Source organism: Lasiodiplodia theobromae (genome assembly GCF_012971845.1).
Source record: "Lasiodiplodia theobromae strain AM2As chromosome Unknown scaffold_1, whole genome shotgun sequence".
NCBI classification, from domain to species: domain Eukaryota; kingdom Fungi; phylum Ascomycota; class Dothideomycetes; order Botryosphaeriales; family Botryosphaeriaceae; genus Lasiodiplodia; species Lasiodiplodia theobromae.
In genome coordinates this window covers 872,444-1,397,680 of record NW_023336399.1, presented here as the reverse complement: position 1 = coordinate 1,397,680, position 525,237 = coordinate 872,444, and the positions used below count along the sequence as shown (strand labels likewise).

Here is a 525,237-nt window from a genome sequence, read left to right as displayed (position 1 = left end):
TCGCTTCGATGGTCTCCATGGCGAGGAGCATCACGGTCGTTGCGGCCGCCAGGGCGGTAGCTATCGCCGCCGCCGCCAAACTGATACATGCCGGACGGAGGAGAGCGACGCGGTGGGGACCTGCGAGCGCCGCCGCGGTTGTCGCGAGAGTCGCGCTGATCGTTGTAGCTGGGACGATAAGACTCCATGGTTTCAGTCGGAGCAAACGTCGCGCACAAGGATCTCAGCAAGCTCGAAAGCAGCCGCTCGAAGAAGCTGCGTAATCGGCGACGGTGCGGGCCGTTGCGGTGGGGTGAGGTGAAGAGGGGAGTGTCGAGGTCGCGAATTCGAAAATATGTTCGGAAGTTGCGTCTACCTGCAGATCTTCTTCGCTTACGTCACCTTCTTCAGGGCGACCAGCGACAGGGTCTAGCAGGGGCCTGCAGCCAGCTGCGGCATCACCAATGGCCTACTTTAGCGGCAGGCGCACTGTCAACCATGTCCTTCACCAAGATTGCCGAGTCAATGGCCTTCATCCAGCCCCCAGCTTTGCTCAACGGTAGGTACACAATGTCGTCCTGGTTTCCTCAATCTGAAGCGTCTTTTATCATACACACAGCTTTAGCTATGAAGGGGTCTTCCATCGTGGATCAAACTGCCCAGACGCAACTTTGGCGCTGGATGCTCATTTCCCCGCAGTTTTTCTGGATAAGATCTGGGACCACGCGAAAGCATATAGATAACGAATATGGCTCGCAGGGGGTAGTAGTAGGTGCTCATCACGCCTTCGGGATGGTTCCCGGACTCGATTTCTTCCCGCTCTTTCTAATAATTCGCATCGCCGAAACGTACTGGCACAAGTGGTGATAAATGTACAGTCCAGAGTGGAGTAGTATGGTCCTCCAACATCCAGCCGGACCCCATTTCCGGCTCCAAATGCTCTTCTTTCCCATTTTTGTGCAAACCGCAACTCCGAAACTCCGTGCTGATGCAATAGACCCGGACAATGCTCCCATGCAATGCGCCAATGCTGGAGTCTAAGCTGCTTCGGCCGCCAAATGTCATGGAGACAGGCGCGATAATGTTACCGGGCTACAACAGTCCATCCGGTAAGCTCCATGGCCTGGCTATTTTTCCTTGTAGAGCTTGGGGTTCCAACCTTCTTTCAGCTCCGCCTCTCGCTCCGCGGCCTGCTCGGCCGTCCGCACTTCCATTTCTATCCGTTCGCGGGCGCGTAGGATCTTGCTTTGGAGGTAGAAGCTGCCGCCACGCTTGGGGTCGTTGAGGTCGAACAGCTTCTTGAATCGGTCCATGACGTTCTCCATGTCGGTCTTGCCGCCCTTGGGCGGCGCAACGTTGAGGATCTTGCAGGCTTCCTCGAGGGTCAGGCCGGAGGAGGCAAACGTCTTGCCATTTCCGTTCTTTGCGTTGGCCTGGGCATACTTCTGCGATGCGGCGGCCTGTCTCCAGGCCTCGGCGAAGGCGCGGCCAAAGACGCGGGAACCGGTGACGACGACCTGGGTGATGATGCGATGCGCCTGGCGGGATCAGTATGAGCGCGCGCACAGAGCAGCGGTGGGGGCAGCGGGCGCAGCCTTACCATACTGACGAGCGGACAAGGACAAGAGACGTGATTGCCGTCAATGAGGGCGGGAGCGGATGGATGGCGTTGAGGATCCCAAAATTTCCCAGAGGCCAAACATGACAGGCGGGTCGGCGAAAAGGCGTCGAAGGCTCCGAGCCCGCCCGCCCCCAGCTTACGTTATGATCACCGGTTCCGGGGAAGACAGCGTCACAGGTGCGGCAACGCGGTGCGCAGGTCGATGTGTTCACCCAGCCCACCATGGACAGCAGCGCCCGCGTGAGCGCTGCGGTGGAGATTTCTCGTCGATACCAGGCCGGCCGGCCGTGCAGCCTCGTCGTCGCTGCTCCGCCGCCCAGCAGCAGCCCGTCTACCTAGTGGCCGAAAGGCTCTCGATCACATGTGCCGACCGCGCTGAAAGCCGACGTACCCAAAAGGGCATATATCGCATCGTGGCCCTCGTGCAGCCCTGGAGCACCGAGCGCCGGCCAGCAGGACTCCAAATCGCCCGCGCAACCTGTTCTGTTGCTCAGCGCCCGCCCGCTCGCTGCCGCCCTTCCCGGAACCAAACACTCGCCCTGCCTCTCGGCGGAATGACGCCGTGATCACTGCGCATGCATGGCCGCACTTGGCAAGACCGCGACTTTGAATACCTTGATGGTGCCAGCGTTCTAATGCAGCATACAGATACACCCTGGGTCTCTCAGATGTCCCCTTCCTCCAACCCCTCAAAGTCTGCGTCGCCGGGCGCCGGAGACCCCAATCCGCCGACGTTTGCTGCCTTTTCGCCCGCCACCCTAGGCCACCTCCCCGCCGCCACGAAGCAGCGCTCTACCATCCTCGTCCACCAGAAGTCGCCGCTGCTCGCCGCAACCCCGCCGCAGGTCACCCGTGCCCTCGCCTATTCGCATCCGTTCCTGCTACCGCTCAACAAGCTCGTCGGCCTGCTATCATGGACCACCGGCGATCCGTGGGAGAGCTTCCTCTTCATCGCAGCCTTCTGGGCTGTGACACTGTACGGAGGCACCATCATTAGGCTCGCCGGTCCTATTGTTGCTGTGGCTGGCATAATACTAGGCATGTATACGCGTAGGTACTCGCCGCTCTCCTCCACCGGCTGGACTGGCGAGAAGTCGAAGGGACACAAGCGCGGCGCATCCGTCGCCAGCGAGAGCCACCAAAAGAGTCTCGAGGACATTGTCGACACGCTGAAGCTGTTCACCTCGAGGTGCAACATCTTGCTGGATCCCTTTATTCGTCTAACAGATTTCCTATCCACCCAACGCACCGCGACCTCGGCCACCACTCGCCCCGCATTGACTACCTTGTTCATCCGCATTTTGTTTCTGACCCCAGTCTGGTTGGCGCTTACGCTTCCACCGCTGCGCCTGCTGACGACCAGACGCATTGTCCTGGCCTTCGGAACAATGATTCTGAGCTGGCACTCGCGGCCCGCACGCGTGACCCGCATCATCCTCTGGCGCTCCAGGCTCGTCCGCCGCTCCCTGGCCCTCATCACCGGCCTCGACGTTGGCGAACCCGAGCCTACGGCGCCAGGCTCCGAAAGAGGCAGGCCTCCCCCACTCCCACCGCGGAGGAAGGACGCAAACGCCATCGCAGCATCTTTAGCTGCTAAGCATAGGGCAGTCTCACCTGGCGTTCGCTTCACGTTTGCGCTGTTCGAGAATCAGCGTCGATGGTTGGGGATCGGATGGACATCTTCCTTGCTTGCCTATGAACGCGCCCCATGGACAGACGAGCATTTGAATCCCGCACCAGAGAAGGACCACTTTGACCTCCCGGAGGTTGACGGCGGACACGCAAGATGGCGGTGGGTCGAAGGGAGCGAGTGGAGAGTTGAGGGTGCGGAAAGTGAGGGCGACGACGACAACCGAGGTTGGATCTACTATGATAACAAGGTAAGACAGACGTGGCCCTTTCCCATACGCGGCTGACAGTCTATCAGTGGCGGGATGGTCGACGTGGACAAGATGGCTGGGGGCGGTATACTCGACGACGCAAATGGTGCCGTGATGCCGAGTTGGTTGAGATCACTCCTTCGACAGAGATCACTCCTTCGCCTACCCCTAAGCCGCCGCTGAACGACGACCCCTCATTCTCTGAGGCAGACACAGCAAGGCCGGAAGAGACTCCGTCGGAATATTCCATGTCAACCAGGGATGAAACTGGAAGCGATGGCAAAGTCCGCAAGAGACGGTGGTTTGGTCGACGACCGAGCAGAGCAGCTAGTGAGAAAAGCATCGCGACTGGCAGCATCGATGGTGGCGATGTGGATCTTCAGAACGATGATGAAGACGTTCATACACCACTCCGATACCACGCAACGCGAGAGAGCGAATGGGGTCTGGGGGACGAGGCGCGCATGGATTTGGGATAATCCTTTAGTGTATCATTATGGCTTCATCACAGGGTATACGGTGGCGCATCTTGGTCATTCTGATACGGATATCAGCGGCTTCATTGCTTTCCCCAGAGCCACTCTCGAGAGGATGGATTCCGGTCGTAGCTCCGCTGGGCGAAAAGAGCCTTTTCGGGCGAATGACTAACAGCCTCACGGGGCCAGTTCTCATTACCTCACGGGTGTTGGTACCGATAACACGACGGCGGCCGCCGTTACATGGATTTGGCATGTTTGCTTTTGTCGGCAAATTCAACTGTATGGACTCGATTGGCGGAGCGTAGCAGGCGCGCAAGGCTATGTAATTGGCCTGCTCAGGGCATTCTAGCAAGAGAGTGGTCGTCACAAGATCCCTACCTTCACGGGCTTGTCCATCATTGGTATCTGTGAAAACCATCCCACGCGACGCCAGTACTTGGCAGGACAGCCGATGCTTACGCAGACACGCCGGTCTCAATCAAGGTCACAGAAAGCTCTAGTGAGGATCGGACTCCGAGCCGCAAAAATGCCGCTCGGGTGGCCGATTATCAGGCTGTGCTTGTCTCAGCAGCAAACAGTGACGAAATACGGTGCTGATGGCCCTACCGCACTTTCCGCGCAGCTAGTCACGAGCATCACGGCTGCCGGCAGGTGTCGACTTAAGGTAAGCCAACCATGTGACACGGAAGGTGAAGCAGCCAATCACGCTCGGCTCTTGCACCACCACTTCGACGCCTTTGCCCAATCCGGACGCGGTCATGCAGCCACCAGGAACTTCGATCGGAGAGGGTCAGGCCCTATCGTCCGCCTCAGCCTGCAACCGGGCGAGCCGTACCGCGCTGCTTCCCTGTCGGGCTCGACTCGGAGGCGCACCCACGCACCCTCCATCCCCCATGTTAGATCTGACCAATTGCTCGACGAAGATGCGCAACGCACCGCGCCCCCACCACTGCGGCGCCCCACTGCAAGTCCCCGCACCTTCCGCATGGCAATGACCCACTAACCTCCGTCACGACGGTTCCATGTCGAATGACTATCACGACTGCCGGCGCCACGCTTTTGTCCAAGAGGACGCCGTCCGGCGACAAACAGCGCCTCCAAAGCACCAGCCCCAGACTGGCGGGCTCTTCGAAGCACCTAGTGGCGCCTGGATGCTGGCCCCATGCCCCCCCCCGGCCCCAGCCTCGCAGTCTCTGGGCTTATCCGCGTGAAGCGCCACGTTGAGTTGTATGTCCGCTGTAGCCCCGCACTAGTCTCGTGCCGCCATCTGCATCGTGGTGTTGGCTCGAGTTAGCACAGGTGGGTAATCGGCGAGGCGGTTTCAGTCAGGAATATCCATGCGAGCCAAGGGAATCCCGCAAGATAGGGGTGGGAGGAGCAAGATATATAAAGACCTCGTTGAGCACCTTGAAGTCTCCTTTCTTCATTCCACCATCACTTCAATCAACTACTTCTACAAACCCTTCCATCAAACCAACTGCCCGTTTTTCGAAACATATCCCACTACCAAGATGTCTCCCTGGTGCGTGCTTCTCCCCCGCCACTGCCTTTCTGCTCATTTTACGACACCCTCGGGCTTCGGTCCATCCCGTCTCTCCTTCGTAGATGGAGTTTATTTTAGAAGCCAGTGGGCTGACATGCCCCCGACAGCACCTGCAACACCTGCAACTGCGCCAACGGCCAGTGCAACGGCTGCTCCTGCAGCTCCTGTGGCGTAAGCTGTCACCCAGGCCCCTACCATCTGCTCTCCTCGCCGAGACGATGAAGTCTATGCTCGGGGGGAAGGGGGCCACAGGCCAACTCCTTCGCTTCCATGCTAGACTGTCTCTTACGCTCACGCTCCACCTGTCAAGCTGCGAGAGTGGCAGACAGTCAGAGCAATGAAAAAAAAAAAAAAAAAAGAGCGAGGCGTATTTTTTTAAGACATATTGGCTAACACATGCCGTTTTGCTTGGCAAATGTAGCACTAAACTGCCATCGACAACCCATAACGCCTGTTCGAATGTCTCTACCGTCCGCATGAAAAGCAACGATATCAACGACAACAGCCGTCCATCATCCTCTTTCCGATTTACTCAACCTGCTTCGTCAGATGGGTCGATGTATTGTTCCGCTTCACCAGAACATTATTCTTCGCCATCATGGGGGCTTGATCATCCTATTAGGATTGGTGGACGTGGGCCGGGGAGTTTCGGCGGTTATGGAGCTTGGAGAGGATATTAGGGCAACAATACATGGTCTTTTTCTTTATTCCATACCAATATAAATCCTTGGCCAGGACATGATTATGCTTTGCGTGCTCCTCACAAGATGTTCTGACCTTCTTGACACGGAGCTATGGTCCTTTTTCTCTTCCCGCCGTGATCTCCAGCTGCGTGTGATGGGTGCTGCACGTCCATTTGCTTCAGCACATCCTTCCTCGGCAGCAGCGTCATAGCGGGTCCGCGTTTCATTGTGCATAACCTCTAGCCGAAATGCATGACATAGGCCGGCAGCGGATGCACCAGTGGGGAAATGCCCGCTTATGATATCGATCCGGCTCAAGCTATTTTTCGGCCGCCTTTGCACACACCCGAGCCAAGAATCTCACACGCAGGCAAAGAGCGACAACACCGGTTATGTTGACACAACCAGAATACATTTCACGTAGGCAAGAAGCAGTCAAAGTTGCCAGGTCATTTTTCATTAGAGCTCATCCCGGAGGTCGCCGGTCAGTTGGTATAGTAGTGCATGCCATAGCCCACAACCTCAGCCTGATGTTCCGCTAAGAATGTCCATTTGCCGTATTTCTTCCTCTCGCCCCGTGTGCCGCCCATTCCAAGTAGCCGTTGAGAGGCGTGCTGAGAAGAGAGTCGAAATTGCCGGATCAAGCCGAGGAGATGTAGATGTTATTGCAGTAGGAAAGACTCGTTGATTGAAAGCAAGAAAGCATGGCGGTCGTGAGACCGTCGTCGTCGGGACTCTATGCTTCACTCCGAGAGAGCATGATGTGGTGCAAGATGTGCAAGCAGTTTATTTCTGCACGCGGAGTCAGCTTGGCGGGGCCCTGCAGAAAACCGTTATTGTAAGAGGGTACTTACGCCGCAGGTGCAGTTGGCACCGCACTGGCAGTTGGAACCGCAGGAGCAGCCGTGGTCAGACATGATGATTGAGTGAGGGGGGTTGTTGTTGAGGTATGTGGTGTAACTGTGAGGAGTTTGCTGTCGGTCGCTGAGTGGATCGTTGTCGCAGCAGAGTTGGAGGATGGTGGGGTTTAAGTAGGTCGAAGGCGGGGCTTTTATCAGCAGACCGCAACCCTTGGCACAGGGCAGCTTCGACCAAAGCTCAGGCGGACGTTGGCCCGCCGCGCTTGCCCGCACGAGCTTCGCGCCTGCTGATGAGGCTGGACCCCATCCGGTCCTGGCAAGTGCAACCCAGCACTGCTCCGCCCGCGCTGATTGCCCAGGCACCGCCGCACGCGCAACACGGCAATACTGTCGGCTTCATCAGCACTGCTGCGCGCATCGTCGCCAAGCGAGCACGTTCTATCACCTTGTATATGCCGGCTCTGCATGAATTTATTGAGCAGGTTTGAGCAGCGAATCTGAACCGCCTCTATCGGCAGCTAGGCGCACTGCGCGTCTGCAATGCAATGCGCCCTCCGTCCTTCATGTTTGCCACCCGCTTGCTTGCGTCCGTGGTGAAGCGTGAGCGTCAGCCTGTCCGACAAAGCTGGACCCCGCGCCGAGCGTTATGGCCGATAGTAGGCTCGGAGCAATACTGCGTGGTATTCGCGGAACGGCTCAGATGCGCACCCCTGGCGCTTCCCAGAATCTCTGGAACCGAGGCAGCGGGCTCCGTCTCACCGGTGAAACGCTGTCTTGCAGATGATGAGATAATTGTGCGGACGCGCTCTTTGTGTGAGAGATTTGTGCGGAACGCCCCTTCCAAGGTTTGGCCGTGCAGCCACAGCGGCAAAGGCGCCTAGGCCATCGAAACTTTGATACGACCGCTCCGCACAAAAGGCTCAGCTCCGCTTTCGTCGCTTGCGCTCTCCGAACGCGCGCCCGCCCTCGCCAGGGCCCGCGACCCACCGGGTCATGCTGTGCGTCTGATTAGGCGAATAGGCGCTGCCTGAATTTCTTGGCCTCGTGCGCTGTATGACAGAACATCGGCGAGCAAAATCTAGCGATGACACCGAATCGTCTCTCTTCTACTATTGCTCATTTTCATCCACCGTTTACACCGTCGTAGCACAAGATCCAAATACGTCTCTGGAGGAGCCAATGTGGCATCTAGTGTTCAAAGTTACCATGTGAGGTGACGAAGAAGAAACAAGACGCGGTAACACTTTGGTATTTTGCTCGCTGACCGACTGGAAGACAGGATGTCTTCATGCAATACTATAAACGACCCAAACCGAAACTCCTTTTATCCAGGGTATTACCACCCAGCCCATGCCTAAAACACGCCATGAAAATGCTTTGATGCCAGTATCGCCAAGGCCTAGATAACAGACCATTCCGAGTCGGACTCGTCAATCGCAGGCTTCTCAACCGCAGGGTTGTCGACGAGAACAAACCCATCCTCGGTAGCCGGGCTGCCCGGCTCGGCTCCGTCGTGCTCTTCCCTGACACGGATGGGCAGATTGCGGATCTCCATTCCACACTCCAGAGCGTGGTCGATCGAAGACGACGAATTCTGGCGCGAGCGAGCCGGCTCCTGGTCAACAGCATGACCGGCGAATAGGTTCGCGATGTCGACGTCTACAACACCAGGGCGCGTTGGACCAACCATCTTTGGGATGTCGAGATTCTCTGGGCTGCACGTTAGGTCATGTGGTTGCCGTTCGAAGTGAAGGGGGTGGGTACTTACCAAAGCCGCGCTCGGCGTTGACTTTGGACAGGTCTGAGAGAAGGGATTCGTGGGTCCCAGCAAGGCGCTTGAAGTCGGCGTCCTCGCTCAGCTTGTGGGTCGTGAAAGAAGCGACGCAGTAGTTGAGCATCGTGCTGAGAGCCTCCGGCAGGTGGGGGAGGTGGGTGTAGACGAAGATGAGAGTCTGTACCAGATCCGCAGGCGAGGCGGGGAAGCTCACAGCCAGTTCAGCATTGTAGTTTAGCTGGCCCATGGCGAGCTTGGCTAGTTCCGGGCAGCTGATGGCATCAGCAAGGTGGAGGACCTGAGCGTGGATGAGGAATTGAGGGTCGTGAAACTCGTCTGGGCCATCAATGGTGTAGTTGCCAAGGTAGAGGAAGCGGACGAGCGCAACACCAGCCGCGTGAGACGCAACGCTCAGGGTGAGCGAGGCCTTTCCCGCAGCGTCGTCCTCAGGTGCCATGCCGAGGAGAGCGGAGCGCATGCTTAGGACATCTCGATCGAGGCCTTGGACGCTCGTCTGTTCGCCGCCAAAATCCTCGAACGCGAAGGTGACATTCCCGCGCGGCCAATCCAGGAGAAAGCTTGTGTCGTCCATGTTGAAGACTTGGCGCAACGAGGGGTGATAGTAGTGAAAGCGGCGCGGTAGGGTATGCAGTGTCGACGTTGGCAAGGCTGACGCAGGCAGTCGTTGAGAGGAAGCTCGAAGGAGGCGGCCGAGGAGTGGTGAGCTCAGCTAGAAGTAAAGGTAGCAGGGCAGCTTGTACATGTCTTGGCACGCTCTCTGAAGGATTCCGCGCAGACGATGCAATTCGCAGTCGAGTTGAGGGTACGATCTGAGGCAGGGCACCCGGTGGTTAAGGTCGCAAGGTCGCGCAGCCGCGAGCCCCTCTCCCCGCAAGCTCCAGGCGGCAGCCTGCCTGTGACTGCACCGCCAGCTTAGACGCGGCTCAGCCGTCGTCAGCGCCGCTGGGAGCTGTGGCTCAAAGCTTCATCCAAGGCGCATCATTGGACGCCAGGTGCATAAATCGCAGCCTTGCGCGGACGCCTGGGGTGCACAGCCGGAAGAGCGGTCGCTGGCGGCGCAGTGGCATCGCGGGCCGCATCCGCGCACGTTGCTTTAGGGCGCGCCCATCTTCTGCGCGTGCTCACGATAGCAGAGACGCTGCACGCAAGCGCTGTAGTCGAGGTCGTGGATGACGTCTGAGCGTAGGTAATCGGCAGGCTGGCCCAGGCTTCGCCGCGGCATCCGAGCATGCGCGCGTCTCACCACTTTCATTGCATCCCATTTCCCGACGCAATAAGAAGGGCAAGCGCCCGCCGTTGCCTCGCCTCCCCGCCGCTCCAACCAGCCTGACGACTGGCGCAAAATGGCCTGGTCCTCTATCCTTCCGGATCATCTTAGCTCTTTCGAAACATGGATCGCCCGCCTTTTTGTAGGGCTGCCTGACTCGCCCTCCCGTCCCAACTCCGCCTGCCCGCTGAACGTTGCTCACAGATTTTCTTCGGCGTTGTGACCATCGGACCCTGGGCTGTCCTGATCCTCTACGACCTCGCCCTGTACTTCTTCCGCACCGTAGCCTACGAGCTGCCCGTCTTCGGCGGACGTGCAATGGGAAAGCGGCGACCGCGCGCTCCAAGCCTGACCGAACGCCCCGACGGCCAGCGTCGCCAATTCAATCCAATGCTACACCCTGGCGATGAGGCGAATGCGCATACATCGGGAACATCGCGAGCCGTCGACTCGGATGCTTCAATACAATTCCGCAACACTGCGAAGGAGGATAGTTGAACGCGGCGGATGCGGCTCGCCAGGAGAAGGATACCCGCAGCATAGAGGGAATTCCTGCGCACTTGCGCAGAGCTCGTTCATCAACTACTTTGGCTTTTGGCGCGATGCCTCCTAATCACGGCGTTTGGTCCGAATCACTTCACAGAGTATAATGGCTGCTGCCTAGTTGGTTTTGCATACCTGGCAAGGCATTCATCATTCCCCAAGACGCTGGTGTCACATTCCAATGAGAGCTGCGTCATTTGCATTGTTGGTTTGACACCTCAAGTGAAGCTATCCCCAACGCTTTCCAGCAATCTCAACATCAGCCCGCTCCCATTGACCCACCAATCAGCTTGAATACTCGCCCAAAGCAGCTTTACTGGTCGAGCGTCCTCCAGAACTCGTTCATTTAGCACATCACCATGCCGCGCTCTAAGGTGGAACCATTATTTCTGTCGCCAAAGACTGATCAGCGGCGTCAGCCAAGACTTTCTTCTTCTCGAGCTTCGGCCCCCGGCAGCTGCAGCTAGCCTCAAAGGGCAACTGGATCCGGGCCGGGTGGTGACTCCGCACTCATCGAAACAGTCGGCATCAGATGGACCAGCCGATCGCTTGAGGCTTATCGAGCATCACCGCAGCAATGGACGCTGCGCTAACCTCTACTCTCCTGCTTTCTCACGCATTGGAAGCCTTTTCCACAGTATCCTTTCGGCTGTAGGAGCTGCGTGACAATGTTATTCATTGACGTTTCGAGAACCCCCCTGCTCGCAAGCCTGGTGCTTGTGGCCATTATCCTGAGTTACCGAGTCCTCTCTTTGGGTACCTCAAAAACGAGGGTACACAGTCCAACAAACCGCCTAAACTACACAACAATGCTGATATCCTACCAGAAAGCCGTGCTAGCCACCATTCCCAAAGATGACAAGCCAAAGGAGCAGCCGGACAAGGAAGCATACTATGCGATCACTCCCCTTAGAGACTTCGATTGGCGGGAGACAAAGCCCATAAAAATCCGGCCATTTAAGCCCAAATACCACTTGACAATGGGTCAGCGGCATCCGTTACGTCTGCTGTCTGAAATGAAGGACTAACCTTCAGTCAGCACTCGAAAACACTACTATCTCTGAACTCATCGAAATGGACAATACCTATCTCGACCGCCTCACTCTCCGGCGGCAGCTCATCGCTGACCACGGCGCTCACGTCGTCGCCGCCATCTCTACCGTCAAACCCGCCGTCGACGAGTTCTACAAGTGGATGACGGGCGTGTACCTCCCCCGGCGCTTCCCCACTATCTACTCGCACGCACTGCAGCCAGAAACAGGCCACGCCTACCTCCACAATCTTGCCACCGGCGAAGCCATCCCGCTGCAGCCTCCCACTAGCGTCACGGACGCGCTCCGCACCCTTGGTTCCCACGTCGACACCGAATTCCTGTTCCTCCGTCCATCGCCCGACCCGAAGGATGAGGGTAGGTACCGCCTGGAAGGCTTCGCCAATTGCTCTCCGTCGGGCTTTGACACGCTAGCCAAGCTAGGCCTCCGGCTTGCCGATATCCACACGCCTGTTCCTGGTTATGCGCAAAAGCTAGAGAGAAGCATGGACCGCTTCTTCGCGGCGCTACCCGTCGGTAAGATCGTGAAGAGGCACAATTGGAGCGTGACAATGAATAGAAAGCTCTTTTCGCTTGGTGGGAATCATCTTTACGATGGGGAGGAGGTGAAACCGTTGACGAAAGAGGAAGTCGATATCGACCAGTGCGTGCTCAGGTGCGAGAGGCAGACGCTACATCGGCTACGGGATAATGATGATACTTTGGTGTTCGCTTTCAAAACGTACCAGTATCCGTTGCAGGACGTCAAGGAGGAGGGTAGCGGAGAGGAGTTGGCACAGGCTGTGGAGGGGTTGAGTAAGGGAAGTGTGCCGCGTATGGCATTTTACAAGAGACAGGTCGTGTGGGGAGAGGTGGTCAAGGAGTATTTGAGAGCCCGCGATTGAGCGAGCTAGCAGTATGATTTCCGATGATAGCTATGCGGATGGCGCGCCCGTGTCTTTGATTGTTCTTTTGACTGTTGTGAGGATGGCTTACTCGGATTATTTGGCTTCGACAAGCATGGTAAGCCGATACGCTGCGATATCCCTCTGTACGTGGTGATCAGTTCCGTTGGTATTGCAACAGAGGGGGTACATTGAAGCGTTCATCCGAACATGCATGCAGGATGTGAATGTGAATAAATGCATCCAGACAAGAGATCCAACTCCCCGTTTTTGTTGTGATATGAGGCGAATCGACGTGGTAATTATGCAGCGCGATCTTACAGAGGGGTATGCCCCAGCTCACAGTGGGTGCTGAAAAATATGAGCTATCGTAACTAATTTCTATCAGCATGTGAGCTCCCTACGTAAGCCGGTGCTCTTGTTTCCGAAGATAATTGTAGAGGATCATTTCTTTGGGCACCTACGTGGATTCATTTTTTGCTCATGCCATGGGTAGTTTAATTCCACATTCTCGTTTGGAAGATACAAATGTTGTTTTTCTAAGGCAGAATAGCGTGGCGCGACGTTCAGGCTATAAAGTTACGAAGAAACGTCCTCTCTCCCTCTCCTCTCCAAAAGTGTCAACAGCCGCGCAAGAGAAGAGAGCAGATGCGCGCGGCGAAAACTTGCAATGCAGAACCAGAGCAGAAGATCGACAGCGACAACGACAAGCGCTTGAGCGACCATGCGCAGCTACTTCGCGGGGAGGTAAAGGAAGCAGGAGGGCGTGGCTCTTTCCGCATTGCAGGCCAAGGACGACGGTGCTCGTGGCTGCATTTAATGGCATCGACCGACACCTGCACACCTCACCTCAACACCATCGCCACGCATCTTCACACAACATGGCTACCCACAGCACGCGCAGGGGAGCTGAGCGACCGCCATGGCTCGGCCCGCTGCATCTGCACGTCATCGTTGCCCCTCCGGCGCCCGGGCCGCCTCCGATGCGGCTAGACCGCGACGCGCCGAGGTTTAAGACGCGTCTCACTGCTCGTGCACCTCTTCTTCTCTTCACCATCTGCATCCACGAACCATCAAAGTTCTCATCGCAGCCAAGCCCTTTCATCAACGCTTTGATTCACAGCCACTTTCGATTGCTTCTTCAACCATCGGCATCGACAATGAACTCAACTCGCCTGCGAGAGCTCCGGGAGCTCGCTGAGAGGATCCGCATCAACCAGCGCGAGAAACACCGGGAAACCATTGAGAGAATCCACGTCCGTCGTGCTGCAGCCGAGATACGTCGCAGACGCGCTGCAGACGCGTCACAGAACGCGTTTCATTCGGACGCGTCAGGCAGCAGCCCCGAGATGCCGACCAGTTACGACCAGCCAGTCAACCACGACCAGCCAGTCAACTACAATGAGCCATTCAACTACAATGTGCCATTCAACTACAATGAGCCAGTCAACTACAATGAGCCAGTCAACTACGACGAGCCCGTCAACTACGATGAGCCAGTCAGCTACAAGCCACTCAACTACAAGCCAGTCGACTACAAGCCATACGACATTCACGGCCCACGTGACATTGAAGAAGAGCGCCGCAGGTTCAACAAGCTCATGGGTCGACGAGACCCACTAGCGGAAATGGCTTACTGGCAACAAGAGGAGTCAGATGACTCCGACGACCCCAAATATCACGTGCCGCCCATCCAAAACAAGGCCTTCAGGCATGCACTACCCACTCCCCACTCTATCAAGTGGTGGAACGCATACCGTGATCCGGACTGGGACCCGGAGACTGCCCATGTGGTCCCTCAAGAACAGATCAGACCCCTTTCTCCTCAGCCTGAGACACCATTGAAAACAGATTTCGATTGGAAGTTAACCAACAACCCGGACTCAATCCTGGCTTCAACTCCACTTGTCACAAAGCATGACATTGAGGAGCCACAGACACCTGAACAGTCATCCGTATCCGAGGAATCTCAAAATCTACCTCTCACACCAACTCTTCCACCAATCGAAATCGCACCACCCGCAGAGGGAAAAGACCCAAACGCGGACCCTCCAGACGAGACGCGTGACCTTCTTCGAGCACTGAGTCGAAAGTTGGCCAAGACATCATCTCCAATTATCTATGACGAGGATTGGGATCCCGTCAAGCGTTGTCCAAAGAAAGCCACGAAGCATGGTCCGTCTACCGATGATAAGCATGGCCCATCTACCGATGATAAGCACGGTTCATCTACCGATGATAAACGCGGTTCATCTACCGATGATAAACACGGTTCATCTACCGATAATGTCCCAAACCAGCCTACAAATTCTGGACGAGCAGAGGAGGCCAGAGAGCAAGAGGCTCTCCAACTGCGGTCGATGAATTCGCGACTGCACGCCGCAAGCAGAAGCATCCGAGATGCTTATCGCAACGCAAGACAGCTTGTCGATTCGGTCGATACAGCCGAGCTCATGGGACACAAATGCAAGGCGTGCGAAACCTGCGGTCACGTCGAACAACACCCCATTGTAATGATTTGCACCGGCATCAAGAGGCTCTTGATCTCCTCCGACAACAGCCACGGACGAACAAACTTCACCTGGTTCGGTCTCATCTTCATGATTCTTTCCCTTTGGTACACGACGGAGATTGCAATCTCCGAGTTCTTTGGCACCACCGATTATGCCTCAACAATGCATGGTTACGGCGTTTTCCCTGATTCACCACGATACCCATTTGCGCTTCTTACTCTGATTTCATGGATCCCCCCATTCAGCTGGCTTATTCCACTGTTCAAAGCGAATGTGTTTTACGAAGCAACGAAGACTGTCCAAGGTTTTTGAGCAAGGCGTTAAGGAGCACGATACCACGATTGCACAAAAAGCGATACCACGATTGTATAAGAAACGATACCACGATTACACGACGAACGATACAATGATTTCACGACACACGATACCCTTCTGGCGTTTAAGGTGGCTTTTTCTTTGGTCTTGGCTTGTATCATTATGGATTGGAATTACGGGTTTGTCCGGGGGTTGGATGATTTCTGGAGTTCATTTGGGTTATCGGCTTGAGTTCTCGTTCACCTGATTGGACTTTGACTCCCCCACTGGGGGTCGAGTTGGTTCTGGAAGGTGAATGGGTTGACTCGCCGAGGGCCAGCATGGATTTGCTTTCGCTCAGGTCAACTAGTTTGGGGAAGACCTTTCAATTGGCCATGGGTAGCCGAAGCGACTGTCCGGACATGGATGTAGAATTAGTAATTATACATTCACGTCCAGATGATAGCTTCCGCTACCCACGTGTTGTTCTTTTATCTTCTTGAGCTAGAATTCGGCCGCAATGCCCCTCTGTATAATTTTGTGGGCAATGGGCTTCTGTTCTCGATTTCATTTGCATTTTGCTTGCTTACATAGAGAGACAGCGTGAGGTGCGGCGCGGATAATGTCGACGTGACGTCACCGAATGTTTGATACCACTCGTCATTCCTTTTCGTATGAAGAAGCTACACTAGCGCGACTCCGCTGCTACAAAGCCTCTTCAGCTCCCAAATCCTCTTCAATCCTCCATCTACTCGCAGCTTCTGTTGAAACCATGACGCTCCTCAGACCCGCTTCGTTGCTTCGTTCGGCCGCCATGTTACGGCCGGCGGTAGCTTCTTCCAGACCCACGCTGCCCTTCGCCACACGGTTCTATGCGCACTCTGGCTATGGCGACGGCAAAGGCGACCCGGTTGGCGAGAATCCTCAGAAGCAGCCGCCCGCAAAGTCAAGGGATCTTGAACATCCGGGTCCTCCTCCACCGGACGTCGGCAAGGGCACCGACGCCACGGCGTCGAAGACGGGCAGCAAAGATACGAACAGCGGCGGCGGTGGGAAGAAGCCGCAGAACAGTCATGCAGTCAAAGGTGCGGAGCCCAAGATCCTCAATGAGAACCCACCTTCGGAAGAAGCGCCCGAGGTGAAGCAGCACAACAAGGAAATGGAGCAGCGTGCCGAGAGGGCGGAGACTAAGGTCAGCAACGAAGATGCGGAGAAGGACAAGGTGCCGCCTGGATTCTGGTCTGGTGAGTGCGCCTGTGGCCGAGCTCGAACGACGGGTACTAATGACATTGCTTATACAGGCCACGGCGGAACTAAGGGCGGTTAGAGCTCGTTGTGGCCATTCGTGAAGCCACTTACGACCGTGCGCGCTTCTCAGCGAGCTAGCTCGATCTATGGAGTAGATATGACGATGGTCGTCTCACGGGGAATGTTGCACGGCTCGGGGGTGGATTATGACGGCGTCCTGTACTCTATTTCTCTGCGATACCTCTCCGCACTGCATGAATCATGACCAATTGCAAATCATTCCCTGAGACTGCGCACACACGGGCCAGGCAAGGCTCTGGACTCTGGACTCGCCATGCACGCGATTGTGGCTGGCGAGCACGAGGGCGGTGGTGACGTGGTGATGTCAGCATCCTGGGCGTGAAGCTTGCTTTGTGTGTCAGAAAATCTGGGGCAGGCGGCTTCCCCATGTGGCGCATTGATCGTCGATTGCCCGGGCGCGTCCGTGCTGGTGCAAGCAGCAGCTAAGTAAGGATTGCGTCAGTGGGCTAGAGCTCCAGCTGCCACAAAGGAAGCTTAAGTTCCTCTGCCCGCCCTGACAACAACAAAACCTCTCTTCCTCCACGTCCGCCCTGCACCCTATCGCTCCACCCACCCACCGCTCTACCCACCGCCTTCACGCAACATGAGGTTCAATATCGTGTCCGGCCTCGTGGTGGCTCTGGCCGCTGAATCCGCCGTCGCCAGCACTTGGTTTGGCAAGGCAGGTACGTCATGACAGCTGCTCCGTCTCGAGAACACCTCTGACTTCTTGCCCGCAGCCTACAACAAGTGGCATGAGACCGAGCTCGAGCGCTGGCTCTCGGATCACGACATCCCCTATCCCACCCCCGCCGATCGCAAGGATTTGGAGAACCTTGTCAAGGACAACTGGAACGCCAAGGTCGCCCAGCCCTACAACAGCTGGGACACGCAGCAACTCCAGTCCTACCTGACCTCCAAGGGCCACGAGGCCAAGAAGGGTGCCGAGCAGGACAAGGACAGCCTGGTTGCGTCCGTGAAGGCGTACTGGTACGAAACCGAGGATCAGGCGACGAGTGCCTACAACAACGTCAAGGACTGGATCTTCGATACGTAAGTCTGGCTGCTCTCCTGGTATGCCTTGCTGCCGTTCTAACTCGGTCGCAGTTGGACCGACTCTCAGCTCAAGGCTTTCCTTGATCGCCATGGCATCCCTAGCCCCCAGCCTCGCACTCGTGACACGCTCCTCAAGACTGCACGCGAGAACTACCAGACTGCTGCCAACAAGGTTGGCGAGACGGCAGCTTACCCCGGCAACTGGCTCTATGAGACGTGGTCTGAGTCGGACCTCAAGGCCTGGCTTGACGAGCGCGGCTACCCGGCTCCCCAGCCCAGCACCCGCGACAAGCTCGTCGCCACGGTCCGTCGCAACTCGCGCCTTGCCGCTGACGCCATAAGGTCTGCCCAGTCCTCGGCATCTGCTTCTGCCGCTGCTGCTCAGGCTACCCTCACCGATGCCCTTCTCGACGCCTGGTCTGACAGCCAGATTAAGGAATGGCTCGACAAGAATGGCGTCAAGGTCCCGCAGGGGTCCAAGCGCAACGAGCTGATTGCCCTCGCCCGCAAGCATCGCGCAAAGCTCACCGGTGACACTGCTGAGCACTCAGTCACCAGCGCATATGGCGCGGCTACCTCCAAGGCTGGTAACCAGTATGCCAAGGCCACCGATGATGCTTCCCTGAAAGCGGAGCAAGCCTACGGCGCTGCAGGTTACTACCTCGACTGGATTAAGCAGAAGCTTGGTCTCGCTGCTTCGGACGCGTCTGCCAGTGCCTCTAGCGCTGCTGCGGCCGCTTCCTCCAGTGCCAGCAGTGCCGCTTCTGCGGCCACAGATGCCGCCAACGAGAGCGCTTCGGCCGCCAAGCACAAAGCTTCCGAAGCCGCACAGCAGGCTACGGACAAGGTCAAGGAGGAGTTGTAAATATCATTTACACTCGGTGGCGAAGGCACGCTGCAAGAGTATTGTGAAGCAAAGACCGGTGACTGAGGAGGCTCTCAGGTCAGCATAATTCACATACGGCTTTATGGGATACGAGCTTTACGACGGATATCGAACTGGGAGCGGAAATTTGACCTAATGGGCATTCATGGAGTGGCTCCTTTGTACTAGTACTACTACTTGAAGTTCGAGAGACGATACATTGCTCGGGATAGGAGACAATCGGGTGGGTCTCCTAAATAGCATAGTAGTTAACGAAATGAAAAAGTGTCATGAAATTTTCAGAGTTGTGTGAATCGTCGCAATGGCCTTCGTTGCCCGTAGAATTGTGCACGCTGGTGCCTGTGTATGCATGGCGCAAGATAGTGACTCAAATTTTGCGCGTCGAAGATCTGCTTGAAAAATTGCTAGGCCTTTGGCGGCCACTACTACCCCCTGCGAACATGTAGGTTGGTTTTATGCGTGATACCCGACAGCCTTCTGAGGCACCAAGGCAGCAATAAACACTTCCCCGCCCTTCTCCGCCAGGTGCTCGCAGCACCCGCCATTGCCTTCGCACAGCTCCATCTGCTTGGAGACATATTTCTGCCGTTGATTGCTGCCTAAGATAAAGTGTCAGTTGTTGACTTCGAAAGGGTGGTCTGCGCGTGCAGTGCCGCGCCCAGGCAGCAACGACGCATCCCACATCCCGCGCCCCCCGACCCGCGTGCCGTGAGGCTGCGGGGCAGCACAGATCGAGACACTGGATACGTATGTCGATGGGGCGCACGGTGGGTAGTTACCGCAGTTACCATCGCCCTTCGGTTGACACACCTCACCTTTCCAAGGGTCCGGCTCAATGCTAAACAACGACCCAAGGATCTCTCGGGCGTGGGATCCAGGGTCCTTCCTACCTTCGCTTTTTTGTGGCGACACATGTTGCTTAAACGGCGCTGGAGTTGCGTGGACAATTCCGCCTTTCCTTCGTGTCGTCGCCAGATGGTAAAGAGACTAGGACCCGCGCCTTTCTTCTGGAAACTCTCGAGCCCGACTAGTTTGCTCATTCGCTGCGGCCGTGCTGCTGCGTTGGCCATATGGAACCGTCGCTGATCCGAGTGCAATACCAAAAGACGGCCGGTCACCCGCACCACAGCGCCAGGCAGACACCGGGCACTCTCTTCTGAACGATAAGGTGAACCTTGGAAAGCAACTTACACCGTCATACTCGGTGCAGAAGCGCGTGGTTCGGGCCGTGCAGAAGTCCTATAGAGCAGGTCTGAGAAGAAGGATCAGCGCAGCGATTGGCTTCCCTGACGCCCTTCTTTTTGCCCTTTTCGTTTCATGCGGTGCCTCTTATCCAACTCTTTCCGGCACAGCCTGCGCGCGCCGACCCAATAGGGTGCATCTCGTCCATCTTGGACATTTGACCGCACCCACACCCAACCCTCTTTAACAAGACATCGCCTGCGCCACGCTCTCGCAGAACGGCCCAGCTCTCTCTCCACCAACGCGAGCGATTCATAGCTCTCATCGCCCGCTTTACCGTCGAAGCCACCCCTCGACCAACGACAACCTCACAGCCAAGATGACGCCTCCGGAAAATCACCCCACGGTGAGCGAGAGGTCCAGCCAACGTGATCTCGAAGACGATGAGCCTTCGTCGTCACCCGCCGATGTTGACACCCCTACCGTGAATGACAGTGCGGAGCCAAACCACACCAATCCGTCCACTGTCCAATTCCACAAAGCGAACAAGGAAGCCGTCCCCCCTTCGCGAACCGACCGCTTCTTCCAAGGACTCTACGCCGTGATGCCGCGGATCCCGGTCAGTCTCCAAGAGGGCCATGCGACCATCAACCCCGACCTCCACCGCCACAACCTCGCGACGCCTGCTGGACAGGCTAGGAAGGAGGCTCCCAAGTATCTCCCCTACTACGTGTCAGGCAGACGCTCCGGCGAGGGCATGCTGTCGCGTGCTCTCAGCAGCCTCCCCTCCATGCCTTCTGGACTGCCATCGATACCTTCGCTTCCTTCTCTTCCGTACTTTGCTGGTGATGGACGCCGCCCTCGTCGGTTGTCTGGCCGCAGCTACGCCACTGTCCTCGAGCCGTTCGAATCCGTCGACCATCCACTAAGCGAGAGCGATGATAATGTCAGTACCATCGTGTCTGCGGAAGTTCTTGGTATCTCGGCGCCCCCCTCTGACGGCAACCCCGATCCGAAGTCCTCGTCCCGGGACGGCAATGTTTACATCTGCGTCCATGAACCAATCGAGGTCGATACCGACCCGACTTATGAAGCTCGCCGCCAGCAACACGAGGAAGAGAGCGCGCAGCGTCAGCAGCGCTGGGATGCTATCAGGCAAGTTGGTGAAACGGCGGTTACCATGGCCAAGACGAGCGCAGAGGTGGCGCTCGTGGGCGCTCAGGTTGGCGCGGCTGTCATGACGACGAACACCCGTGACCTGGTGACTGATGTTGTGAGAGAGCTGCGTGTTCGGGGCGCCAGGAAGCGATTGGTTGGGAACCACCAAGGAGATGAAGATGATGCATCTCAGGCGTCCACAGCGTCCGAGTATCTGGACGAATTGGGAGACTCCGAGGATGATGACTTCGTCGAAGCTTCTGAGGATGCTGGTACCGACGCCACCAACAGCTTCAAGCAGAAGGCCACCAGCCCTCCTCCTCAGAACAACGGGGAAACCTCCCCCTACTCGGCCGATTCTGCCAAGTTCAACAACACCTTCGAGGATATTGACCTCGACGGAGACGACGAGGCAGAGCCTGTGGGACTCGACGATGACTTCGACGTCATCACTCAGGAGGAGGCTGGCCGCCCTCACTGGGCCGTTACCGAAGTTGGACCCCACACTCGTCGCCCGCTTCACGACACCCGCCACCGCCGCCGTCCTGGCATCTCCGCCCTCCCAGGCATCTCCGCTCGCCCTCCCGCCCGTTCCCCGGCTTTTCAACGTCCGCCTTCGCCCAGCACCATGAACATCGCCATGATCTCCGAAAGGCCGGACGAGCTTCCGCACCGTCGCCGCGTCGACAGCAACGGTGATGAGCAGAACAACTAGTTGGTTGACATGCAGACCCACCGAACTGCTTCTTCGAATACTGCTTCTTCTTTTCCAGGCTCTTTTTTTTTCTATTTTCTTTCTTTTCCTTGCACGGTTGTCGGGCGGCATAATGCATGGGATTCAGGATTCGAGTTCGGATCCACCACATGGCGTTAAGGGGTCACATAAGGGAGGGCGATGGGGTAATTTGGCGTTCAGCAAGTGAAGGTGAAGACCTTGTAGGATATTCCCACGGGCGAATTGGAAAAGTACGGGCGACGATCAGCGTAGACGAGCACTTGCTCAGCTGGGACATGACGAGGCAGCTTAAAGGTGCTCAAACATAGTAAAGCCAAATGAATGAAATGCAATGTATGAGACTGATTAAAATTCATGAAAGCTTTTGGGGGACTGAAGCTATTGTCCGGGCGCAAACAGACACACAAGCGAACAATGGCTTCAGCTACCCATGATTGACTGCTCTATGTGCAAAGATCAGTGTATTAGTTCTTGCTAAACGGGAAGAGAGGGGACTTACATCTGCCATGTTGTTACAGCCAGAGGCATGGGCGAATGATTGAAAGGCAAAAACAATAGGAGCAAGCCATAAAAGAGGGTGTAAAAGGGAAGACAAGAGGGTATTTCTGCTACTACGGAAAGACTACTGAATGCACCTGTGTAATCAGAACGCCTTACCTGCATGCAGAACGGGAAACATGCTATCAAGACAAGACTCAGAAGTGAAAGAATGAGAAGAGACAACCGAAGAACACCGTTGGGTGCCCAATGCGATTTTACCTAGTTTGTTCAGAGAAGAGAGAACAACAGATCGGCCCCCGTCCTAATGTTTATTGCCCTTGGCCCTGCTCCTGGTCACCCTGGCCGGCGGCCCGTCTTCGCCTGCTGACTCGTCCGCGCTGTTTTCCGGTGATGCGTCTGTGACTTTCCAGATTGGTTTTCCCGGGTGAGCGTCATCGCCATTTGTCTTCTTGTTGGATCCTGCGCGCTTTTCCTGCTGCTGGATTTGCGCGACGAGCTTTTGCGCCTCGTTCTCCTGGCCGTTCCAGCCGCCGCAGCCCATGCACTTCCACTTGCCCAAGTCTTCCAGCGACTTTGTGCCCGGAGGAGCCTGGCCGTTGACGAGACGGCAGTGCGCGCAAATGAGCACGAAGCGGTTCTTCGGCTGCGTCTCGTCCTCGCCCAGAAGCACATCCAGAATGCGATCGTACCATTGCGGTCCTCGCGGACTCTCGGGAGCATACTGCGCAGGGAAAGCGTTCGGAGCGAATTCAGCATCGGCGACGCCTGCGATAGGGCCTCCGGCGTGCGGGCCCGGTACGAAGGGTGGCTGCTGTTGACCCGCGGGGAATGGCGGCGGGAAAGGCTGGCCTTCGCCGGGCGTGACAGGGCGCGACGATCCGCCTTCAGGCTGGGGTGGCACGTGGTTGCGAGGAATATTGGCAGTGGGTGGAGGCACGAAGCCAGTCCGGCCGGCGTTGACGCCAGCGGCCGAGGAAGGTCTGCTGTCCCCTGACGGGCGGCGCTGGTCTGGCGTGGAAGGCTCCTTCTTCGGCGAGGGCTTCGGCGTGCCGTACTTTTCCAGCAACTGTTGTGTAGAGTTGTACTTGGTAGCCTCTTTGAGCTTCTCGATCGTGGCGTCGCGCTCCTTGTAGAGGTTGTCGAGGTAGGCCTGGGTGTTGTTGATGCGGTAGCTGAAGTAGGCTGTCAATCCCTGGCGAACACCATAAATGCTATGCTAGACATTAGCGGATGGCCACGCGGTTGTGAGAGAGGATGCGCACACAAGCGGACCTCCTGCCATGCCGGTGTACTCGACTGGTCCCCAATTTCGCCAGCCGGTGATCAGGGTCAGGATGAGGGCGGCGAGAATGTATGCGAATGTTGTGTACAAGGTCCACATGACCTTGATCTTGCGGGAGCTTTGGCGCAGGCGGTCGCCGCGGGCGCTGGCCTTCGTGATCTTGGTGGACAGAGCTGAGAGCGTCTTCTCAAAGCCTGCGGCGGAATTGTCATCCTGGCTTCACGGATCAGCTCCTATCTGCGCTCGAAAGCGGCCGAGGGGGGATGCTTACCCGCCATGGCCAGAGAGACACCATAGTGCCGAGAAAAGAGCGTTTGTCAAGGATGCAAAGCTAGATGGGGCGGGGGAGCTCGATGTTGAGCATTGTTTGGAGGCGGCAGCTGCACGGCGCGTGGCTTCTTCCAGCCTGTCCTACGTCAATCCCGGACCAGCAGGGATGCCCGGCTAATCTCCCGTGCCAAGCCGATTGCCCCCTTATGTAAGCACAATTTGAACGCCCTGACCCTCGCTGGTGTCTCTGAATCCGCTCCGCTCTTTCGCCGCATTCGAAGCTCCGGAACAGCCAGCGCACGCCCGCTCTCTCACCGGAACGCCCGAACATCGCTCCAAATGGCTCTCGCTGCCTATAGAAGCATCCTTCGCGCCACCCGGCTGGCATTCCAAGGTACTATATCCTCCCGGCGAAGATTTGGCTTCTTTCTAACTTTACTGCCGCAGGCGATGCCTCTGTTTTGTCTGCCGCTAGGATGAAGGCGAGAGACGACTTTGACGCCCAGCGCAGCCTCGATCCCGACAGTGAAGACGCGAAGAAGGCAGTGACCCACGCAAACGACGTTGCTAAATTCTTGAGAGAGAACGTCGTTCAAGGACAAGCCAACGACAACGGCAGATACAGTACGTGCAGCAAACTCGGAATCGAAGCCAGGATTCTAATACGACACAGAGCTGAGGATACACGAGCACACGGAACGCGGTGACAATGAGTCCATCAAGCAGAATAAGGGCAACAATACTCTGTCAGGCGTGAAATGCTGTTCAGCTTGATATTATCCATTTCATGCAACATAAAAGTGATACCCAGTTGCTTTTCTCCCAAGTTGAAATCCGGCTTTGACCATACAACCCCACGAACGCCTTATGAATGCATGTCTGCTCAAAGCAGTCGGTTGTAGTGACGGTAACCGGTCATCCATGACCCAACCACGCCTCGGAATGATACAAACACCTTGACTCGCTCCATTGCAATTCAATTTCCCGCCAAGCTTGCGTAATTTACCTCCTCCGAGCCCGGCGGCGGTGCGATGGCTGCGAGGCTGTCGAGGTCCTCCGGAGCTCCGCCAGCAGAAGACGGACCAGCGGCGCTTGACCCCTGACCACCTGACGCCGCTGCAACAGCATTCTTCGTCTGTCTCCCTGACCTCGCGTGGGCCATGCGCTCTTCCCGTTCCATAGTATCAAGAGGCTTTGGCTTCCCCCACTGAACCCGCAGTGGCACACCCTTGACAACAGCTCTTCCCTGGCATGCTTCAGCGGCCTTCTCCGCCGAATTTCTGTTGACGTAGTTCACAAATGCGCAGTGCGACCTATGCGAACAAACAAGCGACCGGAGCTGGCCAAACTTGGTGAAGTGAGTACGGATCTCGTGCTCGGGGAGGTCGTCCTCGATGCCGGTCACAAATAGCGAAGTGATCTTCTTGTCTGCCGGAGGGAGGATATCTTCGGGACGCGGTGCCAGCTGCGCAGCGCTCGGGAAGCCTCGTGCCCCACGACCGGTGCGACTCAAAGGACCCCGCACGCCTGACGCCCCAGGCCTGGTGTCCTTCGTCCGGATGGGCCCCGCCTTGTCGAGTTGGAGTTGACCCTCACTTCCCTCTGGCGCAGGCAGCGCTTTTTGTCCACCCTTGTTCGCCTCGTCTGCCTCCAGCTCCAGCCTGCGTTGCTTCTTGTAATACGGTTCGCTCTGTGCTAGGCGCCGTAGTAAGTCCCTTGCCTTCTCGTCCGTTTTCTCGTACTCCTCTATCGCGCCTCTGCCCTCCTCGATCTCCTTCTCGTGGTTCTGCGCATAGTATTCGCGGTTGATATTGCTCTGGGGGCCGGGAGCGACCATCTTAAGCGCTGCGTCGCGGACAACGATGGGCAGACCGAAGGACAGGTCGAGCATGCAGCACTGGCAGCAGTTCTTCAGGCGCGCGCAGGTAAGGCAGATGTTGGTGCGCTTCTGTCTCGACGTGCGATCGGCCTTCCACTTGAAGACGGTAAACGGCCTCGTGCAGACCTTGCACTCGGCACCATAGTCCTCCTTCAGCATCTGCACGTATGGGTTGTCCGGGAGGCATCGTTCGCACACAGAAGGGAAGTCGGTGCTTTCCCAGCCAGACCGGTTGAGATCGTGCTTGATTTGAGGCGGCATGGCGCGCGGTTGGTGCTGTTGCGAATCGTCGGTGGTAGGAAGGTGGGCGTGCTCGGATGGCGGATGTTGGTTGTTGATATGACCTCAAAAGTTGGTCGGGAGCGATGGCGCGCGGCTCTTTCGCCATCCGAGCTGTGGCGGTCGGGGGTGGCTTAGTAATGGCTGTAACGCTCACGTGCTTACACGCTACGCCCACGCGCCGACGGTTCTGGCAGCCTCGATCGTCAACTCAAAAATGGTCATCTCACTAATGAACCCCAATATCCGGGGCCAATGGTTCTACTACGAAGCGATCGGAGCATCTACCTTCGTTTGCACCTGGTTGATGTTCACACCGTAGACGTGCAGGAACAATTTGTGAGACCCAACCAATCAAGATTCTTGCAGCAGAAAAACCTCCCACATTTGTTGAATGCAGCGCACTTCAAACCGGACACTCGTCCCAAGGGTGTACTGCTGATTGGTACAAACAGAACCTACCGCCTGCCCGGACGAGCAATCAGGTAGCCCCCTTGATCTTCGGCTTCTGTCTGCCCACCGGCCCGTGCTGCCAGGAACGCCAGCTCATTTCTCCAGTCGCGCGCCGGCGGTGAGCCGCCCAGACCCCTAAAACAGCTGATTTATCTCCCTCTACCTCTCCACGCTCTCTTCTGCGCCGCCTTTCTCGCAACTTGCTCTTCCGTCCGCTCGGAACCTGTCACTCACCTACCCGTCCCAGCCACTTATAAAAGTCAGGTCCCGTCCGGCCAACTCTCCTTCACCATGTCCCCAATGGCTCTCGAGAAGGAAGACAAGCAGCGCGACGCCGCGTACAAGGATGCCCTTCACGGCACTTCTGGCCAAGTGCGTGGCGGTACCTGGGCCATGATGAACAAGAAGTCCAATGCTGCCAACGAGGCTGCCGTGGATGAGTACTTCAAGCACTGGGACAACAAGGCCGCTGGCGACGAGACTGCCGAGGTTCGCGAGGCGCGCAGGAAAGAGTATGCGACGCTCACCAGGCAGTAAGTCATCATCCAACTCTCACGTTACCGGAACATCTGCTGATCGCATGAAGCTACTACAACCTTGCTACCGACTTCTACGAGATGGGCTGGGCTCAATCATTCCATTTCTGCCGCTTCGCCTACGGCGAGCCCTTCAAGCAGGCTCTTGCCCGTCACGAGCACTACCTCGCTCACGTCATGGGCCTGAGGGACAACATGAATGTTCTTGATGTTGGTTGCGGTGTTGGTGGCCCGGCCCGCGAGATCTGCAAGTTCTCTGGTGCCAACATCACTGGTCTCAACAACAACGACTACCAGATTGATCGTGCCACCTGGTACGCGCAGAAGGAGGGCCTTGCGGACAAGCTGAAGTTTGTCAAGGGTGACTTCATGGTATGTGGCTGCAGCCAGCACGTCTAGCAGCATGCGCTAAATTCCTTCCCAGCAAATGTCGTTCGCCGACAACACTTTCGACGCTGTCTACGCCATTGAAGCCACCGTCCACGCTCCTTCGCTCGAGGGCATCTACTCGGAGATTTTCCGCGTCCTGAAGCCCGGCGGTGTCTTTGGCGTGTACGAGTGGCTCATGACCGACAAGTACGACAACGACAACCCCCACCACCGCGAGATCCGTCTGGGCATCGAGCTTGGCGACGGTATTTCCAACATGGAGAAGATTGAGGTCGCCCTCGAGGCCATGAAGAAGGCCGGCTTCGAGCTGGAGCTCCATGAGGATCTCGCTGACCGCGACGACCCGCGGCCGTGGTACTGGCCGCTCACCGGTGACTTCAAGCAGATGAGCTCCATCTGGGAGTTTGTCACCATTTTCAGAATGCACAAGATCGGCCGCACCATGGCACACAAGTTCTGCGGTGGCCTGGAGTGGCTCGGTCTGGCGCCCAAGGGCACGCAGAAGACTGCGGACAGCCTGGCGGTCGCCGGCGACTCGCTTGTTGCTGGCGGTCAGGAGAAGCTTTTCACGCCCATGTACTTGATGGTCGGCCGCAAGCCCCAGGCATAAGGGAATGAGTGGATCTCGTCTTTGTACCAGTCCCTGCATTTGCATGGCCGCATTTCGCTTCTAGATGCTACTGTACGCGTAGATGGAATTTTTCTGTTACGGCCTGGGCTGGGCCTTATATAGTTGCACCGCAGCCTCTAATAAATGAACGTCAGTTACGCTTGCCAGTGTGTTTGTTTGCTTCGTGGAGCCATGCGTGCAATCAGTGCGGGCCTGAGTAAGATATCGGAATCGCCTCAACAGCTCCGAAAATGGCGGGAGCGCGTCGGAACCGCGCTCGGCCACGCCGCAGCGCGCGAAAAGCAGCAGACGGCGCGGCAGCGCTGCGGGCACGGCTGGCAAATAGGCTGACTGGCTGCCGAGCAGCGAGCCGCGTTGCAGCAGACTGCAATGGCGCGGTGGGCAGCGATAGTGTTGGCGGGGCGGCTCAACGCGGCAGTGGGCGCGCGTGGTCGGAGAGCCGGCCTGCCGGGTTGAGATGTTGCATCGCGGAAATCTTCGCCGCGCACCCAACAACTCGAGCTGATTCCTCTTCCTCGACCACCACCACCCAGCTGCCCTCATCGCTCCACGGTCCCCTCTCTCCTTCCTCTTCCTCCTCCTGCTCAGCGATGTCCGCCGCAAGACTATTCCGCCCCGCCTCCCGCCTGCTGGCGGCATCGCGGCCCACCACCGTTCGCTCCGCCTTCCGCCCCCAGGCCGCTTTCCCGGCCCTGCGCAGCTATGCCACCCCCAGCGGATCCAAGGAGATGACCGTCCGTGAGGCTCTCAACGAGGCTATGGTCGAGGAGATGGAGAGGAACGAGAAGGTCTTCGTCATGGGCGAGGAGGTCGCGCAGTACAACGGAGCGTGAGTGTCCGCCAGCGCTGATGCGCCCCCGAACAAGCTCGAGCACACGCATTGGCCGCGCTCCGTGCCTTTCTGGGGCGCGGAATTCGGTGCAGAGCCCATTGACAGGATGGCATTGCTGACAGATGCTGCTGCGCTACAGTTACAAGGTCACCAAGGGCCTGCTCGACCGCTTCGGCGAGAAGAGGGTCATTGACACGCCTATCACCGAGTCCGGCTTCTGTGGTCTGACCGTCGGCGCCGCTCTCGCTGGCCTCCACCCCATTTGCGAGTTCATGACCTTCAACTTCGCCATGCAGGCCATCGACCAGATCATCAACTCCGCTGCGAAGACCCACTACATGTCCGGTGGTATCCAGCCCTGCAACATCACCTTCCGTGGCCCCAACGGCTTTGCCGCCGGTGTCGCCGCCCAGCACTCGCAGGACTACTCCGCCTGGTACGGCAGCATCCCCGGTCTTAAGGTCGTTGCGCCGTACAGCGCCGAGGACGCCAAGGGTCTGCTGAAGGCTGCCATCCGTGACCCCAACCCGGTCGTCGTTCTCGAGAACGAGTAGGTTATCCATATTCTGGCGGTGCTTGTCAATGGCTAAAGTTCGCCAGGCTTCTGTACGGTCTTTCTTTCCCCATGAGCGAGGAAGCTCAGAAGGATGATTTCGTCCTCCCGGTACGAACGCACCCCAATCCAAGAAGCTCGACATGATTTCTAACAGCGGGAACAGTTCGGCAAGGCTAAGATCGAGCGTCCTGGCAAGGACCTCACCATCGTCACCCTCTCCCGCTGCGTTGGCCAGTCCCTGGCTGCTGCTGAGCAGCTCAAGCAGAAGTACGGTGTTGAGGCTGAGGTCATCAACCTCCGCTCCATCAAGCCCCTTGATGTCGAGGCTATCATCAAGTCGGTCAAGAAGACCGGCCACCTGATGTCGGTTGCCTCCGACTTCCCGTCGTTCGGCGTCGGTGCTGAGATCCTTGCTCTTGCCTGCGAGTACGGCTTCGACTACCTCCAGGCTCCTCCTGTCCGTATCACTGGTGCTGAGGTCCCCACTCCCTACGCGCAGAAGCTGGAAGAGCTGGCATTCCCCCAGGAGCCTTTGATCGTCGATTATGCGGCCAAGCTGCTGCGGGTGTAAAAAGCAGGGAGCAAGTAAACCAGTTCTTCCTTTCTGCTTTCCTCGTCTCCTTTTCTTCTGCATGACCAATCTAGAACGTTCTTGCCTACCTATTAGTTTGGCGGCGCGGGAAAACCTTGTATTTCTAGCGTTGCGCGTTTGCGACCCAGCCCGGCACCCAACCTTTTCCTCAAAACCTCGTTTTCCCCTGTACTTAGGATACCTAACTTGAAGCACGTGTGGCGCAAGTGGAAGTGCTTTAGTGGTGACCATCACCCTTTTCCGAGCCTCAAATCCGCCCTCGAGAATGAAGAAGTGCGCTTGCGTTTGCTGCTCGTCGGGGCCCTCCCGTTTGCTACTGTCAGGGCCATGGATGCAAGCAAACCACCTAAAATTTCGAACGTGCCCCTTGTCAAACACGCCACTCCCGATCTCCAAGAAAGCAATCGATATAAAGCCCCACGATGGTTTCGTGCTTGGTCTTGTATGCTGTCATGAGCGAGCAATCGCGCTCCCTATTCATGAAACCTCTCCATCACATTGCCGGGCAAGCCTTTGGGAACATACTGAGAGACCCCATACGCACTGAGCTACCGGTCTGCTTCTGACCGTAGTCTCCTCTTTGCACTTATCACGACTATTGTTTCTGCCGTCTACTTCTAGGTAGCTTACTCGTTTTTCAAACTTTGATCTAGTTGCCATCAACTCCATCGACAAGTTGCCTGCAAACCACCGAAGGCAAAGGCTACGGACAACTGGCACCAAACGACCTGTGACTTACAGATCGCCCTTCAATCAGCTTCTTGTTTTTCAGAATCAAGAACGCCGCCACCACATGTGCTTCGTCCTCATCGGTTGTTGGCCCTGTGGCCACATGAAACCCATCCGCACCCGCTTCTGCGACAAAGCTGAAAGTCTCCACACAGAGGTATTCTTATCAGCACCGTCGTCAACACAGCCGCAGCAATGCCTAAGAGGGAGCCACATGACAACCAGCCAGCCACTAGCATCACGGCAACCGGCGTCGCATCCTTGCGGAGGCTTGGGGTCGACATCGACCACAGCAACTGCCATCTCGCCCCAGTCACTCACATTGAAGTCTCCGACGACGACGACGACGACGATGACGACAACCTTCTCACCCAACCCGCCAATCTTCTCTCCTGCTCTTCCTCAGCAACACCACCACCACCACCATCATCATCATCATCCCGCTCAAACTGCCGGAGGGGCAAAGGGGACGCGCGCCCCCTGTCCCAAGGGCGTTAACCAGTACGACCATGAGCCGACCAAGGCGTGCCCTGTGTGCGGGCGGGATCCGAGGGATGTCTTGTTTTCGCTAGAGAACGGAGTTGCTCGGGCTGGGCAGCAACGCCAACGGCTGCAGATTCAGCCGTCGCCTGCGGCATCGATGGGAGGGGGAAGTGCGGCTGAATTCGGGACTGAGAACGGTGGGCATGGAAAGAGTAGCACCGTGACCGGCACCCCGGCGGCGATGATGGCGACGCTTACGGACGAGGAGCTGGCAGCACGAATCTTTGGAGATCTTGAGGGGGTCGGCACGGGTATGGGATCGAGCACGCAACAGTTGCTGACGCCGCCGACGGAGGTGTTGAGTACTGAGAGCGGCAGCAGCGGGTTGTTTGGAGGGTTCGGTGATGATGCCCCGGAGGCGGAGCTGTTTGGTTGGAGTTTAGGTGAGCTCCCAACGTCCGGCTTTGGTCTGTGAACGATGTTGTCAGTATTGTTACACATACTTAAATAATAATACAATCAAACTACTCTCAGCTGGGAACTCAGAGAGAAAGTAAAATCATCACAAGTCAACGAATGCCGCAGTTATGGAGATTTGCACGTTCTAAGGGCAACAGGAGCAGCTAATGACACTGAACATGTCGTGTTTTGGTAAGTCAGTTAAAATTGCACTTCTGAAGAGTTAGCAGATCCTCTCAGACTTTGTAATAAGGCGCTGTCATTCTCGAGCTGTATTATCATAAATTGGATTTTCCTGTATGACGTCTATGCCAAACCATCCAATGTTCGCTCTCTTGTTATCCCTCGCAATTCTCTAACGCCGTGAAGAAATATGTAGAGATGGAACGGATCCCAGACCTTTTATCCCTCTTTGACCTCTTGTTCGTTCTTTTTTCGTGTCCCCTGAACCTTGGGTCTTACATGCTAGTCGTTATATTTAGGCCGACGTCTTCGCTTTCGCGGCCTCCGCAGCCAGGCGGTCGTGCTCGTCGATGTCACTGAAGCCAACGAGTCAGTTTAAGCTGTACATTTGCCGAGATGGGACAAGAGAAACCTACGTAGCCTCCCAGGGGTAGTTAATCCAGACGTCGCCGACGGTCTGGGCGGCGATGTACTTGCCGCCGGCCATCAGGTCCTGGGGAAGGGCACCCTTCTTTGCCTTGTCCTTGTTGTGCAGGACGAAGATGGAGAAGGTCGTCTTCTCGCCGGAGCGGCCGAGCTTCTGGGTGGCCTGCTCGACGTCCTTCTCGAGCTCGCGCACCGCGTACTCGAGCGTGGTGCGCGTGTCGTCGACCTCGTCGACGATCAGCACGTTCTTGCCGATCAGGTTGGCCATCTCGAGCGACGACAGGTCCAGCCACTGCGTGCGGGTGACCTTGGTGCCGGGGGCCTCGACCTCGTCGTCAGTGCCAAGCGACTCGTAGAGCGACAGGCCGATGGCCTGGATGGGAATGTTGGGGTTGCCCGGCTTCTTGAGGAAGGAGCGCAGAATGCGCGCGGGCACGTAGCCGCCGCCGCCGATGGCGATCATGAGGTTGGGCTTGAACTCATTGAGGATCGTGTCTGCCGACTTCTGGCAGAGCTTGTGGACCTAGAGAACGATGTCGTCGTCAGCGCCTGCGCTTTCGGGACTTCGACATTGACGCGGCCCCGAGGCGAGTGCGAGCAGCACGAGTGCGCGAGAGCGGCGGCTGAAAACAGTCATGCGACAGCCGCTTTTCTCTGCGCGTCGCGCTGGCTATGACGCACCACGCGGGCAAATGTGCGGCGGGCAGGCGCGCAGGACGGACAGGCGACTGACCTCGTTGTAGGTAACGTAGATCTTCTCAACCATGGTGGGCAACGGGTTCGTGAGGTAACGAGGCTTTGGAGGGAGACTTTTTCTGTTGTACAGGCAGAAAAATAAAAATGTAGTCGGCCGGAGCTGCTACTTTACTGGTGGAAGGGCACGAGGGGCACGGACATGGATTCTCGCAGCCAAAAATCCCCACTCTGGCGGCCGGCCCCGATCAGAGCCAAGCCTCCCTTCGGCCAAATCTCCAACGCCAACCCTCCCGAATCTTCGCCCTCTTCCTATTGGCTGCCAGGCTCCCTCCCCCCGGAGCTTGCGCCTGCTGGTGTTTGCCGTGTGCTTGAGCGGCCACCGCCCTGTCACAGCGGGTCGTCTACGGGTATGCGCTCCGGCAGCTGCAGATGCGGATCAAAGCACCACACGGCGCAATGCCCGCGTCGGAGCAGCACCAAAAGGTGCTCGTTGCCCAGCAGAGTCTCGTCTCCAGGCATGCCGCTGTGCTCTACTGCCATGTCCTCGGGGATGTCCATGATCCCGAGGTGGAGCCCGCGACGCTCCAGCGTCTGGTACGTCTGCGGGCCCCAGGTGCTGTCCTTGGTGCGGGCTTCCTCGTCAGTAACGGCGGGGGGCATGTAGAACATGCCGTCTTTCCAGAGGCAGACGGTGAATTTGTCGAAGGGCATCTTCCTGAAATACTCGTTGCGAAAGGCCGGAAGGCCGTCATTCGATGTCTTGATGGAGATCTGGTTCAGCCTGTTGTCGAAGACGATGGTCGTCATGGTGCGTGCGAAGACTGGTTCTTCGCGGTACCCAAACGGTCGGACGGGCGTCTTGATGTGGTACAGGCGGCCTTCATAGTCCATGGGCCGGATTTCCGCCGTCCGCAACGAGTAGACCGAGACGCACTCGTTGTGCTCATACCTTCCCAGAAGAACGCCCTCAAACGACCACCGTTCAAACGAAAGCCAGTTCTTGGTCTCTCTGCGAAGGCAGAAGAACCAGACGACTGAGCGGGTGCGTTCGTCGATGACGACGCTTTTGGGCATGTACTGGCTGCGACGAGTGTCAGTATCGGCGTGGGATTCACAGTCTGGCTTCACTGACTAAGGCCGGCCCTCGTCAACGAGGCGGACTCGGTTGATCTCAAACGAACGCGTGCGTCTCTCAACAGCATTCCAAAGATGGATGTTCAAGCGAGTGCTCCAGGTGGGATTGCGGGATTCGGAGGCCACCAGGACCGTCCGGCCCTGGGCAACAAACACGTCCAAGTTCTGGTTGTGCAGGGTGAAATGAGTTCGTTCCTTTGTCTGAAGATCATATATGTGGCAAACTCGGGAGAACAGTGTGAAGAAAGCAACAAGACTCTCGGTCAACTTCATGGTGCCGATCTGCTCTCGAGCATCTGTCATGATGGAGTGATGCTCCCCCGTCCGAAAATTGAACGCCTCGATTCTCCTCAACGCTTTCCAGGCGAGCGTGTCCTGGACGAAGTCGGCTTCAGGGAACTCACCGCGGTCGGGCGCCGTCAGTTTGACGTTCCAGGAGCCGTAGTAGAAGGTGCCGTGGTAGGGGCGGCCCTCACGGAAGCGCTTGACGTGGTCAGCCTTCCACTTCTGCACCGTCAAGCGGTCGCCGTACAGCCCAGCGGCCTCGCCGGCCAGCTTGCGGTCGCCCTCGGCGTACCAGCTGTCGAGAGCACAGCCAGTCACGTGCGGCGACGACAGCAGGCGGTGCCATTGCCGGCTCACCTGGCGGGGATCAGCAGGCGTAGCAAACGGGACGGGAGCGCCTACTCGCTGGTACAGAAAGGGCGCGTGCGGGGGCAGGAAGCGGAAGATATGCTCGACGAGCTCGACGGGCGACCTGCCGATGATATCGCAGCGGAAGTCGCGCTGGCTCAGGCGGGCCAGCAGCTCCCTCCACTCGGCAGTGGTGAGGCGCTCGACAATGCCGTCTAGCCTAAAACAAGCGGCATCAGTCTCAGTCACTGCGCACACTGATCGGCGGGCGGGCAACAGGGCGGGCGAGACAGCGCTGGGTTTGTTTGGGCATGCTGCAGCTGGATAGGCGAGCGAAGACGTGATATGCTTAATTGAACGACAACGAGCTGGGCGAGAGAGCGGGCACCTACGTCGCCCGGCGCGCGGCCGGGGTGGGCAGCTCAGCAAAGTCGCGGGCCAGGTGCGCCATGCCTGCGCGCGGGCCCAGACTGGCAGCCGCGGGTGCGGCTTCTGCGGGCGCCTGAGGGCGAGGACCGGGAGAGCAGGCTGGAGGCGGGGAGCGTGGCGCCCGTTGGATGTCTGGAGCAGATGGCGTCAGCTGGGGGGCAGTTGTACAGCTCGCGGTCTGGATCGAGGCGTGCTTCCCCTGATGCTCGCAGACGCACCTCCACAGTGAAGCTGCTCCTGCTAGCCCGGCCCCGTTCTATCGCAGCTGCCCCGGCCATCACGCGTCCCACCCAGCACCACCGCAGCCCCCTTTGTCGCAGCAGATGTTCGCCCGAGCCGCCTAGCACCGCGCGACGGCGCCTGCAAACACAGCTCTTCCTCGCCTGGACCACCGCCCGCGGGAGCTCCAGGTCCCCGCAAATCCCAGTGACCCTTATCCCCTGCGCCCACCACCCGCGCCGACCCTGCGACTCCAACGGACCTGCAGCCCGGCCCATCGCGACCTCTCCCTCGAGCGCCGCCTTCCGCCCGCCCTCGCTGCCCGCGCCCACCACGCTGCCGCCGCCCCCGCCCATTGGCACCCGCTCGCGCTGTCCGCCGTAGGATGCCGTGAGCTGCCCGCGCCCTGTCGACATCGTTATTCTTAGAAGAGAGCCGGTCGATGAGAGCCCCGACAGGCTCGAGGACGCTGCGCAGCTTTATACGTGTTTGCTGCGAGCTGGCCCGCCCCAACAACCCGCCCCAAAGCCTCTGAAATCCCTGCGACGGCTGTCGCCACGATGGCTTCCGGCGCTGAGTCCGTCAGGCGCAGTCCCTTTGCCGCCGATACCCTTGCGCCAGGTATGCACAAGACAATACCGATCCTCCCATCGTCGTCAGCCGCCTCGTCGTTGACCCCTCCGGTCCCCGCAGGAGACCCAATGGATGTAACGCCCTCGAACACCACGGCTCCTCCGTCACAGCCCAGCCCGGCCCTGGACCGCAACGGTGGGAACCAGTCGGAACCGGAGAACACCAACCAGGCCAACGCCCAGCAGCAGCAGAACAGCGCGCCCACGTCCAACGCCGCCCCGGCCCCGGCAAACAACAACACCAACAACACCACCACCGCCGCCACCGCCAACGGGAACACAAGCGCTGCCAGCAGCAATGGCCCGGGCATCGGTGCGGCCGCGGCTGCGCAGCAACCCAAGGTTGTACAGACGGCCTTCATCCACAAGCTCTACAAGTATGTGAATCAAACGTCGTTGGCTGAGACACGCCCCGGAACTGACTCGGCCCAGCATGCTCGAAGACCAGTCGATCCAGCATTTGATTTCCTGGTCGAGCACCAACGAAAGTTTTGTCATGTCGCCGTCGAATGAATTCTCAAAAGTTCTTTCGTACGTCTCTGATTGGGCCGGCTGCTGGCATGGCCAGTGCTAATGCCATTGACAGTTCGTACTTCAAACACACCAACATTTCATCTTTTGTGCGACAGTTGAATATGTACGGATTCCACAAAGGTCGGTGCCACCCCTCTGCTCTGCCGTTTGCCCGCTGACACGATGCCAGTGAGCGACGTTTTCCACACCGGCTCCCCCGACTCTCCCCTATGGGAATTCAAGCACGGCAACGGCAACTTTAAGCGAGGGGATCTCGTTGGCCTGCGGGAGATCAAGCGGCGAGCCTCGCGGCATGCTCTCATACATCGCGATTCCTTTTCCACCGGCCCGAAATCAGCAGCTCCGTCTTCCGGGGCTCCTGTCGAGCCCATGCCTGATCCTATAGAGACTCGGCTGCAAATGCTCGAGCACAGCCTCTACGATATGCATGCTAGGCTCGCACGGACTGAAGATAGTTATGCATACGTCAATCAAAGATGCAATGTGCTCACGGAAAGCCTGATGCGCTGCCACCAGGTTTGTCACCTATCCAGCCCCTCAATACCCCTCTGCTTACAGCCACAGTGGAATTATGAGCTTTCCAATTGCATAAAGGCGATGGTCCCCGATCCGGAGCATCAAATACATAAGGATGGTAGGTTTCGTCGCTCATGGTCCAGGCCCATGGCACCAGGCTAACGCATGCAAGTGACCATGATGCAAAACGAGATTGCACGACAGTCCGACATCTTCCGGTCAATGGACGAGCAACAAGAAAATATCCAGTCTGCCCGTTCCCAATACTTCTCCAATCTGCAGAATGATAGCATGGCACCAGCATCTCCTCGTCAGATGCCTCAGAACGACCAGCGACGGCCATCATTAGTAGACGTCGGGCGACCAGGGTCGTACAGGGCCCCGCAAACTGCCGTTCCTCCCCATCTACAAGTCGTGTCACCTCGGAGGTACGGTTCGATCACCCAAGGGAACTACTCGCCATCGTCACTGCGACCACCAGTCCAGCAGGCGGCGCCGCCGCCACCACCACCTCAAATCCAACACCCGCTCGCCAATGTCGATTCGAATTCACCACCGCCCAACCTCTCCAGGAGGCACACGTCTGCAGATATTAGATTACATGGCTGGGTCCCGCCACCGCCGCCGCCGCCTTCTCACTCTCCGTACGCGTCGGGCCACAACTCCACGCCATGGCCATCGTCACCGCACAGGACTCCTGTGGGTGGTGATGAACAGCTTAGGAACGCTTTGGCCCAATATGAAATAACCCGCGGTCCCCGGCAACACCCAGGTTCACGAAATGCAACGCCCCCGCCCAACGAGCCGAGCTCAAGCCTAAACCCTGACGCTGGGTGGACCCTTCCCGGGGCGCGCTTTCCATTCCGAGGCATCGATACACCAGGCCCGCCGACCAGACGATCAAGCATGGCATCTAACGTGCATTCGTTGCTGAACCCGGCAGAGACCGCGGAACGACCGGATGAGGATGAGCCCCAAGGCGATTTGAAGAGGAAGAGGTTACAATGAGGCTCGGTTTCTCCACCTCTACTCTTTACCCATTCATCCTGAGTTGAAAATTTCGGGAACCTTTTATGTTCACGTCATTATTCGAAGTCATTTACTCAGTTACATTGGCAATCATTCGAGCCATGCTTCAATGGTCGTGTTGATGTCTTGCTTCCTGGAGCGGCCTTCCTGGGCTGGGCTGGGCTGTTTCGAGTTTTTTTTTTTTGGGAAAGAAATTTGGAGTTTTTTGATTTGTCCTCGCGCCATAGCCGCAGGGTCCGTTTCTTACTTTCTTTTTCCTGGGCTTCCGCTTAACAGGGAGGCCCTATTGGTGTCGTTTTCTGTAGTTTCGAAGGGAAATTATTCGCGTTGCACCACTAGGGCGGCATTTACCTTCATTGATTCTTATCCATATCAGAAGGAGTAGCATGGACGACAGCCACGAAAACAGAATTGGGGATGTATTTATGGAAGTTGGATTGCAAGATGGTCAGATGTTTGTGGGCCTGTTTCAGCTGCGCTGACAAGGGGGGATTGCTTGCCGTCGCCGCTTGCTTTGTTCATCCCAAGGGGTAGGCCGGGCTGTATCGTTGGTGGTGGATTCTCGGTACATGCGCGCTCGCTTTGTACCACAGAAAAAGTCATGGCACGTGCTCATTCTTTTCTACTCACACAGCATGTATGAAGTCGACTGGACGGATGGAAGGCAATCAGAGCGCGGTACAAGGACGAAGCGTTGTCGGACTAACATCAAGAGGAGAGAGATGCCCTTCCCTCCGCATGTACATTGTCCCTGTCTAATATTAAGCATGCTGGGTTTTTCATTGCTCGAGAATAGTGCCGGGGAGTCTGACGGTACGGCCAATCGCTTGCTTTTCACTTGTGTTAAATAATGTAAAGACGGGCGCGCTGATGCGTTGTAATGATGGGATCCAATTTGCTCAAAGGGGGGAAGAGTGTTAGATTTTCAGGTTATTTGCACACGATGGTGTGGTTGACGCCAGAAAAAGCAAATAAGTCCAGCATGGTGCTAAATAAACGAATTAGAGGGGTGTTCGGCCTCTTGTAGCTAATGACCTTCCTACTGCTACCGCCGACTTGCACTTGCAGCGTCAATAGCATAATTTATTGACGCTTTTATCTCATGTATAATGAGTTCTCGGCAGAGCCCTTCCACACCACTCCAAAGGTCACAGTGCTAGCATTGGAAACCATTTTAATGCGGCGACCGAGGTTGTTCTATTGGAGCGAACTGCCTAAGCTACAGTAACTAGATCCACCTCGCACTTTTTGAATGGACCATTCTGCGTGCCGCCTACACATTAACCAAACGCAGATGAGACCGGCATCCATCGCACAAAAGAAAGCCCGGAACCAGCGTCATGAGGGACATGGCAAGGATCAAAAGACACTACTAATGAACACAGTCCCCTTTCGCGCCCCGAGATCATGATGCACGTCCCAATTCGTTGTATTCGCAAGCCACCTCATAACAGGATGATGGGAGATTCGGCTAAAAGCAAGTCACAGCGAGGTCTTTTCCAAAGACGCACGCACACACGCAGAAGAACGGGGAGAAGAGTAGAAAAAAGAAAATACAAACGAAAGCCAGTCCATGGCGGTGGGTCGCAGACGCACGATCGAGGTGTAATTTTTTTTCCTCCTCGGTACTTCCCCTTTTCTTTCTGGAGTGGTGACGCAAAACATCGACTATGGGGATTTGGGTGGGGAGGCGAAAAGAGTCCGTGTTGCCTCATGTTGTGACAATCTTTGTTTGGAGGGGAGTGAAACGATCAAAAACTCGGGTTGTCAACCTGAACTCCAATTCTCCGTCCCGAAACCTTGGCCTTACTCGGGGGGTCGACAGGTGAGTTACTCGGCCCGGGGGGAGATGGCGACCCTCCTCATCCGGCGGAACACTACCTGCGGCTTGATCAATCTGGACAATGATATGTCGGGCCCCATCCCGAGCAGAGGGAATTAGCAATCTTTGGGAGTCAAAAGGTTTTCTTCAAATCCATGTCCGCACGACCTGGGTTGGCCGCCGACATGCAGTTTCCAGCCACACCTCAGATGATCGACTTGGGCGATTGGGCGTTGCCAATCTCGACGATGTCATCGATGTGGTTGCACATGGCGACGAAGAGGTCGAAGAACATCTTGCCACCCATCTCCATCTCCTGCTGCATAGTGCCGCTGCGCTTGAAAGTGCGGCGGCTGCGGATGATCAGCGCCAGGTAGTGGGCGCGCAACCGCGAGTCCGTGTCGGGCGTGTGGGCGTAAGCGTAGCGAGCCGAGCGCAGCACGGTGCCGACGTCGATGCCCGCCTGCAGACCCTGCTTCCGCAGTGCCAGCCGCTTGAGCTCTGCCAGCCCGTACCTCTCAGCCGCGCAGTACACGACCGTGTCCCGCAGGAGCACGGCCCCTTCGCCCGCGTGGAATATGGTCGCCATGCTGTTGCTGGCGCCCTGCTGCATCGCTTCGGTATTTCCTCCACCTCGGCCGCCGTTGTTTTGTGGATTGTTCAGGTCCGGTGTTGTCTGGGTTGAGGGGACCACCTCGGCGCCCTCGAGCATCCAGGAGCCGCGCCGCTTGTCGTGGAGCAGGCGGGGCGTGTAGTCTCCCTTGTACAGGTACTCGAGCACGCACGAGAAGATCTCGGGCTCCTCATCGGGCAGAACGATACGCTTGTTGGGCGACGCATCGAGAAACTGGCCCTGCAACGCCGCGTGGAAGAACGGCGAGTGGCACAGTACGTCCTCGTGCGCAGCAAAGAGCCGCTGGTCGCGGCCGATCACCATGGTGATGATGGCGCTTGTGAGCTTGGGCGAACCGCTGGTGGCGAACGAGTCAGTACTCAGGCACGTCGGGCAGCGAAGGACGGGGGGCTACGCACCTGCCCACCGACGTCGGGCTCTCCAGATTCTGGAGTATCTTCTGCTTGGTCTCCTCGCGAAACGATCTCTTCGGCTGCTGCTTGCTGATCTTGCCCACGCGGTCCTTCGTCCCCTTGGAAGAAGAAGAGGAAGTAAACGACCGTTTGAACATGTTGGGACACGCCGAACAGAAAGAACGCTTGAAACGAGCGACAGTCGACTTTGGAGCAGAAACAAACGGAGCGACAGACAATCGAAAAGAGCGTGGAAAGTTAGTTTGACGCTTCACACCGCCGTCGGGACAGGCTCGCGCAGCCGTGGTTGGCAATGTTGGCAAGCTCCAGAAGCGAGGACTTCGGACGGAAAGCAGGAAGTTCGCTCTGCCAAGATCGGGGAGATCCAGCGGACGTTGAGGAGCGTTGAGGCTGCGGGTGAAGACGTGAAGAGGAGAGCGACGGGGCCCGGGGGCGAGGCAGGCATAAATAAGCGCTGGCGGGCTGTTGCTGCCAAGCAGGTCGTCATGAGCCACCGCCTGCAATTGGACGGAAATTGTATAGGGCTGGCAGGCGTTTGCCTATTCGTGTGGTACCAGCACACGCCGGCAGCAGGGGTGCGAGGATCATGTCGTCGCCATTGGCAGGAATGACGTACAGCCCCAGCCTCGCGATAAGACGACATGCGAAGGCTGGTGAAAATGGCAAGCGGCAAGACGCGTCCGGCCGACGCGTCCCGCCAGGACGCGGAAGCATGTGCTGCCTAGGCAAGGGAGCGAGCTGGAAACGCCAATGCGACGCGGTGTCACGCGCCACCAGGCACAGTCATCGTGAGGGGAAGCCGCGTCTGGTCAGGGGCACCGCGCACGCCCGCTGACAACGTCACACCTCACCTGCAGCATCCCTCCAAATTTCTTCTCAAAACAACGGATCCATTGCTATGTGGGCTCCATCCCTCTCATGTTGCCGCCGATCCCTGCGCCCGCTGCCCCAAAGCTTTGTTTGCCAGTCCCGAAGCCAATAATGCCGTCTTTTCTTCCAATAATATCAACACCCCCCGAATCGAAGTCGGCAGCGCTTGCATGTGCCCTTTATGTACAGTCAGTCCGTATGCAAGCCCACGCTGTTGCCTCAGTCGATGCCGAAGCATGGAGAAGAATGGTACCAACGCCAGAGAGAAGATAACTGTTTCTTGGAATACGAAAAACGCCAGTGCACCATGGATGCTGCTATGTCCAGAACTCGTCCATGTAATAATACGATTCGTCAAGGTCGGCGCCTACCTCCGTCTCTAAACGCCACGTCTGACGGAAAAGTGTCGCAGAACTGACTTTCTCCATGTCTCTGCTTAGAAAATAAGCCTGGTCGGAGCTGCCCCTTCGTTCGCCTCAGTCCTGGTGCTGCTCAACCAACCACTCCAGCACACTCTCGTAACAAAGGACAAACTGGCGTAGGCTTTGCACCATGCTAAGTCTCTGGTGCCTGAAGGTCTCGACCGTCTTCTCGATCAGATCAATGTCGTCTCGGTCGACCCATGGACCGTCGAGCCCCTCGTTTGTCGCTTCGTCCTGGGCTTGGAAAAACGGGTTGTCCTTGCCCTTTGTCGTCGACGTCTTGTCCAGGTCCATTGGGGATGCCTGGCGTCGCGACCGCGAACTCCTCTGCCGCTTGAGCATGTCAATAACACTGTCAACCGTGCAGAAAGTGCCCGTGCGACCGCAGCCAGCACTGCAGTGAACAAGCACCGGGTGTTTGCTCGGCGGGTCGGGATCATCGACCGAGCCACCCTGCGTCTGCCGGACAACAGCGTCACATTGCTCCACAAGACCGAGAAGATGGGCAGGGTGTGCCGGCGCTCCGAAATCAGGCCAATTAGAGTATTGAAGTTGTGTGATCTCGCGCATCCTTGCGAAGGGGAGTTCGGTGTTCGACAAGGTGAACTTGCGAACTATGACATAGGGCTGGTCGGAATTAGGTGAGGTTTGGCTGTCAGGCGAAGGGAAGTAGTCCTGGGACTGCGAAGACACTCCTGATCCCCGTGAAGAGCCTCCCAATCCTTCTGAAGAACGGTTATCTGCGCTACTCCTCGCATGGTGGCGCCTGATGGCCCCGGGCTCCAGAGATGCGCGATGCTCGGTGTGGAAGTTTAATCTGTAAGGCCCATACTGTTGAGCGTCCCAGTAGTTATGCGCTTTAATTTGACCGCCCTCTTTCTCGGCTGTCAACATGACGATTACACGAACGTCTTGCTGCCAGATGACACTCCAGAAGTCGGCGAACGTCACTGGTATCGGTCCCTGCGTTGCAATATACCGCTTGTTAGACCACGGTGGGTGGACATAATTCGCGTTAACATAATCGCAGCCTTCGGATGGAACGCCCTCCAACTTAACGCGGGTGTGCTCGAAAGGCCAGATGTTGTTATATCGGTTCTTGGTTCCCTTCTCGATACCTGCAATCCGAACGCTCTTCGGTGCCTCTGGCCCAGGTTCGCCGTAAACGACTTTTCCTGACAAGGCTTCCTGCATCCGTTTCTGCTCACGCTTTTCGATTTGCAGGAATTTGTCCGAGACGGAGGCCCCCTTATCCTTCTGATCGGCGGCGTGCTTCAGCCATCCAGGCAGCTCTCGCTCAGTATTGTTGTTCATTCTTTGCGGTCGCTTTACAGGCATCTGACCGACACCGCCGATTAGGTCCATATTTTGCCGAATGTTGCCGAAGAAGGGGTTTGCTGCGTTTTGTGTTGCAGGCATAGGGCAGCCACCCACAACAGGGGCCGGTCCTGGCATATTGTCCAGCTTCAAACTCGGCTTTTTGCTCGCATTGTTTGTTGTTGAGCCGGTGCCCCTCGATACGAAAGATGGGAACTTGCTTGAGAATTCATTGAGGCCGCCGCGTATTATGTATGAGGGGCCGTTCCAGCCCTCATTAGAAAACTTCTTGAGAGTGTTGACACAGCTCGTGGCATCCTTCAACTGCGACGAGTCTGCGTCGTAGACGACAATGTACCTGCATCTTCCCCAGTTCTCGAACTTCTTGCGTTGGCCCTCGTCGCTGAACGTCTCTGCCAGTTTTTGCACGTTGAAGGACGCCCTTTTCAGGAGAGTGGTGGGGATGCAGAGATTCAGAGCGCCGCGTATCCTGGAGAGCGCATACTGCGTGGAAACGCGGAGGTCGAGAAGGAGCATTTCCTCTTCCGAAGATTCCAGGAGGGTGACGATGTGCTGCGGAGTTACCATGACTGGGCCCTGTTTGGGCACGGCGCTTTCATTGTCGAGGTTCGTTGGTAATGTCTCGGCGCGGGTGTGTATCGATGCATTCACGGGCATTTTGGATGGCAACATTGAATGTCTGTCGAGCGCACCATCGGCGAACTTTGGGGCCTGGTCGCTGTCCGAAGACTCGGGGTAGCTTCCGGGCGACAGCCGGCGTGGGCGATTGGAGAAGCCGGATGAATCAGACGACAGCATACGCTTGGGAGACCGTGGCTTCTCGGGAATCAGAAAAGACCCGCTGGAGTCGCTGCTCCGAGGAGAGACGGGGGTGCCGTTTTGATGGGTGGTGGGAGAGTCGACATGGCCGGTCGAGCGGGCGGAGGGCGGGCTAGAAAGGCTCATCGGGGCTTTGGCAAAGGTGAACTGCGACAAACCGCCGCCGAGACTGAACTTTCTGCCCTCTTCGGACTGGCGGCGGAATGCTTCGAACTCGGGATTTTGATCGACGGGTATCACGCGGGGTGAGGCGGCAGCGGCAGAGCGCACATTGGAATTTGGGGGGCTCCAGTTTGCCTTGGCGTGGCGGGCGCCACTGGAGGAGAAGATGTCGGCGGTCGAGTCGAATGCAAGGCCAAAGTAATTGGGGCTGGGAGTGCGGGCGTCCTGGGCAATGGGCGAGCGGGCATCATTAGGGCGCAGGGCGGGCGGCAGCGGCTGGCCGACTGAGGCGGGCGTCCTGGAGGTGGTGGCCCGGGAGGGAGCAGGCCTCTGCTGGGAATGCGGATGGTGCTCCCAGGCACAGGGAGTGTGCGACGGGGTGGCGGCGCTGGTGGTCATGCTGGTGGAGAATGCACAGCCGCGATAGGAGATGGCGCTTGGTGGTGGGCATCAAACGCGGGCGATGGCGGGCACAGCGGTCATAGCGGTCTTAAGGCGAGGGTTGCGCGCGTGAGGTTGCAGACGTGGAAGGGAGGACGGCGAGGATGGAGGACGAGCCACGCATTACATCATCGCGGCAAACGCCTCGCTGACTCGGGCGGCGGAGCAGGCCACTTTGAAACACACAACACCGAGGGGCGGGATGGAAGATTCTGGCGGCGCTCAGGACAGCGGGGACGGGCAGTGATGCGTTGGAAGTGGAGCGAGTCGGGCTGCGTGCGCTGGTGGGAGAGGAGGGTGAGGGAGGCCGCGAGCTTGACGCAGGGTAGTGAAGGCGCCAAACAACGTGAGAAATCCTTAGGCGCCCCTGGCCCTGTCGGATCAACGCACAGAGAGGCAGATCGGTCACACTCTCACGGCGGCGCCGGCGCCCCAATATACTGGCAGAGGCTGCTGCCCTATCTCCGCGAACGGCGCGTGGGCTGCCGCGTTCTAGCCTCCATCCTCAAACACCCGCCCTGCTGCGCGGCTGCCTTTGTCCCTCGCACCACTGCAGCAAATTCAAATATCGGGTGGGGGCTGCGCAAATCAGCGCCAGACGTCTCCGCCCACGAGCGAGTCGTGCCGCGTTCTCGACCTCTGCACCGGCAATTTGGCCCGCGCGCGCTCGGTCCACGGCCATGATGCAAACCTGATTTCTGCGCTTTTCGCCATGCCACCGCTGCGAATGCCATGCGCGCCGCCCAGGGTCCGCGCCTTGCCCCAACAGCCCGGCAGATGGCGCAACTGCCACGCCCGCGAGCCTTTGGGCGAGGATGCGGTGGGCTGCGGATCGCCAAGCTGGTCGTGTGCCCCCTGGGGCTCAACTCTGGACCCTTTTTCGCTTCGCAAGGCTGGCTGCCGGGCAGCCAATTGCCCGGCCGCCCGCGCCCACCGCTTCCATCCCGACCAGATCGCAAAGCCACGCCTGCGCCACCCCTCTCTCCGCGAAAATACCGTCGATCGCGTGCGGTGCGCGCCTGGCCTCGCCGCGAGTCACGCGCTCTGACGTCGCCTCGCCTGTGCTCCTCTTTGTTGACCACACCGCGCCGCTGCCCACACGCCCTAGCCCTCTTGCCCGCCGGCCCACCCGTGACGCGCCCGTCGGCGGAGCTGCCGGACTCTTCTCCCATCGTGAGTGTCCCTCGCTCGTATTGTCCTTGTTTGCATGCAGCCCTCCAACCCTCCAAGACACGTCAGGGTTCAAGCCAGCGCATGTCTCTCGACATGAGCGCGAGGCGTGCACAGGATCCGCTTACGTGCAGCCAAGCAACGGCCGCCAGCTAGCCTAGTCCTGGATCGAGGCTTCGGCCCTATAGCCCTGCGGCCGTCTCCCGGACGTTTGACCGACCAACCCATCGTTTTGTGATGGCCTTCTGAATAATTGTTTCGTCTGCCGCCCCGCAGCTGACTTGTTAGGCTTGACTAGGTTTTCTGAGGACATTCATGGCCCAAAACCCACTTCCCGAGTCCAGCATGCTGCTTGACCTGCCAAACGAGCTCCTGCTCGAGGTCATATACTACCTCGATCCAGGCAGCTTTTCCCAGGTCACTCGCGTCTGCAAGGCCCTGCGGTCTGCTGCTCTCGGCACACTCTCACTCAAGCATCAATTGGAAAAGGTCCCTGGCATCAACGACAGACTCTGCGGTAGCGACGCGAAGAAGCTCCACAAGGCCTTCAGGCGCCGTACCGTGAAGAATCTGTTGCATGGAGTCGAGGCTCTTGCCGACGTTTCGCGTTTTGCTCTCTCAGAATCCCTGAAATATGGCGCCTTCATGAACTGTAGCTGCAAGACAGACCACTTGCTGATGACAACAGTCCACCCCAAAGACGCTGCGATCGGTGTATTCAGCATCAAGTCTCAGTTCCCAATCCTCAAGTGTATTCTGTCGCCTACAGCTCTGGACCTTGGACCTGAGGAAGATATTCAATTCGAGGTGCTCAAGATGGCCTTCTACGACTCGCATGACCGCTCCGCAACGTGCCAATGTGTGGACCGGCTCGCTGTGCTTTATCGTTACCGCCTGAAAGGAGACAGGCGCGGGCCATTCGTCGAAGCTGCCGCTAAACGGTCCGCAGAGATTCTGAAACTTGTGACCTGGACATTCACCAGCTCGTTTGACGCAACTATTGAGGAAGTGCGCGACATCCTCACAGGAGGTGTCCTTGAGCCAAGGGCTATGGCAGTGGCGGACGATGGCTCTGCAATAATCTGTTATGATGCCAACTCGGGCTCTCGGTATCAGGTTCAACTGATCCAACGACGCCCGGACAGGTATTACGGTATGTTACTAAACCATACCCTCGAGACCTCCCGCCTACTTCCTAGGCCATGCCCAAATTTTAATGTCTCATTTCAGACCCCCTTCCGCCTACCAGAGCTTATGACACAAGCTGTAATGTGAACGGCACTCCTACACCGTGTGAGATTCAGATCATCAAACGCAGGGTGTGGTTCTTCAATCCTGGGATACCAACTCCACAGTGCGAAGTGGACGACTACGGCACCGTGACCTCGATCCAGATGTCTCACCCACGCTTTTCTTTCATACCGAGACCCTTCACTGGCCCGTCCTTCGGCTTCCCGCTGGCTGTTCATCACAAGCATAGGCTCAAGGACCCTACTGGCGAAGAATACTGTCTCAACAGCGTTCTCCAGCTGCATATACAAGACGATTCGTGCTCTCCAGGCGCTTATATCATCAAGGGCGTACATTTTCCGGACGGGTGTCAACATTACAACCCACTTCAACGATACTCTAGCCTGGACCATTTCGCGGTTGCTGAACTTGGTGGCCTTGACATCGGCGCAAGCAGGAGCTCTTCGCTAGGTCTAATCATGGCAGTCTCGCCCCGCAAACGTCACATTGCTATTGCCACATGGAAGCGCGTCCAAGTCTGGGTCGTTCATCCTGATGCCTTTTTCGAACGCAAAACACATTCTAACGGATGCTTGACGACCCTGAGTGGCTATACAAGCTCCCATCGCAACGCAGACCCCAACGTCGGCAACTCGACCGTTGATCTGGTCGACCGCGCTCATGTCGAAGATACAGGCTCGTCGAGCGACAACTCGGAATCAGATGCAAGCACTCCGGTCACAAGACACCGCAGCGCTTCATCGGTTTCAAGCACAACTACAGCTTCTTCCGCAGACACATCCGCCTCTACGTTCTCCAATGATGATGGCCTGGATCTGGATGAATGGCCGTGGATTGATCGTTGTGGTTGGGACTATTACTCATGCTATCCTCGCCGTGAGCTCGATGAACGTAAAGTCTCACCTGAACAAGATTCCCCGGAGGGCTGCCAAATTGTGAGTCTCCAACCAGTTGAATTGCCATCTCAGGGCGTAGTGTTGGCCCTGGCGTTCAATGGCGAAGATAGTCTATGGGCGTGGACAGACCGCGGCCCACTCAGGTGGAAGTTTAGTGAAGACTGTGACGCAAGGAGAGAAGAACACGAGACATATTGGGAAGTGAAGGAAATGAATGTCAAAATGTAAGACGGCGTTCCCTCGAAGGAAACCAGACGCGGAACATCCGATATGGAGAACCGACATGTCCAGCCACATGTATGTATTGTGTAGCTTTCAGATCAGAGCGACCTGGCAGTAAACTCCAAAGCAAAGCTTCAAGTCATGGACGGAGTTGCAATTATCTACTTGCTTCAAGATCTTTTCGAGGTACTCGGCATTGCGGGCGTGGAAGCTCGTGCAAGGTTAGCTTCTCGCTCTACTTCTTCGCTTCAGATACTGCACTGCCACAACTGGACAGGGACGGGCGAAGGGCGGTGAGTTTAAGTTAGCGCAAGAAGTACTCTCAAAGTTTCGGGTTCGTTTTTTTAGGGTTTCTGCTTAAAAACAGTTTTAAGGCTTATGTCTTAGATGTGTCTCGTTTGGAATAGCCCCATAGGAAGTGAGATCTGCCTGTTCAGTTGACAACTATTTCCCCGCCTCCAACGTGTCCATTTGGTATGTATCAAAATCAAAAGAATCAGGTGGAGGACGTGAAGAAGGTGCACAGGATGGTTCAGAGAATTCCTGCAGGCAGCGTAGAAGATATACGCTGCCAAGCCACCAACGACCAGCAGATAACAAACGGAAAGGACTAATCCACCGTCAGGATGTAAGAACGTAAGGTATTGCTGCACAGGATGTCGTCTGTTAACACTGATTTGATAGATTTAATTCATAGTTTTGGTTTTCCACCAAGGTCACTTGTATCGAAGGACACGAGAAAGGAGGGGACATCCCGGGCAAGATCTTCTGCCCCACAGTATTGTATGCCGGTTCGATGCAACGTATTGATACAAGAAGCGAAAGTGGGGTGTGTGGGCACAATACCCTACAATACAACTTAATAGCGCATCCTAAAAACTCACATCGGTCATGCGCGTGCATCATTGTGTCATTGTGCATCTCGAACTGAGAATGTGGGGCGTAACCCGAGTAAGGTGGATTGGATGATTTAGAGTCGAAACTTATATTGCGTCGCAAGAGCCTTCCTACACGGGCAATTGAAACAGGAATCTGGATACAAATCTGGACTTTGGGGATTTCACATGAACACCCGAATGTAATCTTCAGTAGGTAGGATATAATAATTCAAGCTTAAAATGGTGAAGTTCTTTTGCAATCCAGAGTTCTGGCGAAGAGGAAAGGATTCTCAAAATTGCATACCACACTGACAGGCTATGTATGGGAAACGGAAAGAGAAGGGGAGAGAAGAAAAAGGAGGTTAAGGCCTTCTGCACGGAAGCGCCGAAACAACGCGTCGAATCGCGATGGCGGAGAGTGGAGCCACCAAAAAAAATAAAAAGGGCCCTACATAGTTGAAAGGAAGGGGCACGGGCAATACGAATAAGGGCACGCACGGATGGCATCCGCTGAAGCTTGAAGCGGTGTGTCGTCATCTGTGTTCGGGCGGTATTCTTCATGAGACACGTCGTAGAAGAAACAAGGACGCGCTGTACGCCTTGCGGGGTAAAAGGAGGACTGGAAAATCAAGTCGCGCAGCAGCAGGCAAGCTTCCAGAAGGTATCAGGCAAGCAACAGCCAGATCTATAAAAGACTTGCAGGTAGCCTGAACACAATCACGATGTGATCATTTCGACTAGAGGACGAGACCAAACTGAGGCTATCTTTACATCCCTTCCATCCAACGGCATTGTATTATGAGATGCACCATGACGCGTCACTACAAGGAATTAAAGCGTTGGCACAGCTGTGTTGAACGCCAATTCGTCGATTCTTAGTTCGATCCCTCTCGTATCGTTCGCTTTGTGCGTGCTTCTGGCGAAACGTTTCACGATAGATGGTATTACATGAAAGTTGTGTTTTCTAATGACTTGCTTACTTCCCTGGGTCCACATACGCCTTCCATAGCCTCCGAGAGCATGCAACTAAAGACGGCTTTTCAAGCCAGGTGCAAGATCGACGGTCTCGTCATCATACTGCATTGTCCTCCCTTGCCTACCAAAAATTGCGGCCACCTTACTTCCAGAGCTTCGACAAACTCATCTGCTTATCGTCGTGCTTGTTGAGGACCTTGGCTGTCGCCAAATCAAAGTCTTCTTGCGTGACATGCACACGTCTCTCGCGGAGCGCATACATACCGGCTTCGGTGCAGACACCCTTCAGCTCGGCACCGGAACAGCCGTTCATCTTCTCAGCGATCTTCGTCAAGTTGATGCCACGGGTCAGGTTCATGGAGCGGGAGTGGATGCGTAGAATATCGGCGCGGGCCTCGATGGTCGGCGGAGGGAACTCGATCTTACGGTCAATACGGCCAGGGCGGAGCAGAGCAGGGTCCAGAATGTCAAGACGGTTGGTGGCCATGATGATCTTGATGTTCTTGGTCGGCTCGAAACCATCCAGCTGGTTGAGCAGCTCCAACATTGTACGTTGCACCTCCGAGTCGCCGCCAGACGAGCCCTCGACACGACTGCTACCGATGCTATCGATTTCATCCATGAAGATGATCGATGGCGCATGCTCACGTGCCATGACGAACAGCTCGCGCACCATGCGCGAGCCTTCACCAATGTACTTCTGCACCAGCTCGCTGCCAGACACTCGGATGAACTTGCAGTCGGTGTGGTGTGCCACTGCACGAGCAAGCAGCGTCTTTCCTGTTCCCGGCGGCCCGTACAGCAGGACGCCCTTCGGTTGTGCAATACCAAGGGACTCAAACAGCTCGGGATGCTTGAGACCCAGCTCGATGACCTCCTTGATTTCCTTGATCTGCTGGTCCAGACCGCCGATCATGTCGTACGTGCTGTCGGGAACCTTCTCGACCATCATGAGCGAGACGAGAGGATCGACAGACGACGGGAGCATCTTCTCCAGCTTGTACGAATCGCTGAGGAGGGTGACACGTTTGCCGGCCGTCAGTTTGGATATGTCAACCTGATCCGAGACGTCGACAACTGCGAGGAAGCGTCAGCGGTTGCGGTAGCCGAGGCATCGCAATTGCTTACCGTATTTGCCCTCCGGGTGCACCTTGACCAGAACCTTCTTGGTGCCCATCACCTTGACGACCTCGCCGACGTAGGAGCCAGGCTGTTGAAGCAGGCCCAGCTCCTCGCGCAGTAACCGCACGCGCGAGTTGTAGTCATTACGCTGTGCTTCTAGACGGCGGAGCTTTGCTTGGCCCTGGATGATCTCGAGCTTCATGCTCTCGATCTTGTTGTGGAAGAAGGTGTCGAGCGCCATGGCGGTGGCGGCCGGGGGACGGTGGTCGTGTGGACGACTGACGGGGATACGCAGGATCCGGTGGGTGCGGACGGATGCGGCGGGACGGGATCGGCGACTGGGGCGGATGGCGGGGGTTGGTGTTGGATGGGTGGTGATGGAAGCTGGTGTTGAAGCTCATGGAACCTAGCTCGCGGCCACTCAGCGGCGTCGGCGTTCTCGGCGACAGTCCGCCGTGGGATCAGCGCCCGCGCGCCCGGACGCAGCTTCGCCCGACGCGACGCTTGGGCCCCGGCAGCATCTCTGTGACGCAGCCAGGCAGAGAGAGGCTCATTCATCAGGCGCGCATCCGCCGCCCACTGCTCCTCACGTGCGCCGCACGGCTACGCGGCGGCGAACTTGCAATCACCGTGCCGCCCGCGATCGCGCAACCCGTATCACCCGTAGCGCAGCTAGCGCGGTGTGTGCAGCATGATTGACGGTCATCTGCCGGCCCCCATGTCGCCAGCTCTGGTCTGCTCCAAGCTATAATAGTTCCCTGCTACCAACTTACCGCCTTTCCTGCCACCGCCCGCGATCTCCAGCACCAGCTCCCGCACGGCCCAGCAGCCAGACAACAAACAGGCTCAAAGGCGGCTACTCGCCTCATTCCTCAGCGCCTGACGGTCTCGTTCCACTCGAAATGGCCGACGATTACGGCCAATCCAGGCAAGACGGCGCCTCTAGCGACCGTGTGTCGTCCAGGATGGCTAACCCGGAGGGCAGCAGTGCGAGTCGGCCCAGCAGCGCGCGAGCCCCGGATCGAGATGGCCAGAGGTCAAGAGGAGCCCAACCGCCGCCGCCGCCCGCTGTCGGTACGTGACAAAATCCCTCCCGTCCAAAAAAATGTACCACACCACGAAGGGCATGCAGGCTAACGCTCCGCTATCTCCAGGCGCTCAAGCGTCGTCCAGCAGCGCGCGGCCTGCAGTGGACTCGCAGCAGCAGCCACAGCAATCACAACCGCAACAGGGCCTCAAACCCCCCCAGCGGAAGGGCATGGGCCGCCGAACGACATCTACCAATCGCCTCCACCGCGGTCAAGAATTCTCCGTCGACGACGCCGAGGACGAGGTCGACGAGATGATCCAGCAGAAGCAAGCGAGAACCACTGGGTCGTTGCGCCGTGTGCCCTCGACTTTGCGCCGCCGGCCTGCCGCCCAGACGCCTGTTCTTGGGAAGGTCGACTCCACTGACGACGAAGACGCTGGACAAGAAAGCATCCCCGACCTACGGACCTCCGGGGACCTGCAGCCGGCCGGCTCCTCTGGCGACGACACCATCCGTGCCGACGAGGAAGAAGAGGACGTCGAGCTTGACCATGGCGACGACGATGCCGATCTTAGCGATGCCGAGAGCTTCACTTTGAAGGACAGGCAGGAGGCCATCAACGAGACCCATCCCTTTGGTATTAGGATCTGGAAGCCCGCTTTGTATAAGAAGAATCGGTCAGTTCAAAAGACGGCAGAAGGAGATATCCACTCGACTCCTGGAGGCTTCGTCAGCCCATGGCTTGTTCTATTCAACTTCCTCTGGACCCTCGTCTTCGGCTGGTGGCTTGCCGCAATTGCGGCCGCGGGTGCGTTGATCTGCTTCTTGCTTGGCTGCGCTGATGGATCTATGGCATACGGCAGAACCTTCTGGGGTCTCGCCAAGTATCTCTTCTACCCATTTGGCAAGTTTGTCAAGTTCATACAAGAGGAGGCATACCTGGAAGAAGACGAGGGAGAAGGCCGCAGTATCAGTGAGTACGAGCAGTGGCAGAGCGGGGATATTGAGGAGGGTCGCCTTTTCTTTGGACCTTCGTCTAACCGGGGCTTGGTTGGACGGCACCGCAACAGCATCGATTCTTCCGATGAGACCCAAAGCCTTCTGGGCCGCCCCAGTCGGGGGAGCAACGCAGATTCTGGCCATGGCGTAAACACCAAACGGAGACTCTTCGGCCGAGGGAAATGGACCGTGGGCAGAGTCGTCTTCTTCCTCGTCTTTTACGGTCTTCTGACACCTTCTCTTTTCCTGGTCTCCGGCATTTGTTGGCTTCTGGTCTTCACGATTCCAATGGGCAGAGTGACATATCTCTTGTTTGACCATCTGCGGCGGCACCCACTGGCTCTATCATTCCACTCTGATATCAACGATATCCGCCGGGCGGACGAGCCGGCTTCATCCATCCTGCTCTGCACGTACAGGGCGGTGGGTATCAAGTACTGGAAGTACACTATCGATGGAACCAACATTTTCCTCATCAACCTTCTCGGTGTCGTCGCTTTCGTCATCTTCGATTACTTTGTCCTTGACGAGGCTCTGGGCCTGGAGATCGCCCTGACGAACCAGTTCTTGCTCTTCACCCTTGCTCTGTTCTCCATCATTCCACTGGCATATTTTATCGGCCAGGCCGTTGCATCCATTTCGGCCCAGTCGTCCATGGGAGTTGGTGCAACCATCAACGCATTCTTCTCGACGGTTGTGGAGGTCTTCCTCTATTGCGTTGCGCTCAAAGAAGGCAAAGCACAGCTTGTGGAAGGCAGTATCATCGGCAGCATTTTTGCGGGTGTTCTTTTCCTCCCTGGTCTTTCCATGTGCTTTGGCGCTTTGAAGCGGAAGACGCAGCGTTTCAATGTCAAGTCCGCAGGTGTCACGTCAACTATGCTTTTGTTTGCTGTCATCGGTGTGTTTGGTCCGACGCTGTTCTACCAGATCTACGGAAGTGTAAGTGTTCCGCCCTGCTTTGGCTTACGATTCGGACTGATCAGAATTAGCACGAACTCAACTGCCGCGATTGCCGACATGGAGGGTCGACATTGGAGAATGAACGCGACTGCCGTCGATGCTACTTCGACCAATCTCCTGCTGTCCACGACCGTTTCTACTTACAAGCTGTCCGGCCCTTTGTCTGGTTTGCCTCGATTACCCTCTTCCTTTCTTATGCCATTGGCCTCCTCTTCACGCTCCGCACCCACGCCGCCGTGATCTGGAGCTCTGAAGTGGATGAGAAGAAGGTGGAAAAGATGGACATGGCAGCCACCCATCTCGCTGGTTCCGGCCAACTACACTCTCAGCAACTTCCCGGTGGTGCTGCTGGTGGTGGCGATCAGGTTCCTTCTTACGGCACGCTCAGCAAATCTGATCAGAACATTCGCGAGTCAGCCTTGTACAAGCGCATTCTGGGCCAGTCTCTTAAGCAAGCCGGCCTATCTCCCAGCGGGGAGATTGCAGAGCGAGCAAAGTCTTCACACAGTACGGACTCATACATACCGCACATCATACCACCGCAGGATGGGGATGACCATCACCACGATGGCCGCAGTCAGCGCAGCCTCAACATCCACGGCATGTCGGAAGATGAGAATAACCAACTGGTTCGCCAAGTCGCCGAAATGGCAGCAACTGCTGCTGCTGTTGCTGCTCGGGACGCCTCAGCCAAGCACCACCCTCGGCGGGTCTCGCAAGCTAACCTTGCTGCATCTACTCACTCTGAGCGCCCGAATCTCCACAGGACAGGCACCGCTGGCGAAGAAATTGATGACGGGCATACGGCTACTGGTCACGGCGGCGGACACGACGCGCCTAACTGGAGTCGGACGAAATCAGCAGTTATTCTTCTGACGGCCACGATTGCGTATGCCATCATTGCTGAAATCCTTGTCAACACAGTCGATGCGGTTTTGGAGAACGTGGATATCGATGAAAAATTCCTCGGCATCACCTTGTTCGCTCTCGTCCCGAACACTACTGAATTCTTGGTATGGTCGCCCGTCATAATCGTGCTGCTAACTCCACTAACAACCTTGTAATAGAACGCCATTTCCTTCGCCATGAACGGCAACATTGCTCTTTCGATGGAGATTGGGTCCGCGTACGCGCTTCAGGTCTGCCTGCTCCAGATCCCGGCCCTCGTGCTCTACAGCGCAATTGAGGGTCGCTTCATCGACCCGGAAAATGTTCTTGGCCACACATTCAGTAAGTTTCCTCGTCTAGAAGATACATGAGCAGATACTTACCAACGTGCTAGCCCTAATTTTCCCTCAATGGGACATGGTTACTGTAATTCTATGCGTTTTCCTGCTGTCCTACATGTATGGTGAGGGCAAGAGCAATTATTTCAAGGGCTCGATTCTCATCCTCTCCTACCTTGTCGTCATTGTGGGCTTCTTCTTCGCCGGTTACACCGATGAAGTCACTATGGAGATCAACCGGTTCGACACGCTGGCCCTAGGCGGCAACCCTCAGTTCTCACAGACATTCAAGACTGTTGGAAAGAGCAGAAGTGGGAGAGCCTACTAGATGAGCAGATGAGTGGTCTGATGGGTGCTTAGATTGAATACGGGGAGGACCTCAAAAAAGGGCGTCGGAGGTTGGTTGCATGGTGAGCTGGGCCTTTCCTTCTCCAGTCAGGATTAATGGGTGCTCGTAGGGAGTGGTGAATTGACTCTATTATTATGGAGGAATTTTCTTCGACCCCCCTCACACCCACCCAGCGCCCCCTTCTCTTCCCTGTGTATGTCTTGTTTATATGTTGGTCGCGAGGCCAGAGCACACTTGGGTGCATAGCGGCGGCGTTGTCGTCTTTATACGCTTTCCAAGCGTCCTTGCCATTACCTTCCTTTCCAGGTTCAGAAAAATAAAAGAAAAGAGAGCGATTACGCAGTCCAGGCAACATGAACCCCGTGGTGCTAAAAGAGACCACTACTACCGGACCGCAGCTCCGCTAGTATTTACTTGGGAAAAGGTACGGGCTCAGAGCCGGTAAATTCCTCTGCCTGTGCTGTTAAAGATAGATCCATGCAGAGCTGGAGTCCAGACCGAGCTGAAGGTGTGGGGGAAGGAGTGACGGGCATCCTCTCAGCGAACTCGGTGTGCTTGACAGCACTTTTTCCCTCCTTCCTGACCGCCACCTGACTCATTGACCGGGTTCAAACTGATCGATGCAAGAGAGGAAAATTCGAACAGTTTCGGGAGAAGCCGTAAAATAGACAAAGAAGCCAGGATGTGGGTGCAAACACACGGCGAAAAGATCCTTCGGCGTCAAGAGGCCGCGTCACCGGAAGGGCGAGCTTCAGCACCATCTCTTGGGGCTGAATTCAACGGCGTGGAAATGCTGAGGGCCGGGGAAAGAGCTAAGGCCAAGCCCACGTGGTCCGCAGATTTCCGTACTGGGCAATGGCAGCCCAACGGCCCACCAGGCGCCGGCGAGGCCGACGGGCGTGAAGAGGTGCTGTGAGGAGTGGGGCTCTGGGGAGGGATGTATGGAGAAGGGAGAGGTGCTGCATGCTGAATGGAAAAGCCAGGTCAAGGGCGAGGAGATGCCGCTCGATGCGCTAGCATCGGCTGACGCCGCACCAACGTGCGCGAGCCGATTGCTGCTTTGGGCAACAGGGCTGGCCGCGTCGCACGTTTCCGGCAGTAGTGCCAGCCCGCATACGCGTTCCCTGTCGCTCCGACCACTGCTCGTGGCGGCGAGCTGAAGGGATCCCTGCCAGGCACCGACGCTCCGGCTCGCTTGGCGCCCATCTCCCGCGTTGAGAAGTGCCAGCGAATCTGCCGACCCACGCAAACATCACCTTACTTCCTTCTCACCGCGCACGCCACAAACACCACAAAACAGCCACAACCCGCGCCTCAGCCCCACGACGCCATGGCAAACACCGAGTGTTGCCCTCAGCGCTGTAAACCACCAGCCAAAGCGCGCCTCCTTCGCTCGCTGTGGCTGAATGGCCCGGCATGTCCGACATCGTCACTTCTCAGCGCGCGCTTCGTGGCATAGATGCTTCGGCACGCAGTAATCCTTCATGTCGGAGCTATCTCGTGTCTGCAGCATATAAGGCTACCGTCTCCTGACGACAAAAACTTCTTCATCACAGCCAGCTTCCTCCTTGACTCCTCCCATCAATTCAGTCCCGAGCATTGCCTCCAGGAGTATCAATCGTCAAAATGCGCGCCGCAGCCCTCATTCCTCTCGCCATTGGCCTCGTTGCCGCCGGCCCTGTGGAAAAGCGTCAGAACTTCAACTTTGCAGCTATTGCGGCTGACCGTGCCGATGAAATCGCCGCTATCAGCGCCGACAACCTCGGCCCTGTCGACCCTGTTGTCCTGGCCACGACTGTCGTTGAGGCCACCTCCGCCTACGATGCTACGGCTGCCATTGCTGCTGCTACGAGCGCCGTCACGGCTGTTGTCGAGAAGCGCGAGGCCTGCCAGACCTACTCTGGGTGAGTTAGAAAACCCCCTCCACCCTTACCTTGTATGCCCTCTGACCTGGAACAGTGCTGGCCCTGTGGTCACCAGCGCTCCTAGCGATTGGGTCAATGCTGAGGTTTTGACCAACCCGGCCCTCACTGCCGACGTCCCGTCCGGTTACGAAGCCGCCCCTAGCTTCACCAACCTCCAGGGCGCCGTTCAGCAAATGGGTTACCTGACTGTCAAGACCCTGGACTCCTACAGCCCGGCCCAGTGTGCCAGCTATTGCGACGACGAGCCCCTCTGCATGGGCTTCAATGTCTACTTTGAGCGTGACCCCTCGGAGGACACGTCTTGCGCTAGCGATGGAAACCCTGACAGCATTACCACCATTGCATGCACCCTGTACGCTTACCACGTTGCTGCCTCCAAGGCTACCAACACCGGCCAGTACCGCGACAACTTCCAGGTCGTCATCACCGGCTCCAACGGCTACAACAAGGACAGCAGCAAGCAGTCGTTCACCTCCATTGATGGTTACCAGGCCCCTCAGAACTTCGAAGATGCCTGCATCAACGCCCCGACCTACAACGACTTCGACAGCTACATCACCTACACCACCTACACTGACGCCTACGATCCTCGCGTCTGCGCCAAGGCTTGCGATGCTCAGACTGAATACGACAAGGAGCACCCCAACGATGACCAGGAGTACAAGGCGTGCAACTACTTCGTCGCATACGTCATGGCCAAGAACGAAGAGCCCCAAGGTCTGTTCTGTGCCCTGTACTCCCTTCCCTGGAACTCCACCTATGCTGTCAACACGGGCTACTCGTGGAGCTCGGACGTCTACACCATCTACAACTCGCTCGCCTACACTGTCAGCGGGGACCTTGATTTTGGTAACAACGAGGAAATTGAGGACTTCGTTTACGAAGACGCCAACTAAGCTTGAACTGCGCTTTGACTTTGCAATTGGGACAAACTGGCTAGGCGGGACAACGAAGGGAATGCAATAACGAGGATGTTCATGACTGCTTTTTTAGTATTTCTTTTGCGAATTAGATGAGGATTTTACGACTGCGATTCTTTTGCTACTCAGCATGTGTTTGGTGACGAAACAATGACTGCCGTTTTCTTTACAAACTCCCTCTTAGTCCACTAAGCGCTCCCAGTACGAGGTGCTCTGAAGACGTAAGAGATCAAGTGCTACATACCCTTCCTTGCCTACTGACTGGTCACTAAGTTCCGGTCAGTCTGTAGATGATATAAACGCGTGAGTCTGTGGTTGAGAGGCGCTATATGGGTACCGTGCGGTGAAGCGCCTTTTTTTTCCTCTAGACGGGCGCCCTAAAACCGGTTTCGGCTTGCGTGGCTGTTGTATGGCTTGTTGTGGCTGGAGCTATGGTGTTGACTAGTGGCGCGCAGAGATCCACCAACGTGGTTGTCCGTGCTGCGAAGGTCACGCAGGGCATGAAAATACTGCGGGGACGGGGATAGGGTTGAGGAAATGCATATCACGAGTGTGCGAATACAGCTGTCACAATTGATAAACAGTTATGATAGCTGTTGAGCGAAAAGTGCGAATTTTGCAGAAGTCTTTGCCCATGTCTGTGCAACTGATATTCCATTGACTCGGAGGCAGTAGCCATATGCATTCTAGGTGAATTTTAGTGATCTGGGGCACGTTGAAACAATGTGCATGCGCCGGCGATGGAGCCTGTCGATCACTGACGTCAGTGCGGCCCGATCCGTGAAAGCCCCCACAAAGTTTCCTCCCGTGCGTTTGTGATCAACTGTCGAGGAAAGATTTAGCGCGCTAGTAAAGGTGGTGATGAGCACCGCAATTGGGCTCCAGCAGACATTGTCCTTCCGTGTCCTGCAAGAGATTAATTCTGGGTCGGGCGGGTGAAGCGAATATTTGGATGATATCGTACGCGTGGCCGGTTGGCGGTATCTATGTTTGTCATATATAGACTTCCTAGCGCTCTTGATCCCTCCTTCGCTTCCTCGAAACCATATTTCCTGGTCGCAACAGAACGTTAATATATAAACATAGTTCTACATTCCACACCATGTGCAGTCTGCCTTGAAATGAACATACGCTGCCCTCCCTCTACACTAGCTTCTATATTACCGCCGCTCTCATCATCTCAAACAGTCCTTCTCATTGCGTGGCCAGTGCTGATCCGTCCCAACACTCTTTCGCCATCTCCTCCCACCTCTGCTTCTCTTCGCCTTCCAACGACCGCGCCACCACATGCACCGTGGTCATGACATTCTTCCTATCGGCGCTCTCCCTGTCACCCGTCGTGGCTGCATTCCTGAGAGCTTTCCAGTTGTCTTCGTCTTTGAATACGTCTGCCACCTTCCTCGCGCCTGCCGTGGAAGAAGCAACCAAGCCGAGCCCAAACCACGCCTCTGACGCTAGCGCGGGGACCTGTTCCTGGCGCACCATCAGCTCGAGCGGGCGCAGCAGCTCGTTGTGGGTCAGTAGGCTGGTCCAACACTGCTCCACATCCGCCTTGGCGGTGTCGTCCTCGGCGGGGTCGTGCTGGCGCTCGCGCAGCTTGCGGAAGATGGCGATGAGCAGGCGGCCGACCTCGAAGCCAGTCTTGGTCTGCTTTGTTGCGACCAGCAGCTTGCCGAGGGTTGCACCATCCTTAGCCAGCGCGGCGGCGATGTCACGAGAGTTGTTGACCAGTCGCCGCAGCACTGCCGCCACCTCAAAGTCCAGCTCCGTCTCCTTGCGGTCCAGGAGCGCGGCGAGCGTCGGTAGCGGAGCCGCCGCCGTGACCGGCTCGATGTTGGCGGCTGGCTGGACCAGGTGCCGCAGGAAGCCGGCGGCAAGGTAGAGCTCGGTGCGGTCGGTGGCAGTAGCAAGGATGTGGAGGGTGGGGAGGTGGTACGAGTGCTCGCGCACCATCTCCACGTTGACGGCGTCGGACACGGCTATGTTGCCGAGCGTGATACAGGCGCAGGTGCGGAGGATGGGGCTAGGTGATGAGAGCCAGGCGCCTTGTTCACGAATCAGCGGCGAGGAGAGGGTGTAGAGGCGCGTAAAGTCATCCGAGGCGGTGATGGCGGCGATGATGTTCATGACTAGACCAGTCGTGATACGCAGATCTTCGAGGAAGTCTTTCGTTTCTTCCTCATCCATGGTGGCCTGCAGCAGGGGGAGCTGGTCGGTCTTTTTCTTGAGAATTGTGGTGATCTGGGAAAGACCGTCCGAGTGGAGGATTTTGTGCTGAATGCTGCTGTCTTGCAGGTAGACGGATGCTGCGGCGATGAGGTTCTTGAAGTCCTCCCATTCCTCGCAGGCCGAGATGCACTGCATTATAGCAGCCAGGCAGTCTTCGGACTCGGCAAGGACATCCTCTGAGAGGTTGTCGGATACCCAGGCAAGGAGTTCTATGAGCTGAGAGATGTTTGGCGCGTCGTCGGCCAAGTGACGGCAGAGCTGGCGGTCGAGCCGCAAGCCTGCCGCCTCCTTTTGCGCAGGCTCTGGTATCCCGGTCAGCATGTCGGACGGGGCAGTCGAGTGCTGGGCTTACCGTATCCAAGACATGTGTTGTAGAGGACGCTGATGGCAACAGGCAGAAGAGCCGGGTTCTGCAGGCAGCTCATGATCTTGTCGAGAAAGGCAAGCACGACTGCTCTCGACTCATCGCGGTCCGCAACGCCATTGCCGATGGCGCGCAGCAACTGCTTGGAAGAGGCGGGCGGGAGCGAGGCGGCGTCGAGGTTCTCCAGATAATATTTCAGAATTCCAGACTGCTCGATGGGCTCGCGCCATTTTGCTGGGCGGCGCGTGAGCAGGGGCAAAATAATAATAATGTGTTTGGAGACTTACGGTCGCGGCAGGCGTCAGCCAACGACTCGATTAGCCTGTCCCACACTTCGGGCTGATCGCCTCTCCGGAGCTCCTCGAGCCGAGGAAGCAGGCCGTCAAGCGACTGCGAACTTGGCTCCTGGCCCGGCGAATCAAAGAATGCCTTGACCGCCTTAATGAGGGCAGGCGCCTGGTTTGCGGAAGGCCACTCCATTTCTGAAAGCGCGGGCAAAATGCTGGGTATCTCGAACTGGAAATGCGTGACTTGGGCGTGTTTAGGTTTATGAGGACGATTTGCTCGGGTTCTGGGGCCTTCGATAGGGGACCGGGAGGGACCCTTGCAGCCTCCGATCGCCGTCACGTGAACTCGGGGCCACCTTGGTAGGTTCGCCGTCGCTCTGAGCTCCGACCGCAGCAGCAGCAGCAGCAGCAAACAGCTCACCCCGACTTCCCTCGCTCCTTTAGCCCTTCGCTTGCACTCCTCTCTTTACGCTTCTGATTCACTCCTCACCATGACTCGCGCTCAGCAGACCATCTCCCTTGGGCTCCTGCTCTCCTCCGTACGCTCCTCCTAGACGCCGCATCGCAACCGCCCCCCGCTGACGCAATTGGCAGCTCTATCTGGCCCTGTACCTTGGCCTTATTCCGCTCTCCCCCAAGATCCAGGAGCAACTCATCCCTGTCGTACGTTCTCCAACTGCTTCGCCACCCGTCCCCCGCCCTTGTTTCAATACGCCAAGATCAATTGCTAACAATTCTTTGCAACAGCTTCCTTTCTGGGCTCTCGTATCCTTCGGCGCATACCTTCTGTTCAAGCTGGGACTGGGTGTCTTCACCTTCAATGATGTACCCGAGGCGCACAAGGAGTTGATGCTGGAAATCGAGCAGGCCAGGAACGAGCTGTCGGCCCAGGGCGTTGACGTCGATTAAACCACGCAAATTTGGAATGGGTGGGCACCGGCTGGCGTTCTGAGACGATGGAGGGACTGTCGCTTGCATTTCCCCAGGAGACGGTGGCATTACGCCTTCAAAAGATTAATCAGGTCTAACATCTATTGTACTCTACACTACAAGGACGCCTATGTTGCAGATGGCCTGGTCGGCTGGGTATACTCTATCGGAATCGCGCAACACGGCTCTCAATCGCAAAGTCCGACACATCCAATATTTACAGCTCAAACGTGCGCTTCTTCGTGAGCGTGTTGCTCCTTCAGCCTCTTCTCTGTCTTCATGAACTCCCTGATACCGACGGGAATATTCTTCCACAGCTCTTCTTCTGTTGGCCTCTCGGGCTGTGTATCGTCCAAGCCGCCCAATTCTTCCAAGTCGATGCTCCAATTCGTTTCGCTTCCGCCGCCGTCATCGTCCATGGAGCTCGCAACATGCGCCGGTGTCCCCTCCGCTGCCACCATACCACCCGTGCCTTGCCCTTTAAGTCTTTTCTCTGTCTGTTGCGCCCTGATTCTCGCCTTCGCCTCGGCGCTGGCCTGTGCCCACTCTTCCAGCTCTTCACCGTAGACGTCCCAAACGCAGTTTACGCAACCGGACATGCAGCAATTATCAGGCTCTTCCGGTTTGGGTGGGACCTGCACTCCCGCGATCATCTTGCTCGCCCGGTCGCGCTTCTCCTTGCGCTCCGTCGGCCCGGCCAGGCGTGACCCGAACACGATGCGACCCTTGGCCAGCGCCTCCTCCTTGGTTGTCTTGGGCAGCTCATCTGGAGGCGGCGGAGTGGGTGCGGTGCGCGTGGCGGCGGGTGTCTGGTAGAGCGGGTGCGCGAGCATATCGGCATAGAAGCCTTGTAGTGGCGTCGCTTGCTCGCCTGGCTTTGAAATGTGGTATTTGATCGTACGCCGCTGTGTCACTGCTATATTGCCGTTGGTGATGCTGAGCGTGCGAAAGCGGATAGAGGGCCGGAGCTGCCGTAGACAACTGGTACATAATGGAAGGCGAGGGATGGGGGATGCCATTGTGCTGGGGTCGGTCGCCGATAGGGCCTGTGGAAAGGTGGTGTCGCGTGTGCTGTACAAGGGTTATTATCGGGTTGCGGGTCAGGTTGGCGAGATATCCATGCTGGAGGAGAAGTGTAGGTGTGTGGCAGAAGGAGCAAGTTTGGAGTGAAAAAGACCGATGAAGTCATCCCGCAACAGGGTCCGGGACCGGCATTTCCGGCCTCGGAGCCCTCTCCCGTCCGAGGGCCTGCATCTCCGTTGCCGCCCGCCCGCGCGTCGCGACGCGTGCCTGCCCGCGACCGTTTACCTAGCAGAACAGCCGCGTATTTTCGGCGCCCTAATCGCAAATAATGGCTGAGCCATCGCCCAAACGCCGCAGAACATCCGCCGAGCCTCCCGTAGTCTCCGAGACTGGCGATTTCCGTCCGCGCAATACCCTACGAAGGACGCCTCCACGCCGTCCATCGTTCCTGTCTCCAACCAAAGCCAGCCTTGCCCGTTTTAATCCCGAGATCCTGTCGAGACGCGCCTCCACCACGTCTGCGGTCGCTGAGCCCGATGAGCCGTCGAGGTCTCCTGGCCGCGGACAACGAGCACTCGCGTACGTGCTGGGAGAGAGCCATCAGAACCCAGACGATGGAAACGCCGCCCCTGCAGCACAGCAACATGGCGAAGAGCGCAGGCATTCGATAGGCGGGCGTCTGCTCCCGAGCAGAGACGTTCTCCAGGCGGCCGCAGCGGATCAATTGGCGCAGGAGAGCGCGGCACATGCGGAGAGGAGAACTGATGTGGAGGATGACTTGCCCACGTTTCCGAAAGGGTCGCCGGCTGCGAGACCAGATTTGCCACCGCATGCCGGTCTTTTCTCCTCGCCAAGTAAGAAGGCGAGGAGGAATAAGTCGCTGGGCCAGCGTCTGTCGTCACCCTTTAAGCCGAGAGAGTTGCCTCTCAGGCCGGAACCTGCGGACAGAGAGGCGCAGGCTGGTGCAGAGAACCCCAGTCCGAGAGGAGGAAAACTGGTGCGGGAAGAAGTGCAGGAGTCACCGCGGGCAATGAACTCCGCCATAGCCGAGCAAAGATTAGCGCCTGCGATGCCGAAGGTGGGGATTGATCCGATGGAGAAGGAGAAGGAACGGCTGGGAAAACAATTACAAGAGATGCAGGAAGAGATCAAGCAGTACGAGCGAGAGGTTGAGCGCAGTCGCACAGTTCCCGGACATGAGAGCGCCGAGGACATATCTACCCTAATCTCTCTCATCACCAAGGCCGATTCGTCACTACCGGCTTCGAGGCCAGAAGTTCCACCACTATCGTCTCTGCTATCCGCTTTCTTGCCTCTAGCAAAACCTGTTCATCCACCGTCCGAGAAGCCCGAGAAGCCGTTACCTTCTCATGAGCCTATTGAATTGGATACTCCGCTTCCATACTTGAAATTGTTCACTACTTTTCAGTACGACTCCAGAGTAGATGTGGATAATGAGTCGGGGCACCAGATCCATTTTACCAGCATACGCTCCCCGGGTTCCCTACTCCATCTCGATCTGGAGCTGTTTGTAGACCCTGCCACTCGGAGTGTTTCGAAGTTAAACATCAAATCACTTTCACCCTGGGCTTCCCACGAACTAGGAACATGGATCAGATCACGAGCTGCCGAGAATGACGTGGGTGCAGTATGTTGGGCTACCGAGTCTTACTATGACGTCGCCGTCAAGCGTGCGCAGTGCTGGGCGCGTTGCTACAGGAAGTTCGCCCGCCTCTTGGATCCGGAGCGAAAGGGGAAAGGTGGCAACAAGAAAAACGTTCAGCGTGAGGGGGGGCAGCATGACGCCCCTGCGAGCTCGAACCTTCTTGAAGAGGAGACTGAAGAGGTCTCCGGAATCGGTAGTGATCTTGCAAGTGGGGGCCAAGAAGAAACCTCGATGGAGAGATGGGAACTGCTGCAACGCTTTGGTCGCGACAGCATTACTTTCCAGAGCAAGCATGTCCTGTTCAAGGTGTCTTGGAGGATTCGTTTTGACTGGACTGGCGAGGCAGAGTCGGTCGTCGGTGCAGATGCAGCCTTGCCTGGTGTCTGTAAGTGCTTCACGGTGGAACCATGCATGGGATTTTGCTAATGACATAAACACAGGGCACGAAGCGGATGATCGAGGCTCTTTTCGTAAGATCTCGGCAACATTTGACCAGTTAGCACTCGAGATGGGTGTCTTCGAAGCAACGAAGACGATGGTCGGGTTACTGTTTAACGAATAATGCCTGCACATTGCTAATTATGGCTTCGAAAGACTGCTAGTCCCACAACGGGATATGGATGCACTTTTGAAGTTTCATCTTCCCGGGGGAACCACTAAAACGAAAACGCCACTACTGGGTAATCTCTGGTAGATGGCCTCTTGGCCTTTCCCGTTCAATGTCGGCATCCTTTGACATGCTCCCGGCAATGGCACGGCCGTGATCCTTCCTGGACCGCCGGTTCTCCTCGCTCCGGGCGGATCTCTTCCTCTTGTGACGCGGCCGGTCGCTGTCGCCTTCGTCATTGATGGGCAATATCCTGGGGCGAGAATCTTCCGGAGCAGTGCGGCCGTGGGGCGAGCGAGAGTGGCGCGGAGGACCGTTGCGGTGGCCTCTGAAGACTATTGAGCTTCGTTCCATGTCGTCGCTTGAGGTGCTTCGGCCATAAGTGCCGTTCGCGTCGGGCAGCAGTCTGGCCTTGTTCGTCACTCGCCGCTTCAGCATGTTGAAATGCTCCATGTCGTCCATGGTGGCTGTGCGCTCATCGCCCGTGTCCAGCTCATCAATCTCGTATGCGCAGCTGTTGGTGGGCGCCCTCCATACCACGAGGCTGTTGTCGGCGACGGATGGGTAGCGCATGTGCGGCTCAGGCAGTTCAGCGCTGGCAGGAACGTGGATCCACTCGCCACCGCCACGCGGGCCGCCCATGGTGTGCAGCGTGGCGAAGGCACGCTTCTCGTCGAGGGCGATGTCCTGGCCCTGCGACTTGAGCAGCACCTTCTCCCTCCAGTTGGGACCAAAGCGCCTCGCCATGGTGTCGGAGCAGAGCTTCACCAGGTTCTGGAGCACTATGACCTGGATGTCGAAGCGCGGCTCGCGCTGGTAGCGCTCCCAGAAATGGTTCACCTTGGCGTACGCGTGGGACTCGACAAGCCTGACGAAGCTCGCGTTGGGGATCAGGTGGGCTTTGGCCTTGCGCTCGAAGAAGCCGACGTCCATGCGCCAATTGATGGCACACGTGTACTTGACCAAATCTTTGTTGTCTTGGCCCACAGGTTGGCCGCTCCAGTTGAAAGAGATCTTGCCTCCAGGCTGCAGTACGTGGCACATGGCTGAAGTGCATGAATGTCAGCATACGCCTTCCTAATCCCGCAGCGCCAAACTTACTTTCGAGCTCTCGTTTGAGGTTTTCATGCTCGATTTTGTTCATGGTCGTCAATCCCGCGAAGGACGCGAGCACGCCCGCTCCCACATGCACGAGGTGTGAGCATCTGCCACCCCGCTCATTCAGTAACCTCTCAAAGCCAATTATCTGACAACTTACCCCATTGCTGCTGCTTCGTGATGGACGTATCGGCTAGGGAGAGGGAGGCGAAGCCACGGCGGAAGCGATAAGTGAGAGTCAGTCTTCTTTTACACTCGAGCGACTTTCAATTACGAGGCCCCGCACCAGCATGATCAATACCGTGGTAGACAAATCCCTGTACCGTTACTGCTCCATCCTCTAGATATAGAAGGTGTACCACCTGTTGAATCCCAACAGACCGGAGTCGCAATGAAACACCGCCATGTCTCATGATCTCTATATATCCGCTCTTTTCTACAAATTGTTCGAGCCGACTACATAACAGTGACTGTTTCGATATTGCAAAATAGGAAAAAGGAAGAGCAAAGAGAACAAAAGCCTCACACCCCTTAGAGTATATCCTTGATTCGAGTATATCCCTGATTTAAAAGTCCCACCAAACCTTTTTTAATTTCGACACGATACCCTTGTGGTGTTTGGCTCTCTGGTCGTTACGTCATGGTCCCAGATGACACCCACCTGGCTCATTGTTTGGGAATTTGTGCACAGTAGAGGACGAGGTTCCTTCTATATAGATGCCTGTTGATGCCTTGTCTTTGGTCCGTCATTCTACAAATTTCTACAGTGAGGAGAAGCCGAGGAATTCAATCGATCTTCTGTTCCATGAAACCCATTCACTTGAGCAACACACTAAAATAAGAATAACGCTAGCTGCAGTAAATTATGTTCTCTACGGCCCTCATTTTGGCCATGGAAAGAAACGTCTAGCCATTCCGCTCTATGGTCCATCTCCCTGGAGCTTCTTCCAATCAAGTCCAGACTCGCTTGCCTTCAGTTGATCCAGAGACTCTCCCAAGATCGTCTCCCTATGTTCAGCTGGTATAGCATACAGCATGTCCTTTTTCTTTCGGCTGTTGTATTCGCCGTGCTGTTCGAAGAATGTAAGATTCTCGGCGAGCTGTGTAAGTCCTACCAACCGCTCAGGGTCACCTTCCGAGGAATCGCGTTCGTGGGGAGGAAAACAGGTTCTAGTGGCAATGAGCCTGATAGTATATTTGCGCGTGTAGAGGCTTGTCTCTGGCATGTCGGACCAGGGGCCAGCGTAGTGGAGAGTTCATGTGTAGCTTTCCGCGTCATCGACCGTAATTTGGAAACGAGCGCCAGGACAAACTTCATTTGCGTAAGCTGTCCTCGTCAGCCATCTTATACATTTCAGAGTCCACACCTACCGTATATCTCATCTCTGAGCTTCTGCTCACGCCGCGAACAAGAGAAAAAGGCGCTAAACAGATGTAAGTCAGGGGTACTGAAATTCGCAAAAGCCAGGTGCCTACCCCACGTTAACCGGTACACGTGTACTAGCCTAAGTTCTTTGAATAGTCTGGGGATGCAAGTAAAGCTGCAAAGAGAAGAAGCCCTCGGTATTTAAAAGACACTAACTTTGGACAAATGTCTGCTTCAGAATTGCTATCACGGTCCTCCGCATCACTGGTCAACGATGTGTTATCTACCTACACTTACGCATCATCGGATCAGCTCCGAGCTTTGATCAATGCCACTGTTTTCTACTCACCTTGAGCTGATATGTACAACTTCTCCATTTTGTGGTGTCTTTCGCGGCGATCAACAGGCACATGATCAAAAGCTCGTCTGCTCGAATCATCGATGCTCCTAGTTACATGCATAAAGACGACATCGAATGTTTCTCGTGCTAAACATGTATCTTCATTAGATAAGGCACTGTGGCAGAGTTGATAAAAGTATATTAGCAAAACAAAGATCTCATTACTCTTCAATTAAAATACTGCGACGAAGAAAAGCTTACGATTATATGTGAATTCTCTCATTCATCTGCTCGAAGAGCTACGCTGAATACGGCGGTGGCCTCTGCACAGCCGCAGTCGAAGCACCTTGGCCGAACAAGCGGCATATTCTACGAGGCACCTCGCCGAGCCAGCCCTCGGCAGCATCATTCGCCAGCGTCGTCCTTTCCACGCACTTCTGGACGGTCAGCGCTCGGAAGTCTCTGCCGAAACGCTCCTCCATATCCGCCACAACAGCCTCCCTCAATCCTTCCAGAGCCACGCGCCTCGCTTCCGGGGGAAAAGTACCCCACTCGTCGTGAAAACACCACGCTTCGTAACTGACGTCGAGCTCGTAGAGGGCGACGTGTGCACGAGTGTTGGACGGGCCGACAAAGGCCAGCTGCACGCTTGCGTGGCTTGAGACGAGCGAGCCGCCGTTGCCATCGCTCTGCGTCTCCTCGCAGTTAGGCCCCGGGGTGACGAGAATACGGAGAGAGCCGGCGGATGGGTGGAGGATCTGGGCGTATGCTAGCGACAAAAAAATATCAGGCGTTAGTCTTTCCCTCTCGGGGCGAGTGTGTGGAAAACTTGCTTGAAATTTCATTTTCGAGAGCCGTGCAGCGCTCGTCAATGGCCCGAAGCCAGGTATCCTCCCATCTTGGTTTGCTTCCGTATGCTCTGTAGCACATTAGTCGGTGGAGACTGAAGTATGGGGTGATTTGTAGAGCCCTTACCCCATGGCAGATAGACCCTAGTGGCGCCGGGTTAGACGAGAAATAAGTACCAGCTAATTGACACATTTATAAAAGGCAATCTCATAAGGGTGCGTTGAACTTTTAAAAAGATGCAGCGTGATCCCACTTCAAACTGCGGTCTCATCACCATGGTTGAGAGGTTTTGCAGGTAAAAAAAAAAAAAATAAAACAGCTAAGGCGCCTGGTAACATGACCCATTTTTCTCTATTTACACACTATTTTATTTTACACAATTAGGCCTTCTGCGTCAAGGAGAAGCCAAACTTGCATACCCTCGCCGCCACGACGCTCATGCTACCTCCGATGGTGACGATGCCACCAAAGAGCCACAAAGCAGTAAAGCCATGCTTACTCTGGATGGCGCCTCCGATGGGTGTGCCGACCAGAATGCCGATGGCGATGCATGAGAAGGCCTGACCCATGCGAGTGCCGATCTTGCTGCGATCGGGGCTGAGCAGGACGAGGATGGGCGGAGGCAGGCTGACGAAGGTACCAGAAAAGAAGCCATAGAGCACGCAGAAGACGACGAGGCCGCCGAGGTTTTTCACAGCGATCAGGCAGAGGATCAGCACGCCCGACAGCAAGGCGCACGGGGCGATGGTGTTGAAGCGACCGATGCGGTCGGCCAGCATGTTGGGGAAGATGCGGCCGAAGGTCGACGACGCATTCATGATGGACAGCATGTAGAAGGCCAGGTTCTCCGACGTGATGCTCCGATCGAGGGCGTAGAGCTGGATGTAAAAGAAGGGCGTGTACAGGCCCATGAAGACAACCATGGCACCGAAGATGAAGAGCACATACGGCGGCTCCTTGAAGGCGGGTAGGTCGAGCATCTTGCGGCGCGAGGCTGGGAGCACGCGGACCTTCATGCAGAGATTGGGAACGAGCAGCGTGGCGAGGGCGATGAAGCCGATGATGCGCGCTGTCCAGGGGAAGCCAATGGGGCCGATCAGGCGGTGCAAGAGGATGGGATAGATGACGCCACCAATACTGCTGCCAGCGGCAGCGATGCCGGTTGCCGTGGCGAGGCGTGTGGTGAAGTAGGTACTGAGAATGGCAACGCTGGGCACGAAAAGGCAGCCTGTGCCGGCTCCAATGCAGAAGGCTTGCGCCAGCAGAACCTGCCAGTAGGCGGTGCAGAGACTGAGCATCATCTGGCCGAAGACAACGAGGAAGGAGCCGATGACGAGGAGGTGGCGGAAATAACCTGCGTCGTAGATGGGCCCGGTCAGAGCGCCGACGAGCATGAGCAAGTAGGCCTGCACAGAGCCGATCCATGAGATGGCCGAAGGGTTCGAGTCTTTCAACAGGTCGCTTTCGTAGTAGGTCTGGTAGCTGCCGAACGAGTTCACAATGCCCCTGATCAAAGAGTTAACCTGATGCTTATTCCAGCGTCAACAGCACCTACCAAGAATTGAAGAACAGGAAGAAGGCGCCCAGGACCTGCAGCCAGGCGAGCAGGCCTCCATTCGGCACCGACGAAACATTGTTTATCGAGTGCTTCGACTTCCTCGACACCGTCTTCTCCAGCGGCCGGGTCTGAACAGCAGCTTCAAGGTCCGTCTCGGACAGCTCCTGGGGCTGGTCCTTCTTCTCCGGGTCGGTTTCGGGTGCCGAGGCCGTGGACGACATGGTCGACTCGGCCCTCTCGATGTCGTCGCGCATCTTCAATTCTTGCGAGCTGAAGCTGGGCTCTGAAGGATCAGCCTCGGCAGATGGCTGCGGGGTGGTGGTTGCGTCTGTGGCGCTCCTGGTCGAAGGAAGCGGAGATCACAACCCGCCGTCCCAAAGGTCGAGGAAGAGAATGGGAGAGGCGACGGCAGAAGAAGAAAAAAGCGGACCAAATAGGGAGCCAAGACGTATCAGGCGAGCGGCGAATACGAAAATCTGGCAAGAAGGCGAAGCAGAAAAAAAAAAGTCGAGATCGTAAGAGCGCGGAAATGATTAGCCCCAAGGAGGCACGGAGCCCGTCACAAACATGGAGACGACGCCTTCTTTATGCCCCAGCGCCTTTGCAACGAGCCCGGGCCCCGCGTTTTCGTGTTATTCATCATGGTGCTCCCATGACCCGCCGGCCTCTCGCGCTGTTTGGACAGCGAGAGCGGCAATGCTGCCCCTTGTGTGTCATTGCCGACGTGCCGGCCCGTGTGCTCCTTCCCCGCTGGCCATTGGTGGCCGCACCTTAATTCCGCCCTGTCTGAGGTAAGCAGTCTATTTCGCGTCATACGTCCCATGCGAGCATCTCACTCACCCTGCTATTCCCCTGCGCTAGGAAATGCGCTCCGATCACGGCGCCGTAGAAACTATACCGTCTTAGTTGATGCTTGCTACACGAGAACAAAGAAGATAGAGAAAAGCTAATCCTGTGGTATACAAGTCGTCATGTCGTCATTCTTTTCCCGGTGCCCTATGCCACTGAAGCAGCACTCTCCCTTTTTTGCTTTTTGTTTCCCGTCCATCCAACCAAAGAAAGCAGGAAGCCTCCAGCCAGCAAAGAAAATCTTCATCCATCCTTTCCTTTCCCATCCACGACGAAAAAGAAATCCGCCAAATTAATCGCCCCTGGGAAATCGCAGAATAAGATTTTGGTCCAGAATCCCCAAACGCCACCCGCTCGCTATGCAAATGCCATATTATGCTTTTTGTTTCTTTTCCCACCAACCCTACACATCAACAGCGAGAGTAATAAAACCGGAAACTAGTGCATCTGCTCGTCCGACGACCTGGGGGTATCAATGTCTTGACGCGAACGCCCAAGACGGTATCCGGATGCATGGTGCGCCGACGCCTCGACCCGCTCGCACCACACCATGCTCTGCTTCATGCCCTCGTCGCCCTCCACCTGACTGCGCACCTTCATGCGACGCGCCTCACGTTCTGCAACCACCGCCTGCATCAACTGAGCCACCCTGCCCCTGCCGAGACGGCTGCAGAGCGCAAAGTCTTCGAGCAGAGCCTTGAGCACAGGGAATGGCAGCGACAGGAGGATTCCCGACAAGATGCTGCTGACGTACTGCGACGGGCCCGTCGAGTCGACCGGCACCTCTCCGAACCGAATCTGGCTAAGACGGGGGTTGCGGCTGACCGGCCTGGCCTCCTCCATCGATGGCCTGCGCCGAATGTCGTGGAGAGGCGCCGCAGACGTGTCAAGCTCGAAATCTTCAGGGAAGTTGTGCACCAGGAACCCGTTGATCGTCTGCAAGAAGTGCGTGCTGTACGACCCATAGCTGGGCACCAGGTCAGTGTCAAACCTCGAAGATGCGTCATCGCTAGACGAGTCTTCGAGCGCATCGTCGACACGCCAACTAGCGTCAAGGCCGCCGTCAAGCCCAAAGACCAGAGCCGTCTCAACAGTGTCCCAGCGGAGAAGCTCCGTGGCAATCTCGAGCCCACGGCTCACAATGCAACGAAGCTCCAGCCAGAACCCAGCTGCCGCATAGGCAAGGGCATGGCTCATCCGTTGTGCAGGAGACCCGTACCCGTTGCCTTCGCCCACGTTGCCAGTGAAGGGCGGCAGGCCTTGGAGAAAGTTCCTCGGGCCCAGCATGTCCTCACTGTACAAATACTTCAACGCCTCGGCGAATATGGGTCCATCCAGGAACCGATCCTCGGCCAGCACATTGAGAACACGCAAGCCAGCCTCGGAGTGGAAAGGCGGGGATTTGGATATGACATCAGCAAACTTGCGATTGCGGCCAAGTATGACGCTGTGGACGGGCAAGCAGAGAATCATCTCGCGGCCTCCACCAGGGTAAAGCTTAAGCACAGAGTCCGCATACACGCGTGAGCCAAACTGAGAGCGCATATAGTCCCTCAAGCCGAACTCGGGAGTGGCTTGTGGGTAAACGGGTGGGAAGACGGGCGCCGGCGCTTTGCGAGAATGCACGCCGTTCTGAACGAAGCGCTTGCGGCCACCATCATCCAAGGAGGCCTCGTTGGGCATATCGTCCATTACCGGAATCCTCGGTGACGAAGCCTGTGAGCCTGACCTCGAGAGAGGATGAATGCCGTTGATGTGGACGGGGGAGAAGGATTGGCCATAGCCGGCACTAGGGTGGATTGGAGAGAAGCCGGAATTGGATACGCTTTGGTTTGGCGTGGAATGGCCTTGTCGAAGATGAGGCGGCAAAGGTTGGTCGACCCTCCTCCAGCCATTTGGCGCCATGGCAGCAGGCATCATACCCGTGTGGGGTTCCGAGAACTGATGCGTCTGGGCTGGGAACGGATAAGGCGGCGCCACCATAGTGGAAGCTGGGTACGCTCCAGGCGGGGGAGGATATGGAAAGTTTCCGTTTGTGGCTGGAGGGGCTGGGGAAACACTAGAAGAGTCGGGATATCCGCCGAAAACGATGCTGTTGGCACTAGCTCTCGGATTGTGCATGATCGGAGGGTTCGTAGGAGGCTGCGGGCGGGTGAATGTGGACGAGGTAGCCGACGTAGGAGTAGAGCGATCGGTGGAAGGATAGAATGGCGGGGGAAGCTCGAAGGGCGGGCGTTGCTGGCGGGCTTGTGGTCCGGAGTGTTGCTGCTCACGCGAGCCGGCCTGACCAAGCTCTCGAGACGGTTCCTGGTGGGGCTCAGGCGCCGGAGTGGCAATTTTGCTATCTGTGAAAACAGTCAGCGACCTGGTAGGGAGCGTTTTCAAGCTGGACGGGAGTAGCGCACCACTTTCAGCCGTTGACGGAGCGACTTGGGACGTCACACGCGGAGCATCAGCGGCAGCCTCCTCAACGGCGTCTGCGTCCACAATGCCCTCAGCCGCGGCGGGAGCGTGATTGCCGTCTGCAAGATCTTTGACGCGCGTGTTTTGAGGGTTGTGGGCAGGTGCGGCGGTTGGTGCGACTTGGTCGGCAAGCTCAGCAGAAGGCTTGGGTGTTGGGCGGCTCTCAGGCTGCGGCTTCTTCGACTTGCGCTCAAAAGACAAGGGAACGGCGGGAATGATGCGAGGAACAACAGGCGCAGGCGTTTGGGCCTTTGCGCGTGTGGAGCGGGCTCGCTCTGAGGTAGGCGGAGGCATGGCGAGCGAGCAAACAGCAGATGCGCTGCGGCGAGAGAAGAGAGAGGACGGGGCTGCGCCTCCAGGAGTAATTGCGAGACAGCGGAGCAGGCCAATTATCCTGGAGCGCCTGTGGAATCGCTGTTGGCGGCGGGCGGATGGTGAGGGTTCGGTGATGGGCAGGTAAATTGTCGGCTGAAGGTTTCGCGCGCGCGGTGGGGAGCTGGCCAGCTTCGTCATACTTAGCCGCCGCTCACCGCCAGCAGCCAACGCTTCCCGTCTCTCGTCACGACACGGCCCAGCATCCACCATGTTGTGTCCAGCCGCCAGGCCCTGCCCAAATGTGGAAGCAGCAGGGCCCGGTGTTCCTGCCTTCCGCGCTGACGATGAAAATGCCACTGCTAACAGCCATCCATATATGCTTGCTCTTTTCGGCGTCCTCTTGCAGTGCCATATCTTAACACCTCCATCCGCCCTACTCACGATACCTCCGCAGGCTATTGCCATTCATTTGCACTTACTGCCGATACATTCTCCCGATACATCTTTTTCTTATTCTTGAGGTATGCCGTCCAATCCTGGAAAGAGAAACAGGAGAAAGAAGTGGATCAAGACATGCAACGGTGGATGCGGCATCCAAGAGCTGCATCCTGTGCGTGCCTGCCCGAAGGAAAGTCCTGTTGAGGCTCAAGCAGAGAATCCCCACCAAGTTTCCACGCAGTCAGGCAACGACGATGAGCACTGGTACGAGTTATGCAACGAAGAGCGTGGGACTGGTTTGGTCCCGTGGTACAGCTTGGGCGAAAGTGCCCGAGGAAGCTGCAAACCCTTCGCTGCACGCCCACTTATTAGGAGCCACCACCCCCGTCTGCCTGCACTTCCACCGCACCTGCTCATCACAGCCGTCATGGAGCCCTCAGCAAAACCAAGTCTGCTCTCTGATTCAGAACCACCACCACCATACCATCCTCACCCACCGTCTATTATGCCAGACTACTTCGAACTCGAACACGCATCCGACGACGTCCACTTAGAAGAACAACCGCTCAACGGCAGACGCTCGCTCGACAGTAACAGCAGAGCCAGACAACGACGCATGACTCCCGTCGCTCGAGCCCACACAACTTGGTACCTCGCCGTCGTTGGTACAATAGTGTGTGGAGGTTTTATTGCCTCGTTCTTTGTACACCGCCATGGTCAACTTCTCTATCTGACGCCACCCGGGTCATTTCTACGCGCCATAGTCTTCAGTTCTTTCCACGTAAGCATTATCCTCGGCACCCGCTTCCTGGTTTTCCAACTGCAGTACGAGGAGTACCAAATCGTCATCGTCAGCACAACAAGTATTATCCTGGCTATTGTCTCCCGTTTACTCGACCTGGCAATCGACGGCGAGCTGTATCGAAGCCATGAAACACACGAATGCATCACATCCCTCTTCTGAGGTTGGACGCTCCATGATACCAAATACACCGTCTCTGTCTTCGTCTAGCGGAGTCAACACGAACTGCACGCTAGCACCAAACAATGCGCACATCTCAGCCACGAGTCCTACTGTTTGTTCCGCACGGGCAAACGGCGGCCTGCATCCGCAGGCGACGAAAGAGCGTCAAAATCAGAATAACAGCGAGCCGGCCGTCGCACCTAATACCCCAATTTCCAAGTGTCCGACCGACCCGTCCAATAGCCAGCTAAACAAATTAGCAGAGGCTGCGCACCCCTACTCTGCCTCACCTACGCGCGACCGCCACCGCCAAGTTGTTGGAATGCCAATGAGAGCCGAAAATGAGCGTCTCGAAAACGCGTTCAACGAGTTCCTTTTCGGCTACCAAAAAATTCCTGGTTTAGGTCACAACATCACCGAAGTCTGCAACAACGAGCTGTCTCTACCCAAACACCTGCAACAATGCAGGAAGGAAGCGAATGATATCACCGCAGCCCCAGAGACCGATGCTAAGATGTCTTTTCCGAGAAAAGACGAGATCAACCGGGAGACGTCGCGGGATGATGGTGAGGGATTCATCGAGTGGCCACGGCTGAGCGAGCTAATTTGGAAGAGCTCCGGCCTGGATATGATGACGCTTGGACTGGCCGATTGAGGGGCTTGAACAAATAGCTTGTTAAGTGGGACTAGTTATATCCCCTAGTCAATCCGTGGAGCCTTTCGTTTTCTGCAATGAAACTCGAATCGCGTGATTAACCTTCGACGTGAAGCTACTGATCTTCAGTCAGATTATCTTAATCATGCCTGCCACTACGGTCATTGCAAGCGTGCCTTTGATATTTTCGGGATCATCGTGCTAGATGTCGTATGGTTCGGATATAGGTACACGCACAAGCAAGGATCTATATCTCTAATAAGAAGGCCACATGAAAGAAAGTACTCCAGACTCCCCCAGTCCACCGCCAGCAGGCAACCCCAGGTAAATAGAGTGCCCAGTGACGTCGGATTCATACAAGAGTAAAGCAATAAAGAGCCCTGCCCTTTACATCTATGCCATCTTCTAGAGTTCTCAAGTCACTTGCATGTTCCCATGCATCCATCCCCTCTAAGATGTCATTTCCACCGAAGAGCAGAATGTCGACTTCAAAATAGGCCGTTCGCTTGAAGTGACCATCCGGACCCGGCATCGGCTCCAACATGAGCCCTTCAACGGTACCAGCGATGGGCATTCCAACCGGAAAGAATAAAGTGCCAGGATGCACCACATATTCAGTCTTACAGGCCATCTCGAGCTCCCATTCGTCGAGCACTATTTTCAAGCTCCACGGCGTAGCATCCTCCGCCGCCCGGTACAGACTGAGAGGGTTCTCCAAGATCCTTAACGATAGGGGCTGGCTATTCCGGTACAACAGCCCCTTCACCCTCATCCACGCATCATTCAACTGACCCGTCTCCACACCATCAAACCCTTCCACCTCGGGTATCATCTCCCGCACCAAACTCTTCCCATCATCATGGCAGCCTGGCACCGAATAATTCCATGCGCTTCTAGCCTCGATCCGGCAATCCAGGCTCGCCCAGCTCCATGTCGGCGCACGCCACAGCCTCGGTCTCCTTATTGCTTGATGACGGGCACCAGGGGGCAACAGAGCATCGACATCCGTCCGCCACAACACATCCTCAATGATGTGACTCTTCCATAAGCCTGCAACGTAGGTATCGCCGGTGGCGTCGCGCATCGTCTCTGCGAGGGCCTGCACGGCGATCAGCTTATCTTGGCTTCGCGTCAACGCTGTCGCACTATACGCGTTGACCAGCTCGCTCCAGCGTGTGTACGGCGTGTCGCCGCGATAATCTTCGATGACCGTCGTTTCTTGTGTGGAGCAGGCTCCTCCTCCCTGCTCGATGCCATTCTCCAGAGTTTTCTTGCGCTGAATGGCGTGAAAGCAGCGCATGAAGTTGGATGTCACATGTGGAACATGCGGGCCCAGGTCCTTGGTCCGCAGATCGTACGGGAACATTTCCGAGTGGAAGACTGTGTTGCACTGCCAGTAAGTCTGGTTTCTGCCGAAGTGAAGGATGCGAGGGGCGAGCAAGCGTTCCTGCAGCACCCAGCCGCGACCGTTGAGCGGGGCAAATTCGACTTCACGATCCCAAATGTCGCCATTGAAAAGGTAGTACGTGCCGCGCGGCTTATGGTCGAGGAGGTCTGCAATGGTCCAGGTAATAGAAACGGGAATGTGGCGGGTGATTTGCGGGTTGCGTGAAAATGATAGCCCTTCATGGTCGGACGAAGCGGCTGATGCGGCAATGTTCAGTGCGCCACGTAGGTATATGTGACGCATCATCGCGGATTCGGAACGCCAGTCGTCCGCGCAATCTTGAAGAATGCCTGTTTTTTAAATCGCGTGAGACGGACGTAAGACAATGATTCAGAACAGTACTCACATAAAGAGTCTATCCAGATGTAGCGCAAGCCCAGTTTTTGGGTTACGAATATTGCTTGCTGAAATGTTTTTGGCAGGCATTGTACGTCAATACCCTTTTGAAAAGCTTCTAAGTTATTTTTTACAAGGCGTACAGTTTGTGAATCGCCCCAACAATGGCTGAGTGTTGCATACGGTTCGTCAATAGTCTGTGTTGGCACGACCACTTTGACCACAAAGGGACTATCCGTAACTCCAACATCGACAATTCTGTTGGGGAAGAATGGTCCATTTTCTCTGAAAGCCTCGGCGCATTCATTGCAATGTTCCTTAAGACACTTCTCGAGCCATTTGCGTGCTGTCGCTAACGATGACTCTGAAAGAGTTGTGGGAGTCGGACGGAAGGCAGACGCTGCGGGCTCAGCTTCTATTCCAGTATTAAGCAGCCATTCCCGTAAGTAGATTGAGGCTCGTACTTTCGGCTTCTATCAACCTGAAAATCGCTTGGGACGAGAAGGATGACGAAGGGTTTCCAGAGGCCGAATATGCTCGCTCTATGAAGAGAAGCTCATCGTCAAGGAACAGCCACTCGATTCTGGAGTTTTTCAGGCGGTCTTCGAAGTCGTTAGACGTGGGATCCGGGAGAAATCCGTCACATGTGCTGATAAGGTTGCAGAGATGGCAGCCTGCGAAAACAGAGGCTTGGAACGATTGCAAGGTGGAATGATGGACTCTGATCTTCAGCGGCGAAGCGGTCCTTGCGCTTGTACCAGCGAAGACTTGATTACAAGCGTCGCATAACATTCTTCAGGGAAGATGGAAACTGGATGGGGAGGAGCAGGCCGAGACTTTGTTATTTATCCGCGCCGCGATGTCTGCGTAGTGACACGGACCATGCGACGTCTATGTAGCGTGCAAGAGCCTCAGAAGAAGCAAGGGCCTGTTTGTGAGAGCAGAGAAGTTGTTCTTGGGCATTTCGAATGCCGAGAAAGGCGACATTGAGAGATGTTGCAGAGCACATGCCTGCTGGAGTGAAGTGGCCCGTGCACCAATCGCCCAGGTCGCCGGGGAAACAAGGCGCCGGCGTTGTTTACAGCTACAAACATGGAAACCTCGAGCAGAGCCGATGCGACAAGCCAAGCACCATCCACCATGTCGACGCCACTGTCGCCATCTTCCGCTTCTTTTTCCTTCAACGCTCGAACGCCCTCTTCTGCCCGCCATCGTGCATTCAGTAACTTATCGCACGTCTCTCCGAAGTCGCCTCTTGTCAACATGGACGACTCCGGCGCCGATTCACCCAGTTCGCCCTTCATATCCCTTGTCGACCAAGAGAACATGCCGCCTCGAGCAGACACTGTCGCCAAAAAGACCGACGATTTGAAACTTCTCGACGACGGAAAGGCGACGCCGTCTGCCCGGTTGTTTTCTACAAATGTTCTCTCGCCTATCCACACGTCGCGCATGAACACCCGTTCCCCCAGCAAACCGCCGCCTGTTGCTGAGCCACAAGCCGACACCGCCAGTGAAGCTGAGCGCACTTTGCGCGACAATGAAGGGCTCACTGTGGCCATTGACGCCATGGAGGCGGAGAAGGCGAATGCAACCTTCAGCGACATTTCCTACTATCACAATGCAGACGATTCCGTCGAGGACCAGGGCGATGGAAGCGACGTCGACAACACTTGCTTCAGTACCTTTTCCGAAGTTCCAAACGCAGACATGACCATGTTTGCCAAGCTTGGGAACAGAAGTCCGACCAAGCAGCAGCTTTTCCCCAGCGTATGGCCACCTCTGTCCTTACTTATCTTATTTCCGCTAACAGTCCACTTCCAGGCGAAAACTCCCAGAAAAACCCCGGGCACTCCCGGTACTGGCCGCAAGCGCGAATACCACGGCTACGACAGGTCTCCTTCTCCGACCCCGCGCCGCCACAAGAGTCCGACTGTGCAAGAGAGGGATGGCGACACTACGAGCCTACTCCTGGACTTTACAGAACAGTTCCACGCCTTCTCTGGCGCAAGCCGCAGGTCTCCAACCAAGCGCCACTCGCCCTCCAAGTCCGCCGGCGGCGAGGTGGGCCTACGAAACTACCTGAACAACCAGCGCTCGCCCGCGAAGAGTGGCACCGAACCATCCACTCCTCGAAGGCAGAGCAACCTTATGAACCTCCTCGACTTCGAACTTCCCCCGATGCCAACCCCGCGATCCGTCCCCACAATCACTGTCCGCGAGATGGAGTCTATGAAGTCCACTTATCAATCGCAAATATCCTCCCTTACGGCTACACTTAGTGGGCGTGCTGCGGAGGTCGAGAGTCTGAAAAAGGCTGTCGCTGATGCTGAACGCCGAGTCGGTGAGGCCCAAGAGCAAGTTCGTGAAGAGACGGCTGCCCGCGAACATGCTGAAAGGGAAAAGTCGGAGTGGGAGAGACGCGGCGTCGAGGTTGAAGAGGTCCTTCGCAGTATCCGTGAGGAGGTTTTCAAGAGCGACAAAGAGCGTGAAGAACTTCTCCGCAAACTTGAGCAGAGTGAGCGCAGGGCCGAAGAGGCGGAAGCACGCGCTGCAGAGCACGAGACGCGGGCCCTTGAAGCCGAAAGCAAAGTTGTCGACCAGAGCATCATGACTACCGCCGACAGCGGTGACAAAGGTCCGCGCTACACTGCTGAGGAGGTCCAGCGCCAGATTGACGAAAAGGTCGCGACACTGTGTCGTGAGTTGCACGTGGTGTACAAGAAGAAGCATGAGACGAAGGTTGCGGCGCTAAAGAAGTCCTACGAATCCAAGGCCGAAAAGAAACACGCCGAATTGACACACAAGGTCGAAGAGCTTAGCAAGCAGATCGAAGACCTTCAAGCCCATAAGGACGAGGCGTTCTCAGGATCCCTGCCCGAAGGCTTTGACCCTAAGGCTGCCGCTAACCGTGAGGCGGACCTCAAGCGCCTCGAAGAGCAGAAGTCAGAAATCGAGGAGCAGAAGACTCGTATCGCAGGCCTGGCTGGTCAGATCGAGGCCGTCCGCGCAGAGCGTGCTCAGCTGCTCCAGGAGCTTGAGAGTGAGCGCCGCGAGAAGGGCGAGCTGGTGGCAGCCGTCGATGAGATGCTCGCATTGCAGTCTGAGGAAGCTGCCACGCCCCGACAGCAGGCAGTCGTCGAAGACTTCCGCCGCAGCGTGGCCAGTGCCACTCCAAGAGGCAAGCCCGATGGTAACAGCGGTCCCTCGGAATTCCGTAGCAGCGGCATTGGCAAGCCGTCTGGTCTCCGTGGCCCCGGCTTCGGCTTCGGTGGCGGCGCTGCCGGCGAAAGCAGGATTGGCCGGGGAGTTGGTGCATCGGGTGTGGGCAGGAGTGGAGGCCATGGTATGCCGAAGAGCAGGATGATGTCCAACATCGAGCGGATGGGTATGGGTGGCAGAGGCCATGAGTAGATGACACACACATGGGCTCAACACACAGCACAGGCGTAGGTGATGTACACCAGGCGTGTAAACCTCAGGGGAAGGCGTTGGGCTGTTTCATTAGTTTCTCGGAAAGACGAAGGGTTTCATGGAAGGGGGGGCGTTTCGGACAGGGCGAACTCAACGAGCTTCTTTCGGGTTGGCTTTGAAAGGGCGGCTTTGTCTACGGACCAATTGTTGATTCTCTTGGATTGGGGCTGTTTTTACTCTCATTTTTCAGCTTGTAACGATTCTAACGCTCGATGTTGATACCAAGTTTGGGGTTTGGACACTGCACCTTGTATGTACTACACAAAGGAAAGAAAAGGGATATAGACCAGAAAGATCCCGACCCAAAAGGCTCACGACTGGAAATTCACTTTTCATTTGATCATTGCTGCCATACTGTTCTCATCTAGTGGGTATCATGTTATTGAGTCAGAAATTAGCTGACCTCCCCCTCCCCAGCACCAATTCAACGATGAGTCTTCGTTTTTCCAATCAGCGACCTTTATCTTAATTATTCTGATTCATCGTCATCCATGGTGTGCATCGTTGTCCTCCTTGAAGAAGAAGCGGCCGTTGCGGCACTCGTGCGGTTACGATTCGGCGGTTTGGCTGCACGCTCACCAACGAAGTCCTCTTCCGTCCACTCGGCTTTACAGATAGGGCACCTCTTGCCGGGTAGCGTACGGAAGAACTGGCGGACACAAGCATCATGCAGCCTACAACGGCAGTCGCGATTGGAGCAGCGTTGACCCTAAGATGATAGCAATGATGTAAGCAAACTTTCCCTTATATCCAAATAATAGACATTATTCCTTGGAAGAGCAATACTCACCACTGTCACAATCTCCCTGCATGCCTCGCACATCTTCACTCTCTCAACCCCCTCGTCGTCACTGTCGTCGCCGCCAGTCGGTTCGTTGTACGTCTCTATGAGCCAACCTCGCAGCTCCATCAATGCGCGCGGACTCAGAGATAGGAACCCCTTCGCGCTCTTCTCAAACCATCCCTCCTCAACCAAGTCGTCCAGAACCTTCTGCGCCTGCGCCATGGTCAAGCTCGCGCCGCTCGACCCTTGCGTCTCCGTTGATCCTGCTCCTCCAGCACCGATTCCGAAATCTCGGCTGCGCGGCGAGGCTTTGTGCAGATTGATGGCCTGCATGGAGGTGAGGGCGAGCACCTCGGCGCGACGGGTGTTGTGCGTCTCGAACATGGCGTCGAGCAAACGCTTGACGAAGGCGATTTCGTCGGGCGAGTGGGTCGTGGCAATCTGGGTGAGCGCGTCCGACGTCGCATTGACGATGGCGTAGACTGGCGGTTGCCGGTGCGGCGACGTCGTCTGCGGTCGTGAAGACCGGATCTCGAGGTCGAGTGGCGAGAGCGCGGCGTTACACGCCGAGACGTAACTGTGGAAATCGGCCTCGGTCACGTCGGCGGGAGCGACGGGGCGGGTTTCTACACGAGATGCGATATTTGGTCAGCTTTCCTGGGCCTATCGGGCGTGGAGGGATTGTGAAGTACGGTGTATGGAGGTATTAGTGGGCTGTACCGTCGCGTGCAGAAAGGATGGCGGCAAGAATTGGCTGCGCTTCCTCAAAGGTCATGACGGATCGGGCCAAAAAGGCCTGAAGGAAGGCCCGGTGGCTGTGATTATATGTAGATACGGTATCTTCCATTGCGTATGTCGAGCGAGTGGTTGTGGGATGTGAGGCTGTCGGGGAAAAGATTATTAGACCAAGCGCAGATGAGGGCGCGTCGCGGGAGACGCGTCTTTAGGTCCGTGCACGTGCGTCATGTCCATTGAAAGAGTGACCTAGAAAATCTGCGGCGCCATAAGCACAAATATCGACCCAGATTTCGCTATAAGAGTCTGATAAGCCTTTCGATTTCTGATGTTTGGATCACAAAGTAATGTGGTCAACGATGTCAACTATTATCAGACTTGAGGCGACGTTCCAGTGACCTGCAGCATTCATTTGCCGGATAGTGCTGGAGACGCTGTAGCTGTGATTGATACATTAACATACGTCTAAGCGTAAGCGAGAACTCCAACTAATGTACGGTTCCCACTAGTCCCCTCCGATTTGTGTCATGCTGACACTAAATTGGTGTCTAGGATAATGGTGTATTTGCGTCAGTCATACCGCTTGCCATGGTAACCGCCGATGAACATACAACACAACATACAACCCGGAATACAAACACGTAAACACATAATGTCTAATAAGTTCTACTATACAACAAAGGGTATATCTACGATCTACGACATCTAAATGTACCGTCTATCTTCTCAATTTTTCATCATCACGTTAATCTTTCGTTAGCAATCTAGACGACGTCAAAAACATTCTAACAAGAAACTCCTAATGACATGAACGCCGCTAACATAGAGTGGCCCGAACATCATAAGTAGCATCATTCTCAAAACTGTGCCATCTTCAAAGTGTTGAACACGGGCTCACCAAACTTCCACACCTGATCGACACGCAGCCTACGGGTGCCGTTTTCATCGAATTCTTCGTCCAGCACGACGAGATCGGCATCAGCACCGGGCTGGAGCGAGCCTTTCACGCCCTGGAGGCCAAGCATGCGGGCCGGCGTGGCGGTCACCGCCTTGAGAGCTTGTGGAATGGTGGCACCAGTCCAGTTCAGGAAGTTGTTGACGCACTCGATAAGTGACACGGCACTACCAGCGATCCTGCCGGTCTCTTCCTGCGTAAGAACGGGGCCACGCTTCACAATGCGCGAGCCATTGGTCCATTCGTACGTTCCGTCCTCGAGACCTGCAAGTGCCATAGCGTCCGTGACAAGAACCATGCCATCAGGATGGGCGTGCCAGGCAATCTTGACGGTTGTGGAGTGCAAGTGGATTCCGTCAGCAATGAGGCCAAAGAAAGGCTTCTGCGAAGATGGCGCAGCGGTGCCGAGCAGGCCGAAGATGCCGGGGTTGCGGTGGTGCAACGGCCTCATGGCGTTGAACAAGTGAGTGATCATCTTCGCACCGGCGTCCATGGCGGCAGTAGCCTCCTCGAAAGTAGCCTCTGAGTGACCGATGGAGACATCGATGCCACGGGCCTTCAGCTCCGGGATGCAGGACAGGGTCCCTGGAAGTTCAGGCGCAAGGGTGATGATTCTGATGGGGCTGTACTCGGCCTCCATGTTCTCGGCTCCGTAGCAGTCCTCGAGGTCCGCTATGCCGTTCGGCGCCGTGCGGAGAACCGCAACATTGTGGATGCCATTCTTAGTGGGGCTCATGAAGGGGCCTTCGCAGTGGGCGCCCAGTGACTCAGCACCGTCGCCAGCATTTCTGCGGAGACCGGAGGGGCCGAGGAACGGCAATGCCTAGTAGCCCAACGTCAGCATCTATACGCGGGATACATCCGGGCTGGGCCAGCTGACCTTGTGATAGACGTCGGCCTTCTGGCTCGTCAGTGTTGGCAGGTACGAAGTCACGCCGGTGGTGATGAGGTTCTTATTGACTCGCAGGACGCCCTTTGCGTAGAGCGAAACATCGTCAGGCACGACAGAGAAGTCGAAGCCGAAGCCGCCGTTAAGCTGGACGTCTAGGAAGCCTGGCGACACTATACGGCCGCCGAGGTCGATGACACGATCGGGTACGAGCTGGTGCTCATAGAAGATCTCTTGGCTGCGAAGGACCTTGCCGGTCACCGAGCTGAACCACAGGTCCTCGTAGACGAGCTGGTCGTCTTTGACAATACGGCAGTTGGTGAACTTTGTGATACCGCTGGGCTGACGGACCGGCGAGGTGGCTATCGGCATGGTGACAGGGGTGGCAGAAGAACTATATTGACAAATAGATGCGCGCCGAGAAGGCAGTGCGGCACGAAAAGGAGGGGGGGTTCAAGGCGGCAGTAGGGACTGTCTGAAGAAAATACAAAAAAAAAGAGGGTGTGGCAAGGAAAACATTTCATGATATGGGCGGACTGGAGGCCGGCAGCGTCGCAGCAATGGGCGAAGCTGGCCGGTGGGACGTCATTGTCGCAGCAGCCGATAGGGCGACTACGGGGCTCTAGCGCAACGTGGTTGCGCAAGTGGACAGCAGAGCAGGGTGCGGGCGGCCATGTCGCCGTTGTGGCGGGCAGCGGAGGACGAGGGCGGAAGTGGGGAAGGAGGACTGGCGGAAGCCCCAAGCGAGATGGGCTGGAAGATCGCTGGGTCCTTCCGCTGGATGTAACCTCATCCCCATCGTCCACCAAGCTCCAGCTACCGTCGCGTCGCGTCCGTCTCACCCGCCCGCCCGCGAGTAAGTAATCGCCGCGCAAGGGATGACTTGCAGCTCCGGCGCAGGTGTAACATAGCCGCTCAGCCAGTGCCGCCAAGGGCGCTACGCCCTAATCCGACCTCGCCGCCTCGGACGTTGCAGACATGCTCAATACCACTCCACGTCGCAGCAAGATCCGCGTCTGAAGCGAGCTCCGTGTGCCATTCGCCAGCACAGCATCCGATCGCGCATTCTCCGCTCTGCAGCGGGCCGAACTGAGCATCATGGTCGCCAAACAATCCCACCTCGATCCCTTTTGGGACAACCTGGATTGGTGCGTGTCCTGCCCTGCCTCACGGCCTCGCGACAACATGTGACCCTGGCTAACGTTGACTCGCAGGACCCTGGTATGCCCTGAAGCGTTGCATCTCTGCTGCCTTGCTGACGCGGCGATGACAGGGCCAGCTGTTTATGATGGGCTTCGATGGAACCTCGCTGACCCCGCAGATCCGCGAGCTGATAGAGAAGCACCACATTGGCGCCATCCTTCTGACTGCGAAGAATTTAAAATGTAAGCTCCTCGCGCCTCCTTCGTGGTGCTCTGCTGAGTGCGCGTAGCCGCCGAGGAAACCACAAAATTATGCTACGAGCTGCAGAAGTGCGCTCACGATGCCGGCCATCCCGTGCCGTTGCTCATCGGCCTCGACCAGGAGAATGGTGGGGTAAACAGCCTCTTCGACGAAATCTACATTCGCCAGTACCCTAGTGCCATGGGAATCGCTGCTACCGGCTCTACCGACCTGGCATTTGAGGTTGCAAGGGCAACCGCGCAGGAGGTTGCCGCCTGCGGCATCAACGTCATCATGGGCCCCTGTCTAGATGTCTTGACCAATGCCAGAAACCAGCCGTTGGGTGTTCGCACCACGGGAGATGACCCCCAAGAAGTTTCCGCTTATGGCGTCGCCTTCGTGAAAGGCTATAAGGAGGCCGGCGTGGCCACCATGGGAAAGCACTTCCCGTCATATGGAAACCTGGAATTCCTGGGTTCGGCTCTCGACGTACCCATCATCACTGACTCCCTCGAGCAGCTCAGTCTAAGCGCCCTTGTCCCCTTTCGAAATGCCATCGCCCAGGGACTTGACGCGATGATGGTCGGGGGCTGTGCCATGTCGTCTGCCGGGCTCAACGTCATGCACGCCTGCCTGTCAGATCAGGTGGTCGATGGGCTCCTTCGGTCAGACCTGAAGTTCGATGGCGTTGTAATCTCCGAGTGCCTGGAAATGGAAGCTCTGAGCCACAATATCGGTGTCGGCGGCGGAACCGTCATGGCTGTCAATGCAGGCTGTGATTTGGTTCTTCTGTGCCGTTCCTTCTCTGCACAGCAGGAAGCCATCAACGGCCTAAAGCTCGGCATTGAAAATTCCATGATCACTAAAGAGAGAGTTAGAGATTCCTTGCGCAGAGTTTTGACAATGAAGGCAAAATGCAGCAGTTGGGACAAAGCATTGAATCCGCCGGGGCTCAAGCTTCTCTCAACGCTACAACCGTCGCATACAGCTCTTTCGACAAAGGCGTACAACCACTCCATCACAGTCGTTAGAGACAAGAATCGCTTCTTGCCCCTGTCCAACATCCTGGAACCAGATGAAGAGCTCCTTCTACTTACCCCTCTCGTCAAGCCTCTGCCGGCTTCTGCAGCTTCAGTTGCGTTATCGGAGTCGGTATCAGCAGGCTCGCCCGAGCCAGCCGTGTGGGAGCGGAGCGCCTCCGTGATGAGCGGCGAGCGCGTCTTCCGGGAGCTTGGGAGATCCCTCGCCCGACAGCGCAACGGACGGGTCTTGCATACGTCCTACACCGCGAACGGTGTTCGGCCAGTTCACGAAAACCTCATCAGTCGAGCCAGTGCTGTGATAATCCTTACAGCCGATGCTAATCGCAACCTGTATCAGCACGGCTTCACGAAGCACGTTTCCATGATCTGCAACATGCAGTTCACAGCGGGCGGAGAGAGAAGGGAGAAGCCTCTCATCGTCGTTGCCGTCAGCTCGCCCTACGATTTTGCTCTAGACTCGACTATTGGCACCTACGTGTGCACTTACGATTTCACGGAGACCGCTCTCAACTCTCTGGTCAATGTTCTCTACGGCGAGCACACGCCGGCAGGATCCTTGCCAGGCACCATCAGCCACAGCCAAAAGTTGCATCAATCCAAGCAGCACTGGCTGGTGGAGATTTTCAACGAGGAAAGAGACGCCAATGCCCTTGACGCGCTCATCAAAACCGTGACCGAGGGAATGCCTCCTGGTCAACGGTCAGAGCTGGCAAGCGCGACATCGAATTCGTTCCTCTTGCATCATCCGGAAGTGGTCGAGTCCCACTTTGTTGTTCGGAACAGCAGCACCCACGCCTTGTATGGTTTCTGCTCGACGTACTTTTTCAAGGCTACAGGCACGGGTGTCATTGGCGCACTCTTCGTAGATCCTTCACGACGAAAGCTCTCAATTGGCCATTCGTTGCATAACCGGGCCATCCGCACCCTTCTTCAACGCGACGGCATCAAGCGCTTCCAGCTCGGCTCGCGACTGCCGAGCATGTTCTTGGGGATTCCCACGGGGCACGGCGCAGAGCGCAAGCGGCTTCGCTCATGGTTTGCAAACATGGGCTGGAACACGGCGCTGTCACGGCCGGTATGCAGCATGATCGCGCGCAATTTGTCAACGTGGACACCACCCGAGGGGATGGCCAAGAGCCTGGCAAGTGCGGGCGTCGAGTTTGACTTGGTGTACGGATGGGAGTACGCTGGTCCCGTGCTCGACCATATCAAGACAAGTAATCGCCAAGGCTTGGCCGAGGTGTACAAGCTCGCACTCACGGATCCCGCAGCATGCGGCATCATTCGCGCCAAGCGCCCGGAGGACGGGGCGCTGGTGGGGACGGTGGTGCTCTACAACATGCACTCGAGGCTCTCTGAGTTCGTGCCGGCAATGAAGGACGTGGGAGAGCTGACGGGCGGCATTTCGTCGCCAGTGATTTCGCCGGCGGTGGGCGAATACTCGACGCTGCTGCAGGGGCTCATTCTCCTGGGCATGCGGCAGATAAAACAGCAGCAGTGCAACGCGTGCATTCTAGATTACGTAGGTGTTCGGCCCTGGCGGGCGTGGGCACGCGGACTCGCTAACGTACGTCGCAGATGGACGGGGACGGCAGCTTTGACGGGCTATCGGCGATGGGCTTCGACGTGTTGCATAATTTTGAGGAAGTCAGCTGCGATGCGGCCACCTGGACGATGGTGCCACCGTCGTAGGGCGGACTGGGATGCTCATTCGGCAGGCGAGAGGGACGGGCAGACGGGCGTTTTGGAATACCCAGGCGCAGTTCTTGTAATTGAGGGCACAGATGCGTACAAGCAACTAGCATTGCTAGCTTTCGTGTGGCATGCGTGGTGGCGGGACCTTGCGTGGGGGTGGCACGGCGGCTACGGATGATGGGCGCCCGACAAGGACGCCGCGCGCTGGCTGATGCGGCGCGCCTAAGGCCTCGGGCGAAGGCTCTCGAAGCCTTCCCGAAGCGCGACGACGCGGCTCCCGCGAGTGGCCGGGCGCAGCGCGAGACTCGGGGCCCAGAGGCTGCAAGAGGCACCGCATGGGGGAGCTCGGTCGCACCGAACGCAGGCTTGGCTGGCACAGCGCGGGCCGGCTGTCTTCCAATGTTAGCAGCTCTCACTGTCGACGTCGAAGCTAGTGCCGCCGCTAGCCTCTCAGCCCAGCATCCGCGAGACGCCCCAGCCAACACCTGCCCTCGCGCCTCCCTCGACAACCCCAGCTGCTGTTCAGCCCCATCCCGAGCAACTTCTCCACGGGCCGCCCGCCCGCAGACCAGCGCACTTCCCGCTGCGAGCGCATGCAGCCGACAACCACGCCCACCGCTCCCCACCTGGCGCCCGCCCACCTCAGCTATGGAGGGCTTCGACACCATCACCATGAATTACTTGGCGCCCTCGATGCCGCTGTCGGGCGTGACCGCCCCCGACGCGCTCCACGGCCCGCTGCTCCCGCTGGATAACCTCGACGGCCACTCCAACTTCGACCAGGAAACTTTCGCCGGGTACGCGCGCCGCTGCGAATCCCCGCCCAAGCATGCTAACCGCGCGCGCAGCAGCGAGGATGCCACCTACTCGCACCACCCTATGCACCCGGCCCAGCTCAAGCGCTACAACAGCGCCTACGACGACCCTTTCTCCGACGCTCTGAGCGCATACGATCAGCAGACCCAGCCCGATACCGCCATACCCGACGGCGACACGGTCGAGCGCGACAACAAGCTGCTGAGCTTCTCGACGCCCACCTTCCCCTACACTATCCTCGACTATGCCTACCGTCGCACTTCGGCCTCGGTGAACGCACAGCTGCGCGGCATGTTCTTCCTTGCCGAATCGCCCTGGGCCTCGGCTGGCGAGAACGCCGCACCGCCCACCGAGCTGACCTGCTATCGCCGGAACCTCTTCCAGATCACCGGCACCATCACTCTCCCTCGCGCCCTGCAGTACATCATGACCGACCAGGGTGAGCAGATTCCGGTGCTGGCGCAAGAATTGACTATATCCGCCACCGAGTCAGTCGAGGGGAACCCGGTGAAGATCATCTCAGTGCCGTGGAAGACCCCGGCCAGCAGCACGCAGGTTGTCGAGGACAAGACAGAAAAGGAGCCGCCGTCGATCCCGCTGGATCTTTCGAACGGGCAGGAGCTGGACTCGGAGTATGTGAACTTCCCGATTGCTTGGAAGCGGCTGCAGTTCAGGATCGCCACGGCGAACAATGGACGGCGGAAGGAGCTTCAGCAGCACTTCGTAGTCAGATTAAAAGTCATGGCCACTCTTTCGAACGGTATGAGAGTGTCCATCTGCGAGGTGCAGTCAGGTGCCATCATTGTCCGTGGCCGGAGTCCCCGAAATTTCCAATCTCGGAAAGACTTTCCAATTGGTAACAGCACCGCTGCTCGCAAATCGCACGCAACGCCCGCTCAACCAACCCGGACTCCGACCGGAACAGACTCCGGTCAGAACCACCATGGCCACAAACGTGAACATTCCACGGCCACAACCGTCGAAATCCCCCAGATGCCCTTCCAGTTCGATCCTAACGACACGCTTGTCTCTCCTGACTTCTTCGAGTGGAAAATCCCCACGAGCCAAACCGGAGCTATGACCGCCGTTCCACCAGCACCGGCTTCTTACAGCATCCCCCCTGTCCCGGCCTATCCTCAGTCAAGTCCGGACTTGGCGCGCCACAACTCACAGCCACGGCCAGCATTGTCACAGCCCATTAGCCTGTCTTTGACCGAGGATGAATCCAAGAAACCCGAATCACCGTCTGAAACTAGCAAGAAGCTGCCGAAGCTGACACAGCCTCCTGCTCGTGCACCATCTTTCTCGATCAACTTGATTAGCAGTCCGGACGAGAGCGCCGATCTACTGTACGAATATTTCCCGCTTGGTCTAGACGATTGGATGCCACCCGTGGACGCCGTTTACAGACCACACGTCGTTCACCACACAAACCTGCCACAAGACCCCAAGGCCGTAGCCGTAAGGAACCGGTCGAAACGTTACTTCTCTGAGTCTTCGCCATAACATGGGGAGTGGTCCGTACGTGTATGATCAGGCGCCAAGACCGAGGAGCAATTTAAGGAAGCCGCGGCAGCCGCCGCTCTGCAGAATGCAGCGCAACGCAAGCACATCACGAATCATCGCGCGATTACGAACATCGTTAACATTTTTGTTTCTTTTCTGATACCCAGTTGAGTTCATACCGTGGAAGGCCGAGCACGGACAAGAACGGAGCTATCAGGTCAAGCTTGTCGGGGTAACCGGCTTTGAGAAAGACGAAAGAAGAAGAAGAGGTAGGGTCTTGGTCTTGAAGCGGAGAGGAGCGGTTCTTGATGAACATCAATCTTGTGTGGTAAGTCTGGCCCACAGGCTGGAATTTGCGCATGAACACTTATCGACATACTTGGACGGTCATTTTCATTCCGGAGCTTCAATTTGTTGGATATGGAATGTTCCTGAGTGATCCCTCTAAACCGGGGACATTGGGAAACGAAGGAAATATCTTGTCACAGAGTCTCGAACCAACAGCGTAATCGGGATTGATTGATCTTTTGCTTTCACGAAAGCGATCTCTTTGCCATATTTTCTCTTACGGTGTCTGTGTAGCCGGAGGCTATTTTGTTCGACGTTGAAGATACCTTTTTCTTGCCTTCTGAGCGTGGTCAAATGTACGGCTGGCTGGTCATTGCCACAGATTATTATACTATCGATTTTTGTTTCTTCTAATCACTGCTCGCAATAAGCCTAGTGCGAAAGTCAGAAGAATTTCGGAACCAAGCATACCTGGCACCCACGATCAGACGAAAGGGCATTTTACGAGATGCCATTGTATCTTGCTCCAGTGAAAATTGACAGCAGGATGTGCCTAATAGAGGGAAAATAAACAACTGGGGACAAGTGGGGCCTTGGTATGCGCCGGTTCGTGCCGTGCCGCGGTTATAGCCTTGCTTTCCTTTCTAGTTTGATATTGATGTACCCTTGTCCCGCTATCGCTGCATGTGCTCGAGCAACCAGCGAATCGGAGGGGCAGTTGTTAGATTCGGCGTTTAGATCAGAGATCGATCGACGGGCGCCCCCTCCCCCGCCCTACTAAACTCTCGCACGGGATCAAGCGCTAGGGGGGAAGACCGAAAAAAAAAGAGGGGTGAGGGGCTAGAACAACGTTTATTTTCTTGTGTGCAGGTCTTGTTCGGTACGATGTCCTAAGTTCACACCCTTTCGTTAGTGCGGTCGTTTCTACTTTTCCTCGCCTGCATGTGAGTCGATGGTTGCTGTTACTGTGACTCGTTTCCTCCAAGGCCTTTTCGTACCAGAGCCAGAAATGGTGTGATGCCAAGCGTTGGGACCCTGGAGGCGTGCATCGTCGTCGGGTGAGCTCGTAGCGCTCTCTCACCACGAGTCCTTTTCTCCGCGATCTGCAATGGGCAATTCGCCGAAGAGGCGTTCGGAGCGAGGGCGAGAGCATGGGGTGATGTGGGGGGTGATGTGGAGGGTTGATGTTCGTGCATGCGTGCGCTTTCCGTTTGCGCGGCTTGAGCTGGCGCTGCAGTGTGATTAACGCCGTGCTACGACTCCCGTGGTTGCTGTACAAGCATTATTGGCTAGCAGCCAATCGCCGTGCTACAAGGTGCGGCATACAACTGGATGCGGCTGGGGGTGTTCATGTGAATATCGCAAAACGTGGATGTCTTTGCCAAGTCTCCAATCGATGCTGATGGTAGGGCCAGAGAGCCTCGCTCATGCGGTATTTCTATATGTTTACCAATTATCATCTATTTACTATTATATGCAATGTAGAAAGCAAATATGCAATAATAGACACGAAAATGTCCCGCTCCCTCGGGGTATGAAAAAGGAAATCAGCTAGGCTGAGAGATGAGGGGACAATCATCCAAATATGAATGCCAGAAAAAAAAAGAGGAAAAGCGTAAGTTTCCACTTTTCGGATCCATCCAACGTGCCCCAATAAGGCAACTTCCAAGGATGGAATGGCGAAAGGAATCCGATATATGCGCCCGATGCACCCACGCAATGCAACGTCGTCGGAGACGAAAGCAGACGAAACGCCAGAGGTTCTTCTTTTGCTGACAGATCTAATGCCGCCATCACCGCCATCTGCGGCTGTTGCGCTAGCGCGGTTAATCCATACATCAGCCAGGGCCTATGGTATGAAATGCGTTACCGATGATGCGATGCGCTATTGGCACGAAGCGTAATTTCAGCATGCATGTAAAGGCGGCACTACGGAAACGTTCATGCAAGCTGCCGGGATGGCGTTCGAGAAAGTGGCGAAAATGGGAAGCCGATAGAAGCTTTACAACGATGGCCGGATCCATCACTTCACATGCCCAGAATACGAGAAGACGAAACACCTCTTGCTGCTGCATAATCTCCTTGCTGTTCAGTGCACCAAAGGAGCTTCACACATCCGGTCAGTCCACGGACGGGAGGACCTTTCGCGTGCGACGCGAATCCGTTTCGTGGAGGTAGCACAGGGGAGGGGGAGGGCTGGTCCTGCAGAACGGTGTCGCAGTAAACCCGGTCTGTGGATGCATGCCCCGCGCCAGTCCAAACAGCCAAGCCGACGCGATGACGTCTGCCTGCACAGTTTGTGTCTCCTGGCCTGCTGCTTGGCGGATCTGCTCTTGTCTCAGGCTGGTACCAAGACGCCGGGTCGGTGCAAATCTCGACTACAACCAAAAATGTGCTTCTGGAGATAGGAGGCGAGAGGCTCAATTACGAGTGGTGGTCCTCCAGGCAGCACACTGCAACAGCAGCACCGTAGATTGAAGACTCCACGGCCATTTCCAGATCCACCGCGCCGGAGGATGCACCGGAAAGACTCGTGAGGTCGTTGATGAAATCTTGAGCGGTCTTCCTGAACGAGGGGTACTTCTCGATGACAGAACCGTTGCAGCTAATGGTAATGTGGCCAGCTTCGGCGGCGGAGAGACCCTCGGATTTGTTACGCAGAGACCACAAGGCGTGGATGCCAGTTGCAAGGTAGGCTGCAGCGCGACGAGAGACGAGTTGGCAGACCTGGCGGACGTAGTATATGTCGGTGTAGGTGGGGGGCGTAGTCAGGGGGTGATGTGCCTGGAGAACAGTGCAGGCCTTGGACAGAGTCGGAGTGTTGTCGCTTGGAGCAAGTCAGCACCGAATCGAGGAAGGAGGTGGAGCCCGAGTCAACTCACTCTTCAATTACCGCCATGATGCCAGTGTCGAAGCTGTAGCGCTCCATGAAACGCTCAGGGACCTCGCCGCCAAACAGGCCGGCGGTTTGGATTGCCTCAAGCAGGACAAGACGGACAATCTCTCCAAGATAGCGACCGCTGATCAGGTGCTCGTAGGGCTGGAAGTCGGGTCTTTCGTGGTTCTTGTTGAGAGACTCATCCCAGCGGCTGAGGGGGAGGATGTTCTTGCCGAACATGCTGAGCTCGGTGTTGACAAGCACGCGCTCGGCCTGGTCGTGCCATTCCTGCGGTCTGGTGCCAAACTTCTGGCGCGACAGGGCAGTGACGGGCAAATGGACAGATGCGTTGAAGCCGGTGCCCAGGATCAGGGCCAGGCGAGTGGTGTCGTCGCGGTAGGCACGCGACAGGAGAGTTGCTGACGAGTCGTTCACGATGGCATCCAGGCGGACGTCGAGACCCTGTCCAAGTGTCAGCTTCAGCGAGAGGCGGCGGCAGGGGCATCGTCCATACCCTTCGCTGGCAGGCCTGCATGATCAGATCGCCAAGGTCCTTCCTGTGCACGCCGTTGGTGGCACGGAAGCCCTTGCCCATGTCCAGCAGAATGCCGGTGCGGATCGAGGTTTGTCTGCGGGAGGGCAGTCAGCGGGGTGCGGGCGATGGACACGAGGCCCAACTCACTCAACGGGGAAAGACCACGACAGGCCCATTGGCAGCGTGTCCGGGCCCAGCTTCGCGCTCACGTCGGGATCTGCGAGCATGTGTGCGATGCGCTCGGCCATCCAGTCGAAGAAGGCGCCGCCCTCGAGGGCGCGCACCGAGTCGTTGATGGTGAAGAGACACATCTTGGCGATTTGCATGCAGTTGGCGCCGCTCTCCTTGCCGCTCAGCTCGACCAGAGCAGCGCGGAAGGTGGAGCCGCCGACGTCCAGAGCCAGGTAGGTGCCGCGCTCGAAGCCGGTGGGCAGCGTGTGGTTGTAGGAGGGCAGCATGCACATGTCGCTGTGGTGCAGCTTCTTCTGGAAGTCGGCCTGCAGGCGGGCAGACATGGCCAGCAGTCTGTCCGGGTGCAGCGGGGCCTCAAACTGGCGCTGGACATCGCGCAGGAAGTCGTCCATGGTCAGGTCGCAGGCGCGGACGACATTGTGCAGGCCATGCTTGGAGGGCGGCGGGCTGCAGACGGTGTGGACCAGCGAGGGAAGCATGTCAACAGCGGCCAGGAGAGAAGACCAGAGGTCAAACATAGAGACGGTGGCGGTGCAGGCAGAGGAGGGCAGACGAAGGAAACCAGGGCGCCGCGGCGTTAGTCTAAGTAGGCGGCGCAACTCGTGTTGGCAGCAAGGACTCGAATGGCCCGATGTCGCATATGCATATAGTAGGGGAGGAAGGTGGCATCGTCTAGAGGCTCTGGGAGCCAAGCAAGGGTGGCTGCCGGGCGCGGTGGAGCTGCGGCGCGCGAGCGCAGAGCACGGCGGGCGCGCTCTGCTTGTCGCAAGACAGCCTTTTGCTGAGGATGGATGATACCAGACGTTGCAACATGGCTATGCCGCAACGGAGAGCCGAGCGCCCCAGCAGCCCCGCCGCCCAATCGCCGCCCGCAGCGCCTGCCCTGTTCCCGCCGCGTCATTCCCGCGCAGGAGGCGACTCTCGCGGCCTGGTCCCCCAGCCGCGATCCACGTGCGCCTCCCGGCGCTACTGCTGCGCGACCCGCCATCTGCGCTGACGCCAGCGGCTCGAAGCCCGCCCCGGCCGCCAAGCCGGCGCCCGTTTCAGCGTCCCAACCCTCCGCCTCACCACCGCGCCCAGCGTCCCCGACGAACACACCCGCCCTGCGTGCGACCGCGCCGCTCCTGCAATATCCCGGCTGCCGCCGCCCAAACGAGCTACCGCAAACCCTAGCGGAGCAGCTTCCGCCACGCCGCCGGCTATTGTCCTGGTCACGCGAAGCGCCAGTCGGCCCTGCAGACCAAAGCTTGGTATCGCGGCCCGCCTTATCACGATTGCGGAGAAGCTGCCCGCCGGCGTTACACCTCAGAAAAGTGCAACCCCACCCAGCAATTCGCGAAATCGCAATTTTGCTGCTCCGCCCAACGCGTACGCGATCCACTCCTACCAACGGAGAGCAGCCGAGCGCCGCCTTGTGTTACATGGCTTCCATCTCGGCTGCTGACGAGAGAATTCAAACTCGGCCTGGCGTGACCGCAAAGCAAATCCCGCCGTGGAACCATCTCACCGAACCTGGACTTCCCTTCGCCCTCGCAGCTGCTGAGCGTTGAAGAAAGCCACGGCTTGCTCCGTTGTTTCGTCTTGCCACTACTTCCAGAAGCACGGAATCGGAACCCTTGGTTGGCCTTGCCGCACCAGCGTTGTTTCGCCTGCTCTGTGATTGGGCCCCGCCCGCCCTATCCCTCACAGAAGCCGAGGCATCCTAAAACGACGTGGATGACTTTCTTTCGCCCGCCGTCCGCTGCTACACCACGCTCTCCCTGGGCCATGGCTTCGTGCTTGCATGAATGCCGGGAAACGCCGTGCTTACCAGCCGTCCTCATCCTCCCCAATTGTCCTCTCGCCCGCCCTGCTCCCTCACATATTGCGAGGCTACCGGTGCAATAAAGGGCGCCGAGTTGCCCAGGAATGCGTCAAGCCGTTGTCCAAGTTCATGCGCTTTCTCACCGCCTCCTCGTTTGTTCGACGTTAAACGGTCACTAACACCGCACACAAGCTGGGAAGTTCCGCGTCGAAATCCCGCCATATGCGAGCTAGTAATGGCTTCGCAGCACCCTTCGCCCCTTTATTGTGGAAGCTGAATGCAGCTGCTCCAAATGAGACGGCTCGTATCTTGGTCTTTGTTCAATCATCTGCAAAGCTGCCCGTTACTGCATCTTCGAGCATGCAGAATAACCATGGTCTGCAGGAAAAACTAAGTGCTCATCCGTCTAAACGGTAAGATGAGAACCGTCATATTGGTAAGCGAACGCTATTCCTTACCACATGTCCCTTCTGCGCGTCCACGTATCGCCAAGCCGAACTGAATTTCCGTTCACTTTCCCATTGCTTTTTGCCCGGCCGTGATGCTACGTACCTTCTCTAGGGTAGCAGTAGCAGTCGCGGTAGCAGCTTCCAGGGCCGCAGACACTTCGTTGCCCTTCCCTCCCCCTCTCCCATTGGCTTCCGTTGTCGGTGCAGATGGTAAGGTGCCCTTCGTATGCCGATCAACGACGGGACATGACCCCACCACATCAATATCCTGGCTCTCGGAAGAATCTTTCAGGAACACTCTTTTGCTTCGCTTCTCCAACGTGCACACCAACGTTCCATCTCATCTCATCTCATCTCAAGGACGCAACCCTGCCTATCTTTGGAGTGGCGGCGAGTGCCGCGATGCGTATCTCGTCACCTTTCACACGAGCGAAAAGGGTCACGCATCTTACGTATCTTGCTCTCCTTGTCAGCCGTGGTAGCATTCTTACGTATCCGAGGCGCGGCTGTGGCGCAGAAATCGTCAAATGACCACTTTTCTACTAAGCGATGTCGCAACGTCTCTTTCTCAGCCTCTCCCTTCCCCCGTACAACTTTGTTGCTTCGATTCGGCTGCTCTGGCCCGGTAGCGCCAATCTTCTTTGCGGGGCCCCGGCTGTCTCGTGTCCGGGTTGCAGTTTGTGATCTCCTATTAGTGAAGATGGATAGAATGCTGAGTAAGATCAATTCGGCTGGTTACCGTATGAGGCAAGTTCTCGTATCTGACAGAAACTTTCCGGGAGGCGACACCGGCACTTGGAAGGGGCGATTTGCATTAGTTAGGCAAGTCAAACCATAGTTGTGGGTAGTAGAGGGGTGTACCATGCATGCCAACAATTAGCTCCCGATGTAAACCAGCATGGACGTCTTATACTTTCTCCAGACGTGCAGATGACATCGCTCCTGCCGCCAACGGAGGTAGTGGCAGGAGCGGTGAAGATTAGGAGTTAGCTCCGGCCGTGTTGCTGACGGCATAGCTCGAAGTAAGGGACGCGCATCGTGTGCAGTTCCAGAAGCCCACGCGAACACTCGAGAAGGTTGCGCATGAAGAGGGGAAAGTATCGGATGTCACCCCCTCCTGCTGTCCACAGTCATGATATCAAAAACGAGTAAGATTGTCCGAGACGGAGTGTCCCCTTCTTATTCGACTGCTTTTCCTGCCCTTCCCACATGCCACCAAACCATCCGTGGTATCGTAAAAATCCGCATCTCGCATCAATCATCAGCAAAAACTAAAACCACCAAACACCGCGTCACTCCCCCTCAGTGAGATGCCATATCAGCATCCATTCGGAAGGCATTAAACGTCCGGTGCACCTCTTTCGTCGGCAATGGGGCTGGCACCCCACCCAACCGACCAGCTCGTCTTTCCGTGCCCATCATGATTGCAACCAGATTTCCTTCAAAGCCCGCAGATCTACCCATCCACTCCGTCTCCACTAAAACATTAAAAAAAGATACTCAAAGAGAGCCAGAGGCTAACGGCGAGAAAATGAAAAGAAGAAGCAAAGCACCTTTACGCTCTACCGCAAACCCGCATTCATTTCTTCGTCTCCTCCTCGAACGCAGTGGTGCCAACGGGGGCAACGTCGGTCAGGCTGTTGTCGGTGAACTTAAGATCCTCTTCGATGGAGACGTGGTCCTTGATCTTGATGAGGATGACGGGCAGAGCAATGATCAGCGAGCCAGCCAGCAGGGCCCAGCAAGAGGCGAACAGGTTCATGAACGGCAGCTTCTCCAGGTCGAGCGCCCAGATGACGACGGCACCAGCCGACTGAATGCCCTTGTAGAAGCCGGCAAAGTTGGCGAGTTTTCGGCCGTTGTTGGTCATGGCGCCCATGAGCCTGTGAGTTCGAGAAATGTCAGTGATAAGTGTGCAATGGGAGAGGAGGGGAAAGTCTAGGCGTACCAGTAGACGGCGGTTTGCCAAGCTGCATCGTAGAAGCCGTAGAACATGTACAAAAACATGGGGCCGATGTATCCATCGTGGGCCCAGTCCTTGACGTGGAAATCGTCGGATGCGGCTTCGGCGCGGGTGTAGGTCTTCTGGAAAGCGTAACCGCCGCCCCAGATGGCCATGGTAAGGACGAAGAGGGCAACCCAGACGGCCTTGGCGCGGGTGGTGCGGCGGAAGCGTTCGAGGTCGAGAGCGTAGCCGAAGATGAAGGCGCCGACAATCTGCATGATGTAGTACAGAGTGTTGTTGAGGGCACGGGTGCGCAGGTTGAAATAGGCGGCATTGATGTCGTTGAACTGGTAAGTGTAGAACCAGTTCGAGGCCCAGAACATGGGGAAGAGGGTGATGATGTAGGGGTCGGAGACGAATGTTTCGCCGAGACCAATCAGCTCCGTCTTCCAGCTGGGATTCTTCATCAGGATGATGTGCGAGCCATCCTCACGGATGACGCTCTTGGCGGAGACGAGGGTGAAGGCGAGGGCTGCGCCGATCAGAGTCAGGACCAGGAACCCAATGTAGGTGCCGTCGCTAACAGTAGCGGCTTCGGTGTTGTGAATGTTCTGGCCAAGGGGAATCTGTGAGGTGGGCCGAAAGTGGTTAGCAAGGGATGGCTAGAAGACTTCTCGAAGACGATCCGGGGGAGCGGTTAAGGCGTACCAAGCTTCCAATGACAGCTCCCAGGTTGAAGATCATCCAGAACCACGAGATGTAGCGGCCCTTGGAGGCCTCGGGCGGATAGGACATCATAATGGCACCTTGGGCGCACCAGAGCAGGCCGGCGCACACACCAAGGAAGGCGCCGGCGAAGATGGTGAAGCCATAGTTCTGGGTGTGCGAGAAGCTGAGGAAGGAGGCGACGTAGATGCTGTAGCCCAGGCCACCGAAGCCCAGGGCGAATTTGACACCGAGCGTGTTGGCGATGGTGCCGGCAAAGAAGCCGACGACGGCGAAGGTCGAGTACAGGGCGATGTTGGCCTTGTTGGCGGCCTCAGTGTCGACCTGGCCACCGCCGCCCATGCCGGACAAGGCATTGAACATGCCCGGGCACATGAAGCACACGAACGACACGATGCCGAGCTGCGCGGCGGGCGACGCGTAGTAGACCCTGTGGCCCAGGATGTTGAACTCGCGGTACTTCCATGATTTCTTGCGCGCGTCGGCGACGCCAGCGTCTTCGGGCGGCGGGCTGCCGGGGGCGGCGCGCTCCTCGGCGTGCGACTGCTTCTCGTTGTCGGCCATGGTGTGGATGTGGTGCGCCGGGGCCGTGTGGAGGCGAGCGGAGATAGGGGAAGTCGGGGGCGGAGACGCAACAGCAGCGCACTGGCTAGCCGGGTGGTGCCACGAGGTTTTGACGAGCGCGAGGGGAGCACGTCGCTTGCCTGGGGCACACGAGCAGCCGCGCTTTCTATATATTGCAGCTCCCGTGGCGTGGTCGTGGCCCGGCGGAGCGCTAGCGGTCCCTCTCCGCACAGCGCATTGGCGCGCCGCAAGGAGCAGGCGGGAGATAGCAGCCGCGGCACGAGCAGCCAGGTAACGATAAGCCGCGCAAAGGAAGGCGCTGGGGAGGCTCGCGCCGCCACGAGCAGCTGTCGCGGGGTGCCGTGGCTAGGCGCGCTGGCTATCGGCTGCTGGCCGCCAGAGCCGGCGCTGCCAGTTGCAACGGTCGGGCAAGCCACCAGGCAATGTAACCTCCAGCGCCGTCCCCGCCAAAAGCTGCCGCCCGCGATAACAGTGTCGCAGAGGGCCAGCTGCGACCCTGGCTGACTCGCCCTGCTATCGCCGCCGGGCACCCGCGCCTGGCCTGCTCTGCCCTACGACCCCCGGTCTGCGTTGCGTGGTATGACGGCGCGCCGGTGGAACCAGACGATTCGCACCGCCCAGAAGACCGCACGGGAGAGCGAGTGTGGTAGCACTATGACGCTGCACCGAATCCCCGACAACACCGGCCCTCGCGCCCAATGAGGCGCCGCGATTCCGGCACACTTTCGCCGAAGGCGGCCATGCTGCCGCTGAGATCCAGTGGCAACGCCGTCAAAGACAGATGCTACCAGACAACGTAAAAAGCCTCTGGCTGCCCCAGGGTCAGCGACGCCTGCACAGTCTGCCGCTCCCGCCCAAAAGCCCCCAGACACACGACTGCCATTTTCGGCCAGCCTATACGCCTCGGATCCTTCGCCGCCATGTAAGGCCCTCGTCGCCCGAGCGGTGAGGCTTAGCGCTGACCAACCACGTCTAGGAGGTTGATCGTTCGTGACGACGCCCACGCTGCGTCCAAGTATATAGCAGACTACATTGTCGGTACGTCCGTGTCTCTCCACCGTTCGTATCTAATATTAGAATTGACCGTTTGCCCCAGAGCGCATCCGCGCCTTCGAGCCAACGCCCGAGAAGCCCTTCGTGCTGGGCCTGCCCACCGGCAGCAGCCCCGAAATCATCTACAAACTGCTGGTGCAGAAATTCAAGAATGGCGACGTCTCGTTCCGGAACGTTGTCACGTTCAACATGGTACGACCCGGCCCTTGCCCTTTTCCGCAACGCTATAAATATTTCGTATTCCCTATTACGTGCAGATGCTAGCGGCCCGCCCACCTGGGCCAATGAGGGAGCTTGGTCGCACGTCGAGTTTGCTTTGCACCACGTCCCCTGTGGACAAAGGGTTTGCTAACGCCCTGGCCAGGACGAGTACGTCGGCATCCCGCGCGAGCACCCCGAGTCGTACCACAGCTTCATGTACAAGCACTTCTTCTCGCATGTCGACCTGGACCCGGCCAACATCAACATTCTGAACGGCAACGCCCCCGATCTGGAGGCCGAATGCCTGGCCTACGAGGAGAAGATCAAGGCCGCCGGCGGCATTGAGCTGTTCCTGGGCGGCATCGGCGCCGACGGCCACATCGCCTTCAACGAGCCCGGCTCCAGCCTGCAGTCGCGCACCCGCGTCAAGACGCTGGCCTACGACACCATCCTCGCTAACTCGCGCTTCTTCGGCAACGACGTCTCGCAGGTGCCCGCCATGGCCCTGACCGTCGGCGTCGGCACCGTGCTGGACGCCCGCGAGGTCGTCATCATCATCACGGGCGCCCACAAGGCCCTGGCGCTGCAGAAGTGCGTCGAGGAGGGCGTCAACCACATGTGGACCCTGTCGGCCCTGCAGCAGCACCAGCACCCCATGCTCGTCGTCGACGAGGACGCCACGCTGGAGCTCAAGGTCAAGACGGTGCGCTACTTCAAGTCCATCGAGAAGGTCGCCCGCCGCCTCGGCTTCGAGCAGATGCTGCCCTCCGAGGCCCGCATCTCCGCCAAGCGCAGCACCATCCGCGAGGGTCTCAACAGCCCGCTCTCGCCCAACGCCGTCAAGCCCCCGACCTTCCAGGTCCCGCTGCTGGTCCCCAACCCCAACCCCCAGAGCATCAGCCGCACCCCCACCCCCGAGCCCGTGCTTGAGAGCATGGCCAGCCGCATCTCCCCCGTCGAGCCTTCCGTCGACAGCCTGAACATTCCCGATGACGTGCCTCTGCAGCGCATGGGTGCCCGCGTCGCCCCGCTGGCTGGTTGAAGTAATGCCAACCGCAACAACCATTCATGCTTCCCCTTCGCATCTTGTTCTCCACCAGAGCTTATCAGATTGCCAGGCGTTTTCACTTTCTAAGCGAACAATCTTTGGGCGTTTTGGAAGAGGAGTTCACATGAGTGCAACTCCCACCTAGATTCACTTCTTTTTCAAGTCCATCGTTAGCGACGATAACCTTGCTTTTTATAACGCAGTTATGACCACCGACTAGCGCTCGCTTGTAGATGTATATCAAACCAGAATATCCGCAAGGTTGAATGTAAAACAGGGACGTACGACACGTGCGTCGTGCCATCTAGAAGGGGATGTTTAGACCAAAAGCCTAGACTATTTAGACTTGTATGTATGTACGTATCAATGTAGATATAGTGTTGTTGTATGTCGTACCATTATTTCGTCCTTTCTTTCTCATGATGTTCGTAATCTGCGTGCGTCTTTTCCGCGAGTGCACGATATCTTGTCCTACTGTTCGAACAAGGCGAATGTCAGGGCGACTCCTGTCCATCCCAACACCGGATCTACTCTCCATGGGTCGGTTCGGACGGAAATGGCCTGTTAGATTCCAAGACCTTCGACTTCGAGACTAATAATAACATGCGTGTCCGGACATGGTCAGGCTGTCATCAACACCATCGCAAGAAGAAATTGCTTCCTGGCTTTCCATCGTCGAATTGGAGCTCGCCTCACCGAAGAACATGTTCAGAAGAAATTGCTCACATCAAATCATACGATTGGATGCAGGGGCCGAGAGATCAGGGGCCCTGCGTAAAGATAGCATTATATTCGTAAGGAATGACTCGTCGAAGTGAAGTCGCAAAGCAAGGATGCGACCTGAAAAAGGCAGCCCGAAAACCGCATCATATTCTGACGTCATTCACCAACCTGAGGTACCTGAAATTAATTACCTCCCTTTGGCGTAACATCATGAAACCAGGAGTCTAGGCATGCACCTAGCACGAACCCTCCGAACCACCGATCTGACTGGCCTCGCAGCCATCCGGATAGAAGAAAGAAGCAACACTGTTACCACGTTAATACTTGACTCTTCATTATCATCAGGGACGAGGACAAAACTTACGCAATGATCACGTAGGCAGCAATGAGCAGTGCGCCCTCGAGGTAATTGCTGCGCCCGTCCAGAATAAGAAAGTTGATGACGAATGCCGTGACAAAGAGGGAGACTGTCTCGAAAATATTGAAGTAGAGGGACATCTCTTTGCCCATGATCCAGCCGAGAATGACGATGAAGGGAGTGACGAAGATTGCGATCTGAATGCTACTGCCAACGGCAACACCGATAGCAAGGTCCATCTTGTTCTTCGCAGCTACAGTGACTGCAGTAACGTGCTCGGCAGCGTTTCCGACGATGGGGAGAATGATGAGACCGATGAAGGCCTGGCTGATACCGGTTCTGTCGACCAATGGCTCGATGGCATCACTCATGAAGTCCGCACAAACAGCGACCAAACCGGTGCTGATAAGCAACATCATGACGGCCGAAGTGCGAGACATCACGTGTTTTACGGGCTCTTCGACTTGTTCCTGCTGGGAAGTCGTGTGTCCAGGGTAAATTGCCATGGGAGGTATGGAACGGCGTGCTGAACTGTTCGAAGTCCCGTTGAGGCGGTCGGGCAAAGAAGCGGTACGGCGCAGACCGCGACCAGTCGCCATGCCAGGACCAGCGGTAGGTGGTGGAGTGACAAAGACGTTGTTCTGGAGGAACCCTGGCATGGACGGGAGCATTGCAGGACGAGTGGAAAGCTGGCGAAAGTTAAAGGGACGCTTGGAAGAGTTTGGCGACGCAGGATCGGTGGGTTCAGGCACCGGGTCTTCCGCAAACCCAACGCGACGAGAATTCTTTTCGGTTGGGGCTGCCTTCGACGACTCGGGGCCGACCTTCTTTTCGTTCGCGTCTCCCTCGGGCTCGGTGGCATTGGCATGCTTTCTGTGCTTCTTCCTGTGCTTCTTCCGGGTTTTGTCGGCTGATGCAGAAACGGAAGATCCAGCCTCAAAATCACGAACACGGGAACCACCAGTACGCACTGCAGCATCATCCGTATCGGCTTCGTCTCCGCTCAGAATGGCACCGAGGACCGATCCACGCCTGGACAAGCTACCTTCTTGACCGCCAGCCTGATTGCCGAAATAGGCTCGGTGGTTCTCGACCGACGGAGTGCTCATAACCGAGGGGAGTGACGGGGTCTCCTTCGTGGAGCTTGTGCTAGACTTGCGACGCTTGCGATGTCTGAAAGCTCGCTTGATCTTCTTGGCCGTAGTGTTGGATCCCGACGAGCTGTCGGTGTCGGAGCTACTGGAGTCGCTAGACGAATCCGATGAGCTGGACGAGTTGAGCATGTCGGCCAAGACACCCGGGTGGGACTCTTCATCGATGATGTGCTGTGGCGTGCTTTCATAGAGGTAGGCATGGGATTTGAGCTGGAACAGGAGATAGAGCACGTATACGAGGAGTAGGACCTGGTCATCCATTAGACCAAGCACCAGGAGGCACAAGCGATTGTCACACTTACCACGCTGGTTCCGCGACTGACTTGAAGAGTCTTGTCGTCGGCCGTGCTGTAGCTGGAGAAGGAAGCATGAAAGGCGGTCTGCACGAATGTTAGCAGGGCGTCGCGGCGTGGTTTGAGGCTGGGGTGGCTTACGGGCAACAGCAGGCTCATGACAGCCAAGCTGAGCAGACAAGCACTCATCTGAGTTACCGTGCTGTTGTAGACCTGGAGCGTGCATTAGCTCCATGCAGGATATCTCACTAGTGCGTCACAGCTTACCTGCTCTTGGAAGCGCAAGCCACCGAGGAGGAAAGCCATGCCAAGGATAAGAAGCAAGTTGGCAAGGATCGAGCCAAGCAGCGATGCTTGGACGACACGGATTTCATTCTTGGCAAGCAGGATAATGAACAGGATCAACTCGACAGCATTGCCGAAGGAGACGTTGAGCAGAGCTCCTAGCGTGTCTCCGAGTCTCGAAGCGACGCTCTCGGTGGCGTGGCTGAGGAGACCGGCAAGCGGAATGATGGCTATGGCGTTCATGGAGAAGATGAGCTCTTCGGACATGCCGGCCGGCTTACTAGCAATGCCTATGGGGACGAAGACCAGCAATACGTTGACCCAGCTGTAGCACAGGGCATCTTTGGTGTGCTGGAAGAAGCGGATAACGGCATTTTTGGTGCGAGTGGGGAAGGGCGGTTTCTCGCCGGAGTCTAGGGCGGGAGGCGGAGCTCCATCAAGCTGGGTATTGCCGGGAGGCGGAGCAGGCGATGCAGATGCGCTGTCGGCGACATTGCTGGCGGCTGGCGGGCTGCCAGTGCTCGGAGGAGTGTGGGGAGGCTTCTCGGAAGTTGTTGAGGCAGCAGACGGGACAGTCCCATTGCTGGACTGATTGCTCAGTGGAAGAATAGACCGGCGGACGTCTCTGGGTTGGCGATTCGAGGCATGTGCTTTCGCCCACGAGTTTATACGGTCTGAGAAGCGATTAGAGGGATCTCCCATCGAGGTGTGGTTCGCAGAGAGCGAAGAGTGACGAGTGTGGAATGAGAGCCTCGGGTGGGCGCGGTGCTAAATAAGCACGATAAGGCGGGACAAGACGCCAGGAGCTTCCGAACGAGCCGCTAAGCGCGGACGGCAGCGTGGCCAAGAGGGCTTGCTCCACGTTGGCGCGCTGGGGTACGGGTAGGGTACACTTACGCATCTCCGGGGGCTGGCCACTCAGAGGGCAGTGTGTGGCGCACGTCGACCAGACTTGCGAAATGATGAGGACGACGGGAAACACAGCGCGGCGCAGCGCCGAAGATAAGTTGGCCGCGGCGCTTCTTTGCTCGTAGCTGCCGTTTGCCGCGATCCTGCCCTGGCAGTTGGGCAACAGCCCCTTTGCTCTAAGGGCCGCGCGCCGCGCGCTGACGAGTGCCAAGCCCGCTGGCGGTGGCGCAAACTGTGGCTGATGCCAGGAGGCGGCCAATCGCCGCCGCCCTGCAACTCCGGAACACTTCCTCGTCCAGCACGCAACAACGCACCATGGCGCCTACGCGAGCACCCGGTTCCACCTGCGCTGCCACAACCGACCGTGACTCCGGCGCCTGTCCGCAGACGAGCACCGCTTGGCGCACTCGACAGGTGCTGTGCCGCGGTCCGCGTGCTGCCCGCCGCCACGCGGACAGCCTCACTCGTCCCGCACGGGCGACGAAGCCAAACTCCACTCGTGCTTGGCAGGTGAGCCAGAACGCGCCTGGAAGCGTGCTTGGACCAGCCCTGATGACTCTTCCAAGGCCTCCAATGAGCTTACTGCGCTTGGCTGGCCGACGCTTGCGCCAAATGGCTACAATTCCTACCTTCTCGCGAGCCGCCCATGTCTTGCGTGTGCCGACTTCCGAGGAACACCAGCTGTGCTATTGCTCATCTCAGGGGCTGAAGACGGGTCTGTCGTGGAGCAAATGGCATCAGCAGTCCTCACCGCATGCAAGCTACGTCTATCGCCATTCGGAGCCGGCGCAGTGGGCTAATGCTTGATCGTCATACCACGTACACGGTGCCAGAGTAAGCGTCGCGACAATGCGCTAGTCTCCCCGCCTAGAAAATGGCCCCGATGTCTGCGATGCTTCCGAGCAGACAATATGCCACAACAATGTGATCGGCGCGCGCCATTGTTGCGCCGCTGCTCCTCAAGCTTTGCTGCTTCCGCACCACCCATCCCTGCCGCGACAACGGCAAAGCTTGGCTGACCTGGGATGATGTTTGTTTGCTTGTGGTTGGAACATGTTGGGAAACTTGGAGCTCTCGCTCAGACGTGATTGACAGCACTAGTGTGGTACAATCACGCCAGTCCCAAAGCTTCAAGTGTCCTTTTGCGGTAACCCCCTAACCGTGGGGAGACAGCTATCGTTCAGCGCCGAGACGGAATTGACCACGTGGGCTATAGCACAGACCGACAAGACTGGACTCAATACTGGATGCTGATCCATATTGTGTGCTTTACAAGCTATCTGATCCCCATGAGCGGCACCGAAGCACCTGAGGCTTGCTCGGCGCAGTAAGTCTCTCTCGCGAACCTTTCCTCCCCGCTACAAGCTCATTCTCACCATCACATGTGGTGATTCCTCATAGAAACTGCAGTTAGGTTTACCTATATTGACCACATATGTATCTATTCAACACGTACGGATTCAACGCTACAACAAATATCAGGAAGCGTTCAGGCCTCGTAAATTAATGCGTTACGTCACTCCCAAGTCCTTTTGAAACGAAAGCATATTTGTAGCAGCTGCATTTCTTTGAGCGCAAATTCTGCTCCTCGAGGGGTTTGTGATCAGAGAGCATCAAATGCTTCAACTGCATCACGAGTGAGTTCCACACTTCGGTATCGCACACGTACTTTCGTTCGTGTTTCACAAGACTGAAACAATCTCTGTTTCCCTTACGGTATGCAATTCGCTTTAGCAGACCGGGCATGTTTTCGCAGAGGTTTGGGGAAGCCAGAGCAGGCCCTCACCGACGGATCAGTGGCGTCTCAGACTTGCGGTTTGCGATTGGTTTATCAGAAGTCTCTAAACACACACTGCAGGGAATGACGTTGTTTTCCCTCTCCTCCAGTTACCTGCCAACCCCCATGATTGTTGCGTCACCCAAAATTTTCACATTTGCAACACAGAGGCTCCTGCCGTCACTCCCTTGCATATTTATGAATCCGGGTTCTAGGAAGGGAGGAAAGCCCCATGCATCATCTGGCGTCACCATTGCTCCGATCGTAACGAAATGGTAGGCTTAAAAATCGATGGCTCAATATTAATGTAATATGTGTCTTACCTTCCTGCTGAGACGAGTCAGCCCTTCATTAAGAAAGGCCACATAAGCGTAAAAAGAGATCAACCAGGCAGTAAGATTGATTTCTAGAAGCCTATCTCTAAGTAGGGAACTTTATTTATATTCGCTTTATTATAAAGTTAGTCATAAACCGACAAGGTAGGTATCAATACGAGTATAAGGAATTTGTTAGCATAGGCTATACCAGCTTATAGCCTGAGGTATAATACTAGCAGATTTGATACTACACAGCACGTCTTGAATGAGCGTATATGCCTGCGGAGATTCAAGTAGACTCTTCACTAGCCCGTTGTAGTTCAGGCAGCAAAGCCGGCCTCCAGATTACGTGGCATCCTCTGAACATACTGCTGTAGCAATGACGTCGCTCTTTCTTGGCTCATGCAGAATCGCATTCCTGCTGCACTATTTCTTCGGAATCCCAGTCAGAAGCAGCTCGTACAATGCAAGTAGGTCAACGCAAGATGAATGCTGTTAAAAGAACCGTAACAAGAGAACCCATACAATGCGACAGGCTGCTTGTTTTTTACTACACAGCTGAGAGAGAAACCACCAACACTATTAGGTTGGATTCTGACACAATCCTGCACATTGTCTGAAGGACATCCAACAATTCGCGCGCAACATTGACAATTTGTAAGAATTTCACACCCACCGAATACCCACTCATGTATATTTACTCATTCAGTAATAGCCCCGGGATTTAAGCCTAAAAAACGCCATAAACTCCCGTCAGTGCCCATTCTTTCGCTTGTATAGGTATCGCATAGCGCCGTCTGGCTTAGTTCCTCAGAGCCCTGAGGCGCTCGTTGAGGCCATCTTCCATCTCCTCGGTAGGACCAATCTTCGTCTTGGCAGGCGTAGCGCCCTCGAGTTCCTGGTTGAGCTCGACTCCCGCCTTGTCCGCGGCCTGCGCCATCAGACGGTCGACGTCCTCTTGTGGTGTGCCGACGGCCGTGGCCGAGGAGGTGGCGTTTTCGTAATAGCCAGTCGCGACGTCCAGGTCCTCGAACTGCGTCTCGAATTTGTCCATGACTGCGGAGATCTTTTTGCGCAAGTCAGACAGCCGTGCCCCAATAGGTCAAGTTTGGGGAAGAGGATACCTTTTCCAGGTCCATAGTCTTCATGGCCGAGTCCATGCCTTTGACCACGTTCGCCATGCTACCCGTGACCTGACGCATCGTCACCGCTGTTTGTACCCTGCTGCTGACAGCGTCGATGCGCGACGCCAAACGCAGCAGGTTGAGCTTTTCATTCTGCTTCCTTATGGCGTTCTGGGCGTAGATTTTGGCGATGTCGTTGTGGCCCTGCTTCATAGCCTGTTTGCGCCCGAGTCGGTGTGTCAGTCGTGCCAGTGTTTGCGGGCAGGTGGCGCTGCTCCGGCGGGCTGTGTAAAGGGCGCGACGCACCTTTTCGAGCTTCGTCTTCTCGGTCTGCTCATCCTTGCCAGCTTTGGCGGCTTGACGGTTGAGCTGCTTCGCGGTGAACTGCGTGCGCAGGCATTGTTAGCGCGGGGTGCCAATGCGGGGATGGGCGCGACGTGCCTTGAGGTTGAACAGCGCTTTTTCGAGGCCAGACATGGTTGCGGTCAGTCGCGGTAGGGAGCGATGGCGAGGGGATGCAAAATCACGAAGGCGTGTGCGAGCAAGAGTGGTGCGGAAGGTCTGCTGGCGGAGTCTGGAGCAGCGCCGTAGGGCAGCGCCGCGGCATCTCGCTTGCTTGAGGAACGTCATACTACCTGCGCGCTGCGGCCCGGAGCCACGCACCAGCACGTAGCGCTTATAGCTCGCTCTAACTCATGCTCAAATAAATCGTTTTCATATCATGTCAAAACTCGTCTTCTGCCCGCTTTCCCAGTCCTTCCATGCATTTCCGGCCATCCCGCTGCCTGCAACGCCAAAACGCCTATCCGCAACGCCATAGTCAAACCTCAGAGCTCTCACGCCTCGTGCGGACCCGAGTTGAACTTGTCGGTGGCGGACCGGAAGAGCTCCTGCTGCTGCCTGATCAGCTCCTCCTCGCTGAGACCACTTTGCTCGATCTTGCTCTGCTTCTTCTCGCGGTTCTGGAAACGCGGCCGTTAGCGCGCCTTGTGCTGTTGTCGGGCAAGCTCGGGGGACCCACCATCTGCTGCTTGCGCTGGTCCGCCGCGACCTGCATGATGTCGTCCACGTAGTTTCCAAAGCCGAAGTCCTCCAGCGCAGCCTTGACGTGCTCGCATGCGATCGTCTTCTTCGCTTCCTTCTCGGCGATATCGTTTGCCTCGGAGGAGATCATGGTGATGAACTCAACACAGCACTCGATCAAGAGGTCACGCGTCTCCTTGGCGAACGTGACGCCCGGGTCATTTGCGAGGATCTCGTTGATGATCTTCTGGACGGTGGCTTTGTTCCCGGTCAGCGCGTCTCGAAAGCGAGGTGAAGGCGGGGTGCTTGGGCACCCCTCCCTGGGCTTGCCCGAGGCCGCGAGCGCGGCGGGGACGGGCGGTGTAGGTGCGCGGGACCAGGGAGAAGGTTCGCATACCTTTCGGGAGCGAAAGCTCGTCGTTGCCTGTCGCCGGAGTCAGCGCGGAGTCCGTTGCTTCACTTTGCGCGACACGGCAGCCTGGTTGATTGCGACGCACCTCCAAATTCGCGGTCTGACATGGCTCGCTTGCACAAAGTCTCAGGATGGGGTTGAAGCAGAAGGCGGCACAGAGAGATGGGGTTCGCGACCAATGCTGCGCTCACAACACATGGTCGCGGTCGTTTGGCATTCTTTAAATGTTAAGAACAGAGCTGACGCTTCATCCTAGCTCGGCCGCCGCACGGACCGCGCCGGCGCCGGCAAAGCTGTGCTTCCGAGCGCTTCTCAAATGCCTGGAAACTTTTTTTTTCTCTCTTCGCTTCCATCACCAACTTTTTGAGCCGCACACCTGGCCAGCATTTCGTAGTGGTAAGTTGCCTGTCCGTCCCTCACACTCACCCGCTCCGAAGATGAACATTCGTGTCGCCCCTATCAGACCAACATTGTGGTGATTACCTGTCCTAGCCAAACGGACTTTCTGAGAAGAACCATGCACAGCTTCATTTCTATCGCGCTGGCCTGCGGACAAGTGCTAACGATCCGAAGATTTAGTGAAGCTTTCGATCATGGCATTGCCGGTGTGGGCGAAGTGCCGGTCCCCAACGCAAATGGCGCGTCGGACGGCTTAGTAGCTGCCTTATGACACCGGTTCGCGTCTGATGTGTAGGAGCGCTGTGCGATTCATGCAGGGGTACACAAGGCGTATGTCTCAGATTCAAGCTCGGCCAGAATGGGCGCACGGGATTCCTCCCACATTGCGGGACCCCAGAGCGGGCGACTGTCAGGCCGCTCCCGCATGATTCTCCAACGGGATCATCAAGCATGGCGCCACCCCGCTTGATCGTACGATCGGCTGCACAGCGACCCGCATTGTCCCAATTTGGGTGCATATCCTTGATTAGCGAGTGCGCTGCAGGTAGGTGGCCCCCGATCTCTCATCAGCCGCGTCACGCCACTCCCCAAGCGATGATCAAGAAGCAAAGAGTGCTGTCGAATCTGTGGCGATCTGATTTTAATTGATGATCCGAACGAGTCATCCACTGTCGTGGCCCTGCTGGTGCAGTGCATGCCATAGGCTAGTGTGTTGGCAGGAGCTTATTTGGACGTCGTTGGCAATGGTACGTAGATGCAGCGCCTTTCATCCTCTCCCCCATTTCCTGTGATGACAAAAGATCACATTCCATGCTAAGACGGAGGGTGTAAAAAGCCCTATGTCGAGAACGTGTCGAGCCTTTTCATCTTTCGCCTGAGATAGCACAAGTCTCTGTTCTTTTCACTGTGGCCATGCAGAAGAAAGACATTGTGGCTAACACCCTAGCTAGTTTCATGCATCTTGGAAAGCCGCCAGCTCCCCATCGTTCCAGCTGCAGAGCCGGCATCAGCACGAGGTGGGGTGAGGCAATGTAGGGGAGCACATACTTTAGGAATCGGCCGTTCAGCTCCTTTGGAGCATCGAGAACTAGACGGGCCATGACGTTGCCGGGCTGGTCAGGACGGAGCAATTTACCGTTAGATGGCAAACCAAGAAATTTTTCTGCATCCTTAGGATCCATCTGCTTGTGATGAGTGGCGCGGATGTTGTCCTGCATGGCCGTGTCAACGGTGCCAGGACGGATAGAGACGGTGGTAACGTCGGGTTCTTCAGCGGCCAAAGTCTCGGCCAAGTGGTTGAACACGGCCTTGGATGCACCGTAGACGCCCCATGCGGCATAGGAGTGCGTGGCAGCCCCCGACGAGACGAGCACAATACGGCCCTTGGAAGAGCGCAGGGCGGGCAGGGCAGCCTTGATCTACACGGGCGGTCAGAAGGGGCAATGAGCGCAGCAGGCATGGGGGCACGGTACCAGGGCAATGCCGGAGAATACATTGACATCAAAGGCAGCCCTCCATTCCTCGGGCTCGGTGTCGCAGATCTTCTTCACCGGCTCGAGCACGCCGTGGTTCACAACGAGCCCGTCCAGGCGGTTCCAGTGCTGGAGAGCGAGATCGGCGGCCTGTTTGCCGATTGAAAAGTCGGAGAGGTCTCCTGACAGGAGCTGCACCTGTTCCGGATGCTCTGCACGCAGCCGCTCGAGTGGCTCCTTGCTTCGGGCAACAACGACGAGCCTGCATTGGCGCTGCAGCAGGAAGTGGCTAATGGCGAGCCCGATGCCTGTTGAGCGCGGGCCGAGATGCGTCAGCAGACGGCGGGCCACATGCACGGGGAGAGGGCCGGCGGCGTACCCCGGGAGGCGCCGGTGACAATGATGACTTTCCCCGCGGCGGCCATGGGTGGTGGTTCGATGGCGAGGGGTGGGCGGAGGTGAAGAGGGACAGGCACCGCCGCTCGGGAGCGCGAAAAATAATGCGCGCGCCCCAAGGCCCGAGAAAGCCTCGTCCCGGGCAGACCCGCCTTTTTTTTTCCTGCCGGTGACGCTGGTGTGGATCTGCGTTAAGTGTGCGAGGGGTGCGGGCGGACGTCATGGCGATGTGGGGTTTGGCGCCTTTCACAACGCCCGTCGCTGGGACGGATCGTATGATATTCTGCTTAACTGAAGCAGCCGCACACGACGATGCCGCCTGCCCTCTTACATAAACCCCAGGCGGGCAGTCTGAACCCGCGCCTGCCCTCCACCACTCGTCCGCAGATCCGCCATCGCATTCCCTGACCAGCATGGCCAGCACCCCGACCCAGACCGTCATCCTCGGCGCAGGCATCATTGGTCTCTCCACCGCCTACTACCTCGCCCACACCCCCGATGTCGACCCTGCCTCCATCCACATAGTCGAGTCCGCCGACGAGCTGTTTTGCTCTGCCTCGGGCCTCGCCGGTGGCTTCCTCGCCGAAGATTGTGCGTGAATTTTCTTGTGTGAGCTTGCGCGACGCTGACGCTGCCCCAGGGTTTGCGCCCTCTGTTGCCCCGCTGGGCGCCCTGTCCTTCCGCCTGCACAAGGAGCTCGCCGAGAAGCACGACGGCCGGAACAAATGGGGCTACTGCCTGAGCATTGGCACCTCCCTCAGCCAGGACCCGGAGAACAGCGAAGAGGCCGTGCTTGGTAGCGGAGAGGACTGGTTGCGCAACGGCACCAGCCGCGCCAAAGCTGCCGGCGGCCAGGACCACTTCGAGAAGGGCGAGGGCCCCGCGTGGTTGGCGCTGAAGCCTGGCAGCAGCCTCGAGGTCATCAGCCAGGACGCGAGCACTGCGCAGATGTAAGTTTGGTCCCATGCTTGTTTGTTGCCCGTACTGATCTGGAGCAGCGATCCTAAGCGCCTGTGCGAGTGGTTGCTGGACCAATGCCGCGAGAGGGGCGTCCATCTCCACCACCCGGCGAAGGCTGTCGGCGTGTCGAGAGACGAGAAGGGTTTGATGAGCGCAATCCGCGTTGCCACTGAGACTGGCATGGAGGTGGAAAGTAAGAGCGAGCCCGATTTCTGCCACGGATCCCTTCAAAGATCACTAACAGTGCAAAGTCCCCTGTGCCCGCCTCGTTGTCACTGCTGGAGCCTGGACCCCAAGGGTTTTTACCACGCTGTTCCCGAAGACCAATGTCCGGATACCCATTTCGCCCCTCGCCGGCCACTCACTCCTTCTTCGCTCGCCTCGATGGACCAAGGAGCAAGAGGATCTGGGCTGCCACGCTATATTCGCCACTGACACTCTCGGCTTCTCGCCTGAACTTTTCAGCCGACTTAGCGGAGAAATCTACATCGCAGGACTCAACACCACCCAGGTTCCTTTGCCGGAGCTTGCCTCGGAGGTCAAGCCCAGGGAAGACGCCATGAAACAGCTGAAAGAGGTCGCAGCCACCATGTGCGGTCTGCCGGACAAGGACAGTGACCTCGAGATGCTTAGGGAAGGACTGGTGAGGAAATCCCGGTTGGATTTGGAGCTCCTTGGCTTACTTCTGGACAGTGTTTCCGCCCCGTGACTTCTAGTGGCAGACCGATTATTTCTCGAGTCCCCGACATGAAGCTTGGCATTCAGACTCTCGGCGGTGACAAAGGCGGCATTTTCGTGGCTGCTGGCCATGGCGCATGGGGTACGACTGTTTCGGATGTGCCTCTCTTGGGTCAACATACTAATCAGACTCCAGGAATTTCCCAATCTCTCGGCACCGGAAAAGTCATGACGGAGCTCATCCGTGGCCAACCAACCTCCGTCAACATCAAGGCGCTGGCCTTGCCCGCATAATTCTCATAATCCACAGCTTCAACACGAGCACTTGCAACCATGCAATATTCTGTGGCAACAACCGCGCATATCGTGGGTCTACGAACACGGAGAACCGCCTCCATCGAATGGATCTCGTCAATTTCTGGCTACGAGGTCTCACTAATGACACGCGAACATATAATTTCGGCGCATATGTATTAAGTATGGCTCTTTCTCCGGCTGGTTTTATTCCCCGCATAACCCCATCGAGGCAGGAATTTGCATTTGCATGACGGGAACGGCACAAATAGATAGGACGGCGTTATTGCAAAAAGTCACAATTTCATCTTTACTCACTATCACGGAACGAGGAAAAGTAGTGTTTGACGGGTCCACTTTCAATGTCTCGAATTCTGATCACTCTCACAATGCCTACACGCAACATCATTTATCGGTTATACCGGAGACCCAGAACACAAGAAAGGTCAACTTTCCAAAGAAGACTTCAGCATTTAAAGAATATGCGTTTCTTTCTTCACAAAATGGCGTAACTGCTAGAGGCCTATTCAATACGGTATACCCTCAACCTCGTAGTAGGGATCATTGCATCACACTCCATGTCTTCTCCTTCGGTTTCAATGCACCTACGTGAGGCACTTGCTCATTGGTTGCATCACTTCCAGACCTCGCATCTCAATAAAGTCAACATTTTCCATGCAAACTCTTTTTCCTTCCTACCAAGCAGATGCTTATCCCGCTACACACTTCCATCTATCTCTATTGTGGGGGAATTTCCGTCTATCTCTATTTTGAAATCACTTCAACCTTTATTGCTTCTGTAATTGTCTTATTCCCTGCTCAACAAACCTCGATCGCTGCGTGCCGCAGACGCAAGGCTCGATGTTGAGCCCTTGGTTTGGTGTATCAACACGCCAAGCCTATCTTTCCTAGGAAGCTCGTCGAGCCGATGGCCCTTCTCCTCGTCATGCTGTTGACGGTGGCCATCCCGGGAATGATGATGATGGTGATGGGTGCTCCACAGATCGCCATCAACTTCTATCTCCTGTCCGTGCAAGTGCAAGAACCACAAAAACGTGCCGCAGAACAAGCCTCCGCCGATAATGTTCCCCAGCAGCGCTGGCACGACGCCCTTCCAGACGTACAGCCCGATGGACAAGCCGGGCGTGCCGAGCCACAAGCCGAGCGGGATGAAGAACATGTTGGCGGCGACGTGGTCGAAGCCGAGCGAGACGAAGGCGAAGACAGGTCCCCAGATGCCGACGATCTTGGATACGAGATCGCGTCCTTGCATGCCCAGATAACAGGCGAGGCAGACGAGCCAGTTACAGCCGATGCCCCGTAGGAAGATTTCGTGCCAGCGTGGCTTGATTTGCTTCTTAGTCGCGAACAGGATGGCTTCGTCTTTGAAGGGCTCGGCCGAAAAGACACCCCCCGGGCCAAAGATGACGGTGACCATGAAGAGCGCCCCCGCGAAGTTGCCCAGAAAGGTGAGCAGCCAGTGAAGGAGCATGCGCGGGAGAGACAACCGCCGGTGGAGCACGGCAACGGTGGTGTACTGCGGGTGGCGGTCGTTAGTATGGGGTCGTTGTGGTGGGTCTCACGGCGGCGTACCATGAAGCTACCCGTGCACAAGTCGGTGCCAGTTAGGACGATCAGCACCAGGCTAGTGAATGTGAGCATGGACCCCCGCAATTGAATCTCTGGAGCACTGACCCATAAGGGAAGACGACGGCGCCCAGTAGCCGTGCTACGCCAGGAGCATTCTCCTGAAGCTGCGTACGACTCAGTGGCTATGGCTTCAAAAGCGAGAATGCAGATGGTCGTCTTACCCACGGTGAAGTGTTTGCAACAAGGCAAGACGCCGCAGCAAAAGAAAGGAGGCACCCTGCACTGAACGCTGACAGGAATACCTTTTCCGGACGCATGTTGCCCTTCTTCACGCCTGCCCTCGAAACCAATTCTATGGCTTCGGCAGGCGAGTATGAATTGAAACTCATGTTGAAAAGAACAAATGTTGCGGGCGAAACGAAATTGGAGGGAAGTGAACGAAAGTTGATTCGGTGGCTCGTGAGCTGCGCGGTGTCGTCCTTATTAAAGCGCTCCGGAGCACCCAAACACCAACAAAATATCGTCAGGCCTAGGTCGGGATTTATTACCTTAATCGCACACATTTCCACGAGCCCAGCGCGTCCCAAATTGCCTCGCCAAGAAGCCGAATTGTCCCGGTGGCTGAGCGCAAGCCGCTTGGTAGTCACGCTTGGCGGACAAACGCCCAGCGAAAGCTGACTCTCAACCAGCCTTGGGAGGCTGTGGACAGATAATGCACGCATGCGCTCACAGCCACCCGCAAAGCTTTTCTCGTCCAGACGTACTCTAGGCTAGATGTGAAAGCAAGCCCAATTCAGGGAACATAACGTGAAGAATGAAGTGCGGTAACGTGGAAATGGAAGACCAAACTTTTGAGAGCGCTGCAAACAAGAGGCAAGATGTAAGTTCGGGAATACGCGGGAAATGCATACCGAGCGGAAATCCTTCCCCAGAATTTCCTGGGGCCCCGTGTCTTCCCCCGATCATTTCCATGTGAGACGCCGGGCCGTACCCTCCCAGCGCCTTGCGCGTCGCCGGAGCGGTCGTCCACAGCCAATCAATGAAGGTAGGCATGGACGAGTGGAGGACTCAAACTGGAAATGTCTTGTTGTAAGCAAAAAATGGTTTGAACTGTGAAACGCCACACCGCAAGGACCCAAGAAGGGGGTCCGCCTCCCGAACGCCACCAGCTTGGAAGAAGTCACAATCCCAAGCCTGCACCGAACCTCTTGGATGGAAAGGAGCAGAAGAAGCGGAGAGCAGCCACGAGCCCTTCAGTGTGCGAGAGTTGAAGAAGGGCACTTCGTGTTGAAGGTATCAGTCCGACAGTAATAAAACCTGGACTCAAGAATAGGAAAGGACAAAAGCTTCCAACAAAGTAAAATTCCACACTTACACCATAACGACACATGCTAATTAAGTAGCAGGAAACTTGTCGACAAATGCTGCAGCGTCACTCCGTCGCCGTCTTTCTTCAAAGAGTTTAGTGCGCCAGCCAACCTCTGCAGGTCTCTTAGCTGGCGTAGCAACGCCTGCTGGACCGGGGCGTTGCTTGCGGTCGGGAACTCGGTGCGGATCCAGTCCTCCAGGCCCTCGAAGCCCTCGAGGCGCAGACGGACGGTGTGTCTGCTTGAGCGGAACCAGCGCTTGACAAACAGGCGCTCGAGGGCGCGCAGGAACTTGTCGTCGAACTGGTAAGTGCCGACGACGCTGGGTACGAGGACGACTGTCAGGGTCACGTCGGGCAGGCCGTGGGCGTCGAAGGCGTCGAACAGGGCCGAGATGTGCTCCAGTGGGCGCAGCTCGACGACGGTGAAGTTGGCCAACAGGCGGCGCTGGGGTGCGCTGGGCACGCGCGACAGGAAGCTCTGCACACGGTCGACAACGGGCTTGGCGATGGCGTCGCGCGCGGGATCGCTTGGGTCTTCCTCGCTGTACTCCGTGTCCCACCGGTTAAGGTACTTGCGGTAGTTGGGCCGGTCAATGCGCCGGCCGCCCAGGTTGTCGAAGACTATGTGATTGAGCTGAAAGGCGAAGTCGACTGTTTCCTGCCGGCTCTGCCGACACGTGAAGCGCAGAGCCCAGAAGTGTGGCCTGCTGCCCAACAGCCGCGCCGTGCCGTATTCATATCGCAGCCCGGCCGCATCGGTGAAGACATATGCGTAGACCCAATCTCGGAGTTCGCGTGGAAGTCGGAAGAAGGGCGAGGGCTGGGGCGGAGGGGCGTTAGGGGACGAGGCTGTCGAGGGATCCATGGCGGCAACGATTTTGCTTCCTTCTGGTTGGTTGGCCGTCTCCTATAACGACTGTCTCCACATGCTTGGCTGAGGTGCTCCTATAACGAATGTCTCGCATGCAAGGGGCGATGAACGTTGGGAGATCGAGAGGTCGGGGTCCAGAGAAATGCATCATAGTCGGTAATTCAGAGTCATATGATTGGTTACCCCTTCTGGGATGGCGCCGCCAACTGCTGATTACCTCAGCAAAAGTGCCCTTTGTAACAGCCTTTGTACAGTCACCATGCCATCAGTCCAACTCCTTTTGCTGCATCTACAACTTTGCCAGGTTCCAACATAACCTTTCAATTGCTTGGCTATGACGTTGTTGGCCTTTCAGTGTGTGATTTTTGTAGGCGGGGCGTTGAAGCAGCTACCCAGCTTCCCTCAACCTTTCCACTCGTGCTTCGTCCAGTCGCATTAACGCGACTACTCGATACGCTATTCCTTCGGGTGTTTTCGTCGGGTCCTCTCCTTGGCCTTACTCCTGGCACTGGCCTGGCTGTGCTTCCCCGATTGTTGTTCCCTTGCGCGGTAGACCTTCTATTTCCTGTGTAATCGTCCTTTGGATTCACCGGCCCAAGCCAGGAATGCCGTCGAGCCCGCCAACGTCGTTGACGAGCTTCTCGAAGTCCACGCCCTGCTTCTCGAACAGCTCCCTGGCCTTGTTGACTGCGTCCTGCTGCCGCTCAGGCGTGAAACCACCGGGCTGGTTGCTCTCGTACTGGATGAGCTCAATCCATCTGAAGAACAGGCTCTCCTTCCCCAGCGCCGTGAGCCGGTCCTTGAACGCCACAATCTTCTTCCTGCCCTCGGCCTCCGCGCCCTCACCGTCCAGCCGATACACCTCCCATACGCACCATCCGACCGGCTCCCCACCATACACCCACACACTCTTCTCGAACTTCTCCTCGGCAATTTCCCCTTTCTCCACCGCTCGGTGCGCCCGAACCATGGCGTCGAAGTCCAGGTCCCAGTTTGCGTCCACCATCAGGTACCCTGTCTTCTCCCTGATGAATCTCCTCTCAATCGCCGGCAGCACTTTCATTTTGAACAGCGGGCTATCTTCACCCGCCATCTCCCCCTCTTCGCCCAGCAGTTCCTTCGCGCCCCATCCCCTGCTCTCCCTGATATAAATCTCTCGCTGCCGGAACCCGATTCCCCAGCGCCACGTGCACGGGTTGCCGGGGCTGTCGAGGAAGAAAGTCAGCGGCCAATTGCCCACGACGACGACGAGTACGTAATCCCCCAGGAACATGGCCCCGCGCTTCACCGCGATCCACGCCAGCTCGCTCCAGGTTGCTTCGTCGCGATGCACCGTGTGCTCCGTCTGGTTGCCCAGCGCCGCCAGCAGCATCGCCCAGTATGTCGGCAATGCCGCGTAGGCCCTCCACGCCAGCAACGCCACGATCAGCACATTGAGCGCCGCCGGTATGGCGAAGATTTGTTTCTTGAATGCTACCGGGTGCGTGTCAACGTGCGTGAGGTACACCTTCTCCCGGTCGAGCGTCGACAGGAACGGTTCCAGCTCGGGAACGCGCGAAAAGGGCGGGGGAGGAAGGGCCGGAGGGGAAGAGGAAGCGGCGTTTTTTGCCTTCGCGCCGCCTTGTTTGGCGGCTTTGCGGACCATTGCGTCGTGGCGTTGCGTTTCTGGCCGCGAGGAATGCGTAGGTGTTGTGGAAAACGGCGGCTCGTTGGTGTCAGGGTCCACGGAGGGAGCTGGACGCGTGGGAAAGTTGTCCTTGGGTTCGGCGTTAAGCTGACTGTTCTCCGACGGGACCCACCGCGATCTTCCCATGGATGCAGCTTCTACAGTCCCCTCTCGCAGCCGATGGCTATAGCGTGGATTTGTTTTTTTTTTTTGCTTATGTCATGGGTGGCTGAAGCTATCGTCCGGACGATAGCTTCAGCTACCCACATATGTTATTTTTTTTTCCAAGGCAGAGCTGGGACATAGTTACGCTATGTTCTCGAGCCCTGCTATTCTTCGCGCTAGCCATCAGCTGCAGCACCTCTGTAGCAGAGCGCGATTATTACCCCTCATTGCTGCAGTCATTCATACCTGAAACTTTTGATTTCGATACAAAACATGACTGCAGGCCCGTCGCACTGCAAACGTTCCAATAACTGCGCATTCGACACCAGTGCATTTGAATCCAGGCATCGCTCGGAACCTATCCTGAGCTTTGACCCATCATTGCGAAGCAACAAAACAAACATTCAAGTCGAAGACTTTCCCATCGTGAGTGAGCACCTTAACCCCCTTTTTTGAATGAGAGAAATAAGGTTTCAACACCAAAGAAGAAAAGCAGAAAAGACGGAAAAACACAGCTGAGAAAGAATTGAACCTTTTGAAGAGAGCCGAGTTGTAAATAATACAGAACCCTCCCGCCCTAAGTTTGTGTGAACCATGCTGTCCCCCATTGCAGGCAAAAAACTCATCATCTCAAAACGCAGCTTTCGTGTCCATTTGGAGAAAAGGAAAAAGAGAAACCCGATGTAAGAACCCGATCCTCCTCTGAGCAACCCAGTCTGTTCCAGTTATCCACACTTGAGGTGCTCATGAGCGATAAGCTTTTCCGAAACCGGGTGAACCTTGAACGCCATTGAATTAATGACCATAGTTGCCGCCCCAGCCGCCGCCGCGGCCGTAACTGCCGTAGCTTCCAAATCCTGCGCCATATCCACCATAGCCACCGCTGTGGCCCTGTCCGGCCTGGTGTCCGCCAAGCCCTCCCAGTCCGTACTGAGAACCGGGGTAAGCACCAAAGCCCTGCTGGTGCGACTGAGGCGGCGGCAGACCCGACTGGGCAGCCTGACCAGCCGAGTTGGTAGCAGAGCCAGGTCGGCCAGGTTGTCCGATCGAAGACGGGGACGGCCCGGAAGCAGCCTTGTCACCGAAGGGCTTCAGCGCGTCGTCAGCGCCAGCCTGAGACGCCGACTGTTGCTGTCCATAGGGCTGGCCCTGACCGGGAAAGACACCCTGGTTGCGGCCGAAAACATCAGGCATGCCACCGAATGCACCGCTGCTGGCAGTGTGCTGTTGAGTCTGCGAGGGCTGTGTCGAGCTGGCGCGGTAATCACCGAGTCCGCCACCGAGCCCGCTGTCACGACCATGCATCGAGGAAGCTCCAAACGCACCAACGTTGGCGGGCGAGGAGCTGTGAGCGTCATACGTCGTCTGCGGAGACATACCGTAGGCGTGGTTGGGCTGACCGTACATGCCCTTGCCGAAGGGAGCACCGTAGCCCTGGCCGCCATAGCCACCGCCGTAGTGGTTCATGTACGCGTTGAAGTACGGGGTGTTGTAGTAGGGGTGCTGGCTGTATGGGAAGCCGCTGTGGCCGGTCTGGCCGTGGGGCTGGTGCATGTGCTGAGATTGAGCTGCGGGATGATGCTGAGCAGCCATGGCGGGGACGGGAGTGTTGTGGCCGCTGTTCTGAGCGTCACCGTAACGGCTCTGGTTCTGTGATGGCATGTTAGGTACTAATTGAGAGATAGATGGCACTGATAGATTTTTCAATGACCTGGAAGGGCCCAGAAGGGCCGGGCCATCGTTGTTCAAGCGCGAGTTCTGGTACCAACTACGAGCTCGGTACTCTGGAGATCCAGATAGTTCACGGCTCGTGTGCACTCGAGAACGTCGTGCCTGAACATCGCGGTAAGAAATTGAAAAACGGTTGCCTACCTGTTGCGATTGGCTGGTGGGGAAAGCGGAATCTGCGCCCGCGGGACCGAATCCACTGCCGGTCCTCTGTTCCTGCGCATTGACTTCCTGCTGTTGGTTCCCACCAGCTTGCTGTCCGTATCCAGCACCATAGTAGTTCTGGTACGCGTTTCTCTGTTGATCAGAAGTGTAGTAGGAGGAGTAATCGTTAGGGGCAGAGGAAAATCCTCCGAGAGTAGAAGGAACCTGAGGCTGCTGCATGTTCTGAGGTTGAGTGTGGCTTGGGAAGTTGTCGAACTGGTTTGGCTGCGAGACGGGCGCACCAAATGGATCGTACGGCTTCTGGGTTTGACCGGCCGGCTCAGATTGGATGTTGGCCTGACCATAGCGGCCAAACTGGCTGTAAGGCTGAGCAGCCTGACCCCCAATGGCAGGAGATTGCTGCTGAGGCTGTTGGTTCACAGGGGGCAGACCTGGGGCCGGCTTCGGGGTCGGGACCGATTCCTGGGCTTGCGACTCGCTGGGAGCAGCAGGCTGGCGGGGAGCAGGGGGAAGAGAAGTCCTAGGCTGCTGGGTGGGGGAATGCTGAGGGGGCTGCGTACGCGTCTCGGCCTCCTCACGGTCTTCATCTACGTCAAGTGCGGCATCGCCGTTCAAGCCAAGGCTGCCAAACTGCACAGCTGCGCGGTCTACGGCGTGGTTACCGGGCATGACAACTGCCTCTTGTTGGTCCAGAACCTTCCTCTGATAGCTAGAGCTGCGGCCCTGAGGAGCAGTGGCCTTCTGTGCCGTCGTAGCGAATCCCCCGATAGCGGGACGGGCTGCCTGTGTGCGTTGAGGTCCAGTCAAAGGCGTCGCAACGCCAACGACGCTGCCACTAGCAACGGTGCTCGCAGCAGTGCCGGTAGGGGCAGGTTCTGCGACATCGGGCAGGTTTTCGACATTCTCCTTCGTGAGCTCATCCTTGGACGGGGTAAGCTGTGCAGAAGGCAGTTCGGGAACTTCAGGAGTGACAACCGGAGGCTCTGCGGGTGCAGTGGACGTCTCCTCAGCAGGCGCTTCATCGGCAACAGGAGGTATCGGGAGTTCTTCCGCCTCGACTGCTTTCTCAACTTCCTTCGTCGGCTCAGGTTCGGCGGCGGGTACAGGAGCGGCGGGTTCGGGGGGCGGGGCGGCAACAACGGGCTTTGGAGGCGCAGGCGCTGGCTTCGGCTTCGCAAACATTTGGGCCCATGTCTTCTTCGGGGGCTCCTGTGGAGCAGCAGGCTTCTTCACGGCCTCAGGCGCGGCGGCAGGCTTGGCCTCGGCACCATCTGCAGCCGCGTCGCCTGAATTCGCAGGCGCACCAGTGTCCCATGCATTGTTTGCATCCGTCGTTGTGGCAGCGGTGTCCCAAGCAGAAGACTCGGTCGTGGGGACAGAAACGCCGGCACCAGAGCGCGAGCCGTTCGCCGCATGCGCTCCGCCGCGACCACCCCGAAAGCCACCTCTGCCACGTTCAGTTCCACGTCCGCGGCCACCGCGGGTGCTCTCAAAACGGCCTCTGCCGCGTGCGGAGGCCGATGTCGCGTTTGCATCAGAGCCGACTGCCGAGGTATCCTTCACCTTGGAGCGCGAGCGGTCGTTCTTCTTGACTTCGGCGAACTGAGAAACCTGTCCTATAAGCGCAGCGGAGTCAGTTGGGCGCCATGGCGGGGCTTAGGTGGACTGGTGGGGGCAACCTTCTAAGATCTTCTCGCTGGCCACGTTGAGGTCGCCATCGCTGTCGTGCAGAGCCAGCAGCAGGTCGAGGTCGGTCCAGTCGGGGAAAGTCTCCCTGATGGTCGCCAATTGGATGGCATACTGTTGCCTCAGCTGGGCGAGCTCGCCCTCCTCGGCGGACGCGTCGATTGAGCCTGCGCTCTTGTGGTCGCCGTTGGTCTGCTTCTGGGACCTGGGGCCGCGGGAGCTGTAGCCGCCGCGGGCGCCGCGGGCAGAGCTCCTGCCGCGAGGAGCTGAGGGCCGTGATTGCACTTCAGACATTATGGATGGGTGTGAGCGGAGCGCTGCACAGGACGCAGTGGGGGCGTTGGACGTCGATGGATGGTCGGAGCCGCAAGGGCTGGGTCGGTCGACGCGATGACGACGGACGAGGTTTGGAGCGTGCCTTCAGCGGCTGGGGTGAAGGAGAGCGGCAAGCCGAGTCAGGCCTGCTCGGAGAGGGGAAGCAGTGTGAGGATCAAGCGTGGGCCGGGCGGCTCTGCAAGGGGAGCATGGAGCGGTGGGAGCGTTGAAGAAGGCAGGTGATGCAGTGGTTTGCGCTGGACTTTGAGAGAGCAGCGCCCAAGAGCCAAAGCTGCTGGAACAGGCAAGGTTTATCCGCCGCGCACGCCCACAACCGGCGGTAAACCTCAGCCCTCCCCGTAACGAACGCCAATACGCCATCACACGACGACTGCGCATGCTCTCGGCCCAATTTGCACGTCAACGCCGATCTCCATTGGTTCTCCACTGCCCGCGCCATGCGTGCCCACACTGGTCAAAATTCATGCCGCGGTCCGAGACGCCGCGGGCGCGGAGTAAGGTGCTGTATTGTTTGCCCGCCCCAGAACGCCGTGTAACACGCACAGTCAGCCGGTAACGATCGCCCGCGCGCAGGCACCGCAAGCGTCAGGCCAGCGCGTCGCATCCAAGTCCGCTGTCCCACCCCAGCGCGCCGCTCCATTGCACCTCTCGCCAGGGGCCTGCAGGTCCGTCAGCCGTCGCTCTTCTTTTCCGCTGACCCCGCCAGCACCCAGCATACACGTCCGCGCCCGTGGAGCTGCTTCTCGCTGCGATGCGCCTTACGCCCTCGTCCACACTCGTTGCTCTGTGTGCCGACCGGGACTTTGCCACTTTGACTCGTTGCTTTGCATCATTGGCCACACTTACCGGAATACTTTGCACCACCGATCAGATGACTTGCTCAAGCGAGCTTGAACCGGCTTTCAAATACCGCCGTGGTTAAAGGGATGGGCTCTTCGCTACGCCAAAGCACGGCTACGAAGTCCCGCCAAGGCACGATCCACCAAATGCAATGTCGGTTTGGTTCTACCAGCCGAATGCTCGTAACTAGGAGGCACCACGAGAGTCGATCCAACCGCCCTATTATCATTGTCCTTCTACTACCCAATCCCGGAATTACTAGGCGTGAAAGTGCAGATGAAGCATAAGCCCGCAAAGTAAAACCTCCCACCGGCGAGGCCACTTCAAGAGGGCCTCTACGAGTTTCTGAAACATTGCCAACATATTTTGTCATTTCGTAGAAGCTAACAGATCAAACGTTCCATTCTACATACCGACCAACGAACGAAAGAAAGAGCGATAGCAACGGATGGCGCTCAGTGACGAGCCAGCATGGGTTCACCAGGCGAAGAGAGCACACCCCTCCATCGTGCCTCGCGAATGCACAAGGAAAGAAAAGTTTGAAATTTTGAAACAAGAAGCGGCTCCTGTATAGTTGTATCCATCAATACATAATGCCCACAGCGCCCTGAGTGGGAATTTGTGATCACGTATAGAAGCGGAAATTAGAAAAGCGTATAACGGAGGTGTGTGACCTGCTCCTTGAACAGCTATAGGGTAATTTGCTCGGAGAAGAAGATGAAAAGAAAAGGTCACAGTTCGATGCTCCTGACCAGCCCTCCGATACCACCAACCTTACTACCGACAATGAATTGCTTCACGCCCTACATGCAAACGTGGCCCTTGGAAAAAAGGTCGAAACGGAAGTAAAAAGAAGAAAAGAAGTATCAACCCAACTGCCGATCAGTGTGGGGCCATTCCTTGTGAAAGTCGCTCGACCATTGCATTCAGCAGAACTGACGGCACGGATTCATCGGTGGCGCGAACGGTAAGGCGGTACATCTAATTGCGGATCATTAGCAACAACCAGAACAATCTGAGGGGCGTCACTCACGTTGGTATCAAAGTTCGGCTCCAACCGCATCAAGCAACCAAATCTACCACCATCATGTGTGTGCAGCACCGTTGCGCCAACAAGGTTCTTTTGGTTCGGATCAACACCATCTAGAACACCCCACTTGAAGCCCTCAACGATTCTGCGAGTGAAAGTCGCGTTTGTTGTGCGACTCTTGCTGATGAGTCCGAAGACCTTCTGTGCCTCACGAGGCGGGCCACCGATCTGCTTCCAGCGCTTGAAGAAGTCGTCGGCCGATAGCTGGGCGCCTTCCATATATTTGTGCAGCGTGACTGGCAGCTGCAAAGTCAATCCTTGTAAGGATCCCGACAAGTAGGAAATGCGAATTGTCGGCGGATGGACGAACACGTGCTTCGCTTCGAACATGATCATTTGCTGGGTCTGTCCCTCGGGATGGATTGTGGTTTCGGGCAATGACTTGATATCCGTCTTGAGGAATTCAGCTGAACGGTTGTCTAGTGTTGTGGTGAAAGAAGTCATTGTAGATGAGGACTTGTTGCTGAAATACAGAATGAGGCAGCCAAGCTCGCCGCGGTACTCGGAACGCAGTCCGATTTGGATCTGCACATCTTCGTAGAGCACGCCTTCAGGTTTGAGTAATAATTTGTTGTAGCCAACTTCCCAGCCTGGACTTAGGTGGGCAGCACTGGCGAGGTTTGCACCCTTGCCGCTGTCGGGGTGCATGTCAAGACCCAGAAGGTCGGATGCTCCGTTTGACGCACCATTCGCGCCATTTGTTGTCGGTGTCGTGGGGGTGCCATTGCTGGACAAGGCATTGGTGAACGACCGCTTGAGGCCAGTGTTTTGGACCAAGTTGAATTCCTTGGGGTCAGTATTGGCGTCCCTGCCACCGACGACCCAGGTTCTCTTGTCGCTGGAATTGGCGTGCTTCTGATGAAGACGGGACAAAAGAGCCGAGGCACGTTCTGGGAATGGTGGCATCTCATCGCAGACAGTCCGGAGAAGATCGTCTGTCGGCAGAGTTGCCAAAGCGTAGTACTCGCATGCTCTTTGCTGAAGTTCGGAGTCCAATGTGTGGCTGAAGTCCTGGAAGACCTGCAAAAGTTGTGGCTTAATTTCGGGGAACAGATTGATGAATTTGACAAAGCAAGAGAGGATGAGGGCACGAGTGCTAGATGAGCAGCCTAGCATCTTTCCACGCAAGGCGTAGAACTGCTCAATCGGGCTGCAGCCCTTGTTGTCGGCAATCAGGTGGCCGAATTCACCGAGCAGGTATCCGCCAATCTTCACCAGCGTCTCGTGGCAGTGCTCAGCCTTGACGTACTGGAGAATGTTCTGCGCCGCATACACCTGGAGCTCTTCGTTGTTTGTGACAATCTGGATAACACGCTGCCACACCTCGTCGCTGACGTGGTCACCGGCCATGGCAATTAGCCGCAGCGAGATGTCCACATACCATTGGACATCCGTTGCGTATTTCTCTGTCAGGATGGCAATCTTGAGGACCATTTCCTCTCTGATTGCGAAGTCGGCCGTCTGAAGGTATTTCAGGAGCTCGGAGACGATTGGCGCCGCGTTCGTGGAATCGCACATGCTGTAGAGCAAGTCCAAACCCTGTCGGCGAACACTAATATCTCTATCCCGCAACGACCCGATGATTATGCTCTGATGCTTCTTGATAGGATCCAAAGTTTCTGCTCGTGCTGCAAGGTGCGTCATGGCTTCCAAGCCCAGATACCGCACGTTCGTTTCTCGCGATTGGATGAATTTGCCTAGCCTTGAGGAGATCTGGACCATGAGATCTTGCTCCGTGTCAAGGTGGATGACGAGGTTGATCGCCTCGAAGAGAACGGCGTTCTGAGCGTTGTTCTGCTGCACATTCTTCGGCATCTCCATTGCCGAGTCCATGATTCGTTGCAGCGATTCGCGGATCAGGTTACGGACGTGCGTGTCCTCCGAGGGCGGGTAATACTGCAGCAATCGGAGTAGTTTGACCTGGATCCACGGGCAAGGAACCTTGTAGTAGAGATAGTCAACCGAGCATTCGTTGTCGACGACAATCTTCTTCAGGCGGTGGGCGGCCTTGATGTAGCTTCCGCGGTACTGCTGGGGGTTGTCCTGAAGCAGCGCCATCACCAGAGAGGTCACCGAGAGAGCAACACCCATGTCCGGATCATCCATTAATGCTATTATGCGCTCGGCCCATTCCTGTTGCACGATGCCTGGGAACTTCCGGTACAGACGCAAGAGCGTGAGAGCGGCCTTCTTCTTGACAAAGGATTTGGATGCGGGCGAAATCAGTAGCCGATGGACGTCAGCGCTTAGGGCCTCGCCCATCTCCTTGCCACCAACATTGGCGATGGCGTGCAGCGCAAGACAGTTGAAAAGCTCATTGTGGTCCAGGAGGTCCTTGCGTATGCTGTTGACGACCAGATGCAGGAGCTCATGTTCCTCGTGGAGGAACAGAGTGACAGCAAGGTAGCCGATTTGCTTCTCCGAATACTTGTTCGCGCTGATCAGGTTGACGGCCTCCAGGTGGCCGAAGTCGACGTTCCAGCCCAGAATATAGATGTATAGCAGCTTGCAGACGTATTTCTTCTTGGAGTAGCCGTTGAGACCGCCGTCCTTGAACTTCTGGCGGATGTTGGCCAGCTCCTTGTTGATGCGCTTCTCCTCGAGCTCGCGTGCGCGGGCGTTGCGCAGGTCGGCAATGAACGACACCAGGCCGCGCATCGAGTTCGCCTGGCCGGAGTTGCCGCGGCTGAACAGACCGCCGCCGCCGCTCGAGTTGGACGCCATGGTGGTGTGGTTGTTGTGGTGGTGGGTGCTGCGGGCGATGGGTCGATGGGGTCGTCTCGGCTCCGACCAATTCGGCACGCTCTACTTCGCCTCGGGGGCGGCGGAGGTCCGCCGGGAGATCAAGAGGATTGCTGGTCGTGGACTCGGGAGGGTCGTGTGCGGTCGCGAATTCTCGTTGGCCGGGAGCGTCTAGGGGGGCTGCGGCGGAGGTATGCGGAGGTAAGGAGCGTGAGGGGCGGATGTCCTGGCCGGCGAGTCGCTGAGACTGTGGGGCACAGGCGCGTGCTCTCGAGATGAGGAGCGGACGACGCGCAGGCGACTGGGCGACGCGAGGCCGATGGGCGGGGAATTATTTTCGTCAGGCTGGCGCAAGGAGGCTCTGTCGCGAGCATGAGCTGCCTTCCATGGAGCTCAGCCGGAGTCAGGTTGACCCGACGGGGGCGATCATCATCGAGGGTGGACCCCCAGCGATCTCCGCCGCCGGCGCCCTTCTTCAGCACGTCACCGACTCCTGCACGTTGCGGGCCGCTTGTTGCTTTTTGGCACTGGTATCATTGCTTGACTTGAACCCTATTGAAAATTCCCCGACCGGCAGTCCGCCGCCGCCGCCGCCGTCTGTGACCCTGAAACCCGCGCCCAAAAAATGCCATGATGGCACCTCATTAACGCCACCCAACTCCGTACGAATGCTCCGAAACCATCAGCCGCCTTCGTCATAGAACACCATAACTGCTCATTTCTTGGTAGTAAAGTCGGTCTCCAGCTCCGACTGGCCGAGCTCGGCACCGGCGCAGGTGCAGGAGGCTGCAGGGCATGTCAGCATGAAAGAGAGCACGAGAAAAGGCGCGATATACATACTGCTCGATCTCTTGCCGCAGGCGCACTTGTCGCCCGAGACTGTGTTCTCCTCCGACGCGCGGTTGCAGGTGCAAGCGCCAGCAGCACGTTGGCCTGCAGACAGTAAAATCAGTATCAGGGCAATATTGGCGGGGCATGTGAAGGGCATAATATGTTTAGGGCTGGATGCGGGGTGCAAAGGGCATTCTGAGATCCCGGGCGGCGGAGCTTGAGACGTACCGCAGGAGCAGGTAGCACCAGCGACCTTGTTCTCCGTCGACGCCTTCTCGCAGGTGCAGTGAAGTGCCTTTTGCTTGCCACACGAGCAGGTAGCCTCCTTGGCGCAGACGCAGCTGGAGCCGTCACGCTTGCAGCAGCTAGAAGGAACGGCGCCAACGGGAGCAGACATGGTTGTGGTTGATATAGGGTGATCGGAGAGAAGTGGTGTGGCTGGGCTGCGAAGATCTTGTCGTTGGCTTTGTTGGTTTGAGACTGGTGATGGGGATGGAGAGGAGACGGGCAGCAGGAGGGTGTCCTTTTATGCTTCCTGAAGGGCGAATATCTGATGCTGCCATCTGATATGGTAGGCACCAACCCAGCCAATCAGGGGCCTTCCAAAATAAGCGGGGGGCGATGCCGCCGTTCGATGACATCCGACCTCACGACACTCCGCTGCACGGGCACCCGCTGCAAGGTTTCTCGTCAATCCGGCCTAATCAGCTGGACCGCTATTGGCTCAATCAGCCCTCCTCTTGCCGCATCTTGCGTAGCACTCGTACGTTGATGCCCCGTTCCGGTGCGTCGCCGGATTCCAGCCTTCTGGCCTCCGCAATCTCTGTGGCAATTCTCCACCCGATCTCCTTTTGCTGACAATGGCGCATCCGTCCATTGGTTGTTGCGTTTCTGTTCCTGAATCCCTCGAGAAATCTCCGCGCCCATCTTACACATGGGCCTTCGGCATCTTGCCAATGTCCGAGCAGATTCGCTTTTACACACCCTCCCTCATTGGCTTACCAGATGCCCTTTCAGCAACCCCATCCAAACTGCATCCTACCAGCGCTTCTACCCTCTTCAAACGAGCTTAGAAGCACCTAGATACACTCATGAGTATTCGGACGTAAATATCGAATTACACATTCACGTCCGGACGATAGCTTCCAGTGATGGAGTATGTCGAGTAATAGCCTATCCATTTCAACCGTTGTGCACAAGCTACGTGAGCCCTCTTTGAGTTGAGCAAATAATTCTTCATTTCCGTGAGCAAATGGTCTTCCGGACCCGCGCCCTGAAACGCTCATTGGTATCGCCATGCACCCTTGGATTCCCGTAAGAAACGCCGTTTAATGCTTTATAACCTCCCGAAAACCTAGAAAGGCTGTCCAAGGTTACTCATACCAGTCGTCTCCCTCCTCGAATTCGCCCTCCGCGTTCAGACCAGCCAAGCCGATACCGGCTGCAGTGTCATCAACATCATGGTCTTCTTCCACCTCGCTTTCTTCGTCTTCTTCGTCGTCATCTTCAATGACGGTGGCTTGTTGTTGTTGTTGCTGGCGGCCACCTTGCGATTGCTGAGTGGTGGGAGGAGTGACCAGACTTCGCTGAGGGCCGTCCAACGGCTCCTCTTCGTATTCAACTGATATTTCGCTTGGAGCAGGGCTCCCGGCGTTGCTAGGTCTGCTGCTCGAACTCTGACTAGCATCCGGTTCGTTCTTCCCCATGAGAGCATTGAGCTTCTCATAGTTGATGTTCTTACTGAACCCTTTGCCGCGCCTCTGGACCATTCTCTGCATTCCGTCCGCTGCGCTGTGGATGGGCGAATCGCGCGTGTACTCGCTCATGTCACCAAGCTGAGGCACCTTCTTTCGCGGCTTTTTCTTCTTCGGTCCACCATTGGCCTCTTCCAACGCCTTTTTGAGCATTTTGGCTTGCTGCTCGCGCAGCCAGTCGTGGTTATGAGTGACCCAGATGCGCTCTTTGATGGCGATCTCGGCTGGACTGAGCAGACAATTCGCAACCTCTGGGTCATCGTCGAACTCATGGTCCTCAACAATCTCTGTTTCTGGCGCTCTTTGCTCGCCTCTCATTTGATTGGCCAGTGCCTTCGAGCGTGCTTCCACCAGAGCGAAATTGACATCTTCTACATTATTCACCTCCGGGTCGTGGAGGATATTCTCAATCTCCTCTTCGATTTCCTGTTCCACGGCCAAATCTTCGTCGGCAACCTGCGGGGGTGGGGCTTTCTTCTTCCTCGGCCGCCCCGGCTTCTTTTTCTCAGGTGAGCCTTCGACAGCTTGTAGCTCCTCCACTGCAAGATTTGTGGCGGCAAGAAGACTTGGGTCGATGGGCATTGACGCCGGAACGGTGGGGATGAGGAAGCCATCGGCATCGCGGCGAGGTTCTTGAGCAGGATCCGGTGCAGCAGAGGCTTGCCGAGAACCAGATTCCGAGAGGTTTTCTGCTTCCGCCTCTGCGCTGGTCAACTTGCGCCGTTTCGCTGCCCGCTCACGCGCTTGGTACACCGATGGGGGCTCCCTCTCGTCTGGAAGAGCATCGTAATTCGTCCGAAATTCGTTGACGGTAAGCTGGCCACTCTGGGTCCGCTTGAATTCGACAAGGCGCTTGGCGATAGTCATGTCGGCGACTTTGACTACGTATACAACTTCACGAACAGTTCGCCGGAAGTTGTTCATGCGGGCAGCAAGGATGATACATGCGCCGCAAACTCCAGCTGGTTGTCTTCCTTCCACCATCCAGTCTCGCTTCATCCGTTTTAGGATCTTCACCGCGTCCTCTGCTACCTTTCTGCCGCCGACCTCTCCGAACTCCAATTTATCCACGTACTTCTTGATGAGCGGTTCCGGCTCGAGTGCTGCATACTGATCCTTTTTCGAGGGGTCTGAGATGAACAGCTTGCCGAGGAGTTCCTTGTAGGTCTCTCCAAGCTTGAAGACGTTGAGCTACGACCAGGTCAGCAAACACACAAATGTGCTGGATAGACTAAACAGAATCTCACCTTGATCTTCTCGGCGAAGTCGATTAGGAGATATTTGTTGTCCCTTTTGGTCCTGCATACATAGTAGAGGCAGCAAGCCGCGATGACGATGGGGCGACGCCCGTGTGTGAACCTCTCCTTTGCGGCTAATCTGTAGATGTTCATAGCCTGGCCCTCAAGGCCCTCACCAGTCATGCGAAGTGCAGTCATCAGGCCTCTAATTGCGTCTTGTCCGTTCGACTCGGCTGTGCTCCTGCCATCGCTGCCGCCCAGGCCCAAGCGGCGGGCAGAAGAGCCCATAGTGTTCGCATGTCTCTGCTCGTCCCCGACAAAGCCACCCTGCACCATGGCAGCTCCCGAGGAAGTCTCGCCGAAGGTGACCTCGGAAACAATGTGGGATTCGTTTATGACGTTACCGCAGCTGGTGCAAACCATGACTCCGTCCATGTCTTCCGGGGTGGGATTGGAACAGCAGGTCTGACGCTTTGGTTTTTGGCGTGGCGGAAGCGTGCCGACGGGTCGGGTCTTCCCAGCATCTTTGAGTGAGGACAGGCGCTCCCGCGGAGGCCGTGGGCGCGGTATGGTGCTCATGTTGGAGAGGGTGTTTGCGGGGGATGGAGCGCAATGAGCTGTGGAGCGCGGTGCGCGAAACTTTTGCGGGCGCGTTTGGAGAGTTGGTAGAAGCTTGGGTTACGACTTGAGCGCGCCATCTTGTCTGACGGAGCCTACAGCTGGCGGGCAGAAGTGCAGAGGAGCAGCGACATGGTGGGCGACTTTTTTTGCGGCGATAAGGTCGATAGGCTGTTGCGCAGGGTCTCTGGGTTGGGTGCCACAGCAAATGCGCGACGCGGAGTGAGGTGGTCGGCAAAAGTCGCGGCCGGAGCGCTCGGCGGCGGGGTTGGCGCTGTGGTGAAGCGCTGCTCGCTCAACTCAGCAGCCTCCCCAGTTCGAATCGCACAGTAGGCGCCACCCACGGGCCTTTTTCTCACACCTCGCCTGCGAGACGCCGCCCAGCCCCTCCTTCATTTACGGCAGTTTCGGGAAGTATGCGCCTCACGACCTCCCTGGACCCTGGTCGCTGAAAGCGAAAGCGAACATCAAGCTCAGATACCGCCATTCTGTGCCGTGCACTGAACGAGACAGCCACGCAGCAGAGAACGAATCAGAGTGCCTTTGCTTCACCGGCGCCACTGCTGACCTGCTGCTCCTCCAGATCCCCGCCTGGTTGATGCCAGCGCTTCCACGCGACCAGTGCCTCGCCGCAAAGGCTTTCGGCTCTGGGCTTTCCGGTCGCTGCTCGTAGGACTTGCCAATCAGAGACCTGCAATTGCGAGTCCGGGTTGTTGCTCGCCTGAGCTTTGGGTCAGCTCCTGACCTAAATAAGCTGGATTCGCGCCGATCCTCGTCCTGGTAGCCCGCAATCTGTTGTTAGTTCACGAGTCCGAGCTTTCCAAGCTTCTGCGAAGCGTCTTTATCTTCTCACAATCCTCGCGCTCTTCCCCTCTTCAGTAGAATCCCCTGGCTCACGTCCTTCTCTTGCTCTCTTCTTCGTTCATCTCGCAGTCCAATCTTTCGCGCGTAGCGCCCCTTCTCGCGGGACCATGGAGAGCATTCGCAACTTTCCTACAGTCATCCCCAGCAATATGCAGGCAAAAATGGCTGGCTACAGGGACCTACAGAACGTACCAGTGGTTTCACTAGCCGCCATTGTACTTGCATTCTCCTACTTCATCTTGCTTTCATTCCAGCGTGGGAAGCTCCAGGCGCCCCTCGCCGCTGGACATCTTAACCAAAAAGAACGCCAGAAGAAGTTCCTTGGAGACGCCATGACTCTCATTCAGGATGGCTATGCAAAGTTCAAGAACGGTCTTTCTATGTACCGCTTGACCACATCGGACGGAAGTGAGACGGTCATTCTCAGCCCAAAGTACACCGCCGAGCTCAAAAACCTGGGAGACGATGCACTTAGTTTCAACACTGCGGTGGAAAAATCTCTTGCTGGCAGGTATTGTGGCATTGGCGACAAGGATGTCCCTGTCGCTATCCATGTGATCAAAGCGGACCTCACTCCCGGCCTCCCTCGCCTCATGCCCGTGATCTCCGAGGAAATCGATCTGGCGCTTAAGAGAGTCCTACCACCTTCTGATGATTGGACACCCGTTGTCGTTTACTCGAAGCTGCTGGACATCGTCGCCCAAGTCTCCGCACGTGTATTCGTCGGCGAACCACTCTGCCGCGACCCGCGCTGGCTGCAGCTCTCCAAGGACTACACCCTCAAGGCATTCCAGGCTTCCCGCGCAATCAAGCAATGGAAGCCGTGGATGCGGCCCCTGGTTCACAGATTCGTTCCGGAAATGCGCGAACTCTACAGGGTCAAGGCCGAAGCCATCGAATTCATGAAGCCCGTGTCCCAGGGACGCCAGGAGGCCGAGACCAAGCGCGACGACTTCACCGAGTGGATGAAGCAGAAGTCAAGCCCCGAATTCGCCAAGGCATACGAGGAGCAAGCCTATGTTCAGATACAGCTAGCATTGGCCGCCATCCACACGACCACCATGAGCGTTACCCACATGATCTACGATTTGGCGCAACACCCTGAGTGCGTGGAGCCGCTGCGCAAAGAGCTCGGTTCCGTTCTCGCCGAGACGGGCGGGTACCAGCGAGAGACCATGGCCAAGCTCAAGAAGCTCGATAGCTTTATGAAAGAATCTCAGCGTTGCAACCCGCCGGGACTTACTTCATTCAAGCGATACTGCAAACGCGACATCACGCTTTCGGACGGCACCTTCCTGCCCCAAGGCACCATCATCGAGATCGACAGCTCACAGGTGTATTTCGACCCAGAGCACTTCCCGAATCCCGAGACCTTCGACCCTTCCCGCTTCCTCCGCCTGCGCTCCGAGGGTGACAAGAACTCGCACCAGTTCGCCACCTCCAACGTCGACTACCTGCACTGGGGTCAGGGCCGCCACGCGTGCCCCGGCCGCTTTTTCGCCAGCAACGAGATCAAGACCATCCTCTCCAAGCTTCTGCTCAACTACGACTTCCAGCTCGCCGACAAGGAGGCAGGAAGGCCGAAGAACTTCGTTTTTGGAACTTCTATTAACCCTAACCCCATGGCTGAAGTGCTGATTAGAAGTCGTGGGACCGATTAGGTGGAGAGAAATCTACACCTATAGCACGCATCTACGCCTTGATGATTACTATTCCCTAGATACCTCTGATTACTATATAAATTTCAGAATCGTAAACTGCGAGAAAAGCAATCCGTGTGATTGTTCATCGTTCATGAAATGAACACACGTCCGCTATCCTCGAGCCACGTGGTTGACTTTGGCTCGCTTGGGCCTCATCCCATCACCTAATTGGGCAACCAGCGGTATGGGTGGGATTCTACCAAATACGGCCTTGGCAGCCAATCGGTCTTGCGGAGACTGGCCAAAGCATCGTATGGTTGGTCAGGCTTTACGTGCTGACCGCCGTCAGCTGCAATATCACATGCGCAGGACCTTGCAACCAACAAAGAGGAGAAGAGGGCCGGAGCTTGGCTGAATGGTTGCCGCTTCTTTACTAGTTGACGAAGGTGGGTGCAGTCCAGCACTCCAACGTGAAGGCCATTGCAGTCTCCCTGTTTCATAGCAAGGCCACCAGGTGAGCCAGCTAGACCAAATAGTTACAGCAGGAATAGCACCAAACCAAGCACCTGCAATGACAAGGCCCGTAGTCTCGCTGTCAAGCCCCCCGCTGAAATCCTTCCGCGCCGTACTCAGCCCCTTTCATCAGGTCTTACCTTCAGGGCCACCGACAGCCGAGAAGGGGGAAAGATGAAACATAAGAATGCAAAAACATCCTATACGCCTTCGCATTCCCGTCCTGCCTGTTGAGTGGGAGTACCCGAGATTAACCAGGATCTAATAGCTTTTTTTTTTCAATTCATGCCTGCATCTTCAAGAAGACGAGTGCAAAGACCTCAGGGCGCCGCAGCCGCCTCGGCACCCGCCAAGTCAATGGCACCATCCGGCCCGAATCCATTTAGCCCGCTTTGCCCGTCGTTAGTATAGACGTGGCTGAATACTTCGAGATTATCGTCGACGAGCCATTGCAGATCCTCACTCTCGGGCCGTAGGGTGCGTGCCAGGCCATGCCCTGGCTTTGGATAGTGAGCGGGCGGATCCGAGTCATATCCGTCGCCATACGGATCGTCAGCATCGTCTACGCCTGCGTCGTCTGGGTCCGGTGCAAGAAGGGTGGATGGTGAATGACTCTGGTTCAAGGTAGTAGCGGCAGGAGTTATGGAGGAGGTTGTGCTCGAATTCGCTAGCATTGAAGGTGGCGGTACAGACGTCGTAGTTGCGGGGTTAATGGTCTGGGTGTGGTTGGTGGAGAAGTCGGTGTTGTTGAGGGCAGAATTGTGGTTCGTCTGAACGGCAGGGCCGTCGGTCGTCGCGTTACTCGTCATGGCGCTTAATGGTCTCGGTAGAGCTCCCGTAGCGCTGATAAGAGCCCTAGAATTCGGTGCAAAGACCGGAAGATCATGATGTATGTCGGTGGCGTGGAGTAATAGCTCCGTAAGCTTTGCTGTCGATAGCGTGGAAAAGTATGCCCGCTTCTATCGCTTCTGTTAGAACATGCGTAGGTCAAATACAGCAATGGGACCTACTTCGTCCCTAGTCAGACCTTGGCCTGAAACCAACTCGTTCAGATTGGGTATTGCCTCGTCTTGCTTTTTCCTCGAAGCAGCACAAGCTCCGCAGAACCACTCCTTTTCGGCCACTTGCACAACCTCACGATCAATAGGGGGGTGATGGCAGTATTGGTGGTAGCCTGAGTTGCACCCATCGCAGAAGACTATCATGTTGCTTATGGGACTGTGACCCCGCTGGCACACTTTGCAGACGCTCGTCTCGGCGGGGCGGCGATGCGGGCGCTTTTTTCTGGAAGCGGTCGAAGGGGAGGGGAGAACAGGCATGAACTGGGCAGGCTTCGTAACATTGCGGCCTGATTTCGTTTTTGTAGGTAGCGGAGTGTAGGAGGAAGAAATGTCCGAGTCGTCCTAAGTATGGCAGGACGGTTAGATTCCGCCATGGTGCAGCGTGACAGCAAGCTCACCTCACTGTCCGGCGTGTCTGCCCTTTTCCTCTTGCCTCCCCTCGAGCCCCCGCGTCCACGCCCTCGGCCACTGCCTCTCCCTCTCGCAGATGTGGCACTCGCAGCAGACGCGGGCGTTGCGCTACTCTCCCCCGCACCAGCTGCGCTCTCCGGGCGCGGCGTGGACGAATTCGCCAGGGCGGTCCTGGGAGCGCCGCGGGATCCTCTCTTGGCGGTCGACATTGGCGGCGGGGTGGGGATCTTGTCACTGGTGACCATGCTCTTCAGAACCTGCTCGCGCGCGGCCTCGTAGCCCGGAGTGCCAACATGCGCCGAGGCGTTTGCGCTGACGCGCCGCAGGATCTCTTCGGTGGAGGCGGAGAAGCCGGAGGGGATTCGCGAAAACCCGACGGGGGAGGCGGAGGAGGTAGCGGTCGAGGTCGCCGGGGTGGCAGCTGCGGGCTTGAGGGAGTGCAGCGATGTGGTGGTGCTGGCGCTGGTTGCGGCGGGCAATGGGCGCGAGCTGGCAAGCGCAGAGTCGCCGTTGTTCTGGCTCGCGGCGGCATTGGCAGGCGCAGAGGCGCCGGGCGGCTGCTCAAGCGACATTTGGGCCCTAGAGAGGAGTGCGACGGGTTTGCTGGGGCAATGGATGCATGCGAGCTTCTGTCTGCTGCGGAGGCTTGGGTGCTCGCGGGACGCGCAGACTTGAGCGAGCTGCCCGTTGAACTAACCACCGCGCTTGGGCCACTATGATCTCCGCCTAGCCGTCATCTTTCCGCTCAGGCGCCCGCTCCCCTGTGCTTGGCATCATACTTTGCGCGCATCCAACCTCTGCATTGTTTCTACGCTAGATGGGCCCCCAGCAGTGCCCCGGTACTGCATTTCTACGCATGCTACAGAGCTAGTTTGTGTCTAATTATTGATTGCATGCCGACAACGCCCGGCTCTTGGCTAGCGCTGCCCAAGCTTCCCAAGTCTATCGATAAACGAGCCAGATCGTGGGCTCAAGCAACGACACCTTCGCTCCGCAGGCTTTCAATCTCCGACTCGCTCAGCCCGACCATTTCCCTCAAGACCTCGTCCGTGTGTTGGCCTTTTCCCCAGTCCGTCAGCATAAGCTCAGCTGCATTCTCAACTTGTAACTCACCGAGTGTTGGTGGAGGGGTCCGGATACTCGGCTCGGAGAAAGAGTATTTGACCGGAGTGTTGACTAGTTTGATCGGCCCGCATTTCGGGTGCTCCACTTCGGCGACCATGTTGCGCGCGAGGACTTTGAAGCCGTCAGCTGATTCCCTGTCGCGGATCTGGGGCATCGTTACCATGGTCGTGGCTCAAGGTTCCTTGGATATCGTTGATCGCTGCATATGGCATCCCACATCCTTCCAGGATCTCGAGCCATTCTTGTGTCGATTTCTTCTTCGTCTCCGTCTCGATCATATCCTCGAGCAGGTCCCTGTTCTTCACTCGGAGCGCATTCGTCACAAACCGCCCGTCTTTCGCCCACTCCGGCCGGCCGATCCTCTCAACGAGAATGCCGTACAGACGGTCATTTCCTCCGCCAAGGAGGATATCACCATCGGCAGTCTTGAACGCCTTGTATGGAACGATTGAGGCTACAAGTTGTTAGGTCTCGGCAATCTCTCAACCACAGCATCGTTGGTCGGCTTACGGTGTGCGGTGCCCCACCGGCCCGAGTCTTTCTTTCCACTGATCAGGGCAGAGCTGGCAATGTTTGCCAGCGTTGCAACTTGGCAATCGCTGAGTGCCACGTCGATATGCTGGCCTCTCCCCGTCTTTCCGCGCCCGATGAGAGCCGCCATCACAGAGTTCGAAGTGTAGAGTCCAGTGGTCAAGTCCGTAACGGCTACACCAACCTTGACCGGAGGCCCATCTCTGGAGCCTGTGATGTGCATGAGGCCCATCTCCCTACGAACCGTGAGTAGCTGAAGCTGAAAAAGGTGCAGGTATCACTCACGCTTCCACCATGACATCGTAGCCGGCGCGGTTGCTGTAGGGGCCTGTTTGGCCATAGCCAGTGATGCTGGCGTAAATAAGGCTCGGATTGATCTTTGAGATGGTCTCATAGTCCATCCCGTACTTCTTTAGTCCGCCCGGAAGGTAGTTCTCAACGAGGACATCGCAATCCTTGGCCAGCTTATGCAGAACCTCAACACCGGCCGGGTGGGCGAATGAGAGACCCAGGGATTTTTTATTGCGATTGACCTACTCTGAGTCAGCATCGAGGTAGTCCTTTCCCTTGCAAAGATAAATTCGCCCGTACAGAGAGGAAGTACGCAGACTCGCCCGGACCTTGTGCGTCGCCGGAGGTATATTCAGCGTAGGGAGGACCCCAAGCCCTCGTGTCATCTCCCCGAATGGGATGCTCAATCTTGATTACTTCGGCCCTGCAGTGGCTCCTGGTCAGCATGTACAGATGCAGCGCTGACGACCTCAGAGGAGGTGGCCCGTACTGGGTGCCCAAAGCCGGCGTACCCTAAGTCGCCCAGAATTTGTGTGCAGTAAGGCTTTACAAAATGATCAGCTCGTGCAGTTGGGTCCATCATGCAAAGCGCGAACCTACTCCGGCGAGGACTCTGGTCATGTCTAGCACACGGATGCCTGCCAAGGGAAGAGTCGCTGCTCCGGCAGCCGTCGCTAGGGACCTGCTCTTCAAGCCATTGCAGCTAATCGGACGGTATGCCCGGCAAAAGTTGCGGGTGAGCGATGCACGAGAGATAATGTTCGACATGTTTCCGGCTCTGCAGGCCACTGCACGTCTTCCAGGCGCCGGGGCTTTTAAGAGGTGGTTCAGACGGCGCCCCGCGAGAGGCCGACAGCCGGGGCAAGTGACGCCGACGACGATCGCGGGGTGACGCAGCAGCCTCGGCCTAAGCTTCCCTCTTGTCCCCCAAGCCACCTTACACCATGTTCACCGGCATCGTTGAGATTATCGGCAGTAAGCAACACAGCAGAGCTCAGCATGCATCGTCACAAGAGCCGCGCTAACCCGGTCAGCCGTCTCCTCGCTGGAGAAGCAAGATGACACCGCCAGCGGCGGGGGTGGCACCTCCTTGACCATTTCTGGCGCTGAGGAGATTCTGGGCGACTGCCACTTGGGCGACAGCATCGCGGTCAATGGTTAGCCTACCGCTCATCTATCTCTCCGAGACGCCGTGTTGACGCTTCGCAGGCACCTGCCTGACCGTCACCCACTTCGACAAGTCCTCCTTCAAGGTCGGCGTCGCTCCTGAGACGCTCCGCCGAACGAACCTGGGCGCTCTCAAGCAGGGCTCCAACGTCAACCTGGAGCGTGCCGTGTCTGCCTCGACCCGCATGGGCGGCCACTTTGTCCAAGGCCATGTCGATACCGTCGCGACCATCGTGTCAGTCACTCCTGACGGCAACGCTAAGACGTTCCGCTTCCAGCCGCGCGACAAGTCGATCCTGAGGTACATTGTGGAGAAGGGCTTCATCACAATCGACGGCGCAAGCTTGACGGTGACAAAGGTGCAGGACGGGCCGGACGGCTGGTGGGAGGTCATGCTCATCGCCTACACGCAGGAGAAGGTGGTGACGGCGAGCAAGCAGCCGGGCGAGGAGGTGAACGTCGAGGTGGACCAGGTCGGGAAGTACGTCGAGAAGAGCGTGGTCGGGTACTTTGAGGACAAGGCCAGCGGCGACATTGCCGTCCTGGAGAAGATGGTCACCAGGCTGGTGGATGAGCGGCTGAAGACGATTGGCAAGTGATCCGAGACACCGCACGTGCGGCCACGGAGGTGTCCAATCACCACGGCCATCACCCACATGATAGCGCGCTTACGGTCGTTCCTGGGGCGGAATTGTACTCGTGAAGGAGGACGCTTGGACAGTGATTGCACGAATGCCCTGCCGCGGTGGCGCAGCCCGGCCTCGTGGGAGTGAGGCGGAGCGCAAGGCGGGCCTGCAGTCACAATGTAGGCTCCCATCACGTATATAAAGCTGGTAGGCGTCCTCGGACGTCTGCTCCACTGTCTTTCAAGCTATACGGTCTCCCAAAGTACTCGATGCTACTCCTCGGCCGATGGTGGGCCCGGCCGCAGCCGCAAACTCACTCTATTCGTCTCGTCTTATCAGGACTCGCCAGCACACAGCATGCGCGTCTACGCCACTCCGCGACTAGAGACGCGCAGCGCGGCAACCGTCGCATTGTCGCCGCGGCGGCCTTGATGATGGCCTCGGCAGCTCTCTAGGCAACACTGCAGCGGCGATGATCCCGGTAGCGGCGGCCGCGGGAGTCGGGCTTAGGGGCGTGCTGCGCAACCCTGCCCGCCCAATGGCCCGCGACGCAAGAGATGCATTGTCATGCAGAGGGCTCCTCGGTGGTTTGACTGCGCCGCTGGTCACGTTCGTGGGATCAGCGGCATGCGAGTAGGATGCGCATGCGGTCGCGTTCGATTGGTCTGCCCTGCCATTGACAGCTCATCAACGGCGGTAGAGCCTCAGCAGCTGCTCATCTCTTGTGCCGCCGTCGGGGGGTTTGCCCCGGATTTCTGCCAGAGCCAGCTCGCGATCCTCATGTGCACAAGCGTTGTTTTGACCTCCCCCGCTACACAGACTCCCGCCCTCGCCCTCTCCCGCCCGTCACGCCATGCGCAATGGACTGGTCGCTGCTTGACCTGGCCAAAGACGCCGAGGACGTGGCGTCTGGCCTGCAGGCCTTCATCGACGCTCTCCCCGGCTGCGAGCGCGACTTCTTAGCCCACATCAGCGCCCTCTTCGCCATCAGCGCGGAGCTGAGGCGGCTGGACGAGCTCGTCACCCATCGATCCTTCCGCCGCGCCGCCACTCAGGTGACGCCTGAGCTGGATCTCCTGTGCCCAAGCCTGGAATTGACGCTGGAGACGGTGAAGTCTGATCTCTTCGGCGTGAAAGCTACAGCAAACCCCCGCCGGGCCTACGAGCGTCTGTGCGGCCGGTTCGACCGTGAAGGCCGATCATTCGGTGGCCGCCTCGTAGCATACCACGATCTGACCATGGGTATTTCTGATGTACTGCAAGGGTACGGCCAGCGCTTCCCGTTCGATGAATAGCCGTACTAACGTCCATCAAGCGATAAGGAAATTGATGATTTGGGTGTCGTGGCGTCGGTCGTCAAGCGTCTGAAAGCCCGCCAGGCTTTCCTCGATACCGAACGCCATGGTGAGTCAGGATGCTAGATGTCTGCGAACCCCGAGGGGCAGACCGCTGACGCCCCCATCAGAATCTCCACCAGCACCTCTCAGGCCGTCACCAGTGAGACCTCCATTGCGGACCAACCCACAGTACATCGCCCAGTCACCAGCCGTTAGCCCAGACGATTGGGATAGTGATGGCGTCTATCCAGCAGTGCCTCAAGTGCCCTTGTCGCCCACTTACTCCAATTCATCGTTTGACACATTCGCGTCTTTCCCGACGTCGCCGAGTCTGGAGTCCACCAGCTCGTATAGCCCTATTCATTGGGCTCAGAAGATATTCGACGGAATGCATCCCGTGACGCAATTCCTTGGGCACCTAGGCCAACCGTAAGAACTTGTCGATAAAGCCTCACCCATCAGTTGTGCTGAACATGCTCTAGAACAAGATGTCTCGGTAGGGATTATCCTGAAGCCGTGAACAGGCTTTTTGCAGAAGGGTTCCAAAAGGTTGTGGAGCAGTAAGTATGCTGCCATGTTGTCGCTTCCCCTCTGCTGATTTGACAAGGCCGTTTGACGCAGCCGATGCTTGGGTCAGGCTTTACTGGAGGCCGGCCGATCACCGCGCCAGGCTTCTTTTCCTTACAAAGGACCCACTAGGCCGACGGTATCGTCACTGCATACCGCTCACTCTGCTGAACATCCGACGAGTCGGCACTTGTCTGCAGCTGTCAAGAGGGAACCAGTATGATGGCCGCATGGATCTCTGGGCAAATCTCCGGTTCACCTGTTACGAGAGGATGGTGCTGTTCTTCTGTACCGCCGTGGCCATAAAACGCCAAGACGGGATCGAGAGCCCCCTTCGAGTCGAAGACTACTTCCAGACGGGCGAGGACACGGAGTTCTCGGGCGAAATCGAGGATGACCATTACCTTCATGCTTTCCGGGTGTTCAAGGATCGGAATACCGGTGCTGTTCGTTTCGAGGCAACCGCACGCCGCGGGCCGATGCAGAAAACGCCGATCTGGACGGCTTTTGTCACACAATACATCGGCCGCAAAGGCTGGATGCGTCGAGTAGGACCGAGGATCCTATCTCTGAGCGTGTTGCATCCGTACGTCTTCTGCGACAACTACTCACCGCCAAAGGGCAGAGATAGCCAGTTCGAGCTGCGTTTCACGACACGAAAAGGTGCGTCGTTCGAGCGAGTCTGTCGCATCAAAAGCTGACTTGGCAAAGATTGCGAAGATTTTCTCGCTGTTTTCCCGACAATAAGGGTTCCATGAAGCCCTCATGATTACGACTAACGACTACGACTCACGACTGACGATTATTATGGTCATATACCCTATGGACTGGCAGGGCGGAAAGCGTTCATTCGAAACGGGTTGGACTATTCATCCTGGAGGGATCTATAGCGGTCGTTTATATAGTCTCTGTGTTCAATAGTGCGATAGCCAATAATATGTCATTACCTCAAGAGGCAGAGCCGGCGGGGTTTTTGCGGCGAAATGGCACGCTGTCGAGCGGTGGCGGCCGGCCATGTCAGCGCCCGCCGGGTGAGTAGCCGGCGCAAGCGCGATCGCACGGACGTCGGGCGCGACGCGAAAGTTGTCCAGCGACAGAAAAGTCTACCCGGCGGTCTGCATTTTCTTTACCACCAAGTCCTTTCTTGCTATTCCGAGCATTTCTTCCCCAATCCTCAGCAGTCATGGCCGACGACCGCATGGCTAACCTGGCCCACTCCGAGGCCCACTACTTCAACAGGTGCGCGCGCATTTGCGACCCAAAAGCCTTGTAGGACCCCAGCGCTGACGCCTCTCTTTGCAGTTACAACCACCATGGTGAGTCGCCCAAGACTGCGCGCGCGAGCTCGAGCTAACTGTCCGTCGAGGCATCCACGAGGAGATGCTGGTGAGTGCCCGCTTCCTGGTGCCCCGCGGCGCATCGCCCGGCTAACAGGCTCCGCAGAAAGACGAGGTTCGCACGCGGTCGTACAGGGACGCCATCTACCAGAATGGCCATCTCTTCAAGGACAAGGTTGTCCTGGACGTCGGATGCGGTACATCCATCCTTAGCATGTTTGCAGCCCTCCCCACACATCCCCGCCGCCCTTGGCACCACCTGGTCCTAATATGCTGGAAAATACAGGTTCGCCGTGAAGGCCGGTGCGAAGCATGTCATCGGCGTTGACATGTCGACCATCATCGACAAGGCCAAGGAAATCGTCGAGGCCAACGGCATGTCGGACAAGATCACGCTGCTGCAGGGCAAGATGGAAGAGGTTGTTCTGCCTTTCCCCCAGGTCGACATCATCATCTCCGAGTGGATGGGTTACTTCCTCCTGTACGAGAGCATGCTTGACACGGTCCTCTACGCCCGCGACAAGTACCTGGCTCCCGGCGGCTTGATCTTCCCCGACAAGGCCACCATTTTCTTGGCCGGCATCGAAGACGGCGACTACAAGGAGGAGAAGATTGGCTGTGAGTGTTGCGTGCTGCAGTTGGTGGTGCCGTGCTGATGTTCGCAGTCTGGGACAACGTGTGGGGCTTCGACTACACGCCGCTCAAGAAGACTGCCATGACGGAGCCTCTGGTCGACACGGTCGACATGAAGGCCGTTGTCACCGACCCTGCCGCCATCTTCAACATCGACCTTTACACGGTGAAGGCGGAAGACCTGGCGTTCAAGGTCCCGTACAGCCTCAATGTGCGCCGCAGCGACTTTGTCCACGCCATCATCGCCTGGTTCGACATTGAGTTCAGCGCGTGCCACAAGCCCATTCGCTTCTCGACCGGCCCGCACACCAAGTACACGCACTGGAAGCAGACGGTCTTCTACATTGACGACGTTCTCACCGTGGAGGCGGGCGAGAAGATCGTTGGAACTCTGAGCAACAAGCCGAACGAGAAGAACAAGCGTGACCTGGACATCGACATTGAATACAGGCTCGAGTCCGAAGACATGCACAGGCAGGCCCAGGGCTCGGGTAGCTACAAGATGTGAGCCCGATGACGATACGAAGGAACTTTTTTTCGGAGATGACGCTAATCGTGTGCCAGGTGCTAATTGAACCGTTGCAAACTCTGCGTGTGACGGTCGACTCCGCTCCGCCTGAGTGAACAGGCGTCGATGGCTGGAGCAGCTTCGACAAGCTGGCAACCAGGCAAAAATAACGGCCTTTGTGATTAGACTCAATAGATGCACGGCAAACCGGGAGTTCTTTGATGAGCATTCGGCGACGGTGTTTCGTGCCATCTGGGCCGTCGTCATCCAACTGAGACGAGGGGGCCCGCAAGGGGGGTCGGCGCTGGGGGATTTGAAAAAGATGGGCTGTATTTCGGTTGGTTGGACACAAAAGCGGTTTCTCGCGAGACCAGCAATGCATTTCTTCATGACAACGTCTCTTCGAATACGGTCCGTGGGCACGCTGAGGAAAACCGCCGTTGTTCGAAGAGTCAGCAGATGACGTGGTTCGTCAACGCTCGGGGACCAAGGCCTGGGCATAGAGTTCATGGTGAAACTCAGCACTCTGGACTGCTAAATTCGGAACGGCAGGGCGACTCGGGCATCCGAGAGTGCACGCTCGCCTTGGGTTTCGAAGAGCTGATGCAACAAGCGACAGGAGTTTGCTGATGATACAACGTCACTGGCGAAAATAAGATTGCGACAGGGCAGCCCTCGGTGGTACAATAACTGACGGCGCCACGTGCAGAGGCTGACTAGGCAGGGGAACCGTGCCCCAGGCGGCCGACGTTTCTCAGTGCGCCGTCTCCTTTCTTCGTGATGGTGGGTGGGGGTCCGAGGCCAAAGGACGGCAGGAACGGGCTAGAGGACTGCGCCGGTGGCGTGCCATCTCACCGGAGTTGATTTCGAGTCGAGCCGCGGACAGCAGGAGCACGCCAACCGGATCGGCAGCTGGGGAAGAATTGAGCGATCGCTGAGAGGTCGCGGATCTCCGGGCGAGCCTGGCCACGCGTGATGAACCCGGATCTGCAACCCAATCTCAGGTTCCCTCATGCTGGGTCGCTCCCACGCGGCTGCGAAGCCCGCCCAAAAATTCCGATCAGCCCATCATTGGCTGCCGAATCGGTAGTGCTCCCTTGCAGATGGCGCTATCGCCGCCGGCGCAGCCCTGCTATCCCTGGCCCGCGGCGCGAGGTACGGCATGGTTCTGCCTGCCAGTGCCACCACACGAGCCAAGCCAGCCCTTCTCGCGAGGCCCATATTCTCCTCGCATCTCCCCAGTTTCTGCTGGCTGAATGCTGCCTGCCGTCCCCCAAGAGACCATGACGAGACCCTCCCACTCCCCCCAGGACACTCTGTCCGTGCAGAAGACGCCCTACGGCCATCCCTACGAGTGCGTCGAGCCACCATTCTTCGCCTGTGCTTTGCTAACATGTCGCGCCGGCAGCATATATGACACAGCCCGGCCCTGTGTGATCGACGAGGAGGACGAGTCCCACGCCTACGACACTGACGACGCCGCGCCCTCGGTGAACATCCCGCGGTTTAGCAGTAAGGATGCCGCAGACCGCGCGAGAAAGCGCTCCTCCCTCCCCCCGGCCCTCAGCAGCGCGACGACGTCGATTTACCGCACCGCCAATTCCATAATCTCGCAGCGCACTACCGTCAGCAAGCTGCCGGCTGGCATGACAGTCCGCACGCAGTTCGAGAGCGCTCCCGCCTTTGAGAAAGCGCCATGGGAAATGCCCGAGCGCCCGCTCTCAATGTTCTCCATCCCCTCTGGCGGCCTTCGTTTCCATTCGAAGACCAAGAGCGTCATGCAGCCGCGCATCTTCCAGATCCTGCCGCGCGAGGTGTACGCATGTATTCTGCAACAGTTGGAAGTGCTTCACTTCGGCAACGACGCCCAGAGCTGCACCACCTGCTACTTGCGGGACCTGTACAACCTTGCGCTGACGAGTCGGGCCTGGGACAAGGCCGCACGGAACAAGCTGTAAGCACATCCAGCTGCTACTGTGTCCAATTGGTGCTGACTGTTCTCGTCAAGCTATTCCAAACTGTGGCTGCCGCCAGCCGACGTCTCGGACCCCCGGCAGTCCAAATCGAAGGCCCCTAGCCGCTTGAAACTGCTTCGGAAAACACTTCGAGAGAGGAGCGCTGTGGCGAAGCTGGTAGTCGAGATCAAGGCAGCCGAAATGCAGCAGGTCATGCTGCGGGCGAACTACAACGAAGGGCAAGCAATCATCAATGATTTGGCATCAATAGTCATGGCCTGCCCGAACCTAGAGAAGCTCGCCGGCTTCTACAGAATCTACAACCACGAATTCGACCGCCTCAACCACGCCTTGTCAACGAGACCAAACCTTAAAGAGCGGGCGTGGATAATAGGGAAGCCAATTAACCACGGCGCAGGCCATCTGACGCAGCAGCAAGCCTTCGAGCTCTACCCGGGCCCGACGGAGCTGTTCCTGCACCACCAAGACATCGCCACCAACTTAGAAACCCTCTTTCTCCACGGCCAGGACTCAGGGGCCATGGACTTCCGCGCCTTCGTCGCTACCTTCCGCAAGCTGCCGCGCCTCCGTCGCCTCCACATCTCCAACTTCTCCGCCTCTGACTTCAACGACCGCACCCTTGCCGCCCTGCCCCCGACCCTGACCTCGCTCCGCCTCGAGGCCCTCGACGGTGTCACCGACAAGGGGCTCCTCCGATTCGCCCAGTCGCCCGTGGCGGCGGGCCTGACGTCGCTCGCACTCGTGCACCAGGAGATCGTTGACCTACTCATCGTAATCGCCTTTCTCAGGTCGTGCACGCGCCTGGAAAGCTTCGCCATTGTGCAGGATGGATCCCCGGGTGTCAACAGCAACGTGCCGCTGTTCCGGCCCGTGTTCGCGTCAAACTCGTTACGGAATCTGCACTGGGACATCCTAATGCCGGCGCCGGCCACGGACGAGCTGGCCATCAGCGTCGCGGGTGGCGCTTTCCCGTTGCTCGAGCGCCTACGCGCGCCTTGCGACTACGACGGCGTGCTGCAGGACCTGTGTCGTCCGCGCGGCTGCGTAACCTTGCCGGACGACGAGTATTACTTCTACGTCAAGAACAGCGGCAAGAGGAGCGACAGGAACAACGACATGCGCGACTCGATGAGTCCGCACGACGGCGGCCCGGTCGGCGGCAGGCCACCCTCGTCCGCGTCCTCGTCTTCGCCGATTGAGTACACTCGAAACTTGGCCAAGGCACGACGCAGGTCACAGGCGCGGATCGATGCGCGCGTCGAGTGCTACTCGCCACGAACCGACCGGATGCGCGGCTTCTCCGGGTCCTGGCGGTCCTGCTCGTCGTCAACCTATTCCTCGTCGACGCACAGCGCCAACAGCAACGGAATCCAAATCGTCGTCGAGAACGAGGACAACGTCGTGACGGACCGCTTTTCGTTCGACTACGTTGGTACCATCGGCAGCACCATTGACTACGTGCTCGAGCCTGATGTCGACGACAGCTTGGACGCAGTCATTGGCGTGGGCGATTTGATGCTGGGCGCGCCCGTGAGAGGTCTGGGCGGGGGTGTGGGCTTCAAGGCGAAGGACTTGTGCGCCGGGAGCTCCGTCTCTGGCAGGTGGCACAGGTCGAGAGCGAGGGTCAGGTTGATTGAGATTGGAGACTTCTTTTGATGACCTTTACACCATTCCCTGGGGATTTCTTTTGATGATCTTCACATCCCTTCCCTTAGGATTTCCTTTGATGACCTTGCACGTTCCTTTTGGATTTTCTTTGATGATCTTGCACGTTCTTTTCGGGATTTTCTTTTTTTTTCTTGGGACGAAATAGGGCGTTTTGAGGTGTTTAGCACGAGAGTTGAGGGGTTTTGGGTGGTTGCTTTCTTGCATCGTATGGTGTTCTGGTTGGTGGTCCGTTTTATGCACTGAGTGGACGAGCTTGCACGTACGGTTGCCTCGAGTGGGTGTTTGAAATGTCGGTTCTGGCTGCAGATTATGCGTGTTAATGGAAAACCAGGTGATGTGTGATTGATCACTAGCTTTTTCGTCTGTTCTTTGCGTGCTTTCCCGCCTATACCAATCAACGCACGCTGGTGACAGGCATGCCTTGGCAGCGGGAGGGCCACTCTGATGTGGGGAGAAGGTTGAGATTGCTAGATGCCGTAGAACAAGATGTAAGATCAATTATCGATGGTGTATAGCTTTTCTCATTACAACACGAATGGCTGAATTACTGGCATTTGGTTGGTTATCGGACTGTCCAGGGTGACAAGGCTGAACTGCACTTTCAGGGCTGAGGCTGCTTTTGCTGACATGCATTTTGCGCGTTTCATCAGGCTGGATTGCATTTCTTAGGCTTCCACACACTTAAGAACACCATGAGCTCTACTTCTGTGGCACTTGTCTGTCTCTGGTTACAACCATATTACCACTCACACATCGGTTTCCGGCGCCCATGCGGAACTGGGTCGCGTACTGTCCTCAGCTCAATCTCGGGTGGCCACCGACCTCAAAAACATGCGCAAGGGCAAGGAAAGACTCGCGTGGCATAAATACAAGAACATCATCATCGGCTTGTATGAACGAATGACCATTGAGCAGATGATGACGGTGATGTCTGCTTTGGGGTTTCGCGCATCGTCAGTATCACGCTACACTTCCAGAGACATCGTCCACAGATACGCTGACATATCTGCAGAAAACGACAGTATCACAACAAGCTTAGAGAGTGGAATATACGGAAAAACAGAGCAAGATCCAGAACAGTGGAGGTTGGGTCCACGGCTCGGGTAGCCTGTGAGAATGTCCCTCCTGAATACCAAAACATTCAGGGCTCGATTATCCAAATATCTGACTCATTTTATCGTCTCTCAGCTACTGGAGGAGAGTTTATCGTAAAGGTGTCTGACCACGAGACAGCTACGAGAACCAACCATACTCGAGATGTTCGTGAGTTTAGACAGAAGAAGCTGCAGATCCGACGATCGGAAAGTGAAACCTTTCCGTTGATTTCGCACGATATCGCTCCCTGGATATGGACCACTGAGGATCTTCGATGGATTTCGCGCGACCGCGCTCCTGGAGTTCTAGCCAATGAGGATATTGCCAGGATTTGGCCTGATTCCACCTCAAGGATGACCCCAAAGGAACCACCATCTTGTTTTACATCCACGGATTTCTTTGGTGGCCCTTTAATCCGATATGGTAATGAATCCGAGGACTGCCTTGGCGCACCATTCCTTCCAATTTCCGAAGAAGATCAGGTTCAATTGTCGCCCCAGGGCTCCACGGATCCACAGAGTTTCGAGACAGGTAAGTATAACGAGGATGAAGAACTGTCAAAGTTCTTTGATTTCGCAACAGATGTGAGTGTAGAGATGGGTAGCCCGTAGCATTGCTGCAATCCAGCTTGTTACGGCCATTTCAACGGCACTGTCGGAGGACACGAGATGATCTCCACAATTTGTCTTTATTTTCATGTTGGATGTATTAGTTGCCCCTACGCCGGTTTCGATTTCATTAACCAAAGTCACATCGCTGTTTTCGTATTTCACTCTGTTCCTCTTTACGAGGATTGACTGTATAAGGAGAGTCATGGTTTCCCTTGTCAAAGAGCGAAATGAGGGGCTTTCGTATCCGTAATTCCTATTTGATCTACACCATACTGCACTGCAAGCGGAGACAACATACGCAGGGCAGAGAATCCCAAATGACATGTAAAGTCTGATCTGCAATCCCCTCTCACAGCCTATGGCAAGCGTGGATGTGTTTTTGGTCATTTCATGGGTAGTTGAAGCTTTGTCTGGACAAGAATGTGGAATTAAAAACTCTACATACACATCCGGACGATAGCGTCAGTTACCCACATTTGTGATTTTTCCGAGAAAGAGCTGAGGCATAGCTACGCCTGTGACCTTCCTATTCTTCATGCTAGCCATCGGCTGCAATACCCCCCCTGTAGTAGCTTGAAAGTCACTTCTAAACCCGGGCGTCCAACACCCAGCGTGCCTCTTTCTATATTACCGTATATACACCAACCCCAAAAAAATTATCCAAAACGTTGCTCAAACGTACGATCATGTCGACGTAATATCCATCTTGAATATCTATACAAGCCTTACAACTTCGCTTTCTCTTTGACAACGCTCTCCTTGGGCCCAACCAACGGGTCGTACACGTTCAAGCCCAAGGTATCCGACGGAACGGATGCACTGTGCATGCTGAGGCTTCGAGTGTCGATCAAGCTCGGGTTGAGTTGATCGATGCTGGAGCAGCCGATGAGACGCATATTCATCTCCATCTCGTCCTTGAGCAACTGCATAGCGCGGTCAACACCAGGCTGTCCGTAAGCAGACATGGCGTACAGGAATGGACGGCCGATACCAACACCCTTGGCACCCAGACAGAGTGCCTTAAGAATGTCGGTTGCACGACGAACACCGCCGTCAATGTAGACCTCGATCTTGTTTTCCCAGCCCCTTTGCCGCAGGATCGGCATGACCTCCGCGAGAACTTCGACACCGGAGCGGGCGAAGTCGAGCTGGCGACCACCGTGGTTGGACAGAACGACACCCTGGACACCAGCCTCGACGGCCTTGAGCACGTCCTCGACACACTGCACGCCCTTGAGAATGATGGGCATCTTGGTGATGGACTGGAACCAGGGGATATCCTTCCAGCTGAGGGCAGGGTCTATGAAGGATGAGATGGCACGCGCAGCCCCCTGAGAGCGGTCCACACTGTCGCCCGAGCTGCTTTGGACACTGGAGCCGACGTCGTCGAATTTGCTGCGCATGTCCTTCTCGCGGCGGCCAAGCTGAGGGGCATCGACGGTAATGAAGAGGCCTTTGCAACCACGTCTCTCGGCATGTTCTACGATACCCTTGGTGATTTCACGGTTCTTGTTGACCTGCGGAAAATGTTAATTGAGTGTCTTGAATTACAGGATCCCATTGGACTTACGTAGAGCTGCAGCCATTGCACCTGATCACCCTCCTTTGCGTCGACAATCTCGTCAAAAGAGCAAGAGGCCAGCGTGGGGATCATCTGAATGACGTTGTGCTTTTTCGCGCTGCGTGTGAGGACCACCTCACCCTCAGGGTGGCCCAGCTTGCCGAGAGCAGTCGCAGTGACGTAGAAGGGCATGTCGACCTTGGTGCCAAGCATTGTTGTCGAGCAGTCGACCTTCTCCACGTCGACGAGGATTCGGGGACGGAACCAGATTTTGTGGAAGGCCGAGTGGTTTTCTCGTAATGTCTGTAGTTGGTGTAAGCCAGTCGTTCATTTACGGTGTGGCGCCTATACAGTGAAACCAGACGAAGTGGAATCACGCCACAGGAATGCTTACGATTTCATCGTCGGCACCGCTCGAGTAGTACGCCCATGCGGTCTTCTTCATGACGTTTCGCGCCACTGCTTCGAAATCCATCAAGTTGTAGCATTGCTCCAGGATGGGCTTCCTCGCGATCCTCTCCTGCCGCGCCTTCTCATCCGGGTCCTCGGCCTTCTCCTCCTGCTGCACCGTGTTCATATCCACCTCGCCCAGATGTTTCGAGTGGTCGAGGTACTTGTCGAGAGTGTCGGGCGGGTGGATTGGCTCGTACTCCTCGGTGGCATCCTTGCCGGCATACTTGAGGATGATCTTCATGCCACCAGGGTGCTCGGGCAGGAATTCGGTGACATCGTATGCGCGGCCGTGGACGATGACCCAACAGCTCTCGGCGGAGTTGTGCTTGGCGACTTCTTCGCCGGTTATTTTCACCGGCTGGCTGTTGTTGCTGTTGCGGTTCATGGCGGCGGGAGGGGCTGGGCGACGGCAGAGGGAGAATGGAGCGGCGCGGCGAGGGGATTTGTAGTGCTCGCTGCGTAGGAAGATATTGCAGTTTTGGTCTAGATTAGCCCGGCGCTCCCTGGGATTTCCGAAGCGGCTATCGTAGGGGCTCAAGCCCTGGGGCGTCGGTTCAAAGGAATACCGAGCGAGTGTGGGGTAAGCTTTGAGGCGTGGGCGCGCCAATGACAGGGCGGCGCTTGCTAAGCACGGATGGAAGCGCCGGTCCTTTGCTGGTGCCACTCGCTGGATCGAGTAATGCAGCTCGCCAGCCTCGGGTCCACAGCAGATTGCAGAATATTTGAGACATCGGTGCCCCGCAGTTCATCGAGACAGCCGTAAAGTGGGATTTGCACCAAAACGGCAGACAGGCATAAGCGTGGTGCGGCAAGGTATGGGACGGCGCCGGCGGTTTCTTTCGTCACCGCGCGCCGCGCAACTGCCGGTCTGGTCGGTGTGGTGCCTCAGGCAACACGGCACGCGGGCCGGGCACAGCAGCCACCGGCCAAGGCTCCGAGCGGCGCAGTGCACGAGGACCACGATCCACTTGGGCCATGATTGTCACGCTGCCAATCCAGGCCGATCGCCTCTCGTCATCGCTGCTCACCACCACGCGCCGACGTCCAATCCGACCGCCGTATCTCTCGCTGCGCGACCAGTACCGCCCTCGCCCTCGCTCCCCTCTCTCATGGCTGCGTCGTGGCAAGCCTCTCCAACCACGCCGGCAGTCGCTCAGCGCCGATCTTAACCGCCGCGCGTTTCGCACGTCGCAGCTGTACCGCAACCCGCAGCTGTCGTTCAGCACAATCCTTGAACCTTAGCACACGGGCCTCCGATCATCAGCGTCTGCCAATCTCCCTACGCACCCGCCTCGCTTCTCCTGTAAACCATCGACATGGCCGGCTCAGACGTCGAGGCAAAGGTCGTAGTGCTCGGCTCGCAGGTACCCACCGTTTTCCCCAAACACCAGCTCTTCCGTGCATCGCTGACCCTAGCAAGGGCGTCGGCAAAACCAGCCTGGTGCATCGATACGTCAAGAACGCCTTCGCAAACACCACCTCCACCGTTGGCGCCTCGTTCTTGACCAAGAAGGTCGTCGACATCGACACATCCACCGTGGTTCGCCTCCAAATATGGGACACTGCTGGCCAGGAGAGATATCGTAGCATTTCCAAGCTGTACTACCGCGGTAAGTCATGGTCCCTGCATACCTTTCCCACGGAACATCTACCAAGAGACGCGCGCGACACTCGGCATGCGCTTTACGTTCGCGTCGGAGGCAATGTTGCAAAGCTTGCCGTCTTCGGCCAGAAGAGTGGAGAAGTGCAGACGAGTGGAATGCTGACGGCATATCCATGCAGGCGCTAATGCAGCAGTCCTCTGCTACGACATCACCGATCCGAAGTCCTTTGAGGAAATGGGCCGCTGGCTCATCGAGTTGAAGAACAATCTGGGCGACGATATCATCCTTCACGTCGTCGGCACCAAAGTCGATAGGGTAGCCGAAGACCCTTCGGCCCGCAAGGTTCCTTTCGAGCGATGCATTGCCTACGTCGCCGAGAACTTGTTTCCGCAGCAGGCGCAGCAGGACAAGCAAACCACGTCGGTCCCGAAGAGTCTCTGGGGCGTCGCCGGCGTAACGGGCGGCGCTAAGGATGACAGCGGCATGGCGAGCCCACAGAGTAATAGGAGCAGCGGCTTCTGGGGCCAGGACGTGGGATGGGACTGCTGTCACGAGATCAGCGCCAAGGATGGTGAGGGTGTCGAGGAGGTTTTTCGAGTCATCACGCGCAAACTGGTCGAGCAGCGCAATAAGAGCATGGAGCAGGACTTTCTCAGCTCAGGCGGCGTGACACCTGCGGTGAGCGGCGGGCCCGGTCAAGGTGGTTACTTCGACTACTCATCAGGGAGCGCGAGCGGCAGCTTTCGAGTTGGCATGGGAGATAAGCGCCGGAGTTGGCTTGGCTTTCCCACTCCTTCACCGGGGATCGGCGGCCCAATACAGACCCCCGGCGGCGAGGAATGGAGTGCTGAGATTGAGAGGACGGAGAAGAAAGGTGGCAGGTGTTGTTGAGTGTCGACTCACCCCAAGCCAAAATTGACCTGGTCTCCGGGGAGATCCACGCGGCTTTTACGATTAGGTCTGCCAACGACAGGGCGATCCCGATCACAGGAAGACCATCACAACATCATTTTCTACCAGTCGGCACCGGTTTAGACTTGATTTTCCTTTCTGGTCGAATTCTCTTGGCAGGGACAGGGTTTCATTGGTCACTATTTCTTATTGTTTGTGCTTCCCTTTCATTGTTTCTTGGTTCGATTTGCTGTTTGCCAGACTGTCCTTTTCGTTTTGGCATAATGTTTGCATAGTAATAGCGTGCATGTCCTTGGGTATTTCATGTTCCAGAGATTCCATTTCTTCCCTTTTTCCTTTCCTTGATTTCCTTGGGTTGGCAGCAAAGGGAGCAAGCAGGCATATGGCGTTTGTCTTGATTTCGAAAGAAGACAAAGAGATGACGTCGCCCACACGGGTTGTGCTTCTTAATTACGAAAGTTCTATCAGAATAAAGATACCCGATTGACTTCTCATGAGAAATTCGTCGCTTGGTCTGGATATGCTGCGGGAGTACATTGCCGTGTTTTACAAGGCCGGGTGGTGCTTGAACATAACTAGGAAAAGTATAGGCATAAGTCGTACGAGCAAGGCTCTTCGCGTCAACATGTTCGCTCGGTTGGTAATTCATCCTTTTCGTTCCATTAGGATCATGCTCAAATGTCCTATTCCTTGCCGCATTTCTGTCCTTCGGGTATGCCAAAATCACAGCCGTAGGCTCGGATGCTGTCCGCGTACTCTCTCGGAGCTGCTCTACTCTTCGGCCCAAAGCTTCTGTTTCCAAGCTATCCAGGAAGCCAGTGGCGTTTCAGTTGCGAGCAGTTGACAGAAGATCAGTAGCCCTGACAAACACAAGTCCTTGTTTCGTATGGAAATCCGGGCCAAATGTCAACATCAAGGTACGAGAGAAGGCGCTTAAACATGTCGCGTCTTTCCTCCTACACGATCCATCATCGATAGAAACCGTCTCTCTAGACCGGCTCGTACTTATTCTTTTCCACCAGCGAATAGCTGGAGCACTACAAACAACGCGATGGCCCACCAGTACCTATGATTGACATTAGTACAACTCCGGTAGCGCGGGTGCAAGCCATCACTTACTTCTGCAAAAACGTCTTCTCCGGCTCTTCCTGCCCAGCAAGTTTTCCCTTCTCGTCCAACACCACGGGCTTGTTCAAGAACGGCGCGGGGCCTGCCTGGACTTTCTCGACCTTCACTTCAACGACATCCTCATCCTCGACGGCACCGTTCTTCTTCTCCGCTTCCGAGGTGGCGCGAGGCTCGGCGCCGAACCCGATGCCGTAGATGGCACCCTGGGCATCGGCATGCAGGACGAGTGTCTTCTTATACTCGGGACTAAGCGCGGCAGCCGACGTCAGAATGCCAGTCCAATCGGGCTTCTGCAGGCCAATGCGGAGGAGGGCGTTGTCGGTGATGGAGATGCTCGGGGCTTTCCAGGACACGACGGCAGCACTGGCATTGGCGGCATTGTAAGAGATCTGGGCAAGGTGCTGCGGGGCGGGAGCGTCGAGGGGCCAGGCGTGGATGTTGAGAGTCTTGTCGGCGGCGAGGGCGGTGGTAAGAAGGAGGGCGAGGGTGGCGAGGATGCAGTGGACGAGGGAGGCCATGGCGGGCGGGAGCGACTCCGGGTGGAGGGGAGACAGGACTGAGCGGTGTGCGGCCGCTGCGGGCGTCGTGCAGGAGAGTTGCAGGTGTAGGTAGCTGATTCCCAGCTCGTGGCGCGTCGGGGGTGGCCGAACGTTAGCCCGGGCTCGGGGGCAAGTCCGCCGAGACCGGGGCCGCTGGAGGCATGGGGCAACACAGGCGGCGCGATAAAGCTCTGATGAGTCGTGCAACGTCAACGTGGTCCGTCGGCGCCCCTCGGATGCGTAAGAAAACCGGCATTGCCAGTTCAGGGCCAATGATGACGGGGGCGAGAAGACGGGCCAAGAGCGGGCTGGGCAAATCGCAACTTGTCCGGGGCGCGAGACCCACATTTTGATTGTGGAGGACCCCTCGAGCTAACCGGGGTATGAAGTCATCCGCAGAGCTCTCGACGATCGTGAGATTCTGAGGCAGAGCTAGGAGGCTGCGTCTCAACAGCTTTTTCCCGCGCCCCTCCCCCACCGGACACTCGTCTCCAGCATCTCTTCCCCCTCACAAACATTGCCCTCAATCAGCCCAATTTCCTCTCCATTGATCTACACCCTCAAGCAGAGCACTTCGATCGTGAGACCGGCTCAGGCAGCAATTGTTGCCCACCATGTCGTCCCTGCCCTACAGAGCTCCCCCCTCGCGCAAGCAGTCGCGCCAGATGTCGACTGACCCGCGCAATGAGCTCCACCCGCACGTCGACCACTACATCGGTGTCGATGTCGGCACGGGCAGCGCGCGTGCCTGCATCATGAACGACCACGGCGACATTGTCGGCCTTGCCTCCGAGAACATTGGCCTCTGGCAGCCGCAGACGGGCTACTACGTGAGCTCGCCCGTCTCGCGCCCCTCTGCTTTGCAGCCGCTGACGCATTGATGCAGGAGCAATCCACCAGCGACATTTGGCGGTGCATCTGCTCATCCATCCGTCGCGCCCTGGACCAGCACAACATCGACGCTGACACCGTCCGCGGCATTGGCTTCGATGCCACCTGCTCGCTCACTGTCTTCAACTCCGAGACAGACGAGCCCGTGTGCATCACCGGCCCCAACTTCGACAACCGTGAAGGCCATGACCGCAACGTCATCCTGTGGCTTGACCACCGCCCCGTCGACGAGACGGTCAAGATCAACAACACCAACCACAACCTGCTCCGCTATGTCGGTGGCAAGATGTCCATCGAAATGGAAATCCCCAAGGTCCTTTGGCTGAAGAACAACATGCCCAAGGAACTGTTTGACAAGTGCAAGTTCTACGACTTGACCGATGCTCTGACTCACATGGCCACTGGCAACGAGACCCGTAGCTTCTGCAGCGTCGTCTGCAAGCAGGGCTTCGTCCCTGTTGGCGTGGACGGCAGTGTCAAGGGTTGGCAGGAGGATTTCCTCAAGGAGATCGGCCTGGAAGAGCTTGTCGAAGACAACTTCAAGCGCATGGGTGGCGTCAACGGGGTGGTTAGCCTTCACACTCCTCTCAATTGTACAGGTCGCAGCTAACGATACCTGCAGAACGGTGAATACTTGACTGCTGGTGAGCTTGTTGGTACCCTGAGTGAGAAGGCCGCCATGGATATGGGTCTGCCCGCTGGCATCGCCGTTGGCAGCGGTGTCATCGATGCGTACGCTGGTTGGATTGGCACGGTCGGTGCCAAGGTCAAGCTGTCCGACGAGGAGCTCAACGCCGATGTGCCCAAGAACGACGTTTCCCAGGCCTTCACCCGTCTGGCCGCCGTTGCTGGTACCTCCACCTGCCACTTGGCCATGTCTCGCGATCCTGTTTTCGTCAACGGTGTATGGGGTCCATACCGTGACGTTCTGCTTCCCGACTACTGGATGGCAGAAGGTGGACAGAGTGCTACCGGTGAGCTGCTCAAGCACACGATTGAGACTCACCCTGCCTTCAACGAAGCCATGTCTGTGGCTGAGACGTTCAACACGAACATCTATGAGTACCTGAACGAACACCTCCGGGAGATGGCTGAGAAGCAGGACGCGCCCTTCATCAGCTGGCTCGGCAGGCACCTGTTCTTCTACGGTGACCTGTTCGGCAACCGCTCTCCAATTGCCGACCCCAACATGAGGGGCTCGTTCATTGGTCTCAGCAGCGACAAGTCGCTAGACGCTCTGGCACTGGCATACTTGGGAACCATGGAGTTTATCGCTCTGCAGACCCACCAGATCATTACTGCGATGAACGAGTCTGGCCACTCGATCTCATCCATCTTCATGTCCGGCTCGCAGTGCCAGAACGACATCCTGATGCACCTGATTGCCGCCGCTTGCGACATGCCGGTTCTCATTCCCCGCTACGTCCACGCTGCCGTCGTTCACGGTGCGGCCATGCTTGGTGCCAAGGCTGCTTCGACCGATAAGGAGGGTAAGAGCACCCCGCTGTGGGAAATCATGGACCGCTACAGCAAGCCCGGTAAGGCTATCAAGCCTACCAAGAACGAGGGTGAGAAGAAGCTGCTGGCGACCAAGTACAAGGTCTTCCTTGAGCAGATCGAGAACCAGACCCGCTACAGGAAGCTGGTCGACGAAACCGTCGCGAGCCTCAAGGCTTAATTTACGAGATGAACGTGTCTATGTACAAGACGTGCAAAAGACAAGGTTACGGATATGACTTGACCAAAAATTTCTTCGTTGCGTAGTTGAGAATAGGACTAGAGCGATAGAGTCCAAATGATATTGCCTTTCACGATTCTAACGACTAACTGATTGTTCTGCAAGAGTTTATCTCAGGTCAAGAAATTCTAGGTGCCAGCGTGTACGAATTTGACTCTTATTCTTACAGACGGGTGATGCAGCCGATGGCTAGCGCGAAGAACGGTAGGGCCTTAGAACATAGAGTAAGCATGCCTCAGCTCCTCTTTTTTTTTTCCACAACGAAAAAGAACATGTATGGGTAGTTGAAGCTATCATCCGGACGTGAATGTGGAATTAATAACTATACATCCACGTCTGGACGATACAATTACCCATGGTATGAGAGAAAATAAATTCACGCTAGCCGTCGGCTGCCATACTCTGTTATTGTCTGAACAGCTCAGAGCTAGGATGTTGGCACAAGAGTGCGTCCCTCAATGTGCCCGTTTTGCCACTCGTGCCGTCTCCTAGCTGCTCGGGGAGCCAGGGGAACATCTTGTTGATCTCCAGCCGCTCCTCAAATGACGAAAGTATGAACTTCCTTGTGGGCCGCTCGGAAGCACCCTGAATGATGACGAAATAGCAGCAATCGATAAGGACTCACGAGCACTACCGCCATCGGGCCGAGCGGCGAGCAAATCCCGACTACCTTCGCGACTTCTCGCGTCCGCCCAGCGGGAGAAAAGCCATCAAGTACTCCAATTCCGGTTCTCTTCACCCCCAATTCCTCCGCGTACACGTATCAATACAATGAGTGCGGTACACACCAGGCAGACCTGTGCGTGCTTACGCCGCTGCCTTAATGCTCCGCGTCTCCCTCGGCCGCCGGTTAGCTGGCACGCGTACGCCACCACAGCCCGCAATAGCAGTAGCACCTCCAGCAGCACCACGGCGCCCAAGCGTGTCTTCCGCGCCGCCAGCACCAGCACGACCTCTACCACTCCTCGCACCACCACCACAACTACCAATACCGCACCGCCCACCCGCAGCAGCACCGCCTCCGCTTCCGCACCGCCGACAACCGCGCGCAACTCGGCCGCCGCCAGTCCTTCCACGCCGATCCGCGACCTTGAGGAGGGTCTCTCGGACAACCCGCTAGACCTAGACCAGTCGGACACATCGCTGGACTGGTCGCGCAGCTTCCACGGGCTGTCGTCGGAGCGCTTCAGCGAGGCGGCGGCCGCGGCGCTGCTCGAGCCAATCAACGCCGACGACATCGAGATCAAGCCCGACGGTATCATCTACTTGCCCGAGATCAAGTACCGGCGCATCCTCAATCGCGCCTTCGGCCCGGGCGGCTGGGGCCTGGCCCCGCGCGGTGAGACGATTGTGACCGGCAAGACGGTGACGCGCGAGTACGGCCTTGTGGCGGGCGGTAGACTGGTGAGCATCGCGCGCGGCGAGCAGCAGTACTTCGAGCCCGAGGGCATCCCAACGGCGACTGAAGGGTGCAAAAGCAACGCGCTCATGCGCTGCTGCAAGGATCTGGGTGTTGCCAGCGAGCTGTGGGATCCGCGCTTCATCCGCCGCTTCATGAAGGAATATGCCAAAAAGGTGTGGGTCGAGCATGTAGCGACGAAGAAAAAGAAGCAGATCACCATTCGCAAGGATGACGAGATCCCCTATCCGTGGAAAGAGAGCAAGTTTGGGGCTTAAGGAAGTGCGGAAGATCGGGTGCAAGAGAAGGTGCGACGGCCATGGCACCTTTTTTATTGTTTATTTTCCCTCTGATATCTTGCGCATGGGACCCCGCCGATACGGATACCCGGGATGAAACGGAGAGGAGACTTGTGTGCATGTATTAAACTTCTGGTTTTGAAAGTCCGAAAACACCATAGGAAGCAGGCTGTGGTTATGTGCTCAGTGGCATTTTCGTAGACTATGGGATGGCAATTTGGGGTGAAAAGGGCAAAGTAGAAAGTGATCATGAGCCGTTGGCAAAGGCAATAATCAAGACATCTCCACCTCACAAGTTTGCAAATCAGCGTGTCAGATTCCTGATATAGCTGAGGAGAAATGAACTAGATATCGAGGCTTTTCGGAGTCGCTCGAAACATATGATTGATGGCCCTTGTATTGGTAGACCTTGAGACGGCTATATCAGCGAATCTTCTCTCGTTTGCATCTTTCAGCGCACGAGAAACACCGTCGGTATATGATCTCAGATGCTTTTATTGCGGTTAGCTATGAGGTCGCGAGACATGTATGGTTATTCTCAGAAATTTGTTCCGAAATACCATAGAGAAAGTCAGCCTCTCTGGCATAGGCGCAGCAGAGCTGACAGTATCACCGTCAGCCTCAATGGCTTTGTGGAATGTAAAAGCAAAAGCCCAAACGCCGGAAGACTTCCCTAATGATGTGAAGAGATCTATGCAATCAAGGAACAAGGTGCAAACTCGAATCCCTCCTTAGTACGCCAGGTCGTTGCTCGTAGCCCTTGCCCTGTCCTCACGCGACGGCGTGCGCGACCTCGACGGCGGTTGCGGCGACAGCCTCCCCTTCTCTGGCTGTTGCTGTTGCTGTTGCTGCTGCTGCTGCTGCTGCTGTTGCTGGCCCCACTGCCACGGCATCCAACCGGTACTGGTTGTCCTGCCGCCCATGCGGCCGCGTGCGCTACCGCCGCTGTTGCTTCCTCCCTCGAGCGCCTCGTCATACTCGACGCGATCAAACTCCAGCTCGCTCTTGCTCTTGGTCAGACTACCGCCAGCACTGCGGTCCCTGGACGGGTCTCTCGAAGCATTGGCGGTGGCAGCCTCGCGGTCGAAGGCGCTGAGCAGCGTCTGCAGGCGGTCGCGCTGCGAGGCGATGTAGTTGGCGCGGTCCTCGGGGCGGCCACGGGCGATTTCGTCCGGGATGAGGGCGCCGCTGGCGGAAAGGGCGGCGGCGGCATCGTCGCGCGAGGCGCTGCCCTGCTTCTGCCACTGGGCGGCGCCCTGCAGGGCACCCGAAACCAGGCCGTAGAAGTCGCCGGCGGGTGCGGCAAGCCCCTGGGAGGCCGAGGGTAGGTTGAAGCGTGCGAAGAGGTTTTGGGCGTAGGTTCCACCCTGACCGGGGCGGCCAGCCGGGGGCGGGGTGGGCTGGCGCGGCGCCATGCCCAGGATGTTGACCTTGACGTACTCGATAGCCTGGTTGAGATACTGCAGGCCCACGCGCTTGCCGTTTTCGTGCGCATCGCTAATGAAGCGCTCGATCTCATGCTCGTGCTGCACCAGGAAGGGGTGCACGTGCGTCTGGTAGATGTATGGGGCCCCCTGGACGAGGTACAGGTAGGCGCCGAAGCGTATCCACGCGTAGAAGGGGACCCAGTCAACCGCCCACGAGAACCAGTATTCGGCTGTCTGGGCGATGGTGAAGCACACCCAGAACATCAGCCATGGCGTCAGCTGCTGCGGGTCGCCGGTGCGCAGCGCTTTGTACGAGGCGAAGATGGGGAAGAGGGTGGTGAGCCCCGTGCTGCGGGAATGCTGTCAGCGAGACGGCCAGGAGAGAAGTTTCTGCAGGTTACGAGCTCTGTGCCGGGTTCCGACGCTGAAGCCTGAGCTCCGGAAGCTGGAGGAAGCGCTGGGCAGAGGCAGACACGTACGTGAGCAAATTGGGGAAGATGTTGAAGATTCCGAAGAACATGGCGGCGGAGTTCCCCAGGCGCGGGAGTCTGGGGCAGGGCGAGAGAGGAGTTGTCGAGAGAAGAAGCTCGGGACGGAGGTGAAAGAAAGCAATGCAGCTCTCCCAGGCCCCGCAGACGAGCTACCTAGCAGCTCCGCTTTATCGGCCCGCGGGAGGGGCTTGCGCAGGCCGCGCTCGGAAGTCCGCCCCCGTCATACTATTTTTGCCGGCAAGGTACAGCACGGAGTCCGGCGGCCGAAGCAGCTTGGCTCTCACGTTACCTTGTCACAAGGTCGCGTGTGCGCCAGTGGCGCTGAGTCCATTGCCTCTCCAAACGCCCGCCCGCAAGCCGACGCAAAGCGGGCAGGGGTTTGGCTGTCTTATCTGTCTCAGGCCGGCCGCCGCCTTGAGCGCCTTGCCAGCTCGTCATCTGCGCGTCCGTGCGGCGCTGTGCGCTCGCTCTGCTCAATAGTCCGGGACTTGGTCGCGCACGGTAGGGCTGCGTGGCCCGGGGCGGCGCCTGCGCCACAGCAGATCGATCCCTGGATTGCCCGGCCTCCACGTCAACGGTCGGCTGCCTGCGCGGAGGCCCAGCCTCAACAACGCGTGAGGTCTGTCCACACCCGCAACTTTATCTTGTGTAGATCCCGCTGTCGTGTACGCGTGCTTTTTATTATTTATCAGTGCTCTTCACGCCGCGACGAAACCTTCTGCTTCTGGCAAGCGCTTTTTGCATTGCATCATCATCCGCCTCTCTCATTTGCCCGCATAATGTGCATCGCCATCATTACCACCGCCCACCCGCAGTACCCCTTCATCCTCCTCAACAACCGAGATGTGCGTCGCTACCCCAGACCCCGCGCGATCCCCCGCTGACCCTTTCTTCCCCAGGAATATCTCCACCGCCCCACCGCTCCCGCCCAGTGGTGGGCAGAGCCGCACTCGCACGTCCTGGGCGGCTACGACCTGCACCGGCCCGTCCACGGCACCTGGCTGGGCATCACGCGCCAGGGCCGCATCGCCGTGCTGACCAACTTCCGCGAGGAGGGCGCCGCCATCATCCAGGACGAGCGCAGCCGCGGCGCCATCCCCATCGCCTGGCTGACCACGCCGCCGGACTCCGACGAGAGCACCGCCGACTTCGCTCAGCGCCTCGTCGATGAGGGAACCCTCAAGCACGTTGGCGGCTTCAGCATGCTGTATGGCCGCCTGCAGGACGTCGTGAAGACCCAACAGCACGATGCCGCTGCCCCAACAAACGGCAACGGCCCCGTCCATAACAAGGGTCTCGCCATCGTCTCCAACCGCACGCCCGATGTCAAAGGCCTGATCTGGCTGGCCGGTAAGCCCGGTGAGACGCGCGCTCTGAGCAATTCGCACTACGGCGACAACTCGTGGCCCAAGATCGTGCAAGGCGAAGCCAGCCTGCGCGCCGCTGTCGACGACAACGTCAGCGCCGCCGGCGAGCCGCAGGAGGCACTGCTGGAGCGTCTGTTTGCTGTGCTGAGCGCCGACACGATGCCGCGCCAGCGCAACGGCGAGGAGTGGGAGACGTACCTGCGCCAGCTGCGCAACAGCATCTTCATCCCCGGCATCGGCCACGACGCCACGGTGGACCAGAAGCCGGCAGACGCCGTGGCTGCCGCGACTGGCGTGGAGTCGGTCAGCGCGACAAGTGGCATCTATGGCACGCAGAAGCAGACGGTCATTCTGGTGGATCGGGAGGGGAAGGTCACGTTCGTGGAGAGGACCTTGTACGACCACGAGGGGAAACCGGTGAAGGGCGGGAAGGAGGACAGAAGATTTGACTTTCAAATTGAAGGATGGTAACCCTCCTGATGGCACCCGTCTTTGATGACTTTCACGAGCAGGTTGACGGCGTTGGAGTGGGATCATTTGGAGACCAACTCTGCATAGAAAAAGAAAGCAGTAGTGCTCCATGTTGGACTAGGATGCATCCGGTGGGACGGCTTATGACTTAAGCAGGGCAGCGAATGGCGTAAATAGCTGAACAGCACAATTTTGTTTCAGGACATGCATGCACAACATAGATGGCGCATAGCATATTTTCGGTATTATTCTCAAGAGCATTGATCCATAACATCGTCGCTTCTTCTTCCAAAGGCCATTGAATCGCTCTCAGAGCTGGACGCTTGTGCCTAACGAAGTTTCTTATGTATATCAGCTGCAGGCCAAGTGAATACATAAGCAGTCACACATTTTCCCTTACACTCACCGCAACTCTTCTACGCAGCATGCAGGCAACAACCAACGGCACGGCACGGCACGCTGCATGTCACATCTCATCACAATCAGTTTTGACATCACACACGCGTCTGGAACACATCGCAAAACGACCAGTCACCCCATATTAACATTGCAAGCAACCTGTTCTTGCATCAATCTGGCGGGAGTGGCCTAGGTATGTTGACGCACAATTCCCACTGTCTTCTTTCTGCGAGAATATTAGAATGCTAATCATCACCCGCTACAGTGGTTAAGGCGCTGCTTTCCCAAAGCAGAAATCGCGAGGTGAGATGGCGAAAGGAGAGCCACCCATGCATATCAGCAGACTGACTAATTGCAAATAGTTCGAACCTTGCCTTCCGCATGATACAAGTCCTTTTTTTTGTGCTGCTCCCCTTTTGGTCTACGACGCTTTGGTGCGTAAAGGCTAGACTCACAATGCCGTAGCGAAGGTACATTCTTTTTGGTTCCTTTGCTCACCTACACTTGGCATTTATGGCGAATTGCTTAGGACGTGGCCTGCTTATCTCCCGTACAGTGGTGGCAGTCACTTCAGAGTGTAGATGTTTTACTGAAAATAATCAATTGATGTCTAATGCCATGAGCACCGTTGCTGCCACTGAACGACCGTCTCTTTCTCCCTTGACGCACATGGTGCTTTTCAGAGTGAAATGAATGAAAGCTTTGGGTATCTCAATAAACAAGTGATGGTTTTTTCTTTGAACTCCTTTTCTTTCTGCGAACTTTTCTCTGTCTTTCTGTTACAAATTTCGTGGGACCATGGAAATTTACGGTAAGTGAAACAGCTCTATGAGACGAATCTCCAGCAGGAGCAGCAGCAGCAGCAGCAAGCGGGCCCATAGGAAGAGCATTTGTAGCGGGTTGAGGAGCTGGAAGCAGATCTCGAGAGTCTTCTTCGCGAAGCGCTTGGCGATGATTCCATGGATGGATATGACGAATCAAGTAGCGGTTGACCCAGTTGACGCTAATCAGGAGATAGAAAAAAGCACGTCCCCGCCGTACATTGAGCCGGTTCAGGAGAGTTTTGAGCAGTTGAGAAGGTTGAAACGCGCACAATCGTAGTGTGAGATCATAAAGCCAGTCGCCGAAAGTCCGATCAAGCCGGTGTAACGAGTTCGGCAGAACGACCTGGTTTCCATACAACCGAGCAAAGAAATGTATGACCCAGCTCAGAAACACGATGTAGCCGTAGAGCAGAATAAGTCCAAGCAATAGTTGAAACACGCTGAATTTTTCGAGATCATGCAGGGTCAAAAGCGTTTCTGCGTTCTCTCGATCCCACTGCTCAGTAAAGAATTGGCCATTAAGGAGTCCAATGAAGCAGGCGTTCATTCCCTCTGCAGCACAACAGTCAGCCCCATCAAGCCGAGCATGACTGTCTTGAGCCACGGATATTCACTCAGCAGGATCGTCACATAGCCCACGAAGGGGATGTAGCCGAAGACACTGCCAATGACGTCGCGTTCGCGGTTCAGGAATGACTGGCCGCGCGCGTAGAGCTCCGTATCGTCTGCGACGTTGTTGTCGCCCTTGGTGAGAAGGTGCAGTGGGTTCGGTCTGGTACAAGAAATTTCAATCGCGTCAGTCAAGCCGCTGCCAATATCCTAAAACAGTGCAAGTGTGAGAGGAGAAACTCACCCGCCACCAAACCTCCTCACAACCCTGTGCACGATCGGGATATCCTTCCCTTTCACGCTGTACACCACCACCTCCCCAATCTTCGTCTCCTTCGCGCGGTTCCATAGGAACAGCAAGTCACCGCGCTGGAAAGCCGGCTCCATGGAGCCCGAAAGCACGACGACGATAGGGCTCTGCGAATCGGTCACGACAGAAAGACCCTTCCAGAGCATAAAGGCCGTGCTCAGCACCAACGCGAAGTTCAGGACCTGTAGCGCGACCTGTCGTGGCTGCATTCCGGCAAGGGGCCCCAATAGCGAGTCCATTGTTGTGGTGAGTGTTGGTCGGGCTATGTGTGGTCTGCAGCTTCTGTACAGCACGGGTCGGCGTGGGACGCGGCGGACGGCGACGAGTATCTTGCGCAAGGCGTGGCAAAAATGGATGAACTTGGTCGATGAAATGCGCTGTGATAGAATGGCGGTTGGCTTCGTGGAGCTCTGCGGGAAGGTTGTTTTGTTTGCTGTGATCGGCTTGAGAAGGTGCGAGTTGATGAAGCCACCTTGGTGTTCAGTGGAAGCTGCGGCTCGGAGCTCCCTTCGGCAAAAGCTCCCCCGGATGCCGCCGCGTCTCTCAGGCACACGCACCGCCTCCAACGCCATTGAATCACCAGCAACGATTGGTTGGACAGAGGGGAGTGTAACTGAAAATGATTGTTCGGTCTTTCAATTACATCTCTAGAGCATGGCTGACATTGCCAAATTCCATGCCAACTGCTATGTGCGGCCAGCAATAATAAAGCACATATGATGACCGTGAATTCTCCCATGCAAAGGTATCTTCTTTTCGTGAACACGTCCAAGCCCAATTGCCCAGCCGCGCAAATTATGCTAGAAATTCAGCATTCCGCCCATTGTGCCGTCGCCATCCATCCCCACGCAATTATATCGAAGATGTCCATTACTCCGATCCAGGGTTGCGGAAGGAAGCCACCAGGGCCGTGTATTGATGTGTGAGTTCTAGAACATGTTGAGGAAGGCTCGTACCCTGGATTATGCTGCGCACTTTGAGAGTGCCCTCTTCCTCGATGAGTCTCCGAATTGTGAAGAGTAGCGGGGGAGAAAACTGTTGGGCGTGTCAGCAATGCACACCTATCAATCAATGTGACTACAATGAACTCACCTCAGAGTACCACCTGTATTGCCAACAGACAAGACGGATGAGTGCTCCGAGCATAGCCCTCACGTCTGCCACCTGCTCATACATCTTGAGACAGCCGCGCATCGCCTTGGGTGAGAAGCGAATGCTCAGACAGGCTTGGTACGCCTCGATGCCCTCATCAAAATGGTGCAGGCGCTCTGCGAGTTCTCCAAGAATTTCCCACTCTTCGGCTGTTTTCTTGTAAACCAGTTGTTGTTGGCGGTACTGGGCCATCTCCGTCCGCCAGATCGTGTAGACACGCAGATCCTCGTAGAGAACCATGAACAGGTTGTCAAGCCAGCGCTCGCAGAGACGCTTGTTCTGGAATTGCGTGTACGCCGTGTGCGAGGGATCCGGCTCATCACTTCCAGCTTTGACTTCCTCTGAAGCAACGGTAGTTGCGGGCCTCTCCACAGAATCGCCCGCTCCATCGGTTTCGCTGTTGGCTTCTCCATCCGGCTTGGACGACTCGCCGTTCTCGCCGGTCAACTCAACTTCTCCGTGGCCATTCTGGTGCGGACTCGGCGACCGAATAGCGCTCGTGCTGGCATTACGGCTAGCCGGTTGCTGTGATACCGTCTGCTTCTCATGCCTGTACTCCTCCTCCATGACGAAGACCTGGCTACGTATCCTCAGCAGCTGGTCCCACCCTATCTTTTTGGTGATTTTGGTGAGAAGCATGTACGCCTTCAGAAAGGTGCCCTTGAATCCGGCAGCGTGCAGCTTGCGCAGCGTGGGATGCACCATGTCGACGTCAGGGACACCTGCGCTGTCATCAATCTCGTCGCAGACACTCTCAGACATCACAGGCAGAGAGACACGAAGCGGCTCCGGCATGCGTGGTGCGTCCTTGTCTTGATAGGTGAACATGGGGCAAGAATTGAGCGTCAAGAGTGCCATGTCCCATTGCTCGAGGCTGACGTATATCTCCGCTAATCTCGCCCACGTGCCAAATTCGCTGGGGGCAGAAATGACGCTTCTCTTGGCAATTTCAAGCGCCAGTTCGGGGTGACCCTTTCGGTTCAGGAATTCAGCCTGACAATCCAGCAGAGAATAGTCCATGGGAAGCTCTTGGATCGCATCGTGGAGCAGTCTTACTGCCTTGACTTCTTCATCTGCCGAGATGTACACGTGGGAGAGCAGCGACGCGATTTCCGGGTCCCGTGTGCGCAGTTTTTCGAAGAGGTTGATTCCAGATGCGTAGCGACCAGTGGTGTGGATGTAGTTCAAAAGGCCCGTAGTCAGATGGTTGGATACCAAGTTCGGGACCTGAATTTCTGGATCGGAGCCAAGTTGCCAGCCATTGAAAAACAGGCGCTCCGCAGCGTCCAGAAATTTGTGCTCAGACTCGGTGGTTGTAATCGGGTTGAATCTCCGAACGCCGACGATCCTCTTGATAGTATCGCCCGAGCCATCGTCTGCGTACGAGTAGGCGCGCAAGACGCTGCAGAGATACGTCTCGAGCCACAACTCGTCCGAAGCAACACGCTTCTCGCCGCGCTCGTCGATGCAGTAACTCTCGACCGTGCCAGGAATGGCTACTTGGACGCGCATATCCAGCCTCGAGAAGGCATTGTAGCAGCTAAAAAGCGTCAGTGGAGCCTTGGGAAACAGACAGCGTGTCCCATTCCGGCCTTACCAGTATAGCCCCGAAACGACCTTGTTCGTCTTGTCATTGGGGTTGTATGTAAGAGTGTTGATGTAGGCGGCCAAGCTGGCGGAAGAGGACGCGTCGACTCCGGTTACGTGGTGGTATACGCCAACCTAATCCATCTCTTAGAGGGTGTCTGCCCGACCAAGTGTTTTGGAAGCCAAGGATGCCATGTCCCTTCTCACCTTGTTCGTGGTGCCTTTGGGTTGCTTGACCAGATGGACGAGATCTGGGGGGCCTAGTTCACGCAGCGACTGGAGCGTTTCTGTGCGGGCGTCAACGACGGATTGTATCTCATCTTCGAAGATCCTAGGCAACAGAAGACACGTCAGCACCTCGGTCGCAGCAAGTGCGCACGAAAGTAGCGGGGGAACGCTGGCAGGCGACGAAGAATTGGACCAAGACAAGGCGATGCGGGCGGGCAGAGCGGACATGCATCCAGTCTATAAGGAGATAGATGCAGAGACAAATAAATGCGGGACCTACTCCGGGACTGCTGGCTGGGGAACCATGGTGGAGGCCGGGGCGAAAAAAGTCTGGATTAGCGCAGCAGCATCAATTGTGTTGGATACGGTTGCAGCCCGGGAGGAGGAGATTGCGGCGTGCAGGTCGGAGTGAGAACGGGTCTGGTGGGAGGTGGTGATCGTCGACCGCACCTGAGCTCCCGGCCGGTCGTTGCCAGCAGCAGGGCACGCACCGCTCTCCCCAGCCCTGTAGCGCGCCTGAGTCATGCAGCCAGCGCGCGCGATTCGTGCGTGCCTACCCTGCGGGAGCTGTCGCGCAGCATCACCGCATTGTCCGCAGCCGCGTCGCAGGTGCCCGCGACACTTCACCCACGCCCACCACCGCTCTCCCACGCCCTCTCGCTGCTCTCACCGTCGCGCTTCCACTTGCTGTCGCCTCGGTGTCTCTGATGGCGTAGCCAGCTGCCGACGCGCTTCTCCCGCAATTCGCGCCTGCAATTACCGCTGCGAACCCGCACAGCTCGGGAGCTGTTATTCCCCGATTAGCTGCGCCGCACCCATCCTGCCACAATGGTTAGCATGCGCGCTGAGCGAGGCCGTCCCGAAGCTAATGTGCTGATTAGTCCATGTTCAAAGCCATCAACATCGAGTCGGACGTCGAGTCCGACGAGGAGGTCGATGATACCAAGGAAATCCAAATCGAAGAAGCTTTGAAACTCTACCAGACCGCCCTGAAGTATCACTCCGAAGGACCCAAGTCCTACCGCGACGCCATCGACGCCTACAAAGCTCTGTTTGAATCCGACATTTTCAAATACCCGGAATCGCTCTCCGAATACCGTCGCACCGAGCTCCACGGAGACCCCGATTATGATTTCATATTCCAAGAAGACCATGAGGCTGGTCCGACTCAGTTGGGCGGTGCTGCAGACAGTGCACCCAACACTCTCCCCCAAATATTGCACTTGTCTTACAAAAACCATGGTCAGTTCATGCTGGAGGTGGTACAGCACAGTCTACGGGAGCGACAGCAAGCTCTCCTTGTTCTGGATGCTGCTGCGTCCACGGCCGCTGTAGACGTGCCCCTTCGCTACTTTGCCGAGGCTCTAGATAAAGACGACACGGACTTGGACCTATGGGCGCGCACTGCTTCAGTTGCTGCGCTCACTGGAAGCAGCAGGATAACGAGGTTTTGCCTTGAGGCCGTCTTGGACGGCGACGACGAGGGGCTGGACAGTATCATGCGTCTCCCAGGCCTAGAAGAAGGGTTCGCTGGCCAACAACTGCGGGAGCTGGTGGAAAAGTTGCAAGACACTTTGTCGTTGCTACAAGAACCACTTTCCGACCTGAGGCGAAGGAAGCTGTCCGCTGCATTGAAAAAACGACTAGCTCCCTTCTCATTTGCCCCTCTTCCAGCAGATGTGAAGCAGCGTGAGGCTCTGGAACAAGCTTTAAGTCGCCCGTCGCCGCACATTGCGCTGAATCCCGCCAAATCCGATTGGACGCATGTGGGTGACGCAATCTTGAACGAATTCCTTCAAGAGCAACAACGACTAGTCGATCCCGGCCCGGGAATACTCGTAACGCTGAGTCTTTCTGATTTGCCACAAGACACTGTTGAGTCTCAGCAACCTTCAACGAACTCAGCGCCCGAGGGGACTCCAGCGGAGCAATCTAAACATACCACTGAAACACAGGCAAATGACGAAGAGACCGATGGAAAGGCTTCGGGTGAGACTGGTGAAGACACGGAGATGAAAGAGGCTGCCGATGACAAAGCAGATCAAGAAGGCGCGAAAAATGGCGAAGGAGCTTCTGTAGAAGCCTCCGATCGGCCAAACGCACCATCGCGGAAGAGATCGACGGAATCCGCTGGTCTTCCGGAGTCTGCTGAGGGTGGACGTGGAAGAAGCAAACGGATTCGAGCGCGTGAATCGATTGGCGATGCTAGCCTGGGCAACGTTGTCGCCGCAGCGGACGCATCTCAGCAGCAGGTGGAGGACGAGCTGCGCCAATTCCATGAAGCTGATGATTGGTTGTATGAAGTCGTCGGGGACATGTTGGCAAAGTTGGAGGTAAAGGGCTTGCGGTCTCCAAAGATCTTGAGAGACACGCTGCGCAAAAAGAGGACGGAATGTACCAAGATGGAAGAATCGGGTTTTAAAGCAGCATCCGAAGACCTCTATACGATACTTCAACAGCTCATACCACAGGCGGTCCCGATCCTCACAGGCCCTGATACTATCGACATGCTAGGAAGCGCTTCTCGCGAAGCCGGGCTCAACGCTTTCCTAGGATACACGAAGCCATCAGGCTCTGAGAGAATGAACCGACCAATTCTTGATTCCGACTACCTATCCAAATGGCCGCCACTTAGCGATACCGAAGGCATGCCGATCAAAGAACTAATGTGGTTGTGGCTCCAGAGCATGCTCAGGCCGGGGGCTTTTCCCGATTCTGAAGACCTGCGATCAAGTTACATGAGACATTTGTGGTCTGATGACCTGAAAAGAATCGTGGTACAGGCAGTCGTCAACGTGGATGACTTTTTGTACGGACGTGTGCACGAAGAGTTGTCCGCCCTCGACACCAGGATTCTGCACCAGCAAGCGGCAGGCAAGAGACAATCCGTGACTGAGGAGGATTCACATTTGATCGAGATGGTTCAGACCATCTTCGAACTTCATCTTGACGTCTATTCGTTGATCAAGCATCCAACCAGCAGTGTTGACGTTTCTACCCAGATTCTGCAAAGAGAACGGCTGGAGAGGTGGTCGAGATTGGCCCGAGATGCCATGGCGTACCGAACCACGGATGAGCGGACTCCGATCATCGATGAATTGGATTTCAGACATCTTTGGACATCGACCTTTCACCTAAACGTGTCCGATGATGTATCTCAGGAATACGTCGTTACCTGCATCGAGGAGCTGAAGACTATTGCAAATCTCCTGCCTGGTCCTGCAATTCACGTTCCCAACAATGCCGTTATGCCGGAACTCTCCGCGGATGCGGCGGAGCGAGAGTTGACGAAGATCAACATGAAAGACTGTTTTATGAAAGTTTTCCAGCATGATGAACAAGACCCAGTGTCTGTCATTGAGAGTCTCGAACCGATACTGGAATCTACCAACCAGGACGATAACCAACCGACATCCCGGACGGAGGTTGGCGACAGCCAAGAAACAGAGGGAGCCTTGACGCCAGATGCCGAAGCGAACAGCACACCAATCGATGCACACCAAGACTCCCGACCTTCGCCGCTGAAAGCAATGACACAGTTCGTCTCGAGCGCTGACGTCTCATTACGTTTGTCTCTGTGGCAACGTCTCCGACAAGCGTATGAGGCAATTGATTATCCCCCTAAAGCTGTCTCATGCTACCTCCGGAGCATCGAGATTCTTGTCAAGGACATCAAAAGCAAAGCATACAGTGAAACTGGTTTCGAGCAACGATCAGCCGAGCTTCTCAAGTCGATTAAAATCATCGATGAAATTTTCGACAGGATCCTCAAGGTCGCAACGGTTGAGAATGTATTCGAATGCATTGATGAGGCACACATGCGGTCATCCCTGGATGCGATTGGCGAACTCCTCTGGCTTCTGAGTACTGTCACTGTCTTTGAAGATTTGATCCGCGTGGGCCAGATTCCTCAGCCAACATTTGAAGGTCGTTTCAACTCAGCATTTACTGCGTTCATGGGCAAACTGCACGACACCATGGTACGTGGCTGGCTGTTGCAATGGCGTCTTCTTAGCGACGCTATGGCACAAGACAGTCAACTTTTCCCAAAGCCAACCGAGGATAAATTTGAATATCTTCGCCATGTCCATTACGCTTTCGGCATCCGTGGCTTCTGTTCCGCCTCCACCAAGGCACTACTTCGCTTGATGAAGGATGAGCTTTTGAAATGGTTCAAGACAGATGATATTCCTGACATAGAGACCCGGGACACGGTGATTTGCCAGGTCCTCTATGATCTGTATGGTCTCTTTTGCTTCACCAATGCCGATGACCTGACCGAGTATCCGAGCGATCACGACATGATGGACCAAAAGACAGCTCTCAAGATAATCGACTTTGTCATGTACCAGGCACGAAAGATGAATGTCAAAGATCTGCACAAGACTCAGCTCGGATCCACGATTGATGTCGTCCATGGGTACTTGGCGCGAACCAAACCTTCTGGTGCAGAGGACTTACTTCTGAACAAGATGAAGTACCTCTCCTTTATCAAGTCTCCCATCAATCCCTTGGACCTCTACAGGTGTGTCAATGGCGTTGGCGACTTGTCAACCAAACCGATACCAGTGAAGAATGCACGCATTGCGGCGCGAGGCTGGTACTTCCTCATGGGAAGCATTGCATTGAACCGATTCAGATCTCAAAACCAAAAGCGGCAAGCACCCGTGCCAACAGAGGACATCAACATCGCGTCAGCTTTCTTCGGTCAAGATTTAGAGTACGACTCGGAAAGATGGGAAACATGGTACTCACAGGCACAAGCATATGACTACCAGGTCGATGAAATGGTGGCATGGTCCGCTGAAAAAGTCAACAAGGGAGATCCAGAGCTCGTTCAGCATCAAAGGACAGCCATCCACTGTTACTCAATGGCAGTCGCGACAGCTATTAGGAACGCGGATGCTTCGGAGGACACGGCCAATAAGATGGCGCAACTCTACGCTGATTTCGGCATGCGTATCTACTCGTCTTCTCGTGATCCGCTTTCCATGAAAGCTTTTGCACTCAAGGAGAATGAGGAGCGGTTTTACAGCACCAATCAGGTGATGAAATCGGCTCCTTTTGCGCTCATGACGCTCGTGGCTGCGTGGAAATTCGCTAGTGGGCTGTTCAGGCGAGCGATCGCGAGGAAGCCCGACAACTGGTTGTCCCACTTCATGCTCGGCAAATGTCTGTGGAAGCTTTATGAGGCCGACGAAGACGCAATTCCAGCCAGAAACCGTCCAAGTGCCGAGGAGGTTGTGGCTTGCTTCACAAGGGCGATCGAAGAGCTCCCAGGCAAAAAGGGAAGCCGTGGAGAGCCCATACTTGAACCTCACTACAAACTTTTGTCCATTCTCTACAAGCTGGTACAGAAAAGAGAGCTTGAGCCCCGAGAAGCAAGCGAGAAGCTTCAAGCCACTCACTACGCCAGGCAAGTTCCAGTCTTCTCAACAGATGACACCGAGAACCCGGATGAATGGGACGACTACGTGCTGAAAGTCTTGAAAGTGCTTCGCTCTGCAGATAAGGCTAATTGGCACCATCGTATGACTGCAAGGGCTGCCTACATCCACTATGGTGACCCGTCCCCTGCAGACAAGTACATGGCAGCACTTACTGCCAAGAGCGAGTTCTCGCAGCAGATATTCACCAAGACCATGCAACTGCAGGTTTGGAAGCCCGAGTATGAACGTTTGGGTCGGCATTTTGTCTACACAACGCGTTATACCCAGTTCTTCATCCAGCTGCTTTCTGAGACAAATGACAGAGCTGGTATGGAGGCTTTGGCAAAAAGAGTCAGGCGTAGGAATCACGAGTTTTTCGAGCACACCAAGCTATGGCAGACTCTGTGCCAGTCATACCTCAAGATGCTCCGACGTGCAGGGCAGATTCCAGAAGGACATGAAGACGCGGTCTTCAAGTCAATCAACCATGAAGAATGGACGTCCGCTGCCGCACGCCTTGAAACCTGGTGCCATGACCCCGAAACCAAATCCAACATCCTCGACGTCCTGCGTGAGGCGATGGAGCTCCGTCGCCTTAACAACAACCTTATGAAGGCTACCCTTATTGATGACCTGATCGGAGACACCTACGCTCTTTTGTACCAACAAGTGGTCCCAACTCTCCAGCCGGAGCCCGAACCGCCAGCACCACCTGCAGCACCGGCTGCGCCACCGGTTGTCCCGGCTCCCGCACAACCACAAGCGCCTACCTATGAACGCACAAACATGATGTCCATGCAGAACATCATGAATATAGATGGTGCTGGTGCTAACGAGCCGCCGCCGCCACCGCCACCCACAGCAGCAGGCGCGTTCGGCGTCTTATCCATGAACAACAGTAACAACCCACCCACGACCGCTCCAACCACGGGCACCACCACCCCCGCTGCTATACCCGAAACAGCTGCTGCTGCTGCCGCCGCGCCGAAACCGCGCGCCAAAGGCGTTGGCCGTCGCGAGCTCATGCGCAAGGCAGATGCGGCGGTCACAAGGCCCGTCGCCGCACCCACGACGCCGGTCACGAACATGCCAATCCGCGCAAGCCCGGCGAGGCCAAGTGTTGCCGAAGGTGCGGGCATGGCCGGGGCTTCTGGGCCTGCGCCGCAAGCGGGTGATGCGGAGAATGCGCGCACAGTTGGCGAGGTCCCGGCTGCTGTTGGTGCGAACGGAGACGGCGCAGAGGTTGGAGTCAAAAGCGATGCGATGGACGTGGACGCCACAGATGCCGGAGCGGACGCAGATGTGGAAGGGGAGGGTGAAGTGGAAGGCGACAATGAGGGAGAGGGCGAAGGCGAGGGAGATGGCGAGGAGATTGAGGCCGATGGCGAGCAGGAACCGGAGGCGGATGTCGAGAACGATCTGGATGTCACTGAGCAAGATGATCCAGAAGCCGACGCTGGTGATGATACAATGGTCACAGCTGACGAGGGCAACGGGACGGCTGATGAAGCAGGAGTCGTTGACGCAGAGGACGATGAGGAAGAAGCCGCCGACGACGACAACGATACGTTGGTCACCGCCAAGGAAGAGGAAGAAGACGATGATGATGAGAACGAGGAGGTGCCAACAAGCCAGCAGTCCGCTACGATAGGCGAAGTCAAGCCTCCGTCATCGTCTTCCGAACTTCCTTCTGCCGATGATTCTTCCAAGCCTACTGCTACTAGTCCTACTACTAACGCCATCACTTCCATCGCTGCGGCCCCCGCGCCCACCGGGACCACCGCAACATCGACGGCTCCCGCCAGCATTCATGACTCCGCTGATGACGAGAGCGAACTCTCGGAAATCAATGACGATTCAGACGACGAGGATATGGCGGAGGGGGCGAGAGCGGCACAGCAGGCCGCCGCCGCTGCCGCCGCTGCCAAGGAGGAGGAGGAGCGGAAGGCGAAGAAAGAGGAAGAAGAGAAGGCGAAGAAGGAGGAAGGGAAGAATGGAAAGAAGAAGAAGGGGGATGAGGAGAAAAAGGCGACACCGGCGAAGAAGACGAGGGGCGGTGGACCGGGATCGAGGGGTGGTGGTAAGGGGAGGGGGAGGGGTGGCAGGGGGAGGGGACGAGGAGGCGCGAACGCGAACGCTACGGCCGGAGGGGAGGGTGCAGCTTAGGTGTTGATAGCGGCGGCCTTTTTGTCCATGTGTCTTTCGAAAATGGACCTGGGAAAACAGGAAGAACGAAAATGATGTGGGTAAAGGATAGCATTACGAGTGCGTTGCAGTGGAGAGCTAGATGGCTATATTTTGTAGCTGGACCAGAATCGATTTTCTTTTCTTTTCTTTCATGAAGCAGGGGCCTGAAAGAGACGCGACACGTTGATTGATTGATGTCATCTAGAATGCAACCAGTAAGCGCCCAAGATGCGCTTAGTACCAGTTAGTTGCTCTGGTATGTCTTGGTAAACAAGTTTCACTCCAACGACCATTAGTACATGCTGCACAGGCTTCAAAGGGGGGAGCATCGGTTTACATTCATTCCCAGCTACGAAACCAGCAATCAGTGTTTCATGAGACAAAGAGCAACATCAAAAACTTGCTGGTATTTGCCATACTCGGGGCGGTGAAGAGTAAAAAGCCGTCTCAAAAAGAGTAACGCAATGTAAAAAGAAAAAATCCATCATATCTTGCTCAAGGGAAATCGCTCTCAACCACGAAGCGGACCGTCAACTTCCTTCATACTCGACAATGTCTGGGTATCACAATATGCCCGCCTTCCTGCAATCGGAATCGCTGTTTCTTCCCTTCTTTTATCCCTTACGCAGAGGCGGCCGGCTTCTCGGAGGTTGCCGCGGCCGAGGCGGCAGCCGTCTCAGTGCTCTTAGCGCATCCGGCGCAGGCGCACTTGCCTGGCTCACAAGGGCACTTTCCGGCCACGGAGCTGCAGTTGCACTTGGTCTTGTCTGTACCAGGGACAATCTCGAGCTCGGCCTCCTCGGCGGTCGGGATCTTGGTCTCGCCAGTGGCAGACTGGGCACCTTGGGCCTGCTGTTGCTTCTTGAGATCTGCAAGGTGGCGGGCTTCGTTATGGACGTCAACAACCTGCTTGTTGCCCTGCTCGTAGAACTGGCGCAGCTTCTGGCCGGTCGGGGTGCCGAGCGCCTTGTCAAAGTAAGAGTTCAGGCTGCGCCAGCCGGCGCCGGCCTTCTGCGAGATGGCGTATTTGGTGTCGACGGCGGCGGCCTTCTCCGAAGCCTTGTAGCGCTCGTCAAACGACTTGAGCGCCGAGGTAAAGCGGTTCGACACGCCGTGCTGCTTGTCGAGCTCGAGGGCGCGCTCGATGGCCTTGTCGCTGATGACGTAGCCGTGCGCCAGGTACTCGGCGACAATGCGGCCGCGGGGCTTGTCCTCCTGCGGGATGTTGTGCTCCTCCTTGCCTGCCTCGCCACCTTCGGGCGATGCCTTGCCGCCAGCCAGCTCGTCAAAAGACTTGGCAGCCGTGACCTTAACCTGCGCGGGTCCAAGCTGCGTGTTGTCGAGCAGCAGCGCCGTCTTCGCAGCCGTCTCCTTCTCGAATGTCACGGTCGCAGATTGCGTGCCTCCGGCGGTGGGGGTCACGGAAAGCGATTGGATCTTGCCACTGTGAAAGAGAAATGTTAGCTTCGGGGTTGCTTGACGGTGCTGAGAGGGCCGATGGCAGCAGGTGTACGTACCAGAAGCTGAAGAAGTCGCGGACCTCCTTCTCGGTGGTCTGAGAGGCAATGTTCTCAACGTGGACGGAAGCCATTGTTGCGGTAATGCAAAGGTTGTGGAGATGTCTGTATGTGGAGGGTGGGTATTGAGGAGTGGTGGATGGAAAGCGGCGAGGGGCGTTGACGTCGTTGAGCTTATGTACTGGGAGTGGGTAAAGTGCTGGGGGGCGGCGGGGGGCAGGCGCACAGGCGCAGGGAATCATCGAGACGCTCATGCACAGTTGACGTCGCGGCCCGTTGCGTCATTTTGTGTGGCTGTGCGCGTGGCGAAATTCCGATGGCCGCCACGGAACGGGAAGCGGGGCGAAGACTGCGGCCACGACTAATTTTCCGCATGTGATTGCTGCGGCGGCAGCTGGGATGCGAGAAACGAGATTCCAGCCTGTCGCATTCTCGTTTTCGCGGCTGCCTGCTCGCGAACGTGCAGCGCGACGCCACAGCATGCGACTCCAAGCCATAGGGTAAACGTCGCTCCGCCCACCTCCACGGTCACAGTTGACTTTTCGTTGAGTGTGGCTAAGTCGACCAAGACTTTCAGAAATCTCCAGGGTGGAAGCCGGCCCCGCTGTTGTACGGCAGGCTTGTTGAGGCTTGCATCCGACGTCCTCGTTCTGGTGTGCATCTCAACTATGGCACGTTCTCGTAGGATACTAACAGACCAAAGTCGTGGAATATGAGCCACTATACGGGAGAGAGGATTGTGTTGGTTGGCACGGTGAGTGATACTTCCCTGGACGTACTGTCACCGCCACGTAGGTGCCAAAAGAAAGGATCCTCCACAATTATCTTCGAAAGCACGGCGCCCGATTTACGTAGGTAGTTGAAGTTACCATCTGGACGTAGATGTATATTTAGCAATTCCACATCTGCATCCGGATGGCAGCTTCAACTACCTACGTAACGAGTTCAGATGCATGTGGAAACGGCTCAAATCTTTCGGCACCCACTGTGCTGCGATCCCCCGGTATGTTCACAGGTATGCACATCAGGGTTCAAACAATGATTCTGCAAAAAAGCCGCGACACATGCGGGGTTGAGATTTGGATAAGCATGATGATCTTAGGCTCACGTGGTGTGTGATGTTGAGAGGGATTTTTGACAATATGTATCAGCGTGAGTGAGGGAGCTATTTCCTGCAAACTATATCCGCTGGACGAAGTAAAGCCGGTCTGGTCATTCTAACCAAAGTTGCATCAAAGTCTGACAATCGCAGGCAACCGAACAACGCACTGGTCACTCAGGGGAAGAAAATCATGGGGTAGATGCGGCGCAGACGCGTCACCGGATGACTGCCGAAAGCGGAATGTTTGAGAAAAGCTGAGGCAAAGCGGAGCCTTCCCCGGATGGGACGATGCTCGCGTGCTGGAATGGATGGCCGTTTCAACGTCGCGCGTGCAGCGAAAGATGAGGCGGTGGTTGCGATCGAAGCTAAAAAGAAGGTACCTAGTGGTGGACAGACACGGTGGCCGGAAGCTACTGGCTAGTTCAACGCTAAGGAAGCGGATTCGCGGGCGTGAGCGTAATTTACCAGACAGACACGGCTTCCCTTATCTCAGGCTGCTGGCAAGCGGCTCCGCGGCAAGTGGGAGCAGGAGCCAGCGGTGAGCAAGCGCAAAGCGCCTCGCACCACCTGGCCATGGCTGGAACCATCTCTTTCCCTTTTTTCCCGCGAGATCGCCGATGTCAGGCGGGCAGAAGTAATAATATCGAGGCTGGAGTGAGGGGTAGGGGCAGCGCATGCGACTCTCCCTGGATGCAATTTCCGAAGCAGTCGACCGTGGCTGGACCTCCGCTAGACTGGCTCCCTGCATCAGCATCCTGCCGAGCAACAACCGTGGGCAGCCGAACCGTAAGGCTGGCGCCGGGTGGTGCGGAGGAGGAAGACAGGACAGGCGGAGCCGAGGGCGGCGCATGCGCCTGCGGCTCTTCCGGCAGCATTGACAGTGTCGCAAGTCGCACATGGCAAAGGACGGCCTGTGGTGAGGGACGGAAGGGTGTGCTTCTGCGGTGCGCGTCGGGTCGATTTGCCGCCTGAGCGCGATGGTCGGCTGCAGCGTCGCACTTGCCCAGGCGCAGTCCGTGCCAGACGGCCAACCAACGGCGGTGCAGGCAAAAAAATCGACGAGAAGGCCGGTGGAGTGTGCGCGACGGTGGACTAGCAGCGGCAAGTCAGACCGCTCCTTTCTGCGCGCCCTCGCGGCGGGTGACAGCCTGCCTGGCCCGACAACAACAAACAGCCGCCGGAAATGGCGCTGCGAAGGCGCTGCGTGGTCGACTCGAGGCACGTCGTCGACTTTGGCCCGGCGGCGGAGCGGGCACGGGCTGCACGGGCATGCAGGTGTAGCCCCAGCCGACATCGGATTGTCCTATCAGCCGACGCGCTGCGGTGAATGCTCGTCGGCGCTAACGGTATACGACATGGCACTGCCGTCGGATGCTCGACACTGGAAGATCATGGGCATGGGCCGCACAAGGCCACGCCCGGCACTGGACGTCGTCGCAATGCGCAACAGCGCGCGGCCACGGTCGTCGACGAGCGCGCGTGCAGGACTGCGGGCGTGAAGCAGGCGCGACGGCGGGCGGGCGAGGCGGTCGGAGAAGGGGCGGCGATCTGCTGACCCCGGATTCGTGAACGTTCGGCGGGGGCTGCTGGCTGGGAGACTCGGGCGCACAGGCCAGGCTGGTCGCTCGCACCGCATTTGCACGGCGCTGATCTCGGTGTGGCGCCTGCGAAGGATAAAACCTTGAGGCCGCTTCCGTCTCCTGTCCTGCATCTTCTCACCTTCGTCAGCTATCGCGCAATCGCTATAGAACTGATAGCTCGTCTCTCTCAGCAGTCTTCCCCGTCAAGCGTCGACACGTGCCCGGCTCGCTGCTATAAATCTGCGGAAGAGCCTGCTCGTCAAGCGCTGACAGAACCGTAAGATCAAAACTGAGTTGAAGAGAACATGTTTCTTACCCGCCAGAGAAGATATCCTCGCGACCCGAGCAAGTTTCCCACCTCGCAGCTCTTTGTGCTTGGTACGTCGCCCGTCTCTTCTGTGCCGCCCGCGCTGACCTTTTCCGCCAGCACTTGTCCGAGTTGCCGAGCCCATTGCCCTCACTTCCATCTTTCCCTATGCCTGGAAGCTCGTCCTGCACTACAAGGCCACCGACGAGAACAATGCCGCCTTCTACTCGGGCATCCTCATCTCGGCCTTCGCCCTCGCCGAGGCCCTCACCGGCATGTACTGGGGCGGCCTGAGTGACCGCATTGGCCGCAAGCCCGTCCTGCTGCTGGGCTGCGCCGGCACGCTCCTCTCGCTCCTGGTCGTCGGTTTCGCCACAAACTTCTGGATCGCCCTGGTTGGCCGCGCCCTCGGCGGCATTCTCAACGGCAACATTGGTGTCATCCAGACCATGGTTGGCGAGATTGTCCACAAGCCCGAGCATGAGCGTGAGTCCTGCAACCCCCTCCTGAAGCGGAAGAAATGCTGATGTTCGTCCAGCCCGCGCGTACGCCGTCATGCCCTTCGTTTGGTCCGTCGGAACAATCGTTGGCCGTAAGTACTGCCTCGAGAGCATGTGAATATGCCGTGCTGACGACCCCCAGCGTCCATTGGCGGATACTTTGCTGAGCCCTCGAAGAACTTCCCCGCTCTCTTCCCCGAGGGTTCGCTCTTCGACAGGTTCCCCTATCTCCTGCCAAACCTGATCTGCGCTCTTATGCTCTTCGGCTCCATTATTGCTGGCTATGTGTTCTTGGAGGAGACTCACCCGGATATGCAGCCCTGGAGCACTGCCGAGGACCTGCAAGACACGCATGCCGAGACGCCTCTCATGCCCACTGCTGGTGCCACTGCCCACGCAGCCGCCAACCTGGCGACCGAGTCCTACGGCACCTTCGACAATGTTGACGTCCAGCGCGAACAGACCTGGACCGTGAAGGCCGACGGCGGCGACGCCCCTGTCTCTCACTCTGTCTTCTCGAAGAATATCATGATGCTCGTCATTGCTCTTGGTATCTTCACCTACCACAGCATGACCTATGATGTGCTGCTTCCCATCTTCTTGCAAGACCATCGTGCCCACCACACCAAGGCTCTCAGCGTCCCGCTGGCCGGTGGCCTGGGAATGACAATCCAGCAAGTCGGCCTGATCCTCAGCATCAACGGCATCATCGCCCTGGTCATCCAAGCCGTCGTATTCCCTCTGATGGCCGCCTGGTTGGGTGTTTGGCGCCTCTTTGTCGTCGTCACCGTCGGCCACCCCATCGCCTACTTCATCGTGCCGTACCTGGTCATCCTGCCTGACCATTTGCTCTACCCGGCCCTTTACGCCTGTCTCACCGTCCGCAACTTCTTTTCCATCCTCGCCTACCCTCTTCTTCTCATCCTCATCAAGGAAGCCTCGCCATCGCCTTCGGTCCTGGGCAAGATCAACGGCTTGGCCGCAAGTACCGGCGCCGCATGTCGCACTGTCGCTTCTCCGATCGCAGGTCTGCTGTACGGAGCCGGCGCTCATGCAAGCTTCACCGCTCTGCCCTGGTGGGTCAGCGCTCTGATCGCCGTCGTTGCCTCGGCTCAGATTCCGTTCATCAAGCGTGAGAACAAGCGCGAGACGCACGTGAAACCCGTTGCGAAGTGCCGCCTCATGCCTGCCGAAAGCCCCGATTGGAAGCAGGAGATTGTCCACATTACCGTCGAGGAAGAACCTTGAATTAATGAGCTCAACGAAAACTCGCTGGACGAAAGAACGAAAATGAGCAAAAAAAAAGTGGATAATGACGAATTTTCAAAAAGAGAGTCAACGGTGTTGGGACGAAACGGTTTCTTCGGATTCTCTGTTTCATGTTCATGCTTGTTCATCCTTCGATTCGCTTCTGGAGTAGAAGGAACCGGAGTTTTTCGAGGTGTTGGCGTTTCATACGAAGCCAGGTTGTGGAGTCTGATTGTCCTTGCTTTTTCGGAGTCTGCATCTCTTCTCGATGGCAGGTTAGATGGTTGAGCGTTGAAGCGTGTCCTCTAGCGTTCAAAGCGATGTTGATATGAATGGTTCGAGAGCACGACTTAACGCCTGGTTTTGCTTTTCTGTTAGCGTTTGCTTTTGTTGGCTTGGGCTCTGTTTGTATTGTTCATAATCCTGGTCGGGAGTTATTCTGACTGACGCCGTACATAAATGAGTGTAGAGGTTAATGGGAGAATAAATCATGCAGAAAAAACACTCGCTACCGTTCCAAGCGCAAGCCGAAACAGGTCGAACAAATCTGGGTCTGATGTGTATATATTAAGGCAATCCGCATCACGTGCAATTGCCTCACTGTGGGCCGAAATGGTGTTGGAGTGTTGGCAGATGATGAAAATGGTCGCGTGGCCACATTGTTTAATTTCAAGACGCAGTGTGCTTTTCGCCCTCGTTCCACAGCATGATATGAGATCGACGTTGCTGAGACGCGCCGGTTGCTTTTCGTGGTGGGGTGTGAGTGGGTGCGGCCACCGCCTCTTGCGATGAATATTCACAGAAACGTGATCTACGGTCTGTCTTCTTCACCTTTAACGATAGAAATACTCAACCTAACCAACCTCTCTTCTCTCCTACAAGCGTATTGGTAGTTTAACAGCTCGCCTGACTCTGTTTCCTTTTCCTTCGCTGTCCACCGCTGTCCAGCACGTTACACTCCACCTTTTCGCTGTGCATTGTATTCGCACTCGTATCCGTCAGATCGTCTCCAATAACAGTGTCGATTCAGCTGACGTCCAAATAACCTTTGGTTGTCTTCAAGTCCGCGCGCCGCGCCACGCCAAGGAAGGCGACTCCCAATGGTAATACGATTCGGCCGTAGGACAATAAGTCACCAGTCATTATTCTTTCCGTACCACCTTCATGAATCGCCGCAGTAGTCGGCCGTATGAATGCTATGTTCGAACATGGCATGGATTCTGCGCCTTTTTGCAGGATCAAAAAGGGTCTGGAGCGCAATCGTCGAGTAGCTAGGAATTGTTTCGCAGGCAATGGACTTTCAAGATGGTGCTGAGGAATAAAGAATATTCAGTTGTAGTAACCGGTGAACATTTATTCTTTGGGTATATACTACATCTTCTAAATAGTCGTGGGTCAGCTTTGCTCCTCGAGCGCGGGGTGTCAGTCTGCAGGAACGAAACGGCCGTACGCTTTCAGACGTTCGACGTTGATGCTGTCTTTCAGAAATAGAAGAGGCGAGGCTCTTCTTCTTTTCCTGACACGGCCGTAAGCAGCGTACAAAAGTAGAGATGTGCAAAAACCAATGCAACCAATCGGCGATCACTCGCCTACTCAGACCATCCCAACTTCGCCATATGCCGCACGGCCATAGAGAGCCAGACGTTTGAAGTTGTGTGCAGCCTTGCTTTCATTCAGCCTTGCGTACGTCTCTGCCTTTTTTTTTCACGAAATCACATCTTATCGTGTGCCGCAAGTGCGCTGAAACCTCGTTACTGGCATTTGAGAAGGTGTAAGGGTCAAGTCTTCACTTATCCCTCTCCCCGTGCACCCACCCCAAAGCAAAGGCCCACACAAGCACCCACCACCGTCCGTACCCAAGCGCACGCACAGAGTAGTTACTCGGTCGCGTAGACATGCTTGTATCACACCCCTCAAGTCCCATTGGCCACCCCTTCTGCGCGCATCCTGATGAAGCATTCCGGCCCCCAGCCCAGAGCAACAACTTCAAACATCTATAGAAAGGGCGACTGCGTTGCATGGTGCAGATACGGCGGGGGTGGAGGCAGGTGGTGCGACACCTGTGCGTAAGACAGAAAGGTGGAGGGGGGTTGATGGAGCTGGTTGGTTGGAGACAGAACGCTAAGCGGGACGAGACGAAGGGCAAGAAGGTGAATGGCCGCCCTTTCTCAGGTGAGGTGAGACAGACCTACTACACGGATATGTGCCTGTGTGATTGGAAATTCCATAATCGATTGGTTCCTGTTCTCTGTGAAGGTTACTGTACAAACAACCGGCTACGCTTGCCTGCCCTTCTTTTTTGTCCCTCTCTGCAAGGTTCCCAAAGGAAAAAAAAAGTCGCTTTCCCTACCATGAAACCAGCGACGCCAACGCTCGTGTAGCAGAACGTGGAACAATGCTCCAAACCACCACGCAAAGGATCGCCAACCATGTTGTTTTGAACGTCCATCCTTTACTCATCCAGTTGCTAGGTATTCCCGAGCAAACTACATGCCCATAAGCGCAAGCAGAGAAGCTTTGCTTCGCCGCTGAAGTTCAGCTTTCCGATGTTCATGCTCTTCCATTAACGCCTATCCCGTCCCCTGCTCCTACTCCTACTCCTCTCGCTGTAGCTGCTGTAGCTACTGTAGCTTGGGCTTCTCCTTCTACGCCCGCCAGAGCCGCTCCCGCCTCCACCTCTAGGCGGCGGAGGGCTATCCCTGTAAGGCCCTCCTCCCCTGATACCAGCGCCGCCGGCGGCACCGCCACCGCCGCCTCTCCTTGGCGGTGGGCTCCTCGACAACGAGCGGGAAGAATACGACCGACTCCTGCTTCTGCGTGGGCTCCGTGATCTCGAGTACGACCTGGGTCTGTAGGAGTAGTCGCCGCGGCCACCGCCACGTCCAGCACCGGCACCACCATAGCCACGGGGTGGTGGAGGCGACCTACCGCGACGGCCCATCGGCGGGGAGCGATAACGTCCAGAGGGACCGCCAGGGTAAGGGCCTCCCGGCGGAGGGCCACGGCCGTAATTGCCGCCTGGTGGTGGGGCGCGTGGCGGTGGGCCGTCAAAACGGTCATTGTAGGACGGGGGAGGCGGGCGACGGGCGGGAGGAGGCGAGCGGCCTGGAGAGAAGCGGCGGCGCGGCAAGACGATGGAGACGGTGAGGACAGCGCCGTCGAGCTGTGCCTCGTGCATGTGTGCGATGGCGGCCTCGGCGGCGGCGGGTTCTGCGTACATGATGTATGCGGTGCCGCGGTTCGTCATGACTATGCGGGGGTCAGTATTGTCGCAACTCTAGGGGAGGGGAATTTCACATTGGCGGTTGATGGGCATGTCCAAGTCCTGTATCTGGCCGTAGGTGCCGAAGATCTCGCGCAAGTGGTCTTCATTGACGTTCTTTGTGAGCTTCTCGACGACGATCTGGAAGCGTGTCAGCGGAGCATGGTCCAATTGCTGCGCGGCATGCACACCTTTGAGCTCCGCGGTGGCGACCTGTCCCTGCTGGCCCTGCTGTCGCGACTCGGGCTCCGGCTGTAGCTGCGCCTGCTATACCGCCTCGCGGCACGGTCGGGCGTCGGGGTCCTGGAGGGGCTGCGACTGTAGCTGCGGTCCCGGCCATTACGTCTGCTGTACCGGTCGCTGCGCGGGGTCGGGGTGCGGCTTGGGGAGCGCGAGCGCGAAGCTGAACGCGGTGTGATGGAGCGGCGCGGAGAGCGCGACTGGGCGGGCGACGGCGAACGCGTGCGGGAACGACCGCGCGAGCGGCTGCGCGATGCAGAGGGCGATCGCGACGGCATCTTGTGCGCGCGATTGGATCTGGGCGTAGTGTGGTGCGCGAGGAAAGGCTGGAGACGGAGCTTCCGACTGGAGCTCGAAGCTTTGAACGGGAGCGCCGACTTCTTGGCGCCCATCGGCCGTCGGAACACCACCGTTCCAGAACTTCCGAAAGCAGTTAGCGCAGACCACCTCGAACTCTCATACGACGCTGCGCCACGCCATTGGACAACATGCCCTCACTCCACGCCACCATGGCTCCAGCACGCATTCATGAGCTCGGATTTACTCTTCTCGGCAAACTCACTTCTCTCACGCAGATAATCCCGCTGTTAAGCGGCCATCTTCGAAGGCTTCCGGGTAGATATGGCCAGCTTCACCTACATGTTATTTTCTTCATTCCAGCCGAAATGCGGTCTCCAGGCTGCATTTCCGTTTCTCTGACTGCGAAATGGAACTAGGCGTTGTATGCTGCTCAGCCTGCATGTTAGTTTCCACGAGCTGCGACTTCTACCAGGGTTGACGGTCCAGTCTGAGAGCTGGCGGATGGATGGGCTGCAAATCGGAATGTGTGGCAATCTGACAGCAAGAGCTGCAGGATAACAGATTGACTTCATCGCTCTGGATATATCAGTGCCATTCGTGTGGAGGTGGCCTTTGGAGGGCAGTGCGTCACTGTTGGCGGGCGGGCGCCTTCCTTCCAAAGGAAGCTGAGGAATGGTGCGGGTTTTACCACACACCAGGTATGGACTACAAGTGCCGACACGAGCACTGCCCATTCAAGCACACAGGCTTGGAGACTCGCCTCTTTCCATGACTATTCGGTATGGTAACCTTGTAAGAGAGAGCTTGCATAAGTCAAAGGCAAAAGAGTGGAACGCTAGTGAAGAGTCTTAGCATTGAAATCGGGCACGGTATATACTCCGACGTCAATGTCGTACTAGCTTAGTGAACAAGATATATACGGCGACGTACGCGCCGTTTAAATTGCAGAGAATGAAAAGATCCGGCTGCTTTTGAGCACTTCGTAAAGTACGAGCTGGGGATATAGTTATGAACAGCCGTATAAAATTAGTTAAGCCTGCATCCAAGCATTTAAGACCCAGTGCAGGATGACCGGAAGAGCTGGCTCCAACAAATAGACAGTACCTCCGCGCCTTCCGCTTCTGCACAACTCGCCTCCGCCCCCCACGGCATCGAACATCCAAGCTCACAGACAAAGCTCCGCTACCGCAAGTGGAGGAGGCGACCCGCCAAAGCGCCCAAACAGGGCTCCGCCGCCACCACCACCACTACCGCTTCGATCGAGCTCAACCGCTCAATGGTCATCATCCACTTCCATTACCGTAATATTAGCGTTGTCCATGTCCGCTAGGGTACTTGGCTGGCATGTATTCCTGTAGACCAACAAGAACCTACAATCCATGGCTTTCGGATGCAATGTCCATTCGTGCCTAAATTCACAGTCCTCGGGCTCCCTCCTACTCTAAACTAACGTCGCCGTTCCTTAGAGCCATGCCGAGTCATGAGATTTTACCTCTCAACTGTGCCCTCCCGCTTCGCTCCTCGGATAGCATAAGTCATCGAACAACATTCTACATCACGTCGAGTCCCCTCATCTGACGACCATCTATTGACCGCCAAACACTACTCAGTGTTGTTTGTCTAACCAGAACAACTGGTGGATGCGGCCTTCTTTTCTTTTTGGTCGGAACTGGGAGCATGATTCGGCCCATGTCAAAATGATAGGACTTGGTACGGGCTCAACGGTCGGCTGGTCCCTTGTGATTTGGCCAGTACAGAGAGTTATATCCCTCATATCACCGTATTGAGTTTGACGGCGCAGTCAACGCCCAACCCAACGGAAACTGTGCCAGACTCACAATCAGTGCAGTCCTCAGTCGGCTTGACTATTCTGAAGAATCTTGCCTCCTTAATCTCAAAGTATACTTGCATGCATCCACGTCGACTATCTCTTCAAGCCCACTCACTGACCTAAAAAGCATTGCGGAAGCTTTCTACGATCATGACCACCCATCAAATCCGATCTGTCGTCACTTCTCGTTCAAATAGTCAACTATGGCTCCGATAGAAGTACTTTTTTGCAATAAACTGCTTCAGGCTCATCCACGGCTTCCATCAGCGAGAACAAAGACGATCCGGAATAGTACTTCCACGTAAGCGGTTGTAATACCTTATTCCGCTCCTCCGTTTCATACATTAAGCATCTGGCCGATTTTCTCGTATGCCAGTGCGCCATGCGTTAACCAAAAATGTGTGAATAGTTCTGACGTCTTATTTACATTGTTGCAAGGGAATTCGAGTAGCAAGTTCTCAAGTCATCTTTGTTAGTACTTTTCCAGCGCCTCCACCGGCGTAGTATGGACGTCGAACGTCTGATCTAAGTGTATAAGAGAAAAGAAGAGGACCAAGGTAAGTATTTTTTAATGGCTTCGTGGGAGATTGCTTTGTTACCATATATAACATTCTGGTTCAGCTTATATCTAATCATTTGAAGGCTAGTGTAGGATAATCGGAAGACTTGGCTTCAGCAAGCAGGCAGTACCTCCGCGCCTTCCGCTTCGGCCCAGCTCGCCTCCGCCCACCTCCCCTACGTCCTTACACACCACCTCAACATACTTTACATCCGCCTTTCCTACGATATCGAATATTGAAGCTCACAGACAAAGCTCCGCTGCCAGAAGTGGAGGAGGCGATCCGCTAAAGCGCCTAAACGGCGAGCCTGTGAAGGGCAATTACTCTAGGAGCTTTCTACCACATTAGATATATAAATCTACAAGGGGTAATTACCAAAACCAGCCTTTTTAGACCAAATCCAGTTGTCTTTTAGTAGTAGTTTGCTATCGCTAAGAAAGATAATATAGATAAGTAAGATTAGGTCTGGTCTGCGAAGGTTAGATTTAGTCCACGAGGGCTGGGTTTGGGCTTTTAGATAACAATTGGGGTTGAGTTTAGTAAGTACCTAAGAAGTGATCCAAGCTTACAACACTACTCATTTCTTTAACACTCTCATAACGTTACTAGCAAATATGTTTAAAGGTTCAAACATCTAAACTCACAAGCCAATTGCTGCACGGAGTTTACCCCTCTTCTTAATGCCCACACTGTCTTATATATAATATCGCCAGCCAAAACTATTCCAGCTTACAAACGAAGCCCTATCTTCCTCTTAAGACACCTTCTTATAACTTCGCTAACAAGAATACCTGTTACTAGTACGCCGGCTCTCCGCCTTCAATCTAACATCTCCTACCTCGACGCCTCTCGTTTTTATAAGAGTTCTCCTTACCACCTCCCATCTCGACGCTTCACGCCTTTGCGATCGTCCACCTGGTCGCCTTACCTCTACGGTCTCCCACCTCGTCGAGACCCTTCCCTTCTTTGGACGCCTCCCATCTTAACCCGAACATTTGTCAGACCGGGCACCACTCCCGCAGTTCACTTCGCCGCCTCCTGGGCCGGATATAAACGGATGCCCCTCTCCCCAACCAAATTCGATAGACGCCGTGATGAAGCAGCTTCCACCCGTTCGTCAGACCGGGTACCACCCTCGCATGCAAAAGGGATCGCCTGGCTGTGGCTTTGGCAATCTCCACACCGTTACGGAAGTCTTGACGGTAGCGTGGGTCGACGAACTGGCGTAGACTGCTTGGGTGTTTTCCCGGCGACATCGTGAGTAATTGCCCTTCACAGGCTCGCCGCTTGGGCACCTTGGCCGATCGCCTTCTCCACGGGCGGAGGAGCTTCGCTTGTGAGCTTGGATCCTCTGGCGGCGGCCGAGGCCGAGGCAAAGGCCAGAGCTCCGTCTGGGCGCTGTGGCGGATCGCCTCCTCCACTGGCGCTAGTGGGACTTGGTTTATAAGCTTGAATCTTTATCTGCCTTATGCTTTATAGATGTTCTAATAAAGTGGGATGTCTAAGTAAAAGCTCTAAATGCTCGTTCGAAGTAACAAAGTACGAAGGAGAAGGGAGGAGACGGAAAAGAGCCACTAATAAGGGCTGAATAAATAGAGAAGAGTATATTATTACGAAAAATATACTTCTAACTCTACCTCGATCGCAGCAGTCTTAACGCCGAACCTAGGCCAGGTTGGGGTAATCAACCTTGCGGCGACCAACCTAACACCCACCGTTGCCTCCACCATCGCCACAATCCAGAGCCGTAGTTGAAAACCTTAGGGCAATCAGCTTTCATGTGGCCGGGCTCACTGCTGTTTGAAGCCTGAGGTAATTGGCCTGGGGATTTGCTCTTAAACTTTCTTTGTAGCAGGCTGAGTGAGACGTCGGAAATGCGCCGGTCACAGCTTGTTCTACCACTTTCCAAGTGCTGGTAGAGACTACTAAGCAGACTAAAGCCGACACCCAAGCCCTCGCATACAAAAAAGATCGCCTGGCTGTGGAATTTGGCAATGTCTACACTGCTACGGAAGTCTTGATGGGTAGCGTAGGTCGACGAACTGGCGTGGCGACATCGAGAGGGGGTGCTAAGCGAAAGACGTGGTCGTGGAGCAATTGCCCTTCAGAGGCTAGCCGTTTGTAAGTTGGATGCTGGCGGCGGCGGCAGAGGCGGCAGCTGTGGGGCGGAACTCCGTTTACGAGCTTGGATGTCTCGAATGTTCTTGATAGAGGCGGTAGGGTTTGTGAACTTGTATGTTTGTAGTGACAGAGCTTACATAGAGCGATGTCATGGCGGTGGAGGCGGAGGCGGAGGCGGAGCTCCTGCGGCGGACCTTCGCTTGGGCGTTGTGGTGGATTGCCTCTAGTTGACCAGGTAAACCTGGAAAAATGCGCATACGTACGCATGCGTGGGGGAATTAATGCTTCATCTCCGAAATGTAAGGAATATGGTGATGCAAGTCGTTGTTGGTGCGTAGAGGGGAGGCTTGCGGGTGCGTATTATTGCTAGCGCGCAATATCGCTGGAGAGGAGGAAGATTTACAGGTGCACATTATCAATAGCAGAGGAGAGACTTGCGGAGAGACTCGTAGAGGTAAAACTTACGGAGGTAAGGGTCGCGAAGACTCGACTCGCGAAGATGAGGAGTCAGCGGACTGCGGAGTATAATCTTTTAATCTTTATCGACGTTGGGATAAAGCTCTCGATGTGTCCGTCGGTATCGCAGTGGTAACAGCGGTATAGGAACCGTCTCTAACTGCTACAGTGCCTTTTCCGGCCACAACGGCGGCTTGGGCGCTGTGGTAGATTGTACCGGCGGAGCTTCATTTGTAAGCTTGGATATTCGATGTCATGGTGGCAGTGGCAACGGCAGGGACAGCGACAGGGTCAGAGGTGGCGGCAGCGATAGCTGCGGGGGCGGCGGAAATTATTGCCCTTCACAGGCTCGCCATTTGGGCGCTCGATGCCATGGCGGCAGCGGAGGCGGAGACAAAGGCAGCGTTCCCCGCTTCAGTTTCCGTGACAGTGTCATCGGCTGTAGGCAACCCCGACGAGTCGTTCTGTTCCTGTTGATACTGATGGTGGTAGTGGAGATGGGAAGGACATCCAAGTCTGCCACTTCAGTTTCTGTGACAATGTCATCTTCGTGAGCTTTGACATTCGATATTGTGGCAGACGACTCTACCTCCGACGGCGGAGGTTCGCTGGCAGAGGGGAGGCTGAGCTAAAGTCAGCCATTGGGAGGGGGCGTCATCACCAGCACGCTGCTGCAAAGCAGACGAGACATAACCCATCTGTAGCGTAAGCATCCCAGCTGGGCAAAGCGATTCAAAGAGCTCAGAGACGCGCTGGATTCTCGAGACCGGGTCTCCTGTCGGGCCAGATTGCCACAGTCGGAGCAGCGCTTTCAAGATGCTGAAGAGTTCAACAACTGCAAGTATAGCTATGTGCAGACGCAAACGCTTAGACTATAAGAAAATGTTTGAGGGACGCATAAGCGTGGCGAGAAGGCGTCACGGTGCAAACTCCCTCCGACTTGTGGTAAAGGATGAGGCGTGCTTCAGGAGACAATATGAAACCAACGGTCGAGACTCCTCGATATGTCGTCGGAAATTGAGACGTTCCTTTGGAAAGAGCACTGACGAAAGTGGCAGTAGCCTTCTTCTGACACGGCAACGATCTTGCGTAGTTTTGTACCGAGGATCCTCCCTGTCCGCAGCTGCCAGGTTATCGTTACCCTATTTCCCACGAAGGAAAACTTGCGCATACCCGTAAATAAGTATTTTATCGCAATCCTGCGAACGCTTGTCTGCCACAGCGGGTCGGCTAAGGTGGCCGGCGTTGGGTTCCTCGGCGTGTTCCGTAGCAATGTCTTTGAGATACTTTGCTTTTGTCTTGCTGGGAAACATGTTTTTTTTTTCTCTCGGAGAATTGAGCTTGAACATGTCGATCGGTGGATTCGGCCAGCTTTTCAACTCAAAGAAGCGATGGAATCGAGATTGGCACTCTATCTTGACCTTGTCCACCACAAAGCTGACAGTAGCGAGCGTCGGGCCTCCTTGGAGCGGAACGAAAGGCGAAGGTAACCGGAAGGGTGGGAAAAGCTGTACACGGAAGGGCGGCAGAAAAGGCAGCGCATGGGCATGAAGGTTTGCCTTGCCTGGCGGGCCTTCGGTGAATGGAGCGTAGGCCACGATTCTGCTCAATTCCAAGATGGTCTGGTGGGTTATGGATAGGTTGTTTGGTAACTTGGTGACAGTAGCGGGCTTGTAAGCCGATTTCGTGATGAGATTTGAGGGTACTGGCAAATTCGTATCTGCTGAGCTGACACCCGTCAAACCGCCAGGATGTTATGTGATTGCCAAACCGCTGAGCTGTTGATTAACGTGGACCTTCACGACGGTAACCGAGATCTGCATTAGATTAGCTGGTGCCTGTCATCTCTTGGTTGGGGTCGTACCTTAACGTCTGGTCGAAGTTGTCTGTGAGAGCTTTAGCTTACACCTGCTTCGTTCAAGCTTAAAAGGCTGGACGGAGCCGAGGAAACGTTCTAAGCGTCTCCAACGCAGAGAAGCGGCAGGTGAGAATCATGGTGGTCGCTCCGGGTTGATGGAAGTAATCTGGCAGCAGGGGTCGCCCATGAGAGTCTATGTCCAGTTGAAAGTGTTACTGAGGCTTGATTATGTGTATTGAGGCATCGGTGGGGACTTTCGGGTGGTTGGAATGGTATCTGGATCGTGAATCTGGTGGTCTTGTGAGTGTTGAAGCCCTCCCGGCCACGCGGCAAACATCATTCGGGTGAGCGCTGATTCCGTGGGAACTGTGAGCGCCGCTTGTTCTGAAGTTTGAAAGTGCGGTGACTGGGTATGAAGCTGTCAAAGTGCGTGCCAGTGCAGCAGCAGCGCAGCAAAGTATGATAGCCGGGATGCACTGTCTTGGTACGTTTTGCAGCCGCTAGCAACTCCGACTGTGCTCAAACTATTAGCGACATGCCAAATTGCCATCTAGAATCCGTCTCCTCACTTTGGAAGTGTCACAGAGCGTTTTTGTGGATTGCCGACGCGATATGCTCAAGCTCACTGGGCACACCGATTTTGGAGCTCATGCCAGCGATGGGCCGCGAACAACCCTGGTTCCCTTCAAAATGCGCCAGATCAGTGTGGGACTCGAGGTCTATCACCGTTGCCTTCTTGGTGCATTCTCTCCTCATTTTCGATGAGCGGAGAGAAACAGAAGTGGTCGAAGTGAGAGCCGGCGCGTTGAAGGGCACGCGTCACGCCTACGCTCGGAAAATTCGAGGCACTGCGCGCTGTGGGTGGTAGCGCTGATGCTGTGGCGATTGCTCGAGCTACAGCTGCGATTTGAGGCTGGTAGTGATTGGCGCAGAGGATCAAGAGTCTGAGGGAGGTGTTGGGTGGAGGAGGGTTCAAGGGCTCGGTCGGCAACGACTTTGGCTACCGCCTGCTCGCAAGCCTGGGCCACCAACCTCACCTTCACCTCAACACCCAAGTGCAGAAACGACCCGACACTTGACGTGACGCATTTTAGGCGTTCCGAAGTCAGTCAAAGTTGTCTGGGGTCAATCGACGCGGTTCTCGCTTCCTCAGGTGACAGTGGTCAACGGACAGTGTGAAATCCATTCCATCAACATGAAGTCCATGGACGGCTCAGGATGCGTGACGGCGGAGCCATCCCCGCAGCACTGCCTCTTCGGGCATCGAAGTTCTCGCTTAGGAAGTTTGGCTGCAAGATGTGCCAGGGTGCGCTCCCGCTAGCGTCACCAGCCGGCTAACCACCCAACCCCCCAGCTGGTTCACGGCGAGGGTTCAAAGTACTCGACGCAAAGTCCGCTCGCTCCGCGCTCCACTACGAGGCATCAATTTCCCTAACTAGAGAGACTCGCCTTCATGAGGCCATGGCTGCGCTGTCAATGGCGTAATGCACTCAACGCCTATCCTCACCAACCTCACCTCTTCAAACACGCGACAGCCAGCGCAAACTCAGAGCTGCTTCCAAAGTTGCCATTTAGGGACGCTCTCACCGTGTTGAGCATTCCAGCACGAGAAAGATAATGGCGCGCCATCGCGCCAACGCACTCGACCTCGACTCATCACAGCACAGCTTCCAGAGGCTACGTTGTCGCAGTTTTCATGTCACCATTCCACACCTATCACCCTTCGCAAAGCCGCACGCGATGGCGCAAATCAAGGTCAAACTCCCCGAAACTGTGCAAATAGTGAGATAAAGGCCATAGTTCCATTTTCAGGTTAGCTGAGCGCAGTCGTGCTATGTTCAAGCGGCCGACCACGCGCTGCCTCACCTGCGGCTTCTCACCTACGGCTCCGGTCTCCAACCATGGAAAATCCACGGACCCATCGCTGTCGCCGCATGGCAGCCGCTGTCCAGCAGCAGCCTCTGCCAAGCATCCATGACTACCACCAACCCAACCAGCCCCGACGCGGCAATGCCACCTCTTCAATCCGCAGCGGCTCCTCTTGGTCACTCCCCACCAATCCTCACTCAGATAGAGTTGGCAAGTGCGTATTTCATGGAAGCCGTGACGATGGAACTCCCTCACCACAAATAGAGCCGCGCCGAAAAAAAAAAGAACGTCCTCTGAGAATTCCCTGAGATCCTCACGCAGATGGAATTAACCTCCGGAGAACAGCACACCCTTATCCCTGGAAGTGGTGGCGACGAGAAGCGGAAGGAAAGCACATCTTCTTCCTGGAAGCCATGGCGACGAAGCCTCTTGTTCCAATCATATAAAGCCTAGAACGCAAACGATCCGCGGATGAAATGGTTGAAAGCAGGTAAGCTTCATGAACTTTACAACCTCCAAGTACTTACGCCCCATCTACAAGGGATGTGGTGTTTCTCTAACACATAGCGCCTGCAGAAGATCCTTGAAGTCCCCACCCACCCAGTGTACGCGACCTCCAGCTTCCACGCTTCTCCGACATGCAACGTTTGCAGAAGATTCAAAGCAGGCTTCGCTTGAGGCAGGAGAGGAGTCTGAGCCACCCGGCTGTCTCACAAGGCTTTTCGATGGAGAGTCGAACGACGGAGATTTTCACAACGTTCATGAGTGCCAGCATCGTAGCATCGTACACAGAAGAGACCAGGCCAAGGTCCCTCTCGAATCAAATCGGAAAGAGACACCAAGTTGCCAATGACCTCATGTTCTTGTTGGCGATACCTATGTCCGAATTTGCCTGGATGCATATGGGGCACCTCGAACCTTATACCGAAAGACAACAAGCGGAGGGAAAATCAAGTTTACCAGCAACGCCGACTGTTTATCACTTGAAATTGGGGAAATTCCATATCGCCCGGCTCTGAAAACAGATCTCCGAGCTTCTATCGTTGAGTGGGAAATATGAGGGCTGGCGATCGACTTGCGCTGTCAAGAAGGTACGTATCCAATCAACCCAACCAAAGCCTCTCCACACTGAGACGATTAGCCCAAAAATACCCAGAAGTCGTGTTCTAAAGCTGCTTAGTAGCTCTGTAAATTTTGAAGGCAGCGCGATCATTTCACGCTTGCCGCGTAACAAGACACGGGCGGGTAACAGGCTAATATATCCGCCTCGCGATCGTATGCCTCCACGAGCGGCAACCCAAGAACTCAAGCGGTACCTCCTTTGTCGTTTCTTGTGCTCTATTGCAAAGAATGAGGTCAGCGTCAGGCGAACTGCCCAACCGCCAGCGAAAGAGGTGTGCAACGTAAATCAACCGGCACAGATGCTAAATTTCCAACGCGAACTCTTCATCAATACCTCGACTTCCGTATGTTTTTGCGAGTCGGCGTGAGTGAAATTACGCAATCGTCGGCTCGAAGAAGTTTCGATGGTGAATTGTGTCATGCACAGGATCACGGGGCGGCATAAGTGGTGATGATGATGATGGGTTTCGTTCTAACGGATTGCGATTTTACTACAACATTCAAAGGGCTCAAGCAAAACTCCGCCGGCGGTGGAGGCAATCCTCCGCAGCTTTCAAACGGAACTCTGGCACCCCTTCCTCGCAAAGAAGCCCTGCGGCCTCCAACTCTCATATTCCAAGCTCCCCCTGTGAAGGGCAATTGCTCCAGGAACTCTGCCGCGACCACATCAAGCATCCGACCGCCTTCGCCGCCTCTCGCTAGTAGTTTACTATTACCGAATAAGGCAAATCAGGCAAGTAAGATTGGGTTTAGCCGAATCGGACTTCGACTACAATTGGGAGGAGGCCGCCATGACATCGAGCGCCCGCCCCGGTACCTGCCTCCGCCTCTGCTGTCCCTGCTGTTGCCCCCCTGCCACCACGGCATCGAATCTTCAAGCTCAGTGCCCAAGCCGCCATTGTGGTCGGAAAAGACACTGTGGCAGTTGGAGACCGCTATTACCACTGCGATACCGACGGACATATCGGAGAGATTTATCCCAACGTCGATCATCCCGTTCCTCCGCAGCCCGCCAACTCCTCATCTTCGCGAGTCTCGTCCTCGTGCCAGCGATAATGCGTACCCGCAAGTCTCCCCTTTGCAAGTCTCTCTCCTCTATAAGCTCCCCCGTAAGCTTCACCTCCGCGCGCCAGAGATAATACGCACCCGCAAGTCTCCCCTCCACGACCCTCGTCTCCGCAAGCCCCACCTCCGCAAGTCTCGCCTCTCCGCAAATCTAACCTCCACAAGTTTCACCTCCGCACGCCAGCGACAATACGCGCCAGAGATAATATGCACCCACAAGTCTTCCCTTCAACTCTTACCTCAATCTCTCCTCCGCAAGTTTCTCCTCCCCGCACCAACAGCAACGCGCACCACCACCGCCCAAGCGAAGGTCCACCGCATATCCAACATCCTGCCGCCAGTGGATGCGACGATCCACAACGCCCAAGCGGTGAGCCTGGCAAGGGCAATTGCTCCAGGAGCTCCATGCTTCTCCTACCGTCCAGGAGCTAGCTCTATATAAGCATACCACCTCACTCTTCTTCTTCAATTCCAGTTAAGAAACGATGGAAGAGCAAGTGGAGAGGACTGTGCTGCCGTTGTGACCGGAAAAGGCACTGTGGTAGTTGGAGACGGTACCAATACCGCTGTTACCATTGAAATACCAACGGACATATCGGAGAGCTCTATCCCAATATCGAAGGATAAGCATCTAGAGGATGTTTTCATCAATCCGCCCATTCTTCCGTAGCGCGCCGACTCCTCACCTCCGCGCACCAGGGATCTTCTCTCTCCGCGGCTCTCGCCTCCACAAACCTCCTCTCCGCTACCCTCAACTCCGCAAGTTTCACCTCCTCGCGCCAGCGACAATGTGCACCCGCAAGTCTCATCCTTAGCATCTCAGAGATAAAGCATCAACCACTCCACGCGTCAACTACCAAACAGCACCTCTTTGATAAAGGGAACGGGCAGCCCAGATGGAAAACTACGCACGGTGCAAGAGGTGCTGTTTGATCCGCTTGGTCGCTGGAGAGGTTCTATTTAGTAATTACCCCATTTGGTAACTACACATGAGGCGATCCGCTACGACGCCCGCCTCTGCTGCATCGGAGATCCAACATCCAACAAAGCTTACAGACGATGCTCCTCTACGACAGATAAAACGTAAGTCTACCCGCTCACTCTTCTTCTTGAATTACAGCAAGATAATAAAAACCCAAGAAAAGGCACTGTGGCAATTGGGGAGGTAATTCTGACGAGTGCTTGCCTCCTTATTTCTCTACAGCCAGCGCATTACCTGCAACCGACTTTTTATTGGCACAAATCTTACCTCCGCGCGCTACCGCCATCGTCCTCAGCAGCTCGAAGACGGAGTATCGACTCCTCTATACATCTGTCTATAAGGTTCGAGGTATGGCTGTTCTGAGGAGATCGGGTGTTGGATCGGGCCGCTGGAGTTGTATTTGGGGCTTTTCGCAACGATTGGGGATGGGTTCAGCAAAACGACCACTGAGATTAATGTTCTCAATGCAACACTCGACTTTGCCTGACGCGCGCGAAATCTGACGTATCCCCGCGGGCTCGGATCGTGAGTTCTCTGCACCGCCGTATTGTGCATGGACGAGAGCTTCTTTAATTGGACATGTTTTGGATTTGTTTTCTTGTGCCTTCGTGTGTTCTGCGTAAAAAGATGAGTGCATACTAATGGTACTAATCGCAAGGAATACGATAAGCCGACACGCGCTCCCCCAAATTGATACCAACTCCTATCATCAATGCTCGTCTCGCCTCATCTTTGTCGACAGCGAAATTGAAGTGGGTCAATTACATGTGCAGTGAGATGGTAGCGCTCATCGAGGCGTAAGGTATGTTGGGTTTGAGGTTTTCCACGGAACAAATGTTGGGTTTTATGCTTACTCCTATTTTGTTTGCGACCGTCGAGTGCTAACAAGACTGCAAAGTTTGTACAGATGCAGTTCGACTTGCATGCGGCTTGAAGAATGCTGTTGGTTCAACATCACGTGTGTTGCTGGCCTGAGGCAGACTGGTGCCTGGTCTCGCGGCTTCCTCAAAGATCGTCGCTAGTCAGTCTTGGCATCTCGCCGCCTCGCGCGTCCCGCCGCAGCGCACGACCTCCACAACTCCTCATCCAACCAGAAGTCCACGTGACTGCGACACCCTCGATTTGAGTCTGCAGCCCCCTCTGAGAGTCCCCTGGCTGCTTTTTGCGACACGCCCGCCAAGTTTGCCGGCTCCTTGCGGCGTGACGTCGCAAATGCCCAGGAGTCGCCTGCACATCAACCATGGCAATGCACCTCTCACACAGGCAGTGGCTTGCCCTAGGGTGCATTGGTTTCGCACGGCTGAGATCAGCGTTGCCGACTCGACTTGACGAACGACTCTGGCCTGGATCCGAACCGGAGAATGCCGCTCACCTGACCGTGATTCTGCAGCCGGCCTAAGGAAAGTCGTCTCAGAAACGTTGTTCTCTTAGCTCCGCTATATCTGACTCTAGATTGAGTGGTTGATGCGGTGTCGTGCCCGACGAGTCTTGCTGCTTCCGGCTTTCAGGTGTTTTGGACAGTCGATTCCTCAGGCATCCGTCCTCAACCGAAACTGCGAGGCCGCAACACCATCGAAACCTTCGGACCACGGGCAGCCGACTCCCAGCCTTGCACACGGAAGGGCGTGATAATGCAAGTTACTGCCTGCAAGCATCTTTTCAGGCCCTTCTCGCATGCTCGTAGTTGGTGTTCTGCAGGCTGGCGCGCCAAAGCAACCTCTCCTCCGCCAAGTGCAATCCGCATCGCCTTGCTGAGTGTTCCAGGCCCTGTCACAGTATGGCAATCCCTTTGTTCAGCATGTGAACCCCGCAAGTCCCTTGTTCAGCGCGCCAGGCCGGCAGTCGAAGCTTGCACGTTTGCAGTGGCGTAAGCCGATCGTTTCCAGCAAACTGCGAGCAAGTCAGCGGTGAATCTTCGGGTCAACTGGCGCTCCAGACGTACCAAAGGACCATGCATTGCCCCCAATGAACAGCAAGGCGCCTTGTACATGACAGGATGAGTGCGTGGAGGCGGAGAGGCAAAGAAGGTGCAGCCGACGTGCAGAGAAGCCACGTCTCTTTACAGGAAACAACTTCCAGCACCTAGGGCCGCTCCTGACACCTTCGTCTCAGTAAAATACTTGCGCCTGCCGCGGGTGGGGATGAAACTCAAGAAAACACTGCACACTGGCCCAGGAATATACTGGCACCCAACTTAGCCGCCATGTTCCAGCACATGCCCCTTATTACACACCGAGTAGAAAGATTTCTTTCTTTATAATAGATTATAGTACTATTTAAGCTTATTATACTCGTATTTATTTATAACGTTTTACTAAAGACGGATATTCTATACCTCGCTCTAAATTATCTTTAATCTAATACACTTAGATTACTATATAGAACTATTATACTTAGTCGCTCGTTCTATTAATACTAAATATAAGATTCGTCTCGTCTAGAATCTATACTTAGATTTAATATTATAAATTCTATAAATTAAACGTTATAGTATTATATAAGTTTTCTTTAAAGAAGTAGAGAAGCTATATAGTTAGTAATAAGAAAATACGATAGTAGTCTATTTAATATACGCTAACTCTTTAGCTATTAATAGAGATATTCTATTATCGTAGCTTATAGCGTCTCGTTCTTTAACTTTTCTTTAGAATAGTAGACTTTACTATATATTCTAGCCGCCCGTTCTAAAGTATATATAAAAGAATTATACTTCGTATCTAAATATTATTTTATATCTCTATTTAAAGCTTATAAATAAAGCTTCGCTTAGACTACGAGTAGAGAACGCGATTTACGATATAATTAAGCTTATAAAGTTTTACCGCCGGTAGCGAAGAAGTATAATATTAAATATCTAAGTATACGTAGAGAAGGCGATTTTCTATAGCGTTTAAACGATACGCCGCCGCGAGATACTTACGATATTAAATATCCGCTTAAATATAAAGCCCCTCCGCTAGTATAGAGGCGATTAGCTATAACTCTCGTCTATATATAAACGAAGCTCTACCGCTAGTAGTAGAGGCGATCCGCTAGAAATATATATTACTACTCTAGTTAAGTGTTTTCTACTACTCTACAAAGAACGCGATTAGTTTAACGACTATTTAAAAGTTTTTCTTTTTAAGTAGTTTAAAAAGTAGCGTTATCTTACTATATAACTCTAGTATTACGAACGATATTACGCTATAATAAACCTTAAATAATTTAGTTTATTCTAGTACTTCTTTACTCTTAAGAAGGTCTATATTAATTAGCGTAGCGTATTAAATAATACTAAGTCTTATATTTAGTATAATCTAAGAGAATATTTCTATAGACTCTAAGTAGCTTCGTTAAGTCCGCGAGACGGCGTCTATAAAAGCTAGAGAAGTAGCTAAGACGAAGTAAATCGTTAAAGCTCTATTAAAATTAAAGTCTATAGATAGATAGTACTACGTACGATCTAAGCTAATAAATATTAACTTACTAACGTAAATAAATATTACTATTTCTAAAGTACGTAAATAAGTTTAAGATTATTAAGTCTAGTACGTAACGATTAGCGAAGTTTAAGATTACTAGAATTTAATCGACTAGAGCGGAATAATAATTCGCGACGAACTTGCTAATATAAACGATTATTACTATTTTTAAAGCACGTTAACGATTATCTAGGTTTAGTTAACTATATTTTAGAATAAACTCGCTCTTATCTCTACTATAGCGTCTAAAAGAAGCTTCGCTACCGCTAGCGAAAAAGGCGACCCGCTATAGCGCCTATACGGAAATTCTAACTTATTTTTTAGTAACTCGTAACTAATAAAGTAAAGACTATTTACTACGATTTTTAAACGGAGCTCTAGTAAAAAAAAGCTCTATCGCCTCTCGCTTTTATAATCTAAGCTTCTATACCGGTAGACGAGGCGATTCGCTATAAGGTCTAAATAAAGATTTATCGATAATTTCTCTAGAAACTCTATATAAGCTTCGCCGTCTCCGTAGCTATTTCTATTTTACTATAAACGATATTAGTCTAAAGTAGAAAGTACTATAATTATAATAGGTATATATATATAAATCGATCTAGACTAGGCTGCTATAAACTTATTCTACGCCGCTAGCGGAAGTAACGCGATATACTAGTATAGTTTCTTACGTATATAGAGTCTTTAAAAAAAAGTACGGTCTTTTCTTAAAAATTATAGCGATAAAATTTTCTTACTACTATAAAAGATTTACCGTCTAATATTAGATATATATAACTACGCTTTAGCGCGTAGCCGGTCTAATCGCGTACTAAAGTATAATCTAAAAAAGCGTATAGCGGCGGTATATTAGATCTAAAAGCTTAACTTCGTCTAATTTAATTTATAGTTTAATAAAGTATCCGTACTAGAGAGAAGCCGCGTATAAAATTAAACGAATAAGTATTAAAGAAAGAGTAAATTCGCCTCGAGTATACTAATTAGTAACTAGCCCGTAATAACGACTATCTACTTCTTCGAGTTTTATCTTCTTAATCTACTACTTCTTAAGTTATATTTTATTAAGAATGCCTCGATCTATACTTACTTTTTAACTTACATCGAAATCGAAGAAAGTTTCGGCCTTTCGAATGTCGCGACCGACTAAATAGCTCTATACGACTTCGATCTCTTAATATAAAGCTACGCGAGACTGTTGTCAGACTGGCTACTACCACTTTCGTCGGGGCTCTTTCCAACGACATATACGTAAGGCAGCACTCTTATAGCATATTATAAAGCACGCCGGCGTCCCTGGTCGGCCAGCGATGAATTTTCGCACCGGGAGGGCCCGCCGCGCTTTACCAATTGTCGAACGCGCTTTGACTGGTAGACTGTGTCGCAGTTTCAAGCATTAAAGCCCATATACGAAGCTCCGCCATTATCGGCGAAGGAGGCGATCTACTAAAAGCGTCTAGATAAGACTTCGCCGTCGGTGGAGGAGACGATCAGCCCATTTAAGATTACTGACGAAGCCTCCGCCGGTAGAGAAGACGATCTACCAAGACGCCTAAACGGATGTCCGTTGCCTCCGCCGTCTCTACCGTCCCCGCTACGGCATCGAACAAGCTTACAGACAAAGCTCTGCTGCGAGGTGATCCGCTAAAGCGCTAAACGGCGAGCCTGTAAAGGGTAATTGCTCTAGGAGCTCTATCGCGACCGCGCCAGGCATATAAACCTGTTTAAACCGCTTTTATGTCGGGTTTAGGGTTTTTGCATATAAATTGGGGGTTTGGTTTGGTCTACAAAGCTATAGACAGTGCTCCTCCATTTTATACTCGCTCTTGGCCCAAACGGGATCCCGCTGCCGTCCTTGCTACTTTCACCACGACATCTAATATCCAAGCGTATAAACGAGCTCTACCGCCGGTGGAGAACGCAATCCGGCAAAGTCCGCCACCGGCGGTGCCTAAACGGAGCCCCCCCATCTCTCTCGCCATGCAATGTATCGACAACACTCAAGCTTACAAACGAAGCTCGCCGCTGCTAATAGACGCTATAGGCTTATAACTCTTCAACACTCGTGACTTTTCCAGCAAGGCGAAGCTCCGCGGCCGCCGGGAGTGCGGAGCGCACACATTTTCCCATTACTCCAAGATGCTGACAGCCTGCTTAGCATTTATAATTACCACCAACCGGGCTCTCCGTACATGTCTTATACTATAGCAGGAGTTTAAAAGAGTGCGTGTTTCGCTGTAAAGCTCTTACTTAACAAGCATTTATGCTTGAAGATGCACGTATTACATCGTCTATTTAGCATGCGCCGTGGAAACTGGAGCATCGAGCTTAAAGACGCACCATGTGCTTTATAGAGGACGGAATGCGTACATCTAAGGCGTGTTTGTCCGGGTAATTGTCATCGATCTGTCTATACTACTAGACCTTACGACCTTGTCTCCCTCGAGTAATTTACGCTAACTTACCGAGATGTCTACGTTTCAACTTAGAATTACTAAAACAACCACATTTCAGCTTAGAATTACCAGAATAACCACATTTTAACTTAAAATTACCGAGATGACCATATTTTTACAGTATCTATAACTGAGATGGCTACTTTTACAGCGACGTTTACAAACCTCGTAGCTCGTTCATCGCTTATCTAGCACTCTGGTCCTTCTCCTCATTCTCGCGACGAAGTTGCCTGATCCCCTCTCTCAGGTCATCTCACCAGCAACGACGGCGAGTAACCGCCACCAGGCTAAAGAGCAACACCGATACAGTCCATCGACCTGTAGCACCGACGCTTACATCCAGTGATATTTCCACACTACCAGCTAAAGATACAGGCTCTCCGTGCCTTCGGTGCTCGTCTAAACCTCCGGCTGAAAATCTGGTTCATGCTGACTGCAAGGCACCGCTTCTTCGTGACGACTTCCAGTGCTTGGCTCAGGCAATGGTGTAGAGCATGCGCGTGCGTAGTCTCCGAAAGTGATGCTGATGCTCGTACGAACGACTTCAATAAGCGGGCCTTGAAGTAACTGTTCGAGGACGGCAAGTCGAGCATCCTTTTCCACCAACGCTTGTACCCCTTGTAGAAGCGAGGGTACCAACGCGCGCTGTAGGTGTTGCTTCAATCCTTCGATTTCCCGATCTCGGTCGCTGGGACATCGCTCGACGTCTGTGGCTGTCAGCTTTTCCAGAGCGAAATGGTCCTTACAATACTTACAGGGAGAAGGGATTTTATCGGCATTAGGAAACAGTATGTTGTAGATGTGTCTCCATTTCTCTTCTCCGGGAGCCATTCTTCCCCATTTCTTGTTCTTTAGCTCCCGCTCTTCTTCAAGCGTGAGCAGTTCATCCCGAGAAGGTCTGTGCTGTACGATGCACCCATTGGCGGCACGTGTGTGTCGATCCAGTGCGTTGATATCTGGGAAGCTTTTAAAACATCTCTGGCATCGATTGCTGGCTCCGTGAGTGCGGTACAGGTGTTCCCTTGAAGAGTCAGCAAGTACTCGGTTGGAGGGCTCATTTGACTTACTTCAGTCTGGGAATATGAGAAAATCCGGGATGAACGCAAGAGTTGTTTTTCGCTTTTGCCCACCGCTTGAAAAAGGGACAGGCGAACTTGTACGAGCGTGTCGAGGTTCGATCCGTGGCTGACGCGTTGAATTCTCCCCTACCATCTTCATAGTCTTCTTCAAAATCCCCTGGTTGCCTGAGGGCTAAAGCAAATTCGTCCGTCTCAAACGACGTGCTGGCACAGGTATCTCCAATCACCACCTGTTGATCTGCAGACAGTTGAGAGTCTGTCTCCAAACCGAGTGCAGTAACGGCAAATGATGGCCTTTGGTCAACGCCGCAGCCACTGAGCACTCGATTGTGGTCAAACTCTAGTGCAGAGTTGCTGTAGTTCGTCTCTCCAGTAATGAGTTCAGCAGGTGTACAAGCGGAGGCGGGATGCATCTCGTGGCGGGTTGATTCACTTCCACCCACACAGACAGCAGATTGCGGCTCATGGGTTCCCTGCCAGTATGTACTCCAGTCGCTCTCGTTACGTCCCCAGGATGTCTGCGGCGCGGAAGTGTGTGAGAGTTCTTCTGAATGTACCGTGAATACATCGCTGAACGTTGCGGCAAGAGCGGGCATACAGTAACCCGGTTTGACTTTCGTGGGATCCATGCGCATGACGCAGAAGCGTAGTTGATAGCGGCCAGGGGTCCTGCAAGATAGTTCGGGAAAAGAATAGGCCCCATGTGCGTCTTTGGATGGGGAGCCCGCGCTGAAAACCCGGTGGTGAGGCTGGGTTATTCCGTCGGAGTTCCAGAGTTCGCAATAGACTATATTGTAAGGATTCCTGAGCTCCTTGTAGTCTGTGCGGCCGGTCTTGCAGTTGGTGACAGAAAGCTGGACTTTCGGTGGCGGGGTGATCATGATTCGGGATTCCGGGCTGGCTTTGACAGCACTGGGTTGCTGGCTGATGAGAAGCTCGTACCAATTTTGGCTGCTTTGTTCGTCAGTCGACATCAGAGGTGGGACCAGCAAATTAACATACCTCGGGGATGATTCCGGGATGCTGCAGCTTTCAAAGGATTGGAGATTCAACGCATTCGAGGCTGGCGGCAGAGAAATTGAAGTCGATGGTGCCTTTTCGAGCAACAGTTCATCTGGATAGGGAGAAAGTGAAAAGTCCGGTGTGACATCCAGCCCCAAGGGATCATGTGAGAATGACGGTGGGGACGGAAAATGCGGTTGGCCTTCATAGCTCAGTGTCGATGAAGAGTGGTTTCCTGCATGCGGTGGCGCATACGCCTGATGGCTGATATCTGCCCCCACATGGCAGCCATCTTGTGCAGGAGGTTGCCATGGTTCTGGGTCACCGTTTCGCCCCACGTCCATAGCGGGTAGATTGAGATCCATACCACCATGTCCGGGTCTGATGGGAACAAGCGAAACGCAGGCGTCGGCTGGTATAAGACGACGAGGAAAAGGCCCTCGAATGGAGCTTTTACAGGACAAAAACGCGCAGACGCGTGCTGGATGCACCGCGCATTCTCATATCATAAACGCAGGAGGAAACGTGTTGGTTCCATCCACCAGGTTGTGCAGGACAGCCTGCATGCGAGTCTGAAAAAAGTGGGCGGGATTGTAAGAGATGCAGCATCCATACCCGGTACGAGGCACAGATCGGTACCGGGAGCAAGGGCCTGCAGATGTGTACGACCTGTCTATGCACTCACAACCCGGTTTTGGATGTGGTGTTACTGGTGAGACCTGGTGCACGGTTCGATGCGGGCGGCGGCAGGCAGCGGGTGGTAGGCGGGAGAGGGGTAGGGGGCTTATGATTCGCCTTTATAAAATGAAGTTGTGATTGCTCGCACTGGGAGAAGATGCAAGGTCATGAGATGAGGCTTGCCCCTTTGCAGACTCGCATGTAGTATCTTGCCAGTAGGGGTGACCATCCTTTCCGGTGCTCAGATAACTTTCAGATGACTGACATTTGGACGATCTGCCAGAAAAGCCAGGCAGCAACGTCTGTTTGATGAGGTGTGTGACACCAAGCTGTTCCGAATCCAGCGACACACGTCTCACTTCGACACAGCCTCAAGGTCTGGCCAGCAGTGACATGTCAGTTGCCGTCCATAGTCGTGTTTCTGGTCAAGCGAGCGACAATTTCCGGGCCAGCGCGTCTCTCATCTGCCAGACGCTCGTAACGTCACATCCACGATACCTGAGCTGGCACACTCAGCCCTGTGAACGCGATTTATCACAGGATCCGGGTGTAGCTGACTCAATCTTGGTATTTCTGAAGTCAAGCTTGCAATAGGTGTAATGCTGCTTGATCGGTGAACTCTCTCAGGCGGTTGCGAACTCAACTCGGCGGTTCATTTACGTGTGTGTTCTGGGTTGAAAAGTCTCCGAAACGCGTACGGCTCTGTAATGCGTCCGTGGTGGCCAGATGGGCAGCATCGCCTCGCTACTTCCTCAGGCTGCAAGCTGTCACATCCGACGTTATTGCGGGTAGCGTCTCCCATCACTCTCAAATTCTCACCATGATTCTTGGGTTAAAACTCAGGCGTCCGCGTACGTAGGTCGGGCTCATCGTCGGCAATTGCGAGAGGGTGCTGGGTCTGGGCGGAGATAGATGAAATGTGCAAGTGTTGAGCGAAAAGTGATGTCACGTTCGCCTTGGGAAGGAGCGGCTGGCTGAAATACGGAAGGAGCAGCCTCGCTTCAGCGCGCGCGCCATCTTTCATGTCGTCAAACCTGCATGCTAATTTACAACTAGAGTTTCGCCTTCGCGGTATCCTGAGCGTGTGAAGAATCTTCACGAAAACGATAGACGACGTCTTCAAAGCTGCCTTCGGGGAAAATGTACAGCCATTTCAGCCTTTCCTCACCACAAAAGACCCCGTGCTCGGCATTGCCCGGGATCCAGATCATCATGCCCTCAGAAACCTTCCGTCTCTTCCCATCAATCTCTACTTCTCCAGCTCCGGCGAGGACATAGTAGATTTCAGCTTGCTCGTGCCGATGGAGGGCAAGTGAGCCGTTCGAAGGACACACTGCAATGCCACCACTGAGCGAGTCGGTTGCGGTAGCTGGCGCAGACAGCAGAGTATGCCAGGTGGTGTTGCCTCGAGCCGACTCGGCAAAGGAGCTTGGTGGCGTCTCGGAGACTTGGTGGGATCGAAGGAACAACGGCTTTTGAGATTTTGTGGCCATGGTCAAGGAATGAGGTGAGAGAGCCTGCCAAAGGAACCCCTTTTATCCACAAAGCAGTGGATGTGTTTTCCTAATGAGGTATTCAGATGCACATCGCCGGGTGGCGAGCTGGTGTGTTCCGAGCCAATGGCGAAGAGCGCCCCGCATCATCTCCGCAAACACAACGCCATCCACCTCGGAATCCAGACATGTCATCGCACGCTGACGGAAGAACCCGTGCCAGACTCGCGTGCGATCGCTGCCGGTAAGCCTGAGCTTGTCTGTATGGAGATGGAAGAGCACCGATTCACCCGTGGCGAAGCAAGAAAAAGGCCAAGTGCCCTGGAGAGCAGCCCGTATGCTCCTTGTGCCGGAGACTGGGCCAGCCCTGCACATATGTGCCAAGAGCGGACAATTTTCGGGACTTCAGAGTCTCCAAATCCCCCGACAGCCGGACGGTGCGTAGCTGCGACTCCGGCCAGGCCAATGCTAACAGGCAGAGCAGCAGGAGGAGCGCTTACGCCGATTGGAGAGCAATCTCGACCGTATCAGTGGCCTGGAGTCAAAGATTGACCAGCTCTTGAGGTAGCTTCCCTGCCATTACCGAGTTGATGACGACATTGACGTGTAAAGTCAACCAATTGGCTCGCCTACGGTCCCAACATGGTCGCACGATGAAGCACCGCTGTCCGAGCTGGGAAATCAACGGCGAGAGCCAGACACTGGTGCTGTGCCGCCAGACCTGCTTGCCTCTATCACTGACATCTACTTCGACCGCTGCGAGTGTCAGCCGCTGCCCTTGTTGGTCCGATCCACCCACTTCCCTGATGAAGTAACCTTTGGGATTGTCGCCGTGGCCGCACGCTACTCCACACATCCATTCTTCAACCAAGAGTCAAGCCCGGAAGTCTTCAATCGAAAGGCTCGCACCATTTTGTTCAAGGCCCTCGAGACCAACGAGGCGACACTGTCAACCATTCAAGCCGCCTGTTTAATCTCCCTTGCAGACTATCTTGGTATGCAGCACATTTCCAACAAGGCTCCGCACGCTAACCATACTTCAGATGGCTTGACTCAACGCGCGAACCTTACGGTTGGCATAGGGATACGCCTTGCATATTCACTGGGGTTTCTGAAACCGAGAGCTCTTGACAACATATCCGAAGACGAAACCATCTCCCGTTGCTGCTGGTCGCTTTTTGCCTTGGAAAAGCTATTCTCTTTAGCATCTGGAGAGCCTGTACCTCTATTGGACGAGAATCATCTGCCGAGATATCCAACCTCACCAGAGGTACCGCCAAGCGCGAGATCCAGTCTTGGTTCAACCTCCGAGACTCTGGTCGACCTCGGCATCATTGCATATTGCCTGCAGCTCACAGTAGTATGGGGCGAAGTAATGAAGCACGTCATGAAACGCAAGCGGTCTGGCACTTCCCAGATTCCCTGGGCTGCAGACTCGGAATACAACCAAATCATGTCTCGGTTCTTGGATTATGAGGCTGTCTCTGTCAACCAACATCGATGGCAGCTTGTAAACTTCCCGCAACAGGAACCGGCCGACCTCAAGACGTACAGATCATACTGGGTTTCGTGGCTGCTCATGCAGTTTCTTTTCCACTCTTGCTTGGCGCTGCTGAACCATCCCGTACTCTTTCTCGCCGGGGGTCCACCGACTTTTGTACAGCTCCCACCGTCATTTGCACAATGCCTCTCAAACCATGCTCAACTCCACTCACGCTGGATAGCCCATTTTGCAGACATTCTCCGCCAGAAGGGCCTCGAGGTCACTGATCCATTTTTGGCATATGGTGCATCCATCGCTGCGACGATCCACGCTTTCTATGCCGGCTCGAAGAACGAGGACGTCTCTCTGCGGGCCAAAAAGGACTTTTTCCTTTGCCTTGAACTGGTGAGAGGACTGAGCGTTAAACTACCTTCTGTTCGGTATCTTGTAAGTCCATCCCTTGATTGTAGAGCGGCATTTGGTGACAGTCCATCAGGTCCACCGTCTTGAGCAGCTGCAACAGAGTAGCCATGCGCTGAATGGCTTGCCCGGTGATCACGAGAATCTGTCTCGAACCACTTACGCAAGCATATTCTGGTCCATCGTACAGTACTCAAACCCGCCCAAGGTTCATGAGAGTGGTCAGAATGATGTGAGCTTCATCGAGCCGCCTTCTCAAGGCCAATTATCCGATGACCTTCTAGCCGACTATCTTGGAATTCTTCCTCCATTCTCTTGCCCGGATCTCGTTCAGTCATTCGATGAGTGGTCAATGGGCAACCTGTAGCTGTGAGCCGGAACTCGGATGCGGAGGCGCTAGTCCGAAATAGGAAACACGGCCCGGATTCCGTGCTGTCCCTTGGCAATAGACCAATTAAGCTACCTCCGGCTGCAAAATCATGAGAAAGACACTGCTTCTTTGAGAAATCCGGTCCGTCCAGTGTGAGATATATGTATGAAGTGTGTCGAGAAAATGTTATTGACCAAGTCCCCTCATTTCGCAGACAATGGCTCCCTCAACACAGCCCAGCAAGGATGATCGCGTCGTTGTCGTGGGCGCGGGAGTCTTTGGCCTTTCAACTGCTCTGGAACTATCCAAGCGTGGATATCGCAACATCACTGTACTCGATCGTTACCCACCTCCAGCCATCGACGGATCCAGCGTAGACATTTCTCGAATCGTCCGGAACGACTACGCTGATCCCATCTACGCTCGTATGGCCAAAGAAGCAATGTCCTTGTGGGAATCCGACTATCCGGAATGGTTCCATCGCTGCGGATCCATCCTTCTGTCTTCAAAGGACAGCAAGTATGTCTCCAAATCCCTGGAGAATCTCAAACAGACATCCCAGACCTACCAGGAGTTCAACGGCACACACGAGCTGAGGAAACTGTTCCGTGGCTTTCAAGGCGACATCCCAGGCATCTCTGGATATGCTAATCCCGTCGGGAGTTGGGTTGATGCTGCAGGATCCATAGGCGCAATGGCCAAAGAGTGTGCCCTCCGCGGAGTGAGCTTTGTGACCGGACCTAAAGGCACTGTGCTCTCGCTGGATACTTCTTCTGATGGGCAGATCCGGGGAGTTGTTACAGCAGATGGACTTGCCATTCCCACCGATCGCCTCGTCGTTGCGACGGGTGCTTGGACAAACCAGCTGGTGGATATGAAGAAATCCGTTGTTGCGGCCGGTCAGCCCGTCGGCTTCATTCAGCTTACTGCGGATGAGGCTCGCCAACTCTACAATGCTCCGGTAATGATCGACTTTGACAACGGATGTTTCACCTTCCCCCCGACGCCAGACACGCATGTGCTCAAGATTGCTCGGCACGGATGGGGTTATGGGAGACCGGTTGAAGTGAGCCTCGGCGGGCGCGACAAGGAGATCGTCTCCTCTCCGGTGCTGGAGCGACGCGGGCGGACGACCTCATTTCTGCCAGCAGATGCGGATGAGGGGTTACGCGACGGACTCAAGAAGTTGTGGCCGAAGTTTGCTGATCGTGCGTGGATCAACACCAGACTCTGCTGGTATTGTGACACGGCCAATGGCGATTTCATCTTCGACAACCATCCGGACTTCCAAGGTGTCTTTGTCGCCACTGGCGGGAGCGGACAGTAAGGCTCTCCCACCCATGTTGTTGATGGAAGCTGACACTACGACAGTGCATTCAAGTTCTTGCCGGTAGTTGGAAAGTATATTGCAGACTGCTTTGAAGGTATAGCTGATGCCGAGTTAAGGGAGAAGTGGGCGTTTAGGAGTGGGACGAGTCCCGATTTCGTTGGGGATGGGAGTAGGGGAGGCCCGAGGCGTCGAATGCTCAGTCCAGCTGAGGTCGCGAAGTTGTGAAGGTTAGGTAGCCCTAAACTTTGCTCTGACACTAAATCCGGTTTTCTGCACTCCCCGCAATCCTTCCCACAAGGCCGCGCGATCTCATTGATTGTTGATAAGCGCGACTAAGAAACGTTAAAGATCGATTGGATAACAGGACTATATAGCAGGCGAATAGGCACTCTTGATCCCTGTATCAGCTCACAGTTCGCCGATCATGGCTGGACGGAAAACCGTGTCAGATGTACGCCCTAATAATGTGACGAGTAGCTAAATAGAGAAAGTGCTGAGATTAGTCACTATAAGCGATGCAGGCAGTTTTGGCCCCCATGTCGGGGACTTGGCCTGCAGTAATTCGTTCTAGGCTGAGGGCTGCAGCCATGGGACCCCTGCTCTGCCGCGCCAAATGGTCCACTCCACGGTTGCGGCTGAGGAAACGCCAAGAACCCCAGCTGGGTCTCCAAGGCCGTGATTAGGCTAAGGGTCCACGGGCCTTTTGTTTCTCTGGTCCGCCCTGAACTCTCTTTTCCTCCCGCACGTCGTCGGTAGCCATGCTGTCCACCAGCGCGCGCGCGTGTGCTGTCGTCCTGCTCGTGCGACTGCTGTGCGTTGTGTCGGCGACGAGCTATATCTCGTCGTTCTCGGATGCTGCTTGCACCCAGCTGCTCAATGAGTGGGGTATGCGCCGGCCCGCCCTTGTGCTGCAGCTCTCGCGCTAACGCCTTGCAACAGACGGTCCAAACGGCTATCCCAATGGCTCGTGTACGAGCATACGCACCAAGGCTCAAGGCCAGGTTGAGAGTTTCATGATCACTGGTTTGGATGAAGGATGTTCTGGTGCCGCCACCCGTTTCTCGCTTTTCCGGCGCTGCTGACCGGACCTAGCCACTCTTTACACCAGTGATGGCGAAGACATGTGCAGCGAAAATGCCATAACTTTCCTGGCCGATGTGCAGACCTGCTACAACTCTTCCTGGGTCTACTACAGCATCGATTCTTGCACGCCAGGCGGCACATCCTACACCCGCCCGTCCAGCTCCGATTCGGGCGATAACAGCACGCTTATCGGTGCAATCGTTGGAGGTGTCATCGGCGGCGTCACGCTTTTGGCACTGATCCTTCTCGTCCCGCTGTTCTTCTGCTTCATCCGGCCGCGGCGAAAACTCCTCCGCGAACAAAAGGCCGCACTTCAAGCCTATGAGCTGCAGCTACAGCAGCAACAAACATCCCCCAATCAATCCAAAGAGCCTTCAGCCTTCCACATCCCCGCAGAACTCGGGCCAGGCCAACCGAAACATGAGCTTCCGGAAACGACAAAATCCCATCCGGTCGAGCTTTCAGGTCCATTCGACCGCAACATGTCGGATGAGGAGAAGGGCCTGCATATGAGATAAGGAAGAAATTCTTCACTCTTTGCAACCATAATTTCCCAGGACAGCATGCTCAACTCACGCCGGCCGCTGAAAACGACGTGCAGACGTAAAGTCCAGGCTTTTGCTGTGCCCTTTATTCGACGAGAAGAGCAGTGAATTCATGAAAGAATGAAGAGGAATCGCATTCGTAATGACGGAAGATTGCTCATGGAAATCGGATTTCCTTAAGATACGGTGATCCTCTTGACTGCAAGACTCTGGGGCCATCGAGTGGGCTAAAATTGTCAGACATGATCTTTGTTGGATAAGATCTGGAGCAGACGGGTATGAACTGACTGTACAGGAAATCACCGGCGAACATGACCTCGCCGTCAGTGTGAGGAGGTATTTGTTCGTTGCGGGGAATTGGAAAATTAACGGGAGGAATCACCAAGTGCCATTTCAATCTTGGCTCTCTAAACCTATGTAGTAGTCTCAGGAACTTACGAGTGTCTGCTGCACCGAAGGACTTTTCAATGGAATTTATCAAGGTCCCCTAAAGTCTATAAATTGATCCAAAGAGGCAGACTTGCACGTGACAGCTCAAGTGAGCGAAATACGGCTTTCATCTGTACGTCAAGTCAATGGAAGGAAGCAGATCATCTACGCATGATAAAGAGGACCTCAAGCTAGTTAGGCGAGTTCTGTCGTCTGATTGGTGCTTTCCACAGCGGCCCAACTCCAAATCTGGCGAATGACGCGTCACCGATAGCAAGTTTGGACAGCAGCTTGGTTATACTTACAATGCCATGTCCCCAGATCCCCGCGAGCCTATGAAGAACATTGTGTTAGCCCATCATGAAGCTCTTCGAGGCATCAGGCCTCATTCTCGGCTTGCTTCATTCTTCAGTCACCTCGGCTCTTGACGGTCGTACCACACCGCCACCTTTGCTAAACTTCTCATCACCTGCACCCTACATCTTCTCCTCTATCAACGGCTTGCTTCAACAATGGTCCAACTCCTTTTTCCCCAACGGCCACACTATCGCAGCCTGCGACATCCCTGCACACACATTGCTGTATCATGGCCGGCACGACGCGGACTTGCCACCTAGTCCGGAATGGCTGGCTTTCGATGTCGAAATGGCCTACGGTATAATGGGCAATCTTCCGGACTCGCGCATGTTGACGTATCGCACCACGCGGGCGGTCAAGTGCTTGTACTTTGACGGCATGTCAGCCAACCTGATGAGCGACGGCGTCGAGTCCCAGATGACCTTCTTATACGGCGATAGTGAAAGCATCCCATCTCGTCCGCACCCGGGAAGGCCGGGAAGAGGGCCACCGCGGCACGGTCCACCTCCAGAAGATGAGCCAGGACACGGCGACGGGGGACGGCCTCCATTTGGACACTGGAATCCTTTGGACGATGAATACTTCCGTGCCGAGGGGTTGTGCCGGTGGATCAAAGAGAACGAACTCGGCGGTCAAGGATGGGGCTTGGAAGGCATTGTACGGATGAACGCTGGGTTTGAGCTGATATGGTGCGATTTTGACTCGCCGTCGCTCCGGCTAATGTCGAATCTGAACGTATCGGCGCCGCGGATCCAGATGGAAAAGCGGACGACATTGGGAGAGTATGCACGGCAGCAACTGCTTGACTTAGCTACTGACCAAACGATCCTGAAAGGGGCAGCCAACGCCCATGAATCAGACTCCAAAGAAGGCCCGCATGGCCCAGGAATGACTGACCCCAGCGAACCGTTCCGCGGTGTCGCAAATTGGATGTGGTTCACCGCCGCAGCCCGACGATATGGCTTCAGCGGTAGTTCTGGGACGGGAACCGGGCGAGGTGAAGCTCGGGTCACGATTAACACCTGCGGTATCTTCACCTTCTATGACCCCGGCTTGGAAGACCACGATCGAGCGCGCATCGAGGACGAGCGAGCGTATCTAAACATTTCCGACCATGGGAGCTGGCACAGTCCGGAGCACGCTGAGACACGAGCTGTCGCCCTCGAGCAATTATTGCGACGGAGACGCTCGCATCGGCCTAACCACGTCAGCCAGAGTGATGGAAAATACATGAAAGATGCCATGGAACGGAGGATGCACGCTGTTGCTAAAAGTGACGGCGGCTTTTGCAGCAACATTGATTGGAAACTCAGCATGGAAGAAGTAGTCACCTTCTACGGAGCGAACCTCCGTAACCTGCTTCAAACGCTCGAAGAGATTCCGGAACCGTCGGAAAAGCACTGGCTCACCGTCCGCGAATGGTTGGAATCAGTGCGCGTGCTGACACACTGGTTCATGATGCCCTTTCTGGAGTATCCGCGCGGACCTTACACCAATGAGTCTTTGAAAGTTGACTTCGATTTCGATTCTCCGATGATGCAGGAAGCAATGGAGAGATGTCAAGGTCAATACGGTGCTGATGACATAAAGGAGCTTGGGGACGGCGAGAAGTTGCTTTCCTGGTCAATCGACGAAACGCTGGGCGGAATATGCCGTGTGCTTTTCAAGGTTGGACTGGAAGTGGAGTATGAGTGGCTGTCGTACTACAATCTGGATCCTGAGAAGCACGGCGATGACTCTTGCGAACAGCCTGTTCTGGGTACAGGACGCGAATGGAAGATGGCGGTCGAAGAACTGATGGCGTGGCTCGGATGGGTGGAACAATGGACGGGGTGTGAAGGTCCTTGTGGGCAAAATGTGAGTCCGTATATGGCCAGTGGTCGTTTCCCGACGCTAACAGATGGATGTCGCAGGAAATCTGCTATATACCAATGTGGCCTGCCATGTCCAACGGCATTCGAAGCCCCCGAAACTTTGTAAAGGAAGAGAGACGTCCTGGACCGCCGGGATGGGATATGGAAAGGCACCTATGGCAGCCTTATTGTACAGATGTATCAACATGGATGCACCCAGAGGCGAACGCAGAGCTTTGAGACAGGAATTTGCGCCGTAACGTCGTTACTAGATATCATTCCAGTAGACTAGAGATGATTTGACGTTGGCCAGGGCAAATTTGCGAGGTTCGGTGAAGAAATGTGGTGGTTGAGTGAAAAGTTGTGGTGGCTGACTGCTGGGCCATTTGTTGCGGCAACGACTAAACGGCCGGCGGCCAGCCTGCGGTGACCGGCGGTCTCCTCCGGCAGGCGCACATCCCACCTTCCGTATTGACCCAGCTCCAACGCTAACCACTCTACCTCGGCGTCTTGGCTATACTTCAAAAGCTCACCAGCGCCCACGCCAAACTGCTTGCAACCCACAGCTGATACGTGCTGCCGCACTTACTTTTCCACAGGTCGCCCTTCAATTCCACCCCGCCTACCCCGCCAAACCGCTCCCCGCCATGTCCTCCGATAACGTCGTTGCTGCTCCAGGCGCCGTATACAAGCGCGCCACCGAGACTGCTCAGTTCCTCAAGGAGAACGTGCCTGCTGAGCTGAGAAGTCCCAAGGTCGCCATCGTCTGTGGTTCGGGTCTTGGCGGCCTGGCCGAAACCATCCACAAGGAACCTGTATATGCGACGCCATACGCCAACATTCCCAACTTTCCCCAGAGCACCGGTGCGTGAATGTCCCCTGCAGCTCCGTCATCACCGAGCTCCTGTCGAAGATTGGAAAGACAACAGGATATCTACGGAGAGGAAGATGCGAGAAGCGAATATTGATGCGGCATGTTGGAGAGTATAGTTGCTGGACATGCGGGAAAGCTCGTTTTTGGCTTGATCGGGCCCGCTAAGCTGCCAGTCGTCCTGCTTGTCGGCCGCGCCCACTTCTACGAGGGCCACGCCATGGACATGGTCACCTTTGCTACGCGTGTCTGCAAGGTTCTTGGCGTGGAAACCATGATCGGTTCGTTCTGTCTCCCGCGTCTTGTCCTTGAATGTCTATCTCTAATATGCTTGAGATATGTAGTGACAAACGCTGCTGGTGGCCTCAACCCCGAATACGCTGTTGGCGACATCGTGTGCTTGAACGATGTAAGAAAACCTCTTGGCTCTGCATTGCCAACCTCCCCGCCATGCTCGGTCAGTCACAAGTGTGCAGCAAGACTGATAAACAACAGCACCTCAACTTCGTCGGTCTTGCCGGTTTCCACTCCCTCCGTGGCCCCAACGCCGACGAATTCGGTCCTCGTTTCCCACCACTCTCCGATGCCTACGACCTTGAGCTACGCCAACGTGTGCACAAGGCTTGGAAGAAGCTTGGTCTGGACAAGACTCAGCGAAAGCTGCATGAAGGCGTGTATGCCTTCGTTACCGGCCCCAGGTAAGTTATGCGTACGGAGAGAACCAGTCTGCTCTCGAACGCAAGCGTTGGCTGACGCCAAGGCAATCCCAGTTACGAAACGCGAGCTGAGTGTCGCCTGTTGCGCACCCTGGGTGCTGATGTCGTGGGCATGTCGACGGTACCCGAGATTGTTGTTGCTAGGCACTGTGGCATCAGGGTTCTTGCATTCAGCTTGGTCACCAACAAGGCTGTGCTCGAGGCTGGTCCTCGCGGTGACGACCCTGCCATCCAAGACATGAACAAGGCTGAGCTGGATGCCTACTTGAGCAAAGGCAAAGCGAATCACGAAGAAGTTCTCGAAGCTGGCAGAGAGGCTGCCAAAGACATGCAGGTAAGCTTTTCTCCGATGAGGTGGCATTTTCATTGTTTCAGCTGTGCTGACACTCCGTTTCAGGAGCTGGTGAAGCAAGTTCTATCTGATCTGGGCGCTGCATAAGGTAGCGAACATGGCTAGAGGCTATGCAATATGCGCTTGGGGGCCTTTGTCCCCATTGGCCTGGTGATCTCCCGGCGAGCAGGGTTGGGCATGACGCAGGGGTTGTCACAATGCGCCCAGCACAGCAGGCAGCAAAGATTTGAGCCCTCGGTTCCCCGCCAATGACGCTGCACTCTCCCTACGTGGATAGTCGAAGCAACATGCGGACGTAATGTAAGCTTTGAAATCGTACAAATACATCCAGACATTGGATCAAACTACCCACGTGGCTAGGGTGCAAGGTCTCTGGTGAAAGGGGTGAAGGTCAAGTTCTTTGCGACCCGCTGTGTTAGCGTCAGGTGACTGCAATGGGTGTGCTGAGTGAGGCTGTAACTAAACAGTCACTAGGACGCCGGTAATCATGAGCCGACACACACCCTGGAAGTGTAATTTTAATGTGTGAGCAACAGTCACCAGAATCAACCCTTGGAGATTTTGCCAGACTTCCTCATGGCCTTCACGGCCTTGTAGTGAGCCTTTTTGCCGCTCGTCTTCTTGGTCTGGATCTCGCCGTATTTTCTCTCGAACCTGCCCGAGCTCTTCTCCTGCTCGAGTACCTCTTCGACAAAAGTCTTCTTGCGATCCTTCTTCTGCAGACGAGCGCTGAAGTATTCAGTGGGGCCCTCGACGATGGTACCGACCTGCGAATACTCCGGAACGAAGTCTTTGCTGTTCTCCTTCTTGTAATGACGGTGGGGATCAAGCACGTTGCGCATCTTCAACAGCTGGAGGTCTCTCTTCAGCTCTGGAGTAAGCTCCGTCTTGGGCAAGTTGAACCACCGCTCTCCTGCAGTAGCCTTCTTCTCCTGTGTAAAGCCGAATCAGCATGGTTCGGGTGACGAACGTTAAGATGAAGCGGGTGAAAAGGTGTGCCGTCAGAGTAACTATGAATATAACTCTCAGTGGTGCAGGGAAAGTCCAAGACGGACTTTCGTGTCTGCTCAAGGAGAAAGATTGGGAATATTTTCCTCATAGGCGGTGCTGTGTGGAGGAGCGTGACGTACCTCTATTTTCCTCTTCTTGACAGCGACAGGATCCTCGACCTTCCGGATGTGGTTTGCCAATGCACGCTGCTGGTCATCGAGCAAGCGGGACGGATCCACGCGGGCAACCTCGCCGTTCATCTGGACGTAGGGAGCAGGGAGGCCGGGGGTATTGAGTCGGGGCAGCTTGATGTCGAGGGCGGAGGGAATCTGCGCCAGGGCGCCCGACGTGTCCTTCTCACGCGCTCTGACCTCAGCCTGCTTCAGCAGCATCTCGATCTGCTCGTCGGAGAGCTCGTCATCCTCCGCGAGGCCATGGGTGACTGGATGCGTTGGCACGTCCATGTTGGGCGGGCGGGTGCATGTGAGGGATCGCGAAAAAAAGTTCAGGACGGACAGGGCAAAAACGCGTCTTGGGCGGGGCGGAAAAACAGGGGTGCCGAGGCCGGGGTTCAGGCGGCGGCATTGGAAGAAGCAGCCAGAGCTCCGCCCTCCAGCACATGCAGCCATCTCTGAACGATCGCCATCACTCCACCGCGCCCCTCTGCATCGCAGTGATCCTCGATTCGCGAGGCCGTTGAGGCAGTCTAGCCCTCTCGAATGATGACATGCAAAATTTTCAAGCCGGGCCAACGCATCGCGGAGCCTGAGCATGCAGGAGGCGCGTCGAATCAGCGTGCGGGGGGCGCCATGGACCTGTGCCTACGAGCCAGTGACGTGCGGTCCTGGGGATCCGTCGAGGCTGAGAGCAGCGCATCGCCTGTTTCGCCCTGCCTTTCTCCGTAGCAATGGCAGGTGTGATAGTGATTTCAGCGGCATGGCTGAGTTGTCTTGTTGACGTCGCCGCGGCGGCACGGCTCGCGCGAGGTTAAGTAGCAGCGCGGTGCTCGTGGGCGATCTCTGCCGCAATTGCCAAAAAGCCATCAGTCGTGCCAGCCTCCCAGATCCGCCCGTCACAAGACGTCACCTGCGTACCGATAGGCCCGGAGCCACAGCCAGCCCCGACGCGCCAGCGCTCCCTCGCAGCGCATGCCAGCCTGTTCCCAGCTCCCAGCTCCCAGTTCCCAGCTACCAGCTTCCCCGCGGGCAGCAAGTGTTGCAGCTAGGAGATCGCGCACGTAGCGCACCCGTGGTTCGCCAGCGTCACAGCTCCCCCAGCCCAAGCCACACCCGATTCGCTGGCCGCCCGCTCCACCAGGGACGAGCTTGAGCCTTGAGCATCGGCCAACGCGTGCGCCAGAGAGCAACAGTAAACACCTCCAGCCGCACGCCGTCAACACCGCGCAAAGCAGCTCTCGCATTGCCGCCCAGCAAGCGCGCGAACCTTGGTGCCTCCGATCGTCGGCTTGCCTTCCCCACTTCCGTTTCTTTTGTGCCAACTTTGGCGTCACCGCATCTCTGACGGCTCCGCGCGTGCCTGCAACACCCACCCATCGCCTCTCCATCACCGCGCAACTCCACTCTCTCCGGCGAATCAATTCGAGCCTGACGCGCCTGCCCTGCACCCGCGTCCCCAGAGACCCGCAGACGCTCCTTCCCAAAGCGCATGCGACGAGCCTTGCCGCCATCGCGCGCGTACCCGCCTTAGCCATGGATCCCACAAATCTCCAAGGCCATGGCCAGCAGCAGAAGCTGCGCCAGAACTCCGCGCCTCGCCGGTACGACGGCCAGAACGGCAACCCGCTCTACGACCCTGCGAATGGCGGCCACTATGGTAAGTCGCAGCTTCCACCCTGCACAAGTCGTTGGGCAACCGGCCCGGCTCGCACCCAACTCTCTTGCTAACGCGCGACCTCACAGGTGCAAGTGCCAGCGTACGTCCTCCGTTTGCCCTGTCCGGGCTTCCACCAGCTCTGGCCGAGCTCGTTAGCTGATTTTTGGTTCAGATAGCCGCGCAGGGACACGCTCCGGATCCGCAAGTCTTCACTGGTCAATGGGCAAACGTACGGCCAACCCGCCTCCCCCCGTGTGCGAGCTGTGCTTCTAACCCGGTTGCAGGTCAACCAAGGCCTCACCGGCCAATACCGCGACATCCTCAACACGTACTGGCAGCAGCAAGTGACGAAGCTCGAGACGGACGAACATGACTACAAGCTCCACCAGCTGCCGCTAGCGCGGATAAAGAAGGTCATGAAAGCAGACCCCGAGGTTAAGATGATTTCGGCCGAGGCCCCGATACTGTTCGCCAAGGGCTGTGACATCTTCATCACGGAGCTGACGATGCGCGCCTGGATACACGCGGAGGAAAATAAGCGCAGGACGCTGCAGCGCTCGGACATTGCGTCGGCTCTGGCCAAGTCGGACATGTTCGACTTCCTGATCGACATTGTGCCGCGCGAGGAGGCATCGTCGCACAAGCGGAGCGGCGGGCAGAGCAGCGCAGCGCAAGCCTCGGCCAACGCGCAGGCACAGCCTGGCGCAGTCCAGCAGCAGACGGGCATGCACCCGCCACCGCACCCCATGGCGCCGCCAGACTACGGCATGGCGCAACACATACAGGAGCCCGACTACCGCGCTCAGCAGCAGGGCATGTTTGCGCCGGCGGTGCAGAACGACCCGGGGGCATATGGGCAACCGACACAGCAGATGTTTGACCCGTCCATCTACGGGGGCTACCAGATGCCGCAACAGGTAAATCGGCCATGATGCCTTGTCCAGACGTCTTCTGACTGCCCTTCCAGCAGATGTACTCTGTCGGCGGTCAACGGGCCCCAGACCCGACTGGGGCAGGGGATCCAAGTCACACCTATGGGGCGCACGACCCTGGTGAGGGCGACGCTGATGCGGAAGGAGACAGGGAAGACTACGTGGCGTAGTGTGTGCTTCGGCTTCATGTCACGTATATTTCGTAGCTGTTTGTGTATGTCTGCGGCCCTTCTAATGATTGCTATTCGCGAGGAGCGAGATTGGACCTTTCGGTTTGCATTCAGGCGGCATTGGTTACTTGGCTTGCAGCCCCGTACGCAGGGCATGTGCAAAGCATAGGGACGGTGGCTGATTTTGACGGCGGGTTTGCTTTCGGCAGGGAGGACGGGCATCGGGAAGTCCAGCCGGCAGGTCGGCGTAGAAGGGGAGCAGGCGTTTCCATCTCTGTAAGGCGGTCAAGATTGCTTTCTGCTCAGCGTGCCCGCCCGTGAATTCCATGCAGAGACACATTGCCGGCACAGGTGCCCGAATCATTCCGAAGAGTGGCAGGCCAGCGAGCTTCGCCGAGGCATTCGCGGGCCTGGACGAGCCCTCGATGACGTGCGTGTGAGAGGGGAGGGTGGGTATATAGCACGAGCAAGCCCCGCCAGTACGGATTGTCCACAAGGATTCAGCGCGGCTGACAGAGTTCCAAGCTACCCAGGTTGGTGTTGCCCGACTTCCCCGTCTTGCCAATCTCGTGCATCCCGTTGGTTGGCTGCTGTCGCGACCAGGGGTCCCTCTCCGCCTCGCGTCCCCCCGCCGTCCGTGCTTCGTTAACCCCTCCACCCGTCTCGTCTCAACAGACAAAGTCGCTCGGGATCTACTCTCCGACTCCAGTTCCTCCACAGCTCCTGCCCCAAGCATCTACCCCTCTCGACCCTCCACAGAAAGTGCGTCTTCGTCTGCGCGCCGTCTTCACTCACCTCGAAGCTAATCTGCCCTACGATCAAGCTCTCCGCGCACCCTTACATCCGGCAAAATGGTGAAAGCAGGTGGGGCTCCCCAGAGCTTCCGTGCGACCCGCGCAGAGCTTGCAAGCTGACCGTCACAGTCGTCGCTGGTGCCTCTGGCGGTATTGGCCAGGTGAGTGCACCCATCCTTTGATGCATTTCGCGTCGCTGACCTTGCTCCGCGCAGCCTCTGTCGCTTCTTCTGAAGGCTTCGCCGCTCATTGACGAGCTCGCTCTCTACGATGTCGTCAACACGCCTGGCGTCGCTACTGACTTGTCCCACATCTCTTCGCCTGCCGTACGTCCGCAACCCAGCCCCCACACACACATACAGAGTGCTTATGCTGTGAGCTAGAAAACCACCGGCTACCTGCCCAAGGACGATGGCATGAAGAAGGCCTTCACGGGTGCCGATATCGTCGTCATTCCGGCTGGAATTCCCCGTAAGGAGTCGCGGAGAAAGCACTGTGGGGCCAACATGAGACTGACTCTGCTTTAGGCAAGCCTGGCATGACCCGTGACGACCTCTTCAAGATCAACGCCGGTATCGTGCGCGATCTCATCCAGGGCGTCGCAGAGAACGCCCCTGATGCCTTCATCCTTGTCATCTCCAACCCCGTCAACTCCACCGTGCCCATTGCCGCCGAGGTGCTGAAGCGCGCGGGCAAGTTCAACCCCAAGAAGCTCTTCGGCGTCACCACCCTCGATGTCGTCCGTGCCCAGACCTTCGTTGCCGACATTATCGGCGAGAAGAACCCCCAGAACCTGGCCATTCCCGTTGTCGGTGGCCACTCTGGCGAGACCATCGTCCCGCTCTTCACCCAGGCCCAGCCCAGCGTTAACATTCCTGCTGATAAGCTCGATGCTCTCGTCAACCGTAAGTCATTTACGTAATCACGCTCGACCATCAGCTGATATGATGCGCAGGTGTCCAGTTCGGCGGTGACGAGGTTGTGAAGGCCAAGGATGGTGCCGGATCTGCCACTCTTTCCATGGCTTTTGCCGGCTTCCGGTAAGCTGTCGCCCAATCCTTCTGTCGCGTTCCTTGTTGACCCCGCTCCAGTTTCGCCGAGAAGATCCTCCAGGCCGTCAAGGGTCAGAGCGGGATCATTGAGCCCACTTTCGTCTACCTCCCCGGTGTCGAGGGCGGTGATGCCATTGCCAAGGTGACCGGCACCGAATTCTTCGCTGCCCCGGTCGAGCTCGGCGTAAGTGGACCAACAGGTACTTTCTTTCGAAGATGATACTGACTTTCCGGTTTTAGCCCGATGGTGCCAAGAGGATCATCGATGTGGTTAGCAAGGCCAATGACTACGAGAAGAAGCTGCTCGAGGTCGCGTACAAGGGTCTCAAGACCAACATCGACAAGGGCGTCGAGTTTGTCGTCAACCCTCCTCCCAAGTGAGTGGCAACCCCTCTTGCGACCCCTTACTGTTTTCCTCTGAAGAGATGGAAGCGGCAATGCGTCGACTTGGAACGAATTTCCCTTTTGCAGAACCCTAGAATGGCTAATGTATGGGAGCTGATTTTCCGGGCAGATAGGTTGTGATTTGACACAACCTTCTCAAACGAAATTCGGTATGACAGTGAAGCGAAGACCATGCAAGGGTGCGATACAAGGGGCATCTATAAAAGAAAACCAATATCCTGAGAGATGATTAGCACGTTAGGCGCAGCATGGCTATTATGAACATGGAATGGAATTGATTGTAAGGCACGCCGCCTTCATAAAGGGCAATACTGGTGGTGATTCTTCTACTCTATGTTCGCCGTGGAGGGTATGTTTAGTAGTAAAATGCCAACGCATTAAACAGAAGATGAGTGTGAAGAAGACATGCCCGTTAAATCCGAGGGAAAAAGTGTGGGGAGGGAGAAACGCCGACGCTATGAAGGGAAAAGTCACGGTTCCAGGACTCAACTCCAGGAGCTCCCTCCATCCTTTATATAGAGGACGGGTATGCGGCCGCAAAGGCTCCGGTCAGCGCGCCCGAGTGTGGCCTGAGAGCCACTCGCCCAATACAATGCCTGCACGGCGGGTTTAAATTTGCTCCACTTGCGGTTTTTGTGTGTTTTCGCTGTATCGCTCCCCACGCATTCCGATATCTCCCGGTTAGCCCCCGCATCTGCCGCTACGATACCTGACTGCCCCTTGTCTCCACGTGAGAGCAGCGGCTGAGATACGCATACGCGCCGTCGGCTAAGACCTTTCCCGTCTCGATCATTGCATTTCATCATCGTTTGGTGGTTGGATTGGTGGTGCCTGGTCCGGGGGGAGCGGGAGAAAGAAAGGGTCGGTTCGCTTAGTATTGCAACACGGTCGGGGGCAGTTGAAGCTTTTGTCCAGGACGCTTTCGTTGTTGAGACTATCGCACATTTACGTCTCTACGAACGCTCCAAACAATTCCCCACGTTGCAATTATGCCCTGTTGCAATACTAAGTGAACCGAGCTTGGAGGGATCGCGGCCTTTTCGGACGAGCGGATTATTCGGCGCGGGCCGAGGTGACATCACTCCCTCCCCGAGCTGTTACAAGTAGTAGTTCTCCGTAGCTGCTGCTGCTGTGGTTGCCTGTCCATACCAGAGACCGCTTTCGACACCGATCCAGTTCCCTATCCTGTTGCAGCGTCGTCTCCGAAAGGGGCGGTGCCATTGTTCGAGGAAGAAGGCGATCAGCGACTATGACTTGGCGCCTTGAGTGCGGATTTGGAATGTTGCGCCAGGAAGGCCTGTCGATTCCGCCGTGACAGTCGCGAGGATTCCCATGCTGGCAAGTGCGCCGCGGATGAGACCAGCGGGGAAGTAGAGGAACTGCTTTCGTTAGCGCGCTGCCCGTTTTGGGATCTTTGACTACCTTTCCACCGTCTTCTCGAACGGGACAGTAGCGATTGAGGAGTTGGAATTGGAGCTTACCGGTTGGGCTTTTGCAGTCACAATGTTGTCGCCGATTCCCCTTTCCAGGCTCATCTTGGTGAGGGGCTTGAAGTGTTGGTCGGTGAGGACGTAAATGCCGCGATGATTGGTCTTCAAATTATCGATTTGCTTGCGGAAGACAAGGGTCCAAAGGTCTTTGCACAGAAATTTGATGACATCGAGGGTTTCGCTGAAGCGCGGTTTGTCGCGAGAGAAGCTGTGGAAATGTTAGTTCGTGATTGCGTGGTGGAGAGCTTGATTGAGTATGAGGAGAGGCGGCGCATGTGCAAGAGCAGATGGATGGTGAGGGGATTGCCCAAGATCAACGCAGCAAAGCATCCTTGCGCTTCATCTTCAATTGCACGGTCCCTTGTACGGACTTCATGCCCCCGAGCTTGACCCAATCGAGCAGCAAAACAGACATACCGTTCAGTTATGCCCAGACCCACGCGATAGCCCAGTGTCTCTAAGCGATATAATACGGCATCCTTGTAGTCTTCCTCCTCCGCGCTGCCCACAGCGGCGCCCTCAGGTATCCTTGGAGTGGTCCCGCTCTTGGGTGTACCGCCATTCGTAATTGTGACAGCTGACGCTCTCCGACCCGCCGTGACGGTTGGATTACCAGGCGTCACGTATTCCTCCTCGCGTGCAGCCAGCTCGGCAGCCATACGGTAGGCCATGGGTACCAGCTCGATTAACAGGAAGTCCATGACCGAGGAGTTGATGTAGCCTGCGCCCGGCTCGTTCGAAGTGGGCGGGGGTTGCGCTTCGTATGACATGGTGGGTTATTATTATCTTAGAAACAAAAAAATCGTGCTGGCGCGTGCCGCGGGAAGCTCAACGCCTGGGACGTTTGCGAGCTATCTCGGAGCTAGGACGTGGGGGACTGATCGCAGGAGTGTCGGTCGATGACAGTCCTGGTCGAATTTGCGGCAAGCGGATGATTGTTCAGGGGACCGAGCGCGAAGTTAAAGTGCTCTGAGGGCGCCGGACCTGGGGTCGGTGTTGGAGTTTGAACTGGATCTGGGGAGAGGGTCCGGGAGGCTGACGTTGCGGTGCGGGAAGCGGACGGAGGTGCGCGGCAACAACTTTCTCGTGCCAGCAGCGGCGGGCGGTGAGAGGGAAATTGTGCGGATCACCGCGATCCAAGCTCGCACGACTTCGCGAGCATCCACCAACCCGCCCATCGCACCATGGCTGCCCCCGCATACGTCAGGTCGCCCTTCGGCGCCCTGAAGAGAGTCAAGGTCGGCATTGGCGCATCATCATGGCCGCTCCGGCTCCAGAAGTGCTGAACTGCCGTCCAGATATCACCTTCGACGGCCGTGCCGTGTCAGCGCCTCTACAACACCACGCTCGAGGCCTTCAGGTTATCCAACATCGATGTGGAAGAGACTGCAAAGTAGGAATCTAGTGATGCTGCCACACAGTCCCTTGCTGATCCAATCCAGGAAGCGCGGCATCCCGATGCCTCCCACCGAAGAAGTGTAAGACAAGCACCGCCGAATCGCTACTCGAACAGCACCGCAATCTGACAAACCGCAAGCCGCGACATGACCGACGCGACAAAAGAGGCGCTAAAGGAGCTCCGCCAGCCGCGTAACGTTGAAGCCATCTTCAAGCGGCCGCTTCGCCGCCCCGCACAATACGGCATTCCCGTCTGCGACCTGCAGCTTCGTACCTTCAGCGTGCGCAACATGGAGTTCTTCGCCGACTTCGCCATGCGCGCTGCCTACTACCTCGGCCTGCCCGCCAAGGGCCCCATCCCGTTGCCCCGCAAGATCGAGCGCTGGACCGTGCCGCGCGCCAACTTCGTCTTCAAGAAGTCGCAGGAGAACTTTGAGCGCATCACCCTGCGCCGCCTGATCCAGATCCAGGATGGAGACCCAGAGACTGTCAAGCTGTGGCTAGCTTTCCTTCAAAAGCACCAGTACCACGGTGTCGGTATGAAAGCCAATATTTTTGACTTTGAGAAGCTGGATGTCGGCAAGGCTATGGATGAGCAGGCACAGAAGGAGAAGGAACTGGTGAATGAGGCTTGGAAGGGCTTCGGTCGGAGGAAGGACGCACCCGAGCAGCCTGAGGAACTACTTGAGATTATCAACGCGGAGCCAGTGAGGAAGGCGGGTACGGATATGCCCATGGGCAGGACCGCGTGGGACAAATAAAAAAGAATACCCTCCCGAGATTGTAATGATACTGTAGATATACGGCGCAGGGGCAAGCGGTAGTTTGAAAACGGATAAGTACCTCCATCTTCACTACTACGATATTTGAGTTGCAGGGGAATGCCAGGCAAATGGGACGGAGGCATGCAACGTGGTTGCCTTCAGCTCCAATCGCACTAAATCTGCAAGCTGGGCTCGAATTGAGCCATTTGCGCAGCGGGATGTCATTGGTACAAGAGGCTGCTCATAGATATGCCGTTATCACGCACTATCTTTTGGTCAAATCAACATTGGTCCAGAATTGATCTCGTGATCGTAAAAAGGTATGGAGGATATGCAGCACTCATGTAACACATAGCATGAAAGATTGTCTATTATCTATGCTAGTACTGCACATCTATGCTTAGGAGCGGGCGGTCACTGCTCGTATCTATCTATTGTTGACTGTGAACACTTTGTCGACGGCCGCCGTAAAGGCCGACAGTTTCAACACCATGCCAAGTCTATCACGATAATCTCAATCTCTGCCGATCAACAGCTCCACTCCCAACCGCAACAGTCAATCAAAAGGCAAGATAGCATACAGCAAAGGACTTGGTCAGCAAATGTGATCTTTGTGGGCTCAGGCAGGCGTGGCATATCTAAAGTACTAGCAATGCATCGTGCACGTAGAGTGGACCTCAGAATCAGCAACATCATCATATATCACGTATCACCAGATGCATAAGAAGTCAGTGGAAAGACAAGGCAGCCAGACCCATGCCACAAGGATACCAGAGCCGAGCACCATTATCTATCCAGTACTATATACTCCCAAACCACCAAACCGCCCAACCACCTTAGAGTATAGCCCAGAGCTCTGTTTGCCCAGAAGACCTCAACCTCTCACTCTCTCCAACTATTTTCTGTAATTCTTTAATCTTTTTTTTTTGTATTTTTCTCCTTCTTTCTATGTGTTTTTGTGTTTTTCTGTTCTATATACAAGTGAAAGTGAAAGTGCAGGGGAATTTGGTACGGAACGCCCAAAGGAATTAGGGTATCTAGCTATGATGAAAGAACGCCAAAGGAAAGAGGGTATCTAAGTATAGTGAAAGTGCAAGGAAGGAAAACGAAAGCTATATATAGTGAAAGTGCAAGGAATAGGAAACGAGAGCTACATAGTGTGAGAGTGCAAGGAATGGGAAACGAGAGCTATATAGAGTGAAAGTGCAAACGCAAAACAGAACGAGGGATATAGTGCAGTGAATGTGTAGAAGAAAAGACAAAACGAAAGTGTATGATGTATCGGAACGCCCAAATGGAACAGGGAAAGATGAATGTCATAACGCCGAAACGCCAAACTCCATACAAATGAAACAATGCCTAGGAAACCAAATCACGCCGAAACGCCCAAACGCCAGGGAAAGCAAGACGGGGAAAACAAGAGGGGAAAAAAAGAAAGAAGAAAGGAAAAGAAACGAGCGACCACTTACCTACCACACCAAACCCATATACCTCTCTGGCGCCTGCGGCGCCGGCGACGACGTGAAGGGGTGGCGGCTGGGGAGCTCGGCCTCGTATTCGGCCGGCGTGTAGCGGGTAAACCCGCGCGGAAGGGAGGAAGGGGGGGAGGAGGCCGCCGATGCGGCGACGGGACGAGGCGGCTCGGAGGGCGACGAGCCGGAGGAGGAGCGGGGGCGGGAGCAGTTGCAACCCATAGTGACCTGTTGAAGAAAAAAAAAGTTAGTAAGTGTTCTTACTATCGCTGGGTGGTGTGCGCGTGGGGGTGGTGGCGGATTGGAAAGGAGCTTGGGCACGTGTGCTTGGGCTGGGGCTGGGCTCACTGTGCTGGGTGAAGAGAGAAGAAAAGAAGATCAGAATCGCAGACACCAGACGAGATTTTTAAAGCGACCCTGGTGGCCCCAGCGCTACTACGCCTCGTTTGTGCAGACTAGCACCGTGTGTGGAAGAGGTAGGGCAGTCTTGACCATATTCGATGAGAAAGAGGGCGCCTGAGCGAAGCTGAGCGAGCCTGAGGGAGCCTGAGCGGCCAGGTAGGCTGGGAGAGCATGTGAATTCTATCGTCAACAAGCCCCAGAGAGGTCGCTAATCGCATGAGGCATCTAAGCTTAGCATGCCGCAGCATTGGCAGCTTCCGCAGCAGCTGCGTTGGCGTGGGCTACGCCGGGGTGGAAGGCGCAGCCAGAGACGGCAGCTACCTCGCTCACCACCACACACGACGCGTCTACGGTGCCGCTCAAGGCAGAAAAGGTGCCAGGCAGGTGCCTGATCATCTGGAATCCAAGCAGCCCGCTCTGGGCGCGTCTCACCGGTCGAGCCTGCCTCGCGTCTACCAGCCAGCCGTGAGCACCGTCGAGATGCGACAACCGCGACACCACAAAGCTGCTACTTCGAGCGAGAGATGCAGCGAGGACGAAATAAGGGGACAAGGCGCTTGGAGCATTGAGAGGACGGCTGGGTTGCGACTTGTGGCCGGTCGAGCCCAGATGACTGCCTACGCATCTCTGACCCGGCCCGAAACAACGCACTGGTGAGCTTGCCCCATCTATTTCCGACGACCCTTAAACCTGCCTTTCCATCGGCCAGCAGAGAGCGAGCGCGGGTCCGCTGAGAACACTTCGCTGTGGATGCTGCCATGCAAGCCCGTACATAGCCTGAGGCATCAGGCTCCCACCCGGCAGCACATCGGAAGCTCTGGTCAAATTCTCAACACCGGAAGGCCCTCACGATAAGAGAAGAGGGCTGGCAATACCGATTAAAGCTATATACTGCCGTGTAACACGAGCACGCCCAAATCCGTGACTCGTGACGGTAATCCGCCCTCCAAGCCGCCTGAGAATCCACCGACATGAGAGAACCTAGAGATTGTCAGTTGCGGGCTCAGGGAGGACACAATATGCTGCGAGGTTGGCAGACTGTCTTCTTCGAGTAGTTTGAGATGCTCAAAATCGAGGACGCTGATTGGCTGGAAGCAGAACCCTGCCATTCCTACGATCTGCCCGAACGCCACCGACACGCGCCACGCTCCAACTCTAAAGCCACCTCGCCTTCGCATTGAGCCCTGTCTATTCTTACCAGAGTTTCTACCGCCCGCCAAGTCATGCTCGATGTATGTCGGCTTACACGCTGCTCGATGAAGGACTGCAAGGCTTTCATGACGGATGATCGACGGTCGGCACGCTGCGCGAATCACGCAATAGTTACCACAAAGACGCAAATTCCACTTTACAATGGTAGGTGCTGCGGCATCGCACAAGTTGTAAAATCGACACCGTCTTTGAATTTGAATCTCTACTAGCTACTTAGCTGTCGCAAGCCCTTCGTCTCCGGCCATGTTCCAAAACAACCGCAACCATCTTCCAGGAAACCAATCCCCAGCGCACAACTCCCCTTCGTCACCCTACGTGCGTCAAACCCGAGCGTGAAGTTGTTGGCGGCCAAGACATGGTGCGATGCAGTGTCGTTGGTGGAGAAGACTGAACTAAGCCTTCTCTCCCTTCCTCTCCCTTTTCGTCAATGCACAAATCAAGCCTTCCTGCTGCACAAACCACCTGTTTTTGACCTTCCATTCCCGCCCTTCGCCGCCCTCCAACTGCACTTCGAATTCACGGAGAAGCTGGGGTATCACCTTCATCATTTCCATCATCGAAATGTGCTTTCCCAGGCATGTTCTGCTGCCTCCGCCGAAGGCCAGGAAGCTCGCGTCCATGCGCCTCCTCTCGGCCTCGCTCGCCTTCAACCACCGCTCGGGCCAAAACCGCTCGGCATCCTCGAAGACGCGCTCGTCGTGCTGCGTTACCCACGCGTTGATGCCGACAATGGTGCCGCCGGGGATCCAGCGGCCGCAGATCTCGGCGCCGGCGGGCGGGACGACGCGCTCCATCAGGAGGCCGACGCTGGGGTGGAGGCGCATGGCCTCCTTGACGACGGCATCGAGGTAGGGCAGGTGCGTCGTGGCCTCGCGGTAGCTCACGAGCTCGCTCAGCAGGCCGGCCTCGTCGGCGGCGTCGATCTCGGCGACGAGGGTGCGCATCGTCTGCGGGTTCTTGAGCAGGAAGTAGATGATTGCGCGCAGGGCGATGGCCGTCGTGTCGCTGCCCGCGAAGACGTTGGTCGACAGGTGCACCACGATGTCGCGTGTCGTCATGCGCGGCGGCGCCGCTAGCCGCAGCGCCGACCACCGCGACAGCATGTCTCCCCGCGCGTCGAGCGCAGACAGCGCTTCTTCCGACAGGTCGCCGTCGCGCTTGAGAGACTCGGTCGACTCGGAGGCAACCGACGTCGAGAGAACCGAGTTGACGGCTTTGAGCGTGAACGTCAGGACCGAGTTCCACGACTCCATCGAGGGGATGAGGAAGGGGAAGAGCGGGTTGCCGAGGAGGAAGGGGTGCCATTCGGGGAGTTGGCCGCAGAGCGAGGCGTAAACCTGGTCAACGGTGAGCTGCTGAGTCAATTCGGCTTCGTGGGAAAGATTGCTGCTTACGAGAATATCGGCGATAGTTGCCATCATTTTGTCGACGTCTGCGCCTACCTGCAGGAAGCCTAGTTTCTTTGCGAAGCTGAGCTCGCCGATGACATCGAACGCGTAGTACTGCAACCACTGCCCAAGGTCGACGGGCTTATTCTCATCAACAAAGGACCTGAGCTTCTCCATGAACAATTTAGAGCATGAGTCGATGGCATCTTCCTTGGCCAGCAGCGAGGTCAAACTGTAGGCAGCGGCGATGGGACGCTTCTGCTCATGATGGTACTTCTCGTCTCTCGTTGAGAAGATGTTCATCTGCGGTTTCTTGTGCCAGCTAATGCTCTGGATTGGATAGAATGCAGACTACGAGCTGTTAGCATTTGCCGGGAGGCGTATCAAGGTTGCATACCTTCGTATAGCCCTTGTTCAAGCCGTAGATGTTCGCAATCTCGCTGGGGTCCCCCACTGAAACATGGTTTGGCCCAATCCTCACAAGCGGCCCGTACTTCCGGTGTAGCCTGATGTGTGTCCAGTGTGCCTGCCCCTTGGCGACATCGAAGAAACGCCAGAGCCCCGTGTATGCGGCAATGGTTGGGCCGGGAATGCCTCTCAGGCCAGGCCTGAATTTGTTGCAGAGCAGGCGAACAACGACTAGAGCAACTAACACATGGGCCCAATAAGCTCTCAGGAGCAGAGCAATGGTCCAAACCTGTTCCTTGGCCGTCATGATGGATTGAACCGATCCTGTACAACGAAGCAGAAAGAATATTGACTGCCGTTGATCTCTTGGACTGCCGGCATTTAAATACCGTGTTCTGGACAACGAATACGCGTCTCAGAGCTTCGCTGCCGGCAAAAGAAAGGGTTGGGGGCCAGCGATCCTGGGCGACAAGCAGCTAAGCTGCACCATCGTCTCGCCGAGAGCTTGTAAGCACCAATTGCGACTCTTTTCTACCCTGAAGCGGTTTTATCAGAAAAGTGGGCAGGGCAATATGCATCATTGGGCGGCGCATCTGCGGGAGGATTGCTTCCTAGTAGTAAGGCTGTGCGATATCCCTCTTAGGCCGTGAGGGCTGGCTCGCGAAGTGTGGAGACTGTCGATCTTTGCCCTTGACGCTCGTCAGCGTGCAGGACGAAAGGCTTCGTATGCATTGTAAGCAGCATACACCGGGATTGGATTCGGCTACCTTCTGAGCCAATTGTTGCCAGCGCATGCAGCGGCGATTCGCGACATGCTGATATTAATCCGTTCAATGCCGCCGTGTAGCCGCCCAGTGCGTTTGGAAACAGAGTCATTGACCAGCTCGTCTTCGGATCAGGCGACAGAATATAAGGGTTATCGGCAAGCGTCTTGGCCTCCTTTAGCTCGGGTAAATGGAATGCGATTTCATTGACTCGGTGATTACCGGGGAAAGATAGGTGGTTGGTGTTACACGAGCCAAAAAAAACAAATTCACGACCAGCAACAGAAGTTTGAAGGATAGCTCGTCACTTACTCGTAGTAGCAGAAGAGAACTCAGCTCTTGGTTTTTTCTTTTTTTTAGGGCTCAATTGAAGTCCTGAGCCGCCAATGATCACACCTAACAACTTTCAGTGCGCACTACGAGTTGAAAATGCGACTGTACAGTTTCTCATGCCTGCCCACCCACAGGTCCATGACCGGCACACTCTGCCCCGCATCCTCAACCTCGGTATCCCAAAACGTCTTCACCAACCCACTCACCCTCTCGCGAAGCCCCGCATCCGCCAGTACCGCCTGCGCTTGGTACGGTCCCAGCACGCTCGCCCGCACTGCCGCCGACGTCACCGTCCGGGCATGCGAGAAGAGGAACAAGTACGCCGCATCGTGTAGATCGACCCCGAGCACACGCGTCAGCAAGCCCCAGAGCGGCGCGAGATGGGCGTTTGGCGGGAGCGGCGTGGCGCTCGTTGCGGCGCGGAGCGCGGTTTGGAAGCGAGTGAGGGCGGCCACGGCATCGGAAACGTCGCCGCCATCGTCGTCGATGCTGGTTGATGTTGGTGCTTGTTGATAGGCCTTCTTGAAGCTGCGATCCCATACGGCGAGCAGGGCGCGACCCTGGGCGATGCTGGCGCGGCGGGCGACGGTGCACGGCGTGCTGGCGTCGAGGTCGTTGTCGAGCGTCTCAATGAGGTGCGGGGTGCGGTAGCCGGCTAGCACGTAAGGCAGGGCAGTGCTGGCGAGGGTGTGGAGGGAGAGGCGCAGGAAGTGGTGGAAGGCTGGCACTTGCGAGGCCGACGCGCTTGGAAGCCGATGGTGGGCTAGGTACGACTCCAGCCCGCTGCTGAAGGCAAACGAGCCTAGCGGCAATGCCGAATCGGCGAGCAGAAGGAGCGTGTGAAGCGCTACAGCAACACGTCAGTTTATTCTGGGTGGAATGGGTGTGGGAAACATGCCGGCATCACTGGGTGGACTGGGTGGCGGCGGCGTTAGCGCGCGCGAGGCCGTAGAGACAGAGTCGCTGGGTGACGGCGGGGGTTGCAATTGGCTTTTCGCATGCTTGAGGCGACGCTCGAGATCAGCTATCTCTTGTTGGAGAGCTTGCTGGTCGCTATCGTGAAGGTCCATGAAGGCGGCATGGCGGTCGGTGGAGAGTGGGGCGCGTGGACGGACGCATGCGACGCGGGGAAGCTGGACACCACAGCGGCGAATCTCCGGCACGCAGCAATCATTCATTGTGAAGAGAGCAAGACTTGTCAATTTCGTAACTCTGACTCTGGACTACCCGTCGGCCATTCCCTAGACCTGGATATGACGGGAAAGAAGTAGAAAATTCAATACGCCAATGCCGACATAAGAAACCGTAGTGATCGATGGACGACCCCATCCCAGAATGCCGTGTCCGGGTATCATAGCGCCGTAAAATAACCAGTGACCATCCAACCAAACCCAGACCCAATAGTATAGTAGTACAGCGACGCTCTGCAGCTAAAGCAGCGGTTGCGAGCGTCAGGAAATGTCATCGTGAAGTGCTGGTCGCACGGTACCGCAGTAAGGGTTTACGACGACTGGGTGCTGGCGGTCTGGATCTTCTTCTGAGGGATATCGGCGAACATGGCACCGCCGTTGGCGGCGTTCTCCATGTTGCGGGCGCTCATCTTGCCGAAGAGGGTCTTAGGCTTGGACCTGAGTGATGGCGTTAGCATGACTACGCCAATGGCAAGCAGAAGAGTGGGAAGCAGCTTACTTCTGGAGGCCGTGCTTGTTCTTGAAGGCCGCCAGCTTCTGGGTGGCGGGCGACTGGATGCCGTCGGACGGCGAGACGTACTTCTGCTCATCAATCCTGGGCGGAGGGTCGAACCTTTAGTCTCGTCGGATCAGTCTCGTTGATAGCGGGGATCGGTAACTTACTGGCCGCTCTTGAGGCGCGACTCGAGCATCTGGCGGTGGTACTCGAGCGACTTGGGCTTGCCGTCGTCGACCGACTGGCCGAGCTGCTGGTTGGCGTCGCGTTGGGCGAGGACGTTGGCAGACATTGCTGTAGAGTAGAAGAGTAGCTTGGGTAGTATGTAGCGGGTCTGGATAGTTTCGAGTGGACGGCGGAGAAGCGTGTTGGGTGAGCGAGAAGAGCTGTCTGCGGCGGAGACTTTATGGCAGGCGCCCTCGGCGGCGCGGCCCGCCAAAAAAGTTCCAACCGCAAACAAAGCGTTGACCCAGCAACCGCTTGACATCACCACCCGCCCATCCATTCGCCCTGCACACATGCAAACTCGAGCGTCGTAGTCCCCTGACTGGCCAACCCGCCGAAGCCACTCGGCCACTGCCTTCCACTTCAGGTCAAGCCGTCGCTTTCGCCTGTTCCAATCTCTTTCTCCAGCCATCGTCATGGTATAAGCAGGCACCCGGGCGATACGTGGATCGACAGGAACCCGGCCCCACAGGGCCGATTATACGTGCAATCTTGCATGATGAGATGAGCCTCCTGTCCGGCTGACTTTTTTGCCACCATTCGTCGGGCCATTGCGACGCTGTGCGATCGCCACCGTGGAATGCTGGGGAACTCGCTATTCCAAACACGCGGAACAAAGGCTCTTGAATGATCTTGGTTCAGCTCCGCGGAAACCACTAGCTGCTCACAGTCATTGCTTTGGTTGCTTCACTGGCTATTGCTCACCCTGGCAACCTGACCCTCGCTGGGGGGGAACGCCATGAGCCTCTCCGTTTTGCACTCGAGAATGTTTACGCAGTCTACTTTTGATCTGGCCTGCCTGACACATGGTTCGAAAAGGAGTCCATTCTTGCTAAGCCGTCTCGCCACGAACATGATACTTACTTTGAAGTATCTGCACCGACAGCCTGATCTTTGCTTCTCCTGTACGCGCAGGAATAATGGAGCGCACGCCTTTTGTGGGACACGTAAGGATGAAATAACCCTCATTCTACTGCGAGAATTGCTCTTGGTGTATTTGTTAATGGCTGTTGCTGTTGCGCTCACAATGACTGCTGTGCTACATACCTCCCGCCTGTTATTCCAGCCAATTCATCGTCCGCGTGATGATCCCGCGCTGGACGACTTTTATTTCAGATGCCAAGCACACGTCCGGATCTGCGAAGCTGGCCTCGCAGCATCTGATTCGAGCCTTACGTCGGTGTCAGCACTGTTGCAATATTCCGTTCTTTCCTGTAATGTGCGAGCTCGTGCGCATAGGAAGGCACCTGGTAAGGGTCTATGCTCAGTCAATCTAGTATATCTTCCCTCAAACGTCACATCCCTGTACCTCAGTTCTTGAAGACCGAAAGGTCACCACCGACTTTGACACTCCCCCCACAAGCACCTTCTTGCTAAGTCAACGTCAGATTTGCGTTGTACCTCACCAACTACTTCGGATTCTCATCCCGACATGGCGTCACCAACGCCACCACCGAACATCCACCAGACGGTTGGTGCATCTGGGGTGCTTGGTGCCATTACGACCCACGACGAACCAGTCACGCCATCGCCGAAGTCTGGTCAGATCATGACCGTAGAGGCATCTTCCTCACCTCCATCGTCAAGCAGCGTGCTTGAAACCCCGCAGCTTCCATCGCTAGGTGAAGATGCCCAGCCCAGGAAGCGCCAAAAAACCCTGCCTTTGGTGGATGCTTACAGTGTTGCTGCAAATGAACATGGTTCATTCCCATACTTTGCCAATGGCGATGTTGTCATCACCATCAAAGACAGCACGAAATTGCATGTTTGGCGCCTGCACTCCACTGTCATTGCCATTGCTTCTACCAAAATGAGGGAACTGTTGGCGCGTGCCGATAACCTGCAGGGAGAGGCCGACAGCCATCACTACCTGACCTTGGACGAATCCGTACCTCCTCACACCACACCCCTCTTGATCCCAGCTCGTGCGGACCAAATTCCGGAGGATGTCATATCAGAACACCAGGAATTTTTCGACCGTAGTCTCTTGAGCACTGCCACCGCCTCGAGTAGGGCTACCAGCGTCGTGACCACCATCAAGTCTGAAGACCAAGATAGCCGGAATGTGTCACAACGCCATGCCAGCCGTGCGAATTTGGACGCACGCATCCGGTCAGAGCTCTGCTCGGCCTACGACAAGCTCTTTCGTCACATGTACCACTTGCCTCTGCACCTCGGCACGACGGCCAATGCTCAGCACTGTCTGTTTCAAGCCGAAGTCATCGTCCCGGTATTCCGGGAATATGGTTTCCTCCCAAGTCTTCAGCCGCACCTTCGTGACTCGTTGTCGCAGCTCAGGTTTCAACTCTTCGAAGCAATCGCCAAAGACCCCTGTCGGTGGCTGAATCTTTCTATACCCTTAGAAAGTACCGTCATCTACATGGAAGCCTGTATACATCTAACAGGATCTTTCGATAAGATTTCCAAGCAAGACAAGAAGACCCGTATTCCACATGACGTGCTCAACAAAGTCAAGAAGAAGCGTGAACAGCTCATGCACGCCCAAGAAAAGGTTCTTGGCGAACTTTTCCGACTGACAATCCACGTGGAGGAGAAGCCCGTTACAATGGTTGACCAGATGGAGACATGGATTGCGGTACAAATCTTCAGGGACTGGCTTGCGAGAGAACTCGACCGAATCGAAAGGCAGACTACCGGAGGCAGCCAGCACAGCAAGGGTCTGGTCGCTTACTCTGACAATGCCTCCCCACCAGGCATTGGTACACTTTTACGCCGGATACACCGTGGTGGAGATGCGTACCTAGCCTACGACAAAGTCCTTAAAGATTTGAAGGAGAGCCATGAGTACCTCGGAAGCGAGTGGGAGGACCTCGCGGAGGACCTCCGCAGTCTCAAGAAATTTGCGTCCAAGGCGGTGGAGAGCTTGTGTCGCAACAATCTAATGCTCGACCCTGAGCTTCACAAGATCCCCTACCTCACCTGCGTGGATGTAGGAGTGAGGGATCTCCCGTGGCAGACTAACGCGGAAGGATCATGAATTTCGCGGTCCTGAAGGCAAGAGGGAGCACGAGGGCGGGGGACTCATTACCTTCACATGGAATAGCGAAGGGCTAAGAAAAAGAGGATTCCCTACTTTACACGGAGAGAGATGAGGCGACTGGAACTTGTATTTAGTCATCACATTTCATACACAGAGGAATTGCTTGCCGATGCACCTGACGATTACGTGCAAAACCCTAAGAATTCTACATCTTACGAAAAGCTATACGCGAATAAAATAAAAACCTAGAAACTAATCTGCAGCTACCAGCGCATGCATTGTGTAATTCATAGCGCAGCCAAAAGTCCACTTGAACGCGCTAACCCGGGTGTTATCACCATTAGCCCCTTATTAGATCCTTATTCTACTAGATCTTATAGTTCCTATAGAACGAGCGTCTGCATTGTGTTCTCTGTATATTTTGCTCTCTTGTGGGTAGACACTTATACACCTCTGATTGGCTATGTTCTTTTGGCAGGGCGAATTCTGCAGTTTGGGCGTGAGGTCCCTGGCCTTCGCGTCAGTGATGGATAGGCTTGGGGTAGCATCGAAATCATCTGGGTCCATATTTGGCATTTCGATAGAGAGTTCGTCAAGGATGGATTGTGCAGAGACGGTGAAGTTGAAGTCTGAGGAGGAAAGATTCACGGATCCCTGCACACACATCGAGCTGTCGTTCCAAGCTGCTGTTGCTACATCTTGCCACAGCTGCGACATGTTGTATATGTTGTCCACCGTGTAATAGAGTCGGCAGTTTGCAGGTTCGTAGAGGAACTGCAAGGGGACTGTTCCATTTTCCCGGATCTGATCTCGAAGGTTGAAGCCGGCGTAAAGGATAAACATTCCGGAATCCCAAGCCTGTGGGAGGATGGTTGTAGTATTGTCCGTCTTTGAACTGGCGAATTCGAAATCTTTGCCCAGTTCGTACGTAGAGTAGTCTCTGGCCCCGCGACTACCGCTGGCGTACTGCATGGGGCCGACTTCGGGGCGGCCGCCCATCACAATTGTATGCACGCCGGCTTGCGTCTTCATCATCTCCACAAACAGAGAACATGCAGATGAACAAAGGCCGTCGGTAAGCTTCAAACAGTTAATGTTTGTACCAAGATTCCTTTGACTCTCACACTTACAATGACGATGTCCTCGGGCAGCCATTCTCCAGAGCTTGGGGGTTTGTCGCTGCTATTGTAACTATACGGTACGTCACCAAAGGCGGACAAATCGAAGCTGTAATCCGAGAGGTTGTATCGCTCCTGTAATCCAATTTGCTTAGTGTTTGTACTCAAGCTGAAATGTTTTAAGCTAGAACATACGATTTCAGAAAATGCATCACCATTGAATGACCGTGGGCCGTAATACTCAGACCAAGAACTAAATGTCTTGTCTGTTTCTGCGTTCAGCCGATTCGTAATCACCCATTCATCCCGCGCATGCTGAAGATAAATTTCGGTCGCGGGGTCATTCCGATCGAGAGTCCCCCACCAATTTGTAGATACTTCACCCAACTCATCTGCAAGCGGATGGCTTCGTCTTCTACTACCAGCGAAAGGTTCGATATTGGGGAAAAAACGTTTGAAAGTGTCTATCGCCAGGAAGATGGCACCGCCCGAGTTTTGCTGGAGGTCAATGATCACCCGCGACATAGCGGCTGCACTTGCTCCATCGATGAAGGATTGCACGGCTCTGGCGAAGTTCTGGGAGTCGTCACTGAACTGATAGAATGATGGTATGCTGAGGACGGCGACGGAAATATCATGGAGGAAGTAACCGGTGACAACACCGCCATGGTCGATAGACAGATTTGCTTGCACAATATCGGCGTGGGTCGGATAGGCGTCGTAGCTATTGCTTGACCATGAACGCAGGTAATCTGAATCAGACTCAATGCTAGCCTGAACTTTTGTGCAATTGGAATTGTCGTATGATGCCGGGAGTAAGCCAAGCACGAAGAAGTTGTAAAAGTCACCAGGCGTACTAAGGGGCCCAGTGCAGCCTTGATCGTTGTAGAATGCCACCCAGGGAGTGGAAAGCGCGGTGCCATTCTCCAAAGTGAACGTCAGGTCTTCTCCCGGGTAGAATAACGCGGAGGTTGAGAACGTGTTCATCTCACCAAGGATATCCTGGGGTGGCCGGCTCATCAACGAGTTCCAGTCTGCGTGTGGCTCCACAAGGCCGAAGGAGTTTAAGGCCGCAAAGTCCGTCAAGAATCTGGCCGTCTCTTCCCCATTGATTGCTACTACGGGTGAGATTTCCAAATTCGGGTCATTCCGATGCGTGATTAAGTGGTCTATACAGATTTAGTATCGTTCTATGTTATGTGGATGGATGCGCACCTGTGAGGTAAACCTGCGGGGCTTGTTTGCCATCCATCGAAGCCGATGATATATAATAAGGGCTCCCAAAAGAGAAGACTGAAAGAATTCCCGCAAACAGGTTAACATGAAAGTCATGCATTGAGTGCACGACCTTCTGGATGTCCGTCTCAAAAACGAGCTGGCTTGTGTAGTGACCGGATCTGACAGCGTTGCGGATTCTCTCCAGTTCTACTGCGACGTCGGTAGGCGGCTGACGGTAGCCCTTGGGGGGATCTTTCAAGTAGGAGACCGTGCTCTGAAATTGCAGAGTCGTGTTGTAATAGTCAATGAAACGCAGGGCGACTGCGCCGTTGAATGGCACACTCCGAAGGCACTCGTATGCGTCTGAGGCGTAGAACAGAAAATCCCCTCCACAAATGTTAGCTTTGTGGAGTGGGGTTTTGGACTCGTAACATTACCGTTGTTTCCTGCATCGATGATTTTACCACAGATTGTCTGGTCAATTTCGGTACTGTTGGAAGATGAAGGCTCGTCCCTCTTGATCGGCTGTACAGCTGGGCTGCAGGATACCGACACGAGAGCAACGCCGAAGAGTGCAAGTATACGTGCGACTAGCATAGTGAAGCACGATAACGAAGGGCTGAATGAGAGGAGTGTCTATGGACAGGTTGAAAACTCCCGCTCGTAGTGGATCACGGCAGACACTTTATTTCATGTTGTATCGTGAGGCTCAGTCTCAGCTCGACCTCAGCTCAACCTGAATTCAACCTCAGCTCAACCCATTTCCGTGTTGAGAGAATGCTTGTGTTGAGCATGCGGCACATGCGAGAGCTATTTTTGCCTTCGAGGTTGCCAGGCTTACAGAGACAGCAGCCTTGATCAGGTTTGCCCAATGGCGTGAAATGGCGCAGGCTGAGGAAGGCTGTAATGTGCTCGGCTGCCTGGGCCCCGCCAGGCTTCGAAAGGCTGTGGTCAGCAAAGACATAAAAAGAAAGGTCGTGTGATTAGAACGCCACGCAAACAAGTGATGCATGTGATTGAGGGGCGGAGTTCAGCTTTGCAGTATACGAAGTCTTAACAACGACTATTTTACATGGTATTTCAATATTCTTGGTTATCTGAATGCTATTGGTCACGCATGCGATGTGTATTCACGTCCAATTGGACGTCACGAGCACCTGTTCTGATCATCGTATAAAGAGAACGAATTAGTAAGATGGCGCAAGCATGCATCGCGGGTATACACTGACCACCGCATTGGTGAGGGCTGGCATTTGGGGCCCAGTAAGAAGCCGCACATTCCACCTACACATGCAAGCCGGGTATTCATGCCCGTTAGAAGACCGGTGGCTGTAGCGGCAATTGTCAGCAAACGCCAACTGCGGGCAGGGTGATATTTCATAAAGCCGCCACCGCCAGCCATACCGAGCGTCTAAAACATCCGCTTTGACCCAGAACCTCTAATCCTCGCCAGCTGAAAGCTGAAGAAGATGACGCAGACACACAGCCCCAGAACAGCCTTGCCTCCGGACATCTATCGTGAGCTCTTCTCTTCTTTCTTTGAGTCAGATGAATTCCTGGCTTGGAAGAAGGCTGAGAGCAGCTGGCAACTTCGCTTGATTGGTGGCCCTGGTACAGGAAAGGTGATTGGCTGTCATCAATTTCTCGCACTTTAGCTGAACAATGTGTCATAGACCACCCTCGCCCACATCGTATTAGACGAACTCGAAAGGAAAAGCGATACCATGCCTGTCGCAGCCATATTCATCAGATATGGTTGTTTGCTACCCGCAGGTGAAGTTGTTGCGGACGTTTTGGGCAGTATACGTAAACAACTACTTCCTTGGAGCAGCCAAAGCGAAGAGATGGCGCCGAACGAGGAAACACTGGACCACAATCGCCAAAGCCTCAAAACAGTCTTGACACAGGTCGGGCACGCGTTCCTCGTTATAGACGGGTTGGATCATTGTGGGCATGAAGCATGGTTCCGCTTAGAGGAGGAATTGTCTAAGCTCAATAATGATGGTTTGAGCATCCTCGTTACCTCTAGAGTGCCCTTCCGAAGAAACACGACACAGTACGACTGTGACCGCTGCCCAGAGAAGCGGCCAGTAAAGATCTACTGGCAATGTCATAGCTGCCGTGAAGAGGACTATTGTGTATGTGGGAATTGCAAAATCGACGGAGACGTTTGTCCACAGTAAGTGTTACGCAAGCCTGTAAATACATCAAGTTCTGATCGGGATAGGCATGGTTCGCTATTATTCGAACCATATGAACACGTCTATGTCGACATCGACATCGAAATCGTCACACGCGCAGCCATCCAAGGCTACATCCGGTGGGATCTGGAAAGAGAGCATGGGGATCTTGGTCTCGGGTCTTCCAATGAGGTCAAACCGCCTGAGTCTTCCTTGTGCAAAGCCCTTGCAAGGCACAAAAACAGCAATGCTGCTCAAGAACTTGTGTCTTACATCACAGAGAAAGCGGACGGGGATATCACGCAAGCCAGGCTCCGGCTGGATTTGGTGCGGAAAGCAGAAACGGTCGACATGACGCAGCACACGATTCAAGGACTGCCCGGCAGCGTCATCGCAGTGTTCGAGGCGGGCATCAAGAGCATTCAAGAGCAGGAAGAGCCTTCCCGTACTTTGGGCCTCAATGCGATTTGCTTGGTGACCACTGGTCATGCATACCACGGTATCGAGGCCGGTTATTTCATGAAAAAGTTGCAGGCCTTGTGTAGTGTGGACCCGGAAAAGACTGCCAAAAGCTATTTCCTTGATGAGATCATCCATGCAAGTAGGGGATTCCTCTCTGTCTACTGGCATGCTAGGGAGGACGAGGAGAAAGTTCGTTCATACCATCATGACTTCTTCTACTACGTGCTGGAGGACTATAACGAATCTTTGAGCGCGGTGAGGAGGAACCTAAAGATTGATTGAGAAGTCTGCAGTTCTTGGCACTGTAAACCCCCTTTTCATAGGTAGTGATCAAATATTCAGAACCTCAATCTGCATTGGCTGGCTTAGATTACCCAGAAGTTGATCTTGTCTCTCGTAAGAGGGCCATCAGAAGATGGATCGACACCCAGAAATGAGCACATATTGCCCGATACCCCTCGGAATGAGAATGTTCCCGTCCTAGCAAAACGAGCTTCTTCATCCGTCTCTTCGAGCAAGATTCCCGTCCCGGAATAGGTTGTCTTTTCATTATCAGAGCTTTGTCCAGGAGGGAAGCAGGAATCTCGTAAAGGATTTTTGCTGCACGCGAGGACTGCAAGTTTCAGTTCCGTAGGTGTTTCTCTAGGATACTCGTCTGGGAATGCCTCAAAGGCATCGTCATCCCGTGTACCTGCCGATATGTCCAACGTCCAGCCCGTAGTCCGGTCCAGCATTCGGAGGCGGCAATCAACAACTGCCCCGCGCATCGCTATAGCGCGACCGTTCTTTTCTCCTGAAGCTTGTGGTCCGTTTGGATCGTCCAAGCTGCGAATGCGGCTCGCCTCGAAGCCGATGAATTCGCCTTCATGATTGCGTATTACGTAGAATCTTTTCTCGTTGGGTGAGCGGTCCGCCAATTTGATTTCACCCTTGATAGAGGCCCACGACCAGGTTGGATTGTGGCGAAGGTCTTCGGCACGGGAGGCGGTTCGACAGTCAACCACACGCCAAGCCAACTGCTCGTGCAGAGAGTGTTGCCACATCCCTACTTCGAACTCCTCCCCTCCCAAGTCATCGCCAACAAGTTTGGCAATTCCGAAAATGGCGAGAACTTTGTCACTTTGCTTGGTCAGATCGCATTTGGTGTAGCTGCGAACTGCTTGTTTCCAAAACTGATCCAGTGAGACGTCAGCATCTCCAGCGATGGAATCCCGGTTGATAGCTGTGATTTTCTGGAGCCTCAATCGCCAGTTTCGGTCCATAGAGGTCATTGTGTCGATAGGCTGGGGTAATCCGGAAGGAAGAGTCTCGCAGGCGCTGATGGAAGAACACTCCCAGAAGATCTGTTTGTGGGAGAAGTGCAAGATGCGTGGAGAGAGCATGCGTTCTGCAACTTCAGTATGAATCCTTATTCGTAACGTGTCGGATCACTTACCCTGGAACACCCATGCACGCGTATACAGCGTGTTCTGGAGTAATTGAGAAGCCCAAAGCTGGGCTGGAAGTACAACCCAGGTGCCTGGTTGCTCGAAGAACTGCGAGCCACTGTCGCTCTGGAAAGTTGCAGGAAATATGTCTTGTCCAGTCCTTTGGCGGAACAGCCCACAAGAGCTACCTTCGGCATCTGCAGCAGCTATGTTGCAATGCGAATTCCGGTAGATCTGGTGCATCTTGGTGCCTTCGATACGAAAGTCACCGCCTTCCCCTTGCACAATGCACAAAGAGTCAATCCAGATGTACCGAACACCCAACTGTCTTGTAACACGGACGGCATGCTGAAAGTTCAGCGGAAGCTCCTCAATACCGATCCCTTCGGTCATCAGCTGGTATTGGTTCGCTACCGTGAGGGTGAGGAAGTTGGCGTCGCCCCAGCGATGGCTCAAAGTGACATACTTGTCTACTTGGACGCCATCCCCAGTCTCGACGACGCGAACCATTCTTTCGCCGAGAGCTTCCACATCAACCAAGCGTTTTGGAACGAAGGGAGTCGCCGTGCTTTGCCGGCGACAGTCGGGATGATGGTGTTCGCATTCTTCGAACCACTTGATTATTTGGTTCCAAGCCGGCGGCGAATCTGTGCTGGCTCCGAAAGATGTTGCTTTCTGTGGTATTCCAAGGTCTATGGTGCTCAGTTGTTTTTCTCAGATAAAACACTCATGGGCTGCTAACCTTTGTTGTTAAACGCGTAGAATGTCCTCGTTGGTGTGACGATATCCTCTCCGAAAGACCTGAAGGTGATGACGAGTGAGCAGAGGCTCTCGCTGATTCTTGCAGATCTCCGCAAGCTCCAACGGTGCACTGGTAAGACCAAATTTGTAGGACGTGAGTGTAGAGTCTTCAGGTCCTCCCAGAGCTGAGCACAGAATATGCATCCTTCGCTTGCGGCTTCCTTTAGTTTCGAGATGGATGCTTGATGCTCGCCCCATGTCTGGTTGGATCTGAGAATGCTCGAATCACAAAATGCACAAATCTTGAACAGGCTGGCGTGGCCAACCGGGGAGGTCAGAGGCGGCATTTTTGGGATTTCCGGGGGCAACGCGACAAGCTCGGTGGGATGTGGACGAGGCTCTTGATAAGTAAAACGCCCACCACGTCGAGGGTTCGTTATCCCAGGAGCGAGGCTCAGAAGACCAGCCCAGGCGGGCGGGATGTGCAACCCGTACCGAACGGGAAATGCCGAAAGCCAGTAAGCCTGCAACGTGCATGTGCGTGTGTCAGCTAGCATGCATACCTGTGTGATTTCCATGTGAGGCGTCAATTCAGCCTTGCGCGGTTTTGCGATTGGGAAGGGTGCATTTGCACTAGGACTTGGTTGCATTGCAAACTGAATTATCTCCGCCTAGTCTCGCCAAAGCCGGTACTTTCGTACCTCGTATTACTTGGCGACGACGGTCGTTGGTACGATCCAGACGGTCCTTCTCCTGCGTCGTTTCCCCACGAATTGCCTCCACGTGGGAATGTCGAATAGCCTCCTCGATTGCCACGATTACCCGCCATGTAACCAGCAGCAGCGCCTCCCAATGCACCGGACCAGAATCCAGGCCGCCATCCTTGGTTGCCCGTGTTGTTGCTAGGATACGACTTCCGGTCGTAGGGAGGACGTGGAGTATAGGGTGGTGGAGGGTCGTCGTTGCCGCCCCAACCTCCGCCGCCGCCACCTCCGCCGCCGCCGCGCGGACCAGTCCAAGTATTCGGGTCCCCGGCATCCCCGCCACCAACGATGCAGGCTTTGAAGACCATCCAAATTATGACGCCAAAGAAGACGACCCAGAAAAGAATGGCGATGCCCTGGCTGATCTGATCGTCTTCGCCGGATCCACTCCTACCTCCCTTCCGGTGTCCATATCTGTCCAGCCCCTTGGGGGTAAGCATCAAGCGGTACTCGACACCGCAGCTTCCCTTGAGGATGTACGGATCGTCGGGCGAGTCATAGCCTTCGCATATGACGTCGGTAGAGCCGAGCTTGAATTCTTCGGGGAGGGAGGCTTGACAGGTCCACTGGATGTTGTCGTCGTCGTAGTCGGAGCCTGCGTTCTTGCAGCGCATCACATCGACTTCGTACAGGCCCTTTGCGTCGCCGCCGATGCATTTGAGCTGCGGGCGGGGTTAGCTGGGCGCATGGGTCTGACAGAAGGGGCTCGCATACCTGCGGGATAGGCGACACGCGGCGAGCGGTGGTTTTCTGGCCATTCCGAAGAGTGAGAGACTTGATTTTGGAGAGGAGGACGCTGTCCCTCGCGGCTTCGGCGGTTTCAGAGGCGGCCAGAGCCAGCAATGCTGGCGCAAGGAAGCTGGAGAGACGCATGGTGATTTCGGCAGTCTCCTCCTCAAACAAGGAGGGGACAAGTCTCGCGGGTAGCTACATAAATAAGCAGCTAGGCGGGCGGCAGTGGCGTTAAAGGACACGGTGGCTGAAGACGTCACAAGTCGACGAAGTGTGCCAGCGGCAACAGCAGATCGCCATGGGAGCTCTTTTGCGCTAGTCCCCAACTGGAATGGCGTCGCGGCCCTGGTCCTTATTGCGACCACCTGGTCATCGGACCTCTCAACTACACCTCCGCCCAGCATGAAGGAGAGAATAACGTATTTGCTGCATGTCGGCGAGGAGGGCTTCGATCCATCCAGGCTCACCGTCACCAAGGAAACCCTGGCCCTTCCTCCCATCAAAGCCGCAAAGGAACACCGCCTTACCCTCGGCCTCTCCGAGCTTCCGCACGAGGTAGCTATCCGTAGTCTCAAGCCACGCTGCTCTGCTAAGACTTTGTAGTTCCTACCTATCCTCAAACAATCTCACGAGCTTCACATCCGTTGGGCTACCACCCAACCCTACCACTCTACTCCACCCTACGTTTCCCGTCTTTCTCCCGGCCTCCATGTCTATTTCACGCCCCGCAAAGGCAAGAAAGCGTATGCCACCTAGCCCCGCCATGGATCCTGTTGCTGTACTCATACCCTCCAGCGATGACCTCTGCTCAGCCTTGAAGACGGCCTTCGGCAATGAGCTGAAGTGCAATACTCCATCGGTACATATTTCCCATCAAATCACATGGAAATAGTACTCATCTTCGCTTCTTAGGATACCTTCATTAGCACCCCAGTCATTTCAGAGCGCTTCGCCACCTCTTCGTTTGCTCAATATCACAGTCTTCTCCCGTCGTTGCAGCATCTTGTTACCTACATCTCGGACAAGTTCTGTACCAGCGACGACTGCAGGGCGAAGGCTTCATCTCTTTTGTCTGCAAGCTACATAGATTTTGACTTTGATGCCATCTCCAACGCCCTTGTTATCAACGCATTCTGGGCCGAAGGACCTGCTGAGGGTGGTCTTTGGAACGAGGAAGTCTCGCGCGGCCAGGCCGACACCATGGAAGTTGGCGTCTTGAACAACGAAGTTCCGCTCGAACCCGAGGAGCTGTCTCTTTCCGGTTTCCTCACCGTTGTCGGTGACGACACGAAAGCTAGTATGCAGCCCTCACTCCCGTTTTTAAACCATGACTGACGCATTCCAGAACCTACGCTCTTCTCCTTTCCCTCTCGCCATCACCCTCTTCCATCAACCGCACACCCCGTCCACCCCACTTACTATACCACATTCAACGAACCGACCGGCCTGCACCCGACTCTCAAACTTTCATTTCCTCGCCCAAAGAAAACCCTTATCCCTCCCGGGCCTTCATGTGTCTTACACGCCTACCTAACGCTCCCGTCAGCCTTCTTCCTCGACAAGTACCAGTTCTCCGATCCCCTCTTCCTTTCTTCCCACAACCTGCGCAACGTTTTCGCTCACGCAGGCGCCACCGACCTGGAGGCCCCAGACTGGGTTGTCCCCCAATGGGGCAGCGTTGCTCTCTTCGAGCTCGCGCACCCCGACCTCCCGGAAACTGCGGATTCCGCTTCGCCCGCTGCCGACCCCGAGGACGACCCGAACCTCGAAGTCACCATCCCCTTGCATATGCGCTATCTTCCGCCTTCGGCCAACAACTCCGGCCTCGTCGATGCCTCGTTGCCCTGGCCTGCCGTCTTCTGGGCGTGTTCGGCCGAAGAAGGGACCAAGATGAGCGTGAATCCTTTCGACCGCACCAATCTCGGCTACGATGGACTGTTCGGCAACAGGGCCATGTTCTACCACGTGCCGCCGGCGAAGGACGGTGGAGTGGGCGAAGGCGGGCTGGTAGAGACGCTGAAGGTGCCTGTGTTGGACCTGGATCGGGCGTGGTATGTCGAATATGGGACTGTGATTGCGGTGGTGCTGGCGACCGTGTGGTTGTCGATTAAATTGGGTGGCGTGGCCAAGAGGGCGGGTTTTGGACGAGGGCAGCCCGTGACTGCTGAAGGAAAGAAGAGCCAATAAATACTACCCAGCAGGAAGGGATAGCCATTCACATAGATTTAATGGAGGGAAGCCGATGTTCAAGAGCTAGCTTTCAGCCTGAACGTCTTATTCCGCTTTTTTGCAATTTTGCAAAAGGCAAATCATCTGGAAGCAATTTCTGTTCTAGATTAGAGATAAGGACGATGATAGAGCCATATCTGACGTTATGCGAGGCCAACTTGAGACGAAAGCTCACTCGTCTTTTGAGAAATAACCCACATCACCCGCATCACTCCCCATCTTGACCAACCGTTCCCTCATCCCCTCCGCTCTCTTCCTGGTGCCATCTTCCAACCCGGAGAAATCACATTCCCCAACCCACGATCCAATCCCGTGCTGAAGCACATTGCGCGCCCTCTCTTTGCTCCCTCTAACCAGTCCAACACTCCCATGCAGCGTCATCCTTTCCCTACTCTTGTCATACACCCCCCGATGCAAAATGTTGTTGTTGTAGAACACGCAGTCCCCCGGCTTCATCACCACGACCTTCATATCGGGCAACTCCTTCTCATACGGAGCCGCCGCCCTCTCCGTCTCCGTCCGCGCGCGATTCTGACTGCCAGGCACGACGACCAAACTGCGATCCTCGTACAGAGCCAGGTTCCACTGCGCGTGCAGCGCCTCGCCCTGCGTCAGCCGGCGCAGCTCCTCGTCGGGGCTCGCGTCGGCAGCGATGTCGTCGCGGTGCCACCGCAGCTCGAAGTCGTCGTCGGGCCGCACGAGGAGGTTATACAGCTCCATGACCAGCTCGTCGTCGGCGGCCCGCAGCAGCGCCTTGCACACGCCCATGACGGCGTCGCCAAAGTACGACTCGGCGAACGCCGCCGCGTCCGGGTTCGACGGGTGCAGCAGGTGCTGCACGCCCCAGATGCCGTTGGGCCCCGGCTTGGACGGCCACGGTGGGAACTGCTTCGGCAGCGTGCGGATGTACGGCCAGTCGCCCCGGCGCGCCGCTGCCGTGAGGCGTGAGGTTGCGCCCCTCAACGCCTCGATCTGGGCGGGCGATAGGAGCGAAGGGATGCGGACGAAGCCGTCGCGCGCCAGGGCGGCGCGGAGTTCATCCGCTGGCGGGATGTTTGGGGCGCCGTAGCTGGTCGTCGTCTCGGTTGCGGTCGCCGTCGCCATAGTGCGCCGTTGTTGTGGTAGGAATTCCGAAGTCAGGGATGTGCGTTGGGCTCAGTCGGGTGGGAGAGAGCGAGACATTGCTCCTGGGAAACGGAGAGATATGTGGGATGGTATGGGGTTGCAATGGTTGGTGTTGCGTAGTGGGCCAAGGTCGCATGTGCGGGGGTTCGTTGATCGGCACGACTGAGCTGTGTGCCGGCGGGGTAGCTTTCTGCGCTTCACACTAACGTTCGAACACCACAGCGAATACATCTCAGCACTATAGTATCTCCTGAGAATCAGACGTTTTTCTGCTGATTTCAATTGGTCCCAATGCAGGTTGTGGAGCATAATTGCCTTCGCTATAGCTTACATTACTACTCGTAGAAAATCCTCACCCACCTACCCAAAATCAACTGTCTATGGAGTATCTTGACCCATGTGCTAACCTGAACATCATGCAAGAGTTGTGCCCCCTATGCTCGATATGCCGCCCGAATCCCCAAACGCCGATGAACCACGCTATGACGTCATCAGGTGGTGAATATAGGGTGCATGGCATAGACGGGCGCCTTGGACTCGTCACCGTCGAAAAGCATCAAGTTCTGGATGGGCTGCTCCCGTCTGCCAATAACGTTGATGACATCCTGCGCTAGCTGGCCTCCGATGAAAGCAGTAACCGGTGCCAGCTCGCTTCCGAGATTCTGCATAAACTTGCGCAGGAATTCGCTGGTCAGCGTCTCAATCGGCAGCTGCAGCTCCTTGTGCTTCTCCGTCGCCAGAGTCGTGAACAGCTGCAGATCGGCTGGCGTGTGTGATGGATTCCTTCCATTGACCTTCTGGAACTCCCACAACGCGCGGAAGCACGTGAGGAGTGGCGTGACCTGGCGGAGCTTGCGACGGTTGCCCTGGTACTCCGGCGGAAGAGGGGACGTGTTCGCAAGGAGCAGAGGAGAGTACATCTCGCGCTTGGTGACAAGCTCCATGCGCTTGCCATTCTCGGTGCCCTTGTCGGCGAAAGCAATGATGGAGCGTGTTGCGGACTCCTGCCTCAAAGTCGTGGAAATGTTGGACTTTTCACGCTCGATGACGTAGTCGTGCTGGATTAGATCGGCGAAGATGTAGCCATACATGCCATGGGCGCCGGCTGCGTAGAAGGGCTTCTGGGCCAACCTGGTCGAAGCGTCGATGGTGGAGAGGGTGGCAAAGTCCAGGTCCGTGGCGATGACAAGGTCGAAAGGCTGGTAGAACTCGGGCACTTTGGCATTGATGTCGGATGTATCCGTCATGATAGCAACACGGGGGTTGAGCTTTTGGATCTGCGGAGCAGCAGCTTCGGCGCGCTATGGGCCGTCAGCAGGTGGTGCGTGAGGGCACGATGGGTCAACTCACGTTCTGGCCTACGTCGGCCTCGGAAACGAAGAATTGGGAGCCAAGATCATCTTCGGTGACAAGCTCGTGGTCGACGATGGTAAGGGACTTGATGCCGGCAAGGACGAGGTTCTTGGCGACCTCGTTGGCAAGGGCCTTGACGGAAATGAGAAGGACGTTTGCAGAGCGCAGCCTAGCCAGATTAGCGCGACCCGCGCAAAGGCCAAGCAGGTTCCTCACCTCTCTTGGGCCTGAACGCCCCAGAGGCGGATCTGTCTGTCGTAGAGTGCAATCTCATCTGGATGCTAAGTCAGCAGGTGCATGGATACGACTCGTGTGGCAACGTCATATGCGGAAAGACGTGAGACACTGGACGGCGGTGGGTCAAACAACGGGAACGTGGCGAATAAATGAACCAACACCGGCACAAAGGAGAGCTCTCTGGGTGCAACAGGGGCGGGCGGGAGATGACAATGGGCGAGAGGGTACCTGGACTGATGGTCTGGGCCTGGGCAATGGCGGCCACCACTTCGCCGGCCGGGTCCTCGGCGGGCAGCGCGCCGTTCTGCACGGGCAGAGTTACCTGCGGGCCGGTAGCGATTGGGTCGGACATGGCGGGCAGCTTTGCGGTCGCAAGCGGGCAGGTTGCGGAGGACGAGGAGGACTGGTATAGAAAGTTGGCGTAGCGGTGCCTGGGAGCTCCGGGCGCTATGCCGGGCTCAGTTGGCGTGGCGCAGATCGCGGCCCGTGCACAGGCCAGGCGGGGCGGACCCAACTGAGACGTCCACAGCTGTCAGCCACTGCCTTAACTGCCTCCTCAACCTCCCCCAGTTTCTCCACTCGCGCCCTGTCGGTCCTTCCCCTTTCCGGGCCTGCACGAATCCCGACAAGCCCGCCCCCAGAGCGAGCACTCCCGCACCAGCACGCGCCCCGGCCGCCCAGGCCTGTGACATGACGCGCGCCCATCCCGGTCCCTTTGTCCACCAGCACCATGTCTGCTCCTCGCTACAACTTTGACTTCCCGCCCGCCACCCAGCAGTCGTCCGCCGACCAGGACTCCGCAAACTTACCTGCCCGCCTGCAGCACATCCGCCAGGCCCTCCAGCGCGAGCGCGAGCAGCAGCGCGCCGAGAACGACGTCGCCGCCTCCGAACGCCGCACCCGCCTCGCCGACCCCAATCAGCCTCCCATGCCTCGCCGCAACCGCCGCGGCCCCCGCGGCCTCGCCAGGACCCACGGTGCTTTCGACGATCAGCCCAGACGCATGCGCTCGCCTCCCCGCCTGGAGCCCTCCGATCCCCCGACTTCGGCAATCCGCAACAGACCCCATGCCGAGCCGAGCCAGCGCTTCAGTGCCCTGCGCCGTGCACGCCAGCAGCGTGAGCAGAGCAGCACACCTCTCTCCGAGCTCTCCGAGCTGGAGCGTGCCGGCGAGCGCCTGGCCGAGATAAGCCAGAGCATCTCCCAGCTCATCGGCCCCAACAACCTCTCCAACGCCGAGCTGCTGCGTCTCGAGTTTGGCCCGCCCCGAGACGATGCCTCGGAGCGCAGGACCTTCAAGCGGAGAAAGCTGGACCGGGATGACGCTTCGACCATACACAGCTCCAGGTACGGCCACTTCGGCCAGGTGGTGCCAGGACGCCTGAGAATGGAGATTGTCAGTTGCGATGGCGGTGAATACAGCGACAACTCGGGAGATCTCCACAGAGTCGACAATGCTTTGCGGAACGATGCTAGCGTTTACTGCACCAAGAAGTCGCACTGCAACATGATCCTGCGACACCAGGGAGAGACGACCTTTAGTCTGGATAAGATTGTCATCAAGGCGCCCGAACGGGGATTCACAGCTCCGTACGTTGACTCCGACGAAGAAACTTTGTTGGAGGCTACTGACTCGAAGGCGACCAACAGTGTTCAGGAAGGCATGATTTTCTTGGCCATGGACTCCGAGTCCCTCCTCACCGGTACTGCTCCCTACCAAATCGACTACGGTGCTAGCTCTTCGGCTTCATCCCGTGCCTCGAGTACCTCATCATCCTCGTCCCGCCGCCCCGAACGTATTTCCCTCATCGAGAGCCTTCATGATCCTGAAGTACTTGCCGGAATGGCCCGCCGCCACGACTTACGCGATCGTTTGGAGCAACAGACAAGAGAGGACCGTGAGGCAAGGTTCGCGCGTTTGCTGCGTATGAGACGTCGGTTGGAGTCAAGGCAACACAGGGATAGCAACAGCGACAATTGTGATTACTCTGAGACGAACGATAGACCTGCCATTATCTCGCCGACCGCACCAACACCGCCGCCAGCTCTCCAGGGCCTCCACGTCACGCAAGAAGAGGATGACGAGTCGAGCGAGTCTGAACCGGATCCACCAAGTGCATCGATAATGGCAGATCGACTTCGAAGAGACAGCCGCTGGCGCGCAGAGAGCGAGGATGATGACTATGAGGACGACATACGCAATGTCAACCATCTCCTTTGGGACAGAAGAACGGGGCCTGGCATCATTCGCTCTGCACGGAGGAGTACTCCTAGCAAGATCGAGCCCGAAGAGTCTGCAGTGGTCGATGGGGACGTCCTGGCTCCTCATGCGAGATTTTTCATGCAAAAGAACAAGAGCAAGATTACCATCCGGTTTGACCCGCCTGTGTAAGCCTTTGTTCCCCCTTTGTTTCATGTATGTCCTAACAAATTTGCACAGGGCTGGCAAATTCATTCTACTCAAGCTTTGGAGTCCCTCCAAGCATGGCAATATTGACATTCAAAACATTGCAGTTCATGGCTTCTCTGGACCGCGCTACTTCCCTGCCGTTGAAATGCGGTAAACTTGGGACATCTTGTATGACGTGTGTGGATGCATTGGATGGCGTTTGAGTTTCTGCTTTTACGATTATGGAATGGAGACGACTCATGGTCAGATACCCGTCAATCACCACGGGTGCGATATTCCGCCCGACATGTGATACATAAGAGAATTGGTTTATTCTTTGAGGACAAAGGAGAAAGGCATCATACCTATTCAACGACGGAGGCTCATACAACTTCGGTATACTTACTTGAGACCGGTAAAACATAAGAGTGGACAGCCAGGACCGTGGAGAGTAAGCTCCAAGGATACTTAATGCAATGAGGGTATCATGGTTCAGGCCCAGGTCATGTTACTGACCTCCAAAGCTCATGCTCTTTGGGTAGGTCGAACAGCTTGTTTAGCAACTTGCTTTGGCGTGTGAGACCGATGATAGAGAAGCGCCTGTTTTATTTATTTTACAGTAATATTGCCATTGCATGCATGGACTGCTGCAAGAGCACTTTAAGCCGTTTCCGTGTGTCTTTGGGGTACCAAAGAACAAATATTTTTAGACGTTCTCTCAATTTCATGGCTCTGTGGAAGATATTGTGCCCCCGAACATTGTAATGCAGGCAGACGATTCAACATCATGGAGTCTCCTCCCATCAAAACACCAACTCGAATTGCAAATTGGAAAAAAAAAGGGGGGGAAGAAGGCGCAACGAAGACACTCGAACCGAGTCATATTCCGCAACATTGCCCTCATCATCATCACCATCACAAGCTCCCACTACCAGCGACATCCCTCACCACGCCCACCCCGTCGACGCTCGCACACCGATCAAAGTTCCCACCCACATTGTTGCCCCACCACGCCGGCATGGCGACGTCAGCCCAGCTCCCCAACCCGCCTCTGAACACGCCCATGACCACGACCGCGCACGCCTGCGCGCCGGCATCCACGGCCGCGGCGACCAGGTAGTTGTACCTGACGAACCAGGCCGGCCTGTAGCGCCGCAGCCAGAACTGGCTCGCGAACCCGAGGGCGAAGTAGGTCGCCGCGGCGCTGGTGGAGGGGAGCGCGGCCAGGACGCCGGCGGAGGCGGCGACGAGCGGGGTGTTGAGGTAGGAGTAGGCGAGGCGATGCGAGGGGAAGGCTCGGGAGAGGAGGAAGGTTGGGAGGGGCAGGGCGAGGCCGAGGAGTAGGCTGACTGGGATGGCGGCATAGCGGGACGAGGGGAGCGAGAAGAGAGAGCGGCCGTGGAGGCCGAAGGCGGTGGCCTGGGTGTGGAGGTGCGAGATTTTGGCGGCGGACCAGGCGGTGGTGGCGGAATCGTGGGGGTTGAGGAGGATGGTGCGTTGGTCGTTGACTATTGTGGCCATGGCGGCGTAGCTGATTATCGAGCCGATGAGGGTGCCGACGAGTTGGGAGGTGAAGGTGACGCGAGGCGGGAGCTTGGTGTATTGGCCGAGCTTGAGATTTTGCGCCATGCTGAGGGCTTGAGTGATGGAGGCGTGGCCGAAGAGAGTGAAGTAGAGATTTGCGGTTGGGTTTCCCGGGTGAATGAAACCGCCGAGGAGGTGCATGAGGGATTGGACGCTACCCTGGTAACCGGTGAGTGCGGCTTGGGCTCCGAAGAAGGGAGAGAGGAGGCCAGCGAGGAGGATGCTGATGAAGAAGCCGTACCAAGGAAGCGTTGTCTCTGCCGTATAAATGCAGATAAGTCCGATGACGACCGAGATTGTACAAACAGCAGCGTACCACCAGTTTGGGCATTCCTTATATGCGCGCATGAATTGATAGTGCGGGTTGTGATCCACTTCGTTATGCTCGACCACCTCCGGATTGCTGGTCCAGAAAGTCGAGGTTATGAGCTTGTGAAGCTTCTGGGGATACATGAATTCCCAGACCTTTCGTATATCGCACCAGTTCCAGAGCAGAAGATGCACAATGGTGGAGGTGATGTAGAGGCTGTTCGTGAGAAGAGACGCTGCGAATGTACCTGCAAAGAACGGCAGATGCAGTCCATCCGCCACGCCAGGTTCGAGCATAGCCTGCAGGTCAAACGTCTTATTCTGACGGTGCGGGATGAAGTCCGAGCTCGTGGACTTCTCTGAGTAAAGCAAATGTGACATGAAAGGGAAGTCTTTTGCGCGCCAAACATTTCCGTAATAGACGCCGGCGAATAGAACGATGCAGATGAGATATCCAATGAAGTTGTTCGTCAAAGTTTGCAGTGGGAGCCACAAAGGCTGGCTTGTGATGAACTTCCAATCAAGCCCCAAGGATAGGAATCCGAGACCTTCGTTTGTGTTGGAGCCACCGAAAATTGTGGTGAAGACTGTGTTGCTTTGATTTGCCAAGCAGAAGATGCTGAAGCCAGTCAAAATTGGCATGATGTACTCTGGCAAGAACTGCCACAGGACAACCACAGCGAATGTCCAGTACATCACCCGACGCTTGTATCTGGTTTGCGTGGCGTCCTTGTGGAGGGTTTCGAGGAGTGAGCTGACGGGCAACAATACTGGCCAGAACATCTTAGAAGGATACACGACGGCTCGTCGCAAGACTCCTGCAAGGCCATAGCCAAGAAGTTGTGTTGATATTACGATATGGATGGACAGAACTGTACTCGGTGCGTTGTCGTAGTACAGTTTTTGGGCGGCAATGATCTGGACAGCAAGCGCAACTTGTGATGCGGACGAGGCAATGATGGCGGCTGCGGTATGTTCTTTGGAGTTGAACGGATGTGGATTAAGCCAGCGCCCGACGAATCCGCATCTTGGAATGGACCTCTCCATAAAGGTTCCAAGCACATACGCTGCCAAAACTAAGAGGACTTTGGAAATGTCGAGCGTACGGGAGCGGAAATAGTATATTGTGTTCACAATTGCACCGAAGACTCCTAAGACAATGCCTGTTAAGGTCTGTGTGAGTAAGTCCGAGCCTTCCAGAGATGTTTAGATGCTCCTCACCAATGAACCACGTTCGGAACGTCAAGGCATTCAGTGAAGGGTCATCCTCGGCATGGAGAATTTCGGAGGCAAGATCTTGATTCCCTTGGGGCTTCAGGTGCTCCGCAGAAGCCGCATCGGTACGATCGTCGAGACTATCGGCGGGGTCCTGTTTGCTGTCGTCATCGGAAAAGGATGTCATTTCAAAGTCATCCGCAAATCCCACCCCGGATCCTCTGCTCAACCTCCTTGGACATCTGTGTAGAGTGAGATCCTCATCCGACTCCATGATCCGCCTCAGAGCAGAATGCGTAAGGTAATGCGTTGTGTATGGCAGGAAGAGAAGTGGTGAGAAAACCGAGAGGGGTGTAGTAGCAGCATCATGGAAATAAGCTCACAAACTTTTGGCGCAGTGTCGTACACGCGTAAGCACCCTCCGGCCATACCTAAACACTAGGCGATGCTGGTAGACTCTATCCATGTTGCACCCGTGTTTTGCTGTGGTAGTCCAAGAATCTTGGCATCCCAAGATGCTGGAAATCTGTACGGTAGCCTTTTCGGGGTTCTTGATTGGGCGGCTGATCGCTAAATAAGCATGTACTTCCTCGTAAAAGCCCGTTGCCGCCGTTCAAGAAACCGGATGTTTCACTAGTGTAGGGAGACAGTAGCAGACAGTGCCCTACTATTCTTGGCTTACTTCTTCGCTCGTCTTGACTGGTGAAACAATGCGGGGGGGTCGTAATCACAACGCGCATTTCCTGGGAACGATACACACGTAACTGCCAATAGTAAGGCAGCACTCGCTATCTTGGCTGGAGAGACGTGCTGCGAGGAGCAGAGTTTGCCGCAACGCCCTTTCAAATGTCGATGCCAAACCTCCATTGCACGATCGCCCATTCGTTTGCCTTTGTATGATCCTCCTGGGCACTTGGCGGCGTTAAATTTCGCTTGGCGGCTTCCAGATTGGATATATACTTTGTGCACAGGATCGCAAGTCCCGGAGAAAGCAATAGCAGTCGATTTTGGGTTATGTGCGGACGATATTGGCGAAAGTCTGTGTCTACCTTTATATGCTTGGCCGTCAATGCTCCCCGAATGAATCTCAGAGGCTCTACGCAACCGTCAACCGAAATTGCGTTCTTCGCATTTCTCCACTGTGGCAAGGATTTTAGGAATATGCACCCGCATGAACCTTTTCTTTGTTTGACTGCGTAAAAAAGGGGTTGCGATAGGAGTGAGCTGACGGCTCAGTGTATTGCCGAGCTCCGCCAGAAAGCGATGGGATACGTTGCGGTCGTAGATCTGGAGAAAATTGCCGTGATCAAATCTGATAAAGGTCATAACTGACGCCCTCAAACGGGCTTACATCGAAGGCGCCCGACAACAGAAAGAGATCCCTGAGCACCGCAAGGACAACCAGATGATTCTGAACGTGGTCGATGTTCCCATGTTCCCAGGGGTGTACGGCCGCTCGCCTTGTTCACGCCATGCGATAGAAGGAGATGATTGTCTCACTGAAGTCATGAAGCTGACGCGTCGAGGCTGCAGATTCAACGTGTCCAGGTGATTTTGGACCAAACTCTCCCAGACCAGACTGGCGCGGTCAGGTGCATGTTGAGCCAGTTTCCGATGTGCGTAGGTGAGGTGATCTGGACGAATGCTGTCCTTACTCCACCGACGAAGGCAGAGTAAAATCATATGCAATGCAGTCGTGGAAGACGTTCATGCGAAATGACGACAACGATGACGCTCGGGCAGGTGGCGCCGAGAACAACTCCCGCAGTACTAGTGGAGACAGTTGAAGCGGCAGCTCGTGCAAACTTGCGGGAAAGGTGGGCGGGACTCAGGCGGACATTGTGATCGCGTGCTTGCCGATTTTAGTACGTGGCGGAGCATAAAGACAGGGATGTGATCATCGTCGAGTTGCGGTGCAGAAGCTGAAGAGAATGTGGTGTGAGTAGCGCTGCGCTAAAGCTCCATTAACGGTGCCTCGGTACTGGCTTCGCAGCCGACATTAGCATCTCCGCCTTCATTTTAGCCGTGCTAGTGTACTGGAAGAAATACACCACGAGTAATGGCACACTGTGCCTGACACGAAAAAGATATCTTTTCCAGACTCGAATCCATGTCCCTGCGCGCGTAAGCTGCTTTCAATTTAGTATTGCACCCTAGACGAGCGCAACAAGGCACCAAGGCCACTTGCCCGATGCGGACATATACCGCGGGTCACTTCCCCACAGCGTCGATCTGAGCGACTTCAAGCGCACGAAGCGCCCTTCGCGCGACGCAGCCGACCTCACTTCCCTTCCTCAACAGTCATTTGACCCGCGCAGTCGGGTAAAAACTCCGACTGACTCAGTAACGTGAAAGCCGCATTATTCGCGCTTGCTTGCCACCACCCCACCACGGCAAGCAGCTGCCGAGTCCCAACTCCAAGGTACAAAGTGACGTCCTCGAGTCCAGAATGTTGGGAGCCCTTGGTATCATGTGATCCTGTGCACCCCGAGAGTCCACCGAAACAGAGCATACGTTATTTCGCCACCCAACACAGCAGTCACACCACGAGCAACGAAGGTCCAGCAGTATGGTACACCGGGCGGTAGAAATTTCACTCGTTTCAAATCCCCACTAGAGATATGGCACCTTGCTCGCAAAGGCAGTTGCGTCCGGACGATACCTTCAACTGCCCATGACATGAGCAAAAAGTCAGACATCAAGTCACTGTAGCAGATTGAATGACAACAATTTTGGCGAATCTAATCTTGGATTTTGCTATTTTATGGTTCTAAACACCAGGGGTATGCGACGCTGTATCTATATCTCCGTCTTTTCATGAACGACGGGACATGGGACAGATGACCAAAGCGTGAGTGACGTTACACGCTTCGAACCATCCATCCTTCAACAACTTCTGAGTCCAGCTGCGCCAATAGAGACATCTAGTCGGCGGCAGGAGTGTCTGTAGACCAATCTTGCAGTCTTTGGTATCATCGAAAATGAAAAAAGGGGAAGGGAAAAAAGCCCAAGAGCGCCGCGAAAGTATTAGGCGGCGTTGTTGGGGGTAGTAGTACGAAGTCAAAACGCGAAGATGCCATCTAGACAAGCATCATTGGTACAGCGAGGTAGTGCTGAAAAAGACGAACGGGAAAAGAGAGCAAGCTCTGCCTCTCCGGCTTACACCTGGTTGGTGCCGTTCTCGACCTCCTTCTCGGTGTGCTCGGCCTTCTCGTTCTCGTCGCCGCTGGTGTTGTTCTCGTCCGAGACGAAGCCGTACTCCTTGGCCTTGGCATCGATCTCGTCGTCGGAGAGGAAGGGCAGCTCCTTGGCGGCGGTGACGTAGCTCATGTTCTCGAGGTAGCCCTTGGCGAAGATCAGGTCAATCTCCTCCAGAGACCTCATCTTAGTCTCGGGGTAGTACAAGTAGATGACGGGGAAGAAGCAGGCGTTGACGACGGCGAAGAAGAGGTAGGTACCCCAGCCAATGCTGTCGATCATGACGGGAACAACCATGACGATCAAGAAGTTGAACAGCCAGTTGGTAATAGTCGACACAGCGTTGGCCTTCGCACGGGTCTTAAGCGGCGAGATTTCGGCCGGGTAGAGCCAGGGCAGAGGAAGCCAGGTGGCGCCGAAGAAGGCGATGTAGGTGAACAGACCAACAGCGGCACCCTTGGCATCCTGGGGGTTGCCGGGAATCAAACAAGCGAAAACCAGAACCATGGACAAGCACTGGCCAACGGTGCCGATGAGGAACAGCTTGCGGCGACCGGTGCGCTCGATGAGGAACCAGGAGGTGGTGGCGAAGATGGAGTAGACGATCATGTTAACACCACCCAGGAGCAGCGACATGTTGGTCGTCTCGCCAATGGTGTCTTCGAACAGAATGGGGAAGTAGTAGATGACAGCGTTGCAACCGCCAAGCTGCTGGAAGAACTGGGACGAGGCACCGATGAGCATGCGGCGGCAGTGCTGGGTCTTGCCGCCGGTGAGCAGGTCGCGGTAGGACGTGTTGCCACCAGCGTGGCCGGAGGCGCGGATGCCGTCCATGATGATGGAAGCCTGCAGCTTAGTCTCGTCGTCGTCGACGGTAAGACCGCGAAGAGCGGCGATGACCTTGAGAGCCTCCTCGGGACGGTCCTTGCTGAGCAGCCAGCGGGGCGACTCGGGCAGACCGATCATGAAGATGACAACAATCAGACCGAAGAAGATCTGGAAGGCAATGGGGAAGCGCCAAGACAGGTTCTCAGAGCCGTAGCTGCAGCCGTAGTCGATCCAGTAGGCAATCATAGTACCGAAAGCGATGATACCGCCCTCAATGCAGATCAGCAGACCACGGTTGTTCGACTTGGAGCACTCGGCCTGGTAGGTGGGGATCGTCGAGGTGTTCATGCCGTTGCCGACACCGGTGATGGTACGGCCGATGATGAACTGCACGGTGGCCTTGTGTCCCTTGACGGCGGTGATCTGAATGATGACGCCGAGAATCATGATGGTAGCGCCGGCCATGATTCCCTTTCTGCGACCAAGAGCGTCACCGTAGATCAACATGATGACGGCACCAAACAAGCAGCCAACTTCGTAGATGGCAGTGACGAAACCCTGGTAAGTCTTGTCGTCCTTGGTCTCGGGGAAGTAGTCGTTGAAGGGCTCAGCGGCAATGATACCGGACATGACACCCTGATCGTAACCGAAGACTGGACGGAGAGAACAGTTAGGCTCGCAATGCTTGCTGGCTGGCAAATGAAGACTTACGCAAGAAACCGGTGGTGGCAACAATGGAGACGACAAGGCTGAGCGTCTTGCCCCTCATGCCCAGGAACTGGGGCATCTTCACGTCGATTTCCGTCATGATGGCGGACTGTCGAGGAATCGGTGGTGGAGGAGGATGTTGGCGCACTCGGCGCGGGAAAGCACAATGCTTTTAAGTCTCTCTGGGAGCCAGCCAGAGGTCGTGCGAAGTCTGGCTTCTCGGAACCGGGGAACGAGGCTAGCACGTCCCAGGGCAATGTGCGGAGCGGGTATCAAAAGGCACAAAGGAGAAAAACAACGCTGGCACGATGGAGACGGGTTGGATCCGGGGGAGACGGCAGGCTTTAAGTGCAGCGCTCGCGGCGGGCAGCATCATCCCTGCAGACGAGAGTCGCTCTAGCGCAACGGCTTTTTGCAGAGATTGCTGATGGATGCAACATCGTTTCCCAGTCGGTACCAAGGAGAGGACAGCGTCGGGTTGGGCGAGGGAGATGAGGACGTCATTGGCCGGGGACAGTGGCCCAGGCGGGCATAGTGCAGGCCGGTGTCTCCATGTGGGGGCTGGCTGGCGCGCCTGTTGCGGTGGACCCTGTGCTGAGGCGCTGGGTGCGCCCGTCGCCGCTCTCCATGGCGGGAGAGGCGATCTGCGCGCCGCCCAAGCGCAGCGCTGGAGTTCGTGCCGTCGGCCAAGCGCCCCCAAGACGCCCAGCCGGTCTTCGCTGCACCAAGCAACTATGCCGCGCGCCCGGCCCGCCTTCGCACTCCTTCGCACGCCGCCGCCTCGGCAAAGTTTCTCGCGCGCGCCGTTTGCCTCAGCCCAACGCCGCTCTCCCGCCGCAGATGACGTCGGCTGCCCGCTGCGCCGGACGACGCGAGCCTTCACCCACGGCGCAAACCGGGTGCGGTGGCCGGGGCCTGCGCCCACGCCGGGCCAATCAGCCTCGTGGATCCTCCGCCCCAGACCGCAGCGGACACGGCGTCTCGCAACCGACCAAGGGGAGCGAAAGGTGGAGAGGAGGAGAGGAGCGGGCCCACCACCGCTGGAGCCCTGCTGCATTGGCAGTCGCTTCCTGGTGGGCCGCGTCCCCAGTGTTTCGTGGGTTGATGACGAGCCTGGCTGCCGAAAGGGACGCCTTTTCCGGCCGCCCTCCCCCATCTTCTCGAGTCCCCGCGTGGTGCGAGCATCTCAGATACGCATATCTGGCGTGCCGGTCAAACCTCGCGCCAACTCCCGCCCTCACCGCATCTGCCACGCTCTCGCGTGCCCACCAGCCTGCTGCCCACAGCATGCACATGCTGGCACCCTCGGCACTTGCCAGCTGCCGCCCGGCGCGTGGGTGCGATGACGGCCGAGTGGCACGACGCCATCTGCACGCCCAGGATGCGCGTCTCTCGGTTCATCAGGGTCCTCCGCATGCGTGCCGCATCATGCTGACCGCCCTCCTCACCCACACCCATACCCATACCCACCACACTAACGCCACGCCGGTGGCCCGCAGGTACCAGAGCCGCCGACTTGCCCGTTTAGTTTCGTTCCGCACAACCACACCCGCACACGTGAGACAGGAAAACAGCGCGCGCGCAACCCACACCCATGCCCGAACAGGCATGTTTGCATGTCAGGCCAACAGCACGGCCAGCCTGCAGTCGGTCCGACGTCCCTGCTCGAGATGGACCTGCGATGGCCATGGTCGCGCCATGTATGACGACGTCGCGTCTCTGGCGAAAGAAAAATTCAAACAGAAATTTCCTTGATTCTGATTTGCGGCGCGCCTGAAGCGAAGAGAAAACAAGAGTCGGCACCCGCCTTGTGCGTTGCTTGCCGCCGGCTGGGCGTGCGCGGCGTGCTCTGGGCGCTGCGCGGGAAAAAGCCCTGCGGCGTCAGTGGCTTGATCCGAGGCGATCGTTGCTTGTCCTTGGAGTCGCCCGCGAGTCAGCCGCCTACCCGATCTGTTCTCGGAGATGGAGCCTCTCGACATGGGAGCATTACGTCGCACTACCGCGAGTTGGCGCGTGTGGTAACAAGTGACACATGTTTTGCCGACTGTACACGAAGACTGCCGAACGCCCGGCGTTCTTGGCGGACGTGAGATGAAGTAAATCTCTGTCAACGCCTTCAATTTTTTCATGAGAATCCTCCGGTACTGCCCGTCCGTTAATGTCGGCCAAACAGGGATCGGACTTTGCCAGCCGTCTGAAATAAGCACTGCCGTAAGCGGCAGCGACCGCCGACGCGCCTGGTATGCAGCCAGCTGGGATGATGCGACTTGTCGACGGTCTTTGTGGTGGCCGCGGGAAACCTAATCCCGCTTTTCAAACTTCGCCCCGGTTGCAAGACCATTGCAACATCCGTCAAGGCGTTAGGGAGAGGTCTGCTCGAGTTGCAATGCGGGCCAGCCAATCGGACGAAGCGGCGAGCATACTCTGAAGTACCGTTGTCCAAAATGAGCCAAGATATACAATCGTCTTGAAGATGCTATGCATGGATGCTCTCTGCTGCTTGTAGGGATGGCATCCCGAAACAGGCACTGGTCTGTTCCTCCGCCAGAGCTTCATTCATCATCGACAGCGCTACGGCAGCACCAGACATGCGGGAGACCCATCAACCGGCGACCGTTGAAGATGATCTCCTACCGCCGAATGCAAGAAACGACCAGGATGTCGTTCATCAAACCGTCTTGCCTGCTAGGAAGGTGATGTAAGATGGGGCCCTCCACAAGAGCTGCCCCAGACCGACTCTCAGAAGTAGACAAAAGAAGAGAAAATCCTGGGGCCTAATGCAGGCAAGACACTCGGGCGGCCAACTAGCCAGCGGATCATCCGCCGCGAACAACGTCTCCCAGCCACTCGAAGCGCCGGTGCCTGTGTCCGGTCGACCAGCACATACTCGCCTTCCCCGGACGAAGCAGCATAGGAAAACCATGTAGCTGGTTCGCGGCAGTTGGGACGCTAGACGTTCATTGCCCGTCCGGCTCTTTTCCCCTCCTCTTGAGAATATTCCCCTTACCCAGATGGTGGAGTTGCAGAATCTTTTTTTTTCCTTCCTTCCCTTTCGTGGCACCGGGGCTTTGGCTGCCCCTCCCACCCCGCTTTCCACCCCTCCACATCTCTCCGCCATGCCAATGCAAATGCACCTCCGCTCCGCTGCCGTTGTCGTTCTTTCCTCTGCCTCGGCTTAGTTGCTTTCTCGGCGAAGATTGGCACTTGGCGCCATGGCCATCCACCTCTTAATTCATCGTCCCTTCTCTTACCGCCCAGCATAATGCCATCTTCATGTGCCAACTTTTTTTTTTGTTTTCCTCTTTTCAGCCCACGCACCACCTGGCCAGAATTCCTGCAAACACTTCATTGCGATCGCTGCTGATGAAACGCGGGGTGAACAGACGAGACGCAGGTGCGCTCCGGGGCGCGCGCGGCCACGACGTTGAGGCGGCACGGATATTGCGTGCGCGGTGCCTCTGGCGGCTCGCAGCGCGGTCGTAAACGAAAGGATTCCTGTCCGTGTGCGATAAGAGAGATACAAAAGCTGCATCCGTGCTGAAAGTATGCGAGGGCGGTAACGGTTCTATTGCGAAGAGGGCGTTTCAGCGTTGCGCAGGCATTCGCTTCGGCGTCGGGCGAAAGGCCTTGGGAAGAGGCTGTTTCCTGCTCGGCATTGTTGTTTTCGTGGAGACACCAAACGGCACACTGGGCGACATGGACGTTCACTGCAAACGGGCGCGCGAGGGAGAAAGTTTGGATGTTGGAAGGAGCTGAAGTGCTACTGCGGAAGGCGACGGAAGTTCAAAGTTCCTTCGAGCTATGAGTTCATGGGCCAGTTTTCTTGGCCCTCTCATGATATCTGCACGACATGGCTTGCGTCACTGTAGCACAGGCTCCCTCACTTCTGTCTGCCACCTGCTAACAACACTACACAGCTGATGCTCTATCTCGACTGACCCTGTAGGCTTCCCAAAATGGATGTTTGGATAGGTGCGACGGATTGGCCGAGGCAGGAGGGCGCTATCCGAGGAGCCGCAATCACCCGCATCACGTGCTACTCGAAATTGGCAATTGGCTTGGAGTTGGTGACGCAACGAGTGCAGCAAGTTGTTGGTGCGGATCCGGACACTTGCCAATCTCGCCCGCGAATCCGGTGCGCTCCGAATTACTCTCGTCAGAAAGGAGTTATGCTCGACGCGAGTAACCGGAATTTGGGGATCGGCCCTGATGCACGCGTGCGCGAGAAGTGGAGCACCGGAGTGCATGTATGGGGAAGGAAGACGAGGGGGGGAACACGGGGGCGGCACGCGGCCAGCAGAAACAACCGCCGCCACCACCACCATTTCCAACGACTCAGAAGGCTTACCCCGAACCGAGAGCTCTTCCCAACAGCCTGGTCTTGCAATCCTTCGCCCCAGGCTCCACATTTCTCCCACACCCCCGAGAAATTTCGATCCACGGGGAGACGCCTGCACCGCGCGTTCGTGTACGTCCGTTAGGCGAGCATGTGGAGTATCGATAATCCAGCAATTGCCGACCGCAGCTCCGTGAGCCCCTGGGCACCGGCGACCTGTCAACCCAAAAACACTCGGACATGTTCTGGCTGACCGGAACTTCTATTCTTGTTGGCCGCGCTATTGGCCTCCTGCAGCACACTTCGGGGAAACTCACGATGCATCGAGCGCCAAGCTGCCACGAAAGCATTTCTCATTCCCTGGGTATCAGTTCCGGCCGAATGGCCGCTATTGTACAACCCCTGAGTTCAATTCATACACCTCAAGCTTCCCTCGCCTCTTCCTTGCCCACGGCCTTCCCCCATGCTGCCTCGAAGCCGCTGTCCTTTTCTATTATGCTCGCCTCTCCCCCGAGCGCGGCGAATGCAGGCTCGTCCGCAATTGATGTCCTGGACGTCGTCGGACGCGTTTCCGTGCCTTTGCCAACGTCCTCGGGCGGCTCGAAGTCAAAGTTGCTGCTGTAAACAACAGCAGCGAATGCTTCGAGGTCGCGCACGTTCTCCATTGCCGAGAGATACTCATTGTTCGTGCCGCTCCCAATTACATGCGCTTGACGGCAGAAAATTGCAAGGGTGTTCGCAACCTTGGTCTTTGCCGAATTAGGGTCGGTGAGCTCAATGACACGCGCAGAATCAGCAGACACGGGCGGCAGCTTGTACGAGAGTGTGGCAATCTTGCCGTCGATCAGGACAGAGAAGGTCGTGTCGAGAAGAAGTGTCAGGACGTGAGCAAACGAAGGCGACTCGATGATGTCAGATGTCTCGTCAAGTAAGCGGCGAAGAGGAGTGTTGTCCTCGGGACTGGCCGGATTCTCCTCGGTCGCCATGCCAGACTCGGAGAGCACGTAGGACTCTTTGTCAGCCGGAGGAAGAAGATATGCGAGCCACTTTCTCGTCCTGTGATATTTTAGCACATGCCTTTGCGCCACCCGAGGCACAGCTGATTGCAGAAGACTTTGCCCTTTCATGTTCCGCGAGACACTGCCCCCCCTATACGGACAGTTGAAGTCAATATCCAGATGCACGTGTGCGCCTTGAGGTTGCACAAGAACACCCAGACGTAGTCTTCAACCACCTGTGTAACAGATGCAACATCTCGGACGAGAATTTGAGAAGGGCCAAGCTCTTCTACAACCCACCGTAAAGAATGGCTCACCTCCGCTCATCTTCTGTAGCACCTTCAACCTTCTTCCGCACCTCGAGCGTCAACTCAGATAGCCTCTCGAGCGTGATTTCTTCACGTGGATTCAATGGACCGAACACATCCATTACGGCCGAGACCACCTTCTCCATGATGTCCTTGCAGCCGCGGTGCAGGAGCCACCAGCTAAACGAAAGATATTTGCGGTTTGTCTCAAAGTCATTGCCGTACGCTTGCTCGACATTGTCATCTTCGTGGTTCTCCAGGCTGATACCGGTCCCATGGGCAGGGGGCGAGGCCAAAGTGACGACGCTGGCCAAGTAGTTGCGACGACCAAGAAGGTTGAGCTGGATGCGAGTCAAGAGGGTAAGGAGTGACAAGGTGTAGAGCAAGGTGAAAGCTCGTGCAATGGCTATACGAAGTTGTTAGGAGGTCTTGGCAGGAATCGGGACGTGCGAGGGCGTACAATGAATCTTCATGTCGTTCCAAAGCTGAGCCTTGCTCTTCTTAGGTTTCGGGGGGGCCAGAGAGGCTCCGTCGCTTTTCCCTTCGCCATTACCGTTGCCATTGCCACTGCCCACGACCTGGCTGGCGTGCACGATGCTCTCGCTCTGGAAGCTTTTCAAGCTCCGACCATCGTCGTCCGCCGCACTCGGAGCTTCGGAGGGGGCGTCGGTGGAAGCGATGTCGGACGGGGCAACACTGCGCTGCAGACGCTCGGCCTTCTGCTTCTGCAGCTCGCTCAATGTCTGTTCGACGGGCAGGGCGCCGAGGATGTTCTCGGTGGCGGTAGGCAGGATGGCGAGGACGGTGAAGGTGCAGTCTTCCTGGTTCTGCTCGAAACGGCGGCGCAGACTGTGAGATGGTCGTCAGCACGCGTGCTCTTTGTGCGGCGGCGGCTTGGAGCGCACTTCTCGCGAGCGATGCGCTCGTCGCTCATGCGCTGGCGAGCTTCGGAGAGCTTGCCCAGCAGGTACTGGCCAGCAAGGTAGCCGGCGCCCAGCACGCCGGCGCCGATGGCGAAGTTGGTGCGATTGCGCCTGAACCACCGGCGCGTAGCGGATATCATAGTGCTGGCTGGCGTGTCGGGCGCAGCTACATGCTCTGTCAAGTGATGGGTGTCTCGGAGGTTGGGGTTGCGACCAGGTTGGGCGGGCCGAGGCTCGCGCGGGCTCTGGGCTGGCTGGAGCGTGACAGACGAGCGAGCGTGGAGTGAGCCGGAGTCAGCTGGGCTTGAAGATTGCCAGCCCAAACCCCGCGGGCGGCCCCAAAGACACCCGACTCTGACCCCACTGTAAATCCGTCATCGCAACCTCAACACCTCCGTTTACCTCGCCGACCGCCCACTCTAGACGTCCGTTGCAACCCGCTAGCCGCTTCTCCAAGCCCCCATCATCCCTTCGCAAAGTGCTCGACCCCGCGAGCGCACCCCGCCATGGAGCCGCGCCGCACCCCCGAATACGTACTCGAGGTCTTCGCGGATCCCACCTGTGTGAAGGACATCGTCAAAGGTACTTTTCCCTCTGCCGCACTGCGCCGCCCCTGCTGCCCTGGCGCACACGGACGCCCCAAGCTGACACGCTGAGCGCAGCCATCCTGCACACCATCTTCTTCCATCGCTACTTCACGCCGGTGACTCCGCTGCACCGCGACCTGCTCGACCTGACGCTGCCGGCCATCGACGACGTTGATCTCGAGACGCTGATCGACCGGCGCGCGGCCGAGCTGGTGCGCGCCCTGGAGACGGGCGCCGGGCACCAGCAGCGCGGCCGCGGGCAGCTGGCCATACAGTTCTTCGAGAAGCGGCGAAGAAAATCGTATTTCCCGTTCGGCGGGCTAGGAAAGGGGCGCGGTGACGAGGAGATCTGCTGGGAGCTGTGGACGCTCGACGTCACGCTCGCGACGCCCCGGAACGAGACCGACGTCATCAAAGTGAGGCGCGCGATGGAGAAGAGCCTGCACAAGACGGCGCTCAAGATTGTCAACATCGTCAACCGCGACAAGGACCACATCCCGCCCATCACGACGACCGAGACGAACCCGTTTCCGTACCAGATTGTGGTGAACCCGCAAAGAGAAGGATGGGGCCAGAGAATAGGCATATTCTGACGGCGTGCCGCGTGTACACTTGCATTTCCAAGGCGTTTCTGTTACGAGCATTGTATGATCATGCCTGCATATCAGGAGTTGGGGCGGCGGCAGGATCGGGCTAGACGAGCCTGCGGGGTGGTCGACTATACACATTTCGGTCTTCTTGAGATACCCCGAAATAAGCACCAAATACTATTGGATAATATCAAAGCCGCGCAAGACCGGCGTCTCCACGAGCAAGCTGTAGGTAGCAGCACTGCAGCGCTGAGCATCCCTTTGAAGCCATCGCTTACCATCGGCTTTGCACACAGACGCGGGTCAAGTAGCGTCTTCACAACGGCGTGGAGTGGAGAGATGTGGACTGACGCGGTGGTACAAGCATGTACAAGCTGGCCTTGGGAGCGGCCGCCTTTGTCTCAACTCGGGGCTTTTCTTTAAGCCACAGCCGTATAGCCACGCAAGGCGCAGGCAAGAGAGGTGCGGGTATCGGCGCTCTTCACGGCAGGGTTCATGTCGTCAGAGGAGCACGTGCGATAATCCTCCAAGCCCTCCCGCTCCGCACAGCCACGGTACACCGGCCAATCAGCCCTTCACAAATTACTTCATGCGGAAAAGCGCAGCACCGCGGATTGCCACATTCAGTGTTGACGTTGAGCCGCCAGCACTGCGCGCACCGTATCAAGGTGATCAACGCACCGGGCCGTCGATTTCAGCCTGACCACTCCTGCGCTCGGGCGGTGTTGGGTGTGGATTGAAAATAGCAACTTCTGTGTCGCTACGCACCCTCATTGGCCGCCCGTGTGACCGAAGGATTCGAAGCACTCCTGCTATATAACCAGCCAACGTTCCATCGATGCCTGATCTCAAGACAAAGTTCCTTGGCCTGCCGTCATTCTGCAGCACAGGTGAAGCAGTGAGAAGTTTAACTGCACGCTGCCCGCATTTCCACCTCCGACACGACCGTTCCACGACGTGCTCGACCACCCTCAAACAACCCGGATAGCGACACAACTCAGACACTCGAAATAAGCAAACATAAGGCGCCGTGTTTCCTCAGACGCGTAGAGGGGGAAAAAATTCAGCAACACACGCCCAACACCACCGGCTGCAAAATCAGAAACCACACCGCAACCATGGCCCCCACGCAGACCATGGCGCTATCCTTGCTTTCGCTACTCCTAGCGCTACTCCCAACCACAGCAATGGCACAAACCAGCAACTCCGACTTCAATCGCGAGTATAACAACACCAAGAAGACGGTCAACGGCGGCATGATCGCCATCATCGTCGTCGTCGTCTTGTTCGTGGTCGGCGGCCTCATCTCTCTCTTCGTCTTCTGCTGCGTCATCCGCCGGAACAGGCAGCGCCGCAAGCGCCAGGCCGAGGAGATCAGCGTCGCCAACCAGAAGGCCGCCGAGCGCCGTGCCCGCGAGGGCGGCTACCACGCCGCGCCGCAGCAGGAGGAAGGCGGCCTCCAGCCCTACCAATACGGCCCGCCCGCTGGCGGCTACTACCACCCGGCCGAGATGGACGCCTACCAGCCCCCGATGGAGGCCGACTCGAGGGAAAGGGCCAAGGCTGAGATGCCGTAAAAGGGAAAGAAAGAAAAATCAGCCGACAATCGGGGGGATTTCTGTTTCTTTGGGCGTTCGGGGAAAGAGCACGGGGAACTGGTGCCGTGCACAGAGTTATGGAAATGATACCTCGCGGTCCTGCAAGAGACCGCTGTTTTGCACGAGTTTGCTTCTGTTGATATCCATGTAATATACCATGCAGTACCATGAACATGTTCCTCGAAACTGTATTTCGAGATGCAAATGTATGTACACTTTATATCTACGCCCTAACGTTCACTCCACGTAGGTGCCAAAAGAAATGACCGCCCGCAGTTATCTTCGCGAGCAAGGGCATCCGACTTACGTAGGTAGTTGCTGATAGACAGTAGTCACGATGGCTCAAATCTTTCGACGCCCATTGTGGGACCATGGTGCTTTCCTCGCTGAGCAATCACTGGCGGCGACTGCCTCCCCAGAATTTCGACCCCGCTCCCTCCCACTTAAAACTCTCGCTCGACAAGCTCTCTCCATCCACCATCTCCAACCCGCAGTCTTATCGCTCAGCTCAGCCCAACTCTTTTTCACGTCACCACGCCACCATGATCCTCAACGTTCTCGCACCGTTGGTTTACGCAGCCATCGCCATCAGTGTGGTTTTCTGGCTGGTATATATTGCCATCGCAGCTATCCTCTTCGTAAGTGCTCTTTTTTCTCAAGTAGAAAATGCCTATGCTAACTCCGTGGTTGTACCAAAAGGTGAAATTCCGCCGGCTGCAGCGAGAACAACAGCTGTTGAGCAATGAAGTTCGGCAGAAATCCCGTATCCCCATGTCACAATCCGAGCCGAACATTGCGCACACGCCCTTCACGCGCCACACGGCGCCACATGGTTCAGCACCACATGGCTCAGCACCACAGGCAGAAGGGAGTCAGCAAATGTCGAACGCGGTTTGATGTCGCTCGGACAATGACGTGGAGGATGACCTGAGAAGTCCACTAGCATCGTGTTTCCTGTATTCTTCACTCCGCAGGATGATCCTAAGGACCACCCTTTTCCGTACACAGAAGTGACTACAATGAATATCGAATCTCTCTACAAAGGAAATTGCGGAGAAAAGTGAACCATGTGTAGCTCGTATCAGTGTTCCCATACCCTCGGCGGACAGAGACTGTGGCCGTTGATGGACTTGAAAGTTCCCGATGTCTTAAGGCGGCTGATATGTGAATTTAGACGATTAAGCTGGTTGGGTACCTTCACGGATCTGATGATTGAAAATTGTGAAGTTACTACAACAACTCAAGCAACTACCTTAGCCCTCTGTTCTTGAAGTCAGATGGAGAGCGGCAAAAACTTCATTTTATGAAGAAACAGTCTTTACCCCCTCCTCTCCTTCCCTAGCCAAACACCATCTCCACTTTCCAACAAATCCACAGACTGATTCTTGCTCCGCGCCCTCCCCCCCACAGGCCTCCTTCCGCTCGCACACCAATCCCACCGCCGACACCCCGACGACCTCCTGACACCCACCACCTTCTCGGACCTTTCCACCAACACCCTCCGCCGCTGCCTCCGCACCACCAACCCAACAACCCCCACCACCAAAATAACCACCGCCACCGCCATCCAGCACACTCCACCGCCGCGGCCACACGCCCCCACCAGCCTCGCGCCCAGGAACCACGCCGGAAACAGCCACGCAAACGCCGCGCGCCGGAACGCCAGCGTCGCCGTGGGGCTGACGCTCAGCGGCGGCGCGCTGACGATGATGTCGTTGTTGGGGATCTGGCTGCGGACGACGGTGACGGTGAGCAGCGGGCGCGTGCCGCGCGGTGGGCCCGGCGGCTGCCGCTTTTCGCTGTCGCCGTCTGATCCGTCGTACCAGCTCTCGTCGTCGGGCCAGATCTCCATGGGCCCGCCGAAGCCTTCCTCGTCGGTCGCGCCCGACCATGAGGCGCGCAGGTTGACCACGGCGGTCGAGGGCGCGAGCCACCACGAGAGGAGGGTGGCGTCGGCGGCGTGGAACCAGGGTGGGAAGGGGAAGGGGAAGAAGGAGGGAGGGAGGATGCGGGAGAGGGAGAAGGTGGAGGAGGTTGAGGATGATGGGGCGAGGTTGCCGACGGGGACGAAGATGGGGATGGCTGCCGAGAAGCGCTCTGCTATGTTGCCGTTGCGGAGGGCGATGCGTTGTTGGTCGTTGACGATTAGATATTGTCTGGCTGGGTCGATGGTGAAGCGGAGGGCAAAGTTTCTGGGAAGTGAAAAGGGTTTGGGTGTTAGTTTTGGGTGAAAGGACTTGCTAATGAGTGGATGAGGAGAGGCTCAGACTGGAGAATGGCTTACCGGTGGTTACGAGCGTGTGTAAAGAAGGTTGAAGGATGCTGTTCTCCTTTATTGGAGGAAGTGGGTGTAAAAAAGCGTGCAGTTCTTCTGAATGTCAGCCGTACTGCTCGGAACAGTTAAAGATTCACACGAAGGGCGGAGGTGTGCGTACTCGTAAATACGGGTAAACTCTTTATGTTGATTAATCAGTTTGGAGGGGAGAGAGACGTAGTCGTCTTCGACGATTGGAGAGGGAAGGAAAAACCATGTTAATGCGAGACCTGCGATACCAACACAGTTAGCATCATTACTCAAATACAACTGCATTTGCATCCATCTACCTGTCCACAGAGCCAGGATAAAGTAAACTGAGCACAGTAGCCATGACTTTCGGGGCATCATGCTGCCACGCACAAAAGAAAACGAAGGAGCAAACGACGATAGGTGTCTCATGATGGGCCCCGGTCTTGAGAAGGAGACGAGGGGCGGACAAGAAGTAGGAGAAAGTATCTGTAGTGCGCTATGACTTAGGGGATTTAAGCTCCAGTGAGCCAATGAGCATAATGCCCAGCGCCCATACGAGCCAGTTCTGGGCATACGCGTCGGTGCGGGGCGGGGATATGGGCGTGCGCGGCGATCATGGACCGCGCACAATGGTCCAGCCACTGCCATGAACTGGTAGAGGACCTTGCGGCGCCACGCCATCACGTGTCGGCGTTATAAATGGTAACTCCCCCAATTACCGGGAACGAGACCCTGGGCCCGCGTCTCCAGTTTAGAGACATCATTTCGCCTTTGCCTCGAGTTTGCGTGATGTTCTCCTTTTCCCCTCCCCTGCTGATATATCTTTACAGCCTCTTGCACGCTTTTCAATCTCGATGACCGCGCAGTGACTGGCGTGTTTGGTAAAAAAAAAAAAGGGTCTGACTATAGGGGGTAGGTGGTAAAATACTCGTGCTGTCGATAGCGGCCTTGTAGCGGCCGATCATATCACGATTACCCATTAATGGGTGGGAATTTACGGTTCCCACCACAACTTTGGTTGTCGATGTTTCACCAATTCTGACCGAAGACTTGGTTTCAAACGTTAGTTCAACAAGTCGGCAGCAATTCCGGTGGCGCAATGAGACATCGGAGAGATTTCGGTCGGGACGCAGGAGTCCACAATAGAGGGGGATGATGTACTCGCAGCCATCCTGGAGACAAGTGCTCACAGGATATATCGAACTTATGAGGGAGCTAGCAACCTAGCTTAAGAATACTGAAAGCCTGTTTCGGTGCTTTGACAAAAGTTAATACTTGCTGATAGGCTCCCGAGAACGGCATTTATCAATCGGCAACTTTGTTTTTCGATCAAACGGTACCGCATGCTTGGAGTGAACCATTCAGATTGATAGCCATCCTCCACGCTTCCATTGAAGCAAGCTACTTCGCAATTCGTTCAAGCTATGCACCGCACTAGCAGTAGCTAAGATACCACTCTCCACAGCGAATCTCTAGTATCCGCTAGCCCACTCGTTCCCCATCTTCACGACGCCTAAAAAGCAGACCGACCGCCTGCACTACCCGCCAGAGAAGCCCATGCGCAAATGAGAGGGAAGATAAACGCCAAATCGCTATGCATGCCAGAGTTACGACTTTCTCCACCCCGCAATGGTTTTCGAGCTTTTGAAAAAAAAAAAAAAAAAAGAAACCGAGCAAAGTCGACGAACTGTTGAATCCCGAATTGACGGAAATGTTTATATGGTACCGCTTGTTCACTATACACGCTGTTAAGACCCGATCGAATGGAAAATCGCTACGGCCTGAGCCGATCATGGGCGCCAAGGAAAACTGTCGACGAAAAGGAGCCTCCAACCTTCCGAGAGAAATGGTAGTCCCGTGAACCAGTGAGAGAAGACCAGGGGACCAGGAATGTCATCTCCAAAACCGTGGCTCTGTCCTCATAGCTCGATCGCGTCGTCGAAGCTGTTGCCCTTGTCTTTGTACTTGCCACTTGGTGTGACACCACGTTCCTCACTGTCTTCGTCGCTCTCTGTTTCTTCCTCCTCAGAAACATCATCGTCGTCCTCAATGATGTCATCATCCTCTTCATCTTCTTCCTCCTCCTCCTCCTCATCCTCTTCGTCTTCCTCATCATCTTCCACATCCACATCGTCTCCTCCCTCGTCATCTCCTTCCACCTCATCATCTCCATCATCCTCATCCAGAAGCGCGGGATCAACCTCATCTTCATCCATCTCGGTAGTTTCGAGACCTTGAGCATACTGGTACTGATCCTCGAACTGACTGTCGAACGCATCAGGCTGGCCATACTGAGTCTCGAAATCCCCCGTAAAAGACTGAGAGCCCCCGACTTGAGTCACTTCCATCACATCGTCATCGTCGTCCAAGTTGGCTGGGGTTTCTTCGCGCTTGACACGGATCTTGTTTTCCTTCACATCATCTTCATCGTCAGACGAAAGTATCATGATCTCGTCGCCTTGAGTTCCCATTCCATTCGGTGTGGGGCGCTTGGAAGATTGCGTCGAGATGAATGGGTTGCTATCGGGAACCATCGAGTTGAACGACTGTGAAGTCGTCCTTGCCCTGTTGACAGGCTGAGAAGAAGGGACTTGTTGATCGAAGTTGGGTTTCGACGGCTTTGCGTTAGTCGATGGTTCGACAGCCCTTTCTTTGCCCTTCTGTGCGTTCGCCAGCCAACGAGCCCCGCCATATTCCGAACGAGGCAGGAATTTGCTCTCGCGACTCCAGTACTTGGGCAGGTCTGGAGGCGCTGGCCGTGCTTCAGGGAAAATAGACGCGCGGAAGGAGCTGTAAGACTGGGCAAGAGGATTGGTGGTCGAGGCCTGAACGGACTCAGACCTCTCTTTCTCGATCTGCTCTCGAATGTTTCGATAGTAATCGATCGACTCAGACATGGACTTCTGAAGCGCACGAGCCTTGGCAATGGTAGGATCCCGGAGAGCTTCTTCGTCGTCGTGCTCCTTGTTGATAGTGCTGGGCGCGCTAGTAACCGTTTCCGCATAACGATTTTCACCAGTTGGCGTACGGCTTTGACTGAGCCGGTAGTCTCGGGTGCCCATCGCAATCCTTCTCTTCCTCTCCGGGGGAGTAACCGATTCGCCATCATCGTCGGAAACGATAGCTTCCTCGTCATCATCGAATTCCCTATACCGCTTTCTGCCCTTCCTACCACCATGCACGTCCTCGTACTTGATACCCATTGCCCGCAGCCTGAAGTAATCCGTCTGTGTGGTGCTGATACGGCCGGTGTAGCTGCTCTCTTTTGGAATAAGAGGATCCCCAGACAGGAATCGGGCGCGGTGTCGGATTAGTTGAGGCGGCTGCATGGGGGCTTTCCTCGACTTGGAGATGCGGAATCCGTCTCTGTCGGGTCCAAGAAGGTCCGACTGCATGCTGCTGCGGCGGCTGTCATTGCTTGGCAGTGCTCCAGACATCAAGTACGATTGGTTCTGCGAGCTAGTGGGGCGACGCATATCCCTCTCGAGAATATCGTGCACTCCAATGCTTGAGCTGAATGAGTCGCGGAAATGTCCACTACCGCGCGAACCGGCACTGGCAGCCAGCCTTCGCATGCTTGCGCCCATAGTGCTTTTGAACTCTTGGACGTCAGTTTCGATCCCAGCTGGCCCCCGTCGAGAGGCAGCGGCGTTCAGCGCGTCACGACGAGCCTTCCTCCGCTCGCGTCCACGGCGCCTGACCTTCTCTGACCGCCAAATGTTTCTCCACTTTTGGCCATATTTGAAGGTGAGGCTCCTTACGCGGAATTGATCAGCAACCTTCTGGTTCTGCTCGTCTTCAAATTCCATCATGGCATCCATGATCACGTTGTGTGCCATGTGCTCTACGAACTGAGCGAGCAGACCAACTTTAGGCTGCATGACCAGGTTTTCAGTGATCCTGTCCACGGCTAGACCTCTTAGCCTCTCCTTCTGAGCCTTTTCTCTAGCGATGGCCAAAGCATCTGGCTGAGGCTGGGGAGGAGGCGCTTTCGGCGCTTGCGCTGCAGGCGGCACTGGAGCGAGACTTGACGAAGGAGTAAAGCTTGGTGGTGTGGAAGTAAGGGTAGAAGCCGGGGTGAAGCTCGGGGGCTGTGAGGATTGAGTGGTGGTGGCATCAACTGTTGAGGTACTTGTGTTGTTTCCAATTGAGAATGGCGATGAGTTTGTGGCGGGCCCAATGGTAGAAGGAGGAGTAGAAAATTTGGATGGGTTGAAGGCTCCAAGTGAGGGTTTCGGAGCCTGAGGACCGAGGTCCAGTGAGGCAGAGGGCGTCGTGGTAGGGAATGGAGATGCAGTTGCAGAAGTCGGAGTGTGATCTGCAGCTAATATAGAAGATGTAGGGCCCTGAGCTGGTTTGAGGGAGAAATTGGTGGGTGAGGTGCCAGAGACCTGAGACGCAGTGAAGCCAAACGGATTCTTGTTCTCGTCTGACTTGGCAGCGGTAGGGGTGAACGAAGGGAAAGGGGTACCGGACGGTGCTGCAGTGGCGGTGGTCGCTGGGGTGGAACTTTTCGTAGCAACTGGTGGGAAGCCGAAAATGCTGCTAGGCGGTTGGTTCTCTTTCGTAGCCTCCGAACTGGAGGTTGCAGACGGAAAGCCGAAAACGCTGCTTTGTGCGGGTTGTGGCTGCTTGCCTTGTTCAGTGGAAGCTGTTGCTGGCGGGAAAAGGGTGGGTGTCGTTGTAGGAACCGATGACGTGGGACGTGGAAACGTGGCAGGCTTTGGTGGTGAGCCTGGAGGCGTATCGCTAGGTTCCTCAAATGAGCTGATCGGGGTCGTCGACTTCTGCGCCTGTGCCGGCTGGCCGAAAGCCGAGAAAGGTGCCTGTTGAGCACCAAGCTGGAACGGGGATGGCTGGGTGTTTGCGGTCGCAGCAGGAGATGCAGGCTTGGCAAAAGGCGATGGCGCCGAGGAAAACGGGCCCTGCTGGAAAGGCGAGGAAGTCGCACTGGAGCTAGGTGCGATGGTTGCCGGAGTAGAAGCTGCTGAAAGAGGTGAGAATGGATTGTGAGCAAAAGAGTTTGGTGTAGACTGCGTCGAACCTTGGCTGGATGGAGTGCCGAAGACTCCAAATCCTGTAGACGGAGTAGAGTTGGTAGGCTGTCCGAATGCTGATGGAGCAGCCGGTGCGCCGAAGCCTGTGGCAGGTTGGGCGAAAGGATTTTTGGGTGCTGCAGCTGCAGCTGCAGCGGCAAAGGGATTTACGGGTTGACCAAAGGATGAGCCAGGCGTGCTCATTGCTTCCGTGTCAGATTCAGAGTCCTGGTTTACAAAAAGCGAAGGTTGAGCCCCATTGACTTCGGGTTCCTCAATCATTCCACGCTCCTTGGCCTGCTTGACCGTCAGGCCACTGACGATGGCGGAATATGATCTGTTGAATCGTTTGGCTTCCACCACCATCTCCGAACGAAACTGCTTCCTCAAGTTCGGGTTGGCTGACGGGAGAATCTTGCCAGGGACCGAAGTGAGGTCGATAAACTCGGTGCCATCTTCTTTCTCCAGGATGGAGAAATTGTAAGACTCGCAAAACTCACGCGCTTCTTCATAGTCGTCGAAGTGCATAACTCTCGCGATCTCTTCCAGACTCCAGTCTTCGACCTTTCTGTCACCACCAATCCGATACGCATTCCAGATGTTATTGAGCATGGACCTCCTGACCATGTTAAAGACCAACTCAGCCACGCAGGCCATGAGATAGGAAACCTGGTTTGACTTGACAATGTTGAAGAACTTTCCAGCGTTCGACTGGGCAATCGGGTGGCTAATCCTAGGGTTGAGGGGCCCCAGATCTTGAGAAGTATCCGTTGCTGTAGTGTAAATCTTCAGCGCCGTCTGAACGCGAGGATTTCTGACTATCTCCGCCGGCCAGGACTGTAGTCGATCCTCAATGTCCGGAACTATAGCTTCCATTTGGAACAAGATGCTATATGCGCGGAACTCGGACTCGTTCGGAGAGCGGTAGCGGTCCCGGTTCTCGTCGTAAAGAGTTATGAGGGTAAGAAGCGTCTTGTCAAGCTGCTCGCGGTCTTGGTGTCTGTCGTACGACGTGGGTACATCCTCCTTCGGCAAAGCCATCTGGTGTAGGGACAGGATGTGGAACCGGGCAATGCGTTCGAAGCAATCGATCTGTATCCTGATATCGGGAGTCTTCGTGCATTGTTGAATCGTGAAGTCGTTCCGCACGGCGCGAGTCCGGTCCCAGAGGAATTTGTGCGCCTTCGCAAGCTCGTGCTCGGAGAGGATGACATTGAATAGGTAGTCGCACGTTTTCGAAAGCGTAGACGGAGGTCGAAGGTCCGAGGGAAGCTGCTCTTCCAAGCCAGCAGCGGCGCGCCTAAACTTCTTAATCATGCGGGCTTCCGAAGGCTCCTTCGTGCCGGGCTCCTGCAGAGGATAGTCAGAAAATGTCTCAGCCATGCAAGTGAGCCGCAGATCATACCAATTCCATTTCCCATACGTCCTTTTGAACCACGCGTTCCACCCTCTCATACTCCGCGCACATGTCCGGGCAGGTTCCAACAATCGTGATGGCATCTTCCAAGCGACGGGGCTTATCGGGGTCCTGGATCAATCCGTTCGCGATCGCATGCTTCCGTTCGAGGGCACGGTTCGACTTGAGCTGTAGTGCGAGAGGGATAGAGTCATTCTAGTTCTTCTTTCTTCCGACCAACGGGAGGGGAAGGGTGAGGGGAAGAGAAGTCAACATACTGTTTCGTAACGCTGAGGCCACGGAAGGCCCGCTGTCGATGCCGGCTGGAAGCTGTTGGTCTGTGAAGTCGAATTGCTGGAGCGGCGCGCCTGCGGACCTCCGAATGTTTGTTTCTGACGGGGGCCGGTTGGAGCGCCTCTGGTCGACGAGCCCCTCGAGGCACCGCGACCGCGACCACCGCGGAAGCTGTGGCCGCCTCCTCCGTCGCTATCGCTGGCATTTCCGGACCCGTTTCTGTTGCTGTTGTGCGCGCCGCCGCGGGTGTATGAGGGTCTCGAGCGGGTGGGCTTCGCGCGGCCGCGCTCACCTCCGCGCGCTGACGACATGGCGGTCGGCAGGGTCGTGTTCTTCCTCAACGATCGGTTTCGCTCATCGGGCGTGACGCGAATTCGAATGTAGTCGCACGGGTTGAGCTATTGCAGGAGGTGCTCGAGCCGCAAACGGCGTGTTGGGCGCGGGTGAAGGTGTGCGGCTCTTTGTCGCGACCGGGTGGTGGTAAAAGGCGACGCGAAGCTCTGAGCTTGGACGCCCGCCAAGCACCAACTCCGCGGCCCCAGCCACACTTTCCTTATGAGGAAACAATCGCTGCCTCACTTCACTTCAATGCGTGCCATTCATAAGTCTTCATTCTAAGTACTATCACGCGACGTGTCAAGCACGCGCTGTGTCCATGGTCAATGTATTCAAGGTTTCGGGATGTCAAGACATGATCTGGCCTAGACATGCATAGCGAAGGGGAGCTTCTAGAGCTTTCCCTTGAATTACATGACAACTAGAAAGCCATACCTTCTTGCCCCAACAAAGCCTTGGTCTCTAGCTATTTTAGAATGATGAAACTAGCGTTATGTTTTTATGCCTAAAATGCACCAATTGAACCAAAGGTATCGGCAGCGACGTGCCCGAGGACTTTTGTTTTCATGTTCTTTACATCATTACGTACGAGTGTCGGCCTCAGCTATTCGTCCACCGATTCAACCATCGATTTTCTACCGTGCTAGATGTGATTCACACTGCCAATTCCACCTGCACCTTCCTGCAGTTGCTGCCTAAACACTACGGACAGTATCTGTCTATCGTCTTCGTCTCCCTCCTCTTTTGCAGACCGTAGTAGCCAAGAACTCGCGAAATGATTGCCCAAACAATGCGTTATTGTGAAGACCGAAATTTATTAAGTACCGCGGCCACATATTGTCACTGTAGCACCACATCTACCAGTGCAGTAACCGAATCAAGCACACCTAACACCGTCAGTCTCTGCTCGTCTCCACTACATTCAAATATGAGAGAAAAAAAATCAAACAATATCCAAAAGCCCGCTCAAACGCTAGACAGAGGCGTGAGAAGAAAAGCAAGACCGATCCGAAAAGAAGACAATGTAGAGATCAAAAGCAATTTTTACCACCAGACTCCTCTCCAGCCGAGATACCCCCAGAAGGCAGCAGAGAATCAAACTCAAACCGCAATTTTTAACCAGTTAGCGAACAGTTTGCTTGCGCAATCCTGATGCGAGTTTGCGACACGCGGTGCGGATCTAACAATCCAGCAGTAGGCCCGAGCCATCCCACCAACTCCTACGCTTACCGAAATAGCACGATTGTTCCCAAAGAGAAAGGAGAAAATGGCAGCCGCGGAACGAGCTGCTGGCAGCTTTTCGCAGAACAACAAACATTGTTCAGAGATTTCCACCCAGAGAAACGCTAATGCAGAACCTTTGCCCAAAGTCGTAGTCGTCGTAGTCGGTCTGAGGCGACGTCTGGTCAACACAGAAAAAGTCGCGAATGTTGGACGTCATTGCTAATCGGTCATGTCGTCATCATAATTATACAGGACATTTGAAGAGACGCTGTCGTGAACTTCGTCGTCAAGCACGGGAGCCGTCGCGCCAGGAAGAGGCCAAATCAAAACGGCTTCCGAGCTGCAGGCCAGAGGCCCATGATGTGAATTGAAATCTTCAATACTGGCTTGACGCCTAGCCATGGTAAGAGCTGTTCATGTTGTACGGTATGTTTGGATGACTTAGTGAGCCAGTGCGGAAGGTGTTGCTGTACGGCGGCTCGTCATAGGTGCTCGACTGGCTCCGTATCCCCGGCATCATGGACATGGGTCCTGAAACGGCCATGGCTTGACCCATCGCCGGAGATGCTGCCGACATGCTGCCTACCTGAGAGCCGGGGCTATAGTTGTGTTGAGGTGAGAGTTGAGGATTGTTGCCAAAGGAAAAATTGACAGCACCAGGGAAGTTCGTATTGGAGGGAGTGGCGTAGGAGGTGTTCGAACTTTGCGCCAGGGAGGCAGTCGATGAGGGAGAGAAGGACGAATTCGATTGGACTGTCCGCCAATCGTAATTCGAGGGCTGGCTGACGTAGCTTGGGTCCCGACTCATCGGGTAGGTAGGGTTGTCCACGTAGTTCGGAGGTTGCTTCGCATCAAACCCATACCTGTCGTCGTACATCTGTGGAGGCATCATCGGTGCTTGCTGGTACGCCGGTTGCAGATCGCTTGCATCAGAGAATGGCTTTCCGACCGGCGCTACGTAGCTTCGGAAGTCGTTATTGTTCGAAGGGAAGAAGTTGTTCACCTGCTGCGGCGAGGGATCCGGAAGGCCGTTGGGGTGAGAGTAATCCCAACTCTGATTTTCCAGTTCCAACGCCCTTGTTGACTGGACCAAGTCTTCTTGCTCTTGACCATGTTGCGACTTTTGAATTTCCTGAACCTCCTGGGTATCGACTGACGAATCCTGGCGTTGACGCTTGCGCGAGGAGCCGCTACTGGCCTTCTTGTTTTGGAGAGCATGCTTGGGGTAGCACTTCATGCCGATCATGGTGTCGCCATCTGACATCAACATTTAGCCTTCCAGGTGTGACTTGCAGCGAACAATGACTAGCCAACTCACCAATGCCGTCAGTGACGTAGTCGGACCAGTGCTGTGCAAGCAGGTAAATATCGTTCAAGAACAGGTCGCGTTTGCCCTTTCGATCGTCACCATTGTGGTTGTCTTGATCGAACTGCAGTACACAGTCCTTGGTGGAGTGCACCAAGAGGTCAATGCCGCCCTCTTTCTGGGCTTGGTGTAACAGGATGTGGACACCGAGGACAAGACGTTCTGTCGACTTGCATTAGCCCCCGTGGCACTGCATTGAAGGTGCCCGCTTATCGTCGCTTACCAGGTTTCCTAAGGTGGTCAGGCTCCTTGTGACGGACCTCATCCATGGTCCCACACTCGGGATGCGGCATCAACCTCCACCAATCCTCGTGAGTCGTCGGCCACCATGGGGGAGCGTCCGGGCCATCCTTCGGCTTGGAGCGCTTCTTCTGGGTGCTCTTCTCGGCTTCCTGCTTCTTCTTCTTGTCGCTACCGACATAAGGATAGTTCGACTGCTTCTTGGGCTCAATGGCCCGGATCCATGCCTTGAGGATGACCTTGCATGCAAGCTGCTGCATCTGGTCGAGGCGGCGGCCCAGGATGTCGAGCACCTGGGCGCGGTCCTCGATGGGGAAGCGCACTACCTGCTGCTCCTCGGGCTCGATGTCGACGCCGACGGCGTCGGACCAGTCCTCGTTCTCATCGTCGTCGTCCTCGGCGAGACTCTGGTTGCGTGACGTAGAGCGCTGGCGCTTGCGTGGGCGGACGGGCTCGGCGGCGGGGCTCTTGATCTTGACCTTTGACTTTTCTGAATTGCGCGCGCGCTGATTGGGCTGCGAGAGACTCGCACGGCGGCTCTCGTCAGAGTCGGTCGTCACTTGACTTGCGGCATCGACCCACTCCGACGCTGCGGGCTCGTCGCTAGCTGCGGCACGGTCAGCAAGGGCTCATCATCTGTGCGGCCGGCTTCGGCGGCTCGTGCGGGACAGACCATAGACCTGGGGACCGCCGCGGACAAACTGGGGTGGCAGGCTGTCGACGTGCGAGACGAGTTGGCGCCACTGCGGCGTGCGGGCCAGCTGCGGGCGGACGTAGTCAAACTTGTCGGAGGGAAGCACGAAGGCATCGCCCCTCTCGTCGAGACCGACGACGACAAAGGCGTGGGCGGCGATGTTGCAGTCGCGGCGGAGGGCCTGGGCGAGGGCGCGCGACGGCGATGGGGCCTAGCGATTAGGGTTAGCGGGGCCGTTGTCTGGCAGGCTGGGAAAATGCGGGGTATTGGGTGAGGGCTGAGGGCTGACACGCACGGGCGCCGTTCGCGGTTGTTGAGAGCTAACGCTCTGGGAGCTCATCCTGCTCGCTGCTGCTGCTGGAGGTGTGGCATCGAGCTTTGTTTTGGAGCTGGGCTGCGGGTGCCATTTTGCGCTTCCGGCAGGCGCCAGCCTGCACTCGGCCGGGTACTGGACCATCGTAGCGGAGCGGCGCGAGAGGTCGAGGGCTTGTTGTTAAGCGGGTCGGCGATGCAAGCCAGCTCAGCACGAGCGTGCTCTAAGCCCAAACAGTGCGCGTTCTCCGCGACTCGTCGCATGCACCGAGGCCGCGGGTTCTGGCATCGCAGGTGTTAGTCGCGGGCGCTATCGCTGGTCAAGACGGAAACATGGTTGACGGGACGGCGGGCGGGAGTGCCTGGAGGAGGGGACAGGAAACGGCTCGGAAGCAGCGGCCAACTTAAATACCACCGGCCGCCTTATCGGCGAGCGGATGAGGCTGCAATTGAGGGCCGGCCTACCTGTGAAGCGTGGCCGTCCCGTGCCTGGCCGCGACGGGAGGACTAGCAGCGGTCGTCGCTTGGCGGCAGATCGTGGGCAATCAAGCGCTGAGGGCGAGCGCGGAGTCTGCGGAGAGAAATGGATGCGGACGGTTGCCACCGGCCTGAGTGCTGGCACGCCGTGTGGCCGACAGACGCGGCCTATCCGGGGCGGCGCGCGCGGGCGATCGGAGAGGCTGGTGCGACCACCGGCGCGTGGCAGCTGATCTGGCGGAGAGAGGGAGGGAGAGACGGCGCGCTGGGAAGTGAGATGGAGCTGCACGTGGGCGATTATTGGCGGAGCCCGGGGCCGCACGACGGATAAGATCGATGAGAGGCGCGATGAAACGAACGAGACGATTGGCGACGTTCGGAGGAGCTCCTCGCACAGCCTGGCCGGCGCCGGGCTGGTATAAGAAGGACGCGGGACCATGCCATCCGCCCTCCAGCGACGACCCCCGCCGCGGCACCCCCCGGGCGTGCGCAGACGAGGCGAGGCAGCGTGCGTGCGTGCGCGGTGCGGTGCTACAAAACGAAAGAAAATTGCCAGGCCGTGTGGGGAGGCAAGAAGTGGCCGCAGCCGGGGCGGGTCGGCGCCGCATGCGAGAGCATCGATCTCGCGCTGTCGAGATTGCCGGCCGCCAGCGGTGTGTACGCAGAATGATGAAACCCGGCGAACCCTGGCCTTGGCAACGCTCTGGCGCCCGTCGCGGACAGCCCGCTCGGAGGCGCCAGCGCGATCGAAGCGGGCGGCGATGCTGCGGAGAGGCCGGGGGGAGCCAGGCGGAGATCATCGGGACGCGCTTCCGCTGCCGCCGATTGCGTCTTGCGACACCTGGCCGCAGAACTCCACCGACCGGGCAAGGTCGAAAAATAATGAATCTTGCGCGGATCTGATGAGACCCATCGCATCGAGATAGACACGATCTCTAGTGCCCGCGCGATCTCACTCGCCCGCCGCTAGCGTGACACCGCGCGGCGGACCGCTCGACTGCATCCGCGCGCTGCCCCAGGCCGTTGTTGATGCACCCTCTGCCGTCGCAGCCACCACCCACGCCCTCGCCCCTCGCCCAATTTGGCCCAGAATAGCAGACCGCCACGGCTCGCGTACCTGGCTGCCGCCGGCCCGCCCGCTCGACTAGCACCAAACCATCGAGTCTACCAGGGCGCTCAGCCCTAGGAGCCGCCGTCCGTCCTCCGCGCAAAAAACAATGCGGTGGCTGCCGCGCGCCGGGGCGAGCGGTCGCTGAGCCGGACAGACCCTGTCTTGCCCGCAAAAGCAAACGGCGCGCGGCCGACACAGCGAAAAGCAATTATCTGCAACCGCCTCGGCCAACCGAGCCAGAAGAGACGCCTCAGCCCGCCGGCGGAGGGCAGCCCACTGGTCACTGACACACTTCGATGCAGCAGCGCGGTGCGCCCCTGCTCACCACTTTCCCTTCTCAGCCCACTACATATTAGTGCCTACGGTACCCTATCCACCTACGTACACCCATTCGTCGCCCCCGTGCCTGCCGCCAGACCCGCATCCCCGTGCGGCCTGGCCCGCCGGCAGCGAGCGCCGCTGGCCACCATCAGCTCTCGCTTGCCGCAACACGTCGACCGCAAACCGGGCTGCCGGGCAGCGCCAACTTGGCATCTCACTGCGGTGTGACCGTCTCCACCGCGCCCAACAGATTTGCCTCCTTGACCAGCTCGTAGAAAAGACCCTTGCGCCGCACCAGCTCCGCCGGCGTGTCGAACTCGGCCACCTCACCCTTGTCGAGCACCACGATGCGGTCCGAATCGAGGATCGTGTTGATCCGGTGCGCGATCGTGATAATTGTCCGGTTGCTGAAAACGGGACTCCGCAGCGTCGTCTGGAGCATTGCGTCCGTCTCGACGTCGACCGCCGCCTGCATTTTTTTTTTCCCGCAGTTAGCCGAGAGTGTCCCTTGTTTGAGCCATATGACAGCGCATTAACTCACCGTTGCCTCGTCCAGCACCAGGATATTGCTCGGGGCAAGCAACGCGCGCGCCAGGGACACCAGCTGCCTCTGGCCCTGGCTGAGATTCGACCCTCCCTCGTTGATCTGCGCGTCCAGTCTGCCAGTCATGCTCGCGACATGCTCCTTGAGCCGCGCGTGATCCAACGCGCTCCACAGCTCCGTGTCATCGTGGACGTGGCCCGGATCCAGGTTGTCGCGGACCGTGCCCTCGAACAGCGCTGCGTCTTGCGGGATGATGGCGAGACGGCGCCGCAGATCGAGCAGGCCGATTGTGCTTGTGTTTAGCTCATCGATGCTCACGCAGCCGTCTGTCGGCTCAATGATACGGAAGAGGGCAAGGGTCAGCGAACTCTTCCCTGCCCCTGTGCGACCGACCACGCCAATCTTCTCCCGTGCCTTGATGTCCAGGTTGATATTTTTCAGCACCAGGTCCAGACCGGGCCTGTATCTGGTGCTGAAGTCGTTGAACTTCACCGCACCGTTGGACGGCCACGCGATCGGCGGCCTATTCTTAGAAATGATCTCGGGCGCCTCGCTCGGCAAGCGAGCGTACTCCAACACACGTTCCACAGAGACGATATTGGTCTCAACCTCGACCGTCTGCCGGACAATCCAGTTAAGAGATTGGGTGATCTGCAGCGCGTAAGACATGGCCAAACCCACCCAGCCCGCCGACAGCCCGCTGCCTGTCGTCACGGAGACGATGGCAAAGCTTGCGGATGCCAGGATGATGACCGAGCCAATGAACTCGAGCCGGACCGCCAGCCAGCGGTTCGCATTGATGGAGGGGAAGTAGGCCCGCAGATTGGCGTCCACGCGCCACTCATTTTCCTGCGCGAAGCGGCCTTGCTGCCGGTAAGCACGGATTGTGGAGATGCCACTGAGCGACTCTTGGAAGTGCGCGTAGATGGGGCTTTTGCTGACGCTGTCCAGGCGCTTAAGCTCTCGCGACGTGCGCAGGTAGTACCGCTGGATGTACAGGTACAGTGCCCCGAGCGGGACGATCAATACAATGAAGATGGGCACCGTCGCCGAAATGACCGCAAGCGTAAACGCAGCTGCCGCTCCGTTAGCCCAAAGAAGCAGCCGGAGGCCAGTTGCATGTGAAGGCTTACCTCTTGCTGAATTGACGAAAAGCATGTTGAATGTGCGCCTGTGACGTTTGTTAGCAACGTTGTACGAGCGGGAAAGACCCCAGTTGTTGGGCAGCTAGACTTACGCCAGAACCTCGTCCACGCGATAGATGTCACTGCCGGTAGTGTTAGCTGCAAGCCAGACAATTCGGCAAACAAATCGAGGATGTGTCTGGGATATGCATGTGGTGCAGCGTGCAGCAACCCCGCTCGCAACGCACCACTCGCATGCAGGCGATGCGCTTTCGTTCGGGTGCAGATTCGTGGAATCTCAACTTACCTGGAAAACCGATTCAGGATACGACCTGCCGGCGTCGTCTCGAAGAAGCTCATTGGCGATCTGAAGATTGCGAAAGCCATCCTCTCATGCAACTTGCGGGATGCCTACGGGGGAGATGTCAGCTGCGCCATCTCCCTGCCAGAAACGGACCCCAGCCGCGGCCACTTACCTCGATGGAGCAGAAGATCCACAGAATGAGGGTCTGAATGACTACAAGTGCAGCGGAGCCAAACCCGAAAGCAAAGTAGATGCCGATGTACTTGCCCACGTTGCGGTTGCCACCATACTTAGCGTTCATCTCGGACCACTGCTTCAGCCAAACACTACCACCTGAAGCCTCATTAGCACGAGCCAGATGTGTACGATAAGAGACGCAACATACCAATTTGAGCCGTTTGTGCGCCGACGAGCGTGAGGATGTAGATGGCGACTGCGATCAGGTTGCTGGTCTTCGCGTACTCCGCGTAGACACTCCATTTGACCTTGCCTTGTTCCGAAAACTCCTTTGTCTGCTTGCTCTTCAGGCCCGCTCCTTCTTCGTCCGTAAGCTTGCCACGAGGGCCGCGGAAGCTTGCAGTGCTAGCACGACGCAGCTCGAGACCAGTATGCTTGCGGCCCGTGCCGCCAGCCGGCCGGATTGGCGCCAGCTGCCCGACAGCCTCCTGCGCCTCCTCCGTCTCGAGTTGCTCGTCTGATCCTGAGGTAATGCCATACACGGTTCCGGATTCGTCGCTGCTTCCAATCTCACCCTCGTCCTCGGATTCCTCGTTGTGAGCCGTGCGAATGAGGTTGGAGATTTCTCCCTTCATTGCCATTAGCTGCTCGTACGTGCCGTGCTCGACGATCTTCCCGTGGCGCAGGAGGTGGACGTAGTTCGCCTCCATGAGGACAGGGATCGAATTGGTAGCCAGGATACGGGTTCGACTCGCGAGCAGACCGTTCGGTCCAAGCACATTATTAATAATATGCCTGCCGACGTGCTGGTCCACGGCAGAAAGGACATCATCAAGAAGGTAGATATCAGCTCGAGCGTAGACAGCTCTGGCCAGCGTCAGACGCGCCTTCTGGCCTCCAGAAAGTGAGATGCCGCGCTCTCCAACTTCCGTCTGATCGCCGTCAGGAAGGGATGCGAAGTCGTCAATGAGCGCACAAGCCTTGACAGTCCGGTCATAGAAATGCGGGTCCCAGCGGTAACCGAAGACGATGTTTTCTCTGACAGACGCGTTCATAACCCACGGCTGCTGTGCCACATACGCAGTTTTCCCCTTCACCACAACGATACCCTTGAGCTTCCAGAGGTCGCCGAGCATGGATTGCAGCAAAGAGGATTTACCAGCTCCAACACGACCAACCACACAGGTGAGTTCACCTCTTCTAGCTGTGAAGTTGATCTCCTCAAGAGCGAGCTTCGACTCTGACTTGTTCCAGGTGAAAGTTCCATCCCGGATTCGGACACTCTCTTCTCCATCTTCTTCTACCGGAGGCTCATGAAGGACCGCATCCTCCTGAAGCTCTTCGGCCAGCAAATAGCTGGTGAGACGAGCGACGGCGACACTAGCTTCGATGATGGAGGTAATGACCATGGGGAGAATCGAGAGAGGGAATGTCAACAGGTTGAAAAGCGTCAGGGCCGGGAAAACGATTTCGGTGGTCAGCGGCTGGTCGTTCGTCAGGACAAACACAGCGAAAGTAGAGCAAGAGACCAGGAAAGGAGTCGTTGACCAAGTAAAGTTGGCGAACGCCTGGGCAGCTCCGATCTTCCTGAGAGTCTTGAGCTCCTGATCGTTACGGATAAAGTTGAGCTTGTTCAAGAAAGCTGTGGTCCACGCGTACAGCTTGATGGACTTCATGTTGTTCAAGATTTCGGTCATCAGCCTAGTCCTAGCATCTTTGTTCTTCATCTGCTTCTTCTGCAGGGACTTCATGATGCGAGCGATGAAACCATTGACAGGAATCATTATGATCATGGCGCCGACACCGGCCAGCATACTCAGCCCGACGAGGTTGTAGAGGGAGAGCATACAGAGGGTGATTTGAAAAGGGGCGGACCAGAGCTGGATGCCGAATTGTGTCAAATCTTGAAGACGCTGAGTGTCCACAGCCATGTAGTTTACAATGTCTCCGGTGGACTTGGCCGCTCGTCCCTCGTTTGAGAGGCATAGGGCCTTGGCATAGATTGCGGCAGTGAGCGAAGATTTGACACGCATACCGGTCTCAAAGGCCCTTTGGAAGTACTGGTGGAGACAGGCCGTCTGGGAGACGGACACGGCAAACATTGCAATCGCAATAGCTGCACCGCGGATGGGAGGTTCTGGGTCGTCTCTCCGATAGGAATCGACAAACCTAATCAGCAGACGAAGGAGCTGCGGCTGAACGAATGCTAGGATATCGCTGCCACACTTGATGAGAGAGCCTCGAAAATAGGGCGCGCCAAAAGCCCTGCCCATAGCGATCCACAGAGAAGGATGCTTCTTCTTCTCTAGCTCGTGATGCCAGACCTCCGTGAACCTCTCCACGGTTGCCTCCGTGGTGTCCCGCTTCCTTAGATTCCAAAGATCGTCCTGCGTCAGGAAGTTCTTGTACCCATACTTCATCATGGGCGTCATCCAGCTAAAGGTAAGGACAGAGAAGATGTCGGCATATTCAAACGGGCATTCGTCTTCGTCGCCGAGCGCATCGTACGCGCTGAGCTGCTTCGGAACCAACCATTCGAGAACGAACTCGGTCAATGCCAGCCCGACGCTCACGCAAAACGTTACGAAGTATGCCTGGTGCGTCCTGTACAGGTTCTGGGAAATGAGCGAGCGGAGCTTGACGGCGTAGGCGAGGAGCAGAAGCAGCCAATAGAACAGAACAACGCCGTTGGGGTTGCGCGACCGGTAGTGTTCGAGGTACTGGATATAGAAAATGACGCCGAACGAGACGATGGTAACGATGGTGGTCCAGAACCTGAAATCACCGGCCCAGATGTGCTTGTAGTATTCGATCTGCAGACCGGCCTGCAGGGCGTGGGTAGCAATAAGCCCGACGATGATGGACTAGGCGCAGAAAGACATGTTAGACCAGGCTCTGCGACGGATTCCGGCAACCAGCCAACAACTCACCAGCTTTGCGTAGAAGTGCCAATTCCTCCGCACAGGCTGCGGGGCGCATTTGCGCAGGAGGTAGTACACCGCCGCGCCGCCACCCAGGATTCCGAACAGGACGGCAACCGTGGTTATCCACACGTCGAGGAAACAGCTCGTCAGGTCCCAGCGATAGCGGCTCACTGGCCCCCATCCCTCCGGATCACCGCATAGTGGCTGCTGCCTGGTGGAGTCGGCCGCCAGAAAGCCAACAAAGACGGCGGCGTCGGAGGGCGCGTTCGGGGACAGCAGCGGCGACTGGACAGCGTCGGAGACGTGCATTGAAGCTGTCGCGGCACGGAGCGGTCGAGGGAGTCCACGCTGCGCAAGAGGGCGGATGGAGGAGAAGGGATGTTGAGAAGATGTGTAAGCAGCACCAACGCCCCGGGGCGCCTTTTTAGAAGGCAAGAAGAGCCAACGGGACGATCGGGTTTCCAGACGTCACTCAGGTAAGCGGATAAGCTCCACAGATCGCCCCAAGGCGTGAGCTCGCCAAGCCGCCCACTCTTCGAGTTAGCTTCGGCGTTAACGCCGTGACGCTGGCCGAGTTTGTGACTGTACATTCGTCGAGCCGCAATCGCGCTCGCGCAAACTATGGACTATCCGCGACCACCTTACTACTTGCCATCCGCGAATTCAATGTGCTGTGATGCGGGGCCGCCCGCATCAGTCATGGCTGCATCCGCATCCGTCTCCCTACCCCTGCTTGCTGCAGACGCCATCTCAGCCACCAGACCCGCTCCCCTCTCCGCCATTTCAGGCTGCTTTTGCTGTTCATCTCCATACCACTCCTTCGCCGACATGTTTGCGAAGCCCGCGTCTTCGTCGCCACCTACTGATCCGCTGCCGTCGTACGGAGGAGGTTGCTCCACGTCCTGAACAAGTTCTTCACGGAACAGCATGTTGTCTCCGGAGACGAATTCCTTGAAGCCTGTTAATACTGAAGACACCTTGCACCCTGCCTGGACAGACTGGAAAACTTACAGCAAGCGCTTGAGGAACGTCTGCGAACCGCTCGTTCAGCGCTTCCTCGCTGGCATACACCAGGAGAACCTCGCGATTTTCCATAGCCGCTGCCGCGAGCGCGTCAACCTCAGAGATGCGCTACAAACCAAGCATTAGCATCATTGCCCCTTTCCGTTGTCTGGATAAGCTTCACTCACCGACTTCGATATCTGGCCCGTGCTATCGTAGTGAATCCTCCACCAGTCAGTTGAAGTCCGTGCTGCGTCTCCGTTTCCCACCGCCACTGATTCGTCCATGCTCTCATCCACGTCGAATTTGCGCCGACTTTGGATATACGTCACCGCAGGGTCTGATGAGATGCCGCAAAGCCGGTATTTGACCGTTGGGTTGGCTTCTACTCCTTCTTTCGGCTCCTTGAGCAGGCCGGAAAGCTCATCGTACGCTTTGCGCGCCTCTTCTTCCTGAGCTTTGAGCACTGCGCCGACGTTAGATAGCTCCTTGGTTACAACGACATACCACCTTACCTTCGAGTTTCCTCTTGACTCTATCGTAGACACTCTGGATTTTCTGATGCAATCTGGCGTCGCGTTCGGCGTTGGGATTAGGCATAGGATCGCCCGTGGGGCTTAGAGGCTGCATGGTCATAGCTGACATGGCTACCTCCAACAGGTCCAGCGAGCTGCCAGAGGTGCCGTTATGGTGAAATCTTGAGTATCGTTGCGTCTGCGCCTCGATGTCGGCGAACTCCTTCTTCTTCTCCGCACAAGCTCTTCTCATCTGCTTTGCCTTTGTCTCGTTCTGGGCCATATATCTGTCGACATACCACGACGAAGGTATGGTCATGTTGAGGCCCGTTGCAGTCGAGTCCGGCTGCTTTACGACCATTACTAGTACTTCAGCAAGACTGCTAATTGACGCCTGTACATCCTTCGAGCCATCAAGATCATTGGACCAAATAGTCTCGTCTAGAACGTCATACAGCGACGCGGGTCCATCAGCACCGCGGTTGCTCAGTATCGGCATTAAGCACTTAAAGCTTGCACTGGATACCTCTCCAGACAGGATTTCTCGGGCAGTAGTTTCGAAAAGCTTGTCGTGCCCAGCACCAGGCTCGATCTGTGAGGCAGCAGCTTGCCAAGCGTCTAGAAACCTCACAGCTTCTGTATCCCCCACGCTGCCCTCGATCTTGTTCAAGGGTTCGACGCTCCCATACGCACGATCGGTATAGTCGAGGAAGGCCATGATTCTTTGTGTCTCATGGATGATCTCCGTCCGTCCATCTTCCTGGCGTACGTCGTCGAGGTCAATTGTTTGGGCTACGGCGATGGGGTTTCCTGTCCACCATTGCGGATCTTGGCCGTAATGCGGGAGGAGATGATTCTTCATGAGAAGTGCGTTGTGAGACATGGGAATGGTGTTGAGAATGGTGATGAGTGAGGGGAGGTAGTCCTGGGATGGTAGAGGTTTCATGAAAGCGGGTTCGCCAGGTTCTCTCTTGCGCTGGGACGGAGGCGGGTCGGGAACAGTGCTGGAAACGGTTGTCATGGCCCATTGGTTCTGCTCGTAGTACTCCCGGGTCGCAGGGCCGAACTGGACTCCTGATGCGCCCACCACGCCGGTCTCCTGGCCGGCTCCTGCATCTATCAAGGCTGTCAGCGTCTAGCTCGCGATGCTCCGTTTTGCGGGCGCACTCAGGGCCTGGGGGTCTCCCATGTCGGAATCGTGCATACTGTTACTCGGGGTATTGGGCCGGGTGGCAGCAGTGCTCTGAGGGTATTGGGAGAGGGACTCGTTCGCGTGGTCGATTTGGAAAGCTGCTCGCGCACTGGTCAGGCACCGCAGCGCAGGTGCTAGGAGCCGCGCAGGGAGCACTCACAAGGTATTCCGGCGTACTGGTTGCTGCCGCCATCACGGTCTTGCGAGAAGAGCGTTTCGTCGTACTTGTCGGCGGCGTAGCGATTGGGATCCTGCTCGAAGTTGCTGATGGCGCGGTCTAGGTCACCGTTGGCATCCTGGTCGAGTGTCAGCCCATGTAGCGTCCGAAGGGGGAGCGCTTCCCTCACCTTGATGTAGCGCGGCGCAAATTTTGGGTCGGGTCTCCTGCCGGTAACGATCTCGCAAAAGCTGAGAAAGCTGTCGACGTCTTCTTGCGACGGTTCCGCCATGTTGCGACGGCGGACGGGTGGTGTAGAAGCTACAGCTGGTACATGAGTCTCTGGTGTGAGGTGACGCCTGCTCGACTCGACTGCGCCTAAGCAAGCATGACGCTGCCTGGAAAAGCGCGAGGTTCTGGAGTAGCTGCGGGCTTGAAAGCTGTCGACGCCCCCGCGGAAGCTTGAAGCTCCGCGCAATGACGCCGAACCGGGTCCGTGCACCATCAGGCACTGCACCAGTCGCTTTATTTCATGAGGAGCAGAATCGCTGTTTTATCTACCCAACGCCGGCCAATGCTCAGGCATGTCCATGACAACGCGCAGAGCCCAGTTTTATAGTACATTGTTACCCTTGACCATCAAGCTGTTTCTGCCCTGATTTACTCCCGCTTTTTGTACAGCCAGCTCATGTATCCTTCCACACTGACGGGCTCTTTAGCCTGCGGCTCCGTTGGCTGGACCACCTTCGGCCCACCTAGAGGCTCGAGAACAACCTTGTCTTTTCCCTTTTCTTCCTCATCCTTCTGCTCGCGCCATTCTCGACCGCTCTTGCTCATCTCACGCAGCTTCCGCTGATAGAAACTGAGCACCTTCTCTTCCTCTTCGAGACCTTCTTTCCTAATCTCAGGATCGGCCAGTCCAACGGCCCGCCGCCTCTTAGACTCGTGGTAGCGCTTATACCCATCTGAAGGCGAAAGCTCTTCGAACTGGTAATCCACCGTCCAGTCTGTGTCCTCGCGCACATCTTTCACACGACCTACGGATTCACCGTTGATCTTGTTGCGCGTCCAGAGTTTCAATGCGAGGAGTGGGCCGGAGTACGGCTCTTCCTTGGGCTGGTCTGCTGTGATGTCACTGTCCGAGTCAACAGTTTCCTCCAGTATCTTATTCTCAAGAGCCTCGGGTTGGACCTGCGGGGCCAGAGAGCTCCACTGGGGTTCCTCTTCTGGGATCTCGAACAACTCCGGCAACGCCACTACGTCAACCGCCTGGTGCTCAGGAACAGTGGGCTGGTTCGCAACACGAAGTGTGACATCTTCGCGATCCTCACGATCAGCTCCCTCCGATGTCTCATCGCTTGTTAACCCGAGAACCTTCCTCTCCCACGCCTCAGTTCTTGCCTTGTTGGACTCTTGGATTGCTCGGACCTCCTCTTCCGGCATTGGCTGAGCAAAGATGTACATGAATGGTTCAACACCTTCGCGAGTCTCGAAATGGAAGCGGATAGACTGGTCTGGGATTAGCGAACAGAAGTCTCGGGGCCATGGTCCATGAATGCTTACAGTCTCAGGGAATCTTTCCGTTGCCATATTCAGAACTTTGTTGAGGAGGTCGACACTGAGACGGAATTCTTGGTCGCCCAAATGACGCGTCCCGCTCGCGGGGTTGTGGAGCGCCATGTCCATATCGTCCAAGCTGACGTACTGGAAACCGAAGATACGCTCAATGTTGTGATAAGCGACAAAAATGCCATCCATCCTACCCATGCGAACCTGTAGTGAGTATTTGAGCATGGTTGACCTCATCATATCATAATATTCGCGCTCAAACGATTCGTAATTGCCAGTGCCGGTTTTGATCTGGTAACCCGTATTCTCCTCCCAATCCTGCACATCCATACGGATGGAAACAACAGCACGAGTTTTGAGATCAAACATACCGGTGCCAGGGAGCCGGTTGTCCTGAGCATCGAGCTGTGAACGCATGAGCATGTCGCCTTGGGTCGTGTAGTGATATGACTCCGGAACCTCGCGTTCCTCGTCCGAGACTTGGTCCGGGCTCCCCCTTCGGTAGCGCTCGAACTCCTCCATTGGCAGGGTAAGCAACTTCTCCATAGAACGACCCAGCATACTCAGAATGTTGGCTGTGTCGTACTGTTTGTCAGCGTCAATGGCATATGTACCATTCTGCCATCGGAGGAAAATGGCCGCAGGCAACCGGTTGATCCTAGTAAAGGTGCTAAGTTGCTCGGAGAACCCCTTCGAGAGCATCGTCAGATTCAACTCCCGCCAACGTGAAAGCAGGAAATGGAAATGAGCTAGCACAGCAGTCATACTCGAAGTGGAGCCAACATATCGCTTCCCAAGGCTGCGGGCAAGATTGGAGAGAGTTTCATCTTGGGACGATGTTATGTACTTCTTCAGCAGGTCAAAGTTGAAGTCCGCGACCGGCATGATCTTTTGCAGGTAGGGATCGAAGTTGTAGACCTGAGTTCTCGTATCCTGGAGGTGGTATACGCCGGGGCTGTGGATAGAGTCAGCAACCGAGGGTTATCAAGGCGCCACGAACACATACTTGAACAGCACACGGTCTAATCCATAAGCGAGTTGGGGGATTGGCGGTTGCTCCACATCGATCGCTGGTCATGTTAGCAGAGCAAGGGCTGGGGGTGGAGTCGGGGCTTACGCGTAAGCTGGACATCCCTGGCCAACACACTGTCGACAAACTCCCGCTCCTGCCTTTTCTTTGGGTGTTTCTTGGTGCGCAGAAGCGCTGCCTTGAGCGTCTGCGCTCTATCGGTTTTGGCGGCTGCAGCCAAAACTTCCGCGGCCCCATTCCCAGCAACCCGTTCAAGCACTTGGCCAATGTCAAGATTCTTCCCCGCTTTCTTTTTCTGCTTCTGCATTTCTGCTTTAGCAGCCCTTTTGAGCAATCTAGCAGCATGCCTAGCCCTTTTCTCAGCCCTTTTCGCTTCTTTTGCATCTATGTCCGTGTTCGCCTCGCTGGTTTCTGAACCGTCCTCGGCCTGTGGACCTTGATCGTCTGCTGAAGAATTTTCAACGGCGCCGGGGCTGTCACTGTTCTCTTCCCGCCCCGGTGAACTGAGGATTCTGCGGACCTTCGATGGACTTTCACCATGCTTTCTCGCCTCTGCAGCCTGTTTTCTCGCCTCCCTCCTCCTCGCCTTGCTATTCTTGCCCTTCTTCGGGGCATTCTTCTTGTCGCCACGGCTGGCATTTGCCTCGTCGAGCTTGTCCTCGGGAGGGTCAGCGTTCTCCTGCGCGTGGAGGACAGTGACGGCGTGGAATCGGCGGGCGGCGCAAAAAGCATCAAGAGGTCGCGCGGGCGGCGCAGCTCGCAGGGTGCGGAGGCATGGCTGGCAAACGTAGGGACGCGAGGCTTGCAAGTGGCGCAAGCAGGTGCGGCCTAGCATTGGGCGCGCGATGGGAGTGCGCACGGGATGGAAGCGAAATAGAGGCAGTTGGGAGGCTGGGACGCGATCGAGTGCTGTGCGCGCGGAGCGGCGTTGATGTGCTCCAACGCACAAAAAATGATGATCCTCCGATTAGATCGGCGGCGCGCAGGGGGTCCGCGGCAAGACAGCGCAGCCTTAGGCAGCCGGGGCTTCCTGTTTGGGACCGTAAAATACCGAAGCCATGTTGCTAGCGACTGGCGCGGCGATGGCGTGAAACAGGCGGCAGCTGTTTCGGGACTGTGCTGCACGCGGCGGACGTGTTTGACAGCGCGCCAGGGCGCCTGGCAGCGCGTGCGGCGCAGACGGGCGACGGGCTCACCTCAGGCGGCGGCTGCCATACGAGTGCGAAATCACAGGCGGGTGGCTCGTGTCGCCCGCTTGGGGGAGCTTTCTGTCGCGTCCGGGCCCGCCCCTAAGCGCCATGCAGTTAATCCACTGACGTATTCCCGCAGCTGCCAACCCTGCGCGAGAGCTCACACAACTCTCCCCTCTCGCGCCTCACTGTGTCCGCCCGCGGGCCATGCCCCAAGAACTCCCCCCCGCCGCAGACGCGATGGAACGCCCCGCCAGCAAGGACCTATCCCTTCCCGCCCCGCTGGTTATGTCCTGAGCTCTCCAAATTGCATTCACGCTCGGCCGCCCCACGCCATTCACCCATCGCTCGCGACTGCGCCCACCCTCTGCCCAGCTGAGACTCGACGCTCGTCTGACCGCGACCACCGCTTGCGCCCTCCACCCCAAGCGCGCGCCGTCGCGACCATCCGCGATGCAGACGCCGTCCTCCAAGGGCGCCAGAAGAAAAAGCCTCTTCAACGGCGCGCTGTCGCTCAATCCGCTGGCCGCCCTGACCCCCATCCACGACTCCGCCGAGGGCGCCAAAGAGAAGCCCAAGACGCTGCAGAAGCGCCGCGCCAGCTCCTTCCTGGACGTGTCGCGGACATCCAGTCCCTTCGGTTCCGACACTTACTCGCCCAGGTCGCCCGCGCCCGCCTACTCTCCTGTGCCGTCGCCCATAGACACCAGGGGCGCCCGGAACCGCAATGTGCCCCGGATTGGCTCATGGATATCCGGCCGCTCCCAGTCTGTGTCGGATGATCCGGATGATGAGCCGCTCAGCGCCGTATCCAGCAAGGCGCCTTCGGTCAATTGGGGAGAATTGCACGATGTCGGTTTGCGCTCGCGCAATGTGCTCCTGAACGGCGAGGTGCAGACCAGCAGCACCCTCTTCCGCCGGAAGAAGGAGTACCTGGTCCTGACCGAGACGCACATTGTGCGCTTCAAGAACCAGCACAAGGCTGCCGAAACTTTTCCCGACATACTCTCCCCTTTGCAGCGAAGCTCGTCTCTCAGCCGCCGCCATAGCCAAAATCCCTCCTTCGGCTCCACCCAAGACTTCCAATCATTCGTGTCGGACCATTCCGGTGATCGAAACGTCGGGACCCCACTTCGTCAGCTTATCGCTGTCTATCAGCTCGTCGACGATCGGCCATATTTCGCTTTCGAGATATCGTACATTGAAGAAGAGAGCAACAATGCCTATTCTATGACCTTGCAGTTCGGCACTCCGGATGAAATGCGCATGTGGCTCAAGGCCATCCGAGCCGCCGCCAACCGCGTGCGGAATGTAGACTCATATCCTGTCTCCGAGCAGAATATCCGGCTCGCTGCGAGAATCGTCGAGCGCGAAGGAGACTACGACCCGAACAACTTTGCTCTCTACAAGGTCATCCAGCGGCCTATTGGCCATTCCAAGGCGGCGTCGTCATCATCAGACGACCTCACCAAGGTCACGTCCAGTATATGCTTCCTCGCCATCGGCATCCACAAGGTCCATTTGATCCCGGTCTTCAAAGCGCGGCAGCGCTCCTCTAGCCCTAACCTGCTATCATACCCTCACGAGGTGTCATTCGGACTGCTGGCTCTCACATCAGTGCGGCTAAGTGATAGTGATGATACGTTTGAACTGGTTTTTAGGTTGCCAATGCAAAAGCCGAAGACACTGCTCATGGCTTCTCTCGCAGCTGGAGATATTGCGACGCGCCTCCATCATGTCGACCATTTCTTACGCCCTGAATGGGATCCTCGCCCTTACATTTTCCTGGTTCCCGAGGCGGTCAAAGCACAGATCAATGCCACTTCGACCATTCAGACTGTTGATGAGACGTCTTTGGATCGAACGTTGTGTGCATATTGCATTGCTTACAACATCCCGCCGAATATTATACGATACCAAGTCACGTATCCGAGCGAGGATTGGCCACGTTTCCAACTTCTGCCGCCTGACAATCCGAGGAGGCCTGTATACGGGCCTTTGGAGCTCCTTGCAGTCATGCGAGCCCTTCGCTACAACGAGACGTTCGGCTCCATCTCTTTTGCGGGTATTCAACTCGACGTCCTCAACGAGATGTACGACAGGTTTGGCTCGGATCACGTATGCACGAGGACCAAGCGCGGAACTCCTATCAATCTGCCTCTTGAGGATCTGGAGAGATCTTGTCTGTTGGTCCAAGAAATCAGGGCGCTTGCTGTTACGAGTAGGAAACTCCGCCGAATGGATTTCACCTCTTGCATTTCCCGCCAGCCTGCTGATTACGTGGACGAGAGTAAATCGAAAGACATTGGATGTGGCATTGTTGAAGCACTGTTTCCACTGTGCAAGTACCAGACAACAAATGTGGACTGGATCGTGCTGAACAACATCCAGCTGGGCGAGACGGATCTCGATTACCTGATCGCTGCGGCTGCCGAGAAGATGTGCCATTTCCGTGGCCTGGAGATGCGTCGGTGCGGCTTGACTGAGAGAAAAATGTCCCTGGTTTTGGATGCTCTGCGCACTCAGGAGAATACTCTCGAGGCAATCGACATTTCCAGCAATCCGGCGCGTTTGGTCCCAGCAATTTTCGAGCCCCAGTTGAGCGTTTTCGGCTACATACGCGTGTTGAATCTCTGCAATGTCGCGCATACAGCCGGCCCCGAGCCATTGATCAAAGCCGATACTCTGCTCGCCTGGCGGCTTCACGCACTCAACCTAAGCGGGACGGTTCTGAACCACGAGACGGTCGATGCTATATCGATATATTTGGCAAGCCCGCAGTCCAGTTCCTTACGTGAGTTGCGAGTGGACCATACCGGCCTCACTGGCAGACATATTGCACAGTTGATGTTTTCTATGAACAGCCAGCCTGGCTCCTCTCGAGATCTCCTAATGGACGTCAGTCAAAATCGCATAGAGATATTCCACGACGAATTCGCTGCCGCAATTTCCGAGAACTGCGCCCCATCGCAGCTCGTCATTACTCTGATTGACTATGAGGAAGAATCGAACTTTGCACAGCTAATCCTGGCGATCGCAAAGAACAGTACCGTCAAGCATCTCGACATCACTAAAGTTTCCTTGCCGAATGACGCCTCAGAACAGACCTGCCAAGCGCTTGAACGAATGTTCACTGAAAACACGACACTTGTCAGCTTGGACATCTCTGGTGAAAACTCGAAGCTTGAGATAGCCAAATTAGGCGTTGGGATAAACAAGGCATTATGCGGGCTACAGCACAACAAGTCCCTAAAAGTACTCCACATTCAGAACCAGAACCTCGGGTTGCAGGGAGCAAGCACTCTGGCAGACGTGCTCAAGGTCAACACCACCCTGGAGGAAGTTCACTGTGAGAACAATGGGATCCCTCTTCAGGGATTCACCGACCTGGTGAACTCACTGCATTACAACACCACCATACGATGGCTACCGCCCATGATCGAAAGCCGGCAAGAAACGCTCCGCCAGACGGAGATGGCAGTCAAAAACATGCGCACTGATACCTCTCACCACGACAAGTCAAAGGCATCATCACTTCGCAACAAGGTCGCCATAAAAATGGGGAAGCACCCGGTTGAGAAACACGCCCCTCAGCAGCTGTCGGAACAAGATGTACAAGCAGCTCTGCGGTTAGTCCAAGAAAGCTGGGATAGACAAGCGCACCGTCTTAGCCTATATCTCCAGCGGAATGCCAACCTCGCCGCAGGCATCGATACGCCCCTAGAGGTCGAAGAAGAGCAATTCGAGAGGCCTCATGAACGCCCGTTGAGTATGGGCAAGATTCTTGAGCAGGTGCAGATCGAACGCACTCCCACAGTTGAGAAAGACGCGCTTTTCGAGCCGGATGCTCTCAGCATCAACACTATGAACACTGCACGCGAGCAGAGGCGCCGACTTAGTGAAGAGAACTGGTCTCCAACCCATCGGCGGAGCCTTGAGCACCACCATGCGTCGTTCCCATCTCGACCAAGCAGTGCAACTGCCACGGATGGCAACGAGGCATCGGAAAGACGGGATACTTTAGGACAAGAGTCTGGCTACGATCCCGTCACAATAGCGCTTGCGAAAGAACTGGAAGTATCTTTTCAGGATGCGCAGACACTCATCGATACCGACTTCGCAGCGCGGCTTGCACAAATGAGCCCAGTAGGCTCGCCGACTTCTCCCACGTTTCCGGCATCTCCAACAACACCGAGAGCCCTCCCGATACGGACTGGAGGGAAGCGGCATTAAACGCTTATTATTCCCACTTGACTTTTTTTTGGTCGCTCCTGGCCCAGGAAATTCGGAGGGTATTAAAAAAGGGACATTTTTTTTAGGGTGGATTTGTGAATAAGGGTCACTTACTGGAAGCTCAGCAGTAGAGCATGCATTCAGGCGTTGTATACCATATAGGGCTTTTCTTTTCGTCACTTTTCCTCGGTCGGCGCAATCTTGCCCCATCTTGCGTCCATTAAATCTCGTTCGACACGTTGGAAGAGCTTCACATAAGGCGAAAAGCATTTCTTGATGTTGTCATCTGCTGGCTTCTTTCAGTCACTCTTGCATTTCCTATGTATAAGCGGGTCTCAGCAAGCAACGAAGTTCACGGGTCCTATGAATGTTCGATAATTTTTTCTGTCCTTGAGTCCATCGTTTTCTCGCGTCCTCTCTGCCTTGAGCATCACAAAAGCCTGTCCGCTTCTCCTTTGTCACTCTGGAAGTTCCATTCTCTACGAGAAATTTTTTTTCCCTAAGCGTTGAGCGGAACACAGTGTATGGAATGGCTGCACCGAGACACGAGCAATGTCTTGGCTCTACTGTACATAGTAAGGTGGAACAGGAGGGATTATACACATCGAACCATGGTAGATGACTACCATACGTCATTCCACCGCCATTCTTTTTGACGCGACGCGACGATGGTTCAGAACCAAAGGTCCTCTTCCGGGCCCGCTTCGTCGACATCATCACCGTCACCCTTTTCCGGCGAAGTCCTGCGGATCGTAATAATCCGTCGTGCGGCTCAGGATTTCCCGGTTGCTCACCCGAAGCGAACCGCTTTTTCGCCATCCCGTCGTTCGGGGCGTTTTTGGGAGTACCACCGGATCGCGGTCCCGGAGTTAGAGAGATCTTATCGTCTTTTTGCACAACGACCGGCACCAAATTGCGGGCTGTGCGCATCGCAATCGTCGATGCCGACCCCGGTTTTTCTTCTTCGACCATCTAGCGGAGTCGTTATCTTTCACTAGTTCCGGATCGAGAGTCATGGCCAACCGATAGCCTCGATTTTATTTTTCTGCCGCGCGCTGAGCGGCGCCCGTTCCTGCCTTTTTTGACACCGCCATTGGTGGCCCGCCGCGTCAGCCGGAGCTGCGGAAGCGAATGGCGGGACCTTTTGGAGAGGGGGAGCTTGCGGAGGTGGTCGGTAAGACTGACAGTGATGGAATCTTATCCTTGTTTGTTTGCGCGTACGCTCCTCCTCATCCTCCTCCTCCTTGCAATCAAGCGAAATGAACGGCGTCTTTTGCTATTCCCTCCGGCGCTACCTTATTGTTGAGTTTAAACTTTCCGCTCGTCCGGCATACGAGGCGTTTAACTCTGTATAATACAGCCGTTGAAACGGGTTTTATGGGGTATTAGAGGAATAGACATCGGTGGAGCTGTCCATACACGTGTTGACCAATAAGCATGTTGGCTTGCGAGGCCGACGAGAACCGGCGTCGGGAGGCGATGTTTGTTTATTTGTTTGTTTGTTGGTAGCTATGAAAATGTATAAACAAGCATATTTAATGGTTGACAATCTTGGCACTTATGCACAACAGCCGTTACTCAAAGATGGTAGTACTCATGGAGTTGTTTGGCGATGGACGACGCAGACTTGGAATTTATAGTGTATGTGGCTCACTGCTTTACTTACTCGTTGAAACCACATTCTTTATAGATGGGCTTGCTGCTTACTATTGAGGTGTCGTCAACCATCATGGTTAAGTGCCACTGTTGCTTACTGTGTATCCTCTCGACATCATACACATTCTCTACGTGAGACCCAACGCTCTATATTGCCAAATTATTTAGCATTTGTATTTAACTGTACAGTGGAGTAGAATCCGAGTATAGTGTTCGACGTATATCAACATCAGTACCATTCCCCTTCCTTTACAGCATCGTCTTAACACTGCGCAGCTGGTTCCCTCGAGATGCAGTAGAGTGACTTACGAAGTCTACCAAAGATGAAGTATGATAACTCGAAGATCAAACGCTGCCATCAGAACGGTGTTCAGACACACCACCCTTCCACCAGCGCAAGGAGTTCATGTCTCGCATCTAACATTTTCTCTCACAGGGACGGGGTATTACTATTCTCCAGCAACAGCATACGCCGCTTCTGTAGCAGCCTGACATGCACACCAACCAGATTGACGCCATAATCAGGCTCCAGATACAGCAGTCCCTCATCCGGCTCCGTCTCCCTCGTCGGGATACCCAACAACCCATACACACGATCGCGCGGATCGCTAGCAACAAACGACAGAGCGATCGTCTTCGCGTGCAGCTCGTCGAACGTCATGCGTTCCTCCTCCTCCTTTTCCCCCTTCTCCCCCTCCCCCTTCCCCTCCTCGACGACGACGACATTCCGCCGCTGCTCCGCCTGCCACAAGTCGCCCATGAGGTGCGCGTGCAGGGCGCCGGGCAGGCGGTGCAGCGGCAGGCGGTGCTTGAGTGCGACGATGCGGTCCGTGGCGCGCGCGACGAGCGCCCACGCGATGCGTGCGCGGCCCCAGTGCAGCGCCGTCGCCGCCGACGACAGGGCGACCTCCTGGATCACCCACACGCGCCGGAACCACGCCAGCCCGAAGAAGGGCGCCAGCGCCGCCCAGCGGTCTGCGAGGATGGCTGAGCTGCGCTGCTTTGCGCTGCTGCTGCTGCCGGCTGGTTCGGCGGTGGAGGCGGTGGAGGTTAGGGACAGGGAGGATAGGGAGGAGATAGAGGAGATAGAGGAGGTGGAAGAGGCGGTGGTGGTGGCGGAGAAGAGGCTGTCGTCGGAGTTGATGCGGGACGAGCTGCTCAGGAGATGCGGATGATCCGAGGTGTCGTCTTGCTCGTCCCACGTCGCGGGCGGGTCGTTTGGGGTGAGAGTCTGGTTTACCAGGGCGCAGAGGGCGTTGAAGGCGGCTCGGGGCTGTTCGTCGCTGGAAGGTTGGCCCAGCCAGACGAGCACGCGTGCTGCGCGCTTGTAGATCAGGCGCATCAGTCTGACCTGGTGGCCTTTTTCGCTATCGTCGGCCTGGTTGATGCAGATGCCGTCGGCCCAAACGACCCGCGGTTCCGTTGGCGAGCGAAAACGCCGCAGCGCGGCCGCCAGGTTGCTGGTGATCCTGATGGTGGCCTCATTGCATTTGACCGATTCACGAATGTCCGGACTGCCCCATACGTACGAAATTGCTTCGTAAGATGGCGATGGTGAATGTCGATCCAGGTGCGATACGAAGAGACGGCAATGTATGGGTTCTGCGAGTGTTCCAGGCTGTATCTCAAGAAGACGAATCGAGTTCAGATGCGTAAGCGGTTGGTATAGCTCTCCACTCGAATGCCTAGTCGATTTGGCACCCGGTGTTGGGAAGCTGGTTGAACATCGTCCGAGGGCTACTGGAGCAGTCATTGGAGCATTTTGGGTTGCTTGGGACTGCTCTGCACGCGGTGCGGAGCGATTGTGGACTTCTCTCGTGAATGGCGGTGAAGTGAAGTTGTAGTCGCGGATGCAGCTGCATGTAGGAATCGTGGCGCAGTGCTGCGGGGTTCATCCGAACTTGTCGTGGCGTCCATAATCACGCCACAATTGCCGACCAGGTAGGCTACAGCAGTCGATCGAGCTTCCGCTCACGGTAGTTGAAGCTGCTCATGAAGCTAAAGACATGACAAATAGCATACTGACCACCCGAATAAGCATAAACATCTTCCTCGCGCGGTTGCATCTGTGATACAGCAGAGGAATGAACAGTAACAGACTGGATCCCTATAAAATCTTTTTGGTCTTTTTTTATTGCTATCTTGTCTCCCCTATTCCCACCGTCCGGCAAAGAACCCTTTTCAATCAACCAAATCAATCGCCACGCAAATCGCCTGTGCTAGCTGGCTTGGCCTCCAGTAATGCTACTGACCAGGAGAGAGCTAAGAAAGAAAAAAAAAGAAAAAAGTGGGAAATGGGGATACCCTAGTATACAGCATATCATGTTTTGGTTGTGGGCAGCACTTGACTCGCCGCCTTGTAATTGTTCACCCCGCAGCCAACTCGATTCCTCCTTTACGGAGCAGTCTCCTCCACAGCCATCAGCTCGCTCGTGCCGTTAGCGCCCTCGATAGCAGCCTCCGCCTCTGCCGCCGCCGTTTCCGCAGCCGCCGCCTCAGCCTCGGCAGCAGCCTTCTCCGCCGCCGCCTTCTCCGCCTCGACCGCCGCGTTCAGAGCGGCCACCTTGGCTTCGACTATGGCCTCGCCGACGATGGCCTCCTCGACCGCCGCCTTCCTCCTGAAGACGCGGGACCAGCGCTCGCCCCAAGCCTTGATCAGCTTGCCCTTCTCCTCGTCCATGCCCTTGGTGCCGTCCGCCTCGATGAAGCCGTCAGCCGCGCCCTGAGCCAGACCGGTGGTGACGTCGTCGATGACCTGGAAAAGTTGTCTCATGGCGTCGCGCTCCTTGGTCAGCGTGTCGTCCAGCAGCTGCAGCTGCTCCTCCGGCAAGCCTTTCTGAAGCCGAGCAGAAACGATCTGACGAACACGGTTGGTAACCTTGCCCACGGTACCGGCAACCATCTCGAAGATCCAGCTCTCGGAAAGGGAGACGCCGGCTCCAAGACGATCGCCGAGCGCCCACTGTACGACGCCCATGGGCGAGAGGATCGTGTAGTTGAGCAGCTTATCCACAATGTTGACAGCGATGCCGGGCTGGTCCTTCCAGTAGTCGGCCACGCTGGTGATGATCTGCCTGCGAGCCGTCTCTGAGGCCGGGCCAATGGCGAGAAGGCGCTCCTTGCAGCGCTCGATGCAGGACAGAACGTGTGAGAGCGATTTTGATCCAATGTAGCAGATGCAAGTGACGTAAGCATCCGTCGAAGGGACCAGCACGTCCGCAACGTTGTGCTCTGCAGCCTGCTGGTGAATTTTGTTGATGACCTCCTGAATCTCATCCTCCGGTGCCTTCTTCTTAAGCAACGACAAAAGTTCACGACCCTCCGGAGCGTAGGGAGTCTGATCAGACTCATACTTGAAGTCGGGAGTATCCTTCTCCTTGGCCTCAGAAATCAGGTTGGGCCACTCCGGGGGCAACGTCTCCCTGATGCGCTTGGCGAAACTCAGCCGGATTTCCTTGTCCAAAGCTCCGATGATGAAGGCCTTGCGCGGGTGAACGTCAGGCATCTCGGCCTCCTCACTCCACTCAGTCCACTTCCAGCGGAAGTCGAAATTGCTCAGGTGGTGAGCAAACCAGTCCAAGAAACGGTAAGTAAGCTCCATGTCCATAACATCCACCTGGCGGAACAGGAACCGAATAGCACGGCCAAGACTGGGGGCAATGGCGCCAGGAGCCAGCTTGCAGGCTTCGGTGATGATGGCATGGTAGTAGACAAGCTTGTGCTCGGGAGTGGGAAGCGTGAACATCTGCGAGAAGACTGCATCGACCGCCACATCCTCGGGCTTCCATGTTCCGTGCTCTTCAGTTTCCTTGAGCCTGTCGAAAGGAGTGCCGCGCTTGACAAACGTGTCCGGAGCCCAGTAGCAGTCAATCTCGATCAGGAACTTAGCCACGGCCACACGGTTGTAGTCGAGAATGTTGATGGTGTCGACGAGCGAATCACGGAGCAACGACGCCGCAATGTCCGAGGTCTTGGGCACAGTCTCAACATCCTGATCGGCGTACAGGGAAAAGTACGACTCGGGGAAGAGGGGCCGCGGTCCTGGGTTGACGGGTGAAGGGACGTTGATGGTCGGGAACTCGTACTTGGTCGGTTCCTTGACCTCTTCAGAGCCGTTCTCCCTCTTGACCGGCTTGTAGGGCTTCGGGATGAACGAAAGCTTCCAGCCCTTCTCAGCCTCGTTCTGGAGCTGCTTCTGCAGAAATGAAATCACACTCTGGTACCCGTACGGCCTCTCATCGGTGTTTCCTGCAACGCCCGGGAACTGCTCGACCATGGCCTCCAAAACGTGCGAGGCGGACGCTACGATTTCCGTCTTCTCGAGAATGGCCGTGGCACTCTCCTGGGCACCAGGGGCACCAGTAGAGATGACGTAGGGGACCGTAAGGAGAATGATTTTCACGAGCTCAAGGCCGACGGTCTGCGAAGAGAAATTAGCATTCGTGTCAAGACTCTCCGGACGTCTTCGTCCACTCACATCTTCAGTGGAAGCAGCTTGCAAGTCCACAGCCCTGCTGAAGAGCTCGTCCAGGATCGTGAAAACGCCGTCGCCCTCGAACAAGCCTTGGAGACACGCTAGGAAGCGTAGCAGAAGCTTGAAGGTCCTCCAATTGCCCGCTTCCAGATTCTCCTGCGTGATCTTCTGCGTCTCGCTGAGCACCTCCTTGGCCAGCTCAGGCTTCGTGTCGTTGATGTAGAGAACGACAGCCGCAGAGAAAGGAATCTTGAACGGCTGCTCGGTGACCAGCTGGATGATCAGGTGGAGGAAGCTGGCCTTGGCCTCCTCGTCTTCGTAATTGTCCGAGGCCAGGCGGGCAATGTCGCGCGCATCGTCCTCGGCGTCCCTGGCGGGGGACTCGGCAATGGTCAGCAGCTGCCTGCGCATCTTGCCGATGATGGGCTCCTCCATGCGGCGGCGCGTAGGCCTGCGTTCGTCGCGGCGGTCATCCCATTCGTCATCTGCGCACGATTGGGTCAGTTTCTGAGCAGAAACAGTCGAAAAGGCGGGTATCCGTACCGTTGTACCTGCGCTTGCGCTTGTTGCCGCGGTCGTAGAAGCGACCAGACGGCCGCGGCGAAGGGCCGTCAGCCATGTCGTCGTCTCCGTGGAGTTCGGAGTGGGCACAGCGGGGACGGTGCTTAGTCGAGGGCGACGGAGCGGGCCGGTAGAAGTCGCCGGCCTTGTCCCAGTCCTTGTAGATGCTGTAGTAGGAGGGTTGGGGAACGCGGCGCGAATGTGCCTGCCAGGAATTGTTGCGGCGCCTGCGAGCTTCCAAGAGCTTGCGCGGGCCCACGGGCACGCGCATGTCCCGACGAAACGCCGGTTCGCTTGGCGTGTTTGGTGTGTTTGCCCCGGCCGGCCTCACCCCATCCAACACCATGGTCGACTCGAAGTGAAATGCAAGATCCAGCCGCTTTGGACTCAGACCTCCCGTATCGTCTTCCACCTCGCCATCTTCCAAGTCTTCATGAGCATGCTCCCTGAATTCACGCGCCACCTCACGGATGTCTTGATGATACGTCGAAGCATCCTGGTAGGCAATACCTTCCATGGCGCTCGCCATGGTTGAAGTAAGTCTGCTGTGCAAAGGCCAAGAGGCTTGGAGCTCGCAGAAGGCCTGCTGTTGTTGGTGGTGGTGGTTGAAGAAGAGTGGTTGCAATCTGAAGAACGCCAATTTAAGCAAACCCTGAAGAGTTCAACATCTCATACCTCATGCATGTGCATATGCTCTTGCACCTGCAGCTGTTGCAGTTGCTGCTGCACATGGGGCAAGCACCTGACCAAGACAGAAGGCGTGCATATGAAGTGCCTAAGCATTATTGTGATTGTAGTCTGTGTATGCGTGTATGCGCGCAACGATGATGATGGACCAGACATGGGCAAGGATAATGATGACGGTGAAGATGAAAACGGGTCAAGCAACATCTTTCAGTCGAAGAGACAGTCCCTGGAGCACAACATCCCATGTCAAGTAGAACCGCACCGTTGCCAGTCCCGGAAAGCAAAGAATCCCCACCCGTGGTTGGTATGTGGCCCGAGCCGGTCTGGCTCACTCGCGATGTCTTCAATAGCCAACGTCTCCAGCACCAGCAATGAAATCCAAGCCAACGATTTTTTCAGCAGCCCTTGCTCCCGCCGAATAAGTAAAGCTGTGCCAAAGAAGCAACCGATTTCCGAGTCTTTTGACGAGAGCGTGAAAGGAGAGAGCAAGAAAACGTTTTTCACACCCACCGGTTGAGAGAAATGTTCGGGAAGAATAGGCCGCTGCTGCTCTCACTTCGCTTTCAGAAAAATGGGGTAAGAAAAGGGAACAAGGAGAAAAAAAATGTTGAAATCTACCACCATTGGTATTCCTCTCACCGATACAACACGTTTGCAACCACGAAAACCCAGAGCCTGTCCCGCGTGTCCACAACCAGAGCCAAAGCTCCCCCACGTATCCCAAATGACCCCGGGGAAAGAGCCGAAGATGGAGACTGAACAACAGAAGCTGGAAACCCGCCATTGGAAGAAAAAAGAAAAAGAAAGAAAGACGCTCATGCAGAAGCCTTGGGCTTCAAGCTTCCCGACTCTCCAGTGATCCATCAGAACCCTTCAATTTTGATTGCTGCGTACCCAGTTTCGAGAAGCGCCGTTGGGCAGAACAAGTGACATCTACGGAGCAACCAAAGCGCGGGGGACCGAGCAAGTTAGACGTCTGCCCGATGAAGGAAACATGATGTTAGTCGTGAAAATTTTTTTTTCCGATTCCGTCCATCCGGGTAACGGGCCGCGCGTGTACTCGAGTGCCCTCCATGTTTGTCGCTGGAAGGCAGCGGCCATCAACCCAATTCTTTGCCCTTTGAAACCAAGCCCGGGGCGAGAAGAAGAGATGCCGTGCCAGAGCAATGAAAGACATAACATGACTTCATGACGCATATGCCCGGGGCGTCTCTAGTCCAACCGAGCCATCATCTGGTCTTTCGTGAGCGGCTTGAAGTCGGGCGACTCAATGTCTAACCCCCGAGCGACCAGGGTGGGGCGGATGTGCGGGGGCACGAGCTTGGTGTTGAGTTGGGGCGCAATCGAGAGTTCTTTCAACCGTCAGCATCGCTCGTCGGACATCACTCAAAGAACATACCATGGTGCGTGAATTCAAAGAGGTTCGGCAGCTCCTTCACGGCGCCGTTGGGATGACGGGAATCCGGGAACCTGGTGTTAGGGTCCCTGAGCTCATCAAAGAAGGGGTGAACCATGGCCTCGACAGCGGAAAGCCTCTGCGTGGGCGTGTACTCGAGCAGCTTGGAAATCAGGTCAATGGCGTTGGGATCAGCCTTACGGAAAACCTGGTGACGCCCGAGTGTCAGAAAAATGCCAACGTGAAAACCAATTGATCGTCCCCTCCCTACCTTGTTAAACGGGTGCGGCTTGATCTGCGGGAACTTGTGCTCCATGTAGTTGGGGTTCATGGTGCGGATCTGATCCCTAGTCGGCGTTCCCAGGACCTTGATGATCTCGACGAGCTGGTCAATGCCCGACTCGCCGGGGAACAGCGGCTGGCCGAGCATCAGCTCTGCCATCACGCATCCAGTAGACCACACATCTATAGGGGTGGCGTCGTATTAGGTAAGCAGATCACGCGAACAAGAGAAGCGACCGAAATTGCGATGACGTACCGATCTTCGTTGTGTAGTTGGTCGCCCCGAAAATCAGCTCCGGCGCTCTGTAGTAGCGCGAGCAGATGTAGGAGACGTTGGGCTCGTTCTCGACGAGGATCTTTGCGCTGCCGAAATCGCAGAGCTTCAGGATGCCGGTGTTGGGGTCGAGCAGGAGGTTCTGGGGCTTGATGTCTCGGTGGCAGATACCCTGCGAGTGGATGTAGGCGAGGGAGCGGAAGAGCTGGTAGATGTAGAGCTTGACTTCAAGAATGGGCATGACGGTCTTCAGCTTGTTGAAATATCTCGATGCGCGATAGACGGTCTCCGGGACGTATTCAAGCACGAGGTTGAGGTAGACTTCATCCTTCTGCGGGCGATTGTCAGCCGAGTCGCTTAGCGGGAGGGGGCAATGCCAATGCGTACCCGCTCGCCATTGTTGTAGAAGAAGGCCTTCAGCTCGACGATGTTGGGGTGGCGCACGATGCGCATGATCTGCAGCTCACGGTTCTGTCACGCGTCACGAGTCAATGGGCACGTCCATCGCACAGGGAGAGGGGAGGGGAGATCCGCTCGGCGGGCGCACCTTGAACCGCTTGTCCTGCAGGACCCGCTTGATGGCGGCGTCCTCGCCGCTGGGCGAGAGCTTGGTCTGGAAGACGACGCCGAACGAGCCATTGCCGACGATCTTGCACTGCGTGTAGGCCAGGTCCTTGTACTCGCCGGTCAAGCCATCCTGGACCTTCTCCCGGATAACCTCTGTGGGGGGGCAACGTCAGCCAGCATGCACACACACACGAGACGGCGGGCATTGCGTCCTTACCACCCATGCGTAGGCTCGAGAAAGCCGATGGCCGGTTTTGCGACATTGCGGCGTGCTCAGCCGGGTGCTAGGGTCAGAATGGGTGAATTGCTATCGCGAGAAGGGCGGGCTGGTGGAGAGGAGGCGGCGGGAGAGTGGCTTGGGCTTGGCGACGAGGTCCGTCGTGGGCAGCTGGCGCTCTCTCGGGCGGAGCGTGGGTGTTGTGGGCAGCGCGGGCACGGAGAGGCGTCGCAGCTGTTTGGCGATGATCCTTGGTTGGGGCAGCGGCGCGGGCGGCGGAGGAGGAGGGCGGGTGGTGGTGGGCGTGGGCTCCGTCGATTGGCGACGCTGCGTGAGCGGGACGGGCAAGCTTAGAGCGGGCTTGCAATGCAGCGCGCGGGTGTCGCAGGGTGGGTGTGGATGAGATGCGGCGCGGTGACAGGCCGAGAGTTGAGCAGCTTGCGGGCGGGGGGCTCGTGGTTTCGGAGGGAATGACAAGCGGAGGTGATGATGCTGCGGGCCCCGTCTGGAGAGCAGAGTGGCCGCCGCGCTAAAGGTAGAGAGGCCTCTGCGGGTCACAAGGCGCGTGAATCAGGTTAAGCGTCCCTGGAGGCCCGGCGCAGCGCTCGAGGGGCGTCGGAGGGGTCTGGGAGGGGCACGACAAGAACGCGAGGAGCGTGAGGGCTTTTGCAGAGGGAGAATGATGCAGCTGGGCTGGGGAATGGATGGCAGAGGTTGCGGTGCGTGTTCGTTCGACGCAACCGCCCAGTGCGCGGCGGGCTCTGGGACATCACGTGCAGCCTCGCAGTCGGGCAGCGGGCAGGCACGACGCAGCAGGCATGCTCTCCCGCCGCCGCGGGTCTAGGGCGCCTCTAGGGCCCGGCGCAGCGTCGCGAGCCATGGTGTTTGGCGCCTCTGGGCCAGCAGCAGTGGCCGCTGCGCCTGCTGCTGCTCAGGCCCGGCGGAGGATCGCCTCTGGCGGAGGAGGGGGGACGCAGAGGGCCCTCGCCAGTGGCCAGCCCGCCGGCCAGGGGCACGCTGACTCCGCGCCGTTTGAGGCGCCTGGTAGGCTACAGCGCGCGAGGTGTGCTCGTGACTGCGCTCGCTCTGTCATTGCCATGGCCAGCCCCGCGCTGGGCTCATGACTATGCGCCACTCGCGCCAGCACCACCCGCTCGACTCTCAGCCGCAGCCCGCGATCCCAGGCTCGCGCCAGCTCTGGCTCACCCAGCGCACCGCACCGCACCCGCCGTCCGAGCGCCGGGGCTGAAAATAGCCCGCGCGCTCCTCTGCTGCTGGCCAAGCTGCTGCCCGGCAAACGTGGCCTGGACTAGTCAATAGAGTTCGGACACAAGCCGTTCAGGGCTCCACATCGGGCGCGGGCTGCATGGCTGATGATGATGGCCCTGCCGCCTCGACGCCTCTGACCAAGCTGCACCGCACGTGCGCCCACCAGAGCCCGCCCAGCACGCGAGCCGGCGATCTCCCACGCTGCCGTTAGGGGAAGCGGCTCTCACGAACTGCTCTCGCGACCTCACCATAAATACTCCCGAGATCTCCACGCCGCGGTGGATCAATTGGCCGTTAATTAATCAATGCTCTATGCCTGCGCAACGTAATAACCACGCACGCCGCCTCCACAGACCGACACCACGTGCGCCCGCCAACAAGCCCGTCCAGCGTGATTGCTCGCCAACCGCCAGCCCCCTGGTCCCGAGCCGGCAGCGACGTTGCCCTTTTGATCGCTATTCGGCATGCTGCGCGCGCGTCATATATATCCGAGACAGTCGTCAGAATCTGACGCCGACCCACCCGAATCTCCAGGCTGATTGGGATCTGCGCCGCCAGCCTTGCCGCTCTCTTTGTGCTCCGCCTGCGACCCTTCGTAAAGGTCGCCAGCGCTCTCGCCGCGCCGGAGCGGACTTCTCCGCCTCATTAAAGTCTGCCCGTCGCCCACTCCGAGCACCTTCGCCTCGCTCGCCTGCTCCCAGTTGAGCTTGCTGCCGTCCCGGAAGCCCCTGGGCGTCGACGGGCTGCTGTGCGTCTTGCGCAGCGGCTCCGGGCTCTGCTCGCCAGACAACATCTCGCCCTCCGCGTCCGACGTCGGCGTCGGCGGCGAGAACTCCAACGCTGGGCTGCGCGCCCCGTCCGTCGACGCGTCTGACAAGTTCCCGCTGCTCGAGCCGAAGAACCGGAACCGCTTACGCTCCTCGGTCGACGACGAATGGCCGTGGCGCCGGTAACTGGGAGGGGGACTGCTGGCCGGGCTGTCGAACTGCAGGCGCAGCGCCGTTTGGGACTTCTGCATCATCTGCTGTACCAGCGGCAGCTCCAGGTAGCTGCTTCCCGACCGCACGAAAAGCACGAGGCCCAGGCACAGGAGAATCAGCGTTGATTGCACCACCGCCATCCGCTTCTGAAACACCAGTTCATCTGCAAGGAGCGTCAGGCGCGTGCTGATGGCCAGCATCTCGCGCTGGTGCTGCTCGCGGCGGTTCTCCAACTCAATCACCGTCGACTGCCAGAGCTGGTCGTACTGCTGCCTCTGCAGTGCGTTAGCGGCCGTAAGTGCGCTGCACGTGGACGAGACACTCACAAATTCCCTTAGTTCTGCCATGACCGTGCTGTTCAGCTGATCCAAAAACTTCTCCGTCTTTCCCAGCTGTCGCTTTTCCACCTTGGTGAACGCATCCCTGAGAATGCGCGACTGATCTTCAATGTACTGCAGCGACAGCGTCGAATTGGACTCCAACATCTGCAGCCGCTTGTGGATCGACTTGAAAAAGCTCTCCTGAGTCGTGGGCGTCGTATTTGGTGGCTGCGTGGCCGAAGCCTTGGTCCCCTCGCCAGATTGGATGGATCTCGTCGACGTGCCATTTGCTGCCACGTTTGATCCATCCTTGGGAGGTGGAGAGTTCTTCTGGTCCCCGTCGGACGAAGCAATGGTGGACGCGTTCGTGGCATTTTGGCTGGAACTAGCCGAATCTCCCGCGTCTACTCGCGGGCCGTCCGTCGACGTCGATGCATGTTTGGGCTGTTCAACGTCGGTTTGATTATGCGACGCTTGGGTGACGTTGCTGGACGGCTGATCCGCCGAGTCTGGGCGGCCTGGTGGTGTGACGGACGAGACGGGCTGCGAGTTAGTTTGACTCGTGCTACCGTCCGGCACAACAGACGTAGTACTGTCCTTGGGAGTGGGTCGATCATCAGCTGTGGGAGAACCATCAACGCCTTGATTGGCCGCTTCAGATTGTGTTGAATCTTCAGCGCCCCCAGGCGTTGCATCCGCAGGTGCAGCCGGGTCGGCTTCCTTTGGTGGCTCAGCAGCAGGTATCTCAACAGGTACTTGCTCTTGTGCATTCGGTTGAATTGCGGGAAGGGCTTGGCTCTCGCTCTCAATAACTTCATCTAAATCTTCCTCTCCGCGGGCCGCCTCTTCTTGGTGGCGGAACTCTTCCATCATGGTCGTGCCGTGCACCCTGAGAAGTGACACAGGACAGTAGAACTCGTTGCCAAAATGCGAAAGGAATTCGATCCTGAGGTAACGAGCCCAAATTAGCGGATTCTCAACAAGGAATGCCTGAATGTCGCGGCTATTTCTGGCCTCAAAGGTGCCAAGCTCTTTCCAGCGTTCCAGCTTCACCGGGTAACGATCGGACACGCTGACTCTGAAGGTGCGGAACATGGAACTGAAAAACTCGAAGTTGGCAAGAACAACGGTGTCGACCAGAATGTCGTCGCAAAGCTCAACAATGACGAATTTGTTCTCGGCACCACATTCATTGAGCATGTAGCTATCCTTGTTCTCGACCAGGAGGGACGACGAGCTCTTGCACTGCGAGTTTGTCTTGAGCACCGTGGCGGCACAGTCGAAGGAGGCGTAGTTGAAGCGCTCTTTACACGTCTTCCCGGCGTCCTTGCTGCGTGGCCGGTGCGACAGCTCGCCGGCGGCATCGTCCCCAGCCGTCTCCTTCGCCTGCTGGCCCGAGGCCGAAACGGCTGCCGTACGGTCAGCTTTGTTGCCAAATCCAAAGTCCAGCTCGATCTCCGTGTCCTCTCCAAGAAAGTCCAACTCGCTGTTGATGTTAACCGGCCTCGGCTTCCGTCCCTGGGCGCCAGCAGTCCCGCGCCCTTGGCCCACGTTCTCCGGCGACTGTCCAGCCTTTGCCAGATTCTGCTTCTTCCACTCTTCGAAAGACAGAAAGTTGGCGTTGTCCAGCGGTGAATCGGTCTCAGCTTCGGCTTCGGCCTCCTCCCGCTCGGCTGGGTTGTGGACAGCTTCGGTGGACGGCTGCGCAGTGCCTGCTGCGCTTTGCGATCCTGTGGCAGAGACAGTGGCCGTTTCGCCAGAGCTGCCGGGCGACTGCGCGCCGGAGGTGGCGCTCGAAACGGTCTCATTTCCCGTCTGGCCAGCAGCATCACGGCCCGTTGGGGCGGACACTGGAGCTGAGGGGCCACCGTCACCGGACACGGTATCGTTCGCGGCGGTCGCAGAAGCGGGCGGCGGTGGCGGGCGTGACTTTAGGCATTGCTGCGGTAGAGTGTGGGTGATGTAGTTGATCTCCCTGGACCTGCAGGTGGAGACGGGTGGCAAGGAGCTTATCGACGGCGGGTGGACGACGAAAGGGAGAATGGCAGATTCGGTGGTTGGATCGGCGAAAGCGACGGTGTGCAGAAAAACAGCCGCGAGGAAGACATGTCGGCCAAGCTTGCACATTGCTTGAACATGTCAGTCGATGCTCGATGGGCGCATAGGAGAAAGCTCGCAGCAGGAGAGATGCAGGAGGCGATGTCATAGGCCGAAGAAGCCAGCTCTCAGCTGTTTGAGCCGCGCCGTCTGGACCCCGGCAATCGCCGCAGCGGTGTGTGACCACCAACAGCCTCCCTGCCCTGGCTTGCAGCCCACTTCCCGCACTGCAGACTTTTCAGGTCACCGCATATGCACTGCCTTCTTTCCAACATCTGATTTATCATTTACTATCGTCCCGGGCGCGGGGGCAGCCACCACCCATGCCATTCTCTCGCCACCTCCAGCCCCCGCCCTCAATCGCTGCCTCTCTCACAAGAGCGCGTAGACATACCTGATCCTTACGAGAAGTACCGCTGCCGCCAAAACTTGCCCGTATGCATGCATCGGCCTTGCTAAGGACCGTCTTTCAAAGAACCACCCATCCGGCTTTCTCGTCTCTCTACATGAACCATGTGCTTGCTTCAACCAAAGTAAAAAAAAAAAGAAGAAAGGCATAAAAAAGGGAAAGGGGGATTGCGCGCACTAAGACCCGAGCATGCCTTCGAAACGCCATGCACGCAGAGAGAAAACGCATCTCATGCCATCGAAAGGGTATGCTGCGCTCGAACAAAGCAATGCATAAGCCGAAAAAAAAAAGAAAGGGGTAGTGAGAGCTCGAAGAGAAAAGCAACCCGCGTTCAGTGCTGCGGGCCGTTGAGAGACTTACGGCAGGAGAAGAGCATTATCGTCATCGCAAGTGAGCGGTCTGCCAACGCCAAAATCCCAAATATCCCACCCAAGTTCATTAGAATCCTTCGTCTCCGGCCCTGCAGAGACGTATTTGGTCAACCCATTCCGACCGGTTGACCTCTTCTGCGGTCAAGCGGCGATTGGGATTGGGGTCGAGAATTGAATATATGACGTTCCGACATTGGCGCTGCCAGCTTGTTAGCCGTGACTAAAGCAGGGGGTAAGGAGGCGCTTACACGACGGAGCACCTCGATAGGCCTGTAACCGGATTCCTCTTTGCGATCCTCGAGATATTTGGTGTAAAATTCATCCTCGCCCTTCTTTGCGACTCGCCAAAGATGGCGCCCGGTTCTCATGGCCATGTAAATGACGCCACAGGCCCAGACGTCAACAGCTCGGGGGTCGAATTCTTCATCAACGTACTCCTCCGGCGCAATGTAGGGGGCGGAACCGCAGATACCCGCAGTCATATGAGCTTCCTCTTCCCAGGCCATACGGAAGCACTCGCCATTGCCAAAGTCGGTGATTTTGATTGCTCCGTGAGAAGTGAGGAGGAGATTCTCAGGCTTCAGGTCACGGTGGGCGACACCCATACCGTGGAGGTAGTCGACGCCGCGCATGAGCTGCTTGAAGAAGCAATCGGCCTCGACGACCTCGAGTTGGCCAGCCGCGAGGATGAGAGTGTAAAGGTCTCCACCGGCGCAGTACTCCATGACCTCGCAGAACTCACCCTTCTCGTCCTGGATGAGATCGAGCGTATTGATGATGTTGGGATGGTGCATGGAAGAGGAAATGCAGAACTCGGACGTCAGGCGCTTGTTGTACTTCTTGTCAGATTCACCGGGGCGCTGCTTGAATTCTTTGACGGCAAACAACTGCTCGCGCTTGGGGTCCTTCGCGTCTGGCTTATGGGCTATCTTGACAATACCGAACGCGCCGCGTCCGATAATTTCCTGACACTTTCCGTATTTCTGCACCAGCGTCATGGAAGAGCTAGCACCGGCCTTGTGGTCGATGTTGAACTTCTCTTTGTCGTTGCGTAGTTGATCAACCCAACCCGACATCAGACTCAGAGGTTGCTCATCGGGGTTCGCTTCTTTCTTCTTCCCGAGCATCAGGTTCTGGAACATATCCTTGAGCTTCTCTTCGCGCCTCTGGACTCTGAGCTGGTGCTCGTGGCCGGCATCCTCGAGGTGCTTGAAACGTTTGGAGACGTTGGCGGCCTGCTGCTGCTCCTTCTTCTTCTCAGCATTGCTCTTGGAGCGATCCACCATGTTACCAGGCTTCGTCTCTTTCGTGGAGGGTTGACGACGCGGCTCTGGTTTGGGCGAGCTGGTCGGGCCGTCGCCGTTCGCCACCTTGCCTTCAACTACCTTCTCGGGAATTTTCTCGGAGGCCAGGTTAACCTTGGAACTGTCCCGAGAGTCCTCGCGGCGGCCGAAGATGCCACTTATTCTCGAGCTCATGGTAGGCTTCTTCGCGGGCAGGTTGGGCCTGGCGGCGGCGGCGGCGGCTGCTGCTGCTGCTTGCGCGCCGTTGGCTTGCGCAGGAGTGGCATGCTGCGGCGGAGGGAGGGCGAAGTTGCCCTCGGAAGAGGCGATCGAGGATGCCGAAGTCGAGGCAACAGGAGAGCCGGTTGCCTTTGAGCTCACAGCCGGCGAGGTCTTGTTGGCCATTCTGTGACAGGGTATGTGATCGGACTTAAAGGCGGTGACGCGGGGAGAGGACGGTCGGCGGGCGAGAAGTGTCTCGAGACAGAGTCTCGCGGGCTGGGGCAAAGCCCAGGTTGTGCGTTATTGAGGCGACTTCAAAACTGCTTTTTTCAAGAGCGCGCGCTCCCGCGGTCGGGAAGGGAAGGTGTGTGATGGCTTCAGCGTGAGGGAGCGAGGTTAAGCGGTCGGCGGAGGTAGACCTGCCTCTCTTCCTTGGCACAGCCGAGGCGCAAAGTGCTTGTTTGATGGAAGCTGGCAGCGCTGACAAACCACGTGTGATACGACCTGGGACGTAGGATCTTGACCGCCGAAAGAAGCGCGAGTGCTATGAGCAGAGATTTGTCGATGATTACCAAAGACTTCGATGTAATAAGTATAGGTGACCTGGTGAGTTGCGGCTTTTTTCTCTTCCGGGCAAGTTTATTAGCTCTCTCCTCCAGGGCGCCGGCGGCGTCCGCGGGCGGCAGCAGCAGCAGAGAGATGCTCAGCAACTGTTTGTAAGAGCACTTTCGCTGAGCCTGCTCCGCGCACTCGCCGTGTGCGGTGTGGCTATGCACGTAGGCGAGTACTGGTAATGAGGTAGGCGCAGCACCTCGTAGCCCCGCCCCCGGCCCATTCACGCTTGCTCACATGGTTCTGCGCTCCACACCCCGAGGCGCTATGCTGCTGCTGCGCGTGTACAATCCCCATCAGCTGCTGGACGGGCGCGCGTGAATGCCGGACGGCCGGTCCGCGGACAGCCCCTCTTCATTTTCCCTCAAGCCAAGTCCGCTTAACCGCTTACAAAACCAGGAAAGCCTTCGATCCGGAGCCGTCTTCCTCTTCAGAAGAGCCGGTTCGGCGAAGCCAATAAAAAAAACGCCTCACCGCAGCATTATTCTCAACACCATCCGCAGGGCCAAATCCGTCGACGTGCTTCCTGTCGCGTGTGAGCGTCACATCGCGCCAGACTTCTGCACGCGCGATCGCCGACGCCACCGTTGCCGGCTGTTGGCACTCTACGCGACAATAATCTAAATGCCGCAGCGCCCTTCTCCTGCCCTGCATGCATCAGCTTACTTTCGAGAATGAATTCCCCTCTTGTGACACTATTGTGACCGCCGCCAAGAAGCCGTATGTATTGCGAACAATCTGGATACCTCCGCCATTGAGGTCACCCTGCGGCCGACGACGAATCGAGAGGCGGGCAGAGGACACGAGGAGGCCATTGGCCTGTGTACGGAAGCGCCCGCTTGTCGCCGTCGATCCAAGTAAGCTTTCTTATTACGCTTTGGTGTACCCCTCTGTTTTCTATCTTTGCGCCTCTCGCAAATTACATGTGCCACCCTCGCGGCCGGCCGCGAGCTCGTGCTGCCCTGTTTATTGCTTTTGCTCCCCGGAACTGTTGCTATCTGTGGGCGATCAGGCCTCCCTTTCCCCAGAACCCTCGCCCGCCTCGCTCTGCGCGTTGTTCTTGGCTTTCTCGACCAGCTTGGCTAGCGCCGCCACTGCAGGCTTGGGGCCTTCGCTGCCCAACTGCAAGGCATCCAGAAGACTCGGATTGCGCCGGATCGATTCCTTGCCCTCCACCCGCCGGGTGAGATAGAGTGTCGGCCGCCTCTGCCCGCGCTGAGCCATGATTCTTTGCACTTCTTCCTCGTAAGCCTTTTCGTACACGTCGATGTCCACCGCACCTGGCGATTCGCACACCACATGCGGTTGATCAGGAGGCACCTCCTCTCCTGCGGGGCAGTTGAGGTCAAGAAATAACTGGTCTTCTAACGGATCATGAGCCTGTCCTTTGCCAATCTCCTGTCGCGGCGTTCGCGGCTCAGCAGAAGTCAGCGATGACTGCGTGTCTCGAGGATCCAGCCTTGGCGACTGTCCCGCACTCCCAGGTGTTGCGACGCCTGCCTCGTGGAGTTGATCCGCCAGCTGTTCGATCTTCGGCGACGCCTCAATGTCGTGATGGACCCCCTCTGTGGCTAGCGTGCTCTCCACGCACAGCCTGTTGTCTGTCGCTTCGCTCTTCGACCTTCCGACGTACGGACGCATGGAAAGCGGGGGTGCAACCATGCGGTGACCAAAGATTCCTTGCATCAAGTCAGGCCGCTTCTTGAAGAGCAGCTGCTTAAAGCGTTTTACAGCTTTCATCTTGGCGCAGTGTAAGTTATACTGACGGGAAAGAACAAAGGCGTCGGATGCTTACCACAGTGATCAAATGACCCATGTTCCCCGTGATGGCGGCATTGACTTCTTCTTCCGTAGGGGGTTCGATAATAGTGGCGATGTTCTCTTCCTTGGGCAAAAGGCAGTCCGTTCCTCTCCGGGTCACCCAGGGATGGTTCTGAACGAGTCAACTCATTGGACTAGCGGGAGACTCGCGGTTCACAACATACCCTCAGCTCATCCATGGTAATGCGTTTGTCCGGATCTTTCTCCAGTATCCGATACATTAGATCAGCAAAGTCTTCTTCGCACTCTTCCAACGTAACATTGTCGCTCCTGATTGCGTCATAGAGCTCAATCATGCCTGTCTTCTCGAACGGTATCCGCCCAAAGCGCAAGCAGTACAGCGTGACACCCATTGACCAAATGTCAGCGGCTTTGCCGGACACGTCGCCATGCTTCGGGACGCAAAGTTCAGGAGGCATAAACGCAGGAGAGCCAGCCGACTTTTTAGTCTTCATCTCCGAGTCCTTCTCGAACATTTCAGAGACGCCAAAGTCGACGATTTTCAGCACATCATCGTCGGTAATCAGACAATTGTCGGGCTTGATATCGCGATGAATGATGCCCTGAGCATGCACTGAAGAAGCGATTGGTTAGTTTACAGGAGCGCATGGCGCTTGCTTTGGAATCACTTACAGTACTCAATACCAAGGATCATGTCTCGGAACCAGCATCGGCACTGCTCGTCCTCGTACGGATCTGCTCTCTCATCCAGGCCCACGCGCATGACGACGCCCTTTTTGCAGATCTCTAGCACCATATACAACGAGTCCTCGTCCGGGTCGTCGAGCACCTCGATCAATGACACTAGATTGGGGTGATTGAGCTTCTTCATGACAGCAATTTCCTCCTTGATGAGGTCTAGGGAGTTATTAGGTTCGCTGCCGGAGTGACGGTGGAGAGGGAGGTTGAAGCCGCGGCCAGCGGAGTACTGGTTCTTGCGATGCCTCACGCCCGGGCTGCGAAGCATGTTTGACTGCGCCCGTTTGCGCAACCTTGATTTTGAAAATTCTTTGACGGCCTGTGAAAATCCTGCTCAGCACAAAGTCCTCGTTCGTGTAGGCATGCCGTATGTTGGATAGGAATTGCCATGGCTTGCCACAACAAGTCTCTTACATATTCGTTTCCATATTGGTCGACTGCCAGGTGAACGGCGCCAAAAGAGCCCCTCCCGATCTCCTGATCGATTATGTACTGGTTGATGCGATGCTGGGCTGTGCCATCGTCTTCGCTGTTGCTGTATTCGGAGCGCGCGTTCAACGTCTCCTACGGTGCGGCAATGTCAGGGTCGGTGGTGGCGCAGGGCATTGAGTGTGGGAGACTGACTTTGATTTCCCTGCTGGTAGAGGGAGCGCGACGGTGGTGGCGCAAGGGACTCTGATAAGCGGGCGCAGAGCTGTTTGCGAAAGGCGTCAGGGTCAGCCTAGGTGGCGCGGGCATACGGCAGGTTCCAGGGCGCATACACATGCTTTATAACGGGAGGTCTGCCGGACTCGTCTGTAGCGGGCACGGCCAGAGAAAGGCTGTCAGAGGGGTAGAGGCCCGGGATATCATCAGCGGAGAGGTGCTGTTGCAGGCGCGACGAGGGCTGCGGCATTGCCACCAGCGTAAGGATGAAGGCGAGCTGCGATGGGTGGTACAAGAACGGGAAGGGAAGAATGCGCGCGCAGAACCAGCTGGGAGGAGACAGGAGAGTGAGCGCTGCAGCGCGGTGGGTTTTGGTTGAAGCTCAGGCTGATGCGCTTGCACCCCGCGCCAGGCCGATCTTTCCTGGACCCTTGTCGGCTTGGAAAGCTTGACCGTTAGGTAGAACTCGTCGGCCTAAACCTCCGATCCACCCATCCCGCATCTTGCATCCCGCATCTGGCCGCCCCATCTCCATCCGCTAGCCCCCGGCCCTGCAGGCAACCTGCCAAAATGGTCATCTACTCCTTCTACATCTTCGACCGCCACAGTATGCCGCCCTGCGCTCGCTCTTGAGTTGCGCAGCCTGCTCACCGCGTTCTAGCCGAGTGCATCTACAGCAAGCGATGGTTGCGCCCGACTGCGAACCACGCGAAGGCCGGCCGCCCTACCTCTGGCGGCAGCCTTATGAGCGATGGTGACGGCCAGGTCGGGCGCAAGGCCCTGTCCAAAGAGGACGATGCGAAGCTCATGTTCGGCTCCGTCTTCTCCTTACGGAACATGGTCAAGCAGCTGGGCGGAGAGGACGATACGTGGGTGCTCACGTCCTGGAGCTGCCTCTACTCTTGTCGCTAATGCTCCAGCTTGATCGCAGCTTCCTTTCCTTCCGCACCGCCGAATACAAGCTCCACTACTACGAGACGCCCACCCGCCTGAAGTTCGTCATGCTCACCGACACCAAAACGAACAACCTCCGCATAGTCCTGCATCAAATCTGGGCGAACCTCTACGTCGAGTTCGTGGTGAAGAACCCTCTCGCGCCTGTCGAGCACCCTGGTGGCGTAGGGGTGGCCAACGAGCTGTTCGAAATGGGACTGGATAGCTTCATTGTAAGCTCTGGCGCGTTGGTTTCTACAGAGCACTATCCCTAACCTTCGCCACAGGACAGCGTCTTTCCCGGATGAAGTTTGAGGCTTGCTCGATAGATCCTCCCTAACTACAGTGACTCGATCTGATAGTCACACAATCTCGCCACGTTTCCCAGAGGTGAAGCATTTAAAGCAACCACGACGGTGTCCCAAAAACCGTTGGACTGGGGATGAGCCATTGGGTACGAATAAGTAGACCTATAGCTACCACGCGTCCGTGTGGGGATGGCGGGGGATGCTGGAAAGATTCGTTGTAGAATATTGTCCGTCCGGCGACATTTAGACCTTTAATCAAGCATTGGAACAATTTCTTCACTTTCTACACATGATCTTCTTTTCCTTTCCTTGAGGGGACATATCTTTGTCTCTATTCCTTTCTCATCTTATTATGAGCATCGCACTCGTCCCGAACACCGTAGTATACTACCAATGGCATGACTACTCCGGCCCCTCCCTTCTCCTTTGCGCCAACTTTTCAATAGAACTCCAGCTTCATATAGGCGCACTGTGGCACCCAGCGTGGCTGTTCGTTCGACAAGCAAGCCAACTTTCTCTGTCGCCTAGGTACAGCTGATCTAATCGGCACATCATGATATTATTACGTCTCACGAGCATTTATGAGAACAAAATTTGTGTCGGTCGCGACTTATGTTTCTACGTCTACATATTGCTCGATTGGCTACGTAAAGTGTGTGATCCTTTTACTCTGTTGTTCGTCTGCCAAGGATGTAGCCCATCTCAAGTTAAGGTCGGACCCCTGAGGACTAGTTCACGATCAGCCACTTGCAGAACAAAGAGATAAGCAACGTAAACAGCTGACCATCTGATGCATTCTTATTGGTCGATCACTCTGGAAGTGGATGGGAAGATGGGTCTGTAAGACCACCGGGTCATCCTCCAAGGTGCCCATGGACACCAAGGTGCTCAACCTTGACCATGGCTACTGATGTGGACAGGGTCGGCTATGCCGTGGAGCGCGGCTCGAGGGAAAGAGAAGCAGGTGGCTACCCTCTGCGTCAATTGAAACTATAAAATTCTCTTCAGTCCCTAAGACTACTTCTACTTCTTCTTCCTCTTTCCCTCCCTACTCAACTCGATCCAATTTCCCGCTCATACACCTAACTTACAACAATGGTGGCGACGAGAGCAAAAACAAAGATGGAGAAGAAACTTCTACCAGTCACTGTGCTCTCGGGCTTCCTGGTATGCTAACATGCCCTTCGCCCTCCCCTATCCCCCTCATGAGGTGGAAGACCGAATTGAATATCGACGTCTCGTACAGATATGCTCCAAGATCAAGACTGACAGAAACACAGGGTAGTGGCAAAACAACACTTCTCAAGCATATCCTCCAGTCAAACACACATGGGCTCAAGATTGCCATCATCGTCAATGACATGGCTGAAGTGAACATTGACGGTGCTCACGTTGCTCGCCTCTCGGGAAAGGAAGACAAAGGCAACCTCGTCCAGATGCAGAATGGTACAATCCACTCCTCCCAATCGGCGCTTCAGATCAGGGGCTTGGTCTAGCAAACTGACACGACTGTTTAGGCTGCATCTGCTGCACCCTCCGTGGAGACTTCTTGGTCGAACTGGCCAACATGGCATGGGGCGGTCAGTTCGACTACGTCCTTATCGAGAGCAGCGGCATCAGTGAACCGCAACAGGTTGCCGAAACATTCACAGCCGCACTCAGTGCAGAAATGCTCGACATCCCAGAGGAAATTGAACTTGAAGACAGAGAAGTCATTGAGAAGGTGTACGTCCACGCTTGTCTCCCATCCCCTACGCTACTACTGCGGATCTCGACTGACCAAAGTGTCACAAAACGCACAGTGCCAAAGCCGGTGGGCTCGAAAAGGTCGCCCGCATCGACACGATGGTCACCGTCATAGACGCCTTCCGCTTCTTCGCCGAATTCAACACGGCAGACTTCCTGACGGACCGTTACGCGCGCGACGGCAACGCAGAGCAGGTGCCGGCCGAGGACGAGCGAACCGTGTCGGACCTGATGGCCGACCAGATCGAGTTCGCCAACGTCGTCGTCGTCAACAAGACGGACATGGTGGACCGGGCGACACGCGAGCGCATTCGGGGCTGCGTCAAGGCACTCAATCCGAAGGCGAAGGTCATCGAGACACGGCATGCGCAGGTGGACGCCAAGGAGATTGTCGGCAGCGGCGCGTTCAATCTCGAGGAGGCGCAGATGATGAGTGGCTGGCTGGCCAGTCTGCAGGAGATGTTCGTCATGGATGTCAATGGCAAGAAGAAGATGGCGCCGAAGCCCGAAACACTTGAGTGAGTCTTTCTATGGCCTCTGCATCGCATAAGATACTGACTGGTTGCCTTCTTGCTTCAGATACGGTATCAATAGCTTTGTCTACCGGGCACGTAAGCCCTTCGACCCGATGAAGCTGTACAAGCAGCTCGCTGGCAGATTCGTTCTCATCCAGCCCGATCCGGAAGACGAGGAAGAAGAAGACTCGGATATGGAAGACGTCGTATCTGAGAAGGGCAGCTCCAACGCCGTCGGCACTGACGACGACGAAGCCATGCCTGACGCCCCATCCTCCCGCGAGACACGCCAGCAACATATGATGTCCAAGCGCAAGGATTCCAAAGGCGAAGATCTCGTCGAGCAAGAAGAGGACTATGAGGAAGAAGACCCCTTCTTCAAGTCTTTACCCACCGACCCGGCTACCATTGTTGCCGCTAAGGCCGCCGACCCGATCTGGGCTAAGATGCACCGTTCTAAGGGCTGGCTGTGGTTCGCTACGAGACCCCAACAAGCGGGGTCTTGGAACACTGCGGGTGCGATGCTGCGCGTTGAGTACGAGCAAGACTGGTATTGCGAGCTTCCGGAAGAAGAGTGGGCGCCAGATGAAGAAGTGGCGGCCGCGATTCGGAAGGACTTCGTGGGCGAGTGGGGTGATAGGAGGCAGGAGATCGTGTTCATCGGAGAGAGTCTGGACGAGACGAAGATCACTGCGATATTGGACTCTTGCCTCTTGACCGACAAAGAGTTCAAGAAGTGGGAGAAGCTGATGCGCAGGAAAAATGTGGACTTGGAGAGGAAGGAGGAGAAGCTGAACGAATGGTGGGACGACTCGTACTGGGCAGAATGGACGGTGGGCGGGGAACACGAGCACGATGGGGAAGACGGCCATCACCATCATCACGGTCATAAGCATTAGATGGCTAGGGCTTTAGAATTACTATAAGCAGTTAAAGTTCAAAAAGGAATATCAAGGGAGGATGATAAAAAAGTTATTCGAGGCATCGTCATACGGAAACATAGAGAGCGAATAGAAATCATTGAGGGATTAGGTGATTGATTAGCTACACTATGTCCTACAATTGCCGAGAGCTTACAGCCAGGTTGTCACAGTGGAGTGCATAAGGTTTCGCCTTGCCAGGTCCCACGAAAACCCTTGCAATGTTCACAGGCAGGTAAAGCGGGTATTGAGACACGAGTATGACCGTTGAAGCTCTGCAAATAAATCCTGCAGATGCACACAAATATGGTACAATGTATCTGGTATGACAGGCTTGGAAAGGTCAAAGTCTTGGACGAATCGTTGCGTTGTCATAGAACTGGGCCAATCATGTTATGCCAGCATGGAACATATACGATGCCTAATCCAAAACAACACTAAAGAACCAATCCTGCAGCTAAATGAGCAGCTTGAAGGGACCTACGTACCAAAGAAAATGCGTTCGCCTCTGTACCTTCTTTCTCCTTCGACCAAAAAGGAATTCAAAGCCGCCCCACCGGAAAGCGTTTGAGCCAACACTTACACAGTAGTACAACAAATGGGCCAGACGGTCTGGCGTGACACGATAAAATCGACGATTCCTCATGCCTGAAATAGCATCAGTGGTGCTGGCACTAGTGTCGTCTCCTTGGAGAATACATTCTTGGGTGTCGAGCCCGGAAACACTTCCAGCCAGCTGTCAACGGGGCAGTTGTGCGACCTTTGGCTGAAACACGGCGCTAGAAGGCTGCATATGTTTCCTCCACTTATGTATTCTCTGGTATCGCCGCTCTGGATGTTTGTTATGGTCCACTGACTTGTCACTCTCTAAATATACGGGTCACATTGTCATCCTACGAAATGAGCACGCGCTTCCACATCAAAACACTAGAGCGCGCTCGACCACCGACCAACCAAACCGGCGCTCATTCTCGACCAATCCGGCAAGCCGCGAAGCTCGTTACATAATCCGCTCTTCAACCACCAGTTTCTCCGAGAGGATGCCTGAAGCCGAACTCCCTTCCACACTTTTTCTCGAATGAAATCCCGGTCTCTCGATCCGATCCGACACGGTTAGTAAACGATAGGCTGGCGGCGATGCGTTGTTGGAACTAATAGGGACCGGGGCCGAGAATTCCCCCGTGTTTTATGGTGCCTATGACGTGGTTGGGCTGTCGGGTACGAAAACTTGGTGCAGGTGCGTGTTGAGCGGTCTGCCAGCGAACGTGGCCTACACGCCTCAATTTCTTTTTAGCCTTGGGCCAAGTCAGCTGCAACAACAAATTTTTGAGGCGAGCAGAGCCGCCGTTGGCAGGATGCCTGACATGAGATCGACCGGGATCGCTACACGGGATTATGAACATGTGAAATTTAGTGGAGAACTCCCGGCGAGAACGCAGAGTACGGGGTAGTCATTCCGTCATGATGGCGCGGAACTCTGGCCTTCGCCTTGAAAAGAACGCGCTAAGCGGCGACAAAAAATGCGAGCCGAAGCGGTGAAGGAGGAACAGAGACGCGTAGAAGCATGGCGCGTGAAGCCCAGGAGCCCGCTCCGCACAAACACAGCTGAATCAGAAATACGTGAAGCTAGATGCATATCCCTTTTGTTGTCATTACTCGGAATCGTCTATCCATAGCAGTCATAGTTGCATCCTTCCATACATCATCCCTCCTGCATTCTCTACCTTTACAGCGGGATCGCCCTCGAAGCTCCCAAGAGCTAGCATTCGTCCCAAAGATAATCACTCCTAAGAGCGTCTATATTCCGCCGATGTGTTTGTCACTTCGGAATATGACCAGCCAGCCGAGTTGCAGCTGCTGCAGCTCGGATTTTTCTTTCGCTTCAAACGCGAGAGCCAGTTTACTCGGCCTTGGCCTGGTCGGCGGCAGCGCGGAGGTTGGCAGCGGTGGAGCCGCTCTGCGAGAAGAAGCGCGAGAAAACAGGCTGGATGAAGGAGCGGAAGACCACCTGGGCACCACTGTGTAGATGCATTAGTTCACTGCCTAGTGCCGGGTCCGGGCTAACTCACGAGGTCTGGGGCAGGGCCATCCAGAGGATCAGGACAAACTTGAAGGTGTAGTAGAAGGGGAACCAGTAGACGGCGCTGACCAGGCTCTCAAACACACTGCAATCCTTATCAGCGGGAGCTATGGTGCGATAAGCACGGAAGCGGGCACTTACGTGAAGAAAGCAAAGACAACCCAGTACTGCACGGAAAAGCTGTCAGTAACGATGAAAACGGCGATGGGGAGCTCTGAAAGCGCTTTGTTCGACGTACCGTCAACCACTACAACGACTGTTAGCTATTTTGAAACGTGCGGGGCGGTGTGCGGGCCAAAGCTCGCGCGAGAGCCACGTACCTGAGTGTCATCGACCTTAGTGGCCGAGAAGAGGGCATCCAGCGAGTAGTAGCCGGGCAGAGCGAAACCGACGACGTTCACGAGGAACTCGCCGGCAATGTTGAAGAAGATCAGGAAGAAGTAGACGGCGCCAACGCCGAGGATGGCATAGACCTTGGGCACATTGGTCTGCTTCTCGAGGTTGACGAGGGCCGGGTACTTGGACAGCTGCGCACGCGTGACGGGTCAGCGGTGAGCTCGAGCGCTCAGGTAGTGATGACGGGGCGGTTGGCGTCGAGATTGCGACCGCGAGCGGGACAGGGAAGACCTGGCGGCGACGTACCTCTTTGTCGAGCTGCGAAATCTGGTGCTGAGCCTTCTCCTGGAACGACATTGTGGATAGGGTGGGGGTTGTTGTATGATGAAGTGTGAGATAGTGGGTGCAGATGCGAGGATGCAGATGGAGCTGGAGGATGAGAACAGGTGGACGAGAGCGCGTGAGTTTGGTTTGCGTCGGCGGAATCGAGGGTCCGATGACGACAGGCTTGCCGCCCGCATCATCGTGCGCGCGCCTACCTACGCCCACGCCCACGGCCAGCAGAACCAACACGCTGCAGTCCGCCCGAGCCCAGCGTGTGCCCGCCTACCGTTGTCCTGTCCTGCAGGGCGATCCATCAGCCGGTCTGGGCCGCCGCTGCAGCCGTCCATAACAAGCCGCGCACGTGACGGCGTCTGACTGAGGCAGGCGTGCGGCCGTCGGGCTCTAGCAACGGAAAACGAAGGTTTGTTTATCCTCAGCTGCAGCCACAACATCTCACCTTCTCCGCCCCGGCTCATCGCCAAACCTTCGCCCCTCCCGCTGAAGAACCCCCAGCCCTCGGCGCCCACAGCGACCGCCCGTCCCGCCCCGCTGCGCCCGCCTGCACGCTGCGCCTGCCCGCAACAAGCCGGGTCCAGTTCAGCTGCCCGTTGCCCGGACGCACTGTGGTGCCTTGGGAATCTCCCGCGGCCGGCAAACCCCCGATCGACGCCATTGCAGCGCCCGCTGCTCCTCGAGCGGCCTGGCCTTGATCTGCACGAAGGCCCAGCTATGGTCAGTTCTTCTTACCGCTAGTTTTGTGGATCCGCGGGCCCGAGGCGCTGCTGTAAACAGCCAAGGCAACCCGCACAAACAATCGCTGACCTCCAAGCACCAACGCAGGCCCAATCCCACCCGCAAATGCCCACCATGCCCAACCAGGGCCGGCGCTCGCGCTCCACCACCTCGGCCAGTACTAAAGCAAGTCAACGCCCGCTCAGCCGTGCTTCGACCACCAGCCTGCAGTCCCAAACCACCCAGGATCAGCATAGCAACGACTTCCAGCAGCCGTATCCCCAGCACGCTATTGCCCAGCCTCAGCAACACATGGGGCACCAAGCGCAATCGCATATGCAGTATGCTCCCGTCGACCAGAGCCTGCTGCAGGCCGCCCACTCCCTCGGCCACCAGGACAACATGATGATGCTGCAGTACCAGCAGCATGCCGCGCCGCAGATGATCCCCCAGCATTCCCAGGAAACCTACGCCCACCCGCCGCCGAACCCGTACATGCATCTGCAGCAGCAAGCTTCCGACTATGGCAACAGCAACCCGGCTGCTGCTGCCAGCGGCGCCGAGACCGACGACAAGAAGAAAAAGGGCGCCTCGGCCAGTGCCACCAACGACAAAGAGCTACGGGAGATGCTCACTCGCGCGGACGGCAGGTCGCTGAAGGAGGTGGCAGAAGAGGTGCTCCGCACCGAGCGTACTTCCCGCGCCGAGAAATCAAAACAGTTGTTTGCAATGTTATGGTGAGACGACCATCCTACCGTTACACACGGTATGCTAACAATCTGCAGGCTGAGACAAACATGTAAGCATGCGAAGACGTCAGTACCCAGGAATCGTGTTTATTCGCAATACGCCGACCGCTGTGCAACGGAACGTGTTCAACCGCTCAACCCTGCCTCGTTCGGAAAGCTTGTGAGGGTCATCTTCCCCGGCATTGCTACCAGACGCTTGGGGGTTCGCGGCGAGTCCAAGTACCATTATGTCGACCTGGCTCTTGTGGATGACCCGGTCGACGGCCATGAGGTCGAGCGCGCAGGCAGTGCTCACAGCCAGGACTTTAGCCATACCCGCCAGGGCTCTACGCACCTTTCTATTGATTTCAAGTGAGTGGTCGATCCGTCCCCAACGTAGTGCCAGCTCATACTAACAATCTGCGCAGTAACATGCCAAGGCTACCGGCAGACACTGCCGTCTTCCCAGCTCAAGAGCAACCTACCGAGCCGCAACAGAAGTCCACGGAGACAGGGAGGCCGTCGTTTGGCCGCGCGTTTGCTGAACCTTACGTTCCTGGTTATGGTAGCGCGAGGCAAACGTCATCCACGTACGAGCAGCAACTCAAGTTCCCCCCGCCGGATCAAGAATCTTTCCAAGAGAACGACTCTATTGAGCTCCCTAACATTCACGACTACGTACCGCCTAAAACAGACATTGATGCTGCAAACGCGTTAACAGCTTTGTATCGTACTCATTGCACCTCCCTTGTGGATTGCATTCGCTTCTGCAAGGAGAAGCAATTCTTCCGTTTGTTCACCTCGTTCCACGGCACGCTCACTGTGCCTGTTCAAAAGTTACTGGCGCACCCTTCCATGGCAATCTGGATAAGAGAGTGTGATTGGTTGATGTACCAAAAGATGATCCGTTTTGTCTCGAGGCTTACTTTGCAAGTAACACCGCCCGTCGTTTTGAACTTTCTGAACAACATCTCTCGGGAGTTGCATAAGCACATCAGCAAGACTTTCCAGGGACATCCACTTCACGTTCTTGAGGCAAGGCTAGAGCCGGCGACCCTTTTTGCACAGTTGCTTCACCGTATGCTTCGCGCAAACCAGGCAGCCCACGCTGCTGCCGCTCTGTTGATGATCGACCAAAATCGGAATCAGATGTGGATGGATTGGGTCACCTATGTCAACCCGAAACGAGTCATGGAAAGCGAGTTGCCGAACTGCGGCTACGAGGAGACGTACAAGATCCTCACCCAAGATGTCCGGAGTCTGCTATTGCCTCTTTCGACGCCTGTGTGGTTGGAAAACGGCACGCATTACCAAGAGGCAGCGCTTCAGGCCGCACGGCAGCACGGCGATTCCCCCATCACAAATGAAACGGTTATTGATCGACTGGCCAACTTCCTCTCCAACCTCGGCACCCGCTTCCCTAACGCCGATGCTCGGACACTCCTCCACTGCATTAGTGCCGTGGGTACTGCAGCTTGCCGGGAGATTACGGTGGAGAACGGAGCTAGCTTCTCTCCTTGGTGGATCACCAAAGTGTTTGTTGACGAGCTAAGTCTTTGGCTCGCATCGTTGGGTGGGTTTCTGGCGCATCGGGCGCCTGAGCGCAAGCGCATGTCGTCTCAACTGTCACCGATGGAGGGATCGATGGAAAACAGGGCGGAGAACGGAGGGGCTGTTCGCGGCAATAGTCAGGATGAGAGTCGGTTCAACAGTCTCGCGGCAGACTTTTCGGTGGATACGAGCTTCATGAGCTCGCAGGTCAAGGACGAGTCCGGTAATGACAGTATGTTATAGCCACGCCAGTCCACGGACTAAACTGACAGGGCCCGCCGTAGTGAATGCCCGAAACGCTCAAGAGTCCTTCAACCAAAACAAATTCCAGTCATTCGGCATGGACTTTGAAAACCAAGACCTCGATGACAGCGGCATCGGCATGTCATTGATGGACGACAACATCGGCACGTCGAAAGGCTACATTGGCGCAGACGCGAGCAATAACTTCACTCATGGCGGAATGAACGTCCGTTGAGCGGTGTGCCATCCGTCCCCCGCATCGCGCATGAAGCCAAAAGCCGAGTCACGAGTATACGACTGCCTCCGACTTTACGACTTGCATTGTGGACGGTGCAGGAGTACTCTGTTCATACCTCTAATCTTTGTACATGGGTCCCCGGCGATGGTCGCCGCTGTTAGGGGCTGACGTTTTGATTTCTTCTGCACTGCCTTTTATTTGCTTTCTTGACTTTGGTATTTGGGATTAAGTGATTTTAGTAATTGGTTTTTGCTTTCGGTGGGGAGTCGATATACAGGCCGGTGTTCTACGGAAAGGTGTTTTCGTTTCATCGGGAACAGGCGTGGGCGGCTCTTATGGATAACCCTGGGCACTTTTGGGAAGGACGGATGCGATACCTCTACTGGGTTGGACGTTGGAGTAGTGTTCTGTAGATCCGTTTAGCTTATGCGCAAGGGCTTTTTTGATCATCATAACCGGGCGGTGCAGAGGTGTGGCTGAGTCGTCGGTGAAGGCTGACGGTGCAACTTCTGACTGCAACTTTTGACTGTGCGTCTTCGGTGACGCCGCTTGGTAATAGCGGCGACAGGGTACCAACGAAGCCCGTATAATCAATAAATAGCGACCTGCGCCCTCCTGGCTGAAAGTTCAGCTCCAAGTACCTTTTTCTCTTTCCAATCTTCTCCCACCTGGCAAATGGCTGAAGTGCCAGAAATGACGCAAGCGATCGACGTGCGCGCGCCGAAAGCCGACACCGACGCGCCGCAACACCAAAAAGTTCCCGGCACCGAAAACACGACAGAAGCCGAAGCGCAAACGCAACAGGACCTGCCCTCCACCACCATAACACCCGAAGCCAGCCCACAACCGACACGCCAACGGACACCAGCGCAGCGGAAACGCGATCGCAAGAAGGGCGTCAATCGCCGCAACAACAAAAACCTACTCCCTCCGGCCGCCGAAGACGACGACGACGCATCGTCCTCGATCACCGAAGAGGGCTCCTCCTGCTCCTCCTCCACCCGCTCCTCCACACCCGTACCCGAGACCACTACTAGCATAACAACAACAACAACACAAATCCCCCCCTCAATGCCGCCACCAAAGGTCTCGGCGGCGGCGGCGAAGCGTGCGGCGGCAGCGGCGGCGGCAAAGGGCAAGATCGTGCCGCTCTTCATCGCGTCCATCGGCAACCCGGCGCCGACGTACGCGCACACGCTGCACTCGGCGGGCCACACGCTGCTGGACGCGGTGCGCGACGTGCGCCACTTCCCGGCGTGGCAGAAGGACCGCTTCTACGGCAACGGCCTGGTCAGCCGCCAGGCCGAGGCGGGCGTGAACGCGAACTTTTCGTGGTTGCCCGGAATCATCGGTGGCGGTGCGAAGAAGGGTGGTGGTGGTGGGGTGGGGGAAGAAGGGGAGGAGGCGTGGACCCTGTGGCAGAGCCCGAGCTTGATGAATGTGAGCGGCAAGGCGCTGGGGCAGGCGTGGGGCAGGTGGAAGAAGGAGAATAAGGATGGGGAGTTGGTCGTCGTGCATGATGAGCTGGAAAAGCCGTTGGGGAAGGTCGTGGTGAGGAAGGGTGGCAGCGCGAGGGGGCATAATGGGCTGAAGAGCATTGCGGCGCAGCTTCCGAATATGCCGTATGTGAGGATTGGTGTGGGCATCGGTCGCCCTGAGAGCAGGGAGCCGGATGTCGTGGCGAAGTATGTCTTGAGGAAAATGACGCCGCATGAGAGGTCACAGGTGGAGGGGTGTGCGGATGAGGTGATTAGGAAGTTGTGGGATGTGCAGGAGGGAAAGGTATGAAGAGCAGGGTTGGAAAAGAAGTAATGTCCTTCAGAGAGCGATTCCCAGGCTAGAGCTTGAGTACCGAATTGCGCGATACCCCTACTACACTTCTATTGAGCCTCTACACAAAGACGACGATCCTACATACCGAGATTTCCTGGCTGCCAATCGCAGCATGTCGTGGTGGGAAGAGCGCGATGCAATCACGATCCAGTCAGCTTCACCATTAGCCAAACGCTTCCGAAACGGATCGCGTATACGTTATGGTTGGCATTGAGTCCTTACAGAACTTAATGGGTTGACTTCAAAAAACACACTATAGGACTCCAGGCACACGTCTTAGCATCAACGGGTGTTTTAGTAGACTTGTAAAAATAGTAGACATGTAGAGAATAGAATCTACAACGTAATTAGATCTGAAAAGAGAATTGCATATCCTTGAGCACGTCCGACTTTTATCCCTACGTGTATGAGCGTCAGGTGTGAGAAGGAGAGTGGATCACAGCCGATACCGCCCGCCTCATCGCTCAGGTATTAAAGGAAAGATACCATTGATAAATGGAATTGCCCTGGCGCACTTGATATGGAGAGGGTGTTGAGAAATGAATAACTTCTAGAGCTCCTACACAGTCCTTACATTATTATTGCGCATCCGCAGGCCTTCCGCTTTCATCGCCAATGCCATTTCCACTGCCACCCGTTCTCCTGACTTCCCATGCCCCGTGAAGAAATTGCCGGCCTCATCACTATCACCTTCTTCGCACACGTGTCTCGTTCTACTTCCATAAAAACGCTTTTCTCACCGGCCTCACCCACCCTTCCCTCCATTTGCGGTCCACAAGCGCGCCCGCTAGCTCCTTGTATCCCACCGCGTCGTTTCCGTTCAACTCCTTCATTTTTGTCTTGTCCTCCGCTATGTCCGTCAGTTAGTTGAGGAGTTCCTGCTGTCGCTGCCGCCTAGGGCTCTGTTTACGGGACTTCACTGCGTGAAGAAAAGACGCTCCAGGCACTGCCATGTCTTCTTCATCGAGGAGAGGATGTTCAGGGGGCGGGCGTGTCGGGACAGTAATGCTGTCGAGTCAGGTGCCGCCGGGAAGGTGTTCTGATTGACGCTTCTGCTCTTTTCCAGCATCCACACGAATATACCAATTCACGATCGGCTAAGGGGGGCATGGGATTGGTAATGGCAGGGCTAGAGAGAATGGTATCACCGGCCTGTGGAAAGCTGGTTCAAATCGCTCCGGGCTGGCGAGTGACGCGCTCGGCAGCAGTACGGCGGGTAGGAGCATTCGATGGCTCAGGATGGACAGGATTGTATCGGTGCGCTTATTCTGCGCCTGAATGATCGTTGGGCTGCGTCGGTCGGCATGAATCCCTTGCGCGTCTTTTCTCCCCTCGATGCTGGAGCACTTCCTGGAATTTCCGTTCCTCGTTGGCAACCTGTATCTCCCAGTCCTTGAGATTGCCGCGCTCAGTGGCCTCCATCCGTCCTTTGCCCTTCATTGTCAGTCAATACAGTGTGATCTCCGTGGTGAAAGGAGGAAGAGACTGGTGCAACAGTGGCCAATGGGCATGGACATACTACTCGGTAGTCATGCTCCTTGCGCGAAGTTCCAAATTTTGTGCGATACACTCTGTGCGGGTCGCACGACACGGCGTCTATGGGTGGATATTGCCCCACGGATCCTTTGCGTGCTTTCTTCCGGGGAAAAAACCAAAAGAGTTCCTCGCAGAAAACCCGAAAACGGGACCGAGTTGTCGGAGCATACGGATCATGCGAACGGCTCTCGGATGGCGTGATAGAAGGGGCCGTTGTGGGCCCACTAGGCGCTCCGTTGGATTTGCTTTTGCGACGAAAAGAGAGACGTGAAGACCAACTCTTCTGAGATGCATACGAGGGCGGCGGTGCTGAGATGGCAATTGAGGGAGTCTGCGACATGGCTGATTTGCAGGAAAGAGCCGTAGTAGTCGCTCGACCCGTCTTCTTATTCGATAGCGATGAGGCTGGAACTTGTGGCTGCTCCGTATGCAACTGTCGTGGTGGCGGAAGAGACTTGGCTGGCGTTGCGGTCTTGGTACTTCGTCCCAGAGAGAGGGCGGAGCAGGAAATCTTTTGGTCGACGATTAGCTTGTAAAGGAAAATGCACATACAAGTGGTAGGTGTAATTAGTTAGGTGAGAATGATGCTCAAGCGGGTTGCCGGCCAGTGTATGGCGCGGCGATAGGTATCGATGGAATGGCTGCGCTTGTAAGGATGAGTCGCAGAGGGATCAACAAGACGGATGGAAATCACCACATGCCCAGTCGGAGGAGGGAAAGCGCGGTAGAGACCCAATGATTTTTGACCAGAACGCCAAGTCCCGGGTATCCAAGAAATTGCCTTTTTCGGTAAAGTGCACTTTCCTCCCGGATGATGCTCGCCCCTCTCGGAGGAAGCCTACTCACTCTTTACAAACGCCGTAACCTCCCAATTCGCTCACAGCTATGAATTTCAATCGCATACAGACAAATAAAATACGAATTACCTCCTGCGTGAGGGGAGGGCCCTCTGCTTGGGGAAGTCCAGAGGAATCTTCAGCTTGGCCGTCTTGTGGTTGACAGCCTCGGCCTTGGTGTACTTCCCTGCCTCGCGTTCCTTCTCCGTGGGATTTGTTACCTTGCAGCCCAGTTCGTGGTAGTACTGACCGACCCTAAAGAAATGGTGAGTGGAGCGCGCGCATGGTTTTAAAGTTTCGGTCTTACTGTTTGTTGTCAAGCCTGAGGTCTTCACGCAGGTCAAACGTATCGACGACAAAATCATCGATGTAAAGAGATAGAGCCGCGATGTGCGTAATCAGGTAGTCAACGTGCCACTTCGTCATTTCGCTGTAACTCGTGTTAGTATCCTGGATTTCATAACGGCCAATGGTGGAACCACGTACTTTCCGTCAGCAAACTTTCTCCTGACTCCATCCAGAAGTGCGCCGCTTGTTCCCGTCTTCTTCTCCAGATCGGCTCTCTGGGGGAGTTTCTTGGCGCCATTCCGTGCGGGCTTCAAGGCGGCCAGGAAGTCGATCAGAAGCAGCATGTATTTCAACACCTTAAGTTTCTTGGTGTTCTTTGACGACAAAGTTTTCTGCAGTCTCTTGGCAACGAACAAGCTCGGGGTCCTTATATCCTCATTCTTCTCAGCGGTTTCGAGCCAGCTCTTGACTTCGATCAGGCGCATGCTATCCCCACCAATGAGGACTTCGGGCGGATAGACTTCGGCGGGGGTTGCGGCCTCCAGGTTGGCCTTCGGTCGAGGCTTGTTCTCGTCAACAGCCTGCTGCAAGGCTTCGCGGCTGGGGGCGTCGGCCGTAGCCTCGGTCACGGACTCCAGGACGGCCTTGGCGACAGCATCGGTAATGTTGCCCTCGGCAGCACCAGCTGTTGGGTTGATGGCGTTCTCGGTGATGGAAGACAGAGCCTTCTTGGCCTTCTTGGTACCGAATTCCTTGCCCAATTGCTGGCGAAGAGCGAAATTGGTCTGGCGCTCCCGGTTGGCAGCGGCTTCCCTTTGAACGCGCATTTCCTCGGCCTCGCTCCTCAGAGTGCTCCGCAGCACCAGCTTCTGGGCCTCCATAATCTGAAGCGCACCGGTCTCGGGATCGTAGATGCCGACATAATCCTTGAGCAGACAGTCGGCAGTGCCATCCTCCTCCTGACGCGCGGTGAAGTCGAGCTTGGGGTGGTCGGAAGATTGCAGGAGGAGCTCGTAGCGGCGCTTCTCAATGTCCTTCTTGTATGGTTTGAGGGTGAGCTCAGAGGGGAAAGATAGACCGGGAGTGGCAGCTGTGGTGGCGTCAGCTCGGCGGAGGGGTGAGAGCAGATCGAAGAGGCATACCAACGACGGGGCCGAGCTGGTAGTTGTCGTCGAGGACGGAGAGCTTCACGGGGCGCGTGGGCTGGTCAATCTGGACCTTCTTGCTGGGGCGGTCGTTCTTGTCGGCATTGCGCTTGCGCTTCTTCTCGCTGAGGTCGGGCATGGCGGCGGGCGGGCGTGGTTGGCGGTGGTGTTGGTCGCAGGCGGTAACTTTTTTTTGGCCGGCGCCGCTGGGCACTTTTTGGCGCCAAGAGCGGCAGTGCACGGCCACAGCGCCTCACCGCCCGGGCGGTGGTGATTTCCATTCGACGCGCGATTCGCACCGTCGAGTGACGCAACGCGTGCGCTATTCGCATTGGCGTGCAACTACAGATCTTGTTTGGCTGCACCTGGTCACTTGCCACACAGCCCACGCAATCCATGTTAGTTGCTGGGCTGGTTCCCGGATATCAATCCGCGTCGCTCCTTCCTCCTTCTGCTTCCGTCACTAACCCATCCTTCGTCTTCCCTTTGTCTGCTCATCCCCTGCCTCTCCCTTGCCCGGACTACATCCTGCGAGCAAGATGGCCGCGATTTTAACCACCATCCAAAACCTCGCCGGCGCTGTGCAGGGAAAGGCCCAGAATGTCCTCGATGGCGTCTTTCCGCCCGAGAAGCGAGCAGAGCTCTTCGCTAAGCTGCAGGCATTTGCCGTCAATAATCCCAAACTCTCTGTATGTCTTGTCGCTTTAAGCATTTTCAAACGCGGTGCTGATAACTTCGCCCAAAGGCATTCCTCCTCACGAATTTCGCCCTGACCGGCCTGCCGCTCATTATGTTCGCCGTTTTTACTCTTACCGTTTTCGTCTTCTCCCTGGTCGCCGCCCTACTTGTCGCCCTCCTCGTTGCCCTTCTCTTCACTGCGTTCATGGTCGGTGTCGCCCTCTTGGTTATGTTGCCTACCATTTTCCTCACCACCATGGGTGCTTCCTTCCTGTTCTTGTGGGGTCTCGGCGGCTACTACATCATGAAGTGGTTCAACGAGGGAGGAGATTCGCCTGCTCCAAAGGGTGCTGCTATCGGCGATAAGCTGAACAGCCTGACTGGCGGCAGGCTTGACTTCTTGATGAACGATGCCCGGAGCCAGGCATACAAGAACGAAGCCAACAAAAAGGATGACGACGGCGAAAAGAACGCCAACGGCTCACCCAAGGAAAAGCGCCAGCCCAGGAAAATCAATCAAGCCGCCGACGTCGGAAACGCGAAGGACCAAGTCGAGAAGACTGCCAACACCGATGGCGTCAAGAAGAGAGTCGGAAACACTACCGGCACAGCTACCAACGCTCCTGGCACTGCCACTGGTGCTGCTGGAGCTGCCAATGGTGCCGTTGGAGGTGCTACTGGTCTGACTTGACACGGTGGTGGTTGTCCCTGATGTTTGAAATTGTCAAAATGTCTCAATTCTGTTGTAATATTTACTACATTTTCATTCTTCAGCGAGATTGCATTGGTGGTTGCGTTGGGGAGTCGGGATTTGAGAAGGTTAAGATCGTGCGAGACGGCTGGACTGAAATTCACGCATGCCATTAGCGTTCCCTAGATTCTCGGATATGTTTTTTTAAGCTGCAATATGCGCAGCAGTTTATAATTAGAAAGGTATCCCCCCAAACTCCATGTGGCATTGTTCCTCGCGTGATCGCCATTGGCCCCATATGCTTATGTTTAGAACAAGCAAGACAAACCATGAAAGGAAATGGGATGATAGCAAGTTAGACTGCCCTGTGAGAGGACTTTCTAGTTGCTCTGCACTCCCCGACCTCGCCGGTCCTCGAAAGTGTGTCTAAGCCGGCGACTGACCTTTGCAATGCTCTGCACTCTCCGCTTTCACATGTCGTCCAGCTGCTGGTAGCCATAACCCGTGCTTTATTTTGGCATAACCCCGGCAGCACTGGCTTGGCGAGCCTCCGGTCTTCTCTTTGCTTCCACCATCACTTCAACCATTTCGTCGACATCAGTCCACTTCACAAAATTTGCGCGTGCGAGACCGACGCTGCGAGTGCGACCGATGTCGCAAAGCACGATGGCCGCACCCGCTCGGGACAAGACGCTGGCCGAATCGATTTTCGACATGGATCGAATCGCCGACGAAACTCTGCGAGAGTTGTTTTCCTGGGACGCGGTCAAAATTCTCAACTTCAAAGAACACCTTCTGAGCAGATATCAGTCAGCCGCTTGGCTATTCAATAATGGCACCGCAAACTTCAAGAACAATGTCAATAGAGCGACTCTACGAGAGATAGGATCACAAGTGATGGAAAGCTGGGCGGAGGACTTTGGCAACGACCATGGCCTGACGGAGGACCAGCTGCGCTATATCATCGAGCAGGTTTTGCGCGAGAAAAAGAATCACTACGAAACTTCGAAGCGAGACCTCGCGAAGCAGACTGCAAAGAAGAGAACCGCAGATAACAGCATTCCGGTCCCTACATACCCAATTAAAAGGGTACGGACAAGCGAATCCGAGGAACAGCAACCTCAACCTAAAAGTACTAGACAAGACGCGGTTGAGGCTGCTGTGCTTACCGAAGCCACCAGCAGCGCGACCGGAATGATCAAGCTCAGCCCAGACTCCATCAACACTATTGTTAGTAGCTTAACGGATGCCTCGACTAAACTTACCGACAATGCCGCCATTGACGCAATCACTGCACGCATTACCCAGGCCATGAACGATTTGATTCGCGGCGCAGTCAAAACGCATCTGAAAGACACCATTGACGACCACCTGGACGAGCATCATCCGGTTTTCCAACGATTGATCGAGTTCATGGAGAATGACATGACGAATACCATGGAGACTTCCGCGAAGAGCGCCATGAATAATTCTATGGAGAAGGTCATGAAAAAGTCCATGAAGAAGGTCATGAAGAAGTCCATAGAGAAGGTCATGAAGAAGTCCATGGAGAAGGTTATGAAGAAGTCTATGGAGAAGGCCATAGAGAAGGCCATGAAGACGGCTATGGAGAAGACTATGGAAAAGACTGTGGAAAAGGCCATAAAGAAGGCTATGAAGTAGCCTTTTCGCGCAACAGAATTCCCGTTGTGTTGCATTTCACTGGAAGCTAAACCTCCATCCGGAATTCCCGCCGACCAATCCTTGCTCAACGCACTTACTTCGCTACGCAAAGACAAGTGCAAGTCGTCTGATGGCATTGAAGAAGTTAGCTTCGACGTGCTTCATGAGCGTGTACAGAACTCTTTCCCGAATGTTTTCAACAACCCGGTCTTAATTTATGAAGATCCTCTCGTCACCATCGAGGACGACGAGGGCTTCAATATGGGCATCACTTTGTTGTGGGGATACGTCTTAGCTCTAAGCATTCAAGAAGGGGAATGACGGTCCACTGAGCGTGCTTTACTGGCGGTGGTTAGACGGTGCCAAATTGACGCCTAAAACACAGTTGAATGTGAAGCTTAGGAAAGCTTTGAGCGAAGCCCATTGTGGAGCGCGGTGTGGGCCGGGAGCACAATTTAATGCAAAGACAGATTCTAGGAGTAGCAAGAACTGATTGCAAAACCTCAATTCTTCATCATGAATACGTCTTTTCTTTTTCAAGAACAGCTCAGCGCGCAACTCAGCACGCAAGTCAGAGAATTCTTGCTCCTGCTCGAGTACTTCCATATGACCCAAGTTCCCAAGGCTATAGGCGCCTTCTCAAGACTACTTTTGCCTCCACTGATAATACCATAACGATTGTGGGTCAGAATGTGGCTCAAAGCCCATCAGAAAACAAGAAACTAACACTCGTAGTAGTAACGAGGAATCTTGGAACGATTGATCTTCATCTGGAGCTCGGGGTCGCCGAGAGGCGATATCCATTTCCTATCACCTGTGCCCGGCAAAACATGAAGAAACTTCGTGAGGTATTGCGGGTCGTACTGGCTGAGCTAAGTCGTAACTCCCTCATCCGTTTACTCAAGTCTATCAGACCGTTAGCTCGCGCGCTTGAGAAGGACAAACTCATGTCTGTTTCTTACTGCTGATCTGGCGAGTTTTCACCTGGCGGGCCTTCATTATCGTCATCGGGAGTCGCAATAACCTCTGGCTGGCTGGACGCGTCGTTTACTCCGGGGCCGGACACGCCGCTTGGTGCGGAGGGGGGCACGCCGTCGAATTGGTAGGTGAACGCCTCGTTGAATATGGAGGAGAGCGCTTCGTCGAACGCGTTATTGGACGCGTCGTTCAATTTGGAGGACGCGCCGTCGAAGTCAAAGAAATCCGCGCCGTCGAAGTCGGAGGGGTCCGCGCTGTTGTTGGAGTCGGAGGGGTTCGCGCTGTTGTTGGAGTCGGAGGGGGACTCGCCGTTGTTGGAGTCGAAGGGGGACTCGCCGTTGTCGAAGTCGGAGGGGGGCACGCCGTTGAAGTCGGAGGGGGGCTCCCCGTTATTAAAGTCCGAGGGGGGCTCCCCGTTGTTAAAGTCCGAGGGGGGATTACCTTTCGGTGTGGAGGGGGACTCCCCGTTGTCGAAGTTGGAGGGGGGCACGCCGTTGAAGTCGGAAGGGGGCTCCCCGTTATTGAAGTCCGAGGGGGGATTGCCTTTCGGTGTGGAGGGGGACTCCCCGTTGTTAAAGTCGGAGGGGGACTCGCCATTATTGAAGTCCGAGGGGGGATTGCCCTTCGGTGTGGAGGAAGACTCGGTGTTGAAGTCGGTGGGGGGCGCGCCGTTTGGTGTAGAGGAGGACTCGGTGTTGGAGTCGGAGGGGGACTCGGTGTCGAAGTCGGAGGGGGACTCCCCGTTGTTGAAGTCGGAGGGTGTCTCCCCGTAGTCGGAGGGGGTCTTCCCGTTATTAAAGTCAGAGGGGGTCTCCCCGTTGTTGAAGTCGGAGGGGGCCTCGTCGTAGTTGAAGTCGGAGGGGGACTCATCGTTGAAGTCGGAGGGTGACTCGCCGTTGAAGTCGGAGGGGGACGAGCGATCTAAGTTGTTGGTAGAAAGACCATGTATATTGCTGAAGTTTATGGCTGCGATGAACTCTATTCGCCGGACTTCGTCGGCAAGGGCAGTGCAGACCTGGTTCCAGAGCTGCTCCGAATTTTTGACGTCATCGAGCCGCTTTTGCCTGTTGTTGTAAACCTGAAGTTCAAGTTGTTCGCCGGGGAACCGGGCCATGCCAGATGGGCGACGCAATTGCTCGCTGATGGCGGCTAAAAGCTCGTCGTAGTTAAGGTGTTGGATCGGAAACCAAGATGTGTCGTTGCGGTCTTCAGGGCGAGGGCGACGGACATTTCGGGCGAGTATATCAAACGTCTGCTCTGTCTGGGCGACATGGATGCGAAAAACGAGGCTAACTACGTTGGTTAAGGGTTCATAGACGGACATAGTGAATGATGGGATGTGATAGTTTCGAGCAAGACTGAATATAAAGTGACGTGGTGAGATTTTATGGTAGCGTGTCGTGGTGGAGTGTAGTAGAAAGGTAGTAGAAGAGACAGGCAGCTAAGAAATATCTGGGATTGTCATTCTGAACTGTGAAGGAAGGTGCCTACAACTCTGACTTCCCCTACCCAAATCCTGACCTCCCCTCCACCCTACCGAAATTTTGAACCCTCCCTGGAAATATCGACTTTGATTCGTCCCTGTTTCTACTGAATGACAGGGCTGTTAGAGCTGCTAATGGTTGTCCCACAATACTGGTGGTTGTCTGCGTTACTGGTAGTTGGCCGCATCGCTGGCGGTTGCCCGTGGTTGCATGGTTGAAAGGAAAGCGCAACGAAGAGATCTCGATCATGTGCGGCCCACCGTTTGGACTGACATACACCGGCAGAAGTGCTTGTTATTCTCAGTCGTTGGTACATCTGCAGGAACAAGTAGTAATCATAGTACTATTAAACGCAAGCGTCTTATGTACAAGCCCTATCCAACTTAATCATTACGTACCAAGGTATATTCAATGAAACGATACGGGTATTTCGGTCAGGCAGTCTGCGAATCAACCTTCTCCAGTTGCGGGGCCATCTCTACGAGGATCTTCACATTCTTCTCCTTCTCGTGAATGAGCGGCATGAAGCCCTTCTCGATGAGTTCTTCGAGTTGAATGCGTCCTGTTATCATGCGCTGAGGCTTCAAGTGGCCTGTGCATAGTACATTAGTCTCGGTAGATACGAAAGGAAGATAATTCTCACCGTTCGCCAGGTTCTCAATGACAGCTTCGAAGTCTTTCCGCTGGTATCCGAGCACAGATGTGTAGGTCGCTTCCTTGAAGGTGAGCATGTTGGGCTGGAATGGAACCTCCTTCTCCCATATGGCAACATTCACAACCTTCCCGCGAGATTTGACGGCCAAGCAGGCGGTATTGAGGCTGATTCAAGTCAGTCTTTTGGGAGTACGAGAGGAGCAAAATGCCAAACTTACCTTGCAGGCACGCCGGCGCAGTCAAAGACTACATCGGGACCATCACCGCCGCTCAGCTGCCTACTCACGGCCACCAAGTCATACGTCTTCGGATCCAAAACGTGATGGGCGCCAAACTCCCTGGCAAACTTCTGCCTCTGGGCGGCAACCTCGCTCATGATGATCTTCTTCACGTTCTTCGCGGCCAAGCACTGCACCACTGCCAGTCCGATGGGGCCGCCACCGAGCACCAGCACAGCGCTATCTTCAGTCAAGGACCCATTCGCAGCCTCGGTGGCGTGCCAGGCGACGCTCAGCGGCTCGACGAGGGCGCCGATGTCGAGCGGGACGTTGTCGGGCAGGGGCAGGACGGCGCGGGCAGGCACGACGACGGCGTCACTGAGCCCGCCGCCGCCGCCCGACAGGCCGATGAAGCCGCCGTTGTGGCAGGCGTTCTCAGCACCGTTGCGGCAGGCGCCGCAGGCCTCGCAGTAGACGGTCGGCTGGATGGCGACCTTCTGGCCCACGCGGAACTGGCCCTGCGGCACCTGGTCGCCGATCTCGCGGATCACGCCCGAGAACTCGTGGCCGAAGGTGATGGGGATGGTGTCGTGCGTCACCGGGTGCGGTTCGGTGGGGGCAAAGGTTGGCCCGCCGAGATATTCGTGCAGGTCGGTGCCGCAGATGCCGACGTAGGCGGGTGTGATCTGGGGTCGTTAGTGGGAAAAGAGTGCGGAGAAAAAGTGTGGAGAGCAGCTGGGATACACACTTTGATTTGGTGAGGGCCGGTGGGGGCCTCAGGGATCTGCTCGATCCTGATATCCTCCTTGCCGTAGTATCTCGCAGCGCGCATCATGTTGGAATCAATGGCACTCTTCAATAGTGTGGGGAATCTCGAAGGTCGACGAGGGGATTTTATTTGAGTAAAAGGATACTGCGCCGCACAGCTCACGAGACGCTCAGGAGAGGTGCGGAGAAGGAAGGATCTGGAACTGCAGCACGCCGACGGAGAACATGATACTTGTAGCTGAGGAGAGGGCGGATGCCAGTGCCGATCATTGACAGCTCGAGCGCCCAAAGGGTTGACATTCTCCGGTCGTGCGGCGACCTAGAGTGAAGATGGCGGGGTTAGATGCTCTGGGGAAGTTGCGGGGCACAACGCTATGACGGCATTCTCCCTGCCCTCACAGTATAACGGCTTTCGCCTCACGCACCGGCCAATCCACTCTCGGCGGGATGCCAATGTGGGTCCAACAAGCCTCTTGGTGCGGCGTCGTGGCTTGGGAGAAGGCCTGTTGGGAGCGCAAAGTTCCGCCTTATTCCACACGGCTGCCTGGAAGATGGAAATTTGAAAGTCGATCGCAGTTCGCCCATTCGATGGACATAGATCTCGGCGATTGAGATTTCCGGGTTGGAGAAGCCGAGCTGGCGGAGGTGGAGAGGAAGAATCGTAAGAGCGGAGGCGGCTGCCTTCCCATTGCGGCAAGCCGACGGCTAGTGCCTCTTCTGACAACGCCGACGCTTCCTCATCGCAACATCACTCCATCGCCTCATGCTGTCGGATTCCGGCACCACTCCACTCCCGTATGACCTTGCTTGGCGCACCACTTGTCTGCACTCTTCCTCCACTTCGCCACTATCCGACTCTTGTGCTACCGTTTGTCGACTTTGAGTTTGCTCAAGCTGTGTAATGCGCGGGACCTACCGAGCGTGTCACACCCCCAAACGCTGACGCCTGCCAGCTGCCTCCAGCCCCGCATGTGCTCGGGAAGCTGCAGTCTTGTTCCGAGCACCCACACTGAGAAGGACTGGCCACCTCCTCTACCCGGGCCGATTAGCGCTATGGAAGTCTTGATATAACGTATGAAAACCCCTCCCTGAATCGCCATTCCGAGGGCCACTTGGCGCAGCAGCTTCCCCGCCAATTCTAGAGGCTCAAAGGCTGAACATGGTTCCTGGTTGCCGGGATGCTCTTGTTCCCGGGTACGGCCCTCTTACAGAGCAGCCACAGCTCGAACTGTCGCCAGCTGCATCCATCTGAAACATTCTGCTCATGCTGCTGTACCACGCTCCTAAGGAACACTGCGCCTGGAAATGTTCGGAAGAACCTCATCCATCGAAACCCGGTACGTGGCGTCGTAGCGCTGCCGCCATTGGAAATGTCTCAAACAGTGTGGCAGACTTGGCAGCCACTTCCACTGTCCGCTTGCGTCGCCCCTCTTGCGGTGAGCCGTGTCGACTAGGAATAGTCATGTTTATGGCTTGGTGTCGAACCGAGTGATCCTGAACCGAGGCTTCATCAGCTGTCTGCAATCTAGAGTGCTATTGACTCAAAATATTGGGCGCAACACGCTGAGACAGCGCACAGGCCATAATTCAGCTGCGGCCACATACCATGACTGGCGCGAAGAATAGCAACGTCCTGGAGCGTAGCGTAAGTATGCCTCAGTTCTTTGTTTCTTCAATAAAAAAAACATGTGTGGGTAGTTGAAGCTATCATCTGGAGGTAAATGTGGAATTAATAATTATACATTCACGTCCGGACGATAGCTTCAACTACCCACACATGTTCTTCTTTTCTACTTGAGGATGACGAGAACGACCCGGACTTCATTGGACCTCCCGGCGTTGAAACCAAATTACGAATGCTCCCCGGTTTCCGTCCCAGAAATTTCCCAGGATACTACGTCATCTTCGACGTGAACTCGACCCTGAATTTCGGAGACCATATTGCGGCATACTCCGAGGCCAATTGTCCCGCAACAATTCTTTCTTCAGAAATTGAATGGGCACAGTTTGGTATCATGAACCATGCTATCTGAACTGCTCTTATTGAGCAGATCGAGACCTTCAAGTCCAAAGGCCGGGTTGGTTGCTGGAAGAGAAGCAAGACGGCTGCACGAACGAAGGCTCTTCCACCTCTACGGCATGGTGTCGATCGCCACACGCATCAATCTCATGTTTACGATCTTACCCGGATCGCGCACGGCTTTTCCGCGTACCAGCATTATGACAAAGCGCGTGTTGATCTGATCTTTATGATCGTCAACGGTGAGTTCTTCTACGAGAAGTCTCACCTGTGTGGGGTCAAAACCTGTGAGAACTGGTACCATGTTGTATTTGAGTCAGCCTACCTCAACTCGCAGCGCAAGTATTGCCATTCAGGAGTAAAGCTCTGCAGATGTTACCCGCGCTGTTTGACCAATCCGGGCTTTGTTTCTGTGCCCTTGATTCCAGGAGGCAACCCGGCCGATCCTTACGTTCCTGGTTACTGGACCGATCCTGCAAGCGTGGACTTCAATCTCCTATTCGACATCTACGAGACGGCAAACCAGAGTACCCTCAGCCCGCCTTCGCTCTCAGGCATCGACCCGAAGAATAAAGCCCGCCATGCTTTTCTCAAGGGCTATATCGACTTTCCCGTTATTCAGGAGCCTTCCCCGCCACGTGGACCGCCTACCCCTTGGCCTCATCGAGCAATCTCCTGCGTCCTTGACGCCATTGCGACATGGCATAGTCACCATCGATATCGTGACTTGCGCTCTCGGGTACCACCACTCCGTGAGATTGAGGAGGCGTTGAAGGATGGTGCCGCCTGGTCCAATGTACTGCTCTATTTGACTCTTCGAGATACCGCTCTGCATCCGGCAGAGCTTTCCCGTGCTGTCCGCCAAGCTGTGCGAGATAGAGCAACACTTAGAATAACGACATATGTGGGTAGGTGAAGCTATCATCCGGACGTGTAGGTAGAATTTTTAATTCCACATTTCCGTCCGGAAGATAGCTTCACCTACCCATGACATGACCAGAAAAAAATCACGCTAACCTTCGGCTGCCATACCCTGTAATACCCCTCTGTACTCCGCCCCCGGCATTGGGAGTTTGGCACATGAAAGAGAGAAAATGTCCAACCGGCCACGCATGGCCAACGGCCGCTGATTCGAGTCTTCCGGCATACTCCTACCGGGTAAAACGTGCAGCAGAGGAGGCGGTGGATCGACGCGCCACGACCACTTTGGTTGGTTTCATGCGACGTATCCCAAAAAGGCTACTCGAGTGGACGACTCTCCCACGCGCCGACCATCATACTGGGAGAAAGAATTGCAAAACAAACCACAGACCATTTGACAGAATTTTCTCTTACTGCCTCGGAGATTACATACACGCGTGCGCTACGCTTGTTCGCGTTCTCCCGTAAAGCCATGATCCCGGCTGGTGTTTGCCGACATGTCACAACATCCGATGCAAGGCAGGCTGCCAGCGACCAGGGTCATGGGCATTCGCAGCGTTAGCGCCAACGGTTATGGATCCGCAGGCTCTGGTTTTTCCTTCCCTTCCGCTGCATGCTCATGTACCCGTCTGCGCAGCCAATCACATTCACAACCGTCTCTTGTCACAAAGCTGGTCCATTGATCTCGCAGAGCCGCCCTGTTGTCCCGCCTCGTCCACGTCAAGAGCCTGCATTTACGTGCATTTCAGCCTTACATGCGCCCGACTCAATGTCGCATTCTTTGCTGGCCAAGGCTAGACAGGGAGTTGTATCAGCGAATGTACGGGGCAACTTTCTGGTTCCTGCCCGCATCCGCGTCCATTGCAGATGAACTAGACTTCCAATTGCTTGCCCGGAAACGGAGCCAGTCATTTCATGGCCATTGTCGCCTGAATCCTGCTCCTCCGCGCTTCACTGCAGCAGCGATGAGCCGACATGCACCAGAAATGGCTTTCACTGCGGAAAAAAGCATAGATACTCCGGGTGGACCGTGGGTTCGCCTCATTCCAAGCAACCACCCGTAACCACACTCTCAGACCAATTGGACAGGTCTGTATGTCCGTGCCGAGGTCGTGATAGCGTCGCAAAAGCAGTGTACTCGTGGTGGTAGCACACGTTCGCAATCCCACCATCCCTTTGATACCGCGTAGACGGTCTCTGTTGTCCACGCCCTGCCTAGCCCGACACATGCAGCCCGCATTCTACAGTCCTACGTCCGCGCTTTCTCGTGAGACGGAAGCCAGCAGTGAGTCATGTTTGTACCTGGCTCCTCTTATGCATGTTTATCTTGTTTGTACCCGCGTATTGGCCTGGTGCGTTGATTTGAGGAAGAGATCGGTCTTGACCACTCGTGTCATTACATTCCTGGATGAGGGCATGGTTCAGATAGTATTTTGAACTCTCTGTTTTTCTTTTCTCTCCCATATTTTCCTTGTACGAATGATGGGCGGATATGAATTCGCTACTGGCTCGCTGAGTACTGGTGGGTGCGCAGCGTGTACGACTCCAGGGCAAGCCAAGCGAAGCAAAAAGCCAGCCCTTCCGTCCCGGGTACCAGGTACATGCGATGTGCTGGGTCCGTGCCTCGTTTTTCCACCGCTGCTGCACGCATGATGTGTGGGGCGTGCATTCGTAGTGACTGGGAGCCTCGTTTTTTGCTTTCCCTCGTGTAGGTGGAGTAAGGAGAGAGGATGGTGGCCACGAAAGTGGCGCACCTATATATTTCAACCATCCGCCCCACGACCTGCTTTGAAGGCACCATCTCTTCATATCTTTGTTCAGCAAATCGAGAGTTTTCGCCGGGCCGTTGGTCTCGAATCTGAGTCTTTCACTCTCTCATATTTGAACCCCTCCAATCACTTCTATCCTCAAAAGACCTTTCGCCTCTCACACCTCCACCATTCGGCCAGTGAACTCACCGCAGTCACTACCACAATGGCCATATCCACCATTCCCCTCCCCCTCTCCATCCGACCCTCAACCAGCTCCTCCACCAGCAGCTCCTCTTCGCTCCTACCACCCACCCCGACAACACCAAACAGACACCACCACCACCACCAGCCCACCTACATCCGCTCCGGCATCGGCGGCGCCGGGAACTGGCACAAAGCCTCATCCATCCCGCCCCCGCCCCCACCTCACCAATCACCAGTAGCCGCCCACCATCATGACGGAGGCTTCGATAACAACTTCCCCACCACCTCATCCCCCCTCCTCACAACAACAGCAGCATCCCCGTACCCTCCATTGAACCACATCCCCCTCCGCACAACCTCCTCGACGCACTTCAAATCCGGCATCGGCGGCGCGGGCAACACGCACCCGCTGACGGCGCGCTCCGTGCTCGGCTTCGACGAGGAGCTGGCGCGCTGCCGGGCCGTCGAGCGGCGCCTGCCCGCCGCGTACCCCGTCGGCATCGGCGGTGCGGGCAACTTTCGTTGCAGGGACGCGGGTTATGGCGGAATGAAGAAGAGGCTGAGGCCGCAGAGGAGCGCGGGGGCTTTGGGGGGAGGAGGGGGGATGATGATGAGTATGAAGAGAAGTGAGGGGGATTTGAGGGTCGAGGCGGCCGAGGCCGGGAGGGAGGCAGTGCCGAGGGCGATGGTGGAGGTGGTGGTGGGGAGTGGTGGAGAGGGGGGTGTGGTTAAGAGGGTGAGTTGGGGAGACGACAGTGTGGAGGAGTTTGAGGCGGATGGGTATGAGGGGGATAACGAGGCGGAGAGGGAGAGGGAGTGTGTGTATTACAGCAACGAGCCGTTGCCGTACGGGGCGTTGGATGTTCTACGGAGAAGGTTGGAGAGGGCTTTTGCGAGCCGCCGCGGTGGTGCGAGGGAAGTATTGGCGAGCCCGAAGGACAAGGGGATCGGGGCGGTGTTGGTGGGCAGTGAAGGCGAGAGGAGGGGACTGAGGAGCCATCGGAGTATGTGGCGCTTCTGAGAGCGGTGCAAGGCTTTCGCCGTGGTTGGAAAGAAAAGAGCATGGATCGTGGCGGCAGGGGTGTTGGAAAAAAGCTCAGCCTGCATGAAGGCGGCGGCAGGACCGTTTGCCGTGCAGCTAAGGTGGTTTCAGAGGCACTGACTACAAAGGCCCTTCGCTACTGGTCCACGGAACCGTGGCGTCATTGCTGGGGTCTGGTGGCGGTCAGCGGGTAGCTGGGAGTGGTGAGAAGGAGTAATTTTTGGTCAAGGGCGACATTGCAGTGGAGCAGGGATGGTGAGGTTGCACAAATCTCTTCTCGTCTTTCTGTGCAACCGTCTCGTTTGAGGTTGAGAGCGAGGCGTGGCGTTCTCTTTGTTTTTTCCACTAGATTGCACCAAGCGGCGACGCTTAGTTTTTCTTAGGCGTTTTTTTTTGTTTTACTCGGGCTCAACGGTTCTTTTAATTTCTTTTGAAGTTTGTTCTCATCCATTAGGCGTTATGGCAATTCGAGCACTCCATGAATCATATCCCTGATAGTACAAGGTATCCGATAGCGCAGTGCAGCTGCATAATATTCACAAGCAATGAGGCTGAGTCGCTACGTCTTCGCTCTTCGTCTTCACCGGTTTTTCTTCCTCGAGACCGCACGGCCGGTTGATTGCAGTTTGCAAGTCTTCGTTGCATAATAGCTGTATTTCTGTTCGACTTGAGAAGCCGAGTGCTCGGCCACAGCGTGGATCCAGGCCGGTTCGCCGCTAGAGGAACCCGCCTTCTTGGCCGGAATCTTGCATGTCGACAATCATCCGTCGGTGCAGGTTGGCAGCATGCGGCTGAGTGGAAGGGTATCTTGAGAGCAAATGCACCGTGTGGTGCAATTCCAGGACGGGCCCGCGCTCCGGCTGAGTTCGAGTTAAGGGGCTTGTGCAGTTTCCCCGACTCAGTCCCAATCATCATCGTCGTATTCCTCTTCCTCCTTCTTGGCTCGCCTTAGCGTAGCAGTCTGTCCCTCGGTCATCTTCTCGCGCACCAGCACGCCGCACTTCAGCAGGCGCCTTTCCAGGTCGCTGGTGGTGAATTTGTCCGTGCCATATCCAAGACCCTCAAAGCCTACAATGCGGTCGACACCCTGACCATCGACGAAGGCAATGACGCAGGGCAGAACCTGGACCTTCAGCTTGGTTACGAGGAAAGGAGCGTTGTCTACGTTGATGCGCAGGAAGCGGGTGTCGAAGTGCTTGGGAGCCAGCGTCTGAGGGGTGCAATGTTAGCTCAAGCTCATCTCTGGCGTGTAGCAAGCTGGTGTACCTCGAGGTGGTTGTCCATGATGCGGCAGCGGTTGAAGTCGGCATGGAAGAAGTGCACGACGCACAGCTTGGTGGAGGTGGTGATGTCCATCAGGGCCTTCTCCTCCTTGATCTCCTGGTAGGTGCCATGCTCCGAGTTGCGCATCTGCTTGGCGCGGGTGAACTCTTGGTGGAGTTGCTGCAGGCGCTGCTCGCGGAAGGCGTCGAGGGCATCGTCGTCCTCGAGCTCGGCGATCAGGGCATCCTCGTCGTCGGAATCATGGGGCTTGTCGACAATGGCAGCGACCTTGGCGTCGATGTTGGACATTTTGCTGGGGCGGGGTGTTCACGACATGGTTTGGGAGACGCGTTCGGCGTTCTCCTGTCAATCGCGGGCGCTAGTGGCCGCCACGCCAATGCGGCCGCTCCTCAACGCGTCCCCCCAGCGCAGCGCAGCTGGACACGGAGATTTATGCGAGATGGGGTTGCACTTCGTGACGGCGGCTCGCAAGAGGATCGTGGGGGCCGCGCGGCACCAGGGCTGGTGCGTTCTACGAGGGCAACCGCGGGTGTGATTGTAGTAAGCCTGCGCCACATTAAGTTTGTGCAGTCTACGTAGCCCGTTCGTGAATTTAACACCCTCACTCACGCCGCAGAGAGTGTTTGCTATCTCTCACGCGCCGTCTGGCCTGTCGCGCATCCGTTCTTTTGCGCACGCTCCCTTCGCGATCCTGCGCCGGCGGAATCTCAGGACTCCAACCCCTTACAGCCTCTTCCGCCCGCACCGACCCCAGTCCGCCGCGATCTCCCTCTAGCCCCGAGCGCCTTCTATGGCCGACGAGAAGAAACGCGCCCTCAACCTCGACCTCGACCACGACTCTCCCAAACCCGTCTGCTCCCCACCGCCCACCATGTCGTCCTCCGGCCTCTCCGGCAACCCCATATTGCCCGTGTTGGCCTACTGCGGTAGCTCCATTTTGATGACCGTTACGAACAAATATGTCTTGTCAGGCACCGGCTTCAACCTCAACTTTTTCCTGCTCTGCGTCCAGGTGCGTGCCATGCGCCCTCCCCCAGGCCATTGCTGACTCCCGCCCAGTCGCTCGTGTGCATTTTCGCCATCCAGACGCTCAAGACCACCAAGGTCATCTCCTACCGCGACTTTAAGACCGAAGAAGCCAAGAAATGTACGCTGCGCCCAACACGACGCCAATGCCAGCTGCTAACCCTGCCCAGGGCTTCCTATCACTATCCTCCTCATCGGAATGATCTACACGAGCACCAAGGCCCTGAAGTTCCTCTCCATCCCCGTCTACACCATCTTCAAGAACTTGACAATCATCCTGATCGCATACGGCGAGGTGCTGTGGTTTGGCGGCTCCGTCACCCCCATGGCCCTGGTGTCCTTCGGCCTCATGGTCCTGAGCTCCGTCGTCGCCGCCTGGGCCGATATCCAGCACGCGCTGGCCAACTACGGCGGCGGTGAAAGCTCCGAGGCTTCGGACAAGATCTCCACCTTGAACGCTGGCTATATGTGGATGCTCTTGAACTGCTTCTGCAGCGCGACCTACGTCCTGGGCATGCGCAAGCGCATCAAGCTTACCAACTTCAAGGACTTCGACAGTAAGTTCGCCCCCCGAGCTAGTCGCGCAACCGTGCTAACGTGCGTGCAGCCATGTTCTACAACAACCTGCTCTCCATCCCCATTCTCCTCGTCGCCTCGCTCTTCGTCGAGGACTGGTCCTCCGCCAACCTGGAGAGGAACTTCCCCACCGAGTTCCGCACCTCCATCATCCTCTCCATGATCTTCTCCGGCCTTTCGACCATCTTCATCTCGTACACCTCGGCCTGGTGCGTTCGTGTCACCTCTTCCACCACTTACTCCATGGTCGGCGCCCTCAACAAGCTCCCCATCGCCATCAGCGGTCTGGTCTTCTTCGACGCCCCCGTCACCTTCGGATCCGTCAGCGCCATCATGATCGGTTTCGTCAGTGGCATTGTCTACGCCGTCGCCAAGGTCAGGCAAAACGCGAGCAAGAGCGAAGCCCTGCCAACCCAGAACATTCCCATGAGCGCCAGCAGCCAGAGCATGAAGGATGGTCTGAAGGCGTAGACGGGCCCTTCCGCAGCTACGCCGCCTTTTCCCTTCGAATGAGCCAAATGGGACACGAGCCACGTCAATTCCATTTTCTTCTCAACGGCTCCTCAGCTTCAAGTTCAGGTAGACCGCGCGGTGCTCTTGGCTTCAAAGTCATTGTTATTACCTATTTTGGAATCCCTTTGAGTAACTCAAGCCTGCGGTGTCCAAAATTATTATTCAGTACCTTCAATTGAGTTATGCATGATGTACAAGCCTTTGGCGCGATAGAATTATGATAGTCTGGCATGGGTCTAATTTGGTGTCTTATGTGGAATTTCTTTTCCCTTGTTGGTTGATGTCAAGGTTGTCTGCAGCAGAACATCGAGATACCTCACAGTCGCAGTGGAATTGGTCCGAATACGGTCCATTTCCGACCGAGAAGACCCTTTGAACGCTAGTTATGCTGTTTTCCCGTTCAAGTATCAATGTCACAGTTTATAAACTCCATTGCTTTGTCTCAATATGCTTTTGTTCATAGAACCACAGTCTCTAGACCAGGAGGTGTGTGCCTTCCATTTACGGTAAGCTTCGGGCTAGTCGTTAGCGGTTCAAACGGCTTGATCCTTCTGAGGATCTCGCATGGGGCGGTGAGCTGCTTCTCTGTCGCGTGCTCACGAGAGAGCGCACGTACCTTGACTAGAATGTCTCGAAGGATGATTCACATGTGCCCGAGGTTGATTGACAAGTCAGCACAAAGTCTTTCATTTCGAGCCACCCTCCGCCCTGTCTTTCCACCCCATGGACAGTGAGAATTTGACAGTAGAAGAGAAGACTCTCTACCACTCAGCAATCTGCTTGGTTAAAAAAGTCCTTTACTGTTCTGGAGTGCGTTGGAGAAGGCTACTATTACTGACCAATTACCACCACCACCACTATCATCACCACCACCACCACATCCATCATCACCACCACCGCCACAACTTCCCCACTCCGAAATTCCCACCCCACCCACCTCTTCCTCCTTCGCTATCACTACCGCCACCGCCTCGCTGTTCCTCTTGACCTCCTTCTGTCACGCGCAACGGTACTGGACACTTTCTGCCCACTCTCCAGTACAGGCAGTAGGACTTTTGACGACCAAAAAGAAAAAAAACTCACAAGAGTATCTTCATGAACCTGCTTCTACCAGGGCATCTAATCTCACTTACATCTGTTGTCGAATCCTAGATTTGGACACATTTGGACAGTTTCAAAGCAGACAGACACGTCCAGAAATCTGCTTGAGCTCCTCACGCATGAAACGATATTCGAAAACACATCTTCATCAGAAAATTTGCTTTGACTGCTCAGCTTTGAGCACGAGTTTGCGTTTAGCTACATGCTCGGCACATAGCCATGCTTTCTCTCCTCCCCCATCATGAAAATACGACTTCTATGTACAAAATTGCCAATATCTACCTGTCGCCAGTGACCTTCTCGAGCGCCTGAATTATCTGCCATACCCTCCTCCATCTAGAGCCGTTTGCCGCCAAGTCTTAGTCTCGCGACGCAAGATGATAAACCAGAGCCATATGAGCTCATGACCCAATCCGGCAACGCCATCGCTAAAACCAAATACCATCTTGCCCGCATGATCCATAACTCCACGAAGCTCAAAAAAGCCATATCTTCCCGTCCTCTAGTCTTGCCGAGGTATTCACCCCCATCACTCCCTTTCCCTTCAAACCTCACTCAAACCAGCACGACCACGACGAATAGCAATCTCAGTCTTCACCAACTTCAGCGTATCATCCGGAACCTCCTTCCCGTCCGCCACAAAGTCTTGCTTGTTCCATTCCCTCCGTCCAACCCACTTCTCGCCCCAACTCTCCGTCGGGGACAGCACCTCCTCCCTACCTGTCCCGCTCAACAGTATGCGGTCCCTCTCCTGCTCGCTCCTGATTCTCTCCTGCCTGAGCACGATCTTCTCCTCGTCACTGCTGATGACGTCGTGCATGGTCGTCACCTTGCGCGGGGCGAAGGCGGTTCTGCTCTCGCGCAGCTCAGCCTGGTGCAGCAGCTCGTCCCTGCGCCGCATCTTAGCCGCAAAGAGTGCTGGATCGGCGACGTCGCGGTCAGTGGGTAGCACGACGACGGCCGTGTCGAGCAGGGCGGCTTCTGCGTACGTCTTGATCTGCGGCCGGATCATTTCCTTCTCGGCTAGCGTGGCGCGGCGCTGCACGATGCAGCAGTCGGCCTCGCCGGCGCGGATGCAGCGGAGGCAGGCCGGGAAGCGGGGGTTGGCGGCAAGCGGGCGCGGTGCTGCGGTGGGTTTGACCATGTCGTTGTTGCCGTTGAGCAGCAGCGGTCCGAGATGTGCGTTGGCCGGCGAGGTGAGGGTCAGTGGACATGGGAGATTTTTGTGTCTGCATTGGAGGCAGGGTTCGATAGGAAAAGGCTGGTTGGACCATGCCAGGGAGTGGAGTTCAGAGAGTGTATGCGGGGACTTGTAAGGGCCGAAGGTGGTGAGCACGTCTGGGTCCAAGGGAGGCGGCTTCAAGAACGAAGCCGGTGATATACTGATGTACGAGGGGGTGTAGGTGTTACGCGTCGGAAGCAGTGACCCGAGCGTGGTAGAGTTCAGGTGAAAATTGCTGTCCGGCGATCCACGACGGATTCCAGGCCTGATTGATGGAGACGAAGCGGCGCTGCTGGAAGCGCTTGTGCTTGGAGAAGAGTAGTCTAGTGACTGGGTTGGGCTCTTCGACGCGAACTTGACTGATGGCGTTGAGACGATCTGGAGGGTACTGAAGGAGCACTTTCGACCGCTGGATTGACGACTGTCCGGGTTGAACGCTGAGCACTGAGTGACAGGCGAAGTCGCTACGCTACTCGGGCCTGTCGAGGCCAGCGAGGGACCACTGCTAGTTGAGACCGGCGAGGTGTTGACGGTTGTAGCTGATCCACTTGGCGATGCGAACTGCTGCTTCCGAGTGGGCGAGTCGGTGCGAGGCGGCGTTGTGGGCGGCATTGAAAGAGAGTAAGGTTTTTGCTTTGCTACGTCGGCTGGTTGTTGCTCTGCGTGCTTCTCAAGGTCGCTTTGAAGAGCCATGCTTGCGTCTTTGATAGCATAGCTGGATCCGGAGCGTCGGTGGTCTTGGCTATTGTTTGGCTCGACAACAAAGAAAGGGCTCATTGTGTAGAGGCGAGTAAGACTGAACTGTTTCGTGTTTGAGTCGTTTGAAAGAAAGATCTGAAGGCAAAGGCTGCCTGAAGAGAGCGAGAAGAGGCGTGAGCAGCACGGGCAGCACGTGGATGGCCAGCACACCGTGGCGCGTGATGTGTGCTTGGGGTCATTTTCAGCGAACGTGTGAGTTCTCAAGGCACGGGCAAAAGTCGCAGGCGGTTCTCCGGGAAGTCGCAGGCTGCAAGTTAGGGGTTGGCGGGGCGGTCCGTGGGGCGTGGGGAACCATGGTGGAAGGCGCGGGGAGTGTGCGTGGAAGGTGAGGGCGACAGCGCTACGGCTCAACGAAGGTGAAAGGACAATGACGTTAGCGCACACCGCCACCCCTGTCGACTGCGCGCTTTTCGGCCTTTTCGCTGCTAATTATTACTGTTGAAGTGCTGCTCGCTAATGACGTATTACAGGTTCCACGCGCTCGTACTGATACTTACAACGGGTATCTTGACTGCAGGCGAAAGCTCTAAAGCACAAACCCACCCACCCCCACGCAACTCCATTTCCTGAGCGCCTTGCTGTCTTCCAGTTCAACGCACCACCAGAGCACGTCCTTCGCCTTTTGGATCTGCCCGCCCTCCTCGTACGCTCTTGCCAGGGCGAACCACGCCTCGGAATAGTCCCATCCCGTCCCGAGCTTGGTTAGCGACGACAACAAGCTGTATGCCCGGTCTCTTGCTGCAAGTCGGTTGAGCTCTTCAGGGTGCGGTGCAATGCTCTTCACACCCTTGGCGCTGGGGCCTTCTCTCTCCGATGCACGTTGCGCCGACTCGGGCGGGATGACTTTGCTGTAAATGTCAAGCAAGATATTTGACAGGCCCACCACAGCTGCCGGGTGATCAGGGTTGTGTGAAAGACCCTTCTCAAAGTGTCCCAGAGCCTCATGCGGCTCCGCTTCGGCCGCTGCAATCTCGCCGCGCTGGTGCTTGTTAGTCAACCACAGTTGCTCAATTTGTCATTGGACACTTACAGCAGCCCAGATGTCTGCCCACAGCTCTTCGATGCTCTTCCCGCCACCCCATCCTCTTTCAAAAAATGCCTTGGCGCTCGATTGCTCTTGCGCCATTTCCGACTCGAGGTTGTCGGCAAGCTTGAATGCTTCGTCAACCGCACCCTTTGCGTCTTCAAACAGCGCAGCGCGCGCGTAGAGCCCGGCAATGAAGAGCCACACGTCGATCAGAAGCGATGTCGTGTGTCTCCGCTCCTGCAGCACTGGCAAGCGCGGCTCCATTGCTGCGAAGCTAGCCTGGGGGGGTGGAGCGGGCAGGCGAGTGTCTTGTTGCGGCGGTTGGTCGGCGTGGCCTGGCGGAGGCGGCTGCTTGCTGGGCGACATGTTGTGTTGGACTGGTCGAAGGGGCTGCTCTGCGCCAGAGCTCGACGGTGCGCTTCCTCGACGCGACGTTCCATTCGCGATGCCGTCCGACTTCTCTGAGTCCTTGCCGGCCGAGTCTGGCGATTTGACGTTGCTCGCACTTCTCTTTCGCAGCTTAATGCTTCCGGTGCTAGACTTTTCGTGATGCTTGTGATGGAATAAGCCATGGTGATGATGACTGTTGGGTTTGCCAGATTCATCCGTTACCTGAATTGTAGGTGCGCCTTCAGTGGCGTTCGTAGACGGCCGAGATGAAGTGCTTCTTCGCCCGGCAGGAGCTGCTTCTTGAGTGATGGTGTTCTTCCTGAGCGTCTTGGTCTTGCCGAAGAAACTTGCGCGATTGCCTGGAGTGTTTTGCACCGAGATGTCTACGGCTTCAGGCTGCTGGATAGCACCGGTCGGGTCTCCATAAAGCCTTTTGTAGAGGCCCAAGAGTTCCATACTAGCGTCAACTGCAGCTGTTGTCCCTTCAACGACTTCGAGCAGCATCAATTGCGTCACCTTCACTTGAAGGATGCTCTCTTTCTCAAACGACTCCATGCGATCAACAAGACCCCTGCTCGTACTGCGCCGTGACTTCTCGAGATCGGCAGAGCTCTCGTTCAGATGTTCGCTGCGGAAGGCCTCACCTTGGTTGCCGAAGAGGACAGTTGGATCGTCGAACTGATCGAAGGCGGCGTCGCATGTTTTCGCGGCCATGTTGAAGTCTGACTTTGCGGTGAGGAGTAGTGCTAGTAAGTGCCAGAGAGGGATCAGTTTCCGCTCATGGACGTAGTTGACGTCTTCATCGGCATCGCTGGCAACACCGTCGGCTGACCTCAAGCCATCACCGCGGGAGTTAGAAGAAAGAGCACGCTTGACGACCTTGATTGCTCCGTTGATGTCCCGCATCTCAGCAAGGAGCAATCCCAGCGCGTACAACGTCTCGAGGTTAGTCGTTTCTTGATACTCCGGATGCAATGCCTTCCGGAACGCCTGAACGGCTTGCGCCTGGAGAGTTGACCTTGCAGTTGCTTCGTAGGTGAGTCTTGCCCAGTGGGCACGACTGATACCTACCGCACGGTATGCGACTGCCAGCACACGAGGAGACAGAAGGCTCTCGGTCGATCTCTTCCCATGCGGGCCCTCGGAAGTGGCAGTCCCCGGCCTCGACGCTGGCGTCTGTTGCTTCAACCACTTCTCGATTTGCTCACCGACTTCCTTGGCCTTTTCGGCGTGTCTTCTCGTGCCGAAACGGCAGAGGATTCTCACCGCCTCAGCCGCGGTGCGCAAGACGGTATTATCGTCGTCCAAACCAGGGTCTTCTTCTCCACTTTTTTCTGCACGATCCTTACCCCTGCTGACGATCTCCACGTAGGAGTCAAAGGCCTTGAAAGCAAGATCAAATTCTGCTAGAGAGGCGTGAACAATGAAAAGATGCCGCAGTATGCGTGTTGAATGGTATGACTTCGTTGCAGCCCGGTAGAGGATCTGGGAAGAACCGTTAGTTTTCGCACAATCGAGTATCATGACTTCACATACATCAAGGACACCCTTGCCAACAGCAGCTTTGCCTCCTTCTCCGAGCTCTTCGTCCGTCCAAGCAGGTCCGCACATGATTCGCCAGTTGCTCATGACAGACTCGGCCCAATTGTCGACTTCTTCGTTCGATTCACTCGCCTTCGGGAACCGTATTTCTTTCAGTAGCAATGACTCGTACATCGTCTCGGCGAGCTTCAGTTCAGCACGCTGCTGTAATCTTGCTGACAGGTACTGTTCTTCGGAAGCATGCTCTGCAGCATCGCCAAGTAGCGCATGGTCGGGGTCGGACGAGCCACTGTATAGGAGGCCCCGGCGAAGGACGATTGAGAGAGTATCGTAATATGCCTTCCAAACAGCACGTCTCATGTCCGGCGGGTCGGTCAGGGGGTCGCCAGAAAACTGTGCCTTCCCATTCTCCATCAAGCGATCCCATAGCCGGAAAGCGTGCAGAGAAGCGCTGAGATCCTCGGGTCGATCGCTAGGCGTACTGACATCCAAAAGTATGCATAAACGGGCAAGGAGAGCCTCGGACCAAGTCTTGAACTGTAGGGAAGCAGTGCTCAGAATATCGGAGCCCACGAAATGCAGGACGGATTCATAGGTCTTGCGAGCCTCATCGATCTCGCCCTTTTTCTCCTGGACAGACCCTGTAGCATGTAAGATGTAGTGCGCAGCAATCCCTGAGAAGTGTGAACATACCCTTCAGGTAAGCAGCCTTGACAATGCAGACCTGAGTCCAGCCGGTGAAGGACTCATCCCCATGGCGCAAATTGTCGATGGTCTCGGGGACATTGCTTGGTAGGGTGGCCAGGCTCTCATTGGGCTGATCCAAGACCCAATGTATCCAAGCCAAACACGTCTCAGCAGCGAAAACGTCCTGCTTATGGGTGCCCTCCCCGTCCTTTGCAGCAGCCAACGAGTCGATAAGAGAGGAAAGATCAGGCGGCGGGGTGGTGGGCGTGGGCGGAGCAGACTCGGAGCGTTGTCGTCTGATGTGTGCGGCTACTTGGGCCTCGGCGCGGGCGGTCGTGTATATGCCTTGGTGGGGCAGGTCAGCAAGGGAGCTGACATGTAAAGGGAGGACATACAGGTGCGGTGTGAGGCATGCTTCTCGATCTTGCGCGCGAGCTCTGGCAGAACATCCCAGCGGCCATTGCAGCGGGCCTCGTCTAGTTGGCCTATGTAGTTGAGGGCCTTCGCGTTTTCCTACGCATGAAGCTGTATCAGCATGAGGGGAAGTCTGAGCTCGACGACCGGGGTGACGTCGTGGACAGGGTTCGTATGCAACGGCGGACAGCACGTACAGCGGGGGGCATTTTTGCAGTTGAAGCCCTGGCCTGGGGTAGAGAGGAGGTCAGTATGCCAACACCACGGATTTGGATAGGAGAGAAAGGCGTACAAGCAGGAGCGCGTCTGGGAGAGCGGACAGGTCGCTGGAGCAGCTCTCCGACACGCGGCAAGGAGCACCCGCGACCCCGGTAGTCAAGGGTCCGTGCGCGAATTTATTTTCCAGCGGCCATCATCACAATTCTCCGTCCTCCGCTCTCCGCCGCAGACCAGAGCAACTTGCAAAAATGGCCCCCAGCCAGGACGTGTACGCGGCCAATACCCTCAAGGCCGTCACCTACCGCCTCTCATCCGTCCCGGCCAAGCAGCTCCCGGCACTCATCCCCCATGTCACGGCGACACTCCCGGCCTGCAAGCCCGTGCTCTCAGCTCCGCAGAATGCCTCTGGGAAGGATGCCTCTGAGACCGCCGTGCTCGTCCACAAATTCAGGACCCAGATTTCCACTCTCCTCCAGGACCGCTCGGCCGAAGGGAGGTGGTCCGCCGTGATTCTTGCAAAGTCGGCCATCGAGCTCGGCGGCTGGGAGATGCTGCAGAAGTGCGGCCCGTGGGTCAGAGGCCTCCTGGGCATCTTGACCAAGCCCGACCCGCCCACCACCAAAGTCCTGGTCATCATTACTCTGACCCGCATCTTCATGCTGACGCGTGATTACCAAACCCTCGTGAGGGAGATTACTACGCCCTCCCTGACCCCGTTCATCACTTCTTGCATGAACATTCTCTCCCGAGCTAGGAGTGCGGATCAAGCCACCCCACAGCTGGTTGAGACCATTCTTGAAAGCTTTGCCCATCTGCTACCTCGCCACCCTACTACTTTCCGTCCCCACCTGGGCAAGATCAACCAATATCTTTCCACTGTGGTTGCTCAGTCCTCAACCGATGAGCATGCCTACCTTAGCGCTGATGGCCTAGCGGCGGCAAGGAACCTGTACGCACAGCTTCCGAATTGCGCGGCAAAGAGCGGATCAAAGGAAGAGTGGGAGAAGACACTCCAAAACGTCATCGTCGCCACTCATCAGGCTGCGGACAAGGTCTTCCGTGCCGTTATCGAAGATTGGGAGTCAGTTGCAGGTATCCAGCCTCCAAGTACCACAAATCGCACACTCGAGCAGGTTGTTCAGCAATCGGAGCCCGACCAGTGTGGTTTCCCTGCTTGGATTGGCATCTATGCCGGCGGTTCGCGTCTGATTGGCTTGCTCGAGCTTCTGGCTAAGCTGACCGCTTCCTCTACTTCTCCGTCCGGCCCCGTCAGTTTTCGCATCGCGCATGTCATGGATCTGCTTACGCGCGTATTATCCATCACTGCTCCGGCAGGCCAGAAAAGGAAAAATCAGGAACGCGGAATCACGTTCAATGACCAAATTGGAAAGGAGGAGCGTAATGACCTCTTTACGGTGCTTCCACACATTCACGTAGCCGCTCTTGGTCTGTTTGAAGTCATCGTGGATCGTTTTGGTAGCGTCGTTTCTTCTGTCATGGAGTTTTTCCTCGAACGCCTGGCATTCGTCTTCCAAGAGGAAAGATCACTTGCGAACGTTCGCACCGCCTCTTATTCCGTACTCTCCAAGTCCCTTCCCATAATCGGCTCGACGCTTGCCGCCCCGCAAGTAAAGAGCCTCAACAGCATCATGCACGCATGCTGCGAGGATCTCCTCCCACGGGACAACGACGCAGCAGCAGCCCCGAAGACCGGCTCAGCGACTGCCGCCAACGGCACCAAGAACCAATCACAGACCTCAATGAATGCCGACAGCTTTTTGAACAATTTAAAAAACAAAGCGTCGCAAACAGTCATCCCAGATAGTCTGCACGACAGCGCCTACGCGCTCCTGCCGCTCCTCCTGACCCACGTCTCGGCGCACGCCATGGACAACTCTGTGCGGGCACGGATCGACAGCACCGCAGTCCTCATCCAGCACGAAGAGGCTCTCCTTGCCAGCGTCCTCAGCCTCGACCCCAGGGGCAACCCGAGCCTCCTGCCGCTATTGGCACGACTGCATCCGCAGTCGCCCGCCGTCGAGGCTCTGCTCCGGCCACGTGTGCCAGCCATCAGGGCCAACGCCAGTGGCAGCCTCAACGTCACCAACGAAGAGGAAGACGAGGATGAAGAAGAGGAAGAGGAGGATGAAGCCGTGAAAAGTGCCCCCGAGGAGCCGGCAGCGGCGTCCATTCCGGCCGACGAAATGCAGCTCGACTCTGAGCTGAACGCGGCCGTATCAGAGCAGCCAGAGCCCGTCACCGTACGGACTAAACAAGCAGAGGGGGATGAAGCACGCAACGCTGAACCAGAAATCACCCCCGAGGAACCCCAGTCCGCCAGTAAGAGACCCAGCACTGAAACAGAGGCACAACCTCGTTCACCGAAGCGTGCCCGTGTTGAGAGCCCGCCGAGAGACGTGCCGCAACAGGGACAGCAGGAACCGCCTGCATCGACGCTACCGGCCGCGGTGCCTGTTGAGACAGGGTATGGCGAAGACGAGGATGACGACGGTGATGTGGAAGTGCCGACGCTGGTCATGGGAGATGACGAGGACGAAGAGGAGAGTGGTGACGATGAATGATATCAGTGAGTAGATGAAGCAGGCATCATCGGATCATAGATAAGATTTAAAGAATGAAAAGCCTCGACCACCTACGCAAGTAGGTGCAGTATCTCTTATGGGGGGTACTTGTTAAGAATAAAAGCTTTCGTAACCCACCGTCATGACCGTACTTTTCGTTCCAGTATTCATGATTCGGACTCGTCTATAACCAAAGCAGCCCTCGCAGAACCGCGAGGCAAATACCTGCGCGCCGTGTAACTCCCTTGACTTTCTTTTTCTTCCAATGTCCTTGAGCTCCAGGAAAGAAAAAACTCCATCATAAATGCCCGAGCATCCTACGCCCATGTGTAATGCACGCAAAAGCAGCTCATTCCTTTTTCAGTTCGGGTCCCCAAAAGTCGTCCGACTGCTTCTGGCTGTTCTCCCGTTCCAGCTTCCTCCTCTTCGCGAGATTTTCCGCCACCTGGCCCTCGGAGGCACCGCCCCGCTTCTGCGCCGCATGCAGGCCGATCAAGTCAGCCTTCTCGGGGTCGCTGCACAAGTCACGCTTGCGGGCGATGCGCTTGCACTCCTCGTCGAGCTCGGAGCCCTCGAGCACCTTGCGCTGCGCCTCGAGCAGCTGCGCGCACGCCCTGATAGTCGCGACGAGCTTGTTCCGCACTTCCCACGCGGCGGCCTGCTTCTCGTCCTGGGCGGCAGCGGCGGCGCTGGGGAACTTGGTGTCGACGTAGAATAGCGTCAGCGGCTCGTCGGCGAGCAGCATGGCGGCCAGCCAGACCTGGGCGGGCGTGTAGAAGAAGTAGGCGTCCGAGATGGGTGCTACGCTCTTGAGCGTCGTGCGTGCTACGTTGTAGGCGTTGCCGATGCGGTTCACCATGGCCCGCTCGTCGCTGGCGGTCGTAGACGGCACGCCGTCGGCCCGCTCAGGGAGCCTCAGCATCTCGGCCTGCGCAGCTTGAGGCGTCCTGCCGGAGCCAGGCAGCATGGCGGCCTCCCCCTTGGCCAAGGCTATCAGCTCCATGTTCCCACCGTTCAGACCCCGGTACGGATGCCTTATGTCGAATGTGAAGCGGAGAGCCTGGGCGACAAGGTACTCGGGGGCAAGGATGTCTTCGGCGGTCATCCGGGCGCCAAGTAGCGGGGCGAGTTCACCGGCGGGGGTCCAGTGGATTTCGGTCTTGGTGGCGAGGAAGAGGCATGTGGGCATGATCTTCTTGGGGTCGTAGACCATGATGGAGTTGAACAGATAGAAACGCTTCACATACTGGACTGCGGTGGCCTTGGCGGGTCAGCAGCGGTATCAGTTCTGGACGGGCACGGCTTACGATGACGTTTGTGGGGAAGTTGAACTTGGTGTTCTTTTTGGCAAAGTCGGCAAACTCGACGCAGGTCTTGCAGATCTTGGTGACCAGCTTGAGCTCTTCGTCCGGGGTAAGTGGGTCTATGTCGAGGCCATCGGAGCCAGTACTGGCGCCGCCGTTTTGTTGAGCGGCATCGTCGGCCGACTTCTGAGCCCTGAAGCGCTTGATGTTGGCCTTGACGCGCTCGGCGGCATTGACGTTGGTCGAGTTGCGCAGCGAGCGCAGGCGCTCGGGGGTGAAGGACCACAGGCGGTACTGGGTCGAGGTGCGATAGACCTCGTCCTCGGTAAGGTGCATGGTGTCGGTGCCAGAGGCTCTGGAGCGCAGCGCAGGGCAGGGAGCGGGCGTTGAGTCGGCGCACGCGTCGGAGGCTGCGGTGTCGGCTGAAATTGCCCCGACTGCAGGCCCCCACTGCCCCAATTCTCCACACACTTGGCGCGTCTTGTCGCGTGCAAGCCTCGCCCTTCCCCAGAAATGCTTGTCCCACCCCAAGCAATGTGGCAGGCTCAGCTCTTCACTAACACCGCCGCCACCAAAAAAAAAACACACCTTTTGCAGTCACCCGCGCGGTATCATGTCTCACATGCTTTTCGATCGAGGTCGCCGGCCGCAGGCATCGAACCGTCTGTCAGTGGCCGGCGGTGCGGGCAGCCGCACCCAGCACGGCTACGCCGCAAGCCACCCCGGATCTGACTGGCTGTTACCCCAGACCCGGACGCCAGTTCCCACGGGCCTGATGATCGTCCCCTTCCCAGTCCCCGGCGCCTGTTTTGATTGCGGACCTGGCTGACGCTGACATGCGGGGAATCACTGGTAGCCGATAGGACCGTCAATGCTGAAGTGACACCGGGAGTTTCCCGCATATTTTAAATGCAGCTGTTGAGCCGGTCCAGACCGCACATTTCTCCCTCCGTGACCCAGTCTTCGTTGCCGTTTCAGCTGTTTCCCCAGCTTTGCCCATCTTCTCTTCACTGACCTTATCTGCGACTCCTTCACCAAATCGCACGCTGCATCATGTCCGAGTCCTCGCCTAGCGCCGATATCGAAAAGAACAAAGAGGTGCACCTGGAGAAGGTCAACACCACCTGGCAGGACCAGAACGCCTTCGACGCCGCGCTGGAAAAGCGCGTTACCAGGAAGTTCGACAAGCACATTGTCCCCTGGCTTTTTGTTCTCTGGCTCCTCGCTTTCATTGATCGGAGTAACATTGGCAACGCTAGAATCGACGGCCTGCAGGAGGATCTTGATCTCGACGCCGATAAGTTCAACATCGCACTCGCCATCTTCTACGTCCCCTACATCTGCTACGATGTCCCTAGCAACCTCGTCCTCAAACACCTCAAGGCTGGATACTACCTCCCGGGGCTGGTGACTATCTGGGGCTTGATCAGCACCTTCATGGGCTTTGTGAAGTCCTATGAAGGTCTTCTTGCTGCGAGATTCTTCCTTGGCTTCGCCGAGGGTGGGCTGCTTGGTGGCATGATCATTTATTTGGCCATGTTCTACCGCCGCCACGAGCTTCTCTATCGTATTGGAATGTTTTACTGCGCTGCTCCACTAAGCGGAGCGTTTGGCGGTCTCTTAGCCACTGGTCTGGCAAGGATCAAGACGAACGGCTACAATGGCTGGCCGTTCATTTTCTTTATCGAAGGTGAGAAACAAGCGTTTCCACGAAATGCATTCTTGCTAATGTGATCTACTCTCAGGCGGTATCACGGTGATTGTCGGCATTACGACCATGTTCTTCCTCCCCCATGCTCCCGTCGAGGCGAAATTTTTGACCGAAGAAGAACGCAACTGCGCGGTTGCACGCATGCGCTCCGATGCCCACGGTGCTACAACAACTGGCGATGTCGAAGCGGAGACATTCAGTTGGGCTTGGGTCAAGCGTGCCCTTATGAACTGGCAGACAATCATTCTCTCCCTGAACTTCTTCGCCATCATTACGCCTATTTACTCCTTCTCGCTGTTTCTCCCCACCATCATCAAGACACTTGGCTACACGTCTGTCAAAGCCCAGCTGTATACGGTACCTCCCAATGTCGGCGGATTCCTTAGCGTTATTCTGGTCGGTCACCTCTCCGACAGATACAAAGTTCGCGGTCCCTTCATGATCGGCGGTGCACTGCTCGCCATCGTCGGATACATCATGCAGATTGCAAGCGCCAGACCGCTCACGCGCTATGGTGGAACTTTTTTCGTCGCGGCAGGCGTCTTTCCATGCTCACCTCTCGTGATGGGCTGGCTGGCGAACAACCTGGCTCCCCACTACGTCCGAGCAACGGGCACCGGCTTTCAGCTGATGATTGCTAACATGGCCGCCTTTATCGCAACCTTCACCTACCTGCAAAAAGATGCGTAAGTAGTCCGCTCTCCGTCTTGGCTAGTCTGACATGCGTCATTGTCGGAAAAGAGCCCAGCCTGGCTCGGCGCCAACTTTTGGCGCCGAGCGGAGTGGCTTACTGGTCCTGGGCTTGACTCCACTGAAGGATCATCATCCTTGCTAACTTATTGCGACATGTAGGCCAAGATACACTAGGGGCCACGCCATCAACATCGGCGTGTTGTGCCTCTCTCTCGTGCTCAGCACAACCAATATCTTCTACTGCTTGTGGGAGAACAAGAAAAGGGCGGCTGGCAAGAGGGACTACAGGCTGCAGGAAGGTGACGAGGGCATGCTTGGATACAGGCATCCTGAGTTCAAGTATACCATTTGAAGTGATTTTAGATGCTTGGAAATGTAGATTTCCACACTTCCTTCTCTCTCGACGGTAGCTGTTGCACTCAAGAGATGGACTCTCGGGCGACTAATTAGTCCTAGCGTAGTGTTGTCACATCTGATACAATGTTGATAAGATTCCGAATCACATTCACTGCACTTCAAGATAAGCACACCCAATCGCACAAAGTTCTCGCCAAGTCAGCCACAGTCCCCTTACACGGCGACGGAACTCGATGCAAGCGTTCCACTACAGCACCAATGCTACACATGTCGGCTCGCAACGGTAGTACAAAACCAGGGGATCGCAATCCTTCGACTCCGCCTAGCTCTACCACTCATGCCTACCCCTCCCACAATCGAAATCTCGACCACCCACCCACCTTCCAGTTCGGACGTCTTGGCGATGGAGCGAGAGCATGATTGATCCTTCGTGACTTGTGTTTCAGTGTGAGGTAACATGAGGCATGAATGACGACAGTCAGTGTGACAGTGACGACCCAGTAGAGCCAGAACCAGTGCCGGACGACGTTTTTGTGGTTCTTGGACGAGGCTTGAAAGCTGAAGAAGTGGAGAGGATCACTCGCAGTTTTCTCCACAAGGAATTATTCGACGTACGTGGGTAGTTGAAGCTATTATCCAGGCGTAGATTTTTATTTAATAATTCAACACCCACGTCTAAATGGTAGCTTCAACTACCCATGTAAGGAGAGCTTATCTGCCGATAGCAATTAGTTACGATGGTTCAGATTTTTCAGCATCCACTGTGACAGGACGGTTACGATCGATGTTGTCCGCATGGACGCACTATCTTGCGGTGGAGCTACGGCTTCCATCTTCGAGTGTCGAGCGATCGCCTTCGCCGCCAAAGTGTATTTGCGGCTTGTTCGAGTGATTTCATGCGAGTCGTGCGCCACGTACGTCGTATGCGTTGTCTTTCTGCGTGGTGAGGCTGTAGACCTGTATGTCAAGGGATTCAGCTGAGACAAAACATTTATGCGGATGTATCACAGTGGTAGGACGTGCCGGTTGCACCTGTGCCTGCGCGCGTCGCGAAAGACACTTGCAGTTCGTGTGCATTCCTCGGAAAAGACTTCGGATACTGTCTATTGTGACTTGAAGCTTGCTGCTCCTGTGCTTGGTGTTCTGATTCAAGTCCTTGATGAATACCGGCACCGATGAAAGAACTTCATAGAAATGCAGGCAAAACGCCACTGCCGAACAGACCTTAAGAAATTGAACCAAAAGAGGAGGTAAATCCAAGTTTTTTTAGTTGCCCATCCATTCTCTAGATCCTTCGGCAGCCTATTGTACGCTAGTTTGGGGTGGGGTTGCGGGCCTGTTAACCATTTAATGATATGGACGTCATTTTAGAGATTAGCAGCAAAGTTACAGGCCTCCTCCGAAAGTCCATGAATTAAAAACACAGCAAAAATAACGAGATTGCAAGCACTGCTGAAAGAGAGTCCTAGGAAGCTTTTTAACTGGTCAGTGTCCAATCAATGAGAATATGTACGAATGCATAAGTGAAGATGTTACCCTATGAACTGGTTTGTGACTCATGGAAACGCTGAAATACTGGAGGATATGACGGTTATTACTTCTTGGAATGTAGCCTGTGCCCTTTGTTTAACAATAAGCCATATGTAGTAGATTACCTATATGCTCACCCTCGATGCCATGCTTTTGTAAAAACTCATGGCAAATTGGGGCTCTTATAAACATCCCGACGAAGGCTTCGGCTATCTATAAAGTGCAGCATGTCTTGTGACACTATTTGAACACATTATTTGATTGACTCTAATTCACACTTTTCTAGAGAGCTGAAGCTCTTGTCCGGATGCAAACATCAATTTAAATATTAAACCATCACGTCCGGAAAATCGCTCTAGCACCCCCGGTTTGACAATTTAATGCCAGTAGCTAAATCCCACCAGTATTTTTTGTGCGACTGAAAGCACAGTACTATTAGGATGCATTTCTTAAGATACCACGATGAAAACCGGAGCCCCGCTTGAGCAATTGAAGGCATGACAGTGGCAGTTGAATTCTTCGTGTAATGTTAGCATACAGGCTGGGTACTATGAGAAGAGAAAATATAGAGCCATCCGCCGTTAAAGGCGCACAACTTAGTCTTTCCCCAAAGGGATAGTCTTTTCCTTCGAAGATGTTAGATTCGTTTCACTTATATGTAGCTGCGCGTTTAGTTTCGTGGTCGAGAAACTGTGTTCTGCCTTATTCAGGAACTTCACGCTTTCAGAGCTCTCCAGTCTCGAAAGTATCCGATGAGAAGCCCTATACCTACAACTCAGTGTTTGCAGTAGAACAGCAATGTGGCTAAGTCTATAGAACAACCCGTTACGAAGAAGCACTGTAACAGCGAATCCCTAATTTTCAGCGTTCTCTAAAGATTGGCGATACAAATCTTCGTTCATTTCCCGCCCACCTGGCGACAGGAAGTCTGAGTGCGCTTACCTAATTGGTTGGACGATGAGATATAAAAGCTGGAAGAAACTGTGCTAGCACAATACATACAACGTCAGGCGGTGACGAATTTTCCATATAAAGTGCGTGAGACTGAGGCTGTCTGCAGGACTTGCCGAGACGATCTCTGGTGCATACATTAGTACACCGCCGGGCTGATGGTCCTTCACTCTGATTAGAAAGCCTCATCTGGTGGACGCAGAAAGATACCAGGAACGTTGTTCCACGCAACCAGTGCCTTTTTTGCCCTGCCACTGATAATTTCCCTCGTATAACAGTGATACGCGCACGCAATTTGTCCGATTCGCAAAAGTTGAAGTTGTGCAGAAGAGCACAAGTACTTAAGAAGCCGTAGCGGTACGATTCAACAGTCAAGACGTCCGAGTAAGGGCTTGAACCATGTGGACCTTGTTGCAATAATGACCGGACCAACTTCGTTCTTGCAACACGAAGGAATCCAGCATTGATTTCAACTCCCCCAATCTCGCACTTTTAACCAGAGGTTCGAGCACCAGAGCAACACAAGTTTTCCCAAAACACTTGATCCAAGTCGGATACGTTCAGCAAGAATGATCCTCCAGTATGCCGAAAAAAGCGTTGGATTGGAAATTGTTTCGATTCGAGTTAGCGCAAAGGAGTCAAAATCCCCGAACCCGAGCCAATTCCCCAGCTCGTGATCATAATCCAGCCATTTGCTCTTTGCTTTTCGCACATGCGCCGATGAGATGGAAAAAACTCCTTTATCATCCCAACCCAGAGAGAAAATGCTCCTCCTCGGACGCTTCTTTCTATCCTTTTCCCCCCTTATCCCCTGACCATTTTTAAACCCTCATTGCCGAGCGTGACGGAAAGATTTACTCGGACTTGGCGGCCTGCTGAAGGGCCTTCTTGCCCCTGAGCTTGGCGGGCTTGGCGGCCTTGACGGGCTTCTGCGACTTCTTGATGGCAGAGGCGCGGGCGACGGCCTCCTTCTGGAGGTCAGCGCGGTAGTGGCGCTTGACGGTCGAGTTGATGATGTTCTTGTAGACCCTATCCCAAGCTGTCAACACTCACAACCCTCCCATGAATACTTCCAAATAGGCAGATCCTCCAAAGTTGCGGGGTACGTACTTGCGGGAGGAGGTAGCGGGGCCGAAGGTGGAGGTCTGGATGGCGTTGATGGGCTTGTTGTACTTGTTGGCCTTCTTGATGGTGAGCTGGACACCGCCGTTCTCGGTGGGCTGGATGCCGTAGGCCTTTAATCGCACAAAGTCGCGTTAGTCGGGATCGTTCCTATAGCCGTCGCTCATTGCCCGGAATTGGTAATACCTTGTCGTTGACGAAACCCTCGTACTACACGGGAAATGAAGTCAGCCAGACTGCACGAGAGAATACTTTGCAGGCAGAGCAATGCGGACCTTGCGGGCGTGCTTGTTGGTCAGGTTCAGCGGGTCGCGGGAGAACTGGACACCACCGGCCTGCTTGCGCTTGAGGAGGAAAGCGCTGGTGTTGCGGGTAACCTCCCAGACGAGGTCGGCAGAAACGTTCTGAACCATTGTGGCGGATTTGGGGGTTGTTGGGGGTTGCGAGGTATGTCCGTCTCTCGTGTCGCTGTCCTGCACTCGTCTCGTGTGGTCGTGGTTGTGCACTTCCAAAATCCCGTCGCCAAACCACCCACAAGCGGCCTAGCGCGACGCGCCGCGTGGATGAATGGTAACGCCGGGCTCCGGGCTGGCCGGGGAGGCGCAGCGCGGCGCTGACGACAGGTGATCGCCGAGGGATGTCGCCAGCCGGCCCAAGCGCATTACCTTACCTTTCCACCACCCGTCGTAAATGAGACGGCAGACTACGCACATCAGCTCCATGCACGCCAGCGCTATGCTGGGCTAGCTGCTCCACACCTGCCGCATACTCCGCAGAACACCACATCACAAACTATCGTGTACACGCGTCGCCGCTCCCTACCCCCGTTCCGTTCCGTTCCAGCTTTCGTCACCTGTACTCCGCACGCAGCCGCGCTTCCGTGTACCGCCAGCAATCCTCAGCTATCTCCACCACCACCAACCCGCCTCATCCCTTGCAACGTCCATCTTTTCCCCCAGCAAACCTCCGACACATCACCCAACATGTTTATCGACAACTATCTCGCCTACTCCCTCGCCCTCTCCATCTTCGTAATCGCAACCGGTACGTCTTCTGAATCGCCTCCTGCCTAGAAATAGCCAAGCCACGTTATTCCCATGACCCAATCTTCGCCACAACAACACCAACAGAACTTCCACTAATAATCACCTTTCGCCGCAGCCCTCTACTTCACCCGAGCACGATGGAGCTCGCACCTCCCGCATCTTCCCTTCAGCCGGTGGTTCTACTCGCGCCTCCCCGGCCACTCCTCCTTCGCCGACGACATGGAAGCCGGATTCAGCAGCGCCCACTTCGACCTGGCCGGCAACGTTGCGGGCGGCGACTCGCGTGCCGGTCTTGACGGCGCCGCCAAGGCTGAGGTGCACCGCATCATGCGCACGAGGGGCTGCAACTTCGACGAGGCCCGTCGCATCTACACCCAGGCCCGCTTCGCCAAGAACAACATCGGTCCCGATGGCCTGCCTAGGGATCCCAAGTTCGTGTCTTTCTCGTGAGCGTGAGAATGAAGCGTCCACGGTTCATGGCGAGAGGAGTGACGGACGGATTGTCCAGGAAAGAGAAACAAAGAAAAACGAGGCACCAAACATGGGAGAATCCAACATGGGCATATGGATGGTCCAGCAATGGGGAGAGGATAAAGGAGTTTGAAAGGTGGACTGGAAGGAGAATTTCTGGTTTTTGACTACATTTCTTAGCGAGCGCGGGCGTTTCTCTGGGAGGGATTTGGCTTCTTGATCTCCTTTTTTTCCTTTTGTATTACTGACAGGAGTCTCCTCCGCTTTTCCTTGCTGCATCTCTCGTGCTATCATCACTCCGGACTTTGTCTTCCGGTTTCCTTTTATCAGTCTGTTCGGAGGCTTTGCCCTCCGTTTGGATAGTCATCATCGCAAGCTCCACGTCTTGAGCAATAGAAGCGTCAGCTTCTCACACGAGGTCACTGTAATTGTGCGTCATTCAGCAGCAATTCAAACTCTCACCACCCACTCGATATGTTCTCGGAAGTGGATCGCTCGAGTCGCTGCACACGTTTTATTACTGACTGATCCACCTGCAAGAATAGCAGTTGGCTACTTACGTCCATGCCTGTAGGCATAAAGAACCCTTAGACGCCGACCCTGTTCCTTTGGTAGGCGTGTCTGTGCCCACCCATAACTTTTGTTTATTTCCGCTGAATGCTGAGGGGTATTTCACACCACCAACCAACCATAGTTTTACGACTTGAATAAATAGAATCCAGAAGGCCTTCAGAAAAGCGCAGCACGGTGCGGGATTCAGCGCCTGCTGTATCCCGGCTGCTGGAAGCCCGGAGGCATGCCAGGAGGCATGCCGGGCGGAGGAGGGCCCTGGCCAGGAGGCGGGAATCCGGGAGCGAAGTTGGGAGGAGGGGCAAAGCCGGGCGGCGGAGCACCGGCAGGCGGGAACTGGCCGGGAGGAGGAGCGGAGAAGCCGGGAGGAGCGTAGCCAGCCGGGCCACCGTAACCAGCCTGGGACGGCGGGGGACGGGCGGGAAGACCGGCGGGCGGAGGCGGCAGCGGGGTGGACTGGACCGGAGTGCGGCTCTGCTGGTGCGGGGGAGGGACGCTCTGGTAGTTGGGCGGAGGCGCGAAACCAGCGGGAGCGGGAGGCGGGGTCGGGCCGGCGCCGTTGAGCATGGCAGCGGGGGCGCTGGGAGCCGGAAGGGAAGGCTGCTGGAAGAGCTGAGGGGGCAGAGGCTGGGTGGTCGGCTGGACACCGTGCTTGCGAGCTTCCGCCGCGAGGGCACGCTCGGCAGCGTCACCATGGCGCTCACCCTTGCCGTCCTTCTTGTAGGCGTACTGGACGCTGATCTCCTTGTTCATGAGGTACTGGCCGTTCATGTTCGCAATGGCATCATCAGAGGACTCAAACGTAGAGAAGGAGACGAAGCCGTAGCCCTTGGATAAGTTGTTCTCGTCGCGTGCAACCTGTGCGTGATCACGTTAGATTTGGCTCGGAGCAATGATGGGCAATTCTGCATACCTTGGGAGCCGAGATGAGACTGCCAAACCTCGAGAAACAGTCGAACAGGACCTTCTCATCCACCATAGGGTCCAAGTTTCCGACGAAGAGCTCGGCACCGACCTCGACCGTCTTCTGCTTGTCGGCGCTAGCCTTGTTGACACGGATGGGCTTGCCATAGAGGCGGATCTGGTTCATGATCTTGGCGGCATAGTCGGCTTCTTCCTCGCTCTGGAATTCGACGAAGCCGTAGCCCTGGTGGGTCTGGGTAACGCGATCTTTCGGAAGGTGGACGTTCTGGATGCGGCCAGCCTGGAGCATGAGCTCCCAAACTAGCTTGTCGGTGACGCGCTCATCGAGGTTGCCGACGTAGACGGTAGCCTCCTTATCCTGCTCCCTTAAATGGGGAAGGTACCTTTAGACTTGAAGTGGCCTTGTTGAGCGTGTGAAGCTGTGGGACGGAAACTTACCAGTGGCGGCTGGGGGCCGACATGTTTGCGATTTGTATCTGACCGAGAGCTCAATGCGGCGACTCAGGTTCTGGAGGTAGGAGAAGCTCCTGCAGCGGATTGAAGGAGAGTCGTGGCTGCTGGCGCAAGGACGCGATGATGTCGAGCTTCGAGAGCTTACATGGGGCGGCGGGCGGCGAGACGCGCGCGCGGGCCCAGAAAACTTAAAGTTCGCGTTTAGCCGAAGCTCTGCCGGCGCGCATCGACTTTTCGGCCTCACGGTCCATGACGACGAAGCTTTGAGAGACTCGCCGACCAGCATCGCCCGCCTTCCCACATCTTGCCAAACCACCATTTTTCCACCACCAATCAAGATGTTCACTCTCTCCGAAGAATCCAAGGTATGCGCCCACTATCAAAGTCCTTGTTTTCACGCGCGCTGACCTTTCCGCAGGAGCGCATCTCCAAGCTCATCGACGTTTCCCGCGTCGCCATCCACTAGTACGCTGGCCTTGCCGTTCTTTGCCCTTGTTAATATTCTGACAATGATGAAGTGGCTACCTGCCTTTGATCCTCTACTTTGGTATGCGTTGAACAAGAATCTACTCACAAGCGTCGTAACTGACGTCGCCTCAGGCTGGTCGCAAAGCACCCCGAAGCCTTCCATCATCAGGTTTGCGCCCACCCGATTGCCGGCCTACCTCTTGAATATCCCAATCTGACTCGGAGCAGGCTTTTCTCTCCTCTCGCGTAAACGCATTCGTGATTTTCGGCAACCATCACTTCTGGCGATACTGTACAGTACACACACCTTGCGGCACTAGTGACATCCGGCGAAACTACGGAAAGGAGTGTCAAGAATGTGCGGTTGGAGGCAGCCCCTCCGTCGAAGCGGGTAATAAAATTATGCGAATCATGTCCTGGAGCGTTGGAATACCCCAGGACGATGACCCGGAGGATGTAACATTAGAAATAGAGACGGATTCTTTTCTCCCTTCACCTTACAATTCCCCATTTCCTCAAAGTTGGCAAGCTATACTTGGATATCTTACGATCTAGTTTATGCCAATCAAACCTCGAAGTCCGTCCGAGAACCGCGCCACCTACCAGCAACGCCGAACCTATAGGTCTGGTAACTGGATCATGGTCTGCTGTACCTCTTTCACCTTTTCCAGAAACAGAAACTTCTCGATATCCGAAGCGAATTCCACTCTCGCGCCAGTAATCCACTTCTTCCCCTCGGCCTTACCCGACTCGCTTCCTCTCCTGCCACCATTGACCACCCTGTCTCTGTCTAAAGGAATCCTCAATCCTTTAATCTTGATCTCCTTCCCTCCTTCATCCTTCACGCGGACCGGACAGGTGCTGGAGTTGAGATAGAAGGCGAGATATCCTGCCCGGAACTGGGCGCTGAAGTGGATCATGGCTAGAATTCCGCCACTGTCAGGGTCGGCCCAAAGCCTGAGGTTCTCCATCCCGCACATCTGCTCCTGGTAGGCCAAGACCCCGGATAGGCCTTCGTGTACCCTCAACGTCTTTTCGGTCTTGAATACGCCCACCAAAATCCGGCCCATGAGCTCATTCTGGAAGAGCGTTGCACCTGACGTCATGTCAGCCAAATCTTATCCTCACGGTAAGTCTTTTTGAAAATGCGGCAAACAAAGCTTACTTTTGACGTCTTCGAAGACGTAATTGGCCCAGGTCGTCTTCTCCACTTTGATAGGTTTCCCGCCGTAAACCTTATCATGGAACTTCAGCTCCGCAACGAGAGGGAGCGATATCTTCTCCGGAGCGAAATATGACGCGTGAGGAATGATTTCCACCCCATCGGCAACTACCACCGGGCATTGTCAGCAAGATCATGAGAAACGCCTCGCGAGGTTCAGAACAGCCATACGTTTTTGCTGCAGCCGCACTGCCCCGTCATCACTCAAAGACCAAATGCTCGTTGCAAACCGAATGCAGCCGTCGGGCCTCGCCAGTCGTTTCCTGACAACGAGTATCCGGCACGGGCCCATGGCGTCACCCATCTCGACATCCAAAGGCATGTTCTCATCTTTTGGAGGCTGCAAATATTCGACCTGTTTACCGCGTCTGTCCGGTCGATTAGCCTTCCGCCGAAGAGGCCCTCTAGAAAAACTCACAATGTGCAAAGAATCGCCGAGTCTCTGAACGCCTCCTTCTCGAACGCGTCCTGCTGGCTCTTCGTCGTAATCGACCGCTCCAACGGCATCTTCTCCACATCCGCCGGCGGCCCGAGCGACAGCCTCTGCAAGCCAACCTCTGGATCCGGATCGGGCGGAATCGCCGGCGACGGCAAGATGGACGAAGTACATGAAAGCCGCGAGTCCGCTCGGCACTGCTGCTGCTGCTGTCGGTATTGCGGCGGCGACTGCGGCGGCGAAAGAGGTGATGTCGGGTGCTGCCGTTCGCTCTCCCCCTCATCCGCAGCCTCTTCGATGCGCCATGGCGTCGTCGACTGGCGCCGTGACGATGACGGGCCTGGCGACCCTGGCGACATGGCCGACGACGTCGTCCTCGTCCCTGCTGTCATGGTCGAGAATGTGCCGCCGCTGCTGGACCGCCAGTCGACCGACGACGATGTCTCGGACAGCGAGGGCGCGGTGCTGGTGTCGGACTCGCGGCGCGACGAGCGGCGGCGGCCCGGCGGGTAGTAGTTCCAATTCCCACCGCCACTGCCTTCGAGAGGCGCGATGTCTGGGGAGCGCTGCGACTGCGATGTTCCGGACACGCGCGAGTAGTAGCTGTTGCGCAGCGACTCGGGCAGCGGTTCCAGCAGCGGGCTGTCCCACAGGGGGACGAGGTCGGAGGCGCGGCTGTCGCGCGGGTTCAGGCGCGGACTCGCGCCGGCGAGGGCCAGGACGATGGTGTGCACGTCTTGGATCTTGTCGCACAGGTCGCCCGTCACGGCGCTGTGGATCTCGTCGACCTTTTCGGCCATCGGATGGACGGTTTCTTCGAGGCGGCTGAGCGATTTGCTGGACGCGCGCCGACGCTTGTTAGAAACCAGAAAGAGCTGGACATATACAAGCAATACGAGGGGAAAGAAACGATTGCTAACCTCTGAAGCGCCTGCATGGTCAAATTGATGGTCGAGGTGTGCATGTGCAGCATGTTCCTCAGGGCCTGGATGTTGCCGCCTTCGGCAGTCCACAGCATCTTCTTGTACGCGCTCAGCACCAGGTCGCTCCAGCTGCGCTCGATGCTAAAGCCGCCGCTGGTGCGGTGCTTGCGGATCACCTGGTACTGTTCGACCAAGCTCTCAAGGTCCTTGAGCGTCTGCCGGCACGACTGCAGTATCACCTCGACGCCGCTCCGCGTCTCGGCGTTCGCCCGCGCCAGCATGCTGCTCCCTCCTCCCTCATATTCCGCCCTCCTGTCCGCACCATCGCCATCGCCCGTCGCGGGCGCGTCGCTGCTGTCTGTGAACAGCGTCTCGGCTAGCAACTTGAGCGCCTTCGCCAGCCCGTTGACCTCGCTCTCGACTTCGACGAACTCGGCCGGCGCGCCCTTGCGCCCCGCAGTGAAGGCCCGGCCAATCTTCCATGCCAGCTGCGACAGCATCAGGATGTCTCCGATGTTGAGAATGCCTGCCATTGTTGCTGATTCTCCCTGTCCACCTTTCAGGCACTGGGTTGCGCGAGAGGAAGCGATTGCGTGAGATGGATGACCGTAAATCTATAGGTCACTCCTACCAGGTTGTGGCACGTAGGATGGGAGGAATGGGGCGGTTGCGCGCGAGGTTGGCGTGGGCCGAGAACTACGTGCGATGCGACGGCGATGGTGTCTTGCGTGAGCAGATTGCTCGATCAATTGTGCTGCCTGCGGGACCGAGAGTCAGTCGTAGAGGTCACATGAGGATAGCGGCGCAGGCATAGGCATTGGGCATTGAAGGTGGACGCATGTGCTTGCGTGCCTGTGAATGAGCAGTCCAAGCCTTGACGTCAAGTTTTCTTTGAAATGACTATTGTTTGCGCGCGTCCCAATGTACCTTGTTGATCTTTGTAAGGCCGACAGCGGAGGGGAGTGCCAGGGGCGCGTGCTGAATACGCGACGATCCGGATGCAGATCAATATGGAGTCAGGTGGTGGTAGGGAAAAGAGGTATTCATGGTGGGAGGCTAGACAAGCTGTATCCAAGAAGACAGAAGAAGAAGGGGAATAGGAAGATGACCAAGGCTTTAGCTGTGAGAGAGGTTACCTAATGGATCCTCCTCTTTGCGCGTTCATGGCGCAGCAGCAAGTCGGCGGGCGTTTCGCCGTCCATGGCTGGTGCCGCGGGCAAATCGGTGCCAGGCACGCGGTCCGGGAATGCAGCTTGCAGATAGGCCAAGCAGGCATCAGTCACGGCCAGAATGCAGTCATTGAGGCCGCCCGAGAACAAGGTGGTTTAGCGAGGCTTGGAGGCGTCAACAAGCGCTGTCACAAGCTGCGCCCTGCCGTTGCTCCTGAGCGATTCTGGAAATCAGTACCCGCGGGGCTGTCGGGATGTAATGAAGGCCCCACCAATTGCGGCTCCTGATCGGTCTACCATGCATGCATGGCCGATCTGCGGGGCGGCCACTCCATTGTTGTTTTATTTCTCCTTCTCAAAGCTCCCTCGAGCTCTGCTCATCAACTATGCAGCGTCCCTGGCTAGCGCTGGTATTCGCTCTGGCGAGAAAATAGAGCAGTCAAGGACGGAAATTACCTGGTCAAGCGCGTACTCAAGCATGGGTGAAAAGTGGACCCCCAAGATAATATGTTGATGAGAGAGGGTCCAAGAGCTCCAGCACGTGGGGTCGGGAGCGCGCTGTGAGTGGCTGCATCCTCTCCGCACATCACAGTACCACCACCACGGCTCACCAGGGAAGATACGAACCCTTGACAAAACGGGGTCTTGAAGGAGTTTCGGTAGCGTGGCCGGGCTTGCAAACTGACGATATTGATGGCGATTCCCGCGGACAGCATCCGCGAGGGCCGCTATCGAATCCGGTCAATCACCAACCATCATGTAGCAGATATAGCGGTCAGCTAGGAGGTATAAACCGGTGGTTGGTAGTCTTCTCTGCCGTTGGTTAAATTTAGCTGCCGCATCCGCACCCGTGGTTGCCTTGCCGATCAGTAACGGTATCTGGGCCTTGGTGGACCATGCAGTGCCTGGTTTTGCTGACCGGATTGATTGCTGCTGACTGGCATGCACGCGGCTCTTCGCCCGACGCCTCCCTTGAGTCTTGCCCAATCACCAGCTGTTCCTATTCGTTGTTCTCTACGTCATGTCCGGGCTCTAATATTGCCCACCGCTCCAAATTTGTGAGCCAAAGCCACGTGGAAACTGTCCATCGTGACGATCATCCTAAAATTGCTATCGCTCGCAAGCGAAAGTTATTTGAGTCAGCAGTGCGTATCGACATGAAAAACGAGCACCTTTGGGAGATTCTCGCTAGCAAAATAGTTGTTTTCTCTACCTCATCTGTACCCGATCTCTACTCGCCTACCACTGTCATTAATCGTGACGAAAATATCCTCCGCGGGTATAGAAAGAGCATGCAGCAAGCACACATTGAGTGTTCCACCGCATAACTGCAAGCTTTTTTACGAAATGCATGAATGGTTTTGGGTAAGGGAAAACGCATGCTGATGCGAGGTGAAGCTACTCCCGAATTTTTGAATGTGGAACGAAAAGGCTCCTGTGTGACGAGCCAACTTTTCAGAAATTAGAAGCAAAGACAATAGAGAACGCCGATTTAGTATAATCCTTCGAGTTTGTTCAGAAGGTAATGAAGAAAATGCAGGGGGCGAACGAATTTCCATGGAATGCAGGCGTCGAGCTGCTGGAGCATCCTGTTGTTCAAGTTCCACGGAAAAGGAACTGCATGTCTTCGGGTGTGAGCTTCTCAATAGCAACCTGAGCGAGATATTAGCCTTAGAAAGATCATCAAGAGGATACGTCTATGCTTACCTGATCATTGTTCACGGTGCCGTTGATCAGCGCTGCCTTCTTTTCCTGAAGCATAACGATACGAGATTCTACAGAGTCTTCGATAACCAGCCGAGTGATGACGCAGGGACGCTTCTGGCCGATACGGTGGCAGCGGTCGGCGCTCTGCCACTCCGCGGCTGGGTTCCACCAAGGATCGACGATGAAAACGCGAGAAGCCTCCGTCAAGTTCAACGCAACTCCACCGGCCTTCAGCGAGACCAAGAAGACCTCAACATCGGCATTCTTCATGAAATACTCGATGGATCGCTGGCGCTGAACGGGGCTCATGCTTCCATCAAGCATGACAGTGTTGAAGCCAGCACGGCGGAGACGCCACTCAATGAGTTGAAGCATGGACGTGAACTGTGAGAAGACAATCGACTTGAGAGTTTGCTTCTTGCTGCGAAGTTTGTAGAGATCGTAAATGAGCATCTCAATCTTGGTCGAGGATGTCCATTCGTCCATCTTGATTCGATTGATGATGGAGTTCTTCTTGACAAGGTCTTCATCCTGCTCAATATCTGGCTGCTCCCAATCAATGGAAAGGGGAATGTGGCAGCGAGGACAATCCGCATCCGCATCAGAAGCCTCGCAGGTTTGCACATAGTTCTTGACGCAAGCCCTGCAGAACTCGTGATGGCAGCGAGACTTGATGGCTTCTTCGGCTGGCTCATCGCAGATGTTGCAGACCAGAACGTTCTGGCCCCCTTCATTCTTCTTTTTCAGGATCAAATCAGGGTGATCAGCAACCTGGCGCATTTGCATAATGAGACCGAAGATGTTGGCGTAATTGTTGAGCATCACACCACGCGAAACGTACGTGTCAAATTGACGGTGCGTGTTGGTCATGATGCTGGACGAAAAGTCGCGCTCCACCTCGCCAAAGAACTCGTTGTGGATCTTGATCTCCTTGGGAGGAAGTTCCATCGAGCTCGTGTGATCACGCTTCATACGCCGGAGCATGATACGTGAGGTGATCATGTGAAGCTTGTCCAGAGCTTGCTTCCTCTTAACCGGGTCGTCGCCAGTGATGGGGTTGAGCAACTCCTGATTGAAAACCGACAAGTGCTGCGCTCCAGCATGACGGCACTCAGAGCATTTGAAGTCCTTATCAAGGGTCCAGTGCAGTTGGGCACAGCTGCACTGCTTGCAGAAGTAGTCTGCAAAGGGGCGAACTTCCAGAAACCTGAGCAGCGAAAAGAACTCGCCGATGCGGTTCTGAACAGGAGTTCCGGACAGACACCACTTGTACTTGCCCTTGAGTGCGAAACACGCCTTGGCAACACCGGTCGTCCTTTGCTTGATACTGTGAGCCTCGTCAAGGATCAGGCGATGGTACTCGATGGCATGGATTGGCGAGGCTTCCTTGATAATTTCGTCGCCGCGGGTCCAGCCCTTGACCTGCTTACGATGCAAAGACTCAAGACTGTTGTACGAGATCATGATGACATCGTACTTCTTCAAGTCCTTGACATTGAGCTTCTTGGACTTGGCATTCGAACCATGGTAAACTAGGACCTTGAGTTTGCCATCAGTGTAGTCATTGATTTCGTTCGACCACTGCATCAAGGCTACAGGAGGAACAAGGACCAAAGTCGGAGCTTTGGCAGGGTAGTCCGACATGATCAGCGAGACAGCTTGGATGGTTTTACCCATGCCCATCTCATCGCCGAGTAGGCCGCCCTTGTAGGGAGTCTTTTCCTGTTTGATCATCCAGTCAAGACCTTCGAGTTGGAAAGATTTCAACTTTCGGCTGATGGAAGCCGGTTGCGGCGCAGGAGTTGGCTTGATGATGGGAATCTTCTGGAGGTCCTTCCACATCGAGTGGAGCTCCGGGTGCGACCGCTCGAAGTTGTCACGGTGACGCTTCTTCCTGCGCTCACGGAGGTCTTCAATTCTGTGGTACCCTTCTCGAAGGCGAGCTCTCTGTTCCTCGGTGAGCTGAGGAACATTGAATCGGGTTGTATCGGTAGTAGAAGCCTGTCCCGCCGAGGCAACCTGATTGATGAGAGGAATGTCCAGAGACTCGACGTCTTCGGAGTCATCTTCAGAAGCCGAGTCCTCGAAGTCGTCAGTAGAGTCATCGTTCGACAAGCTCACGGCCTCACTCTCGGAGTCAAGGACCATTTTGTTATTGCTTGCGCGTCCTGCCCGAGAACGAGTGGGGAGCTTCGTGGTCCTTGGAGGTTGGGCCTTGGCTTTACCCTTGGAGCCAGATGCGAGTGGCAGGAAGTCCTCGGCTGAAAGGTCCGAGGGAGCAGGAGACAGATCCTCCTCATCAGTATCCTTGACTACGGGCCTGAAGGGGTTCCAAGACTGGTCGTCCTCATCGTCGTCGTCCTCGCTGTCGTTGATCTCTCGCTTTGGCTTCTTGAAGTTTCCGTTGCCATACTCTTGTTCCTGCAAGGCAAGAGCGATTTCCTCGTCATTGGTGGTATCTCTGTTTTCGATCTTCACCTGCGAAGCCCTGGTGCTTCTCGTTCGCTTCGTTCTCGTCGATGGCGCGGGTGTGTTGGAGTAGCTTGTCGCCGGGGTGTCAATTTCGGCAGAATGGTCGCGACTCGTGGAGTCGATTGAGGACTCGGTGGAGGTTGCCTTCTTTCCCGAAGATCGTGTTGCTCGAGGTGCAGACATGATAGCGACCGCTTTCAGAGTGCCAACTTTAGGCGTAGCAGTAGTGAGTTCGTCCTCACTGTCGGAGCTGTTCGGAACGAAAGTGCGGGATCTCAAAGACCTAGTGCGACTGTTGATTGGGGTGACAGACTTGGCTGCAGGTGAGCCAGTCGAAGATGCTGCACGAAGAGTCAGTGGAAGACGCGTCGGAAGTTGAGCAGCCCGTATTTTGTGTTGCGAGGCAGCAGCAGCTGCCGCAGAAAGTGGGCGCCATCCGCACTTACCGGACTGGGCTGACACCCTGGGTCTCCCTCGCGCCATGGCAGGAGCGCAACAAAAAAACTGACACAGACAGCTGCGTGAGCGAACGAAGCCAGGCAAACGGCGGGGACAATGAGACTGGGCGCAAGAAAGAGAGGCAGCGCATCGGATTGTCTTACAACTTAGCGGCGGTTAGTAGCTTCTACGATTTGCCACAGGGGAAATTTGAATGGCACTGTATCGGATCGGGAGCCGACCGCTTCGCGGTAATCAAAGAGTGAGTGAAAGAAGAAGCCGGGTTTCGTGGCGATTTCTAAGTGCCGTGGATCTTGCTCGATCAATGAAGTGGAGTCGACGGCAGCTGCATCGACCCGCACGTCCCTTGCCGTGGTGCTTATCGCCACGGTCGCGTCGGCACTTGGGATACGCGCGCCATCACGTGCAACATCAAAGGGCAATTTGGCTTCCACCGCAATGCTTCAATTGGCCCAAGCTCCTGGACAAATGAAACATTCCCCAGACAGTCAGAATGCCATTCTGCTAATAGTGTCGCGTCATCTTGTCATGTATTGTGTGGTGGATATCTCCCCATACCACGCGCGTCTGTTCACATGGGCACAGTAGCCGATGGTTGGAGTGATACCATGAGCAATCTGACATTTATGCGCGTTTGAAGCTCGGTCTTAAACGCGTTTGCCTGTCTCAAAACCTGTACCGCATGAGGTCGGCCTCAGATTGGGCAGCTGGGGGCTGCCGCCGTCCTCGTACCGCAGGCTGCCTATTAAATTATCACGTCTTCTGTTGCACCACAGCGGTGAAACACAGGCTAATCATCTTCAAACCAACCTACTCAAGTCTTTTTTCAACAAACATTGCCATCGATACATAGCACTCCGCTTGAAGTGGAGTTTGCTTGCGCTCATGAAGTATTCGTACACGCCTACGCGTGGCTCTGCGCCGGCTTGAGGCTTTTGCCGCCGTAAATGGAGTAAGTTACAATCGAGCGGTGTCTCCCATTTAGTTCCTGAGCTTGCCATAGAACGGAATACCAATGGCGTTGAGCAGCAACCTTGCCTCTCTGTCAGTGGTTGCTGACGTCTTCACAATGATGTGGCAACCGGGGATCATCTTAGGCGGATACCTGGCGTCAACGTTAGCCAGGAGAAGCTCACACGCAAGTCCACTTTCACTTACATGTCGAAGTTGACCTCAATTTCCGGGTACATGGCCACGGCATCAGCAGGCAAACCAAAGGCGATGTTGCCGCTGCTGTCTCCCGAACTGCCCTTAGCTCCCTTCCATTCCTTAATTCTCGGTAGGACCAAGTCAATCGTTTTTCCCAAGAAATCGTACATGTCCTCGCCCTTCAGTTCGGCCTTGACAGCGACGAATTTGCCTTCACGCAGGCCCCATTGAGACACAGCGTGCCTGGATTTGTACGCAGTGGTGCGAACGTTCGTTATTGACTGAATCACCATTCCGGCAACGTGCAGATGTGCCGAGTCCTCTACCGCCTTGGGAACCATAGTATGGACCGTGACACCCTCTAGCTTCGGGACGTTCCTGAACGTGATAGGCTGTCGCAGAAGGCGGAGCGTGTCTCCACCGCGGGGGCCTCTGAGAGGGCGGTTCTTGAAGTAGGGCGAATCACCGACCCATTCTCGTAATCTTTGCGACTTTGGTGGTGCACTGTAGCCGGGGGGGTGGTGGTGGTACGCCAGAGTCATCAGGTCGGGCTTGATTGTGCTTTCGTAGGTTTGCTCGAGGCGCGGCAGAGTGAAGGGCCCGGGGACGAACAAACGGGAGGCAGGGTCTGACGGGGGAGGAGGCTGGTGCGGATGCAGAGGGCCACGGTAATGCTTTGGGGATCGGAACTTGTATCTGCCATTGATGCGTTAGTGGAGGCCAACGGTGACGGGTGCTGCAAAAAGTGCCACGACAGCACCAATTGTGGAGTGGCGCACCTGCTGGACGGCAGGGGCTTCTCTCGCTGCTTTTGCCGCGCTATTGGATCCCAGGTCTTGATGATTTCGCCATCCGGAGGCGGCGCGGCGAACGACGAGGCTTCCTCCAGGTCCGCGCCGGAGTCCGCGGCCGGCGACGAAGAGGCATTGCGGCGGCCAAGGGGGGCGGCGACGCTCAGGCAGGGGCGCGCATCGGTGCGGAGGGCACAGCTCAGGCGCGCGCCGAGCTCGCGGAGGGCCATGGTGGAGGAGAGGCTGGCGTGATGTTCAGTGATGTCGTCGGCCGGATGCGCAGATCCAGAAAATCGAAGACAGCTGCGCACGGACAAAGCGCTTGACCTCCGGCGGGCTCTAGCTGAGGCCGTTAAGAACCATGACCGTTGCAACAAACAGCACATACTCACATCGCAAGGGAGCTCGAGCTCTCCTTTCCCCTCCGCCGCTGCGCTCAGCCGCATCCGACGCCTCGCATTCGCTTCGCCTTGGGCCGCAAACAAATCCTCCGCGCAACCAGCGCCCACTTCGCCGTCTGCCTACCCCACACAGTCTGAGCCAACTCCAACCTCCCCGGCCGCCTTGCTTGATGGATGTCTGCGAAGTACGGCGGCGAAATCATGGAGGGGATGTCGCGATTCTTAAGCAGGCGCGGCAAGCGCTCTGCCGGTGAGAAGCGCAAGAGCCTGAACAACATCGAGGAGGTCAGTGAGGTGTCGCCATCAGCCGGGCCGCCGCGGGGTCGCTGCATGTTGCGCAGGGTCTCCACCTTCATCTTCAACGCCGCTACGCCTGAAAATGACGAGGGCCCTCTGTGCAGCCGATGCGCTGCCCCGACGGTCGACTGCTTGCCTCCCCCGCCCTGCCCATCCTGCTGACGCCGATTGACAGCCACCGCCACCAATTCCATCAGACCTGTACAACATTTTCCACACCGACGATAACAAGAAGCAGAGGACCGAAGAGGAAGAGAAGAAGGTGCGCGGAGCCATGTGACAGTCTCTTGTGGCGGCGACTGATATACGCGCAGGTCAAGGCGATTGCGCAGCGTCTCACTGCCTACGGAATCAACACCCTCAAAGAACCCCAAATCACGTATGCGCTACGGTCCCGGATTACGAATGGCGACGTCAAGGAAGCCACAGAGCTGCTTGTTCTCTTCGAAGACTCAGTCGACGGGATTCTGCGAGAATACAACCCCAAGACGAAATTGCTTGGCGCCGAAAACAGGTGTGCAGTCACCTGCTATCTGGACTCCCTCCTCTTTGCCATGTTCGCCAGGCTAGATTCATTCGAGGCCATGCTGTTCGACTCCTTTGCCGATACCCCCCGAAGACGACTAGCAACCATCTTGCGACTCTGGGTGAATCTCCTGCGCGCTGGAAAATTGATTACCGTTGACATTGTACGTGGAGTCCTATGCGTTTTGTTCTTGTCCAGGACTGACTGAGCTCTCGTGTAGACGAAGCATCTCCAGGAAGCCCTGGCTCAGTGCGGCTGGGAAGATGCTGCACAACTCAACCAGCAGGATGCATCAGAAGCATTTACGTTCATCACTGGTCAACTTGAACTGCCTTTGCTCACACTGAAGATGGACATCTACCACACTGGAAAAGAGGACATTGCCGATGATCACAGATTCGTTAACGAAAGGCTACTGGAAGTTGCCATACCGGAGGACAACCCGCACAGCGACGAGCCGATCAAGCTTGAGGAATGTCTGGAAATCTACTTCAACAACCGTATCGAAGTCAGGCGCCATTTAGAAAGGAGAAGCACCCTTCAGTCGGTTCAAGAGAATGAAGAGGCTAAGTCGAGCTTCCCGGAAAAATCCAACGCGGTGCATGTTGAGTCAGTAGAAGTGACATCCGGATCGGAGTCGCCAGCCGCACCGACCTACAGTAGTGCCTCCAGTAACCCCAAATCACCGGAAAGACCTGTTAACACTCGGCACCGAACAGACAGCATTTTCAGCGAACGACACTACGAGGTTGGAGAATCATCTGAGAAGCCTCCGGCTGGGCCTGGACGTACCCGCTCAAGTTCATTTGCAAAGAAAGAGATTACCATGCCTGCGTGGCAATTCTTCAGCTTGATACGTGAGTCATGAGTTGCTAGGCTGGCCGCTTCGATAGAGCTAACTGTTTCGCAGCCTGGTACACCGACAATGCGCCTGCCAACGATGCTCAAGTTGCTGCACACTTTGCAGCGAAGCGACCAATTTTGGGCATTTGCTTGAAGAGATACTCAATGCTGCCTAATGGCCTGCCGATGCGGCGAGGCACATATATTGACATTCCTTTAGAGATCGCGCTACCCCATTTCATATCGGATGACCGGATGCAGGAAGAAGGCCCTCTCTTTGGGAACTTTCAGCTTGTCCTGCAATCTGTGGTGTGCCACCGCGGCGCATCCGTGGATTCTGGCCATTACATTTCCCTTGTTCGCGGTCAGACTCCAAGCCCAACCGGCTCGAGGGATGGGCCGGAAAACTATCGGCCTGATAACGATGACGAGCACACGCCCTGGATGCGGTTTGATGACCTGGCAAAGCAACGCGTAACCTATGTCGACATTCACCAAGCTTTGAAGGAAGAGACGCCATACCTTCTCTTTTACCAAGTTTGTCCCATCGATGAGGAACTGGCACGAGGAGATCCTCCCACATACGAAGAGGCAAACTCGGAAGCCACGGGTGCAGACGACACAATCCTAGCCGAGAAAGGAGAGCTTGCGATTGACACGTCAGACTGGGAGCCCAGCCGCCCGAGCCTCGACTACACAGAAAACCATGTCTTGTCGACCGGTCAGGACGTGCCCGGCTCCAACGACTCTGCACGGGGCCGCTCGAGCTTCAACAGTACCCGGCGCAACAGCATCGCCTTCGACGAGAACAGCCTCGCGTCGCGCAACGCGACGGCGCCGTCAACGCCGGCCGATGAGACGCGCACGAGCTTCCTGTCGTCACGGCGCGGCTCCAAGGCCGCCAAGAAGAGCGGCAGCAAGAGCCGGCCAACCAGCCAGAGCGGCGAGGGCCGCCTCAGCATCACCATGTCGCGCCTCACGGGCCGCAAGAGCAGGGACAAGCTCGGCGAGACGGGCAGCACCAGCACGCTCCCGCTCGCCAGCAGCGACACCAAGGAAAAGGAAAACAACAGCGGCGCCGACGACAGCAACGACGTCGAGAGCGACCCGTCCAACCCGCTGGTCCTCGTCGAGGCGCCCACGAACAACGGCGGAGGAACTCCGATCAAGAGCTCGACGACGATGGGCTTCGGCCGCGGGAAGAAGGAGAAGAAGGTGCGCAGAAGCAGCAGCGTTCCGCTGGCGGCGGAAGAGAGCTCCACGATGAAGGACGGAGGCAAGGGGAAGGCGAAGAAGAAACCGCCGGACCGGGAGTGTGCCGTCATGTGAGACCGCGCGCATCTTTCCCATCCGCCGCCGTCTTTTCTCCGCCTTCTTTTCTTCCTACACCCCTTCATGGCGCTGGCGTCGTCATTTCTTTTCGCATGTATTGTTTGGCTCCTTTTGGCATCATCTTACCTGCGCGAAGAAAGCATTCTGCATGAGGCGAGCATTGCAATCCACCCAATCGCATCACAGACCATGTCTTGCGTGCGGCATTTGCTTTCTTCCTTCTTTCTATTCGGCTTTTCGTCCTTTTTTCTCTTTTCCTGTACAAATAATATATTTTAATTCTCCCCACGCTCTGCTGTTTTATCTTTGATTTATCTTTTTTTTTTGGCAAGCACTATTCACCCTCTACACCGTGAAGATACAGAACTGGAAAGGAAGACAGGTACATATGCGACAAAAAAAAGGTTCGGGATGAAGCGAATGATATCCATGTGTTTAGGTTTTTGTCTGTGCTGGGAGTGGCACTCATCGTGTTGATAGATGGCAAATGGATAAGGGCAGTCTTTTGGTGTTTCACGTCTATGTCCAAATTTGCAAGTGAGAGGGGAGACTTGGGCATATCCACCCATGGGAAGCAGACGTGCTGGTCCGGGTGGTAATTACAAGGGGGTATCGCAGCCGACGGCTGGCACGAAGAATAGTAAGGCCCCAAGCATAGCTTTTGCCTTAGCTTTTTCTCAGAAAAATGAACAAACACGGGTCGTTGAAGCTATCGTCCGGATGTGTCTGTAGGAATTTTAATTCCACATTCTCATCCGGACGATAGCTTCAACTACGCATGACATAAGTAAAAAACGTATCCACGCCAACCATCGGCTGCGGGAGGGGACTGTAAGGTATGGAACAACACATTCGCAAATGGGATTCAACTACTCGGAAAAGTCACTGTGAACAAGGAAACGAATTGGAAGACTGAGGAGCCTTGATTGTCAATGGTCAAGCCTCTATCTACCTTGCTGATGGTGGCGGTCTGGGCCTGAGGGGACATTCTGACGAACAGAGCTGAAGCTGCGCCAAGAAACCGAAGTACCTGAATTTCCCCAAAATGCCAATCGCCAACCGAAATTACTAGCCGTCTGAAAAAGAAGGCGCGCTTTTATAAGACCAGAAAGTGAATGTGCTATCAGTGTGTTGTGCAAACCGAGCGCCATCCCAAAGTCGACTGTGGTACAAAAGAAGCCGCTTTTTTAACGGAAGAAGGCGATGGTGATGCGGGTTTCTTTAGTTCACTGGGTGAATGTTCGGGCATCCGCACGTGCAGAAGCATTTTCCGGGCTTGTTCTGGCCCATCTTGGGACCGGAGAGCTCGACAGGACCGTTGAAAGCAATGCAGCGAGAGCCTTCACACTCGTCTTGGTCGCGAAAATGGTCTTTGCAATACGCGACGCAAGCAAGCTTTCCCTCTCCCTGTAATAATCTGGGTTATTCAGAGTTGCTAACGTGAAAGTTGGGAAACAAATGAAGCGAGGTGAGGTGAGGCGAAAGGGAAGAGGATCAGACTCACATCCACCTTGGTGCCAGTGGCCCAGTCGCAGTGAGAAGGCATGTAGCCGGCGAAGGGAGGGTCAGACTTGGAACTGTTGAAGCCCACGGAACCGTTGAAGCCCTTGGAACCCTTGAAGAAGTCGATGATGGAGGGAACCTCGACGAAGCTGCCGGGCATGTTGGTACTGGCGGGCGGCTTGTTGGTATTGGCGGGCGGCTCAATCTGGCCAGCGGGGTTCTCCGGGTGGACGCGTCTGGCGATGGCATGCTCGTAACGAGCAATCTGGTCCTCGGCCATGAGACCATACGTGCGGCGGCTCACATGGCCATCATCGACAAGCTTCTTGAGGTCGTCGCAGAAGTCGGCCTTGGCGATGCTGACCTTGGCGGTGCTGGCGCTGGCGGCGAGATAAAAAGCCATGAAGAAAAGAAGGAGCTTCTTGAAAGAGGCCATTTTGGTGGTATAGAACGAACGGAAAGGCTTGTCGAAAGCGAGAGATTGGGTTGCGAATGAACGAAAGCCGTGAGTCGGGCGTGCCAATGAAGCGACGAGGGTCGGGAGCAAACGAAAGTGGGTGGAGGAGGAAAAGGTTCGATGGAGGAGGAACGGAGGGTATTTATAGGAATGCCAAGACCGCCCGCCTGCTCAGCTGGAGCAAGGCCAGGTCGTTCCTTCCTCGTGTACGAAAGGAAGGTGCAGAGTTTTCTTTGCAGGAACTGATATGGTTGGCCTTTGTTGGAAGTGGCTGCTGTTTCGGGGTCGCGCGCGCGACCCGCGCGCCGGGACGGCTGCGGACAAAGCCTGGGCCTCCACGCTCCACTTGCTAACGCCATGGCAGGTGCTTTGGAACAGGGTGGTTCGAGGTTCGAAGGCCAGAGTGGCTGACAAGTACTTGAAAAGTGCAACAGAAGAGGTGTCAATCGCGAAACCGTTACTTAGAAAGCCAGAGTTGGCGGTTGGTATGAGAATACTCTGCAGCTCAATTGATCTATGTCTACTGTGTGATGTCTTTGAAGCCACGAGTTTACGAGATATGCACGACGTGATAGTTGTAGTTATACGTCTTGCTCTCGTCAGCCTCATCAGTGATGTTCACAGGACTGTCGCCAGCACCCATTGGAAGGTGGCCATCCTTGATGAGCTCAACCCTTTGCGGGCCCGTCTTCGCGCCCTTTACGCTGTGGGCGTTCAGGCCCGGCTGTCCTGGAATAGAGGCGAGCAATTCACCGCCGCTCCAAACATTGATGCCAACGCCCTTGGTGTCTGCTGGCAGCAAAATGGCAAAGTTGATGGCATCCTCGGCGTTCTCACAACCGGAAGGCCGACCCATGCTGTCGCCGGGACAGTGTGTGTGAGCCAGGCGGTCACGGTACCAGAAAGCGCCAGCAAAACCGCCAAACGGCACAATTTGAGAAGGGTGGGTTGCACCAGCCTTCCAGGCGGCTATGAAGGGTGCAATGACGTGGAGCCAGGCCTTGTGGTCGTAGCCATCGGTGTAGAGACCGATGTCGGGGCAACTGGCGATGCCCTCTGGCCACACATTGCCAATATAGTGGCTCTCACCAGCGTCGTTCCACGAGATGATCTGAACGAAGTCGGGAGACAAGGCCAGCACCTGGGCCATGCGCTGGGCGAGGTTGAGCTCACCGCGGCGATACCAGTTGCCGCTGCCGTCAATTCGCTTGAACTGCAGCGAAGACATGGGCATCATGTAGACTTTGCCAGAATTGTGGGCGCACTGAATGCCGACCTCGTCGACGGCGGAGCTCACGTCGCTGACGCCATCGTCCTTGAAAGGCCAGGCCGTCTCCCAGCTGAAGACACCATCGACGACGGAGTAGCGGTTGAAGAAATTGTCGTCATAAGCGGCGCCGCCGTGGTCATCAAAGTCGGGCACAAAGAATGGGATGATTCCATAGCGGTCCTGGAGCTGGGCACGGAACTTCAAGGTCCAGCCTTCGTTGGGGTGCGGCAGGTCAAAGGCCTTGCGACCGCCCTGGAAAGTGCTGACGAAAGGCAGGCCCTGGTAGCGGTAGTAGGCGGGATGGGCCTGGTAGTGGACGAAAAGCGGCAGGAAATCCACGGGGTCGGCCAGAACATCCATGTCAAACGAGAAGAACAGCTTGAAATCGGCGGCTTCGGCAGCGGAAAAGACCCAGGACAGCGCGGTCAAGGACCAGTCATCCTTCACGTTCTGCACGTTCAAGACAAAGGCATCGAATCCAACCGACTTCGCTTCCCTGACATCAGTGTGGGCTTGCTCGATGCTGCCCATGCTTCCGACCTGTGCTTCTGGTTAGTAAGCTGGGGGCGGGACGGTGCTGGGGCCAATTGAGTACCATGTAATGGCAGAAGATGCCCTTTCGGCGACGGTGGTAGTCATGATGGCAATGGTCCAGCTGCGGGCGCCGATCCTGGAATTGGTGCTGATGATTGGGGTGGGAGTCCAAGGGCGGGGGCGGAGGCTGCGCTGGGGCCTCGTCGTCGCGCAGGCCGACGTCAGCCAGCAGGTCCTTGACCTCGCGCTTGCTCTTCTTCCAGAAATCCCCAATGCGATCCATTGTCTGCGGGATCCATGGCGAACGGCGGTGACGGGATTATTTATTGACGGCGAGAGGTCGTGTTAAAGCGCATCCGACGATCCGACTGGGCGCTCGGCAAGAGGGTCCCTGCAGCTGCTGACTTCGCGCCGCCGACGCGCGAGCGAACACCTCTGCTTCCCAATCCAGATGGATTGATCGCGCACCCCCGTCCTACCATGCCCGCTCCCACCTCGCTGCAGCGCGCCCTGCTCACTGCCGCCAATGTCTTGATTCCCGTTGCTGTGCTAACCTTCGCCGTCGGCTTCTTCCCCTACAAGCCCTTCCTCCCCGGTCTTGCTGAATATGGCCCCTCTGTCTACGGCAGTCCGCCCGACGCCCCCTTCGACAAGGTGGTCTTCATGGTCGTCGATGCCCTCAGAAGGTGCGCCGCTTGGGACCTATGGCCTGGGAAACCCTTGCTAATTTGCGCAGTGATTTCGTCTTCTCCAACACCTCCGGCTTCGACTTTACCCAAAGGTATGCTAGCTGCGACCTCGAACCTTGATGTCTGCTAACACCTCTGCAGCCTGATCTCCTCCGGCGCCGCGCTTCCTTTCACTGCCCATGCCACCTCCCCGACCATCACCATGCCCCGCGTGAAGGCAATCACCACTGGTTCCATCCCATCCTTCCTAGACGTCATTCTCAACTTCGCCGAGTCGGATACTACCTCGACCCTGGCATACCAAGACACATGGCTGGCCCAATTGAAGGCCAAGAAGGGAGGGAAGCTCGTCATGTACGGCGACGACACCTGGCTGAAGCTGTTCCCGGAGACGTTCGAGCGCGCCGACGGCACCTCGAGCTTCTTCGTTTCGGTTAGTTGGCGCCGCCAATCCATGTACATAAATACCAATGCAGCTGAGACTTTTGCCCCGGCAGGACTTCACCGAAGTGGACAACAATGTGACCAGACATGTTCCCGGCGAGCTGCGCAACAGTGACTGGAATGCCATGATCATGCACTATCTTGGTCTTGACCATATCGGCCACAAGGCTGGACCCTTGAGGTATATCCCTGCGAGCGTGCTGCCTTCTGAATGCCAAACTGACTCTCGCGCCAGCCCGAACATGATTCCAAAGCAGGCCGAGATGGACGGAATCGTCAAGCAGATCTACGAGGCTATCGAGACCCAACCGCACCTCGAGTCTACCCTTTTGGTGCTATGCGGTGACCACGGCATGAACGATGGAGGCAACCACGGCGGGTCTGCCCCCGGAGAAACATCTCCCGCCCTCGTCTTTATGTCTCCCAAGCTGAAGGCCATTTCCAAGGGCCTATCTTGCCCGACAGCTCCCTCTCAGGACTTCGACTACTACGAGAAGATTGAGCAGTCCGACATCGCCCCGACGCTTGCTGGACTGCTTGGATTCCCTATACCATTGAACAACCTGGGAGTTTTTATCCCCGATTTGCTGCAAATGTGGCCAAAGGGTATGCCCAGACCGACTAAAACTGTGGCAGCTTGCTTACTGTCGTACAGGAGATGATCGCGCCCAACTGCTCCTAAGGAACGCATACCAAATCCTGAAGATTGCCGAAGCCACTTTCCCCAATGCGCTATTCCAGGATCTGTCATTTCTTGCCAAGTGTGATTCAGTCAGTTCAACTGGCGATGAGTTAGCCTGCAAGTGGCTCAGAGTGAAGGATTCCCTCGAACGGGGAAAGGGTCAGCTCCCGCAAGCTGAGCTGATCCTTGACCAAACACTCGAGGTAAGTGATCGTTATAGATTCATGTGCGTGGTCTAATATATTGCCAGTTCTGTCGAGCTGCTCAAGAAGCATTGAGTAGCACAGCCAGCAACTACAATGTCACCCTACTCATTGCTGGTGCTGCCTTGGCTACAGTCAGCACGGCACTCGCCATCGTTGTCATCTCGCCGAACCTTTTCCCGGCATCAGCTGTCGGCATCTTCTTTGCCTTGCTGACTGTCTTATATGGCATCATGATGTTTGCGAGCAGCTATGTGGAAGAAGAGCAGCATTTTTGGTACTGGGCAACGTCGGCTTGGTTTGCTCTGTTGTTCATTCTCAAGTCACGGAAGACCAACGTTCCCCGCAATGTTCTCCCTATTGGGGTCTTGCTGCTATGTCATCGCGTTACACGTCGCTGGAACCAAACAGGTCAGAAGTACGCCGGAGCTCCTGACATCGTGCACAGTGCGATCATGACACATCCGGTTGTGCTCTGGTCTCTGGTCAGCATTACGTACATCCATCTCACTATGCGAATCAAGACACACCTCACCCGCCGCTTTCCGAGGACTAGTCAGGGGAAACAGCTCCAGACTTTCGCAGTTGGTAACGCGTTTTTGTTGTGTGGTGTGGCTTTCTTGTTCAAACTCAGCTTCACTGCCCGAGATGCGCCGGAGCTTGTGCGTGGAGCCAGTCCCGGCGCCATGGTGTTTTTGGAAAGCTTAAACCTCGTCAAACTGGTTCGCTGTGTCTTCATCGGTTCCATTGTCGGTGTTGGATGGGTGGTTCTGAGAGAAACCGCAGAAGGCAAGGGAAAGTCTGGCAGTAAGTCTACGCTCTCCTACAACGCGCTGTGCTCGCCACTGACGACGTCTCCAACAGGCCTGATCGTAGACGCGCTACACGACTTCCTCGCGCTGACGCTCCTCACGCAAACGCGCGCGTCCAACATCCCGCTCTTCCTCGTCTTCCGCCTGCAGCAGCACTACCTCACACAGCTCAACCTCAGCGCGACCGAGCACACTCTCACATCGCTGCTGCTCGCGCACACGTCCTTCTTCGCCCTCGGCAACTCCAACGCCATCTCCAGCATCGACCTGTCCAACGCCTACAACGGCGTCTCGGGCTACAACATCGTCGCCGTCGGCGTGCTGCTCTTCGCCGCCAACTGGGCCGGCCCCTTTTACTGGACTTCGGCCGCCGTGCTGGGCCTGCTCGACGCCGCGCGCTGGAGCCGCGGCAGCGCCGCCCTGCGCCGCGTCATGCGCGAGAAGGAGATGCAGAAGTGGAAGGAGGTGCAGCGCCGCGACGCCGCGACCGGGAAAGTCGCGGCCGCGTCCGAGCCGGGCCACCTGCCGAAGCTGCAGAGCGCGTTGGAGGGCGTCGGGCTGGCCGAGGATGTGGAGGGTATGTGGTTCAGGCATTTCGCGCGCTTGACGGTGTGGGTCGCGGCGGGCGTCGTGGCCGTCATGGTGGCGTGCGCGGTGCTGCGGACGCATTTGTTCATCTGGACCGTGTTTAGTCCGAAGTATTTGTACGCCATGGCCTGGGCGGTGGGGTTCCATTTGGTGGTTAGTGGGGCGTTTGGGTGGGTTGTTTGGCGGGTCGGTGTTTAAGTGTATACCTTAAGAAAGAAAAAAGGGGCGTCGGAGGACTAAGCGGAGATTCGGTGGACGTTGTGTATAGATAGCTTAACACTTCTTTTGTGGAGGGGAAAATTGCCACTTCCTGGTTTGTTTTGAGGTGGTTTGGAAGGAAGTGTTTGTAATATAAAACTGTGGTTTCTTTCAGCCGACATGGTAGTATGCTAACGAGTGTCTACTAGCTTACAATGAATGTTTGGCTAAGTGATCGTAGAAGCATTAATGCTAGCCATTACACCATCGGCTCTTATTGATGTATAGTGAAGTGACGATTTACTATTATATTAGCGGCCTCACCACACATAAAATATTGGTCCTATCTCTTGTCGACAGCCTGTAGGGCGGCAACACAAAATCAAGATGCGTCCTGAAGCTTGACGTGCGGTACCAAGGTGCCTTGGGCTCTGTAGCTGCCGCCTGGTCACGCGTGTCTAGGCTTGGTGACTGTGAATGCAGGACGCAGCTCCTCTCGCGTGACTTCCCTTACAATCAACCTATAAAACGAGCTTTAGTTCTTCGTCCGCACAACTTCTTCCGACGCCACCCTCATCTCCTCCCTGACAATTCCCAACGAAGACGACCGTCTGCAGTACATCAGGCCAGCGTATGTCCTCACGGCTTTGATACTCGTCCTGGCTGCGACTAACACATAGCACCAGTTCTCCCTCGCTCACCAAGATGCACTACCTCAAGCTCCTCACCATCGCCTTCGCCGTCATGCTCGGCACGGTTATCACCTCTCCCATCAAGAACAGCAGTGACCTTGACGACCCTTCCGGAGAGCTCAATCCCGACGCCTGAATCCCCATTCCTGTTGATTGCGATCTCCGTCTCCAGCACGATGTATAGTCATAAAACACACCACCCCAGCCCATTTCTTGACGAAACGCTCCGTTCTACTTTGGGTCATCGTACTTACATGGCCGTCTTTAGAAAGGCAAGGCTTACACACTCTGCCCCGAGGCTTGCGTCAAAGCCCTGCGCAGCAAGAACACATGCCAACGATCATGGTGCATTATCAGGCCCGAGCTTGGTTGGCACAATGGTATCGGCCAGTGCTGGTGTACTTGCAATTAGCTTATCACACCGCTACGAGAAGCTCGGCCGAAGATGGTCACATTTTCTATCGGATTAAGAAGGCAGGGAGAAGGTTGGGGAAATCGGTTTAGCGGGTTGTGAAAAAAGACAGGTACTTAGTACCGTGCTATCAAAGTAACAACGGCTTCATGTAATTGTCATTTGCTGCAACTGTGAGGGGCTTTGCAGCCGACGGCTGGGGTGAATGCCTGTGGCCATGCTACTGGTCGGCTGCGGCGTAGGGGACGCGGAGGTGCGCTTGCAGCATGCTGTGCGAGGATCCATCCGTCTAACTGCATATCTTTGAATGGAAATTGGGAATGAGATAAACAGCACAGATTTAATATTGAGCAAGCTTGGTCGTCCATGCAGCTAGCGAGCCTACGCGTGGTTGGTACTTCAAGCCAAGTGACTGTGTGTACGCAGGAGGGTGTTAGTCTTCCAAAAGCATTCACATCCTCTCAAAACCCAATCACTACACGCAACGTCGGCACAGGAACGGCGGCTAATTAGTCCGCTCTGGGCAGCCAGGCCAGCTGACATGGCCCTCGTAGCACGCCATAAATATTCTCCTGCTGTCACTCCAGCACTTTTCCCCGACCATCGCTCACCTTACACTACCACTTGACTTGGCTTCCTGTGCGCATCTTGATTTAAACAGCAACGTCACCCTGTGAGTAAGTCTTTCCCATTCTTCTGGAAACCCCATCCGCTGACATAGATGCCCAGCACTTCCAACATGCAGGTCAAAGCCGCCTTGCTCCTCTCCCTCGGCATGGTCGCCGGCGTCGTCACCGCTGCGCCTGCTGAGCTTCCCACCGGCACGATCCTCAACAACGTCACCAGCCACGTCCTCGCCGTTGCCCACAGCTCTTGCACCATTATCCACCCTTTGGGTTGGATCGACGTCTTCTGTGACTACAAGACCGGCATCAACTGGAACGTAAGTGTTCTCACTCAGGCTTTGCGTTCATTCGAGTAAAAGTCCACCGAAACTGACCACTTCTCGGGGCTTCTTAGGGTCCGGGTAGGAAGCGCTGTCGCAAGGAGTGCGTCAAGCTGAACGGCGAGGTTGACTGCAGGGACGGCTCCCGCTGCATCGCCAGGTACGGCCCCGACATGCCGGGACAGTGCTTCTGCCCTTGTGGCCAGCGTGTCGAGTGCTAAGGCTGGAAAGCTCTCCTACACGTTCAACTCTCTAAGCAAATGATGGTGTTCGGTTTTGGAAGGATGTGCTTGAGGGTACTGAAGTTCCGGACTGTGGTCAGACATTGGACACATTGAGCTGTGGAGGTTACTGCTCCTTGGGTAAACACTAGAGGTTCTAGAGACCAATCAGCAAGTTTTGTGCTTCAAATGCTCATTGTGGCTTTCTTTGATTGGGCTGGACAGCAAATCAGTCAGCGGGACTATCAAGTGAAGCTTTGTTGAAGTCCTCTCGTGATACTCACCTTCATTAGTACCTAATTTTGGATGAGCTGGAAGTACGTAGGAAGTAACGGACGCACTTTTGTTAAGCCTGGGCAAGCTGCCAAAGTCCGTACCTGCCTCCGCCCGAAGTCCGGGGCGTTTTTTTTTTTTTTCAAACAGGCAGTCATGCGACCCGGGCTGCCACGCTACTACCCACCTCGATTCCTTCTCTGCGCAGCCCCGACCTACAACCTCCACCCAACCCACATCGCCTTGTGTGAACTTGACTACCAGACCTTCAACGATCCCACTGAACAATCCAGTAAGCAATCGCCGTTCCTCCCCCTCCTCCCCTCTCCGCTGAGCGCGCATCAACACTGACACCGAAACCCTCACCACCACAGCAATGCGCGCCACGCCCACCCTCACGCTCCTCGCCGTCGTCGGCCTGGGCGGCCTCGTCAACCTCGCCAGCGGCTTCGCCGTCCTCCCCTTCTCGTTCAACAGCGCCATTGACAAGCGCCAGTACAACCAATGCGAGATGGTAAGAAGTCCCCGATTCTCACATGCCTGAGATAAAAAAAAAAAAAAAAAGAAGGGCTTCTCCAAGACACCGCGCGCTGACTGCAGTCACTTTTTTGATTAGGCGACCGGCACGACGACCTGCATCGCCTTCTGCGCCAAGGAGATGGCCAAGGTCGCGGAGGAGTTCTGCCTGGACTCGTACTGCCACGTCAAGCACAACACCGACAGGTTCTGCGGCCTGTGCGAGTGCAGGTGCCACAAGCCTCCTGCTGAGTCTGAGTGAAGCGCTCTAGCTGGGTCCCGTTGAAGAAGAACAAAAAGGCTCGGATCTAGGGTCCATTGACTGGGGGAAAACGATGATCTGAAGGGGATGCTATGCTTCCATCTCTCGAACTTTGCTTCGGCCATGGAGGATTCCAGATACAATATTCCAAAGACAACCGTAAATGAAAGGAAGCAATGACATCTCAAACGGTCCCTCTATTCAAACGCATCTATCGACCGCCTTTTCCCTTAGAATCCCGCCCCACCGCCCGTCTCCTTCTTCTTCCTCTCCCTAGCCGCCTTCTTCTGATCCCTGATCTTACGCTCCTTCCGCCTCCGCTCCTTGCGCGTGAACTCGGTCGCGGCCTTGACCTCGCGGCTCGCACGCGTACGCGCCGCCAGCCGCTGCACCTCGGCCGGCGCCAGCTCGCTGAACACCAGTAGGTACCGCACGCGGTTCTCAAAGGGCAGGCCCGCCTCGCGCAGCGCGTCCGGATTGACGAGCCGGCGGTCGAGCCGCGTCCAGCGCGTGCTGCCCGTGCTACCACGCGCGGCCTCGGGGACCTGCGCCGCCGCGTCGATGATGCGGTAGCCGGCCGACACGTCCGGGTCCAAGGCGTCGCCGTCATCGTCGTCGTCGCCACCGAGGATGCTGAAGTTGTCGGGATCGGAGGCGCGGTTGTCCTTGTCGTTATCGTCGTACTCGTCGCCATCGTCCTCGTCCAGACCGATGGTGGGGAAGCCGTAGCGCGAGGCGCGCGCCTCGGCCTCGTGCCACAGCGCCTCCTCGCCGTCACCGACGGCGGCCGCGATGTTGTCGACCTCGATCCGGAAGAGGTGTACGGGCTTGCCGTCGGCCTCGTTCTCGCCGAGCCCGAGGATGTCGCCGCTCTCGACGGCGTAGCCGGATGCGCCGTGCGCGCGTGGTGGAGGAGGAGGAGGAGGCTGAACGTTGGCATCGTCCTCGCCGCCGTCGGGCGTGCTTGGGAGGCGGCGGCCGTTGAGGAAGGTGACGCTTTCGTGGTTGCTGACTCTGAGCATCCATCGCTGGTGGGATATGTCGGCGTAGAAGTGGCAGTGGTCTGCCGTAACGAAGGGTCCGGGGAGCGATATGGGGTGGATGAAGCTGTTCCCATCTTGGGGCTGGGAGCCGATGGATATTGTTGATTCAGGCCACTCTGAGTTGGGGTGCTGACGGGTGCGAATGAGGGACGGTAGGTTGCGACGGTGGCGGCGGGAGTGCTCGAAAAGTATATCAGTTTGCTCTGCGTTGAGCTCCCGCGTGATAATGATGTGGTCCTGATCGTTCTATATCATTGTCAGTGAATGGCCACATTAAGAAGACTAAATTGGGCTTACGCTGTCGAACTGGAATGGGAGGTCGTAGTAAAACAACGTGTCCAGAGAAAGGTGCTTGCGGTGGGCCTTGATGTAAGTGGGGGAGTAGTTTTGCGTAGGACTGTTCGGCCGTGACTTGATGGAGCCTCTTGCATGGCTCTCACTGTCTATTAGATCTCTTTGATCAAGGAGAGACAAGCCGCTGCTCTGGGAGTCTTCCATTAGGCTTGAAGATGGATGCAGATAGACGAGGGACAGCTTTGGTCCTTCCAAGACTTTACGCTCGCCTTCGCTTTCGCAAGTGCTACAAAGCTCGTGGTAGCAGACCAGGCAGTTGGGAGTTTCCATGGGCCTGGCTCGACACTTACAGCATGACCACAGAGAAGGCAGTCCAGTCAGACGGCTCAGGCTCTCCACCGATGCACTCAAGCGTGGACTCAGAGGCGGCCTCGTCTTTCTGGCCTCAACAGTGTCACTCTCTGTGTCAAAGCTATCATGCTGCTCTGGGATTGGCGATTCGGCTGAATTAGAACGGGCCGGGGATTCGATGCGGACTCCTCTTTCGCGCGGCTGTCCAAGGAGAGTCCTGGTAGGAGGGAAAAATCGCGGAATCATGTCTCTGTAGACGATCTTGTCTGTCTTCTTGTAGACGCAGAATATGATCTTCTGCAAGCCTTCGCCTTCACCGGCATCCAGAAACGCCCGTGTAGTTCGCAAGGCAATGGTTGCAGCCTCTCGACTCGGGAACCCAAAGCCACCAGCGCTTAGGCAAGGAAAGGCGATGCTCCTCAGTCCGCTGTTAACAGCGAGCTTGAGACAGTTCCAGTAGCAATTGGCCAACAGATCCTCGTGACCGACGAACTGGACGGCCTGAAAATAATGTGGCCGGACGGTGTGGATGACTTTGCGGCAGGGTAGATTGTACGCATTGGTCATCACTGCTTGACCCATCTTGCAGTCTGGAACAGTTCGACATTCCCGTAGGAGCTCCGGGCCTGCTGCCATATGGATTCGATAACTTATGGAATCCGATGCACCGGTATTTAGACCTTGGCTAGTTGCGTTGACAATAGCATCAACATCGATCTTAGTGATGTCGTGCAGTATCATCGATATTTTCCGGTTCACTTCGTCTTTTGGTAAGAGAAATGGGGTGTCTCCATCGTCCTTCAACATATTCTGCATCCAATCGGGGACAAACAACTCCGAGTTGATGTAGAGCTGTGAGATACTTGGAATATCCGAGGCAGATTTAACTGAAAATGCATCCCTCGACGGTTCAAAGACGTCGTCAATTTCGGTGGTGATGTTGCTGATTTGGCTCGCGAGTACTCTTGCTTTGTTCTGTGTAAATATGTTCTGCAGCCGGGTGAAGAATCGAGTGCGTCCTCTGACTTCTGACGAGTCTAGTTCGAAATGCTTATGGAACCACATGCTGGACCGTTTTAGTCCATTGGCGTCCACTCGAAATTGCTGATCCCATTGTTGGCGGAATCCGCAGGCTATTAGACAATCCTTGAATAAAGAGAAAGTTTCAAGATCAAACTTTGGCAAGACGTCTCGGGAAAAGGCTTCTTCATCCAGAATTCGAAATGCCTTGCCATCTTGAGCCCAGGCAATGGCCTTTTCGTGCTTAGCGTCTCCAAGAACACTGAATTTGTCAGCTCCCGTCGAAAGACAATGTTACACTATCTTACCTGCTTAATGTCTCTAAGAAGCCCTGAACGTCGAAATCTATACCAATGCCTCCTGGTAGAGACGTAGCCTTGCTCTTTGCATTTTCACCGCCGTGCTCCAACTCAAGTTCGACATCCGGAAAATTAGTCTTGTCAAACGCCAACAACGCTTCCGCGGCCTGTTTCTGACTGCCGAATGTGACGTGCCCCTGGTTTTCGACGTGTGGGTCGAGCGTGAAGCGCTGACAGCCCAGAGTCTCAAAGAAAGCGAAAAGCCGTCTGTTTGCCTCATCTGCTGCCGGCAAATTGGATATTCGGATCGTGCTTGGTTCTTCTGGATTGATGAGCGGTGACTTCTCCTTGCCGCCCCTTACAGATGTGTCGATGGAGTGTATCTCGAAAGCTGTCTTACCCTCATCCTTTATGGCATCCTTTTCCGCGCGTACAACATCATCATGGCTGGATTGAGATGCCTGTGCCTCTTTCATGAAGCGTGCCATCTTACCATCAGTCGCGTCAGGGACCGATTGTACTGCACTCGCAGAAAGCTCGGAGCGGTCAACATCCTGCGTCCCTTGATCCGGCCGACTGTTCGAAACCAGGGGATCATAATCAGAAGCCGTGTCTTTGGACCAATGGGAGCTAGCCGCTTCTGATACGTCTGATAAACTCCCTCTTTCGTGGAATGCGTCCATACTAGCGCCCGACTTGTCATCATCCGTGCCGGTGAACCTGGGTAGTGCGAACGAAGCAAATTTTTCCAAATGGTTGGCAATGTGGTTGTGCAGATTGCCTTCTATACCAGGTTCATGGGCACCCACAAAGCAAACTGGGCAGTACTCCCGTGAATCAATGGTAGATGTTTCGGCTACTGCAATGAGTTGTCTGATTTGCATTTCGGAGAGGTCGCTTCCGTGTACATCATCCAGATGGGTCCTGATTCCTGCTTGAGAGGAGTACACGGCGTGGGGATGGGTGGGACACCTCCAAACCTTTCTGTGTGCGGAACCTTCATGCTCAAGCCATTCACGACGGCTACGGAACATTTGGTCTTCTGAAGAGCAGTCCTTGTATGTGCATACGTACGGTTGCAGGTCTTGCAGAATATGAGTTCTGGATTTCAATTAGCTGGATCCAGTTGACAAAGTGTTGTGCCACCACTTACTTCCAAGATCGAGACCTTCCATATCGCGCCGGACAAATGACGTAACAATAGGGGCACTCGAAGTCCTTTTCTCCGTCTGCAGAGTTTGGCGGCGGGGGAAGATCAATGCCGTGGCCTCCAAGATCGCGGGCCGTGGTAGCAATCGAGGTGACCGACTGGCTGTCGACAGCATCGTCCAAGGTTTTGTGATGTGCAGTTGCTTCAGTTCCTGAAAGAAGAGTGCGCGGCTGCGCCTCACTCGGGGGTGCCCTCAAGTTCATCTTGAAAGCCTTGGGAGCCTCTTCTGGGGCCGAGATGCCATTCCCAGCTATCTGTGGCTGCACGACTTGCTCTTCACCAATGGGGGTAAAGTCTTCTTTTGTTGAGGCTGAGTTTGCAAGCTTGTCTCGGTGCTTTTTCCAATACTTGAATTGCTGTCTTCTTCTTGTGATAGCCTTGCTGAGTCGATCAACCAGGAAGGCAACATCCTCGTCCTTTCGTTGCGGCAAGCCATTCCTAAGATGGGCGAGAGAATCCTTTATGTACATTCTGTCGTATTCGGCGTACTGGCTCAGGACATCAACACCAGTGTCAGGGTCGACTTGTCTGTAGGCGGTAGCCTTTAGAGATCGAGTTCTCAGCGTGGGATTGCGGATCCTGATGGACAGACGATAGAGGCTGTTGATTATATCGATGATTTCGAACATCCTTTGCTGGAGCTCATATCGGGGCCGCTCTTCGTCGCTGCTTTCGTCGTCATCGTCCGAATCTTCGGAAGCGCTGTCATCACTGAAGTCGCCACGCACTGCTTGCTGCTCATACGGCAGTCTTGCACCCGTCACAACCGCATGAGCTGTGCAAATTATAAGTATGACATCTCGGAAGCAGGCATTTTGCCATACCTTCGTTAATATTATTCTCGAGTTCCTGCAGCAATTTTAGGACGTTGGATTGAAGTAGAGGGCTCTCTCGTAGACGATAGTCGAGCGAGCTGTGGCCTTTTTGCTGGGCACCGAGGTTTCCACCCCAGACACGGAACCGGCCATACTCATCCTCGAGGCTTGTCGGATCGATCAGGCTCCGGTGCTCGTTATTGCCACTCTCTAAAGCAGCGGCGAGAAGACGAAAGCTGCGCGAGCACGCAATGGAGCGGTCCCGGATCGAGACCATCACGTTCGATTGCAGTTGGGTTGCAGAGGCCAAAAGGCATGGCCGACAGTTGACTATCGAAACGCGTGATGATGGGCGGAGGTTTGCAGGAAGCTTGCAGGCAGCCGCCAACTGATCTACACTGGCCCACCCCCAAAATGGGCAAGCGCTGAACACAACCCCGGTCGCCTGCAGCGGCTGAGCTCTGGCACTCAGCACCGCCATGATTTCCAATCCTTCGACTTCAGACGTCTGCTTGCTCCTTTCCTTCTCCTCGTTGTTTCTATCGCGCGCACTTGCACCCAGTAAGCGCGGCCGACGTTGACAGCGAGTGTCTCCGCACAGACCCACACTTCGCACCACTTCTTTGTGGGGGCCAAAGGCAGCAAACAACTCTGTCATGCTTCAAGACCAATGACCCATCTAACACAGCATTTGACCCGATACGCAGCCGGCTGAGCAGCCCCTCTTGTCCTTGACTGCAAAATGAGTGGAGTAGAGCTCGCTGGCTTGGTCCTGGCCGTCCTTCCCCTCGTCATCTCCGCCCTCGAGGACTACAATGACGGACTGGACCCGGTGAAAGCATTCGTGAAGTGGGAAAACTACCTACCTCAATACATCCGAAAACTTCGGAATCAGCATGTGCATTATGAACAAACCCTGCGCCTGCTACTGGCCCCCATCACCACCGAGTACGAACTGGCCGAGATGATTGCGGAACCCCACGGAGACCTCTGGAGAGACCCGACCATGGCGGAGAAGCTCAGGTACAAGCTGGACGAATCATATGATGCCTATCACCACACCATCAAGGACATTGAGAAGATCATGACGACTATTGCCGAGAAGCTGGACCTGGAACGCGCTACATCTATCACCCGGAATGACCTGGAGGCCATGCTACTTGCCCATGGCCAACCCAAGGTAGCCCAGAAGTTTGAATTTAGGAAACGCGTTAAATTTAGCATGAACAAGAAGAAGGTCAAGAGGCTGCTGGAAGAGCTGGACGAATGCAACAAAGAGTTGGAGCGCTTTACAGAGAAGTCCGAGAGACTGGAGCCCTATCGGAAAAGCTCAAAGCCTTCGATTGCACAGAAGCTGCAAAAAATACAGACGTACGCCCGAGTACTACACGACGCTTTGGTCGATTCTTTCAGCTGCTCCTGTAAAGCTTCACACTGCGCGAACCTACATCTCGAGCGTCGAGAGCTCCATCCTAAGGCCAGCGGTCGAAGGCCCTCACCTGAACCGGGAACCATCTTTACTGTATCATTCACTGATAAATCCGGATCCTGGATGCTCCGGGAAACACAGATATGTTGCTCAGAAGAGGACGATGATCTTTCTACAAAAATGAGCAGTCTTCACGTCCACCGTCCTCGCCGAAGCGTCAGCTTTTCGCCAACCACACCGCCGCCTTCTCCAAAACCATCACACTCCCCATTGCGGACTATGAGTGAAGACTCTCATTACAAGGAAGTAAAAGACCTCTGCCATGAGATACAAAGCTTCGAGAGCGGGGCAAAGACTTGTATTGGTTTTTCAATGGAGAATGGTAGGCTCCGTGGAGCGTATCCTGTTCCCCTGAACGGCCTTCGACTTTCGCGCAAGGCAGAGACAGTCACGTTGGAAGAGATCTTAAAGGATGGCACCAAGATACGGTTAAGCAAGAAGGACCGGTATACCCTTGCTGTCACCGTCGCTTCTTCGATACTTCAGCTGCATGCTTCACCATGGGTCAGCGACAACTGGAGCAAACGGGACATCATGTTCTACCACACCATATCCGCACACCGCTCCATCGACATCGAAACCCCATACGTCAGTCAGAAACTCATGCCACTTCCTGGCAGTGTCAAGCCAATAGGGTTCAGCAGTAAGAACACTACTCTACTAGCGCTCGGAATTACCCTTCTGGAACTCTACTTCGGCAAGCCTTGCGAACAGCAAATGCCGGAGAATTTGTACATGGGGCCAGACAAGTCTCTAGCACTACTGTGTACCGCCCATCACTGGTACGAATCGGAGCAGGAGGACCTATCTGCAGCTTTCCAGGGCGCCATTGCACACTGCCTGAGATGCTTCGCAGACCCGAGCGGCAGCCTCCAGGATCCGGACTTCTTGCAGGCGGCCATGGAGCAGATTGTGTTGCCACTGCAAGATGAACTTTATCAGTTCTTAGGCACACGATGATCACACCTCCTTCCCGATCCTTCAAACCGGGGAGATTGCATCCCGAACTTGAACCTAAGGCCTGGATGGTTTTGTGCGACTTTACATCTCACATTAACGCCCGAAAATCTGCTTCAACTACCCACAAAAGAATGGTGGCGACTTCAGCGGTCCATTGTGACGCTCACCCAGCCTTCTTCAAGTACTCAATACGGCAAGGCTCAATGGTAGGCACTGTTGCTCCCGGACCGCACTCTTTTGCCGACGTCGGGACTCCGCCTGCATGTGACGAAGCGTAGCGTACAGCTAGGTGCCTATCGCCTCGGGTCTCCGCACGCGACTACGCGACGCGGAAAAGAAGCGCACAAGCACACAGACCTACCCGAAACGACGGTCAGCTACCCGAAATAGGCAACCGGCCCAACTAGACCCCTTCCAACCTGACGTCAAGCTGCTGAAGCCTGCAACGCGGACTGTTGCGTGACGCTTCGCGCGCTTCACGCGCGTTTTGACGGGCAACGCGACGCGCGACACCATTAACAACGCGGCTCGTCTCTCATTTCCAGCTTCAGCACTCGCGCCGCACAGAACTTATCCGCGCCGCAGCATGAAAAAAAAAGGGCCTGAGCGGAAGAAGGGTGCCCGAAATAATTTTGAAGGAGATAAGAAAAAAGATGAAGAGAAGAAAAGCAGAGATGCAAATGTGGCTCGTGCAGCCACGACGCCGGCCCGGCTAGGTTGGGAGAAGAACGTGGGCGCAGGGACCAAAAAGGGGCGCCGTCCAGCCAGGGGCACCGAACGTTCCACCCATCCATCCATTCCCTTTTTTTGTTTTTACCCCCGTCGCGCGTGCTTCGGGTCATGACGCACATACACACGCACCTTTGTTCATCATCATCCCCTTGAATCGGCGCCGTTCGGCTCACTCGCTCGCTCCCGTCTCGCCACCTCGGAGACGCGGGACGAGGGATACAGAGAGAGGAACGGAAGGGAGGCGAGGGTAGAGAGGAAGGACCGTGCTACGTACCGCGAACAACGTTATATTAACATGCCCAAAGAGCGAATGCCACGTTATCCCCTCGATCCACAGTGCCCCTTATAACCCCTTCTTTTCCGCTGTCTGCCAATCCCCTCAATCTATTTTCGGGGGGCGGCCTGGAGGTCAAGAGGAAAAAGAGAAGAAGAGAAAAAATTTTTGGAAAGAGCGGAAATGAACACTTCCGCCACGGTCTTGACGAATTTTGGGTAGGATCTCGCGTCCGGGCATATAAAATTTGGTTTTATGAAGGTACGCGAAATTGCGCGCCGGTTGCCGCCGGCGGGCGTATGGTCAAGGAGAGGGCGCCATCATTTTCGTGCCTTTTGTCACGCGGCCCGCAGATGGCGCAAATCAGTCCCCATTGATCTTCTCTTGGTGTGGCTGGCCTTGTGGCGGCCCAAAGTCGGGCCTGCTTGCCCTGAACTCAGGCATGCTGCGAGACAGCATTTGTGTGTTTTCTAGTAATATGACCAGATGCTATCATTTCGACATGAGACAAGAAGAAAGAAAGGAGAAAGGGCCGAAGTTTTGTCCAATGTCTCATTCAACTTTCATAGCTTCTGTATATCTGAGGTGGAATAACACTGCCAGTTAGTACATTAAAATGGCAACATTTCGCTTTCTGACGTTCGGCCGCTACAACATGTAATGTCCGGTGCAAACGTTATTTTATTCCACTCCCCACACGCCAAGCACGTCTCTCTTCCCTTCAACGGTGTTGTCGCCGGTCTTCTGCAGCTTCCTGACGCGTCTGACTAATAGTCCGACAGTTAATGGTCCGATGATCGTGCATAACATGATCGCCCAGGTAGCGACTAGGAAGATCTCATCCGAACCGCTTGGCGAAGAACCAGATGCGGAAGTGAATATCCCTTTGCTCTGCGCAAGCGACGAGATCAGAAAGCCAATCTCGCCGCGCGCCACCATCGCGCTGCCCAGGATGGAGGCCGGGTACAGCGAAATGGGTTTCTTGGGGTCGCGCGAAGTATGCCGGGTGCTATTATCAGCATGCTCGTCCTGTTCGGACGACGCGCCGTGCTGCTGAGCCGTGTCTTCTTCGCTTCGCGGAGATGTCTGGGCTTGAGATGGGATCTGCTGCTCCTCGCGCTGAGGTTGGAGAGCATCCGCGTGGCTGTGCTTCCGATTCGGGTCCTTCTTCCGCTCGGCTTTGGCTTCCTTCTTCGCCGATGCACCCCAGAGGTGGGGCATAGACGGCAGGCGGAGCTTACGGAGTTTAAGACGCTCGGGGATGTACGGCGAAACAGAAAAGCGGACTAACCATAGACCACATACCAGTTTCCCGAACAACATCAGGATTGTGTATACGATTCCACGCCAGACAACAGAGCCCGTAAACATCTGGGAAATGGGAATGGAGAAGCCAATCGAGGCCTGCACACATCGTCAGAAAGAGTAAAGTCAACCCGTCAGAAGCACTTACAAAGAAAAGTGGCTTCAATATCTTCTCCACAGCCTGCTGGTAATATCGCTCGTAAATTGCGACCCCAGATGTGTGAGCGGATGATTGGCTTCGGACGCTGTCGCCATTGTCAATCACCTGAGAGGTATTATCGTTCGAGACCTCGCCGGCGGAAGATTGTCTGCCAGCGTGACTCGCGTCCGTGCTCTGAGACTTCTCAACCGGCAAATGAGGCACCTCAACATCCCACCAGCTGATGGATGCACCAGCAAGATATGCGGTGAAGAGGTTGGAAGTCCCTGCAAAGGAGCCACCCGCAACGAAACCAAGAAGAACGGCTGTCTGGACGAAGAAGCTCGTCTGATGCATGGACAGGAACTTCTGCATCGGCCCGGAGGGGTGTGCCTCCCGGTGCTTGTTCAAAAAAAGAGTAGCAGGCTTGACGATCAGGCGGCAGACGAGCGGGATCAGCACGGCGAACGCCAGCGAGACGAAAACAGGCCTGATGACGGTAGTCGCGCTGAACGACGAGCCGGAGCCACCGAGGTTAGAAATAACTTGAACCATGACTAAACCCACAACGTCGTCCATCATAGCAGCACTGGTGAGGACCACGCCGAGACGAGATTTCGTGAGGCCGCTCGTTGCAAGAACGGTGAAGGTAGTTCCCAAGCTAGTAGAGCAGAGCGCAGCGCCTGCGGCGAAGGCCTGCAGAGGTGTCGCACCGGCCAGGCCCTGCAGAACGAACGAGAGGCCTATAGGCACACCAATTCCCGTGACAGCAACGGCGATGGAGAGAAGCAGATTGGCTTTCAGGGACGCGAACGACGTCGAGAGGCCGCCTGGCTGAGATGAGAGAGGTTCAATGGAAAGGGATAGGGCTAGAACGCACCCTCGTATACGAGCAGTATCAAGCCGAGATAACCAAGCTGGACAATGGCCTCTTCGGTCGACTCCGAGAGCCATTTTGCCCCTGGTGTGCCCCAAGCCACACCGACAAAGATCTGGCCGAGGAGGCCGCAGTAGACGGTGTTGTCCAAGATGGTATTGATGACATTGAGGATGACTAGGAACGAGCCCTGAATAAGGATAGTGGTGATTCCGGGCTCATGGTAGGGCAGCGAGGCGGCGCTACTGGCAGCCATGGTGACAGGGAATCTGCACGCGCGCGCTCCAACGGGACGGGGGTTAGCTGCGGGGCGCGGCTAGCTCGACTTTGTACGCCCAAACGTTGTTTACGCTGCCAGGACGAAGGAGCAGAGACGAGAAAACAAACGCAGGCAGCAGCGCAGAGGCTGGAGTCGGGCTACGCAATTGCTCTCAAGACGCCCAGCAGCGCTTGCTCGCGCGGAAGGCTTGGCTGACTCGGGTCTCGGCCAAAGCAGCAACAGCGTCAGGGATCAGCGCGGTCGCGGTCCGCACGCGCCTCCCTGAAGTGCTTGCCCGGTCGCCGGGGAACAGCCAACGGGAACTCGACTCTCGCAGTGCCGCGCCCGACAGGGTCCCAAGCCGCTCTACTGTCGGCCGCGCAGTCTGCTGTCAACACAACACCTCCGCCCCGAGAAACGCTGCGCCAACCCTCCCCGCTGCCTGCTTCCAATGCCGCGAAGGTACCATGGCTCCCCTTGAGCAGCAGTGGGTCATTGTCCAGCAAAAGACCTTTACGAAATGGTCCGTCTCTCGCCCCCCACTTGCCCTCCCGCCTGCTTCTGACGCGCCTCTGCCTGCAGGCTTAACAGCAAGCTCTCCGTCCGCGGCCTGGTCATCAAGGACCTGTGCACCGACCTCTCCGATGGCACCCTCCTCATCCACCTGCTCGAGATCCTCTCCCAGGAATCCCTCGGGAAGTACGCCTCGAAACCCAAGCTGCGCGTCCAGAAATTTGAAAATGTCAACAAGGCGCTGGACTTTGTCAGGAGTCGGAGTATTCAGCTGGTGAACATGGGCGCAGAGGATGTCGTCGACGGCAACCGGAAAATCATCCTGGGTCTGATCTGGACCCTCATTCTCCGCTTCACCATCAGCGAGATTTCCGACCAGGGTCTGAGCGCAAAGGAGGGTTTGTTGCTGTGGTGCCAGAGAAAGACCGCCTGCTACGACGAAGTCAATGTGCGCGACTTTTCCACAAGCTGGAACGACGGTCTAGCTTTGTACGTTCTTCAGGCGCGGTACAGAATAAATGCTATTGATGCTAACAAAGCTCTGCAGCTGTGCCCTGCTCGACATCCACCGCCCCGACCTTATCGACTATGACTCCCTTGACAAGAACGACCACGCCGGTAATATGAAGCTTGCTTTCGAGATCGCTGCCAACGAGATCGGCATCCCAGACCTTCTTGACGTCGAGGACGTCTGCGACGTTGCCAAGCCCGACGAGCGTTCGCTGATGACCTACATTGCCTACTGGTTCCACGCCTTTTCGCAAATGGAGAAGGTTGAGAACGCCGGCCGTCGTGTCGAAAAGTTTGTACAGAGTATGCAGGGTGCTTGGGAGATGCAGAATTCCTTTGAGCGTCGCATGAGGGAGCTGTTGCGCCAGATTGCGGAGCAAAAGAAGGAGTGGGAGGGAGCTGTATTTGACGGAACCTACGCCGATGCAAAGCACCAAGCTGCGCTCTTCACAACCTACAGGAGGTCCAAGAAGCGGGAGTGGGTCGCAGAGAAGTCGGATCTGGTCAGCCTCCTAGGCAACATCAAAACAAAGCTCAGCACGTACCGCCTACGTCCTTACACGCCGCCACCGGAGCTCAGTCTGGAGGCTCTGGATCAAGCCTGGGCCGGACTCATGGCAGCAGAACGCGCAAGAAGCTCAGTAATCAACGAAACGATCAGAGAGTAAGTCTCCCGTCTCGGACTCCCAGGTTTGGACTAACAAGGAGCGCAGCATCAAAAATGCCCTTCGCCGCTCGTTTGCCGACAAAGCGAATGACTTGGCACTTGCTCTGAACACTTTGTCCGTTTCTTTGTCAGGTCTCGAAGGTGACGTAGAAGATCAGCGGCAACACACGCAGAAGCTCAGCGAGAACGTAAAGCCATTGAATCAGTTCTTGGAAATAATCGCCGATATCGACAGGCAATGCCAGGAGGCTAACATCGAAGAAAACGACTACACAACATATACTTACGACGAGCTGGAGTACGAACTAGACTTGGTGAAAGCTAGCGTCTCGAAGAAGCTTGCTTTCCTCGACAACCAGATGGTGGCACGTAACATGACCAATTTGACACCCATTCAACTGGAGGAGTTCGAGTCCGTCTTTAAGCATTTCGATCGTGATCTGAGCAACTCGTTGACGGAGCTGGAGTTCTCTGCTGCGCTTGCCAGTCTTGGTCTGGTCTATGACGAAGAAGAAATGCACGAGCAGTTCATGGAGACGAGCGAGGGGAGCAATTACGTTTCGTTTGAGCAGTTCATTCGGTTCATGGTCAACGAGACTGAGGACCAGAACAACGCCGAGCAGGTCTTCGAGAGTTTCAGGGAAGTTGCGGACGGCAAGGTATGTGCATTCGACCCAACAGCGGAATGCGTGGATATTAACAGGGAACAGCCTTACGTCACCGAGCTGGATCTCCGCCACTCTCTCGTGCCGGACGAGATTATCGAGGATCTGATCAGGCAGATGCCAGAGCACAAGGGCCCCGACCTGCAGGAGGACCGCGATCTGCCCAAGTACGACTACATTACTTACATGAATAACTTCATCTCGGGCGGCAACCGCGGTAATGAAGGAGCTAATGGAGACGCATCTTAAGTTGGTATTGGCGGGATTGGGAGCTTGGTGTACATTCCATTCGCGGACGGAGGCGCAGTGCGGGTTTGTCATGGTGCATTGGACCGGCGTGGTTGGGATGCTCCTGATGCAATTGGGTTACTTTTCGCCTTTGGAGAGGCATTGTGGAGTGTAATTAGCAACAACAGCAGTGATAAAGCTTGCCGTCGCTCCGGCGTGACGGCGGCAGTGGCAGCGATTTATACGCATGCATGCAGGATCGAGTGGCGGCGCAGCTATATTTGTGACGAAGTATCTCTGAAACGCGTCGCGGCGGCTGTGTCGCAGGCTGATGGAGACGCTGGGCAGCTGCGCGCGTCGCGATAGGAGGCCGGTGCTTGGCGCAACGCATCAAGCTTCATTTGCTGTTGGGCTGTGGCGGCGCAGCGGAGATGGCAAGGGCGCGTTCTGGAAATTCTAGCAGGGCCGGGTGTGCGATCGCCGCGGGTGGTGCGGCGGCTATCCCGTGTCGCCTGGGCTCCCCCCAAGCAGCGGCCGCGGGATTCAGTTGACGGCTGACAGGCCTGCAACCACCGCTCCGCTCCAGGGTACCGCCCACGCCCCCGCTACCCTGTCAAAACTTGAGCACGCCCGCACGCCCTCACCTCCACTGTTCGTGCACTCGCTCACCCTGCCTGCCTGCTCGCTCCCAGCTCGCCAAAGCGCCACGGCCAACGCTGCCCAAGACTGCGCTCCCCCCGCCGGATCAGCAGCCCGCAGCATTGACTCGGTGCGAACTGCCGCCGTCGCGCGCATGAGCCTCACCGTACTTCGCGCTCTCTAAAAGTCGCCTCCCCCCGCCCCTATACCTGCCAGACCTCCTAGGCGAAAGAGCCGCACAAAGCACACCGCCGCCTCAAAGGCCCTGTTGCTTATTGTTCCTGGGCACGCGGCTGCGACGTCGAGCCGTCGATTGTCCCAGTGAAGCGCGGTCTGAGCGACCCCTCGACGTCGGGCAGATACCGCCCTCCTGACCATAATCAACACCGCTCGCGCCCTTAACCGACACATGCAATGGCCTCCCAACCGTAAGTCGCGCCCATAGCTCGCCCCCCGAATTGCGGAGTTTGCACTGGCCGCCCCTCTCGCTGTCGCTACCCACGTGCGGACCTCCACCCACTTCACCTGCTCCTCGCCTCCGCACCCCCCGACCTTGTGCTCGTTTCGCATTCCACCCAGCAGCGGCTATTCACGAAGGCGCTGTACGCTGACGCCCGGATCTACCAGTATGTACTCTCGCGATCAATTCATGAACCCTGGCCCTGCTCCAAAACCCCCAGCCGATCGCCCACGACTTGCTCTGACCCCATCCACACAAGGTCTACCTGGCAACATGTCTCAAATGAGTCTGAATTCACCCGGCTTCAGCGGCGCCACGCCCATCCAGCGCCAGCACACGGGAAACGAGAAGAGTGGCAAGGACAATGTCATCAGAGATGGCTGGGCCAAGGTGAAGGAAGACGGCATGCTGAAAGGCATGTTCTGGAGCGAGAAGTACCTCGTCCTGAGGGAATACCAGCTCGACTTCCTGAAGAGCAACAGCTCGCCCAAGGTATCCTTCACCATCTACCTTCGCGACGTGACCAACATCCAACGGTCGGAGGACTACCCGTTTTCCTTTGAGATCATCCGGACCGCCGCCACAGCTAACAACGGCCAATCACCGCCGCGCGACGGCCCTACGAAGCAGCTGATTTGCAAGGTCGAAACGGACGACGAGGTTTACGCCTGGATCGATTCCATCTACCAGCGCTGTCCCAGCATGGGCGGCGTGTCTAACCCCACCAACTTCACCCACAGAGTTCATGTCGGCTTCGACCCCACGAGCGGTGCGTTCGTCGGTCTGCCGCAAGAATGGGAGAGACTCCTCACAGCCTCCGCAATTACCAAGGACGACTACCAGAAGAACCCCAAGGCCGTGCTTGAGGTCCTCGAGTTCTACACCGAGAAGCTGGTCAAGCGCTCCGAAGATCCCGCCCAGTTCTCGAGCCTCACCCCCACGCCCGGTGCCGAACCTAACAAGCAGCTCGGCTACTCTTCGAGTGGTGCGTCCGTCGCCGGTCCTCGCCCCGGCCCCCCGAACGGTTTCCAGCGCCAAGACAGCTACGGCACGACCAAATCTCAGGCCAGCGGCAACAGCCAGCAGTCTTCGTACCAGCAGGCCCAGGCTGACGCCCGTCTTGAGGAAGAGAGGCGCCGCAGGAAGGAAGAGGAGCGCAGACAGCGCGAGCGCGAGGATCAGCGCCGCGAGGCTGAGAGGAGGGAACGCGAAGAGCTGGCAGCGTACAATGCCTCCCTCCCCCAGAAGTCGGTACCAATGGCTAAGCAAGAGCTTGGCGGCTATGGCGACGACAGCGACAGCAGCCCTGCCCGCTCGCAGCAGGACCGCTACAATCCTTCCCGCGCCGCGCCTCCAGCACCTACCGCCAACAAGCAGCCTCCCGGATCGCTCCGCCAGATGGCCGCCCAGCGTCCCGCGCCTCCGGCGCCTAAGACCCAGAACGGATACCAGGGCAGCGCCCAGACGAAGATTCCGACGAAGCCCCAGCAATCTTCCCAGCAGAGGTACCCCCCAGGACAAGGTCCAGGTCACACGCGTAGTCCTAACGGTGCAAGTGCTAGTAGTCAAGCGCGTGGTCCCGCTGCGCCCAAGCCGCTCAACATCGCAACGAAGCAGCCGACCGGCGCTCCGAAGAACGATGCCGTCAAGGCCGCCGAGGCCGCGCTCACGAAGAAGGAAGACCCTCCGACGCGCAAGGAGGTCCGTATGTCGGCCATGTCCGAGGGTGAGGTTATGGCGAAGCTGCGTGAGGTTGTCTCCAAGGAGAAGCCGCTTGAGTCGTACAACAAGCAGAAGAAGATTGGCCAGGGCGCGTCCGGCTCCGTTTACGTTGCCAGGATTCGCGAGAATGCGCCTTCGCGGACTGCCAAGAGGCTGCTTGCTGAGCACGGACCCAGGGCTCAGGTCGCCATCAAGCAGATGGATCTCCGCAATCAGCCCCGCAAGGAGCTCATTGTCAATGAGATTATTGTCATGAAGGACTCGGTCCATCCCAACATCGTCAACTTCTTGGATGCTTTCTTGCAGGAGGAGGCTTCGGAGCTCTGGGTCGTCATGGAGTTCATGGAGGGAGGTGCTCTCACAGATGTCATTGACAACAACCCGTCAATCACTGAGGACCAGATTGCAACCATCTGTCTTGAGGTGAGTGTCCGAATCCGCAAATTTCATGATTTTCGAGCCGCTAATCAATCTCCGCATGCAGACTTGCAAGGGTCTCGAGCACCTCCACAACCAGAACATTATCCACCGTGATATCAAGAGTGACAACGTTCTTCTTGATGGCCGTGGCAACGTTAAGATCAGTAAGTGGCGCAGTTCGAATTATGGCGTAACAATCATACTGACGTCTCTACAGCCGATTTCGGTTTCTGCGCCAAGCTTACGGAGCAGCGCAGCAAGCGTGCTACCATGGTCGGTACTCCGTACTGGATGGCACCCGAGGTCGTCAAGCAGAAGGAGTACGGCAGCAAGGTTGATATCTGGTCTCTCGGTATCATGGCGATCGAAATGATCGAGTCTGAGCCTCCTTACCTCAACGAGGAGCCGCTCAAGGCACTCTACCTGATTGCCACCAACGGAACGCCGCGCCTCAAGAAGCCCGAGAAGCTTTCGAAGGAGCTCAAGGCTTTCCTGAGCGTCTGTCTCTGCGTGGACGTCCGCTCTCGTGCGACTGCCACGGAGCTGCTCAGCCACGAGTTCCTGAAGAATGGATGCGGCCTGACTGGCCTCGGCTCGCTTCTCGCTTTCCGTAAGGGCTCTTCCCACTAGACGGAAGCGATTAATATTTTTCTGGTTCCTATTTGACTACCCTTCTCTCTTTAGTGACGAAGAAGCCAAATCACGCCAAGCACTGAAGCGAATCCGCCCGTGTTCCAACCCGGTTGGGATGATGTCGGTTCGAAGTTCCAGCCCAAGAAGCGGACGGACGGCGCAAAAGTTCTAAAGTGTCGGAAAAAAGGATGAAAGATACCCAGTTGCGACGAAACATCGCCTCTTCTTTGCGCGCGTCGTCGGCTAAGTTCAGCAAGCGCGACGCCAAAGTACTCGTTCACTCTCTTCGAGCGTTGCAGCCATTGGTCTCCGTGTGCGTTCGAGCAAGCTGGCCTTCAAAATTCTCTCAGTTGTTTCTGCTTTCAGGCGGTGGCGGCCCTTCCACGGTGTGCTTTTCGTTCCCTCCCTTTGGGCTGCATTTCCATGCATTTTGATATCAAGGGGCGCGAGGCAAGAGGTGTCAGTGAGGGTGGTTGAAATGGGCGGAATTTGCTTTTTTGATTTCTTTTGATCCCGCAAGTTTTTATTCATATTCCCGGGCGCCGCTGAGATGGACGAGCCCATGATTATTCACGGCTTTGCTTGCCTGTTTTTTGTTTTATGGCTCTCTCGTTTGTCCCAATACCCACCTCATATTAGTCTGGTTCCGGCATGACGTGTGCAGTGTAGAAGGGAGGGTGCTGGAAAGACGAAAAATTTGCAGAGGTGATTTGACTGCGAGGGGGGCCAAGACTACTATCCCCTGCTGCATTCCCCACCGCTTGGGTTGATCAAGTGGTAGCAGTTGAGGATGGGGATACTGGGGATCAGGCTCTTTCGATAATCGTGGGACACGATAGACATGAATTCACGGGAGTTTGGAATGGGACATCGTGTGCCAGGCCTAGAATCTAATAATGAGCTCGTGATTGTCGTATGGAGACTTGTTTTGCATCAATATCCGGAATGCAGCTACGACAAGCTGCTGGCTGTTGCGATATACCACTAACCAGGATTCATGCAACCAAGGAGATTCATTTCTCTCTTCCTCATACAGGATAGGCTGCACATGCTGCCTATTGCAATCGAACAGGTGTCGTTTGAAGATGCTGACTTTTGAGTGGATTATGACTGGTCGCTGGGTAAGATGGCGGTGCGGTCGTGGTTGGTGCCTGCAGCTGAGGGGCGCACGGCAGCTCGAGCAACGTCACCGTTCCACCCTGGAGCTTCCGACTGCGCTACCACGGCCAAGCCGCAGCTCTCTCACCACCGCAAACATCCTTATATCGCCCTCCTCTACCTCCTTGGATGCTTCGCCCCGCTTGATATTCGCCTTTCAGCCCTGCACAGCGCGTGCCTCGTCTTCCTTCGTGCGCAATGGCACCGTCCGTGAGCTTCACGAAAGCCACCCTGTCGTACCCGGTGTACTCCGCCGACTTCGACCCCTACAATCGCGGATACTTGGTCGTCGGCGGAGGCGGCGGCGAAGGTCGCAGCGGCGTCCCGAACCAGATCACCCTCCTCGATGTGTCGTCGCGGTCCGCGATCGAGGTGGCCGGCGAGATCGACCTGCCGCGCGACGAGGATGCCGTCATGTCTCTGGCCAACCTGGCCTCCAAGGACGGCCTTATTACTTTTGCCGGCATAAACTCTTCCGAGAATGAGCGCCTGGCAGACAGGAACAAACACCTGAGGTCCTTCCAGATTGAATACCCGCAGAAGAAAAAGGCGGCGCAAGAAGGAGCAGAGGCGAAGAAAGGTCGCGTTGGCTTCTTGGGCAAGACTTCCCTGTTCAGGACTCCTACTACAACTGCCGCGAAAAAGGATACCTACCAGCGTCTTCTGAGACTATCTCCGGCCCAAATAAGGGAGTCGGGGAGCAAGCGCATCGGCGCGATAGCCACGGATTTCAATCCTGTGTCGGAGCTGGTCATCTTCGATGCTACAACGGCGGTGCCGTCAGACTGGGATGTGATACAGAGGATAAATCCGAAGGAAGGAAAGGATATCAACGATGTGGACATCAACGAATCATCCGAGGGCAACTTCTCCGTCGCATTTTGCACCGACCATGAGGTTTTTGTCTCCCGCATGACATACGATTTTGAGAAGAAGAAGGCCACCTCAATCACTCCTGCCGACAGTCTCATACCCGCGTATTCATTGCCTTTTCCTGACGTTTTCAAATCCGGCTCGTCTCGACCAACCATCAAGTATATCCGTTATCTCACACCGCACCATATCCTGCTTTGCTGCAATCATGCCCAGCGCAAAGGCGCTGAGCTCCTCATTCTCCGCAAGCTTCCAGACGCCCCGGGTGAGGTCGTTCTGCAAAAGAGGCTCCCTAGCCGCATAAAGGCCGCCGGCGGCATGGACGTTTGTGCTCTGAACACAGATCCGGCGACTGGTGCACAGCAAATCGTGGTCGCCGTGGCCGGTCACGACATCTCCATCGAGCTCTACACCCTCGAATATTCAGGCAATAAGACCGACACTCTCAGCCGATTCAACAGCTACACTACGCTCCGCGACGTCCACCCCCTCCAGATGACCAAGCTCGCCTTCTGCCCCTACCACTCGCCCTGGCAGCAGCCGTCCTCGCCGGACAAGCCGCCCAAGAGCCCCGGCCCGCAGTACCTCCGCCTGGCGTCGACGTCGCTCGGCAACACGGTCGTCGTCGACACGTTCACGCTGACGCCGGTGCAGCCCAAGAAGGCGGGCAGCCGGTACGTGCTCAAGGGCGGGCCCAGCGTGCTGCTGGACCGCAGCCTCCCCGTGCTCGTCATCGGCTTCTCGCTGCTCGTCACGTTGATCTGCCTGCAGCAGTACCTCAACTTCACGGCCGCCCGCGCCGGCCAGGAGCCCCTCGTGCTCATCCGCCTGCCCGACGCCGTGCAGGAGTACCTGGCCGGCATCCGCGGCGGCCAGGACCTGCTGCCCCCGGGAGCCCGCCAGTTCTTCCAACAACCCAGCGCGAGCGTAAGCAGCGCCGCCACCAAGGCCTCCGTCGTCGTCGAGAACTCGTTCAAGGACGCCGCCGACGCCGCCGACCAGATCGTGCGCAAGGCCTCGACGCTGCACCTGCGCTCGCTGCTCGAAGCGTACGCTCCGAACTACTTGAAGTCGTCTTCTGACGAAGAAGACTACGACTACGACGACGAAAACACCAAGGCCATCCTCGTCCGCGCCGGCCCGACCGAAGACGAGCCCGAGGCCGGCGAAAGCCTGAGCACAGAGGTGCACGGCAACCGCGCCGCCGCGCGCCGGGCCGACGCGCACGCGCGCAGCTGGACGGAACTGAGCGAGGCGCAGCGCGCGGCGTGGCGGCAGCGGCTGGTGCGCGCCGGCGCGTGGGCCGTCGACGAGGGCGAGCAGGTGCTCAAGGGGGTGCTGTTTAGCGAGTATGCGGGGTTTGTGGGCAGGGTGACGGCGGAGGCGTTGAATGGGGGGCAGTGAGCTAGTGAGTGGGTGCCAGGAGGGAGGGGGGAAGGAGGGGGAGGGGGAGGAGGGGATGCTGGTGTAGGTATAATAATGGTGGGGTTTTCTCATGTCGTCGCTTTGGACGGATGGGTGGATGGGATGTATATATGACTTGTGGAGGTTTTTTAATGCGGATCTGATCTGATGACACACGGCCTTGCTTCTTGTTTTCTCTCTTCTCTTCTGCTGTTGATTGCGGTCTCGTGTTCTGTCTGTCCTGGATTATGGCTTCGTCAAGAGCGAGCGGGATAGACAGCATGTTGTTGAAGAAAGGTGAGAATGGGGAGGGAACGGGAGGAAAGCGAGCGTGTCTGGGTTCGTCTGAGCTCGAGGTTAGTTGGCAATGGAGGAGGAAAGAGAGAGCGAGAGCGCGCGGCGGGAGTGGTTTGTTCACAGTTCATGTCACGATTTGGCGTATCAAGAGGAAAGAGCGGCTTGAGAAAGAGCCTTCAGAACCTTTTTTTTTGCTTCTATCCTACGTCTCCAGAAGCTCCCGAATCTCAAGTCTGTCGTCTAGCCTTGCAAGAGGCTGAGACAAAGAAGAAAGGCCATCAAGGCCGTTTTGTGGTTGTGACGAACCAACCCTTCCAACATACAAAAGCCAATCGTGACGGAAAACCTCTCTTTGCTTATTCGCGGTTGCAGATTTCCATGCAGAGAGGATAAGACACGTCGAGGCAGCCGTTGCAGGTGGTGGGAGCGGCGGAGGTGGTGGGGAAGGCGTAGGTGCTAGTTCCGTCCTCGGTATAGTGGTCGGTGTAGCGGTCGGTGGTGGACGACGTCTTCGAGTAGCGGTTGCGGTTGCGGCGGGCCTCGATGCCAGCAGCAGGAGCAGCAGTCGCCTCGCCACGTACGCTTACACGGTGGCATAGAAATCTGCAGTACTTCCTGACGAACTTGTAGCAGGGGGAGTAGCAGCCGTTGTTGACGCTGCGGGGATGCATGTCGCCACGGTGCTGCTCTGCGTACCTTTTGATGAGGGCGTCGGTGGGGAGGGCTCCGAAGGGGGGCGGGCCGGTGGCGAAGTCATCATCGTCGGAAAAGACGTCGGGGGGGTAGTCTCCATAGCTAGGGAAGGCGTAGCTCGGCTCGTCGTCGTCGGCGGCGGCAGCGCGGCCAGCGACCGTCTTGGTGGGAGCCGGGGTGATGGCAGGAGCGGACTCGTCGTCGCCGGCCGCCATAATGGTGGGGAGGACGCCGGGAGTGTCGACGGCAGAAGCAGAAGACAGCGAAGTGACTGTGCCGTGGCTGGAGACGTTCGGCGGAATGTAGGGACCACCCATGAGGATGGGCCTCGCCGAGGTGTAGGGACCGACGCTGAAGACAGGCTTGGGCGTGGGGTTGTACTCGCTGGTGGACGGACGGACGCCCGGGTCGAAGATGGGCGAACGCGAGTGAGTAAGGCGCAAGATGGGCGAGTGCGAGTGAGTATGGCGCAAGATGGGCGAGGGCGAGTGCGAGTGAGTGTGGCGCATGATGGGCGAGTGCGAGAGGGCGTGGTCACCGTCGCTGGCCCAAGTGGAAGTGCCATTGGCATGAGTAGAAGTGCCGTTGACCTGAGTGGAAGTGCCGTTGGCCTGAGCCAAAGTGGCATCGACGCGTTCGATGATGGGGTGGTTGGCGGCACTTGCGATAGCGACGCCGGCGAGGACGACGCCCAAGGCAGCCGTGATGAAGACGGAAACGCGCATCTTGGCTTGCGTCTAGTCAAGGGAGCGGTCAGCTGGCTGGAAAGGCAAACTGGAGTCATGGACATACTCTTTTTCGAAAGCGAATGAAGTTGCTTGCGCGCACGAGGGTCGTGTCAGAACGAAAGGCGTCGTGGAAGAGTTTGAAGTGGGCCGAGGAAAGAAGAAAATTTATAGACGGTTGGCAAAGTGAAGGCACATGGCCGCCCTGTTGCTGGGGCAGCGTATCTTGGAAGGTGACGGAACCGTTCTCACTTAAGCACAAGAGAGAATGGATGGAATTTTGTTTAAATAATTTGACCATCTGAAGCACCCCATCATCCTGCTTCGTTCTCACTCATCATCCGACTCATCATCCGGCTCGGAACCTTTTTCCTCGACGACAATCGCGCTGGGAATGGCAACCACGCCGGGAGCTACCGTTCGTGGGTTCTCGAGTATCCGCTCCCACATCACAGACGCTACTGATGCTAGGTCTATGTCGCGGCGGACGCCAGGAGCGTGGGTAGCGGCTTTCTTCTCGTCTTGCTTGCTCTTGATGTGCTTGTACACCTCGTACGGTATCATCCTTGGAGTGTGGGCAGGCGTGGCGCTATCCACGGTTGCCGGAGTGCAACTGCCAGTCCCGACCAGGGCGCCGACGACGACGGCGGCAAGAAGTTCGAAACGCATCTTGGCTTTTCAAGTCTAAAGTCCGTGGTTAGCAAACTGTGCGCGGGAGAGAATGGATGAGGGCAATCACAGAGATGCGAGGACGCAGACTTTTGTCGTGGTAGAGTTCTGGTCGGCGAGGGTTTTATACGTCGTCGGGAAGGCAATGGGTCAAGCAGACCCTGTTGAGAGGTTCCAAGGCTCACTTTGACCGTCCTGGTCAGATTACGTCGTTGGTCCTGAACAATGCATAACATTTTATTTCTGTTCTCAAGAATATTTTCTGTCCCAATAAACACTTGGTCCCGTATCCAAGACTTTTTTTCCTTGGCAACGCCACTAGAAAAGGTCAAGGCCATCCGGGCCTGCCAGGGCATGCTTTGATGCAAGCAGCAACATTGCTGTTACCGAGGCCACAACACTTTTGGGCGCAGTCGTGGTGTTCCGGACTCTCGAGGCTACTACTGTTGAATATACGGACGTGACCATGATCTCTGATGGCGGCGCGACTAACGACCTGAGGGCAACTTTTCAGCCAAATGACAGGGCGGCCAAAGAAATGTTCAGAGGGCGTTCGGGTGGTAGAAGGAATAACGTCGGTTCTGGTCGCCTGGATGAAGGCAGGACAGTTGACACCGCAAGCGTGCTGGCAGTTCCAGTAGTACTCGTAGTTGCAGTTGACCTTGCAGTAGCTATCATGCTGAAACTGGCAGCTGTTGTAGCATACATCCTGGTCGAAGCACGAGCTGTTCTGCGAGAGAGTGGCCGTCTCGGGAGCTCCGGGGAAGGCCGTCTTGACGCAAGCGCTGACGCAAGAATGGAAGTCGCCGTCGTTGCTGCAGCCAGCCAAGCACGTCTTGTCGTCGGCATCCATGCACTTCAAGAGGCAAGGTCCATCGTCGAGGTGGCATTTTTCCGCACACTCGTTCCTCGAGACCGTCAATGGACCAATGCGGTGGACCTCGTTCGCGGCCGTCAACGCAGCAGGTGGACCAATGAGGTGAACCTCGTTCGCGACGGGCGCTGCAGCAACAGTGGCGGTTGCGACACCGAGGACGAGCAGGAGGGAGCCCAGGAAGCGCATCTTGGAAGACCTGCGTGGTCAGGTCAGTATTGCCCTCGAGGATTATGAGAGCGAAGTACCTTTTGACACGAGCAAAAAATGGGGTCGGGTGGGGGTGAGGTCTTGGTGTCGGATGAGAGTACGGTTGAGTGAATCACCCCGGATGATCTATAACCCAGCGAACAGGTCGTCGATCGCGCTGCTCTTGCCCTTCTTGGTTTTCTTCTTCTTCTTGGGTGGCTCCGGTTCCGGTTCAGGTTCAGCTGCTCTCTTTTCCTTCTTTTTCTTCTTCCTCACCACCACCTCCACTCCAGACTCCGGCACGTCTTTCTTCTTTGGCCCAGCCTTAGCAGCCACCGCATCGCGAGCCTCAGTCTCGTCGTTGTCTCTGCTAACAACCTCCCCGAAGTCCTCTCTCCTGCCTACAGCTTCTCCCAAATCCTCCGTGCGAGACGCGCTTTCGTCAGCCTTCACGGCGCCAAACAAGCCGTTAGCGTCCTTCGCAGCAAAGTCACGCAAAACCGCCTGCATAGCCCGCTCCGCCTCGTCCTCGTACGCAGCCGTAATGCCCGTGATCTGCGTAACGCGCGCCAGGACGGCCAGCAGCGCCAGCCCGATGGCCGAAAACTGCGTCGACGCTATGACGTCGGTGAAAGCGCTTCGAGCCCGTCAGCCAAAAAAAAAAAAAAAAACGATAAGGACAGGCGGAAAACATACAGATACCACCTCGGCACGTGATCGTTCTTCCACGCCTCCAGCCTCGCCGCCGCGCGCCTCGCCGCGACTTTGGAAGCTTTGGCCGAGGGCTTCTTCGGGCCCGCCGTCAAGGCGGTGGCGGCGGCGGCAGGCGGCTGGTACGTGTTGTACTCGGCTACAAAGTGCGACAGCTCACGCCGGAACACGGAGAAGCTGCGCCACCAGATGCTGTGCCGGTGCTGGTTCACGTTGCGATGGTGTACCAGATGCAGTATGTCGCAGAAGGTCGTCAAGTCGGCGTGTTCGTGCGGCTTGAGGCGCGGAGGCGCGGTCGGCACCGCCGGCTTTGCTGGAGTGGCCATGGCTTTTGTGGGATGTCTCTACGACGGATGACGACGTTGGGGAATAGGAAAGTCTGATGGTTGTACAGCGATTGGCAAGCACAAGAGATTTTTTGTATGGGTCGTAGATAGCGAATGCAGAGATATTTTCCAGGGTCGTCGAGATAATCTGGTAGGCGGCGTAAAGCGTTCACGTAGCGGCCATGCCCGAATTGGTCCAGGGAATCACGGTGCCGGAGTTGAGGGGAGGTCGATGAGCCGTGGTCGGAGCCGAGCGAGATTTGCAACGCTGTGGATCCTCGGCTGCGCATCCCATGGTTGGACAAGACGCACACCTTATCCCAACCTCACAAAATTTCTACACATCCTCTCGCAGCCGATGGCTCGCGTGAATTTATTTTTCTCATACCATGGGTAGTTGAAGCTATCGCCCGGACGTGTATGTAGAATTTTTATTTCGACATTCTCGTCTGGACGATAGCTCCAACTGCCCATGACATGAGCAAAATAATCCCTGCTAGCCATGGGGACTGTACATCCTCTCCGCACGCATTCCTGGGACGTTTTCTTTGCACCGACTATCAAATTACTTCCGTACGCGCTCAGAAGGCTCTCAAAATGGTCGACGCGTTTTGACCCTACCCTCAGATCGCAATCAGCCAAAATAAACAACCGACACTGTTGTGAAAAACATGCGACAATGTACTGGAGATATCTACATTCTCCGTATCTTTCGCACGCAGTCACCATGAAACCGAGACCTTTCTTGTGGCAAGAGATAGCACTCTGAGCCCATCTGCGCCGCACACTGCCGACTTACCAGGGAAGAGAAATGGAATTGCAGGCTCTTCGACTGTCCCCTGGTCCAGAGACCTTCTCTTTCTCTTTCGCCGTTGCCTAGAGCCTGGGTGTAAGCCAAGGCACAACTCGGTCTTCTGCTTTCCGTACAGCTTCTCTTTGCTGTCTCAGCAAGTCATCTCCCGCATAGACTGGTCTTGATCCAGATCTTCCGAGCATTTTTCCTTCTCTACAATCTCAGCCATGAGTCCTTTCTCTAAATCTTCCTCTTCTTTCACGGATGCCCAAGCGCCGATCTTCCCCAAGCCACGCCGGCTTCCTCGGAACTGGATATCCAGATCTTCCTCATAGCCACATGTCTCGCCTTCTTTGGATCAACTATCAGCTATTTTAACCACCCTCCGGCAGAGCATCTGCTTCTTTCAATCGCCTTTCAGCGCCAGATATTCCGCAGCTGCACGCGGAGGAATATCTCAGCTGCCAGTCCCCGCTCCACGGTTGCTTCTTGAGCACTGTCCAGGCGCATACCAAGGACCCTGACAGCTGCTCGCACCAGATCTTCCGTAACCCGCGCGACAGAATCCAAAACGGATGGTCCCTCTATCACATGGTTCGGCTATCCAATCACACGATAGGCCGTTGCTATTGTCGGGGGCATCATCTGCCGCTGCTGCCTGATATTGTTGTTTCAGATCCAGCCCCGCCTGTTTAAGGACTCCTCCTCTTCTTCCTCCGCCGCCGCCACCATCTTCCTCCTCCTCTTCCTCTTCATCCTCCACCCAAGCTCGACAACAACAGCAACCGTCTCCGCAACCTCTTGCTACCTTCGACCCCGCCGCCACTATTACTGCTTTTCAACAACCACCTCCAAGCCTTGCCTCCATTACCCAGGCGCAGCGGACGGCATGGCTCCATCCAAGATCTTGCACTCCCCTCCCAGATATTCCACTTCAGGACCTCTTTGCTTCGAGATCTCTCCAACTAGCTTTCGAGATCTTGCACAACCACCGTTGCTGCCTTCCGACAACGTAACCTATCCGCTGCCTCTGTCGGCAGAGCTACTCGCCAGATCCGCCACCTCGCCGCATGATCAAGAGCAGAAAAGAAATGGGGGAAAACGCCAGGCTCAACTGCCAACAACCCTTGTCCCAAGTCGAAGTCCCAGTCAACCGAGCCTTCCGCGGTCAAGAGATGTCTAAGAGCAAGGAATATCTGGCCAGACACCACCAACGAAGTCACTTTTCCTCCACGTCAACACCCTCCCGTTCAACAGGCACCTTGTCTCATGGCTCAGATCGTCTGGAGACATGAACCTTCGGACATCTCTGCTGGTCACAGTCCCAGATCACCATCACCACCCAATGAGAAATGCTGAGATAAGTCGACATTCGCATTTGATCCGACTATCATAGCCCCAACACCATGAGGCCGCTACTTCTTAATAAGACCAGAAAGTACCCGTTATGGCTGCAGAGATGTCGCTCCACCACCTGCCTTCTCGAAAACCAGAAAACAAAGGTTATCAGCAAAAGAAAAGCAAATCCCACCGTGCGCCTCCGCCAGAAAAAAAAAGCAGAAAACAAAGGTCATCAGCAATTGGAAGCAAATCGTTGTCGTCCCTTGAAATCGTCAACCAACCAGGCCAAGCATCATCCAGAGCCCGCACCTATCGCAAGAAATTCCCAAAGGAAACCCCAACGACAGGACACAAGAGGCTAGCGATGTTGCCTAGTAATAGTTGGCGCGACCAGCGCTGTACAGGCCGTTCGGGTTTCCACGGTCGAACTGGCTGTGGGTGTAGTTGTGACGGAATTCGTCACGGGAGTGAGCAGGGTAGAGACCCTGCGTCTCGGCATTCTGACGGCTGCGAGCAAGCTTGGCTTCGTTGTTCGACTTCGGGAACTCCTTCTCCGAGCCGACGAGAGGCAGTAGAAGAGGATCGGGGAAGTCCTGGAAAGTCCAGAACAGCTACTTCTGTTAGCTACACCAGCTTCGGTTAGGGATAACGAAGGAACTTACCCTGGGGCGGCAGTTCGGAAGCTCCAGCATCACGGACGAGTTCCGAAACTTCTCAACCAGGGACTCCACACCCTGAACAGTAGCATACGACATGGCGGCCCTCTTGGTAGAGCCCAAGTGGCCCGGCCATCCATGAGCATCAAGCTTCTGCTTGACTTCCACAATCGTCATAGGCATGTCGAAGTTGACGAAGGCATAGCCAACGTTGCACATGTTCGCGAAGTCAATGCGAAGGTACAAGAAATCAAACTTTCCCCGAACCCAAGTGTTCAAAAGCGCTTGAAGATCGTACTGGTCGGGGGTTATTATCATTACAAAGAATGGGGAATGAGGGAGACTTACCGTCGTCATCTGGTTCGGAATGTTGCGCAGCATCACAGTCGTGCGCACATCCAGGCCACGCCTGATCTTCTCCACATCGATCGCATTATTCTGGTCATCGCGACGGCCAGAGCCGAACGAAGAACGGCGAGGGCCAGAGTAGCCACGCTCGCGGTGAGGCTGGACCGGGCCACCAGGGACGTAAACCTGGAGCTGCATCGCGCCGGGAACGTTGCCACGCTGAATGAAGCGCTGGTAGCTAGGACCGCCGCGCTGGACGACGGGCATGGGCTCATAGCCGACAGGCTGGAAGGGCTCGACCTGGGCAAAGAAGTCGTGGTCCTACACTGGGGTTAATCGTGTCAAGTTGGCAGGTATGGCTAGCCTCTCACCTTGATCTTGCGGGGTGCGGACCAACCGTTCACCAAGTAGTCGGTGAAGCTGAGAGAGTCAAGCTCCATGCGGAACTGGATGCCATAGCCGACAGCATTGGCGGTCAGGCCCGTGCAGACGACAGCACGCTGAGAGTCGCTTCCAAGCCACTGGTCCATCCAGGCCAGCATAGCGAAGTAAGGCTCAGGCGTCTCAACCGTCTCGCCAAAGTCCTCGCGGTCATGCGTGATGTGGACAATGATCTGGCCCTCGAACTTGTTGAAGACCTGCTTGCTTGGGTGCGAGCTCCTGAGCAGATGGCCGTACTCGGCGACCTTGATGAAACGGGCGTGTCCCTCACTGTCGAGCTCGTTCTTGGCCTGGAGAGCAGCCTCGGCCTGAGAGAGCTGGTCGAACTCGAACACAACAGCATCCGAAGGGAGCTCCATCATCTTCGTAGCGTGGAAGAAGGCGGCATCCTTCTGTTCAAGTTAGGAAGCAGTGCAAGAGAAGGTTTGGTGAAGTGAAGTGAAGTAGTCGGGGTGAGAGGGATCAAGAAGTGAAGTGAGAGGAGTCAAGAAATGAAGTGAGAGGAGTCAAGAAGTGAAGTAAGAGGAGTCAAGAAGTGAGGTGGTCAGGGTGAGAGGAGTCAAGAAGTGAGGTGGTTAGGGTGAGGGGGTCCAAGAAGTGAAGTGAGGGGAAGTGAGGTGAAAGCAGGATACTTGCCTTGAGATTGGCCTTAGGAACACCGCCAGCAAACTCGAGCTTGACGTAGCGAGTGGGACCAGAAGCAGAGTCGGTCGAGAACTTGGCATTGCTTTGGTCAGAGAGAGTGCGGACCAGAGCGTGCAAGGTCGTGGTCTCAGTGTCGGGCGCCAGCTGGTGAGGCGCAACTTCAGGGAAGACAGGAGGGCCAACATCACTCTGGCCGGGAACAGAGAAGGGAGGGCTGGAGCTGGAGCCGGAGCCCAAGAACGTCGAGGCGGGCATGACTGCTGGCTTGACAAGAAAGAGCGTGTCTGCGTGGCGTTGAGCTGGGGGAGAAAGAACTGGCGTGTGCGAGACTTCCAGATCAAGGAGTAAAGGAAGGAAGATGCGGAAGAAGAGTCAAGAGTTGAAGAAGGGAGGAAGATGGAAGGTTTTAAAGCTCGCCGGCGAGTGCCAAGCCGCAGCCATGCACGAGGCTCTCGGTTACCGGGTTATCTAACCCATTCGAGGCTGCCCTAGTCCGTTTGGGGCGGGAGGAAAGCGGTTGAGCGAAGGCGAGGTGCGGTGCTGGCGGAAAAAGAAGGCGCTGTTGCTGGAGGGAAGGCGCTTGAGACCCGGCGTGGGCCATCTGGCTGCCCAGTAGCGCCCACAAAGCAACGTGGCTGCTATACACCGAGATTCGGGCCATGGGATTTGCAGTCCCACGCACATGGAATCGCAGATTGACTTTCTCAAGGAGGGAGCTGCCGTTGGACATGCTGTGAGATGGCAGCAGCGAGAAGGCAGCGGCGAGAAGAGGCCGTCGACCCCGTCCGCTGCCACGCTCGCACCTGCAGACTCGAGCGCATGCTGGCGGCCTCCCCTGTGAGTCGGGGGACTACTATCAGGCGAGCAGGATGGCCATGTATAACCTCACTTGCGAAAGCGAGCCTCCCAGGCGCGATTCGGCGAGCGAGAAGCGCGTTATCGAGCGCTGAGGATCCTCCTGCCGCTGCTCCAAGCGTGCGATCATGCTGAGAAAGGGGCCCTCTGCTCCCCTCTTGAAGACCCATTTGCGACCTTCGCACGGCGTCAGCAGCGGTGGCGCCGAAAAGCTTGCAAACAGCCCAGGCCAATGAAGCCTCCAGTTGGTTTTCGCGGATGGGTGTGGCTCTGCAACATGCTACCGCTACTACAACTCTCAGGAACGTTGAGCGGCTTGTCTACTGCGCTCCCAAGCCTGCCCGTGAGGGGGCCCATCCTCAACCCCTCACGCGGAAAGAGATGCTTCAGTGCGAGATAACTGCTTAATTTGGGCAAGGAGGAGCCATTGGCGATGGCAAGATTGCTACAATGACCTAGAGCATGCAGAATTGTACTCGCGGCGCCGTAAATCATAATCAATCTGCATCTTGACGCACTCAAAGTGAGCTCAAGGTGAGCTCAAGGTGAGATCAATGTGAGATCAAGGACCAGGCCATGCTTCGACGATCAAGAGCGGGAACAGGGGATCACTTTTGGATAGAAAATTCTGACGCAGGATCGCAACTCGCGAGCGCTGTCCAGCGTGCGGCATGCATGAATGAACTGATGTCTCACCGGGTCGCAGCTGCCAAAGTGAGAGGGCGAGGTGAAGTGAAGTGAAGTGTCGACAGGGGTGGCGGCACGCGGTTAGCGGCGGTCGTAGGGCTGAAACATGGCCCGCGCGCGACGGCCGCCTTCAGCGCCCGCGTCCAACTTCCGACCGCCGCATCATCACCGCCCGATCCAGCATCGCTGAAAGAACGCGCCCGTCTCCTGCAACTTAGAGCCTCCGCGCCGCGGTTTGCGAAGACGGTTCCCGCCGATGATGCTTGTGACTTGAATCGGACCATCTAGTAGACTCCAGTGGCCGAACAAACCGCAACTACTTGTCCAAGGTGCGGCTGCCTGCCCGACGCTCCCCCGGACAGCCCCCGCCTGACTTGGACCTCTCCGCGTAGCCCCCCGTCGCGCCCTCTGCAGCCATGCCCGCCGCCATAGATCCCGCCGATGACCTCGCCGCAGCCACCCAGCAGGTCCGTTTCCCCCTTATTGTGCCTGAATCTAGACTCATCATGCCAGATTACGCTTTCCTCCTCCGATGCCGACTACATCGATCAGCTGGCCCCCCTGCTGAAAGATGCTCGCAATGATGGAAACCGTGCAGGCCACATCATCCAGGCCTTGAACCAAGTCTCGGCCGCCCGCGAGTCCGATATTGAGCGCATGTGCAACTCCAACCACCAGGAATTCGTCAACTCAGTCAACCAGCTTCTGCGTGTCAGAGAAGGCACTGTCGATCTGACTGCAGAAATCCTGGATCTGAGCCAGTCTATTCAGGCCAGCACCGAGAAGCTTGCCGAGCAGAAGAAAGCCCTCGTCGACTCGAGGGGCGTGCGCCAAAACGTCGATGAAGCCACCAAAGCGCTCAACGCCTGCCTGGAAGTTCTGCGTCTGGCCAACCAAGTCCACGACCTTCTTGCCAAGAAGAGCCATTATGCTGCCCTGCGCGCCTTGGATGAGCTGCAGAATGTCCATCTGCGCGAGGTTTCCCGCTACAAGATTGCCGAAATGATCGAAACCTCTGTCCCAGCGACTCAAAGACTCATCGCTGAGGCCGTCATGACAGATCTGAACACCTGGCTGTATCGTATCAGAGAAGCCTCGCAGTACATGGGCGAGGTCGCATTCTATCACACGGATATGCGCCGGACACGGCACGAGGAACGCATCAAGCAGGACGAGTACCTCAACAAGTTCCGGTTGAACTCCCCCATCGAACTCGTCGCCGATGAGGGCGACGAGTTTGACATCCTCAACGACGATGAGACAGAGATCAAGGTCGATTTCTCTCCCTTGTTCGAGGCGATGCACATCTACGAAACCCTGGGCCGCAGCGACGAGTTCCGCGCAGAGTACGCAGCCACGAGAAGAAGACAGAAAGAACTGCTCATTCCAAGCTCATTGAATCTTCTAGATGAAGAAGACGGTGACTTGAGCAGCTTATTGGAAAGTATTGCAGGCTTTGCCATCGTCGAGAGAACTACGATGAGGAAGACTGAAAACTTGCGCACAACAGTCGATGTACGTTCACGCCCTTGCTGGTTAGGACAGAAACTGAGAGTCATTCTAGGTTGATGAGCTTTGGGACTCGATGTGCCAGAGCGCCATTGCGCTCATCACAAACGCGTTACATACCGTTGACAGCGATGAGAAATTGCTGAGAATCAAGGGCCGGATCGCCCTATTCCTCCAGACCATGGAGGTGCGTTGATCCACGTGCGATTGGGTGGACGGCGGCTAACATTGTTGTCAGAGCTGGGAATATTCCGTTACCAGCATCAATGCCTTGCTTCTCACTTTGTTTGAGAAGTACTCGCAGCTTCTTAAGAAGCGCTTCAGCGAGGACTTCCAGGAGATCGTTTCGACCGACGACTACATGCCAATGCCCATACAAACCCCTGACGAGTACGATAAAGTTGTCAATGTCAGCTGGTACACGTCAGAAAAACCACAAGAGGAGCTCACGTACGTGTTCACCCAGCTGTCAGAGAATTATACTAATGCACCTGTAGCTTCCCTTGCGTACTGCCGTTCTCGCAGATGTATCCGCTCTGTTGCATCGACATCCGCAACTTCCTCAATCAGATGTATCTATTCTCTGACGACAACTTCCAGCGCTCCACCGTCATTGACGAGACCCTCAAGAAGGTACGTACCACGATTCTTAAATTTTAGACCAGGCATACTAAATACCAAATAGTCTCTGGACGACTTGTTGTGTGAGAAGGTTTGCCAGATGCTGGTGGATCGCCTTAGCTCGCAATATCCTGGACAAATCGTCCAGATTCTCACGAACTTGGAGCATTTTGAGACGGCCTGTAAGGAGCTCGAGGTTCTCCTCTTCGAAGCTCGCTCATCGAGCGCAGCCGCCGGTCCGATCGTGCTGAACGCAACGGAGGCATTCCGTGCTGGCAAGAAGACGGCCGAGAAACGTATTTTCGAGCTGGTCAACAGCAAGATCGATGACCTGATCGAGACAGCGGAATACGACTGGTAAGCCTGAAAATCCAAACCGCTTCCTCCGTGCCAAAGCCACGTCTGCTGACACCAACACCCCCACAGGGAATCCACCAAGCCGGCGCCCGAGGTCAGCAACTACATGCAAGAGCTGACGCGGTACCTCTCCAACATCATGAACTCGGTGCTGCTGGGGCTGCCCGCCGAGATCAAGGAGCTCATCTACTTCGACGCGCTGTCGCACGCGGGCGCTATGATCCTGTCGCTGCCGCTCGACGACTCGGTCAAGCGCATCTCGCCGGCGTCGATCAAGACGCTGTCGCAGGACGTCGAGTTCCTGTCGTCGTTTGTCGACACGCTGGCCAACCCCATCCTGCGCGAGAACCTCGACGAGCTGCTGCAGACGGTCACGCTCATGCAGACGGACGACCAGCTCGAGTTCTTCGACGTCTCGCAGCGCAACCGCAAGTACGGCCGCGTCGACCGCGAGCACGGCGCCATCCTGCTCGAGAAGGTCACGCAGGGCCAGAGCGTCGTTGCCGACACCAGCAGGGCCGGCAAGCTCATGAACCGCATCGGCTTCGGCAGGGATTGAGTGCAGTAGTGTGTGTTAGTGCGTGTACGATGATGCGTGGGGAAATGAAAAGGAGTAGCGATATCGGATGTCTCTTTGGAAGTTATTGTGACTCATACAGTACTTTGGCTGGCGTTGACTTGTCTGCGTTGCAATCGACAGTGACTCACGTATCCATAGACAGAAGCTTGGCGGACCGTGTCAATGACATGGGTTTTCAATTAAGGACCAATTAATGGCTCGCTATATTGCTTACACTCTCAAGTCTCCAAGTCGTAATATCTTGTAAGATGGACTTCAGGAGGGGAAGACAGATAGGTCATTTGAACAAAGTACATGAATGAAGTCGTAATATTTTACTACATGCGGACGCTAAAGACTCTATCGAGCGGAAAGAACCTCAATTGACCAGCCATTTTGAGCCTTTTTTGGTATTACCCATTTTTTGTTCCCCTTTTATTCCCCGATGCACTTTGTCGGGACCGCTTCTCTTACCATCCCCTCTTGGCCAACCTCTCGGCCTCAGGCATCTTCTCGACGTTGAGGCCGACCATGGCCTCGCCCAGGTCCATGCTGACCTCGGCCAGGACCTTGGGGTCGCGGAAGTGGGTGACGGCCTGGACGATGGCCTTAGCGCGCTTCTTCGCGTCGCCGCTCTTGAAGATGCCGGAGCCGACGAAGACGCCGTCGCAGCCGAGCTGCATCATGAGGGCGGCGTCGGCGGGGGTAGCGACACCGCCGGCGGCGAAGTTGACGACGGGGAGGCGCTTGAGCTGGGCCGTCTGCTTGAGCAGGTCGAAGGGGGCGCCGATTTCCTTTGCGAAGATGCGCAGCTCCTCGTCCGTCATGTTGGCGGCGCGGGCGATCTCGGCGTTGACGGTGCGCATGTGGCGGACGGCCTCGACGACGTCGCCCGTGCCGGCCTCACCCTTGGTGCGGATCATGGCGGCGCCCTCGCTGATGCGCCGCAGGGCCTCGCCCAGGTTGCGGCAGCCGCACACGAACGGCACGCGGTAGCCGTGCTTCTCGACATGGTGGACGTTGTCGGCGGGGGTGAGGACTTCGGACTCATCGATGTAGTCGACGCCGATGGCTTCGAGGATCTATGCGGCGAAGGGTTCGCGTTAGCAAAACAACGGTTCCATGGTACAGTTCGTGCGGTATCGGGATGGGAAGCTTGGCGCCGTTGGCGTAGGCAGGGACTATTGCTTGGCCTTGGTTGGTGCTAGAGAAAAAAAAATCCTCTAGACTTTCCCGCGGAGAGAAGTCCATCCAAAGTCCTGCCAACATTGTTTCCCCCAGCCAATGCCAAAACGCTTGTATGAGTGTAGATGCGGGGAATCTGGGGACCTTGGGGCGAAAGGAAAAGGGAAAAGCGGAAGGCGGAGGCGGGAGCGGGAGCGGCGGACGGACGGACGAGCGGTGGCGGCGGTGGTAATTTTTGTTCAGCGTACCTGGCATTCGACGAAGTGGCCAATACGGGCCTTCGCCATGACGGGGATGGTGACAGTGTCCATGATCTCCTTGATCATCTTGGGGTCGGACATGCGTGCGACGCCGCCCTGGGCGCGGATGTCGGCTGGCACTCTCTCGAGGGCCATGACTGCTGCGGCGCCGGCTTCCTCTGCTATGCGGGCCTGCGCGCGTGGGTCAGCGATGGAATTGCTGGTTTAGGAAATCAATTGGAGCGGGCACGCACCTGCTCGGCGTTCACAACGTCCATGATGACTCCGCCCTTCAGCATACGGGCCAGACCGGCCTTGACCTGGAAGTTGTTGGCCTGGCCATCTGCTGCGGCGCCGGTGCCGTTGGTGGTGGGGAGTTCCGAGGCCATGGTATTAACTGTGGTGGCGGGCGAGTCCTGGGGAAGAATTGGGGGAAGAAGATGACAGAGAAGTGAGGGAAAAAAAGGTGTATTTACGAAAGGAAAGAGTCGGGACAGTAGTGAGTCACTAGCAAGCGGCTACCCGCGGCGTCAACGGCGACAAGAAATCGCATGTCGTTGGCAGCTAAAGGGCGCAGCGATAGCGGGGGCCAAATACGCTAGTGGAGTCGCGGGAGGGATCTTGCAGGGGAGGCTCGGATGTATTGGCCGGCGGCGGGTACAACGGCGCAAGTCCAGATGGGCCAGGTATTGTCAGCGGGTGCCAAGGCTGGGGAGCGGCGAGGAGGGGCACCTGATGCAGGGGCCGCCCAGCGACGCGGCCCGAAGCTCATGACGTGAACCATCACCCCGCCGAACCCGCCGAGCTGCAGCAATCAACGACCCTCCTCATTCGCTGTCGCCTGCCACCACGGTGTTCTCTTTTCGTCTCCTCTGCATTCGATCCCGCCACTTTCCCGTCCACTTTCCGCACGATTTTTCCCTTTCCCGGTCCTAAACGATCAAGCTACACCGAACATGGCGTCCCTCCGCCTGCTCCGCCCGCTCTCCGTCGGCTTGACCGCGTCCGCCGTGCTCGCCGCCCCGCTCCTCGCCCGCCCGTCCTCCTTCCGCCTCCGCTGCGACGACACCGCCGGCCGATCCCCCGTGTCCCCGCGCGACTGGTCTTTTGAGCAATATTCGCGCGAAGCCCGCACCCCTGTCGTGCGGAAGGGACGGGTCAATCCCCGCATCTGGCGCCAGATCAGCTCCGGAAGCATAATAGGTACGTTGGTCGGGAGCATCCGGGTCTCTGTTTTACCTTGAGACCTATCTGCAAGAGAACCGGAAGCATTCACCGGGCGAATGGAGCAGCGGCCATCTCGATTGGAGCTTCATGGTGTTGAGGGGCTTGCTGCCTCATTGGTGTGCAAAACATGGTCTATGGGGAACACCAACGACCATGTTTTGCACATCAACACGCATGTGTTGGCAAAGGCTTATCAAAGTGGATAAGTTGCAATACCTGGAGCGCGGGCAGAAGCGTGGGAGCATGACCACAATGCTGACTCTTAGCGCATTTTAGGTGTACTTGGTGGGATGGCAGTCAGCACCTTTTCCAAGCCATTGGCACTTCTCATTGGATTGCTGATTTTGGGCAATCAGGTATGCTACAGGCTGCTTCTATTTTCCGCAAACAAGTCTACTGACTGAGTTTATTTTCCAGTTCCTTGAATCCCGCGGTATCCACATTATTCCATACAACAAAATCCAGCAGTATGCTAAGGGCATCGACGTACGATCTTCTTTGCAAGATAACGTTGCTTTCAAGTTGTCCCTTGGAACGACTTTCGTGCTGGCTGCATTTGCCGAATTTTAACGAATCCTTGCTACAAAATAGCACGACATGTACAACTACCCCGAAACAGCTGGGACTGTTAATGCACTGTAATAAAAGACATTCGGAAACAGGCCCGAGCGCCTCATCGGGTTGATATGCACAGACTCAATAGAAATAATCATTATATTGCCCAGACCTTCTTTCTTGCTCTTTGTGTGATCGTTCGGGCCCAAGCGCTGGGCTGCCCATCTGGATAATAGATCAGACATGGAAAGTTAGTAAAGAAGGCTCCGGCTCGACAACCTTTCCATCACACTAGATCTTCCACTCTCGTATCAGAATAGTCTGACAGAGTAGTGGTGCCGATGCTTTCAACGCACCGTCAAAGCACGTCCGGTTAAAACTAGTACCTTGGCAGGGCAGAAGGTCTATGACTCGATATATCGGAGAATTTTCCATCTAAAAGAAGTTTCCCCGGCGAAGCTAACGAAAGGAGAACACGTCAAGAAAACTATAGTAGGTAGGGTGGTCGAAGGTTAATTTTGGCGGCTCCAAGATACGGGTGATCGGCGGTATCCCTGACAGAGTTCAAGGCTGGGCGATCTGCGGGACTGCGAGTCGTATCGTCCCTCTCTGACGTGCAGATCCCTCGATAGTAGGTAGATCTAGATGGTAAGGTAGGTGCGCGCTCAAGAGAGCGGTCTACAGAGCGGTGTATGACAAGATAGTCGTGCGCGCGAGTATCATATCGGGCAAGTTGATGGACCATGCCCATCATGCGGTCTCTCGAGAGCATTCAAGAGGAAGATCAATGGCTTTTGCCACCATTGCCACCTCCCCCGCCGTAAAAAAAAGAAACTCTTCTTGAAAGACAAAGCAAAAACATTCATTTCGGTTCATGCCTAACTTCATAGGTCGTCTCGACGCGGATTCCAAAATCAAAATCCGACATGGTATTTCGTGCCGGCGCTCTCCCATGGCCGCCGCTCCCGAGATGCCCATCATTATCGTCATCATCATCATCCCTGCCCGGCCGCACGATGTCCGCACTACTCGCCCTTGTCGCTTCGACGACGCTGCTGCTGCTGACCCCTTGAGCGTACCCGATGCCGCCAATGTCGCTGATGATGCGATCCGTGCTCCGCGCGTCGTCCTCGACGTAGCCCGCCGACGGCGGCATCGACGCCGTCTCGCCGCCGCTGTCCGACCCCGCGCGGTGATCCACAATGACTTCGATGACCTGCGGTTCCACTTTCTGCCCGGACGCAGAGTTGCCCAACTCGAGCGACTGGCCCATGACCGGCGACGACGAAGAACCGTGATGGTGGTGGTGGTGGGGGTGGTGCGGCGACGAGATGCTCGATTGCGTCATGTGGCGGCTGTGGGAGCGGGTCGAGCGGAGGAAGGAGTGGTAGGTGATGAACTGGGACGAGCGATTGTTGCTTTCGATGTCGCCGTTGTTGGTCGTGTGCGGGTAGCGGTGCGGCCCGTCGCCGCTGAGGTTGAAGCCGGAACCTGTGCCGTACCGGCTGCTCCAGCTGAAGAAGGAGCCGAAGTGACGGCGGAAGAAGGGGCGGAGTGTCGGCGCGCAGACGCAGACGATGCTGACCGTCGTCTCTACGAGGCTGTTGGTGGTTTGGAATTTAGTGTGAGTCCTTGTTTTGAAAAAGGGGGTTGTTAGTCCAGATGGCTGTTTGACGACTTACGACCATATCGCCAGCTTGGACGATTGATATGTTACATCGCCATCGTCATCCATCGCATATAAGATGACTGACTGCAGCCGGACTGCACTGACAATGATCGTTCTGTTCGATACCAAGTGCAGACTGGAGTTAGCCCCTTGTTCTATCCCTGAAGTGGGTCAAGAGAGAAGTTCAGATAAACTTCATAAGGAAATAAAGAAAGACCCATCGACTTACGCAGATCCAAGTGAAAATAATATACATATCGTGATTTTTTGTCTAAATTCGAGCGAAAGATTCCAGATGATAGGAATGGGTAGTATCAGGATCAAAATGTCACCTGCATGTTTGCTGATTAATACATGTGCCTGACGAGTTGAGGGCTGGCGTATATCTGCTTGGGATGGGTCAAGGCGTACTGATGAGGTTGAAGGCAGTGTTTGCAACGTAGAATGCCCATTTTGCAGGAGATTTGTCCCCTGTTTCATGGGCATGCCTATAGCATACTTAGTAAAAGGCCATAGTCGGAGCGGAAGAGAAACATGTCTCTTACCACTTCGTATTGACGAGCGTCCAACCGAAAGCCGATGCGATGGCAATAACGAGCGAATAGCTGATGGTGAAGATGGTGATGCACCACCAGCGCTTATTAAAGTCCTCGATGGGGAAGAGTCGACGGTATAGCAGCAGGATGGAGAGCTTGCAGGCCAGCATAACCGTGTTGTACAGTGTAGCACCCGCCACCATTATGCGGATGAACATGGTCTGATCGTTGGGGTCGACGTCGTCCATGTGTGTGCCCAAGCCGTACTGGGGGCCGATCTAGGGTCAAGCCTCAGTAATGCAGTCCGCTTTCGTAGAGGGGGTTGGTGTTGAATTTACCGTGAAAAGCACCATCATGGCGAGCCATGCTGCAACGCTGACTATCAACGAATCTGACACCGATTGCATCAGTACTCCAGTGTTTGAATCAAACAGGCAGGGGTCATCTCACAATCATCGGATCCCATGCCCATCACGAGAAGAATTCTCGTGTACAAGCGCAGCGTCACGATGACCACTACAATGACGGTACACGCGATACTGCATGTTATGACAGAAGACGCGCCCGACTGCAACCGTGGTCAACTGTACAATTCACATTGATAATCAAGACGTTTCCAACACACCTCATTATGTGACATCACGACGACAGCGTCGTCTCAAGGATTAAGAGACTTCAGTACTGGCAAGCCGACACGAACCTGCGGAAGCATTGGTGTGCGGCTGACCGGGTGGGAAACAAAAGACGGGAAGTGAGAAAAGGCGCAACGGCGATCCGTAAGGCGCAGTATAAGGCGCAAGGCAAAAGGAGGACGTGTGATTAGCCTGCCCCACGAGGGATGTAAGAGAAATTTTTCAAGAGATAGTAGTCACCACAATAGAGTGGAATACGAGTAATTCGGCGCCCAAAGCTTACAAGAGCCGCACTTGGAGTTTCGGCGATAGCGCGAAAGATTGCCGACTAGACAGTTAGACGGGCAAAGCACGCCGCACTAGCATGAGCGGTGGGGATAACAGGCGGTTCTAACGGGGCTGCAGGCACGTATTCGAATGAAAGACTGCGATGGGGTCTGTGATATGTATGGGAGATTCCAAATCCGTGGCAGCTCGGCCGACGCGCCTGTATTCTTTTCCGACGTGTGCCTAGCATGACATCTTGCAGTGCTCCCGGAGGTTGAGACAACAAGGAAAGGGCAACTACGGGCGTAGGTACAGTGGGGGGCAGGGGTTGGTGTTCGCCTGGGGGGGCTTCCACCAGTCATGGCGCGGGGGGAGACGGTTCCGGAGCTTGGGAGGGATTGCTTTGGGCAAAGGGTTCATGAGTCGGTGGTGCGTGGTGCCTTGCTTGATGCGGAATCCTCTGATGAAACGGAAGCTGCCAGCCACTCGCGAACGGGTCGGGACCGGGGAAGCAGCATATCTCGGCTCCCGGGCCGTCCTCGACTCAGGCGTGGTCGGTGATACGTCGGCAAGTTCATGCGCATATGCCAATGAGCGCTGTGGCTGGCTTCCTCAAGCTGAAACTGAGAGGCCGCGCATGCGCTGACGGAGAGCCTGGACGCCAAGCCCAAGAGTCATGTCGCGAGCGAGCTCACGAGAACAGGCTTCGCGCCGTCCTGCGCCGATCTGCCTTACCGCAAGGATCACCTTTGCAACGAGGATCCCGTATTGATCGGGGTCAGGTACCCCGAACACTGCTCATGTGCCGCAATACACTGCCAGCTTGCCCAACGCCCTTTTCCATCACACCCTCGCCCTTGGCGCCAACGGTGACAAAGCCCAGAGTTGATAATGCTGCTATTATTACACGGCAAGGCTTACATACCCTAATCCTTTGTTCTAGACGCGCTTCTTCATCTCCTCGTGCTTTCGTATCGCATCTTCGAACAGCGCCCGGCACGGCACCCTGCTGCCCAGTCGAGCACACAGCAGGAAAGCACCGCTCAATTTGCGGTGCAGCGAGTACGTCTCTTCGGGCGGCGGTGCGAGCCGCTCTCGGACCATGGTGGGGATGAAGCTGCGCACTCTGTCGGTGATGGTCTGGTCCCTGAAGTCGTACACGGCAGGGCTGTCCGCCTTGAACGGCTCCGCCAGCGTGAGGACAGAGTCGATGTGCGCGTTTAGCATGGCCGACGACTCTGCACCGGTAAGATAGCCGAGCTGGATCGAGAGATCGCGGATGATATCGCGATCGTTGCGGGACGCAGCGATGAGCACGTTGACATAGGGCTCGGTGAATTCCAGCGGGTAGTCGCGGGAGGCCCCGAAGTCGAGCAGCTCGATCTTCTTGTCCTGGCCGTTGTACAGAAAATTTGTCCAGTTGGGGTCCGTCTGCATGAATCGGAACTCGACCAGCTCGCGCAGACACAGCCGCAGGATGTGTGTGCCGATCCAGTCCCTCTCCTCCTGGCTGATTGAAGACAGCTTGGTGACGCCCTTTCCGGACATCAGTTCCGCCGTCAGCACCTCTTTGCCCGAAGCCTCGGCCACAACGGCCGGGACCCTGAATGTCTCCGTTTCATCAGCAAGCAGTTTCCTGAAACGCTCCTGGCACTCGGCTTCGCGAACGTAATCGCATTCCCAACCAAGTTCCGTGCGCGCGTTGGCAATCGTCTTGTCGAGGAACAGGCCCTTCGGCAAAAGCCGTGATGCCGTCAAAAGAAGCGAGAGGTTGCTCAGATCTGAGTCAATCGAGTTGGCAACGCCCGGATATTGCACCTTCACCGCCACAGCCTTGCCGGTCGATTTAAGCACAGCCTTATGCACTTGACCAATGGATGCTGCGGCTATCGGAACATCCTCGAAAGACTCGAACAAGTCTTTCCAGTTGCTGCCGAGGTTGCGCGCGAGCACCTTATTGCGCTGAGATGCAGGCATGTAGTCTGCGCTGTCCTGGACCCTTTGCAGAACATCATGGATCTGCGGAGGAAGCATCTTGATGTCTGACACCCAGTCAGCAATTTGATGATTTTTACACTTGCCATGACTCACCTTGAAAGCTGATCATTTGGCCAAGTTTAAGAGCTGCGCCACGCATTCGCGAGAGCTTGGCCACAAGCCGTTCCATGTTTCCAGCACTAAGCATTAACGAAGCACCCGTCGCCGCTCCGCCGGTAACCCGACGCAAGCTTTCGCCAACGGCCCCAAACGCCATGCTGGTTCCAAGACCGGCGTATTGCCAAATTCTGCCAAACCGAGACGAGGGGACACGGGACTCTCGCAATTGGTAAGCAGCCCTCTCGGGATTGGAGCTTATTTCTGGTGGTATCTGCCGGGTGTCAGCCGGTCCGCGCTCGGCCTAACGAAGTATATCTGGAAGTACCTCTGCTGTCGAAGGAGCGTTTGCGGCATCCTTCGCAATTTCCTTTGCCAGATTTTGGATGTCTTCATCTCTTGAATGAGAATCCGCTGCCTTGGCAGCCTGCGGCGGAGGCGCGGGATCTGTTGCTTCAGAGTTACGCACATTGAACGTATCCTGGTCTTTTCCCTCTGCGAGCTTGGTATGATCGACGGGGGCCCGGCGAGCAAACTTCATCTCCAATTCCTTATGACGGTCGAGTCCTGGCTTCCTTGCGCCAAGCATACGCGCCACGCGGGGAGAATGGAAGACGTCGAGGTTGATGCCCTCAGGAACCTCGTCCTGCTCAGGAATAGCCTGTTGCTTGGGTACCGGTTCCTGCTCGCCATGCCTCTCCGCAGAATAGTAGACCTCGGCATTGATTGCACCGTCGTCAACCTCATCAACTGATCCTTGCACCGTTTCGGCAACCTTGGGAACCTTGACTCGGGGCAGAGACGAGAGTTCAGGGCTCGTCTTGCCTGAGCGGAACTGGAAAACGTCTGCGTTCGGCTCAGTCGTCAGATTGCCTTCGGAATCAGCCGACCTTCCAGGAATTTGTGATTCTGCTTCCCGCTGACGTATCCTTGCTGCTTCGGACGAGAGCTGGTCCCGCGCTCCAGGTATTGGTATGGTAGACTCGGACGAACTAACAGGCCGGACGCTTTCCGTGCCAGCTGCCTTCTCTTGCGCAAGCGGTGCCTTTGCAGGCTCCGGAGTAGGACGAGATGAGAAGAAGTCGAATTTCTCTGAACTAGATCGCAAGTCCGTATCCGCCGCTGGAATCGTGCCATCTGGCAACGGTCGTCTGTCTGCTTCCTTCTGCGTCACGCCGAGCTCATCCTCAGGCGGAGGTTGGTGCACGGCGTTGTGTTCAGAGCGGTCGTAGTGGTGGTCCTGCTCCAACCCGGATTTCTGCTGTATCGGCTCATCGTCGCCCTTCACGGTGCTCCTGCGAGGAATGTGTTCATCGCGCTCTTCCGATGTGGCTTCGGTGCGGGTGTAGGACGGCGGAGGTTCGTTGAAGCGTTGCGACAGGGCAATGGCGGCGCGAGCAGTGACGGTGACGCGATCAGTCTGGTCCTTGACGGCTCTGGCGAGAGAGGAAGTTTGAGTGTAGACGTCAAGCTGGTGCGAGCGGAGAGCTATGTGCTGCTTAGCGACGGCGCGCGTCGCATTGAACAGCTTAGCCGCATCGAGCAGCCGTCTTCCAGCCATTGGTGCGGAGATGGGACGGAATTATAGTCGCTACCGGGTTGCCATGATGCGAAGGGCGGCGAGGGCTGGTGAAGGCTAGGGAATTCTGCGGAGCTCTGGGTTCGCTTGGTGGGCTCGTGCGCGAGAGGTGAGTCGATCAACGTCGTCATGCCGCTTCCCCAGCCTCACACGTGACGCCCATACAACTTCCACCCTCCACTCGCCTCGTTCTCTTGTTACCGGTGCGTGCTACCTATGGTGTCTTGAGTTTTCCCTTTCCTACAAATAACGTCCTCACAACGTGTGAATTGCTTGCTGGTCCATCTTCTGCTTATCTTCGCTGATCGTCTCCTTCATGTTTTCAGACCAGTTGTACTTGACGATATTTATTTGCGCTCTAGTCTTCAACAGTCATTTCCAGCTTCTCTTTTAGCTTTTTTTTTTCCCCTTTCACTCAACTTTTTACATGTTCTATCCAAATTCTTGCCAGGCAGATAGACCCTTTACCTGATATCCATTCTCTGATAAACTTGCACAGCACCTATCCTTATTTCTGTTCTCTTCTTGAACGTCCTCCGCCCACACATTCCACCCCGCCAAGATGAAAGTCGCCTGCCTGCAGTACGCGCCCGAGGTGGGCCAGCTGCACACCAACATGGCCAAGGCCAACGTGCTCATCGACGACGCCATCGGCGAGGGCCGCACCGTGGGGCTGGACTGGCTGCTGCTGCCGGAGCTGGCGCTGACGGGCTACAACTTCCCCTCGCTCGACGCCATCGCGCCCTTCCTCGAGCCGACGGCCGCGGGGCCCTCGACCAAGTGGGCCGTCGACGTCGCCACCCGCCTGCGCTGCCACGTTACCGTCGGCTACCCGGAGGCTGCCGCCGACGGCCGCCGCTACAACTCGACCGTCACCGTCTCGCCCGCCGGCGACGTGCTGGCCAACTACCGCAAGGCCTTTCTCTACTACACCGACGAGACGTGGGCACATGAGGGTGACCGCGGTTTCTTCTCGGGCACCCTGGGGACGCTGGGTCAGGTGTCGATGGTAATTGATATATCACTTTCCAAATCCAGCCCTAGACCTGCTATCAAGCCTAGATTTGGCCACAAAAAGAGTAATAGAAGCCCTAAATAGCTTACACATATAAAAACATCACAGGGCATCTGCATGGACATCAACCCGCACAGGTTCCTCGCGCCGTGGGACGCGTACGAGTTCGCGCGCGCCGCCCTGGCCGCTAACTCGCCCATCGTCGCGCTCAACATGGCCTGGCTGACGCGCCTGACGCCCGAGGAGCTGGCCGAGCGCAGCGCCGAGCCCGACAACGAGACCATCGCCTACTGGCTGGAGCGCTTCCACCCGCTCGCCGACTTCAGCAACCGCCCCGAGTCCGCCCCGCCCGTCGTCCTCATCCTGGCCAACCGCTGCGGCGTCGAGGGCGGCGCCGTCTACGCCGGCACCAGCACCGTCGTCAAGCTCGACCGCGGCAGCACCCAGATCTTCGAAATCCTGGGCAGGGGCGAGGAGAACCTGTTGGTCGTGGATTTGAACGATGTGAGCCTTCTTTCCAAGTCTTTTCCTTGAGCGGGATTTCGCCGTTGCTGGAATGGGTCAGTACTAATGTGATCCAACAGGCACCGAAGTATGCCGTGTACACTAAACGGGGATCGGCAAATTCGTGAAGCCGTGAGAATAGAAACTTGAGGTAAAGATGGTATCGGTCCGGAGTCGGTTTAGGCTTTGGCGAATGCGTAGACGCAACACTCATAGTGGGCTTTCCGCGACTTTTGGGACTTGTGGAGCTGCATGGGAGACGAGCCTAAAGTTGCCAGCCCGGTCAAGCCTGGCAATGGTTATTTCCTGGGACAGATGCTCCAAGTGACAGCATAAAACACAGGTTGGATCGGCAAGTTACTTCATTTGCACTTGCGTACAATCCAGGTGTTCCCCCCCTCATCGCGCCCTAAATCATGCAAAGAAAGCCAAAATGTGCACCCATCGACATCAGGAGAGAAGAAAGCACTTCATGAATGTTTCTTGAATTTTTGTCCCCACCGGACGACTACCGGTCATCCACCCATAATGTTTGCTTTTGCAAGAAAACTTTCGCCCAGCCGCCACGAAACCCCGTGTCAAAAAGGTCAAAAGGTATCGTACGTGAGCATCGTCGGTTGCTGAGGCGCTGATCCGGACTTCAAATCGACTTGAGAGCGGATGAGGTCGAGGTAGCGGGTGTCGGCGAGTAGCTTAGATGCCGATGCGGGTCTTGCGCCAGTGCCTCCTCTTGGCGTTGTACCTGTACCGTGGTGAAAAAATGTCAGCGCTGCTGTCCTGCTGGCTTGCGTCGACTTTCCTCCGCAGTCCATTCGTCCTTGTTGGAATCGGCGGCGAGTGCGACGAACCTGATGGTGTTGCCGGTCCTGAGGCGGATCCACTGGGGGATGGGGCGGTTCTGCTTCTGCGCCTTCGCAAGCTTCTGCTTGGTGCGGAAAGACTTCTGGCTCTGTAGTTGTCCTTGTGGTCAGCGCACGGCGTCCGGCGACAGCATGCCGCTGCGAGCGGCTTGACAAGGGTCTGCGCGTACCGGCATCTTGACTGTTCGTGCGGCGTCGTCCGATGTCGATGGTGGGTGTTCGTGGTTGTCGTCGCTGGCGAAGGTCGGGAGTTTCGCCGTGGGTTTTCGCGGTTGTGGGCCGAGATAACGCTAGCCTCTTTTGGGTTGGCGCATGGCCTCCCGGGACCGCCCTCACAACGGCGGCGAGCCCATCAACAGTGCAGCAGTGCAGAACGAAGTGCAATAAAAAGGATGCTGCCGAACTCGCGTTAACAGCTATTTACATTGGCACCACCCACACCATAATCAAGTGATCCTCTAAGCCCCTGCTATTCTTGTCACATCCTATCTAATGCTAAGCGAGCAATGCTAACCAAAACTACTGTTGCCACCTCATGGTCGAGAATACCGCGCTTAGCGGCTCGAGGCAGATCAAAACAATCGCTTGAAACTTCTGTTCGCCACCCGCATGCAAATGCTACCGAATTTCCCTATGCAGCCCAACTGGTATCCCGAAGCGCCTCTCCATCTAATCATAAAAAGCGAGAAAGTAGATAAGGTTGCCAAAATCCTCGATATCCTGGCTTGAGCGTAGAAAGTCAATAGATATTCTAACGCTGAAAGTCTCGGCATTTCTGCCAGAAGTTCATCGAGACGGTCTTAGTGTTCAAGCCACCGCGAGCCCTGATGCACCGTTAGCATTTCATGCGCCTGTCGGGCAGACGTCAAGACGACTTACGCAATAACCATCCTCTTGAACCACTGCCTCTCCTTCTCGGGGACCTTTGGAGCTGGAAAGTCTGGTGCATTGAGCGCCTCATCTATCCAGGTGCTAACTCGCGGGTGCTTTGTGATGATGCGCCGTAGTGGAAGCGTAACCTCCTCAAGACTTGTGCGTTGAGCTTCACCTGCTATGTTGAACACGAGTACCTTGACGAGGATCGCGCCCAGTGCCTCAAACACTTGATCGAGTGGCATCTTTGCTGGGGACGAAGCGTCATTTGATGCAGTAACGAAGGACGCCCAGAAATGAGCAGCAGCGCGCTTTGGCAGGACATCCGGACCTTGCAGGCAGCGAATGGTGAACATGAAAACGAACTCAGCGGCCTGCGGTGGCTGTCCAAGAAGGATCAAGGCGTTCTGGCGCAGGATCTGCTCCAGCACTTCCACGCAACTGTGCGCAACGTCTGGCTCAGTCGCTGGATCTGAGATCGATTGCATAATACCCACGACGTGTTCAATGAGCAGTCTAGCTGCTTGAGTAACTGGGCTTGCATCTGTCGTGAGCTGCGAGGAGTATGCATTCAAGAAGGTGCACATTGTTGAGAGAATTAGCGTGAGACGTGGCGTCTCGGCGGTTGAGCGCTGAACGAAGCTCACGAAGACATGCGGGGGAAGAACAAGAGGCCCTGGTCTCCGCTCGGCAAACCCGCTCTTGAAAACGGTGCAGATGGCCTCGTTAACTTCGCCAAATTGTCCGAAAACACTGCTTCGCTTAGTCAAATTTCAACCGTCGAAGTATGCTAGAGGGGACTTACTGCGCCATCATGTCTATGCATTTGATGATTCGCTCCTGTAGTTCAATCCCTGCGGGTTGGGTGTTCCAGAAACTCACGGTGGCGACGTCTGCTTCTTCTTCCTCCAGATCAATAACACCCAACTTCTCCGATTCATAAGATTGGAGAGCCTTGCCCATCGCAGAAATGCAGTGAAGCGCTGTGCAAGCTGCTTGCTCTGCCTCAATCGGCATGTTCTGACTCATGTACTCGAGAGACTTACGCACGTCTTCCTCGATGTGCCTCAGAAGTAAGCCAATGTACTGACAACGCTCCTCGTCTGAAGGCATTGCCTGTAGGATCGAGCAAATGCCGTTGATGACCTTCTCCTTTGTATACCTATCCGCGGTAGGAGAGTCCATGAATGCTTGGTAAGCATGCAAGAAGTTTGGCAACTCCGGGACAAGCGCTTTCCTACAAGCGGAGCAGAGTAAGGCGATGGCCTTTGCAGAGGGTATCGCCGTCTCCGGTGAAGTGAGGGCGGAAAAAAGAGAGTTGAGGGGTGCCACAAGGAACTCTTGGCGTTTGATGAAGAAGTCGGCATAGCGGCCAAGTAATTCGACCGCTGTACGCCTTGTCTTGGTGGGAACTCCGGGGGCAAAGACATCTGCCGTGAGCAATGTAGATCCCAGAAGTTGCGACAGAGTTTCCTGGCAGAGTTTCCTCCTAGCGGCGTCTTCCGACATCGACTTGACACAGAAAAGGGAAGCTTCAACCTTTATCCAGTCTCGCTCCTTGATGCTGTTAAGAGCAATTCCAACGAACCCGCTCAAAATCTCCTCTCCACAAACGCGGAATGTGTCGCCGAGGAAGTCCATCACATCAGTGCGAAACGAAGCAAACGCCTTGACCGTGTCACTGTCCCACTGTTTCAAGCCCTCGGGTGGCGGGATATGGATTTTCTGCCAGTATTCTTCTGCCGCTTGAAGCAGATGAGTCTTCATAACGGGCGAGAAGACAACCTCATCATCAATGGGATCAGACATTTCGCTAGCGACGTTGCCCCAAAACTCGAGCGCCTGCACAGAGGCACTCTCGTCTTCTATGGGATAGCCGGGAACTTTGAGAATTTGGTGCATCAGAACTGTAAAGTCGTTAGCGCAAGTCTGGTATGACTACTATCATCCTTCGTGCGGATGACAAGTAGCCGTTCTTATTGCTCGCTTTTGAGCCTATCAAGAAAGTGAAAGGAGGTTGGTCAGGACTTACCCAGGAGGTTTTGCCAGTCATCGGGGCTAGCTAGCAAGCGATCCAGGATAGCGGCACAGAAAGCAAGCAGCAGGGTGAGGAATGCGTCCGCTTCAGGATCTCCTTCGAGCAAACTGCTCATTTGCTGCGCACCCCATGGGCTGGTGATCAAGTTGTGAATGAGCTGGATGTGCTCTGCTTCAAACAACATGTCTCCCCTCTTCCTCAGAAGGTCTGCGAAACCCTCGGAGGAATTTTCCGGGTCAGCGTGCATGCAATGCACTGCTGGAACGATGAGAGATTGGATGAGCTTCTTGCGTCGGACTACATCTTCTGCTTCGCTCTTTGTCCGGGTAACAAAGTAAGCCCATTCAACCATGCAGCCCATGCCCTCTTCGTGCATTCTGTCTGAAGATGGTCCCGCATATTGGATAGCGTGGTGTATGATGGAGACAAATTCCTCGGTATTCTCCTCGATACGGCCTTCGATCTTGGCTAGGACGCTAGCGCCATATGTCGTCCTCTTTGATTCCTCAACCAGGTTGCTTCCGAACCAGAGAAGGGTAACGACTTGTGGGACCGCCAAGCCGCCAATGAGTTGATTGGTCGGCGGATAGTGCTCAAGGTCACTTGTCAAGATGGCCTCGCCCTTCACGAAAGAACACACAAGCTGGCGTGCACAGTGGTTCCAGGTCACGTTGCCGTTGAGAAAGAACTGGACCAAGGTAGTGCAAAGCTTCCGTGTCACAAGGTCCTTTTCGCCCTCAGAAACAAGCTTCACAAGCCACCCGATCAGCCTGAAAAGGAGCTCATTGGCAGCGTCTTCGTCGAGAGATTGGGGATCAGAGGTCAACTTGACTGTAAATGTCAAAGCGCCAAAAAATCGTACGTTGACGTCGCTGCTTCCGAGCAGAGCGTCGGCGATTTGCCATGCTTGAGGAGACCTTTGAAGTTGCTGAAGGTCTTTTTCTATCTGGCTGATGGTTGCAGGATCTCCAGGTTGGTACAGGCGCGTGACGAGGGCTTCGACCTCAGCGATGGACGTGACGCCAGCCATGGTGGTTGCGAATGGGCGCCCTGGACGGTCCTAGCCCGGTCGTCCTAGAGAGCCCGGAGCTTTTAGTACGAATTCGAAAAGGGCAAACCCAGCTTAAAGACCCTTTTCTATTACGAAATGGCGGGTAGCACACGGCAGCAGTGACATTTTTCACAGCGCTGGAAGTGAGTCAAGAAGACGAGATAGGAAATTGCATAGTTTTGCACATGGAAAAATGACTCACTTATAGAGTGCGCGGGAAGCTCAACAGGCTAGAAGGGTTCGCACAGCATTCGGGCGGAAATAGGCGGCTGGTGGTGTTTGCGCGGCAAAGGAAGGATGCACGTCAATGCCAAAAGTGGTTGTCAGCAGCTGCAAGGCTGCAGTACCGGCGCTGGCTCCGCAAAATTTTTTCGCCCACGCAGTTTTAGGCCAGCAAACTTGGAGAGTGCGGGAGTGTCGAGCCGCTACAGGTGAGCATAGCCAGAAGCCGGGAAGCGGGCGAAGATTTGTGAAGGTGGTGGACAGGAGCAAAGCGGCGGGCGTGCGGGCGATCGGCGTTTTTGTTTGCAGGGTTTGCAGCTGCTGGCGGGCGCCTTGGCGAGTGCGGCGGGGCAGCCGCCCGTGCTCCAGCTGGCAGGTGGGCGTCACTGTCGCTCGTCATCTCAGGCAGCTCCAACCTTCCCCACGCTGCTCGCAACCCGCATGCAATTCGTGCGCTTCTTCGCGCGCGCCCACTCTTCCCCCATAAAATCGCATGCTGCCCGAGCTCCGCTCCTCTTCAAACGCCCTTTCCACTCCACTCTCTTAAGACGGAGCACTGCCGACATGGAGACCGTTGTAACCACCGAGAGACTGACGCATCTGCGTCGATTGATGCTGGATAACCAGCTTGATGTCTACAGTATGGTCGCGTGCCCGCACTCTCGCTCTCCCGCATACTGATGGGCTGCCTTGTAGTCGTGCCGTCCGAAGATAGCCATCAGTCGGAGTACATTGCGCCGTGTGACGCCCGCCGAGGTTTGACGCCGCCCCGCCCGCAACAAAGCCCACCATCGATGCTCATACTCCGCATGTAGAATTCATTTGCGGCTTCTCCGGCTCCGCGGGAACTGCCGTCATCACCCTCAACAAGGCCGCTCTCGCCACCGATGGCCGTTACTTCAACCAGGCTGAGAAGCAGCTGGACAATAACTGGGAGCTCTTGAAGCAAGGACTGCAGGATGTTCCGACCTGGCAGGAATGGTAAATTCGACTGCGCGCTTCTTTGCAAGCATCATGCTGAAGGCTGTAGGACCGCTGATCAGTCAGAGGGCGGCAAGACCGTTGGCGTTGACCCCCAGGTTATTACTGCGTGTGAGTACCCTGCCATGAAGATGTGTGCTTCGAGAGGCTGACGTGGAGCCAGCCGATGCACGCAAGCTCGCCGAGAAGATAAAGAAGAAGGGTGGCGCCGATCTCAAGGCGGTCAGAGAGAACCTCGTCGATACCGTCTGGGCCAAGGCTAAGCCTGCGCGCCCCAACGAGAAGGTCCAGGTGCAACCTTACGAATTTTCCGGAAAGGAGTTCAGTGAGAAGCTGTCAGACATACGCCAAGAACTCAGCAAGCGCAAGAGTGCCGGCTTCGTCGTCTGTATGTTTTCATGGCCGCTTCGCGTAACCCAGAGCTGACTGGTGCTAGCGATGCTTGATGAGATTGCCTGGCTATACAACCTGCGTGGAAACGAGTAGGTCCTCTCCACCCATAATACATCATGCATACTGACAGGAAACAGCATTCCCTACAACCCAGTTTTCTTCTCCTACGCTGTCGTCACTCCAGAGGCGGCTACGCTCTACGTTAATTCTGATAAACTCACCCCTGAGGTCAAGGCTCACCTGGGAAGTTCTGTCGAAATCAGGCCATACGACTCCATTTTCGGCGATATCGAGGCCCTGAGCCGAAATGCGGCCCCCAGTAGCGAGGATTCTGAGACTCCTGCCCAGAAGTACCTGATCTCTAACAAGGCATCATGGGCGCTTGTTCAAAGTCTTGGCGGCGACAAGAAGGTCGATGAAGTTCGCAGCCCCATTGCCGATGCTAAGGCGGTCAAGAACAAGGCCGAATTGGACGGAATGAGGGCATGCCACATTCGGGACGGTGCAGCTCTGATTGAATACTTCGCCTGGCTCGAGGATCAGCTCATCGCTAAGGGCGCCAAGCTTGATGAAGTCCAGGCGGCGGACAAGCTTGAGGCTATCAGATCGTAAGTAAATATTGTGAGGTATTTTAAACACAACTAACAACCTCTTAGGAAGCACGATAAGTTTGTTGGCTTGTCATTTGACACCATCTCTTCCACAGGGCCGAACGCTGCTGTTATTCACTACAAGCCTGAGCCAGGCAACTGCTCGGTCATCGATCCGAAAGCAGTATATCTGTGCGACTCAGGCGCGCAATATCGCGATGGCACCACGGACACGACACGTACACTTCACTTCGGCGAGCCCACGGAAATGGAGAAGAAGTCCTACACCCTTGTGCTTAAGGGCAATGTTGCTCTTGAAAGGGCAAGGTTCCCCAAGGGCACGAGCGGTTTCGCTCTTGACACCCTCGCCCGCCAGTTCCTTTGGGCGGAGGGGCTGGACTACCGCCACGGCACCGGCCACGGTGTCGGTTCCTTCCTGAATGTTCACGAGGGCCCCATTGGTATTGGCACCCGCGTCCAGTATTCAGAGGTTCCGCTGGCAGTCGGCAATGTCATCTCGGACGAGCCCGGCTACTACGAAGACGGCAACTTCGGCATCCGGATAGAAAACGTCATTGTTGTCACAGAGGTTGACACTCCCCACAAGTTCGGCGATAAGCCATACCTGGGTTTCGAGCACGTCACCATGGTCCCCATGTGCCGCAAGCTGATTGACGAGTCTCTTCTTACGCCGGCCGAGAAGAAGTGGCTCAACGACTACCACGCTGAGGTTCGCGAGAAGACGAGTCCGTACTTCAAGGATGATGCGCTCACGATGAAGTGGCTGGAGAGGGAGACGCAGCCTTACTAGATGCTGTGTTCATGAAGATGATATAGATGGGACCAGATATATATAGGTAACGAGGCAAGGAAATTTTGTGGGTAGCTTTGGGTTAGATATCATGTACTGTTAGTATTGCATTAGCTAGAACCGACGAGAAAAGAACTAGTTACCTCAACACCTGCGTGAGAAAAATCCAGGCTTTCTCCCTATGTCTTTCGAGAAGACCTTCCGGTTTTACAAACTAGTGATATTTTGATTTCCTTTGACCACGGTCGCCTGGGGGGAGATGTGAGCCCCTCGAGTTCGTATTTTATTGCTCTCAATTTTTCTTTTCTCAATTTCCTATTACCATGGCCGGAGAAATATGAGAGCTGTATGCCACGAACCTACGCCACAACCAGCCGTCCGTGGAACGAATCAAAGGTACTTATTTGCATGATTGTGCCGTCCATCTTCAGCGTGAGGCGTTGGATATATCGGGATTTTGCATCAGGAGTATCCATGAAGATAACGACATGAAAAAGCAAAGAGTTGAACAGCCACAGATGAAAACGATATATGATTTCTTTCTTCCGCGTTTTTGGTATCTAATGCTATGCTGCCATCGCAAACTATGCTCGCTTTTCTCATGCAATATTCCACCAATGTTTCCGCTCTCCTCCCCAGACCCTCAATGCACTACAAAGTCTCACCCACCGATTCCCCAACACTGGGAAGAACAGAAAGACGATCACTCGACCAGCTCCTCCAACAAGCTCTCCAGATCGTCCCGTCGGAACGGCACCCACAGCCTCTCCACGCCGCCAGCGTCCTTCCTGCTTTCGATCATCTGATGGTCGTGGAATTCCTTCAGCAGCGTGCGGAAGCCCATTTCGTTGCTGCACACGAACTCCTCGACCGCCTTGTGATACAGCACCCTGTACTCGACACCGACGACCGGTGCCGCGGGCGTTGACGAAGGCAGCGGCACCTCCTTCGCCGCCTTGGCCCCCCTACCCCTCCTACTCGGCGTCTGCGGCGCGTCCGCGAAAACGTCCCTATCGTCGTCGTAACGATCCGCCGCCTCAGCCTGGGCCGCGAGGGCGGCGGCAGCGGCGTCGTCGTCCAGGTCGGCGCTGGCGGCGAGCTGCTCGGCGACGAGGATGCGGAAGAGGCCGCGGGCGTTCTCGGGCAGCGAGCGCAGGACGAAGCCGACGCCGTCGCGGCCCTGGACACGGCGGCCGCTGCGGCCGAGCAGGTCGTTGACGGCCTCGACAGCGTCGAGCTCGACAGGCGCAAAGGGCGCGAACGTCGTGCAGTCGTGGAAGAGCAGGCCCAACGCCGACCGCGTGCCCAGGTCCCACAGCAGTGGGAAGGTTGGGGTGTCGGCCGTCGCGAGCAGCGTCATGTGCGGGTGCGAGGCAAGGCTGGCCAGGAGCGCTTGTGTCGCGGCGCGCCGGAGGGAGGCGCCGTCGAGGGAGTGGATTATGAGGGTGAGTGGCACTGCCGGGGGTTTGGTGGAGAGGGTGGTGAGGAGCAGGGCGTGAAGGAGTGGAGGTGTCGCTGGGAGCTTGACGCTGGACGGGAGGAGGGAGGAGAGAATGGTCGTGAGGATGTCCTTGGTGGTGAGAGTGGGATTGTAGCCGTTGATGATGATAATCCGGGGGGTGGATTTCGCCGCAGAGCTTTGGTGGTGATAAAGATGGGCGGCAAAATCTTCCGCAAGCCTGCGCTTCGAGCCGAATCCATACAGACAGATGTTGAAGCCATTCTCCAATTCGTACACCCATTGGTCGAATGAGCGGGAATGTAGCCCATGTAGATAGGCCATGTCTTCCTCATGCGAATCCTCATATTTCTGCATCTGAGCAAAGTACTCGTCGTGGTTCAGAAGGGCATGAGAGGGAAGTGTGTTATTTGACGTCTTCGTCCCTCCTGGTCGATTCTGCCAGAAATACTTCTCGTGTGGTGGAAGGTCTCGGGGTGGTGTCGGGCTACGCTGTTTCTTCTTCGTGCTGCCTTTAGGCCTTCCTCGTCCACGCTTCGTCGGTGTCTCCGGGACTGCAGCTGCCTCAGGTGCTGCAGCCGTTTCTTGGTCCTCTGCAAGCTCATCTGCCTCTTCGTCGTCCCAGATCTGTCGAGCCAGAGCATCCTCGTCTTCTATGCCCTCGTCACTCTGGTCCCCGTCAATGTCGCGTTGTAGCAACCTTCGAGCGCTTTTTCGGCGTGCAGATCTGTCTGCATTTCTGACAATAGTCGGAGTACCATTGGGCGTCTCGTCTTCGTCGTCGTCATGCTTCGTAGGTGTTGCGAATAGAACTCTTCGTTGTGATTTCGGTGTTACTGCGCCACTGATTTCATCGTCGAGCTTGGCACGAGCAAGGCTCTTGTTCAACTTCTCGGTCGCAGTCTGACGCTTCGAAGGTGTGCTCTTTTTCGAAGGCGTAAGAGCTATCTCGTCATCTTCGTCTTCGTCGAGCGGCGATGCGCGCCGTTTTCGGGGGGTGGTGCTCTCTGGTTCGACGGCGCCTCGCTTCCTCTTTGCGCTGGGCATTGGCGACGTTGGTAGAGGCTCGTGGTGCCTGAAAGAGCCAACGAGCGCAGAAAAGGCAGCGCGCTTTGCGAGCGAGCTGTTGACCATTCCGGCCGTCGCGACAGGGAAACGCGTCGGCGATCGTCGAACCAATCGAAAGTCGTGGCCCAATCAGCACGTGTGAGCTCTGGGCAGGCGGCGATAAGGCGCTCCGTCATCGGGGAAGCTTGGAAGTTTTCCGAGTGAGTCGCATGCGCGAATTGTGAGTCTAATCCCCTCATACCAGTCAGACCCTCTGCAGGTCCTCGTCGAAGCTTGAGCTTCGGCTATAAAAGGTACTACGTTCTTTGGTCGCCCAATTGGCGCTTCATTCGCTACCAACCGGAAGCTGACGCGCAGTAACAGGGCCGTCAACATGGCTTCCTCGCGGCCGTCAACCCTCCAGCGCTTCATGCCTGCCATGAAGAACTTCGTGCGCAACTACTCTGCCCCCGGCGAGGGCTCAATCCCCCCGGCCAAGCAGAAGTACATTCCTACATCTGGCACCTATCCGAAGGGTTTCCTCGCTTCCAGCGCCCATGTCGGTGTCAAGGCTTCGAACACCCGTTTCGATGACCTTTGCCTGATCGCATCCGAGACGCCTTGTTCCGGTGCCGCTGTCTTCACCACCAACAAGTTCCAGGCTGCACCGGTGACTGTCAGCAGGGATATGCTTAAGGCGCGGAGTGGTGCAGGAATTCGGTCCGTGGTTGTGAACTCGGGTTGCGCCAATGCTGTCACTGGCAAGGGCGGTATCGAGGATGCAGTTGCCATGGGTCAGAAGGCAGACGAGTGTTTTGGCGGCGAAAGCGATGGCAAAGGTAGCCGGAGCATTGTCATGAGCACTGGTGTCATTGGCCAGAGGTAAGCGGCATTGTCCTGCTCACTTTGGCCATCCGTCTAACCATGACTTGCAGGCTTCCTATCCAGAAGATCCTCGATAAGATTCCGACGGCCCACCAAGGTCTGGGCAATGACCACGCCAACTGGCTCAAGGCTGCTCGCGCTATATGCACCACCGATACTTTCCCCAAGCTTCTCTCCCGGCAATTCACTCTCCCCAGCTCCCCGAACACCACGTACTCGATCGTCGGCATGACCAAGGGCGCTGGCATGATCCACCCCAACATGGCTACTCTTCTCGGAATCATCTGCACTGACGCCCCCATTGCTCCTTCGGCCCTGCAGCCTCTTTTGACTGCCGCTGTTACCAAGAGCTTCAACTCGATTTCCATCGACGGCGACACGAGCACTAACGACACTGTTGCAATCCTGGCTAACGGCGCGGCTGGCGGCTCTGAAATCAGCTCCGCTTCCAGCACTGGCTATGCCGAGTTCGAGAAGATCCTGACCGATTTTGCTGCCGACTTGTCCCAGCTTGTCGTCCGTGACGGCGAGGGAGCTACTAAGTTTGTCACGATTCGGGTTACCAACGCTGCCACCTACGCGGACGCGAAGAAGGTTGCATCCACCATTGCTCGCTCTCCTCTGGTCAAGACTGCTCTGTACGGCAAGGACGCTAACTGGGGCCGCATTCTGTGCGCTACCGGCTACGCTGAGGGCGTTGAAAGTGTCGTCCCCACCCAGACCAGCGTCAGCTTTATCCCTACTGATGGCTCTGAGGAACTCAAGCTGCTTGTCAAGGGCGAGCCTGAGAAGGTTGATGAGGCTCGTGCGGCTCAGATCCTCGAGGCTGAGGACCTGGAGATTTTGGTCAGGTTGAGCGAGACGCCTGGCGAGGAGGCCGTGTACTGGACTTGCGATTTCAGCCACGAGTATGTCACCATCAACGGCGACTACAGGACGTAGAGGCTGTTTTATCTTTTTGTAACTAAAGCGATGTCTTTTTATACCAAGCAACATTGGGTAGGCCGCAGCCGCCTCAAATATATCTTATGCTCATGCCACAACTGATAATCGACCAAGGTGCATTGCGTAACATGATCCCTGAAGGGTGCTAACCAATCAGGATGCGCGGGTTGGAAGGGTGTGTTGATGAGGGGCAGCGCAGGCACGGAGCACAGCCAGGCGCGCCGGCGCTGACGTTGATCTGCAAGGCGTCATCGCTATTCACGCCTCGAAAATATATGCCTAAGCCCGCCGCCCCCGCTCGTCATAACTCTCCTCCCAAAACTTTCCACCGTCCCATCCTTTAACGCGCAAACCACCCTACACACCCCCATCATGAAGGCTTACTGGTTCGACAACCTTCCGGTACCGCTCCCCGCCGCAAACCATTTCCCTCTCCATCCCCACCGCCGCCCAAACGCCGGCCGCTAACACCGACCGTCTTTCGCGCACACACAGGGCGACCAGCGCGAGCCCCATGACTCGGGCCGCGAGGTGCCGGCCGACTACCTCGAGGCGCTGGGCATCCGCTACTTCCACTACCCGGACCTGGACGCCGTCAACGCGCTGGCGGCCGAGCGCAACTACAAGAACCGCGACGAGGTGACCATCTCGCCGACGACGCTGCCCGAGTACGAGACCAAGGTCAAGAACTTCTTCGCCGAGCACCTGCACGAGGACGAGGAGATCCGCTACATCCTGGATGGCGCCGGCTACTTCGACGTCCGCAGCGACGGCGACGAGTGGGTGCGCATCAGGCTCGAGAAGTACGACTTGATGATCATGCCCGCCGGCATCTATCACCGCTTCACGACCGACGAGAAGAACGTGAGTGGACCATTGATACTAATTTGGGTGGAGATTGAGGGCAGAATGTGGAGCTGACGGCGAAATTGTAGTACACCAAGGCTATGCGCCTCTTCCAGGACGAGCCCAAGTGGACGCCGCTGAACCGCGGCGAGGAGACCGATAAGAACAAGTTCAGGCAGGATTACCTGAAGAACGTGAGCGGCGTCGCTGCCACTTCGGCATGAGCACCGGCCTTCAGAAAATAGATGAAAAGAACGACTTGGAGACTGGCGGTTTGGTGTCAGATATCCCGGACAGAATGTTGAATTGATTATTTACGCTTCAGCTTTGTCAAGGGGCCCAATCGCTTGTGATTACTCAGATGAACAGCAGCAGCGCCTAATTTCTTATTATCATCCTTTGGTGGACGATACAATGCTAATGATGCAAGCTATTTTTCTAAGTCTCTATCTCTTGTCTTTCTCCACAGTACCCTTCTATGCTACCACCATTCTCCTGTCTCCCTCATTGAGAGCGTTACGAAAAGCGAGGAGAACGAAATACTCCACGAGACGAAGAGAGAGTGAGGAAGCTTATCATCTGGATTCGCCCTTGCTAGTCAGCACTGGTATGCGGCCCGCAACTATGCTAATTTTACCAATACCAGTCGTACACTCCCTCCAACGCCCGGAAAGAACGGGTTGCACAGAATTGTATGGGATTTCGACAAGCTAGTGCGACGCTGATCGTAGGGGATCACTTAGGTTGGCAGGAAGAAACGCTAGAGGACGTGGGACTCGACAATCCGGAGACTGACAGCGCAACCAGAGAAGAAGTGCACCTCGGCTTCCTAGAAGCTAACTTCCGAGACTAGTCTTGTTTAACCTCGTTTCCAATGTTCTTTTCAGGGATAAGTAGGAGAAGAAAGGCTATGCTTTCCGGCTTAATAGGAGCGGCAGTGATATGCCAGACTGCAATACAGGCGAGCGTCAGGCAGGCAAGCGTCGGCAGGCTATTTATTATTCATTCTCAAGGTTTCTTAAAGCTAACGAATATGTAGATAGGACATACCAAGGGACAATCCAGAAGCACACTATTTCCTCTTCCCATACTTGGTTCATGGATTCTGGCTGCTTAAATGTAATTAACCCAACAACCAGTAATGCTTGCATTGTAGTCGGTGATCTTCTCAACATATTCAGTAACAAGTCGAATCGGAACGCATTCCGTATAGCGGTCAGGGCTGTTGTCGATGAAAGATTGAACCGAGGCGGTTGTGACGACATCTTCGCGGTAGAAAACCATGCCTGGTGTCGGGTGTACAAGAAGCAGTCAAGGCGGGGTTGGGGCTGCAGGCGTCAGCTTCGAGCACGACCTGACTAGACTTTTGCACGTGCACAAGGCGAGACAATAGTATTTGGGGCTGCTGACTTCGTTTCTAACGCGTTGAATCCTACGTCGGCTAAACCTTGCATCAGCCTACGTGAGACTTGCACTTAAGCAGCGAGTGAAAGACGAGTGGTGCGTGCAGGTTCAGAAGCTGAGTAGCTACCATGATTGGTATTTCCCATACGTCAGTATGCTCTTCTTTCGAGGTTGTCTGATCGCGAAGTATTCTCTTGATATGGGCGTTTTGTTTCGTCAAGTACAATCAATACTCAGGCATCTAGAATTGCTATGTTGCTGTGATTGGGCCAAAACAAAAGATGCCAAGAGCAATGCCCCGTCGTGAACTGTGTTCGACAAACCGCCTTTCAAGGCTGGGCACACCGTGGCATTGCTCTTGGCACACTGCGCTGTAATGGGGCCTGTGGTGCGGGTTAGATAAATTGCGGTAACCTCTCATAGCATTCAAAAAGCAACACGGCCAAGAACTTATACACCACTGTTACTTCTTTTGCATCCAATCCGGTGATTGAAATGGCAAGCTATCTCAACCCAAATTCTACAATCATCTTGACTGCCGGTGAAGAGGGCTGCGGCCGCTGGGATGCGAACATCGACACCGTCGCGACCATCACCTTCGGCACCCTTGCTCTCGCATTCAATATCTATGGAGTCCTTCGAGATATCGCAAACCGTCGTCGTCGTGCAAACTTCTAATCGACTGTACGTTTTAGGTCAACGCCTTTTAAGGCAACAACTAAATCATGAGCTAACCTCGTCTGCGCTAGTTCACTACTTTATGGGGAACTGAACAACATCGATTCAAGTTCATTACCTCAAAAAGTGTTCGACTGGGGTTGAGTTAGATGGGGTTCTACAATCGCAATCATAGACTTCAGCCTCAGCAGAAGATCCTTCAAGCATTTCAATCTTACTCGCACATTTGGGAGACGCCAGACCCCTGTCGAATATGCTGCCTTCCACCTACGTACCTCAGGCGATCCGAGCAAAACATGACGACACATACATTGACTATGATGATTTATGGCATGCGACTCTTGCAGGAGCGAAGCACGCGGAAAAGAGTAGTAGTTCAATTTTTAATCACTTTCGAGATGTCTTTTCTTGTTAGTAGACTTCGTTTATCACGCTCTTTAGAAGAGGGTAGCATGTCGTAAAAGAGTTTCACATACGCAGTCTACAAACAGCTGTGACACTTGCTGAACCGGTGTATCTTAATCCTATCTTACTCTACACTACCCACCTACCTGCGCATCTATAACCTCCACTTCCTTCAGCACAACTGCTCTTTTGAGGAAGACGTATCAACCCCTCTCAAGCACACACCCGCCCCGTCTCAGCATTATAAGAGATGAAGCCACGGAATAATAATGAGGAAAGGTTGAACGCCGCCCATTGCAATTTTCCCTCACGCTACTAAAGCGGAGAAAGAGCCCCTGACTGAGGGAAACAAATAACGAAAGCAGAGAGAAAAAAACAAGAAACAACCAACTCACTCTCAATGCGAGCCACTGCCCGAGCCTCCGCTATGCCGACTTCCCGAGTTGGGATCGAGCAGCAGATGCGGCTTGATGAAGCCTTCGTCGATCTGCCTGAAGGCGCTTGCCGGATCCTCGCTCAGGCCCGTCAACAGCTGCCTCGCCGCGGCCGTGGCGCCCGTCATTCTCTGCAGCCTTCCACGTGGTTCGGCCGGCGCGGCCACTTCCTCCGTGTACGGCGACGATGACGCGCCAGGACCGGAAGTGTTCGGTGAAGAGCGACGAGCGGGCGAGCGGCGAGCCGAAGGAGGTAGGTCGAGATCGTTGTCGACGTCCGAGTTAGAGCCCGAGTCCTCGTGCTGCAGCAAGCCTTGCTCGGCATAGTCTTGAGCACGGAGGTTCTGCGTCCGGCTGGAGCTGCGGCGCGTGGACATGCTACCATTGGGACGGGCTGCGGGGGAAGAGCCACCATTGACAGTGCTGCTGCTGAAACCTTTGCCGCGGCCAGAGTCGTCCAGATCCACCGGCGTGAGAACGAAGCCGTTCGCGCTGGGTCGAGGGTTGTGGCCGAAGCCGCGGCCTTGTTTGGAGGTATATGTGACACCACTAGCGCCACTGCCGCCTCCCGGAACAATCTCGATGTCAAACTCATCGTCTGAGTCGATTTCCTCCACCACACCCGTCCGGATCTGCAGAATCTCGAGCATGCGTGCCGTTGTGCCTCCGAAAATAATGACAGTAAGGACGACAACAACCAGTACGGTGGCACGGAGGGTGTATCCGTTAGTGCCAGTAAGACCAGCTGCAAGCGCAACACCAACAGCTCCTCGAAGTCCAGCCCAGAAGAGCATGGCCTGGTGGGACCAGGGCAATTCCTCAGCCACCTCACGGCCACGCCTGCGAGCCTTGTAGCGGATAATGCCATTCACAGCTTTCGAAAGGGGGAAAACCGCACAGTAACGGGCAATACAGATGCCAATAACGGTAACGAGGATAAAGAGCGGCTTGTAGTCGAGCTCGGTTTCGGTAAAGAGGGACAGACCCAGATAGATGAAAATAAAGTTTTCGGAAAGTTGGGCCATGACTTGGAATACGAATTTGGTCGTAAGTTGCGTGCGCCTGGACATGTTGTGGTACGCGTAATGCTTCAAGCAAATACCGCAGAACAGAAGCGAGACAATACCTAGATACGAAGTCAGCGGACACAGTAATTTAGCGAGACTTTTGCAGCCCTACCGGACATGTGAATGGCGTTGGAAAAGAAGTAGCTGAGGTACGCGATCAGAATGACCAGGCAGCTCTCGATCTTGGAGAAGCGGCGCACATAGGTAAACTTCAGAAGCAGCGAGGTCATGACGCCAATAACAAGGCCGATGATCAAGCTGCCGAAGAAAACCAGCAAGAAGATTCCAATTGACTCAAAAAGAGTGATGATTGTCAAACTCTCCCCAGCGGCGTCCTTGTATCTCTGGGCCGTCTCGAACAGGACGATAGCAATGGCATCGTTAAGGATCGATTCGCCGAAGATGACGGTGTACAGTTTGGGATCGACCTTGTATGTGTTGAAGATGGCAAGGATGGTGACGGGGTCGGTAGCCGAAAGTGTTGCGCCAACGGAGATGGCTTCGACGAAAGACAGCGAGACACCGTCCAGGTTCAGACGAGTCCAGAGCCACAAGAAGATACCAAGCACCAGCGCCGAGATGAATGTGCCGGCGAAAGCGAAGGTGAGAATGGTGCCAATTTGCCGGAAGAAGTTCGCCTGGTGTAGCTCGTAACCGGAGGCAAGGATGATGGGCGGCAGGAGAAGGTTGAAGAAGAACTGGTAGTTGAAACTGACGACGCCCAGGACAGCCTCATTCGCCGTCAATCGCAAGATCAGCCCCACAACCATACCTGTGTGCAGGTAAGCGGGTGTTCGTTTGGCAGGGGCGCACTGGGCATACCGGCGAAAATAGATACAACCGTCTCGTGCACGGCCTGGATCTTTCTCGTCTGCAGCATGTAGCTCGTGAAGAGAGCTATTATGAGCAGCGAGATAAGAATAAAGAGGGACCATGACGCGTAGATCTCCTGCTGGCCAGCCTCCGGTTCTGTGTGTGGTTGTGTCAGGATTCGCCTCTGGGGGGGAGGGGTCAACGGCGCAGTCGGGGACTAACCCTCGGTATCGGCATCTTTGGTCTCGCGCTCTGGGATAGCAGCAACGTTAGCGGAGGCGTGTCGCAGGCTGGCGCAGCGTAGGAGAGGCTGGGGGAGACGTACTGACGAGCTCGGTCACAGCCCAACCGACATAGGAGGCCATGGTGGAGCAAGTGGGCTAGATGAGCATTTGCTTCGCGGCGCAGAGATAGCGCGCGGCGGGAGGCCGACAGCGGCGGCGGAGGCTGGCTGGGCGATGGGTCGCAGACGGCAGCTAAGCTGGGAGCAGCAGCAGTGGAGAGCGCGTGGTAGGAATAGCTGCGCGAGCGTTGGGCGAGGCGGCAGGGAGAAGTTGTCGGTGATTGATGAGACGCAGGCAGCGCTTCCGTCCCAAGGGTCGGCCTGCCTGAGGAAAGCTGTGGCCACATTACGTTCGGCGCGCACGGGCCGGCCACACGCGTTCCTAGGTAGCCACGCGGTGCGCTCCACTGGCTCTGGCGCCTCCCGCGCTCCTCGCCGTTGCCAGTCGCGGCAAAGGCGCGCTGTCATTAATGGCTGCTCCTGCAATCGCGCCCTTTGCTCTCCGCCCTCCGCCTCCCGCCCGGGGCGGCGCTGCGCTATCTTGGCACGGCGGCGGATGCGGACTGTGCAGCGCTTCCCCACGCTGAAACCGCAGCGGAGCGAGGGCCAGGCCGCCCGCCGCTGCCCGCCGACGGCCGCTAACCGCCTGCCGTAGGGCTGCACAGCGGCACAGCGGGCATGCTGACTGCTGCGAGCTTGATGTGCTGATTCGCGCCGCCCCCGGTTCTCCAGGCACGGCAGGCCGCGCTTTCGGGTGCATCCCCACGGCCTGCGTGACGCACGCCTGCCTCAGTGTCGATCAGGCACGGCGAATGAGCTCTTGCCAACGCTGACTTCCGCCCGCCATCAGCGTGACGGAAGCACCTGACGTATGTACAATTGCACGACCGCAAACGCCCGCCCCCGAGTCCGGCCGCGTGCCGAGTCGGGTGACGTCGATTCTCGAACATTTCAGCTCCCATCGTGACCCAGAGCTATGGCGCCTTCCGCCCAGGCTTCTCCTAGCTTCCAAAGCACGCCAACCTCACTCCTGATCCATTCTTTTTGCGCCCCACCCTGAACCCGGCTCCACTTCCCCCAGATTCCTTTCCGATTCCGGCCGGTGACCACCTCTGCCACCCACCCACGCTGCGACACGAGGCCTCGCCCGTTTTTAGTCCCGAACCATGGCAGGTGCTCGACCCTCGCCATCCCCAGACTCGCCTCCACATCGAGACTCCCCGAGCAGCCCGATAAACCCCGCCGCCGCCACGCCGCTGCCAAAGATCGTCTCCTTCGGCCGCCCTTCAATCGACAGCCCGAGAGCAAGCCAGTCCCGCGACCAGATGAACGAGACGTCGCCGCTCCTATCTGCCCGGACATCGGATGAAGAGAGCAACGGTTTGAAACCCGTTGGCTCTCCGCTCAGTGACGATGGCTGGAATGCTGAGACTAGGGAAGAAACAAAGAGCACTTGGTACCTGGTGCTGCTGACTCTGGCTGCCGGAGGGTAAGAAGCACTGTCCATGAGTCGACGTGTCAGACACTGATCTGGCTTGCAGACTGCAAATAGCATGGGCAGTTGAGTTGTCGTACGGATCTGTGAGTGCCGCGTCGATCCAGCCATCCCGCCCGCTGAGCCCCACTCTAACCGCCTTTTCCATAGCCGTATCTACTATCCCTCGGCCTCAGCAAATCGCTGCTCGCTCTCGTTTGGATAGCCGGTCCGTTGTCGGGAACACTGGTTCAGCCGTACGTCGGCTTGAAAAGCGATAACTGCAGGTCAAAATATGGGAAAAGACGACCGTTCATAATCGGAGGTGCCGTTTCGACCATCATATCCTTGTTCCTTTTAGCATGGGCGAGGGAAATAGTGGGCGGCGCCTTGTCCATTTTTGGCGTCTCTTGGGACTCGCCTGCGACCAAGACAATGACGATCCTCTTTGCCGTGCTGATGGTGTACGTCCTCGACTTCGCCATCAACGTCCGTAAGTGGCAGCGATCCCCAACCTGATTAGGTGCACTGCTGATTTGGCACAGTCCAAGCTTCTCTTCGAGCGATCGCCGTTGACTGTGCACCAACCCACCAGCAAGAATCAGCTAATGCATGGTTTATACGATGTTCCGGGATAGGCAATATTCTCGGCTACCTCTCCGGATACGTCGATCTCCCGAAGCTGTTCCCTTTCTTCGGGAACACGCAGATGAAAGTTCTATGCGCAATCGCCTGCATGGCGCTAGCCGCTACTGCGACAACAACCTGCGCCACCATCTCGGAGCGTGATCCGCGAGGTGACGGCCCCCCTACGGCCTCAACTGGCTTGCTTGCATTCTTCAAGAACCTCTTCCAGGCCGTACGTCGGTTACCACCTCAGGTATCTCGGGTTTGCCAGGTGCAGCTTGCAGCATGGATTGCATGGTTCCCTTTTCTGTTCTACACTTCAACCTATGTTGGGGAGATTTATACTGACGCATTCTTCCGGGAGAATCCCAACATGTCTGAGGAGGAGATCAACAAGCTGTGGGAGAAGGGAGCTCGCATGGGAACACTTGCGCTTTTCATCTTCGCCATCACCACATTCCTTGCCAGCGTTTTTCTACCTCTAATTGTAGCGCCAACCTTCAAGGCACCGGTCCCAGAGCCTACCACGCCCCTCACACCGACAAGTTCCCACGCCAGCTCGAGCTACTTCAGCCTCAAGAAGAACAAAGGCAGCAAGAAGTCCCTCGCGCAACATCTCAGCATACTCGACCACCTACAAATCAAGTCCCTGACCCTCCGCCGCACCTGGCTTCTCTCGCACTTCATGTTCGCACTGCTCGTCTGGTCCACCATCTTCGTCAACTCCACCACCGGCGCCACCATCATCGTTGCCCTCATCGGTATCCCTTGGGCAGTCCATAACTGGGCGCCCTTCGCCCTCATCTCCCAGGAAATCTCCAAGCGCGATGCCATCCGCCGCGGTCTACTACGCGCCCCCAACAGCCGTGACGGCGCCCTTCTCGCCGCGGGCGAAGACGACGCAGCTGACCAGGCGGGCGTTGTTCTTGGTATCCACAACGTCGCCATTGCCGCGCCACAGGTCATTGCCACTCTCATCAGCTCCATCATCTTCAAGCTCCTGCAGAAGCCGAGAGGAACCCCGGGGGATGACAGCGTTGGGTGGGTGCTGCGGTTTGGCGGATGTGCTGCTATCGTAGCTGGTATCTTGTCCAAGAGGGTCTTCGAGGAGAACCAGGCTGTGCTGGAAGCCTCGGGGGCGCTGCAGCAGGGATCTGATGAGGACGAGTGAAGGAAAGTATGGTCTGAGAGACGCAGGGGAGGACATCTGGAATAGACTGGATGGGTGCATAATAGCATCAAGACGGTATGGCGTAAATTGGTTTTGAAACATAGCGTGGGGTCTATGGGCTTGATATAGGTAGAACTCGCGCTCGGTTCAGGAGTTTGTAAGGAAGGCGAATACCTATATGGATGTTGGGAGGTAGACTGAATTTGTGGCGTCCTGCTCGAGCTCAGATACCAGTCAATCGTGTTTTCAGTTATGTACGCTATGTATTGATATACTGATCGATATGATATGTGAAGTGGTGATTATGGGTACAGTTAAGAGCTTCGGCTTTACAGCAAAGCACCTTAGTGGTCAACACACAGAGGGGTACTGCAGCCAATGGCTTGCGCGAAGAGTATCAGGGCTCTTGAACATAGCTTAAATATGCCTCAGTTCTTTTTTTTTTTTTTTCCAGGAATGAAAAAAGACATTTATGGGTAGTTGAAGCTATCGTCTGGATGGGAATGTCGAATTGAAAATTCTACATACACGTCCGGACGATAGCTTCAACTACCCATGGTATGAGAAAAAAAAAAAATCACGCTAGCCGTCCGCCACAATATCTGTAGACATCGCTTCCATAATCGAGCGCTGGAACATTTAACAATGATTCTCTTGTCTTAGCTCTATATACAAGGAAAGGACGCAAGACTCCAGCAAAATCTGTCATGGCCGCTGAAACCAATAGGAAAAGAAAGACCCGGGTACTTTTCACACTATCCAGCCGTTGACCTTCTTGCGCGAGCAGGCAACCAAAATACAATACACGAGGCGAATTCCCCTCCCAGACGCCCCTCGAACACATCTTCCCATCCAATCACAATCCCATCCAGCGCAGTCTGCTTCTTTCTCATCACTCACAACGCCATCCCTTCAGCAATGATCTTATACTCCTTCCTCTTCTTCTTCTTGCCGGGCTGCAGCCTCTCCCTAGCGCGTCCAATCAGCCTGGCCAACCCCAAGAACACGTACTTCTCGCAGCACCACGCGATGGCGAAGCCACCGAACCCAAGGACGAGCAAGAAGGCCTTGAAGCCCCAGCTCAGCGGCGTCAGCTCCATGAGGTCGTACAGCCACTTCGCCTGGCCCGTGTAACCGCCACGCGTTTCCTGCTGCTGGCGCGCCTCCTCGTCCATGGCCGGGTCGGGGGCGACGAACAGCAGCATGTAGGTGGAGACGACGAGGGCGAAGGAGAGGGCGAAGACGAAGGGGGCGTTGGACAGCATGGGGCGGCGGAAGGGCTTGCCGATGCTGAGGACGATGGCCGACAGGATGTACTGGTAGCAGGAGAGCAGGAAGAGGGCCGTGTTCTCGCTGTTCTTGCTGTTGCTGTGGTTGCGATCGAGCACGGGCGGCACGAACCACGGCTGGCTCCGCACCGCCTGGAACGCCACGGCCTGGAACAGCACGCACAGCGCGATCTGGCCCAGCAGCGGAGTCAGCACCTTGCGCGACACCAGCGACGCCGTCGGCCGCTTGCGTGACAGCACCGGGTACGCCCCCGTCCACCCCATGAAGATGGCGATGGGTAGGATCAGCAGCAGGTCGATATATAGGAATTGGAAGTCGCCCAGGTTCGACGCCGACGCGTACAGGAACGACACCGACGTGAACTGGATTGCGCTGTATAGCGACATGTACTTGAAGCAGCTGAAGCTGGTGACGAGCGCGGCGCGGCCCTCGCGGATGACCTCAGGCACGCACGAGATGTCGAAGACGCGGCTGGTGAAGGGCGCCGCCACCGACGCTTCGGCTTCCGAGAGCGAGATGCCTACGTCGGCCGCCTTGAGGGCTCCGCAGTCGTTGGCGCCGTCGCCGCAGAATCCGCAGCAGTAGTCGATACTCTGGAGCTTCTCTACCAGTTCGTGCTTCTCGTCTGGAGACATACGGGCGAAGACTTGACCGCAAACGAGCATTTCTCGGAGAACCTTTTCAGAAGCGTAGTCAATGATCCAGCGGAATACATCACCACTGACGGCAACCGAATAGTTACGGAGGTTTGAGATGTCGTAAGGAAGAGAAGCGTCTTCTTCAGCTGGAGGAGGGAGTGGCTTGAGCGTGTTTTCGTCCAGTTTGAATGCCGGGTTGTCGATACTTTCCCAAGACAGGCGAGCAAGAGGTGTACGAGCATCCCCCTCGACGAAGTGCGGCACAAAGCAATGAGCTGTCTTGTCGATGAGGTTGCACTCCCTGGCGACACTGATGGCGGTGAGAATATTGTCACCAGTGCACATGACTTTACGGATGCCAGCCTGAGCAAGCTCGTTGATGATACCGGTCGTCGTTGGCTTGAGCTTGTTCTCGAAGATGATGAACCCAACGAAGTTAAGGTCGGACTCAGCTTCCTCACGCTTCATCTTCTGGACTTTGACCCAGTTGAGCTTCGGAATCGTCTTTGTAGCGCACGCAATGACACGGAAGCCTCTATGGGTGTAGTAGCTTAGAAGCTCCTCGTAATCCGGCGGAAAGCTGTCCGGGCGGCAGATGTCCTTCATGCACTCAGGGGCACCCTTGACGTAGATGTGACCTCCGCGGTCTCCAAACTGCCTAACCACAACGCTGGCTCTACGCAGTTGGGAAACGAACTCGTACGCCTTGATGATGCCAAGCTCGATCGGTTTCCGGTTAGGGTCATTGGGGTTGTCGAGGTTGTATTCTTGACCAGGAGGAGGCCTTGCCACCGAAGGAGAAATGCTCAAGCTTTCCTCCTCGTTGTCACCACCACCCCCGCTTTGCTCTCCTTCTTCAAATTGCCAGCTGGTAAAATCGAACATCTTGACATCAAGGGGATCTCCGACAAGTTCTCCATCTACGCTGCGAAGAGAGTGACAGGTGGCCATGGTGTACAGGAGTGACCTGTGGTTCTTGTAGTCCACGTTGGAAAGCCTCTCCTCGGCATGGGGTAGGACTGATCCGCAATCCGTAAGAATATCGCTGAAATTATTAGCGGGTTGTTGAACTACTCTGAGTCCCAAAACGTCGAGACCCTCCTCTGTCAGAGTACCAGTTTTGTCGAAGCAGACCACATCAAGCTTGCCGCCTACATTGACTCTTTGCGGGCTGATGCAATAGATTTGCTTCTTCTTGAGTCTGTTCAGCGCGAAATTGGTACCAATAGTCAAAGTAGCGGGGAGCGCCGGAGGAACCACAATAGTAATCAGATCCAGTGCTCGGACGACGATGAGGTGCCAGGCAAGTCCTAGGCGCACGAAGTTGACGAACGATACGATAAAACCAACTCCAGCAATCATGGCCATGACTGAAATGTACTTGAACGAGTCTCGGTAGAATTTGAATCCGGATGGCTTGGGAAAGAGCATTGAGCGGACAAGCGCCCCCTTCGTTGTATTGAATCCAGTGCGAACAACCAACGCAAGAGCAGCAGCCTCGTCGTCTTTATCATCCTGGGGACGCCGCGCCCTGATGATCTTGGTACCACAGAAGAGAAAGTGTCTTGCTACTTCCGGGTGGATTGAGGCAGTACTGAGACTCAAGAATTCCAGAGATTCGTTGGTGGTGGGAACCTTGGAAACGGGCACAGATTCTCCTGTGAGCATGCTCTCGTTTACAATGCAATCTCCAGAAAGGAGCAAGCTATCACACGGGAACTGAGTGAGATTTGGGTCGGTGATTTCGTAAATGTCTCCGGGAACAAGCTCGCTGGACTCGACGTAGCGCCAGAAGCCGTTGCGGAGAACTCGAATGTCGCACTCAAATCTCGAAACCTCGCGGAGCCGGCGCATTGTTGCCTTCGTCTCGATCAACGTTGTCGTGATACTGACAACTGAGATGACAAAGATACAGGCGGCGTAGTAGTAATACTCATCAAGAGACCAGAGAATCAGACTGGCAATCTGAAAGACGTAGAAAGGATGGAATGCCTCATCAACCAAAAGCTGAGACGTTGACTTTTCCTCGATATCGATCAGGTTCTTTCCGAAAACTTGCTCCCGGTGGCCTTTCTCCTCGTTGTCGAGGCCATCACGGATAGTCCTTACGTCGGTCCAGGCAGGGTCCTTCCAAGTGTTCCCCAGGATGAACTTGTCTCTGACAGGGTGATAGCAGAATCGAATATACCGGTAGTCCAGGGTGCGTAGCTCCTTGATCACTGGGTCGTCATCCTCGTCGTACTCGCGGTATCCGCCCTTCTCCACAATCCCAAACACCGAGGACAAAGATTGTCCGTACACCTGTTTCCCGATATTCTGCACAGCCATCTCTCCCCACTGGTTCTCGATAACCACCCAGTCACACTCATGCAGCGGCGCGGCCTTTCCAACAATCTTGATCCGCCAGCCCGGCAGCCACCGAAAGACAAGGTATCCAAGACCTGCGGTTAGAATGCATAGAAGGAGATATAAGGTGAACCCGACGACGGAGGTGCGGAAGCCAGCGACGACGATGGTCAAGTCCTCAGTAGCAATGTAAATCTTCTGCGTGGATCTGCCACCTCTCCAATGTCCGGAAGCCTGGGTGCTCGAACTCGAGCCGCGGCGCAGCAGCGGCGCACTGTCCGATCCCCTCGACCGCAAGGAGGAGCGCGCCGAGTATGTCGATGACTTCCGGCGGCCGCTTGAGCGGCGGCGCTGGTGGCCGGATTCCAGGTCGTCATCCTCCTCTGCGTACCCGTTGACATCGTCCAGCAGTTCCTCTTCCTCCGCAATAGCCTCCTCCTCGAGCGTATCAACTGAATCCCTTTCATCGTCGTAGAAGGTAAAGCTTGTGATGCTGACGGTCGAGTCTGCGCGAGAGCGCTGGCGGTGGGCAAAACCGGTGACGCTCGTGGGCACACTCTCGGACATGGGCCCGGAGAAGATCTACTCGCAGGTCAGCCATCTGCGCTGAGCAGCACCCCAGAGCCCGTCGTAGAAGGACAGAAAGCCGAGCAGCATCCTGCGTCTCAAACGCTCGTCGCCCGCTGCCAACTTTCCTTTCCCCCGACGGCAAACCACCAGCTGAAGACAAATTTACCTCATCCTGCGCCATCGGGACGTCGGTCAGGAGACTGACGCTGCGATACGTCTTAGCACATTTTTATTTCCTTTCCCTTACGCGCACGCGCGGCGTAATCCTACTCACTCGCTCATATTGGAGCTCTGGCGGTACAGCGGCGTGCCGCTGCTGCGGCGCGCGGCCGCATAGCTGCTGCGACGGCTATCGCCGCCGGCGTCCACGTCGGAAACCACCATATCGCAGGCCTCTCGAATCGTCTTCTCGTCAACGCATGTCGTGGTCGGGCGTGCAGGGTGTCAGGGCGCAGCAGTCAGGGTTGGTTGTTGATCGCGTGTGTGGCGCCCGAGAAGGGAGCTGACTAGGTACTAGCCACGGGCAAACCCATCGCGAGGATTGGTGCCGCTAGATGCCTTATCGCGTACCTGCGATAAAAAATGGATGCTATGAGGTCAGTCCCGCACCAATCCCATCAACACCATCATCACCGAAAAAAAAAAAAACAGTACTCTGTTGAGGCCAGCATTTTGCCTAGATTCGGGACGCAATTGACTAAAAATTTTCTAGCAAGATGGGCGAATTTTGGGTCCCGCCGGCGCTGCTGGCGGGAGATGTCTTTCCCTCTTGTACTCGACCTCGTGCATCATCGTGAGGGAAAAAAAGGCCCGTTCCCCACGCATCACGGGTCCCACGTCGCCGTGGCCGGGACCACACGTCCAACGTCGGGCACAAACAAAAAAAATCAACACCCAACGACAGTGGTCGTGTGAATGCACAGTCACGAGGCCCATGAACGCCGGCGCTACGAGACAAGGCCGAGAACCTCTATAATCCACCAGAAGCCCTGCGTGACCGCCGCATTACGACTCTGTAGCCCTATTTGGCACGCCTGAAAGCCCAGGCTTCCAATAGTCGGCTTCCTAAAGAGCGATTTTTCGATTTTTTTTAAAAAATCCCCAGCCAACTATTTTTTCTGTCGTTTATATGCTTGAACCCTGGTCTTCAGAGCACAAAGGATGATGGATAACGCACGGTGGCTGGTGCATATCCGTGCGGAGTTATGAAAGTATAACTCACAAGCACTATTGAACATCTCCAAACAGTTGTGAGAGCCCTACAAGCAGTGACCATCTCCCCGCTGTGCAAGTCAGCAGCAATACGAGCACTTGCCCTCATGACATGGCTACCTGTGGACAGACCGCTTTGCGGAACTTCGACAACGAGATAACCGACACGGGCTGACGTAGCCTTTTCTGGTTTCGGTACGATGAGATATTGTGCTCCGCGTGCGTAGTCCTGATCTCTTACCATGTGCGATACGGACTGTAGTGGAACCTTGCAAAGAGAAACCGAGCTCAATTCTCACGACACAATGGTGCATAGTCCGTAAGATGAAAAAAATATCGGATTCCATTGCTTACCCCATGGCCGATGGGGTTCCGGCTTCTGCTGACAACGGTGCTATTCCCATGGATGTGCCTTCGAGTCCAGCCGGGCATGTTTTCCTCCCATGTACGCCTCAAAGCCGCCCGTGGACCGTTCACTGAAGCACTAGGAAAGCTGGAAATTGGAAATCGGGTTTTTGGCTCTGATTTTCGATTCAAACGATAACACCTTTTTGATGCCTTTAATAAAGAGCAAAACCCGACCGTCGTGACAACCCGTCCATCCTTAAACCGTTTAGACGCTCTCCAGAACAGTCTCCTTGAACTCACGCTCGACCTGTACGGCCTGTTAGCAGGACAGGCGTGAGCGATTGGCATTGTTGCACGTACCTTCTGGCCAGACTCGTCGTGAGACGCCTCGCCGTGGAGGGTAAGGAGGGCACCAAGGTCGAACTTGGGCGCCTTGAGCAGCTTAACCTTCCTGACGTGGACCTATTCCTAGTGTTAACCTTCGCGGCACTCTCTGGCTCCATTGTGGCCCGAAAACGTACGTTCTGGAGGGGGTAGATGCCCTGAGCAGCCTTCTCGATCTCACGGCCAATGACCTCGGGGATCAGCTTGGTGGTGAGCTGGGAGAGGGTGCAGCTCGAGGCCTCGCGCGACATGATCTCGGTCATCTTCTTGCGGATAGCGCGAATCTGGGAGGAGGCGGCGTAGGTGGTCTTGCGGATCTGGTTGGGGCGGCGCTTGGTGAAGGCAATGCAGAAGAGGCGGATGAGGTAGTCGTCGGTGGTCTTGACGACAACGTTGGCCTCAATCAGCGACTGCCATTTCCGGACGAGCGAGCGGAGCTTGTCGGAGGTGAAGTCGAGACCGTGGAAGTTGGTCAGGCAGTTCTTGCCCTGGACCTCGTCGACACGGAGCTTGACCTTGCGGAACGCGTGGTCCTCGTCCTTCTGGAGGTCGGCCAGGGAAACCTCGAAGATGCGGCCCTTGAGAGCGTCGTTTGCGTTCTTCAGACCGGTCGTGCGGTTGACGAGGGTCTTGCCAACACTGCGAATGCGTAAGCGTTTGCGATGCGGAGGCTGGAGCTCTTTGCGCCGTACTCTCTGATGGCGAAGGTCGAGGGCGCCTTAACGGAGTACCAGTCCTTCTTGGCGAAGGCATCGGTCCTCTTCTTGATGCCCTTCTTGCCCTTGGACAAACGCTTGTTCTTTCCGACAGCCATGGTTGCAACCGGTGTGTGGTGTCGGGGGGCGGGATTGTCGTGGTCGTCGTCGCTGATTTCGCGCGTCTGCAACTGGCGAAGGAAAATCGCCAAAGTGCGTCTCGGTAAACCGGTGAAACCGTTGACCCGCGAATTGTGCCGACCCACATGGGTCCTGTGCGCCGAGGAGTTGCCGCTCACGTGCGCATTTGCATCCCCTGCAAACACTCACTTCAGCCCCATCCGCGGCAAAAGAGTGGAGTGGCGCCAACTGCGCCTCATGGACATAGTTAGCAGCGGGTTCCCTGGCGCTCTTTTCACCGGGACTTGACCGGTCGGCGATCTTCAGGTACTTCGCGCGTCGAACTACTGCGCGATAGTGTGCTGACGGCACCTCCGAGCGACTTCACGCCCTTCAGCCGCCGGCTATCACCGGTCGCGGCTCGCCGCGTCTCGCTGCCGAGCCGTGCCTCAGAAGACGTTCAAACTCTGCGCAGGAAAATTTTGGAGCGGGGCAGGCGACGCTGACCATAGTAACCCCGCCAACCACCCGTCCCGTCTGGCGCGCGCGCGCGACGTCACAGTTTGCAAAGTGTGCGCAATGTTTGGTTCAGAAGGCAACGGGCGCGAGCGCCCGCGGTGTATTAAAATTTCCTAGTCGCTTGCTATCCCAGTGCGCTGCGAGCGACATCGTGGGTGATTCCGTCCCAGCCCTGCTCCTGCCCCCACCCCGGATGATACCCTAACCCCTCCAAGTGCAACAACCTAACGCTGGGTTGGATTATGCACGCTGCTTGCACAGTCCGTCTAAAAACTCCCAAACGCCGCCTCGGATATCCTGCCTCTCGGGGCGGCCGCTGAGACACGCGGCCGTCTCGGGGAAGTCCTAAATAAATATCGGACATGCCTGGATTCCGGGTCAAGGATGACGAGTGAATAGTCGCGCGTTTCGCAGATTTTGCTCCGCGGCGCGTCAAAGGAAGGTCGTCCAGTGGATGACAAGAAGAGTGTGATGATGAAGAAGTGGAGATGCGATGCCTTTGCGGGCGCGATGCCGCCGGTTCTTCACGTCCTCTCTTCCTGGTAGCCGTCCTGGGTCGGCGAGCAGTACTTCTCGAAGTCGGGAAAGCTGATGTAGCCGCCTGGTGGAGCAGAGTTAGCACGGCCGTTTGCGGGCGAGAATGGAATGCATTGCGGACTGACCTTCTTTGCTGCCGTTGTACCAGTAGTCTGACGTGTCCGAGTTGATGCTGGACCTCTCCTCTGCGATGCATGTCAGAACACGTGGGAGAATATGCAGTGCGCAAGGTTCACGTACCAGGAGACTGGGGCGGGCTCGAGGGATCCGACGCTCTCCGCGAGCCGCTGGAGGCCATGCGGGTCAGGATGGCGGTCGCCTTGGCCGGGTGGACGCCAGCATCGTGCTTGGAGGCGCAGGAGGTGTGCGTGGTCAACGATGGTGGCGACACGCCCGGGCTCGATGGCGTGAGTGGTGAGCGGCGCGAGGCCTGCTTGGGCGTCTGGGTCGGAGGCATCTGGATGTAGAATCTGCTGGCCATGGTGGCGACGGGCATGTGGTGTTGTATATGAAGAGGAGGTTGTTTGCGCAGCAAGTGTCCGGCACTATTTGCTGGTAGTGTGGTGGCTTGGGAGGATCTGATAGAACGGCGGGCGGCAGATGTGCGCTGGGGATGCAGCCTTGATATGCGGGCACCCGGGACTGCAGGCGTTGGATAACCGGTTTTGGCTAGGACCAATGGGCGGAATGCACTTGTGCTGGAAGACGTGGGCTTTGGTCGCAGGAGCAAGGCTCGGTGCGCTGTCAAGCGTTTATACGTGGGCAGTCAGCGACTGCATAAGCTTGTGCTGGCGTGGAATTGCCGTCGATACGGGCGCCGACGATGACCGGCCAGCCCACATCAGGGGTTCTGGAACGGCGCTGATCCAGAGGGGCCATCCGCTTTCCCCACCCTTCGGCCAGGCGTCTCGTCACAGCTCACCGCACAGCTGCGTTGCATTCGGCCGATTCGACCCGCCCGCGCGGCGTGTCAGGCTGGTCAGCCCATTAGCCGGCGCCCGCCAGCGTCGTCGTGGGAGCGCGCAAGAGCCACTAGCCCGGATTGCGTTGGCGCCGCGGCTTCGAGCCGACCGCCCGTCCGCCGCCGCCCAGCAGGCATGGATGCGGCCACGTAAAGCATGGCTCACCTCCAGCGAGAAGTCCTGGCCCGCCTGACTCGCCGGCCACACGCGTCCAGTATGCGCGCGCTTCCGATAGAGCTCGATGGAAGCTCGTCGTCTGACCGGCGCCGCCCTCACCGGCTTTTGATCGCGCAGCATCGACGCCGTCTCTTCGGGCCGGGCCACCTCTGGGTTTAAGGTACAATCACCCGCCCATGCCGACAGGCTGCAGCAGGTTGGATCAGCGGATGCATTCATCTAGTCTCCGCGACGGTATCTAAGCGGCAGCGGCTCCGAGATAGCAAAATCCCACCCATCAGGCCAACCCATGCCTTCCCCTGCCCCTCCCGTGTGCTCCCCCGCAAAGAGCACTCCAGCCCAGCGGCCGAGTGCCGCTCGCGGCCCCAGCGTCCAGCGGGGCGCAAATTAATGCTGTGTTTTGTGTGTCAGCGGCGTCGGGCATGCCTTGTTTTTCACCACTTACATCAACGTCATCCCATGCACGGCCCTGCACGCTGGCCAGCTCGTCCAGGCTGAGCACCTTTCCTGTCGTGACTGGGGTCTGTCAGCCGTTGCACCGCACCACGTGGAACGCGAGTCAAGCAATGGTAATTGGGATCCCCTACAATAGCCCGCATGGATCTTCGCGTCAATCTCCACCCGGCTGTCCTCCGGAATCATCTCGTCGGGGATCGGTACCCGTTCGTGTATCGGGATCCCCTGCTCCACGATAGCGTCATGCTTCATGCTGTTCCCGCCGTCAGTACAAAGACACCGGTGCGGGGCGGCCCGACAACGCAGCTCGACAACTTACTTGGACATGCTGAGCATCCTGTCGATTTTGGTGATGCCGAGCCAGTGTAGAATCTGTGCTCCGGCGAGGTGCGGTCAGTAATCACAAGACAGCGCAGCGGAGCGGGGGCGTGTTGCTCACATCCGGCATCAGCGCCTGAAAACGCATGTCCTGCGGTGAGAGTGCAATCAGCGTCCGATCTGCCAGCTAATGGTGTTGCAGAGACAAACCTTCACGCCTGCGATGTTCTCGGTTCGCTGGAAGTATTCGCTCGCGCCTATCGCCAATTAGCCGTTGCCCTATCACCACCTTCCCCATGGGAACACCTACGATCGGTGCCACGTTTGCCTGCCGCCCACTAATTAGCTTTTCGGGTCCACCACCAGCTGTTTCACCTCCGGCCGCGAACTTACGTGCGTTGTAAACAAGGTACTTTGTGACTTCACCCAGCGCACGGCCTTCCTTGCGGAAGTAAATGACGACGCCGCTGCCGCCCTTCTGCGCCTCCTTCACAGCTTCCTCGATGCCAAAGATCAGGTAGGGCCGACAGGTGCAGATGTCAGACCCAAACACGTCGCTGCCGTTGCATTCGTCATGCACGCGGAGGGCCAGGCGCACGTTCGGGTCGGACATCTTGGCTGGATCACCGAAGACATAGACCGTCAAGCCACCAATCGGCGGCATGAACAGTTTGATGTCTCCTCTGGTGATGAGCTCCGGGTACGAGCCGCCCGTCTCCTCGAACAACGTCCTGCGGAGCGTTCCCTCGTCTAATCATGCAGTTAGTCAACATATACGGATCCTACGCTGACTGGCTTGTGCAACGCTTACCGATTCCAAATCGCTCAGCGACGCCGGGCAGGTACCAGACGGGCTCGACCGCGAACTTAGTCACAGCCAATTCACCCGTCTCGTTCAGGCAGATCTTGCCGTCCGGCACGAGACGGCCCTTCTTGACGCTCTCCTCGAGCTCCGGCAGCTTCATGTGCGCCTTCGTCACCGCGATCGTCGGCCGGATTTCGACGCCATCCTTGTCAATGTAGTCCTTGTAAAGCCATGGCGCCAAATGGCCAAGCGGATCCATTGACACGATCTTCTTCGGGTCGCTCCATTGCGGGAACGGCCCAATGTCGGCGGCGGGCTCGGTGTTGGTGAAATCAGGCTTGTGGTTGATATCCAGGTTCTTGCTGGCGACAGCCAGAGCATGATAGATAGAGTACGAGCCGCCGTGGGCGCCGATTGCTGCGATGGATCGTTAGCCTCTGCAACACACGCTTATACTTTCAGCTAAACGCCGCGCTAACGTACCGTTCCTCCTTCTTATAGTGTTGGAATGGCGAGAAACAACGACAGGCCCACGCACTGCCGGGTCGACGTGACCCCAGTGCATTGGGATGGGATCGACGCCCGCCTGGCCGGGATAGGAGGTCAAGATGATCTTGTTGAGCGAGGTGCTGGACCGGCGCGGGGCCGCCTCAGGCTCATACTGCTCACTAACGGCTTTCACGCTTTCGGACGGCTTGGTATCGTCCTGCACGGGAGCGGAGGCGTGGCTGTGCGCCGCCGTGTCCTGGACCTGCTTGATTCCCGCGAGCATGTTGACACGGCCGTTGATGGCATCCACCTGGGACGACAGCGAGGCGTTATCCTGCTGCAGCGCCTTCAGACCGGAGAGGATCTCGCCCAGCAGGGCAGAGACGTCTGGATTTGAGGACATGGCTGGAGATGGCGGAGAGGGGACAAAGGGCTCAGTGGAAGCTGCTGAGACAAATTGGATTGCCCTACTCCTAGAAACACGGCAATGTATCTAACGCTGCGGGGAGACAGAGCTGCGCTTGTCCGCGGGGAAGCCGGAAGCGCGAGAGCAGAGAAAGGGAAAAGGAGATCGTGAGGGACGAGACGTAGGCTACCTGCGGCTCGAGCTGCAAGGGGCCACGGCCTTTTGTAACCGCGGCCAGCGCAGATAGAGGCTACCCAACGCGGCGGTCACATGGGGTGGGAGGGCGCGCGCCGGCGGCGAGAAGTCGGAGCACAGACGGGAGGGCGCTGGTCGAAAGTCGACTGCGGGCGGCGGCGCGGACCCTGGTTCGCAATCACAGCGATAAAGCTACAAAACCGCGCTCGATTCTTAGCGAACGCTGACGTGCATCGAGCTCTGCGATATCTTCTTACGAAGCGCTCAGCTCCACCACCGCGCGCTATCAACGCTCATTCACTCTCTCACTCTCTCCTATCACCGCAGATATGGGAAAGCGCAAGAAGGCGGCGAAGAAGCCCGCGCAGCCAAAGAAGGTAACCACATCCCGCAATCGCCGCACCGCATGCGCCGCGCCGCCGTGCACAACCAGCAGCAGCGCTAACGCCTCGCAGAAAGAGGCGCTGTCGACCACCTTCCAGTGTCTGTTCTGCAACCATGAGAACTCGATCCTCGTGAAGCTCGACAAGAAGGCTGCCATCGGCCACCTTTCGTGCAAGGTGTGTGGCGTGTCGTTCCAATGCAATATCAACGGTAAGCAGTGCGCGCAATCAATATCCCCTGGCCGTCGCTAACGGCGATTCTCTCCAGCGCTCTCCGCCGCCGTCGACGTGTACTACGACTGGGTTGACGCCTGCGACGCCGTCGCCGAGGGAGAGGCCGGTGCCGCCAGTGGCAAGACCTTCCGCGAACCTGGATCGCTGCAACGAGGACAAGCCGGTGGCGCTCGCCGTGGCGGAGACGACTTCATCGAGGATGACGAGGCCGATGCGGAGGGCGACTACGCCGACGACGATTGAAATAAGGCTGGATTAGAAATTGGTTTCTTTCAAAATGGCGGCATGGCCTTGGCGGGTTTAGGGCACACATCCCTTCCCTAGGCGGGTGCCTTCACAAATGCACTGAGCAGGCTCAAAAAGGACGGTCTGGCTGGTAGAGGCGGAGTTTAGGCGTCTGGTGATGAAGGGAAAACTCAAGCATAGCCTTTCCGGCGCTAATTGGTCGATTTCGGCATATCGGCCATGAACTGATGTACGCGTAGGCGTCCAGAAGAGTGCATTTCAAGACACTAGTAGCGAGGGAATCCATGGATTTCTCGCCCTTCAAGCAAAAATAATACGCTTTAACTCAGGGTTTCATTGTACTTCGCCAGGGGTCAGACGATCCAAGACGTCTGGAGCTATGAATCTCAGTATTCCCTTCTTTCGACGCATGGCTCAAAAGGGGGGTTGGCCCTGACAAAGGTGTCTGCACGCCATCGTCGATCCCCCCTCTGAGATCTCGACCACCGTCTTACGATTCAGATGATTCCATTCTCACGCTGACACGGACGTGAGTTGCTTCAGTAGACCATTCCTCTCCCTGTATTTCAAACCAATTGCGACTAGCTGACGTGAATCCATTGCAGACGTTTCTTCACTCAGCCCTGAGATCTGTTCCGGGACCGTGCAGATGCGACTGGAGCTCTTCTGAGGTTGAACCTCAGCTTGCCTATGCTATCAAGCTCCTATGCTAATATTGAATAGGCGGCGGATAAGTATCCAAACCATTTGGCTGTAAATTTACATGGTGTAGAAACGGTCGCCAAAGTCACCGAGTCCAGGGACAATGTAGCTATAAGTTGGTTAGCTCAAACTATCATATCAACACGAGTGCGACTCACTTCTTCTCGTTCAGTCCTTGGTCAACGAAGGCGGTGATGACGCGGACCTTAGGGAACTGCTGGGCAAAGTTGGCAGCGCCCTCGGGGCTAGCAATGAGGTTCAGGAAGAGGATGCGGTCTTCGGGAACGCCGCGAGACTTCAGGACATCGACAGCCATGAGCGCCGAACCGCCTAGTTTTCTTGGTGAGAATTGTTGTTACTCTTCACAACTGGCCAGGAACCTACCAGTAGCGAGCATGGGGTCCAGCAGGAGCACCCAGCGGTCTGCAATGTCCTCGGGCAGCTTATCGTAGAAGAGCTTAGGCTTGGCAGTCTCCTCATCGCGCTGGATCAGGATCTTGCCTATCCGCACGGAACGGCAGCAGTCGCGGAGACCCTGCTCCATGGACTCGCCTGCGCGCATGATCGACACACCGCATATCTTGCCCTCGAACTTCACACCAGAGTATTGAGTGCCGAGAGGCGTGGTGATGGTATGTTCCTGGACAGGCAAGTGGTTCAGGCCCTCTTCGACAAGGAGACGAATGATACGGTTGGAGTAGAAGATGAAGTTGGCCCGGTCGGTGTTCTTATCTCTGATCATACTGTACGCGCGTGTCAAAGGTGACTGTCATAGCATTGGAGATTTACGGGTGAACGCACGTCAGAAGGGCAATGAGCTGCGGCGTCTGCGACAGAATGTGAATGTTGTCGTGTGACACCTGGGTAGAGACTGTTGCGGTCGGCTTCTCCGTCGCAGGGCGGTAGTCGGGACCCATGCATTTGGAGGGTGCCTGCTCAGATTGGGAGGAAGACATGGTGTGCTTGCGGTAGAAGTAAAAGCTTTGGCTGGGCTAGGGATTGGCAGATTCGGTGTTTTAATGCGGGCAAGCTTGCAAGATCAGCAAGGGAGAGAGGATTGGGATCGGGGGGGAGAGATAGGATCCAGGAGACGGCGGCGCCCAGGGGTGTATATAGCGGGAGCTCGAGATACTGCCCTCGTGCTCAGGTCGTGCAGCAGATGCATGGCTAGATGGCCGTCGGCGAGCTCCTAGATGCCGTGGGATGCGCAGACCCCACCAAAAGGAAGCGATTGGCGGCAAGGGCACGAGAGCTAGACCACATGCGGCGGGCGGTGTGCAGCAGGCGGGACCGTTTTGCGCCGCGGAAGAGGCGGTCTTGTTCGGTGGTCAGCGAGCGCATCGCCGCGCGCGCGTCAACAAGCCTGCTGCATCATCAACATACTCCGCTGCACATCGCGACCCCACACATCCACCGACCGTTGCACTTTCTTCTCACCTCGCGCTCGCTATCCGTGCACCAGCGCTCCGACACCCACCTGCTCGCGCACTTCTCGCGAAACTCACACCACGCTTTCACCTCCGACTCGACTCATCCGTACTTCTACTACCACTCTGACAAAACAATCACCACCACGCCTGCTTCGCCATTGGCCCGTTTGCAGTCGCGCAGCTCTCTGGACCCTGCAATGATACGCGCATGCTAAATACCCGCGTTTCTAAAGCTGCTCTAGCCCGCGCGGCCGCTGCCTCTCACTTCCGATAAACAATGGATTTCCCGCAGCGGCGGAAGAAGCCTGCAACATATGGCAAATCTTCGCGCAATACGAGCTACAAGATCTTCAATGACGCACCGTCGCCTGAGAAGCCGCGCCTGTCAAAACCATCGTGGACCGCAAGCAAAGGATATAGCATTTCGTCTCACCAGGATGTCGCGGCTGCCAAAGGTGCTCCGGTAAAGGCGAAGGCTGACTCCATGTCTATATTCGACATGCCTTCTTCCGACGAAGAGCTTTCCAGACCCTCAAAACCTCTGGCAAAGAAAGCTCCAGCCAAGAAGGCTGCGCCACGCGCTTTACCAAAGACCGAGGACGCCTCTTCCGAAGATTCTGCGTCGGAGCAATTACACAAAGAAGTTGAAGCCGCAGCGGCGAAAAAAAGCATCCGGAGACGGACTCCATCAGTAAGCAGGCGTCTAGAGGATTCTGCTGGGAAAAAGGCATCCATAAGTGGAAGCCAAGCCACGCGCCGTGACCCCGTTGTTCTTATACACCGTCCACGGCAAGAGCCGGCAAAGGAAAACCCGAGCAAAAGGAACCATGAAATGGTGGAAAATTCAGAGGATGATATCAGTGCGGCGGGTGTAGTCAATGAGAGGCCTCACAAGTCCGTCAAGAGCCTACGGGCAGCTAGTCCTCGAAGACAAGAACCCACACGCCTGGCTCCTGGCTCATCTACAGACGAACTGGCAGGCCCGTCTCAGAAAGGCAACATCAAGCAAAAGGTGAAAGCACGGCCTACACCCACTGTGACGGGAATACGAGCCACGCGCCTGCAAAAGAAAGAACCGGAAAATGATCCAAGCAGCCAGACAGACGCAGTGAAATCGTCCACAATGTCTGCAACCCAGGCGATCAAGCTAGCAAGAGCACGGAGGACTGAATCAAAATTCACATTCACCAAGCCCTTGATCCAAAAAGGGAGGTCCGCGCCAACAGTGCTACAAAAAATGCTTCCATCACCAGAAACCAAACCTTCTAGCCCTGATGAATCACCTCATTCCCCAGAATCATCCGACTCGTCAGACGAGGATGAGGAAGAAGAAGATGAAGCACCGACACCTGCAACACCGCCAGGTAGGACATCGGAATCTCCCTTCGGAGCTGTGACCCCGCGGCAACACACGGCGTGGAGCAAACTTTTAGACGACACTACAACAGGAAGCCCTAGTGCTCTCAACTTCGATGAACTGAAATTAAATCAGGCTGTCAAGCCTCGTCGAAAGGCCATGCTACAACGATCCAGCTCCGATATGACCCACACGACTGGTAACAGACGACCACGTCTGATAGATACGTTGAAACAAGACTCCGAATCGGAAGAGGAGAGCAACGATGACGAAGCTATGACCGATGCGGATGAAACGCATTTCACCAAACACGAAAGGAGTAGTCCCAACCAAGCCCCTGCTGGTCCGTCGTCGAAGAGCTCCCAACATACTGGAACGGCCTCAAGCTTTTCTCAAGAAGCCACATCATCTCAGACATCAGTTCCAGGAAACGCAGGCCCAAAGCTTACCTACGCCCGTACCAGGTCATATCTTAACGAGAACAGTCTCGAGGATGAGCTGTTACTGGGTCTTCCTAGCTTGGAGAGTTTAGGTCCATCGCGCAGAGCACGAGTCCAGGACGACCTCGATGAGCTTGAAGACGGTGGCGGTGGCATGCGGAGTATTCATGAACTCCGTGCGGGAGGACGTGCTCTACGTGTTGCGGACGACATCGAACATCTCGTTGGTGATACTGAGGAAAAGAAAGCAAATCCCCCGGCGAGGAGACGCAGTGCTCTGATGGAGCTATGCACGAAATTGGCTGATAAGTCTTATGTCACCCGCATGGTCGATGGCGGCTTGGACAGCCGACTTTTCCACTTTTGTGGTGCAACCACGGATCCTATTCTCGGGTTCCTAGTTGCCTGTGCAATGAAGCTCATGGTATCGGCTGAGGTACCAAAATCATCGGTCGCTGCCATGTACAGCGCCGGATGTCTGAGGATGCTGGCCGGCCTGCTCAAGCTCGATTCGGACATAGCAAAGATTGCGCGCGAACGTCGTAACAACATGTCTAAATATGCACAGGGCGAACTGGTCAAATTTCGGTCGCAGGTTATGAACAGTATCTGGCCCGAAGAACACCTGGAAGTTGTCTCCCCAAGGGCTATTGCGCTAAAGAGCTTAGAGGCTGTGATCCGCAAGCTACGGGAAAGCAGAAACACGGACGACCTCCTTGGCTTCCGGGCCTTTGCAGATGTAGCGGCGCTGGCCAAGGACCCGGCACACAAGTTGGCGTCAGGATTTGCCTCACCCTCGGACACTGCATTCCTTGAGCTTACGTTGTCGATCCTGGAGTCTGCTTCCCTGAATGCATCAGCCTGGACCAACTCCTCTACGGATGCTGACGCATCCATGGGTCAGCTTGCAGGCTCTATCGATGCAGTCCTTGGCTCAGGACCGTCATTGACCGAACAGTTGGAACCGCTTGCTCTTCGTCTCACATTGAACGTAACGAACAACAACCCGGAGGTTTGCAACGTCTTTGCCCGGCCAACACTCGTGCAGAACCTATTACGCTCGATAGACAACAGGTGTCAGGCATTGGCTACTCCATTGAACGAGGAAGAGCACGTCAAGACTTTGGATCGTCTGATTCTCACGCTTGGCGCAATGATCAACCTTGCCGAGTTTAGCAATGAGGCAAGAGTAGCTTCCATGAAAGATGGCGATGGGTTGCTCAACTCCCTCGTCAGATCCTTTCTCGAGGGCATGGAGCGAGCTGCGCAAGCAGATTCAATGGAAGAATCTCAATCCAGCGTTGCATACGGTTACCTCGCGGTCCTGCTTGGGAATCTCTGTCAAACTTGGGCTGTCAGAGAGAAGGTCCGCGCCAGGCTGCCGCAACAGCGCCTGGATGTGCTGATCCATGCGGTTGAAGAGTTCATCTTCGTGCACCAAAAAGTTGATAAAGAGGAGTTCGATGGTGAAGAAGGTAGAGAGGTCTGGGCAAACTACACGGCAAGGCTGCAAGGAGTCATCTACAGGCTTCAAGGACGGCACACCTAGATGCAGAAAGGAACCCAACCAAAAGAAGAAAAAAACAGGCTGGCCTGCTAGAAAAAAATCCTCACGTGAGGGATTGATCTTGTGCAAGGGCGTTTTGAGTGTTCCTTGGAACGGTGGGCAGTAACGGTAAAGTATGGGAGGAAATTCGAGATACCCGATACCCCGGAGAATGATTTTGGGCGAGAGACGAGGCTCTTTGAAAAGCATGTTGTGCGGCTTGATGTGGCTGAGACATGCAGCGTCATACATCTTGGAGGCACCCACTACGAAACATTCTCTCATTTGGAGCGACACGGCCAAGATTGTAGATAGACAAACACACTCGTTGATCTTGCTTTTTGTGTCCCGGACGCTCGTTTAACGAAGCCAATGCGTCTGCGACTGACAAGTAGACGTCTCCTCGGATGGCAATGGCCCGTCGGATGCGTGTGAACACGATCCGGTGGCTTACACGAGAGACCCGCTGCAGAAGTGAAATTGCATGGTTCTGAAACTGCATTGATCCGGCGCCTGGCTGATTTCTCCCAACCGGATGAATGATACGACCGCACGTGCTGATAAAAAAAAAAAAAAGAAACCATCCACGACATGCGTCCGTGGGCATTCCTCCCCCCAAAGACGAGAAAGGAAAATGTTAAAAGCAAAGCCGTCTCACCGGAGGCTGCGAGGGTACCACAGCGACATGCCACCTGATGTGACGGCGGGCAACTCCGAGCACGAGGGGCATGGGGCGGACTCGGAGTCCCAGCCCTGCGGATATTGCGTCACGATTCAGACTCGACCTTTGTGCCCGACGAGGCTGTAGTCGCACAAGCTGCCCTTGCAGGCGGCCGACAGCAGAGTAGCTGCACAGGGCTCGCCAGCAGTATAGGCGCGGCTTGGCAGAGTCGTGGCTGCGGGCTGAGGCAGGCGGACGAATAGGTGTGGCTTGTTTCCATTACTCGATCAATTGTGGAACGGGCAGCCTCTTAGGTAAAAGGACAGGCTGCCATCGTAGGGTTGCAGCTTCGACCTTTTCCTCCTCCTCTCGCACCTTGCGCTTGCGTCTGCTGCTAGCTTGCAGTTGCCCGCTGTTCCTTCATAGGCTGGACCGGTACTGCGGCACTGCCGTCGTCGTCACCGCCTAAAGCTGCTGGGCGCCAGTCCCAAACACTATTCAAGCGCGGAGCCCCCTCTAATTGAACTACCCTTTCTCTCGCCCGTCCTTGCTCTTAATTTTTTACTACCCTGGATTATTCCTTCGTTCACCTCGCGTACTCCCCAAGCAGTTCGAGTGCGAAGATGCCTGCGCCTCCGAAACAGCGCAAGATTGCAATTGTCGGCAGCCGCTCTGTCGGTACACCATCCCGCTCCCCTTTCTCTGTCTTGCCTGCGCCCCGCAGCAGCTGGCACGGCGCTTGCTAACCACGGCGTGTCCTGGGCTCCCACAGGCAAATCCTCCCTCACGGTCCAATTCGTAGACGGCCACTTCGTCGAGAGCTACTATCCTACCATCGAGAACACGTTCAGCAAGGTCATCCGCTACAAGGGCCAGGACTATGCCACCGAGATCATCGACACGGCCGGTCAGGTACGTCACGACTTGTTGGGAAGAGGGGTACACACGGGAACAAGCTGGCCGAGCGAGACGGCCTTCTGGCCTGGAGCAGCTCTGCTGGGCTTCACAGCACAAGATGGCTGACGAGTGAGCGTTTTCGGCCCACAGGATGAGTACAGCATCCTGAACTCGAAGCACTTCATCGGCATCCACGGCTACATGATTGTCTATTCGGTCGCGTCCAAGCAGACGTTCGAGATGGCCCGGATCATCCGCGACAAGATCCTCAACCACCTGGTAAGAGATGACCCGAAACGCCACCTCTCGACGCCTCAACGCCACCAACTGCTGCTCGGGTTTCCCTGCTTCGGCGGTGCCGCTACATGCCACACGCTGGGAGTGATGGGCTTCGGTGCCGACTCGGGGAGAGTGCGAAGCAGCTAGGCATCCGGGCAGCAAGCGGCACGAGAGAGAGACAGAGCATATGTTGACGCTGCAACCTTTTCGGATACAGGGCACGGAATGGGTCCCGCTGGTCATCGTCGGCAACAAGAGCGACCTGCGCCCTGAACAGCGCCAGGTCACGGCCGAGCAGGGCAAGGCACTCGCCGAGGAGTTCAAGTGTGCGTGGACCGAGGCCAGCGCGCGCTACAACGAGAATGTGTCCAGAGCTTTTGACCACATGATCGGCGAAATCGAGAAGAGCCAGAACCCGGGCGAGGCCCCCGCGGGTGGCAAGTGCACGGTGATGTGAGCACAGAGAGAGGGGGTGGCAGTGTGTGATTGAGGGGCTTGCAGCGGGGCTGAATGCTTGATTGATTGTTGGCGTTGAGACCTGGGGGAAATTTTCTGAGTCACCAGCGGGGGAAGCTTTTGGTTCTGCACGTGATGGGAGTAAGCGGACGGACTTTCACTTCTTGGATTCGTTGCAAAGTAGAGGCGTTGGGATGGGAAGGATTGGGGAAATCCCGTTTGCTTTGAACGTGGATAATTCAACATTGGCTAGAATGGTAACTTTGACCTCCTTCCTTGCTGCCTTCGAGAACCTCAGCCGTGACAAGCCACCATCCGCCCTGTCGGCGTCGCTTTGTCTCACCTCGACGCCGTCCTGGTCTCTGGAAATGTGTGGAACACAGCGACTCACAGCCTCGTATCCCATTCATCAATTCTGCCGGCCAAATGATTTTCCCTGCCAAAGCGCATCTCTCGTCATATTAGTAATATCCGGCATCTCTAAAAATTGACCGGGGTTGGCGAACCCGCGGAAGAAAGCATTGTCAGCAACCACTCGCCATGTTCACTGCACGAGTTGCGGCGCCGCTCAGGCTGGCGCGTCACGCAAGTATCAGGCCATTCAGCACCTCGCGCCCGCTCGCCCGCCTGGACCTCTCCTACGACCTGCATGAGCCGCCAAAGTCGCAAGGGTCCTCTACAACTGCTTCTGAGAATGCTCCCATTATTATGTTGCACGGCCTGTTCGGCTCCAAGAGAAATAACAGGAGCATAAGTAAGTACGGTCTCTTTTACTGGCCCCTTGGCGACTGCAGGGCGTCTTGGGCTTACGGTGTTGAGCAGGCAGCTTGCGCGCGACCTGAACCGCCCCATCTACGCCGTCGACCTGCGCAACCATGGCGACTCTCCGCACGACCCCCGCCACGACTACACGGCGCTCGCAGAGGACACGGAGGACTTCATCGAGCACCACGGGCTGAGCGGCTCGACGCTGATCGGGCACTCGATGGGCGCGAAGACGGCCATGGTCGTGGCGCTGCGGCGGCCGGAGCTGGTGCGCGACCTGATCCCGGTGGACAACGCGCCCGTGGACGCGGCGCTCAAGAGCGACTTTGCGCAGTACGTGAAGGGCATGAAGAAGGTGGACGCGGCGCAGCCCAAGAAGCAGAGCGAAGCCGACGCCATCCTGAAGCCGTTCGTCGAGGAGATGGGCGTGCGCCAGTTCCTGCTGTCGAACCTGGTGCGCGCGCCGGGGACCGACCACCTGCGCTTCAAGATCCCCGTCGGCTACCTCGCCAACGCCCTCGACAACATGGCCGACTTCCCCTTCACCAACCCCGACGAGACGCGCTTCAGCAAGCCGACCCTATTCATCCGCGGCACCAGGAGCCACTACGTCCCCGACGAAACCATACCCATCATCGGCAGGTTCTTCCCGCTGTTTAAGATGAAGGACGTGGAGTCTGGGCACTGGGTCGTTTCCGAGAACCCCGAGGGCTTTAGACAAGGTATGTAAGCTTCGTACTTTTTTACTTTTTACTTTTTTTTTGGGTTTCCCTTGCACATTCTCGAGCTGTGGCCCATGGTTACTTTGCCCGCGTTCTCCGGCCCAATCCAGGGCATGCGCCCTCTTCAAGGAGGATTTCGCACTTGGAGCGTCGATCCTTGTGCCGCGGGCAGAGCAGTCGAGGAAGGGATGTGGCATTCGTGAAGCAAGCCAGCAGCGCAGGAGCCACGGTCTGATGTCAAGACGTGTGGTTCCCGCAACCCGATCCGGTATGAAAAATACCGGCTTTTGGGGCCGCGGATGGACCCCTGAACACCGAGCGGCGGAAAAGCAAAGCAATAGCTTTTCCGCGCGGGCGCTACCTTTTTTCCAACTCAGCTGAATGTTGTGCTGACTCCGCAACAGCCGTGCTCGAGTTCCTGCAGGATCAAGAGTGAGAATGTCCTTTTTCTACGCGGGCCCCTAAAGTGCGAAAAATTGCACGCTTGTTGCGCGGCGACGAGGGCGATGTCGCTGTCGGTCCATGACGACAGGTCGGGGACGCTTCGGAGCTTGCGAGCAGATCACAGGGTGCACGTGGAGACCGGATGGATCTCTCGAAATCGCCCTGGCCATTGACTAATCCGCCGGGCGGATACTTGTACGCATTCGTTTAATAGGTACATTTAGATAGACTGTGCATAGAAAGGGTGGACCGGAATAGATAACCCGAGCAATCGGCATCTTGGGCGTGGGAATTCTTCCTCGAATAGCCCGGAGAGCGGCAGGTGCAGGCGTGCGGCGCCGCCACGGTCTCCGGCGGATGCTTTGCAATGAGGCGAGGGGGATCAGATAAGAAGTTTTATCGGCGGACCAGGGTCGGCGTCGCTCGTTCTGCGGTGTGGCTTGAGTCTTGCAAAGCACGCGTCCTAGCTCCCAGAGCTCTTTTTCTGGTCCGACGTCACCGTGCTGGCGACTGAGACACGCGCAAACTCACGAAGAATCGAGGGTGTGTGTGCACAGGCGTGCGGCTGGATGCGCCTGCGGCATGCCGAGGAGGGGCATCCGGCAATATGCCAATAGTTCGTCGCCCACCGGGGCGGCTACGCTCTGTCAGCGCCAGAGTCAGCACGTCTGGACTTTCGGGGAGGGGCCTGGACGGCGCCCCGCGGAGCACCGAAGCAGCGGTGTTCATACGCAGCCATCCAAGGCCACCACCCTCCTGCGGCCTCTGGCGGGGGCAGCAGCTTTGGGCAGGCGGCACGCTACGGCCTACGGCGGCCAGGTCGGACGTGGCATTGGCGACGTGTGGGTCGCTGAGAAAGCGGCCGCGGAGTTTTTGGATGGAGTTAACGGACGCAAATGATGACTGATGCGAATCGGTAAAGCTGTGCAGTCCGGTCATCGGCCGGTACGCATTTATTGACAGCGCCCGCAAGACAGGCGCCTGTGGGAAGAGCCGTGGTCCATCCTGCTGTCGCAAGCATTGGCGCCGATCCTGTGATTGTGCTGAAATTTCCTTCGGAGCTTCTGTCCCCGCAGCCTTCAGTCGTGCGACGGGCTGGGTGCACTGTTGCGCGAGAGCGAGAAAGCGCCGTCCGCCGCAGCAAACGTCACTGCTCCGAAGCGTCCGCCTGCCGCTCACTAAAATCAACCCCACCAGGATCTCAACGACTTCTATCCACCCACGCCCTCCCTCTCCGTCGACCATTCTGCCCGGACTTTTTGCGTCTTCCTCCCGTCCATCCATCCCCCCCTCAAACCGCGCTTCCCTCCCCCAAAAAACACACGCCGCAAACCACCTCCCACAGACGCAATGGCCGACACGCTGATCCACCCTGACGTCGACGCCAACGCTGGGTGAGTAGCTGCCCCTCCATTTCCGCCCCGCGCCCGCCAGCTGCTCCGACCACGTTTCGCTGAGCGCATCGTCGCGGTGCGCCCGCGGATGCTGGCGGAATCTTTGTGTTCCCCCAACGCATTGGCTGCCGTCGGGCGCCGCGGGCGCACGCGGCGGTCCGCATTGGGAGCTGTTGCAGAGCTAAGACGGCTAACCGCGCGACCGCCAGCACCATCGAGCTCAAGGACAACACCATCGTCGTCGTCCTCGGAGCTTCCGGTGACCTCGCCAAGAAGAAGACTGTAGGTTTCGCCCGCGCCCGCGCTCTTCTCGCGCTTGCCGATAGCTGACCTTGTTTTTCCGCCGCCCAGTTCCCCGCGCTCTTTGGTCTCGTAAGTGTAACGCAGCTATTTCACAGCGCAGCAGAAGGCCTGACAGGCTTGGCAGTTCCGCAACAACTTCCTCCCCGCCAATGTCAAGATCGTCGGATATGCGCGGACGAAGATGGACCGTGAGGAGTACCTCAAGCGCGTCAAGTCGTACATCAAGACGCCCACCAAGGAGATGGAGGAGCAGCTGGAGGAGTTCACCAAGTTCTGCAGCTACATCTCGGGCCAGTACGACCAGGACGAGTCGTTCATTAACCTGAGGAAGCACCTTGAGGAGCTGGAGAAGGGCAGGAAGGAGACGCACCGCGTCTTCTACATGGCTCTGCCTCCCAGCGTCTTCATCACCGTCTCGCAGCACCTGAAGCGCAACTGCTACCCCAAGAACGGCATTGCCAGAGTTATCGTGAGTGGCACCACTGTGGAGAATGCGGAGAAGAGGCTAGGCTGACACCGGAAACAGGTGGAGAAGCCCTTCGGTAAGGATCTCGGGAGCTCTCGTGAGCTCCAGCGCGCTCTGGCCCCCGACTGGAAGGAGGAGGAGCTCTTCCGTATCGACCACTACCTGGGCAAGGAGATGGTCAAGAACATCCTCATCCTTCGGTTTGGTAACGAGTTCTTCGGCGCTACCTGGAACAGGAACCACATCGACAACGTTCAGGTATGGAGAGATTGGGCTTGCGAGCGCCATCAGCTGCTGACTTCGCGCTAGATCTCTTTCAAGGAGCCCTTCGGTACCGAGGGCCGTGGCGGCTACTTCGACGAGTTCGGCATCATCCGCGATGTCATGCAGAACCGTGGGTGTTGTGACTCGTATGGTTCGATGCATCAGCTAACTTCGACACAGACTTGCTGCAGGTCCTGACGCTGCTGACCATGGAGCGCCCTATCTCTTTCTCCGCTGAGGATATCCGTGACGAGAAGGTCCGTGTGCTGCGCGCCATGCCTTCGATCGAGCCCAAGAACGTCATCATTGGCCAGTACGGCAAGTCGCTCGATGGCAGCAAGCCTGGCTACAAGGAGGACGACACCGTTCCCAAGGAGTCTCGCTGCCCCACTTTCGCTTCGATGGTCGCCTACATCAAGAACGAGAGGTGGGATGGTGTGCCCTTCATCCTGAAGGCTGGTAAGGCTCTCAACGAGCAGAAGACGGAGGTCCGCATCCAGTTCAAGGACGTCACCTCGGGTATCTTCAAGGACATTCCCCGTAACGAGCTGGTCATCCGTGTCCAGCCCAACGAGAGTGTTTACATCAAGATGAACTCCAAGCTCCCCGGTCTCAGCATGCAGACGGTTGTTACCGAGCTCGACCTGACCTACCGCCGCCGCTTCTCCGACCTCAAGATCCCCGAGGCATACGAGTCGCTGATCCTCGACGCCCTGAAGGGCGACCACTCCAACTTCGTCCGTGACGATGAGCTCGACGCAAGCTGGAGGATCTTCACCCCTCTGCTGCACTACCTGGACGACAACAAGGAGATCATCCCCATGGAGTACCCCTATGGTAAGAACACGCCACTCCCTCGCTATGAACTATATTTTGCTGACTTTGATCCCAGGCTCCCGGGGTCCTGCCGTGCTCGACGACTTCACCTCTTCGTACGGCTACAAGTTCAGCGATGCTGCTGGCTACCAGTGGCCGCTGACCGGCGACCAGAACAAGCTCTAAGCGACTGGTTGCGGGGAATTAAATAAATGAAATGTGGCTTTCGTTTTTGGTTCAATGAAAAAATACCAATAGAGCAACCAAACGTACGGCGCCTGAACAGTTTCATTCAGTCCCGACCAAAGAATTTGGGAGACTGTCAGAGAGACGAGTTTTTTCTTTTTGGGGGGGTATTCGCGCGTCTTGTTTGGTCGTTTTGGCTTTTGATGTTTTCAATTTTCTATTTTTCCCAAAGGACGGTTTTTGCGCTACTCAAACATGTGAGAGAGCATGTGATGGAGTCTATGACAGCCTGGCAATGAAATCCTTTCTGATGAACTCTGAATAGCATGTTTTGAATCTGGCAGGTCAAACGCGACTAGTTTCACTAGTTTTGTGGGTGTTGTACTCCGATATCCCGAGCCGCATGTCTTGTGCAACCTGCAGCCCACCCATGCCGTCATCCATGGATGCCAAAAAGCTCTCGGGCCGAGAGCGCGGCTGAGTTCTGGTCCATCCCGCTCTCTCCAAAATTTCGGAAGTGCACCACCAGTTTGCACCACAGCAACACTTCCTTCTGCGCTCACACTCTCGCTTCCTCGTCGCCGCACCGAATACCGACCAATCGTTCAGCTACGTTACCGCTCTTGCGCGATTTTGAAGTGGGCGCAAACACCCTTTCACGCAAGCGAACCACTCCGAGCGGCGGGGCTCCTCCGGTCAACAACTTTCTACCTACCTACGTACTACGACGATAAACGAGCAACCACCAATCTCTTACACGACCAAATAACGAAAAAGAATCATGGTCAAGCGCACGAGCCCGAACATCATCATCACCGGAACGCCCGGCGTCGGCAAGACGACACACGCGCAGCTACTGGCGCAAAACTGCGCGGGGGAGCTCAAGCACCTGGCGATCAACCAGGTGGCCAAGGAGCGGGATTGCTACGACGGCAAGGACGAGGAGCTGGGGAGTTGGATTGTGGACGAGGATAAGGTATGTATGGAGTCGTCTGTTTTCTAAAGTCCGTATGCGACGAGGATGTGTCGTGGCTCTTTTTTTTTTTTTTTTTTCCATGGTTGCTAACGAGCTATGTTTTTCCCTTCTCCTACAGCTCCTCGACGCGATCGAGCCGGACGTGCTGCGCGGCGGCAACATCATCGACTGGCACGCGTGCGACCTGTTCCCGCGCAGCTGGATCGACCTGGTGGTGGTGGTGCGGGCGGACAGCACGCTGCTGTACGACCGGCTCAAGGCGCGCGGCTACAACAGCCGCAAGCTCGACGAGAACATGGACGCCGAGATCATGCAGGTGCTGCTGGACGAGGCGCGCGACGCCTTCGACGAGCAGATCGTCGTCGAGCTGCGCAGCGACTCGGCCGACGAGGTCGAGCAGAACTGCGAGCGCATCGAGGCTTGGGTGAAGCAGTGGAAGGAGGAGCATAAGGATGGTGTTGAGGGCGTGAGTGGGTTGGGTGGGGAGGAGGATGGGGAGGAGGAGGAGGATTGAGTGGGGGATGCGGTTCTGCTTTTTTTTTTATGTTGGTGGTTGGGAAAAGTCATTTTCTACATATACCCGTCTATCGTCTTGTGAAGTTTAGGAGTCATCTATTGACATGGGAAAAGGGAAAAGTTCATGGGTGGCGTTTCTTTTGATACTAGGATAGACATGGATTTTTCCCCCCTCTCTATACCTTTAACATCGTGATGAGATGATGGTGGTACGCTATTGAAAGTTTGGTGGCGAAATCTTCTCTATTTTTCTTTTCCCTGTTCCTGTGCCCCCTCTTTACTCGACGTGGCTCTTCAGCCACTCCTTCAGCTTCTCGAGGGCCTTTCCGCGGTGCGAGATCTTGTTCTTCTCGACCTTGGGCATCTCGGCGTAGGTCTGGCCCTCGTACTCGAAGGTCGAGTCCCAGCCGAAGTTGATGGGGCCGCGCGACGGCACGATCCTGCCGTCCGTCCGGCCCTGGAAAAGGATGGGCTCGTGGCCGGGGCCCTCGCTGTAGGCGAAGGTGCAGACGGCCTGCGCCGACTTGTCCTCGAAGCCGTCGAGCATCTTGTGCAGGTTCTGCACACCGATGGACTGCATGAACCATTTGCTGTGGGCGAGAGAAGCGGGTCAGAATTGGAGATGTGCAACATGAGAGGTGCAATTGGAACGTACATGTAAGGTCCGGGGAGGTCGTTCATGGCCTTGAAGCAGAGGCAGGTATCCTCGACGAGGACGGGACCACCGACCTGGAGCATGGCTTGTCAGTATTTTACATCCACATCATTCGGAAAGAATTGGATATCGAGAGAGTTGTTTCCCGTGTTCTTCGTTGCTTGCGCTTTGGGAAGGCGGGAATGGCACGTACATGCTCGGCAGCGCGTCTGCACTTGTCCTTCGTCACCTCTTCCACGGTGCCCTGGATCTCGACCAGATCCACGCTCTGGCTGCGCAGCTCGACGCCGCTGTCTGCCAGGATGGCCTTGACCTCGGCAAGCTTGTTGGCGTTGCCGGTGATGAAGTTGAGTTCCTTTGGCGCCATCTTAAGTAGATTTCCCTGCTCTTTTGTGGTTTGCTTGTCTTCGGAAATAGCCAATGGACTGGAAGTGAGAGTCAAGGGTGGTGTTCAATCTTTCGCTGTTGTGCCTGTGTGGTTGTTGAAGATGTAGGCTTGGTGCAGAGCGTTGACGTTAAATATATGCGGGCACAGACGGCGATAGGGCTGAAGAAAGTCGATGTTCTTTCCGCTGCGATGTCATCTCGTCCAAGCCACCACAACACCGCCTCTCCGTGACTCTTCCTCCCTACTCCACACACTACCCGCCTGTGCTACGGTGGTGATAAATCAATTGCGCTTCCATTCCGCGCAGCTGAGCAATCTGGAGCATGGTGCTTTCTGGCCATTGAGAATCGAGTCGCTAGGTTCAGCTCGCTCGCTATTTTGAGCGGTCACCGCTTTCGGCTCCGGTAACAGACACCGGCGAGAATCAACTTGCCCCGTCAACCACACCAGCCGTCGATCACGAAAAAAAGATGGCGCTCGGCTTGGCGGTGTATCTCGAGCGGAAGACGCTGCTATGGACCAGCGCCTGGGCCCTGGCTGCATCCGCGCTGGTGATTGCCAAGGGTTGGATTTCTGGTGAGTGGAACATCGCCCTTCCCCTTTCCCCTGTCTACGCCCGGGGGGTTTTGCATCAAACTCCGTCGCGCGCCTTGCTACGTCTTCCTGTCTCGTTTCTGTTGTTATCTGGATTGCCGGTCTGGACTATTGTAGTCATGGCTCTCTGCTGCGAATCTTGTCCGGTTTGGCCGCATAGGCGGCCATGACTTTTCTGCCCGTAACATGCGGTGCAACACGAACAGTCGCAAGATCAGAGCGCCATATACTGACATGAGACGCAGTGCCAGAGCCAGTCAATTCTTTGGAGACGCCGATCCGTGCAGTTGGAGCACTTGTGGTCACCGTCGTAACTCTGCTACTTACCCGCATCTGGACCGGTGTCAAGTATCAGAATGCTTGCAGCAAGGCAGGCGAGAGAAGTCCTGTTCCCGTCCTTCCTTCATCTATCCCCTTCTTTGGCCATGGACTGCAACTTGTTTGGAACACAGATTCGTTTCTGAAGAAAGCCAGGTACGTGAGAACCATATCAGACATATCCTTCTGGGATGTATGGTTGATGGCTTTTAACTAGGGACGAGGTCACGCAGAATTTATTCGGACTGAACCTTTTTGGCACGAAGCATGCCATTCTGGGATCCCCCACCGTGGTTGTTGATGAACACGAAAAGGTGGATGATGAAACCTTCGTTTCCACTATCCGCAAAAACATCTTTGGCTTCTCCAGCGAACATCCAGCGGTGAATTCCTCCGAATTTTACGACAAGATCTTTTCGGAATCGAATATGGAATCACTCTCTAAGAAGGCGGTGATCCTGCTGAAAGAAAACATACCAGATTTCATCACTTTTAATGAAAGTTTTGTCGACCAACAGGCTTGGGAACGGGCAAGCCTGACGACTTTGGTTGAAAATACCGACTCCGAAAAGGACCTCTCAGAGTCAACCCTAGAGTACGTATGATCTATCCATACATATAATCAGATGCTGACAGTAGGGGTTAGCATGCTTCTTCGAGACTTTGCCGGCCACATCATCAACAATGCTTTTGCCGGTGTAGCTTTCATGGACGACTATCCCGCGTTCAACGAGACACTCCAAGGTTTTGAATCCAAGACTGGCCTCCTGGCGACTGGCCATCCTCGTTGGGTCCCCATTCCCGGGCTCCCGGCAGGCTACATTGCGCGCAAGGGGCTGCTTGCAAACACGAGCAGCATACAGAAGTCTTACGAGAGAGAGCTCGGGGGCGAGGACATCATCTCGACGGAAGAGAACGTGGGGGATTTCTCAGCAGCTTTCACCACGTCTCGACGCCTATTTACGGAACAGAAGGTGCCTTCGGCAGTGCAGCCCCATGTCGACCTCTACATGTTTTGGGCGTTGAACGCGGCAGCTCGCGATCTGATCTTCTGGATGATGATCCACATCCTCGCCGAGCCCGGTCTGGCGGAACGTGTCCGTGATGAAGTCCGCCCTTTTGCTCGTGCCACGCGGCCGAAGAACGGCTTTGGGCTCATGGAGCCGCCACAAATCAACTTCGATCTCGAAGGGCTGCGGACCAAATGCCCGCTGCTGCTGAGCTGCTACATGGAAACGGTGCGGCTGTACAACACGGCGTGGTCTGTCAGCAGAGCGAAGCAGGACGTGGTGCTCAGCGATAAGTCGGCTGGCGGCGTCGCGGTGGAGTACGTAGTCAAAAAGGGCGAGTACGTGGACGTGTCCAACAGGCTGCTCAATACGGACAGCCAGCACCGGAGTGCGGAGAAGTTCATTGCAGACAGATTCGTGGTGCACGACGAGAAGGGAAAGGCAGTCCGGGCGGACTGGGGCACGGTCAGACACGACAATGGCATGTGGCGCATGGCGGGGTTGGAGGTGTTCGCGCAGAGCCTTTGTCTGGCTACGGTGGCCGCGGTGCTGGGCGTGTGGACGCTGGAGCCGGTGGACAAGGCGGGCTGGAAAATACCGCGGAGAGGCGACGGCCCGCTCACGGCGCGGCCCAAGGGCAACGTGAGGGTCAGGATCGGGCGGGCGCCGCTGGCGAGCGAATAGGGCGGGAAGGTGAGATGCTAGTTAGGGGGATGCGGGAGCGTATGAAATGATTCAAGGGCCGTAGAGATTGGGATTGATCATGCCGATGACGTGCGCGTGGAGCAGCGGGAAATGGCAAAAGAAACAAAGCGCAGCCGCAGCGGCCGCGGAGCGGGCGTTGGTTGACGGCGGGCACGACGGCACGGGCTTGGGCTAAGAGATGTCAGCGAGAGCATGCCGGCGCAGGGCAGGGGCGCTGCGAGACGCGCGACGGGCATTTCCATCCTCCGCGCCAGGAACCGCGCGCGCCAGGCACGCGACGGAGATATAACTGCGGTGCGGCGCGGCGGTGGTGTGCGCGCTGCTGCCGGCCGGCGGAGGAGGCAAAGGCGGCGGAGGCGAACGCGGCGGCGGAGAGCGGTGCAGCGGCCGTCTGTGTTGCCGCGGGCGCAGGGTCAGCCTTCAGGGGCTGCTCGGCCCAAAAGCGGTGAACGCCAGGACCCCGTGCGTGCAAGGTCCAGTTTCAAACCGTCGGGACAGCATCTCTAAATAATTGACGACCTCACGCTGCGCGCATACCTGCCACTCCACCCTCTCGTTCCGCCCTCTCCAGCTTCTGCGATCCGCCTCTGCCCCCGCCCGGCCCCGCGGATGCCTGGCGCCCTCCGTTCCCTTTCTTCCATTTCGGTCGTTTGTTAGTGCGGGAGTTCCACCGCCATCCGTTGGAGTCGCCTTGGGGCGCGCGTTGTCCTCCCCAGGAGTCGCCCAACTCCCCACCGAGCACACCCCCATCCGCCTTCGCTAGAGCACGCCTGCGTGCTGCTCGCCATAGACAATGTCGCACCTCTACGAAATCGGCACGCGCGCCTGGCAGCCCGACCCCACCGAGGGATGGGTTGCCTCGGAGGTCGAGCAGAAGATCGTGGACGGGGACAAGGTCAAGCTTGTCTTCCGTCTCGAGAGCGGCGAAGTGCGTCTCCGCCCGTGTCCTCCCGCGACGGCCCTGCGCTGACCCCCGACCAGGAAAAGACGATAGACACCACGATAGAAGCCCTCCAAGATGACAAGGACAGCACTCTGCCCCCGCTCATGAACCCGACGATGCTCGAAGCCAGCGATGACCTTACGAACCTCTCACATTTGAACGAGCCAGCCGGTCCGCTCCGCCCGCCGCCGTCTGCTCAGGATGCCCGCTGACGCCGGTGCTACAGTGCTGCAAGCTATCAAGCTCCGCTATGCCCAGAAGGAAATCTACACATATTCTGGCATCGTCCTGATCGCCACGAATCCCTTCGCTCGCGTCGATTCGCTATACGTTCCCGGCATGGTGCAAGTGTATGCTGGCAAGCACAGAGCTTCGCAAGCACCGCACTTGTTCGCCATTGCCGAAGAAGCTTTTGCGTACGTGGCCGCCCTCCCATCGTGAAACAGCCATCTGCTTTATTAACACAGCCCGCACAGAGACATGCTTCGCGACAACCGCAACCAGACCATCGTTGTGTCTGGTGAGTCTGGTGCCGGTAAGACCGTCAGCGCAAAATACATCATGCGTTACTTCGCAACCCGCGAGTCGCCCGACAACCCCGGCCAGCGCAAGGGAAAGGCAGATACCATGAGTGAAACTGAAAAGCAGATTCTGGCCACCAACCCCATCATGGAAGCCTTCGGTAACGCTAAGACGACCCGTAACGACAACTCGTCGCGTTTCGGAAAGTATATTGAGATTATGTTCGACCAGGCGACAGATATTATTGGTGCCAAGATTCGTGTCTACCTTCTGGAGCGGTCAAGATTGGTCTTCCAGCCGCTGAAGGAGCGTAACTACCACATTTTCTACCAGCTGTGCGCCGGTGCTACCGACGCTGAGCGTGAGGAGTGGGGTTTGAAGAGCCCGGATGATTTTACGTACATGAACCAGGGCGCCGCTCCCGTCATCGACGGTGTCGATGACAAGGCCGAATTCGAACTAACGAAGAAGTCGCTGGGCACCATCGGCGTCAACGACGACGCCCAGCATCAAATCTTCCAGCTCCTGGCTGCGCTGCTGCACCTCGGAGACGTCAAGATCACCGCCACCCGTACCGACTCCTCGCTCTCGCCCGAAGAGCCCTCGCTCATCCAGGCCGCGAAGCTTTTAGGCATTGATGCGGCTGGCTTTGCCCGGTGGTGTGTTAAGAAGCAGCTCATCACTCGTGGAGAGAAGATTACCTCGAACCTTACGCAAGCACAAGCCATCGTTGTGCGAGACTCGGTTGCGAAATACATCTACTCGAGTCTTTTCGACTGGCTTGTCGACAAGGTCAACAGGAGTTTGGCGTCTGATGAGATTATCGCTGCTACGAAATCCTTCATTGGTGTTCTCGATATCTACGGTTTCGAGCACTTCGCCAAGAACTCCTTCGAACAGTTCTGTATCAACTACGCCAACGAGAAGTTGCAGCAGGAGTTCAACCAGCACGTGTTCAAGCTCGAACAGGAAGAATATCTCCGCGAAGAGATCGACTGGACCTTTATCGACTTCTCGGACAACCAGCCCTGTATTGACCTCATTGAAGGAAAGCTCGGTATCCTGTCTCTGCTTGACGAGGAGTCTCGCCTTCCCATGGGCTCTGATGAACAGTTCGTCACAAAGCTGCACCACAACTACTCTGGCGACAAGCACAAGTTCTACAAGAAGCCGCGTTTCGGAAAGTCGGCCTTCACCGTCTGCCATTACGCCGTTGATGTCACGTACGAGTCGGAGGGCTTCATTGAAAAGAACAGAGATACTGTTCCAGATGAGCACATGGAAGTCCTCAAGGCTTCGTCCAACAAGTTCCTTGTCGAAGTCATCGACACGGCGGCGCAGATTCGTGAGAAGGAGACTGGTGGCGGCTCTGCTGCCAAGCCAGGCACCGCTGTCTCTGCGGGTCGGAGAGTTGCGGTCAACCGCAAGCCCACTCTTGGTGGTATCTTCAAGGCCTCTTTGATTGAGCTGATGAACACCATCAACTCCACCGATGTGCACTACATCCGTTGCATCAAGCCCAACGAGGCGAAGGAAGCCTGGAAGTTCGAGGGACCCATGGTTCTCAGCCAGCTTCGTGCTTGCGGTGTCCTCGAGACTGTCCGCATCAGTTGCGCTGGTTATCCGACAAGGTGGACGTATGAGGAATTCGCTCTGCGCTACTACATGCTGGTGCCCTCTGTCGAATGGACGTCCGAAATCAAGGAAATGGCCAACAGGATCCTGCAAGGTGCCCTAAGCGACGAGAGCGGAAAGAAGGACAAGTACCAGCTTGGTCTCACCAAGATCTTCTTCCGTGCCGGTATGCTGGCGTTCCTGGAGAACAAGCGTACTGCTCGCCTGAACTCGGCCGCCATCATGATCCAGAAGAACCTGCGTTGCAAGTACTACAGACGCAGGTATCTCGAGGCGCGTGAAGCCGTCATCTCCACTCAAGCCCTTGTCCGTGGTTTCTTGGCAAGAGCACGCACCGAGGAGATGCGCCAGATCAAGTCTGCCACGACCATCCAGCGTGTCTACCGCGGCTACAAGGAGAGGAAGAAGTACGAATACGTCCGCAACAGTGTCATCAAGTTCGACGCCGTCGCGAAGGGTTGGCTTCTCCGCAAGGGTCTCTTGGACAAGCGTTTCAACGATGCTGCTCGCTGCATCCAGCGCAACTGGAGGTCGCACCGCCAGCTCAAGGACTGGAGGTCGTACCGCCGCAAGGTTGTCATTATCCAGAGCTTGTGGCGTGGTCGGAAAGCCCGTCGCACCTACAAGGGCCTGCGTGAGGAGGCTCGTGATCTCAAGCAGATCTCCTACAAGCTGGAGAACAAGGTCGTCGAGCTTACCCAGTCCCTTGGCACCATCAAGCAACAGAACAAGGCACTTCAAGGACAGGTCCAGAACTACGAGAGTCAGATCAACTCCTGGAAGAGCAGGACCAATGCGCTGGAGGCCAGGACCAAGGAACTACAGGCCGAAGCGAACCAGGCGGGTATCACCGCTGCTCGCCTCAGCCAGATGGAGGAGGAATTCGGCAAGCTCCAATCCAACTATGAGGAGAGCACTGCCAACATGCGCCGCCTGCAGGAGGAGGAGAGGCACCTGCGCGAGACCTTGAGGGAGACAACCGAGGAGCTCGAGCACACTAAGCGCCGCTCGAGCCAGGTCGAGAGCGAGAAGATCTCTCTTCGCCAGCAGCTCGCTGATCTGCAGGATCAGCTCGAGCTCGCTAAGCGGGCCGCACCCATCAACGGTGATCTCACCAACGGCGCGAACCACGCCCCGGCCAGTGGTCTCATCAACCTTGTCTCGTCGAAGAAGCCCAAGAGAAGGAGCGCAGGCGAGCGCGCCGACATCGAGCGTTTCAGCGGCGCCTACAACCCCCGCCCGGTGTCTATGGCTGTCACTGGACAATCCCTCCACAAGCAGAGCACTCTCTCTGGCTCCACTTTCACTCCTGGCTTGGACAACATCGAGTTCGAGCTTGAGAACATCCTCTCCGACGAGGATGGCCTTAACGACGAGGTCACCATGGGTCTCATCCGCAACCTCAAGATCCCGTCGCCGAGCACCAACCCCGCTCCCAGCGACAAGGAGGTTCTTTTCCCTGCCTACCTCATCAACCTGGTTACCTCGGAGATGTGGAACAACGGCTTCGTCAAGGAGTCCGAGAGGTTCCTTGCCAACGTTATGCAGTCGATCCAGCAGGAGGTCATGCAGCACGACGGCGAGGAGGCCATCAACCCGGGTGCTTTCTGGCTCTCGAACGTCCACGAGATGCTCTCGTTCGTCTTCCTTGCCGAGGACTGGTACGAGACGCAGAAGACGGACAACTACGAGTATGACCGTCTGCTCGAGATCGTCAAGCACGATCTGGAGAGCTTGGAGTTCAACATCTACCACACGTGGATGAAGGTGCTCAAGAAGAAGCTGCACAAGATGATTGTTCCGGCCATTATCGAGTCGCAGTCTCTTCCCGGCTTCGTTACCAACGAGAGCAACAGGTTCCTCGGCAAGCTGCTTCAGTCCAACAGCGCGCCTGCTTACAGCATGGACAACCTCCTCAGCTTGATGAACAACGTCTACAAGGCCATGAAGGCTTACTTCCTTGAGGACACGATCGTCACTCAGGCCATCACCGAGCTTCTTCGCCTTGTCGGCGTCACGGCGTTCAACGACCTGCTCATGCGCCGCAACTTCCTTTCGTGGAAGCGTGGTCTGCAGATCAACTACAACATCACGAGGATTGAGGAGTGGTGCAAGAGCCACGACATGCCCGAGGGCACGCTTCAGCTGGAGCACTTGATGCAGGCGACCAAGCTTCTGCAGCTCAAGAAGGCTACGCTGAACGACATTGAGATTATCCAGGACATCTGCTGGATGTAAGTACTGCTGCAAACGTGACATGTAGGCGGATTCGCTAACCAGGTGTGCAGGCTTTCTCCCAACCAGATTCAGAAGCTTCTGAACCAGTACCTGGTGGCCGATTACGAGCAGCCGATCAACGGCGAGATCATGAAGGCCGTGGCTTCCAGGGTCACGGAGAAGAGCGATGTTCTCCTGCTCACCGCGGTCGACATGGAGGACAGCGGACCGTACGAGATCGCCGAGCCTCGTGTGATCACTGCTCTGGAGACGTACACTCCCTCTTGTAAGTGACATTGGTTGGACTGAGCGACGAACGCAAAGGCTGACAATCAAATAGGGCTGCAAACGCCGCGTCTGAAGCGTTTGGCGGAGATTGTGTCGGCGCAAGCCATGGCACAGCAGGAGAAGCTCGAGTTCGAGCCGACGCACACCAACGGCAGCGGTGAGGTGCAGGGTCTGGCAATCACCGAGGTGGATGGCATGTAGTGACGGGTTGCACGACATTTCCCAACGACGGACGGTTCACGACCAGCGGATTTGGATACTGCTATAGCTCCCACGTAATTTTTGAATCTTCTTTTGCGGGGCGGGAATATTGTGGAGGAGGCATCTGCGCATGTACGGCATCTGGGAGCGCTGTTGTAGGATTTGCAGAGTGCCGGTCGGCGTTGGAGTGGGGGAGCGGCGTTCAGGATATCTCGCGCTTGCGCATACCACACGGGATGTTGGTAGGGAGCTGACTACGTTACGCCTGCCATGCGTCCATGAGAAAGCACAGAGCGAAAGATGTAGATTTCCATTTTATCAGGATTGAACTGCCACTGTTACTGCCACCGGCCCGTGTACCTGCCAAAACGGTGCGACCAGCCGATCGGCCAACGGCGGCGCAGCCTAAGTCTAAGCTCGCTGCACCCCGGCCAGCACAGCCCGAACACCAGGGAAAGAGCTAAAAACCGCGTCACCGCCCCCGGACGGGAAGCTGCACGTCACCTGCTTGCGTGACGCCCAAAACGGTCCCCGGCATCCTCGATCTCGTTTCGCTATGAGCATGACCAAGACACGCGTTTCCTCAGACTAAGCTTATCCGCGACACTATTTTCAAGGCCGCTCACCCCGGCGGTTGCTCCACTTCCCTCCAACTTCCACAACATCATCGCGCAAACATGGCCAGCGCTTCGAATATCTTGGAATGCCCGTTCTGCGCCTACAAGAGCCTGGACTCGTACGTGCTTCAGCTGCACGTCGAGGAGCGCCACACCGACGATTCGCCGTTTGTAGTTAGGGAAGGTCCAGACGCAGTCTATGACCAACGTCATCATGGCTCTTCCTCCGCCAGCTCCCCGAAAGAGGCTCCTGCCGACAATGACTGCAGATGGGTGCTCTGTCCCGATCCGGAATGCGGCGAGCAGATTCCCATCGAAGACCTCAACGAGCACCTCGACCTGCACGACGCCGAGACACTATTCGAATCGCAACAGGAAGCATCAGCACCAGCACTTCATAGCACAGCATCGTCACATTCATCATTGTCCGCCAAGCCCCCCAAGAAGCTCGTCAAGATGCGTCACGGCACGCCCGTCTCTTCCATTGCTTCGGAGCATTCTTTCAGTCCCGCTCACGATGAAAGCTCCGACTCTTCTGCCTTTGCGCTGGACGGAGAGCCCCCGCGCTACCATCATCAGTACAGCAAGCATGATCACCATCATCACCACCAGCATGGCAATGTCAAGACCAGGCCCCGCTCCGATTCGGAGAAGACTTCGCTTCCCCGCTCCATCACCGACGTCCTGGGCTTTTCCAGCAGCAAGAAGCCGGACAAGGGTAAGCAGCCAGGTACTCGTAGCGCCCGTCTAGGTGTAAGCGGTCCCAAAGTTCTATTGTGATTGATGTGCAGCACTGATCATTCGGTACAGAAATCAGAGTTGGGCCCGTACGCGTTTGAGGAGCAGATGCCACGATGGCTTTACAAGCAGATTGAAGCCGGACCCAAGACCTCTGTCGTCAACCACATCGGTCGCGACGGCAGGCTGATCAAGCACACGCTCATCGACAATGAGACTCCCGCAGTCTTGCCAATTCTTGCCCAGTTGTGCAGTCTCGACAGAAGTGTCGACCAGGCTTATTTATGCCACCCGAGCACAGTCCACATCTTCAAGAGACCGAAAGAAGGTGGTTTCTGTGGCTACCGCAACCTTCAGATGCTGATCTCATACATCCAAGGCGCTAAGGCGCAGGGCCACACCCTGTTTCCTCCCGGAACGCCTGGTATCCTTGTCTTGCAGGATTTGATTGAGCAAGCCTGGGATATGGGTATCAATGAAGTCAGTCGCATCCAGACGGGTGGCATCAAGGGCACTAGGAAATACATTGGCACTCCAGAGGTATGTGAACCGACATTATTATGGACCATATGCTAACACAAGGAAGGTCCAAGCGTTACTTCGTAGTCTTAGGATTGACCATGGCCTTCGGATCTTCAGCGATAGCGCCGAGACTGGCCAGGCTCACGAGCAACTCCTGAACTACGTGGAGTCTTACTTCAAAGAAGGCAGAACGCAGGAGCAGCGAGAGAGGCGTCCCAAAATCATCAAGACGCACCTCCCGCCCATCTATTTGCAACAGCCTGGTCACTCCGTCACCATTGTCGGTTATGAGCACCACAAGGATGGCAAGCGTAACCTTCTGGTGTTCGATCCGATGTTCCATACCTCACCGGGCATGAGCAAGATCCTTGGACGGCGCGATCTCAGGGGCCATCGGCCGGAGGTGCTTCAGGCGTATCGGAGGGGCAACCGGCAGCTCAAGAGACACAGCGATTACGAGCTGATCTCATTGAAAGCACACCCGCCGCTTTTCCCGGTGTGGGACGTATGAGCTTGCCTATCCCATCCCTTCGCCCCCTCCTCGACCCCATCACTTTAATATAACTACTTTGCTCTGCCTCTGAAACGTTGATTGGGCCACCAAAAAGTTTTCTCAAGCTAAGCTCTTGTTCTAAACATAGGTACTCGAGCAATATGGCGATCATCCCTTCGTCTATACCTTCTTCTGCGTTCCGTCCTTCACCTACGATGTCATCCCTGAGGATGAGTTTCCGATTGTGTTTCCTTGGTGGCGCTATGGCTGTCTTTTCTGCACCGGTCATGCACGCTTTGCTCATCAGCCTCGTACGATTGATTACTTCGATGACTTTGACTGTTTCAACGTTGAAAGAGTTCACCAAGAGACCGACACTGGCTTGCTTGGTGGCATGCCTCCGCTCCAAGACACAGGGTACCTCAACTGGGTCGGAATGTTTGACAAGATCAAACGAGCATCAGCTGGCTTCAATGTGGAAGCAAGGAACCGACTGCATCAAGCGCTGAGAAGTGCTCAGCCTGACAACGAAAGTGATTTGCTCTTCCAAGAACCACTTCCTGAAGACGTATACTTTGAGAAGGCTGTCGGGTCATGCGTCGCAGTTCACTACGCCTGCGGTGGAGTGCTGCGACCAGGCTACAAGCATTACTCTTTCAAGAGATGCGGTCCTTCCTGGCCTCATTCAGCCTCAGAATCGTCCTCTGCTCCATCAACAAATACTCCAGCCTCATCCCTTTCGCCAGATTTCCAGCAACCGCTTGGGAATTTTTTCCCATCAACGTTGCAACAGCGAGGAGGCAGGTCCCATATGGCAGCTGCATGGGACACACCCCATGAGGACACTACGTCCTCGGCGGGCCATTTCCATCCTCGGCACTACATGCATCAGAGAGTTGTGGATGACATTTCACCACGAACATCGCTTTCAGGTACTACCCTACTCAACGATATCCTTGAAGCCGACCATTCCGCCGCCTTCCACAACAGGCGCGACTCAGGCACCGAGATTCTTGGACACACCGTGCCATTCACGAACCCGTTCTCAGCACCATCTGCTCCTTCTCAGAACGTCTCAACCGCACCAATGACGCAAACTGCCATCCAATCTCCGCGGCGCCCTTCCATCACTCCCCGCTACAACAGCAACCACCGCTTCAATGCCCCCCTCCGCTCCGTCTCCCACCTCCTCAAGCACCGCCATCGCCGGCGCCACGACCAGCAGTCCTCCACCGACGAGACTACCACTCCTCCTCTCCGTCACGCTCCCGAATTTTCAGCCGCCCCTCCTCCTGTCGTCGACTTCGGCTCCGTCGACCTGGCGCTCGCCTTCTCGCCCGATCCCTCGACCGCAGAAATCGTCTTCTCGTCCTCTTCGTCCGCATCGTCTCCGCCTTTTGCTTTCGTCGGCGGCAGGAACGACAGGAACAGCGCTGACGGCGGCAATACTACTACTACCTTTAACAAACGGCCGCCGACGCCGATCCAGGAGCTACGCGACTTCTTCTTCGAGCGCTCGGCGGAAGGTGTGAGCACGCCCGTCTTTTACGGCACGGGCGGGAACGATGTGTCGAAGGGATGGAGGGCGAAGATGGGGGCGGAGTGGTGATTGATGGTGGGATGAATCAGGTTTGGGGGGGTGGCTTTTCTGGTTTGGATGTGCTTTCTGTTCAAGAAGAAGAGAGAGAAGGGCTACAGGACAGGAGCGGTGGTTTGCGGCGGGATTTGATTTGTTCCTTTTTTCTATTGTTTCTTTTGGCTGGGCTGGGTAGGATTACGTGACTGGGAGGATCTTGTTCGACCCTCCATTGTTTCCCTACTCTGCGATGGCGAGGGGTTCTGAGAGGCGCTTCAGTGGATTTTGGGTTTGGAGGAAAGCGTTGCATTGGTCCGTCCACCATTTTTGTCTCTTCATGGAGTTTATCGGGCACAGGTAGGGAGGGAGGCCTTGCAGATAGGACATAGCACAGCGCTGGCGCTGGCGAGATATTAGATAGTGAAGTCAATCAAAACTGCAACAGAGCAAGCTCTCTGAAAAGCTCCGATCAGGAAAAAAACACCATGACCTGTCTCATAATCACAATATCTTGCATAGTGAAAGGGAATGTCTGCTTCTTCGTCCGCTTTGAAAAAAATCCCGTTTTTTCCATTTTCAGATTCAGAACTTCTCTGCTTTTTTGTTTTCAAATCTCCCTCAACCCAGCATCGTCCCTTGCTAAAAGTTGGGATCAAAGAAATACAGAGAAAGTCGGAAATCCTACTCCATGCTCTATAAAAAATCGGTGCCCGTAACCCTTTTCCCGGGAGGGGAAGACATTTGAACCGCACCTCTTCTCTTCTTTTTTAATTCAGTTGACGAACGAACCCCACTGACCACCGCATACTCTTTCTCCTTTTTTTTTCCTCCTCCCCGCCCCTTTTCAACCTCTGCTTTTGCCCTCGTAAAGAACGCTCATTTTAAAGGGGGAAAATCAATCGCAGATAATCAAGAGGATGGGAAGGAAGAAAAAGGGAGCATGTCTCTCTTTCTCGTGTGGAGAGAAATTATATCGAGGAGGGGTAGAGCATGATGCGGACGGAAGCGCCGAAGGACTTGGGGGGGAGGTTGTTCCTGAACTGGGCGCGGACGATGCCGGAGTTGCCGTGAGTGCTGTGGATGGGGCAGAGACGTTAGTTTTGGACTTGATTCCAGCGGGAGGTGGTGCCGTGTAATGCAGATATGATAAGGGGGACTTACCGGGTGATCTTGCCCCAGATGACGCGAATCTTGGTGCCACGGACCTCCTTGTTGGTGCGGTAGACGAAGGCGACGCGCTTGCCGTTGTAGAAGGCGGCGTCCTCGGTGTTCTCGACGCCCTCTGTATCTCAGGTTAGCCTCCCGTATCTCTCAAAGACCGGAATTGCATCCTGCCGGCCCGCATCTTCTTCCTCTTTTTTTCCAGTATTCCAAGCTTTTGCTCCCTGCAAATGAAACTTTGAGGGGTTGGGGAGAATTTGCTTACCAATCTTGATCAGGCTGGTGTTAGGGTTGGTGTTGCGCTTGCCACGCTGGTAGCTGATGTGGCGGCCCCTACAGAAAAAGTCTTAGCATGGTTATTCCGTTTCCATTTCCTTGCGTATGACAGGCGGGTGTAGAACAGTGCGTGGGGGTTAGAGGCGAGCCCAGAGCGGAGATATCCGGTAACAAGGCGAGTGCGGCCAGAAATGCCGTTGATTAGATTTAATAACATGCATCGTGATCGTAGGCGAAGGCTTATGCGCAGACATGGTAGGGTGTACGTGGCCGGCGGTTGGCGCTACGGTGGGGGCCAGCCGCAAGAGAGAAAAAGCCCCCCATTCCTGCCCAATCGCTCGTGGCGGCGGCGGCGGCGGCAGCGGCGGTTACTTTTTTCGCGATATTTCATCCAAGAGCGAATGAAACGCGCAAGGCGAAGCCGCTGAAGCCTTCGCGAAAGAATGGAGTGAGACCATCCATCGCGACGCCTCACCCAACCAGCGCTTGTCCATCAGACCCTCTCTCCAACAACTCCTGTCACGGGGCGGTAAAAGTCAAACTCTTGTGAAGACGAGCCGAAGGACAAGCGCGTTCGTGTTGGTGGTGCCGTCGTCGCAGGCGTGTTGTCCGGCTTTCGGTCCCTTTTCCCGCCACGCTCGCTCTACCATGCCTCGCATTTGGGGGAAATCGGCCTTTTCGTGAACGCAGTCGAGTTTGTCGGTGGTGCGGTTTGTTTTGTCCGTCCAATTTGGTCCTCATCGTCATGACTCCGGTCGGGGCCCGCGGCAGATTTTGTGTGTTTGGGCATTTTGGGGAAATGGTGCAAGTTTGACTTACTTAACGTAAACTACAGAACATTAAAGTCAGCTCAAAGGTTCAAAATAAAAGTGCAATCTCTCGGGTGCAATTGCAGCATCCGCCGCCGCGTCGTGAAATCGAGGAGGGACGTGTCGGCGTCGCCTCCCGAATTTTTGACACATTCAACGGGGCGACGGTGCTTCTCGGAAAACCCGCGAGGGGGGAGCCAGAGGAAGAAAAAAAAATCTGGGAGACGTACGGCGGTTACCGGACTCGGAAGGCATTTTTGGCGGTTTGGAAATTCGTCGAAGGGCCGGGGGGTTGGGTTGTCGTCTGTTGTCGTCGTCGTCGCTTCGTCACATCGCGAGTGTGCGTTTCGGCGCCCCAAGTGTTTCTGGTGTGGGTTCCACGCTCGCTCCAGCCCTCCGAGTCACGTGCGCGCTAGCCGAACTTGGTCCGCCGTCACCGCCCGCCAAGCACACTACCTGCACGTCAAGCATCTGCACTTCATTCGTTGCGGAACATTAACTTCATTGAGAGACTATGTGCGCGAAGCGTGCTGATATGAACAGAACGAAGATCCTCCACAAAATGGCCATTCGTGTCCAACTTTTGATCCAATTCCTTTTTCCTTTTTTTCACTCTTTTTTTGAACCTACCCAGTTTTCTTTATGTATGTTTTTGAATTTGGTTGTTGAACGCCTCCCATGCAATAACATCGAATCCCATCTTTTTTTGTTCTACCCCAAACGGAAGAACGCCATGTTGAATGCTCGAGCCAAGACGCACTGCTCTCCCCTGCAGGAGAAACGGTGCCATAGTAACGAGAATACTTACATTTAGTAGAGGACGCGAGTCCTGATGTTGGACTGCAGGTCCTCGAGCTCCTGGTACAGAGCCTTGATCTCCGCCTCGTTGACATCAGAGATATCGGCGAGCAGGTAAGCAACCTGGGGATGGGATTAGCCAAAGTTTCAGGCGATACAACTGGAGCATATCTTACCTCGCCCTTAGCATCGACAGTCTGCTTGTCGATGTTGTGGTCACCAAGAATATCGTTCACGCGACGCAGCACACCAGGAATGTTCTTGTGGATGAAGCAAGCACGCACATGGTTGGGCTCGTCGGTGGTGAGCGAGCGCAGGGCCAGCTCGGGCATGTTGACCGACTGGAGCGTGTTGCCCTCGTTAACGTACTTGGTCAGCGCGCTGGCAACCTCGATACCGATGGCGCTCTGGGCCTCCTCGGTCGAGCCACCGATGTGGGGGGTCAGAATGATGTTCTTCAGCTTGCGGAGATCCTCCGCCCACGGGTTCAGCTCAGAGTTGAAGTAGGGGCCATTGCCAGCCGGCTCGTTGGGGTACACGTCAAGAGCCGCGCCAGCCAGGTGGCCGCTGCGCATGGCGTCAATCAGAGCGGGGATGTCGACAACACTGCCACGGCTAGCGTTGAGGAGGTAGCTGCCGCTGCGCATCTTCGCGAGCTGCTCGGCACCAATCATGTTCTTGGTCTCGGGAGACTCGGGGACGTGGAGGGTGACGAAGTCGGCGCCGGCAAGGAGCTCATCCAGCGAGTTCATCTGGCGAGCAGTGCTCATGGCCTGTAATCAAAGTTAATGGGGGAAGTTCGGTTGGAGAGAATGAGTCACTTACCATCAGGTTCATCACGTCATAGTAGATGACCGACATACCCATGGCCTCAGCCATAACCGACAGCTGGCTACCAATGTGGCCGTAACCAATGATACCGAGGGTCTTTCCTCTGATCTCCCAGCAACCAGCAGAGACCTTGTTCCACACACCATTGTGAAGTTCGTTGGAGCGGTCGCCGAGCTGCCTGGCAAGGGCAATGATCTCGGAGATGATCAATTCGGCGACACTGCGCGAGTTGGAGAAGGGCGAGTTGAAGACGGCGATACCGTTGGCGGCGGCGTAGTCGAGGTCGACCTGGTTGGTGCCAATGCAGAAGCAGCCGATGACAATGAGGTTCTTGGCCTCCTTGAGCACCCTCTCGTTCAGCTTGGTCTTGGAGCGAATGCCAATGACGTGCACGTCCCTGCGATGTGTCAGACCAGTTGCCAGTCTCCTGATGTTCCCACAGTTCTCCGCACTCGTAACGAGCATTGCGCGAAAAATGTCAGTGTCCGATGCCGGCCGGTCGAAGGCTGGGCAGCGGCGCGCGGTTTTCCTGACCACAATGCAATGGCACAGAAGAGAGCAGCTTGCTTACCGGATCTTCTCAATGAGCTGGTCCTCGGGCAGAGAGCTCTTCAGGTACTCGACCTGGTAGCCCTGGCCCTGCAGGATTTCCCGTCCGGTCTGGTTCACGTTCTCCAGCAGGAGCACCTTGATGTCCTGGGTCGCGAAGGGCTTCAGGTGCTTCGCGCGGGCGGCAGAGGCCTGGTTTCTCGCTTCGGCGCCATAGCTGGACGGCGGGGAGTGGAAGGCAGCGGAGGGGCTGGTGGAGAGGTTGAGGGTGTTGTGGACGGCGCTGGCGAGGGCGTCGCCGTGCGAGGGAGAGCGGCCGGCAATATCAACAGCAGGCGTCATGGTGGCAATGGGTGTCGAGGACAAAGAGGTGGGTGGAGTGCGACAATTATTAAAGAGCACCGCGGGTTGACTCAAACCGCGGGGCGCGTCATCCGACTCCGGGCCCTCAAAAAAGTTCTCCGCTGAGTCCGCCCCCGTTCCCGTGCCCCTCGCCGCATGAATCGACTGGCCCGCCGCCGCCGGTGTCCGGCCTGCGCCCCGTCGCCGACCACTCGGCATAATCGGCGCCATCGCGCAGGCTGACATATCTCCGGGTGGTTCGGGCTGGTGCTAGTCTGGACGTTGACGACCTGGTGCCGCCGGATGCGCAGCCATTGCCGCCGGAAGATTCCTTTGTTGCTCTATCCATTTGTTTGCTACTGCGAGGACATAATGCATTAAAATTCAATAGACCAATGGAAGCCCGCATCTGGTGACGAAAGGACGACGACTTTCCGTTGTCTCTAACAAGCTACGACGACTTTTTCTGTGCTGTGAAGAAACCTCTACGCTCCGCCCGAGAGATTAGATGAACCTGCTTGCCGCCTCCGCTGCCGCCGTCTGCAAGCATCAACATGAATAAGGGAAAACTACAAAAGACACCCTTGCCGCAAAGCGCCCGGTCCTCCTGAATTGTGCAGAGCAATCTCGACCTACTATCTAGCCGAAAATCAATCGCCGAAGCACGAAGGGAAAAACTGCAACCCGAATAGCCTACAAGCACGCATGATGCCCCGGGGCCCTACCAACGATGGTATGGGGATGATCGTGGTGCTGTATGAAATGTCTGTTGCCAGGGAATGAACCAAATGGGGTGGGAGGATCGTGAGGGGGGAAATGCCGTCTACATCCGATGCCGTTAATGCAGCTCGCGAGGAGCCATGGAGGGGGACAAGAGAAGATGACCTAGGCGGCGCGATAATCTAGCCTGCTGTCGAGCTATCGCGAGCGCCCAGCCTCTAGCTCTGCTTGCACTCGGCCGCCTCCTGCTTCGGCTTCGAGCCATCGCCCTGTGACTCAAGTTAGAATGTTTTTGGCTGGCACTGAAAATTTGGCGGGCATAGCGTACCTCCTCGTCCGACTCATCGTCCTCGTCCCTGTCGTCGCTGAGGTCGTCCTCCTCCTCATCGTCCTCATCCTCGAACTCGCCCTCGTCGTAGTCGTCGATCTGCTCGAACTGCAGGGCCTCGCCGGTGAACCAGTCGATGGCGCGGGGGATGAGCTTCTCCTTGATGTCCTCGCCCAGCTGGTAGTCGAGCTCGAGGCGCTCCTCGATGTCCGACGAGATGTCGTCGTCCTCGTCGGTGGGGGCCTTGGGCGGGGAGAAGAAGTTGAAGAAAGACTCGGTGGGGACCGTCTTCTTGACAACGCGCGTCTGCTTGGTGTCTGTTCAAGGGTTAGCCGTGCCAATATCTCAGGGTCAGTACATCTTACTCTTGTTCCTCTGCTTCTTGCTCTCAACGCGGACGGTCAGGTCCTTGCCGGGCAGCCAGTCGATCTTGTCGCCCTCAGCGTGGTCGTAGATGAAGTCACCCTCGTATCCGTTCTCCTCCTGGTAGTAGTAGGTCTTGGTGATGGTCTTGTTGGTGAAGAAGTCGTTCTCGGCGAACTCGAAGATGAGGCGGAAACCGGGCTTGTCGAGGTACTCCATGCGGATGTCGGTCAGGTATTTCAGAGCGGCCTCGTCGCGGTCGGTGATCATCTCGGCAAGCGAAACCTGGTTCTTCATGGCCGACAGCCAGAACTCGGGGATACCCTTGACGGGGTCGGTGGGCTCAGCGGCCTTCTCCTCCTCACTGGCCTTCTCGGCCTCCTCGTCCTCCTCATCGGCGGCCTCGCCGGCCTTGATCTCCTCCTCGGTGGGCTCCTCCTGGCCATTGACAATCTTGGCACGCTTCTGGTACAGCGGGGTGAACTTGGCGAAATACTTCTTCTCCAGCTGCAGGACCTCCTCCTGGAACTCGGCCTCGAGCTTGGAGTGCTCCTTCTGGACGCCCTTCAGGCCGGCGACACGCTTGCGGACATCTGCGGGAAGGGACTCAATGTAGCCGGACGAACGGCCGACGAGCGAGCCGAGCTTGCCCTGGATCATGGACACAAGCTGGGGGTTCTGGGCGAAGATGGACGCGGCCGCGGCGCGGTCGAAGTCCTCTGGTGGGGTATATTAGCCTCGGCGCTGGAAATGTGGCGGGTTTGCAGCGCGCTGCGTGTTTTGGACAGCGCTGCGGGCGGCTGCAAAGTCGTCTGCGGGCCGTTTGTGCGTCTCGACGAGCGGCATTCCCGGGCACGTCGCGGAGACGCTAGGCAACGGCAGACGGCGCCTCAACGGGCCCGCGCAGGGCGACGACGACGTGTTTTGAAGCCTTGCAGGCGGGGGATTGCTCACCTTCCTTGATACTCGCAACGCCAGGTTGCTGGGCGCGCGAAGAGATGGGGGCGGCGTTGGCCGGGGTGTTTTGCGGCGTACTGAGCACCGGGTGGTGGTTAGCGGCAAGTGTCGACATGGCTTGGGTGTTGGAGGGAGGCAGGAAGACGTACGGCGCGATGGCCTGGTCGGCGCGCTTATTGCGGATGGGCTCAGACATTATGCGGGTGGAATTTGCTGAGCGCGGTCGAGGGTGGGAGAGAGGGAGGGGGAGCGGTTGAGAGTTTGTTGGACGTTGGGTGTTCCGTTGTGGACTTGGGGCAAGACGCCTGCAGTTTTTGCCGCCGCTAAGCTAAGAGAGCCCGCGAACAATGCGCGTCCGTCGGCGCACTCCAAGCCACGCTGCCCCCGGGTCAAGCGGCCGGGTCAGTGAGCAGCATCCCTACGCCTCCGCGGCTGACTCACAGGGTGGGTTTCTGCGCGCGCCAGGCCAACGGCCTTTGCAGCGTCGCGCCGCGTCCCTCGTGGCACTGCATGAAACACATCACCGCGCGCGCAATTGGACCAAGCCCTCACCGATTCTATCTGTCTACGGGTATCGTCCTCAACAATAATGATGACGCTCCTAGAAAAAAAAAGCGCCGCCCACCCGCGGCCCGTCCGCCAGAGAAACGCCGTTGCCGTTGCCGATGGCTCCGACCTGATGCGGAAAACTAGAAAAAAGCAACGAAAAAAAATAGAAGCGCTGCTCGCTCGCCACTACTCGATGTACCGCAGCCTGCTGGTTGCGTAGGCGGCCCCTGCCGCAGACAGAGCCCCGATAAACAAACACACGGCGATTGCATTCGGTCCGTCTGTAGGATGTGTCTCGGCCGGATGGGCCTCCTTGGCCAATTCTGGACTCTTGCCTGGCTCGAGCAGCGAAAAGACAGCCCAGCTGTGGCCAGCGCAGTCAGCTATCGATAACCGCCCGCAGCAACGCATTCAAACCCTTACCTGATGAAAGTGCCCACAAACTGTGGCAACGTCGTGTAGAGGTTCAGAATGCCGAGATAGACGCCCGACACCTCGCCACTCTCGACCCGCGCTTCTCCATGCGCCCCGGTGGACCCCATCTCGATGGCACTGTTCGACACGCGCCTGTACCCGTTGGCTGATGCGGATGATCCTAGCCGGTTGATCTCTGCTCCGGCCGTCAGACACCCGCAGAAAATCTCCAGATGCACAAGTCATCACTCACCAACGCCCATGAAAGTAAATGGAGCCCAGCACGTAATTGCCCACGGTATCCCGCAGATCGCGACGATCGTCGTCGCAAAGCGAAAAGAGTCAGCAAACGGCGCCAGCAGCATGGAAAAGGTGAAGACGAGGTGCGACAGCGTCCACGCCGTCAGGAGCGACGGCTTGTTTTTCTCGACCTGCTCCACCACCGACGCCAGCCCGGCCGGCGGCCGCGGCGTGAATTCTGGCTTCTCGTCGTCGGGCTTTTTCACCAGCCACGGCAGCACGATGGACCCGACGAAGGTGATGATGGAGAACACGATCAACGAGAGGCTCCCCACCCGGCCGATCTGGCCAAGTGTATCCTCGGATGAGCGGGCATCCACCGGCGCATCGTAGCGAATCCAGATCTCCCCGACCCAGGTCGTGCTGTAGAACAAAAAGGGAAACCAGCCTGCGTCGATTAGCTTGAGACTGAAGTAGAGAAATCTGTCACCTACCAATCCACGCCCAGAACTGGACCCAGCAGATGGCTGCGATGCGGGGTGGCAGGTTGGTAGCTGTCTTTAGAATCTGGGTGAATATATCTATCGCGCCAATGCTCTCGGGCTCCTTGCTATATATACGTGCATTAGCCTGTACTTTGGCAGAGACAGCCGCATGACTTACCCATCGTCCTGAAGGACCTTTTCCTGCACAGCCCACGAGGTAATGCCGACGCACAAGCACAGCACTACTGCAGCTACTACTGTGAGCTGTTTGAACTGCGAATCGCCAATCAGAGTGCCGAAGATACTCCCCAGGTCAATGGCCCCAGCGGCGTAGCCCACCAGGGCGCCGACGGCGACCATCCGACTAGCTGATGTTGACAAAATAAGCACGCATGATCTCACGCCCGCGCAGCCACCAATTAGGACTCACCCCAGGCAGAGCCGATCTGCTGCTTTGGGATAGGCAGCGTGTCCACGATCAGACTTCTACTTGACGCTTGCACTGAACACGCAACGTTAACAGCAGGGAAGCAGCCTTCCCACAGACGACATACCGGCATTGATGGCGAAGTCAATGACATAGATGCACGCCACGGCCAGCACAACCGTCGCATTCTTTCTCGTCTCGCCCTCGGCAATGAAGAACGCGGCAATCTCGGTGGCCCAGCCCATGGCCAGCAACGCGAGGGACACGACGAACGCGCCGCCCACCATGAACGGCCTCCTCCTCCCCCACCGCGACTTGCTCCTGTCCGCGATTATCCCGACTATGGGCTGCATTACGAGACCGGACAGGGGCCCGGCGATCCATACGAGCGAGACGGTGCTTTTGGCCAGGCCGAGCGCAAGGAGGTAGGGAGTGCAGTAGGTCATTTCAATGCCCCAGGTGAACCTTCAATCAGCGGTCAGCCGTGTTCTTCGGACATTCGCCAGGGCGCCGGACTTACTGGATGCCAATGAGCGACGCTGTAAGGTAGGCCATGCGGGCGGACTCGGAAGAGCCCTTGATGCTGGGGGTGCCTGCCCAGGGCGCAGCGAGCGGAGGGGTGCCGGGACCGGCGGACGGAAGGGCTCCTGTAGGCATTGTTGCGAGGGCGCTATGGGAAGACAGGCACAGGCATGTGAAGTGCAAGGTGTCGCGTGCGGGCGGTTGTTGCGTTGGGCTTTTTCTGGCGGTAGTGAGGGCTTCACTTTTCACGGCAGCGGAGAGCTGAAGGGCGTCTGGTTTTGTTCGATTGGATTGTCGCAGCGTTATCTGGCTTTGAGGTAGGTTGCGCAGTGCTTGGCTGAAGCCAACGTCAGTCAAGTCGTAAGCGGGCGACCAGGGGCTTGTCTGAGGCATCCATCGTATTCTATTCTCGCGTACGTTGGCCCGATCCGCCTTATCCGCTTTCTCAGCTCATTCCGCTGCAGCAATAACAAATGCCAAGTCCGCAACAGCAGCTTCGAAGGGCAGGCGGAGCTGGGAGAAGTGCAGCGTTGCTTGGCCGCGCTAACAGCCAGGGTCCTGCAAAGCGTTGCGCCCCGCATGGAGAAGCTGCGCTCCACAACGACCTGTTCCTTGCGCTACCATCCTCCCCGCTTAGCGCCTAACTTTGAGCTTACAATCCACGCCTACGATTCAGCCTCCGTTAGCCGCTTACGAAACTTCCCGCA

The 525,237-nt window shown here is 56.1% G+C and overlaps 179 protein-coding genes across 179 annotated transcripts in view; 80 read left to right on the top strand and 99 right to left on the bottom strand.

Moving 5' to 3' along the window:
- Positions 1 to 188, bottom strand: part of LTHEOB_418 (Topoisomerase family protein) — a gene marked incomplete at both ends in the record, with an annotated part of 2,245 nt that extends 2,057 nt beyond the window's left edge. Inside the window, one exon of the mRNA XM_035513185.1 lies at positions 1 to 188. This exon is cut by the window's left edge and continues 1,720 nt beyond it. Coding sequence (XP_035372420.1) covers positions 1 to 188 — 188 coding nt within the window.
- Positions 189 to 1,106: 918 nt separating this feature from the next.
- LTHEOB_417 (Mitochondrial import protein) lies at positions 1,107 to 1,582 on the bottom strand (the record flags this gene model as incomplete). Its single annotated transcript, XM_035513174.1, has 2 exons — positions 1,107 to 1,517; positions 1,580 to 1,582. 2 exons carry the CDS (start codon positions 1,580 to 1,582, stop codon positions 1,107 to 1,109), a joined length of 414 nt encoding a protein of 137 aa, XP_035372419.1.
- Positions 1,583 to 2,268: 686 nt separating this feature from the next.
- On the top strand, positions 2,269 to 3,959 carry LTHEOB_416 (Integral peroxisomal membrane protein; the record flags this gene model as incomplete). Its single annotated transcript, XM_035513163.1, has 2 exons — positions 2,269 to 3,480; positions 3,528 to 3,959. 2 exons carry the CDS (start codon positions 2,269 to 2,271, stop codon positions 3,957 to 3,959), a joined length of 1,644 nt encoding a protein of 547 aa, XP_035372418.1.
- A 4,485-nt stretch (positions 3,960 to 8,444) lies between these two features.
- LTHEOB_415 (Self-incompatibility ribonuclease) lies at positions 8,445 to 9,411 on the bottom strand (the record flags this gene model as incomplete). Its single annotated transcript, XM_035513152.1, has 2 exons — positions 8,445 to 8,755; positions 8,814 to 9,411. 2 exons carry the CDS (start codon positions 9,409 to 9,411, stop codon positions 8,445 to 8,447), a joined length of 909 nt encoding a protein of 302 aa, XP_035372417.1.
- Positions 9,412 to 10,183: 772 nt separating this feature from the next.
- Positions 10,184 to 10,605, top strand: LTHEOB_414 (uncharacterized protein; the record flags this gene model as incomplete). Its single annotated transcript, XM_035513141.1, has 2 exons — positions 10,184 to 10,249; positions 10,312 to 10,605. 2 exons carry the CDS (start codon positions 10,184 to 10,186, stop codon positions 10,603 to 10,605), a joined length of 360 nt encoding a protein of 119 aa, XP_035372416.1.
- Positions 10,606 to 11,459: 854 nt separating this feature from the next.
- On the top strand, positions 11,460 to 12,585 carry LTHEOB_413 (uncharacterized protein; the record flags this gene model as incomplete). The annotated part of the gene is made up of 2 exons (XM_035513130.1): positions 11,460 to 11,634; positions 11,690 to 12,585. 2 exons carry the CDS (start codon positions 11,460 to 11,462, stop codon positions 12,583 to 12,585), a joined length of 1,071 nt encoding a protein of 356 aa, XP_035372415.1.
- Positions 12,586 to 13,466: 881 nt separating this feature from the next.
- Positions 13,467 to 15,410, top strand: LTHEOB_412 (Cell division protein; the record flags this gene model as incomplete). Its single annotated transcript, XM_035513119.1, has 1 exon — positions 13,467 to 15,410. The coding sequence occupies one exon, from the start codon at positions 13,467 to 13,469 to the stop codon at positions 15,408 to 15,410; it is 1,944 nt and encodes a 647-aa protein (XP_035372414.1).
- A 754-nt stretch (positions 15,411 to 16,164) lies between these two features.
- Positions 16,165 to 16,719, top strand: LTHEOB_411 (Conserved serine-rich protein; the record flags this gene model as incomplete). The annotated part of the gene is made up of 2 exons (XM_035513108.1): positions 16,165 to 16,636; positions 16,694 to 16,719. The coding sequence occupies 2 exons, from the start codon at positions 16,165 to 16,167 to the stop codon at positions 16,717 to 16,719; spliced, it is 498 nt and encodes a 165-aa protein (XP_035372413.1).
- A 585-nt stretch (positions 16,720 to 17,304) lies between these two features.
- Positions 17,305 to 18,621, top strand: LTHEOB_410 (Stress-responsive protein ish1; the record flags this gene model as incomplete). The annotated part of the gene is made up of 3 exons (XM_035513097.1): positions 17,305 to 17,386; positions 17,441 to 17,753; positions 17,808 to 18,621. The coding sequence occupies 3 exons, from the start codon at positions 17,305 to 17,307 to the stop codon at positions 18,619 to 18,621; spliced, it is 1,209 nt and encodes a 402-aa protein (XP_035372412.1).
- A 1,582-nt stretch (positions 18,622 to 20,203) lies between these two features.
- Positions 20,204 to 21,697, top strand: LTHEOB_409 (uncharacterized protein; the record flags this gene model as incomplete). Its single annotated transcript, XM_035513085.1, has 1 exon — positions 20,204 to 21,697. The coding sequence occupies one exon, from the start codon at positions 20,204 to 20,206 to the stop codon at positions 21,695 to 21,697; it is 1,494 nt and encodes a 497-aa protein (XP_035372411.1).
- Positions 21,698 to 22,520: 823 nt separating this feature from the next.
- On the bottom strand, positions 22,521 to 23,796 carry LTHEOB_408 (uncharacterized protein; the record flags this gene model as incomplete). The annotated part of the gene is made up of 3 exons (XM_035513074.1): positions 22,521 to 23,430; positions 23,482 to 23,714; positions 23,773 to 23,796. 3 exons carry the CDS (start codon positions 23,794 to 23,796, stop codon positions 22,521 to 22,523), a joined length of 1,167 nt encoding a protein of 388 aa, XP_035372410.1.
- A 314-nt stretch (positions 23,797 to 24,110) lies between these two features.
- Positions 24,111 to 24,545, top strand: LTHEOB_407 (Mitochondrial zinc maintenance protein; the record flags this gene model as incomplete). Its single annotated transcript, XM_035513063.1, has 3 exons — positions 24,111 to 24,165; positions 24,219 to 24,395; positions 24,445 to 24,545. 3 exons carry the CDS (start codon positions 24,111 to 24,113, stop codon positions 24,543 to 24,545), a joined length of 333 nt encoding a protein of 110 aa, XP_035372409.1.
- A 202-nt stretch (positions 24,546 to 24,747) lies between these two features.
- LTHEOB_406 (Pre-mRNA-splicing factor slt11) lies at positions 24,748 to 25,911 on the bottom strand (the record flags this gene model as incomplete). Its single annotated transcript, XM_035513052.1, has 1 exon — positions 24,748 to 25,911. One exon carries the CDS (start codon positions 25,909 to 25,911, stop codon positions 24,748 to 24,750), a length of 1,164 nt encoding a protein of 387 aa, XP_035372408.1.
- Positions 25,912 to 26,673: 762 nt separating this feature from the next.
- LTHEOB_405 (Sterol 24-c-methyltransferase) lies at positions 26,674 to 27,918 on the top strand (the record flags this gene model as incomplete). Its single annotated transcript, XM_035513041.1, has 3 exons — positions 26,674 to 26,915; positions 26,969 to 27,290; positions 27,343 to 27,918. The coding sequence occupies 3 exons, from the start codon at positions 26,674 to 26,676 to the stop codon at positions 27,916 to 27,918; spliced, it is 1,140 nt and encodes a 379-aa protein (XP_035372407.1).
- A 611-nt stretch (positions 27,919 to 28,529) lies between these two features.
- Positions 28,530 to 29,898, top strand: LTHEOB_404 (Pyruvate dehydrogenase e1 component subunit beta; the record flags this gene model as incomplete). Its single annotated transcript, XM_035513030.1, has 4 exons — positions 28,530 to 28,768; positions 28,911 to 29,321; positions 29,372 to 29,435; positions 29,491 to 29,898. The coding sequence occupies 4 exons, from the start codon at positions 28,530 to 28,532 to the stop codon at positions 29,896 to 29,898; spliced, it is 1,122 nt and encodes a 373-aa protein (XP_035372406.1).
- Positions 29,899 to 32,068: 2,170 nt separating this feature from the next.
- On the bottom strand, positions 32,069 to 32,965 carry LTHEOB_403 (Xanthine phosphoribosyltransferase; the record flags this gene model as incomplete). Its single annotated transcript, XM_035513019.1, has 3 exons — positions 32,069 to 32,129; positions 32,190 to 32,722; positions 32,933 to 32,965. 3 exons carry the CDS (start codon positions 32,963 to 32,965, stop codon positions 32,069 to 32,071), a joined length of 627 nt encoding a protein of 208 aa, XP_035372405.1.
- Positions 32,966 to 33,282: 317 nt separating this feature from the next.
- On the bottom strand, positions 33,283 to 35,113 carry LTHEOB_402 (F-box domain cyclin-containing protein; the record flags this gene model as incomplete). The annotated part of the gene is made up of 3 exons (XM_035513008.1): positions 33,283 to 33,976; positions 34,028 to 34,882; positions 35,055 to 35,113. The coding sequence occupies 3 exons, from the start codon at positions 35,111 to 35,113 to the stop codon at positions 33,283 to 33,285; spliced, it is 1,608 nt and encodes a 535-aa protein (XP_035372404.1).
- A 757-nt stretch (positions 35,114 to 35,870) lies between these two features.
- LTHEOB_401 (Heat shock factor (HSF)-type DNA-binding protein) lies at positions 35,871 to 37,819 on the top strand (the record flags this gene model as incomplete). The annotated part of the gene is made up of 8 exons (XM_035512997.1): positions 35,871 to 35,931; positions 36,004 to 36,319; positions 36,375 to 36,473; positions 36,529 to 36,596; positions 36,646 to 36,992; positions 37,041 to 37,110; positions 37,165 to 37,636; positions 37,765 to 37,819. 8 exons carry the CDS (start codon positions 35,871 to 35,873, stop codon positions 37,817 to 37,819), a joined length of 1,488 nt encoding a protein of 495 aa, XP_035372403.1.
- Positions 37,820 to 40,048: 2,229 nt separating this feature from the next.
- On the bottom strand, positions 40,049 to 41,027 carry LTHEOB_400 (BTB/POZ domain containing protein; the record flags this gene model as incomplete). Its single annotated transcript, XM_035512986.1, has 2 exons — positions 40,049 to 40,814; positions 40,876 to 41,027. The coding sequence occupies 2 exons, from the start codon at positions 41,025 to 41,027 to the stop codon at positions 40,049 to 40,051; spliced, it is 918 nt and encodes a 305-aa protein (XP_035372402.1).
- Positions 41,028 to 42,236: 1,209 nt separating this feature from the next.
- LTHEOB_399 (Protein-tyrosine phosphatase receptor/non-receptor type) lies at positions 42,237 to 44,900 on the bottom strand (the record flags this gene model as incomplete). The annotated part of the gene is made up of 1 exon (XM_035512973.1): positions 42,237 to 44,900. One exon carries the CDS (start codon positions 44,898 to 44,900, stop codon positions 42,237 to 42,239), a length of 2,664 nt encoding a protein of 887 aa, XP_035372401.1.
- Positions 44,901 to 46,457: 1,557 nt separating this feature from the next.
- Positions 46,458 to 48,487, top strand: LTHEOB_398 (F-box domain cyclin-containing protein; the record flags this gene model as incomplete). The annotated part of the gene is made up of 2 exons (XM_035512962.1): positions 46,458 to 47,265; positions 47,343 to 48,487. 2 exons carry the CDS (start codon positions 46,458 to 46,460, stop codon positions 48,485 to 48,487), a joined length of 1,953 nt encoding a protein of 650 aa, XP_035372400.1.
- A 1,989-nt stretch (positions 48,488 to 50,476) lies between these two features.
- LTHEOB_397 (26s protease regulatory subunit 8) lies at positions 50,477 to 51,697 on the bottom strand (the record flags this gene model as incomplete). The annotated part of the gene is made up of 2 exons (XM_035512951.1): positions 50,477 to 51,411; positions 51,463 to 51,697. 2 exons carry the CDS (start codon positions 51,695 to 51,697, stop codon positions 50,477 to 50,479), a joined length of 1,170 nt encoding a protein of 389 aa, XP_035372399.1.
- Positions 51,698 to 52,358: 661 nt separating this feature from the next.
- LTHEOB_396 (Sodium/calcium exchanger membrane region) lies at positions 52,359 to 55,999 on the top strand (the record flags this gene model as incomplete). The annotated part of the gene is made up of 5 exons (XM_035512940.1): positions 52,359 to 52,530; positions 52,611 to 54,424; positions 54,475 to 55,458; positions 55,513 to 55,675; positions 55,728 to 55,999. The coding sequence occupies 5 exons, from the start codon at positions 52,359 to 52,361 to the stop codon at positions 55,997 to 55,999; spliced, it is 3,405 nt and encodes a 1,134-aa protein (XP_035372398.1).
- A 1,647-nt stretch (positions 56,000 to 57,646) lies between these two features.
- Positions 57,647 to 58,841, top strand: LTHEOB_395 (uncharacterized protein; the record flags this gene model as incomplete). Its single annotated transcript, XM_035512929.1, has 2 exons — positions 57,647 to 57,924; positions 57,980 to 58,841. 2 exons carry the CDS (start codon positions 57,647 to 57,649, stop codon positions 58,839 to 58,841), a joined length of 1,140 nt encoding a protein of 379 aa, XP_035372397.1.
- Positions 58,842 to 60,059: 1,218 nt separating this feature from the next.
- LTHEOB_394 (GTP binding protein) lies at positions 60,060 to 61,938 on the bottom strand (the record flags this gene model as incomplete). Its single annotated transcript, XM_035512918.1, has 3 exons — positions 60,060 to 61,396; positions 61,447 to 61,692; positions 61,746 to 61,938. The coding sequence occupies 3 exons, from the start codon at positions 61,936 to 61,938 to the stop codon at positions 60,060 to 60,062; spliced, it is 1,776 nt and encodes a 591-aa protein (XP_035372396.1).
- A 298-nt stretch (positions 61,939 to 62,236) lies between these two features.
- LTHEOB_393 (Dolichyl-phosphate mannosyltransferase polypeptide 3) lies at positions 62,237 to 62,654 on the top strand (the record flags this gene model as incomplete). Its single annotated transcript, XM_035512907.1, has 3 exons — positions 62,237 to 62,284; positions 62,340 to 62,408; positions 62,493 to 62,654. 3 exons carry the CDS (start codon positions 62,237 to 62,239, stop codon positions 62,652 to 62,654), a joined length of 279 nt encoding a protein of 92 aa, XP_035372395.1.
- A 245-nt stretch (positions 62,655 to 62,899) lies between these two features.
- Positions 62,900 to 63,508, bottom strand: LTHEOB_392 (Oxidoreductase; the record flags this gene model as incomplete). Its single annotated transcript, XM_035512896.1, has 1 exon — positions 62,900 to 63,508. The coding sequence occupies one exon, from the start codon at positions 63,506 to 63,508 to the stop codon at positions 62,900 to 62,902; it is 609 nt and encodes a 202-aa protein (XP_035372394.1).
- A 518-nt stretch (positions 63,509 to 64,026) lies between these two features.
- On the top strand, positions 64,027 to 65,926 carry LTHEOB_391 (uncharacterized protein; the record flags this gene model as incomplete). The annotated part of the gene is made up of 2 exons (XM_035512885.1): positions 64,027 to 65,749; positions 65,805 to 65,926. The coding sequence occupies 2 exons, from the start codon at positions 64,027 to 64,029 to the stop codon at positions 65,924 to 65,926; spliced, it is 1,845 nt and encodes a 614-aa protein (XP_035372393.1).
- Positions 65,927 to 66,037: 111 nt separating this feature from the next.
- LTHEOB_390 (Transcription elongation factor b polypeptide 3) lies at positions 66,038 to 67,115 on the bottom strand (the record flags this gene model as incomplete). Its single annotated transcript, XM_035512874.1, has 2 exons — positions 66,038 to 67,017; positions 67,073 to 67,115. 2 exons carry the CDS (start codon positions 67,113 to 67,115, stop codon positions 66,038 to 66,040), a joined length of 1,023 nt encoding a protein of 340 aa, XP_035372392.1.
- Positions 67,116 to 69,074: 1,959 nt separating this feature from the next.
- Positions 69,075 to 71,436, bottom strand: LTHEOB_389 (MFS transporter; the record flags this gene model as incomplete). The annotated part of the gene is made up of 3 exons (XM_035512862.1): positions 69,075 to 69,544; positions 70,070 to 71,130; positions 71,180 to 71,436. 3 exons carry the CDS (start codon positions 71,434 to 71,436, stop codon positions 69,075 to 69,077), a joined length of 1,788 nt encoding a protein of 595 aa, XP_035372391.1.
- A 1,033-nt stretch (positions 71,437 to 72,469) lies between these two features.
- On the bottom strand, positions 72,470 to 74,788 carry LTHEOB_388 (uncharacterized protein; the record flags this gene model as incomplete). The annotated part of the gene is made up of 2 exons (XM_035512851.1): positions 72,470 to 74,376; positions 74,437 to 74,788. The coding sequence occupies 2 exons, from the start codon at positions 74,786 to 74,788 to the stop codon at positions 72,470 to 72,472; spliced, it is 2,259 nt and encodes a 752-aa protein (XP_035372390.1).
- A 2,430-nt stretch (positions 74,789 to 77,218) lies between these two features.
- On the bottom strand, positions 77,219 to 78,559 carry LTHEOB_387 (Heterokaryon incompatibility protein; the record flags this gene model as incomplete). The annotated part of the gene is made up of 1 exon (XM_035512840.1): positions 77,219 to 78,559. One exon carries the CDS (start codon positions 78,557 to 78,559, stop codon positions 77,219 to 77,221), a length of 1,341 nt encoding a protein of 446 aa, XP_035372389.1.
- A 1,353-nt stretch (positions 78,560 to 79,912) lies between these two features.
- On the top strand, positions 79,913 to 82,063 carry LTHEOB_386 (Microtubule protein alp7; the record flags this gene model as incomplete). The annotated part of the gene is made up of 2 exons (XM_035512829.1): positions 79,913 to 80,419; positions 80,474 to 82,063. The coding sequence occupies 2 exons, from the start codon at positions 79,913 to 79,915 to the stop codon at positions 82,061 to 82,063; spliced, it is 2,097 nt and encodes a 698-aa protein (XP_035372388.1).
- Positions 82,064 to 82,592: 529 nt separating this feature from the next.
- Positions 82,593 to 83,754, bottom strand: LTHEOB_385 (DNA repair protein nse1; the record flags this gene model as incomplete). Its single annotated transcript, XM_035512818.1, has 3 exons — positions 82,593 to 82,772; positions 82,914 to 83,533; positions 83,628 to 83,754. 3 exons carry the CDS (start codon positions 83,752 to 83,754, stop codon positions 82,593 to 82,595), a joined length of 927 nt encoding a protein of 308 aa, XP_035372387.1.
- A 745-nt stretch (positions 83,755 to 84,499) lies between these two features.
- LTHEOB_384 (N-acetylglucosamine-6-phosphate deacetylase) lies at positions 84,500 to 85,858 on the bottom strand (the record flags this gene model as incomplete). The annotated part of the gene is made up of 2 exons (XM_035512807.1): positions 84,500 to 85,420; positions 85,478 to 85,858. 2 exons carry the CDS (start codon positions 85,856 to 85,858, stop codon positions 84,500 to 84,502), a joined length of 1,302 nt encoding a protein of 433 aa, XP_035372386.1.
- A 726-nt stretch (positions 85,859 to 86,584) lies between these two features.
- On the top strand, positions 86,585 to 89,604 carry LTHEOB_383 (Glycoside hydrolase family 3; the record flags this gene model as incomplete). The annotated part of the gene is made up of 5 exons (XM_035512796.1): positions 86,585 to 86,634; positions 86,701 to 86,707; positions 86,760 to 86,871; positions 86,919 to 89,434; positions 89,491 to 89,604. The coding sequence occupies 5 exons, from the start codon at positions 86,585 to 86,587 to the stop codon at positions 89,602 to 89,604; spliced, it is 2,799 nt and encodes a 932-aa protein (XP_035372385.1).
- Positions 89,605 to 90,255: 651 nt separating this feature from the next.
- On the top strand, positions 90,256 to 91,929 carry LTHEOB_382 (Transcriptional regulator; the record flags this gene model as incomplete). Its single annotated transcript, XM_035512785.1, has 2 exons — positions 90,256 to 90,404; positions 90,456 to 91,929. The coding sequence occupies 2 exons, from the start codon at positions 90,256 to 90,258 to the stop codon at positions 91,927 to 91,929; spliced, it is 1,623 nt and encodes a 540-aa protein (XP_035372384.1).
- Positions 91,930 to 94,641: 2,712 nt separating this feature from the next.
- On the bottom strand, positions 94,642 to 96,340 carry LTHEOB_381 (Hexokinase i; the record flags this gene model as incomplete). Its single annotated transcript, XM_035512774.1, has 4 exons — positions 94,642 to 95,044; positions 95,100 to 95,557; positions 95,610 to 95,724; positions 95,778 to 96,340. 4 exons carry the CDS (start codon positions 96,338 to 96,340, stop codon positions 94,642 to 94,644), a joined length of 1,539 nt encoding a protein of 512 aa, XP_035372383.1.
- A 3,314-nt stretch (positions 96,341 to 99,654) lies between these two features.
- On the bottom strand, positions 99,655 to 101,310 carry LTHEOB_380 (Major facilitator superfamily transporter; the record flags this gene model as incomplete). Its single annotated transcript, XM_035512763.1, has 3 exons — positions 99,655 to 99,958; positions 100,024 to 100,646; positions 100,729 to 101,310. The coding sequence occupies 3 exons, from the start codon at positions 101,308 to 101,310 to the stop codon at positions 99,655 to 99,657; spliced, it is 1,509 nt and encodes a 502-aa protein (XP_035372382.1).
- Positions 101,311 to 102,029: 719 nt separating this feature from the next.
- On the top strand, positions 102,030 to 103,627 carry LTHEOB_379 (Glucosamine-6-phosphate isomerase 1; the record flags this gene model as incomplete). The annotated part of the gene is made up of 5 exons (XM_035512751.1): positions 102,030 to 102,127; positions 102,200 to 102,253; positions 102,308 to 102,369; positions 102,428 to 102,576; positions 102,749 to 103,627. 5 exons carry the CDS (start codon positions 102,030 to 102,032, stop codon positions 103,625 to 103,627), a joined length of 1,242 nt encoding a protein of 413 aa, XP_035372381.1.
- Positions 103,628 to 104,592: 965 nt separating this feature from the next.
- LTHEOB_378 (Sodium/calcium exchanger membrane region) lies at positions 104,593 to 107,148 on the bottom strand (the record flags this gene model as incomplete). Its single annotated transcript, XM_035512740.1, has 5 exons — positions 104,593 to 104,662; positions 104,721 to 106,117; positions 106,171 to 106,248; positions 106,303 to 106,374; positions 106,429 to 107,148. The coding sequence occupies 5 exons, from the start codon at positions 107,146 to 107,148 to the stop codon at positions 104,593 to 104,595; spliced, it is 2,337 nt and encodes a 778-aa protein (XP_035372380.1).
- Positions 107,149 to 110,251: 3,103 nt separating this feature from the next.
- Positions 110,252 to 112,115, bottom strand: LTHEOB_377 (Transcription factor; the record flags this gene model as incomplete). Its single annotated transcript, XM_035512729.1, has 8 exons — positions 110,252 to 110,515; positions 110,574 to 110,789; positions 110,880 to 110,957; positions 111,237 to 111,261; positions 111,414 to 111,535; positions 111,595 to 111,854; positions 111,994 to 112,020; positions 112,094 to 112,115. 8 exons carry the CDS (start codon positions 112,113 to 112,115, stop codon positions 110,252 to 110,254), a joined length of 1,014 nt encoding a protein of 337 aa, XP_035372379.1.
- Positions 112,116 to 113,359: 1,244 nt separating this feature from the next.
- Positions 113,360 to 114,304, bottom strand: LTHEOB_376 (Short-chain dehydrogenase; the record flags this gene model as incomplete). Its single annotated transcript, XM_035512718.1, has 4 exons — positions 113,360 to 113,399; positions 113,455 to 113,825; positions 113,880 to 114,187; positions 114,259 to 114,304. 4 exons carry the CDS (start codon positions 114,302 to 114,304, stop codon positions 113,360 to 113,362), a joined length of 765 nt encoding a protein of 254 aa, XP_035372378.1.
- Positions 114,305 to 114,688: 384 nt separating this feature from the next.
- LTHEOB_375 (FAD dependent oxidoreductase) lies at positions 114,689 to 116,207 on the top strand (the record flags this gene model as incomplete). Its single annotated transcript, XM_035512707.1, has 6 exons — positions 114,689 to 114,866; positions 114,916 to 115,225; positions 115,274 to 115,428; positions 115,487 to 115,878; positions 115,929 to 116,055; positions 116,110 to 116,207. 6 exons carry the CDS (start codon positions 114,689 to 114,691, stop codon positions 116,205 to 116,207), a joined length of 1,260 nt encoding a protein of 419 aa, XP_035372377.1.
- An 808-nt stretch (positions 116,208 to 117,015) lies between these two features.
- Positions 117,016 to 118,186, bottom strand: LTHEOB_374 (Formate/nitrite transporter; the record flags this gene model as incomplete). Its single annotated transcript, XM_035512696.1, has 4 exons — positions 117,016 to 117,744; positions 117,801 to 117,852; positions 117,903 to 117,961; positions 118,100 to 118,186. 4 exons carry the CDS (start codon positions 118,184 to 118,186, stop codon positions 117,016 to 117,018), a joined length of 927 nt encoding a protein of 308 aa, XP_035372376.1.
- A 1,002-nt stretch (positions 118,187 to 119,188) lies between these two features.
- On the bottom strand, positions 119,189 to 120,031 carry LTHEOB_373 (uncharacterized protein; the record flags this gene model as incomplete). The annotated part of the gene is made up of 1 exon (XM_035512685.1): positions 119,189 to 120,031. The coding sequence occupies one exon, from the start codon at positions 120,029 to 120,031 to the stop codon at positions 119,189 to 119,191; it is 843 nt and encodes a 280-aa protein (XP_035372375.1).
- A 592-nt stretch (positions 120,032 to 120,623) lies between these two features.
- On the bottom strand, positions 120,624 to 121,682 carry LTHEOB_372 (uncharacterized protein; the record flags this gene model as incomplete). Its single annotated transcript, XM_035512674.1, has 1 exon — positions 120,624 to 121,682. The coding sequence occupies one exon, from the start codon at positions 121,680 to 121,682 to the stop codon at positions 120,624 to 120,626; it is 1,059 nt and encodes a 352-aa protein (XP_035372374.1).
- A 981-nt stretch (positions 121,683 to 122,663) lies between these two features.
- Positions 122,664 to 125,741, bottom strand: LTHEOB_371 (Rnapii degradation factor def1 protein; the record flags this gene model as incomplete). Its single annotated transcript, XM_035512663.1, has 2 exons — positions 122,664 to 125,377; positions 125,441 to 125,741. 2 exons carry the CDS (start codon positions 125,739 to 125,741, stop codon positions 122,664 to 122,666), a joined length of 3,015 nt encoding a protein of 1,004 aa, XP_035372373.1.
- Positions 125,742 to 127,505: 1,764 nt separating this feature from the next.
- On the bottom strand, positions 127,506 to 130,437 carry LTHEOB_370 (Ap-2 complex subunit alpha; the record flags this gene model as incomplete). Its single annotated transcript, XM_035512652.1, has 3 exons — positions 127,506 to 127,604; positions 127,657 to 129,043; positions 129,095 to 130,437. The coding sequence occupies 3 exons, from the start codon at positions 130,435 to 130,437 to the stop codon at positions 127,506 to 127,508; spliced, it is 2,829 nt and encodes a 942-aa protein (XP_035372372.1).
- Positions 130,438 to 131,170: 733 nt separating this feature from the next.
- LTHEOB_369 (Copper resistance protein crd2) lies at positions 131,171 to 131,683 on the bottom strand (the record flags this gene model as incomplete). The annotated part of the gene is made up of 3 exons (XM_035512640.1): positions 131,171 to 131,241; positions 131,296 to 131,388; positions 131,515 to 131,683. The coding sequence occupies 3 exons, from the start codon at positions 131,681 to 131,683 to the stop codon at positions 131,171 to 131,173; spliced, it is 333 nt and encodes a 110-aa protein (XP_035372371.1).
- A 976-nt stretch (positions 131,684 to 132,659) lies between these two features.
- On the bottom strand, positions 132,660 to 134,857 carry LTHEOB_368 (Transcription factor TFIIB; the record flags this gene model as incomplete). The annotated part of the gene is made up of 2 exons (XM_035512629.1): positions 132,660 to 134,231; positions 134,288 to 134,857. The coding sequence occupies 2 exons, from the start codon at positions 134,855 to 134,857 to the stop codon at positions 132,660 to 132,662; spliced, it is 2,142 nt and encodes a 713-aa protein (XP_035372370.1).
- A 1,052-nt stretch (positions 134,858 to 135,909) lies between these two features.
- Positions 135,910 to 137,421, top strand: LTHEOB_367 (Ent-kaurene oxidase; the record flags this gene model as incomplete). Its single annotated transcript, XM_035512618.1, has 1 exon — positions 135,910 to 137,421. The coding sequence occupies one exon, from the start codon at positions 135,910 to 135,912 to the stop codon at positions 137,419 to 137,421; it is 1,512 nt and encodes a 503-aa protein (XP_035372369.1).
- Positions 137,422 to 138,236: 815 nt separating this feature from the next.
- On the bottom strand, positions 138,237 to 139,960 carry LTHEOB_366 (Zinc finger FYVE/PHD-type protein; the record flags this gene model as incomplete). The annotated part of the gene is made up of 3 exons (XM_035512607.1): positions 138,237 to 138,875; positions 138,927 to 139,319; positions 139,376 to 139,960. The coding sequence occupies 3 exons, from the start codon at positions 139,958 to 139,960 to the stop codon at positions 138,237 to 138,239; spliced, it is 1,617 nt and encodes a 538-aa protein (XP_035372368.1).
- Positions 139,961 to 140,358: 398 nt separating this feature from the next.
- Positions 140,359 to 141,956, bottom strand: LTHEOB_365 (CaiB/BaiF family enzyme; the record flags this gene model as incomplete). Its single annotated transcript, XM_035512596.1, has 8 exons — positions 140,359 to 140,447; positions 140,502 to 140,624; positions 140,674 to 140,967; positions 141,024 to 141,280; positions 141,330 to 141,577; positions 141,636 to 141,759; positions 141,848 to 141,879; positions 141,936 to 141,956. The coding sequence occupies 8 exons, from the start codon at positions 141,954 to 141,956 to the stop codon at positions 140,359 to 140,361; spliced, it is 1,188 nt and encodes a 395-aa protein (XP_035372367.1).
- Positions 141,957 to 142,279: 323 nt separating this feature from the next.
- Positions 142,280 to 143,101, top strand: LTHEOB_364 (Riboflavin synthase alpha chain; the record flags this gene model as incomplete). The annotated part of the gene is made up of 3 exons (XM_035512585.1): positions 142,280 to 142,310; positions 142,370 to 142,492; positions 142,545 to 143,101. The coding sequence occupies 3 exons, from the start codon at positions 142,280 to 142,282 to the stop codon at positions 143,099 to 143,101; spliced, it is 711 nt and encodes a 236-aa protein (XP_035372366.1).
- An 887-nt stretch (positions 143,102 to 143,988) lies between these two features.
- On the top strand, positions 143,989 to 147,573 carry LTHEOB_363 (uncharacterized protein; the record flags this gene model as incomplete). The annotated part of the gene is made up of 12 exons (XM_035512574.1): positions 143,989 to 144,392; positions 144,444 to 144,532; positions 144,594 to 144,894; positions 144,948 to 145,025; positions 145,073 to 145,695; positions 146,211 to 146,271; positions 146,335 to 146,348; positions 146,399 to 146,418; positions 146,476 to 146,585; positions 146,656 to 146,987; positions 147,035 to 147,506; positions 147,567 to 147,573. 12 exons carry the CDS (start codon positions 143,989 to 143,991, stop codon positions 147,571 to 147,573), a joined length of 2,511 nt encoding a protein of 836 aa, XP_035372365.1.
- Positions 147,574 to 148,793: 1,220 nt separating this feature from the next.
- Positions 148,794 to 151,142, top strand: LTHEOB_362 (uncharacterized protein; the record flags this gene model as incomplete). Its single annotated transcript, XM_035512563.1, has 3 exons — positions 148,794 to 148,864; positions 148,919 to 149,464; positions 149,519 to 151,142. The coding sequence occupies 3 exons, from the start codon at positions 148,794 to 148,796 to the stop codon at positions 151,140 to 151,142; spliced, it is 2,241 nt and encodes a 746-aa protein (XP_035372364.1).
- A 2,443-nt stretch (positions 151,143 to 153,585) lies between these two features.
- LTHEOB_361 (Cytochrome b2) lies at positions 153,586 to 155,259 on the bottom strand (the record flags this gene model as incomplete). The annotated part of the gene is made up of 3 exons (XM_035512552.1): positions 153,586 to 154,377; positions 154,431 to 154,724; positions 154,816 to 155,259. 3 exons carry the CDS (start codon positions 155,257 to 155,259, stop codon positions 153,586 to 153,588), a joined length of 1,530 nt encoding a protein of 509 aa, XP_035372363.1.
- Positions 155,260 to 156,190: 931 nt separating this feature from the next.
- On the top strand, positions 156,191 to 157,369 carry LTHEOB_360 (Ras-like GTP-binding protein; the record flags this gene model as incomplete). Its single annotated transcript, XM_035512541.1, has 3 exons — positions 156,191 to 156,238; positions 156,295 to 156,484; positions 156,657 to 157,369. 3 exons carry the CDS (start codon positions 156,191 to 156,193, stop codon positions 157,367 to 157,369), a joined length of 951 nt encoding a protein of 316 aa, XP_035372362.1.
- A 1,026-nt stretch (positions 157,370 to 158,395) lies between these two features.
- Positions 158,396 to 159,036, bottom strand: LTHEOB_359 (Cyclin-dependent protein kinase regulator pho80; the record flags this gene model as incomplete). The annotated part of the gene is made up of 2 exons (XM_035512529.1): positions 158,396 to 158,456; positions 158,510 to 159,036. The coding sequence occupies 2 exons, from the start codon at positions 159,034 to 159,036 to the stop codon at positions 158,396 to 158,398; spliced, it is 588 nt and encodes a 195-aa protein (XP_035372361.1).
- Positions 159,037 to 159,671: 635 nt separating this feature from the next.
- On the top strand, positions 159,672 to 161,626 carry LTHEOB_358 (FGGY-family carbohydrate; the record flags this gene model as incomplete). Its single annotated transcript, XM_035512518.1, has 3 exons — positions 159,672 to 159,887; positions 159,944 to 160,516; positions 160,571 to 161,626. 3 exons carry the CDS (start codon positions 159,672 to 159,674, stop codon positions 161,624 to 161,626), a joined length of 1,845 nt encoding a protein of 614 aa, XP_035372360.1.
- An 831-nt stretch (positions 161,627 to 162,457) lies between these two features.
- LTHEOB_357 (Mitochondrial genome maintenance protein) lies at positions 162,458 to 163,363 on the top strand (the record flags this gene model as incomplete). The annotated part of the gene is made up of 2 exons (XM_035512507.1): positions 162,458 to 162,485; positions 162,564 to 163,363. 2 exons carry the CDS (start codon positions 162,458 to 162,460, stop codon positions 163,361 to 163,363), a joined length of 828 nt encoding a protein of 275 aa, XP_035372359.1.
- A 752-nt stretch (positions 163,364 to 164,115) lies between these two features.
- On the bottom strand, positions 164,116 to 165,331 carry LTHEOB_356 (TB2/DP1/HVA22-related protein; the record flags this gene model as incomplete). Its single annotated transcript, XM_035512496.1, has 2 exons — positions 164,116 to 165,160; positions 165,213 to 165,331. 2 exons carry the CDS (start codon positions 165,329 to 165,331, stop codon positions 164,116 to 164,118), a joined length of 1,164 nt encoding a protein of 387 aa, XP_035372358.1.
- A 750-nt stretch (positions 165,332 to 166,081) lies between these two features.
- LTHEOB_355 (uncharacterized protein) lies at positions 166,082 to 167,140 on the top strand (the record flags this gene model as incomplete). The annotated part of the gene is made up of 2 exons (XM_035512485.1): positions 166,082 to 166,147; positions 166,202 to 167,140. 2 exons carry the CDS (start codon positions 166,082 to 166,084, stop codon positions 167,138 to 167,140), a joined length of 1,005 nt encoding a protein of 334 aa, XP_035372357.1.
- Positions 167,141 to 168,906: 1,766 nt separating this feature from the next.
- On the bottom strand, positions 168,907 to 169,521 carry LTHEOB_354 (Microsomal signal peptidase; the record flags this gene model as incomplete). Its single annotated transcript, XM_035512474.1, has 2 exons — positions 168,907 to 169,135; positions 169,217 to 169,521. 2 exons carry the CDS (start codon positions 169,519 to 169,521, stop codon positions 168,907 to 168,909), a joined length of 534 nt encoding a protein of 177 aa, XP_035372356.1.
- Positions 169,522 to 170,152: 631 nt separating this feature from the next.
- Positions 170,153 to 172,555, bottom strand: LTHEOB_353 (Clathrin-coated vesiclec protein; the record flags this gene model as incomplete). The annotated part of the gene is made up of 5 exons (XM_035512463.1): positions 170,153 to 170,317; positions 170,375 to 171,974; positions 172,032 to 172,156; positions 172,229 to 172,352; positions 172,530 to 172,555. 5 exons carry the CDS (start codon positions 172,553 to 172,555, stop codon positions 170,153 to 170,155), a joined length of 2,040 nt encoding a protein of 679 aa, XP_035372355.1.
- Positions 172,556 to 173,077: 522 nt separating this feature from the next.
- Positions 173,078 to 179,844, top strand: LTHEOB_352 (Tetratricopeptide-like helical protein; the record flags this gene model as incomplete). Its single annotated transcript, XM_035512452.1, has 2 exons — positions 173,078 to 173,080; positions 173,131 to 179,844. The coding sequence occupies 2 exons, from the start codon at positions 173,078 to 173,080 to the stop codon at positions 179,842 to 179,844; spliced, it is 6,717 nt and encodes a 2,238-aa protein (XP_035372354.1).
- Positions 179,845 to 180,486: 642 nt separating this feature from the next.
- LTHEOB_351 (Actin cytoskeleton protein) lies at positions 180,487 to 181,456 on the bottom strand (the record flags this gene model as incomplete). The annotated part of the gene is made up of 2 exons (XM_035512441.1): positions 180,487 to 181,309; positions 181,383 to 181,456. 2 exons carry the CDS (start codon positions 181,454 to 181,456, stop codon positions 180,487 to 180,489), a joined length of 897 nt encoding a protein of 298 aa, XP_035372353.1.
- A 2,913-nt stretch (positions 181,457 to 184,369) lies between these two features.
- Positions 184,370 to 186,119, top strand: LTHEOB_350 (MFS transporter; the record flags this gene model as incomplete). Its single annotated transcript, XM_035512430.1, has 4 exons — positions 184,370 to 184,442; positions 184,492 to 184,857; positions 184,910 to 184,963; positions 185,014 to 186,119. 4 exons carry the CDS (start codon positions 184,370 to 184,372, stop codon positions 186,117 to 186,119), a joined length of 1,599 nt encoding a protein of 532 aa, XP_035372352.1.
- Positions 186,120 to 188,682: 2,563 nt separating this feature from the next.
- LTHEOB_349 (Rna recognition domain-containing protein) lies at positions 188,683 to 189,899 on the bottom strand (the record flags this gene model as incomplete). The annotated part of the gene is made up of 3 exons (XM_035512418.1): positions 188,683 to 189,368; positions 189,417 to 189,522; positions 189,573 to 189,899. 3 exons carry the CDS (start codon positions 189,897 to 189,899, stop codon positions 188,683 to 188,685), a joined length of 1,119 nt encoding a protein of 372 aa, XP_035372351.1.
- A 21,617-nt stretch (positions 189,900 to 211,516) lies between these two features.
- LTHEOB_348 (Cupin RmlC-type) lies at positions 211,517 to 211,957 on the bottom strand (the record flags this gene model as incomplete). The annotated part of the gene is made up of 1 exon (XM_035512407.1): positions 211,517 to 211,957. One exon carries the CDS (start codon positions 211,955 to 211,957, stop codon positions 211,517 to 211,519), a length of 441 nt encoding a protein of 146 aa, XP_035372350.1.
- Positions 211,958 to 212,145: 188 nt separating this feature from the next.
- On the top strand, positions 212,146 to 214,227 carry LTHEOB_347 (uncharacterized protein; the record flags this gene model as incomplete). The annotated part of the gene is made up of 6 exons (XM_035512396.1): positions 212,146 to 212,201; positions 212,367 to 212,394; positions 212,442 to 212,521; positions 212,570 to 212,952; positions 213,001 to 213,887; positions 213,937 to 214,227. The coding sequence occupies 6 exons, from the start codon at positions 212,146 to 212,148 to the stop codon at positions 214,225 to 214,227; spliced, it is 1,725 nt and encodes a 574-aa protein (XP_035372349.1).
- Positions 214,228 to 214,447: 220 nt separating this feature from the next.
- On the top strand, positions 214,448 to 215,557 carry LTHEOB_346 (uncharacterized protein; the record flags this gene model as incomplete). The annotated part of the gene is made up of 1 exon (XM_035512385.1): positions 214,448 to 215,557. One exon carries the CDS (start codon positions 214,448 to 214,450, stop codon positions 215,555 to 215,557), a length of 1,110 nt encoding a protein of 369 aa, XP_035372348.1.
- A 761-nt stretch (positions 215,558 to 216,318) lies between these two features.
- Positions 216,319 to 217,161, top strand: LTHEOB_345 (uncharacterized protein; the record flags this gene model as incomplete). Its single annotated transcript, XM_035512374.1, has 3 exons — positions 216,319 to 216,445; positions 216,500 to 216,583; positions 216,653 to 217,161. 3 exons carry the CDS (start codon positions 216,319 to 216,321, stop codon positions 217,159 to 217,161), a joined length of 720 nt encoding a protein of 239 aa, XP_035372347.1.
- An 816-nt stretch (positions 217,162 to 217,977) lies between these two features.
- On the top strand, positions 217,978 to 221,853 carry LTHEOB_344 (Purine nucleoside phosphorylase; the record flags this gene model as incomplete). Its single annotated transcript, XM_035512363.1, has 8 exons — positions 217,978 to 219,831; positions 219,888 to 219,950; positions 220,427 to 220,691; positions 220,875 to 220,979; positions 221,043 to 221,107; positions 221,194 to 221,396; positions 221,469 to 221,748; positions 221,812 to 221,853. The coding sequence occupies 8 exons, from the start codon at positions 217,978 to 217,980 to the stop codon at positions 221,851 to 221,853; spliced, it is 2,877 nt and encodes a 958-aa protein (XP_035372346.1).
- A 458-nt stretch (positions 221,854 to 222,311) lies between these two features.
- LTHEOB_343 (rRNA processing protein fcf2) lies at positions 222,312 to 223,220 on the bottom strand (the record flags this gene model as incomplete). Its single annotated transcript, XM_035512352.1, has 2 exons — positions 222,312 to 222,698; positions 222,897 to 223,220. 2 exons carry the CDS (start codon positions 223,218 to 223,220, stop codon positions 222,312 to 222,314), a joined length of 711 nt encoding a protein of 236 aa, XP_035372345.1.
- A 1,245-nt stretch (positions 223,221 to 224,465) lies between these two features.
- LTHEOB_342 (CCAAT-binding factor complex subunit protein) lies at positions 224,466 to 225,691 on the top strand (the record flags this gene model as incomplete). The annotated part of the gene is made up of 5 exons (XM_035512341.1): positions 224,466 to 224,589; positions 224,676 to 224,689; positions 224,762 to 224,818; positions 224,874 to 225,506; positions 225,557 to 225,691. 5 exons carry the CDS (start codon positions 224,466 to 224,468, stop codon positions 225,689 to 225,691), a joined length of 963 nt encoding a protein of 320 aa, XP_035372344.1.
- An 851-nt stretch (positions 225,692 to 226,542) lies between these two features.
- On the top strand, positions 226,543 to 227,918 carry LTHEOB_341 (Malate nad-dependent; the record flags this gene model as incomplete). The annotated part of the gene is made up of 8 exons (XM_035512330.1): positions 226,543 to 226,555; positions 226,615 to 226,646; positions 226,701 to 226,811; positions 226,869 to 226,956; positions 227,013 to 227,390; positions 227,441 to 227,525; positions 227,577 to 227,721; positions 227,778 to 227,918. 8 exons carry the CDS (start codon positions 226,543 to 226,545, stop codon positions 227,916 to 227,918), a joined length of 993 nt encoding a protein of 330 aa, XP_035372343.1.
- A 1,271-nt stretch (positions 227,919 to 229,189) lies between these two features.
- On the bottom strand, positions 229,190 to 230,202 carry LTHEOB_340 (Bet3 family protein; the record flags this gene model as incomplete). The annotated part of the gene is made up of 3 exons (XM_035512319.1): positions 229,190 to 229,321; positions 229,424 to 229,640; positions 229,850 to 230,202. The coding sequence occupies 3 exons, from the start codon at positions 230,200 to 230,202 to the stop codon at positions 229,190 to 229,192; spliced, it is 702 nt and encodes a 233-aa protein (XP_035372342.1).
- Positions 230,203 to 230,616: 414 nt separating this feature from the next.
- On the top strand, positions 230,617 to 231,591 carry LTHEOB_339 (Ribosomal protein s10p s20e; the record flags this gene model as incomplete). Its single annotated transcript, XM_035512307.1, has 4 exons — positions 230,617 to 230,670; positions 230,731 to 230,825; positions 230,875 to 230,910; positions 230,970 to 231,591. 4 exons carry the CDS (start codon positions 230,617 to 230,619, stop codon positions 231,589 to 231,591), a joined length of 807 nt encoding a protein of 268 aa, XP_035372341.1.
- Positions 231,592 to 235,072: 3,481 nt separating this feature from the next.
- LTHEOB_338 (Cytochrome p450) lies at positions 235,073 to 236,783 on the bottom strand (the record flags this gene model as incomplete). The annotated part of the gene is made up of 3 exons (XM_035512296.1): positions 235,073 to 236,017; positions 236,075 to 236,419; positions 236,466 to 236,783. 3 exons carry the CDS (start codon positions 236,781 to 236,783, stop codon positions 235,073 to 235,075), a joined length of 1,608 nt encoding a protein of 535 aa, XP_035372340.1.
- Positions 236,784 to 237,656: 873 nt separating this feature from the next.
- On the bottom strand, positions 237,657 to 238,643 carry LTHEOB_337 (Urease accessory protein; the record flags this gene model as incomplete). Its single annotated transcript, XM_035512285.1, has 2 exons — positions 237,657 to 238,420; positions 238,481 to 238,643. 2 exons carry the CDS (start codon positions 238,641 to 238,643, stop codon positions 237,657 to 237,659), a joined length of 927 nt encoding a protein of 308 aa, XP_035372339.1.
- Positions 238,644 to 239,074: 431 nt separating this feature from the next.
- On the bottom strand, positions 239,075 to 239,551 carry LTHEOB_336 (Spo12-like protein; the record flags this gene model as incomplete). The annotated part of the gene is made up of 3 exons (XM_035512274.1): positions 239,075 to 239,201; positions 239,263 to 239,376; positions 239,427 to 239,551. 3 exons carry the CDS (start codon positions 239,549 to 239,551, stop codon positions 239,075 to 239,077), a joined length of 366 nt encoding a protein of 121 aa, XP_035372338.1.
- Positions 239,552 to 240,916: 1,365 nt separating this feature from the next.
- LTHEOB_335 (uncharacterized protein) lies at positions 240,917 to 242,482 on the top strand (the record flags this gene model as incomplete). Its single annotated transcript, XM_035512263.1, has 1 exon — positions 240,917 to 242,482. The coding sequence occupies one exon, from the start codon at positions 240,917 to 240,919 to the stop codon at positions 242,480 to 242,482; it is 1,566 nt and encodes a 521-aa protein (XP_035372337.1).
- A 370-nt stretch (positions 242,483 to 242,852) lies between these two features.
- On the bottom strand, positions 242,853 to 245,418 carry LTHEOB_334 (Peptidase s41 family protein; the record flags this gene model as incomplete). Its single annotated transcript, XM_035512252.1, has 6 exons — positions 242,853 to 242,883; positions 242,937 to 243,565; positions 243,616 to 243,738; positions 243,799 to 244,718; positions 244,819 to 245,208; positions 245,259 to 245,418. The coding sequence occupies 6 exons, from the start codon at positions 245,416 to 245,418 to the stop codon at positions 242,853 to 242,855; spliced, it is 2,253 nt and encodes a 750-aa protein (XP_035372336.1).
- A 1,934-nt stretch (positions 245,419 to 247,352) lies between these two features.
- LTHEOB_333 (Heterokaryon incompatibility protein) lies at positions 247,353 to 247,745 on the top strand (the record flags this gene model as incomplete). The annotated part of the gene is made up of 1 exon (XM_035512241.1): positions 247,353 to 247,745. One exon carries the CDS (start codon positions 247,353 to 247,355, stop codon positions 247,743 to 247,745), a length of 393 nt encoding a protein of 130 aa, XP_035372335.1.
- Positions 247,746 to 248,890: 1,145 nt separating this feature from the next.
- Positions 248,891 to 251,268, bottom strand: LTHEOB_332 (uncharacterized protein; the record flags this gene model as incomplete). Its single annotated transcript, XM_035512230.1, has 5 exons — positions 248,891 to 249,582; positions 249,633 to 249,816; positions 250,127 to 250,155; positions 250,454 to 251,057; positions 251,110 to 251,268. 5 exons carry the CDS (start codon positions 251,266 to 251,268, stop codon positions 248,891 to 248,893), a joined length of 1,668 nt encoding a protein of 555 aa, XP_035372334.1.
- Positions 251,269 to 251,529: 261 nt separating this feature from the next.
- Positions 251,530 to 253,314, top strand: LTHEOB_331 (PIG-X/PBN1 domain-containing protein; the record flags this gene model as incomplete). The annotated part of the gene is made up of 5 exons (XM_035512219.1): positions 251,530 to 251,682; positions 251,731 to 251,870; positions 251,923 to 251,986; positions 252,040 to 252,424; positions 252,473 to 253,314. 5 exons carry the CDS (start codon positions 251,530 to 251,532, stop codon positions 253,312 to 253,314), a joined length of 1,584 nt encoding a protein of 527 aa, XP_035372333.1.
- A 213-nt stretch (positions 253,315 to 253,527) lies between these two features.
- LTHEOB_330 (Phytanoyl-dioxygenase) lies at positions 253,528 to 254,460 on the bottom strand (the record flags this gene model as incomplete). The annotated part of the gene is made up of 1 exon (XM_035512208.1): positions 253,528 to 254,460. One exon carries the CDS (start codon positions 254,458 to 254,460, stop codon positions 253,528 to 253,530), a length of 933 nt encoding a protein of 310 aa, XP_035372332.1.
- Positions 254,461 to 254,972: 512 nt separating this feature from the next.
- LTHEOB_329 (Ubiquitin/SUMO-activating enzyme E1) lies at positions 254,973 to 256,423 on the bottom strand (the record flags this gene model as incomplete). Its single annotated transcript, XM_035512196.1, has 4 exons — positions 254,973 to 255,782; positions 255,832 to 256,003; positions 256,051 to 256,108; positions 256,300 to 256,423. The coding sequence occupies 4 exons, from the start codon at positions 256,421 to 256,423 to the stop codon at positions 254,973 to 254,975; spliced, it is 1,164 nt and encodes a 387-aa protein (XP_035372331.1).
- A 378-nt stretch (positions 256,424 to 256,801) lies between these two features.
- On the top strand, positions 256,802 to 258,635 carry LTHEOB_328 (Regulator of chromosome condensation RCC1; the record flags this gene model as incomplete). The annotated part of the gene is made up of 2 exons (XM_035512185.1): positions 256,802 to 258,459; positions 258,512 to 258,635. The coding sequence occupies 2 exons, from the start codon at positions 256,802 to 256,804 to the stop codon at positions 258,633 to 258,635; spliced, it is 1,782 nt and encodes a 593-aa protein (XP_035372330.1).
- Positions 258,636 to 259,375: 740 nt separating this feature from the next.
- LTHEOB_327 (Oligopeptide transporter OPT superfamily) lies at positions 259,376 to 261,842 on the bottom strand (the record flags this gene model as incomplete). Its single annotated transcript, XM_035512174.1, has 3 exons — positions 259,376 to 261,171; positions 261,232 to 261,516; positions 261,575 to 261,842. The coding sequence occupies 3 exons, from the start codon at positions 261,840 to 261,842 to the stop codon at positions 259,376 to 259,378; spliced, it is 2,349 nt and encodes a 782-aa protein (XP_035372329.1).
- Positions 261,843 to 264,727: 2,885 nt separating this feature from the next.
- LTHEOB_326 (Hexose carrier protein) lies at positions 264,728 to 266,402 on the bottom strand (the record flags this gene model as incomplete). The annotated part of the gene is made up of 2 exons (XM_035512163.1): positions 264,728 to 266,247; positions 266,306 to 266,402. The coding sequence occupies 2 exons, from the start codon at positions 266,400 to 266,402 to the stop codon at positions 264,728 to 264,730; spliced, it is 1,617 nt and encodes a 538-aa protein (XP_035372328.1).
- A 4,658-nt stretch (positions 266,403 to 271,060) lies between these two features.
- Positions 271,061 to 273,007, bottom strand: LTHEOB_325 (Peroxin 3; the record flags this gene model as incomplete). Its single annotated transcript, XM_035512152.1, has 4 exons — positions 271,061 to 271,694; positions 271,954 to 272,350; positions 272,405 to 272,793; positions 272,850 to 273,007. 4 exons carry the CDS (start codon positions 273,005 to 273,007, stop codon positions 271,061 to 271,063), a joined length of 1,578 nt encoding a protein of 525 aa, XP_035372327.1.
- A 366-nt stretch (positions 273,008 to 273,373) lies between these two features.
- Positions 273,374 to 274,047, top strand: LTHEOB_324 (Autophagy-related protein; the record flags this gene model as incomplete). Its single annotated transcript, XM_035512141.1, has 2 exons — positions 273,374 to 273,449; positions 273,530 to 274,047. The coding sequence occupies 2 exons, from the start codon at positions 273,374 to 273,376 to the stop codon at positions 274,045 to 274,047; spliced, it is 594 nt and encodes a 197-aa protein (XP_035372326.1).
- Positions 274,048 to 275,231: 1,184 nt separating this feature from the next.
- LTHEOB_323 (uncharacterized protein) lies at positions 275,232 to 275,621 on the top strand (the record flags this gene model as incomplete). Its single annotated transcript, XM_035512130.1, has 1 exon — positions 275,232 to 275,621. The coding sequence occupies one exon, from the start codon at positions 275,232 to 275,234 to the stop codon at positions 275,619 to 275,621; it is 390 nt and encodes a 129-aa protein (XP_035372325.1).
- Positions 275,622 to 276,960: 1,339 nt separating this feature from the next.
- On the bottom strand, positions 276,961 to 278,610 carry LTHEOB_322 (uncharacterized protein; the record flags this gene model as incomplete). Its single annotated transcript, XM_035512119.1, has 2 exons — positions 276,961 to 277,834; positions 278,558 to 278,610. 2 exons carry the CDS (start codon positions 278,608 to 278,610, stop codon positions 276,961 to 276,963), a joined length of 927 nt encoding a protein of 308 aa, XP_035372324.1.
- Positions 278,611 to 279,848: 1,238 nt separating this feature from the next.
- LTHEOB_321 (SAC3/GANP/Nin1/mts3/eIF-3 p25 protein) lies at positions 279,849 to 284,966 on the bottom strand (the record flags this gene model as incomplete). The annotated part of the gene is made up of 3 exons (XM_035512108.1): positions 279,849 to 284,315; positions 284,371 to 284,550; positions 284,640 to 284,966. The coding sequence occupies 3 exons, from the start codon at positions 284,964 to 284,966 to the stop codon at positions 279,849 to 279,851; spliced, it is 4,974 nt and encodes a 1,657-aa protein (XP_035372323.1).
- A 1,643-nt stretch (positions 284,967 to 286,609) lies between these two features.
- Positions 286,610 to 288,972, bottom strand: LTHEOB_320 (Ydr124wp-like protein; the record flags this gene model as incomplete). Its single annotated transcript, XM_035512097.1, has 5 exons — positions 286,610 to 287,472; positions 287,534 to 287,743; positions 287,805 to 288,428; positions 288,495 to 288,726; positions 288,811 to 288,972. The coding sequence occupies 5 exons, from the start codon at positions 288,970 to 288,972 to the stop codon at positions 286,610 to 286,612; spliced, it is 2,091 nt and encodes a 696-aa protein (XP_035372322.1).
- Positions 288,973 to 290,950: 1,978 nt separating this feature from the next.
- On the bottom strand, positions 290,951 to 296,118 carry LTHEOB_319 (ABC metal ion transporter protein; the record flags this gene model as incomplete). Its single annotated transcript, XM_035512085.1, has 8 exons — positions 290,951 to 291,205; positions 291,278 to 292,356; positions 292,414 to 292,451; positions 292,518 to 292,547; positions 292,712 to 292,815; positions 292,881 to 293,041; positions 293,094 to 295,749; positions 295,816 to 296,118. The coding sequence occupies 8 exons, from the start codon at positions 296,116 to 296,118 to the stop codon at positions 290,951 to 290,953; spliced, it is 4,626 nt and encodes a 1,541-aa protein (XP_035372321.1).
- Positions 296,119 to 296,453: 335 nt separating this feature from the next.
- On the bottom strand, positions 296,454 to 298,967 carry LTHEOB_318 (Ubiquitin interaction motif protein; the record flags this gene model as incomplete). The annotated part of the gene is made up of 7 exons (XM_035512074.1): positions 296,454 to 296,759; positions 296,821 to 296,940; positions 297,000 to 297,277; positions 297,327 to 298,442; positions 298,494 to 298,616; positions 298,679 to 298,814; positions 298,866 to 298,967. The coding sequence occupies 7 exons, from the start codon at positions 298,965 to 298,967 to the stop codon at positions 296,454 to 296,456; spliced, it is 2,181 nt and encodes a 726-aa protein (XP_035372320.1).
- Positions 298,968 to 299,335: 368 nt separating this feature from the next.
- On the bottom strand, positions 299,336 to 302,109 carry LTHEOB_317 (Mitochondrial protein; the record flags this gene model as incomplete). The annotated part of the gene is made up of 4 exons (XM_035512063.1): positions 299,336 to 300,184; positions 300,239 to 301,199; positions 301,251 to 301,314; positions 301,362 to 302,109. 4 exons carry the CDS (start codon positions 302,107 to 302,109, stop codon positions 299,336 to 299,338), a joined length of 2,622 nt encoding a protein of 873 aa, XP_035372319.1.
- Positions 302,110 to 302,917: 808 nt separating this feature from the next.
- LTHEOB_316 (Leucine rich repeat protein) lies at positions 302,918 to 306,697 on the top strand (the record flags this gene model as incomplete). Its single annotated transcript, XM_035512052.1, has 1 exon — positions 302,918 to 306,697. One exon carries the CDS (start codon positions 302,918 to 302,920, stop codon positions 306,695 to 306,697), a length of 3,780 nt encoding a protein of 1,259 aa, XP_035372318.1.
- Positions 306,698 to 308,783: 2,086 nt separating this feature from the next.
- LTHEOB_315 (Heterokaryon incompatibility protein) lies at positions 308,784 to 310,106 on the bottom strand (the record flags this gene model as incomplete). Its single annotated transcript, XM_035512041.1, has 1 exon — positions 308,784 to 310,106. One exon carries the CDS (start codon positions 310,104 to 310,106, stop codon positions 308,784 to 308,786), a length of 1,323 nt encoding a protein of 440 aa, XP_035372317.1.
- A 642-nt stretch (positions 310,107 to 310,748) lies between these two features.
- LTHEOB_314 (Cap binding protein) lies at positions 310,749 to 313,917 on the bottom strand (the record flags this gene model as incomplete). The annotated part of the gene is made up of 3 exons (XM_035512030.1): positions 310,749 to 312,773; positions 312,831 to 313,312; positions 313,371 to 313,917. 3 exons carry the CDS (start codon positions 313,915 to 313,917, stop codon positions 310,749 to 310,751), a joined length of 3,054 nt encoding a protein of 1,017 aa, XP_035372316.1.
- A 1,370-nt stretch (positions 313,918 to 315,287) lies between these two features.
- On the bottom strand, positions 315,288 to 316,857 carry LTHEOB_313 (Glycogen synthase kinase; the record flags this gene model as incomplete). Its single annotated transcript, XM_035512019.1, has 7 exons — positions 315,288 to 315,427; positions 315,475 to 315,679; positions 315,743 to 315,936; positions 316,010 to 316,358; positions 316,415 to 316,498; positions 316,575 to 316,747; positions 316,812 to 316,857. 7 exons carry the CDS (start codon positions 316,855 to 316,857, stop codon positions 315,288 to 315,290), a joined length of 1,191 nt encoding a protein of 396 aa, XP_035372315.1.
- A 1,701-nt stretch (positions 316,858 to 318,558) lies between these two features.
- On the bottom strand, positions 318,559 to 323,945 carry LTHEOB_312 (Sad1/UNC-like protein; the record flags this gene model as incomplete). Its single annotated transcript, XM_035512008.1, has 3 exons — positions 318,559 to 321,361; positions 322,247 to 322,392; positions 322,506 to 323,945. 3 exons carry the CDS (start codon positions 323,943 to 323,945, stop codon positions 318,559 to 318,561), a joined length of 4,389 nt encoding a protein of 1,462 aa, XP_035372314.1.
- Positions 323,946 to 325,382: 1,437 nt separating this feature from the next.
- On the bottom strand, positions 325,383 to 327,789 carry LTHEOB_311 (Calcium calmodulin-dependent protein kinase kinase; the record flags this gene model as incomplete). The annotated part of the gene is made up of 7 exons (XM_035511997.1): positions 325,383 to 326,114; positions 326,170 to 326,307; positions 326,360 to 326,769; positions 326,829 to 327,213; positions 327,309 to 327,458; positions 327,519 to 327,588; positions 327,656 to 327,789. The coding sequence occupies 7 exons, from the start codon at positions 327,787 to 327,789 to the stop codon at positions 325,383 to 325,385; spliced, it is 2,019 nt and encodes a 672-aa protein (XP_035372313.1).
- A 320-nt stretch (positions 327,790 to 328,109) lies between these two features.
- On the top strand, positions 328,110 to 328,780 carry LTHEOB_310 (Sybindin-like protein; the record flags this gene model as incomplete). The annotated part of the gene is made up of 4 exons (XM_035511986.1): positions 328,110 to 328,146; positions 328,201 to 328,408; positions 328,471 to 328,705; positions 328,760 to 328,780. 4 exons carry the CDS (start codon positions 328,110 to 328,112, stop codon positions 328,778 to 328,780), a joined length of 501 nt encoding a protein of 166 aa, XP_035372312.1.
- Positions 328,781 to 329,875: 1,095 nt separating this feature from the next.
- On the top strand, positions 329,876 to 331,940 carry LTHEOB_309 (uncharacterized protein; the record flags this gene model as incomplete). Its single annotated transcript, XM_035511974.1, has 5 exons — positions 329,876 to 329,947; positions 330,061 to 330,226; positions 330,298 to 330,505; positions 330,583 to 331,044; positions 331,106 to 331,940. 5 exons carry the CDS (start codon positions 329,876 to 329,878, stop codon positions 331,938 to 331,940), a joined length of 1,743 nt encoding a protein of 580 aa, XP_035372311.1.
- Positions 331,941 to 333,861: 1,921 nt separating this feature from the next.
- On the bottom strand, positions 333,862 to 334,734 carry LTHEOB_308 (Membrane biogenesis protein Yop1; the record flags this gene model as incomplete). Its single annotated transcript, XM_035511963.1, has 6 exons — positions 333,862 to 333,979; positions 334,031 to 334,126; positions 334,183 to 334,208; positions 334,280 to 334,288; positions 334,362 to 334,568; positions 334,684 to 334,734. 6 exons carry the CDS (start codon positions 334,732 to 334,734, stop codon positions 333,862 to 333,864), a joined length of 507 nt encoding a protein of 168 aa, XP_035372310.1.
- Positions 334,735 to 335,559: 825 nt separating this feature from the next.
- On the top strand, positions 335,560 to 338,190 carry LTHEOB_307 (Cephalosporin c regulator 1 protein; the record flags this gene model as incomplete). The annotated part of the gene is made up of 4 exons (XM_035511952.1): positions 335,560 to 336,170; positions 336,219 to 336,533; positions 336,590 to 337,944; positions 337,997 to 338,190. The coding sequence occupies 4 exons, from the start codon at positions 335,560 to 335,562 to the stop codon at positions 338,188 to 338,190; spliced, it is 2,475 nt and encodes an 824-aa protein (XP_035372309.1).
- A 678-nt stretch (positions 338,191 to 338,868) lies between these two features.
- On the top strand, positions 338,869 to 339,981 carry LTHEOB_306 (Peptidyl-tRNA hydrolase; the record flags this gene model as incomplete). The annotated part of the gene is made up of 1 exon (XM_035511941.1): positions 338,869 to 339,981. The coding sequence occupies one exon, from the start codon at positions 338,869 to 338,871 to the stop codon at positions 339,979 to 339,981; it is 1,113 nt and encodes a 370-aa protein (XP_035372308.1).
- A 2,503-nt stretch (positions 339,982 to 342,484) lies between these two features.
- On the bottom strand, positions 342,485 to 343,970 carry LTHEOB_305 (DNA-directed RNA polymerase; the record flags this gene model as incomplete). Its single annotated transcript, XM_035511930.1, has 4 exons — positions 342,485 to 342,653; positions 342,706 to 342,828; positions 342,885 to 343,776; positions 343,829 to 343,970. The coding sequence occupies 4 exons, from the start codon at positions 343,968 to 343,970 to the stop codon at positions 342,485 to 342,487; spliced, it is 1,326 nt and encodes a 441-aa protein (XP_035372307.1).
- A 400-nt stretch (positions 343,971 to 344,370) lies between these two features.
- LTHEOB_304 (uncharacterized protein) lies at positions 344,371 to 345,200 on the top strand (the record flags this gene model as incomplete). The annotated part of the gene is made up of 2 exons (XM_035511919.1): positions 344,371 to 344,520; positions 344,577 to 345,200. The coding sequence occupies 2 exons, from the start codon at positions 344,371 to 344,373 to the stop codon at positions 345,198 to 345,200; spliced, it is 774 nt and encodes a 257-aa protein (XP_035372306.1).
- Positions 345,201 to 345,851: 651 nt separating this feature from the next.
- LTHEOB_303 (uncharacterized protein) lies at positions 345,852 to 346,862 on the top strand (the record flags this gene model as incomplete). Its single annotated transcript, XM_035511908.1, has 1 exon — positions 345,852 to 346,862. The coding sequence occupies one exon, from the start codon at positions 345,852 to 345,854 to the stop codon at positions 346,860 to 346,862; it is 1,011 nt and encodes a 336-aa protein (XP_035372305.1).
- Positions 346,863 to 347,820: 958 nt separating this feature from the next.
- Positions 347,821 to 348,954, bottom strand: LTHEOB_302 (uncharacterized protein; the record flags this gene model as incomplete). Its single annotated transcript, XM_035511897.1, has 1 exon — positions 347,821 to 348,954. One exon carries the CDS (start codon positions 348,952 to 348,954, stop codon positions 347,821 to 347,823), a length of 1,134 nt encoding a protein of 377 aa, XP_035372304.1.
- Positions 348,955 to 349,758: 804 nt separating this feature from the next.
- Positions 349,759 to 351,031, bottom strand: LTHEOB_301 (Sorbitol dehydrogenase; the record flags this gene model as incomplete). The annotated part of the gene is made up of 4 exons (XM_035511886.1): positions 349,759 to 349,916; positions 349,968 to 350,143; positions 350,197 to 350,882; positions 350,945 to 351,031. 4 exons carry the CDS (start codon positions 351,029 to 351,031, stop codon positions 349,759 to 349,761), a joined length of 1,107 nt encoding a protein of 368 aa, XP_035372303.1.
- A 4,848-nt stretch (positions 351,032 to 355,879) lies between these two features.
- On the top strand, positions 355,880 to 356,881 carry LTHEOB_300 (uncharacterized protein; the record flags this gene model as incomplete). Its single annotated transcript, XM_035511875.1, has 1 exon — positions 355,880 to 356,881. One exon carries the CDS (start codon positions 355,880 to 355,882, stop codon positions 356,879 to 356,881), a length of 1,002 nt encoding a protein of 333 aa, XP_035372302.1.
- Positions 356,882 to 357,800: 919 nt separating this feature from the next.
- LTHEOB_299 (GTPAse inhibitor) lies at positions 357,801 to 358,474 on the bottom strand (the record flags this gene model as incomplete). Its single annotated transcript, XM_035511862.1, has 2 exons — positions 357,801 to 358,112; positions 358,169 to 358,474. The coding sequence occupies 2 exons, from the start codon at positions 358,472 to 358,474 to the stop codon at positions 357,801 to 357,803; spliced, it is 618 nt and encodes a 205-aa protein (XP_035372301.1).
- Positions 358,475 to 358,976: 502 nt separating this feature from the next.
- Positions 358,977 to 360,259, top strand: LTHEOB_298 (Golgi GDP-mannose transporter; the record flags this gene model as incomplete). The annotated part of the gene is made up of 4 exons (XM_035511851.1): positions 358,977 to 359,198; positions 359,246 to 359,333; positions 359,383 to 359,769; positions 359,820 to 360,259. The coding sequence occupies 4 exons, from the start codon at positions 358,977 to 358,979 to the stop codon at positions 360,257 to 360,259; spliced, it is 1,137 nt and encodes a 378-aa protein (XP_035372300.1).
- A 1,687-nt stretch (positions 360,260 to 361,946) lies between these two features.
- Positions 361,947 to 363,236, bottom strand: LTHEOB_297 (Tubulin polyglutamylase ttll6-like; the record flags this gene model as incomplete). The annotated part of the gene is made up of 1 exon (XM_035511840.1): positions 361,947 to 363,236. One exon carries the CDS (start codon positions 363,234 to 363,236, stop codon positions 361,947 to 361,949), a length of 1,290 nt encoding a protein of 429 aa, XP_035372299.1.
- Positions 363,237 to 363,909: 673 nt separating this feature from the next.
- Positions 363,910 to 367,652, bottom strand: LTHEOB_296 (Tetratricopeptide-like helical protein; the record flags this gene model as incomplete). The annotated part of the gene is made up of 6 exons (XM_035511829.1): positions 363,910 to 364,362; positions 364,414 to 366,285; positions 366,337 to 366,983; positions 367,036 to 367,374; positions 367,425 to 367,542; positions 367,641 to 367,652. 6 exons carry the CDS (start codon positions 367,650 to 367,652, stop codon positions 363,910 to 363,912), a joined length of 3,441 nt encoding a protein of 1,146 aa, XP_035372298.1.
- A 258-nt stretch (positions 367,653 to 367,910) lies between these two features.
- LTHEOB_295 (Armadillo-like helical protein) lies at positions 367,911 to 370,244 on the top strand (the record flags this gene model as incomplete). The annotated part of the gene is made up of 1 exon (XM_035511818.1): positions 367,911 to 370,244. One exon carries the CDS (start codon positions 367,911 to 367,913, stop codon positions 370,242 to 370,244), a length of 2,334 nt encoding a protein of 777 aa, XP_035372297.1.
- A 349-nt stretch (positions 370,245 to 370,593) lies between these two features.
- On the bottom strand, positions 370,594 to 371,884 carry LTHEOB_294 (Cyclin CCL1; the record flags this gene model as incomplete). Its single annotated transcript, XM_035511807.1, has 2 exons — positions 370,594 to 371,505; positions 371,552 to 371,884. 2 exons carry the CDS (start codon positions 371,882 to 371,884, stop codon positions 370,594 to 370,596), a joined length of 1,245 nt encoding a protein of 414 aa, XP_035372296.1.
- Positions 371,885 to 372,601: 717 nt separating this feature from the next.
- LTHEOB_293 (MFS transporter) lies at positions 372,602 to 374,304 on the top strand (the record flags this gene model as incomplete). Its single annotated transcript, XM_035511796.1, has 3 exons — positions 372,602 to 373,238; positions 373,294 to 373,945; positions 374,112 to 374,304. 3 exons carry the CDS (start codon positions 372,602 to 372,604, stop codon positions 374,302 to 374,304), a joined length of 1,482 nt encoding a protein of 493 aa, XP_035372295.1.
- Positions 374,305 to 377,644: 3,340 nt separating this feature from the next.
- On the bottom strand, positions 377,645 to 378,325 carry LTHEOB_292 (Ribosomal protein L28e; the record flags this gene model as incomplete). The annotated part of the gene is made up of 4 exons (XM_035511785.1): positions 377,645 to 377,819; positions 377,901 to 378,025; positions 378,099 to 378,122; positions 378,188 to 378,325. 4 exons carry the CDS (start codon positions 378,323 to 378,325, stop codon positions 377,645 to 377,647), a joined length of 462 nt encoding a protein of 153 aa, XP_035372294.1.
- Positions 378,326 to 378,895: 570 nt separating this feature from the next.
- Positions 378,896 to 379,408, top strand: LTHEOB_291 (Protein precursor; the record flags this gene model as incomplete). Its single annotated transcript, XM_035511774.1, has 2 exons — positions 378,896 to 378,956; positions 379,074 to 379,408. 2 exons carry the CDS (start codon positions 378,896 to 378,898, stop codon positions 379,406 to 379,408), a joined length of 396 nt encoding a protein of 131 aa, XP_035372293.1.
- Positions 379,409 to 380,185: 777 nt separating this feature from the next.
- On the bottom strand, positions 380,186 to 381,384 carry LTHEOB_290 (Splicing factor 3b subunit 4; the record flags this gene model as incomplete). The annotated part of the gene is made up of 3 exons (XM_035511763.1): positions 380,186 to 380,857; positions 380,913 to 381,306; positions 381,362 to 381,384. 3 exons carry the CDS (start codon positions 381,382 to 381,384, stop codon positions 380,186 to 380,188), a joined length of 1,089 nt encoding a protein of 362 aa, XP_035372292.1.
- A 1,077-nt stretch (positions 381,385 to 382,461) lies between these two features.
- Positions 382,462 to 384,958, bottom strand: LTHEOB_289 (uncharacterized protein; the record flags this gene model as incomplete). The annotated part of the gene is made up of 5 exons (XM_035511751.1): positions 382,462 to 382,940; positions 383,010 to 383,174; positions 383,238 to 383,434; positions 383,485 to 384,339; positions 384,423 to 384,958. The coding sequence occupies 5 exons, from the start codon at positions 384,956 to 384,958 to the stop codon at positions 382,462 to 382,464; spliced, it is 2,232 nt and encodes a 743-aa protein (XP_035372291.1).
- A 2,232-nt stretch (positions 384,959 to 387,190) lies between these two features.
- Positions 387,191 to 390,256, bottom strand: LTHEOB_288 (DNA excision repair protein; the record flags this gene model as incomplete). Its single annotated transcript, XM_035511740.1, has 3 exons — positions 387,191 to 387,247; positions 387,302 to 390,114; positions 390,220 to 390,256. The coding sequence occupies 3 exons, from the start codon at positions 390,254 to 390,256 to the stop codon at positions 387,191 to 387,193; spliced, it is 2,907 nt and encodes a 968-aa protein (XP_035372290.1).
- A 957-nt stretch (positions 390,257 to 391,213) lies between these two features.
- On the bottom strand, positions 391,214 to 392,402 carry LTHEOB_287 (Mitochondrial 54s ribosomal protein; the record flags this gene model as incomplete). Its single annotated transcript, XM_035511729.1, has 3 exons — positions 391,214 to 391,337; positions 391,391 to 392,077; positions 392,161 to 392,402. The coding sequence occupies 3 exons, from the start codon at positions 392,400 to 392,402 to the stop codon at positions 391,214 to 391,216; spliced, it is 1,053 nt and encodes a 350-aa protein (XP_035372289.1).
- Positions 392,403 to 392,747: 345 nt separating this feature from the next.
- On the top strand, positions 392,748 to 395,568 carry LTHEOB_286 (Ubiquitin carboxyl-terminal hydrolase 2; the record flags this gene model as incomplete). Its single annotated transcript, XM_035511718.1, has 6 exons — positions 392,748 to 392,858; positions 393,046 to 393,132; positions 393,185 to 393,559; positions 393,617 to 394,067; positions 394,116 to 394,253; positions 394,307 to 395,568. The coding sequence occupies 6 exons, from the start codon at positions 392,748 to 392,750 to the stop codon at positions 395,566 to 395,568; spliced, it is 2,424 nt and encodes an 807-aa protein (XP_035372288.1).
- Positions 395,569 to 397,006: 1,438 nt separating this feature from the next.
- Positions 397,007 to 397,510, bottom strand: LTHEOB_285 (Dioxygenase; the record flags this gene model as incomplete). The annotated part of the gene is made up of 1 exon (XM_035511707.1): positions 397,007 to 397,510. One exon carries the CDS (start codon positions 397,508 to 397,510, stop codon positions 397,007 to 397,009), a length of 504 nt encoding a protein of 167 aa, XP_035372287.1.
- A 571-nt stretch (positions 397,511 to 398,081) lies between these two features.
- LTHEOB_284 (Glucan endo-alpha-glucosidase Agn1) lies at positions 398,082 to 399,618 on the bottom strand (the record flags this gene model as incomplete). The annotated part of the gene is made up of 2 exons (XM_035511696.1): positions 398,082 to 399,341; positions 399,397 to 399,618. 2 exons carry the CDS (start codon positions 399,616 to 399,618, stop codon positions 398,082 to 398,084), a joined length of 1,482 nt encoding a protein of 493 aa, XP_035372286.1.
- Positions 399,619 to 399,815: 197 nt separating this feature from the next.
- On the top strand, positions 399,816 to 403,779 carry LTHEOB_283 (Type I phosphodiesterase/nucleotide pyrophosphatase/phosphate transferase; the record flags this gene model as incomplete). The annotated part of the gene is made up of 10 exons (XM_035511685.1): positions 399,816 to 400,021; positions 400,072 to 400,116; positions 400,166 to 400,457; positions 400,522 to 400,649; positions 400,704 to 401,074; positions 401,124 to 401,353; positions 401,401 to 402,160; positions 402,218 to 402,906; positions 403,491 to 403,582; positions 403,638 to 403,779. 10 exons carry the CDS (start codon positions 399,816 to 399,818, stop codon positions 403,777 to 403,779), a joined length of 2,955 nt encoding a protein of 984 aa, XP_035372285.1.
- A 997-nt stretch (positions 403,780 to 404,776) lies between these two features.
- Positions 404,777 to 405,222, top strand: LTHEOB_282 (Gpi ethanolamine phosphate transferase 2; the record flags this gene model as incomplete). The annotated part of the gene is made up of 2 exons (XM_035511674.1): positions 404,777 to 404,998; positions 405,076 to 405,222. 2 exons carry the CDS (start codon positions 404,777 to 404,779, stop codon positions 405,220 to 405,222), a joined length of 369 nt encoding a protein of 122 aa, XP_035372284.1.
- Positions 405,223 to 405,871: 649 nt separating this feature from the next.
- On the top strand, positions 405,872 to 406,273 carry LTHEOB_281 (uncharacterized protein; the record flags this gene model as incomplete). The annotated part of the gene is made up of 2 exons (XM_035511663.1): positions 405,872 to 406,009; positions 406,112 to 406,273. The coding sequence occupies 2 exons, from the start codon at positions 405,872 to 405,874 to the stop codon at positions 406,271 to 406,273; spliced, it is 300 nt and encodes a 99-aa protein (XP_035372283.1).
- Positions 406,274 to 406,503: 230 nt separating this feature from the next.
- Positions 406,504 to 411,582, bottom strand: LTHEOB_280 (Heat shock factor (HSF)-type DNA-binding protein; the record flags this gene model as incomplete). Its single annotated transcript, XM_035511652.1, has 7 exons — positions 406,504 to 407,562; positions 407,614 to 407,879; positions 407,961 to 409,243; positions 409,290 to 410,303; positions 410,355 to 410,381; positions 410,434 to 411,265; positions 411,315 to 411,582. The coding sequence occupies 7 exons, from the start codon at positions 411,580 to 411,582 to the stop codon at positions 406,504 to 406,506; spliced, it is 4,749 nt and encodes a 1,582-aa protein (XP_035372282.1).
- Positions 411,583 to 412,047: 465 nt separating this feature from the next.
- On the top strand, positions 412,048 to 413,754 carry LTHEOB_279 (uncharacterized protein; the record flags this gene model as incomplete). The annotated part of the gene is made up of 2 exons (XM_035511640.1): positions 412,048 to 412,676; positions 413,121 to 413,754. The coding sequence occupies 2 exons, from the start codon at positions 412,048 to 412,050 to the stop codon at positions 413,752 to 413,754; spliced, it is 1,263 nt and encodes a 420-aa protein (XP_035372281.1).
- A 1,687-nt stretch (positions 413,755 to 415,441) lies between these two features.
- LTHEOB_278 (Sodium hydrogen exchanger family protein) lies at positions 415,442 to 417,337 on the bottom strand (the record flags this gene model as incomplete). The annotated part of the gene is made up of 3 exons (XM_035511629.1): positions 415,442 to 416,164; positions 416,214 to 417,034; positions 417,085 to 417,337. The coding sequence occupies 3 exons, from the start codon at positions 417,335 to 417,337 to the stop codon at positions 415,442 to 415,444; spliced, it is 1,797 nt and encodes a 598-aa protein (XP_035372280.1).
- A 470-nt stretch (positions 417,338 to 417,807) lies between these two features.
- On the top strand, positions 417,808 to 419,944 carry LTHEOB_277 (Calponin domain containing protein; the record flags this gene model as incomplete). Its single annotated transcript, XM_035511618.1, has 5 exons — positions 417,808 to 417,863; positions 417,923 to 418,342; positions 418,401 to 419,027; positions 419,077 to 419,689; positions 419,741 to 419,944. The coding sequence occupies 5 exons, from the start codon at positions 417,808 to 417,810 to the stop codon at positions 419,942 to 419,944; spliced, it is 1,920 nt and encodes a 639-aa protein (XP_035372279.1).
- A 1,027-nt stretch (positions 419,945 to 420,971) lies between these two features.
- Positions 420,972 to 423,794, top strand: LTHEOB_276 (Protein kinase; the record flags this gene model as incomplete). Its single annotated transcript, XM_035511607.1, has 4 exons — positions 420,972 to 420,990; positions 421,282 to 423,167; positions 423,229 to 423,328; positions 423,382 to 423,794. 4 exons carry the CDS (start codon positions 420,972 to 420,974, stop codon positions 423,792 to 423,794), a joined length of 2,418 nt encoding a protein of 805 aa, XP_035372278.1.
- Positions 423,795 to 425,153: 1,359 nt separating this feature from the next.
- On the top strand, positions 425,154 to 427,232 carry LTHEOB_275 (uncharacterized protein; the record flags this gene model as incomplete). Its single annotated transcript, XM_035511596.1, has 1 exon — positions 425,154 to 427,232. The coding sequence occupies one exon, from the start codon at positions 425,154 to 425,156 to the stop codon at positions 427,230 to 427,232; it is 2,079 nt and encodes a 692-aa protein (XP_035372277.1).
- A 653-nt stretch (positions 427,233 to 427,885) lies between these two features.
- Positions 427,886 to 428,947, bottom strand: LTHEOB_274 (Transmembrane amino acid transporter; the record flags this gene model as incomplete). Its single annotated transcript, XM_035511585.1, has 1 exon — positions 427,886 to 428,947. One exon carries the CDS (start codon positions 428,945 to 428,947, stop codon positions 427,886 to 427,888), a length of 1,062 nt encoding a protein of 353 aa, XP_035372276.1.
- Positions 428,948 to 429,277: 330 nt separating this feature from the next.
- On the bottom strand, positions 429,278 to 431,716 carry LTHEOB_273 (Ribonuclease mrp protein subunit rmp1 protein; the record flags this gene model as incomplete). The annotated part of the gene is made up of 5 exons (XM_035511574.1): positions 429,278 to 429,621; positions 430,004 to 430,689; positions 430,739 to 430,780; positions 430,843 to 431,316; positions 431,376 to 431,716. 5 exons carry the CDS (start codon positions 431,714 to 431,716, stop codon positions 429,278 to 429,280), a joined length of 1,887 nt encoding a protein of 628 aa, XP_035372275.1.
- Positions 431,717 to 434,221: 2,505 nt separating this feature from the next.
- Positions 434,222 to 436,195, bottom strand: LTHEOB_272 (Meiosis protein Mei1; the record flags this gene model as incomplete). Its single annotated transcript, XM_035511563.1, has 5 exons — positions 434,222 to 434,461; positions 434,513 to 434,803; positions 434,855 to 435,175; positions 435,226 to 435,687; positions 435,977 to 436,195. 5 exons carry the CDS (start codon positions 436,193 to 436,195, stop codon positions 434,222 to 434,224), a joined length of 1,533 nt encoding a protein of 510 aa, XP_035372274.1.
- A 1,703-nt stretch (positions 436,196 to 437,898) lies between these two features.
- On the top strand, positions 437,899 to 440,528 carry LTHEOB_271 (Exocyst complex component; the record flags this gene model as incomplete). Its single annotated transcript, XM_035511552.1, has 7 exons — positions 437,899 to 437,949; positions 437,996 to 438,997; positions 439,047 to 439,178; positions 439,230 to 439,441; positions 439,489 to 439,624; positions 439,677 to 439,969; positions 440,039 to 440,528. 7 exons carry the CDS (start codon positions 437,899 to 437,901, stop codon positions 440,526 to 440,528), a joined length of 2,316 nt encoding a protein of 771 aa, XP_035372273.1.
- Positions 440,529 to 440,998: 470 nt separating this feature from the next.
- On the bottom strand, positions 440,999 to 442,341 carry LTHEOB_270 (Pyridoxine biosynthesis protein; the record flags this gene model as incomplete). Its single annotated transcript, XM_035511541.1, has 3 exons — positions 440,999 to 441,610; positions 441,962 to 442,144; positions 442,207 to 442,341. 3 exons carry the CDS (start codon positions 442,339 to 442,341, stop codon positions 440,999 to 441,001), a joined length of 930 nt encoding a protein of 309 aa, XP_035372272.1.
- Positions 442,342 to 442,908: 567 nt separating this feature from the next.
- LTHEOB_269 (uncharacterized protein) lies at positions 442,909 to 443,749 on the top strand (the record flags this gene model as incomplete). The annotated part of the gene is made up of 3 exons (XM_035511529.1): positions 442,909 to 443,155; positions 443,456 to 443,535; positions 443,597 to 443,749. The coding sequence occupies 3 exons, from the start codon at positions 442,909 to 442,911 to the stop codon at positions 443,747 to 443,749; spliced, it is 480 nt and encodes a 159-aa protein (XP_035372271.1).
- An 847-nt stretch (positions 443,750 to 444,596) lies between these two features.
- Positions 444,597 to 446,651, bottom strand: LTHEOB_268 (Integral membrane protein; the record flags this gene model as incomplete). Its single annotated transcript, XM_035511518.1, has 7 exons — positions 444,597 to 445,335; positions 445,417 to 445,498; positions 445,815 to 445,891; positions 445,949 to 446,217; positions 446,278 to 446,330; positions 446,390 to 446,507; positions 446,640 to 446,651. 7 exons carry the CDS (start codon positions 446,649 to 446,651, stop codon positions 444,597 to 444,599), a joined length of 1,350 nt encoding a protein of 449 aa, XP_035372270.1.
- Positions 446,652 to 447,777: 1,126 nt separating this feature from the next.
- On the bottom strand, positions 447,778 to 450,493 carry LTHEOB_267 (ABC-1 domain-containing protein; the record flags this gene model as incomplete). Its single annotated transcript, XM_035511507.1, has 3 exons — positions 447,778 to 448,880; positions 448,930 to 449,206; positions 449,261 to 450,493. 3 exons carry the CDS (start codon positions 450,491 to 450,493, stop codon positions 447,778 to 447,780), a joined length of 2,613 nt encoding a protein of 870 aa, XP_035372269.1.
- A 580-nt stretch (positions 450,494 to 451,073) lies between these two features.
- LTHEOB_266 (Protein n-terminal asparagine amidohydrolase) lies at positions 451,074 to 452,158 on the top strand (the record flags this gene model as incomplete). Its single annotated transcript, XM_035511496.1, has 3 exons — positions 451,074 to 451,520; positions 451,635 to 452,030; positions 452,111 to 452,158. 3 exons carry the CDS (start codon positions 451,074 to 451,076, stop codon positions 452,156 to 452,158), a joined length of 891 nt encoding a protein of 296 aa, XP_035372268.1.
- Positions 452,159 to 452,723: 565 nt separating this feature from the next.
- LTHEOB_265 (Importin-beta subunit protein) lies at positions 452,724 to 456,831 on the bottom strand (the record flags this gene model as incomplete). The annotated part of the gene is made up of 7 exons (XM_035511485.1): positions 452,724 to 452,772; positions 452,879 to 452,979; positions 453,061 to 453,071; positions 453,647 to 453,714; positions 453,770 to 454,516; positions 454,569 to 455,670; positions 455,796 to 456,831. 7 exons carry the CDS (start codon positions 456,829 to 456,831, stop codon positions 452,724 to 452,726), a joined length of 3,114 nt encoding a protein of 1,037 aa, XP_035372267.1.
- A 684-nt stretch (positions 456,832 to 457,515) lies between these two features.
- LTHEOB_264 (Creatinase) lies at positions 457,516 to 459,849 on the top strand (the record flags this gene model as incomplete). Its single annotated transcript, XM_035511474.1, has 8 exons — positions 457,516 to 457,714; positions 457,771 to 457,830; positions 457,890 to 458,055; positions 458,105 to 458,166; positions 458,219 to 458,443; positions 458,492 to 458,537; positions 458,586 to 459,056; positions 459,105 to 459,849. 8 exons carry the CDS (start codon positions 457,516 to 457,518, stop codon positions 459,847 to 459,849), a joined length of 1,974 nt encoding a protein of 657 aa, XP_035372266.1.
- A 703-nt stretch (positions 459,850 to 460,552) lies between these two features.
- LTHEOB_263 (Origin recognition complex subunit 2) lies at positions 460,553 to 462,355 on the bottom strand (the record flags this gene model as incomplete). The annotated part of the gene is made up of 1 exon (XM_035511463.1): positions 460,553 to 462,355. The coding sequence occupies one exon, from the start codon at positions 462,353 to 462,355 to the stop codon at positions 460,553 to 460,555; it is 1,803 nt and encodes a 600-aa protein (XP_035372265.1).
- Positions 462,356 to 462,585: 230 nt separating this feature from the next.
- LTHEOB_262 (Arginine biosynthesis bifunctional protein) lies at positions 462,586 to 464,182 on the top strand (the record flags this gene model as incomplete). The annotated part of the gene is made up of 3 exons (XM_035511452.1): positions 462,586 to 462,596; positions 462,740 to 463,237; positions 463,291 to 464,182. The coding sequence occupies 3 exons, from the start codon at positions 462,586 to 462,588 to the stop codon at positions 464,180 to 464,182; spliced, it is 1,401 nt and encodes a 466-aa protein (XP_035372264.1).
- Positions 464,183 to 464,557: 375 nt separating this feature from the next.
- On the top strand, positions 464,558 to 465,255 carry LTHEOB_261 (uncharacterized protein; the record flags this gene model as incomplete). Its single annotated transcript, XM_035511441.1, has 3 exons — positions 464,558 to 464,587; positions 464,681 to 465,049; positions 465,121 to 465,255. The coding sequence occupies 3 exons, from the start codon at positions 464,558 to 464,560 to the stop codon at positions 465,253 to 465,255; spliced, it is 534 nt and encodes a 177-aa protein (XP_035372263.1).
- A 2,660-nt stretch (positions 465,256 to 467,915) lies between these two features.
- Positions 467,916 to 470,197, bottom strand: LTHEOB_260 (Sodium hydrogen exchanger protein; the record flags this gene model as incomplete). Its single annotated transcript, XM_035511430.1, has 5 exons — positions 467,916 to 469,078; positions 469,132 to 469,791; positions 469,842 to 469,988; positions 470,055 to 470,084; positions 470,158 to 470,197. 5 exons carry the CDS (start codon positions 470,195 to 470,197, stop codon positions 467,916 to 467,918), a joined length of 2,040 nt encoding a protein of 679 aa, XP_035372262.1.
- A 1,084-nt stretch (positions 470,198 to 471,281) lies between these two features.
- On the top strand, positions 471,282 to 473,387 carry LTHEOB_259 (Sucrose transporter; the record flags this gene model as incomplete). Its single annotated transcript, XM_035511418.1, has 4 exons — positions 471,282 to 471,604; positions 471,657 to 471,696; positions 471,761 to 472,082; positions 472,135 to 473,387. 4 exons carry the CDS (start codon positions 471,282 to 471,284, stop codon positions 473,385 to 473,387), a joined length of 1,938 nt encoding a protein of 645 aa, XP_035372261.1.
- An 896-nt stretch (positions 473,388 to 474,283) lies between these two features.
- On the bottom strand, positions 474,284 to 478,615 carry LTHEOB_258 (ATPAse P-type K/Mg/Cd/Cu/Zn/Na/Ca/Na/H-transporter; the record flags this gene model as incomplete). Its single annotated transcript, XM_035511407.1, has 3 exons — positions 474,284 to 478,243; positions 478,398 to 478,437; positions 478,506 to 478,615. 3 exons carry the CDS (start codon positions 478,613 to 478,615, stop codon positions 474,284 to 474,286), a joined length of 4,110 nt encoding a protein of 1,369 aa, XP_035372260.1.
- Positions 478,616 to 480,056: 1,441 nt separating this feature from the next.
- Positions 480,057 to 480,989, bottom strand: LTHEOB_257 (40s ribosomal protein s1; the record flags this gene model as incomplete). Its single annotated transcript, XM_035511396.1, has 4 exons — positions 480,057 to 480,098; positions 480,152 to 480,253; positions 480,313 to 480,814; positions 480,868 to 480,989. 4 exons carry the CDS (start codon positions 480,987 to 480,989, stop codon positions 480,057 to 480,059), a joined length of 768 nt encoding a protein of 255 aa, XP_035372259.1.
- A 1,044-nt stretch (positions 480,990 to 482,033) lies between these two features.
- On the bottom strand, positions 482,034 to 482,542 carry LTHEOB_256 (uncharacterized protein; the record flags this gene model as incomplete). Its single annotated transcript, XM_035511385.1, has 3 exons — positions 482,034 to 482,110; positions 482,172 to 482,231; positions 482,287 to 482,542. The coding sequence occupies 3 exons, from the start codon at positions 482,540 to 482,542 to the stop codon at positions 482,034 to 482,036; spliced, it is 393 nt and encodes a 130-aa protein (XP_035372258.1).
- A 1,030-nt stretch (positions 482,543 to 483,572) lies between these two features.
- Positions 483,573 to 485,656, bottom strand: LTHEOB_255 (GTP cyclohydrolase II RibA; the record flags this gene model as incomplete). The annotated part of the gene is made up of 10 exons (XM_035511374.1): positions 483,573 to 483,578; positions 483,631 to 483,701; positions 483,773 to 483,894; positions 483,961 to 484,013; positions 484,081 to 484,110; positions 484,170 to 484,216; positions 484,270 to 484,287; positions 484,353 to 484,709; positions 484,771 to 485,181; positions 485,248 to 485,656. The coding sequence occupies 10 exons, from the start codon at positions 485,654 to 485,656 to the stop codon at positions 483,573 to 483,575; spliced, it is 1,524 nt and encodes a 507-aa protein (XP_035372257.1).
- A 527-nt stretch (positions 485,657 to 486,183) lies between these two features.
- LTHEOB_254 (Zinc finger protein) lies at positions 486,184 to 486,714 on the top strand (the record flags this gene model as incomplete). The annotated part of the gene is made up of 3 exons (XM_035511363.1): positions 486,184 to 486,231; positions 486,310 to 486,448; positions 486,506 to 486,714. The coding sequence occupies 3 exons, from the start codon at positions 486,184 to 486,186 to the stop codon at positions 486,712 to 486,714; spliced, it is 396 nt and encodes a 131-aa protein (XP_035372256.1).
- A 762-nt stretch (positions 486,715 to 487,476) lies between these two features.
- On the bottom strand, positions 487,477 to 488,375 carry LTHEOB_253 (Uracil phosphoribosyltransferase; the record flags this gene model as incomplete). The annotated part of the gene is made up of 4 exons (XM_035511352.1): positions 487,477 to 487,528; positions 487,578 to 487,749; positions 487,804 to 488,162; positions 488,221 to 488,375. 4 exons carry the CDS (start codon positions 488,373 to 488,375, stop codon positions 487,477 to 487,479), a joined length of 738 nt encoding a protein of 245 aa, XP_035372255.1.
- A 1,711-nt stretch (positions 488,376 to 490,086) lies between these two features.
- Positions 490,087 to 492,195, top strand: LTHEOB_252 (Wings apart-like protein; the record flags this gene model as incomplete). The annotated part of the gene is made up of 1 exon (XM_035511341.1): positions 490,087 to 492,195. One exon carries the CDS (start codon positions 490,087 to 490,089, stop codon positions 492,193 to 492,195), a length of 2,109 nt encoding a protein of 702 aa, XP_035372254.1.
- A 1,281-nt stretch (positions 492,196 to 493,476) lies between these two features.
- Positions 493,477 to 494,486, top strand: LTHEOB_251 (Mitochondrial hydrolase; the record flags this gene model as incomplete). The annotated part of the gene is made up of 4 exons (XM_035511330.1): positions 493,477 to 493,531; positions 493,626 to 493,765; positions 493,901 to 494,029; positions 494,247 to 494,486. The coding sequence occupies 4 exons, from the start codon at positions 493,477 to 493,479 to the stop codon at positions 494,484 to 494,486; spliced, it is 564 nt and encodes a 187-aa protein (XP_035372253.1).
- A 539-nt stretch (positions 494,487 to 495,025) lies between these two features.
- Positions 495,026 to 496,408, top strand: LTHEOB_250 (Mitochondrial hydrolase; the record flags this gene model as incomplete). The annotated part of the gene is made up of 3 exons (XM_035511319.1): positions 495,026 to 495,243; positions 495,308 to 495,972; positions 496,377 to 496,408. 3 exons carry the CDS (start codon positions 495,026 to 495,028, stop codon positions 496,406 to 496,408), a joined length of 915 nt encoding a protein of 304 aa, XP_035372252.1.
- Positions 496,409 to 497,766: 1,358 nt separating this feature from the next.
- LTHEOB_249 (Glucose-6-phosphate 1-dehydrogenase protein) lies at positions 497,767 to 499,845 on the top strand (the record flags this gene model as incomplete). The annotated part of the gene is made up of 8 exons (XM_035511307.1): positions 497,767 to 497,810; positions 498,020 to 498,092; positions 498,162 to 498,182; positions 498,238 to 498,582; positions 498,640 to 498,837; positions 498,889 to 498,973; positions 499,024 to 499,680; positions 499,736 to 499,845. The coding sequence occupies 8 exons, from the start codon at positions 497,767 to 497,769 to the stop codon at positions 499,843 to 499,845; spliced, it is 1,533 nt and encodes a 510-aa protein (XP_035372251.1).
- A 781-nt stretch (positions 499,846 to 500,626) lies between these two features.
- LTHEOB_248 (Hemoglobin and proliferation regulated protein) lies at positions 500,627 to 501,335 on the top strand (the record flags this gene model as incomplete). Its single annotated transcript, XM_035511296.1, has 2 exons — positions 500,627 to 500,821; positions 500,940 to 501,335. 2 exons carry the CDS (start codon positions 500,627 to 500,629, stop codon positions 501,333 to 501,335), a joined length of 591 nt encoding a protein of 196 aa, XP_035372250.1.
- A 279-nt stretch (positions 501,336 to 501,614) lies between these two features.
- Positions 501,615 to 502,359, bottom strand: LTHEOB_247 (Inosine triphosphate pyrophosphatase; the record flags this gene model as incomplete). Its single annotated transcript, XM_035511285.1, has 3 exons — positions 501,615 to 501,927; positions 501,993 to 502,066; positions 502,186 to 502,359. 3 exons carry the CDS (start codon positions 502,357 to 502,359, stop codon positions 501,615 to 501,617), a joined length of 561 nt encoding a protein of 186 aa, XP_035372249.1.
- A 491-nt stretch (positions 502,360 to 502,850) lies between these two features.
- LTHEOB_246 (Cytochrome p450) lies at positions 502,851 to 504,986 on the top strand (the record flags this gene model as incomplete). Its single annotated transcript, XM_035511274.1, has 4 exons — positions 502,851 to 502,956; positions 503,220 to 503,448; positions 503,510 to 503,887; positions 503,939 to 504,986. The coding sequence occupies 4 exons, from the start codon at positions 502,851 to 502,853 to the stop codon at positions 504,984 to 504,986; spliced, it is 1,761 nt and encodes a 586-aa protein (XP_035372248.1).
- Positions 504,987 to 505,800: 814 nt separating this feature from the next.
- LTHEOB_245 (Class v myosin) lies at positions 505,801 to 510,813 on the top strand (the record flags this gene model as incomplete). The annotated part of the gene is made up of 6 exons (XM_035511263.1): positions 505,801 to 505,935; positions 505,989 to 506,121; positions 506,177 to 506,366; positions 506,427 to 510,341; positions 510,396 to 510,610; positions 510,665 to 510,813. The coding sequence occupies 6 exons, from the start codon at positions 505,801 to 505,803 to the stop codon at positions 510,811 to 510,813; spliced, it is 4,737 nt and encodes a 1,578-aa protein (XP_035372247.1).
- Positions 510,814 to 511,490: 677 nt separating this feature from the next.
- LTHEOB_244 (uncharacterized protein) lies at positions 511,491 to 514,792 on the top strand (the record flags this gene model as incomplete). The annotated part of the gene is made up of 5 exons (XM_035511252.1): positions 511,491 to 512,183; positions 512,241 to 512,708; positions 512,755 to 513,195; positions 513,332 to 513,716; positions 514,116 to 514,792. The coding sequence occupies 5 exons, from the start codon at positions 511,491 to 511,493 to the stop codon at positions 514,790 to 514,792; spliced, it is 2,664 nt and encodes an 887-aa protein (XP_035372246.1).
- Positions 514,793 to 515,727: 935 nt separating this feature from the next.
- On the bottom strand, positions 515,728 to 517,260 carry LTHEOB_243 (Ribosomal protein L35A; the record flags this gene model as incomplete). Its single annotated transcript, XM_035511241.1, has 5 exons — positions 515,728 to 515,833; positions 515,921 to 516,041; positions 516,186 to 516,253; positions 517,016 to 517,025; positions 517,236 to 517,260. The coding sequence occupies 5 exons, from the start codon at positions 517,258 to 517,260 to the stop codon at positions 515,728 to 515,730; spliced, it is 330 nt and encodes a 109-aa protein (XP_035372245.1).
- Positions 517,261 to 517,815: 555 nt separating this feature from the next.
- Positions 517,816 to 519,525, bottom strand: LTHEOB_242 (D-3-phosphoglycerate dehydrogenase; the record flags this gene model as incomplete). The annotated part of the gene is made up of 4 exons (XM_035511230.1): positions 517,816 to 517,926; positions 517,980 to 518,576; positions 518,629 to 519,031; positions 519,206 to 519,525. 4 exons carry the CDS (start codon positions 519,523 to 519,525, stop codon positions 517,816 to 517,818), a joined length of 1,431 nt encoding a protein of 476 aa, XP_035372244.1.
- Positions 519,526 to 520,463: 938 nt separating this feature from the next.
- LTHEOB_241 (Nucleosome assembly protein) lies at positions 520,464 to 522,089 on the bottom strand (the record flags this gene model as incomplete). Its single annotated transcript, XM_035511219.1, has 4 exons — positions 520,464 to 520,514; positions 520,574 to 520,890; positions 520,939 to 521,655; positions 521,891 to 522,089. The coding sequence occupies 4 exons, from the start codon at positions 522,087 to 522,089 to the stop codon at positions 520,464 to 520,466; spliced, it is 1,284 nt and encodes a 427-aa protein (XP_035372243.1).
- A 539-nt stretch (positions 522,090 to 522,628) lies between these two features.
- On the bottom strand, positions 522,629 to 524,665 carry LTHEOB_240 (MFS transporter; the record flags this gene model as incomplete). Its single annotated transcript, XM_035511208.1, has 8 exons — positions 522,629 to 522,806; positions 522,866 to 523,052; positions 523,110 to 523,544; positions 523,591 to 523,706; positions 523,760 to 523,949; positions 524,012 to 524,083; positions 524,136 to 524,473; positions 524,529 to 524,665. 8 exons carry the CDS (start codon positions 524,663 to 524,665, stop codon positions 522,629 to 522,631), a joined length of 1,653 nt encoding a protein of 550 aa, XP_035372242.1.
- Positions 524,666 to 525,237: the final 572 nt, after the last annotated feature.